At 38.4% G+C, this 576,716-nt stretch overlaps 1 protein-coding gene, 1 non-coding gene and 4 pseudogenes across 2 annotated transcripts; 4 read left to right on the top strand and 2 right to left on the bottom strand.

Annotated features, from left to right (window-relative positions):
• Positions 1 to 163,246: 163,246 nt before the first annotated feature.
• On the top strand, positions 163,247 to 541,882 carry SPON1 (spondin 1). Its single transcript, XM_043971364.1, has 16 exons — positions 163,247 to 164,046; positions 182,658 to 182,764; positions 271,497 to 271,630; positions 337,059 to 337,132; positions 342,754 to 342,876; positions 378,177 to 378,325; positions 480,950 to 481,014; positions 509,483 to 509,684; positions 521,973 to 522,113; positions 523,218 to 523,293; positions 529,351 to 529,533; positions 532,691 to 532,861; positions 533,245 to 533,412; positions 535,330 to 535,494; positions 536,249 to 536,512; positions 539,834 to 541,882. Exons 1-16 carry the CDS (start codon positions 163,824 to 163,826, stop codon positions 539,995 to 539,997), a joined length of 2,409 nt encoding a protein of 802 aa, XP_043827299.1. The 5' UTR covers positions 163,247 to 163,823; the 3' UTR covers positions 539,998 to 541,882.
• Positions 197,088 to 197,223, bottom strand: LOC122733186 (annotated as a pseudogene).
• Positions 288,805 to 288,876, top strand: TRNAA-UGC. Its single transcript has one exon. It is a non-coding gene; the product is annotated as a tRNA-Ala (tRNA).
• On the top strand, positions 360,834 to 361,328 carry LOC122731332 (annotated as a pseudogene).
• LOC122730888 lies at positions 366,267 to 369,069 on the bottom strand (annotated as a pseudogene).
• LOC122731331 lies at positions 447,288 to 448,013 on the top strand (annotated as a pseudogene).
• Positions 541,883 to 576,716: the final 34,834 nt, after the last annotated feature.

Genomic DNA, 576,716 nt, shown 5'->3' with positions numbered 1-576,716 from the left:
GATTAAACATGTTCTGTGGGTAGAACAAGGAGCAGGAGGTAGTTTTAGATTCTCCAATTTTAGATTTATGTCAAAGAAAACAATAACAAGAGTTTAGATAAATGAAATGGGCAGGAGGTAGTTGGTTCCTACTCACTGGAGGTCTTCAAAGATGAGGATGACTGCTTCTCAGGGTATCCTTGATCACAGTCTGTCAATAAGCATTTCTTAATGCCTACTGTGTTCCGGGTACAGTTCGAAGCAGTGTATATACAAAGAAAGGCAAAAAAACCCGGTTCCTAATTTCAGAGAGTTCACATAGGGAAGTATACATAGAAAAGACAATGTATAAATGGTAATGTACAAACATGATATATACAGGGTAAATTGGAGGTAGTCTCAGAGGGAGGGCACTAAGAATAAAGAGGACTGGGAAAGACTTCCTGTAGAAGGTGGGTCTTTAAAAGCTGAGACTTGAAGGAAGACAGCGAAGCCACAAGGAGGCATAGATAGGGAAGGAAAGCATTCCAGGCATAGGAAATGACCAATGAAAATCCCAAGATTTGGATGATGAAGTTTTTCCTTTTGAGGAATAGCAAAGAGGTCAGTTTCTTGAGATTGTAGAATATGTTGGGGGAGGGGAGGTATAAAGAAGATTGGAAAGGTTGGGCGATGGGTTATGATGGGATTTGCATGATAAACAGAAGATTTAAATGGAGGTGATAGGGTTCCCTGGAGTTTATTGAGTAGCTGAATGAGATGGTCATACCTGCACCTTAGGAAGATCACTTCAATAGCTGAGTAGGGGATGGACTGGAATAGAGTGAAACTTGTGTCAGGGATACCAATCAGCAGGCTATTTTAGTAGTCCAGGCATGAGGTGAAGATGACTTGTACCAGGGAGGTAGCAATGTCAAATGAGAAAAGGGGACATATTCAAGAGATGTTAAGGTAAAATCTACAGGACTTTGAAACAGATAGGATGGGGGGGAATAGGAGATGGTGAAGAGTCAAGGATTTATGACTTGGTTGTGAACCTGGGAAACCAGGAAGATGGTGGTACCCTCAATAGTGTTAGGAAATTTAAGAATATCAGAGGTTTTGGGGGAAAAGAGAAACAGTTCAGTCTTGGATGACATGTTGAATTTAAGATGTCTGTAAGATATACAGTTTGAGATGTTGACTAGAGAGCCAGACACATGAGACTGGAGATCTAGGTAATGATTAGGGCTGAACAAATAGATTTGAGAATCATCTGCATAGAGAATTTATGCCAATTGATGAGATCATAGAGGGAGAAGAGTAGAGGAACCATGATTAGTGGACATGACCTGGATGAAGATATAGCAAAAAGGATTGAAAAGGAACAGTTAGACAGATAGGAGGAAAACCAGAAGAAAGTAGTTACATGAAAACCTAGAAAGAAGTAAATGTCAAGGAGAAGAGAGTGATTTACAGTGTCAAAAGCTATAAAAAAGTCAAGAAGTATGAGGATTGAGAAAAGAATATTATATTTGGTGGTTAAGAGGCCATTGATAGTTTTGGAGAGAGTAATTACAGATGAATGATAATTAATCAATCAATATTTGTTAAGTATCTACTATGTGTTAAACACTATGCTACAGTCAGAAACCAGACTGCAGAGTTAAGAAGACAGTACCAAGAAAGGAAGTGAAAGCATTGATTGTAGATGACCTTTTCAAGGAGTTTAGGCACCAAGGGAGAAATGATATAGGATGATTGAGGATGAATAGATCTAGTGAAATTTTATTGAGAACGGGAGACATGGGCATATTTATATGCTATAAAGAAGCAATCAGGAAAGAAGGAAAAGTTGAAGATTAGTGAGAAAGTGGGGATGAGAGAGGCGGCAATTCACTGAAAAAGATAAGATGGAATTGGCTTGCATGAAGAGGAGTTTGTCTCAGGGAGGAAAAGGGCCATCTCTTTTCAAGAGATATGGATGAAGAGTGAATAGGTAGCCAATGGCATATGAATGATATTAAATGAAAAGGGAAGAAGAGGATGATTTTGACCAACGGCTTCAATTTTTGCAAGGAAATATCAGAAAATTTTCTCAGCTGAGAGAGTGGAGGGGATAGGAATTATAGGAGGTTTGAGTAGACTTGAAAAGGTTTAGAAAAGCCATTTGTGGTGAATGAAATAGTGAGTCTATTAGGAAGGTATTACCTTGCTGCAGTGAGTGCCCAGAAGATTATTATGTAACATAAATTTTTAGTGAACTCAGGACAATTTCCTGATTTTCTCGTGTGTAGGAGCAAAGCACCAGATTGTGGGGAGGAGGGGCAGCCTAATGTGGGTGGCTAAAATTAGCCTCAGGCACCCCAAACGGGCCACCCCTCCCCCAGCGTGGGTGGTCTTCCAGAAACCACCCCAGGTGTGTAAGCCTTGTGTGTCATGCCCAGCCCACACCCTGCTCAGTGGGGATGCCCATGGGAGGCTTTAGGTAAGATCAAGGGTATGCCCATCTTAGTCATAATTGAGGTGGAGTAGAGGAGTAGGTCATGGGAAATGAGTAAGTTAAGTCAGGTTAGGGTGTTTGAGGAAGTTTTGATCATGTATTTTGAGAGCAATATGAGAGCAGGAGTTGGAGAGAAGGGAAAGAATATGAACTAGGCATTGAACTCATTAAGGAATGAAGGAGAATGTCCTGGAGGTCTGAAAACAACAGCCACAAGAATCTTGATTGGGCATCAAGATGAAGAGAGAGAAAAGAGAAAAAGTTTAAATGGAAAGTTGGTTTGTTACCTATGGAGCAAGTTTTCCAGAGAGCATGGTAGAAGGGTTAGGTAGACTGGGACATTGGTAGGGCTGATTTCAGGGGAATGGGAATAAGGGATTCATCCATGGAGGATGGAGAATGGAGCTGAACAATGACATCTGGGGCTTTAGAATTATTGCATCTGGGAGGAAAGGATGAGGTGAGAATACATTAATTATTAGGAAATGAGTCATTGTCCATAGGGATTTATTTAGCTTGGGTATGGTGTTGTCCCAAGGTATCAGGCAACAGTGTTGGAATAGACAGATGTTGGACAAGTGGTGGATATCAATTTCAGCCTAGGTTGGATTAGTTGCCCTCTAAGCTCTTTCTATTTCCAAGTTCTGTGAAAAATTAATTTATAAAATAGAAGATATTCTTGTAACCTCTAATTGCTGATTCTGTCTAAACAATGTTTAACTCTTCTTTGATTTAGCCCCAGGGAACCATTACCTTTTGCTTATTCCATATGTACCCTGTTCAAATAGAGAACATTAATTTGTATACTGTCAGCAAATTGAAATCATGAAAAAATTAGAAAGTTGAGGCCCAGTTTCTTATAGTTCTTCACAAGAACTTTAACTGAAACTTTGGAAGACACATTGCTCCACAATAATTGCCTTACTATGTATTGATTTCTATTTCAGTAAATTTACTATTTGCTTTGGACAGTCCATAGCCAAGATCTTATAAATTAACATCCTTTAGAGAATAATTTTATTTCAGATTTGGAAGGAAATATAGGATTCTGCATATACCTGAATAGGAATCTGCCCTACAATATTCTGACATGTTAACATCTAACCTTCAGTTAAACACCTACAGTGATGGAAAACTCATTACCTCCAGAGGGAACTAATTTTATTTTGGGCAAGGTCTAATTTGTAGGAACTTTTTCCTTATATTGAGAGAATTTTTTTGCTCTGTAAATCAAATCTCTTCCTCCTCCTGCTTCTCTCTAATGGCAAGCAAAACAGGTCTAATTTCTTTTCTACATATGTGCTTTTTACTTCTTCTGCTGCTGCTGCTGCTGTTACTGCTACTACTGCTACCACCACCACCATTACTCCCATTCCCACTCCCTATATGGTGAGGAAATTGCAGTTAAGTGATTTGCCCAGGGTCACACAGCTAGTAAGTGTTAAGTGTCTGAGACCAGATTTGAACTCAGGTCCTCTTGAATCCAGGGCCGGTGCTCTATCCACTGCACCACCTAGCTGCCCCTCCCCGGCCTTTAATTTTGCAAAGTGTTTTACAAATTTCACCTCATTTTATCCTCACAATAACTCTAGAAGTTATTGTGTCCCCATTTTACAGATGAAGTTAATGAGACAAATAGAGGTTAAGTGATTTGTCAAAGATCACTTATATAGCCAATATGTGTCTGAGGTTGGATTTGAATTCAGGTCTTTGTGACTTCAGGTCCATCACTCTATCCATTGTACCACCCAGGTTCCTAAAGACAACTGTCACATCATGCAGCCAGCCTGTTCAATACCATCTTTCCTCATCTATGGCCTGTTCTTGTCTGGTTTAAATAAGCCCATTTATTCCAAGTGATTTGAGTTAATTTGCCACAAATTTATTAAATATCTATCACATAAAAACATTATGCTGGATGTTTAGGGATAGAAAGACAAAACTCAAACAGTCCCAGAAATCAAGGAGCTTACATTCTACTGGATAAATGCAACCTGTACTCTGTTAAGTTCATTTACAAGGAAATTTGAGGGAGGAAAAGAGCATTAACTGAGGGGATAAGGGAAGCTTTCACTGAGAAGGTGTCATCTGCATAGTGTTCTCAAGGAGGTTGAAAATTCTAAGAGGTGGAAATAAAGTTAGATTGCATTCCAGGCTTGGGTATTGCCTTGTGCCAAGACACATAGGCATGAGACGGAATGCCACCTTCAGGGAAGAGTAGTACAGTCTGGCTAGAATTTAGAGTAGAAAAAAGGGGCAATGTGAAATAATGCTAGGGACGTAGACTCAATATAGATTCTCATGGGCCTTCAACATTTTGCTGAGTATGTTTCCTATAGGAAACAATAGCTCCAAAAGGGTTTTGAGTAGGGGAGTTACAGATTGGACTATTGTGTTAGGAAGATCATTTTTGCAACTACATGAAGGATGAATTGGAGTTGCAGGAAACTGGAATCAGGGGGACTAATTAGTAGGTTATTTTAGATAACTTTATCAAAATTCAATTATAACAATGAGGAAATATACAGAATGCAACCTAAGGCCATAGGAGGAAAATTTAAATCAGTAAACATATTCATCAGTAACAGATGGAAACCAGAGATCAATGTTTTAGTCATGTGATTAAAAAAACTAGAAAAGGAACAAATCAAAAAGCTCCTAAATACATATCAAAATAGAAATATGAAAAAACAATGAAATGACAAAAAATGAAAACAAAAAACAACATTGAATTAATAAATAAAACTAGAAGTTGCCTTGCTGAAAAAAGCGAATAAGACAAACCACTGACTAATTTGATTTTTAAAAGAATGGAGAAGTAATAATAATATGAATTTGGCTAATAGTCATGTGAGTGCAAAGAAGATAGATACAGGGGTTGTGGTGATAGAATCAACAAGACTTAGCAACTGATTGCATAGATAGCATGAGAAAAAGAGGAAAGAGTCAAGGTTTGCCTAGCTGACAAGAAGGATGGTAGTGTTCTCTCCAGTAACTGGAAATTTGAAAGAGGTATGAGTTTTAGGAAAGGGAGTAAGGAAGATAATCAGTTCCATTTTGGAAATGTTGAATTTGACATGTGGATGGGACATTCATGTAGAAATGTCCAACAGGTTATAGCAAGATTGGGGCTGTTTATATAGATTTGGTCTCCATCTGAATGTAGAAGATGAAAACAGATGAGATTACTGAGATAGAGTGTCAAGAAAGGAAAGGACAGATCCTTGTGGGGCACCAAGTCTTGAGGGCAAGGAATGGATAATGAACCACCAAATGAGATTGAATCAGAACAGTAAGATATGTAGGAGAAGGCAGTGTGATGAGTGTCTAAGATCTTGGAGGAGGGGAAAGCAAATATAACTAAAATCAAAAGAGAGGTCAAGGTTGATGAAAGTTGGGAGACATTCCAGTAAAGTGGAAGGATTAGAAATGGGTTTGTAAGAAACCAAAGAGTGAGTGGGTCATGAGAACAAGAAGACAGTGAAAGCAGATGACACTCTCTAGTTGTTCAGCAGTGAAACAAAGAAGAGACATAGGGCAAAAGTTTGCAATAAATAGCAGAGTCAAGTGAAGGGTTTTTAAGGATAGGAAAACACGGGCATGTTTGCAGATGACAAGGTAGAACTAGTAGAAAAAGACTATTTAAGATAATGAAAAGGGAAGGAATAATTTATGGGGTAAACTTCTAGAAGAGATTAGAGGTAATGGGATTAAGGGCATGGGTAGAGAAGGGTTTGACCAACAAGGAAGACAGTCTCTTTCTTTGAGGCTGGAGGACAGGTGAAGATACAATGAACTTTTGAGCTTTGGAGTAAGAGAGATGAAGGAGTTTACAGAAAATGGCCTTGATTTTCTTAGTAAAGTAGGAGGTGAGGGCACTTACTGTGAAATAGGGTTTTGAGTAACATAGAAAGTTTGAAGAAATAGAAGATTTGGCATTGCTGCTGTAGGAAGCATGATTGAGGCAAGGATGAATAAAAAAGATCTATGTATCACTGAGAATCCAGTTGAAATTAGATAACCTGAACTTATAGTGTGACACATCATCACAATTTCATAACATCTTCTAACATCATTAGGCATCTTGGGAATAATGAATGGTTGATGTGATCCAGGGTTTAGGATTGCCTGGGTATAATGACAAGGGAGTTGAGGGCATAGGATAGGGTATAGTTCATGTGGTTAGTTTTGGGGTTAAGACTGCAAACAAGGAGGGAAAAAGGTCAGAAGAGGCATTATAAATTGGGGAGAAGAGATAAGAAGGGAATGCCTTTAGGTCCTGGTAAGGATGAAGAATAGGTTTAAATGTGAATCAGAGGAAAAAAAGGAAGGATAGGATATTATGATTACAAAACTGAATGACAGAATGAAGCATCATGGATGACTACCATTCACCTTGTGGGTTTTATTCCCCATTTCAGTAATTGCATCAGTTTGCATGGATTCAATTATCATATCTACACGCAGATATGCATGAAGGTATAGGTGATGGTAAGATCCAAAGTATAATCTTTGGCTGAGGTATAGAGAAAATATAAGTTGGTGGGGGTGGGGGAAGTGGGTACTATGATGTCGATGATATGGGAAGCCAGGATGTTCAAAGGCACATTAACATACCTTTTGAAGTCCCCAAATATTAGGGAAGTGGTAAACGTGGAGAAAAATTATGTGAGCCAGAATCTGAATCCCTTTAGAAAAGAGGAAGCATGAGCTGAAATTCCAGCAACAAGAATGACAAAATGAACCTCAAAGGAAGAGAGGTTGCTTAGTGATAGTAAAAGATACAAGGTCCAGAAGTGAATATATGGGACAAGGAAGACAGCTCTTCCACTTGCCATGATGTGTTGGTGACATAAGAGAATGGGCAACAAATACTGGAAAGGGTGGAACAGAATGTGACATCTCATTGAGAGAGGGAAGCTATTGTGAGCACTGGATGATGGAAAGAACATGAGGTCATACAAACACAACATGTGGAGGGCAGCATGTTTTTCTTTTTTTCTTGGCAAGAGTGTAGGGTGAAAGATCACTAGCTTCATCCAGTCTCTTTTAGTCTAATTATGTGAAACTTCTATAGGCAACATCCACTGATCAGAAGAAGCATATTCAGAGTTGAAATTAAATTTTTTCACCCCAACTAATATAAATAGATTAGAATCAAAGATTGGCAGTTCAAACAAAAACAAAGGAATTAAAACCAAACCAAACCAAACCAAACCTCCAGACTTTCTAAGCTTAAGGACTTCTGTTAGCTGGCTGGATACTGGATATGGGATTGAACTCAAGAAAAGCTGTGAAGTTGCCTAAAGTCATGGGAAAAGAGCAGAGTAGAGACTCCTCTCTGTGGGAAAGAGAATGCATAGCAATCATCAATTTCAGTGGAAGATGAAAATATGGTAGCAGAGGGTACCAGTAGATCTGAGTACAAGTAGCCCAGTAGAGGCACATCATAAAGAACAGCACACATGGTCTGCAGCACAGAAGCTCATGATTCAAGGACATTATCAGTTCAGCAGATGACAGCAGATGTACATGTGCATAGTAAGCACCAATATTAGAAGGGAGACATGGGTAATCCCTAGAAGTGACAGTTGCCTCACCTATATCTGTTTCTAGTACATGCATGTTCCTTGTACATGTGCCTTCTTCATGTGTGTCCCCTCAAAATGCAATATCTTACAATTATCCTCTCTCCACATATGGTCCTGGTCATATCTGACTAGGCTCACATATGTTTCCTATACATATACCCTCTCCCACATATGTGACCCTAGCGAGATGTGATAATTTTATCTATTCCCTCTCCTACTAGTAGGCATTTTATTTTATTTCTCATTTACTTTGCTATTTAATTAAATGTCATTTGCTTTTAAGCAATATTGCTTTTATTTCATCTGGCAAAAGGAACATTGTTGGGGGTTTATGTAATATGATTTTGAATAAAGGCTGATCCCAAATGGACCTTGAATCTGGATTAGTTTTCATGATGTGTGTGTATAAGTGTTTGTTACATTAGTGTGTGTATTACATTAGTAATAAAGTGGGAATCCCCAAAGACACTAAGGCATGGGAAAACAGAGAAATATATTGCCTGAGTAGGGGTAGGATCGAGCAAGATCAGGGTGAGAGTATGGGGATAGGCTGCAGGGAAACAGATTTTCACCTTTATATAGAGTGCCTGAATCATGGGGATCAGGGCAGCAGAAGGTAGGAATTTGCTGGTCATAAGACAGAGAAAATCTATTTGATAGAAGCTTCCACCTTCCAGAGTCTCATGCTAAGTGGGGATAGTGTCATACAGGAACAGCAGTAGCAGTGGTTTTCTTTTTCTTTTTTTTTTTTTGAAGGAAAAGCATTTATTGTGTATGGAACAGGAGAGCTGGACATGGTTTAGATGATTCTATTTTTGTTGGCAACACCCAAGGAAACATAGTGTGAAAGCATATTAAAAACCTTCTTTTAAAATTTCTTTAGAAATATTAAGACATTATATTTTCTTCTAAAGTCCTGTCCAAAATCATTGGGCAAAACCAATGAAATGGATTAAAGGTAGTACCAAAACTTTTTAACAAAGAATATCAATTGAGATATTTGTAACAATATTAGTATTACAGTGCCTGGTGCTATTGCTTAATAAATGCTTATTTTCTCTCCCTTCCCTTGTCCTGACTACATCATTGCCTCTCCCTACCCCTGAAGTGATTTGGTTATTACCACATCCAAAGTCAGTCTTTTCTTTACTTGCACACCTGAAGTTATTTGGGGGATAGTACTCACTTTTCTCCACTGAAAAAAGGATTAATATATCAATAATCAAAAGGATTAATATATCAATAATTAATATACCAACCAAAGGATTAAGATATCAGTGATAGGAAGGAGGTCCTTTTGTTTAACTTTAGGAGGGAGTGGAATGGTCCAGTAGAAATCAGATGGTCACTTGGTTACTTAGTTCTGGAAATATTACCCCAGACTGTGTTTTAAGATATATTTTCCTTGTTTAACATTCCTATAAATGTCACCTGAAATCTTACTGGAACAGAGTGTCATGGTGAAGGACACGCAGACTATGCTGGTTTGGACAACTCTCTCTCTCCAAGTTAGAAATGGCTTAGTTTTAATGATCTAGTAAACAAAGCTGTTTTGGGAAGACCTGAACATAAAAATCAGAGTACAGTACTGTACTCTGCCAACAGTCAAGGTGAAGTCAGACAGAGGTCTTGTATCAATTTGTCAGAACCCATAAATGGACCTTATCCCACATCAATGTCATCCAGCTTCTTTATAGCCTGCTTGATTTGATTGATTTTCATTGTTTATGGTAGATATCAGGGAGGATCTATTCTAAGTCTTCTTTATAGCATATGATTGCCTTTGGCCTTCATGTTCCTCATATCAAGGGGAACATGATGGCCAGAGTGATCAAATTTGTTTTTCCCAGGGCACCGTTTTTAAGGGCACTTGGGCTGTTTTCATAGTTACAGTGTCTTGGATAATTAAAGGATGGGAGATGTTTGCATAGCAGCCCTCTTTTTGAGGCTGTGGACACCCTTGGGCAGCTAAGTGGCACAGGAGATAGAGCACCAGTTCTAGAGTGAGGAAGACCTGAGTCAAATCCAACCATAGACGGGTATTAGCTGTGTGACCCTGGGAAAGTCACTTAATCCTGTTAGCTTCAGTTTTCCTCATTTTCGAAATGAACTGGAGAAGGAAATAGCAAACTGCTCCAATATCTTTGCTAAGAAAACCTTAAACAGGCATAACTGAAATGACTGAATAACAATGGGCACCCTTTAGCATTGCTTTCTTGGATTTGACGCCACTGATTTGGCTTTGCCTTGGGGCTGGAAGGGCCTGATTTTTTTCTTTAAATATGAAGACATATTAGAAGAATAAGTCATCATCAGATTTCACATCTTGTCACTCTGATCATCAAGGATGCAGACATTGTGAGAGTGCAAGGTGACAGGGATCCAGGATCAAGGGTAGAGAGGGGAAGAGAGAGAACAGAGACAGAGAAAGAGGCTTCAATACAAGGGTGATTCTAAAAACATCACAACCTGGGCATTCACCCTTCTATATGATACATTTTCCTACAAAAAGCCATAAGATGCCATTGAGCAGATGAACACTTACCTTGGAAACATGAGAATCGATGGGTTACCTCCCTTTCTTAACTTTATGTCTGGGGTAGTTGAATAATCTCATTTTCTTGTTCTGAGAAAGGTGTTTCTATGTGATGGATCTAAGATTTACTCTTAATATAGGGGAAAAAAAATCACAAAACAAATTTAACCTACCCAGATTTTGATTAACTTTGTAAATGTGGTATTACTCTGATTTGATGCACATTTGAAAAATAAATGCAACCAACCAAACAAAAGCAATTTTAGGCTTATGTGCTAATAGATTGTTAGAGAATCTCTGGCCAAACAGGACAGTTCTCTGCCTCTGCAAACATACTTTCAGATCTTTGGATCTTTGCTCAGGCTCTTTCCTATACCTATAATCTTTTCCCTTTTCCTCATGAGTTGAATTCCTACAAATTCTCTAAAGTCTGGTTGTATGGTAGAGAGGAAAGAGCTCTGAATTTGGAATCAGATGACCTAAGTTTAAAATTGTAGAACTGTCACTTAATTAATACCTATGTGACCATGATCAAATGATTTAAATTCCCTAGGCCTGTTTTCTCATCTGAAAAATGAGGTGTTTGAATTATGAACTCTCTCTAAAGCTATGATCCCACGAAATACTTTTTCTTCCAGGAAGCCTTCCCTGATACCCCTAGTTGCTAATGACCATCTCACTCAATACTTTGATAATTCTGATACACACACCCTATAATGTTGTATATTATAGCTATCTGTATGAAAATCTTTTCTTTATATTATCTTATTGATCACTTTCTGAGTACTTTCCCTTTAATGGAAGTCTCCCCAGTGTTCGGACTTCATAGCTGTTTTAGCCTCCTCCCATTCTGGGCAATTCACATTTCACTGCCTCAGTCTCTACCCCAAGTGACTTCTGGGGGGAGCAGAACTGGCCCTAGTTGGATGTCAATCCCTTTTGCTTTAGGCCTGGTGAATCCACACATTTACCAGTGTTCTGCCCCAGTTTCCTCTATTCCTCAGTTTTTTGGTTAAATTCTGTCCCAGAGAGAGCAAGATGCTGCCTTTTGGGTTTTGGGGGAGAGTTGAGTTCTCTTACAAACACATTGGTCAGCTTTTGCAGCCCTGCCAAGAGCAATGGCTGCCTATGGGGGTGGGGGTGCTGAGAGATGGAATTTGGGATTAAAGATTAGCTTTCTCTGCTGTTAGTTGATTGGGCTGGTATCTCCTTAGAGTTTTTGATGTCCTAGACTGTGGATATAGCTGAAATTGCTTTATTTCATGCATAATTCATATTTTAGAGAGGTTAGAGAAGTAAAGATTGGAAAAAGTGTCTAGTCCTCTAGCTGGTTGGTCATGTGACTCAGAATTCGTCTTTTTCTTGAGAGAAGAATACTATCTCTTATCTAAAATTTGTACACTGCCCCCCCCCCTTCGCCCCCCGCCAACATCAGCCCAGTCATCTGTATACAGTTAGGTGCTAGATAAATGTCAATTGATTAATTCATTTACTAGTAAGTGCTTAATTTAATTATGCAATACTAAATTTAAGCTCTACTATTTATTAACAAAACTGAATAAAAATTTTAAGTGCATAAAAGGCTTATATCCAGAAAGTTAAATTATAGAAATGTTGAATTATAGTGCTATATGTGACCTTAGAGATTACCTAATATAATCTCTTCATTTTATGGAGATAGGAATGAAGACCCATTGAAGGGAAGTGAGTTGACTCAGGTCAAACAGTCTCTGTGGTCCATACAGCATGGTAGTTCAGTCTTGAATTTAGGTTTCCTGACTCCTGGTTCAGCTGGATATGAGGTCTCAAAAGTTGTCTGCTTTGCACAGAAACTACAGGATGAAAATCCCCATATCAGGTCTAAAAGGTAACTTAGATACATGTATAACCAAGTGTCCATCATTTCTGGTTCCATCCTCTCTCTGATCCTGATGAGTCCAGGTCTACAAAAGAGTGCTGAGTCCACAGTGGGGAAGGATGGAGCCAGGGCCTGAGCCTCTGAATATACAGGTATTTCCCACATGGAATCATTGATTTGGTCATTTGGATTTGAATTTTTCCCCCGTAATAAATCTTTTTCCAAGGACAATAAAATGATAGAAAAGGCTATACATTCTCCTTCCTCCCTGAAAGCCCTATTTACTGTGTATGTATGGTTTTTTTTTTTTTTAAACTAGGAGTTTGCTTCATGCTGAGTATTGGAGCCAGAGAGCAGTTCTGGCCTTAAGTGTAAGCTGGAGCTGAGGGGCTCATTATATACGGGAACTTGCCAAAATGTAGAAATTGTTTTAAGCCAGAATGTTTTGAAAGAAGCTTTTAATGGGATCTTATGTCAGTCTTAGCTAGACTGCTTTAAGCCCTCTTACATACTTAATATCCCAGTGCTTTCAAACTCCAGAAGTTTGTTTCAGATTATCTTGTATCTAGATCTTCTGTTTTAGCATTGGGTCACTGAAGCTCACTGTTTATAAAGTTTACTTATGATATAAGTATTTATTTTGGTATTCTTCAATATTTAAGTGGATCTACAATCTCATTGATTGTCACATTTTGTTCTTTGTATCTAGCACACACTTTAGAGAAGGGAGGAAGGAGAGAAGACAGGGAGAGAAAGGAGGAGAAAGGGAGGGAGAACCAGATAGAGAGATGGAGAGACAGACACAGAGAGAGAGACAGTGAGACAGAAAGATAGACAGAGACAGAAAGGGAGATATAGAAAAAGACAGAGAGATACAGAAAGGGAGGGAGGGAAAAAGGAAAGAAAGGAAGGAGAGAGAGGGGTACAGAGAGACAGAGAAGAGTGGAGAGAGAGAGAAAGAAAGACAGCTTTTATAACTCCCACCAAAGATACAAATTGTGATCCATCATGCCTTCTTATCTTGTGTGACTTTTTATCCAATCTTCCTATCAATCTATCAATCAGTAATCCTTTATCAAGCCCTACTCTGTGGCAGACACTGTTCTAAGACCAGTATATACAATGACAAACAAACATTCTGTGCTGTTATTTTATCAGTGGAAACTGCACATGTTCCTTATCTGTACCACTGGGGACCCTGGAGGAACTTTTCTTCTTGTTCCTAGCTGTTCAGTGTCTTTTATTTCCTGAGTAAGGAACTCCTAGTTTGGGTTCTCCCTTCACTGACCAGCCTATGATTTAGTAGATAAATCCTTCAGAATTGCTGGAAGTACATCAGGTTTATATGAATTGGCCAGAATCTTACATCTAGTAATTGTGTAATTTGAACTAGCCTTTTCTAACTACAGACCTGGCTCTCTATCCTCTTTTGTCAATAGAGGGTTGACCCCAAATATCAGAATTTTTCCTCCAAGTATCCTAATATTATGCTGGCACCAGTCTAGCACACAGATCATTAATCTTTTATGCAGTGGTCTTGCTACATGATTTATCTACTTAGGTATAGACTGTCCAGCTCAGAATCCAAATGGGAAAGGGATTCTCTATAGAAGGTGAGCTCTTTGAGGGAAGGAACTATTTTTTGCCTTTCTTTGTATCCTCAGTGCTTAGCATAGTAGGTCTGGCACATAGTAGGTGCATGTTGCCTATTTACTTGTCTGACTATAGATTGTAAGCTACCCTGGATGTTCCTTTTTTTTCATCATATATGCCCTGGATTCTAATGTTGGCAAAACTTGTTACATACAAGGCAATATTGATAGTATGCTATAATCTTCTTATGCCCACTATGCTTCTCTTCATTGTCTTCTGGGTCACTGGCAATTTTGAGTCTTTGGAAATTGAGGTATTCCATATTGTAAAACATATAGTATCACCAGAAGATTGATGACATCAATAAAGATGAAAGGTTTTGTACCAGGATGCAGCTTGAAATCAATTTAAGCATATCATATTTTCTAAAATTCAATCTCTCAAGCTCACTCTTTTCCTCTCATTAAATTCTGGACCCACTTCATTGTTTACCTACAATGACAGTTCAAGATAAATGTTTTGATCTAGCAACTGAATGGTTGCCATTTAACTGGATGTCATGATGAAGAAACACTTTTCATTCATTTCCCCCCTAAGTATATTGTTAGGTTGATCTCTTGAGAGTGGACATTAATATCATTGCAGTGGTCTTGTAGTATTTTGGAGCTTGATGAAATGTATATTATGCACAAATAAGAGCATTGAGAAGATCCTCTCACCTCCAGGAAACTCCTCTCCCATTTGGACTTTGAACTGGGCAGCCTACATAAAACAAAACATATGGGGCAAGCAAAGTCTCCCTGTTTTACATCTCACTGATATTGATAATCAACAAATGGTTGGTTAGTGATTTCTATCACTGTATTTATGAAGAAATCTTGTGTTATCTTATTAAATGTATGAAAGATTTCTCATTGGAGGCTTTATTCACTCTACTGTAACAAATCTCATTAAAAAAATCATTAACAATCATCAAGTTCTGCTTGGTATCGTCATGTTTCACCCAAGACGAGATCAGTTTTTCATACTCAACATCTCAACTCCCTCAGGGGTCTCTCCCATCTGATTGCAGAGGTGGAGAGTGGAACAAATAAACTCCTCTAGAAGCCTTCCTTTATAGAGGACTCTGAAATTGTAGATCTTTTGTTTGGACTCCTGAGAACATCATGCCCCTGTGCTGGGTCCTCCCTAGTCACAATTTCTTTCTTGTGTGTTGTTTTCCCCCTATTAAATGATAATCTCCTCTAGGGAAGGAGCTGTTTTTCTTTTTCTTATTTGTATCCCTAGCACTTAGCATAGTGACTAGTATATTGTAGGTCTAATAATAATAAACTTAATAAATCTTTATTGAACTGAACACCCCATAAATAATATGGGATTTTCTATTTTTATATCTCTCAGATAATTGTGTGACCATGCAGTTGGGTTCTACAGCAAAAATTAATTATCACAGTCTGTTTCCTTATTATTCAGGATGCCTTCCATACACATGCAGATCATTCTTATGATTTTATAAACATGTGAAAGTATGTATGTGGGTCAGTAGCTCTTGGTATTCTCTTCATAACTTTTTTCTTTGTGTAATAATAGGATCTGTGTTTTATCACAGCTGTTCAGTGTCCTTTATTTTGTTGATTTTGAACATCTTGAGGGTACTTTAAAATTGTGTAAATTCCAGCACAAATTTTGTACGGTATGTACTTGGTGTGGTCCAGTTGCTTTTTCCTCCCATTTTCTTTTTTTTTTTCTCTTTTTTTCTTAATTTTCTTTCTTTTTTAAAAACACACAAAAGTATTTTATTATTTTCCAGTTACGTATAAGGATAGTTTTCAACATTTGTTTTTATAGAATTTTTAGTTCCAAATTTTCCTCCCACTCTCCCTCCTCCCCAAGATGGAAAGCAGTCTGATACAGGTTATATATGTACAACCACACTAAACATATTTCTGCATTAGTCTTCTTGTGAAAGAAGACCTCCCCTTTTCTTAAAGGCCATAATTACCTCTTCTTCCTCATGTTGCTATATACTACACTGAGAGTTGAGGTAGAAGTTAAAATATGATGGGTGGTTCTATTATCACAGATGATGAAAATAGATCGCTATAGATATCTGGCATTAAAAAAAATCTACTTGTTTTTTGCTGTACCTTTGATTGCTGTTGGAATTATCTGACTTTGGATGTCTTGCAGAAGTTTTATGAGGTAATACTCTTCATAATCTTCCACCATCCATCTTTCTAACCATTTGAAAATGAATTTACGTTTACAGTGGTATTGTCCCAGACCATCATCTTTCTTGGTTTTTTGGGAAGATGAGGTACTAGATGGCTACTGTGCTTTCTTGCCTCTTTTTGGTCTCCTCACTATGATGATTGTTTTAAATCGGTTATATTTCTCTAGGAAATTATCATAGGCAGAATCAATTTTAAAAATTTTATCCATTTTCCATTTGTGTGTATTCATAACTTATTTGAATAAGTTGGATGGATTTTGTGTTGATTGCACAAAGTGTAATCTCATTTTTATTCTTTTTAGTTTAGGGTTAAGTTTTAACATTGCTCTAATAATTTGATGTTCTGACTGGATTCAAGGAGCTGACTCAGAAATGACTCACATAAGAAGTTACTAAATTCCGGTTCATTAAATATAATTAATTTTATTTTTTATTACTTTTCTTAGTGCTTTCAATGACCATGACTTCCACATCTCTTTTTGAAGGATATATAGATAATACTAGCTTGTAGATTTTGAATAGTTTACAAGGTTTGGCTTCTATTATTCTTGAATTTTGAAACATTTTTTACGACTTTTTTTGGTCATCTTCCTCAATACTCAATTTCACAACGAAGCAACTGAATATTAGCATTTGTGGTGACTTGATTTGAAGGAACTTATTAAATTCTTCATTAAATTTCTCTATTTCCATTCTTTGCAATGTGTTAGCATATAAGCTGCCTTATCTTTTTATTTATGTTCATCATGAACTCTCTAAGGTGAGGTGACCCTATTTCTTCTTGCTTTTGGGTGGATATTGAAATCAATGCATGTATATGTATTTCCAATAAGAATCTGTGAGCTGATTTCCAGGTCATGTGAGCAACAAGATGGTGGACTAGATATTTTCTCTGATCCCCATGACCTCTGAAACAGAAATTCTACAAAACACAAGTTATGTACGAAAGATAAAGTGATTATGCTGTGGTGTTTAAAAGTAATTCCAAATTTGTTAGTATTTCGTAAGGATTTAGCTTTTCTCAAACTTATCAGCACAGAGAAACCTCCAATGATTTTTAGAACTCAAGAAAAATCATTGCAAGCCATTATCTTATAAGCATTAATGTGTCTGGCAATTCATCCATCCATCCATCCATCCATCCATCCATCCATCCATCCATCCATCCATCCATCCATCCATCCATCCATCCATTAATCCATTAATCCATGCATACATGCATCCATTTCTCCATTCATTTCACCAGACTTGTGTATTTCATCAGTGTAGGGCATATCTAGTGAGAAATATTCCTCTACAAATGCAGATCAGGACCTTCACTGCAATTGATCAATCTGGAGAGTTGCCTGGGATGATTGAGATGTTCTAGCATGTGTCCAAGATGGTACTTGAATGCAGGTTCAAATCTCACCTCTGACACTAGCTGTGTGACTCTGGACAAGTCACTTAACCCCAATTGCCTTAAACATCCAGGGCCATCTCCAGTCATCCTGATATATATCTTTCCACTGGATCTAGATGGCTCTGGAGGAGAGAGTGAGGTTGGTAACATTGCACAGTCCTCCCTCACTTAAATCCAATTTACTGCAAGTCATGACATTACCCTAATGTCATGGTCCTCTTCAAGAACAAAGGACAAACAACAACAACTTGAACTCAGGTATTCCTGAGTTGACTGCTTCCTCAGCTGACTCTAATGCCAGCTATCTATTGATATAAAAATGTTAAGTACCGGGGGCAGCTAGGTGGTGTAGAGGATAAAGCACTGGCCCTAGATTCAGGAGGACCTGAGTTCAACTTCAGCCTCAGATACTTGACACTTACTAGCTGTGTGACCCTGGGCAAGTCACTTAACCCTCATTGTCCTGCAAAAAAAAATGCTAAGTACTACCAATCATTATTACCTAAAGGGTATATTCTGACCTTGACACATCTTTTACCCTGCTTTGAAACTTCAGTAGAAGAATCGCTTTTTCATTGGCTGCTTCTTCCCACTTGAACTTTGTTGTTCACTTCAAAGAGAATATCTAGAGAGATCTTAATTCTTAAAAATGAGAATAAACAATACACTTTGAGGAAGACAGTTCTGTTATGATTGAGTTCTTCCATTACCATTTGGGACGAAGGATTGTTATACCCTAGACATGGAATGAAAATTACCTTTATTGTAACTTAACTTATACAAAATAAATATGTGCCACAAGAGTAGAATTTTTCAGAATTCAAAAGATGCATGTGAGTAAAAAATATTTTTTAAAGAAAAGAGTTCTCTATTAGCTCTCATCTCCACTTCCACTGTCCCTTGCCACAGGTGACTATTGCCTCTCCTGTCCCAATATTGCTAATAGTTCCTTGAAATATTTCCCCATTATTTTCATAGTACATTTCAAACTTTGATCTAAAATGCATTAGTTTTAAACAACTTGACATAATTTATTTTAATTGAGAACCAAGGAAGAAAAGAAAAAAATGCTATTTTTGCTGTTCATAATATCTGATTTTGCAATATAAAGTAAAACCTGAAACTAAATTATACTTCAAACATATAATATACAGGAAGTCTTGACATCTTTGAACTTGAATTGATCACTGCTTTGTGCTTGGTCTTTGTGGAAGAGCCTTGGGCAGGGGTACCCATATGAGACATCTTGTAATAAGGTCAAATGAAGGATAATATACCTTTTTTTTCTTTTGCAGGGCAATGGGGATTAAGTGACTTGCCCAGGGTCACACAGCTAGTAAGTGTCAAGTGTCTGAGGCTGGATTTGAACTCAGGTCCTCCTGAATCCAGGGCCGGTGCTTTATCCACTGCGCCACCTAGCTGCCCCGGTAATATACTTTTGTTGTTGAAATGTGCATTCTGTCTCATTTTAGCTCTTCTCGTTAAAACATATAATGTGCTCCTCATAGATACCCGACTTTTGACCAATTTGGGTGTATACATCAAACATTGCTGATATGTGTGCCAGCACATACTGGCTGAAAAAATGGGGAACTTAAAAATAAACCACCCTAAACCTCTGGTAGACCGAATGCTAGGTTATGAGGAAGTAGTATTCTACTTTGAGAAGTAGGAGATCTGAAAATTTTCTGGTAATTTATCATGTGGTCTAAGGTTTGAACAAATCATATGTTTTAATTTGAGACTTCAATAGGAACCTTGCATTTTTCATTCAGTATATTAAAAAAACCCTTTTCATTAAAATAGCTAAACATAGCTATTTTGAACTAGAACGGGCCTTTGGAGGCAATTTTGTCCAACCCTCATTTTACTGATGAGGCCCAGAGACATTAACCTTCCTGAGCTCATTTAGGTAGTAAGTCCTCTTACTCCAAATCCAGCATTATTTCTCCTATAGCATATTCCCTCTCATTGTAAATGATCTTCCTAAACAGTATAATTGAACTATATATATATTTCCAGGGCAACGAGGGTCAAGTGACTTGTCCAGGGTCATACAGCTAGTAAGTGTCAAGTGTCTGAGGCTGGATTTGAACTCAGGTACTCCTGACTCCAGGGCCAGTACTCTATCCACTGTGCCACCTAGCTGCCCCAGGTAACGTATTTTTAATCCTTGTATCAGGGATCTCCATGATTATGATCTCTTACAGTCTGTTCTAGTTATAAATCTATAGTCCTATTACCTTTTGAGTAACTCTATCATTCCACTTGCTTAATGACAAACTCAGTTGACTGAGAACTAACTGAAGCTGTCCTAGTCTCCATCCCCAGGCCAATGAATTGCCTGGGGCTGAACAGACTTTGTCAATTCCAGGCTCTGATTATTTTGTAGGTCTCCCAAACTCTCCTCTCCAGGGATTCCCAAGCTTTCTTTATGTACTTTTGCTTGTTATGTAAAACAACTTACCTTCAGAAACTTACCCTTACCAAAGGCAGTCTCATTGCTCTCTCTGTTTTGGTACCCTTATAAACCCTGTCCCCAATTCCCTTTTTTTGGGTACGCCTAACACCTGCTATACAGTACCACCAGTTGCAACTCCTCTCGTCTGATTAAAGACCTTAATTTTGTTTTATTGGTTGTTTTCATTAAATTTCAGATTGACACTTTTATGTCCCTACCCTGGAAACTTGGGAGAATCTCTTCATTTTGCTATCCATTGTACTAAAAATGAGTTTCCACTTGCAAGGACATGGTTCTCACTATTACAGAAGAAAGTATTATTAAGAAAAGGAAAGCAAAACAGAAACCAACGAGTAATCAACATGCTCCCAAATTCCCAATATAAATCATGAGAGTCATTTATAGTCACCCTGAGGGTCCCTCTGACTAAAATACAATTTTCTGGAGTTCTGTCTCCATGCATCATCCTATGTGCTCACTCGCTCTCGTGCGCTCTCTCTCTTTCTCTCTCTCTCTCTCACACACACAAATACACACACCCACAATTTTTAATTTTTAATTTTTTTTTGGCCAGTATCCCAAGCAAGTTATTATTTATTTGATTTCAGGCTCTTTCCAGCAGGTGATTCTAGGTGTTGCTCTCTGCTGCCCCCATCTGGTGAGTCCTTTTTAGTATTGTCTCACTATACCACATATCTTTCAATACCTAAAGGTTATTGAATGGTATGAAAACTAAAAAGGCTTCTGTTACATTTGTATGTGTGTATGTGTGTCTGCATGCATGCATGAATACAAACACACACATATATGAATACACACAGACACACATCTTCCTCAATAGAATGTAAACTTGTGAGTAGTGATTGTTTCATTCTTTGTATTTGTATCCCCAGCATAATAGCACAGTCTTTGGCTCATAGTAAGCCCTTAAGAAATACTTGTTCTGCTTATTCTCCGATTACAAAACCAGGGGGGTCAGAAGAGTTCTTATCTAACAGAATGTTGCAATACTAGATGAAGAATCTCCTCTTAGTGGGAGTATTATTCTCTTTGCCCTTTCGTTTTGCTCTATGCCTCTCCTTCCCCTTTGATCACACATACTTATTTGAGTCAGGATTGTTACTGGCTTTCAATTTCATGAGAGTATCCATTATAAATTCTAAATTCTGATATGGCAATCAAAAATCCTGATTTCTTTTCCCCCTTTCCAGCTAAGGGAACCCTCTTCCCTTTTGAAAGAGCCAAGACAGCTCTATAATTATTCCCCAGTTTCCTCTTCCTAAGTACTTCAGTGGAATTATTCAAATGTCCAGTAGAAAGAGCACCACATTTGGAGTTAGAAGTTCTGAGTTAAGTTTCCCAGCTCAATCTTTTACTACCCATTTGGCTTTGGAACTCAATTTATTTATCTGTAAAATTATGCAGTTGGATGAGATGACTTCCAGGACGTTCCTGCTCTGAGTTTCTGATCTTATTCTCTTAAATCAGCATAAGAAGTAGAAGTGAAGTATAAGTAAAGATTCTTACATTTAACAACCTAGTAGAGTGCCTGTCACACAATAGTTGTTTAGTAAGTGTTGATTGATTATATACCACTTTAAGGTTTACAAAGAATGTCATACGCATCATCTAATTTAATTATCTTGAACAACCCTGTGAAGCAGGGATCATAATTATCTCCATTTTATTTATGAGGAAACCAAAGCTCAGGACAAATGACTTGCCCAGGGTCACATTCCTATCTAAAGTGAACTTGAACTTGTCTTCTAAATTTTATGTCCAGAACTCTAGCTACTATGCTATACAGACTTTTAGTTATAAAGAGATAATGGACTTTTAAATTCATCTTTATTAACCTTTATTGAGTTCCTACCAGGTACAGAGAAATGTGTCAGGCTATGAGGGACAACAAAGATGGATGAAACAGTTTCTATCTTGACAGTGTGTAGTCTGATAGGGAATGTAAAATATGTACACAAATAGCAATAACAAAAGCAATGCAGCTAGGTAGCATAGTGGATAGAATGCTAGGCCTGGAGTCAGGAAGACTCATCTGCCTGAGTTCAAATCTGGCCTCAGACATATACTAGCTGTGTGGCTCTGGGCAACTCACTTAACCCCATCTGCCTCAATTTCCTTATCTGTAAAATGGGCTGGAGAAGGAAATGGCAAACCACTCCAGTGACCCTAAAATGGGCCTTGAAGAGTTGGACATGACTGAAAAATGACTAAACAACAACAAAAATAATGCTAATATTATAGGAAGGGATAAGTATCATAAAAGTGGTATAAGTGCCTTGGCACAATTAGGTCACTTTTAAAATCAAATATCTGACCATTATAATTTGTAATATTGTTTCTTTTCCCTTTACAGTTTGAAAAAATCCTTAGTTCATTTTGTTCACTTTCTTGATTTGGCACAGAGATCCTTGGCTTGATAGCTTCACTTAGTATCATAATTGTTGTAGCCCTGCTCATAGCTAAAGTTGTGACTTACCTTTCAGTCCTTTCCTCTCTCAGCTAGCATATCCAGGCTATAAGCCATGACTAAAGTGGAAGGAGATTTGGTTCAAGAATTCTTGTTCACAGATGATTGTGTACTCAATGCAGCTTCTAAAGGTGAGAAGAAACAAAGCATGAATGGATTTTCTGCTGCTCATCCTAATTTTAGCCTAACAATCAACACCAAGAAAACACGGGTTCCCTACCAGCCAGCACCTCACCATCCATACATGGAACTGTTGGTTACAGCAAATGGAGAAGTTTTGAGTACTGTGGATAAGTTCACTTACCTTGGACATATACTTTTCAGGCATGTCCACATAGATGATGAAGTTGATGTATATATTGCTAGAGGTGGCTCAGTGTCTGGGAGACTCTGAAGGAAAGTATGGGAAAGAGGGCATATTAGAATGCCTACCAAACTGAAGGTCTCCAGAGCCATTGTGCTGACCTCATTGTTGTATGCCTATGAAACCTGAACAGGCTACAGCAACATACTAGGAAATTGAGAAGCTCCTATTTGAATTATCTTAGGAAGATTCTGAAGACCACCTGGCAAGATAAGGCAATAGACACTGAGGTCCTTTCTCATGCTAAAGTGCCAAGCATCCAAACTCTATGGCAGAGACCATAACTCTAATAGGCTGGCCATGTTGCCAAACATGTGTTTGTCTAAAGTGTTATTTTACAGAGAACTTGCGCAAAGCAGGTATTCACATGGTGGTCAGAAGAAGTGTTATAAAGAACTCTCTGAAGAACTTGGGAATCAACTGTGTGACATGGTAGATGTTGGCAAAGGACCACCCAACATGATATGCCTGCATCAAAGAAGACACTATGCTCTAGGGACAAAGAAGAATTGCAGTAGCTCAAAAGAAATGTGAGATGTGCAAATTTAGAGATATCTCCACTCCAAGTGGTCACATGGACTATTTGTGCCTGACCTATGGTAGAGTGTTCTGAGGTCATCTTGGTATGATTAGCCACAGTTGGACACACTGAACCTTGACTCTAATATAGCGATGTCATTTTGGTTTTCTTCAGGAACAAAGAACAACAACCAACCAGAATATTGACATCTGTAGGGTAGGGAAGAAAGATGGTATCCTTTCCCCTGCACTCCTCTTTAAGACTATGGAAGTCAAAAGAACACTGAACTGGAAGGCAAAAGATCTGGTTTCTCCTCCTGACTCTGCCACTATCTACCATCATAACCTCAGACAAAGTTGTTAGCCTCTTCATAGCCTCAGGTTTTTTTTATTCTTTAGATGGGACTATGAAATCTGTAAGATTGCCTCTAGCTCTACAATTCTATGATTTTTCAATAGAACAAGCAAAACCTGTCGTCTTTGCACTTTGAACACTTCTGTTTATGAATCTGACCTTAAATGAATGTCTCTTTATATAGTATGTGATTGGAAGATGATGAATAAAGGCAGAGTGAATTTTTCTTGGTTACAGTGGCCTCATTTAGCAAATGAAAATTGTTCTCTTTTCTCTCATTCCAGTAGATTCTGAAAGCAGCATGGCTCTTACGAGACTGTAATTCCTTTCACTGGAAGCTGAATGTAGCTTCTTTCCTCAAATACAATGGCACTCACCTGGATTTTAGGCCTGATGGGCATCAGAGAAAGATAAAGGAGGGATGGAACCATTGTTTGGGGAGATGGAAAGATGGAGCAAAGGCACACCTGGGCAATTACTGTTTTACTTCTGCTTTAGAGAAAACTAAAGAAGACAATCACTAGAATGAGAAAAAAAAAAACCCCACAAGAATGGCTAATGGAATTGAAATAAAAGATAAGCAAGGAGACAGTAAGAGAGCAACTAATTCCCCCTAATGGACAATATGTGCCAGGTCAGGGTACTAAAAGAACTTTCAGATGATATTGTTGAAATGTTATCAGCAATCTTTGAAAAATCATAAAGACTAAGAGATTCCACAGTATAGGAGATGAACAAAATTCATGGTCCTTAAAGAGGGGGAGAAGATGGATTTATCAAACTCTATTAAGATAGTATAAGATCTTGTTTTTGTTGGGTCCGGAAGGCATATCAAGAAACAATTGTTAGAAGGCCTGGGTGTCCTATTTTAGGAAGGATATTGACAAATGAACAGGTCCAGAGGTAAGCAATCAGGATGATGAAGCTCCTTGAGATCATATCACCTGAGGATCAGTTAATGGAAGTGGGAATGTTTAGCCTGGAGGAGAGAAGACTCCTGATAGCTGCCTTGAAGGTAGCTCTTTTTTTTTTTTTTTTTTTTTTTTTGCAGGGCAATTGGGGTTAAGTGACTTGCCCGGGGTCACACAGCTAGTAAGTGTTAAGTGTCTGAGGCCGAATTTGAATTCAGGTACTCGTGAATCCAGGGCCGGTGCTCTATCCACTGCACCATCTAGCTGCCCCAGAAGGTAGCTCTTATAGAAGAAAGATTAGACTATATGTTTGACTCCTGGGAGCAAGACTAGGACAAATGAATTCTGCTGCAAGAAAGGACAAACTTTTTAGCCATTAGAGCCTGGCCACAAATGACATGAGTGACATCAAGGGTTAGTGGTATTCCTCTCACTCTTCAAGTTGAGACTGGATGACTTCCTGCTGGGGATACTAGAGAGGACATTCTTGTTCAGATATTGGTTGGGCTTAATGGTATCTGCAAGGCCTTCCAACTCTGACATTCTGTCCCCTTGGGATTTTGTCACCTTTCATTTTCTGGAATATAAATGCTTTTTTTGATGTTGGACCAGAGTACCTCTAGGGTGCTTTCCAACTATGGAATTTTGATTCCTTGAACTGGAAAGTTATTTGTAGGCCTTAAAGCATAAGCAAATTATTAACTGAAATTATGGATAATTTAAATTTCTTTTGTGTATAATAGCTATTTAACATCTGGAATAGTTCATCAACTATAAATTAGGGTAATATTGGATGCTAGATATTGAGATATTAGAGTTCAGAGAAAGAAAGGGAAAGGCAGAGAGACAGTGAAAGAGAAAGGAAGGGAAAGAGAGATAGAGAGAAGGGGATAGGAGGCAAATCGTACTGTGCATTATATTTTACTCATTTATTCAACACATTTTTATTGGGTGTCTATTTTTTGCAAAGTCCTATGTTCATTTGCCTTTCAGATCTGGACACACATGTGTATTCTCACTCTACAGACAGCTCCCCAAAAGAAAGCCTCCATGGCTCCCTCCCAATCTGTACGAAATAAACATGACTTTTCACATTCTATTACAAGAGCCATCTGGCAGACATGTATCAGACAGCCTGGCAAACCTAAATATTAAGTTGTTTTGCTCACAAAAGGATAGCTGCTATCTCCCAAGCCTGAACATTTTGGCAGAAGACAACGTGACCCTGGCTGGTTCACTGAGTCTCAAATTGATCCAATTCAACAAATATTTATTTGTCACATCTCTGTGCAAGGCCCTGCATTAGGCCCAGGAGATCCAAAGATAAATATGACACAGACCCTGCCCTCATGAAGTTTTCAATCTGGAAAAGAAGAATCAGTATGAAAATATCTATTATACAAGGGAAAGTGACAAGCAAAAAGGTCCAGGCAAAAAGTGAGGGCACAAAATGTGCCTTCATCTTGAAAAGTCAGAGAAGGCTACATGGATCAAGCGGTGCCTTAGTTGGACCTTGAAGGAAAGTAGTTAATACAGCAGGCAGGGGTAGTGTGGGGCAGGGTATCCATTCCAGGCATACTGGATAGGGTGAATAAAAAACAAAGACATAGGAGAAAGCAGGAGAAAGAACAGTCCATTTGGCTGAAATAGTGATTCTTTGTGCAGCATCTTTCCTGGGCTACTCTTTCTAACTTAAACTTTCACTGGCAGGTTGTGTCCCATGATGATGACTCTTCTCAAGATTCTAGAGGTAACCCTGAGGGTGGCTATTCTTACTACTAGACCAAACAAATCTTTACTGATGTGATTCCTACCAACAATTGGCCAGCAAACAATTACCTTTTGGTAAAATGTGTTTTACTGAAGGCAAAATAGTAAGAACAGTTGATATAAAACATTCCCTTTCTCCCAAATCTAGGGGTACACACTCTGAAAATATAGCATCCGTGGGAAAAGTGGGAACAAATTTCTAGTCAATTGGTAGTGACACATACATGTTGTATACATGGATGGCAAAGGCTGACTCACAAGTCCTGGTCTAGTGTGGTTTGGAATCCCTTCCTATCTTTATAAAGTTCCCACATAGCTCCCCCTTAGATGAAGGATTTCTGTTGGGTGGGTCGCTCAGCTGAGTTTCCAGGGTCTGCTTCTTTGAGATCTGAGGTGGCACTCTTATGGTATAGGGGATCAAGCTCTTTGAAATTGCTTCCTCCCTTCAGTGACTATTTCTGTATCTCTGTCTTTATCTCTCTCTCCTTGTCTCTGTCTCTCTCTTCACTGGATGCATTGTTTCCTACTGTTATTATTATTGTTTGTATTTCTTTCTCAAAGAGGACCATGACATTGGGAGGCGATGCCATGACTTGCAATAAATTGGATTTAAGTGAGGAAGGGCTGTGCAAAGTCACCAACATCACTTTCTCCTACTGAGCCATCTGGGTCCAGTGGCAACTGGTCCAGTGGTCCAGGGTGACTGGAGATGGCCCAGGATGCAGTGGGAGACGTTGGCCTGATGACATGACTGATGAAGGATAGGGTGGGAGAAGTGGTGAGAAAATAGCCTTGCTCTAGGCACAGAAAGAAAACACTCTGGTACAAGTGACGGGGTTAGTTTCCTCAAACTACTCCTGTACTGATCATTTGTTTACTGTTTTTATGTATAAGTCCAAGGGACATGGCAGATTCTCTGAGCCAGTCACAAAATGTCTCCTATGTGGGGTCAGTTGTCTTTATAGAGTGGCTAAGGCCCCACTATCCTTCAAATAGATTAAATACTTGAGAAGTTATAGGAAAATTCCTTAATCCCTTCTCTGTAACTTGTAATTACATTATGGGCTCTGGTGACCACATCAATTGGGGGTAGGGAGAGTAACTCCTTTCCTTAGATATGCAATGAAGCAGATAAAGCTAGACTAGTAGATTAGAGTCAGATTGAGGAAGGCCTTGAAAGCCAGGATCAAAAGTTTTACTTCTTTCAATGGAAAGGCACTAAAGATTTGAGGAGCTGAATGATGTAAATATAGTGATTCACTGAGATTACTTTAGTAGCAGAGTATTGGATAGATTGGACAGAGACTTCAGCTATGTATCATCATCAACAATAAGCCTTTATTAAGTGTCCACTATGTGAAAGACACTGTGATACGTGCTTGGGATACAATACAAAAATGAGACAATACCGGCTTTCAAAGAGAATGTATTCTATTCAAGGGATACAGTACGCATCGGGGAGTGGGGGCCAGGAAAGGTAATTTTGTTCTAAGTAGGCATGGTGAGTGGAAAAGATCATTCAGTAGATTGTCATAACTTTTCCACTACCAATGATAATTTTATTTGGCTATTTATTATTCATCAAGGAAGAAGAGAAAAGGAGGTGGGTGCAGGGACAGGAGAGCTGGCAAGATAATTTTGTTGTCTCAACTCTGGGATGAAGCATGGTCTAGGTTTCTGGGACTGAGTAGTTATAGGTGTCCCACTAAGGAATGATTCTCTCACTCTCCAATCTAGACAGCTATAGCCCAGGAGGAATCCCAAACCCAAGTATATTAATTCATTTGAAGAGGAGTTAATGGAAAGGTTAGGGGGCAGGGCCTTTGAAGTTCTAGTTTGGAGGTCACTGTTTCTGGTAGGGAAGGCTGGGCAGAATCTTTATATTTCTTTTTTTCTTTCCTCATTTCTTTATTCATTTATTTATTTATCTATCTATCTATTTATTTATTGTGGGGCAATGAGGGTTAAGTGACTTACCCAGGGTCACACAGCTAGTAAGTGTCAAGTGTCTGAGACTGGATTTGAACTCGGGTCCTCTAATCCAGGGCCAGTGCTTTATCCACTGCTCCACCTATCTGCCCCCTCTATATGTATTTATACACAAATATATACAAATACACAAATATTTTATATGTAGTCATTCATTCTCTCTATAAACATTCCTTAAACACTTGGGGTGAAGGATAAAAAGGGAGTTTAGAACATGGTTCCTGACCTCTATCAAGGGTCTTGTGGTCTGGTTGGTTAAATAAAACACATACATATGCACACACACATGCACATTCCCATTAAAGTATTTTGACAAGTGTCAAATGACAATAAATGCTATAGAAGTTCAGAGGAAGGAGAGATCAATGTGGTTTTAGGTGGTTTCTGTTAGGTGGTGAGTTTGGAAAGGGAGAAAACTAGGTTGGACTTAGGAGATAGGAATGTGGGAAGCACCCAGTATGGATATATGGAACGTGATTAAATGACTTGCTTAGGTTATATGGCAAATGGGTGACTGTAAACAAGTAAATGGACCAGTGTTGAAGCCAAGGCTCTGTTTTGAGCCTTAGTAGGCTGTAAGGTCTTTGGTCAGTCCTAATTCTCTTTGACCTCTGCAACTTTCACCACTTGCCTGGTCCTCTTCTATCTGGTACTCTGGTTTCCCTTAGCTTCAGAGATTTCCCACTGCTTCTTTTCTTAAAAGACACTGGATTTGGAGTCAGAGAACTTGAGTTCAAGCGGCAGCTTTGTCATTGACAACCTTGGGTAAGTTACCGAGCCATTCTGGGCTCACTTTCCTCTCCTTGAAAATGAAGGGGTTTGAGTACATGACCTCCATGTTCCTTTCCAGCTCTAAATTTATGATCTTCCAGTTTTCCTAAATGCCATCTGTCTCCTTGGCTCGTCTTCACAACCCTTCATTGTGAGTGTTCCCCAAGGGACGGACTGATTGATAGCCTTTTCAACTTCTCAAATTAGCCCCTGGAATGGAGGACATCTGCCTCCAAACCCATCCTACATTCTCCTATCTCCATTCCATTGCTCAGGCTGTTTCCTGTGTTTGGTATGCCCCACCCTTCCCTTTGCCTGTTGAATTCCTACTCATTTTTTAACCTCCTACTCAAATACCACCTTGTTTATTAAGCCTTTTCTCATCCTCTCAGTTGGAAATAACTTCCCCCACCCCAGACACCAATTGTGGCCCCCAGATGTTGTAGTTGATAGAGCACTGCCTGTGGTGTCCCGAAAGTTCAGGTTGAGTCCTACCTCAGATATTTATTAGCCGTGTGGCTCTACAAGTTGCTTTACATCTGGGCTTCAGTTCATCTATAAAATGAAGGTGGTTGGCTTTGATGGGCTCTAATATCACTTCCAGCTCTAAATTTATGATGCTATCACACTCTGTTTGGAATGTTGATGTACTTTTTATATAATATTGTGTATTAAAGTTATCTTTTTATATCTTAGCTTACTATAGGAGAAAGAACACTGGATTCAGATGGGATGGCTCCTGCCAAATACAACTTCTGTGATTTATTCAAGTCGATTCACTCGTCAAGATTGCTGCATAAATCCATCCAACTGGGCACACAGTCCCTTCTTTCTAATAGAGTGGAATTCAACTTATTATACAACAGGCAGGCATTCAGACCCTTCTAACCCAAAGGGTGATATTATATATAAACATACAAAACAGCAATAAGCTTGGAATAATCATATCAAATGTCATGATACTATTTAAAAAATTGTTGTAGAGGTAAAAGATGGATTTCCCCCTCTCAGAATTCTAGCTACCTTTACGTGGAAATATTCTTTATTAGTGCCTCCAAACCTCTTCCTCCTCCTCCTCCTCCTCCTTCACCATTTATTTATCTACATTTTCAGAGATAGAGAGATGTCCACAAAGCAGTCCTGATTTAAATTACAAATCACTTTCTAGAGTAGGGATACCTATCCCTAACCTATGTTAGTGTTGGTCAGTAACATTCCTCAATATTGGACTGTTTGCCTTCCTTAGCCACCTTTCAGGACTGCTGTTAAGGTTGCCCTGAGTCTATTTTCTTTCAATTGTTTTCTATTATAAGGTAAATTTTGTGTATAGAATGACCATTACCTGATATGTCCTTATACCATCCAAGGAGGTAGATCTGTGTCTATTCAGGTCAGGGTGCCCCAAACTTTCCTACACACACACACACACACACACACACACACACACACACACTTGCTTTTTCAAAGGGTTCTGCTAAGTGGCTTGGTGAATTCGCTCCTCTAAACTGCCCCACTGTTTCCATTTAATCACCTGGGATCAACTCAGTATTGTGATTTACCACACTCAGTGACATTCATTTATGAGTGCTCAGTAAACAGCCTATTGAAAGTCCTCTCTTTTCCTGTTGGAGGTAGGAAGTGGGGGTTAATTCAGCCACATGCCCCATAGGAATAATCCCTATACCAATCTGTTTTTCTTATTTAGAAATAATACCCAAATTGACATGTCCATTCCCATATATTAAACCAAGATTTGAACAAAATCACCAACAGATAATCTGCGTGGATGTCATTTGACTTACTGTTTTATCATCCTCCCACAAGTTAACAGCAGTAGGTGAACAGTTTTCTGGAAATAGTTCTTCAAGTAAGGTGGGAAGGGGAGAAGAGGGTGAGGAGCCACTAATTACTAACAATTTGTGACCTTGTTCCAAAGCTGACAAGCTCTTTACATAATTAGGTATGAGGCAGCCAGAGGACAAGGATGGTTTATTCTCTTTTCCTAAACCACTTGTGTGATTTGGTTGAGTCTTCCTCCTACCAAGTTTGGCCCTAACTTCTATTCTGAATGCCCTTAAGGATCTTTCTTCACCTCTTTCCACCTTTGTTCTAGCAACATCTTGCAAGAAACATCACCCCTTTACACATACAGATCTCAAGTCAGAGGAAAATAGCTTTTGAAAAGTGAAGTCTCTAACCTGCTTTGAAATCTTTGAAGGTGTGAAATTATATCAAGCCACCATGTTCTTATAATAGATAGAGCCATGACCTTGGAATTAGAAAAAGATGTAGGTTCAACTCTCAGCTCAGACACTTTACTGACCATGTCACTTAACTGCACTGTGCCTCAGTTCCCTCATCTATAAAATTAGAACCTTTTAAAGATCTATTCCAACTCTAAAGCTATGATCCCATGATCCTTCTAGACAAGGGCTGTAAAGAGATACTCCAAAATATCTTCGGATGGACTGAGTTACAAGCCCAAGGGTAGGATTATCACAATCTCTGCATTATGCAGTTTTATAAATTGAGCTGGTAAACTTATAGCTCTTCTTCCATACTATTCTTTTATGCTCTCTCACTTGGGTGGGGGGGAGGAGGGAGAAAGGAGTGAGTGAGAGATGAAGAGACAAGAGACAGAGATAGAGAGACACACGCCAGTGTTCTGGTAGCTGGCAAGTAATAAACTTCTGGGTGAACAATTTCAAAAATAGGCAAACCACAACCCAACACCTCTCTGTACTTCTTGGGTCCCTTCTAGGATGATAGAAAATTTCTTCCTTCAATGAAACAAAACTCTATTTTTGGTAACAGTTTTGTCCTAGTTTGGAGAATTTAGAAAGCTTTCAACAAGAGAGTCAGACTGCTCAGTAATGCTAACAAAAGAGGATTTAAACCTCCTCCCTGATATCCCATATACACAATGGAGGTCTTCAATGAGTAGCCCACTTCTCAAGGATATTGTAGAGGGCCTCCTTGTTGGTGCATGAACTTGGACAAAATAATCTTGAGGTTCTTTCCAACTTTGAAATTCTGTGTCTGAAACAGAACCTCCTTTTTCTTAGGAAAGGCTTGAGGCCTCTTTACTCCTGATCTCTGTAAAGTCTGTGTCCAGTCCCAAGACGATAGCTTTCTAATTTGGAGAAAGTTACCTTAGCAACCACTTTGTAATTCACTCAACTACTTTCCCTCTTCCCTTTATCAAAACTGAGTTAGCATTGAATTAGTTCACTGCTAAATCTCTGTAGCTTTTGTTGTTCTTGTTGTTACCTAGATTTCTGCCAGAGACAAATACCTTTTCTTAAAGGAGCCAGATCTTGTGTTACTTCTGAACATTGTTAACAAGCACAAAAGTTTTAAAACATTAAACAATCAATTCCTCACAGGCAAGAATATACTTTCCCATTTCTAGAAAGTTTATTGTATGATATCACATGCATATTGTTGTTCAGTTGTGTCTGACTCTTTGTGACCCTGTGGACTGTAGCACACCAATGCTGTCCATCAGGTTTTCTAGGGGAAGAAACAAGAGTTGTTTGCCATTTCCTTCTCCAGTGGATTAAGGCAAAGCGACGTTAAGTGACTTGCCCAGGATCTCACAGCTAGTTAAGTATCACACTCAATTTAAACTCAGGTCTTCTTGACTCCAAGTATAGTCTATCTACTGAGCCACATAGCTACTTCTATAACATGCATATAAACTATATATTAGATATCTTCCCCCACCTCCCTCTCTCTCTCTCTCTCTCTGGGTGTGTATGTATACACACATACATATATGTGTGTGTATGTATATATATATATATTTATATATGTATATATGTGTATATGTTTACAGAGAGGATGAACAGAGGATGCTTTGAGCTCTTCCTTTTTTAAAGCAACAGATTACATTCAGAGACTTTATCAATAACTTCTAAGAAACTGTGGCTTCTGCCTATAGCAGGATGCTTAACCACATCCTTTTTGTTAAGTTCTGGAAACTGAACTTGCTGAATCTTAGCCAGATTTACATGGTTCCTAACTGCTCTGTCTGTTTCCAGATCCTTAATAATTTCATTTTATTGTCACTGAAATGACTGAACTGCATAGCAAGAAATGAAACTAAAAATTAGCTTCATCTATCACTGTTTATGAGCCATGAAACACCATCGTGAGAATGAATCTTTGCATGAGAGACTATTTCTGTAGCAAACATTGCGTACTTTCTGTGCACCCATACTTGCATCTATGACCTGCTCATGTGCTCTTGGCTTTTCATGCAGTGAGTAATATGAACTCCAGTTTACTGTGTCAGTGACTACCACAGTTCTGTGGCAGTCCAACAGAAGGCAATGGGTTGGTTCTTATTTGGGTTTGACATGTGGTTACTGTTTCTCAAAATATTTATCACACAGTGGTCAATCTGTTGTTCATGAATACTCCCAAACTATACCAGGCTGGCCCTTAGATGAAAAACACAGAGTCTATAGGCAGGTTCTAACTCAAAACCTTTCCAGCTTGTAAAGAGCTGTTCATTGACATAATAATAATAATACTGATATAAATAAGATGAAGAGAGGTAGTAAGGCATAATGGATAATAAGCTAGTCTTAGGGCCAGGAAGATATGGGTTCAAGTCCTTCTTCTGATATAGACTACCTGTGTGACCCTAAGTATGTCTTTTAACTCCGGGTCCTAAGCAACTCTCTGAGAGTTGCAAAGCAATGCTGATATTCATTGATAGAGGGAGATTCCTTATTGAGTGTTCCCTACATTACAGGCATTTCCTCCCTCTTCCAAAATAATCTACACAATAATAATAATAAATGGCATTCATAGAATGCTTTGAAATTTGCAAAACATGTAATCTTCAAGAAGTCATTTCTCTCTACTCCATGGTGGGAATGAGAGTTTGTCTTTGGTGGAAAACATTTAGTTGAAGGAAAAATGCAGATTGAACCATCTAGAAATTGATTCCCTTTCAAATCAGTACAGCAAGAATTCTTGTTGGGGGTAAGAGAGGGTGTGCTCTGAGTTTGGGGAGGGGATGTGTGTAAATGTGTGTACCCCAATAGTCAACATTGATACACTTCTTTCCCACTTTCCCCAGCACCTAATTGAGCAACTCCACCCAACCCACTTAAAAAAATAATTAGGGAACTCTTAGGGCTGAAATGATCTCATCCTATTCTTAGATCCAGAGCATATTCTGAAAAGGCCAAAAAAGTTAAAAGAAAGAAAAGGAAAAGAATGGTGTATGTGTGTCACTCCTCTTGCTACACATCATTAAATTAAATATTTTTCCTTGGTTGGAATAATTGTCCCTAAGGTGTCTGGCAGCAGATTTATTTTCTTTCCTCTCCAAATAGTTATGAAAATGAGAGCAAATACCTTTACAGAAGAAACACAATCCCATTTCTTTACAGAATCAAATCACAGGCTCCTTTATTAGAACTTTATTCATACGAGAGTGTAACTTTATTGATTTTTCCCAGCTCTTGTCCTACTCCCTCCCCAAACTGTAAGATGAAGGGGGTCCCAAATCCCACAAACTCATCTATATGGATCCAAGTCTGTTTGTATAGCATCCTCAGCTGTTATCCATCGCTTCCATGGCAACATGAAGTCATGCTTTTTTTTTTTTTAACTTGGAAAAAGAGAAGTTGAGGGATGTTTCCTAAGCAACAATATCATCTCTCTAAACAACTATTGATTATTCTGGGATCTTCTTTCCTCTCATTCTTTCTCCCAGATGACTTAGGGGAATTGTAGTTGTCAGGGTCCTGTGACCACTGACTGCAATGGTTCTATTACTTTTGACAGAGGATAATAAAAAATTCAAAAGATGTTTTTAAGTATGAATCTGTTGAATACCTTGAGGCACAGCCATCACCACCTAATCCTTTAGTATTCTTTGTACCCCCTCTCCCCACCCAAGCCTCAGGCAGTTCATATCATAGCCTGGCACCAAAACTTCTCCAGAAAAACATACAACATGGAAGAATACAGAGACTCACAAGAAAAGCCACACAAGAAGAGCCCCTTGATGCTTTATTGCTGTGTCCCTCAATGGTCTCACATGCCTCTCCATTCTCCCATAACCCTAATCTTTCTTCATTCACAATATCATTAGCTGGTTTAAAAGAAACACCATATCAAAAACTCTCCCTACTTTTATTTCCTAATTATTCCTAATTATTAAATATCTCATGATATTTAAAAGAAACACTATATCAAAAACTCTCCCTACTTTTTCCCCTAATTATTATCCTGTAGATAGAATGGAGGTTGATGTTCTTTTTAGCGATATTGGCAGCAGCAGCTACCTTTTTGCCCCTAAAATTTCTTACTTCTATTATTATGGTAATAGTCTACCCCTCTTTCACAGCTATTATGTTATTTGCCTACTCCCTGGAGGATGGGTATCTTTTTTATAGATACCTCAGTGGAGGTACAGATTCATAACTTCAAGAGAATAGATTTCTCTCTCTCTTTCAATATTTTTGTTGTTCATTCATTTTTCAGTTGTGTCCTCATTGGGGTTTTCTTAGCAAAGATACTGCAGTGGTTTGCCATTTCCTTCTCTGGTTCATTTTACAGAGGAGGAAATCGAGGCAAAAAGGGTTAAGTGACTTGGCCAGGGTCACACAGCTAGTAAGTCTCTGAGAACAGATTTGGATTCAGGAAGATAGTCTTCCTGATTCCGGGCCTAGCCTTTTATGCACTTCATCACCTAGCTTCCCCATAGTTAAAATATTACATAGATGGTAATGACGATGAGACAGTGATAGTCTAGCATCTTCTCTGGCATGGTCCATTCCATTCAACTCAAGTCCACATGACTAGCATTGGTGTTTCCTTAAATGCAATACTCTCTGCTTTTCCTTTATGAGATTTTTCATTCTGCCTTATCTTCCTAAGTACTCTGTTGTAGGTCACTACAGTGATTTCTCGAGCCTACTTTGTATATTTACTATCTTGCATATATAAAAAGAAAATAAGGATAATGATGTATATATAAGGTATACATTGATACATAATTATCCTTAGCAATATATACCATATATATATGAAAATACTATACCATATATATATGAAAATAAGAATAATGATGTATCAATGTATATATATATGTGTGTGTGTATGTGTGTGTGTGTGTGTGTGTGTATATATATATATATATATATATATATATATATATATATTTATGGTATACATTGCTACATCATTATCCTTCTTCTCTTTTCTTTTCTTTTTTTTTTTTTGGTAAGGCAATTGGGGTTAAGTGACTTGCCCAGTGTCACACAGCTAGTAAGTGTCTGAGGTAAGATTTGAACTCAGGTCCTCCTGACTCCAGGGCCGGCGTTCTATCCACTTTGCCACCTAGCTGCCCCTCATTATCCTTATTTTCAAGGCTTCCCAACCTCAGATAGGGGCATGAATTTAAAACTTACTTCTTGAGTGCTTTTCCTCATCCTTGTAAGCAAAGTTTCTCAGATTGCTATTCTTTGGGTGATAATCATCTTTAGGTCATTTTGACTCATGGATACTAAGCTAGAGATTTGGGAGAATTTGAAGACTTGTCCCTCTGAGAAAGGTTCAGGGAAAGTGCATAAAAATAATAGCTCACACTTATCAAAAACTTTACATTTTAAGAAGTGCTTTATATGCATTATTATATTTTATCTCTCTCTGTAAGGTATGTGTTATTATTTTCATTTTATAGATAAGAAAACTGAGGCTCAGAGAGATCTGCCCAATATCACATGGCTAGTGAATGTTTTATGTGGTATTTGAACCCAGGTCTTGCTGACTCAAAGTTTAGCACTCTGTCTATTATGTTCTGATTCAGATAATGTTTGTGCTACTCCAAGCATGTGAAGCCTTCTCCTGGTGGAATAGGAGGAGTAGAACAATTTGTTCCAAGAGCCACAAAGATAGCTGAAGCAGGCACCATGGAACACTTCGAGCTTGGTCAGACAGTGAAGATGCCTAGGTCATCCACTGCGTGGCTGTGGACAGCCATCTTGACTTTTGTCTTGCCACTGGACTTCAGTGACTCAGGAAGACACAATGAGGCTGATGGCTTTGTGCAACTCTGCCTTAGTTAAATCCAATACACAGGTAAATCAAGCTATCCCTAGCATGATGTCATTGGTCCTCTTCAAAAACAAAAGACGAACAACAACTTGAGCACTATTGTGGTTCAAATACTATCCCTGCTAATGCTATGTTGATTGTATCCAAAAGTACCTGGCTTAAATGACTGACATTAGTGGATTACATTTTTGCAGGTCCAGGAATAGACCATGGCTTATCCCAATCCAGTTTGTCCTGATCCTAGGCCTCACCAGGGTAATCTCTTCTCCATATTCCTTAGAGCTTTGTTTTCTGATTCTGGTTGATGTCCTCACTAGTTCATTGTTATCTATGTGACCTTGCCAAATGACTTGGGCACCTGTATTGGAATTAAAATGTCACCTGAGCTAGCTATGGTCATGCCCTGGCCTAGAAGGGTCCCTGATGAGCATTTCATTCCTTGTTCTTGGTGTTTGTATGTATGAGTGTGTGTGAGGAAACTCTGGTCTTCCTAATGGCTCCCTCTCCTCACTATTTTGAACCCTAGACTTATTTTTTTTCTTCTTTTTTTTTAGTGAGGCAATTGGGGTTAAGTGACTTGCCTAGGGTCACACAGCTAGTAAGTGTTAAGTGTATGAGGCTGGATTTGAACTCAGGTCCTCCTGACTCCAGGGCCGGTGCTCTATCCACCGTACCACTTAACTTCCCCAAGAACCCTAGATTTATTGACACTGTCATTCTGTTTGGTCCCAAATGCAGCACTAGAAGCAACTACTGGAAGTTAAGTGACAAGTGTCTTTCTTCTTCCTAAAGGTATTCAAGTAGACACTGTATGACCCCACGTTTTTGTAAAGGGGGTTCCTCTTCAGCAATGATTTAGATTAGGTGATATCCAAGGTAACTTCTGGGTCTGGAATTCTGTGTCTTCTGATTCTATGAAATAAAGATTTTTATTCTAAACATTCGGCAAGATTTATTAGTGAATTAGACATTCCCTGAATATTAGTTAAGCAAGCATTTAGGGAGTGGAATACTAACAACAACTAAGGCTGCCAAAGTTGTATATATGGATCAGATAGTATTCTGGATATTCTGGGGTCAGAAAGGCCTGAATTCAAATCCTGCCTCAGACACTTACCAGCAGTGTGACTCTGTGCAATTTATTTAACTGCTGTTTGCCTCAGTTTCCTAATCTGTATAATGGTACAGTAATAGCATAAACCTCACAGGGTTGTTGTAATGCACAAATAAGATAACATATCTTTGTCTACACATCCATCCATCCATCCATTTATCTATGTCATCTATTGCTACTACTTTGCAAACCTTAAATGCTATATAAATGCTAACTTAAAAAACCAAATGTTATGTTGGGTTCTGGTGCATTATGTACTCAATGAATTATGTGTAGTTCATTGATTCAGATTGGATAAAAAATTTCATATCTCAGATTTTTGGCAGAAAATATAGAGAATGCTTTATAAGATGGTAATTCTTATTTCTTCTTCCTTTCTTAATATTTGCTTAAGTTAAATCATGCTTGAAAACAGGCATGCTTTTGTCTACAACAGTTTTAACACTGGCAGCTTAGAACAAAGATTTTTTAAAAATATCAACAAAAAAGTGTGTGTGTGTGGGAGATGTGGGTGGAGGGGTGGTTGGTGTTGGATATAGTTACAAAGGTTGACTCCTGAGATATGTGCCTAAAATTAAGTTCCATAGCACATCTCCCTTAACTCATCTTTTCCCATAGTATGAGACATCTCCATCTTCCCTATGACCAGCATGAAAGTTAATTGGCAAACTACAAGTCACCCCAGAGTGTGTCTACTCATGCCAATCTACATGCACCATCAACCACTATTGGGGACTGACATGAGTAGTTAGATAGCTATATTACTATGTGGTAGCTTGCAATGTATTGTCCAAACATGCAAAAGTGTGGGCTTTTAGGATCCACTTTTTGCTAAGAAATTTGTGTTGAGGGCAAGCTGAGAATAGGCTGTCAGTTGCATAAGGGAGACTTAGAGTATGGATAAGAATTAGAACTAAGGGAATCTTGATATGGATGAGGTATTCACAGCATGGATTATCAGTTTGATAGAGACAATTTCTCTTTCTGAGGATGCCTTTGGGATCAGAGAATATGGGTAAAGCATATTCCAGTTCCTGTCTACCCACTACCTTCCAAACCCTCAAGGTATTGGTGGTTTCCAAACCATCAAGGATCATGGTGGCTTAGGGAGAATTTAGGTCCTACTCTTTCTTTGCAATTCTTCTCTCCATGAGTATCATCCTTAATTACTGATGTACCCATGATATACTAATTTCTAACACAAGAATGTGATAAAGGTCAGGCTGCTGTACCTATGTGACTCTTCAATCAAAGGAATACTCATCAATTGGGGAATGGCTAAACAAGCTGTGGTATATGATGATGATGGAATATTATTGTGCTATAAGAAATGACAAACAGGATGATTTCAGAAAAGCCTGGAAAGAATTATATGAACTGACAGATAGTGAAGTGATCAGAACCAGGAGAACATTATGCACAGTGATAGAAATATTGTTTGATGAAGAACTCTGAATGACTTATTCTCAGCAATACAATAATCTAAAACAATCCCAAAGGACTAATGATGAAGCACACTATCCACCTCCAAAGAAAGAATTGATATTGATTGAACACAGAATTAAGCCTGCTATTTTTCACTTTTTCATTTTTTCTTTTATTCAAGTTTTCTTATACAAAAAGATTGATATGGTAATTTTTTGCATAATTGCACATGTATAGCCTATATCTGATTGCTTGCCCCCTTTGGGAGGGGGGAGTAGAAGGAGGGATAAAATTTGGAATTCAAAACTTTAAATAAAAAAATTTATTATGAAAAAAGAAAGTAAACAGGATGAAGGCCTGAAAAAATGCTTCCTTCAAGATATGAGGTGCCCCTTTTGGTCCCAATTCTCAGTGAAACCTAGCTCCTGATTGTAAAAAAATAAAACAACTCTATCAGTTGCAAGAACCTCAGCATAAAATACCTGAAGAAGTTTTCAGGCCTGAGGAAGGGCTGAAAACTTTCCCTCCCAGGGGTGCTAATCGGTATCATTTGGCCCATGTGTACTCTGGCTCTGTTTGTTATAAGTCTGGTCCTAAAATAAATCTGAAGAAAGTTACCTAGGGCTGATGAAAAGCACATTTCTCCAGCTCACCACGTAAGCCAGCCATCGTGAGGCCACAAGTGTCAGCTAACACTTCTTGATACTGTTCCTGAGACAAAAATGTCAAGATGCCATCAAGGTAAGAGATGACATATTGGCCCCAAAGGTCAGTGGGAATATTGCTAATCAAATGCTGAAATGTTGCTGGGTATTGCCCAGCTCCAAAGGCACAACCTGTTATTCATGGGCTCTACATCTACAGTGGAAGGCTATTAGCCATTCATGCCTAGAACTAATTCTTAAGAGATTATAAGTTTCCAGTAAACCTCACTTAGTATAGGCCCTTGTATCATTCTCAAGATGTCTGAAATGAAAAGCAGCAGATAGTGGTTACAGAACAATTTTGCTGGGCATCCCTGTCATCAGTTCAGGGCCCCCTTTTCCTTACACATAAAAAATAGGCAGCCCAAGATACAATCAACATGATAAAGCTCCTTCGTATTTTCTTATTTACCAAAAAGAACCAGGATGCTCAATCCAGGAGGACTAAGGCAATTCCTCTCTCCCTTCCTAGTAAAGGGCCTCTTTGGTCTGGACCCACCCATGTAGTCTAGATAGGGTCTGGGCCTTGGGGAACCTGACTTTAAGTTCTTTTTTTCTCATATTTTTCCAATTCATCACATCTCTCACCCTGGTGTTCTAGGGAAAATTTTGTAAGGCTTAAGTTTTGGCTCATGTAGAGGGTCTCTCCAAAGAGGAGGAGTAAAAAGATGCTTGCTGTACACTATGAATTAGATATGTAACAGGGATTAATTTCCTATGTGCAAAAGATGCACAACCCAAATGGAAATGGCTTAAGCAATAAATTATAAATTATAATTGCTGTTACAATCTATGGGGAGGTTAAACCATAAACATTGGAATATGTATCAATTTGTGGGAAAGCTGCTTAGATATTGTTATCCAAGGGTATTGTCTAAATATGCAAAGATTTGGGCTTTGGGGAGCCATTTTATACTGGGAAATTTGTATTGAAGGCCAGCACAAATGTTTCTATTCCTTCATTGTCCAGATAATGCCCAGTCTACTTTTTTTTTTTTAATCATTATAGGTTAGGGATTGAGTTTATGCTCATACCAGTGGTCATCTCCAAGAAACACTGGTATAATTCTTAGGATTCTTCTCTCTGCTACAAATCATAAGTGACCAAAGGACCTAGAATCTCTAAATTTCTCAAACTTATAGGGTGGCCTACATTCTGGACATATTTGTCTTAACATATCTCTAAGGTAGTGTGGTGAGTAAAATTAAATGTGGATGCCCTATTTCTGTCTCAAGTTTAGGGAAAATTAGCTGAGATTCTAATACTTTGCACCAGTTTTTCACCAGGCTATTGCACCAGTTTTGGGGGCATTTATTAAAACATATTAAATATTAGTAAAGATATCGCACATGGCTCTGAAAGATAGGAAAGTCTATCCTAGATAGGATCTAGGGAAGGAGAGAGAAAATGGGCTTGGTCTGCTCTCTCCAAGTTCCTGGGCCAAGAGAGAGAGTCACTGTGTAAGTTTGCTGGGGACAGGAGGAGAGCCCGACCTTACACATTGCTCAAAGCTAATTGGCTAGCATCATACGAATCTATTGGTTTATTGGATTTGAGGGTGATCTGGCTGATGTCAGAGAAGGGAGCCTTCTGAGGGGAAAAAGCCTTCAGGTATGTATGGTTTTAATCCCTATTCACAGTCCAAGGTCCAACCACATTTCCTTTGAAATTCTCCTGACTTTGGGCTGGCCCCAAGAAAGGTCTGCCCAGGCTGTCTCATAGAACCCCCGAAACACCCTATTATTAATAATTTTCTCATAATCCCTCCTGTGCTTCATTAAAAAGATCATTTTTCTTAATTGAAGCAATGACTGAAATTACAAACTATTATAAAGGGTTCTATGGTGATTAACAATGTAAGGGGAAATAATAAGAGAGAAAAGAATTTGAGTATCGCATTGACAAAAAAACTAAAGGGGGAGGTCCCCTTTAGGAAGTAAATATTACAAATAGTTTATGTAAGGAAAACAGGAAAATATCCATTTAAGTCTTTGAAAGTCTTATCTCAGATGATTCTTGGGATATAATCTGGGTGTAACTCTGTATTCCGGGCATGGTCTCAGGTGTGGTTGTATAGAAGTCTCTCAGGTATGGATGGAATTTGGAATCAGGTACCCAGGGAATACTGGGGATTGCCTGGTTCTCCATGCTGCTGGAAGGTTTCCTACAAATTGATCTTAATACAACTTTAAATAGCTTTGCCAATAACCAAATCAAACTACAATCCCCACCGTGGAGAACAAATTAATGTGTAATATAAAAGTTGTCAGATTAATTTCAGTTATAATAACTTCTTTTTTATTATAACTTCTTAACAAAAGTGGATATCTCCTTAAGTTATTTGCAAAAGAGTCCATAAGTTATGCTGATTATACCCTTTAATACAGGGCTAAGGCAATTGTGATATTAAGAAAATGATTTAGATCCTGGTTTCATCACTTTTTGCCATCATGTGCCTAATCATTCTCATGCCATTATAAGAAAGTAAAGATTCTAATATAACTGGTAACAGATGTCAAGGCCAAATTCAACATTGTGTTTATCATGACACCTGAGATAATTATGGGGTTACCATAAAAGAATGAAGAAGTAAGGGAAATTAATGTTGCCAGACCTTGTGTCTCTGCAGTCAGTGGAATATGTGGAGGGGAAACTGAGTCAGGCTTAATCAGATGCATGGGATTGAGACGTCCATGGCATCAGTAGCTAGGTGGTATAGTAGATAGAGTGCTGGGTCTGGAGTCAGGAAGACCTTAATTCAAATCTGGCCTCAGATATTTCCTAGCTGTGTGACCCTGGGCAAATCACTTAACCCTGTTTTGCCTCAATTTCCTCATCTATAAAATGAACTGGAGAAAGAAATGGCTATTCCAGTAGCTTTGATAAGAAAACCCCAAATGAGATCACAAAAGGTAGGACACAATTGAAATGACTGAACATCTGTCTTTGAATCGATGCTCATTCTCCTAAGACTAGGAAAGAATAAATAGAGGTAGTATCCTAAAACTCAGGTTTACCTAGGTAGGCTTTTAGCTCTCTCCATGTGCCTTTTCCCCAGCCACAAACACTTAAGCTGTTTGAAGTAGCCTAGAAGCCATGAAGAAAAGAAAGAAGAGATGTGGAGCCACTCTCTTTTTAAAGGTCCACTGGATCATCAAGATTGGTCAGTGAGTGTCCTGTCTCTATAACTCTCCTGTCCTCCATGCTTGAAAAACTCTCAGTCTTTATCTCCATCTCTTGGATTCCTTAGTTTCCTACATCAGGCCTTTAATGCTCCCCCCGCCCACCAGTATCTTCCCTCTGAAATTATCCTGTAATTATGTTATGCAGGCATATACATGTATGTTTGGCATGATGTTATTTTATTATGCCCTTTGGATCAGAGCCTTCCTTCTCAGCTTCACTTGGGGATCAGTCAATGGTCAGTTCACTCCTTTAGAGCTGAGGGAAAAGGAGGGAAAAGACCCAGAAGACTTGTTGCAGAGCATAAGCTTGTTGAGGGCAAAGGCTTTTTATTTCATTTTTTCTTTGTTTCACCAGCACCAAGTGCTTCATAAGTACTTGTTAATTGATTGATTGGAGCCAAACACTACTCTGGAAAACTTCCTATTATCCCTAGAGCTATTTGCTCTCTGCCCACCAAACTAGGGGAATGGTTTGGTACCACATTAAACCTCCCCACAAAGATCTACATTGAGGTGTCATCCTTCCCTTTCCTAACAAAATCCTGGCAATATAATTATTCATTGCATCAGAAGTTATGAGAAGCTGCCTTTGTCTATGATACCCCTTTCTGGAGCTGTAAGTAATCTTTACAAAAAGGTGGGTTCCTCTATCTTCCAAACTTCCCTCTTTATTTCTTTTTTTTCTTTTCTTTTGTTTTTAGGGAGGCAATTGGGGTTAAGTGACTTGCCCAGGGTCACACAGCTAGTAAGTGTTAAGTGTCTGAGGCTGGATTTGAACTCAGGTACTCCTGACTCCAGGGCAGGTGCTCAATCCGCTGCACCACCTAGCTGCCCCTCCTCTTTATTTCTTATGGACTCTACTCTCTTGAATGAGAACTTTTCCTCTTTCTCAGCCAAGTAAACTTCCCTGTCCTTATACTGATGTAGAGGGGCATGTGGTATCACGGAAAAGAAGGAAAGTCAGCCATGAGGAAAGGAAAATTAGAATTCACAGTTTTAAATCTGACATATACTGGCTGAATGACCTTGGGTGATTCACTTAACCTCCCAATGTTCTAGTCTAGTAAACTCTTTATGACATTGCAGAGAAGGTCTATTCCTGTATTGATATAAGAGGTTTTCTTATCCCGGAGTTCCCTATGTTTATGAAATTATAGTTCTGGTCCTGTTCCTTTTGTCTATGTTGATCTAAGGAGATTCTTTGTAAGCTTCCATATTCTTATGGTACTTAAGCGTCAGGGAACTAAGATCCTTTGGAGACTGGTAACTACATGTCCCATGATCTTTGGGATCAGCTGTTTGGTTTTTTCTCATTGACTGGGCAGTTGAAATTTCAGAAATCCCAAAGTTGAAATATCATAAAAAGTCACAGGAACTCTTTTCCTTTGGGTGGTTTCAGCTGTGTGTGTGTGTGTTTTTTTTTTTTTGCCCCTGCCTCCATCTGGTGCTAACATGGTCCTGTGATAGAATGGTTTAGGAACTGGCTTGTTGATGGTCCCCCATGGAGCCAAACACTACTCTGGAGAGTTTAAGGAAAGGCTACAAATTCAGGTTCCACTCCAGAAGAAGTCAGAAGCAAAGCAGCAGTCCTTTGGAGCCAGAAATAAGTTTCCAGAGGTAGATAATGCCAATTACAGGAACCATCGGCAGGTAGGGAGCTCTGAATCAGCAACATGAGATGGCACCGAAAAGCCAAGAGAGTCTGAGGAGAAGACAGAGAGGTCTGGTATGGGGTCAGCAATAAAAAAGCCAGATACTTTAAAAATTAAGAAGGGCGAAGTTTAGGGGGAAAAAGGAGGGGAAGGTGAAAAACATTGAGATAAAGTAAATTGAAAGGAAATATTTTAACTGAACTTGAGAGAGTGAAAAGAGATCGAATCAATCATCATGATGGTAAGAAGGTTGGTGGCAGGTTATAGATTTTGAGCTAGAAGAAATCTCAGAGGGCATTGTGTCTGGCTCATTCATTTTGCAGGTGAGGAAACTGAGGCCTCATGAGGTTAACTGACTTGCCCAAGGTCACAGAGGTACTAAGTAGAAGAACTGGCATGAAAGTCCAGTTCCTTAGAATACAAAGCCAGTTTGCTTTCTGCAATGACAGAGTTGTCTTTTCACTAGCCTCTTAATTCTCTCTCATTGACTATTGGATTAAAATATGGCTGCTTAATCATTTTTGTGTCATGGAGCCCTTTTGCAGTAAGAGGAAGTCCATACACTCCCTAGGGCCTGCTTTTAATTAATTGAAGGAAGTGCTAAATTCAGTTAGAGGTTAGTGAAACTAAAGATGTAAATTTTTTCCTATCCAAGTTCATGGACTTCCTTGTAATCTATCCATGGACCCCTTAGGGACCTGTGGACCTTAAGGTTAATAAACCCTAGATTAAAGTAACTGGCATTTGAGATGGAACCTTAGCCCAGAGGGTGGTGAACAGGAAAGAACAAAACATGACCCAGACTGAGAGCTCTGATTTGATATGAAGTGTGACCATGACTCTAGGAGACCTCCCTGAGGAAAAAACATTTTGTGGCAGTTGCAGAGGATGAGAGCCTTTGCAGGGGATGAAGAGAAGCCTGTTTGTGACAGTGTCACCTCTCGCTAGAATAACAATAATGTTCATTTTCTACAGTACTGTAAGGTTTACAAGGTAGCTTCCTCATTACCCTGTGAAGTACTTGGCATACTTTCACTCAACAGAAGGAAAAATTTCCTAACATTTAGTGCTGACCCTGAATGGAATAGTTTGTCTTAGGGGACAAGAAGTTAACTTTATTTAAAAAGAAAAATTATCTCAAAACAATTTATATTGCGATCCGTTGTTGTGACATCACTTTCATTTCCAGATATATCCCTTCTCCCTCTTCTCTATAGATAGCTATTCTTGAAAACAAAGAATTCAGAAAGAGACAAAGCTATGTTGTGAAATGAATGAATGAAAGAATGGAAAAGCATTTGCTGTGTTCTTTCTGTCACTGTCCCAAGCACTGGGAATACAAATACAAAAATAAGGCAGAATGGTGGTCGGGTCAGGATATTTTGATCTGAAAAGGGACAAGGATGGTGAATGGAGGCACACACAGGGCATTGGTTGACAGGCTTATTACAAAAGTGACATAGTGTTGATTTGATTTCATTATTCCCAGAGCAAGAAATAAAGAAGGGGAGAACATGTGCCAAGAAGATGGTTGAATGTGAGACTAGTAAGCTATGGGTGGCTTACCTGGATGAGACACCTGGATGGCTCAGCTCCTCTGGAGCACAATCATTCGAAATTCCGTTTGGGAGGATGTGCCTGTGGTTGGGTTAACCAGCACATCAACAGATCCTGACAGTATATGCAGTGTTCAACCACCCACAGTCTACCTCCTCTTCAAAGAAGGGAATTCTAAGTTATAGAGAAGAGAAAACAAAGGCTTAAGAAGTGACTTGCTTATGCTCATACAACTAGGAAGTGTTGGCTCAGATATTTGGAATCTATTGTCAGTGTTCTTTCCCCCTAGATCATGTTGCTTCTCAGGAATGTATACCATCCAGTTTCATGGTGAAATTCATTATCCCCAACGGTTAGAGATGTGAAGGGAGTGGGAAGGTCCTGTGGGTTCCACATGGAGACACAGGCTTTGTGGGACTGAACATGTGGTTCTTTTTGGAATGCCTTGAATTATCAATCCAGTGTAGGACAGTAGGATAAACACTGGTTTTACAACCAGATGACCCATGTTCAAATCCTGACCCTGCTGTTTACTACCTGGGTGATACTGAGTAAGTCATTCAATATCTATGAACTTTTGTTTCTTCATCTGTAAAATGAAAAAGCTGTTGATCTCTGAGGTCCTTTGCACCTCGAAATCTATGATCTGCTAACCCTGCGTGACCCACTGCGGTCATGCTTCCCCGGGGGGAGTCTATCTATCTATCTGTCTGTCTCTGTCTATCTGTCTGTTTTGCCATCTTGTATCACAGATAATCATTTGATAAAGCTGCCATTATGGCACAGAGATAGCTCTATGGGAATGTATTTTGTGCCTGCTGCAGATGGAATAGCTCTGAGATGGAGAGATGGGGTTGAGTGGTCACCAAATTCTTGCTGTGATATCACTTTGATGAATGCACAGGAAATAAAAGGGTACTTTCTTACTTCCTAGCAATAAGGATAAGACTTATTGCTAGAAGAAACCATCAGATTTAGAGCTGGCAGGGAACTTGGAGATTATCTAATCCAACCTCTACATTTTATAGTAAAAAAACCCCAACTGGGTCTTGGTGAAGGAAAATTATTCACCTAATAACTATCCAAATTTGAAGGTGGAGTTAGGACTTGAATCCAACTTTTCTGAATCTAAAGGGAATGCTCTTGTCCATAAACCATCCTAATCTCACGTATAATGTAAATATCGACCATATTAAAAGAAAGCTCCCATCTCATCTGTTTCTGGCATAATTTCTGGGCATGTTGGAGGTGCTCTGGGTTTTCCTGACTATATCAATATGCAGTGCCAGCCTTTTCCAGGTGGTGATGCCTTTATGCTGCCTTACAGGCTAGCAGCTCCTTCTCCCATGTACCCTAAGCCTACTTGGCATTCCTGCTTCCCCTGAGTTAGTCTCAGCCAGACAGCATGGTCAGTCCCCTGCTCCTGGGACTCTCTTTACCCTCAGAAAGGTAATAGAAGGAGATACTCTTTACACTCAGAATTTTGTGCTCTGAATATATAGGGAAGTTTGATTCTTAATATATTCAGTCTCACATAAATCTTATTTTACGGATTTAATGAAATCTTTTAAAAAATCGACAATTATTCTCTTCCCTCCCTCCACCTACAAACATTACCACATGACTGCTAATGGTTTGGCACATTGAATCCTAAATTGATATACCTCTCTATTTTTCTGACCATATGTCTATTTCACCTTCTCTGCATCTCTGGGAAGACTATTAGAGGAGTGAATTCTATTGTTCCAGAGAAATAGGGAAGGAATTATGCAGTATAACCAAGGACCAGAAAGGCTAGGTTATTTTAGAATCATTACTAGAGAATAAAATTACTTATAGGTAATAATAAAAAGTTTGAAAAGAATCATTCACACACTATACTCCCTTGCCTTGCATAAAAATTGGAAAATAAGATTTTTTCTTTTTTTATGGCCATTCCTTTTCAGTCAGGAACAACTGGGTCAGGACAGCATGAGACAGGTCCTATTTTCCATTTATAAAGTACCACCTTAAAGTGCTTAATGGCTGGGGGCCTCATGGGATTCCTTTTAGTTTCTAAACAGGATGCCTAAGGATTTGATAATCATTTATTCCATAAGCATCTCATTTGCCTTAGTTACCATGGCTCAGTCATTTCTGGCCCAGGCCCAGGGCCTGGATTGGATAAGAACAACAGGGCCAAGAAGACGGTGGTGGGAATACACCCTTTCAGGGCATCCAGCCAATCTCTGGTATTGAAGCTCAACCAAGACCCAGGGTCAACCTTTTCCTCCAAGTTATGAATAGTGGCATACAGAGGGTAATACTCATGGTGGGAGAGAGGCATGGTCAGCAATGTGGATGAGAATTCTAATGGAGAATGATAAAGACAGATATGCTTAGAAGTACGGAATTAGTACAGTAGAGACAAATGGGAAGCAGTACACTTAGACATGATAAACACAAAAGTGGGTTTTTTTGTCTTTGTTGAATAACACACAGAAGACAACTGTTAAATCCATGGAGACTGAGGCCCTTGCCCAATTCCTATTCATTAAGGGGCCCTTCTCAACTTTGGATTCCCCCTTACCCCAGCAGATTCAGTTTGGTCCTGGGGGAGCCTGACCTCTAGAGAGCCTCTTTGTCTCAAACTCTCTGGCTCTTTATAAGCCTGCCCCAGAGGCCTGGGGAGAATGAATCAAAGTTTAGGTTTGGCTCATGCCTAGGGTATCCTTAAAAGGAGAGGGAGTCAACTTACTGTGCCACATGAATCATATGTAGGACAGTTATTTATTTCCTTCACACAAAAGAAATGCTTAATACAAGAGGCTTCACAGAAAGCAAGCAGCAGCAGCTTATAAGTACTGTTGTACTCTCCTGGGAGGCTGAGACTTAAAACATTAAAAACATGAAGATGTTTCCAATACTGCTGAATGACATTTTGCCTTTGACTCTGCTTTACACTGACTCTCTCAAGGTCTATGTCTTCTAAACCAGCCAGGATTTAGGCTTATTCTGCTGGTGGCGGTGACTTTTCCAAGAAGTAATATATTATTTGTTGGGGGCTCCTCTCAAAGAATAGGCAGGAGCAGCTGAGGAAGCCAGAAACTCCTGAGCTAGCTACTCCTGAGTGGCCCATCTCAGTATCTCTGTTCAGTCACCTGCAGTCAGGAAAAGTAACACAAAGTAGAAGAGGGGCAGTTAGGTGGCACAGTGGATAGAGCATCGGCCCTGGAGTCAGGAGTACCTGAGTTCAAATCTGGCCTCAGACACTTAACACTTACTAGCTGTGTGACCCTGGGCAAGTCACTTAACCCCAATTGCCTCACTAAAAACAAACAAACAAACAAACAAAAAACCCAAAGTAGAAGAGACAGTTAGAAATCCAGGCTCAGATGCGGCTATGAAGGCCTACTATCTGACTGGCATGTGGGAGCAATGGCAGTCCTTTCACACCATCACCAGAGAGTGGCTTGCCATGACTTTTGGATGATAAAAGGAAGAAAGATTAAATGAGCAAAAACTGCCTCTCCTTTAAAAATAATGCAACTCTCAGTCCTCTCCCCCTGCTACTTGGTTAAGGTGCAGAGGACCAAGGGACTCTTCAGAGTTTTCTGAATCATCTCAAAGCAATAATCCCTTCTACACTGAGCCACACTCATCCCCAGAAATCGCCAGGGAGCTTTGGACATGCTCCACGGGTGTACTACAATCTAGCCTTTGTTACATTAATATCAACAGCAGTTAGCACAGTACCTTGTACACCAATACATATTTATTGGTTGAACTGATTACTTCCTCCTTGAAATTCTCACCTTCCTCTGCCTTTGTGACATTGCAATCTCCTCTCATTTTTCTGGCTCTTGTTTCTTTGTCTAGTCTGGCAACTCTCCCTTCACTGGAGTGTAGAATAGACAGAAAAGAGTAATATTAAATAAAGCTGCAAAGGTAGAATGGCCTCAGATTGGTCATAAATGACCTTGAATGCCATGCAAAGGTCTTTGAACTTTTCTTGGTGTCTAGTGGAGAGTTTTGAAGAGAATGCCATGACCAGATCTAGGTGTAAGGAAAATTTTTCTGACAGTGGCATGGATTGGAGGAACATGAGACAGGAAGAGGGAAAATCTTTGAAGAGGCTACTGTAATCTTTTGGGAAGGTGGTAGTGAAGATCGATGCTGGAGTGAGACATTGGGACTGCAGAAGGGAGAATAGATCAGAGAGATGGAGTAGAATTGATATGAGAGGGAAAGGAAATACAAAAGTCAAATATAACAATGAATTTTAAAACACAGGAGACTGGTTGATTGAGTTGTGACGCTGATAGAAATAGTAAACTGAGAAGGAAGAAGTATAGAAGGAAATAAAATGTTTGGTTTGGGACATTGAGGCAGAGGCAACAATGAAAATCTAGGCTGAGGTGGATCTAGTTCATGAAAGCTAGAGACACAGGTTTATAGCTCAGAAGAGAGGTCAGGACTGAAGATAGACATTTGAATTATATGCACAGAGGTGGTGAATGAAGCAATGGAAATGAATGGGTTTTTCAAGACAAAGAGTATAGAATGAGAAGAAAAGGGGGCCAAATATAGAACTTTGAGGAGCACTCACATCAACTCTTCTAGAAGTTGAGCCAGTGAAGAAGACAGAAGGGATGATTAGAGAAGTAGCAGAAGAAACAGGAAAGTGTGTTGTCTTTGAAGCCAAAGGAGGAGAGAGGATCTAGCAGAAAGGGGTCATCAACAGCTTCAGATGCTACAGAGAAAACAGGAAGGATTGGGCCTGTAAAAATTGTTGATTAGAAGGTCATTAGTGACTTTTGAGAAAGTAATTTCAGTAGAATAGAGGGGGTGGAAGCCAGACTGTAAAGTGTTGAGTAAAGAGTAGGTGGTGAGGAAGTAGAGACACTGGGTATAGACAAGTTTTCCCAAGAAGGATAGCAGTGAAAGGGAGAAAACAGATGGGATGAAAGCAGAATGAGGAAAAAAGGTCAAAGAAAGGCTATTTCAGACTTGAAGAGCCCGACTCATGTTTGTAGGCATATGGGAAGGAACTAGAGAGGTGGGAGAGATTGAACATGTTTACCAAATCCAAGTCTTGATTGTGTAGGAAGAAGACCACAGGAAGCTACTTCTTGTCCTCTCCCCAAACTTACCATTACTGACAAATAACAGGTCACTAATCTTTTTAGTTACTTTAAGCAATATTGAAGAATATATGATGATTGGGTATCAGCCTTAGGGACTGTGGTTTTACTAATTACAACTATAATACTCATTTTTATGGTGCCTTAAAGATTACAAAGAAATTTCTTCCCCACAATTCTGTCAGGTGGGTAGGGCAAGTTTTACTAACTACTCTTATTTTAGAGATGAGAAAGCCGAGTCTCAGTGAGGGTTAATGACACAAAAGAACTTCAAAGGGAAAAGTTGTTTGGGTCTATGCTGGGAAATGTTTATTGTGCCCAAACAAATGTATATCTGTAATATTTTTTTAACAGGAATGTAGAGTAATAAAAAACCTGAATGAATTGAAAAGAAGTGACTTAGAATATCAAGGGTAGGGGGCAGCTAGGTGGCGCAGTGGATAGAGCACCGGCCCTGGATTCAGGAGTGCCTGAGTTCAAATCCAGCCTCAGACACTTACTGGCTGTGTGACCCTGGGCAGGTCACTTAACCCCCATTGCCCTGCTAAAATTAAAAAAAAAAATTAAAAAAAGAAAAGAACATCAAGGGTAAATTCTAAACACTTCCACAAACAATTTCTCTAAATATTTATCCTTTAAGAGGCATGTTTAGGAGCAGCTAGGTGGCACAGTGGATAGAGCACCAGCCCTGGAGTCAGGAGGACCTGAATTCAAATCTGGCCTCAGACACTTAACACTTACTAGCTGTGTGACCCTGGGTAAGTCACTTAACCCCAATTGCCTCACAAAAAAGGCATGCTTGAGTTCTTAAGTAACTTGTTTTGTTTTGTTTTGTTTTTCCACACAGAATGGATAAATTTAAGATGAGACAACACGGAAGGAAATTAGTCTACAACTGGTCAATTTACCTAATATTTTTTTTGAACAATTAGTAGTTATCTATTGCTGTGTGGGACAAGGGGACAACAGTGCAAAACAGTGTGTCATGTTACCCATGCCAACCCCTCCTTCATTCAGTAAACTCCAAATGCTCCCTATTACTTCCAGGATAAAATATAAAATGTCTTGTTTGACTTTTAAAACTCTTTATTAACCTGGTCCCTTCCTACTTTTCCAGTCTTCTTAGATTCTACAATCCCCCCACTCCAATGATCTAGTTAACAATGGTTTTCTTCCTGTTTCTGGAACAAGACACCCTGTTTCTTGACTACTCGTTTTCATTAGCCATCTCCCATGCCTGGAATTTTCTCACTCCTCATTTACACTTCCAGGTTTCTCTAGCTTCCTTCAAGTCTTAGTTAAAAACCTGTTTTGCAAGAAGCCTTTCCTGATCCTTCTTAATACTAGTGTATCCCCTCTGAGTCTATCCACAGTCTACCCTGTCTTTGTCTTGCTTGTTCTTAGTTGCTTGTGTGTGGTCTCCCCTCACCATTAGATGTTGAGTTCCTTGAGGTTAGGAGCTTTTCTTTGTATCCTTGTACAGTGCTTAGTACAATGCTCAGCACATAGTAGGTGCTTACTAAATGCTTGTTGACCTGACTACACTACACAATTAAGTCCCCAAAAATGTGGTTTCAACAATAAGAGCTATAGGAGTTCAGGGGAGAGATGGCATAGTCAAGGAGAAATTCACAGATAGAGGAAGGTCATTAAAGTTAGGTAAGTAGAATAGGTGGCATCTAGATAAAGTCATCCTTCACCCTCAGCCTTTTGTCTTCACTTAACTATGAATGTGTTGTTTTCCTCTAACAGAATATAAGTTCCTTAAAGGCACAGATTGCTTCATTTTTACCTATGTATTCCAGGACCCAACAGAATTTCTGGCATATAGCAGGTGTTTAATATATACGTGTTGAATGAGTTAATGAATGAATGGAGAAAGGAAGAGCAAGGACATTCTAGTTGGGAGAAATGGTATGAGAAAAGACAGGGTGACAAGGATAAATTAAGTGGATAGCCAAAATGCATACAAAAAAACCATTTTGAGAATAATTCCAGGTTGATATAAACTGGGTAAAATAAGGGAACAATCTAGTCAGAGTGGAAGGTAGAGCAGTTGGAAGTAAGGGTGGAGAGATAGGCAGGTGCAGGTAGTGAAGGCAAAACCTTTTAATGACAGAATAAATCTTGCCTTTTTCCTCTAAGTTTTGGGGATTCATTGGCAGTTTTTGAGGAGGGAAATATTCTGTGTGACATTTTAGAATAATTAATCTGCCTAAAATGTGCAGGATACATTCAGGGAGTAAGAGAATGGAGATATTGGAACTGGGGAGGCTGTTCAGGATGATAAGATAGTAATTTCAAAGAAAGAAGCAATAGGAAACAGAAGGGTCAAAGTTCACATTGAGACCTGAAGATTGAACACTTCAAATAATTTAACTTTTCAGATATATTAGGATTATATGCAAATTATGTGTGGCAAGAACAAAGTTTCATGAGCTCTCTAAGCTAAAAGGACAAACATATTTCAAATACATAATACTGAGACTTGGAGAAATTATAAGATTCTGCTATGTCTATTGTTTATATTCACTCTTCAATATTCATTCCCCTCTGTGACTCATTCCTAATTTCTGGACTTCAAAACCAAGCTTCTGTTGCTATATCATCCTGGAACTTCCCTCAACAACTGGGCCCTCCTTACTCTAGAGCATCCATTACCTCTTAAACCTGGAATATCCCTCTGCAAGACCTTCCCCCTTCTCTCATTGGTGAGTTGTTCCTCAAGTTTCCATTTTGTGGAGAGGCCCAAGCCATTCCTCTCCTGGTCGTATGTGAGTGAGTAGCACATATTAGACCCTTAAAAATATTTGTTTCCTTCCTTTCTTTTGATTTTTTTTTTTGCAGGCAATAAGGGTTAAGTGACTTGCCCAAGGTCATACAGCTAGTAAGTGTCAAGTGTCTAAGGCCAGATTTGAACTCAGGTCCTCTTGAATCCAGGGCCAGTGCCTTATCCACTCTGCCATCTAGCTGCCCCCCTTTCTATTGACTTAAAAAAATAAAAAAAAACAACTTTTGACTTGGTAGAACAAGATACAACTGTAAATGATCTCTGTAAACAAGATATCTCCAAAGCACGATTAGAGGAAATGCAAGATATTGTGGAAGGTACAACCACAGAGATGAATTTGTTCAATAATCCACTCAGTGTCATGAGACAGGTCATAAAACCAGGAAATATGTTCATCGCAATGTGTTTTCCAGGATCTTTGAGAATGTTCTGTTCTGAATTTGAATGGATAGATCCTCTAAGAATGGCTAAGTTTTCCAAAATGCTCTCATTAACAGATGCTATTGTATTAAGAGCAGAATGTTTCTGTTCTTAATCTAATTATTGTTTTAGGGCAAACTCACAGACCTCCCTATCTTGCTCTCTGTGCTAAGATAGACTGGACAAATAACTCATTGCGACTTTTTCTGGATTTCCCCACCAGGGGGGAAATTTGATACATTTTCTAGACCTATTTAGAAGAGTTTTTTTTTAAAAAGGGGAGCTCACAGAATTGCTTCTCCACTATCTTGTTAGCTGCCTTTCATGAGCAGCTAAGTGGCACAGTGGATAGAGCAATGGCCCTGAAATTAGGAGGACATGAGTTCAAATCTCACCTCGAACACTGTTACCCTGGGCAAGTCACTTAACCAAAATTGCCTTAAAACATCCAGGGCCATCTCCAGTCATACTGATATATCTATATCTATATCTATATCTATATCTATATCTATATCTATATCTATATCTATATCTATATCTATATCTATATCTATATCTATATCTATATCTATATCTATATCTAGATAGATATAGTATGTATATATATCTATATCTATATCTTGCCACTGGACCCAGATGGCTCTGGTGGAGAGAGTGATGTTGTGACCTTGCATAACCCTCCCTCACTTAAATCCAATTTACTGTAAGTTATGACATCACCTCCCAACATCATGGTCCTCTTCAATAATGTCTTTCATAGCTATTTTCTCTCTTTCTTTTTTTTTTTTTTTTTGGTGAGGCAATTGGGGTTAAGTGACTTGCCCAGGGTCACACAGCCAGTAAGTGTTAAGTGTCTGAGGTCGGATTTGAACTCAGGTCCTCCTGACTCCAGGGCCAGTGCTCTATCCACTGCACCACCTAGCTGCCCCAACACCACCTAGCTGCCCCGCTATTTTCTTGAATAACTATAACACCACCAACAAAAATAATATAGAAAAACCCTAAATCCTTTGCCTTGTCTGGGTAAATATCCTATTAGCTTTAGAACAACAACAGCAGCAAAAATAAAGATCTAAGATTTTTTTCAGCTGTAGAATTTTATTCTTCTTGTCTTGCTCACAAATGACCATTCACTACATAGCTGTTGTTGAATTACAACCACTTCTCAGGAGCAAGAGGCAGCATTATCAATGGTACTGGCTCCTACAAACTTGAATACTTCAACTGATTGCTCAAAGCAAGAGTACTGCACAACATCTTACTGCAAATATACCTGCTTCCCCATAATTCCTCTTATTTTGGCTGTGTTGCTTTCCCTGTTGGGCCAAAAGATCTATATAGTTCAGTCCTTTATTTTTTTGAGCAGCAGGAGGAGGGAGACCAGTGATTGGGGAAGACGATAGAAATGTTTCTTCTCACAATCCTCTCTCTTCCTAGCTTTTTGGCCTGCTCACAGTGACAGAAATGGAAAGAGGTCAGAATGGAGGTATAGTTCTTGACTACCAATTCACTTTTTGGGGGTAGAGGGAAAATATTTTTACCCAAATTTCATTCATTTTTTTACTATCAAGAAGCCTCGGGAAAGAAGGTTAGGATAATGGATTGTTTTTCTCTAAGGGTTGGCAAAACCCTTCACGTTTGACCCCATTTGATCTTTTTTTTTTTTGAGGGGCAATGGGGGTTAAGTGACTTGCCCAGGGTCACACAGCTAGTAAGTGTCAAGTGTCTGAGGTCGGATTTGAACTCAGGTACTCCTGAATCCAGGGCCGGTGCTTTATCCACTGTGCCACTTAGCCGCCCCCCATTTGATCTTTTAAAAAAATTGAGGTTGAGGCTGTTATCATACCCACTTTACAGATGAGAAAACTGAGGTTGAAAGGAGTTAAAGTGACTTGCCAAGTATTCCATAGCTAATAAGTATCTGAGATAGGATTTTAATTCAAGTTTTTTGACTCCAAGTTCAGTGTCCTAATCACTGGATCACCTAAAACAGGTTTCATTTTGAGGGATCCTCACACTCTGTGTGGTTCAACCCTCTCCCCAGAAACACTACACATTGTTTCAACTGGACAGGTACCAGTTCTCTACCTTTAGGCATACTGGCCACAGTATATTAGAAGTTTTCAATCAATCAATCAATCAAACAAGCATTTATTAATTTGAATTACATACCAGATGCTACGCTAGACTCTGGGGATGCAAAGACAAGATAAAATAATTTCTTTCCTCAAGGAGATTATGCATCACTAAAAGAGAAAACAAAACAAAAATGCAAACTGTATCTATTCAGCAACTGTTAATTCACAAAGGTGTCAGGATAAGTTTCCCCACTGGGGTCCTCTTCAGACTAGTTCCAGATCTACTTTGCTGTCCCCAAAGTGTGCCTGCTTTCTGTTGACACCAATATATTACAATGTCTTCTTCACTGGATTCAGCTGTCTCTTAGTTCTCACCATTCTGAGAAGGGCAGAAGAAACAATCAAATTTACTGCTCCTCAAAAAGCTTCTAAATTCACACCATCACCTTGGGCTCAGCTGTGTTGCAACTCACCTACCTTTGATTTTCCTTTCTAGAGGTTCTGCTCTTAAAGTTATTGTTCTTTGCTCCTGAAGTATCATAGATTCTGGCCTGACATTAAGGTAGGGTGACTTGTGTCTTTCCTCCAGCCAAGTGACCCCTAAAAATCTGTTGGGAAGAATATGAGATTTCCTTCCTCCTCTATCCCCCACCCCAAGAACTGTAGTCAAACTCTTTAGAAGCAATCAGACAACTAAAAGGTCTCAATTCAATTCCGTCAGGTACTGAGATACATTATGCAGATCAAGTATATGAATAGGAAAAAAAGGAGCACCTACACCTCCCCATCCGTGACAAGGAGAGAGGTCCCAGTTCTAAAGAGTGTCAGGGGGAGGAAGATATAGATGTTAATGTATAACTAACCGTATATGCTAGTATTTGATGAAGTATAAATTGAGTGACAGCAATACTGGGAGCTGTGATTCAGAGGACAAAGAGATCCAAGATGAGTTAACCAGAAGTGATCATTGAGGAGGCAAGACAAATATATTTACTCTTAAGTTTCTTTGGAGCTATAGTAGCATTGCTTAAGCATAACATGCTAATTTACTAGACTCATTTTTATTTCTATTATAGAGATTGTACAAAATCTTGCTATTATATAAAACTTAAAAGAGATACATAAGGTGTTTTCAGGATACCACACAGGGAACATGGCTATAAAGGTAAGAAAAACTAATTTAAATACTTTTTCTTTTTTAAAAAATAAATTTTATTGATACCTTTTATTTTTGCATCACTTACATTTCCCACTACATGTTTCCTTCCACACTTCCCAGATACCAATCTCTTATAATAAAGTGTGAAAATATGATGGAAGAAAAAATTTCTTAACTAAACAGAGTACCAAAAATGTGTGGCATTATATGTGGAATATCACACCCATGATCCCCCACCTCAATAAAGAAGTGATGGAAGTGTAGAGAAATTTATATTTAATTTTTTGGAGCCAAGCTTGGTCATAATTTCACAGTAATACATTTTGATTGTCATGTTGTTTATTATTCTTTTCTTTTATATTGTCAATATTGTATATATTGTTTTCCTGTCTCTGCTTATTATACTTTTAATCTATTTATTTAAGTCTTCTAATTGTTCTCTGCATTCATCACATTGCCTTTACATTGGCTGGGAATCGAATCCTGGCCTCTCGACATGGCAGACAAGAATTCTACCACTGAACCACCAATGTGATGACTGCAGAGAGAGTAATTGCAATGGACTGGCCACATTCTTTGAATGCAAAAAGTACACTAGCCTAAAAGATTATTTTATGGAGAACTCACACAAGGCAAGTGCTCATATGGTGGTCAGAAAAAACAATGATACAAGGACACTCTCAAGGTGTCTCTTGAAAACTTTGGAATTGCATGACATGGGAGACACTGACACAGGACTGCCCAATATGGTGTGTCCTCATCAGAGGAAGGGCTGTGCTCTATGAGAAAAGTAGAATTGAAGTAGCTCAAAAGAAATGCAAGATGTGCAAACTAGAGAATCCAACCCAAATGTTCACAGGGATTAGTTATGCCTGACCTATGGTAGAGCATTCTGAGCTTATATTGTTTGACCAGCTACAGTTGGTCACACTGCAACTTGACCCTAACATAGTGATGTCATTTTGGTCCTCTTTGAGTATCACCACCAGTAGCAGTAGCATTCATCAAGTTCATAATTTCTTTCTCTATATATTTTGTCTGGTACCTGGTTTTTACATCACCTGTAGCCCCTCTCTCCTTATGCTTCACTTCCTTTTCTGGAGAATAATTCTATTTAGCAAAGTTTTTTAAAGAAAAAGAGAAAAAAGCAAAACCAATCAACATTTTAAAAAATTTGACATTATATGCAATATTCCACACCCACTGACCCCACCTTTACAAAAAAGCATATCATATTTTTCATAGCTCTTCTATGGGGTCATTTTTTCTTTATAATTTCTCAACATTCATTTCTGGCTGTGTTCTTTCCATTTACAACATTGTGGTCATTTCTATATTGCTTGCCTGGTTCAGCTTATTTAATTCTCTGGCAGTTTATATAAATCTTCCCATAATTCTCAGCACTCATTATGTTTATCACTTCTTACAGCACAGTAATATGTCATTCCATTCATTTGACACAATGTATTTAGCCATTTGCTGATTGATAGGCATCTATTTCCTCCCAAGGTCTTTGTTGCTATAAGAAGTGTTCCAAAAATATATAGGGCCATTCTTTTTGGCATTGACTTCCTTGTAACATATATCTGTCAGTGGAATCTCTGGTTGAAATGATATAAACATTTCTGTAAATTTTTGGAATAATTTCAGATTGCTTTTCTAAATGGTCACACTAATTCACATATTCACCAACAATGCATTAGTGTTACCTATCTTTTCCACAACTCCTCCAACATTAACTATTCCCATTTTTTGTCATATTTGCCAATTTTATGGGAATAAGGTCAAACCTCAGGGTTGTTTAGATTTACATCTTTGCCATTACTAGTAATCTGGAACATTCTTTCATATAGTTCCAAGTTGCTTTCTTGAAACCCACAGTTTTGATCTTTGTATTTCCTTTGCTTATTATAAATGCCTATCATGTAATAGTCAACTAATAGATTTTTGTTCAGTCTTGAATGAATTAATGAATTCTGTTTGGAGTTTGTTCATTTTCAAGAGAATCTTATAAATCCAAGCAAAATTTCATCCAAAATGTGAGCGTGTCTCAAAAAACTGGAACTAATTGTGAATGTGAGATGCTAAAGAAAGGAGAGAAGCCTATAAATAGGAACTTATACACAAAACGAAACCTGAATGTTTGACCCAGTGACCATTGCTTACCTCTACCTTCTCCAGCCCAGCAGGAAAACTCATTTCAACAGAAACAGTCAATACTTCCATATGAGCTAAAATTGAAAAAAAATAATAGTAATGGCCCTGTGAACTAAATAGGTAGCTTCACCACTTGCAGGGAGTCAGTATTAAAGGATTATAAAAATGCTTTAAAATATTTATAGCTAAGATTTAGGGGTAAAATTCCTAGTGCTTACATATTATTGTTATGAACAAAAAATGAAATAAGTTCATCAAGAAAGGATCCTAAGTCGATTGCCTTAATTGGCTAAAGATCTCATGATGTCCAGGGTAAAAAACAATCTGAAGTAACTTTTGGCTCTAGACTTATGTTGTTCTTTTTCAGTCATGTCTAATTCTTTGTGACTCCTTCTGAGGTTTTCTTGATTAAGATACTGGAGTGGTTTGCCATTTCCTTCTTCAGCCCATTTTACAGATGAGGAGACTGAGGAAAATGGGGTTGAGTGCCTTACCTTGGGTCATGCACCTAGTTAAGTGTCTGAGGCCAGATTTGAACTCATAAAGATGAGTCTTTCTGATTTTAGGCCTGGGGTGGGGGGGTCTATCCAGTACACCACCTAACTGCCACTAATTATATACTCCTTCAATTCTAGAGTTCTAATTCAATTCAACTTAATTCAGTTTAATTCAAGAAATATTGGTTCAGTTTAGATAAGTCACATTCCTTTGCCTCCTGAAGTTGACTGTTTATTAGGGAAATATCACACGTAAATCTTCATATACTCAAATAAATCTCTGATCTTATCAACCTTCCAAAGATGCAGATTATAACCCAGCCACACCTACCCAACCTGTCCAACTCTTGTCCATTCTTGTTCTCCCCACTGTTCACCACAGGAATTTTACTTAATGGCCATTCTTACTTTCTCCTGACCTTATGAGGACTCTGGCTGTCTATCTATCATTCCTAGCTATTGTTGTGTGACCAGCTCGTTGTGTCTTCCCATTATACAATGCCTTATTGATATCCTTTATGTCTGTCATTTCTTATTGTTTGTTTGTAGCAGTCTGCTCCCACCAAACATATGACTTCCTATTGCTCCCTGTGTGGCATTGACCTTTAGTTCTTGATAGGAGCCTCTGCCATAGAGTAATATTGGTAAAATGTACACACAATTAGTTACGTAAAACACTTGAAAAATGCGTCATTGAAAGGTACCAAACAAAGTACAATGGATTCACATAAGGTAGAGAAGATCTTACACACTGTAGGGGTCTGAGAAGATTTTATGGAAGACGGATTCAGAGTCTGAAAACAAATTCAAAGAATGTATCAAAACATCTTAGTTCTAGACTCCTTGCTATTTCACCAGGAGAGACTGACTGAAAAGCAAACTCCCAAACCCAAGGTCTCCAAAAAGATACCATTAATTTTATGTAAATATACTGCTTGAAGGAAAAACAACCTCTTCGTACATCTTGAGTCAAATGCAATGGTTACATCCTCTATATTCCTAAGAGATAAAAATCTAATTTACTGCTCTGAAAGTAATTATAGGATGAGAACATGGGTGGGTATTACCCACATTTTTACTAAATGATAACATTTAAAATTAATTCAATTGATTATTAATTAAAATTAATTTAAAATTGAAGTTTATAATTACATAGGCCTTTGGAGTCTCCTCTTCATCTCACTTTCATCTAGTAACACTCCTTGTAATGTAGTTTTGCAGAGAATGAGTAGGCTAGTTTGTCTAACATAGAGTATGAAGGGAGTAAAGTGAAATCAGTGTGAGATGATGACTTGAAAAAAGATTGTAAAAAACTTTAAATGCCAAATAGATGAGTTTGTAGTTTATCCTACAAGCAAATAGCGAACCACCAATTATTCTTGAACAAGGGAATGACATGACCAGAATTGTTTTGAATACTATTAGTTTGGCAGCTATGTGGTGTATGGCTTGGCATGGGGAAATACTTGAGGCACAGAAATCAACTAGGAGGCTATTTCCATAGTTCCAGTGAGAGGGGAAGAGGTGCTGATTAGTGTGGTGGCCATATGGATGGAGATAAGCAGACTGATACATTCCCATGGTTAAAGAATTAATTTTCTGGCAGCTAGTCTTCTAGTGATGAGTTTTTGTGTCTAAGGAAGCTGATCCTTAGAAAGCAGATACCTCCCATCACTAGGTCCATACTGAAATTATTGCTAACAAAATTTTCTCTGCCCTAGAAGTATTAAAGAGATCACAGAAATAATCTAGCTCAACCTGTACCTGAGCAATCATCTTATTCTCCATCATCCATGACAAGGGTTCATCTGGCTTTTGCCTGGAGTGATGGATGTAAGAAACATCTCAAAATCTAAAAATAATAGGATAACTCATCACCACTCAAAACATCCAATTTCACTCTATTAGGGAAAAAAATATATTGAGTCAAAATGTGCTTCTCTGCAACCTCCACCCATTGTTCTTATCTCTGTCTTTTGTGCTCAACCAAACAAATCTAATTATTCTTTCACATGACATATCTTCAGATACTTGAAGATGAACATCAGACCTCTGGGAAAAAAAATCTTCATTTATTATAGTTCAACATCCCAATTCTTTCAACTCTTTTTTTGTGTAGTGCAGTTTGAAGTCTACCTCAACATCTTGGCTATCTTCCTCTAGATTTCCTGTAGACTAAGGTCTTCCTGACTGAGTCCATCCTAAAAATGTGGTAACCAGAACTACATGTAATACTCTAAATACTACAGTCTCTTCTTGAAGTCTAAGATCATTGTGGGTGATAAGAATCACAAAGTTTTTAGGACCTTTAACAATCAGTCAGATGGCATTCAATATGTGATCTTTGTCTAATGGTAAATAAGCTGACACACTGCTGGAAGAACTGACATCAATCTTTATTGACATCTTTATTCCCTTAAATAAAATAGAAGATGTAAAGAAATCACAGGGGGCAGCTAGGTGGCTCAGTGGATAAAGCATTGGCCCTGGATTCAGTAGGACCTGAGTTCAAATCTGACCTCAGACATTTGACACGTACTAGCCCTGTGACCCTGGACAAGTCACTTAACCCTCACTGCCCCGCCAAAGAAAGAAAGAAAGAAAGAAAGAAAGAAAGAAAGAAAGAAAGAAAGAAAGAAAGAAAGAAAGAAAGAAAGAAAGAAAGAAAGAAAGAAATTACAGATAAATGCAAAGTTGTCTCACAGATTATCTTTGGAAATGTGAATGAAGGTATTGGCAGAATGACTTGAATTATTTATCCCCAAAGAAACAAGGCACATCATTTCATGGGACACTTGATCCTTCTAACTTGATGTGTTTCTGATCAGAATAAGCAAAAAAATTATTGTGAAAAGGACTGGAGTTTTTACACCAGCCTCTATGGGGAGGATGGAGGAAAAGTGTAACTCTCTGAAGAACTTAACACGACTTTTCATGCTGAGTTAACACATATTTCAGTGACTAAAATGCAATGGGACTCACAGAAAAGAACAGTGAATGGAACTAGAAGGAATATGTTGGAATATGTGACCCAGCCAGGATTAATAAATCCTAGCCCATGTTTAAATAGTGCTATCACACTTGTAAAGCACTTTAAAGATATTATCTAATTTGATTCTTACAAAACTCTTTGAGGTAGGTACCATTAGTAGGTCTATTTTACAGCTACGTGGCATTATAGATAGAGGCCTTCTTTGGCACTAGAAAAACCTGGGTCCAAGTCCTGCTTTTGATATACACTAGCTGTGTGACCTTAGCAGAGTCACTCAGGGTTCTGCACAACTCTCTAGGACTGCAAATTAAAGAGGAGGTTCTGACTTGTTCCTATCCCTAGTCCCTATTTTACACATAAACAATTTCAGACTAATAGATTAAATGATTTGCCTTTGGTCACTCAGCTACTAATGTGCTTGAGGAAAGATTTAAAGTCAGGACTTCCTGGCTCTGAGTCCAGTGTCATATCCCCTACATAACACTAGTTTCATCCAGAAATGATGGAACTAGAATGATTTCTAGATACCCCAAATCATGTTTTCCCCCTGATACACCATGAATAGTTTCTTCAAAAAGATATCTGAAAGGTAATAGAAATGTCAAGTAGAAAACAGCATCACGAGATGATGATATCAATTATATCTTAATATAAAGGAAATGATTAGTGGTTGATTAGGGATTTATTTCAAAATCAGCTGTCTTTGTGTAGGCAGATCACCAATGGCTTAGAACAAAAGTCAAAATCAATACTGAATTATAACAAAAGACAAAGATCACAGATTACACAAAAAACTGAGAACTGAATGGAAACTCAGAGATCATTAAGCCAAACCTATATCTCAAAAGGAAATTCCCCTAAAATAGGGGTTCTGATTCTTTTTTTGAGTGTGTAATGGACCTTTTGGTAATCTGGTGAAGTCTAAGGAGTCATTCTCAGAATAATGCATTTTGAATGTGTAAAATAAAGTACTGGGGGTTGCAAAGGGAATCAATTATATTGAAAAATAATTATCAAAATACATAAAAATATGATTCCTGAATCTGAAGTTAAAAGCCACTGCCACAAACCATCCCTGAGAAGTGATCATCCAGATTTTACTTGGAGATATCAAGTAAGAAGCAAAACTCTACCTCTCAAGCAAGCACATTTTACTTTTGGACAGTTTGGAAAATGGAGGCCAAAGAATTACTCAGAAGCCTGTAAATATTGAATCATTTCTTCCTAGAAAAGAGTGAGAAGACATAGGACATGGCAAGTAGAAAAAGTCATTAAAATATATTGAATTAATCTCTTAAAGACACCAATTATTAGAGTAGGAGTTGTTTTAGAATTTGCAGTCTATCTGTTTGCCATTAGAACATTTTCTGGTTAGAACAAAGAACCAATTAAATATCAAATAAGAAAAAAAAGATACAGATAAGAGAACCTAAGCTCTTTTTGATTACAGCAGCTCCAGACACAAGTGTTTGAAAAATTCATTAACTCTGAGAAATGGGAAATGGGCAAAAATAAAGCCATTGATACTCTTTCTTGGAAAAAACTTAACTGATGTAAAACAGTGACCAGAATGAGAAGGAAGCTAGAGCCCAGAAAGCACTAGCTAAGTAAAAAGATCAAGGGAGCCAAGGGCAACACACATTTGGAATACCAACTCATTTGCATACACTACAGAGGATGATTTTAGTGGATCTATTTCTTCACAAACCAACTGAAAATGACTGAAGATAAAACAAGGGTATAAAAAACATGGCTTAGGCTTTGGTCAGCTCAAACTAGCTCCTTAATAGCATTTTTAGACGAAACCAGAGAATAATATACAGTTGCGAAATCCAACAGATCTGTTAGAATTTCTATAGTAAACTAAACTCATCAGTGATGAGAGAACACTCTGGTTGAGACTGCTCCATCTCAGCAATCAATGTGTTACAGAAAGTATTGTCAACGGTTCTTAAGATGAAGTCAGGAAAACCAAGTGGTCCTGACCAAATTAATACAGGACAATTATGTTTACAAGGGACTTTTAAAGGGACTGAGGGAATAATTTTTACTTTATTTTTTCCGGTTACATGCAAAGGTAGTTTTCAACCTTCAATTTTATAAGATTTAGAGTTCCAAATTTGTCTCCCTCCCTCCCTTTCCTCCCCGCTCCACAAGACAGCAACCAACCTGATATAGGTTATATATGTACAATCCACAAGTGCTCTTTTTTTTTTTTTTTTGTCTGTGTTCCATCAATATCAGTTCTTTCTCTGGAGGTGGATAGTAAGCTTCATCATTAGTCCTTTGGAATTGTCTTGGATCATTGGATTGCTGAGAATAGTGAAGTCATTCACAATTGTTCATAGAACAATAATGTTGCCACTGTGCACCCAGTTCTGATCACTTCACTATACATTAGTTGATATGAGTCTTTCCAGGTTTTTCTGAAATCATCCTGCTTGTCATTTCTTATAGCACAATAATATTCCATTACAATCATATACCACAGCTTGTTCTGTCCCCAATTGATGGACATGTCTTTAATTTCCAATTCCTAGCCACCACAATATTAATATTTTTGTACGAATTTTTTTCCCTTTTCTCTTTTCACAATTACTATTGTTAACTATTTCTCTTCATCCTATTCCCTTCCCCATGATCTTTACTCTATTATCTATCTTCTTTCACCCTATCCCTCCTCAAAAGGGATTTGCTTCTGACTGGCCCCTCCCCCAGTGTGCCCTCCCTCCTTATCTCCTTCCCCTCCTATTTTCCTGCAGGGTTACATAGATTACTCCACCCAATTGAGTGTATATGTTATTCTGAGGGAATAATTTTTAAAGGTGTTTCAATGAAAGGAAGATTTCAAAAGTATAGAAAAGAGCATAGACTGTGCTTTACTATAAAAATAATAATTCAAAGTTTTATTAGAAAGTTAATATTAAATATCAATACAGCTAACTTGCATAGTAGCTATCTACATTTACCATGCCCTTTAACCTAGAGATCCCACTGCTTCATTGTACACTGCAAGAAGGTCAAAGACAGAATGAAAGATGCTGCTTATACTAAAATATTCATAGCAGTAGCAAAGAACTGTACTTTGTAAGAAATGATGATTGTGAAAAATATAGCCTATATCAGATTGCTTGCTGTCTTGGGGAGCGGGGAGGGAAGGGAGAAAAATTGAAACTAGAAATCTTATATGGACAGGTGTTGGAAACTATCTCTACATGTAACTGGAAAATAATAAAATACTTTTATGGGAAAAACAAATAAAAAATATAGAGAGAAGCATGGGAAGATAAATGAACTGACACAAAGTGAAATGAGCAGAACAAAGAAAAAATATACATAATGCTTTTTTCTTCTCTTTACTATTCTTTGCTTCATGGAATAGCTTTCTTTATGGAGGAGGAAGGAATCATCCCCACCTCTCTCTCAACATATAAATATATATTTATATACTATCTAGACTAAATTAATTTCAACATACAAAGTACATATGGTATGTAAATATATGCATATATATACATATGCATGCATATATAGTTTATATATGTTCAGTTCATGTGTATATGCATACATATACAATATATTATATATGTGTGTGTAGATATGTATATACTTTGTTGAAATTACTTTAAACATTTTTGATATCTTTGGGTTTTTTGATATCTTTGTTTTTTTATATCACCTTTAATTCAAGGTGATTTTGTAAAAACAAAACAAAGATATTAAAAACTTTAAAAATGTATATCTACTTTAAATTAATTATTTTTTACAAAGTATCATAACATCTTTTCAGTAATTCTCTATAAATCCCCATCAGAATTTTCTGTCCATTCATTCTCATTATTGTTTCTTTATATGACTGTAATTAGTATGTTCTTCATTCTTGTGATTTTGCTTTTTTCACTTTGCATTGTATTATTAAAATCTTTTCAGATGATTTTGTATTCATTTAGCTTATCAGTAGCCTTAAGTGCATCATACTATTTTATTGCATTAAAGTACGTCCAGTTGGAAATTGTGGTACTATTGTTGGGTTTTTACACTGCTTTCAGTTTTTTTAAAAAAATACTTATGACTTTGAAAATTTTGGAGAATTTACCTTAAAAACAACACACTACTCTTAAGGTTTATTTCCTGCAATGGAATCATTGGGTAAAAGGGTATGATTGTTTTTGTAGTTTTTAGTGAAACAGCCAGATTGCTCTTCAAAATGATTCTACAGGTTTGCAATTTTACCAGCAGTGAATGAGTATGCCTGTTTATCCCCAGTCCTCTCAGAACTGAATTTCATTTCTTAAAATTTTTTTTTTGCCTATTTGACATATAGTGATACCATAAAATTCTTTTAATCTTTTTAATTGTGAGTGAAGTTTAATACCATTTCAAGTAGTTATTGTGTCTCTTTTGAAAACAGTCTATTAATATTCTTTGATCACTTATCTATTATGGATTAGGAGTTACCATTGTGACTTTTTTTTTAGTGAGGCAGTTGGGGTTAAGTGACTTGCCCAGGGTCACATACTAGTAAGTGTTAAGTGTCTGAGGCCGGATTTGAACTCAGGTACTCCTGACTCCAGGGCCAGTGCTCTATCTACTGCGCCACCTAGCTGCCCCCCATTGTGACCTTTTAACAATTCCTTTTCTATTTTAGATGTCAAGTTTTTATCTCTAATATTTGCCATAAATATTTTCCCCATATTTTTTTCTTTTAGTCATATTTTATTTTTATTTTTGTGTAGTCAAGTAATCTACTTTGCAGTAATTCAATCCATTTGCTGCATTAAAATAATTTTCTTTCCCATTTGAGATAAACATTTCATTATATTTTCTTCTACTTTTCTCTGAGTTTACATTTTTATTTTTAGGCTCTCATCCAATTGGAAATCTCTTGGGTATATAGATATGGATCCAAATATCTTTTCCACCAAATTGCCAACCAATTATTCCCAAGTATATTCATTAAATAATGCTACTTTCCCCAGTTTTGTTTTTATTGTCTATTTACTTTTTCAAACACTAAGCATTTGCATACATTTATTTGCATGTTTGGTGATCTATTATATTCTGATCATCTATTTATTTTTTTATTTGCTCAGCTACAAAGCAAGAATTCCTACTCTCATTGCTTTTGTTTGATATAGTGCTGGAAATTCTAGCAATTGCAATAAGATAGAAAAAAGATAGTGGAATTAACATTGGGAAAAAGAAGTTAAACATTATTGTTTACAGATGACATGATAATGCATCTAGAAAATTCAACCACCTAAGCCAAAAAAATTAATAGAGAGAACAAATAAATTCATCAGAGTTGTATACTACCAGAATGACAAACAGGAGTCATCAGCATTCTTATTTAATAGCATTCAAATTATCTCATTGGTGTACATTTTCCCTCTGGTGATGTAGACTGCAGCCCACTTGCACCTGGTCATTCTATGTGTCTTGTTTGTGTCTTCTCATAAGTTCACCAAAGGGAATGAGTGCACCCAGTATACTAAGTTTTATCTTGAGATCACAAGTACACTAGTGAATCACATGGATTGTCTATCAGTTATTATTTGCTTTAGATCTATGGCCAATTCATCTTCTTTTTAAATCATCCATTTTCTTGAGAATATACTTTACTGTTACTCTTCTGTAGTTCCTTATATGTTGTTATATGTTGTTTCCTGCTCACATCCACCATTTGTTTCTTTACTGATTTCTGAGCCATGGTTTTTTTTTTTTTTTTAGTTTTTTTTTAATTTTTAGTGAGGCAATTGGGGTTAAGTGACTTGCCCAGGGTCACACAGCTAGTAAGCGTTAAGTGTCTGAGGCTGGATTTGAACTCAGGTACTCCTGACTCCAGGGCTAGTGCTCTATCCACTGTGCCACCTAGCTACCCCTGAGCCATGTTGATTTTTAATTATATGACTTGTATCAATGCAATAACACTGATAGAATAGTGCCAATAAATAGATGGGTCTCTGTATCTGGGAGAAATTTGTGGTCATTAAAGGAATTTTGCAATTTACTTCACCAGTCCAACTTATTCCTTCTCTTTTACTGTGGTCTCAATTTGTTGAGAATTTCTTGATTTTCCAAGACATTCCTTACTCATTGATATAGATTATACATCTAATGGAGCATCATAATCTGGACAGTAGATATTTTTTGCCCATTTGGTCTTTTCTGAATAATTGTGGATGTCTTCTATAAGTCTCTTCAGTGTTCTGGAGCTTGAGGCAATCAGCATGATGCTATCTGAAAACAAGTATAACTGGGTGACCTCATTATCCATTGGGAATCCTACTTCAGTTTGGATTTTGATCCAGATCACCTTCACAGCAATGACCACCTTTGCTCAAAGCATTGGTAAACAAAGTTTTCTCTCTTAAATTTTTAAAGGAATCTTAAATAGTTTTGATTTATGGCTGAGCAATATCTTTTTGGAGGAGAACATTTAAGATCTGGATCTACTGAATACATTTTTAAATAAACATTTTTATTTATAGTTTGGGGTTCAAATTTTTATCCCTCTTTCCCTCCCTCCCCTCTCCTTTCTCTAAGGTGGCAAACAATCAGATATGGGTTATACATGTATGATTATGTAAAACATGACCATATGTGTCATTTTGTACAAGAAAACTTGATTAAAAGAAAAAAGTGAAAGAAAATGAAAAATAGCATGCTTTAATCTGTTCCATCAGTAATAAACAATAAATGCAACAAGATCATATATTTTCAGCATCTTAAAGTCAATTGTAGAGGAATGGTAGGGGGATGCTCTAGGTCACAACCTTCAATTTTTAGAATCTTTTATCTTTTGCAGAAAAGTTTTCTTGATCTCTCCACATCCTTGGACCTTCTCTTTTAAGGTTACCTTGTATCTGCTTTGTATGTAACTTGTAAATGCCTGTTTATATGATGTATTTATTGCCCCCTTTATAATGTAAACTTCTCAAAAGCAAGAACTATTTACTTTTTGTTTTTTGTATCCATGGTACCAGGAATTGTGCCTGGAACTTGGTAGGCATTTAATAAATGTTTATTAAACAATGAACAATTCATTGATTGCATATTTAACTACTATGGCTTAGGTAAGGTCTTGTGTAACACACCATCCTCCTATACAACCAGATCCTCTTGTGGTACAAACTAGATGGAACCAGAAGTAGGTTTTTCTTGCCCTACAGGGAACACAGATGCCTCCTTCACTCCTATTTTGATCTTAAGGAAGACTAGATGTTGATCCTGAGAAGAAAGTGTGAACCATAGTGACCAGGTATTATAAGAAGATATGCCCCAGTGACGTGGAAATCCTTTGGGTCAAGGTCTCAGGACCTTCATCATTAATATCCTGAAATTTCACTATATGATGAACTCTTTAAGACCGAGGACAGTGTTTTACTTTTATTTTTATCCCCATTGCTTGGCACAGTGCCTGGCATATAGTAGCCTGTTAATAAATGCTTGTTGACTTGACTTCGTTGGATATTTTTGGGAAGGAAAAAAAGTATGGTGTTACTGAGGGCTGAAAAATGCTCACATCAGTGAGCCTCCTCATTGCAGTGAACTGTCTATTGAGGTGTGGCTCTCTATACACTAACATAATATCAAAGTCTCAGGAGTCCTAAAACATAAGGAAGTTGAATATGGATGAATGTAAAGTCCTTTGTTTCATAGATTGAAATATTTGTCTTTGGAGGGAATGTAAAAATCAGTGATATTACAGATTTATTTGAGTACTAAAGTAATGTCAAGTCCAACATGCATGTTTGTCCATGGCTTTTCCTCTTTCTTTTTGCCTATTTTATTGGGGAAAAATCACAAATGACATTTCTCTTTCTGTCTTACTTCACTGAACTGATTTGACAGAACAATTACTGATAGAAGAATAGAGAAAATTATTTAAGCTACCTACTTAACTTCATCCGCTAACCCATGAACACACCCACCAGGTATGTTCCTTGTTTTCTTTATTCTTTGTCTCTTGGTTAAATAAACTTAACTAACTTATTTTATTAAAGGATAAGGTATAAATGTATTATAATCTGCACTGGAATGAAAATCCATATAGTTAAGGTCACCAATCAATTGAAAAGTTGAAGTTATCTATTCTATGAAGACCATGCCTTATATCAACTTTGTATCTTCCCAAGCACCAGGATGAAACTCTACATGCAGTTGGTGTTTGTTATATTATTTAACCAAATAGTTCAAGGGAATGTTGTGAAGTTGTGATGAGAGGTGAATTAAGGGTTGATAGACAAGTTCAGGAGCTTCCTCAGGGGAGCTAGTCAGCACCACCTTCAGTTCTATTTGTCTGTTGAGAGAAGGAGGGTTCAGAAATGGTTTTTTGGAAGTCCTAAGTGTGGCTCTTTTTCTTGCTCTCTTAGCTCATATGATGTGGCATGTTCCTTATAACAACCTTGTGTGGTTGGTAGCATGAGTATTATTAATGACATTTTCCAGATGAGGGAAGTGAAGGTCAGAGGAGTTAAATGACTTGCCCAAGGTCACACACATTACAGGTTTCAGAGCTGGGATTCTAACCCTGGTCATCTGACTCCTACCCCAGTTGGAACAGACCAAAGAGCAAGACACATTTATGAAATAAAAGGAATTCAGAATTAAAATGCTCCTCATGAATTACTTTTACCCTGAAGGGTCAAATATCCTATCTTATAGTAATTGCTTTAAATTTATGAAGCTCTCGGTAACTTTTCAGTTAATTAGTCATATCAAAGAAACCAACATTTGTCTGGAATGTTGTTGGAAAATGATCAAGTTTTAGATTTTGAAACTGAAAGGCAGCAAGGGGTAGCAAATAGAGAATATATATTCCAGTAAAAAAGACCTGGGTTTAATGTTGGAGAGGCTGTGGGGAAATTGGAACACTAATGCATTGTTGGTGGAGCTGTGAGCTGATCCAACCATTCTGGAGAGCAATTTGGAATTATGCCCAAAGGGCAATAAAGCTGTGCATACCCTTTGACCCAGCAATCCCACTTTTAGGTCTTTTGCCCAAAGAAATCATGGAAGGGGGAAAGGGACCCACATGTACAAAAATATTTATAGCTGCTCTTTACGTGGTAGCAAGGAATTGGAAGTTGAGGGGGTGCCCATCAATTGGGGAATGGCTGGACAAGTTGTGGTATATGAATACAATGGAATACTATTGTGCTGTAAGAAATGATGAGCAGGAAGAGTTCAGAGAAACCTGGAGGGTCTTATGTGAGCTGATGATGAGTGAGATGAGCAGAACCAGAAGAATATTGTACACAGTATCATCAACATTGAGTGTTGACCTACTGTGATGGACTATATTCTTCTCACCAATGCAATGGTACAGAAGAGTTCCAGGGAACTCATGATAGAAGAGGATCTCCAAATCCAAGAAAAAAAAAGAAAGAAAGAACTGTGGAGTATAGATGCTGATTGAACCGTATTATTTCTTTTGTTTTGGGTGCTGTTGTTTTTTTTTTTCTTTCTATTTTGAGGTTTTGCATCACTGCTCTGATTCTTTCTCTTGTAACAGGATTAATGCAGAAATAGGATTAATGTTATTATGTGTATATATATATATGTGTGTGTGTATATATATATATATCTATATGTATATGTATAGAGATATATAGATATAACCTATATCAGATTACCTGCTGTCTAGGGGAGGGGGGAGGGAGGGGAGGGAGGGAGGGAGAAAAATCTGAAATTGTAAAGCATGTATAAACAAAAGTTGAGAACTATCTTTACATGTAATGGAAAAAATAAAATACCTCATACATTAAAAAAAAAAAAAAGACCTGGGTTCAAGTATTGCCTCATAGAATTACTTGCTAAGTGAACTTGAGAAAGTAATTTAATTTTTCAGTGCTCCAAACTACTTTCTAAGACCTTTGAGCTAAAAATAAGTTGCCCATTTCCATTAGTGGCAACAGTGTTTCCACGTTTGGGAGTTTCCCATGATAAATAAACTCTAGACCTGCATCAAAATAATAAGAACTATTTTTTAAAAAATCAAAGTTAGAATATTATTGTGATGTAAGAAATGATGAATATGATGAATACAGAGAAGCATGGAAAGATACAGACTATTACAGAGTAATGTAAGCATAGGCAAGAAAGCAGTATGTGCAATGACTACAACAATGGAAAGAAATATAAAGCACAATAACCACAGAAGAACTGAAAGTGAACGCTGCAGAATCACACAGAAAAAGCTTGGCCTCAAAGAAAACATCTACTGCACTGCTCTTCAGAGTTCAGAGATCCATGGGTGGGGAACATTGCATGTATTTAAAGATTTTTTCTTTATCTGATTCATTTTCTTGATTTTCCTACTTCTTTATACTTTAAAAAATATTTTTTGTGGGGCAGCTAGGTGGCGCAGTGGATAGAGCACTGGCCCTGGATTCAGGACTACCTGAGTTCAAATCCAGCTTCAGACACACACTTAACACTTACTAGCTGTGTGACCCTGGGTAAGTCACTTAACCCCAATTGCCTCACTAAAAAAAAAAAATTGTGATATAGGATGGCTTTTTCTGGGGAGGAGGAGGAGAAAGAGGAGGAGGAGGAGGAAGAACAGGAAGAAGAGGAATACTGGGAGAAATTTAGGCAATGTACCACTAAAGGAACTCAAAAATATTTATTTATTTAAGTAAAAAACAAAGTTTGCAGTATCATGTTATAATGGAAAAAGCTTTGGACCCTTGGGGAAGAAGAGAACAGGACCAAAATCTTATGTCATATAGTTACTAGCTGTGTGACAATGAGTAAGTCACTTAACCTCTATTTGTTTCCAATTTTGTGTATGTAAAATGGGAAAATAGTTACCTCATGTTGTTTTTGTATAGAGAAAATGAGATGATGTATATGAAGTGCTTCATAAGCCTTAGGGCACTATGTAAAAGCCTATTTGAATGTTAGGTATTATTGTCTAGTTGGCAACAGAGAAGATTACATTGTGTTTTTTTTTGTCAACTTTGCTATAGATGGCAAATAAAAAGGCAGAAATGATTTTTAACATTTTCTTACTACAAAGTGTACAAAACTCTCTCTGTATTTCACTCCTCCTCCCTCCATCTCTTGTATCCTCCCTGCCTCCCCCCAGCTCACAAACTTGTTGATCCATACATGAATATTTGTCTCTAGATAGACTAGATGTTACCCTGCCTAAGGAAAGGGACAGTTAATGCTGAAGAAATCAGACATTTCTGATCTTATCAGTGCTGTCATTATTGAAGACAATGGGAACAGACAGGCCAGTCCACATTTTGTGTTGTAGGGACCAATTTTTAACTGGGGAGTGTTAGCTAAGCGGCTCACTGCAATATTGGGGCAAGGAAGGAGACCAGCAGCCTCCCTCAAAACAGAACAGGATTTATTTGAACAAGAATGAACTTAAAAAAAAACAACACACAAACAGGATCAGTAGGATCAAGGGAAAGAAAATAAAATGGGGAAAGGGAAATTATACAACCTATAAAGATACCACCACCCAGGAATCAGCTGAGAATACGCAGCAGAACTCCTATTGTTCCAGCATCCAGCTAGAATACCCAATTCTCCTCCCCCAATCCCAGAAAAACCCCACACAGCCCCAGCCAATGGGATGGCCGCTCTGACAGTCACATGACTGCCCTCACTAGGCTTCCAATCATTGTAATTTTGCCAGGTCCATGTAGGCATGGGTGATGTGGGTGCCGGCACCATGACAACAGCTACAACCAGTGGGTGGAGCACCATGCAGTTTTCGGAGCCCCAGGCCAGTGCATGCGGATGCATAAAAACCTCAAATAACAATTAATTCTTTACAGTTTACAGTGTACACAGGTAGACATTTACTAAAAATGTTCAAATCTCTCTAATAGGTAGTAGTTACATAGTTCATCCATGTAACTTTTCTTCCCATCCATGCAGCTATTCATTTATTTAACACAAATTTATTAAATATTGACTACATTCAAACTATTCCAGAGAGAAAAGGAAGACTAAAGTATGCTTTTTATCAGAAAGAATTTTACAATAGAGTAAGAATAGTGTGACATAATTATAATAGTCCTGGACTTGCAGTCAGCAGACTGCAGGATTGGATTCCAGATGTTTAACCAATTAATGTTTTTGCAACTCAATTTCTTTATCTGTAAATGGGAGAAAAGGGGACAGTGAAAGGGAGGAAGAGTGAAAGGCGAAGAGGGAGAAGGAGAAGGAAGAGATGAGAAAGAGACACAGATCATAAAAAAGGGAAAAGGACCCACACGTACAAAAATGTTTGTAGCAGCTCTTTTTGTGGTGGCAAAGAATTGGAAACTGAGGGAAATGCCCATCAATTGGGGAATGGCTGAACAAGTTGTGGTATATGAATGTGATGGAATACTATTGTGTTATAAGAAATGACGAGCAGGTGGATTTCAGAAAAACTTGGAAAGACTTGCATGAACTGATGCTGAGTGGAGTGAATAGAACCAGCTCATAGTAACAGCAACATTGTGTGATAATCAATTGTGAAAGATGGTGATAATATTCAATAATATTGAAAAATATAAAGACCATGATTTGTCTTCAGCAAATACACTTACAATTTCCCATAGATTTTCATAGAAACTAAACAAAGAAGGGGACGACATAAAAAAAGAGAGACAAAGAGACAGAAAGAAACAGAGAGCATGTGATGTTTCATGAACTTGAAGGCAGTGACAACATAGTCATGGAGTATAAACTTTCCAAGAGGTTAACTTTGAAGGCCAATGTTTAATTTGGATATAGAAGTTCTGATGGACTTTATATACTTATTGTCATAGTGTTGTCATTGTTCAAACCATTTCTTAAACTCATCCCTAGGAATTGCCATCAGTGTCTGGGATTTATTCTTTGGGTGATAGCAAACCTTAATTCTTTTGGAGGTGGATTTTATTTTTCTAAAGTTGAGAGTTATTGTGAAAGTAAATTTACTGGATAAGATCAATGACCTAGTTGGGTGAAAGATTTTTTTTAAAACATTATGATTTGATATTATCACCAATTCCTACCTTGATGCCTGATTTATGGCCCAGGATTATTGAAGCCTTTATCAATGGAAGATTCTAACATGCTAGAAAGGCTTTTATCATGGTACCAGTCATAGACCACCTGCTTTTTAAGGACCTCCCTAGCCAAGAATGGAGAGGATTATAGAATAATATATATAATTAGAAGGGACCTCAGTAACCATCTATTTTAAACCTTTCATTTTACACATGAGGAAACTGAGGCTCAGGGAGGTTAAATGATTTGCCTAAGATCAGAGAGGTAATAAATTTCAAAGGTGACACAGTGAAGAGGTAGAGAAATTCCATTAAGAATTCACTGTTAAATCAATTCAATCAATATATCCTTTCATATTCAAACTGACAAATTCAAAAGTGGAAATAGGGAAGGATTGGAAAAAATGTTTGAAAATATGTTTCAGAATCTAGAAACAAAGCAAACAAAAGGCTTGTAGAAAATAGAGAAGTCTCATGATTGTATATATAATGAGTATTTTGTGTTAGGTCTGGACTTCTCAAGTTCTAGTTAGTCTCAAAGACAGCTTCTACTTGAAATTTGAAAATATCTTGTGTAGATAAGTTATTTGAAATTTTGCCCCTTCTTTTTATTTATTTATATATTCACTCATTCATTCAATTATTTGTTTATCTATCTATCTATTTATTTATTCATCCATCCATCCATTTATTCATTCATTTGTTCATTCATTTATTCACTTATTTATTTGTTTATTTATTGTGGGGCAATGAGGCTTAAGTGACTTGCCCAGGGTCACACAGCTAATAAGTGTCAAGTGTTTGAGGCCGGATTTGAATTCAGGTCCTCCTGCTTTTTATTACTTCTTTATACTTCCCACCTATCCCATAGCTGTCCAACAAACCATATTGATGGTTGATTGAAAATCCATCAGTAATAAAAAGATATGCTATTCCCTTTATGTTATCTCACACATTCAGGGCCAGCCCTGGGCTCCCCAAATCAGTTTCTCAATGAGTCTTTCTGGGTATATGGAATGGTTCTTTCACTCTATCTGCCAATATAACAGTTTTGGATACTTCCAGGAACCCACTTTAAAGATTGGCATAAAGTTCAATTCTCTTCTCTATCAATTTCAGCTCAGAAAGTGCTCCATAAAAAGCATTTCTATTCTCAAATGATCAACTAAGCAAAACAACAGTCATTTTGTATGATGGAATGAGCACTGGCTTTAGAATCAGAAGATAAAACACCCTGAGAGAGAAAAAGGAGGCAGCATGTGCCAGGCAAGTCAAATGATCACTACTACCTAGATCACCATCTCTCCTCAGATTCCACTGGAGAGCCCAGGACCCTGAACTCAAGAGCCCTGGGAATACCATTGCTTTTAGTACAAGGCTCCAAACCATCATCCTAGCAAGCAAGCCCCATGGAACTTGTACCAGCTCATGAGTCAATTGTCAAATTTTCAGTGTGAACATCTACAGCTTGGAAATTGGGAAATGTTACATACACATCAGGAATTGATTAATTGCTTTGCTGAATGTCTAGACTAAAGAAATGATGAAGAAAATGTTAATAACTCAGATTAAACGTGAAAGTGTGCTGTACAGTTTTGGGGGAGCCAGTTCTTCAACATTTACTAGCTCACTCCTGCTTGTAATTGAAACCTTCCTTAAATGTTGTCTTCTCTGTTAGAATGAACTCTGAGAGCAGGGACTGTCTTACTTTTCCATTTGTATCCATGGTACTTTGAACACTATAAGAACTAATGAATACCTTCTCCATTTATTCATTGTTCATTTGTTCATACATTCATTCATTTCAAAGGTCCCTTCCAACTCTTAATATGTGGTGATTCTAATCAGAATCATGTCAAAGTCAAAGTTCCATTCCATTGAAACTTGTAACCATCATATCCATATTTGATAAAATTATGTTTTGGGTTTTTTTGGTGAGGCAGTTGGGGTTAAGTGACTTGCCAAGGGTCACACAGCTAGTAAGTATCAAGTGTCTGAGGCTAGATTTGAACTCAGGTCCTCCTGAATACAGGGCTGGTGCTTTATCTACTACACCACCTAGCTGCCCCCAAAATTATGTTTTTAAGAATTGTAATTTACAAAAACAAATTGCAAAACATAGGAAATGTTTAGAAAATATGCTATTTGTCATGCAATCTCCCATCTGAAAACAGAATTAATGTATGAATTCTTTGATTTACTGGAGAGATAAATTCTTCCTACAGACAAACTCATATTCTGAGGTACAAATTTACCAGGTCCATGAAGCCCTTCACCAACATTAGTTTAGGAGTTGAAAGGTATTGTTTCACATTGGTCAAGTAGAAGGATATGTCGGTCAAAATATTACAATCCAAAAACGAATTTCTTAATTACAAAAATTAAGAGCATCAATCCCCACTTGCCCATTTTAGCCCTTTGCTTCTAGGAATCCATGAAGGCGTCCCATCTTCACCTCTCCCTCGCTGAATATGTCAGCATTTACTATCTCCTTTACATATGCAGAGTCAGATAAGATTTCTAACTACCCAATTTCATGCCCACTTTGCTACTGATAAAGAAAGAGATAGAACTTCTTTCAGTCAAATTAACTTCTGATATTCCAGCAGACGTACATTTAAATAGTAGATTTGCACCAGCACACATGTTTAGAAAAATATATAAATTAAAAAGAGAATAAATATATAAATGAAAGTCTTGTGAAATATTTTGTTGATCATATTGTACCTGATTATGCATTAGATCTATTGAGCCTAGTTTCTCTTAATCCTGCTTTGATCTTGGGTAGAGTTAGATTCCAGAATTTTGAATTCATGTAGTATGTGTTTATACTGTCCAGGTGATATTTGAGAAGCTTGTGGCCAGCCTGGAGACAGGGAGGTGGGTAGCCTTTTGAAAGGGAGGAAAACAACAGTGTCCTCAGAAAAGTCACCTGGCAACAGTGTTAGCATCATGGCCAATCCTTTTCAGGACTCATAGATGCCTACCTAGAACATGTCCTGGATTGTCCTAGGTGGCTACCTAGGACAATTCAAAGGACAGTTTTCCATTCAGTGTCTTTATTATGGCTTCAGTATGTCTATCATAAGCATTCCTATAAGCAGCATGTCAACATGGCCCAACATGATAAATTTAGCCAGATTTCCCAAATCTCAATCTTTACCAATTCTTCACATATCATTAAAAGCTCACCTCTTTGATGAAGAATGTATTTTTTACTGAGGAATAGTGCCTGGAATACTTTTATTTGATGAACAGTTTAAAGCCTTGAAACCCGAGTATATCCAGCTTTTAGGTCACTGCTGAAGGCAATTTCCATCCCATAGGACTTATGCTAGGTGGTGCAGTGGATAGAATGCCGGACCTGTAGTCAGGAAGACTCATCTTCCTTAGTTCAAATCTGGCCCCAGACACTTACTAGCTGTTTGATCCTGGGCAAGTCATTTAACCCTGTTTTCCTCAGTTTCCTCTTATATAAAATGAGCTGGAAAAGGACATGGCAAACCACTCCAGTATTTTTGCCAAGAAAATCACAAATGGTCACAGTCAGATGTGACTGAAATGACTGAGCAACAACAATAACAAGGACTAGTCCTGTACATTTGATTTTGGATCATTTCATAACCCAGTTTTCCTTCTGCCTAACTGATAGGTATAGTCAGCTCCTCAGTCTAGTGTGGACCTACAACAGCGACACAAAATATCCTCTCTTGTTAATGAGGCCCTTAATGTCTGTAGTAGGCAACTTGCCAAGTGAAATTCATGCCCTTGTGTCTCTGGCAGTCCCATACTCTTAATTTTACTTTTTTCTGATTTTCTCCAACTCCCAAAGGATCGCAAGGCCACCTTTTAACTCTGTCATGTATAGTTCCTAGGCAATATTTTCAGTTCTTTCCTCTGAGGATACCCAGACTGGCTTCTATTCCTGACCCATCCTCCTCTGGGCCCCAGAGTTTCTCCCCTGTTTCTTCTTTTGTTTCTCTGTTTGCATCTAGCAGAGGGTACTCTTCATATATTCTCTTAGTGGAGCATTCACAAACTTGGTTCTCTCCCTCTAATGTCTTCTGCTTCTTGAAAGTAGATATTACATTCAAATCTATATTGATATATCCAGCACTTAGCATGATGATTTGCAAATAATAGGCACCTACTAAATGTTTGTTGAACTGTTTAAGCCCAGGCAGGGATGTGCTAGTACAAGTTTAATGACTAGGTCTCCAAAAATGCATTATGTACTTTATTACCATTTTCTTCATTAATTTCTTAAGTCTAGACAATAAAACAATAAATCAAACTTTGGTTTATAGAGTTTGTGGATTTTCAATGTGTAAATGCTCATACAGAAAATATAATAGTTTCTCCAGCCTATCCAAGCTGACACTAGCACATCTCTGAACCCAACTGACCACTTATAGGGACTGTGGTAGTAGAGATTCAATCATTAGATAGGGTTTGGACTGGATATGTTAATTCTGATTCTTGGATTGCAAGTAGTGTATTTTTTAGAGAAAGAAACAGACAACTTCACCCTTTTGAACTGGTTTCAAGGGACAGGGGAATCAGTAGTACTGATGGGTTAGGAAAGCAATTGCGAACATGCCTGAAGGTAAGGGTTTCTTGGGGCCTACGGAGTACATTCAGTAAGGGCAATCAATCTAAAAGCATCTCAGGAATAATCTCTAGTCATTGAGAGGTAGTATATGAATTCTTTTGCATTTGAAACATTCTTCAGTCAGGAAGGTGAGAGGATGATGCTTTTAAAAATGTTGTAAATATTGGGGCAGCTAGGTGGCTCAGTGGATAGAGCACCGGCCCTGGAGTCAGGAGTACCTGAGTTCAAATCCGGCCTCAGACACTTAACACTTACTAGCTGTGTGACCCTGGGCAAGTCACTTAACCCCAATTGCCTCACTAAAAAAAATATTGTAAATATTTAATAAAATGTTGTTTAACTAATAGTTGTAGAGACTAGACCTGTGATTTTATTTATATAGTCAACTCCCCAATTCACCTTGGCACTTTCTCTGTTGATAGTCTTAGTGAATTACAGATTCCACTGGGAGGTTAAGTGACTTACCCAAGGTATTATATCCATTATGTATCAGAGGCAGACCTTGAAATGGGGTCTTTGTAACTTCAAGGCTAGTTACTATCCATTATGCAATGCCATCTTTAATGTGTATTTTTCCTTATCCCTGAAACTCTTTATGTTTTTTCACTTGTTTTCCTTTTTAGTTTTGTTAAATATTCAAAGAACAAAGACTGCATAATTTGAACTTAATTCCTGCCCCAAAACATGTAAGGGAACCCCCAACCCCAATTATTACATTCTATCTGGTACAAGTAATAAGATCCCAAGGAAGGGTAAATGGTCTGGCTGTTTCATTGGCAAGGAGACTTGTAATTTACAAGAATCCATTTTGTTAAAAGCATCATCCACTAACCTTCTGATTGAAGAATCTTTCAAAAGCAAAGGGATTCACATAGTGCCTCTCAGTGACGGGGGATTATTGTTGAGATGCTTTTAGATTGATTGCCCTTACTAAATGTACTCTTTAAGCTACAAGAAGCCCCCCAGATTCAGATTTTCCTAACCCATCAGTACCATTGGTTCTTCTGTCCCTTGAAACCAAGCTCAAGAAAAGGGTGGAGTTGTCATTACGGTCCCATTCATAAAATCAGGTTTTGGATACCGAGAAAATTTCTGGATCCTACCCCATCCTGGACACAGAGTCTAATCTCAAATGACATAATGTATATGAATGGGAGTTATCGTCATTATTGTTGTTGTTATTATCATTAAACCAGGTCAACTGTTCTAAGGCAGAACTGCTTAGTTCTTTCTCTATGAGACAAGAAAGTATCCTTCCATTCTGGAACAAGCTGGCTGCATATTTGGGTATGTGCTGCATCGCCTTTACCAGAAAATAAACTCCATGAGAGAACCTGTATGTATCTTTTAAAGATCTTCTATTAATGCCTTTAAAGCACTATCATTTCATTCTTGGGATTTCATCCTTTGTGACAAAGAAAAAAATAATTTAAGGAAAACATCTGATTCGGAGACTGCATCTAACAATGTATACAGTATCCCCCCCACCCCCCAGCAGTCCCCTGACTCTCTGCTGTGAGTAGGGAAGTGTACTTTATTATCTGTTCTCCTGGACTTTAATTGACTTTTCAATTACTCAAAGTTTGATTCAGGAATCATATCTTAAATATGTTTTAATCTTCCCAACCATCTAGTACTATGCTTTGTACTTGTTTTATGTTTGGTTCAGACTTGTGATTTCTTCAGTGTGGGGAATTTCCAGTGAGGATGCTCCCTTCTCCAATGCAAACCAGCAACTTAGATTTTGTGAGTGTTCTAGGGGCACTAAGAAGTTAAGTGACATGTACACAGTCATACAGTATGGATCAGAGACAGGACTTCAACCCAATTTTTCCTGACTCCAATGGACTTCCCTTGTATTCGTTATGCTAGATTGCAATATTTTGCTTAATAAATGATCACCGAGTGAATGCTATCTTATAGCTAATGCTTCAGTGGCAATTCTCCTTTGTTTCAATAGTTCCCTTATTGTTTTGGGGAAATTTCTACCTCTTTGAGAAGATATTTGGGAGTTGAGTAAGCAATTCAGTAGCAAAGGAAGACAAAAAGCAATGCTATTGTGTTTCTTCCTGCTTATCCAGTGAAGTCCTGGCCAGGCCATGCTTCATGTGTTTTTATGGAAATGGAAGTAGTGACTTAAGGACTCTTTAGATGCTGAATGTGTCAGAAGGAAAGAGCTTGGGTGTCTTACTCTGGTCCACTGGTACATAATCCCTTTGGGGCTCCTGATCATTCCTTGACTGCCGTTTTTAAATAAACCCAGAGGCTCAGTTGCCAGTAAGGGTGTTTGTTTAGAGCAGTTGAGGAAACATTCCAATTCCCAGGGGAAAACAGCTGGGAACATTCTCATCGCAATCCAAGCCCTGTGGGAAAAGGGGAGGCTTAACCCAGTCAACATGGTCTGGGGCTAGGCTTGACCTTTCCATGCTCCGTGTCACCTTCTGTGGGAAAACAAATATCCCCTTTGCCAGGAATGCACATCCCATCACTTTCTCAACATGGGAAACAACCCAGCAATTGTGTTAGTGAAGGGGCCACAGCCTAAGAGCTGTCCTCCAAACCTTCAGCCCGTCCCACTCTCCCAGAAAGTCAATGCTGCTATTGTTTTGTGGTCTTACTTATGGGGCTGGACATGTCACTCAACTACTGAGTAAACAGCTCCCCTCATTTCAGGAGAGTCCAAATACATCTACCCAATTAAGAATTTTAAAATGAAAAATGGGAAACATTTAAGTGTGCAAGAGAATTGGCTTGGTAGATGACACTTACCCCTAGGGCTAGCCCTGAATAGGGAGGGAGCAGAACAGGAAAGCCCAAAGAGAGGGACACCAGGAAACAGCTTGTATCTGCACAAAAGTAGAGAGAGAGAACTGAAGCAGCTCCAAGCAGAAGTCATAGCAAGGGGTTATGAAATGTTTTCAATGCCTTCATTCCTCCCTTTACCTGCCTGTGCTGGCAAATAGAGGAAGGTAGAGTGGAAATGTAAGTGGGCATAGTCTGAAATGGCTGAGATTTGAAGATCATGGATGTCAAGATCTTTTTCTGACTCTGTGCTTATTTTCTGCATTTCTTGGATCCTCTGGTGTCTTCCCACCAGGATCAGCACAAATATCAGTGAATCCTCTGCACTTTCACAGAGCTGGATTTATGTTAGAGACAAAAAAAAAATGAGGGTTGGTTACCAAGTCATAGAATCTCAGAGCCTGGAAGAACTTTAGAGCTTGTCCAATCTAATGTCCTGCAGTGAAGAGTCTGCTCTAAAATATATGGAGAAGCCCTTACATTCATGCTATCTCCTCTATACTTTCTGGGAATATTTCTAGTGACAAAGAGCTCATTTCTCCCACAAGAACAGCACCAGTGGTAAGGAATTTATTACTTATATTAACCTGAAATCTGCCCTTCTCTAACTTTCATCCTTTGGTCCTAGTTCTTCCCTCATAGAGCAAACAGAGCAAACCTAATTTCTCACCTGAATAATAACTCTGAAGTGCAAGAAGTTGCAAAAACAACCCCCCCCCCGCACCCAAACTCAATAGAAATAGTTTAGGGGACCTGAACTTGGGGAGACAAAATACCTAGTCAGATATGTGACTGTATCTTGTACTTCTTAGTATGAATTAGTTCAATCAATCAATCAATCAGCATTTACTAAGCATATTTACTATGTGATAAACACTGTACTAGATAATGGGGATATGAAGACATAGCAAAGGAAAGTAAAACAGATCCCAGGGCTCTGTGTTTGACCCTGGGCTATTTAACCTTTTTTATTATGGCCTTGGATAAAGGCTTAGGTGGCATGCTTACTCAGCTTGGTCTATCTCCTTCAAGGCTTCTATCTTCCCTAAATTTCCTATCAGGCAGAGTAATTACTCTGTAGTCTTGCAGTCTTGACTAGGAAGCTGAGCAAAACATCCAAGAGCTTAGTTAAGGTCCATCCCACTTCTTGCATCCTAGGGGCAAGAAGAACCCCCAACAGAGGACATGTTACATTAGACATAAAATAGGGAAATATATGCTCATTTGTCATGGAAGATGTGGGGAAGAAGTTCCCTATGGAACTTCTTCAGATATTCCTATTTATAGTCACAGAATATTATTGGGCCTCCTCAATGAGATCCATACCAGTTCATCAGAGATTAGCCTAACGATAATGGAAAATACCTTGTTGGAGGAAGAGCTTTAAAGTTCCATTTGGTTTACCAGATCAATTCCTTAAAAACAACAATAGGGGAGGAAAGGGAGGAAGGGAGAAAAATATGAAATTGGAAATCTTATATAAACAAATGTTGAAAACTATCTCTACATGTAACTGAGAAATAATAAAATACTTTTATTTTAAAAAAAGAAAAAGAAAAAAAACCAATAGGCAGAGTAGCATCTTATACTCTCCCTCTCTATCTCCCTCCCTCTCCCCCCCCCCCACCCCCTGCACAGGGCAATGAGGGTTAGGTGACTTGCCCAGCTAGTAAGTGTTGAGTGTTTCTGGGGCCGGATTTGAACTCAGGTCCTCCTGAATCCAAGGCCGATGCTTTATTCACTGCACCACTTAGTTGTCCCCAGATTTTATAGTCTCTTAAGCTTGGGCACTTGTGTGATTGTGGAGATGTGTTCCATGGCATAAAACCTACTCTGAAAGGCTTTTCTTTCTCTTCATTTCATCAAGTATTGTCTCAATTCTTGCACAGATAATTCTAAAAATATTGTATAGAAAAAGTAGTCATTTAGCTCAGAAGCTGCTGATGTCTTCTCTCTCTCTCTCTCTCTCTCTCTCTCTCTCTCTCTCTCTCTCTCTCTCTCTTTCTTTTAGTAAGGCAATTGGGGTTAAGTGACTTGCCCAGGGTCACACAGCTAGTAAGTGTTAAGCGTCTGAGGCTGGATTTGAACTCAGGTACTCCTGACTCCAGGGCCGGTGCTCTATCCACTGCACCACCTAGCTGCCCTTGATGTCTTCTCAATGGACTATTTTTGGTAAAAATATTATCTGTGATATTTTCCCATTCTGTTGAACTCTTCCCCTCTTTAAAATCAAACAACTAATTTCTTTACAATTGTCTTATATACAGCACAATTTTTTGGTATATATTTGGTCAGGTTCAACTCTTCTTCTGGATTTTATCTTTCCAAGTGCCACAGTCATTTCTTCACATACCACATAGGGCACAGTACTCATTTGAATTGATATCAACAATGAGAACAAATCACTATAGAAGTAGAACTCTTCTATTTTCATATCTCTTTGTTTTCCTTCTTCCAGCTTTCATATACCAATATTTTATATACCCATATTACACATATCAACTGACTTGGCTGGTCTGATGCCAATCTCTTTGCAGATTAATTTTCATTTCAATGACTCTCCAGCTCCCATTTTGTGAGCTCATAATCTTCTTCTATAATAATTTGCAAATGACATTGTACTATAAATCTGTTGGTCTTGGATGTGTCATATTTCTCTAAATGGAAGGGAAATTTGGTGCATGCTTACTCCAAGTTAGAGTGACTATTCTATACTGATTAAAATTCTTTAAGGAGGGGAAGCTAGGTGGCACAGTGGATAAAGCACTGGTTTTGGATTCAGGAGGACCTGAGTTCAAACTCAGCCTCAGACACTTGACATTTACTAGCTGTGTGACCCTGGGCAAGTCACTTAACCCTCATTGCCCCGCAAAAACAAAACCAAACAAAAAGAGATGAGTTCAAAATTCTTTAAGGAACAAATTACTCAGTCAAAATCCATATCTTTTCTTTTGTCTACCTCCTATTCTTCAGAGCCAACAGTTTATTTAAACAGTTGAGTCAGATATGCTAGACTTCGCAAGGTACCTTTTTGTATTTAACCTTTATTGTATTTTGGTGTTGATTTTTACCTGTGCACTAACCTGTCAATGATCTGACTGCAAAAAGTTGCTGGAGTAGTTACAATATTAGTAACTAAGCATTTTCTTTCAAAATATTGTTGATTTATCTTATGTGAGTGTATCATCATTATAGTATCATAGGTTTGAAACTAGAAGTGACCTTATAGACCACTGAATCCAGCCATTTTATAAATGAGGAAACTAAGGCACAGGGGCATCTAGGTGGCACAGTGGATAGAGCACTAGGAAAACTCATCTTTGTTAGTTCAAATCTAGCCTCAGACAATTACTAGCTGTGTGATCCTGGGCAAGTCACTTAATGCTATTTGCTTCAGAATCTTCATCTGTAAAATGAGCTGGAGAAGGAAATGGCAAATGACTCCAGTATCCTTGCCAAGAAAACCCCAAATGGGGTCATGAATAATCTGAAACAACGGAACAGCAAGAGGCCCAGAGAGTTTAAGTGACCAAGATCACAAAGCTAGTGAGTGACCGTTGTGGAGTTTGAATACAGGCTTATTTGACTCCAATTTTAGCACCCTTTGTAGTATTCCAATGCTGTTCAGGGCTCATTAGTGCCTTTGGATTTCTAGAGGCAGCCAAATAGCACAGTAGATAGAGCATTGGGCCTGAACTCAGGAAGGCCTGAGTACAAATCCACATGCTAGCTGTGTGGACCTGGGGCAAGTCACAACCCAGTTTGCCTTCATTTCCTCAAGTGCAAAATAGGGATAATAATAGAACCTGCCTCCTGGCTTATTGTGAGGATTAAATGAGATAATATTTGCAAAAACGCTTAGCCTGATGCTGCTTAACAAATGCTTATTCCCTTCCCCTATGTAATCTACAAGCCTTTAGCCTCTTTCATTTCTTGACCTTTAATCATCTTTTTCAAAATGATTTTTCTATGATGAGTCATTAGAGACTGTCAAGAGACTTACAGCAATTCTTGCCTTCTCACTTTAATGAAGCCAGGAAGGAAAGCAAGAGAGAGAGAAAAACTCATGTTAGCCAGTTAGTGCCTTTTGAATGCTGGTAAATTTCAGATCAGAAGCCAATCAGAAGTCTACTTCTTCACCTTGTGATTCATGGGCCAGAAGCAGCCATAGCTGCTTATTCAAAATGGAGAACTGGGTCTTTTTATTCTGTATTATCATGCACTTCCAGAAATACTCTCACCATCCATGTGTGCCCCCCAGAACTGAGCCCTCATTGGTTAGTGCCCTGTTACATCAACAAAAAAGAAACTTGTAGAAGTATCCAGAGACAGACAGAAATTGAAGAATGAGGAAAAGAAGAAAATGAGCAGATGGAATTTCCAAATGGAAATAAGTAACGTTTGCTCTAAAATGTTGAAGGTTTGTAGATTTTCCCTATCCTCAACTCACCAGGAAGAAAGCACTTGTTGATATCAATTCTCTTCTGAAGTTTGAGTAGTTGTAGCTCTTTGAAAGACAGCCATTAGACAAATGGCTTATAGCAAGGATCAAAGTTGTTCTATGTAAAATTGGGCTAAAGGAGAGATTTATAAAGAAGTAACAAAAATAAATGGAAGGTCAGCATATTTTAGCATTGGACAGTGATGCCTTCTGTTGATTCATCCACCAAAGTGAGAATCAGGCAGCAGCCATATGGAGAGCCAGGCAAATGAATCAGAAACAGATGCATTTGTATATTTCTGAATCACAAGTGCTTCTACATTCAAAAACCAGATATCAATGATTTGGAAGAGAAGTCAACCAGATGTTTCAGGAAGAAGGAAAAGGTTAGGTTCATCTCCATTTGTTTGCAGACTTCTTGCCCTAATCATTGAAGATTATTCTCTCCTGAGGTCAAGGTATGCCTTACATATGCATAAGAGAGGTGCTGGAATTTTAGCATCTCTGAGGGAAAAGGGAGCTCAGATGTCATTTAAAGAAACAACATAGTGGAATGGAATGAGTACTGGCCTATCTTAAGGAGGACTGGTGTCTGAGCCACAAAGAGTGGCTTACTCTGTGGGCCATAAGAACTGGGGAGAATTGGGTTCTAGGTTCTCCTTTTGAAGAGGCCTCTTTATTGGGACACATCATGACAGCCCTTCCTTGGGCTTCTGGAGGGAATGGGGAAGGGATTTTTCTTCTCCATCCCTCTCTAGTAGTATCCACAGGAGCACAGATTCAGAGATGAAAGAGAGCCTAGGATCCTTCTAGTCCAGTCCTGTTATTGTTAAGTGATCTGCCCAACATCACACAGGTAGTTTAGTGACAGAGCTGGGATTTGAACCAAGATCCTCTGATTACAAAGTGAACCCTATTTCCAAAATACCAAATGATGTAATGTTCAGCTTTGCTACATCAGTGTGGCATTTATATAGAAAGGGATAATTTCTATCTTAAATCCAAGCCATGTAATAGATTTTGGCATGCAGAAAGCAGAACTGCATTTCCTATAGGCTTACAGTAACAATCAGTCATAGCCCTAATCCTGACCCTTTCTCCCAAAGGCCCAAAGTCTTTCCATTCTCAAACACTCAAATAGTGTTTCTTGATTCAGAGAAGTTGTGAAACTTATTTGCAGACAGCAGGATCATCCAGAAAGTACCTACTGAAATAGTTTAAGGTCACCTTATTGTCGTCTGGTTCTCCTTTAGATGTTAGAACTAGAATACTGAATTACAGCTTAGAATGACGCCACCACTTTATCTATGAGATGGAGGCTGGAGAATGTTAGGAACACCTGAGAAAACTAAAGACTGAGGGATGTGTGCCTCTCTGATTGCTAGTATAAAATGAAGTAACCATGGTTAAGCCACATAGTATCTTTTAGACTCAGTGTCTCTATGAAATGGGGTTACTGGTAAATACTTAGCTCAGAAGGTTGTTACTTTCAAAATATTTAGTATATTTTAAAACAATTTCTAAATATAAGTCATTGCTATTGTTATGGATACAGAGGGTTTTTTAAAACGATGCAGCTAAAATAAAATAATAGATCCTTGAAACAGGAAAAAAAGAGATAAAGCTCAAATATAACCCTGGCCCTTGTCCTGAAAGTGAAATGATCCTGACCTTTCTTGGAGGACTGGAAATACTGGACTATTCTCTTGAGAATGTTCTGTTTCACTGTTCTTCCTGGCTGGACTTCCAGGCCTGCACACAGAAGAACCAATGCATCAGGACGTTTTTGAGAAAAAATGTCCAGGACAATGCCAGAAGTCTTCAGATCTCTCATCAGAGGAACCTGTTCCCATGAGTTCTTTAAGTTCATTGTCAGATCAAATTGACCCCAAGACAGTCTTCAGAGGAGTGGCCAAAACTTAAATGTGGTATCAACTTTGTTGTATGTGCTCGGAAGGCACAAATTTTCTCAAACTCTTCAATACAGAAAACTATACTTATTCCTTTGGCTCCTTCCAATTTCATACTCCACTAGCATTCCTAGAATTCATTACAATACATTTAAGGTTAATAAGAAAACACTGAATACTTAGTGGGTTTTTAAAGCAGTGCATGCTCTCAGGAGCTATCCTGTAAGAGGACCACTCTGTGGAGGCATCAAGGAGGAGGGTACCTGAAGACATGTGAACCTTGGTGGATCATTTGCTCTCTCTGGGCCTAAATGCTGCTGTAACATTTGCACATAATAACTATAAAAGGAACATAAAAGTACTTATTCTACCTACCTAACAGATTTGTTGTGAAAGAAGTCTTTTCTGAACTGGAAAGCTTTATAGACATCATTTAAGGCCCTTCACAGACAGTAGAACTGACAGAGAGAGAAAATGATGGCTTTAGGGTAGTCTATGTTTAGCCTGAGGGTTAGGTAAGACCTGTCTTTTTTGTTGTCATTGCATAAGAAAGACTTATTAATTGGAAAATAAAGCAGAGAAACTTGCTAATTAACTCAGACTCTGCAGGAAGGCTGAATTCCTCATTATGTATGTTCCCTCTTAAAGAAGGATGTTACCTAACAGACAAGATTGTTGTTTGTTTTTTTTTAAAAACTCTATTAAAAGAATAATCCACTTTGAACCTTAAAAGAGTTATCATTTCATGGATGATTGGCACAAAATACACAATGGGGAGAATCATGGTACCATAAATTTAGAGCTAGAAGGGATTTTAGAGGTCATCTAATCCAAATCCTTACTTTTACAGATGAATAAACTGGGTCCCAGAGGGGACTTGCTTATAGTCCATTCAGGCATAAGTGACTTGCCTATAGTCATATAGATCTTGAACAGCAGAATCAAAATTCAAACCCAAGTCCTGAGTTCAAATCCTGTACTCTTTCCATTGCATCATGGTGCCTTATGAAGAGTTAAAACCAAAGGTTTTATATCCATCAATCTCATTGGACTACATTTGGTGACTTAGTCTTCAGTCCCCTCTCATCACTCTTTTTTCTCTAGGCCAAATATCCCCAATCCAATAAACATTTATTAAATACCTACTATGTACCAGGTACTGTGTAAAGCACTGGGGATACAATTAATAAAAGAAAGACAGTCTCTATGTTCAAGTATGGGATCCAACACACAAGACAGGCAAGAAAGTGGGGGTGGAGGGTGGGACACCAAGAGGTACCTGGCACAAGGACATCTTGTTCCATGGAAATTAAATTAGGCAGAACAGCAGATATAGAATAGAGTGAGATGAGACTTCAGTTTCTACTCTCTATAAAGGAAGGCACAAGGAAGAGTTTGGTACCCCTCCCCAAATATAGATCCTTATCTGGCCTGGTCTCTAGTCCCTCCCATATCCTGTTCTCAACTCAAATATCACCTCTAGGAAGTCTTCCATAATACTTTTCTCCACCTACTTGATACATTTTAAGCTCTTTGATTTCTAAACATATATCCTCCAGTGGCTAGCACAGTGCTTTCTATAAAAATGGTTGTTTTAGAACTTTTGTTGTATTGTGAATATTTCAAAACCACAAGAACCCATATATTCTGTGCATAGCATCAGACATTTTAAAAATGGACAATTTTGTTCCCACATTTAAAAGGAATTCTAGAATATGTCATGGAGGGGGAGGAGTATTTTTAATCATCTATTGAAATATGGATTAGGCTTCAATGGAAGTCAATTTTTCCAATCTGTTTATTAATTTAAAAGTAGTTCTTCTAAAACATACTCCTTAGATGCTTGGTTAGCCATGCTATCTCTATAAATGAATGGGAAAAAATGAATAAAAAGGCATTTCTTTCACATCTACAATGTGCTAAGTACTAGGGATACAAAATGGAAAAAATGAAGACAGCCCTTTTTCCCAAAGCGATGAACCTTGGGGAAAAAAAAAAACATTAAAAAAAATTCAGCTGTAGGACAGATGGAAAGGCCTGGAAGTTGCAAGGGTGTTGCAGTTGGGCATTTGGCAAAGCCCAGGGGTCCTTAAGTAAAGAGGACAAATGACAGGGGATTCCACTCTCCAAGGATACTGATAAGAGAGATGAGTTTAGGAGTGAATATTAAATTCAGCCATTTGAGAAATAACAGAAAAAAGTGGCACCAGGAATAAACAGTTCTGAGGGTACTTTTCTCCCCACTCCCTCCATGGGAAATAATTACTGTTTGTCTGACAAAGAATAATTATTCTTTATTTTCCTTTCTTGAGGTGCCTAGCATGGGAATCTCAGTGTGCCAATTATGGGTTATACTCCCTCTTCCCATTACTGGCCAGTGAATGTAAGTGAGAAAAAAATTGTGCAAAGCACTAATTTATCTCTGTCATGATAATAGTACACTAAAGAAGGTATGAGGTGACCAGCTAGTTCTCTTTTCAGTGGTGACAGATACATTTTGGCCAACTAGAGAGAATAAAAATAACCCACTTCTCTTTCTAAATAAGTTATTGAATTCCCCTTTTGTAATAGTGTTGTAATTAAATCTCCCACCAAAGTTCTCTTGTGATGCTCATTGTGGGGTAGAGGTGACTGTGATTTCAAGGGCTATGCCAGAATACCCCAAACTCTTTCAAATCCTATCAGTACAAAAAGGTTTCAACTACAGGCCCAGTTTGTCATATGAGGACCAGACTTGCAAAGCTCATTGGCTTATAGCTCTAGAATTGGAAAAGATCTAAAATATTATCTCATCTATCCCTTTTCATTTATAGGTGAGGAAACTAATTCCCAGAGAGCTTAAGTGACTTGCCCAAGGTCACAAAGGTGGTAAATGGCAGAGCCAGGATTTATACTTCTGTCCAATGACTCCAAGTCAACATTTCCCCACATCACAAAGGCTCATTATTAGGTGAGGCTCAAGGGGATGAATTTTTCAGCTGCATCAATTCATGGATTATCAAATAAGGCAGAGAAAGTTTGTAGCCTGCAATGGAGAAAGGACTTTCCCAACCAATGAAGTCACAGATTCCTTTTTTTCCCTTCAAAATCTTTTTTTTGGGGGGGTGGTGGTGGTGAGGGAGTTGTTTGACTAGTTAAGGATTCAAAAAGACATACATCAGTAGCCTTTGTTGTTCGAACCAGTGTTTTGCTATAACAATGTTCGACAAATGCTGAAAAATTATATGCATTTGCATGGAAATAGTTGTATGTGTGTTTTTTTTTAAAGTAAAGCAATGACTTTTTTTTTTTGTAGTTTTTATTATCACTTATCTTTTGCAACCCAGATAGCTGATTACATTTAATTTTAGTGTTATTTTCACTGGTTTAGTTTTTTTAATGATACTTCAATCTGTATTCAGATACCAACAGTTCTTCCTCTGTTGATGGTCTGAATTTTTCATACGTCCCCCTGATATCATCCTGCTCATCATTTCCTTCACAGTTACTATTGCTAACTGTATTACTCTCCATCCTATTCCCTCCCCATGATATTCACTCCACTTGCTATCTTCCTTCACCTTATCCCTCCTCAAAAGTGTTTTGCTTTTCACTGTCCTCTCCTCCAATTTGCCCTCCTTTCCTTCACCTCTCCCCCCCCCCCCGCCCTTATCCCCTTCCCCTCCCACTTTCCCTCAGGGCAAAATATATTACTATACCAACTTGAGTGTGTATGTTATTCCATATTTGAGCCAATTCTGATGAGAGTGAGGTTTACTCACTCCCCAACTCCTTTCCCATCTTCCCTTCTACTCTATAAGCTTTTTCTTGTTTCTTTTATGTGAGCTACTTTTACTCAGTCAACCTCTCTCTTTCCCTTTCTTCCAGTGCATTCCTCTTACCCCTTAACTTTATTTAAAAAATGTCATCTTGGGTCAGCTAGGTGACACAGTAGACAAAGCACCAGCCCTGGACCCAGGATGCCCCAAGCACAAATCTAGCCCCAGACATAAGCCACCCCACCCTGCCTGCCCCACAAAAAACAAGGATAGACAAAAAAATAAGTGCTTTACAGATATCATCCCTTCATATTAAATTCAAATCTGTGCCCTCTAAGTATATTACTGTCAGCTGCCCTAATACTGAGAAAGTTTTTATGAGTTAGAAGTATTATCTTTCATTTAGGAATGTTAACAGTTTAACCTTTTACCGTTCCTCATGATTTCTTTTTCCTATTTGCCTTTTTATGCTTCTCTAGAGTCTTGGATTTGGAAGTAAAATTTTCTATTTAGTTCAGGTCTTTTCATCACAAATGCCTGAAAGTCCTCTTTTTCATTTAAGTCCCATTTTTTCACCTGAAATATTATAGACAGTTTTGCTGGGTCTATGATTCTTGGCTGTAGTCCCAGTTACTTTGCCCTCCAGAATATAATATTCCATGTCTTCCAGTCTTTTAATGTAGATGCTGCTAGATCTTGTTTTATCCTCACTGTGGCTCCTCAGTATTTGAATTCCTTTTTTTTCTAGCTGCTTGCAATATTTTCTCCTTGACCTGGGAGCTCTGGAATTTGGCTATAATATTCCTGGGAGTTTTCCTTTTGGGTTCTCTTTCAGGAGGTGATCAGTGGATTCTTTCAATTTCTATTTTACCTTGTGCTTCTAGAATATCAGGGCAATTTTACTTGACAATCTCTTGGAGGATGGTGTCTAAGCTCTTATTTTGGTCATGGTTTTCAGGAAGTACAGTGATTTTCAAATTATCTTTCCTGGATCGGTTTTCCAGGTCAGCTGTTTTTCCAAGGAGATATTTCATATTGTCCTCTATTTTTTCATTCAGTTGGATTTGCTTTACTGTGTCTTGGTTTCTCATAAAGTCACTAACTTCCATTTGTTCAATCCTAATTCTTAGGCAATTATTTTCTTCAGACAGCTTTTTTATTTCCTTTTCCATTTGGTTTTTTAAGCTGTTGATATTTTTCTCATGACTCTCTTGTATCACTCTTATTTCTCTTTCCATTCTTTCCTCCACCTCTCTAAATCTTCCTTCTATCTCTCCTACATTTTCTTTTTTATAGTTCAGTATTTTATTATTTTCCAGTTACATATAGGATAGTTTTCAACATTTGTTCTCATAGGATTTTAGTTCCAATTTTTTCCCCACCCTCCCTCACCTCCCTCCTCTCCAAGACAGAAAGCAATATAATATAGGTTATATATGTGCAATCACATTAAACATATTTCTGCACCAGTCATATTGTGAAAGAAGAGTCAGAGCACAAGGGAAACACCTCAAAAAAGAAGGAAAAAACACCAACCCCAAAATAGAAACAATATGGTTCAATCTGTATTCATAAATCAATTCTTTTTTTTCTGGATGTTGAGAACATTTTCTATCATGAAGTTCTTTAAAATTGCTTTGGATCATTGCATTGCTAAAAAGAGCCAAGTCTATTACCATTATTCATTACACAATGTTGCTGTTACTATGTACAATGTTCTCCTGGTTCTGCTCCTCTCAGTCAGCATCAGTTCATGTAAGTCCTTCCAGGTTTCACTGAACTCCTCCAGCTCATCATTACTTTTTACATTGATTTTTAAAAACTTTGTGTTCTAAATTTTCTTCCTCCCTCCCTCCTCCCCATGAAATCCAGCAATTCAATATAAGTCATACATATGCAGCCATGCAAAACATCTTCTCATCAGTCAGGTTGTGAAAGAAAATAGACAAAATACTTGTCCATGAGCCGAGCCTCAGAAGAAGCCACAGGCACAGAAGACTCCGAGGTGCTGGAGGCGTGGTCTGTTCCTGGCTGGGTCCAGACCGTGTGCTGAGCTCCTCTCTCAGCCTGATCAACAGGTGATCCAGTTGCTGTCTTTGGCTTGAAAAATAGTCTCACTCTGTTCTTATGTGAGTTAGGCTGCTCTGGGTTTTTTTATGGCATTATTTGGGAGTGAGTGAACGGGTTTATTTGGAGCTTGTGGGAGTCACAGCCTCTCCTCCGCCATCTTGGCTCTGCCTCTCCTACTTTCTCTTCAAAGTCCCTTTTGAGTGCTTCCATGGCCTGAGACCAATTTATATTTTTCTTGGAAGCTTTGGATATTGGAGCTTTGACTTTGTTATTATCTTCTTCTGAGGGTGTATTCTGGTTTACCTTTCCTCCAAAGAAGCTTTCTATGGTCTGCTGCTTCCGTTACCTACTCATATTGACCTGGAAGCAGATGTCTGATTGATATCTTATTCTCTATGTTCAGAAGCTTGGTGTGCCTGTGGCCCTCTCCCGCTGGGCCACTGCCACTTGAGTCAGCCCACTGGTTTAGAACATGCGCGTTCCACCCCAACTCCAGCAGAGACCGCAGCCACTTCACCCAGGCCAACCACTGAACCCCCTCACTAGTCCACAAGCCAAGGCTCAGAAGAAACTGCTGTCACTGAAGACTCTGAGGCCCTGGAGGCGTAGTCTGTCCTGGGTTGGATCTGCACGACATGCTAAACTACTCTCTCAGCCAGAACAGTAGGTGATCCCAGTCACCCAATTAAGCCATCTTTGGCTGGAAAATAGGCTCACTCTGTTCTTTCCTGGGTTGGGCTGCTCCAGGGATTGTCTTATGGCATTATTTTTGGAGTGTGTGGACAGGTTTGTCAGGAGCTCAGGGGAGTTACAGCCTTTCCTCTGCCATCTTGTAAAGCAATGACTTTTAATCATTTTTCATTAAAGCTTTTAATTTCATAAATATAAATTTAAAAGTTTCTATACAGACACATGGAAAACAGACAAAATGGCAATTTTGATAGTGGAGACAAGTTAAACAGAGAGCTAGCTGTACAATCAAGACAGCCTTCATACTGTAATATTGCCTCCTTAAGAGAAAAGATCACTCTATACAATCCTTTCTCTAGCACACTTCACAGCTTGGTTCCAGGTGTATCATTGCTTGTTGACTATGAGAGAAGCCAGCTTTTTTCTGATGAGAGGACGTGGAAATCAGTAGTGAGGACACTTGGATTCTAGTACAAGTTGTGTCACATTCTCACTGTATGCTAAATGACTCCAGGCCTCCATCTCTGTGCCTATCAATAATTTGCCCTGTCTACCACATAGCAGTTGCCATCACAGGACAGTAGAGCTGGAAGGGATCTTAGAAATCATCCAGACCAGTCTGTTCACCTTATCCTTAAGGAAACTCAGGGTCACAGAGGTTAAATGTAAGTCACAGGTTATTAAAGATTGAAGTGGTTTTTAAAAAATAAACTGTACAATATTGTTTAATGTTTTTATAAACTCAGTGCTTGCTCAAGATATCTAATTTTAGTTACCATTTAAAATTAGTTTTCTGGTTCTTCCCTTTTGCATCATCATGGTGTGGAAGTGCCCATGAGGTCCAGAAGATTATGACAGCAGAGCCTAAGCTTTTTCAGGTCCTGTGAACCCATAAGGGCCTGGTGATGAATAATGAATTTGTTTTCCCAGGACTGGCCTGCATAAAAGTGGAGAAACTCATCAGAAGGATGGCTATAGAAAGATACTTTCTTTTGATCACCATGACTCTGGAAGACCAGATAGCATGTTATAGAAAGGTTGACAATCTGGATCAATGAAGGAAGTACCTACATTGGCAAAATTATAGATTCTTAAAATATCGTAGTACCAAAATTGCAACAATGTCTTGTTTCGAGGTAGACCTGACTACTGGGGGCCATCATCCTTGATGTGAGCTATGAGAACCCACAGTAAATGCACATCCATATGACCAATTCAAGGTAATTGCATCTTTGACACTGGTCCAGAAGAGAATTCTATTTCCTAAAAAAAAAAAAAAGAAGAAAGAAAGAAATTCTTATTGTCTTTGAATTTCCAAACTACGTGGAAAGTAATAGAATTAGTCTATAATATGTTTGCTATGAATGCTTCTCTCTTCCTTAATCTAATGAACTTATCTTTGCTTATGTTTTTAATTCCTCCCGGGTGCAATCCATATTCCCTTTAGATGGCCCTTATGGGCTGATCTCCTTAAAAGTGGGATTCTTGAATAGGATATAGACAGGTAGTGGTGGGAGGTGTCTTTGATCAGATAAGCCTTTTATGGATCCTCAACTCTCACTATATAGGTAGCTGCATGCCCTATGTATGTGGGGTTAACCTTACATACACAGAGGCAATTTTTAGGAGATTTACTGAGAGATACTTAGATCCATGGTTTCTTTGCTGTGTGAACTCATTTTATAATTGCTTTATGTATATGAGACAATATTCCTGAGTTACTGTGGTCAAAAGTCATTTCTTCGTAGACTTCTTTTTCATCAACTTAACCTGAATTTAGCAAGTACTTACTATGTGCTAAGTGCTGTGCTAAGCTCTGGGGATGCAAAGGAAAGGCCAAAATTGTATCTGCCCAAAAAGGGACATTTACTGGCTAAATATATGAACATATCAGATTTAGACAGAGTAGCTGGTAGGTGATCTTAGACGGGGGTGTGGGGGGGGGGCTCGGCACTAGCTCCTGGGGGATTGGGACAGGCCTCCTGCAGATGGTAGGATTGAGCTGAATGCAGACTCCCTTGCAGAAACTATAATGAAGTTTCTGGTTTCTTTCTGATTTTATAGGAATTACCAGTGCTTGCATTCCACTGGTCTCTTCTTTCACAAACCAGGGACATCTCTGTCACACAATGAAGAATACAAGCTTAGTAAAGGAGTTGATGACTTACCCAGGTTCAAAGGCTCCTTGAAAGGGCCCTGGCTGCCTTATCATCAGATTAAGAAGTTCTGAAGATGTAACACTGCATATGAAATGCAATACTCCCAGTTTCATGTGCCACAGCATTTATCTCTTTTGATACTTCCCACAAGAAGCCTGTCTACTACATTTCTGGCAATCCTGTTCACATTCTATCATTTTACTATTTCCTAATGCATAAAGAAATTACTTCCCTTATATTCCAGGAGAAAGATCATTTCTTTAAATGCCAGCTAATGGTATACCCAAATGTTTATTGTAGAGTTACCTCTTTTCTAAATGCACCATTTTAAATGCCAGAAATGGAAATAACTTCTTATCTAGAGCTTATTCTTGCCCATTGACAGCAAAGAATAATTAGGTCATTCTTGATGAGGTATAAAGATAGTATATACGGGACAACTGGGTTTAGAGTCAGAGGACCCTAAATTCAGATCCCTCCTCTGCAGCTTATGATCTATGGGACCTTGGATATATCATTTACTTTCTTCTGGCCTTAGTCTTCTTATTTAAGTGAAAGTCTGGGGTTAGGAGATTTACTGAGAGATACTTAGATCCATGGTTTCTTTGCTGTGTGAACTCATTTTATAATTGCTTTATGTATATGAGACAATATTCCTGAGTTACTGTGGTCAAAAGTAATTTCTTCTAATATCCCTTCCTGCTCTAAATTCTAGGGTCTGTATTTGAAACCTTAGTAGCATCTTTGACACTTCCCTTTCCTCTGCTTCCAATATTAACTTACCAATTACTATCATGACTACTTTTGTCACACCTTTTGTATCTGTTTACCCTTGGCTACCCCTACCACAATCCTAGTAAAGACCCTATTACAACTCCTTCCTCCAGACTTTCCTACCAGCTTCTTCATAGGTCTTCTACTTCCATTCTCTCTTTCCAAGCAATTTTTTATATAGGTGTCAGACTAACTTTATTTAGTCTTAAGTGTGTTCATATCGTTCTTATGCTCAAAAATTCTTAGTGGTTCCATATTGCCTACCTATTAGCATTTGAACTCGGGATCTTCCGTAGTTTGGTACCACCTTACTCTTTGAGTTTTATTTCATTACTTTACTCCACCTATGCTGTTGTTCATCCTTCATTTTCTTTCTTTCTTTTTTTTTGGGGGGGGGGGTAGGGCAGCGAGGATTGAGTGACTTGCCCAGGGTCACACAGCTAGTAAGTGTCAAATGTCTGAGGCTGAATTTGAACTCAAGTCCTCCTGAATCCAGGACCAGTGCTTTATCCACTGCACCACCTATCTGCTTCCATCCTTCATTTCCCTTTTTTCTTTTTTTTCCCCATCCTTCATTTTCAAAGAGGATCAATGGAATCACAGGTAATGTCTTGATTTGTGTTTGAATTGGATTTAAGTGAGGCAAAGTTGAACAGAGTTATTAGTCTTACTTCATCTTCCTGAGCCATCAAAGTCCAGTGGCAGGACAAAAGTCAAGACAACAGCCATATATGCTATGCTTCAACTAAACTGTATGGCTCTTTCTCCCATGCAAGGTAGTACAGTGGATAGAGCATTGGGCCTGGAGTCAAGAAAATCTGAGTTCCAATTTGGCCCCAAATACCTATTAGCTAGGCGATCCTAAGAAAGTCACTTAATTTGTTTATCCCAGTTTCCTCAACTATAAAATGGGGATAAATAGCACCTACCTCCTATGGTTTTTGTGAGGATAAAAAGAGATATTTGTAAAACACAGTACCGTGCTTGGCACATAGTAAGTGCTTAATAAATGTTTCTTTCCTTTTTTCCTTCCAAAGACATCATCTCTTCTACATTTATGCCTGTCATCATTTCATTCACTATTCCTAGAATGCCCTCCTTCTCTCCTCTGGGCTAAGATAAGTCATAGATAGAAAGATGGAGAAGACTTCAGAGGTCCCCTAGTCCAACCCACTTCCTTTTACTTCCAGAGTCAATTGTTTGTTTCCCACAAAACCTTGAAGGCTCCCTGGAAGGTAATCAGTTTGTCTCTAGTCTGGTATAATTGTTGATTAGTCCCCATCTAGAGAAACTCATCGCCAGAGAATCTATAGGAGAGTAAGTAGGTTTTCTCATTGCCTGAGCCTGGTCAGGGCTTATTTCTTTGGGTATGAGACAAAACTGTCAATTTGCTTCCCCTATGAGAATAAGGACAATGGATGCTGGGGACTGGGGACAATTAATAGAACCTATACGAATGTGTTTGCAGCAGAATGTTAGAATTCTGAACAACTGATTTACCCAAAGAACATTTGGAAACAAACCTATTTGTAATTTGGAGGCTGCATAAAGTTCAGTGAATTAATCCCCCAATTCTATGTTTGCTGTTGAATAGATTTGCTCGTTAATGTTGAAGGGTTACATCTGCAGGCTTTAGTATATGCCAAGAGGGGAGCAGGGAGACTTACATTGACTGCTTTCAGCTTTGAGTTTGTATGTGTTTCTGAGCCTAATTAACCATTAGAGGTGATGGCTAGATCTTTTCTTCTCTGAAAATAGCCCCTTGAGTGTATTCTGGGTAAATTTTCCATTTCTGCAGAAGCATCTATTTCCTGATATTTGACTTTAGGCATGATTACTGGAAGAAGGAAAAAAAGGATACAGTTTATATTCTGTGACTTGATTACCTGTAGCTTTTGGCAGTAATTGGACTTTGTTGACAATTATAACAGACCTAATCCAGTCACATTTCTCCATATCTTCAAGAAGGCATAGACCACAGCTAAAATGTGTGTTTTTTTAAAAACGAATATTGAAAAATTTAAACACATTTAATCTTTACCCTTCCTTTTTATTGGATTATCATTTTGATTAAGCACTATAATTCTATGAATAATTCAAAGGCCATTTATACAATGTAATTCTTCAAAATGTTCTAATAATTTTTGTACTTCAAATTAGAAAAATCAAGAGTTTAATAACTTTCAATACAGTTGTTACTTAACAAAATTGATCATTCATTTTGGGGTTTTGTATTCTCAATGCTTAGCACAATGGTTAGCACATGGTAGGAACTTAATAAATACTTTCTGACTGAATAACTGACAGAAATTTCTGTAAATTTGCACAATTCCACTAATAATGTTTTGTTTTTGTTTGTTTTTTTGGTGAGGCAGTTGTGGTTAAGTGACTTGCCCAGGGTCACACAGTAAGTGTCAAGGTTCTGAACTCAGATTTGAACTCAGGTCCTCCTGATTCCAGGGCCGGTGTTCTATCCACTGCACCACCTAGCTGCCCCTAATAATGTATTTTTAAATTTAATTCACATGCAATATTTTAGTGATTCATGTCTGGGAAAAGAATTGGGAAACTTAAATTTTCATCTTTTAGACTAATAGAGATTTCCCCATTGTATATACTGGTTTTCTGGCCTAGAGGAGAGCAGAAGAATGAGTAACATGATTTTTCATTAATAGAAATTAAATTTGACTTCAGTCCTATTTAATGCTGTGCTATGTGTGGGAGATTAAAAAAATCAAAACAGTCCCTTCTCTTAAAGAGATTACCTTCTATCATTGGTTCAATAAGTTTACATCATAATTTTCACACAAAACTCAATTCACATGAAAAATCTTTTTTTTCCCACTGTTTAAAAATTGTATAATGGAGGTAGTCCCCTCCATCTGCTAGACTAGAGACACTCCTAAGAGGCTGTGTATACACTTTAGGTTTTTTTTCTTGTGAGCCATTTGCTCTAGGCCCTTGCTAAAAGATGTGCTCACCCAACATCTTGTCGGTCTTCATGTGTTCCTGAGATTGGAAGCTATGCCAAAGAGGCTTGGCAGATAAGCTTTAAGGATTGAGTGAGATTCACCTTTTTGATAGAGGAAGCTGAGGGGAAAAAACAAAGCAGATGATCATTAATTAGGGGATGGCTAAACAGATTTTGGAACATTTTAGTAATGGCATATTGTTGTGTTGTAAGAAATGAATTGGAAATCAAGAGAATGACCATCAGTTGGGTAATGGCTAAACAAACTGTGGTATATGATGGTGATGGAATATTATTGTGCTATAAGAAATGACAAGCAGGATGATTTCAGAAAGGCCTGGAAAGACATGTATGAAATGATGTAGTGAAGTGATCAGAACCAAGAGAACATTGTACACAGAGACAGCAATATTGTTTGATGAAGAAATGTGAATGACTTGACTATTCTCAATAATACATTGATCCAAGATAATCCTGAAGGACTACTGAAGAAACAAATTATCCACCTCCAAAGAAAGAACTGATATTGATGGAACAGACTGAAGCATGCTGTTTTTCACTTTTGTTCATGTTTTTCTTGTACAAAATGGCAAATATGGTAATATTTTATATAATCATACATGTATAACCTATATCTGATTGCTTGCCAACTCAGGAAGGGGGGAGGGGAGGGAGGAAAGGAGGGATAAAGATCGGAACCCAAAACTATAAATAAAAATGTTTATTACATTAAAAAAAGAAAAGCATGGAAAGACTTACATGAACTGATTCAGAATAAAGGAAGCACAATCAAGAAAATGATGCATACAATGACTAAAAGAATCAAAATGGAGAGAACATAACCACAAAACACTAAAAAATTAATGTTGAGAATTTATAAATAATAATCATGGCCCTAAAGAAGAGCTAGGAGAAAAATGCTTTTCCTTCCTCCTTCGTGGAAGCAGGTAGTTTACAGATAAGGAATGATATATATATATATATATATTTTCAGATTTTGTAATGTATTTATTGGTTTTGTTGGCTTTTTTCCTTTTCTTTTTTTTTCTGTTAAAAACGTTCTTCATTATATGGGCTTCATGTCTCAGAGATGAGGAAGGATACAGAGAAGTTTAGGCAATACAAAAATATATCAATACAATTCATTTATTTGTTTTGTTTGTTTGCTTTTTTGTGGGGCAATGAAAATTAAGTGACTTGACCAGCTAGTAACTGTCAAGTGTCTGAGGCCATATTTGAATGCAAGTTCTCCTGAATCCAGGGCTGGTGCTTTATCCACTGAGCCACCTAGCTGCCCCACAATTTATTTTTCAAAAGGAGCAGTCTATAAGGAGCAAGGTGAAATTGCTTCTGGTCACTTAGGAGGCCACTTGGGACATAGCCAGTGCCATTTCTCCCTTGAACTACCAGCAAATCGGGGAAGATATCTCTCTCCCACCTATGCCTAGCTGTCATAATATCTACATACATATTTCAGGAAGAAGATACTTGCCTAGGTAAGCCTGAGACCAGACTTCAAGCCCCTGGCTGCCTCTTCTGTTTTTTGCTTGTTTCGTTGAGCCCAGGCCATAAACAGAAATCCTGAGAAATGGACATTTCTAGACCTGGTGGTTACCTCATGAGTTTGAGAGTTCCTGACTTGAATGTTTTTTGCACAACTTCTCGGGGAAGGGTATTTCCAAGAAGATGCTTCATCTGAAAGGACCATGAAAACAAGCCTTGACTTGCTAGCATTGCTGGATCTTATAAAATGCTCAGTTAACAGATCTGAGGTGAATATGAAATATTTGTTGAACAGCCACGAAAAGTTGTCTTTCCCTCCTGGGAGAACATAAGAGAAGCAACTAGCTACTGTTTCATGCTTCAAAATTTGTCAGTGAATATTTATGTCTTTTATGTTTAAAGCATTTCTTTAGTGGCAAGGGAAATAAATAAATAGCTGTCTTATATCTGATTTCACACATAATCTTTCTGGAAGGGCCCCCATTAAGGCCTTTTAAAACAGATCCTAAACATGAGTCCCACCTAAGCTTTGATTATGAGATTTCACCTGAAAATCCAGCAGAGGCAATGAGTGTTTTTTTTACAGACAAATCCAAGCTTTATTTAAAACCACATTTTAAGTTTAAAGTTACTAACCATATCACAATGAAAAAAACTAAAAAGAGAACAGTGCGGCAAGCCTCAAATCTAGAGAGGATCCTGTCTCAGATATGTGACCTTCCTGAGCAGAAAAGAGTGTTTTTTAAAAGCCTGATCCCCTCTTTTGCAGTTTAGTATCCCCTAAGACTGCATGTGCCCTGAGCCAGAATTCCTTTTCTGAGAAAGCTCTCCCTCCCCCATGATGATGCAGGTAAAAAAGGGTAAAATATTAGGATGAGAAGGTGGGTTCTAGTCAGATTTTGTGATTGTCCCCTACTGTAATTATACCTGAAGACTGACTAACTACCCACCTATCCACCTGGGGGCTAGAAATACCTATTGGATGAGGAATTCAAATTACCTAAGTTATAACAATCAGTCATATTGGCAGCCAATTGAGTTGGTCCATCAGTACATACCTATTATAGAAAAACTTAGATGGATAGTGACATGGGCCGAGAGTTGGATAGGAAGAAGAGAGGGGGCTGGATTTCATTTGGGAAATCTCACATTATTTTTGGTAATCTGCGATACAAAAGCCCACCTTTTTGATAATAATATTCTTTGTCATGTTTTGTGACTGTAAATCATGGGACACAGTGATTTCCAAAGAGTCCAAGTTGCCAGTGACCAGAAGAGCACTGGAGAGATGCATGTTACATATGAGTACACTGTAGCATATTGTTAATGACGATTTGTGTTCAGGAGGTACCCCCTACCCTGGCCTGGAATCCTCTCGTTAAAGATGTATATGATCCCCAAAGGAGGTGAGTCAGTCATATATGAAGAGCAGGTGATAACAGATGTATAGTAATGAGTGCCACACCAGTATTCATGTTAAAGGATCCAGAAGGAAGTATTCTGTTCAGCTGTTTCTGACTTTTCATGACCCCATTTTGGGATTTCTTGGCATGGATACTGGAGTGGTTTGCCACTTTCTTCTCCAGCTCATTTTATAGATGAGGAAACTGAGGTAAACAGGGTTAAGTGATTTGCCCAAGGCCACACAGATAATAAGTGTCTGAGGCCAGATTTGAACTCAGAAAGATGAGTCTCCTTGACTCCAGGCCTGGTACTCTCTCCACTGAGAACCTCGATGCCCTAAGAGGAAGTTTATAGTTCTATGGACAGTTTATGGTAGAGCATATCATAAAGGAGGAAAGGCCACAGATAATTTGCAATTCACACCCGTAAAGAGAGTACACACTTTGACAAGTGGATGGTTACATCCAATTTTTTGAAATAATGACAAATTTGCCAAATAATGTGAAGATTGTGGAAATGTAGATCATTTATCTCTACCTCCATCGCGATCCTTCACATTCCTGAGAATTGCTGTTTAGCTCAAGGAATTTAAGCAAATCTGCTAGGCTTATAAAAATCATGGAACCTCAGAGCTAGATGGGACTTGACATGCCATCTAGCATAACTAATTCTTTAAAAAACTCTGACATGTCGCCATGAAGCTCTCACTTAAAGACCTCTAGTCATTGGGAATCTAACTACCTCTCATAGCAGCCCATTACATTTTGAGGCAGCTGTAATAATTAATAATAATAGCTAACATTTATGTAGTACTTACTATGTGCTACGCACCATGATAAGTACCTTACAATTACTATTTCATTTGATCCTCACCAAAACCCTGAGAGAGAAGTGCTATTATGAACTCCACTTTACAAATAAGGAAACTGAAGTAAATAGAGGTTAAATGGCTTATTCAGGGTAAAATAGCTAAAACATGTCTGAGGCCACATTTGAACTCAGTTCTTCCTTAATTCCAGGGCCGAGCCTCGATCTATTTCATCACCTAGCTTCCTTGTTAGGAAGTTTTTCCTTATTTCAAAATGAAATCTGCCAATCTGTAACTTCTATTCATTGCTTTTAGTTCTTCCTTCTAAGGCCAAATAAAACAAGCCTAATCAGGCAACAACAAGATCAGCCTTTAAATACTTGAAGAAAGAAATCATATCCCTTCTTTAGTTTTCTCTTTTGCTGGCTAACCATCATCAGTTCCAAGAAACTTTCCTTATGTAGCACAGTTTGACTGACTCTGGAAGAGCTCCCAGTTATTAATATCCTTTCTAAAACAAAATACCTAAAACTGAATGTACTAATCCAGATGTGCACTACTCTACAAAATACAGGAGTATAACCTTTCTTTTTTTGTTTTGTGGGGAAATGAGGGTTAAGTGATTTGCCCAGGATCACACAACTAGTAAGTGTCAAGTATCTGAGGCTGGATTTGAACTCAAGTCTTCCTGAATCCAGGGCCAGTGCTTTATCCATTGCGCCACCTAGCTGCACCCATAACCTTTCTTCTGAACATTGTGTTTCTTTAAATAAATTGACAATGACTTTTTTGATGCTCATATTTGAAATGCACTAAAAAGTACCCTGGTTCTTTTTTCATATGAATTGTTGTCTATCCACGTGTCCACTTGCTTTGCATTTATGGATTTGATTTTTGGATGCAGGGGAAGATTTACACTTATTTTACATTTATTTATTATTTACATTTATTATTTTAAAATGCTATCTTGTTAACTTCATCTCATAGTTGAGCTATAGAGACCATTTTGGATCCAAATTCTGTCACCCAACATATTATCTATCCCTCTTAGCTTCCTGCCACCTACAACTAACTGTGAGAAGTATGCCATCTTCATATAAAGACTTGATCAAAAAGAAACCAAGGTCAGAGCCTTGCAGAGTTTCCCAGAAATATCTATCCAGACTGACACACGCTTATGAATTACTAGCATTTTTGGAATGTAATCATTTATATAATGCAATCACAATGTAATTGTGAATGTAATCATTCAATGTAATCAGCCTTTCCAAATGCACCTATGGACCAGCACACATCTCATTATCTTGTCCATGAAGAACCTGTGATCCTTGCTGAAATCCAGGTACACTATGTCTAGGGCATTCTACTGGGTCCCCTGCATGGTAATATGGTTTGGGCTATATTTTTCCCCTGAGAGGACTGAAAGAGGGAGCTAATTTCTAAAGCAATTAATATTGTTGATATTTAGACTGTTATTTATTTTTTAGTTTCATGGTCAGGGCTTTTTGATTCTGGAAAAACAGAACTAAGCAGTTTACCTATTTCCAAATCATATATAATAATTTGAAATTATAACAATGGCAATAATTCACTTTTTTATAGTGCTTTAAGGTCTGCAAATACTGTCCTTCATCCAATCCTGTGAGGTAGGTAATATACTGTGTTACCCAACAGCTAAGCCCATGGAAAGTGAGAGAGTGAGACAGAAATAAGAACAAGACTGTTGATTTAGGTCCACACTGCATCTCCCATCAGGGATTATTTCTTAAAGCTGCTACTTTACTTTAACTCTTTTTAAGCCCTCGCTAGAACAAAGAATGCTTTCTTTACTGAAATCTCCACTCTTAATTTAGGTGTTTCAAATAACATAATCAAAATAGTGGGAGGGAAATAATACAGGTAGTCTTTCTAATTAAAATATGAAGTACTGTAGGTGGTGAGTCAAAAAACATATGAAGTGGGAAAATATCAATATTAATACCAATAAATACAGCATATCTCAAGACCTATGGAATCTCCTTCCCTTTGACATAGTAGAGTCAGTTAAGGATTTGGCATGTTTATTGCTTCTGATAAGGGTTAGGTTTGGAATGGGGTTGGGCAGTCCTGGAGAATAGATGGGGACCCAAAGACAGTTCCTCAAGGGGCAGTCAGCCAACTGCTACATTTTCCACAGCACTAAAGCTACCTTTGATTTCCATTTTCTACAGCAGAATGTAAACCATGGAGATAATAGTAGCCAAATCGTTGCATTTTGATTTGGAGATACACTGGTGCTTTACTCAAATACATCTTCCTTCAGCATGTTGACTCTCCCAGAATGTTTTAGAAATGTGATGGAATATTGGAATATTGCCTCTAATGAGAGAAAATGAAGTAGGGCTGAAGCAACAGAAATGTGCCATTAGGACTGTTTTCTTTCTTTCACCCAAATGCACTTTCCTGACACAAACAACCGAAGTCATTAAACATGTTTTTGTAGCTTGTCTTTTTCTACTTCATTTTCCCCATGTTAGTGCCTCATCGGGAGAGTGATTTGTATTCAGACCATGTCTATTGGCTCCCCAGGAAATGGGTTATGAAAGGCTTAGGCTTTTAGAGAGTTTGGGATGTTGCGCTTGATCCTTAGTAGGATCAACACAAGTCAATGAGTCCTGGTGCCTGCTTTTCTCATTTAGGCTTTAGAGGTATTGGCCAGATGGCATTCATCAATTCCACAAAAGGAAAAGGCTGATGGCCATCACCAGGGCAAGCCTGCCTAGGGAAAAAGAAAATTTGGAACAAGGGCAACAGGTTCTAAGTAACCCAGAGGAAGTTGGTTTCTTTTGCAGGGTCAAAATGACAAACGTTCATAGCAGCCCATAGTCAGTGTGACTTCACTTGCTACACTAAGTATACTTGTCTCCAATGGCAACAGGTTACTGGGCAGCCGGAGCTATTAGTCTGAGAAATGCATCTAAGAGGAGTGTCAACAGAGCCCCTCTAGAGTAGAATATATTTATTGAGGTTCCCATTGGATATTAGCTAATCAGTCCCAATATGCTCTAGGTTATCATATATTTCCCTGCTGGTCTTTGTAACATGGTTTCTCTTAACTTAATAAGGTTGGTGAAAGTTTCTTGATGTTTATCTAGAGGCAAATAAAATAAACAGGGAACTTGATGTGTTAGCACAGTAGGGAGAGTGATGCACCTAGGCTGCTGGGGCAGAAAGAGAAAAAAGCTGGGGCTCAGAAACAGGATTTACATTAGCTTCGCTCTGAAGGTAACTTCAATCACACACATTGAAACAGGGAGAAGCAGGTTTTCTACTAGTAGTGTTTATAATCTCATACTCTTCTTTGAGAATGGAGTGATGGCCTGCAAGCTATAAGGGAGGAGACAGAGTTAGAAGTAAGCTTACAGGGGGATACTTTGATTTTTGTGGCACAGTGTTTCTCCCCATCATCTCTCTTGATGTCTATTAATATCTTCTGAAAATGTTCCAGATTTCATAGGAAAACAATAAAGAGATAGGACAATATGTGTATTTTCCCCAAAAATCCTTATTTTCCTGTGTTTTGGTTGAAAAGTCACTCTGGAATCTAGACACGCATAGCACTATTCAAGAGCTATCTATGCATTCAGGTTCAGACAATGCATACCTGCTAATTCTTTCCTGGCAGTTCCTACCTAGCTATTGACCATGCATCTGAAGGCCACTATAACACCTCTCATCCAAGAATCTCAAAATTAGAAGAGACCTAAGAAGCCAGCTAGGATCACTATGATTGAACAAGAATTCTTTCTATAACCCTGAAGCAAGTGGTGTTCTTTCAAATGTCACCTAAAAATATCCTCCAGTGAAAGTGAACCCCACTGCCTCTGGAGACCACAGTGAACTATTCCACTTTTGCACAGCTCTCATTTTAAGTTAGTTTGTCTTTTTGTGACCACCAGGAGGAGACCTTTCAGGTCCCTCAGTTTGCTGTTGTTCGTCCTTTGTTCTAGAAGAGGACCATGACATCAGGGTGATATCATGGATTTAAGTGAGAGAGGGCTGTGCAAGGTCACCAACCTCACTCTTTCTCCCAGAGTCATCTGGGTACAGTGGCAAGATATATATCAGGGTGACTGGAGATGGCCCCAGATGTTTAAGGCAATTGGGGTTAAGTAATTTGCCCAGGGTCACACAGCTAGTAAGTATCTGAGGTGAGATTTGAACTCAGGTTCTCCCAACTTCAGGGCCAGTGATCTATCTATCCACCACACCAACTAGCTGCCCCAGTCCCTGGGCAAACTCAAGTGCTGAGAATATAAAGAAAGGCAAAAAGTGATCCCTGCACTCAAATAAGACAATAACTATGTACAAACAAGATAGTCTTCATATGCTTGGGGTAAACATCCCTCTAATTCACTGACTAGTTTGAGGTAAGCATATGAGGACTTTGTCTGATGGAATGGACGGATGAGAACAATTTGGTTTAACTGCTGTGAAGGCTGAAGCAGGTGTTTGTGACCTTAGAATCTGATCAGACTTTGAGGACACCAAGGTCATCCACTGCATCCCAAGCCATTGCTAGTCATTCTGACCTTTGTTTTGACAGTGGACTTCCATGACTCTGCACAACTCTGCCTCGCTTACATCCAATTCATGAGCAAGTCAAGACATCACCCCATGATGTCAGTAGTCCTCTTCAAAAATGAAGGATGAACAACAAATAGGTCCCTATGGTATCTGCTTGTCTTTCCTGTTTTGTGGTAGAAAGACTGGATTCTGTCACCTTGTCTAGGGGTATTTTTAATCTATAAAATAATTTGGCGCATGTCCCCATTTGCTTAGTTACCCTTTTACTTTCACAGCTGTTTATCAAATACCCCTGCCCAGGGCCATTATCTTAGTATGAAATTTAAATTAAATAGATAAAATATAATTAAGCATTATTTACATGGATCATGGACTGTACATTCCATTCATTTCATGACCCACGTCCTTTCAAAGACAGAAACACTTTCTAGGTTGGACTTCTTCTTCCTCTTCTTCTTCTTCTTCCTCTTCTTCTTCCTCTTCTTCTTCTTCTTCTTCTTCTTCTTCTTCTTCTTCTGCTTCTGCTTCTTCTGCTTCTTCTCTTTCTTCTCCTTCTCCTCCCTCCTCCTCCTCTTCTCCCTCTCCCTCCTCCTCTTCTTCCTCTTCCTTCTTCTCCTTCTCTTCCTCCTCCTCCTCCTCCTTCTTCTCCTCCTTCTCCCTACCTCCTCCTGATAAAAGTCCCAGAGGGAATAATCATGTGAAATTCATGGAGTGACTGTCGTAAATCTGTCACTGACGGTAGCAATGAACTAGTTATGGCCCTAGAAATTCTTGTGATCTTGCAGGGTCCTGTCTGTTTTCAAGTAAAATCCTGTGTCTGAAATCACTGACCTCTGTTTATCAGCCAGGGAAGTCAAAAGGAAGAATAAAGCCATTTCAATATGTCAGTATACTGTCAAGGAAGCTAGAAAATGCCTTCACTAAACTTACATCAAGCCCCAATCTCCTCTGACACTTCTCCTAATTCATTGCTCTTTTTTTTCTGTCCTCTGAGCCAAAACTAACAAATCCAGTCCTCTCTTCCACACGGAAGTCCTTTAGATACAAGGATATGGCTCTTAAGCTCCTCTAAGTCTTTTTTCCTTAAACTAAACGTCTCCAATTCCTTCCATCTGTCTTTACAATTCAAGATCTCCAGTCTTCTAATAACGTTTATTGTCCTCCTTTGAATATGTTGCAGATTGTCAATGTCTCTCCTAAAATGTGAAACGCAGAATGAAACACAGTGTTGTAGATAAGAGTCTGAACAGGAAGAAGATTAGAGGGGACATCTCCTCCTTTATTCTGGACATTATGTTTTCCTTCATGGAGCCTAGGATAATAGTTTCTCCTGCCTGCCTAAGGTTGACTCGTTGCTTACAATCCCACTAAAATCCCCATTTTTTTTTCCCTTCATGCTAGCTGTTGTCTAACCCTCTTCCCCTTATCCCATACTTGTGGAAATGATTTTGGAACCCAGGTGTAGAAATTGACCCTTATTACTATTAAATTTCATAAGTTTAGATTTGGCCCATTATTCCATCTTTTTAGACTTTTTTTTTTTTTGGGTGAGGCAATTGGGGTTGTTACTTGCCTAGGGTCACACAGCTAGTAAGTGTTAAGTATCTGAGGCCGAATTTGAACTTAGGTCCTCCTGAATCCAGGGCCAGTGCTCTATCCACTGTGCCACCTAGCTGCCCCTGTCTTCTTATACCTTTATAAGTAGAATGCTAGTTCTGTGCTCACCATCCTAACTCACATAAGCAATGGCAGGTTGGATCCTTCTGAGGGCAGCTGACGACTTGTGTACCTAGGATGGCAGTGGTAACTGTGAGGGATTGGTTTCTTTTGATGCCATTGCTCATGAGCCCCTATCGGACATGTTCTGAGATCAGTTTACTAGTTGAATTTTCCCTAATATCAGTTAACTTATTAACTTTTATTAGCTTTTACAAAGGGCTATTTACTGAGAAAACATATCAAGTGCTGGAGTATGACAACATCTCATTCCAAAAGACTGAGTCACATTCTCACACAAGTTCATACAGAATCCAGGGAAAATGGGCTGAAGAGCACACTTTGCGGAGGGGTAAGTCACAGTCATTGCTTGCATGGCAATTTTTCCTCTCCTGAATTCTTCATGAAATTCCATCAGAGGCACTTAGGTGGCACTGTGGAAATAGCATTGCATTAGAGTCAAGAAGACCTGGGCTCAAATCCAACGTCAGATACTTATTAGCTACGTGACCTAGAACAAGTCATTTACCCTCTTACTGCCTCAGTTTCTTTAACTGTAAAATGGGGATAATGTTAATGCCTAATTCCCAGGGTTGCTGTAAAGATCAAATGAGATAATATTTGTAAAGCCCTTAGCACAATATATGGCATGTAGTAGTAGTAGTAGTAGTAGTAGTAGTAGTAGTAGTAGTAGTAGTAGTAGTAGTAGTAGTAGGCTTCCACCAGTCGCGGACGACCATGGATCAGTGCCTTGAAGAGCCACAGGCCACAGTGTGGCTGTTCAGTCTGATATGGGAGCCGCAGCTCCTGCCGCAACAGTTCCTGCGTCTCATTCATTTTTCTTCCTCCCGAGCTTGAAGGCCCATCTCAGCTGTGCGCAATCTGCTCCTGAGTGCATGGCATATAGTGTGTACCTAATAAATGTCTATTCCTTTCCCCCTTCCCCTTATGGGTCCTGAGAATGTAAGCTCCTGTAGTCCTGAAGCTGGCTTTCCTAAATCTGCTTACTTTGTCCTTAACTCCAGATGTTAGATGCTGAGGCTGTTCTAGGGATTCTGTTATGACACAGATGGAAAGTCCAGATCCTTTGATCTTTCAGACTTCACAGGTCATTCTCTGGTGAAGTTGTGTTCATGGGAGACAGAGACTTTCCCTTCCTCCACTAAATAATGCCATCTCAAGAACACAGCTGGAAACGCACTACTATTTATTAGACTGGCTTGCTCCACCAGATTTGGAAATGGGTTACTCTTCTATTCAGCTCCCATATGGCATTACTACTTCTCTTCAACTGACCCTCAACAACAATCTTCAACAAAAGTTTCTGAGGCCTTGCTTGGCCCAAACGTTGGGCCAAGAGTATGCTGTTTTCCTCTGTTCCTATGGCATCAACGAACACATACGATCAAGATGGAACTCATCTGTTTTACAGTCTCAAATTCGTCCCTAGTCAAGCAGAAAGCATCCTGATTTCTGATGGGCTTTTTATGCACTATCCATAATCTTAGGTAAGTGATTAAGTATTATACATATCCTTGAAATGTTTCTAAACAAGTGGAAAAAAGAATAATTCAGTCTCCCACCAAGTTCAAGACTAAGGTTTACAAATATAATTGCTTTCATTATACCTTCCCTCATTTTCCCATCTCCTCATCCCTTTCTCCTTCTTACCCTGGAGTTCCTTATCCTTATTTAGTCATACTAATCAGTTTGTTTTTGATGCTGTTCTCCGGCCTTCCTGCACTAGCTGGTCTCAGGACAACTGTCCTCTTTTATTTGTTTTCCTATCAGACCAGTATCTCTTGTGCAAACTCATCTGATAATCCAATTATGGATGATGAAGGATTTTAGTATCATAAAGAAAGAGCCATAAAGAGTAATCCCTCTCATCTTAGAGATGAAGAAACTACTCCTCTTATGGATAACAAAACTGAGGCCAAAGAAAGCTATTGCAGAAGTGGGGAGGCACACGAAAGTTCCAAGAGGAAGAAGTATGCTAGTTTAAGAATATACTAGTGGTGGAAGTTTAAGCATAGAATCTTTTGGTGGGTGAGCAATCTAGAAGTATAGAGTAAAGTATTACAAAAATGAATCAAACTCTTTGACCTAATAATTCCATTTGGGGATTATACCTTGAAAGTTACCAAAAACAAGAGGCAGCCAGGTATAGTGGCTTATTCCTATAGTCATAATCCTGGGAAGGTTGAGGCTAATGGATTGTTTGGGCTCAAGAGTTCTGAACTGCAGTAGGATTAAAACTGAATGGGTAGCCTTACTAAATCCTCTACCAATGTGGTGAATCTCTAGGAGTGGGAGGTCACCAGGCTGTGTTCTGACCACTCCAGGTTGGAATGGAGCTAGTCAAAACTTCCATGCCAATCAGTATTGGGAAAGGGTCAGTGAATGGTCACTGTACTTTCAGCCTAAGTGAGATAGAGAACTACAGTTTCAAAAAACAAAAATGGGACAATTAGGAAGTATAATGGAATTGGGCATGGAGTCAGAGAGACAAGTTAAAATCCTGCCTCATTTGCTAACTGTATGACCTGAGGCAGTTTACTTAATCTCTGTGAGCCACATTTTTCTCGTGTATAAAATGGGTATAATAAAAGCATCTTCCTCACAGCCTTGTTATGAGAATTGAATGAGATAATGTTTGTACAGAACTTTGCAAACCTCCAAGTATGATATAAATATATTAGCTATTACAATCATCAAAATTATTTGGTACCACTTAAACAACAAAAAAAGTAGATCAAAGGAATAGTAATGATAAGTAAGAAGCAGAAATAATGGAACTCTATAGTCCAGTGTTAATAAATCCAGAACTATGAATTACCCAAGAAAGAATTCCCTATTTGGTAAAGAACTATTGTAAAAACTTGAAAGCAGTATGGCATAAATTAGGTTTAGACCAATACCTTAAACTATTATAAATTCAAAGTGGATATGTGACACGAATATTAAAAAGCATACCACAAAAAAATCAGAAGACAAGTAGATCATATATCTTTTACAGGTATGGGTAGAGGATGATTTATTAACCAAATAAAGGATGAAACAATTATAAAATATCAAATAATTTTGATTACATGAAATTGAAAAGGTTTTGCAGAAATAAAATGAATGTATTTAGGAAAAGAAAGAAACCAGTCAACTGGGGGAAAAACCCCATCTTTCTATCAGATATTTCTGATAAGTTTTGATACATAAGATAAATAGACAACTAACAGAAACATCTAAGCCCATAAGCCATCACTCTATAGAGAAATAGTCAAAGGTTACAAAGAGTTCTTAAAAGAATTGCATATTACCAACAATGATTTGAAAAGTGCTCTGAGGGGCAGCTAGGTGGCGCAGTGGATAGAGCACTGGCCCTGGAGTCAGGAGTACCTGAGTTCAAATCCAGCCTCAGACACTTAACATTTACTAGCTGTGTGACCCTGGGCAAGTCACTTAACCCCAATTGCCCCGCAAAAAAAAAAAAAAAGAAAGAAAAAAAGAAAAAAAAAAAGAAAAGTGCTCTAAATCATTAATAATGAAAAAGTGAGAATCAGGAAAACTCTGGGGTTTCACTTCATACCCAGGAAACTGACAAGGATGACAAAAAATATGAATAGTCAGTGTTGGAGGGGCTGGGAAGAGAAAGGTACTCTAATGAATTGTTGGTAGAGTTGTGAAATTTGTACAACTAATCTGGAATTATATCGAGACAATGACTAAAATGGTCATACATTTTGACCTAGAGATTTAACTACTAGGCACATAAACCATGGAGGGGATTGACAAAAAAGTTAGGTTCTGTATACCCCAAAATATTCATCACAATCCTCTTTAAGGTAGCAAAGAATTGGAAATAAAGCAGATAGATGCCCATTGATTGGAGAATGACTAAACAAATTGTAGCATGTGAATGTAATAGAATATTATTGTGTTGTAAGATTATCAGCATGATGAAAAGAAAGAAGTATAGAAATAATTATATGAATTAATGCAAAATGAAGCAAGCAGAGGCAGGAAAACTGTCTATCTATCTATCTATCTATCTATCTATCTATCTATCTATCTATCTATCTATCTATCTATCTACCTACCTACCTATCATCTATCTAACAATATAAATGGAGAAAAATTCCAAACCATCATCAAATACTTAAAACCAAAATTGTGAAATTATAAAAAACAAACTTAGTCTCACTCAAAAAGCAGACAAGAGAACATACTTCTCCCCTCGCTTTGGCAGAGGTTATATCCATAGGTATGGAACAGCACATATAATGCCAGATTTTCTTTTGATAGATTGAGTGATTTTACTTCATCTTTTTTCTTTCTTTTTCTTTTTCTTTTTCTTTTTTTTTTTGTGGGGCAATGAGGATTAAGTGACTTGCCCAAGGTCACACAGCTAGTAAGTGTCAAGTGTCTGAGGCTGGATTTGAATTCAAATCCTCCTGGTGCTTTATCCACTGTGCCACCTAGCTGCCCCTGAATCTTTTCTTTTTAAAAAATTCCATAAGGAAGGGATGGCTCTCTGACAGGGGAGGAGTTGAAGATATGATTGGAAATCTAGGGGTGCAAAACCAAAAAATATCAATGAAAATACATTTTAAAAGAAAGTGATTAAAAACAAGAAATAGCTATCTGGTCAAAAACTTTCATAGCAACATTATTTGTAACTGCAAAAGAAATAAACAGACTAGAAGCAATCAATTGAAGTACCTTAATGTATCACAATACTATAATGCAATTAAGACTGAGTATGAGCAATATGGAGAAATCTGGAATGACTTTTATGAAATAATGCAAAATGAAAAAAAACAGAACCAAAGTACAGAATAAGAGCACTTGCTGTGTTCATAAAAGGGGAAAAGGGAATGAGAAATGAATGGACAAAAATAAAATCCTGATGTAGATTTAGAGGGAGCAAAGGAAAAGTTCCTATATTTTATGCATGGGAATTAATTTTAATAATAATAATAACTTATATATACAGGATGCTCCTAATGTCAGTGCAGGTTTTTTTTTGTTTTGTTTTGTTTTTGTTTTTGTTTTTGCAGGGCAATGAGGGTTAAGTGACTTGCCCAGGGTCACACAGCTAGTAAGTGTCAAGTGTCTGAGGCCGGATTTGAACTCAGGTAATTCTGAATCCAGGGCTGGTGCTTTACCACTTCACTGTTTAGCTGTCCCTTCAGTGCAGTTTTAAGCTACTAAAGCTTAAAAATTTTGAGCTATTGGGGGCAGGAGGTGATGCAATAGATAAAGCACAGGCCCTGGATTCAGGAGGACCTGAGTTCAAATCCAACCTCAGATACTTGGCACTTAACTAGCTGTGTGACCCTGGGCAAGTCACTTAACCCTCATTACCCCATCAAAAAAAAATTAAGCTATTAAAACTTAAAACCATACTAAGACATTTGGGGTACCCTATATAATACATTAAGGTTTGCAAAACTCTTTACATAAATTATTTCAGTTGAGCCTCACAATTGCATAAGGGTAGATTCTGTAGTCAGTATCATCCCCAATTTACAGATGAGTAAGCTGAGTCTCAGAGAGATTAAGTGACTTGTATTTGGTCACATAGTAAGTATCACAGGCAGGTTTTGATTCTAGGTCTTCCTGATTCAGTAAGTTTAATTATGTAAATTGACTTTCAATTTTGATTTAACAATACATCATTAAAAAAAAAAACCTTGATATTTTTGGTTGCCTTAAGAGGCAAGACCTCCAGTACGAGGGAGGTGACTGTTCTTCTGGGGTACACTACCCTGGGCAGATCACATTAGGAGTATTGTGTTAAATTCTATGCACAGAATTCTGTTCAATTCCTTGTAACAAAAACTTTAACACAAATGGGAAAAAAGCAGTTTAGTAATAACTAATATATTAACCATGTCTGTCGGTATACTCAGTCTTCCACATGCATAATCTCCCATCCATACCAAAAAGGGAGGAAAAAAATTCCACTTTCCCTGAGGACAATAAGTTGATAGAGCCGCTACATGGGGGTGTGTTTATTGAGAATTTTAGGGAGCTCCAAATTAAACTCTATGGAGATTTGTTGAAGTTAGAAATGTTGAGACTGGGGAAGAGAAGACCTGGGGTGGTGTGGGGGAATGATAGCTGTTGTCAAGAATTGGAAGGACTCTTCATGAAAGAGGGATTTGACTTATCCTGTTTAGCCCCAGAGGACAGAAAGAGGAATAATGGTTACTTATAAGAAAAGCTTTCTTCACAGAGCTATTCAAAAGTAGAATGATCTGCCTTAGGGAGAAGTTGATTCTCCTTTACCACAGGTATTGAAGCAAAATCTGGATAATCAATTTTCCAGCATGTCAGAGACAGAATTCTCACTCAGGTAAGAGTTGGACTAGATGACCTCTGAGGGACCTATTAACTGGCAGATTCTGTGACTTACTTAAGCTCCTAGAGTTGGTAAGTAAGTACAGCTATGCCCCGATTAGTGTGAATAATAAATTCCCATTAAGTGGTTGAATGTATTTGAATTTGTACTGTCCAAAGTTAGAATTATGTAAAATATGGTAATTGGTTCAGAAATATGCGATGCAAGTTTGAATATGCATGACCACTTTTGGGATTCCTTATTCCCACTAATCAGGACTTAGCTGAGCCAGGATTCAAACCTAGTTTCCCATAACCCAAAATCCAGGAGTATTGCCACAACAGTAGTGTGTCTCACTTTTATATGAGGTAGGACAAGATATTCTTATTTAAAATCAACTAACATTAATTAATTAAGAACCTTTTAGGTCTCTTCTGGCTCTAAATCTATGATCCTATCAGCCCATAAATTTCTAACTGATCTTTTGGTTTTGTATCATCTAAAATTTCTCTATATCCTTCCTTTTCCCCTTCCCAGAAAGCTATCCTTTATAACAGTTTCTTTAAGCAAAAGGAAAGAGAAAACACCAGTATAAACTGTTCCATACATCAAAAAGAAATCTCTCAATCTATTCAATTTTTTCACAAGTTCTGGGGTATGGAATTGGTGAAGCAATTGTTGGGGGAACAGGAGGGGAAGGTGTCTTCTTACACCTCCGCTTTGGGGCCAAGTTTTTTCCTTGTTATTTTGTAAGATTAATTTTCAATTATTTTGTGGTTATTTATTGTTCTTTTAATTTACATTACTGTAGTCATTGTGCATACGGTTTTATTAGCTCTGTTGACTTCATGTTGCATCTGTTTATTTAAGCTTTTCCATCCTTTTTTTGGATAACTTTCATTTCTAATCCCAATGAATGCTTTACATAGCAGTTGAGCAACTTTGAGAATCATTGTGCAATAACTCTGACCTCTTAGGTTTGCTGGGAGGCTTATGGGGGTAGCCCTTTAATGGTGTCATGACTCCTGACTATCTGCAAGAACATTTAGCCATGATATTAAACATCTGAATGAATGGAGAAGAGACTTCTTCAGAGCTGGTTGGAAGATTTTGAGAGACACAAGCATAGACTTTTTTTTTTTTTTTAGTGAGGCAATTGGGGTCAAGTGACTTGCCCAGGGTCACACAGCTAGTAAGTGTTAAGTGTCTAAGGCCGGATTTGAACTCAGGTACTCCTGACTCCAGGGCCGGTGCTCTATCCACTGCGCCACCTAGCTGCCCAAGCATAGACTTTTGAATGGTAAACAGATAACCTCCCTAGAGCCTCAGACATGTAAGGAGCTGGTCCTAATGTATCTCAATTTCAAATTTTTGCTATCCAAAGGCTTCCAAGAATGGACTCCCCTTGGTGGAATTTTTCTCTCTCCTTGGTTGAGCAGATTTTCATTTTGTTCCCAAACTGAAGAATTCATTTACTCTTGTGTATTCTTTGGTCTGTTCTAATCTACATGATGTCCTCCAATTTCTGTTTACTGCTTAATTTGATAAAGAAGTGTACTAGCTAATCATGGTTGTCTTTCTGTAAAAAGCATTTTGTGGGAGGGAGCAACGGTGGTCACAAGAAGTTATTTCCCTCCCCTTGAGAGTAATCAGGCAAAATGGAATAGATCCTGAAACCCCCAAATATTGTACCTCCAGACTCAATATTTTGGTTGTGGTGAATAGCTACAATTCTGGCCCAATGTGCCATTAAACCTATTCTAGCCTAACACACCTATTCCTAGGGAAGGAATAGCAAGTGTCTTTCCATGGCCATCCTACTGTTCTCCACAAAAGTGGTATTCACAGACTCCTTTAGAAAAGGGGTGGGCAACATCCCAGATTAAATACCTCTCTGTGCTTCATTTAAGCCTAGTTATCTTTATATTAACAAGCCATCATATACATTATACAATTGTCCATCCTTCTCCTGAGAAAGGGTCCCATAGGAGATCATATTAGTTCTATTGCCAGACTCCTTACTGTAGCCACATCCCAGGCAGAATGAGATAGAATACAGTGGTTAGAATGAAAGGATTGGCATCAGGAAAATCTAGGTTTGAATTCAACTTTAGAACTCACTACAGGATCCCTGGAAAGCCTCTTAATCAATAAGCATTTATTAAGTGCCTAGTATATGTGAGTCCTATGCTGGGGATACAAAAGTGGGGGAGGGGAGAGGAAATGAAACCATTCTGGTCCTCAAGGAGCTTACTTAGATGCTCTTTGGAGAGATAACATAGAGGGAGACAATGTGGTATAATGCAAAGATCATGGACTCTGTAGTCAGAGGGCCCAAGTTCAAATCCCACCTTTAACTCTCACTTCTAAAGTGACCATGGGCAAGTCATTTAAACTCCACGAGTCTCAATTTCCCTTACCTGTAAAATCAGGAAAGTTGAACTACATCACCTCTAAGGTCCTTTCCAACTCAATCTTTGCTCCTATGATCTATGTACACATATAAGTATATGCAAATAAATACAAGGTAATTTGTGGGTGCAGGTCTCAACAGATACCTCTCAGCCTCAGTTTCCTCATTTCCAAAATGGGAATAATAATAGCAATTATCTCAAAGAGTTATTGTGAGGATCAAGTGAGATAATGTGTGTAAAGCAAAGTATTATATAGATGTAAACTATGATAATTATAGGAATGATGCAGTGTCCAAAATTATGAAAAGAAACTTACCTGATGCCTGAGTACAAGCACATAACCAGTACTACCTCCTGAGTGCTGTGAGAGGCACAAAATAAATCAAAGGGGAAGTGTGCTTGGCTCTCTGAATAATTCAACAATTCCTGAGACAATTACCACCTGGTTGTCATAGACACAGCCCCAGAAGGTTTTACAAGAACAGTCATGTATCTTCCTTCACCAAGGGCTTCACAAAGGCCCCCTTGCCCCTAGGTTCCTAGCTAGCACCATGCAAAGTAGATGCTCAATAATTTACACACTTTGAGTGCCTCATAATAGTGTTCAAAGCACTTTTATATACATTATTCCACCTAAGGCTTACAACCATCCTGAAGGATAGGTAGGTATCACTCACTATCAGCTTCCATTTTACAGAGGCATGGAGGGATTGAGCAGTGAGCCCAAGGTCATATGGCTACTAAGTGGCAGAGCTGGCTACTGTCAGTTTGACCTAGGAACCAGGTCAAGTATACTCTCCTCTGGCCTCACACTGCCTCATGTCACTGAGGGCTGAGCTATTTTTTGTGGAAAAGAATATGGGCTTCATCCCCTATTACTCATATACTTCATTTCAGTTGAACAGAACTTTGGATTCATATGTGTAAGTTAATAATTGCATTTAATGGATTTTTGCTTTGGAGAAAGCAGGGGAGGAATTGAATGATGATATGAACTATTTTCTTGCAATGATGATTTAAGGTTAATGTCTAAACCTGCACTCTACAGGTTTAAGATTTGAAATACAGACTACATTAGCAGTGAAATAATTTTACTGCAAATGATAAGAATATAATTAAAAGCTATTGATCTTTTACTGAAGTCATAAGTTATATCTCTCTCAACCAGTGTATATGAAGACACCATGGAATTTAGAGCAGGAACAGACCTTAGATATTTACTTCAGCCCCTCTTCCCTCCCCCAAGCTCCTCAAGAGAAAGCAGAAGCCAAAGAGGTGAATTGACTTATCTGTGATCATATAGTCATAGGTACCAGAGAGAGCTAAAAACCATTGACTATCAAGTTAGAAGATCTGGGTTCAAATCCTACCTTTGATATTTTTGGCAAATCACTTAATCATCCTGGGTCTCAGTCCCATGACCTTGGGGCAGTCAATTAACCTCCATTGGTCCTGGTTTCCTTATTTGTGAAATGAGGGTGAAGGGCCCCTCAGGACTCTTCTAGGCTTAGATATTTGATCCTCTCACTCCAAAACCTTTACTTCACTAAATCAGTGTCTTAAGTTTCCTTATTCTCTTTGCCCACTTTTCTATACCAGAAGATAGAAGAGTAATGATGAATGTGATGGAGGAGGTGGTTGGATGAATAGGTATTGTGTGCTGGCATATTTGTGAACATATGTCTACATAGACTAATTGAGTTTCCCATCCTTCTCTGAACAGCCAAGCTATGGCACATGTCTCACCTTTTCTGACAGTGTTTGTGTGTGCCTGTAGTTGAAGGAGCTCATTAGACTACAAAAAAATTCCCTTGTGCTCCATAAAAGCCAATTAAAACTTAAGGACAAACTACCTTGTGTATCAGTCCATCATTCTCCAGTTAGAATATGCTGCTCTTATCATTTTAATATTTTTCAAAAGAAAGTGTCCCAGGAGAAAAATCAATGCTCAGCAGATTTGTTTCTCTAGGACAGTAAGCAGTGATGGCCAACATATGAAAGGAAGGCTTTTATGCTGCTACAAACTACCTTAGGTTCTGCATTTCTTTTAAGATGTCTCTTGCATATGCAGTCACAGTGAAACCAATTCTATAAAATGAGTCACTTTTACCCGCAGATCAAGAGTCTCACTAGTGTCAGTCATTGAAGGCAATAGTCACGGAATGTGACAATAAAAGGATTTGCAGTGATTACTGAAGCCAGAGCACACTGAAGGAATTGGATCCCTCCTCCTGTGCACCCTTTCCCCTAAGAACCTGCTTCCTCAGGAAAGCAGCCATTAAAAGTTATGGTCAGGATTGGTCAAAGTTCCCTTTAACACCCCCACTCCAAAGCCTACTCAAGCATGGGTTCTTACCCTTTTTCATGATGAAACCTATGGATCATTTCTTAGAATTTAAATGCATAAAATAAAACAAACAAAATTATGAGGGAACCCAATTCTACTGAAATGGAGTTATCAAAATGTAGTTTTAAACAAGTTCATGGACCCCAGGTTAAGAACCCCCTGCTTTTAAGAACTACTGGCATGGTTATTCCTAAATAAATAGAGGAAGCTTGATACATAAGCAAGACCTTTGGAATTAGAATCAGAGACAGATGTGAATGTTACTTCTTTGCATTATTAGCTGTGTGACCTTATAAAGGTCACTGAAACTTTCCAAGTCTCAATTTCCTCATCTGTACAATAGAGATAATAATCCTTGAATTACTTACGTCAAAGTATGCATCAGGATCAAATAAGCTGAGACATCTAAAGAGTTTTGTAAATACTAAAGGGCTATAGAAATATCAGCTGTGATTCTTTTGTAAGTGGAGCCATTTCTCTCTCTCCTTTAGTTCTACTTCCATGAAGGCTGGGGGGTGACCTGGGTTTTTGGAGGGTATACCCATGGCCTGTAATCTCTGGCAAATCCTAAAAGGGCTTTGATGACAAACCTGGCAATGAACTTCACTTCTGTCCAACAAGGACCAGCTTGGTAATGCATGGAGAGGTTCCTCATCAGGATATTAGTCATCAGGTGATTAAATTTTTTTTCTGCCACAGAAACTCTGAAGGGGTTGATTTAAACCAGGGAAATTGTGGCTCTATTTTAAAAGCATAATTTTTTATTGACTTTCTTGTTTTTATATTGCCTACATTTTCCCATGTACCCCTGCCCCACCCCACTCCCAGAGAGCTGTTCCACATATGAGAGAATATTTTTCAAAGGGGAAATGAAAAAGAGAAGATTTAAAAATAATCTGCAAAACCTAAAAAATTATGAAAAGATATGCAATGTTTCCTACTTATGGAGCTCCCATCTTTGCAAATGAGTGGGGGAAGGAGGGGGGAGATATCTTCTATGTCTCTCCTTTTGAACCATGCTTGTTCTTTGCTAAAATCATGGCTTTTCCCAAAGAATTCAAGTATCTGAGTCATTTATGATCTACAAGTTAGCTAATATAGCACTGAATATCATTTTGTTTGACCAGCCATAGAGTTCAGGGTTATTGACTCTAATGATGAGACTTTCTTAACTGGCTTGGCTTTCTAACACTGGGTCAGATAGCTTAGCTCTTTGGAGTACTATGCTATTGACAATAACACCACAGACTCCCAGTTCTCTTGAGGAATCCAGCTGAATTTACTCAAGAGAAAATCTACTCCATCGCTATCATTTATCTCAAAGACATATGCTGTTGGTCACAAAGGGAGTAGTGGGGGTATGTGATTGGCTAAACAGAAACTCATTTCATTTCTAGGTGACCCACTTTCCCTCTCTGGGGCTCAATTTCCTCACCTGTAAAACGAGATAATTGAACGCAATGATCTCTAAAGTCTCTTTTAGCTCTTATGATCCGTGACTCAGTCTAACTATTCTTCAGGGCATACATTGGCTCCCTTGGCCTCTTGCCTTTTAGCTACCACAAATTTTACACCACAAATTTCTGTATAAATATCAGCTTCCTTCACAGAATCACAGAATTTTGGCATTGGAAAGGAATATCTGATGCCATCTAGTGCAATACATCCCTGACAGGTCAATCAGTCACTTGAGAAACAAGTATCAGGCACCTACTATGTTCCAGGCACTGGGCTAAGGATTGGGATACAAAAAAAAAAAAAAAAGACAAGGCAGCCCTTTCTCTCAAGTAGATTACAATTTAATGGGGAAAGCCACATGCAAACGACTATCCACAAACAAGATATAGATAGGATCAATTGGAAATGATCAACAGAGGGAAGGCACTAGAATTAAGGGGGCCAGTATCACATGTTCTTCCCTTGAGTCTTCTCTTCTCCAGGCTTAACAGGGCCAGTTCCTTCAACCAATGTTCATAAAGCATTGACCTGAGGCTCTTCCTTATTCTGGTTGTTCTTCTTTGTGCACTTTTCAGCTTCTTTTTCAGTCTTTCTTGAAGAGTGGTGCACAGAAGTGAATACAAATGCTCCATATTTAGTCTGACCAGATTGGAGCCTCATTATTCTTGGAAGCTATGTCCCACAGGGCTGTTGTGGGGAAAGCATTGTGCTGATCTGAAAGCTCTACACAAATGTGGGGTGTTACTGTTGTGGTTATTGTTTTTAGCAATGGAATCAAATTGATTAAAATATTGTGCATTTTCTGGAGGAAAGATTTCATGAATCACAACATGGTTGGTGTTGCTTATAATGCCCAGGCAAAATGTAGATGTTTGGGGCTTCATGGGTTGTCATTGTGGGCTAGGGGTGCTAACATGGTAACCTTGTGGGCCTGGAGCTGAATATTGAAAAATATCTTTAGCATGTAATTAGGAAAAATACTATTAAGTGAAAAAAAATGAAATTCATGGGACCCCTGGAATATCTTCATGGATACCTTGGGGGTCTATGGACCCCAGGTTAAGAATCCATGCTTTATGCCTTAGGTGACAAAGTTGTTTCTAGAAATGTTCTTTTAACACCCACCATACCCAATAGGTCTTCTAGAGTCTTTGACAATACCACAGCTATCAGTTAAGAGATAATTGGTAAAATCTGCGACAGTGGTTTTAGTCAAGTGACAGGGTCAGAAGTCTGATCACAAGGGACTGAGAAGGTAATGGGAGGTGTGGAAGGACCAAATGCCCAGCTTTAGGCAATGGAGAGTTGTACAAGTGTGCCACAGTCTTCCTATGCTCATTAACCTCCATCTACCATCCTATCAGCCAAGACCCCTTTACTTTCTCATTACCTTTTCCACCTCCTTGTAATCAGCCTTCTGTGCCTCTAACTCTACTGGAATGCTTTTCAAAGGTCGCCAGTGGCCTATTTGCCAAATGTAATAGCCCTTTTAAAGTCCTTATCCTCTTAAAACCTAGCTGCAGTTTTTGACCACTTCTCACTAATGGATACTCTTTCCCCTTTGGTTCCAGAGATACAACACTTACTCAGTGCTCCCCCTATCCCTCTAATCACTTCTCCATTTCCTTGTTGGTCTGTTATCCTCTTCCAGACACCTTAACATTGATATTTCTCAAGGGTTAGTTCTTTTCTCTTTTGTCCTTGCACTCTGCCTTCCCTGGCTTATTCCCTCCCACAATTTGAACTACTAACTTTATACAGATGAATCCCAAATCAGTCTTGAGCTCTCCTCTGTGGTTTCTATCCACTTATCTTTAGATTCCTAGCAGGAAGGTGTTGGAGCCAGGTCATACCAACTCAAGCTCATTGTTAAATTTTCAATATGATCACTTATATCCTTCAGAAATCAGTAAATATCGCAAATTAGGGCTTGCTTTATTGTTTCATTGATTGCACAGACTTAAGAAAGTGATGGAGAACATGTTAATAATGGAAGTTAAATATTTAAATGTGTGTTGTGCATTTTCAGAGAGCCTATTGTTAAAAATTTACCAGCATACTTCGCCTATAGGGCAACCTGTATCTCAAACTCAACATACCCTAAACCAAGTTTACTGTCTTCCCTGCTAAGCCTTCTATGCCTCCAGATTTTACTGTTTCTATGCACAGCATAGTACATGGTACATAGTAGGCACTCAAATACTTCTTGATAAATATTTGAGGCAACTAGGGGGCACAGTAGATAGAGTGCTGAGTCTGGAGTCAGGAAGACCTGAGTTCAAACTAGCTTTGTGATCACAGGAAAGCCACTTAATCCTTTTCTGCCCTAGTTTTGTCAACTATAAAATCGGAATGTTAATGGCACCCAGCTCACAGGGTAATGAGGATTTCAAATTAGATATTATTTGCAAAGCACTCAGCACAGTACCTGGTACAGAATGCCAGTATGGGCCATGGTTTTGTTTTTGTTTTTTGAAAGGATACTTGAGTGGTTTGCCATTTTCTTCTCCAGTGGATTAAAGTAAACAAAGGTTAAATGACTCACTTATCATAAAAAACAGTTAGTTAAGTGTTGGAGGCCAGATTTGAACTGAGGTCTTCCTAATTCCAGGCCCAGTACACTGTCCATTGAGCCACCTATATATCCGGTATATAGTAGGTGCTTAATAAATGCTTGTCCATCCCCCACTTGTTGATTATCTGTAGTACTATCACTCCCATTGTCCTCCATATTTGTAATTGTTAAGGGCTAAAATTCTAGCTAGTCTGTCTAAAATATCTAATGAGTGGTCGCCAATAAATTATAAGCTTTAGCAAGAGTTAGACTTTTAAGCATTTATTAAGGAGAATAAGAATTTGGTAAAGAGAGAGAGAAAGGCCTAGATTCCTATCTATTAAAGGGAGAGCACATTTCTAGCTCCCTTCTCCGCCAGAGTCCAGAGGAAAAAGCACCCGAGACTGAGCGCCAGTCTCTTCCTTCCTCCTCCCACTAGCCCGCGTCACTTCCTGACTCCTGGTCTTGCCCTCAAAGACCTTCCCTTCATGGGCAGAACTCTTCTACAGTAAGTATCCAGCAGGTGGCGTTATTCCAATCGTTACAGTCCCCCCTGTTGTTCCTCAAGAAACAAAATGTTTCCTTGACGGAACAGTAAAAAGAATATAATAACTATTGCTAACTAATAATATGTGAACAACAATATAGAAAAGGAAGAGAGGAAAGTTTTGTCCAGAGGGGCGATTTTTTTTTTGTCCTCATGAACCGACGCTTTGACATTAGTCTTGCAAAGGGAGGGCCTCTGCAGAGAATACATGTTACAGATGGTGTATATTATAACAGAAAGAGAAAAAAAACCAACAAAAACAACAAATCAAAACTGTTCATTTAAAGTCTCTGAAAGTCTTTTCTCAGATGTCCTCTAGGTGTAGTCGTGGAATGGAAGTCTTTTCAGGGGTTGATGTGTGGATGCTGGTAATCAGCCAGGAAAATTTCCTACAAAATTGAGCTTAACACAACTTTAAAATAGCTTTGTCAATAATCAAATCAAACAATGAAAGTTCTCAAAAACATGTCTAAGGGAATTCAGAATCTTAGTTGTTACACATGAAACATATAATAAAACAAAAATTGAACCATTCTTTAAAATTATAATATTACTATAGTCCCCCCCTTATGGAGGGTAATTGAGAAGACAATTGCTGCGATATTAATTATTAAAAATAATTTTTTATCTTTGTTTCATCACTTTTTGCATCATCTGCCTAATTATCCTCATGCCATTATGAGAAATTAAAAAATCTAATATAATTGGTAACAGGTGTCAAGGCCAACTCTTCTACAGTAAGTATCCAGCAGGTGGCGTTATTCCAATCGTTACATAATGTTGGAATTTATTTGGACTGTCCTCCTTCTCACCTGTCATATTCAATCAGTTATCAAGTCCTAGTGATGCCAACTTCAAAAAAATTCTTGAATCTTCTGCTCTATTCTAAATAACATCTCTCTATTATAGGCTCTTATTACCACCTGCCTGGGGGTATTACAATAGCCTCCTAACTCTTTTTTTTTTTTTTTTGCTGGGCAATGGGGGTTAAGTGACTTGCCCAGGGTCACACAGCTAATAAATGTCAACTGTCTGAGACTGGATTTGAACTCAGGAACTCCTGAATCCAGGGCCAGTGCTTTATCCACTGCGCCACCTAGCTGCCCCCTCCTAACTCATTTTTATCACTCTGTTTTCTCTCTGTGGTAATCCATTCTTAATATTATCTGTCAGAATAATCTATTTTATACCTAAATCTTGTCTTCTCTTCAAAAATCTCTCATGACTCCCAATTGTCTATCATGCAAAATTGATTCTATTTTGTCATTCAAAGCCCATCACAATCGAACACCAGCTTATCTGTTTGAATTTAACCCTTATTACCCACCTCTACACACTGAATGCTTCAGAAAACATGGACAACTTTTTGTTTTCTAAAATCATACTCAAGTGGATACCAGGATTTTGCTCATGCTGTTGTTTATATCTGGTATCAAGCCTGGATTATTGCAATAGCCTCTCAATTGATTTTCCTGTTTCCAATCTCTCTCCAATCTACCTACCACAAACAGCACAGATTTTAATATATCACTCCCTTGCTCAAGAAGTTTCAGTAACTCACTACTTCTCCGTAAAACATAAACTTATCTGTTTGAAATTTAAAGCCCCTCGTAATTTGGCTCTCATTTAGCTTTCTAGCCTGATTTCATATTACTGCTACTAACACATTTGATTTGTTTTCTTGCTATTTCCTAAATTTCATTCCCCAGCCTTCTCAACAGCTGAGAGACCAAGCCCCAGAGAACTTAATCCTTTCGTGTCTAGAACTCCTGCCCTAGGGGACTGCTTTTATTGGTCGTTGCCTCATTCTGCCTGGCTCCAGCCATGCTTCACTTTAATCTTTCTATATCTACTTTTCAACTACCACACCACCATGCACTCACTCACCAACTAGCACTGTAACTTTCCAAATCAAAATATTCCTCCCTGGCTACTAGTCCTCCTAAAGACCTTAGTAGAATAGAAGCTATTTGAAGGTTGGGATTATATTTCATTTTGTATTTGCACACCCAGCACTTAGCACTGTGTTGGGCACACAGTAACTGCTTAATGTATCTTTTTCTATTCATCTATTCAGGTGCAACCTTCTTTTTTTTATTTTTAATTTTTTTTTTTAGTGAGGTAATTGGGGTTAAGTGACTTGCCCAGGGTCACACAGCTAGTAAGTGTTAAGTGTCTGAGGCCAGATTTGAACTCAGGTCCTCCTGACTCCAGGGCCAGTGCTCTATCTACTGCGCCACCTAGCACCCCTCAACCTTCTTTATAAAAACGTTTCTGACCTCCAAGTTATTAATGTTGTCTCCCCTTTAAAATTATTCTGCATTCACTACCTATACCTATATCATCTAGCAGAGCAATTTGCAACCAGATTAGGTTTTTAATAAAGACTTGTTGGATTGACAGATCTTTCTCCCCAGATTTCCCATAGCACTTTGTCTTACAATTCTTTAATGCATTTTTCATGTTGCATTTAATATTACAATTTTGTGTATTTGTAGATTAGCCCTATAATACACTATAAACTCCATGAGAGCAAGGACTCTATCCTATCTAAATATTGCATCTCCTAGCACATGCTCTGTACATGGTTGTGTTTCATAAATATTTATTGAATAAACTAATGACTCAGGATACCAAAAGATCTCAAGAGATTGGAGTATGGGACGAGACTAACAAGAAGAAATCTAATAGGAATAAATATCAAAACTTGTACCAGGATATCTAACAATTGTTAGAAATTGAACTGTTGAAAAATAAATGGAACAAGCTTCAAGTTAGTGAATTTCTGATCACTAGCAGTCTTCAAGTACAGGTGGGACAGATAGCCACTTGTATGGAATGTCACTGGCATTCACAATGTAGGGAAAGGTTAGGCTAGATAAACTCTAAGGTGCCTTCAAACTCAAGATTCTATGACTATGACATTCAAGGTAAGCTTCCATTTCAGTTGCCAGTGGCAGCTCCATGCAGATGAGTTATGCACCACTGAAACATTAGACTTATAATGGAAATGCCAGGGGCCCTAAACCATAGCAGTGCTATGGTTAGCTGCTATTGTAATATATCACTACACCTCTGGTGTATAGAGCCATTTACTTAATGAATGGATAGAACCAAGTGCCTTCTTTCTAAAAGGGAAACATTTGAGTCTATACTGAAAAATGGATAAGTGTTTTCTTTCATTCTTTCTCTCTCTCTCCCCTTCCTTCCTTCTCTCTTCCTTCCCTCCTTCCTTCTTTTCTTTTTCCTTTCTTTCTTTTCTCATCTTTTTTTCTTTTACTTTAGACCCAATTCCCATTTTCTTGCTCTCCCCTCTCCTCTCCAATCAATTACATTAAATTGTCTCTGAGATGGAGAAGAAGGCTGGACTTAAAGACAGGGGAGAGACTTGGTGAGTGCAGATGGGTAGTATGAAAAAAATCACAAAGAAGCTGCATGTCAGGAAGGGACAAGTGAATGACCTTCTGTTTGGACAGCTGAAACTTCTCCCTCTGGACTGTCATGTAATCCACAGAGCCCATACTGAATCCTAATGTGGGAGTCATTGGCATAAACTCTTTGGGGAAGATTTTAAAGAATAGCTTAGATCTTCATATAGCTCTGAGGAACCTTCCCACAGTCCCATTGCTCTCCTCCAGGAATACTTAAGAAAGGTTTTGGCACCATTTTAAATAAGTCTTGGAATTTTTCTAGGACCCTTAAGGTAGCTGTCAAGCTTAATGTACATGGATAAATTAGAAGTGACTGGGAATGGGGGAAAGTGTTTAAAAAGGGACTTTTGCCATAGAACTCTGACATAATTTTGTTTTTTTGGTGAGGCAGTTGGGGTTAAGTGACTTGCCCAGGGTCACACAGCTAGTGAGTATTAAGTGTCTGAGGCCGGTTTTGAACTCAGGTCCTCCTGACTCCAGGGCCGGTGCTCTATCCACTGCGCCACCTAACTGCCCCAACTTTGACATAATTTGAAACTGCTTTTAAAAAAAAAATCTGTTTCATGGGTCACCATGAACAAGATAACAAAAAAGTTTCCAAGAATTCGAGATAGACTTTGGATGAAGAGGACCTTCCAAAGGGAATAGTGAGTATAGTAGATTCCTGCTATTGAAATTCCTTTTGAGTCCCCTAAATCACACACACATTTTGGTACCTACAACCTCAGGATACTTGAAATGTGACATTCTCTGGGATGCCATCTTTCCAGAAGGCTGCCTACTTGCAAGTCATGTTGCACATAATTAAACTTTCAGACGGAGCTTGCCAGTCCCACAAACTTACATGTGAACATAGGTTGATCTAGCTGGTGCTTTCCAATCTCTAAATATGGGATTCTATGATTTGATACTGCATTTAGTGTTCATTTTCCCCAGAGCCAAGCATGCCTATTACACACAAATAGGGAAAAACTCACCCTTCACAACCCCCATAGGCAGATGCAATCAGAATTTAGAGTTAAGTAAGATAAGAGATTCAGGGAGTTGATGGACAGAGATTGAAATTCTTTAACAAGTCACTTTGAGCTCTGCCTTGTGGTACTTTTTCCTGATGAAGAACAAGATAAAAAGTATTATAAAATGAAATTGCCAGTGAAATGATGGAAGTCCTAGGGATAACAGAAAATACACCATGAGGCTTTGGTCTAATTCTGAATCAGATGTGTGCAGTGGGTTTCAGCATCAAAAAGAAGAGAAAAAAAGGGAATGGGGGTGGGTGGGTGGATAGGGTGACTCAGAGACTGAATCCCTTAAGTGGGCTTTGAAATGATAGAATTAGAGAAGTTTTAAAAATGGAAAATGCCCAATAGGTCATTGAGTTGGTCTCTGGGCAATACTTCTAAGAATTTGTCTGGCAGGAAAATCCACAGCTGTGTGTTTCAAGGAGTAAGTAAGGAAGGGCACTTCAGATTAGATTGGTGAAGGTCTGTGAGGCCAGTAGGCAGCACATTTAGAAATATTTTTACTCTCAAAAAATTTCCAAATTTGTTTCCAGATGTATCTTCTAAAACCAGCCCAATTATGGTGACTTGGAAATGCTACATTGCATTAGCCTCATCACTTCTAATCTCATTACCACACTGTAACTCAAGCCTTGATGTACATTACCTCCTTCCGCCTCTTCTCCTCTCTGATTGGAGGTCTGGAGGGTAGAGTACCAAAGTCCTCTTGATGCCTGATTTTTCAGCTCAATCCACTTTGCACTGGCTCCTCTACTTAGTTTCAATTCCAGGAACAAGGTGTCCCATGATGTCTCTCTACCTCCCATTTTGTCTCTCTATATTTCATTGTAAGCTCCTTGAGAGCAGGAACTCTTTCTTTTTATTAGTTGTATAACCAGTGTTTAGCATAATGCCTTGGACAAAGTAGGTACCTAAGTCATTTTGATTATTATAAATACCCAAATTAACAACAAAGGATTTCTGCATCCAGAGAAAGAACTGATAAATAGAAGTATGTATAGAATGATATATATGTATATATACATATATAAAATATATACAAGCATACACACATACACATATATATATGCATGTGTATATACACGCACATATTTGTGTTTAATGGTAGCCATCTTGGAGGGAAGGGAAGAAAAAAAGGTGAAAAAGAAAGTTACATGATAACTTTATTATATATTTAAAAGAAATAGCAAGTTGTATATAATAGATTTGTAGTTTCATATACAATGCTCACCGCCCCCCCCCCATTCTACTATGTTATGGAAATGCTTGTTTTATTTCTTAAGTTCAGAATGAAATAAAGAAAAAGAAAAAGGAAGCAAATGTTTATTGGATTTATCAAGGACCTTCTATATACAAGGGTCTGTGATAGATTTTTTTTTTCCCTCAAAGAGCTACTAGTTGAGCAGATAAGTCATTTATATGTTATACTAATATAACAAAAGACTGGCCAATGATATAGTTGAGCACACATGTGACTTACTACAAGGCAGGGCTGACTGCATATGCTGGAGGGACTAGGCCTTCTTTTGGTCAGTCTCCTATTACATTCCATACACATGCACACATCCCTATGCATATACAATCTAACATTAAAGATTTAAAAAACATGATATACATATATATAATCCATTAACTATGACTTCTAGTCAGTTCACACTATGTACTATAGTACACACTCATATATAAACATTATTGGTTATAATATGTATAATCATAACGACTATTTATAATATATGGAATTATTTATAATCTAGAACCAGTAATACACATGTATCATTTAGTTTATATATAAAATATATGTATGTATATATGTACATATATATGTGTCTGTATATTTATTTATATTCAGAGACTAAATCCCTTAAATGGACTTTGAAGTGATAGAATTTGAGATGTTTTGTAAAAAAGAATATATATAAACATATAGCATATATAGAAATAAACGCTCAATGCATTATACATAGATGTATGCAATGCACATTTATGCATACATGGATACATAACTACAACACATCTCTATATGTATGTATACATATATAATACATACATGCATACATATATACATAGGAAGAGGGAGAGAGCAAGCACATGCCATCTTTGTGTAATGGCTAGGACTAGCCTTACAGCCTGGAAGACCTGGTTTCAAATCCTATCTCTGACATATACTGCCATATGACCCTGGGCAAGTAATTTATAGTGCCCAGACAATTCAGAGAAGGGGTTGACCTCCATTATAGGAAGGACCTGGGAATTCCCTTTATCAATGAAATCACCAGTCTACCACAGTACAGCATGGGGTGTGATAAATGCCAACAAAAGAAGAAAGAGAGCTAAAGGACTTCAGAGTGAGGTAAAATCATTTGGAGTAAAGGAAGGAAGAAGGAAAGCTTGGCTAGATAATGGAAGTTGAGAGATCAAGGAACCATGCACTCATTGGAACTTACCAATTGTTTGGGAAGCCCTAAGTAAGTCCACATGTAGTGATGCATGTTGATTCAACTCAACAGTTAATGAGGGCCTACTATGTGCCAGGCACTGTGCCAATGTATTAAAATATCTGCAAGAAAATTTGGCATTTCCTCGGTATGAGCATTTAAATTTAAAATATGCAGCTTTTACAAAATAGCATCATACCCTTCATAGAACTCTTTCCAAAAGGTCAACATCTTAGAGGTAAGTGAAGAGGCCAGAGCAATTTAGGGAGAATTAAGCAACTGAGATATATAATGTTATGAATCACAGAGTCTCAGAGTTGGAAGGAACCTCAGAGGCCATCTAGCATGTTTAATGAGTTAATGGATCCATCCTGCCGAATTAATTAACTTTTAATTGGTTCTACTGTAGAGCTGCATTTAAGTGTTTTGTTGAAAGGAATACACATTCAGGATGAAATTTTCTCAAGAAAGATTTCAACCTAATCCAATCTAAACTCATAAGCATTTATTAAGTGCCTATTATGTGCAAGGCACGTGCGAGGCATTGGGGACACAAAAAGCAAAATGAAAAACAATCCTGGACCCCAAGGAGCTTACATTTGCATACTTGTCAATGTACTGAAACATGAGTTGAGTCTAGAAGGAAATTAAAGATTCTTTGAGGTAGAATTGAGGAAGGAGTGCCTTCCAAACATGGAGAATAGCCATGGCAAAGCCTCCAAAGCTAGAGATGAAATGATGATTTCAGGAAAGGACAAGGAGGCTGAACTGACTTACTCTTATGTCCTACTTCTCTTTAACAAAAAACTTTATGCTCCAGCTAGGCTTATATCTATCTACCTTATCCCATGATCATACTATAGTCCTTGGATGTCCTCCTGCTCTTTCCTTCACAATTCAGTTCCATGAGGCTTTCCCCTTTTCTAATTATGGAGAAATAGAGATCACTTATCTTGTTATTTAATTACATCATAGGTAAGGTGACTGTACTTGTGACATCACTGGTGTAGGGAACTTCAGATGAGGAAATTCCCTCTATCAGTGAAGATCTGCATCTCTTCTGTAACTTCTTAGAAAGTGGCTTAGGGCACTCACTGAAAGATTAATTGACTTGCCAAAAGTCACACAGCAAAATATGTGTCAAAGGTAGGATTAAACCCAAGGTCATCCTAACTCTGAGGCCAGCTCTCCATCTATTAGATCACACTGCCTGTCATACTTCATAATATACTATTTGGTTTTGTTAAACATTTCCTTTTCTTCCACATTCAGGAGTTCTTAGCCTTTTTTTGAGTCATGGATCCCTTTGGCAATCTAGAGAAGTCTAAAGACCCTGTCTCAGAATAATGCTTTTAAATTCAATATCAGTATCTATATCTATAAAAATCAAATATATTAAATAGAATTATCAAAAGATATACTTTAAGTTCATGGAACCCAGGTTAAGAATCCCTGTCCTAAAAAAAGAATCCCTTTCCTAACTAGACTGTGAGTTCCTGAAGGGTAGGGACTATGTCTTATATTTATAAAACATCTATATTCTCTACTGAGCATAGAACAGATGGTAATAAATAACAATCAAACCACAAGTAAATACCTACTATATGCCAGGCATTCTACTAGGTGGTAAGGATATAAGCACAAAGAATAAAACAATCCCTCCTCACAAGGAACTTACATTCTACTGGGGGAAACAAAAAGTACACATATAAATATTTATAGCATAAGTGTAAAGTGAATACATGTAAAGCAATTAAACAGATTGCAGTTTGAAAAGGATGTCACTCTCAGTTGGGAGCAAACAGGAAAACTTCTTGCAGAAGATGCTGTCCGAGCTGTGTCCTAAAGGGAGAAAGGTGATTAGGAGAGAATGAGTTTCAGACATGTGGGATGGCCAGTGCAAAAACAGAGAGGTGGTAGATGAAGATACTTGTAGAATGAATGGATGAAGAAATGAACAAAGATTTTGTCTTATTCGCATTTATGGAAAGCTTCTACTGGCAGGTTATATTCCAACCAATCATTAGCACAACATGTGTGAATGGGAATGGGTTCTAGGGTCTTCATAATAGATCTTTCCACTTCTAGGCAACAGTGTTTTTGTGTGGCAGACTCGTAACTTACAGTGTTTTGAGTTACAGACAAATACTATGTAAAGTACTGAGAAGGGGATCAGGGTGACCATGACTGGTCACCTTTACTATACATGATTCTGTACTTCCTTAAGCATATATATGGCTTGTTTATATGCATCCATTCAGTCCCCCATGGAGCATGTCTCTTGGGCCTATGTAACCCATGGACAGAGATAACACAACCTAATTATCCCAACTCTGCCATTTTTACTTCCTCCTAGTTTGCCTTCTCTGAGCCCTGCCTCTGGATTTTGATCTTGAGTTTGTCGGCATTTCAATTGGTGAGGAGAGAAGGTGCTAGCTCTGCTTCCCATTTATGGCTCTTTGCTTTGAGATGATTTTCTTAGGCTTGCTTGTGGGGTGGTTATTTGGCATGTAGTCTTGGCCCAGTTCTTATCTTATACTGGATGAAAATTCTTCAGAAATGTCAGATGAGCAAAAGCTTCGCATTTAACCTAATGACTTATACATTTTTCTTTTAATAGGGCAAGGGTCATCTAAATGAAGATTTGCCTTTGCAATTGTGTCAGACTCAGCAAAACTTTCTGAAATTTCAGAGTAGACTAGAACATCCATCTAAGCAAATGTTTATTAAATTCCTAAGGCAGTGGGGGCAGTTAGGTGGCGCAGTGGATAGAGCACCAGCCCTGGATTCAGGAGGACCTGGGTTCAAATCCGGCCTCAGACCCTTGACACTTATTAGCTGTGTGACCCTGGGCAAGTCACTTAACCCCAATTGCCTCACCAAAAAAATTTTCTAAGGCAGAAAGAACCCTTGAACAAGAGTGCTCCTTGCCCTTCCATGACTTAGGGATAACTTAACATTCACCATTTAGGCCTTAATCAGCCATCTCAATACACACATATATTTTAAGTAATAGCTAGATGGCAATTCCCCAACCCTTGTCCCTCCTCTCCCGCAATCTATTCCACCAATTTGACATTAGCTATCCCTTCTGTGCCAGGAGAGATAATGCATGGGCTATCACTAATTTTAAGCCCAAAGAAACAATTTGTACCTATCTTCCATGAATGCTATCACTAGCATCAAAATCCTGGTATCTCTAGGTGTTCATATTTGCAATATTCATACAAATACTTCTAGATGTGCTGCAAGACTTAATGACCTTTTAGTATTCTTGAAACTGCTGGATTTTTTTATCCACCAGAGAAAGAACTTGGTGTATTCAGATCAATATCTTAATATGACTATATAATTTAAAAATAACTTCTTTTGCTTTTGAAGGGGAGGAGGTGGCTTCTCCCTTAACTACATTATCCATTGATTTCTCTTTCCCACAACTATTTTCTTTCCATTGCCTCTTCTGGGCCCTTCACTCATTTTCTGACCCCATGTATCAGTCTCCTTTATCAAACTTGCTTTCCTACCCTCTGTCACTGCTATCTCTAAGTTCATAGAATCTTAGGTTAAGAAGATAAAAGGAAAAGAAGGAGGAAGGAAAGATGAGAAAGAGAGAGGTAGGGAAGAAGGGAAAGAGAAAAGGAGAAAGAAAGTTACTTATATGAGGGCAATCCCTTTCTTCCAGTGCTGTGAGTGGGGAGGGGGTAAATACCAGCATATGAGCCATATATCTCTTGGATGAGAGATGAGAGGAGCTTTTCAAGTCCTCCAGATCAGTCACAGCAGGGTTACTTGGCCTGAAACTTCCACCATCTGAGGCTTACTGGAACACCATTGTAAAAATGCATGTTGCTGTATGCTACCTAGAGAAGGGCTGCAATATGCCATCATTAGATAAATGCTAGGATGGAAAAAAGGGACAATTCCCTCTTACAGAGAAGGGTGGAATACAAATCAGGAACCATCCAAACATCCAAACAGAAAAGCCAGGCTGGGGCAGTAGCAGGATTTATTTGGAACATTAACATCCAATGTGCTGAGATGACTGGGAAAACGATTTGCTGGCATGGGTATTTCGGGCTAGGAGGTCAGTATTGGATTAGGAGCAAGAAACAAAATGTGTCCAAGGAATTATTTATATGACTCCACCTGTCTTCCCCAAACATCAGGCATTTTGGTAGCTGATTGCTATGCCACCTCTGCCTAATGTAGCAGCACCATCATATGCCAGGTCTACTTTGCCCTATCCTGAATCAGATGCACTAGAAAAGCCGGTTACTGCTCCTCCATTCTATCATGACCTCCCAGGATTATAGAATAAAGTAGAATAAGCTTGATTTATCTAAGCATTTTGTTAAGCTGGCTAAAAGCTATGGGGAAGATGCCTGCTACACATGCATTACTCAGGCTCAATATTCTATCTAGATGCAGGACCTATACTCTTTAAGCTGCACCTGGCTCTCTTCTAACCCCCATGATGATTGGTAGTATCAATCCTCCCTTGTGTCTCTCCAAATGTTATGCAAGCATCAGTGCTTGATGCATCACTTTTGTTGTTGTTTACCCTTATTATAAAATAATTGATGTGCACTACTCTAGTATTTCATAAGCTCAGTATAAATACTGCATGGCAAGGGAGAAAAACGGACTAGATTCTCCAGTATCCAGGTCAGAGTTCTAATGAGTTTGCATGTTGGGGTTTATTCACTGGTTGTTTTGACCTGATTTTTCTGGTTCTTTTTTTAGATGTCTTCAAATAGTTATCTCTTCCAACTATTTGAATCTAATGATTTCTATTGTTGAAGATCCTCAAGGATGAAGATTTCTCCATTCCTTCTATCTAACTGTTGTGACCCCCACATATTCTTGACATAATATTCTTACAATATTGCATAGCTAAAAGAAACCAACAAATTTCTAACAATAACATTTTTGAAGTATTATTGAGTAGCAGAATTATTATCATTATGGCCCATTATCAATATAGCCATTTAACTTTTATAAATGGATATTTATGGCAGAGATACAATAAAAAAAGAAGTATAAAAGCAACTTACTTTTCCTCTCTTTGACATGGGACATTTTCTCTACCTCTTTGGTCCCTAGAGAGAATGGGCTCACACTTAAAGTTGAAGCTACAGAGTTTTCATTCCACCAAGCTCACTTCTGAATGCAGCATCTTTGATGGATGAATGTTCTTTTGCTGTAGGACATTGGGTCCTAGTCTACTACTGGGTTTGATCAAGCAAGTCATTCCTCAGGTCTGTACTGGTGAACTACTCTTGGATGATGGAAAACTCGAGTACAGACTAAAATTTCATTCCTCTGTTCTTTTGAAGTCTCACAAGACCCTGAACCAAAGGAAACAGAACTCCAAAGGAAGGAGGACCCATCCATTGCAGACACAGACTGGGTTAGGTAGCCATATACTCTTGGGTAAGTCTGGTGGGAGGAAAGGTATATTTTTCACTTAGCCTGCAATTACAGAACTTAGAGAGTCCTCCTTACACCTTATGATTAGCATGATGGGGAAAAAGTGAGTTTCTACATTGGGATATTTTGTACTCACTTTCTGTTCCATTTCAGGAGCTAAAAAAGGTCCCTCTTCACCATGCAGTAAGCAAACAGTAAATAGTCATAGAATCCCTGTATATGCTAAGAAGAGAGTCAGGTGTCATGTGATCAGAAACTTCCAAGTAGGCTCACCAAACATCCATGTGTGTCTCCTGAACATATTTTTAGTACGGTACTAGGACTCCATTATCTTAACAATATACATAATGCCTCCTTTGGGACAGACTGTAACTCAGTCATACTTTTTCAATAAATTTAGTTCAACAAATATTTAAGTCCTTACTATGTGAAAGGCATATTTTCAGTGAATCATGTTGAATTAAGTTAACAAACATTTATTAGGCACATACAATGTATCAGGCACTGTGCTAAGTACTGGAAATACAAAAAAGGGCAAAAACAGTCCCCGTTCTCAAGGAGCTCACAGTCTAATTGGGGAGACAACTGCAAACAATTATGTACAAAGAAGATATAGACAGGATAAGTTAGAGATAATCAACAGAGGGAAGACACTAGTATTAAGAGAGACTGGGAAACCTTGTTGAACACGGAGTTTTGGCTGAGAATTGAAGATGAAGATGAAGGAGGAAAGACTTCCAAGTATTGGGAGGGAGCAGCCAGTCAAAATGCACAGTTGAGAGGTGAGGTGTTTTATGGAAAAGCAAGGAGGCCAGTGCCACTGGACTGTATAGTACACTAAGAGGAGTGATTATAACTCTACATGATCAACACACATGATGGTTATCATGAGCTTGATCATGTCTTTCACACTATTCCTCTTTGTATCCTACTACTTTATTGAAGCTGTTGTTTCAATTGGTTTCTTTGTTAATTCTTTGGAGTTTTCTAAGTAAGTCATCACATTGTTAGTAAAAACAAATAAATTGGTCTATTTTTTGCCACCAATATTTGTGTCTTTAATTCCTTTCTTTTACTTTCTTGCTATTACTAGAATTTCTAGAACTGTGTCAAATAACAGTAGAGAAAGGGGGCATTCCTGTTTTACTCTTGGGAAATACCTTAACTTAAAAAGGCCAAGGTCCTCCACTGCATCCAGTGCCATCAGCAGTGACCTCTGTCTTGCCATTGGGCTCTGATGACTCTGGAGGAGAAAGTGAAACTGATGACATTGCACAGCTGTGTCTCACAAGACCTCATTCTCTGATGTCATTGTTTTCTTTGAGAAGAAGGACCAATAACAACAACAAGTGGGAAAATGAATAATGTGTTCTCATTGTAAATAAGATCCGCATTTAAACTACGTATAAACACATGTATGTAATCATATTAGAATGGTCCTTCTATGTTTATGCTTTTAGGGATTTTAGCATAAATGAGTATTGTACTTTATGTTATTTCTTAGAACACATAAATGTTATTAATATGTTTTTTGTTGTTGTTGTTCAGTCCTTTTCAGTTGCATTGACCCTTCATGACCCCAATCAGTGTTTTCTTGGCAAAGATACTGGAATGGTTTGCCATTTCCTTCTCCAGCTCATTTTATAGATGAAGAAACTGAGATAAATAGGATTAAATGACTTGCCCAGGGTCACACAGCTAGTAAGTGTCTGAGGCCAGATTTGAACTCAGAAAGATGACTTTTCCTGATTCCACACTCTATCCACTGCACCTCTCAGATTCCTTTTGGGTCTTTCATCCTTTGTGTGACTTGAAACTGATTCTTCTTAGAACATAGTGCTGAATAATTTCCAGCCATGTAGCACTACCTGGAAAGTACTGGTATTAAAAAGATGGCTTGTAATGGCAGAGACCCAAGCGGCATAATTGAAAGTTGGTGTGTAATTTCTCAAATGCAAATTAGCTCAATCTTCTCCTCCTCTTTGGTGCTGGGTCTAACTCTTTTTCTATTTGCAGCAGGTGGCACTAGTGAGCTGGCAGGCTGGGTGACCAATGCAGTAAGGGAGGGAGTTTAAGATGTGTCTTTCAGTTCCCTCTACCTTCAAGGTAATGGTTTTCCAATCTTAAAAGGTGGTTAGAAAATGAAAGTGAGTTTTCCCATGCTTTTCTCCCCAGAATTCTGCAGCTATCAGTGGTTTTGATTTATTTCTAGTAGTATCTGAATCCTAAATTTATATGTTAGGTTGGTGAAGTCTATTATTCTCTTACTTTGTCCCAGTGGTTCCCAAATTAGTTTCTACTTTCCAAACCTTTTTTTCTTCCTGGAATAAGGAATGTTCCCTTATCTTCTCCCAATTTCAAAATACTTAGCATTTCTACAGGGCAAGAGAGTTTTATAGTAGGCAAATGAAATCTGAGTTGAAAGTAACAGACACAGAACAGAAAAGCTAGCATACTTGTCTAATTACAAGAGAGAAAAGTGGCTTTGCTAGAAAACAGAATCAATCTCATCCTTTGGGATGGCTCTTATTACCCTGTAGCTACAGATCCCTGGCTATGCCATTCCAGATATATTGCAGCATAGGGTCAGTCCTGCTTTCTTTATATATTATCAAAGATTATCTTATTTCCATCCTTGGCACTCAAGTCTCATTGGCTTATCCATCTTAATTCTATGCCTAAAGGTCCCACTACAAATCCACCCACCTCTTTTACTGTGATCTTTGTAATGCTTCCTCCATTAATGAAAATGATTCTTTCCCTTCGAAACCCCTTCCTTTTCTCATTCCTTTCATCTTTGAACTCAATGTCCCATAGACATCTCAACCCAAATACGTCCACCACAGAATTCATACTGTCCAAGGCACCATCATCCTCACAGTCACGCAGGATTATGGCCTATTCACCCCATATATCCAGTCTGTTGCCAAATATTGTCATTTCTACCTTCATAAAGTTTCTAATATATGTCCCCTTCTCTACATTCTTTTTTGTTTGTTTGTTTGTTTTTAAATTTTTGCAGGGCAATGAGGGTTAAGTGACTTGCCCAGGGTCACACAGCTAGTAAGTGTCAAGTGTCTGAGGCCAGATTTGAACTCAGGTCCTTCTGAATCCAGGGCCAGTGCTTTAGCCACTGTACCACCTAGCTGCCCCCACCTTCTCTACATTCTTAAAGCCACAAGTCCTTATCACCTCTCACCAGAATTATCTTTCCAAAAACTGTTTTCTCTCTCACAAGTTTCTTCCCATGCTAGTCCATTTTCCACTCAAGCCTGAGTATGAAGAACTCCATTGGTTTCCTATTGCTTGGTATTTGAAACTCTTCATACCCTTGCCCCTTTCTACATTTTACTCCAGTCTATACCCTGTACAATTCATCACTGCCAACCTACTTGCTGTTGTTTGGACATGGTACTACAACATCCAATCAGGATTTTTTGTGCCATTTCATTAATATATATTTGCAATAGCTAAACTTAAACATTTAATATTAACTTGTTACAAAGCAAAAAAAAAATCCCAAATTACATGAATATTTTAGGATGGAGAACAAAGTGGCCAAGGAAGTATAAGGAATCACAATAACAGCATTTCAGAATTGACGGCTACTTAAGCCACCTAGCTCAACCCATACCTAATTAAGACTACCTTCTACAACATCTTGAAGACATGATCAATATGCCTCTTCTTGAAGACCCATAGTGAGGTGAGACCCATTAGCTTCCGAGGCAGCCCATTTCACTTTTGGACAGTTCTAACTATAATTAAGCTTTCGTTGATATAAAGCTTAATTCTGTCTCCACATTCTATCCAATTCTTCTAGATATTCTTCCTGAAGGGAAGCAAAATAAGGTGAATCCCTCTTCCATATCACAGCATGTTTCCCCTAAGTCTTCTCTTCTCCATAAGCACCCCAAATTCCTTCAACTGACACTCTTCTTGTATATTCTCTGGGCTTATCATTATTATTTTTAAAAAGTAATAAACATTTTTATTTATAGTTTTGGGTTCCAATTTTTATCCCTCCTTACCTCCCTCCCTTCCCCTTTCCCTGAGGTGGTTAGCAATCAGATATAGGCTATTCATGTACAATTATGTAAAACAATACCATATTAGTCATTTTATATAAGAAAACTTGAATAAAAGAAAAATATTTTTCCTTCTGCTTGACTTGTTCCAGTTTCTCTCTGTCTCTGTCTCTGTCTCTCTTTTCCTCTTTCTTAAAATATGGTTTTCAGGACTGAACACAACATTACAGATGTGATATGCAGAGGACAAAGAAGAGCATGACTACTGTCTACCTTACTTCGGATCATATCTATAACCTGATGAAAGCCTACAATAACATCAAACTTTTCTGGATGCCAGATTACACTTTTGACTCATACGGAGTTTAGAATCCATGAAAACTTCTAAATATTTTTTTCAGTTTTCTACAGTAAATATTTATCCGGATGATTTTAAAACCCAAATATAACATTTTACATTTATTTCTATTAATTTTATTATTTTTCTTTTTATTTCATCTTGCAATGCAGCCTGTTCACGCAATGTTTGCTATTCCTCCCAGCTATGTGTCATCCAGGAATTTGAAAAGCAAGTTACCCATTCCCTCCTGCAAATAAGTGATGTTAATGTACAAGAGTACAGGGCCAAGAACAGATCCATAGGACATTCTAATGGAAATCTACTTCCAAGCTTATGTGAATCTATTAATGACTGCTTTCTTGATGCAGTTATTCAATCACCCAATTGCTAAATCACCTAATTGTATTATCATCTGTCCTATATGTCTTCATCTTGTCCAAATAGAGAATATAAAAGGCATTGACAAATACTTTGCAGAAATCCAAGTGTGCTATGTCTACAACATTGCACTGATAAACCTGTCTACTTGATTTGAACAGGCCTGTAATTTCATCAGTGTAGTGAACTCCTAGTGAAGAAATCTCTTCTACTGATGCAGACCAGCAGCTGCTCCACAATGTATAGTCTTTAAAAACAGTTACTTGGGGTTACTGGGAGGCTCAATGACTTGCTCAGAATCACAAAACCAGTCTGTGTCAGAGGAAGGGCTTGAACCCACATCTTCTTTATTCCAAGGCCAGTATTTGGTCAGCTATTTCAGGCTCACTCTAGTTTCCTGTCTTGTTACCTTAGAAAAAAAGGCAATGGAATGAGTCTGGTATGATCTGTTTTTTTTAAATTATCTCATTTTTAATGATGACTTTTGTCTTTATATTCCATTCATTTCTGAATATATTCTTCCATTCTTCCTTTCTTAGTTGGTCATCCCTTATAACAAATATTTAAAAAGAGAGAGAAAAATATTTCAGCTAACCAATATATTAACTGTGTCAGTAGAATTGATACGTTGCGCACTCAGTTCTTTTCTGGGACCACGTTTAACATACATTGGTGAAGCTCCACTAACTTTTAGCAATCATTGCTTCCCTCTCTTTTGTTGTTGTTGTTGAGTCATTAAGTCACATCTGACTCTTCATGACCTCATGGACCATAGCACAGAAGGCCTTTCCTGCCTGAGGGGCTCATCTTCCAATATCATGTTCATGGGGTTTTCTTGGCAAAGATATGGAGTGGTTTTGTCATAACTCTCATGATCTCTCTGTCTTGGGTAACCTTTCATGGCATAGCTTCTAATCTCATTGAGTTATGCAAGCCCTTCTCTCACAAGGCTGTGATCTCGAAGGGGCTTCCCTTTCTAGGTGCTCTAAAATAATCTCTTGAATAATTGGTCCTGGATCTTTTTTATAGGTTAGAAGTCAGGGTCACTGGTCTATAGTTTTCACAATTACCCTCCTCATTCCTCTCACCCTTTTAGAATCAGGACAACATATGTTCTTCTCCAGTCCTATGGTACTATTTTCACTCTCTAAGGTCTTTCAAAGGTTATCAGCAATGGTTCAGCAATCACATATGGAGTGAAAAGAATTAAAGTGACTAATTAAATGTAATCAGATGAATTCTTAGTAGAAATTTAAATTTCTACTTTAGGGGTATAGGTGGTGTTCTCATCATTATTGTAGATACTTTCTGAGACTGGATTTCAGAAGAAAAAATTGATTTGGAAAATTAACAGTGGGTTAGAAGATAGTATCTGAGAATGGAATTTAGATTCTTGACCATGTATTAAAACACTGGAATGATAGACTGTTGGCCAGGGATGAAGTGCACTAACCTTTATGAGGCTTGGTAAAAATATGTTTGCCTAGAGGCTTGAAAAACTGATGAAGAGTGCTATAAATTGAAATGGATGGGGAGGGAGAAAACTATGGATAGACATCTGTCAAGCCAGATACCACAGAAAGTAGCAGGCACAGCAGATAAAGAAGAGTACCATAAGAGAGGATGGATAATTCATAGCATACTAAGAAGAGAACCAACAATATAAATCATGATGCTACATGTGTATGTATATGAAATGAGATAACATTTGTAAAGTACTTTGGAAACCATAAAGTGCTAGGTAAATGTTAGTTGTTGTTATTATTTTTAAAAGCACAAAATATTGGTAAGAAATGGTGTGAATTAGAGTTCTCTAAAGCAAGAAGACATATTTGACCTTAGAAGTATTACTAAAACTTTGTGGTATGAGTCATAACTTCATTACAACTTCTTACTTAGAAGGAACAGAATAAATAAAGGGAATGGCCGAACAGCATTATATATTAAGACAATGTAAGCAAGGGAGAAAATATGGGACTCTTGGGGGTTAGGCTATCATGGTGGAGAACATGTGAACTAAGATCTAACAAATCAGAACAGAAATTATACTAATCTTGGAATATACTACTTAAATGAAATAATGACTTTGGTCATTAGTCCATATCCACAATACAGAAATATGTTCTAGTATTGGAAGACCAGTCCTCTAGAGAACTACTGGAACTTTCTAGCAAAACCAGAAATTGACACATTCTTCAATTATCTTTATGATTACTTCAATCTAAAAAGATGGAGTAAGAAGCAAGTGAAATCGCTATTCCTGACCTGATTCTGACCAAGAAGAAAGAACCTATTACTGAATTAGAAGTGATGGGAACTTTGAGGGGGATGTGATGAAAAGGGTCACATGATAGAGAAAGACAGAAAAGTTTTCCATAGTATGATATACAACTTCAAATTTAAGAGTTTAGAGAAAGGAGAGGTAGGATCCTGGATAAAGAATAATCTAAGGTACCAAAAGAATCTATCGGATGTGATTGCTTGGTCATGGTCAGTGATTTTTTTTTTAAAGACTGAGGAGGAAAAGTAATAAAGCATTGTTCATTTATTTTAGAAATGGGAAGAGAATGAAGTTTGTTAACTCTAGAATAATGACTTTAATTACTCCAATGCTTTTACGGATCTCTGATCTTGTTAATGTTAATGTACTACTCCCATAGGACAGATATCAGATGACCCAAGCATACTTATTTGTGTGGTTCTTTTCCATGTAATCATGGGATCTAATTACTACCCTAGAGACCTTCCCTTAGAACTCTTGACATTGTGTGGATGCACAACAAAGCATGGAGCTTTTCCAGTGTTATTCTTCATTCTCAGAAAAAGAACAGCATATTTCTTTTCCTGGTCATATATCTCACTAATGATATTATTTACCTATTTTTCCAGAATATTTGTTTTCTAGTAGTATGTTGCAACCTACGCAAACTCACCAGAATCTCTCCATTGCTCTTTAGATGACATACAAATTCATTCTTTGGAGACATCATATTCTATGACTTGTAGGCATATAGAATCACCAAAAGAATAGTGATGTTAGGATGAACCTTTGTTTTAGGGGTCATTAAAAGTACTGTGCAGTTTTCCAAAGGCAACATAGACTGCATTGCTCCTTCTGTTTAATTCTGGGTTAAATAACAACAACAACAACAAAACAACTGAGGTTCATTGTCCATCTATAGTATCTAAGATATTTGTGTTGATGGACCTGTTCTATAGGTTGTCTATTTAACTATTTTGGATAATAGAAAAGAGATTTGTTTTCCTTTTTGTTTTTCTTGGAAAGCCAAAAAAATTTAAAAATGTTCTTTTTAGTGGTGATAGTTCTTATTTAAAAATCCCTACAAAGTTAGAGAGTTTTATGAAATCACTTCAATATAATCTGCAAACAGTAGCATCTGGAGGATTTTACTATTTATAGAGAATCTTTACTTTATTATGAATCAGTGTTGGACATCCTCTATAGAAGCAGCAAGTGTCTTTCAGGAACATATATCTTTCTCCTTTTTGATTTTTTATTTTTTGGTTTTTGCGGGGCAATGATGGTTAAGTGACTTGCCCAGGGTCACACAGCTAGGAAGTGTCAAGTGTCTGAGGCAGGATTTGAACTCAGGTTCTCCTGAATCCAGGGCTGGCATTTTATCCACTGCACCATGTAGCTGCCCTTCTCCTTTATGTTTTACTTAATATTAATAATTACAAGGTTATTGAACAAGGTTATCTCTACTTGTATATCTTTTATATATGGTTTAACATAGGCATAGGATATACTTTGTGAGAGGAGAGACTTTAAACCGACATTTTGCTCTACTGTCTCAAATGTTTTTTTCATAGTCAAGAAGCAATGAACGGAATGGGATCTCCTATTCATTGGATCTGCAAGCTAATTAAGTCATTGTAAAGTTGTGGTCTGCTATAGAATATCATTTGTCAAAAATCTACCAGTTTTCTTCTCATTTCTTCATCAAGGATACCCTTGAAATATGTTTAAATAATATTCATGAAAATTTTATAGAGCTGGGACAGTATTCATATGGATCAGTAGTTATTGATATTTTCTCAGTACTCTTTTTCCCTCATATACAATAAGATATATGATTCTCCCCAAGCATTTGGCATCCTCTTTTCTTTCAGATATCCTGAATACTGATTCTTCAATGCCCTGGCAATTATATTGTTTACTGTATAGATTTTTCTGTATATATTTGGTTGAGTCCAGCTGCTCTTCACATATTTTTAGTACCATTCTGTTCCAAATTGCATTTTTAATTATTTAGTATTTTCTTCACTTCTACTCCCCACCCCCCCCTCATGCCACTGGAAAAAGAATAAGAAACACTCATAACAAATACGCAAAAATCAAAGAAAACAAATTCCCATGTTGGCTATGTCCACAGATGCATATGTCATTCAGCGTCCTGAATCTACTACTTCTTTGTCAGGATATGGGCAGTATTCTTCACCATTGGTCCTTTGGAATAATAATTGGTCTTACATTAATCAGAATTTGTCTTTAAAAGGTTTTTATTTTTACTGTTGTTGATATAGTATAAATTGTTCTCCTGGTTTTGCTCCCAAGAGGCAAATAGATATAGAAGCCCTGGAAGTGGCAGCACCCCTTACCCCCCTACCATTATTCCTTGCTACTAGTCCAGCCCTCATAGCCATTATCCTGGGAACTCCTGTGGAGAAGGGGCCATCAATCCCCACCGGGTAGTAATAAATTTCCACACACAGGGCAAAAAATCCAGATTAGCTGAAGCAGCAAGGTACCCTCAGGGAGAGATAGGATCTAGCATGTGCCAGGCAAGTCAAACCGCAACCACCTTCTTGACCACCATCTCCCTTTGGGCCATTTTGGGGAGAGTTGAGGACTCTGAACCTTAGAGTCTTGAGAATACCCATACTTCAATCGCAGTGCCCCAAGACATCATCTGGGAAGCAACCCCTGTGGAGATGCAGCCTGGGAATTGCTCCCATAGGTTGATACAGCCACAACTACTGATGACACAGAAAAGAAAGTTCTTGCCACCAGAAGACATTGTCACTGTCAAATATTTCAACCTCAGAAACTGGTATGATTTTATCAGTTGAAATCATCTTAGAGATGTTAATATCTACTTTGCTACTGTACCTTAAAGTTCATAGGATTTTTCCATTTGACTTGCAGCTGAAACTTTCTGTATGTGTTAACTATCCATTTGAGAAGGGACTAACTCACTTTTTCTATTTGTATCCCTAGAACCCAGTACAATGTTTTACACACAGTAAATGCTTCATTCATTCATTCATTCACTCAGTCTGTTCACTTCCATCTGTGATGATTTATAGAAGTCTTACTAAAGTTTTTCTAAAACTCTCTCTATTTCTTAATAGACAAAATCCCATCTCTTACAAGAAGTCTTTCCCAACCTTTCTTAATTATAGTGCCTTCTCTCTGTTAATTATTTCTTATCTATCTTGCATATAGCTTGCTTTGTATATATTTGTATGAATGTTATTTCCCTACTAGATTTTAAGCTACATGAAGGGATTGTCTTTTGCCTTTTTGTATCCCCATTGTTTAGCACAGTTCCTAGAACATAGTAGATACTTAATATTTATTGAATGAATGTGAAATGAACAATAGTATTCTATTACATTCATATTTCATGATTTGTTGAGCCATTCTCCAAATTTTAATGTAATAAACATTTTTATTTGTAGTTTTGGGTTCCAATTTTTATCCCTTCTTCCCTTCCTTCCCTGTCCCCTCCCAAGGCAGCAAGCAATCAGATATGGGTTATACATGTGCAATTGTGTAAAACATTACCATATTAGTCATTTTGTACAAGAAATCTTGAACAAAAGAAAAAATGAAAGAAAGTACTTCAGTCTGTTCCATCAATATCAGTTCTTTCTTTGAAAGTAGATAGTATGCTTTATCAATAGTTTTTTGGGATTGTCTTAGATAATTGTATTATTGAGAATACTCAAGTCATTCACAGTTCTTCATCAAACAATATTTCTGTTTCTGTGCACAATGTTCTCTTGGTTCTGCTCACTTCACTATACATCATTTCATACATGTCTTTCAGGCCTTTCTGAAATCCTGCTTGTCATTTCTTATAGCACAATAATATTCTATCACCATCATATACGACGGTTTCTTTAGCCATTCCCCAATTGATGGGCATTTCTTTGATTTCCAATTCTTAGCCACCACAAAAAGAGCTGTTATAAGTATTTTTGTATATATAGGACCTTTTCCTTTTCTTTTGATCTCTTTGGGGACATAGAATTTACTATCCTTTTTTACTTCTTCTTATAGTTATTAGGGACTGATGATGAGTACAAATGTGGTGGATCCTTTGGAGAAAATTTTGTTAAAGAAATCTGGAGATATAATTTATATTTTCAATCTGTTCGTTGTCTTTCCAGTTTTGTCTTGGCGTAACCCTCAGTCATTGTGTTAAACTAGTGTCCAATTTTAAAATATAGCCAGATTTAAAAATGGCCCAAGGTCATAGTAATACTATTCTTGGAAGTATAGTTATGAAATGGCTCATTATGCCCTCAGAGATTAAAAAAAAAAAACAACTCTCTAACAATGGGCTTAGATCCCAGTCCTGTGCTAGGAATTGTCACTCTTTCCTGTATGGCTACTATGGTTACCCCACCCCCTTATGCCAGGAACAAAAAGATACCAGGAAATATAAAAACAGTATGAAGAGATCATGGATGAGGTACTGAGAAGGAATATAAGTGCTCAAAGGATCATGAGCCAGGAATTTTGTTTCTCATAGGCATGCAAATATTTGGCTTCCCAGACCTATAATCCCAAGGGCAGCAGTACAGGTGGTGGCTCAGGTGTACTATTGGTTGCATAGCCTTATCCAGAGCTGAGCTCTCTGGATCTCTGGCCTTACATCTTCTTAATACTGCAAGGCAGATTCACAGTAACTGAGCAGGAGGGAGGACTTGAGGCAGTAAATCAATGGATGATCTAGACTTCAGTCCTCCACCCCCTTAATGACTATAGGGGCATTGTAATTAGGAAAGTTTGTTAATCTTGTATACACAGATCAGTGAAGTTTGATAAATTGATTATGATTAGGAGATTTTTGCATTTCTTTTTTTTTTTTTTTTTAGTGAGGCAATTGGGGTTAAGTGACTTGCCCAGGGTCACACAGCTAGTAAGTGTCAAGTGTCTGAGGCCGGATTTGAACTCAGGTACTCCTGAATCCAGGGCCGGTGCTCTATCCACTGCACCACCTAGCTGCCCCTGCATTTCTTTTTAAATATGGTTGACCAAATCAGTTATTTAGTACAGAGGAACTTACTGGTACATAAGTGGGTCAGTCAGTGGTTAAACATAGAGTCATTTCTGTCAGCTATGGTTCAGCAATAGACCAGTCCTCATAGATGGGGCCACCCATAGCTGTTAATGAGAAATAAGGTTAGAGTCATTAAATGTAATTTTTAACTGACTTTTTTTTAAAGATCACAATTAGAAATGGGTACCTTTTACTGGAGTAAGAAAAAGTAGGGATGAACATTCCTAGTTTTTAGTTTCTTTTTTCTCTTAGAGCTTCAGCTACAAGAGCAAATGCCCATGATTTAAAAAAAAAATCAATATACCTCTCTGCTTATCCATTTAGAGGCCACTCAGAGTTTGCTATGGAGGGTTGGGTTTGGATAAGGGAACTACAGATAACACTACCACTGGACACCATGGTTTCATGCTGATCTATGTCAGGGGAAAGTCCTGCTACCTCCTCTTCTTGTCCACTTTCCTCTTCCTCAGTGGAGATTTTCAAAATTTTCACTGTACTGAAGGAAGGGGTAACCCCAACTTTCCAATCCTGATCTTTCATTAGCCTCTTTCTAAGCTGGAAAGAAATACAACTCCCATTGTCTTCACGAACAGATCAAGCATTATCAGAAGTATACAAAATGTTTGTTTTTCTTTTAATATCCCCAATTTATTATATATTTTAATCATTTTTTAAAAATTGAGTTCTAAATTCTCTCCCTCCTTCCAGACTCCCCCATCTATTGAGAAGACAAGAAATATATCAATTATACATGTAAAATCATGTAAAACATATTTCCATATTAGCCATTTAGCAAAACCCTCAAGAAAAATAAAGTGAAAGACATTATACTTCAATTTGCACTCAGACTTCAAAGGATGTTAAATTTGAACAAGTTCAGAATATTCTGACTAGTTTGGGTATCTTGCCAAGTTTTTTATAAATTTATTTTTATCTCTATTGCTTGTTATTGTTTTATGAGGTGATGCAACTCATAATCTTCTATTACCCTTTTCTATAAAGTTTTACAAATGAGTTTATATTCTAAGCCAGTGTTGCCCTTGGCTGCCATTCCTTTCTGTTTTGCAGGAGCCGCAAGTATTCAATTCACTGGCTCAGCTGGTTTCTAGGTTCTTTTGGTCTCTTCATTATGGTGCCTGATTTTCATCAGTTAAACCACCTAAAGAAATGATGATAGTCTGTGTTGATATCTGTTGTTTTATTGAAGTCCTTTTCCCCCCCACAGCTTGTTTAAAAAGGTAAGATTGGAATTCTTTAAATTGCATGCTCTATTTTCTTCTTTTCTTTTGTATTTATCTTTGTTCTAATAAATTGATGGTTTGACTGGATACAAATAGCTGTTCTTTGAAAGTCTTAGAACTCATTGCTAAAGGGAATGGTTTGTGACTATTTAGGGAAGGGAGATCTCTAAAAGCCAATATAGCTTCATCAGGAACAGATGACTTTTTTTTAAAACAAGGTTGCTATGCTAATAGATCAGGTGAATCCTATAGATCTAATATACTTAGATTTTACTCAGGTGTTTGAAAAATTCTACCACTTCAAAGGATATTTGTAAAGAAGCCATGGAAAGAATGGGAGTTTAAGAGTGTGAGCACATAGGTTTGCTTCTTGGCTCTGCTACCTACTACCTGAGTGAACTCAGCAAATTATTTAACTTCTCTTGGTCTCCATTTGACATCAGGAAAGTGAGGTAGTTGTTCAAGAGGTCTCTGAGGTCTCTTCCAGCTTTATATCTATGATCATATGATTCAAGATTAGATGGCCACAAACCCATTCCTTCAATTATTATAAATTATATATTGTTGATTTTTACTTTATAATCTCCACTTCCTTCTATGTTTACTCCACTTGTTAGTATCATAAGCCATAGAACCATTAGTAAACAAGGTCTCAGAAACTCCTCAGAAATGATCTCCCACTTGACAGATGAGTTATTTCCATCTGAAGATTTTTCTCCTTGGCTGTTTTACAAGCCAAACAAGATTCTTGCCTGTCCCAGCTTTTCTCTTCTCTCAGTTTTTCTATTTCTAATCAGAAGCTCCTTCCTCCTGAAGTTTCCAGTCCCCCCCCCCCAAAAAAAACCCACCACTCTTTCTTCTTTTTCTCTCCCTTTCTGTTAGCTTTCATGAACAGACAGGTAATGAGATCTAGATGGCATAGCATATCTGCAGCTACCTCTTGGGTTCCTTCTCTAAGATCTCATCTTCCTTTCTTCACCACAAGGAAGATTCAATCATATCTCTTTTCCAAGAAAGTATAAAATCCTCCTCCTACTGATGAAAAGGAGGTATTTTTTTCTCAGCCACTTTTCTCTCCTGGATACTTATCTGAGTTTTACTTACCTACATATTATAATGGTGAAAATCAGCTGCCCTGGCGAACTGATTTTTCATAGCAACCCCCTACTGACTTTAGCTTTCATTTTGATTATAGAATTGGAAGATTCTTAGAGGGTCAGCATCCCTTACAACAGATGATACTGTTTGAGAAGGAAATAGACAGAAAAGAAAATTCTATTCTTTGTGGAAAGACAAAATACATATCAACTTAAATATTAATTCAATTTATGAATGTCAAAATTAGAGGGATAGACCACCTGAACCATAGGATTTAAAATCCACATCCTAATAATATTGATATTTAACATTTTTACTTTGCTTTAAAATTTGCAAAGCATTTTTTTTTTTTGCAGGGCCAGGGTGCTGAGGGTCACACAGCTAGTAAGCGTCAAGCGTCTGAGGCCGGACTTGAATTCAGGTTCTCCTGAATCCAGGGTCAGTGCTTTATCCACTGTACCACCTAGCTGCCCCCGCAAAGCATTTTTAATGCATTATCTCATTGAAGTATAAGAACAAGCCTGTGGGGAAAGAATTACAGGTATTGCTATCCCCATTTGACAGATAAGGAAACTGAGGCTCAAGAAGATGAAATTATGTATCCAGGGTCACACAGCTAGTAAAGATGAACAGCAAAATTCTAACCAAGGTTTCTGTGACTCCAATATACCAGTCAGTCAAATAAGCATTTAAGAAAAAAATGTTCTGGGTCACCTTTGAATTGATTTAGGGGACTTTGCCCTTGTGAGAGATATTTCACCACTTTATAAAGCTGTAAGTAACTGAAGCAAATATTGGGAAGTGGGACATTCTCCCAGGGCTCCAATATGATGAGGAGGACTGTTTCCTTCATGAGAAGGGATACTGCCTGTCCGTGGTGACCACTCTCCCCTGCACCTAATTTCGAAGTCTGACAGCATGACCTGCCCTGAGAAGCAATGATTTAGTAGGAAGCTGACTGAGACACATGGAGTTTGAGCTATTTGTCCAGCTGTTATATTTTAGAGGGAGTATCTGAATTCAGGTCTTCCTGATTTCAAGCCCTATATACTACCAATTATTCCAAGCTAATTCCCCAATACCTATCACGTAGAATAAAAGTGGAAACACTCTAAGTAAGGCACATTGTGTTCTCTGAGGTCAGAAGAAGAAAAGATCACTTACAGCTGTTAGGAAGGGTTCACGTAGTTCTATCCTCTCCCATTTGAAGGTGCCCATTGCCTAGAGCATTGCCTACTATTGAGAATTCTATTGCCTACCATTGAGAATCCTCCAGCTCAAGAAGCTGGAAGACTGGGTAGAAATATGTCTGAAAACTGTTGAGTGTAGTGGAGAGAGAAGTCTTTGGCAAACTCATTACCTTGTTGCTAAATCTCTTTACTAAACAGATGTTTCCTGACTTTGGATCTCAGGAATATGTTAGAGTGGAAAGAGCACTGGGTTATGCCCTAACTTCAAGTCTAGATGTTACTGTCTACAATCAATCAATCATTTATTAAATACCTACTATATGCCAGGTACTGTGCTAAGTGCTGAAAAAACAAAAAGAGGCAAGCCATGTAATTTGGGGGCAAGTAACTTGACTACTAAGGGTTTCTGTTTTCTGTGGATAAAATGAAGGTCAGATGATACCTAAACTCTCTTCCAGTGCTAAGTCCTGTGGCTTCTTGTCCTTTCACTTAGATAGTCATCTTATTTCTACCACTCTTCTGGCACTCCAGGCTTGATGATCTCTCCCCCTCTCCTCGCTCCCATATAATGCACTTGATCTTTTCCTGTATAGTAGCTTCTTAGGTATGATGATTCTCTTATTCCCTCAACAAGGAAGGCTAAATCAAGTGGCATACAATATACTCAGCTGAAGCTCCTGAGAGGTCCCCTTGCTCTGGGATCTTTATTTCCTTACATTCAATTGTTTTTTGACCCCATGTAATCTGGTTTATATACATGCCTTTCCATGGAAATAGCTCTCAAAGCCATCTCCTTGCAAATTTCACTTTTTTTTCTATAGTACTTGTCTGTAGTGACCACCACTTTTTCTCCCCAAAGATTGAACCCTCCCTTGGTTGCTGTCACACTGCCATACTAATTTACCCCTTTCTTTGATTCTTTTCTGGTCACCAAGTTTCAGTTCTCACTTCTCAGCTATTCTAACTTTACTTTTTCTTCTTAGGGGCCTTACTACATTCTCAATTCTCAATAGAATTGTTATATATATATATAATTTATTTTGTATATATTTTATATAGATATATATGTGTATATATATGTGTATATATGTGTATATATGTATGTATATATGTATGTATGTGTATATATATATATATATATTATATATATATATATAAAACACAGATATCTACCAGTCTAGTTGTGGCATCTTGACTAAACTCCAGATCTATAATTTTAACTATGTAGTGGACATCTTCAGCTGTGAACTTTGTGTTCCCTCCTATGGGTAGCTTTTCCAGTTCCATGTAGTTATTGGTGCTTTCTTTCTACAGAGCCATTGTGCTGACCTCATTGTTGTATGCCTGTGAAACCTGGGTAGAATACCATGCCAGGAAACTGAATCATTTCCATTTGAATTGTCTTATGAAGATTCTGAAGATGACCTGGCAGGATGAGATAAAAGACAATGAAGTCCTCTCTCAAACTAAGCTGCCCAACATTCAAACTCTACCGCAGAGGGTGTAACTCCAATGGGTTGGCCACATTGTTCAAATGCCAAGTGCAGGCTTGCTTAAAATAAGACTATTTTATGGAGAACTCACACAGGACAAGTGCCCACATGGCTGTCAGAAAAGGCCGTACAAGAACAACTTCAAGATCTCTCTTAAGAACTTTGGAATTGATTGCATGGCATGGGAAACACTGGCACAGGAGTAGTTGCTCCCTATTGCATGCCCTCATCAGAGAAGATGCTGTGCTCTAATGAGCAAAGCAGAATTAAAGTAGCTCAAAAAATGCAAGATGCACAAATTTAGAGAATCCAACCCAAATGTTCACATGGACTGTTTGTGTCTGGTAGAGCATTCCAAGCTTACATTTGTCTGATCAGCCACAGTCAGACATGCTGTAACTTAACTAACACAGTGATGTCATTTTGGTCCTCTTCAAGAATGAAGGACAACAACCAGTGCTTTCCCCTCAAATCATCTTTCATTTACTTATCTGTGGCATGTTATATTCCTTGAGGGAAGAAATTGTTTTTCATTTTGTTTTTGTTTGTTTGTTTGTTTTGCTTCAACTTGGTTTTCATTTTCATTTTTTCTTGTATCCTCAGCGCCTAGTATCTTGTGCACATTAACACTTTCACATAGTATTAATCAACAAGCATTAATTAAGCACTTACTATTTGCCAGGCACTGGGGTTACAAAGAAAGACAAAAGCATCCCCTGTTTTCAAGGAGCCCACAGTCTAATGGGGGAGAAAACATACAAATGACTACATAATACGGAGTAGATACAGTGAAGATGGAACATAATCTCAGTGGAAGACATTATAATTAAAGGGAACCAGGAAAGGCTTCTTGCAGAAGTTGGGTTTTCATCTTAGACTTGAAGGAGACCTAGAGATGAGAAAGGAGGGCATTTCACAAATGGAGCACAGCCAGTGAAAAGGCTGGGAGTTGGGAAGTGAAGAACATTGTGAGAGGAACAACAAGGAAGTCAGGGTCACTGGATCATAAAGTACACAGAGAGAGTGATGTGTGAGAAGACTAGAAGATTTTATATTTGATCATGGAGGTAACAAGGAGCCAATGGAGTTTATTGGGTAGGGCAGGGACAGCCCTGCACTTTAGGAATATCAGTTTGGTAGCTGAGTAGATGATGAACTAGATGGGGAGAGAATTGGGCCAGGGAAACCAACCAGAAAGCTATTACAGTAGTCCAGGTATGAGGTGATAAGAGCTTGTATCTGGGTGGTGTTAGTGTCAGAGAAGAGATGGAGATGTATATGAGAAATGTTGTGAAGGTAATTGACAGGATTTGACAATAGATTGACTTGGGGGTGAGGTGAGAGCAAGGACTTGAGAAATACATCTTGGTTTTACAGTAGGTGTTTAAAAATGTTTGTTGACTGATGAAATGAATGACAGGGCATCCACGTCCAAATCAGACTCATCACCATCTTTATGAATGTCAAAGGAAACACCGATCTCAGTCTCCTAGGCTCAAAAATCTTGAAGTAATTAAGTCCACGTAGTACTTCATCTTCCATATCCTGCTATTTTACTAAGTGTTACTATTTCTAGCTTTAAGCCATCTCTCATATCCATTACTGGGCTACTATTTTCAATACAAGCATCTTGTCCAGATCTGCATCAATTCCAACCTAGAAAAATGTAATAGCTTTCTAAGTCTTCTTACTTACAGTCCCTCTTCCATCCCTGTATGTGACTGTCAAGTTCATTTTCTTTTGAAGTAGTACTTTCAAGTTACTTTTCTGCAAAAAAAACCTACCAGTGACATCAGGGTAAAACGTAGGCTAGCTTTCAACCCTTTCCTCAGCATCATCCTAACCCCTCTATCTAAACTTAATTTTATAAGGAGCCCAAAGCCCTAATCAGGTTAACCTCAACAATCAACAACATAAAGATTTGAAGTCAGAGAACCCAAGTTGGAATGTCATCCCTTGTATGTTACTGTGTGATCTTCGGCAAATCATTTAATATCTCTGGTCCTCAGTCTCCTCATTCATAAAATGAGGGGATTGAACTAAATGACCCCCAAGATTATTTCCAGCTCTAAATCTATATATGTATCATACTATAGCATATCACATGCTGCATAATGCACTGCCCTCTGCACATGCCATTCAACTTTAGGACTACAACATGGCAGGAAAGGCTATGTTCTTCCTGGGAGGGTATACACCTCCGTTTCATGGCATGCTCCCTTTTCCTAGCTTTCTTCCCTCTCTTCTGTTTCTCACCTAATCCTATTCATCCATCAAGGTCCAGCTGAAACCTGTCTGGTAAGCTCCATGAGGAAGTAGACCATGTCTTAATTACATTCGTAACTCCCTTGGTGCCTAGCACAAAATGTTACAGATAGTAGATTGACAGAATGCCTTGACGTTTTAATTTCATAGTGGTAGTGTATTCTAGTGAAATCACAGTGATATTGTGCTCTGCCATGTTGTAGCCTTAGGCACACCATTTAACCTTTATGGGTATCATTTTCTTGATGTGTAAGAGAAGTGAATGAACTAGATTATCTTTAAGGTCGCCTGGAACTCTAAGAAGACAGAAGGGGAGGGAGAGAGGTTGGGGAGGAAGTTGGATAGCCAATGATTAAAAATGGGGATAGAAAACCCAGAAGTCTGGCAGGTGGTAAAGAGGATTCCTGATTGGCTGAGACTGAGATTAGGATTATGAGGCTGGCAAATGAGCTTGATCTAGCCTGCCTGTGGACAATCCAAAATTTGTATATGGGTGTTCTGAGACACTAAAAACGATTTCTTCCTAGGGATCTGGTAAGGGGCCAGGACCTGGAAATTATGCCATAGGTTGCTAAGCAAGAAAAAGATTATGAGCAGGCCTAGGAAGTTTAGGTACTACCCAGCCCAAGGCTAGGTGTGTATAAACACACACACACCCACCAACAACCTTCCTTAGGCATATTATTTCTGAATTTGTACAGTCTCTTTTTCCCCTTTATAATAAAGACTAGTAAACAGATTTTTGGTATGGGGATAAGAAGGGGGAAAAGAATGGATTCCATACTCAGGTATCCAATTACTGTGACAGTGGCAGAAAGGTGGGTAGGGGAAAGGATGGGGCATGACAGCTCCCAAGTCAGTTCTGGAAATAAGGATTTGGTGCTTAGAATTGGTATAGAATGAAGGTTTAGAAAGTAGCAGTGATAGGGCAGCTAGGTGGCGCAGTGCATAGAGCACCAGCCCGGGAGTCAGGAGTACCTGAGTTCAAATCTGGCCTCAGACACTTAACACTTACTAGCTGTGTGACCCTGGGCAAGTCACTTAACCCCAATTGCCTCACTAAAAAAAAAAAGTAGCAGTGATAACCAGGAATATGCTAACTTTGGGCAGAATTGAGTATAGAGGAGTATGGTTGTCCAAGTATTGGATGTGAAGAGGGGCATTATAATGGGGACATCCTAGGGGGAGAGGAGAGGCTGGCTGTGACTGCTTCTTAGGGCAGCTCATGCTGTCAGACTTCTAAATTAGGTGCAGGGGAGAGTGGTCACCACGGACAGGCAGTATCCCTTCTCGTGAAGGAAACAGTCCTCCTCATCATATTGGAGCCCTGGGAGAATGTCCCACTTCCCAATATTTGCTTCAGTTACTTACAGCTTTATAAAGTGGTGAAATATCTCTCACAAGGGCAAAGTCCCCTAAATCGATTCAAAGGTGACTCAGAAAATTTATCATCAAGGCCTAAGGCAAGATGCTAGCTTAATAATTGGCTGTTAAATAAATGATATATAGTCCTCTCCTTCTAGACATTTGGCAAGGAAAAAGATAAGGCCTAAGCTTAAAGGGAGAAGTGGTAAAAAGAATGGGATAGATACCGGAGACTTAAAGATAAGAGAGAGCTAGATGCAGAAGGAAAGATGAACTAAATTTGAGAAATGATAGGATACATATGGGCCCTGAAAACCACGTAGGACCCAGGTGTAGTGGAAGATCCAGGAAGCCAGGGGGCAGCATGAAGGCATCTGATGCCCGCAGTCTAATTCTTTTTGCCTCCCTCACAATTTCCCCTGATGTCACCCCCAGAATTTAAGAAGTGGGATAAGAGGCCAGAGGACCAGTGTCTGTGTTGGGTATGTGGTGAGATGTGAGTTAGCATGGCGGAGCAACAAGGGTGCTGGGTCAGACCCGAGTTCAAATCCTGACCACCAAACTTATTAACTATGCCAACTTTGGGCCAAGTCTGCATGAAGTATGAAAAAAGTACTTTTGTAGATCTTTAAGGCCCATATGAATGTCCGCTCTTACTGTTGATTCACCAGATCCCTCTATTTAGGGAAATGGGAGGAGATAGATCAACCTCCTTCCTGATGCCCCGGCGTTCCGCTGACTGGCACCTCTCCAGCATTGGCCCAGCTCTCTATGCTTCCCCAGCAAAAGGCTCTGGCAAGGCAGCGTCAAAGTTAAAGCCGCTCCTCACCCCTCCCCGAAGCAGGGAATCCGCCCCAACTGCCCGGCATCCTGGCCCCAAGAGTATTTGGGCTGAGGGTGGGGCATTGAGGAAGGAAAAGAGAGAGCGAGTCTAAAGATAAAGATTACCCACAACTGAGAAGAAAAGCAGGCCCTTCCTTTCAACTTTTAGAACGACCGTAACAACAACCACCCTGCCTTCCCCCCCCCCGCCCCCCACACACCTTTTAAAATTCTGGCCTCTCCTCCCTTCCCCTCCCCCTCTAACCCCTCTATCCCGTCCACTTGGCGCACAGTGACCAGACTTTGGCCGGAAGGCGAGGGATGAATGTCGATGCTGTCAGCCCAGCTCACACGGTGAGCGTGGCTTGAGCCTGGCTGGATGTCTAGGAGACAGGCAGCGGAGGCAGCAGCGTCTTCCTGCGCTCTGTTATTTCACCAAACCTTGGGAATACCGCCGGGCAGAGTAAACATTACAACTGCTAATCACTAGCTCTGAAAGAAAACAGCGCTTCACTTGGGGATCTGGGCAAAATCAGCCCTCCTGCCTCCGCCTCCCTCCCCCCCTCCGCTCCCTCGCTAGCTCGCTCAGCCCGGCGGCAGCTGATTAGAGAGCAGGGAACATTCCCTCGCTGGCTCGCCGCTCTCTCCCTCTCTTTGTCTCTTCCTCCTTTTCCTCCCCCTTCTCCACTCCTCTTCACAGTTTCTCGCCCCTCTCGGGGTCTCTGCTCCCTGAGGGCGGGGGGAGCTCCTTCCTCTAAGGCTGGAGCTGACGAGCCGCTGCCCTGTTCAGTCGCCTCCCCTCTGCCCGGCTTTCTTCAGGGGGCATTTCCACAGCGGCGGTGAGGGCTAGGAGAAGAAAGTTGTGGAGCTCCTGAGAAGATGGGACTTTCTCCTTCGCCCTTCTCCTGGGCGCTCCTCACCCTGGCGCTGGCCCTCGCAGTGCTGGCGTTCCCCGATGAGACCCTGGACAAAGTCCTCAAGTCCGAGGGCTACTGCAGCCGCATCTTGCGCGCCCAAGGCACCCGCCGGGAGGGCTACAATGAGTTCAGCCTCCGGGTGGAAGGGGACCCGGAATTTTACAAGCCGGGCAACAGTTACCGGGGTAAGTGGTCTAAGCTCCGGGGCCGAGGTCACCCCCAACCCCGGCCACTTGGCCGGGCTATTCTGCCGCGAGCCTTCCTCAGGGAGGGTGGCTCCAGACCACTTGGGGGAGACGGGGAGTCGGCCCGAGAAGTTCTGAAGGTTCGTCTCCAGTGCCCGGAACGGAGGCAAAGGGTCTCTTGTTGCTTTCTTTCCCTAGTTTGCAAACTCGGAAAGGGCTTCTGCTGTCTGCTCTGGGGCAGTAGGGGATAGCGCAAAGGCGTTTTTCGGCCACCTCTCCCCAGCCGTGGTGCTCCGGGTGGAGTGAGCTGAGCCGTCGGGGGCAGAAGCCCGGCTTCTTCTCGCCTTCAGCTACTTGTGTAGCCGCTGGCTCCGGGTGACCCGAGTCTAGGGTTTGAGGACAATCAGGAAAGGGCGCTGGGGCCCGGGCATGGTGGTGGGTGTCCCTGGGACACCCTCGCTCCCCCCTTCTCCCCTAGTGCAGGTGAGCTCGCTAGGGCAGGGGCGGGACAGGGCCGGACGAAGCTCTAGGAGCCCCAGGGAAAGGAGCTGGGATTCCAACCCCGCACGTTTTCTTTCGGCTGCTGCTTCGGCGACTTCCCGGGTGGGGGCGCTTGTATTTTTCCATTCTAACTACCTGGCCTTTAGCAGGTTCACCTGGAATCTTTCCTCACCTGTGTCTGGAGTCAGTAAAGCCCGTGGAATTGATCTAAATACCCGGCGGGGGAGTCCCTTGTTTCCTTCTAGTGAGGGAAACCTTTAGCTACGAGGCCTGCAAAGCTGGCCGGAGGAGGAGTCACCTGTCAGGCCCTTGGTCAAATCTGGCGTCCCAGCAAAGATAAGAGGGAGACCTGGAGCTCATTTTCTGGAAGGAGTTGGGGGATCGCAGCCGATAGATCAAGGTCCCCCCGCCTTTATTTTGGCCCCATCTCTCAACGTGGGTCTCCAGTTAGCCCGAGTCTACCACTCCTCTGCCCAGTTGGCATTCCCACAAAATGGGGGAGGTGGGAGGAAGGTATTATCCCTGGAGGGGAGAAACCAGCTTTGGAAAAGCTGCTTGGTTTGAAAAGGGGATAAAGGGCTGCAAATAGTGAGCGGAAAGCCTGTCTTCTAAGAGGCAGGTGGGGACAGCGTCCTGGATGGGGAGGGAACACCCCTGTCTCAAAAGGGCTCCCCGAAAAAAGGGACCCGGCAAGTAAAGACTGGCTGTCTGGCATTCCTGGAAAGGATGCGCTAACAGCCGCAGAAAGTTTTGGGAAGGAATTCTACCAAAAGGGAAGGTCTTTTGCCTAGCCCTCCCTTTCTGGTCCCAAGCGTTCAGCTGCGTGTTTAGATGCGGCATTATTCGAGCCATTTGATTGATTTGATTTGATTGAGAGTCGGAGGCTGGAGAAACCCCGAGTCTTGCCGAATCGGCCAGAGATCCTTTCGGTGGCGCGGGGTGGATACAGCATTCTCTTCCCTCTGATCCTGGCCCCAGAGGCCTCGCTGCGCCCTCTGCAGTTGAGGATAAGATAATCACCGCCTCTGGCAGGTGAATTGTCTGTTTTCCTGTTACGTAAAAACTCACCTCAGAAGAAAAGGTGAGAAAGTCCAATGTAGAACATAGGAGCAGACAGGAAAGACCCAAAAGCTCTGGTGTGCTTGCCGACCTGTCTTCTGGGGCTACAGCAGTGTAGGTCCTCATCCCCTAACAGGATTTCCCTTCTGTCCCCCAGCTCCCAAACCTGAAGTAGGAGTAGTAATGGAAAACTAACTCTGTGTGTGTGTGTGTATGTATGTATGTATGTGTATATATATATGTATACACACACACACACACACACACACACACATATATATATAGGCTTAAACGGGAGAAGAAGAAGGGGAACAATTGAACAAATTTTACCTTCTGATGGAAGGGATAGCCTAGTGTATTTGATCTTTTTTTTTTTCAGTAAATTGGGGTTAAGTGACTTGCCCAGGGTCACACAGCTAGTAAGTGTCAAGTGTCTGAGGCCACATTTGAACTCAGGTACTCTTGAATCCAAGGTCGGTGCTTTATCCACTGTGCCACCTAGCTGCCCCTAGCCTAGTGTATTTGAGCCCAGATCTGCAATCAGGAGACCCGGGAACTAGTTACAGCTCCAACCCAAGTGGCCCTAAGGAATTTATTTTATCCTATGTGCTGGGGTTATCTCATCTGTAAAATAAGAGGAAAGAACTATATGGGCTTAGCAGTCTGATGAACTAGAATAAGCCCCATACTGGGAGTAGAGAGACCTGCTTTTGAGTTCTGGATACCATATTTTCTGTCCTGACCTTGGACAAATTATTTTAAGCTTTCTGATTCTTAGTTTCCCCACTTGTAGGATGGGTATAATAATACTTGTAGTTGCTCAAGGTTGAAGAAAAACTGCAAACCTTTAAGTTCTGTACTGTTATTATTTAACATCCCTCTCAGCTCTGACATCCAATAATTCCACTCAAACAGCACCTCCTTCATGAAGGTTTATTGGCTCCCTCGTCTGGAAGCATCCTCTCCTTCATCCTATAGAAATATATGTGTTTTATGTATATAATATAAAACGTTAAAACTCACATTCCAATTTATTACATTTATGTATATATGCTTGCTAGTGGGAAAGCCACTAGAGAGTAGAGGAATGTGGAAGGAAATTGTGGCATCTGAAAAAGCAGCACAGTCTTTGAGGACATCATGAGGAAAGTGGCCAACATCAGGGTGGACATATCTTTGAGTTATAGCCATCTTTCCTTTTCCTTTTTTTCTTGACTCTTGCAGTGATGTTGGGAATAATATTTGGTTGACATTGACTCTCCTTTCCTAAGTCCAATTTTCTGTTAGATCTTGTCTACTACTTTGGGTATGACTCTGACTTCTCTAAGCCAATAGAGGCTGAGCTCTGACCAGTCCATCCAGATTGGAAAGACTTTAAGCCTGGTGATAGGTTATGTGTTCATTGTGTGCCCAAGGACTTGCTTTATGTTGTGGCAAACATAAATAAAAAGGAGACAATACAGGGGTTTTCATCTTGGAATGTATTCACCCTATGAGTCTCATTAAGTCATTAATAAGTTTGGAGAGATTCATCTGTGGTCTTGCTGTAAAGGGATGGTTTTTTTCCAGCCAAACTCAGAGCATCTACTAAATTATATAGAGGTTGGTATCTTCCTCAGTGGAAGATTGTACCTACATAGCTGAAATAGCACACTCCTGAAGGATGGAGACCTATATAGCTTTATAGTACTCTAACATTTCAAAGAATCTATGACTTTATCTGTCTGGGTATTTCCTTTACTAAAATACCAACCTCCATTGTTTAAATGGTATGGTGAGTTTCAGTAACCTAACAATTTCAATTGACTTGGGAACCTTCTAGGGATGAGTTCTCCCTTTAGCTGGGTCAGACCTCCGATGATAGATTGTATGTCTTTTGTTGGCTTGGATCCTTTCCAGCTTGGAAAAAAACTATCCAAGTTTTGAGCTTTGTGGGTATCACCCTTCAGGAACCCAGGATGTCTTGGATTCCTACAGCTGCCTTGTTGAATTGGCAGAAAAATGGAGTTTGTGGAGCTTAGATGTGTCCTGCCATTTTTATTAGATTGCAATAGGTCAGGAATGAGGGATTATTTATCTTTGTATTTCCTCTGGCATTAAATGTAGGAATTTGTAAGATTTAGAGAAGGAAGAGGCCTAAGAAACCATGTAGTTCAGTCTCCTTATTTCACAGATATGGAAACTGAAGTCTAAAAAGGTTAAATGACTTGCCTAAGGTCACATATATCATAAATTTAAGAACTTGGATTTTAATCCAGATCCTCAGATTCCATATTAAGTTGCATTTCAACTATACCATGACCACAACAAATAAGTCTGTTGTAGGTAATTTATAAAGGTTTTAAATAATTAGTAACTCCTATTTATGCTTAACATAAAACATACATGTAGATAAACAATATATAAACATGTTTTGTACAATATATATATGCATTTGTATAATGATTTTCTTGTATCAACCCTATTAGGTAGGTAACAATATTATCCTCTCTGTTTTACAAAAGAGGAAATTGACTTGCCCAAATTTATGTTGTGGTAGAGTAGTCAGTAGTGGTTCAGATCCTAGAACTCTAGTCTTCTGAGATTAAGTTTGATGTGATTTCTTGCCATGCCTTTTGAAACAAGTGACTTAGTAATTTCAGTGCAGAACTGCATTTATTATGCCTGTAGCCTTTCCCCCTTTTGCTTCTGTGATCCTATTATTTTGCCCTTGGTTTATGTCATGACTTGCTTTATGTTGTGGCAAACATAAATAAAAGGAAGACTATACAGGGGTCTTCATCTTGGAATGTATTCACCCTATGAATCTCATGAAGTCATTAGGAACCAAATGGTGCTGACTTGGTTGATGTGACATTTTCTACCTGAGAGAGTTGGCTTGTTCCCTCTGAGAACAATTATATTAAAAGTAGTTCTGATGTGTTTTGTACAGCTTATTGGCTACTAAATTAAGATGCCATTCCTGTTTCTGCTAGTTTTTGAAGTGGGACAAGCACAAACCAACCACATAGAATTTGTAGATGAATGGTTTGTGGACTTGCCTTACTTCTCTCTTTGGGTTAGCATTGGCCTAATATGTGCCCAAGATAGTCTATCTTCTGTATATGTGTCTACATATACATGCATAAACACACACATATTTGTGTGTTGTAGTTTGTCCTTCATTCTCAAAGAGGACATCATCAGGGTGATGTCATGACTTGCAGCGAATTGGATTTAAGTGAGGGAGAGCTGTGCAAAGTCATCCACTTCAGTCTCTCTTCCAAAGCCATTTGGGTCTACTGGCAAGATTTTATATACATACATACATACATACATATATATATATACACATACATATATGTGTGTATGTATACATATCTATCTATCTATCTATCTATCTATCTATCTATCTATCTATATCTATATCTTGCAAGATGAGGAAACCAAAGCCTAAAGAAGTTAAGTGAATTATCTAAGGTCATACAGGTCTCCAATGTCAGGGCTATGACCTATACAAACAGCCTCTGATTGCCCCATGCTGAATAAAGACCAAACTCATTAGACTGCTGAACTGGATCCTTCACAGTCAGGATTTTTCACACTCATCTTTCTAGTTTTATATTATACAAGTCTTCCTTGTGAGATCTCTACTGCAATCAGATCATGCCCCCAAACATTTCTCTCTTTCCCTCTTCATTCCTTTGATTGCAATGTTCTTTTGACCTAGAATTCCCTTCTCCCATCTTGACCCACTCACATTCTACCCATCTTTTGAGGACCTGAGGAGAAGTTTTATATGACTTAGGTTTGTATAACTTATGACTTTATATGATCTTGTACATCATGCCACTAACACTTTGAGAACAAGGAATAAAACAGGAAAACAACTAATTGAATTATTTAGAATTCATTTACGTTGTTTAAAATATTTCTAAAATTCTCCTGTGGCTCTCAGTTTTCTGAAACTGTGCTTTTTACTTAAAGGTCAAATACTAATAATAGTAAAGTAGTTACATAACACTTTAAAGTTTTAAAGAAATTTTATATACATTATGTTTTTTTAGCCTCACAACAATCTTGGGACACAGGGGCTATGGGTGATATTATTTCCAATTTTACAGATCAAGGAATTAATGCCTTCCCTATGTCCACAAAGTTCATATGTGTCAGAGGCATTTGTTTCAGGTTTCTTTTCATTTCAAGTCCCACCCCTTGTTTACTATGCTGGACTGAGATGATCACCTTCCTTATTGATTGATGCTTCTGAGCACTGAACTGTCTCTATCAGAATGCTAATCATCTTATACAGAAATGTAAATTCTTCCCATAGCTACTTCTATGTATCTTTATATATATATATATATATATATATATATATATATATATCTTTCTGTGTCTCAGTCTCTTGTTTCTGTATTTCCCTCTCTGACTTTCTGTCTCAGAATTAGGTTATATCCCTATGTCTGCTGCTTACTTTTTTTTTTTTTGCAGGGCAATGAGGGTTAAGTGACTTGCCCAGGGTCACAGAGTGCTGTTTACTTTCTATGTGACCTTGAGCAATCATTTAAGTTCTCCATGCCTCAGTTTCTTTATCTGTAAATTAAGGACAATGATAACTGTTTACCTAATATGGTGACTTTGAGGGTAAAATGAGCTAATAGATCATTTGTAAGGTGCTTTGGAAAAGCTACCACACAATGCAAATGGAAGAGTTTGTTAGTTGCTAATTGAATATCTCATCTTGGAGAAAGCCACATGGATGGGAGATTCTCTACCACTCAGTCTTCGGTATTGGGCAAGTCATGGAATATTTTTCATCTCTGTTTCTGCATCTGTAAATAGAGAAGTTGGACTTAGATGATCTTTAAGGTAATTTCTGATTCTATGATTTGAAGTTACTATGGAAGAGTTTCTGAGTTGTGTCTAAGAAAGGAATAGGGACTGGGTCTGTGATTTCAGTAGTATAAGAAACTCCCTGTTAAGGAAAGTCTCTCTACTAATGTAGACCAACACCTTCCTTGCAACTGATAAATCTAGAGAGTTGACAAGAGCACTGAGAGGTTGTGACTTGTCCAGGGTCACACAACCAGTATATGTCAGAAGTGGGGCTTGATTACCAGTCTTCCTGTCTTCAAGCCTAGATGTATAATTCTTAAGGAATCAAGAAATATCTACTAAATACCTACTGTGTTCTCAGTATCAAACATTTCTATGCACTATAGCTTCTACTTTTTAGGCAATCAAAATGACACTCACATGAGTTATTGAGCATAAAGCTAACTAAATTCTTCCCACTCAAACCTTCTGACAAAGGTCAAGTTTCCCCGCTGCCATTTCGCATCTTTAAATTTGCTATTGAAGGGCCATCTCACTCTTTTTTTTTTTCCCCTCAAGGAACACTTCAATGTCTCTGATAACCTGAAGTATTGAGTGGCATTCCTTTATCTATTCCTCTATCTTCTTTTATATCATAGGAGCTCAATAATTTAATAAATTGCTGTATAGTAGAACATCTGATATTTGGAGCCCCAGGAAAATGAGTCATTCTAGTTTGCTGAAGCTTGTGGCATTGAGGCACAATTGGCTATTTTTCATCCCTCATATAATCTGAATGTTTTCAGTTATCATCTCTAATCACCATCACTGATCCTTTCCCTTGTCTTTTCTCCATAAAGAAGAAAGGATACTTGGTTATCACACAAGCATTCAGGGTATCAGGGCATCAAATATAGGACAGGCTTTATGTCACTTGCCAGAAAATGCAAAACACGAAAGACTTGCTTCTGAGACCACAAGCCTCTCTTCCTCTCTAGTGGGCTTCCACCTCCTCAGGGGAAACTCTATAGACTTATAATGCCACTACAGAGTTATGTTCCCTTTTTCCCTTCCATCAGAGGAAAAGACTTAGTGTTACTAGAGAATGACCCTAGATCTATATAATCCACATAAGTCATAGTACTTGTGAAGAGCAAAATTCAGGTTTACTTCTCTGCACTAGTGGTATAAACACAAAATGGAAATGGATCCCTTTTGACTGCATGTTGACTAAGAAAACTACAAATGAACATTATATTTTATCTCATTTTTAGTTATTTTTTCAAACATTTCCCACTTACATTGTGGTCTCATTCAGATCACACTTGGCTTTGGGCCTAGAGTCGGACACTTCTGCTCTGCACTGTGGTTCTGTTTGCTCATTGTTTCTCCTTGGCTCAGGTTCCTTGTTGGTTTAAGAATCTGGCGTTGTTTAGGGAAAGGTACCAGACTCAAAGTCAGAAGACCTGTGTTTAAATTCCAGCTTAGCTATTTGCTACCTGCATGACTTTGGGCAAGCCATGAGTCTCAGGTTGCTCATTATCCTAGCTCTCCTCTCCCTTCCCAAGTTTAGCCAGTTTATTAGGTATGATCTTTTTGTCTATTACTCTTTTCTGTAGTGTTCTAAAACACAAGAGTGTACTGCATTGTAGCCAGAGAGTTTGGGAGATAAAAACAGCACCTACCTTGCAGTGTTATTGTGAGGATCAAATGAGACCATATTTGTCAAGGGCTTGGCACAGGGCCTGGCGCATGATAGATGCTATATAAATGCTTGTTGCTTTCCCTCTTACCCACAAATAGGTGGGGCTTTTTGAGCTACTTGCATGTCCAAAACAAATCAGACAGTCTGAATGTATCAGAAGGTAAGATACCAAGGTAGCAAAGGTTTTACTTTTCCTAGTACTTGGCTTTGTTCATAATAGCCAGTCAGCAAATATCTATTAAAGGAATGAGTGAATGTTTTATTAAATAAATCAATTGATATTTACCAAATACTTACAACTTACTGAATGTAATGCAACTGGAGCAAATGTAAAGGGAACCAAGTTTTTCAGTGCTTTTCCCTAATGGCAGAATAATGGGTAATTAGATATTTTCCCACTCGGCAACAATCATAAAAGGCACACGGTTTTTGAGTTGGAAAGGATTGCAGAATCTATATCTGGCCTCTTCCAAAAGACATTCCTACTACAACATTAAGGAACAAGTGACCATTCAGCCTGTGACTGAAGAAGACCCCCTCTAGGGGTGGGGAGGTGCCTCTAGTGACCCTTCATTTCCCTTATAGATAGCTCCAATTTTTAGGAAGACATTTCTGACATAAAACTTAAATTGATTTCTTTGCAACTTTGTTGCTGATTCTGCTCCCCAGAGGAAAATAGAACAAGTCTTCTTCCACTCCCATGCGACAGCCCTTCAAGTACTTGAAGACAGCTATAATGTTTTCCTCAGTGTTCTTTTCTCCAGGCTAAGTATTCCAAATTCAATTATTTTTCATATGACATGGACTAAAGACTCTTCACCATTCTGGCTGCCTCGCTCTGGTTGTCCTCCAGTTCACCAATGTCCTTCCTAACTTGTGGTTTCAGAACTGAACTGAACACAATACTCCAGATGTGTTCTGACTAGGGCAGAGGACAGAGAGAGGATTACCTTATTATTCCTGGAATATATGCCTCTCAATGTAGCCCAAGATTGCATCAGTTCTTTTGCCTGACATAGCATACTGTTGGCTCATGTCGAGCCTGCTGTCCGGTAAAACTCCTAATCTTTTTCAGATATATTGCTGTCTAGCCACGTCTCCTCTATCTTGTATTTGTGAATTGATTCTTTGAATCTGAAGGAGACTTTACCTTTAACCTTTTGAAATTTGACTTTATTTCATTTGGCTCAATGTCCTTGCCTGTCAAGATCTTTTTGCTACTCCAAGAATGCCTTTCACTTCTGTATATTTTTATTGCCAGCAACTTGATCTCTATTTTGTTTCTTTGGAAAGATTCAAGTTTTTCTATTCTGACAATTCTTTGTGCAGGACAGAAATTAGGCTTGCATGATTCTTAATTTCTCTATTGAACCATTCAGGAATATCCTGCTGCGGTTCAATGTTCTCTTGGATTCCATAGGGTTCTCTCTCTCATCAAGTATTGATTTATTTTCCATTGTCTCGCAATACTTATTCAAATATGTTTGGACTTATGTAGATGTCCTGGAGGCCAGATTCCTTTCTGTTATTAATTTTCTCCTAGTTGATTTATCTGCTTGTGTTCAAAGTTTTTAACTGAATTTCTTCTTTTATTAGATTTTCAGTAATTTCAGCTCCTCCCTCCTCACCTTATTTTGCCCTATCACTCTCTTTCCGACTCTTTCCCCTTTGATGTTGGATCACCCAAAGACTGGACCTCAAAGCTTTTCCTCATGCTAGGCAATTCATTTTTCATCAGCCTTAGTCCCCAAGGGAATTGCTGGGGGATAGACTGGCCTCAGCTGGATACAAGTCGCTTTTACTTCAGGCCCTCTCCCACGTATTGGCATCCTTCCCAGATGTTCTTTTGTTCTTTAACAGTGCATAGCAGCAGAGCATGCTTTTACTTTCCTATACTACCTCCTTCTCTGAATGGAGTGTGTCTGTGACAGAGTTGAGTTCTACTGTTCGTTGCCACAGAATGGAGAGGTGGGGATAAGGGAAAGGGGTGTGCTATGCTGGCAGAGACTGCAGCAAGGGAATTGCTAAATGGATACCAGCAATCCTACCAGAGCTTCCTATTTTTCAGGTCAGCTTTGTCACACCTTGGGAGCTGATAGGGAAGGGGGTGCTCAGCTTTGAGGAATTAGCCTTTCTTGCTGCTAACTCATTGAGTTGTTCACTTATTAAGGCTCTCAGTGTCTTAGCCTTTGGTGATGGCTGGAAATACTTTGCTTCTTTCATATATATCTTATTTTAGAGAATTTTGAGAGGTTATGAGGATTGGAGAAAACAACTAAATGTCCATCTTGTTGGTCATGTGACCCTGTCAAGCTCTTCTAAAGTTCTATCATCCAATGTGTCATCTGTACATAGTATGACATCTGGCCTCCAATGCCACAATTATATCTGTCATAGTTGTCATCTTTACATTTGATGAACATACCAACTATACCTTTATCCAAATCATCAATAAAAATATTAAACAGCACAGGGCCCAATACTGATCCTTGGGTCATTTTTTTCTGCCAGGCCATTATTGAACCACCATTGACAACTATTATTCCAATGAGATTGGCATATTATAGGGAAAGGAAAGGGGGAAAGAGTACTTAAATAGTGCCTATTATGTGATAGGGACTATGTGCTAAATGTTTCACAAATATTATCTCATTTTATCCTCGTAACACTTTTGAGAGGTAGGTGCTGTTATTATCTCCAGTTTATAGTTGAGGAAAATGAGGCTGAGAGAGGTTAAGTGACTTGTCCAAGTTCACACAACTAAATGCCTGTAAGCCACATTTGAACTTGGGTATTTTTGATTCCAGGCACTGCACCATCTAGTTATTACTATCAGGCAACATTTTGAACTTAGCATGAATTTTTGAGTTTGCTTCTGTTTGATTGTTCTCCACATTTTTGATAGACAAAAAAACTATACTACTTCACAATAACTCACAAAGCTGCTGAACTTCAAATGTCCCCTTCCCCAAACAGACTTCAGGTCTTTGTCAAGATAAAGGGCCATATTTATTGTATGTCTTCTGGTGTAGTACATGATGCTGGTAGAGAAAAGCTGGACCATAGTAACCCTTCCTGACATGAAAGCCCTAGTTTCCACGTGCCTAATTTGTTTGTGTAGCTTGAGGCCCAGGGCTAGGAGAGATGGGGTCACTTTTTATTGTCGAATTTATGTATTTCTTAGCCATTTACCATGTATAAGATGTACTACTGTTTTATTAGGTTCCTATATTTTAAAAAATATGTCACTGACAAAGTTTTTCAGCTTTGTGCCCCTCATGCCATTATCCCTATAAGCTTTGTGGCTTTTACTGTGCAATTTTGCATTTTTTATTGTTCGGTCATTTTCAGCCATGTTCAACTCTTCATGACCCCATTTGGGGTTTTCATGGCAGACATACTGGAATGATTTGCCATTTCCTTCTCCAGCTCATTTTACAGATGAAGAAACTGAGACAAACAGGGTTAATTGACTTGCCCAGGGTCACACAGCTAGTAAGTGAGTCCAGATTTGAACTCGGAAAAATGTCTTTTTGACTCTAGCCCATGGGCTCTCTCCACTGTTTCGCCTAGCGGCAATTTTGTGTAGTCTGGTGCTTTTGAGGAATATACATGTTGTGTTATAGTAGAACTGCTTGTATTCTAAGTTAATCAAATTATATTATGGTATAGTCTATATCTCTCCATGTTTTCTTTAAGAATAGTAAGAGACATTTTATTAAACACTTTACTGAAATCTTGGTATTAGGCCTGCAAAAAATGGCAATGATCGATCTGGCATGACCTATTCTTTTTTAATTTAATATTTTATTTTTTTCCAGAATTATATGTAAAACCATTTTTAACATTTAAAAAATTTTGAGTTAGCAAAGTTTTAAAAATGAATGTTAAAAAGTGTTTTTATATGTAACTGGGAAAAAATAAAATAACTAAATAAAAAAATTAGCAACCCCCTAATTTTTTTGAGTTTCAAATTATTTTTCTCCTTTTCTCTCTCCTCACTCCCCTCCCCATTGAGATGGTAAGCAATTTGATATAGGTTATAGATGTACAATTATATAAAACATTTTCATATTAGCCATGTTATGAAAGAAAACAAAAAAAAGAAAAAGAAAGTAAATAAAAAGTGTACTTTGATTTGCATTCAGATTCCATCAGTTCTTTCTCTGGATATTCATCATAAATCTTTCAGAATGGTCTTAGATCATTGTATTGCTGATAATAGTTAAGTCATTCACAGTTAATCATCATGCAATATTGCTGTTACTGTGTACAATGTTCTGGTTCTGTTCATTTCACTTTGCATCAGTTCATGTAAGTCTTTTCAGGATTTTCTGAGAGCATCCTGCTCATCACAGTAGTATTCACTCCATCATAATCATATACAACAACTTGTTTAGCCCAATTGATGGGCATTCCCTCAATTTCCAATTCTTTGTTACTGCAAAGAATTGCTATAAATGTTTTTGTTTATATAAGTCCTTTCCCTTTTTTTTTCCTCTTTGGGTACAGATCTATAAGTGGTATTGCTGGGTCAAAGGTTATCCATGATTTTATAGCCCTTTGGGCATAGTTCCAAATTGCTCTACAGAATGGCTGAATTGGTATAAAAATTCACCCAACACTACTTTAGTGTTTTAATTTTCCTGCATTCCCACCAACATTTATCATTTTCCTTTTCTGTCATATTAGCCAATCTGATAAGTGTAGGGTGATAGTTCAGAACTGTTTCAATGTACATTTCTCTAACCAATAGATTTAGAGAATTTTTTTATATGACTATAGATAGCTTTGATTACTTATCCTGAAAACTGCCTGTTCATATGCTTTGACCATTTATCAATTGAGGAATGGCTCTTATTTCTATAAATTTGACTGAGTTTTCTATATATTTGAGAAATGAAGTCTACTAGAGAAACTTGCTGTAAATTTTTTTCACAATTATGATTACTATGTAATTTCCCTCTGTGATGATTGGAATGACACCACCTGCTGGAGACTTACTGTAGAAAAGCTCCGCGATGAAGTGAAGGTCTTTGAGGGCAAGACCAGGAGTCTTTTCTTTGGTGTCAGGAAGTGACGTTTGCTTGTGGGAAGAAGAAGGGAGGAACCTGGTGCTCTGACTGGCTCTCTTTTTCCTGAGGACTCCGGTGGAGAAGGGAGCTATAAATGCGCTCTCCCTTTAATAGATAGATGAATGTAGGCCTTTCTCTCTTTACCAAATTCTTATTCTCCTTAATAAATGCTTAAAAGCCTAACTCTTGCTAAAGCTTATAATTTATTGGTGACCACTCATTAGATATTTTAGACAGTTTAGCTAGAATTTTAGCCCTTAACACCTCCATCTTCTTTTCCTGTTTTTCCTTCTGTCTCTGTCTGTGTCTGACTCTCTATGTCTTTCCTTTCACCCTGTCCATTATACCTTCCCCAATGTGCCCTCCCTTTTATTAGCACCCCTTCTCCTCCTGCTTTCCTAAAGTGTAAGATAGATTTCTATTCCCAATTATGTGTGTATATGTTATTCTCTCCTCGAGCCAATTCTGATGAGAGTAATTTACCTCATACTTGTGCTATCTCTATGTATACTCCTTCTAAATGGCATGGCCTATTCTTGATGAAACCTCGCTGACTCCATTTTTATAGATTCTCTACCTATCTCTTTAATGATCCAATCTAGAATTTCCCTACAAATTGAAAATAAGCTTACTGTTTTTTGTTTTGTTTTTATACTTTCCTCCAATTCCTGCTTTTTTTGGGGGGGGGATAGGGAAGGGAAATAATTAGGGCTTTTTCCCTTTTCCAGTCCTATTGTACTTCTCCCATTCTATCTTTCAGTTATCCTTGATACTTATTTAGAAATCTCATTTATATATTCTTTCAGTATCCGAAGATGTGGTTTATCTGGATCAAGTAACTTAGATTTATCACAGAAGTTGGGCACTCTTATTATTTCCTTATTTGTATCAACTCCATGGTAATAATTTTTCTTCTATCACTTCTTTTTTTGGGGGGTGTGAGGCAATTGGGGTTAAGCGACTTGCCCAGGGTCACAGAGCTAGTAAGTGTCAAGTGTCTGAAGTCGGATTTGAATTCAGGTCCTCCTGAATCCAGGGCTGGTGCTCTATCCACTGTGCCACCTAGCTGCCCCTATCACTTCTAATACAAAAGCCATTTTTTTTTTATAGAGAAGAGAAAATTTACCAGGAATTGAGTGACCCTTCTTTCCCTTGATTGTTATCTTAATTGTATCCACCTCAGACAGTGGTCCCATCCCTTTATACACCCTCCTCTTGTCCCCAATATAGCTTTAACAAAACCTGTGGTTGTCCTTAAATTTCCTTGACATCAGTCCATTCCTATTTCAATATTCTTGTCATTATATAGGACAGTGCCATGTTCTTATGTTTGTGACCCATTTTTATTTTCATCTTCTACACACATTTTCTTATTTAGTTGGAAATTTAGTTAGCTCATTTAGTTGGTATTTCTTTGATTCTATTTCTTGTTCCTCCATATCTGTTTCTTCAGACAGTACCTATTTTTCCTTCTTATTGGAATGACTTCTTTTTGTGGCTTAAGAATTTCATTCTTGAGTTTCCTAGACCTCCTGGACTGGCTTTCCTTATAGAATTTTACTCCATGGAATCTTTCCTAATCTTTTCTGAACCCTTTGAAAACTGCTCTCCCCAAATCTAGGATGCATACATCAACTTTCTCCCCTCCCTCTTTTCTCTTTCATAAACTCTAAAGGGGAGTGGCCACTTTGTCCTGAATGAATTTCAGTGGCTCCCTACTACCTTCATTATAATTAAAGAAATCCTTTGTTAGGCTTTTAAAAGCCTTTACAACTTGGTCACTTCTTACCTTTCTAGTCTTCTTAAATGTTGTTCCTCTTCAAATACTCTACCATCCAAAAATACCAGCTTCCTTGCTTTTCCTTGCAAACACTATACCATTTCCTGAATCTTCTGTGCATTTTCACTTTTGTTCACATGTCCTCATACCTAGAATGCTCTCCTTTCTTACTTCCACTGGAAGGCAGTCCTTCAAGACTCAGTTGAGATCCTACTTTCTACAAGAGGCATTTTTTACTCTCTTGCTGCTAGTGCCATCCCTCTTAGGTTACCACCAACTTAAACAGCATATATGTTTTAAACACACACACACACACACACACACACACACACACACTCTTATATAATTTAAACAGCATAGTTGTTTGATGTCTCCCTGATAGCCTGTGAGCTCCTTGATGGACTATGTTTTTGCCTTCCTTTTTTTCCTTAGTATTTAGCATAGGGCCTGGCATACAGTCAGCACTTAAAATTGTTTATTGATTGAACATTCCTATTATTTCTACCTTAGCAATGGGTTTATTCATATTTGTTTGATACAGAACAGAATTTTCCCTTGTTGATTTTTTTCCACCTTTTGAAGGATAAAATTATCATTAAGGGATGTCAAGAAGTAATTAGCTGCTCTGTTTTTGGCAGAGAGGGAGAGAGAGTATTCACTCCAACATAAGGTCTTAATAATTGAAGTATGCCATCAGTGCTATATCATGTCTTTGTGCCAAGTTTTTGATCTTTGTTCAGTTCTTCATTTAGTTCCTCTGCTCGTACAGGGGGAGCAAGGGGTCATTCTAGAGTGGCCTCCAATGCCACAATTGCATCTGCTTCTCCCACCATTGATTGCTAATAAAATGTTCTTTATCCTGTTCCCTTTGTCATGTCTACCTCCTTTCCTGAATTTTCTCACAATATATGGTGACAATCTCCTCCCTTTTATCTATCCTTTTCTTTAATTAAATTTTGCTGATATGTTTTGTTTTTACAATTACCTACACATACCAATGCATCCTTGCTCTCATATGTCTATTTCCCCAAAGCTATCTCAAAAGACAAAAGATTAAAAAGGGAAAAAGTTCAGTGACACTAATCGACATTTTTTTTGGCGGGGTTATGGGGGTTAAGTGGATCATGGTACTGCTGAGAAGAGCCAAGTCTATCACAGTTGATCATCACACCATGTTGCTGTTACTGTGTACAATGTTCTCCTGGTTCTGCTCACTTCACTCAGCATCAGTCCACTTAAGTCCAGGTTTTTCTGAAATCTGCCTGCTCATCAATTCTTCCAGCACAATAATTGTTATAAGGCAACTATTTTTTGACCTTATAACAATAAAAAGGCTTGTTGTCTTCCTGAGGTATGTATCCAAAACAGAAAAATATCCTAAGATTGATCAAATCCTGCGACTACAACTTACTTCTGTTGATTTTCATGGGCAAAAATGGTGCTGGCAGAAGGAAGCTAAGGCACTGCCAAAGACTGTGAAATCTTAAGTAAGAAACTTAAGATGAACAAAAAAAAGAAACTTAAGATGATGGGGTTACAGGTATCTTTCCTTCATTGTTTCCTTTGAATAGAAAGGAAATCAAAGGGAGAAATGACATGAGATGTGAAGCTCTAGCTAAGAAGATCGTCACTGAAAATGGAATTTAGATTCCAGCCCATGGGTTAAAATAAAGGAATAACACACTACTGGCCAGGAATAGAATATACCTAATGAAGGCTGGTAAGAATGTGTTTCCATGTTGCCTTAAAAAAATCTAATAAAAAAAACACTTTAAAGTAAGAAGGATGCATGAGTAGGAAAACTACCAAAATATATCTACCCATTTAGATTCCCATGGAGAGTAAATACAATGAAGGGAAAAGAATGGCATTTGAAGCAACCATAAGTTTAAGGAAACAAAATCCATGATTAACCCCCCCACCCACCCCCCTCCCAAAACAAAAAGAAAAACAAAGCCATTTTAACAAACATTCGTGGCCAGGCCAAAAGAAAAATAATCTTACATTGGTATCCAAAAATGTATATCTTATTCTGTATCTTGAATCCATCACCTCTCTGTCAAGAGGTAGATAACATGTTTCATCATCAATCTTCTGGAACTGTGGTTGGTCATTTCATTGATCAGAGTTCTCAAGTCTTTCAAAGTTGCTTTTCCTTATAATATTGTTCTTATTTTATAATTTGCTCCATTGATTCTACTAACTTCACCCTCAACCACCTTATTACAGGTACTTCTGAGTTTTTCTGAAACCTTATTTTACCAGTTTAATAATTTATTTTATTCACCAATTTGTTTTGTTATTTAATTTCCTTTTGCTTATCGTATATTTATACTGCTTTGTCAACTACTTTCTCCTTTTCTCTTTTTAAATGTATTAGATCCTCAGTCCTTTCCCTCTTTCAGTTCCGGTTCTTTAACTTATCCTTTACCTCTCCCAAATTTTGCCACCTCCAAATTTATTCTCTGACCATCTTCGCAAATTTGAGCCCATCCACAATACCTTCACCATTTTATCCTACTTTTTTCTATAACCTTCTCTCAGAGAAGCAGGAAATAGTATCTAAAAACAGAGACTGTTTTTCTTCAACTTTTTCTGATTTTCTTCCAAAGTTCTCCACAAATCCAGTCTCTCACCTTCTTCCTAAGTCTATATCCCTCAGTATGACCTTGATAATTTCTTTTTTTTAAGTTCTCTCTTCTCCCATGCTGTCTCCCACCAGAGGCCAACTTTGAAACTCTTCTGCTTTGGCATTGTCTGGAGCACTTTTGCTCTGGGAGCTACTATCAGTCAGATGCAATGCCAGTCTTACATTAGACTTTCTTAAGAAAAAAAGAAAACAAGATGGTCCTGCATTATGAAGACATAGTCCCTAGCAGATAGGCCAGTGCTACTTGGGTGCTGTTTCCTGATTTCATGAGTATCACAATGGAGCTAGGGACTTTGGTCATAAAATTTGAAAAAAAAAATTTGGGAGCACACGAGAAGATCCATTATGTGGGCATACAAATTAGTCCAAAGATGCAATGACATTTGATGGTAGTAAATGACCTCCATGATTGGAGATTTTCTTAGAGGACAGGGTGACTACTTCCTAGGGATGTTATAAAGAACATGGGGAGACTGTATATAAAAGTAGAAAAAAATACTAGGTTTGGAGTTGGAGAATCTTCAAAGCCCAACTCTGCTGCATATGACCTATTTCACTTTAAGGCAGCTAGGTGGCTCAGTCTGATCTCAGACACTTACTAGCTGTGTGACCTTGGGCAAGTCACTTAACTCTTGACTGCATAAAACTGGAGAAGGAAATGCCAAGCCACTCCGGCACCTCTGCCAAGAAAACTCCATGGACAGGTGGTCCACAGAGTAATGAAGTGTCAAATACGACTGAACAACAAAGTTGCTTAATCTTTCTGGGCCTCACTTTCCTCATCTTTAACAGGAAGGTATTGGAGTAGATATATCTAAGGTCCCTTCTGATCTTACTATTTCCCTGTTCTGGAGTGGTTTGGAGTAGTTGACCTCTGAGGTCCTTTATAACACTATGAATTTGCAATCAGGCTTTGCCTTTTTGGGGTCTGGGCCTCTAGGTTTTTGCTCTAGTGAACTAAAGAAGTCACTCTCATGGGTTATTGAAATAGAAGCCAGTTGATTCCATAGGTAGTAATTTTCTATGTTCTTTCTCTCTCTGCAGTGACTCTCTCTGCTGCTACTCCCTCCTACTTCAGGGGTTTCACCTTGATTGCTCTCAAAGAGAACAAAGAGGGAGATAAAGAAGAAGACCATGCTGGGGCTTTCCAGGTAGGAGACCTTCATAGTTATCATCCAAATTTGGATTAAACTACTTGGTTCCAGAAGCCAAATGAGGCTTGACTCACTTGGTTGATGTTAACATGTCCTACCATTAACCACATCCTGTGGTTAAATCCTTCAGAAAACTACCTCATCCTGATTTTTAGATATATCTATTTATAGATATATCTCTATTTCTATAGGAATGTATATGTGTATATATTTATATATGTATACACACACACACACACATAAACACACACTAACTTGGTGATTTGCTTGGTAATTCCCAAGTATAAACAAAAGTTCGTAAATGAAAGGAGAGAGTCAAATTGGATGGTGTTCAAAAGAAAGAAAGTGGAAAGTGATATATAGGAAACAGAGAGATGAATTTATGGGCAAAGATGAAAAGAATTAAATATGCTTTGCTTGGATATTTGGAGGAGGTGGAGCAAGGAAGGAGCTTAGGGAGGGCCTGATAATTGTCTTCAAATGTCAGGACATGTTTGATTTCCTCTAGGAGGAAAAGCATGATTTAACCTTATTCCAAAGGAGAGAAATGGAGGAAATAGGCTAAAAGCAGAAAAGTCAAGTAGAGACAATAGCATCTTCTTTTAGATGCTTAGACAATGAATAAACTCTGGGAAAGGCCTAGAGTCTAAGGAAGGCAACAAGTATAGTGAAAAATGTTCATCACTTATTTTATATTTACTCTGGATTCCATTTTTATCTGGCATTTTGTAGCCAGTAGAAAACAATAAAGGAATAAAAAAGATTTATTACAACTGGCATATTGGAATGGTCTCTGTGGAACCAAGGGCTAGGGAACACTCCCAGTGCCTAACTATCTCTGTCCCATGATGCTTTAAAAAAAAAAACAACTCATTAAAGTCATTTATAGTGATACTTCATGGCAATTCATGGTGACTCATGCGGCCTAGGCAGGAAAGATAATAGATAGGCAGAGAAGGAGAAAAGGGCACATAAAGGGGATATAAACTTTAACTAATTGTTAATTCTGCCAAAGGCCAGACCTCATTATCACTTTGCATTCTTTCTTAATGGGATTCCTGAAGTACATTCAGTGATTTTGTGTGTGTGTGTGTGTGTGTGTGTGTGTGTGTGTGTGTGTGTGTGTGTGTAAAAGATCCTGGAGAACAGGAGAAGTGAAGCAAGGCTAGAAAAGGGCAAAAGATTCCCCCCCCCCAAAAAAAAAAAAAACAGAAGGAGAGAGAGTCTGTGAGCAGCCACAAGTCAGTGTCTTGACTTTGGTTCCTGGTAAAATTTTAAAATATTTTTAAAAGGATAGTTTGTTTTTTTGATAAAAGTATTTTATTTTTTTTCCAGTTACATGTAACGATAGTTTTCAACATTTGTTTATATAAGATTTCCAATTTCAAATTTTTCTCCCTCCCTCCACCTCCCCTAGACAGCAGGTAATCAGATATAGGTTACCTATATATATATGTATATATACACACACACATATATACATATATATAATATATACATATATATAATAACATTAAACATATTTCTGCATTAGTCATGTTATAAGAGAAGAATCAGAGCAATAAGGGAAAACCTCAAAATAGAAAAACAGCTCCCCAAACAAAAGAAAGAGTATTGTTCAATCAGCATCCATACTCCACAGTTCTTTTTTTTTTTCTGGATTTGGAGATCCTCTTCTATCATGAGTTCCCTGGAACTCTCAAAAGGATAGTTTTGAAGCATTTAGAAAGAAAAGTGATCATCTATGGAAACCAGTATGGCTTTAATAGGGAAAGCTCTTGCTGGATTGATCTCTCTGTCTGTCTGTCTGTCTGTCTGTCTCTCTCTCTGTCTATCTCTGTCTCTCTCTGTCTCTTTCTGATTCTCTCTGTCTCTCTCTGTGTCTCTCTCTGTCTCTGTTTCTCTTTTGCTAGGTTACTAGACTGGTAGACTGAGGAACTCTACAGGTATAGTACACTTAGATTTCAACAAAGGAACTGACAGTCTCTCATGTAATCCTTGTGGATGAGAGAGATGTTCTAAATAGGAGTAATATTTGTATTCATAACCGGCTGAATGACCAGACTTGAAGTATAATCATTAATGGTTTGATGTCAGGTTGGAATGACACGTCTAGTGGTATTCCCTGGGGAGCTGTCCCTGGTCTGGCTATTAATGATTTGGTTAAAGGCATAGATGACATGCTTATTAAATTTGCAGATGGCACACAGCTTGTAGGGAAATCTGACCTCCTGAATGTTAAGATCTGACAAAATCTTGACAGGCTAGAATAATAGACCAAATCTAATTAGAAGGTGTGTGCTCTGTAGTGCCAGATCCCTGCTTTAGTTTATCATGAGTTCATGGTTGCCTTGTTTTTTGGGTTTTTTTTGAAGCAAACTATCATTGTAATTTCTACAAGTTGCCACTAGGTGGTAGTGAAGTCAATGGGTTGTTTGGTATGAGTTGACTGACTCCTAGAATGTTTGGGGGGGGAGGGGTGGTGGCGTAGAGAACATATAGCTGTAAAATTTAGTGCAAGGATCATAGAGATCGTTTAGTTCAGCCCCTTCACTTTGTAGATGAGAAACTGAGGCCCAGAGAACTTGAGGCCACCCAGCTAGTAAATGGTAGAATTTATGAGCTATGAATTCACAAATAACCCCCCTAAAAGTCTACTAAATGCTCAAAGACAGAGAGGCAGAAAGGAAAGAATGGTAGGCTTGGCCTGAATTCAAATCTAGACTCTAGCACTTACCAGCTGTGTGGTCCTTGGTAAGTCATTCTCCAAGCCTCAATTCTCCCATTTATTAAATGAGAGTAATAAAACTACCAAGAAAAACATAAAAAATATTCATTGTAATGCCGCAGACTAATGCCACAAAACTCTTTAGTATAAACCAGGGAAGCTTTTCTGGACTAATTAAGTCATTTTAACCTCATCCACCCTTATAATTCCTTTCATCATTTTTATATTCACTCATTCATTTACTCAATCATTCAGTCATTCCGCATTTGTTGAGCAAGTGCTATGTGTGCAGACCTCCATAAGGAACTAGCACTGTCAGCATTTCTTTCATTTTCCCCCAACAGTAGGCATAGAAAGAGCCAGAATAAATTGCTTTTCCCTTCACTGAGCATCTGCAGCATTCTCTCTTTATGCTTACATCAGTTTAGCTTGGTCTTAAAAATCTTTCCAAAGTTTATGTCTCTGTTTTCCTCCTTGCCTCTCTGTTAGGCCTTTAGCTCACAGACTCCCTTTAATCTTGCTTTCTCAGCTAGGAAAGCCTTGTTTCTCTTTCATTTCTCTGGTTTTAAAAGTCCTGGGTGTACCAAGACCAGGATGATGAAGGTCCTGGGTCTTAACTTCCCCACAAGTTTCCTCCCTTCTGAGAAGTGGAAAATTCCATCTGGTCTAAATTCCTGTTACAGTAGCTGTTCTGTGGGTGCCTTCTTTAACTCAATCTGCATAGAATAGGCTTCCAGTTATTGCTTGCCTCCCCTCCCCCCCCCCCCCCCCCCCCCCCCGCAGCGTATTGGAAAGTACAGGCATTTTAGCTGTAAGTGGTGAATAGGAATAGCTCATACTGTCAACAGGCAATTAACTTTATGGCATTTTTTTGGAGGTATGTGGACAGATTTGTCTGGAGCTCATAGTCACAGTCTTTCCTCTGCCATCTTGGCTCTGACCCTCCAATTACAACTTTACAAAACTTACAAGAGAAATGAACATGCTTGTGGAACTCAAAGAGCTCACAATCCCTACATACATTTGCATATTTATGACAGCGGGTCAAAGGATGGAGGAGACACCAGAATCTCTACCTAAAGGGATGTGGCATGGGAGGGAAAAGGTGCAGTAAAGGTGGGAAAAGGGGAGGAACCAGGGGACAGCAAAAGCCCCATTCTTTTCCCTTGGCAGCTGATGGACCATGAAGATAAGGTCTCCTTGCCTATATGGGTACCAGCTGCACCAGCCTATTGTAGACTAGGGTGCTTGTCTTGACTCCCAAGGACACTTACAGAGTCCAGTTTGGGATGCAAACAACAAATTCTGTCAGCTGGGTGGGGGTGGTGTTCGTCCTTGACACCTTCAGGACCTCCTGCGTGTTCTTCGTCCAGTCTTTTCTAGATAATATGGCAACTCAGACAAGTTCAGGTGACTCCTTAACAGTATTGAATGAAACAAGTCAAAATCCTGTTCCATTTTCCTCAAAAATAGTTTCTATGAGAACTCATTAAGTGTTCCTAAGATCATTGAATTTAGAGCTAGAAGGGATTTTAGTCCAATGCCTTAGTTTTACAAGTTTCAAAACTGGGTCCCAGATTGGGGGGGTGGGGATGCTAGAGCCCACACCCATTGTTAAATGTTTAATGTGAGCATTTACATCTTAGAAATAGGCAAACATTAAAGATCAGGGCTTTATTGATTGTTTTTATTTAAACTGTCTGGACTTCATAAAGTGATGGAGAAAATGTTAATGATGCACATTAAACTTTAAAGTGGTGTGTGTATCTGTGTGTGTGTGTGTGTATGTGTGTGTGTGTCTTTGTGTGTCTGTCTGGAGTGTCAGTTGTAAACATTTGCCAATACACCTCAGGTCCAGAGAAGTTCACTGAATTGCCCAATGTCACAAGGCAGTCATTTGAATTCAGATCTTCAGATCTGCTTTCATCTCATCATACAGTCTCTCAAACTAGGATTCTAACTTTTTCCTGATTCAGCATCTAGGATACAAGGCAGATATGCCTCCTTCTTTAAAGAGCTACAGGGAAACAGTGTTTTGTAAGTTAATTTGATAGTGGGGAAATTACAAGCTACAAGAAAATTTAAAAGCCAGTAATTTAACTCTGGGGACAGGTAGGTGGAAAAGTGGATAGAGTACTGGGTCCTGGAGTTAGAAAGACTCATCTTTCTGAATTCCAATCTGGCCTCAGACACTCCTTAGCTGTGTGACCCTGGGCAAGTCACTTAACCTGTTTGCCTCAGTTTCTTCATCTGTAAAATGAACTGGAAAAGGAAATGACAAACCACTCCAGTATCTTTCCCAAGAAAACCCCAAATGGGGTCACGAACAGTGAGACAAGACTGACACAACTGAACAACAATTTAACCCGGAGGTTCTTAACTTGGGGTCAGGGGGTCCATGAACTAGGATGGAAAAAAATTACATCTTAATTTTCACTGGCCACGGCTTCCTTTGTAGTTCTATGCATTTTAGTTTCTGCATTTAAGAACATTATTCTGAGGTATCCAGAGGCTTCACCAGACTGTCAAAGGGACCCTCAATGCATAAAAAGGATGAAGAATCCTTTTTAACCCTTTCTTGGCAGACTTTTCTTATCAGTCCTCCCCAAGGCATCCTTCATGCTGGTGTTCCAGAGAAATGGAAAGAAGTTCTAAACTGGCAAGAAGATAATCAGCATTACATGATGGCTCATTCAGCCCACAAAAGCCCAGAGACAATTTATTTATACTTGAGAAGAAATCGGATTGTCTGGCATCCTGACAGTGCTCAACAAGTATTTATTAAGCAATTAAGTATCTTTGCCTAGCTCTGTGCTAAGGGCTATGGATTCAAAGAAAGGAAATAAACAAACCCATGATCCCAAGGAGCTCACATTCTAATGAGATAGACAAAGGCCAACAATTATACGCGAAAAAGATATATACCGAGCAGATAGAAGGTTATCTCAGAAGGAAAGTACTAGGAGTTGGAATAAGGAAAAAATCCTGATGTATTAAAACAGATGTCACCCTTTGGAAAGGTACTTAGACATCCTGAAGTTCTTTTTTTAAAAATTATAAAAGTATTTTATTATGTTACAGTTACATGTAGAGATAGTTTTCAACATTTTTTTTTAAGCGAGGCAATTGGGGTTAAGTGACTTGCCCAGGGTCACACAGCTAATAAGTGTTAAGTGTCTGAGGTGGGACTTGAACTCAGGTACTCCTGACTCCAGGGCCAGTGCTCTATCCACTGTGCTACCTAGCTGCCCCCTCAATATTTGTTTTTATAGGATTTCTTCCCCCTCCCCAAGACAGCAAGCAATCAGATATAGGTTATATATGAATAACATTAAACATATTTCTGCATTAGTCATGTTATAAGAGAAGAATCAGAGCAAAGAGGAAAAACCTCAAAAAAGAAAAAAAACCACAGCACCCAAAACAAAGAAATAGTATGGTTCAATCTGCATCCATGTTCCACAGTTTTTTTTTTTTTCTTTCTGGATTTGGAGAGTTTTTTCCATCATAAATCCTTTGGTACTATCTCGTACCATTGTATTACTGAGAAGAATTAAGTCTATCACAGTAGATCAACACTCAATGTTGATGATACTGTGTACAATGTTCTTCTGGTTCTGCTCATCTCACTCATCATCAGTTCACGCAAGTCCTTCCAGGTTTCTCTAAACTCCTCCTGCTCGTCGTTTCTTACAGCACAATAGAATCCCATTACATTCATATACCACAACTTGTTCAGCCATTCCCCAATTGATGGTCAGCCCCTCAATTTCCAATTCCTTGCCACCACAAAAAGACCAGCTATAAATATTTTTGTACATGTGGGTCCTTTTGCCTTTTCTCATCCTGGAGTTCTTACTGGAAATCGTCTAGAGAATGCCTCGGTACTGTAGTAACCTAAGGCACATCTTTATTTTCAGGTACATAGGCTGGGTACCAATGTGATGAAAAGGAGAACTCAAAATTCAAATGGAATACTCTGCTCTTGAAAAGTAGCGATCCATTCCTGGAAGTTTTCACATAAAGGCTAGAGGCCAGGGATGTCATAGAGAAAGAAGATTGAGAAATAGGTTGGATGCCCTGACCCTGACATCCCATCCAACCTTGAGATTGTGGGATTCTCTCTCTACTGCCACCACTCCATTGCTTCTGAGAATTAGCAGGTAACCCTGCTTTTTCCATCACCCAGAGAAGGATTGCTAAGGCAGCAGTCCATTGAAGTAAATCAAGAATTGTCAACTTTAGCATGTCATTTTTCTTTTTAAATTAAATTTTGGTTTGTGTGTGTGTGTGTGTGTGGGGCAAATGGGGGTTAAGTGACTTGCCCAGGGTCACACAGCTAGTAAGTGTCAAGTGTCTAAGGCCGGATATGAATTCAGGTACTCCTGAATCCAGGGCTGGTGCTTTATCCACTGCACCACCTAGCTGCCCCAAATTTTGTTTTTTAACGTTAAAATCAGTTTTATCTCACCTCCCTTATTAAAAAAAATAAGAAAAAACCCCAAACATTTTAAAGCAAGGATCATCTCACTCTTTAGCCTGCATCCATCACTTCTCTGTCCAGAAGTGGGCGGCATGCTTCATTCTTGGCATGCTGGAATCATGGTTGGCCATTGAAGTGATATGAGTTCCTAAGTCTTCCACGTTGTTTGTTTTTTATGGCCTTGTTTTTATTGTATAAACTAATCTTTTCGTCACTTCAATATGCATCATTTCGTCAGTCTTTCTCAGTTTCTCAGAAACTGTCCCTTTCATCATTTCTTATGGCATAATAATATTCCATTGTGTTCCTATGCCATAATTTATTCAGTCATTCCCTATTTGATGAGCATCCCTAGCAGGCCACTTTTCTAGGTAGGTTTCTACCCTTCTCTAGAAGATGAGAATTATTTTTCTTCAGATGCAGTATTTGTGGCCAATGAAAGCGTAAACCTGAACCCTTTTCAGCAAAACCCAGTGACCCAGAGCGAATCCTTCTCCTCCAAGTTATCCTGAAAATGCTGTCAGAATAATCTTCTTAAAGCACAGCTCTGATCATGCCATTTCTAGGATCAGGAGCCTAAAATGGGCTCCTGTTGCTTACAATGCAGTGAGAAGGGAAAAGAATACTTATTTATACCCTAAAGACATTGATTCAAGCTCTAGTTCTATTACTTACTGTAACCTTGGGCAAATCATTTCATCTCTCTGAGAATCAGCTTTTTCATTCATAAAATGAGGACAATAAGATTCATGCACTCCCTGCTTCATAGCTTTTAGTTTACAGAGAGGATACATGTGGTTCCAGGCTCTCTTCAGGGGGCGGCCCCTGGAGGGAGAGCAATTCTGGGAAGAAGCTGACATATAGAGGGCGTGCTGTGAGCATGTCCCTATTTCTAGCTTGTCACACTAGAGACTCTGGGGAATTTTCCCTCTTGGATTGGCAAGGAAAATCTGGAGTACCAGAAACATTTTTATGGTAATGAGCCACAACAAGGAGGAATGCCAAAGAAGTTATAGATTATTATAACTAGGCTACATAGAAGCATTAGGAGTTAGATCCCATTTATGTAATGCTTCCTATGTGCCAGGTACTGTGCTAAATGCTTTAAAATTATCTCATTTAATCTTCACAACAACCCTGGGAGGTAGGTTCTATTATTTCCATTTTACAGATGAGGAAATTGAGGTGAACAGAGTTCAAGTGGCTTGCCCAGGGTTACACAGCTAAGTGTCTGAGGCTAAATTTGAACTCATGTTTTCCAGGTTCCAGGCCCAGGTCTCTGTTCCACTACTATCTAGCTGCCTAATTCCTACCCTGAATCTCCCCTTAAAGAAGTGTCTAGGCTTTACCTTCTTCTTCTTCTTTTTTGTGAGGCAATTGGTGTTAAGTGACTTGCCCAGGGTCACACAGTAAGTGTCAAATGTCTGAGGCTGGATTTGAACTCAGGTCCTCCTGAATCCAGGGCCAGTGCTTTATCCAGTGTGCCACCTAGCTGCACCCCCAGCTTTACCTTCTTAAACTGTGGGTTGATACCCCATATGGGGTCTTGTAACTGAATGTGGGGGTCATGAAACATTTGGCAACAGTAAAAGGTTATGTATACCTATTACACCTATATACCCAGGGTCGTGTAAACATTTCTCAGGCGAAAAGGGGTACTGAGTGGAAAAGTTTAAGAACTCCCACATTCAGTTATGCAACCCACAGTTTAAGAAGCTAGGGACTAGGCCACCTATGTTCTCTTCTCTCCCAAAACTATTTTACTTAGCCTGAAAAGGCTACCTTTACCACTCACTCCTAGCTCTCTTTTATGTATTACCTTCCCTCGTTAGAGTATAAACTCTTTGAGGGTAGAGACCAGCTTTCTTTTTGCTTGTATTTGTATTCCTAGAACTAGTGCCTGGCCCACAGGGTAAGTACTTCATAAATGCTTGCTGAACTCTTTTTGTCTTTGTCTTTCTCTCTTCCTCCCTCCCTCCCTCCCTTTTCAATCGTACCTGACACACATAGGGTTGTTATAAAGAGAATCTTTGAAACATTTGAATGCTTAAAGGGGAGTTGTTCTTAAAGAATACAATTCAAACTCATCAATTTGATGTTGTATGGTGTAGGGGCCAAATTTAATATGGGGAGAGTTAATTAGTTCAAATTCCATTATTTTACCACAATGGCCTCAGACTACTTTTTCAGCCTGATTCCTTACTACCTCCCTACTCATGATCTACATTTTGGACAAACTGAATTTGCTGTTCCCTAAAGGTATGCTGTATTTTGCTGACTCCATGCCTTTCCTCATTTCTTTTTACCTCTTTTGCTCCTTTGAGAGGGAAATACCCCTTTACTGAATACTTCATTTCTTTGGGGGAGGCACAAACATCAAAGAAGATGTGTCCAGCCCCAATAACTTCTAATCTAATATGGCAAAAGACCATTCAATACAATTTTCACATTATATCAACCAACCACTCTGCTAGCATTTATTATTTTCAATCATCAAACATTTCTTTTTTTCCTTCCTTCTCTTCACATTGAGTTCTATCTTTTTAGAATAATGGTCTCTTTCTACATCTTCATCTGTGAAAATCCTGTTCATCCATCAAATCTTATTTCAAATGTTACCTCTTTCATGTAGCCCTCCCTAATGCCTTTTTTACCCCAATCAGATGTGATCTCTCGCTTCTCTGAATTCATATAGCTCACTGGCTGTACCTCTTGGAGGTGGGAGTCATTTAGCCCTCTTCATTATAGTTATCTTTGTGCCTCTGTCTCACTTCCTAGAACTGTGTGTGTCCTGGTGTGCCAGAACTGGGTTCCTTTGATTTTTCTATGTCCTTCTTCCACCATCAAAGTGCATGATATAAGGCCTTGTATGTAATATTTATTCAGTTAATATTTTTGAATTAAATTGAAGAACTTCACTAATGAAATAAAACTCCCTGATTCCTCACCAAGTTTTTGGAACTGATATAGTCAGATCTCAGTAGTCCCTGCTAACATTATACCACATTCCTAGATAAGCTTAGGAATCGCTAAATTTGAGATTTGGTAATATTACAGGGCATGATGAAGACAATCTCTAAATACTTTAGTTCAGAAAACATAGTGATATAGTGCTTCCTGTCTTTTTAGATATCCTCTCTTATCAATGCTGAGCTGATATGAAATTGTCATTTCTTAAGCAATCATTGGTTGGGTGGTGTGTAAAGGAGTAAACTGTGTGGTGATAGGGAAATTAGAATCATAGGATGTAGGTCAGGGTTAGTGTTGACAGAGAATGCAGAAGTTTCTTTTTTTTTTTTTAATGGGGCAATGGGGTTAAGTGACTTGCCCAGGGTCACACAGCCAGTAAGTGTCAAGTGTCTGAGGCCGGATTTGAACTCAGGAACTCCTGAATCCAGGGCCGGTGCTTTATCCACTGCACCACCTAGCCGCCCCAGAAGTTTCTTAATCTAAACCCTCCCTTACTAAGTGACAAACATGACTAGTTTCTACTTGACTACCTCCAGCAATGAAGGATTCACCTCCATTTGGCATAGCTCATCCTATTTTTGGATAGCTCTGTTTGGTAGGAAGTTGATATAGAATGGTCAAAAAGGTAGCTAATTTTGGCAAAAAGGTGGTTAATTGATACTTTTTAAAAAACTTTTTATTTTTTTTGGTGGGGCAATGATGGTTAAGTGACTTCCCCAGGGTCACACAGCTAGTAAGTGTCAAGTGTCTGAGACTGGTTAATTGATACTGAAGTAAATTGAGTGACAGAAACATTATTATTTTTTAAAATAAATTGTCACTGGATTCTGTGTTGTGCTAGACTAATGAGAAAATAAGAAATTTTTGAGATATATATACATGTGGGCACACGTATACTTACACACATGAACACATAGACACAAAACAATATTCCAAGGTAGTTTCTGTACTTTTGCCTCTTGGAGAGAGGGCATCTGGGAAGAGTAGAGTTATACTGAGTTTACTTCAAAGTTTGTAGACATTAAAAGAAGAGGAAAATGGAAAGGGAAGGAAAATAATAATAATGGCCAACATTTTAATATAACATTTTCAGGTTTCCAAAGAAGATCAGGAAGAGAGAAAGCAGCGGCTGAGAATATGGCGTTCTGTAGCCCAGAAACTCACAAGTCTACTGCTAGGAGGATAGAATAGGGTTGGACTAAAGCGGGGAAATAAGAAGAGGAAAGGGGGAAGACTGGAGTTTTTGATTAACCTCTAATTTGTCTGTCAATTTCTCCTTCCCTTTCCCCTCCAACATCCTCTCCTTCCAAGCAAGCCATACCTTGAAGGAACTAGCCCTACCTCAACGGCAGAATGCCCCCTGGTACCTGAAGATGAACAACAAGCTCCTCTGACCCATTTCCTTTGTATTCATTTTGCTTGTACTTAGGTGTGTACATGTTGCTTTTCTCATAGAATGCAGAGTCCTTGAGGGAAGAAATCATTTAATCTTTACCTTTATATCCTTTGGGCCTAGCACAGTGCTTGGCACTTATTAGACCCTTAATAAATGATTGATTGGTTGAGCTACTAGAAGTTTTACAAAGACTCATTGAGATTGAGAACTTGTGATGGATTTTGTCATCGTCTTGAGTTATTATTTGTATTTTTAAAAGAAACTTATAATAATAATAATCCTGTTAGTTGATCAGATAAGCTAAATCTGTTTATGTACTCTGCCTAACTTGTAAGCCAAGGGTGAATGCTTGGTTGATGGGATACTCTTCAGTCCCTAGGAGCACTGAGGAACAAAGTGTTCCAGTCTGAACAACTGGACTCAGAAAACCATTACAATCTGCACGTAGCTTTTAATCGACATTTCCTTATCGCCAAGATTCTTAATATCTTTTCTTGACATTCTATGTTCTTGCAACATTATTTCCTGTTTTACTCAAAACATAATCGACAGTGAGGAACATTGGTGTTTTGTTGCAGGGCTGGACAAATTTGCTTTGGCTCTATGAGCTGGCCCTGCAGTTTAGGAGTAAGATGCATTTTTCCTTCCTTGGAAACAAAAAGATTCTAGTGGCATTTGGGAGATGAGCAGAAGGTAGCACTCTGCAGTAGGGCTTGATTCCCAGGTGGTTCCTTGGATAGAGTGTAGGTGGAAAGTCTGGAGAGTGAGAAGCAAAACCTCTAGAGAAGAGGACATGGCTGTCCTGGGCACTTGCTCAAATGGTACTTCTGGGCAGTTACTTGCCAATCAGAGGGACAGAGACAGAATCTTAGTGACAGAGATCTCTCTTCCTTATCCTGCTAGTTCTCCTCCACAGCATGGACTAGGAGGACAGGTCAAACAGCAATGGTTAGTCCAGGCCAGGGTCTGGGAGATGAACAAAGCCATAAAACAATTAGGGAAGTGTAGATTTAGAATTAGAAGGAAACTCAGGGGTCCTCAGCTCCAACCCCTTCATTTTATAAACAAGGAAACTTAGCCTCAGAGAGAGCAAATGATTTGCCTGAGGTTGCACAGTGGCAAGAACTGGGATTTGAACCCAACACTGAATCCAAATCCAGCCTTCTTTTTCCCCTGTATAATGGGACAAGTTAACAAGTAGGTCAATATTAAAGGTCCTAGTGAACAGGTCTGTGACCACTGGTCTTAGCACAATGGGGTCTCTGCTTTCTGCCTTGTGTTCTTTGCTATAGATGTGAAAGTACAGACTGGTAGATGCGAGTTTATAGCCAGAAAGAAGCAAAGATCTATGGGTGCTTGGAGAACATTTCTGCAGTGAAAGCTCCTGATTTGGAAGTCTGACTTTTGGCAACCTTGGTCCTGCCAATACATAGTAAATGGGCTGTGAACAGCTGTACTAAAGTCCTTCACTTTGCAAATGCCCCGGGGACCCTTTGTTAACAGCTTATTGACTCCATTTTATGTAGGGTATCAACAACCTTGCTTGTGAACGGCTAAAACAGTAACCTAGGGTTTGTGAACTTTAATATAAGTTTGTTTGTTTGTTTTTTGATAACTGTATTCAACCTAATTGGCTTTCTTTGCAATACTATATATTTTATTTTATGCATTTAACAACACTATTCTGAGAAAGAGTCCATATGTTTCCCCCGACTGCCAAGGGGACCATGACTCAAAAAATGGTTAAGAACCCTTTAGTAAGATTCAAGGAGTAAAAACTCCCTTCTAATAATTTGGGGTAGGGAACCACTTACCTCATTATTTCCTGAGGGCATTGCTGTGCTGGAAGTGCTGTATGGCATGGTCAGGAAAAGATCTTCATGATAATGAACTTAATTCCTTAGGAAAAGGTCAAATTAGGTCAGTGTACCAATTGAAGAAGGTAGTCAGTTATGTAGAGAAAAATATTTAAGAAGAATTTCCATAATATACAGATACTTTCAGGTTTCAAAAGAATCAGATCCAGATATCTAGACATCTCACTTTTGGGAAATATTCCATTTGCCAGTGTCAACTAATAATGGAAGAGAGTGCAGTATGTGAGGCAGGGATGGGGAGAGCCAGGAAACCTGGCTTCTCATCTTGGCTCTCACTGTCACTCATTCCCTGGGTAAATTTGGGCATTTTTGAATCTTTCCTGATTTCTTTGTTTTCATCTCAGAAACCTAGTAGCAATAAATGATCTAGGTCTCTCTGAAGTTCTATGACTCATTCTCTAAATCAGGTGTTACTATATATTACACATTTTATCTGAATACTCTAATCATACCTCCAGGAAAGTAAAAGTGCTATTTAATTTGCCTAATATACCTGAAACAATTAGCAATCAGAAGGGTTCATCCTTTGACAGAGGAAGATGGAAAACTTAAATGGCTCCTGTGACAAAATTGGGTCTATTTTCCTAGAAACACACTTGGATTTTTTCCCCATCTATCTGCCTAATTGTGCAGACATCCAGTTTTACCAGTAAATCTCCATGCCTTACTTCTTTGACTTTGCTGATTGTTCTAGGTAGACTGAGCAAATTAAATGAAACTTGCATCTACATAGAGGTACAATTAGAGAAATACAATGTTGTATATTATATCATTACTTTATTTGGAGAAGGAATCCTAGAACCCAAGCAAGAGGCATGCACCAAGCAGATATAGCACAGAGAACAATGACTTTATAAGACCTGGATTCAAATTCTTGATTCGCCATGGACCACCTTCATGGTTAGATGCCACAGAGTAGCCATATGTGTGTTGTAAAGGCCACTAAGACCTCTTCCATCCTTATCAAGGGGAGCGCTAACCTTCTCTACTTCCATACAACACCATGGACCACCTTCATGACTTTTGCCAAATCTTTCCATCTCTCTGAGCCAATTTCCTCATCTTTAAAAGAAGGGTTTAGATTAGAAGACCTTGAAGCTACCTTCTAGCTCTAAATCGATACTAACATTATCCTTTTTGCCATATCATGTTTATTATTGTTGCTAAGGTAGCTATAGATGGTAAAGAGGCTAGAACCCTGAATCTGAAGTTCAGGAAAGAACTGCGTTCAAATCCAGCCTCAGACACTTACCAGCTTTGTGGTCCTGAACAAGCCACTTAACTGCCATCTTCTTCAGTTTCCTCATCAAAAATTGAGCATAATAATAATAATTAGTACATGCTTCCCAGGGTGGTTGTAAGTATTAAATGTGATAATTCTTTTGCAAACCTTAAAGTTCTCTATAAATATTAGCTGTTATTATTGCTCTTATTGTTAGGTTCTTCTCTCTCTGGATGGCAGAATTTTTTGGGTTTTGTTTTGTTTTTTGCTTAATTAGGAGCTCAGTCTTTCTCAATTACTAAAAAGATATTAAACCATTAGTGACTGATACTTTGAAATGACTAGAATGAGTGGTAAATGGAAATGATTTAAATAGCTCCAAAGCACTTTCTATCACAGTGCAAAAGCACTCATTAGGCTTTTTAATTAGGCCTGCTAATCTACTTGCAGACTAAATCCAATATTGCAAAAATCTGAAATAAGTAAATTCCTGTTTTGCTTGGAACAATCTGTGTCCATCTTTCCTCCCTTAAGGAACGCTAATTTATTGGGACCACTGCTGAAGCATTCCCCAAACACCAAGAGGCAAAGCCCTTGCTAAGTGACACATTTACTGTTCTGTGTCTATACTTGTTAAAAGCCAGGGAGAAGAAAGAAGTCTGGGGCTGCTGTTGGCTTATAGGTTGTCCCATCGCCAAGGGAGGTGAATTAGCTCTGGCTTCTGCCTCTCTACTGCAGGGAGGGAAGAGGAGACCTGGCCATGATCCAGTTAATTTGATCTATATAGAAAAGCAAAGGGCCCAGCTGAGTTAGCTCCCCTGCCTGTCCACATGCATACCGTTCTGGCTTTCTAGGCTGGGAAGACCTATTGTAGAGATGCATTTATAGCCAATAGCTGCAACAGAAGATTCAAAAAGCTATTTTTTCACAATGGACAGACGGAACCTCTCTATTTGTGGGCCTGGCCTGAGGGAGGACGTATGTCTTCCTGGCTCCCTGGATAAGAGGAGCTTCTTCTCTTTTCATCTCTAGGTCATCTGTGACTTTTTGCTTTTCATCTTCCATATGCAATCCATTTCCAAATTCTGCTGGCTCCCCCTCTCTAATATCTTCAATTCAACGAACATTTATTATTTTCCTACTATGTGCTAGGCACCATGCTAAGCACTATGGGTATAAAAAGAGGCAAAAGAGATTCCCTGACCTTAGGGAGCTTGCAACCTAATGGGGAAGACAACGTGTAGAAATATATACAAAGGAAGTTACATATAGGGTCAATAGGAAATAAGAGGAAAAACACTGGAATTAAGAGTTTCTAGGGAAGGCTTCCTGTAGGAGGTAGGATTTTAGTTGGGACTTGAAGTTAGGCAGGTCAGTAGTTGGAGTGGAAGATGGTGAGCATTCTGGCATGGGAAACAGACAGAGAAAATGCTTGCAAGTAAGAGAGTGTCTTGTTTATGGAACTGCCAGGAGGCCACTGTCAGGAGACTGAAAGAATGTGTCAGGGAGGAGGATGTAAGAAGACTGGAAAGGTAATGGGGGCTAGGTTTTGAAAGGCTTCGTATGCCAAACAGCGATGGGCAGCCACTGGAGTTTATTGAGGAGGGGGACGATATCAGACCAGTGTTTTAGGAAAATCACTTTAGTGGCTGGGTGGAGACTGGGCTGGAGTGAGGAGAGATTTGAGGTAGGCAGACCCACTACCAGAGGGGGTGGTGATATCAGAGGAGAAAAAGGGGCTTATTGGAGAGATGTTTCCAAGGTGAAATTGACAGGCCTAGGCAACAGCTTGGATATAGGGGGTGAGAGAGAAAGTGAGGGGTCCAGGATGACTCCTAGCTTTTGTGAGCCTGAGAGACTGAAAGGAATGGTATTGCCCTCTAGAGTAATAGGGAAGGCAGGCAGTATGGATGGTTTAGAGGGAAAGATAAGTTCTGTTTTGGAAATGTTGGATTTATGGTGTCTATTGACCATTCACTTGACTATGTCTGAGATACAGTTGGCTATGGTGACATTGGAGGTCAGCAGAGAGATTGGGGCAGGAAAGGTACATTTGAGAACCATCAGCATTAAGATAGTAATTAAATCTTTAGGAGTTGACAAGCTCATCAACTGAAGTGATATAGAGAAAGAAAAGAGGACCTGGGACAGAACCCTAAGGGACAGGGTGAAATCTGGAGGAGGATCTGGCAAAGGAGACAGAGAAAGAGTGGTCAGAGAGGTAGAGGGAAAACCAGGAGAGAGGGGTGTCCTGAAAATCTAGAGAGGAGAGAGTGTCAGTGTCAAAGGCTGCAGAGAGGTCAAGGACAATGAGGATTGGGGAAAGGCATTGGATTTGGCAACTAAGAGAGCATCAGTAACTTTGGAGAGAGCAGAAAAGAAAGGATGATAGTTAATAGGGATGGAAGGAACAATCAAGTGAGTTTTTTTTTTTTCCAGGATAGAGGAGCATGGCTATGCTTCTAGGCAGTAGGAAATGAGCCAATCAAGAGGTTCCGTTCCAGTTGCTTACCTTCCCAGCCCTGATTCTCATCACTTTGGTTTCTGTTGTTCTATAACTGTAACGCATAGGGGGTGTCAAATGGGATGGGATGCTTTTTGGGTGGGATTAGAGAAAGGGTGGTTAGCCTACAGTGATTGAATCTATGGCTTTAAAAGCACTTTTTATTGAGTAGTTACAGTTTTGGTTTTTGTTGAAGGGGAGCTTCCTAGCCTCCTGAGCAGCCATTCTGTCACACTCCAGCTACCCTTTCCAGCCTTGCCCCAGTGTAGGCACCATTCTTCCCCTCTCCAAACTCAGAGCTTCCTAACATGATACCCCAGTATGACTTTCCATCCAACACCATTCTTCAATGATTAACATATTTCTATTTCATCATACTCTCCCTATCCCAGAGATTCCATCCCCTCAACAATTATTTAAAAAACCCCTTCACTAATCACTCCCATTCTTCTCATCTTTCCCAACTCATACCCCTACAACATTCTATTCTAAAAGTACTACCCCCTTACACTGTGCTCTCTGGGATGCTTGCTTCCTAATTTAATTCAATTCAACAAACATTTATTAAGTGTTTCCTGTTCAGGCATTGTGCTAAGCATTGGAGATACAAATAAGAAATCAAAAGATAGTCCCTGTCCTCAAGGATCTTATAATCTAATGGGGAAGACACCATACAAAAGGAAGCTGCAAAGCAGGGGTTGGGGGAAGCCCCAGGGGATACTTAGCATGGGGGCATGATGTTCTCAGGAACTGAAAACAAGGAGAGCTGCTGATGGAAAATGAAGTCACTTGGAAAGTTCTGAGCTTTCTAAAAAGGAAGGCTTTGGTAGGACTTTATTGCTCTACTCTCCAGCCTTCTGATCAGAGGGGAGAGGCAACTGAGGAAGTTGAGAAGGTGTTTTTGTTCAGTTGTGTCCAATTCTTTGTGACCCCATTTGGGGTTTTCTTGGTAGAGACACTGGAGTGGTTTGCCATTTCCTTCTCCAGCTCATTTTACAGATGAGGAAACTGAGGCAAACAGGGTTATGTGACTTGCCCAGGGTCACACAGCTAATAAATGTCAGAGGCCAGATTTGAACTGGGGAATATGAATCTTCCTGATTCCAGGGCCTACATTCTATCCACTGTACCACCCAACTGCCCCTGTTGAGAAGGTGTTTTGTATCAAAAACTGAGTCAGTCTGCATGGTGATGAGATTTCAGGTAATCCGTTTGTCTTGGGAGAGGCATAAGTAGCTATCATCTTAAATCTGACCCTGAATGACTGGGCCATATGATGTGTTTAAGGAGAACTAGCACCTCTGCTTCGAGGGTTTCCTAGTTCTCTCTCAGGGTGGCTCATCCTCCTTTGGTATCTATATGTCACTCAACTCTCACTTGTGGCTCCAAGAAGCTATAGCAAGCACAGTGGCCACACCCTGGTGAACCCTCTTGGCACTTGGGTTAAATCAGGTTGAGGGTAATCCACCGGCCATGAACCTCTCAATAAGTTAGGGGCATGTCTATCCCAGGCTGAATGGGATGATGAGAACCATTTGTTCCAATGGCCACAAAGGCAGCTAAAGCAGCAGCTGTGGAGGGCTTGAAGCTTGGTCAGACACTGAAGACGTCAAGGTGATCCCCTGCGTCCCAGGCCATCTCCAGTCATCCTGGCTTTTGTCTCACTATTGGACTTTGATGAATCTGGAAGAGAGAGTGAGGCGGACAAGTTTGCGCAGCTCTGTCTCACTTGAATCCAGTTCATTCACAAATCAAGACATCACCCTTGTGATGTCATCGGTTTTCTTTGACAGTGAAGAGCAAACAACAACAACAGCATGACAATTCTAGGCATGGTAAGAGGGAAATAGCCTCAGAAGAGAAGGGAGTGGGGGAGGGCCCTGGGAAAAGGCCTCCCATGAAAGGTGGGATTTGAGAAGAGGCTTGAAGGAAGCCAGGAATAGGAGGTAATGAGGGGAAGTGTACCAGGAATGGGAGACAGCCAGTGAATCTTCCCAGTTCCAAATGCAGGATTCTTTCACTTCCTAGGGGTGAAACCGGTTCAGGCACAAGAACTCAAGTTTGGCCTTCTAGTGAGGGGAGGTAATTATGGAGGAAATGGGAAGAAATGCTGAAGATAATGACAGAGGTTTACCCCACCTTAACCAACACGCCATATGGGGTCGCCTCATTCTGTTTTCTGCAATTCAGCTTCCTTGGGAGAGCTTCTGCTGTCTTGGTTACAATAGGTAAGCTCACAGTAGACGTCCAAGGGGGTGAGCTATTCTTTGTGAGAGGAGGCCAAAAGGGTGGTTAGTCCACAGTGAGTTCATGGTGCTGAAGGTAACCTTGGATAAGTAATTATAGTTTTGGATTTTAATTTTTTTATAAATCCTAAAGATTCTGGGAAGTATAATGCAATAAAATTTGCACTTGGCATTTATTATTAAAACTGCTTTTTGTTTCAGGCTGGAAAATGTTACCAAGTCCAAAATAACAGAATTACACATATTCTTTCTGATCTTAAATAAATAAACCTCGTAAAAAGGAGTGAAACAATCATTTATATAGTACCTATTTGCCAAGCACTGTAATAAATACTTTACAAATATGATCTCATTTGATCCTCACACTGACCCTGGGAGGTAGATGCTATAATTATTCCCATTTTAAAATTGAGGAAACTGAGGTAGTAGTTTTTATAGTAGTTTTATAGTAGGTTGGATGAGAGGGAAGGAAGGCCCGAATTAAGATAATGTCAGTTTGCATAGAGAAGAGGGGATGTATGGGAGAGAGATTGTTAAAGTATAATTGATAGAACTAGGGAACTGATTAAATCTAGGGGGTTATGGAGGGAATATAGTTAAAGATGACACAGTGGCACAGTGGATAAAGCTCTGACTGTGGATTCAGGAGGACCTTAGTTCAAATCCAGTCTCAAACACTTGGCACTAGCTATGTGACCCTGAGCAAGTCACTTAACCCTCAATTGCCTCCCCCCACCAAAATGACTTTAAGGCAGGGATTCTTAAACCTGGGGTCTGTGAGCTTCTTTTTTTCTTTCTTTTTTTTTTGTGAGGCAATTGGGGCTAAGTGACTTGCCCAGGGTCACACAGCTAGTAAGTTTTAAGTGTCTGAGCCTGGATTTGAACTCGGGTCCTCCTGACTCCAGGGCCGATGCGCCACCTGGCTGCCCCCTGTGAGCTTGTTTTTTAAAAAGTATTTGATAACTGTATTTCAATATAGTTGGTTTCCTTCCTAATCTTATGTACTTTATTTCATGTATTTAAAAACATGATTCTGAGAAGGGGTCCATAAGCTTTGCCAGCCCACCGGGGCTGGGGTCCATGACACAGGAGAGCTTAAGAAGTCCTGGTCTGAGGTCTTAAGCTTGTGTGACTGATTGGATAGGTGAACCATAAACAAAAAGAGAGAATTTATGAAAACTATAATTACTTATCCAAGGGCACCTTTGGCACCATGAGCTCACTGTGGACTTACCCCTTTTTGGCCACCTCTCACAAGTGATGAATTTGACATTGTACCTGATGAAGTGGAAGATTGGGTAGTACAAACATCTATCAGGCAGTTGGAATTGCTGGACAGATAGATGTAGATCTTGATGAGTGAGCATCTGCTTGATTGTCTCTAGCGACTGCTCTGGTGTTCGGCAAGTCCTTTTTCCTAGTAGGTTCAACTAGGAAAATCTATCTTTTGCCTTGTGCTCTTTGACTCTGGGTCTGCAAAACAGAACATATCTTTTTTGCAGGATGGCCTGTTTAAAGACAGCCACATGTTCAGCTTTTTCTTCCCTAGGTCAAGTATCCCTGATTCTTTGTATACCATTTCTGTGGTTTCTCAGCTTCTTCATCTACAAAGTAAAGAGGTTTAGCTAGATGATTTCTGCAGCCCCTTCCAGCCTAAATCAATGATCCTCCAGGTCAACAAGCTCATCTTTTTTTTTTTTGTCCAGGGCAATGAGGGTTAAGTGACTTGCCCAGGGTCACACAGCTAGTATCAAGTGTCTGAGGCCCGATTTGAACTCAGGTCCTCCTGAATCCAGGGCTGGTGCTCTATCCACTGCGCCACCTAGCTGCCCCTCTAACAAACTCATCTTTAAGATTCATCTCAGTCTTCCTACATTTCTGATCTCCTTATACTTTGTTTCCCTCCACATACCCTATAATCTAGCAAAAGTGTCCTCTCTGTTTCTTGTACATGACATTCCGTTTCCTGACTCCACGTCTTTTCCTTCATTGTCCCCTGGAATGATCGCTCCCTCCTTATTGCTACTTCTTGAACCCCTTGACTTTTCCTCCTTCGCATTCTACCTTTTGTGTGAGGTCTTTCAGCCCTCTTCCCATGCCGCTCTCTCCTCCCACCGTCCCTAGTCCCTTCCCTCAGAAATTGCCTTCCATTTACACCATAGACATCTTGAATGTTGTCTCTTCCATTAGAATGTGAGATTCTTGGGGGCAGGAATCCAGGCGAGAGGGGCTTATTTGGTTTTTTTTTTTAATGCCTTTCTTTGCGGCACTTAGCACAGTGCCTAGCATACCATAAACACTTAATAAAGGCTTCTTGACTAACAGTATCAGTTGCTTTAACCAGGACATTAACAAGCTGTGATCATCCATGGTTGGAAGGAAAAAAAAAGACGGACCTATATAAGTTGGGTTACTACTCTCATTGGGATCCCTTTCCTTTTCAACCTATATGGCCATACTCATTAATTCATCCCTGTTCTTAGGCATCTCTAGAGCTTGTTCTTTCAGAGCGCTGAGGGTATTGTGTTGAAAAGTGAGACACAAGATTCCTCCCGTTCCAAGTTGGCAGCTTGGGTTATGTTTTGGCACACAGCTCAGTGTTCCAGATGATGGGGCTCTTGGCTTTAATTCCATCTGTTGTAAAATAGCACACAAATTATGCCAGGATCCAGAAAGGTTACACGTCCTTGTACACATTTTGACGGTTGCCAAGAAGCTATAATCTGCCTTATAGATCTTTTTCTTTTCCAAACTTGTACAATTTTGTTATTATAAGCATAGGACTCCTTATGCAGTGGTTTGGAAGATGGTAGAAGCCATTTTTTTTTTTTACCTTATCCAAGATATAATTTCCTCAGGGCTCTTGGCAATTATCATTTTAAATGAGGTGTACTGGTAGGTGAGTATGTTGGGGTGCCACTGGGTTAGTCTGTACCTCATGCAGTTCTAGCCTTCTTCTCACTAATGACCACGATGGCTTGGAAGAGGCTGCCCTGAAGGGTGATCAGAGCTTGTTTACATAACATAGGACAGAGTGTAACAAGCACCAGATGGTCACCACAGGCTTGTGGTTTGTTGTGTTTCACCCATTAAGCCGTTTCTAATTTCTGTTCGCAATCACTAAAAGTTAATCTGCAAGATTATTTCTGCATTCTTTACTGCCCAGTGAAACATTCAAAGGGATTATCTTCTTAAAGGGGCACTTCTCCTAAAGCTCACCTATTACTTAAGCCCAGCAGTCTGGGTATTTAAGGACATGTGAGTAACTGGTAATGATGCAAGAATTCAGAATGAGCAAAACCCACGCCATTACATCATGATCATGATTCTGAAAAATCCCGAAGTTTTCTGAACTGAGGAGCATTTTTTTTTTTAAAAAAGGGAAATGATTTAGATCTGTGGTTCTTAACTTTTTCTTTTAGTATCATGGACCCCTTTGGCTGTCTGGTGAAGATTTGAGATTCCTTCTCAGGATCATGTTTTTGAAAGTATAACATGGGAGGCAGCTAGGTGGTACAGTGGATAAAGCACAGGCCCTGGATTCAGGAGAAGCTGAGTTCAAATCCAACCTTAGACATGTGATACTTACTAGCTTTGTGACCCTGGGCAAGTCACTCCACCCTCATTACTCCACAAAAAACCAAAGTATAACACAAACTAGAGGCTCACAAAGGAAACCAATTGGATTGTAATATGGTCATCAAAATATGTTTTAAATAGTTCAGTTTAAGAATCCTTGATTTAGATGCTGTTTGGCCTTCATGAACTCTTGTTCCACCTGGATATGAGTAGGACCAAAATAGTTTGCATAAAATTCTAATCTTGATAGTAGCTAGCATTGGTACATGCTAGCATATCCACCGATGGCAACTCCATCCTAACAGATGTCCAATAGCATTTTGATTTTCCAATCACAGAATATCCTTTAAAAAATCTGATCTTGCGTTCCATTGGGATGATCCTACCAATTCATATAGGCATCTGTTTGCCAACTTCCGGCCTGACTGGGTTTCCTGAAGAACTGAGGGATTCAATTCTTTTCTAGGGTCACAACTCGACTTCAACTCAGATCTAGCTAACTTCAAGGTCAATGGTCTGTATCCATTACACCGTACTATGATGTCATGACATAATGCCTCCTATTTAGTTGTTTCTTTACATAAATAGCTGAAGTTTGATAAATATGGAGATGTGTCCCTAGGTCACTTATGCCAATGGGGCTCTTACAGATCCCACCAAACTGGGAATGTTTGGACCATGGGCCTGGTGTATCTGTAATCTAAGGATCAGTTTAGGCAAGTTCAGAGAGGCTACTCACTAGAAAGTGATTCTGTCATAAAACCAAGGAATCTTCAGGATTGGAAGGAATATCAGAGGCCAGTCCAATACATCCATGGATTTTGTTGTTAGGAAATCATGCCAAGCCTAAACTTATCTCCTGAAACCTCCGCCCCCTGCTCTTAGCTCTGCCTCCTTCTCCCTTTTAAGTCCCATTCTTTCCAGGCTGAACATCTATGTTTCCCACACACAGCAGGAGCTTGAGGCCCCCCATCATCTTGATCACCCACATTTGGCTACTCTAGCCCACCCATGCCTTCTACAGAATGTGTTATCCAGAGCACCAACACTCTAGATATGATCTGACAAGGGTAGAACATAGTAGGGTTATAGCCTCCCTAGTCCTGGACTATCTATCCTTGTCTCCTCCAATGCCAGCTTAGACGACAATGGCATTTGTGGCTGCATACCACATTACCATCCCACACTGAACCAGCAGCCCACCCAAGCCTCTGGATCCCTTCCTTCAATTTGCCTCATCTCTTCACTCCTCTCATTCTGTACCTGCAAATCCAATTTGTGGAACTCAAATCTAAGGCTTTTTTAAAATTAAAAAATGGAGAGATTGGGATCCACATGGTTTAGAGAGTCCCTGAGCTGATAAAACATGGAAGGGAAAAACTATTATTAAAATTACATACTGTGTGTCCATCACTGGGCTAGGAGCAATCCCTGCCGTGGGAGACCACATAAAGAAGAGTTCAGCTATAGGAAGGATGAAAAGGACTGGTAGACTTTAAAGTTCAGTGGCAGGGCGGATGGGAAAGCCTTGAAGTCATTGACTTAGACTCTCAGTGTCTTGAAATACAGAAATTACTATTAAAATATTGAAGGAGGTAATGTCACATAGTGGAAAGAAAATTGGATTTGGAGGCAGAGAAGCTGAGTTGAAATACCTGTGTGTAACATTAAGTAAATCTCTTTATCTCCTTGGGCCTTAATTTAGGGAAGTAGAATGATACAGTGGGAAAAATGGAGTCATAAGACCTGAGTTCAAAGTTCATCTTTATCATTTACTAATTGTATGAATTTGGGCAAGGCACAGGAACTATTGCCCATTTGTCTGAGTTTACCTACATTGTAGAGTTGGTTCCCTTTGGTGTTTTAGCCTAGTAAACCCAAATCTAAAAAGTGATAGCAACTCATCATTGCAATATACAAAAAATGGGCCCTTATTCTTCAGTGAGTGAAATTAGAGACATTATGTAGAAAGACACTTGATTTTGGTGTCAGAAGATCCTCAATTATGCTCCTGCTCTGTTATTAACTAGCTTTGTGACCAGCAAATCACTTCAGTGACTTCTTCTGTCAGGTCTTTGGTTAATTCATGTGTAAAATAAAAGGAGGTTGGACTCTCACTCCAAGGTCCCCAGCTCTAATATTCTTTCATACTCTGAATGTTTCCTGTTCATTTCTCCTTAGAGTTGTCCAAAGATCCAGTGAAAAAAACAACTTAATATGTAAACAGAAAATCTGACTGTAGTTTTCAGGGTTTATTTTTTCTCTTCTCCCTTTTAATCTAGAGGGCAGAACAGATGGCCAGATGTCAATGTGATGATAGTAGTTGATGGTTTAATGAAGTTATTCACTTGGTTGTATACACTAGAAGAGAGCAAAGAGGGATTAGGGTTTAATATTTGCTTGACTTGAATTAGAAGGATACAGGATAGGGGCAGCTAGGTAGCACAGTGGATAAAGCACCGGCCCTGGATTCAGGAGTACCTGAGTTCAAATCCGGCCTCAGATACTTACTAGCCGTGTGACCTTGGGCAAGTCACTTAACCCCCATTGCCCCGCAAAAAAAAAAAAAAAAAAAAAAGAAGGATACAGGATTCAGGTCAGTTATTACTCAACCAAAAGATTTTCAGGAATATATCCCTGGTACTCTGCATCCCCTTTCCAGATTAATATAGAAGTCACCCAAACCACAAGCTATTAGAGAAAGTCATGATAATGTGCTGGGTGGATCTACTATTTACTCATTCATGCTCTATAACCTTAGGTTAGTCCTCATTTCTCTTCAGATATCTTTATTGACTCTCCCTGGCACCCCATTGTGAAAGCATCCTTAGGTTATTGAAAGCTATGCCAACAGCCCAAGCTCTGGAAGTGAGCCATAGCAAGCTGGAATGGCCTTTAGAAAAATGTCAAGGTTGGTTTCCTTTTCTTGAATTGTGTGGTTGGAAAAAATTCATCACCTGGATCCCAAACTTTTTGCGATGAAGGTTGTTCCTGTACTGGCAACATTGTTCCTTCCATGATGGCCGTATGTTGTATATCCAATTTAGTAGGATCTGACAGAGATCTCATTCTAACCTTCCTTTCTTATACTTTGCTATTTCTTAAGCATCCCAAGCATATGAAGATTATGCATGACTATTTCCTGAATTGGTCTTAGTCTTTCTTGCCTTTTAGCATTTCCTCATTAGGACTAGACTCCTCCTTACCCCATCATCTTTGTATCCCCAGGGTGTGCAGTCTTTCACAGAGGCATTTAATAAATGCTTGTTGACATATATTGTCATTCTACTGATATTTCAAGGCCAAGCTCACATGCCACCTTTTCCCAGCAGTTGAGAATAATCTCTCCCTCTTAGATTTCTTCCTCTTTTTTCTTTTTTCTTCTTCTTTTTTTTTTAAAGTGGAGCAATGAGGGTTAAGTGACTTGCCCAGGGTCACACAGCTATTAAGTCTTAAGTGTCTGAGGCTGGATTTGATCTCAGGTCCTCCTGAATCCAGGGCTGGTGCTTTATCCACTACACCACCTAGCTGCCCTCAGATTTCTTATAACATAAAAAAAACCCCACTTCCACATGCAGTTAGTATTTATTAAGTACCTACTATGTGCCCTGTAATACGCTAAGCTCTTAGAATACAAAGAAAGGCAAAAGTCTGCTCTAGAGGACCTCACAATCTAATGATGCTTTTAATCTATTTTGTATTCTAATATTTGTGCCTGTCACCTTCTTAACCAGATACTAAACTCCTTCAAGGTACATACTATGTGCCATTCATCTTTATGTTTCATGTAGTAAGTGATTGATAACTATTTGTTGATTTGAATTTAGAAAGGCAAAGGATCAATTCTCATTCTTTTTGTTTTGTTTTGTTTGGAGTTTTTTGGGTAAAGCAATTGGGGTTAAGTGACTTGCCTAAGGTCACACAACTAGTTGTGTCATGTGTCTGAGGTCAGATCTGAACTCAAGTCCTCCTGAATCCAAGGCCTGTGCTCTATCCACTGCGCCACCTAGTTGCCCCCAATTCTCATTCTTAAAAAAACTTTCTTGAATGTCATCCATTTTTTCTTCAGTCTGTGTCCCATCAATATCAGGGTTTTTTTTTTGGGGGGGGGTAGGGCAGGGCAATGAGGGTTAAGTGACTTGCCCAGGGTCACACAGCTAGTAAGTGTCAAGTGTCTGAGGCCAGATTTGAACTCAGGTCCTCCTGAATCCAGGGCCAGTGCTTTATCCATGGTGCCACCTAGTTGCCCCCATGCCATCCATTTTTTAAAAGAGTATTTTATTTTATTTTTTCCAATTACAAATAAAGACAATTTTTAACATTCATTTAAAAAAATTTAGTTCCAAGCTTTTCTCCCTAAATCCCTAAAATGGTAGACAATTTAGTAGAGGTGATATATATATATATATATATATATATATATATATATATATATATATAATGTAATCATGTAAATACACTTTCATAGTAGTCATGTTGTAAAAATAATAAACAGATCTAAAGGAACAGAACCCACAAAAGTGAAAATAGTATGTTTCAATCGGCATTCAGACTCCATCACTTCTTCCTCTGGATGTGGAGAGCATTTTCCATCATGAGTCCTTTGGAATTGCCTTGGATCATTGTACTTCTGAGAAGAGCTAAGTCATTCATAGTTGATCATCACACAATTTTTCTATTAACTTTGTACAGTGTTCTCCTGTTCACTGAGTTCACGTTAAGTGTTTTTAGGTTTTTCTGAAATCTGTCTGTTCCTTATTACTTATTGAACAATAGTATTTCATTACATTCACATACCATAGCTTGTCACTTAACCCCCAATGCCCCGCAAAAAAAAAAAAAAAACAAAAACAAAAGAGCTACTACAAATATTTTTGCACATGTAGGTCCTTTCCCCTTTTTATGATCTCTTTGGGATGTAGACCTAGTAGTTGTAGTATCAAAGAGTATAAACAGTTTGGTTGCCTTTTGGGCATGATTCCAAATTGTTCTCTAGAATGTTTGAATCAGTTCACAACTCTAACAACAATGCATTTCCCACATTCTCTCCAATATTTATCATTTTCTTGTCATATCAGCTAATCTGATAGGGGTGAGGTGGTACCTTTGAGTTGTTTTAATTTGTATTTCTCTAATCAGTAGTGATTTAGAGCATTTTTTCATATGACTATAGATAACTTTGATTTCTTCATCTGAAAACTGCATTTTTATATCTTTGGCTATCAATTGGGGAATGAATTGTATTCTTATAAATTTGACTCAGTTCTCTATATATTTGAGAAATAAGGCCTTCATTAGATACACTTGCTATAAAAACTGTTTCCCAGCTTTCTGCTTTCCTTCTTCTCTTGGTTGCATTGGTTTTGTTTGTGCAAAACCTTTTTAATTTAATTTAATTTAATTTAAATTTAATTTAATTTAATATAATCAAAATTATCCATTTTACATCTTGTAGTTCTGTCTTTTGTTCAAAATTTCTTCCCTTCTCCAGTGATCTGACAGATACGCTTTTCCTTATTATCCTAATTTTCTTATGGTATCACTCTTTATATCTAAATCATTTTGACCTTATCTTGGTATCCAGTGTAAGATGTTGGTCTATATTTAGTTTCTGCCATACTGTTTTCCAGGGTTTTTATTTTTGGCAGGTTTTATGAAATAGTGAGTTTTTATCCCAGAAGCCAGGGTTTTTGGGTTTATCAAATATTAGATTGCTGTGGTCTTTTAATACTGTGTCTTGTGTACCTAATCTAATCCACTGATTCACCCCTCTATTTCTTAGCCTGTACCAAATAGTTTTAATGATTGCCACTTTATAATATAGTTTGAGATCTGGTATGGCTAGGCCAATTTACTTTGAATTTTTTTTTCATGAATTCCCTTGATATTTTTGGCTTTTTGTTCTAATACTATCCATTTTGAGAAGCAGTGCATAAATCCAAGTAGGGAGTAGTGGTCCAAGATGACACTCTATGCCAATCCTTTAGTTTCCCTTAGAACAAGATGAATGGAATCCTCCCTATGACATATGACATGTGGCATATGAAGGATGGTCATGTGCAGCAGCTGTGCTATCAGCCCAAGTCAGAGTAAGTCTCTGCTTTCTGGCCTTGCTAAGATATAGTAGTGGTGGGGACAGGATAGTACCAGCAATATGGTCTTTTATTGAGGATCATTTCCCTGACTGCATTTATCCAAATGAATAAATAACCAAGAGAACTGAAGGTCATTCCCCTTTAAGCACTCAGCACTTAAAAAAATTAACTAGTTTTTGTGGCAATATTTTTTAATAATGAATTACACAGTTCCCTGTCTTATTATAGCTCAATAAAAGATATCAAACATCTTGCAATGGTAAGCAAATGTAGCTGTTCGTTCCGGGCTCTAGAGTGCTGTACTTTTCCGTTAGCTGATTTCTGCTATCTCCTCGATGGTCAGCTGACGCATTAGGAATGGGTCTGAGTCTAGCAATATGTGACCCCAGCCCTAAATTTACACTTCAGAATCTTGTATGAACACAAAGCTACATAGCATTGATGAGTGCAATTCATCTACACTTATAGAAATTTTTGTTTTCCTCTCTGATTCTTCAAGATGCACCCAAGGCTGTTCAACTGAGAGGCTCTGAATTATACTGGAAAGAGTGATAGCTTTGGAACCAGAGCACCTAGATTCAAGCTGTGTTGGTCCTTTATTATTTGTGTGATTTTAGGCAAATGACTTAATCCCTCTGGGCCTCACTTTCCTCCTCTGTAAAATGACGACCTCTAAGATCCCTTTCAGCTCTAGACTTATAATCCTCCAGTACGATGTAAGCTTCTTGGGGGTGGGAACTGCTTGGCCCTTATAACCTGTGCACCTAGCCTGGTACCTAGCACAAAGACTGCTTGTTGAGTTGCTTCCTATCATCTCCATGCTTCTCCCGTGGAAAAAAATTACCAAGGCTTGAGATCACTATTGCCCTGCTTCTCAGGGATTTGGGGAAAGAAAGGGCAGTACCCTTGGCTTCGTGGCTCTCAAAAGATATCAAAAGGTCATTGAAATTGTCAGAAGACTGACCTCAGGTAAATGGGAAGTCTTTAATTTGCTGAATGTAGAAACTAATCCTCTTGGTGTTTAAGCGGCTCCTACTGATTTCTTTTAATAAATGAAAAGTAAATAACACCAGCCTGTCGTGTTAGGATTACTGTAACATTTCAAAGGACAATCCTGATTACTGGTCACACAAGGCAAAATACAATGAAAAGAATCATGTACAAACACTCTCTTAGGTATTATTGTTCTCTGCCATTTGGAGATGACGAAATCCCCTGAGCACACAGGGTGGTGAACTTGAGCAAACCTCATTCAGTTTCAGTGGAAAGGAAGGAGCAGCCTCACAAACCCAAGTACAAAAATGGCTAAGAGTTCCATGGAGGTTGGATACAGTAAGGGCACTACCAAACCCTTGATCCTGACCCCTATGCCACATGTTTGCCTGTTCCTTGAACTCAAATTCTAGAGCCCTTGTAGCTGAGCCTATTAGTAGAAAGATGCTTAGACATCCTGGGTTTGAATGGCAGCTCTACAGTCTAATTCTTGTGTCACCTCTGGCCAGTCACGTTTCCTAATCTAAAATTATGAGAGGGCAGGGTGGAACCAGCAGAGCTCCAAAGTCCCTAATAGCTCTCCATTTGCAATCCTATGATCATGCTCCTGTTCTGAAGACCACTATCTGTACTGGGGCCCTCAAATAGCAGCCAGAATCCCCAACATCATAAATCAGTCCTACAGGCCTGGCTCCTCTGAGGAGGAAGCTTCAAGCAGAGCCCTTTCTTCATTTCTTGGACCCACGGGGACTTCAGGCTCAGCCTCTCCTGAAGGTAGCTCCCACTAATACAGCTATGTGATGAATGACTTCTGTAAAAGGTCACGAAGGGGAGGCAGAGGGAACAAGACAGATTTACTGGAAGCACCTCATCATACAAAAAGACTTGGGAAGAATGTCACAGAGCAAGGATGATAAAGGATAGCTAGAGGAGGGGAGTTCTTGAATCCAGCATGTCACGAGGTCCCAGGAGCTGTAAGGTTTGAGAGGTAGTAAGGATTGACAGCATCTACACTAGTTTGCAGGAGGGCACAGAGGTTAGAATTTTTAGTAACTAACTTAACTTCTTGTATGGTCTGGAGTATAATCATCGAACCTCATTTTTGGTTTTTGCTTTGTGAAATTAGTCAATCTGGTAGTCAACAAGCTTTTATTAAGCATGCCCTGTGCTAAGTGTCAGGAACATACATACACATAGGAAGAAAGATGGTTCCTGCCTTCAAGGAGTTCACATTGTAATGGGAGAAGACAACATATGATGGGAAGCTGAAAGTGGGGGGAGGGGTGAAGGGAGGGTAGAGGAAGTCGGGGAGCATAGCCTGGAGAGGAATGTGTCTTCAGGTGTTCTTTAAGATCCAGAGTTCTACAATTTATTGCATAAGATTAATATTAATTAGTTAATCAATTAACCATTAATTAATATTTATTCAGGGTGTCCCCAAAATACAATTTAAAGTTTTAATAGCTCAAGGTTACACTAAAGCTTTTGGAACATGCTATATAAATTTTAAATTTAAAAAATTTCAAATTTTAAATTTTACAGAGTGCTTTATGGGCATTATTATCTCATCTGATCCTCTTGACCTTGGTGAGATCATAGAGTATCTTCATTTTTACAGATGAAGAATCTGAGGCTCAGAGGGGTTAAGTGACTTGTCCAGGGTTACACAGGTAGGGTCATAAAAATCACAGGTCTGGAGATATAGGGAGCCTCATAGGCCTCTATTGTGTTGTGGTTTAATAATTTCATTTCTGTACAACTCTTTGTGACCCCATTTGGCGTTTTCTTGGCAGAGATACTGCAGTGGTTCACCATTTCGTTCTCCAGCTCATTTTACAGATGAGGAAACTGAAGTGAACAGAGTGAAGTGACTTGCTCAGGGTCACATAGCTAATAAGTGTCTGAGTCCAGGTTTGAACTTGGGACTTCCTGACTCCAGGTCAAGTGCTCTCTATATATTACATTGTGACATCCCTTATTTTACAGATGAAAAAAACTGGTGCTCATTGAGGTTAAGGAATCGAGCAAGGTTATCCAACTAGAATCATAAAATCATAGATTTTGAGCTAGAAGTCAGTCTATCCAGTCCTAAAAGCTCAGAGTGACTTAGCCCATAGCCATGAAATGTTTGTAGGCTGACAATAGGAGATTCAACTCAACAAGTATTAACTGTGTACAAGTTAGTCATTTACTTTCAATGCTTTTACTTCCTATGTTCTTATTCTCATTGATATCCCCTGAAATCTGGCTTCTGGCCTCGTTGTTAAACTGAAACTATCTTCTCCAAAGTTGCCAATGATCTCTTTTTATTCTTATTTTTAAAAAAAACCATTTATTTATTTATTCATTCATTCATTCATCTATCTATCATCTATCTATCCATCCATCCATCTATCCATTTATCTATTAATTCTTCTTCTGTTTTGCTGTATAGTACCCTCCCCCAGCCCCATGGTGATTTCACCAGCTCCCATGGCTTCTGTTATCATCTCTATAGATATCATTCCCACATCTAGCATCTCTCCTGAGTCATTGTAGTCATGTATCACCAGGTACTTCTTGGCTATCTCCGAAGGCATTTCAAACTCAACATGTCCATAAAAGAACTCTCTCTCTTATTTTTTATTTATTTATTTTTTTGGTAAGCCAATTGGGGTTAAGTGACTTCCCCCCACGGTCACACAGCTAGTAAGTGGTAAATGTCTGAGGCTGGATTTGAACTCAGGTTCTCCTGAATCCAGGGCCTGTGTTTTATCCACTCTGCCACCTAGCTGCCCCTCTCTCTCTTTTTTAAAAAGTTAAATTATATATTTTGCCAACTAACATAAATCCAGAACTTTATCTTTCAAGTATAACTCTCTCCTTAATTAATGTTAAGGACATCAACATCCTTTCATTACCCAGGTTCACAACCTTGGCATCTCCCTTGATTCCTTATTCTCACCAATCTACAAACCCAATTCACTGTCAAGTCTTTTCAATTCTACTTTCACAATATCTCTCTTTTTAAAAATCATACAAGTATTTTATTATTTTCTAGTTACATGCAGAGCTAGCCTTCAACATCTCCTCTTATAAGATTTCTAGTTTCAAATCTTTCTCCCTCCCTCCCCTTCTTCCCTCCTCCCCAAGGCAGCAAGCAATCCGATATAGGTCATATATGCACAATCACATTAAACATATTTTTTCGTTAGTCATGTTGTGAAAGAAGAATCAGAGTAAAAGGGAAAAACCTCAAAAAATAAAAACAAAAAAGTAGAAACAGTATGGTTCAATCTGCATCCAGATTCCACAGTTCTTTTTTTTTTCTGGATTTGGAGAGCATTTTCCATCATGAGTCCTTTGGAACTATCTTGGACCACTGTATTGCTGTGAAGAAACAAGTCTGTCACAGTTGATCAACACATAATGTTGATGATTATGTGTACAGTGTTCTCTTGGTTCTGCTCATCTCACTCAGCATCAATTCATGTAAGTCCTTCCAGGTTTCTCTGAAATCCACCTGCTCATCATTTTTTACAGCACAATAGTATTCCATGACATTCATATACCACAATTTGTTCAGCCATTCCCCAATTGATGTGCATCCCCTTAATTTCCAATTCCTTGCCACCACAGAAAGAGCAGCTATAAATATTTTTATACATGTGGGTCCTTTTCCCTTTTTTATGATCTCTTTGGGGAAAAGACCTAACAGTGGTATTGCTGGGTCAAAGGGTATGCACAGCTTTATAGCCCTTTGGGCATAATTCCCAATTGCTCTCCAGAATGGTTGGATCAGTTCACAGCTCTAACAATGTATTAGTGTTACAATTTTTCCACAGCTTCTCCAACATTTATTATTTTCCTTTTTTGTCATACTAGTCAATCTGATAGGTGTCAGGTGGTACCTCAGAGTTGTTTTAATTTGCATTTCTCTAATCAATAGTGATTTAGAGCTTTTTTTTCATATAGCAATAGATAGCTTTGATTTCTTCATCAGAAAACTTCCTGTTCATATCCTTTGACCATTTGTCAATTGGGAAATGACTTGGATTCTTATAAATTTGATTTAGTTCCTGATATATTTTAGAAATGAGGCCTTTATCAGAAATACTGGCTATAAAAATTGTTTCACAGCTTTCTGCCTCCCTTCTTATTTTGGATGTATTCCTTCTGTTTTTACAAAACCTTTTTAATTTAATGTAATCAAAATCATCCATTTTGCAATTCATAATATTCTCTCTCTCTCTCCTTTGGTCAAAAACTGTTCTCCTTTCCAGAAATCTGAGATGTTAACTAGTCCTTCCTCTTCTAATTCACCTATGATATCACCTTTTATGTCCAAATCATGTACCTATTTTAACTTTATTTTAGTATAAGGTGTAAGATGTTGGTCTATGCCCAGTTTCTGCCATACTATCTTCTAGTTTTCCCACCAGTTTTTGTCAAATACTGAGTTCCCATCCCAGAAGCTGGAGTCTTTGGGTTTATCAAACAGTACATTACTAAAGTAATTTACTTACTGTGTCTCCTGTGCCTAACCTATTCCATTCATCCACCACTCTATTTCTTAGCCAGTACCAAATAGTTTTGATGACTGCCGCTTTATAGTAAAGCTTCGGATTTGGTACAGATAACCCACCTTCCTGTGCATTTTTTCCATTAGTTCCCTTGATATTCTTGTCCTTTTATTCTTCCAGATGAATTTTGTTATTATTTTTTCTAGATCTATAAAATATTTTTAGGTAGTCTGATTGGCATGGTACTGAATAAATAAATTAATTTAGGTAGAATTATCATTTTTATTATATTAGTTCTGCCTATCCATGAGCAATTGATATTTTTCCAATTATTTACATCTGATTTCATTTGTGTGAAAAGTGTTTTATAATTGCTTTCTCCAGGTGCTGGGATGGTCAGGCCCAGTCACGTCTGTTCCGTGGGTATCCCTCCAGCTGGCAGCCTCCCCTCTCAGCTGGTACTGGTAGATCTCACAACTGGCTGCTGGGCCACCAGCTTGCTGAGCTGGGATCAAGGGGCCTCAGTTGCTCCACTGTGGCCGAGAGCCTTCTGCTGACTTGCCCAGCCTTCCAAAGTCAGTTCAAATTTCATCTTCTATAGAAGGCCTTTCCTGTTTCCACAGATGCTGAAGCCTTTCCCACTCAGATGACCTTCCTTCTACTCTGTACATATAAATATGTACCTCCTTATTTACATGTTGACTCCCCTCATTAGAATGTAAGTCCCTTGAGAAAGGGGATGGTTTTTGCTTTTCTTTGTATCCCTAGCACTTAGCACAGTGCTTGGTACATAAACTAGGTTTAATAAATGTTTGTTGACCGATTACAGGCTCAGAGGTATAAAAGACCATAAGCCCCTCATTTTATAGTTTAGGAAATAAGCTTCAAGAGGCCAAGTAATTTGCTCGGGGTCACACAGCTAGAAAGTGCCTGAAGTGGGACTTGAACTGTGATTCATTTTTCTGACTCTAAGCCCAGGACTCTATCCACTTTACCATAGTTCTATATTAATAGTATTTAGAGGTAGTCTAGCACTGTATTCGGTGTCTAAAAGGAAGGAATAAGGCTATGTGGACAAAAAGCGTATGAGAAACAGACCCTGGTGACATTTGAGTTGGATTAAGAGCTTAGAGGTTGTCTGGTAATCTCTTTCTAAGACCGGTTACTTAAAAGCATTGGATTGTTAACAAAAGTACAAGCTAGAGCTGGAAAGGCCAGATAAATGCAAGTTGGCCTCTAGGTAATTTCATTGGTTTTGTTTGTGTAAAAACTTTCAATTTTTTACCTTCTGTCATCATCTCTATCTTTTCTTTCTTCTTAAAGTATTCCCTATCCATAGATCTGACAGATATCTTCCTTGCTCCTCTGATTTTTGTATGAAGTCTCTTTTTTTTTCTCTCATAAACTCATTTGAAGTATCTTGGTATATGGTGTTAGGTGTTGTTCTATGTCTAATTTTGGCCATATTGTTTTCCCATTTTCCCAACAGTTTTTGTTGAATAATGAGTTCTCTCCCATGAGCTTTTGCCCACGAGTCTTTGGATTTTTTACACATGAGGATACTGTGACTATTTGCTTCTATATGTTGTGTACCTGATTTGTTCCACTAATCAGTCTCTATATTTTATCTAGAACAAAATTGTTTTCATGGTTATAGATTTGTAGCATAGTTTGAGATCTAGTTTCATTAGGTTCCTTTCATCTTACTTTTAAACTAATTACTTTGAAATTAATGACCTTTTTATCTTTTAGATAAATTTTATTACTTTTTCTACCACCATAAAGTAATATTTTGGTAGTTTATTATGGCACAGGATACATAAAACAATTTAGGTGGTATTGTAATTTTTATTATATTAGTTTGACTACTCATGAGGAATTAATGCTTTTCCTACTATTTAGATCTGTCTTTATTTGTCTAAAGAGTATTTTGTAATCATGTTTATATAGTTACAGTTTATGTCTTTGCAGGTAGGCTCACAATATTTTATATTTTTTAGTTATTTTAAATGGTTTTTCTCTTTCTAGCCATTTACTGATTTTTGTTATTAATATACAGAAATGCTGATGATCATTTTACATTCTGCAACTTTGTTGATGTTATTAATTATTTCATTAGTTTTTTAGTGAACTAGGGTCCTCTAAGTAAAAGATTTGATCATCTGCAAAAGTGTTAATTTTATTTCCTTTTCCCTTATGGTTACTCTCTCAATTTTTCTCTGATATTATTTCTATCAGCATGTTGATTTGCAATGGTAATATAGACACCTTTTCTTTATCCCCATTTGAGACAATATTTATTCTTGGTTTTAGATAGATGTTACTTATATTAAAGAAAATTCCATTTATTCCTTTATGTTTTAGTGTTTTGGAGTAGGAATGGCTGTTATATTTTGTCAAATGGTTTTTCTGCATCTATTGATAGTATGATCTTTGTTGTTTTTTCTTTTTTTTGTGTGTGTGGGAAAATTATTTTTAAGTGACTTACCCAAGGCTATTAAGTGCACATGGCTAGAAAGTGTCAAGTGTCTGAGGCTGGATTTGAACTCAGGTCCTCCTGAATCCAGGGCTGGTGCTTTATCCACTGTGCCACCTAGCTGCCCCCTGTTGTTATTCTTATTAATGTAATCAATTATGTTTATAGTTTTCCTAATAGTAAACCAGCCCTACATTTCTGGTATAAATTAAACATTGTTGTTATGCATAATCTTTGTCATATGTTTCTGTAGTCTCTTTGCTAATACTTAGAAAAAAGTTTTTTTGCATCAATATTCATTGGTGATGTTGGTCTGTAGTTTTCTTTCTCTGTTCTGACTCTCTAAAATTGTGACAACAGAAAGCCTTCTTTTCCTATTTTTCCAAACAGTTTATATATTATTGGAATGATGTTCTTTAAATGTTTCATAGAATTTGCTCACCAATTTCTCTGGTCCTAAAGTTTTCTTCTTTGGGAATTCATGAATGGCTTGTGTAATCCTTTTTCTAGGATTTTTAAGTCCCCTATTTTTTTATTCTGTAAATATGGGCATTTTATATTTTTGTAAATACTCATCCATTTTATTTAGATTTTGTTTCATTGGCATATAATTGGGTGAAATCCTTCTGACAATTTCTTTCAGTAATTGATTGTGAATTCACCTTTTTCATTTTTGATATTGATAATTTGGTTTTCTACTTTAAAAATTATTCAGTAGTGGTTTGTTTAGTTCTTTTTTCCAAAAAACAACAAAAACCCAGTTCTTACTTCTATTTATTTTTTCATTTTTTTTCTTTCAATTTTGTTAGTTTTTTCCCTTGACTATTCTGGCTTTCCATTTTAGCATTTGATTGGGGGTGTTATTTGTTGTTTTTCTAGTTTTTTAATTACATCCCCAGTTTGTTAATCTACTTTTTCTCTTATTGAGGAATGTGTTTGGAGGTATAAAATTTCCCCAAAGATTGCTTTGGCTATATTCCCAAATTGTTGTTTTGTTGTTATTATCTTTAATAAAATTGTTTTTTTTAAATCATTTTTGACCAAACCATTCTTTAGGATTAAGTTATTTAGTGTTCAATAATTTTTTTATCATTTCATCAGTAGCTCTTTATTGACGATAATTTTTTTTTACTATAATTCTTTACTGGGTTGTAGTCCATGAAAGATGCATTTAACATGTCTGCTTTTTAGCCTTTGTGAGTTTTTTATTCCCCAATCCCTGATCAATCTTTGTGAATATTCAAAACGGAGAAACAATTATTCTTCTTCATATTTCCATTCAGTCATCTCCAGTGGTCTTATTTCAAACTTTTCTAAAATTTGATTCTTTTATTTCACTTTTTTGTTTAGATTTATCAATTTCCAAGAGAGGAAAATTGAAATCCTTTGCTACTAAAAAAACCTTTTCTCCCTGTAATTCATGTAACTTTCCTTTACTTATCTAGATGCTAGGCCATTTGGTACAATTATTTTGTTATAAACATCAATTCATTGTCTTTGGTACTTCTCAGCAAAACATAGTTTCTCTGTTTATCTCTTTTAATTGAAACTATTTTTTGCTGTTGCTTTGTCTGAGATTATGATTGCTACCTCTGCTTTTTTTTTTTTTTTTTTTTTTTTTTTTTTTTTTTAGTGAGGCAATTGGGGTTAAGTGACTTGCCTAGGGTCACACAGCTAGTAAGTGTTAAGTGTCTGAGGTCGGATTTGAACTCAGGTACTCCTGACTCCAGGGCCGGTGCTCTATCCACTGTGCCATCTAGCTGCCCCTCTGCTTTTTTTTTTAAAAAAACTTCAAATGAAGTATTCAACTAAAGATTTTGCTTCAGTCTCTTATTTTAGCTCTGTGTGCATCTTTCTATGTCAAATGTGCTTCTCATAAACAACATATTTTTGGATTCTGGCTACTGATCCAATCTTGCAGCTTCTTCTGTTTTGTGAATGAGTTTACTCCATTTATAGTCACAGTCATGATTGTTAATTATGTGTTTCTTTGCATCCAATTCTCTTATATGTTTCTTTCTCTTTGTTTCCTGCCTCTTTTTTTTATGAGGAATTGGATGGTGAGAGACAAAAAGTGAGCTCAGCGCTAGTGCTCTAGGGTTGGTATAATATACTTCTATAATCCAGTATTCCATCTTTCTTTTGCCCAGAACCCAATAACAGATTCTTATAATATCTTTCTTTACCTTTAAACTCTTCTTCAAAATCCACTCATCTTAGAATTTGTTTGGCATAAGATTAATCCCCCTTTAATCAATCTTTTCTCTTATTTCCCCCTTTTAAATTCCCCCTTTCCCTATTTCCTTCTTGAAGAATTTGTGTATGCATGTATTTTTCTTGAGTGTACATATATGCATGCGTGTGCATATTTTCTCCTTTGACTAGGTCAGATGAGTCTCAGGTTCAAATGTTGCCCCCTTTTCACCAGTCCTTCCTCTTTTTGTAGATTTTGTAGATTTATACTTACCAACCCCATACTTCCTTTCTTTTCCCCTTTCCCCTAGTGTTTTCCTTTTCCCTTGCCTTTCTGTTCTTCAGGATCATCAACACATAACAGAGAAACTTCCAGGCAATCTATCTAATTAGACTTCCTCCATGCCCTTTGATGATGATGTACCTTATATTAGAATGTACACAGTTTTCCTTGTTTAATATCATATGATATTTTAAATATTTTCTTAACTGCCTCAAAGTTTCTACTCATCTCAGTCTTTTCATCAGAATTTTTTGGAAATCTTCTATTTCATTAAAGATTGTTTTTTTTTCCCCCCGCTAGGATTATACTCACTGTTAGGAAAGTTATTCTTGATTCTAAGTCTATATCTCTTGTCTTCTGGGACATTTTATTTTATTATATTGTTATTTTATTCCAAGCTCTCTATTACTTTATAGTGGTGGCTCCTAAATCATGTGTGATTATGATTGTGACTATTGGGTACTTGAATTGGTTCATTATAGCTTCTGGGAATATATTTTCTTTGACACGAGTGGTATGGATTTTGACTGTAATATTCTTGGGAGTTTTCATTTTCAGGTTCATTTCAGGAAGTGAACAGTGGATTCTTTGACTTTTTACTTTGCCTTCTGGTTTTGAGTGATCTGTTTCTGACTTTTCTTTTATGATTCCTTTCAAAATGATGTCTGAGATCTGTTTTTTATTATGGTATTTAGGTAATCAATGATTTTGAGGTTGTTTCTCTTCAATATGTTTTCTAGGACAGTTGTTTTTGCTGTGAGATACCTTATAGTTTCTTCTGTTTTTCAGTCTCTTGCCTATGTTTATAATATTTCTTATTGTCTCATAGAGTCATTAGCTATTATTTGGCCGATTTTAACTTTCATGGAGTTTTTGTTCTTCGATAAGGGTTTTATTTTTTTTTGGGGGGGGGGCAATGAGGGTTAAGTGACTTGCCCAGGGTCACACAGCTAGTAAGTGTCAAGTGTCAGAGGTTGGATTTGAACTCAGGTGCTTCTGAATCCAGGGCTGGTGCTTTCTCCACTGCGCCACCTAGCTGCCCCCTTTGGGTAAGGTTTTGTACCTCTTGTACCTAGATGTTTATTCTCTTTTCATATCTTTATTCAATATCTGTCATTTCTTTCCTATTTTGTCCTCTAGTGCTCTTATTTGGCTTTAAACACCTCTCTTTTTTTTAAGGACTTTTCTTTTTAAAGTGTCATTTCCTCTTTTCCGAGATTTTTAGTTGAACTCATGCCCAAGCTATATATTTCTCCTTGAGCCTTGGCTTGTAGATGTTTTGAAGTCATTCTCTTCTTGTGATGTTGTGTCTTGTATGTACCTGTCATCATAATAGTTCTTCATAGTCAAATTCTTTTTTTGTTTGTTTTCTCATTGTTCCAGCACATTTCTTGATTGCAGACTTTATGTTAGGGTTGTGCTCTGTAAATTTCTTGGTGAGAACATCTTGGTTAAGCTTTTGTCCTTTTGGGATCATTTGCTATTCTCTTGGGATATTGTATATTGAATTACCCCAGGATCTCAGGGACAGCTCAGGCTTGGGACCTGATAGCTTCAGTGATCTCAGAAGGGTCCCAGGGCAAGGAATAATCATGCAAACACTTTCTTACCCCATCTTAGTTCTGCAAGTTCCTGACATGGGTCTGAGTCCAAGCAACACTCCTGGGGGCTTCCCCTACTTGGAAGTTCTAGTGGATTGCTGTTAGGACTTCAGCCAAATGAAAATCTCTGCAGGTTTAGAATGACAGAACTGTGAAATCTCTTTTCTTTGTGATTTCCTCCCTGGTTGTTCTATTTCAGGCTTCAGACTAGGGTGGGGGCTGGAACCGAGACCTAACTCTACTCCTGTGGCCAGAGCCACACAACTAATGTTTGCTTCCTTGCTTAGTCCGTGGTCTTAGACTATGACCATTTCTTAACCTGGGATGTCACTCCTTGACCCAGGTCTCTTCAGTCTTCTTTAGATCTGTAACACAGAACTGGATAGTGAACAACAGAACTGCCAAATGATATCCGTTCCTGCACAGATTTGGGGTCCTCCTAAATGGACCTCTTTTATCTTTGGTCATAGTTCAGTTCCAGTCCCGTCTAGAACCCATTCTTAGAATCTCCATACTTCTTTCTCTGTGCCCACTATGCAACCTGGTCTGGAAATCTGACTCACTATGATTTTTTCCCCTTGGTTTCCCAATCAGGGCTTGGTCTGGTGCAGTTTCTAGCTCTTTTTAGAGGGGTCGTGATAAGGAGTTCAGCTTTACTTCTTGCTACTCTCTCACCCTCTTGGCTCTGCTTTCCCTACCCCTTAGACTTTAATAGAAATACCTCCCTTCTCTCCTCACCCTGATAGAAATAGCTATTTGTTATTCCCTCTTGTGAGGCATCCTCTCCTTCCCCCATCAAACTTTAGCAACTCTGAGAACCACTGATCCCTGGCCAGGTTGACAGATTTCTTAATAACCCAGGTGAGAATGGTGAATTACCCATTAATAGACTTTTTTCCCATGGCTCTGAGCAATCTGTCCAGCTTCAAGAAGATAATTTTCTCCTAGTACATAAAAGGGGACAATAATAATACCTACCTCCCAAGGTGGTTGTAAAGGTACAGTGAATGATTTGTAAAACACTTTGCAATGATGATGATGATGATGATGATGATGTATATAGATAAATAAAAACAGGGAAAATTCACATTGTAAATTAAAATTTTGTAAAGACTGTTGCATCCTTGATCCGATATGCTCTCATCTGAACCTCACAACAGTCCTATGGAGTAGGTATTATATATGTGCTGTGCTCATTTTGAAGAAATAGAAATGAGAATGTATGGATTAAGTAATTGGTCATATAGCTGGTCACATATAGGATTTGAACCCAGGTCCTTCTGCTCCAAGTTCCACACTTTATCTAGTATTCCATACTGCCTCTCAATAAATTAAAGAAGGGAAAGATTGGAGGAATAGATACCAATTAGCAAACTATTACGACATTCATAGAATCTGAGTGGGAAGCATCCTCAGAAAAAATGGATTTCAACCCCTACCTGTCCTGTGTTTTCCTCAACAACTTCCTGAACAAAGTTTCATATTATTTCTGCTTCATGAAATTCAATAAGCCATGACCACAACCTACTCAGGTATTTCAATTTTAGGCCAGCTCTCATCTGCTTTTCTGCAACTTCCACCCTTTGTCCCCTGTTCTGTCCATTGGAACCAAGAAAAATAAATGGAAAGAACCTTCCACAAAACATCTCTTCAAATATTTAGAAATAACTATTTTCCCCCCTGAAAAAAAGTAGTTCTGCTCTCTGTGCTAAATATTTCTGGGCCCTTCAAGTGTTCTTTTTTTTTTTTTTTTTTTGTGAGGCAATTGGGCTTAAGTGACTTGCCCAGGGTCACACAGCTAGTAAGTATTAAGTGTCTGAGACCAGATTTGAACTCAGGTACTCCTGACTGCGCCACCTAGCTGCCCCATCCTTCAAGTGTTCTTGATGCATCTCCTCCAGATCTTTTCCAGTTTATCAGTATCCATGCTATAATACGGTCATTGTAATTGAATGCAGTACTCCTATTTCAGTTAGACCAGGGAAGAGTATAGTGGGAGGATATTCTCTCATCCTAGACTGTACATATGAAGCCTAAAGTCAGTTTTTGACTGCCATCTGATGCTGAATTATTGTTGTTCATCCTTTGTTTTCTTTTTTCATCCTTTATCTTCTAAGATGGCCAATGACATCAATGGGGTTATGTCTTGACTTTCAGTTTTTAGTCTACTAAAATCCTCAAACTTTTTTTTTTAATGTGAAATGTTAACTAGGCACACTTCTTCCATCTTGTATAAATGAGGCTATTTTTTTGAATCTCAAGTGAAGGGTTTTACATTTGACATCATTAAATTTTAGCATATTAGCTTTGATCTTTCTTTAAATTTTATTTTATTCTGAACTTAAGAAATAAAACAAGCATTTCCATAACATAGTAGAAAAAAGATGATTGCACATGACACTGCACGTCTATTATATAATAACTTGCTATTCTTTTAAAACATAAAAAAGTTGTCATGTAACTTCTTTTTCTTTTTCTTTTTTTCTTCCTCCCCCCCCCTACCCTATAGATGGCTATCATTAGACACAAATATGGATCTGGACTACCATACAACATGTTAGCTACATAACCAAGTTTATCCAAATATGTCATCTGCAAATTTAATGAATATTAATTATTTTTCTTCATTACAAGAGAGGGTCCAGTGGGAGTGAGGAATAAATCAGGAAATGACTGGCAGAAAAAAGAGGCATCAATGCAACTTGAAGAAATGAGTAGCATGTCATTTATGCCTTTATTCAAGTTATAGGTATAAATGTTAAAGAGTATAGGGCCAAGATCACTCCATGGAACATTTCACTGCAAACATCTTCAAATGGACATTGCATCAATGACTACATTTTGTGTATAGTCTTTGAATGCATTTTCTTTTTTTTTCTTTTTTTTGTGGGGCAATGGGGGTTAAGTGACTTGCCCAGGGTCACACAGCTAGTAAGTGTCAAGTGTTTGAGGCCAGATTTGAACTCAGGTCCTCCTGAATCCAGGGCCAGTGCTTTATCCACTGCACCACCTAGCTGCCCCCATGAATTTTTTATACACACACATGTATATGTATGTATGTATATGTGTGTGTATGTATACACACACACACACACACATATATATATATATATACATATAAAATATTACACTGTCACCTAGCCTTCACCTCTCCATCTTTTTTACAAAGATAGCATGAAAGGCATAGCTAAGTGCTTTGCTGAAATCTCCATAGAGTTTGTCTATAGAATTCTATCAGAAAAATAAATGAGGTTAATCTGGTATCACCTGTTTTGATGTCATCCTGCTGGTTTTATCAATAACATTTTTCTAAATGTTAATGATTCATCCTTTTAATAATGCATTCTCAGATTTTTCCAGGGATCAAAACAAAGCTTAGAGACCTGTAGTTTGAAGATTCTACCCTTGCCATTTTTGAAAATCAAGACATTTGTAAATTTCCAGTCCTGGGATACCTTTTCCATTTTTCATGATTACTAACATTAATTGTATCTGCCAGTACTGTCATTACTGTGAGATTTAGTTAATCTGTATCAATTGATTTAAAAATCATTGAAGGCAGGTTATGTGTTCTAACATTTATTCACTTATCTTCTGTTTTGATTCTCTATTAAGTTTTGCTCCCCCCTCCTTCATCTTTTCTGTTACAAAGATTATTAGAGGAAAGAAAAACAAAAGAGAGTTGATTCATTTAGCCTTCTCTTCATTCATCATCACCACCACATCCACCCTGAGAAGTTTTCCTAATCCTTTTTGGATCTCCCTCCATCCTTTAAACAACTTGAGCCTATTTTTTATTATTCTTAGCATTTATTGACATCTGGATGACTTGTTTCTTGGATTTTTTGGCTTCTTTGTTGTGGTGACAATTTTACACATGTTAAAATCTCTTATAAATGTTGAGTCAATATCTTTAGTTTTATCCATTTCCTATCCTCTTCCACCCCAGATTAACAGCTTGCTTAAATATGTTAAGTTGGAGATGTTGTGTAGAGGATATACAGTGTCCTCTTACATTTTCTCTTTTCTTGTAATTTGGTATTGATTTTAACCTTGTCCTTTAAGTGATCTGACTGCACATGAACACTAGATCAGTGACTAGTTATTTTCAGCTTGTTCAGATAGAATCATTTTCTTTCTTTTTGTGTGCTGGCCACATTCTGTTAATTTCCTTTTTTTCCTTGAAGAACTATATTTTTATGAGATACATGGATGGATTTCTGAGTTATCTGTAAGCCTTTGGTCTCTCATTCTTTAATCTTGAATTATATTTTTCATAGATTTTCTTTTCTTTTTTTTAAAGTAATAAACATTTTAATTTATAGTTTTGGGTTTCAATTTTGATCCCTCCTTTCCTCCGTCCCCTCCTCCTTCCCTGTGGCAGTAAGCAATCAGATATAATTTATACATGTATGATCATGTAAAACATTACCACATTAGTCATTTTGTATAAGAAAACGTGAATAAGAGAAAAAAATGAAAGAAAATGAAAAATAGCATGCTTCAGTCTGTGTTCCATCAGTATCAGTTCTTTCTTTGGAGGTGGATAGTATGTTTCATAGATGGTCCTTTGGGATTGTCTTGGATCATTGTATTGTTGAGAATAGTTAAGTCTTTCACAGTTCTTCATCAAACAATATTGCTGTCTCTGTGCACAATGTTCTCTTGTTCTGCTCACTTCACTATACATGAGTTCATACAGGTCTTTCTAGGCCTCATCTTGCTTGTCATTTCTTATAGCACAATAATATTCCACCACCATCATATACCACAGTTTCTTTAGCCATTCCCCAGTTGATGGGCATTCCTTTGATTTCCGATTCTTAGCCACCACAAAAGTGCTACTATTAATATTTTTGTACAAATAGGTCTTTTTCTTTTTTGGGGGATGTCTTTGGGATATAAAACTAGCAGTGGTATTGCTGGATCCAAGGGTATACACAGTTCTATAGCTTTTTGGGCATAGTTCCAAATTACTCTCCAGAAATGGTTGGATCTTTTCACAGCTCCACCAACAGTGGATTAATATCCCAGCTTTCCCACATCCCCTCCAAAATCCAGTATGTTCCTTTTTTGTTACATTTGCCACTCTCATAGGTGTGAGGTGATACCTCAGAGTTGTTTTAATTTGAATTTCTCTGACCAATAATGATCTAGAGCACTTTTTCATATGATTATAGATAGCATTGAAAACTGCCTGTTCATATCCTTTGACCATTTTTCAATTGGGGAATGACTTGTATTTTTATAAATTTGACTCAATTTTCTATATATTTCTCATAGATTCTCACTTTCATTTCTAGTTCCACTCTCAGATTGAAGGCACATACTATCAAGGTATATACATCTTTTCTGTCTCTCTCATTCTCCCTTTGTCATGTTGTCATGTTATCTTATGTCATGCCATATATCACATATAATCTCATATATCATCACATATCTCTCCTCTCTCCTCTATCTCATATATATCCTCCCCTCCCCTCCCCCCTCTCTCCTTTCTCACAGTAGGCCGTTAGATGTCACAGTAGAGAGTTGGTCCTGTAGTCAGGAAGACCTGAATTCAAATATGGCCTCAGACAGTTATTATCTCTGTGATCCTGGGCAAGTCACTTAATCCTGTTTGTTTCAATTTCCCCATCTGTAAAAATGATCTGGAGAGGGAAATGGCGAACTATTCAAATATCCTTGCCAAGAAAACCCCAGATTAGGTCCCAAAGAGTCAGACACAACTGAAAAACAAGATATCCTGGAGGATATTGTTAAGCTCTTTGTAGAATTCCTTTAATTTTTTGTTTTCTGCATTGTATGTTGGTAGACAAGCTGCAGTTATATTTATGATGATATGTTTGTTGACATACCTCATGAGCTCTAAAAGATATGGTCACCAAATGTCCTATGAATCTGTTGCCTTTAAGCATATGATGGGATCATCTCTGTTAATGCTTTTCTTCCCATCCCTGGAAAGCCTTTATTCCTCCATGAGCTTTCTTTCCATTCAACTGCAACTACCATGTGTGTTCTTATTTGATTTAGAGTAAAGTCACTCAGTCATTCCTGTAGTGTATAAGATTTATCACTTAGAGGACCAAGAATACTTTCTGCTTCCTTTTCTACCACTCAGCCATGATCACTATGTAAGTAGAAGAAGGCCTCACAGGACCCAGTGATATTTTGCATTTTTCATCAGGTCAGCCTTCTGGGTTGAGCCTTTTTGGGCCTGGAGTGGTTAATTTCTAATTAGCTCCTATTTCTGGGGCCATACTCAAAACCTTTTGAGCTTCATAGACACTTCAAAGTTTGTGCTCCAAAGGCATAATACTCAAGATCCCAGGTGAATATCTATGTTGCCATAATGCATTAAAATAGAATTTTTGTCCCACATGTACATACACATATGCAGTAATGTGTACACAGATACATATATGCATACACATTTATATCCATATGCTTATGTGTATATGTGCACATATATTCACATATGAAAAATACATAGGATGCTTGTGGCAATTTAAAAGTTTTCTCCTTTATAAAAATGCTGTTTTCATTGCCTCAGTGAATCTAAAATTAAGTAAAGAAATTCTAAAATATATAAGTAGTACAGAAATGTTATCTAGTGTTGTCACCCTATTCTTATCTCACACAGGGATTTCCTCAGCTCTTTAACATTTATTGAGCAATCTGGTCAGTTAGGAGCCAAGTAGATTTGTGGAGTAGGCTTCAGCTAAGTGCCAACTATATGGTTCCTGATGGAAATACTACCCAGAAGCTTTGAAGAGCTTCCATTGTCGGATTGGTGTATGCTGATAATATTGAGGGAGAAACTATTTGATGTCCTTGGTTGTTGCCAAGTGTATTCCCTATGGGCAGTGGATCAAGTGGCAAAGACTGGATTGCTCTGTGTAAAGATGAGAAAAATCAATTTCACTCCCTTAAAGAATTAACTCAGAAAGCAATTGTTACTAGCTTTCTAAAGTTGGAAATTGCCCAGTTGCATACAAAAGCCTTCCTTGGCTTTAAAAAAAACACTGCTTCTTAGAAAAATAAAAACAACACTTTAACTTAGTTGAAAAACAGGCCACAAATGAACACATTTTTTTTAACTTAACAGTTAACAATGAGTCAAAGAGAGTGATATTAATAAAAATTAATAATATTTGTACATTGATTTGAATAGTTTGAATGCACTTATTATTAATCTCATTTATTTTTGAACCTACTAGTTACATGAAAAATTTTTTCTTATCTAGCTGAATTCATGTTTGAATTGGAGTTTAAAAATAATATATCATTACAGCAGATTATCCTTGAGGTCCCTTTTATATGCATAATGTATAACACATAGTAGGTGCTTAATACATGCTTATTGGATTGAATTCCTACTAAGATATTATTCTATGATTGCTTCTTAACATGAGAAATTCAGTTTTTCTTTGTACTGTTGAGCATTCTCTCTTAGAAGTTAGAAGGGGTATCAGAAGCCATGAATCCCCTCTATAGTATCCCTGATGATTGGACCAACAGCCTCTTTTTGAAGTGCCATAGTGAAGGAGAAAAGACTGCTACCTGAGACTTCCTATCCCAACCTCATATAGCTTTAATTGCTAAGTTCCACCTTATATTGTAGTTACATTAGTCTTTTTTTTTGACAGCTTTTTTCCCTCAACTGAATTGATTATTACTACATAACCAGAATTCTATTCTTGAGATCCTTTTCTCTCTCCCTTATGCCAACTTCCTCTATAAAATTTTAGTTCATGGCATCCTACCAATATATTTTCCAAATTCTTTGGAATCTGCTCTCCCGATGTCCCAGGGCACTTAGACTGTGGTCAATTTATTCATTATGAACTTCAAGATGGGTTGGTCTGTTTCTTTTAAGCTTCTCATGCTTATTTTAGCAGCCTGTTTTTCCCTAGTGGCCAAAATCAAGATCAGAACAGCAGTTTTCTTTGTCATTTTCCTTTCTTTAAGATGAAATTATAAGCAATGCTAGTATAAGACGGGGCAGTGATCTCAATCAGACACCATACTTTTATTAGGTAAGAACACATCTCAGTTGAATCAACAGGAGGTGTGAACAAGATCAGTATTTTCCTAGCATTTCAGCTAGATAGATCAGCATGCCTTTTTGAAATGGTCAAGGTAGGGCCTTGATAATGCCCTGTAGAAATGCTATAAAATAGCAGACCAATTCAGAATCCAGAAATTTGAATGACTGGAGAAAACCATTCTAGCCAATCTCCTGAGATGGAGTCACTTTGGCAGGGGAGGGGTATGTGTGCCTTTTCCTCCTCATTGACCAGAGGAGGATCAAGTAAACATTGGACAATTGGAGTATTTGGACTTTTTCATTAGCATACCAGCAGTGTCTCTGGGACAACAATGATTAATGACAAAGTTTGGATGAAGAGCTCATTATAGACTGAAGACAACAAGGAGAAGCAGGTATAAGACTCTCCAAGGAGTCTAACAGGAAAGCTGCACCACAACTAAGGAGAACACCTTAAGGATGCTAGTAAAAGGAGAACTTGATCTCTACAACAAAAAATTCATAGCAGTTGAGTCTAATTTTCCTTGGACTCTTTTATGAACTAGTGGGTGAATATGTCAATAGATTTTGGGGGGGGTATTTTATACCAACCGTTATGACTAAACTACATTATCAAATACACCTTTCTAAAAGTGAATTAAATCTGACTGAATAATTTATATCAACAGATAATCATGGAGAGGGGAACCACACTAATAGGGACTTTTGAGCTAGATTATTAGAAATATACTGTTTTACCCCTTCCCACCCATATACATACCCAACCCCTTAATACCGCTAGAATCCTGAGGAGAGATTCAGCAGTGGAGTTCTGGGGACCCAGTCTTGGGAGAATAGCTCCAGAACATATGCTACACAACTACAAGATACTTTAGCTTTCTTCTTCAAAGAGAGATACTTCTGGTAAATGCCTGTACCATTGAAGTCCCTTACTCTTTGTCTTGCTCTCATAATCTGCTTCTGGAGCTTCTTCCTTTTGGCTGGTAGTCTATACTATACTTCCAAAATAATATTGATTCAATTTCTCCCTTTTTGAATCCTCACCAAAGTCTTCCTCCACCATGTTTCCCTTTTCCTCATTCGTCAATTTGCATAGAAAATAATGTCTTTTCTGTTTCATAATCCTTCATTACTTTTTTATTTTTTAACTTGATCTATTCTTTTTGAATAAGGTCAAACTTTCCATCATCATATTTCAATTATGACTCATATCCTACCATGCCTCAGTGATGTAGATAGTCTTTCTGTTAAAATGTCTACTTTACATTGTTACCCATTTTGGGAGGTACTTATTCTTATTTAGGCATTGAAACTGAGTATTGTTTCAAGCCTTCTTTCTCATCTGGGCACATATTGATATTATTCTTCCAATATTTATCTACTACCTTCTATGACATCTGGTTTAGTAGTTATATTGTGTGTGGGGGAGGGCAGTTTTAATTCTCTCTCTCCTTCCCTCTCTCCATACCCTCTGTCTCTCTGTGTTTTTCTCTCCCTTTCCTAAAGCTCTCTCGATTGCAAATGTCCAGGCAAGTATATTTTTCATTCTTTTCACTATCTTCATCTTATACCTGGTGAAGAACCCATAATTCCTAAATCCTAAGCCTTTATCTAGAAATTCAAATCCTTTTCTCCAGAATTATCATTTCAGTTAGCTATTCAATTTCCATATTTACCTTTCTCTTTTTAGACCTCTTCCTTCTATCAGCAGGGGTGAAAAATATCCCACTTGACCTGGCCTGAACAATGTTTTGCCACTTTGTTTAAGAATTTATATCCCTGAAGGTGCTTTCTGGGTTTCTTCTCACAGGAAATCTTGTTCCTACATGTATCACCAGTGTATTAGTCAGGTTCTGGATTGCAAGCAACAGACACACATTCACAGTTACTTCTAACTTAACTCCATGGGGTTTATTAATAGCACATGCACCAGTAATGGAACGCCCACTTGTACCAAAATCATGCAGATTGTTTCCACCTCATTGCCACCCTCAGGTCCCTATATTGGTCTCATTTTGGGAAATAATGTTGCACACATAATGTGTAACCTAAGAAACCAGCTCAGTGAAGACTCCAGGAAGATTTGGAATGGCCTGAAGTGGATAGGGTCTATTCTGCTTCATACAAAGATAGGCAAAGGAAGCAGGACCTTCACAAATGCATCAATTTAGGATCAGCAAATTCAGACACCTGTGAATATAATAATCATGAATTGGTCAGATAATGTTAAACATTATCAAACAAAAATGTGTAATGGAAATTAGGTTTACCAAATCTTAGGAGGCATTTCATTATTTCTTTATTACATGCCTTGGGAAGATGGCATATCTTGGGTCAACACTTAGCTGCTAACTTCCAGGAGCCATATCTTTTTTAAATGGCCATTAATAGATTTATTTTCTCTTGGAGAATTCTGTGGATCTTCTTCTTATTTCCACAGAGCATGAGAGAAATTCCTTTCTATCAAGTTGTGAAGTTGATTTTTTTGAACTCATGTGGAACTTTGCCTTTATCATTATTAGACTTTATCTTATTTTATCTTGCTTGTTGAGGTTTTGGGTTTTTGTTGTTGTTGTTGCAGTTTTGATCATTTACTGTCTGAGCTATCTTTCTAAGCTTCATGTCATCTGTAAATTCAACAAGAGGACCACCTATGATTTCATTTAAATTATCTTTAAAGTAACTTCACAAGCAGCAAGTTGAGAGAAGTTGTGATTAGACAGCAGTTTTGTCTGACAAAAAATTGAGGGTTTTAGTGGATTGCAAGATTAATAAGAGTCAGCAGCATTATGCGGCCAGGAAAAAAAAAAAGCTAATGTAATGTAGGACTTTATTAAGAGAAGCCCAGCTTTCAGAAATAATATGATAGCCCCTTTGTACTCTGGCCAAAATGCCCTGCTTAGTTCTGGGTGTTACAATTTAAGAAGGATATTGATAGGTTAGAGAGCATCCTAGGAGAGGGCAACCAGGATGGTGAGTGGCCTTGAGTTCATGCTACATGAGCATTGGTTCAAGGAAATATCTGTATTTATCTTGGGGAAAAGACTCAGTGGACTCCTTATTTTCTCTCACTGCCTGTATCCAATCTGTTATGGAACCCTGTAATTTCTGTCTTCGTAACATCTTTCATATATATATATCTCCTTCTGTCCTCTAACAGTCACCACCATGATACAGGCCTTATCACTTTGTACTTGGACATTGCAATAGCTTGCCAGTTGGGCTTCCTGCCTCAAGTCTCTCTCCACTCTAGTATACCCTCCATTCACCTATCAGATTGACCTTCTTAAGGCACATGCTCGGTCTCCTCCCCCTCCTCCTGCCCCACCATTCAGTGAATTCCAGTAGCTCCCAATTACCACCAGGATCAAATATAAAAATCATCTGGTTTTTAAAGTTCTTCAAAACCTGGCCCTCTCTTATCTTTCCTGTGTTTTTGTGCCTCGCTTCCCTCCATATACCCTGCAGTCCAGTGATGCTGGCCTCCTTGCTATTACACATAGCCAATTCCATCTTTTCACTGTAGGCATTTTTACTTGCTGGCCTGAAATTCTCTCTCTTTCCTCATTTCTGTCTTTTGGCTTCCTTCAGCTTCCATCTATAACCCCACCTTCTGAAGGAAGCCTTTCCTAATTCTTCATATTGCTAGTGACTTCTCAATAAGATGATCTTCAATTTATTTTATATATATCTATATATCTATATCTATATCTATATATATTCATCTTGTTTGTACATAGTTGTTTGCATATTGTTTTCTCTACTAGACTGAGTTCCTTGAGAAATGAGACTGATGATGGGTTTTTTTGGGGGATTTTGCCTTTCTTTGTATTCCCAGTACTTAACACATTGCTGAGCATGTAGATGGTGCCTATTATATGTTTCTTGGCTTGAAGGTATACTACTGCTGCTGCTATTTGGTGAATGTTATTAATTGTGCCTAGGGAAAGCAAGATACAACATTTTAAGGTTTTTTAAAATTTGTAATATCCACCTTCTAAAGGGGACTGCCCCCTTTAGTGTGTTTTTTTCCGGTCAATGTGTTGCTTAAATTCTCTTCTCTCTTTTCATTCCCCTTTACATTGTTAGTCATCATAGAACCCTTTAAAAGTATTGGTAATATTATTGCTTCGGCACATTCTCTGCTCATGAACCACCCTCAAGTCCAGTGAACCAATGGATTTGGGTGATGCTAGCCAATTAGCTTGAAGCAGGGTGTAAGGACCCCTTCTCTGGAATCAGAGAAAGCTTCCACTCTCTGTTTTGGCTCTTGGACAGGTGAGTGGTCAAGGACTTGGAGAAAGAAGCAGGCCAGGCTGGAGTTCTAGGCTATATAGGCTTTTTATTAACTTTCTGACCCAGGTGTTCTCTTTTTTACTAATACTTGGTATGCTTTAATAAATGCTTAATGCCTCAAACTGGTGCTAAAGCTTCTAATTTATAAGTAGCAAATATATTAGAAACCCCAACTAATTTTCCCTACATTTGGACAGAAATAGGCGACCACATTTAATTTTACTTGTTACAGTACTATTAACCCCTCTTCCCATTATAAAACATCAATTACCAAACATTAAGTACCTACTAGGTTCCAGATGTCCATAAAGTGCTGGGGACACAATGAAAAATGACACTGGCCCTTCTATCCTGATTCAAGGTCAGCTTTGTTCCAGAATGAAGCAGCTTGCTTGGTAGTGGTCTCCCTACTGCAATATAGCTACCCAGACCACTCTGGGGATTGAGAGAAACCAGGCGCTGCTTAGATCCATGATATTTTCTGACCTGACCATGGGGTTTCAGCAGGGTTGGAGTCCATGTGATGATGTTTAGAACAGAGAATGGTAAATATGGAAGGGCCCTTAGGAAAAACAAACAAACAAACAAGAAACTCATCTGACCTCCTCGTTTCATGGTTTTCACAGGTAAGGAAACAAGCCTAGAGAGGACAGCATGATTTGCCCAAGATCACAGTATCATAGAGCTAGAGAGGATTTTAGACATAATTGAATAAAACCTGCTCATTTTACAGATGAGGAAATTGAAGCCCCTGAAGGCTCTTCTTAAACCAGGATTATGCAACTAAGTAGTTTTTCTTTAAAGAACAATCTTTTCTTTTTTAAAAAAATTAATTTTTCTTTTTTGTTATAGTCAATCTTATAGGTGTGAGGTGATACCTCAGAATTGTTTTAATTTGCATTTCTCTAATCAATAGTTATTTAGAGCACTTTTTCATATGACTACATATAGGTTTTTGTTTGGTTGGATTTTGGGGGGGGCAGGGCAATGAGGGTTAAGTGACTTGCCTAGGGTCACACAGCTAGTAAATATCAAGTGTCTAAGGTCAGATTTGAACTCAGGTCCTCCTGAATCCAGGGCTGGTGCTTTATCCACTGTGCCACCTAGCTGCCCCGACTATATAGAGTTCTGATTTTTTTATATGAACACTGCCTGTTCCTATCCTTGGACCAATTATCAATTGGGGAATGCATTATATTCTTAAAAATTTGACTCAGTTATCTACATATTTGAGAAATGAGGTGTTTATCAGAGAAACATTGTAAAAATTATTTCCCAGTTTTCTGTTTTCCTTCTTCTCTTGATTATATTGGCTTTGTGCAAGACCTTTTTAATTTAATATAATCAAAATTATCCATTTTATGTTTTGTAGTACTCTCTATCTCTCGTTAGGTCAAAAACTCTTCCCTTCTCCATACATATGACAAATAAACTATTCTTTGCTCTCCTAATTTTCTTATGGTATCATACCTTACATCTAAATCATTTTGACCTCATCTTGGTATATAGCATAAGGTGTTGGTCTAGACCTAGTTTTTTCCATGCTTGTTTTCCAGTTTTTCCCAGCAGTTTTTTTTTATTAGATGGTGAGTTCTTATCCCAGAAGCTGAGGTTTCTGGGTTTATCAAACACTGGATTACTATGGTCATTCACTCCTGTGTCTTGGGTACCTAATCTATTTCACTGATCTACCACTCTGTTCTTAGCTAGTACCATCTGATGTGGCTAGAACACCTTCCTTTGCATTTTTCATTAATTCCCTTGATATCCTTTCAGATTTTATATGTAGATCTATCTATCTATCTATCTATATATCTACATACATATATATGTATGTAGTTATTACTTTTGTGGGTTTATTTTATAGCCTGAAACTTTGCCAAAGTTCTTACTTATTTCAAGTAGTTTTAAAATTGATCTTTAGGATTCTCTAAGTATACCATCATATCATCTGCAAAGAATAATAGTTTTGTTTCCTCTTTACCTGTTCTAATTCTTTCACTTTCTTTTTTCTTCTCTTATTGCTATAGCTAACATTTCTAGTACAATATTAAATAATCGTGATGATAACCGGCATCCTTGCTTCACCTATGATCTTATTGGGTAGGCTTCTACCTTATCCCTCTTACAGATTATGCTTGCCAATGATTTTGGATAGATAATATTTATTATTTTAAGGAAAGCTCCATTTATTCCTACCCTTTTTAGTGTTTTTTAATAGAAATGGGTTCTGTATTTGGTCAAAAGCTTTTTCTGCATACATTGAGTTAATCATATGATTTCTGTTGGTTTTGTTATTGAATATATGTCATAAAAATAATTTGGTAGAACTCCACTTATTTTTAAAGTATTTTATATTATATTGGAATTAATTTTTCCTTAAATGTTGGGTAGAATTCACTCATGAATCCATCTGGCCCTGGGGATTTTTCTTACAGAGCTCATTGATGGCTTGTTCAATTTTTTTTTCTAAAATGGGGTTTATTTGATTTCCTCTTATGTTAATCTGAGAAATTTGCATTTTTGTAAATCCTTAGATTGTGACATTTATTGGGTAAATTTCTTCTTCATTGGTTGTGAATGTGCCTTTTTATTTTTTATACTGGTAATTTGGTTTTCTTCTTTCATTTTAAAAAATCAAATTAATCAATAATTTATCAATGTTATTGGGGGTTTTATAAAACCAGCTCTCAGTTTTATTTATTAGTTTAATGGGTTTCTTTCTTTTTTTTTCTTTTTAATTTAATTTTATTATTTTCCAATTATATAATACAAATAAAGATAGTTTTCAACATTTGTTTTCACTGGATTTTCAGTTCCATATTTTTCTTTTCTCCCCCCCTCCCCATCTTCCCTCCTCCCCAAGACAGAAAGCAGTCTGATAGAGGTTGTATATGTACAATCACACCAAACATATTTCTACATTAGTCATCTTGTGAAAGAAGAATCAGAGCACAAAGCAAAAACCTCATACAAGAAGGAAAAAAACCACAGTACAAAAGTAAACAGTACAATTCAATCTGCATTCATAATTCACAGTTGTTTTCTCTGGATGTTGAGAACACCCTCCATCACAAGTTCCTTGAAACTATTTTGGATTGTTGCACTGCTGATAGAGCCAACTCTATCCCCATTGTTCATCACATGATGTTGCTGTTTCTGTGTACAATGTTCTCCTGGTTCTGCTCCACTCAGTCAGTGTCAGTTCATATAAGTCCTTCCAGGTTTCTCTGAACTCCTCCTCATTGCTTCTTACAGCACAATAGTATTCTATTACATTCATATACCACAACTTATTTAGCCATTTCCCATATTGATGGACATTCCCTCAATTTCCAATTCCTTGCCACCACAAAGAAAGCTGCTATGAATATTTTTGTACATGTGGTTCCTTTTCCCTTTTCCATGATCTCCTTGGGATACAGAACTAGTAGTGGTACCACTGGGTCAAAGGGTATGAATAGTCCCATATCCCTTTGGACATAGTTCCAGAGGTTTTCTTACTTTCAACTTTATTAATCTCTTTTGATTTTTCAGGACTCCCAATTTTATGTTTAGTTAGAGATTTTTAATTTGTTCTTTTTCTAGTTTTTTTTTTAGTTGCATGCCTAATTCATTGATTCATTTCTCTGTTTTATCGATGTAAGCATTTAGAGATAGACATTTTTCCCCTACGTACTGCTTCGACTGCATTCCATAAATTTTGGTATGTCGTTTCATTGTTGTCATTCTCTATGATGAAATTATTATTTCTATGATTTGTTTTTTGACCCACTCATTATTTAGGGTTAGATTATTTATTTTCCAATTAATTTTTAATCTATCTTTTATTGAAAATAATTATTTTACTAAATGTAATTTTCATTGCACCATGATCTGAAAAGGATACATTTAATATTTCTGCCTTTCTGCATTTGGTTGTGAGGTTTTTTTGCTCTAATTCGTGGTCAAGTTTTGTGTAGATGCCATACACCACTGAGAAAACAGCATGTTCCTTTATTTCCTCATTCAATTTTCTCCATAGATATAGCATATCTAAATTTTCTAAAATTCTATTTACCTCTTTAACTATTTTCTTGTTTATTTTGTGGTTAGATTTATCTAGTTCTGAGAGGGGAAAGTTGAGTTCCCCCACTAATATAGTTTTACTCTCTATTTACTTCTGTAACTCATTTAACTTCTCCTTTAAAAATTTGGATGCTATGTCATTTGGTGCATATATGGTTAGTATTGATATTGCTTCATTGTCTATGGTACCTTTTAGCAATATGTAGTTTCCTTCCTTTTAATTAAATCTATTTTTGCTTTTGCTTTGTCAGAGATTATAATAGCCACCCTTGCTTTTTTTAAACTTCAGCTGAAGCATAATATATTCTGTTTCAGCCTTTTACCTTTACTCTGTGTGTGTGTGTGTGTGTGTGTGTGTGTGTCTGCTTCAAATGTGTTCCTTGTAAACAATAGAGTATAGCATTCTGGGTTTTTTTTTGTGTGTGTAAGGCAGTTGGGGTTAAGTGACTTGCCCAGGGTCACACAGCTAGTAAGTGTCAAATGTCTGAGGCCGGATTTGAACTCAGGTCCTCCTGACTCCAGGGCTGGTGCTCTATCCACTATACCACCTAGCTGCCCCATAGCATTCTGTTTTATAAACCACTCTACTTGCTTCTGTTTTATGGGTGAAATAAATAAACTGGGAAGCCTTTCTGGGCATAGTCTGCCTAGTATGGTCTGAGACCCCAGATAAGAGAATTCACAGTTTATAGTTCTTTTGATTCACGTTTGATGCAAGCAGGCTAGCTATGGCTATGATGCCCTTTTGCATCACAGTTCTAGTTAATGTTATAGTTGCAGGTATCTTTTACACCACAGGTCAGGGCAGCCCACTGCATTTTAATATAAAGATGATTAATATAGTTACATACTTTATAATTATTATAGTTACACTCCTAAAGGTAGCTTAAAATGGTAATTTTCCTGGGACTGTGATGTAGGTTCAGTTGCACAGTTTTTTCTTATTCTAATAAAAAGATTGTAGCTGATAGATAATTAGCAAAGTAATGTCAAGGAAGGTATTCAAAGAATTGATTATTGACTTTTCCTGTTAAAATTCCCCTTTGATCCTTCTTCAATTTATTAAAAATTGGATCAATTACAGACTATGCATAACATATAGTCCTATAAGGACATTCCTCTATAGGTGATACAAAACTGGAGGGGGCAGTCCCCTACCAAGGCACAAATTACAGAGTGTTTTCTTCAAGGGTGGATAGGTTATAGTTGATTATTTGAGTGATGGATCTGAGTTCTTTATAGATCTCTGAGACCTTTTCTTTTACCAAGCCATTGGTGTTTTTTGTTTTGCAAGGCAATTAGGGTTAAGTGACTTGCCCAGGGTTACACAGTAAGTGTCAAGTGTCTGAGGCTGGATTTGAACTCAGGTCCTCCTGAACCCACAGCTGGTGCTTTATCCATTGTGCCACCTAGTTCCCCCCTCCACCCCACTGATTCTTTTTTCATGATTTTCTGGCATAACTCTCATTTCCCAATTTTTCTTCTACCTCTTTTATTTGATTTTAAAATCCTTTTTGAGTTATTCCAGAAAGATTTTTTGGGCCTGAGACTACTTCTTATTTCTCTGTGAGGCTTCGCATTTAGGTGTTTTGACAATTGTTGTCCTCTTCTAAGTTTGTGTTTTTAATCTTCCTGTCACCATAGTAGTTTTCTATGGTCAGGGTTTTGTTTTGTTTTTGCGCATTTTCTAGCTATTTCATGACTTTTAAAATTGAGCTCTGATTCTGGGTAGGAGGGGGCACTGTCCCAAGCTTCTTGTACCTGGGGCCAGGGGATTGGCCACTGGCTTTCTGAGTCTGGGCCTCTGGGGCTGGCAGCTTGCCTGATGTTCAGAAGTCATTCAGCTTAGTCTAGTTGGCTGTGCTGGGGCCTCTGGAATTGCCAGGTCTTACTGCTAGTCTGCTGCATCAGGGCTGGAGGCCACATAGCTGCCCTGTTGTGCTACTGGCTTGCTAAGGTTGCTGATCTGTGCTGGGGCTAAAGGCTTCCCACCAACTTGTTCAGACACCACCTGTACTGAGGTGTGTTCCCCTTTTATGTGAGACAGACATTTCCTGAAGTCCTTCTAAGTTATCTTGGGCTGGAAAATTGTTTTACCTCATCCTTTTGTAGTTTCTGTTGCTTAAGAATTTGTTTTAATGAGTGATTTAAAGTTGTTTCAAGGGAAATTGGGAAGAGCTCAGGTACCTTCCTACATTTTCTCTACCATCTTGGATCAGCCCTTCCTTATAAGTGTTTGAGCCAGGATTTGAACCTATATCTCATTGGCTCCAAATCCAATGTTCTACACCATTGATGTCAAACTCAGATAGAAAATGGGGCCAGTAACTGTACATAAGTATCCCTGCAGTCCACATACTGACTTAGAAAACCATATAGATTGTGTTTTCATTGATTTTATTAGCTATTTCCCAATTACATTTTAATCTGGTTCTGTACCTACTTAGGATTGTTGTTGCCGCCATGTAACCTAGCCATGTGTTTGACAGCTCTGTATTATACTGTGCGCACTCTTGAAGTCTTATAACAGAAGATTCCCTCTTATTAGCAAACCTAATAGGACTTTCCTCAGTAGGGAGAAGATAAGATCATAGATCAAGATTTGAAGGTACTTTAGATGCCATGTAGACCAGTTTACATATCAGGAAACTGATTAAGTGATTTTTCCCAAAATAACCCAGGAAGTAAGCATCAAAGGTGAGATTCAGGCCCAAGTCCATGTGATGAAGGTAACCTTGGCTAAGTTCCCAGGGAATTATAGACATAAGAGTATGATATGTAATATGTCTCCAAACAGATAATATTGGTTATATCATAAATGTTTAATCTTGTCCAGGAACTTTGGTCAGAAGATTCTTGGGCCAGCTGGGACTGGCTAATTTGTGTCAAAGTGGGAATGTTTCAGCTGTCACTGAAGTCAGTCACGATCTCCTTGGACTACCTGAAGTTAAGGGGGAGGATAGTGACTTCAGTCAGAAAATAATGCATCTGGGAGTGGAAGTATTGTCGTCTGCATTATTATAGAATGACTTGCATTTTCCCATGTGGTGGCACCTCTTTTCAATAATAAATTTCGATAATAAATCATAGAACCAAGAGGGACTTGGAGGATGGGGATCATGGTACAGTGAAAAGAGTGTTTATTTTGGAATCAGAGGGTCTGAATTGAAATCCCAGTTCTGCCACTTCCCTTGAGTGTAATCTTAAGAAATAACTTGGACTTGCAGCCTCAGTTTCCTCACCTATAAAAATGAAGAGGTTGTGCTAGATGACATCTAAGGTCTTTTCAAGTTATAAATTTATGGCTCTTTAGGTATTTGTTCTCTTTTGCACTGGGGATTATGAAGTTTGCAATCTTTTAGGTTATAGGTCCTAAGTACAGAGCTTTAACATGGAAAGAATATCTAAAGACCTATCCAAAGACCTTTTGAAAGTCTTTTCAGAGACTAGGTCTTACTATGAATCAATTCTGAGGGAAGTCCAGCCAAGAGCACCAAATCCCCATTTGATAAAGGAAAAACCAAAGAGCATTAGCCAGTTTGTATGAGCAGCTTTTCATTATCTAAAGGTCATTCTTTTGTGCAAGTACTGACCCTTTCCCACTAATGCACCTATATCGTCAGCATCTGCCAGTGGTGGGGCCCAGATATCCTCCTCTCTAATCCTTGATATCCTCTGCTTCTTTGCCATTATTCCATTCTGGTTCTCTTACCCATTATAGCTATTCCTCAGGAGGTTGGATTCACTGGTTCTTCTACCTTGTTTCATCTCTATAATTTAAACATTCCCTAAGGCTATGTACTTTCTTTTTTCCCCTTCTCTTGATGGTCTCATTCACTGTCATTGCTTTAATTATCTTCTCTATGAAAGTGAGTTCAAAATATGGATCTCCACCTCCAACCTCTCTAATGAACTCCAATCACATACTTCTAACACGCTGATAGACATTTCCATCTGTATGTCCCCATAGCACCTTAAACAAGTTATACCAAACTGAATTTGTCATCTACCACACGCAAACTTTCTCTTCTTAATTTCCCTATGTTTGCTAATGGCATTGCCATAATCCCTATCATTTAGGCACTCAATCATCTGACTCTTTCATCACCTGAACCTCCACTTCCAATGATTGCTCCCTCTTTAGTGCCATATCTCTTGTTTTATTTGCTGAGCCAATATGCTCTTAGAGAACAAAGTTGAAGCAAGAATTATATTGCTTTTGTCACTGCCAGTGAATAAAATTGGACCATTTATTTAAGCAAAGGATACAAGTGGGGATTTGTTACTTCTACTACGTGGTTACTCCACAGGTCCCAAAATCCCTGAATTCTGAGATATGCAGTAACATGGATATCAACAGAGCATTCATCAGTCAGGAGAGATGCAGGCACTGTTTGAGGCCAATAGGACTGTTAGGGGTGACTTAAGGCAGTGAATGTGGGAATCAGCTTGTATATAATAGCAGCATGAATTGGCAAAAATGCATTACTCTTTGGCATCAGGGAAAGAAGGCTCGATAAAGTTTAAGCACCATGTTCTAAGTAAATAGGAAGACTTCACCTATTATTACAAGGGAGCCAAGGATCATAATGGTAATCTCGGTTGTACAAACATAGGAGTATACAGTATCTGTCAAGGCACACAAACGGTTTAAACCTGTGGAAATGAGGTTAAAATCATTTCTGTCATGAATAGAAGCAGCAAGGTACTTTGGAGTCAGAGGACATCGAATTATATCCTAATAATTATTGCTTTTGTGACCCAGGACAAGTCACTTTCACTACTTTGGGCCTCAGTTTCCTTATATGTAAAATAAGAGTTGGACCAGGTGACCTCTAAAGTCCATTCTAGCTCTAAATCTATGCTCCTTTGAATAGATCACCCGGACCTCCTGGGCTACATCCCTTGGATTAGTGCACTTTCCATCACAGGATCTTAGAATGTCAGTGGAAAGGGTCTCAGAGGTCATCTCGCTCAACATATATCTGAGCAGCAATCCCCTCCATAATAGCTCAAAAACATTTATCTCCCATTTAAAACATCTAGTGATGAGACAATTCACTGCTACTTGAGGAAGTTTATTCTACTTTTTTACACCTCAGGTGGTCATTAGTTTTTTCCCTCTCGGGCTGAGCCATATGCTGCCTTCTCTGCAAAGCTGCCTTCTAAACCAGCTCCTTGGCCCTCTGGGGCCAAAGGAATCAAGTACGATTCCTCTTCCACATCACAGACTTTCAGGTGCTGTGTGACATAGTTTTGAGTCTTCTTATTCTCTGGACATGCTTCAGGTTGTCAGTGTCCTTCCTGAAAAGTCAGAGTTTTCCCTTGAACTGTACACAGTTCTTCAGATAGGTTCTAATCAGGGTAGAGTGCAGCAGGACTATTGCGTACTCATTCCAGACACTGTGCTTCTGCTAATGCAATTTGAGGTTTCATTAGCTTTTTTTTTTCCCCCTTCTATATTGCACTGTGGACTCATATTGAGCTTGCAGTCTACTAAAACTATCAGTTAGCCTTCACACACACACACACACACACACACACACACACACACAATTTCTAGCCCTGTTTTACCCCATTCAGTATTAATACTGTTGATTTTTGGAGCACAAGTTAGGCCTCTACCTTTATCCCTATTAATTTTTGCCTTATTGGATATAATCCATCATTCTAATCCATCAATGTATTTTTGGATTTTGATTTTGTTATCCAGTGGGTTAGCTAACCCTCCTGTATTTATGTTAGACAAAAAGTTGATAAGCTTCTGTTTATGCCTTCATCCAAGTTTTTGGTGACAATATAGAAGAAAACAGGACTGAGGACAGATCCTTTTGGCTACTGCATTAGAGAGTGACAGGTTGACTTTGATCCACTGAATATTACACTATGTCTTTAACCTTTTAACAAGTTCCCTAATCAGTTAAGTCTTCTCTACTACTACTTAGTCTACGTGCCTCCATTTTGTTTGAGAGGATGCTATTAAATATTTTGTTCAATACTTTTCTAAAATGAAATCTAATCTAACTTGGATTATAGGCATTTTAAAAATGTACCTTTCTACCACCTGACACCTATCAGATTGGCTAAAATGACAAAAAAGGAAGATAATAAATGTTGGAGAGGCTGTGGGAAAATTGGAACACTAATGCATTGTTGGTGGAGCTGTGAGCTGATCCAACCATTCTGGAGAGCAATTTGGAATTATGCCCAAAGGGCGATAAAGCTGTGCATACCCTTTGACCCAGCAATCCCACTTTTAGGTCTTTTGCCCAAAGAAATCATGGAAGGGGGAAAGGGACCCACATGTACAAAAATATTTATAGCTGCTCTTTACGTGGTAGCAAGGAATTGGAAGTTGAGGGGGTGCCCATCAATTGGGGAATGGCTGGACAAGTTGTGGTATATGAATACAATGGAATACTATTGTGCTGTAAGAAATGATGAGCAGGAAGAGTTCAGAGAAACCTGGAGGGTCTTACGTGAGCTGATGATGAGTGAGATGAGCAGAACCAGAAGAACATTGTACACAGTATCATCAACATTGAGTGTTGACCTACTGTGATGGACTATATTCTTCTCACCAATGCAATGGTACAGAAGAGTTCCAGGGAACTCATGATAGAAGAGGATCTCCAAATCCAAGAAAAAAAAAGAAAGAAAGAACTGTGGAGTATAGATGCTGATTGAACCATATTATTTCTTTTGTTTTGGGTGCTGTTGTTTTTTTTTTCTATTTTGAGGTTTTGCATCACTGCTCTGATTCTTTCTCTTGTAACAGGATTAATGCAGAAATAGGATTAATGTTATTATGTGTATATATATGTGTGTGTATATATATATCTATATGTATATGTATAGATATATATAGATATAACCTATATCAGATTACCTGCTGTCTAGGGGAGGGGGGAGGGAGGGGAGGGAGGGAGGGAGAAAAATCTGAAATTGTAAAGCATGTATAAACAAAAGTTGAGAACTATCTTTACATGTAACGGAAAAATAAATTAACTTTGGTGTAAAAAAAAAAAAAAAAAAAAAACCAAAGTGCAAAAAAAAAAAAAAAAAATGTACCTTTCACCTCATTAGATTTTAAGCTTTTGAGAAACAGGGGTTATCTAATTTTCCATCTTTGTGTCTTCAGTGCTCACTACAATGCATTTTACAAATAAGCTATTTAAAAGTGTTTGTTCAATTAAACTGACAATTTGCCACCTGTTAATGTGGAACAGGGATGGTGATTATGTAAAATGTTTTCTTAGAAGGGTTAAACGAATTTATTATTGACTCTACAATAATTTATCCAGTATAATAGAAAGAAAGGTTCAATAAGGTCATAGCCCTCTTCAAGAGATTTTGTTACACTTGTCACATATTTGTAATATGCTCTTATACAATCTAACAGATAATTAATGCTCTTTTATATTGTACTACATATTATTCTTTTGGTTTGTCATTTCCATATTCTCAAGGTAACTTTCTAGAGGATGAGAATCTAGGAGATTTGTGTTTGTGATATGTTTGATACTTTGGCCACAGTAATTTTAGTCAATTCAACAAGAATTTATGAAATGTCTACTATGTATAAGGAATCATGGTAGGTGCTGGAGCCAAGGGATACAAGCATTATAGATACAAGTATTCAACTATTGTTCCTCTTTGAAGTAATAGTCCTTCTCTAAGTAAGGTCCAGGTTGTCACTGTCCTTTTTCAAGTATGATTTGTGCAAAATCCAGGACAAAGCATACTATTAACTTCTCTTGTCAGGGATGATGTTTTTCTATCCACCTACAAAGTTTGCATTAGCTTTTTAAGTAACCATATTCTACTCTTATCTTATCAAATTTTTTTTGTGTGAGGCAATTGGGGTTAAGTGACTTGCCCAGGGTCACACAGCTAGTAAGTGTTAAGTGTCTGAGGCCGGATTCGAACTCAGATACTCCTGAATCCAGGGCCAGTGCTCTATCCACTGTACCACCTAGCTGCCCTCTACTCATATCTTAAAATGAGTATGCATGGAATGTGCTCAGTATTTTTGACACCATCTATTGCCTATCCATTCTTCCTCCAGGACCAAAAAGGCATGGATACTCAAAGCTTCCACTCCACAGAACTGTAGTTGCTCTTCAATCCTTATCTCTGAAATCCCAAACTCTGGTCACAAACTCCTATCCTTCTATCTCTGACTCTTGACTTTTCATTCTTCTCAGGATCCCTAACTCCTCTACCATTCTCTCTTCAAACATTTCCCTCGTCATTTCTGGTTTCACTTGCCTCCATACTCAATCAGCCACTTCAGTGATTGCCAAACTGCCAGCCTCAAATGTCTCTTCCTCCTCAACTTTCTGTTGTTCCCGCCCTCTTATTCTCCCACCCTAAGTAGCCCCCACTATCTGATTTCAGCAATCTTATTCTCAGGCTGCTGAGTCTTGGTAGAGGAAGTTTTAAAATAAAGATGATTTAATTTTATTGCCAATTTCTGTTGCAATGGTTTCATCTGAGCTCTAAGTTCTCTTTTGTAATCTTTTCACTTAACTCTAATTTAGCTCATAACTTAAAAATAAATTTTTAGGTGGTTCAGGGATTAAAAACCTAGGCCTGGAGTCAGGGATACTTCAGTTCAAATCTTTCCTCAGACTTTAACCAGTTGTGTAAACTCAGGCAAGTCACTTAACTGCTTAATGTCACCTCTGACATTTTCAGCTCCAGTGGAGAAGTGTCCTCATCTATAAAATGGGGAGAATAATAAGCCCTACATCCCAAAGTTGTGAGGACAAAATGAGGTAATGTTTATAGTCTTTTGCAAACCTTAAAGCACCACATAAATATTATCATTAATAATAACAATTTCTTTTCTATGGCACAGTGGCAGAAAAGGTGGCAACTAAGTGGCAACACTAGATTTAGACACTGATATTAACTGTTGTTCCTCTAAATCCTTGTCTAGTGACTCCATGATTTCCCTGCTCCCAGTATCTCCCTTCGCCAATTCATCTGTTACATAGTTAGCTCCCTATTATCTACAAGATCAACTATAAAATGCTTCATTTGACATTTGAAACTTGGCCCCTTCCTACATTTCCAGTTTCCTTACATTTTATTCTGCTCCTCATACTCAACAATCCAACTACATTGGCCTACTTCCTATTCTTCACACATGGTACTCCGTTTCCTGACTTTTCCTTGGCTATCCCCATGCCAGGAATGCTCTCACTCCCCACCACTACCTCCTGGACTTCCTGACTATTTTCAAGATTCAGCTCAAATTCTACCTTCTGCTTGAAGCATTCCTCAGTCCATCTCACTTCTAGTTCTTTCCCTCTGAGATGAGCTTCTACTTATAAGGTACATGTCTTTGTATAAATAATAATTTGTACATTTTCCCCCTTTTTAGAATGTGAGGTCCTTGAAGACAGGGACCATGTTTTGCCTTTCTTTGTATCCCTAACACCTAGCACATTGCCTGGCATGTAGTAAGTACTTAATAAATCCTTGTAGACTGACTTGATTGGCTAATATGACCCAGTGTGGGGATACCTCTGAATGGTCAAACCAGAAAATATTTTCAGTCATGAAATATAACTCCTCTAGCCCTCAACCCTTCTTCCTAGTAATTGTGTGGATCTTTTGGCTATCCAAGATCCGGCTATTGCATGGGACTTAGGCAAGGTTCCCTTTTGTTCCTAGTGTTGTCAAAAATAAATATACATTACATCCAGATATAGTCCTCAGCTGGGTTCTGAGCTAGAATTGTCAACATAGTGCCAGGGAATCGGTGTATACTTTGTGTGGTCTACTCAGATGAAGTGATCATGGTTGTTTGCTTATAGTTTCAGAAGTCTCATTTTAGGCATGTTAGAGCAATGGCCCTGAAAGAGTTCTTAAGGGGAAAAGACACCAAACATAAAAAAGAAGGCATTTTTACAGGTTTCCATTTCCATTGCCAGAGTCCTGGTGATATTTTCTTGAAAAAAGGAAATGTGAGAAACATGAGTCTGCCAAGAATACAGAGCTTTAGGTACCAACACTATCTTTCATCAGTGCCCCAATATCTAATCTAATGTACAAACTGGCATAGGTTTTGATATTCATAGAATTTTTCCTTTAGGAAACATACATCTTGGCCCATTTATAGAAAGAGATGAATGGGAAATGGCTTTTCAGACTCAGAGATGTTGGATTCTACAGTGCCTCTTAAAGCATTTCAAGGATTTCTGAATTCTGTTTCAAGACCTACTGCACCTTCCGATAGGGGATGGCTTGTCTAGATATAGTATAACCTTAAGATTCTGTCCAACACATTGAATTGGTACAAGCCATTCTTTAATACTTATACCAGTGCCAAATATTTGCCAGATTAGAGAAATGTCAATTTGTAAAGAAGAACAAAGAAGAGATTTCACATAAGTGTCCTGTGCCTGAACAGAAATTCCCTTTGCAACATTAGATCACTTAAAAATTCCCAGTGAAGGAGAAATCACTGTCTGTTAAGGCAGCCCATTTGACCTCTGAGTGGTCTCTGAAACTTTTACCCTTTATCCTGAAATCTAGCCTCCAAGGCAAAGTAGAACAAGTATAATATAGCTTTCTGACTCTTCTTTAGATACTTCAAGGCAACTATCAATTTTCTACCCCTCCCTCAAGTCATCTCCTATTCAGACTAAATATTTCCAGGATGGAGTACTGGAGCTAATCCACCCAACTCTTTTGGCCATCATGCTTTGCTTAATGCAGCCCCAGGTCTCTTTAGCATCTTTTTAGCTGCAGTGTTATATCATTGACCCTATTGAACATTGTCTCCTAGATATTATTCATATTCACTGTAGTTTAGCCATGGGAAACAGCATGGTAGCAATAGAAAGAGTACATTCTGGAGCCAGAGGCCTTGGGTTCAAATCCTACCTCTGACACTTATTAGCTATGGGACCTTGAGCAAGTCACTTAAACTCCCTTAGCCTCAGTTTCCTCATCTGTACAAAGAAGGGGTTGAGATAGATGGTCTCTAAGGTCCCTTTAAACTCCTGATCTATGTTCTTATGATCCATGTTGGCACCTACCCCCTTTTGTAATTGTGAGTTTGATTTTCTTGACCCAAGTGTAGAACCTTATGTTCATCCCATTCTCTGAATGATTAATTTTGCTCAAAAACTCTTCACCAGAGATGTTAGGTCTCCTGAAGCAGCGCTCACAGAGTAGAGGCAGAGCTGTATAATGGAAGGAGTGTGGGATTTAAAGTCAGAGAGCTGGGTTTGAATCTCCCTGATGCCTCTTAATATCTGTGTGACCTTGGACAAGGCACATAACTTTTCTCTGACTCAGTATCAGTATCATAAAAAGAGATAGAAATATTTATACTATTTACCTTAAAGGTTTGGTATGAGGAAAGTACATTGTAAACTTCAAATTCATCAATAGCTCTGTGATCTTTTCAACATGGACACTCCACAGGTGCATATTGCAACTCCTCTGTGCTTTGCCATTCCATAAAATTCTTGTTCTTCTCTCAACCTTCTCTATAGAGTCTATCTTGTCCCTTGGAGACTTTATTTTCATAATTTTAAAATTTCGTGGTTACTACTGTTGGATGGTTGGATTGTCCAGCTATCATCCTTTTGCTAACCTGAAAGCTCTATTTGTGAATTGTCATCATCTGATGACTCGCAGCCTGATTTTTCAGCAGAGAGTGTGAGTGAGGTGATCCAATAGCCCCGAGTCCCTATTTCTACTGCTTCATCAGAGAAATCCACCTCTGACATTTTCTGCCCTAATGGAACCACATCCTTTACCTTACCCACTTCTGTTCCACACCCTGCTCCCTCCCCCCCCCCACTTGGGAGAAACCATCCCACATGCATTCTAGAATTGTTTTTCAAGTACTCATTAATCACACATTGACATTCATGTTGAATGTGTCAAATATATCAAACCCACTGATTTAAGAGACATTTTGGGAATTGGACGAAGGCACAATGTTTCCCTTTTTGCAGATGCTACATGAGTTCCCAGATGTGCAGCATATTTGTCACAGAACTGCTTCAAGACTGTCAGGTCTCTTTAAACAACCAGAACAGAAAGTTCTGATGGGATCCCGTCGGCTGGTGCCTATTAAATTAGAAACTAGCTTAAGTTGGATGCCGTGGCTCCTGCTATTGGCAGACAATTGAAAGCCCTGACTAACAGCAGGAGGCTGCACAGCTGTACTTTCCTGTTCTCTGTGCCTCAGACCATGCACATTTTCCTTCTCTGTGAGTTTTAAGAATCCGAATCAGACCATGAGCTGAGTATTGGACTGAATACCTGGTTGGCCATGAGAGATTAGTTTGGGCGAGCACAACTTTTGTTGAGTGTACTTTGTTCCTCCTTTCCTGGATGATAGCATAGATGATACTCTAAAGCTGAAAGGACCTAGAGAGATCATCTAATTCAACATTTTCCCCCAATTTAAGAGATTGCTGAAAAGACTTGCTTGGTTTCATGAAGGTAGTGAGTAACAGAGCTGGAATTGGAACCAGTTCTTCCAGGGTTTTACTCAATAGCAGTTCAAATCAAGAAGCATTTATTAAGCACCTACTTGGTGTAAGGCATTGTGTTCAGCTTTGGGGATACAAAAACAAAAATGAAAAAAAAATAGGACCTGCTTACATTTACTTATAGTATATGATGTGTAAACAGAAAATGCTTTTAGAAGTTAGAGCAATTCAACAATTAAGGGATCTAGAAAGGCTCCCATCAGAAGTGGCACCTGAGATAAGGGTTTTTTTTCACAACTAACATTTATTTTATTTTTTCCAGTTACATGTAAGGGTAGTTTTCAACATTCATTTTCATAAGATTTACAGTTCCAAATTTTTCTCTCTCCCTTCCTTTCTTCCCCCCTCCACAAGACAGCAACCAGGTTATATATGTACAATCCACAAGTGCTCTTTTTATCAGTTCTTTCTATGGGTGTGGATAGTATGCTTTATCATCAGTCCCTTGGGATTGTCTTGGATCATTGTATTGCTGAGAGTAGTTAAGTCATTCACAATTGCTCATTGAACAATACTGCTGTCACTATGAACAGTGTCCTCCCAATTCTGCTCACTTCACTATACATCAGTTCATGAGTCTTTCCAGGTTTTTCTGGGATCATCCTGTTTGTCATTACCTATAGCACATGACCATTCCACTACACATACCACAGCTTCTTCAGTCATTCCTCAATTGATGGACATTCCCTTGATTCTCAATTCTTAGCCACCACAAAGAGTTGCTATAAATATTTTTTGTACAATTTTCCCCCTTTTCTCTTTTTCATGATTACTATTGTAAACTGTTTCCCTTCCATCCTATTCCCTTCCCCATGATATTTATTCTATTATCCATATTCTTTCATCCTATCCCTCTTCAAAAGGGATTTGCTTCTGTTTGTCCCCTCCCCCAATCTGCCCTTACTTATTTTGCCCCTCTCTCTTTATCCCCTCCCCCTCCTATTTTCCTGCAGGGTCAGAGAGATTACTCCACCCAGTTGGGTGTGTGTTTTAATCCCTCCTTGAGGAAACTCTGATGAGTTTAAGGTCTTTGAGCATTTTCTGATGAGTGTAAAATTCATTTACTGCCTTGCTCCTACCCCATCTCTTCCCCCACTCCATAAACTCCTTGTTTCTTTCATGTAGGATTTCACCTCATGCTACCTCTGCCCTTCCCCCTCCCCAGTGCATTCCTCTCACCCCTCAATTTTACCCTAAAGATATCATCATGGGACAGCTAGGTGATACAATGGACAAAGCATCCACCCTGGACCCAGGAGGATCCCAGCCAACACCCCGCATCAGACACAAGACAGTCACCCACTGCACAACCCCAGGTATGTCCCCCAACTCCAATTTTTTATGGTTCTCTAGGGTCTTGTATTTAAAAGTCAAATTTGCCATTCAGTTCAGGACTTTTCATCATGAATACCTGAAAGTCCTCTTTTTCATTAAAGTCCCATTTTTTCCTCTGAGAGATTATGCTCAGTTTTGCTGAATAGGTGATTCTTGGTTGTAATCCTAATTCCTTTGCCCTCTGGAATATCATATTCCATGCCCTCCAGTCCTTTAATGTAGAAGCTGCTAGATCTTGTGCTATCCTGACTGGAGATCCACAGTACTTGGATTCTTTCTTTTTGGCAACTTGCAATATTTTCTCCTTGAACTGAGAGCTCTGGAATTTGGCTATAATATTCCTTGGAGTTTTCCTTTTGGGATCTCTTTCTGGAGGTGATCTGTGGATTCTTTCAATTTCTATTTTACCTTCTGCTTCTAGAATATCAGGGCACTTTTCCCTGACTATTTATTGGAAGATGATGTCTAAGCTCTTTCCTTGATCATGGTTTTCAGGTAGACCAATAATTTTCAAATTATCTCTCTGGGACCTTTTGCCCAGGTCAGCAGTTTTTACAAGAAGATATTTTATATTGCTCTCTATTTTTTTATTCATTTGAATTTGCTTTATGGTGTCTTGGTTTCTCATAAAGTCACTAGCTTCCATTTGTTCAATCCTAATTCTTAGACAATTATTTTCATCAGAGAGCTTTTGTACCTCCTTTTCCATTTGGCCAATCTGGCTTTTCAAGCTGTTGACTTTTTTCTCACGTCTTTCCTGCATCACCCTCATTTCTCTTTCCATTTTTTCCTCTACCTCTCTAACTTTATCTTCAAAGTCCTTTTTGAGGGCCTCTATGGCCTGTGACCAATTCATATTTTTTCTTGGAAGCTTTAGATATAGGGGCCCTGACGTTGACATCTTCCTCTGAGGGTGCACCTCGATCTTCCTTGTCACTGAAGAAACTTTCTATGGTCCTCACTTTTTTCTGTCTGCTCATCTTGATTTTCTTTTAGTTGACTTTTAGCTCCTTAAAGTGGGGTATTGTTTCCAGGCTGCAGTATCCCAAGCTTCTAAAGTCCTAGGTGGTATGATTTAAGGAGGATCAGGTTCTTCACTCACCCAGCCTGTTCCCTGGTCCTTAGATGACCCCAGACCAACTTGCTAATCGACTAGCTTTGTGTGTTGTCATTGTCAGCTCCTGCAAACCTGTGCCCCTCCCTCATCTGGGCCACTGCTACTCAAGCCTACCTCCTGGTTCCCAGCAGGGGTGACAAACCCAAGTTCTGCCTCAGCACCAGCATAGACCCCTGTAGTTTCCCCCCTGCCAAGGGTTCAGCCCTCTCACCAGACTGTGAGCTTATTTCCAGTTGACACTGATGCTTCAGCTTATTCAGAGCCACTGGGGGTCTCCTCTGGTGAGGCCTTCCTGGGACTGGATCTGTGTCAGGGTGACTGTGGGGTTGGGGTCCACTCCTGTATCAGCACAGCAGCTCCCTCCTTCTGACCTTCCAAGCTGTTCTTGGTTAGAAGATGATTTCAGCACATTCTCCAGTGGGTTTTACTTCTCCAGGCATTGTCCTGTGGCATTATTTGGATGTTTTTTGGAGCTATCGTGTCATGAGTTCATGAGCTCACTGCCTTTCCTCCGCCATCTTGGCTCTACCCTGGAAGTCTCTGAGATAAATTTTGAAGAAAGCTAAAGATTCTAAGAGGTGGAAGTGAAGGAGGAAATGTATTCCAGGCATGTGGAAACAGCCTGGCTAAAAGGCATGGAGTTGGTAGATGGAATATTGAGTTTGCAAAATAGCAAGTCAGCTAATTTGGCTTGAAACCAATGTACACGAAGGGGGACAAAGCCTTTAGATATCAATCTGAAGCACTTATATTTTATCCTGGATGAAATAAGAGACATCTGAGTATTTTTGAACCAAGTGAGCAAGTGATATAGGCAAACCTATAATTTAGGAATAATATTTTGGCCACTGTATGGAAGAGCAATTAAAATGGAGAGACATGGAAGCAAGGAAACCAATTCGGAGGCTAGGGTCTAGGCAAGAGGTAATTAGAGCTTGAACTAGGGTAGGGTGGTATTGAAACTACTGGAGAAGAGACAGATATAATGGTTGTTGTGGAGATAGAATTGACAAGATTTTTTGAATGATTGAATACAGGAAATGGAAGAGTTCAAAATGACTCCAGGGTTGTAAATTTGAAGGACTGGAAGCATGGAGGTTCCCTCAATAAAAATATAGAAGTCTGGAGGAAGAGTAGTTTTTAATAATGATGAGGGTTATGATAATTAGAATTTATGTAACACTTTATGGTTTGCAATTGCATGTATGTGTATACATACATATAAATAATTTTTTTTCATTTAATCCTCATAATAATCCTGACGGAGGTGCTATCATTATCTGCTTTTTTACAGATGAAGAAACTGAATTTGAGACAGTCTAAATGACTTGCCTAGGTTCACAAAGCTAGTGTGAACCTGAAGTTAAATTTGTATTTGTGTCTTCTGACTCCATGTTCTACACTCTATTTACTGTTCCTACCTAGTGGCGGGGGGCGGGTAATGAATTCTTTTGGGGGGCTTACTTAGTTAGAGATACCTAGGAGACATCTAGATTGAGATGTCCAGGAGGCTGTTGGTGATGTGTGATTGGAAGTCAAGCAAGAGAGATGGAATGGTATATAAATTGAGAAGTAATTTACAGCAGGGTCATAATTGAAACCATGGAATGTGATGTGTGTGAGAGGGAGAGAGGGAGAGAGGGAGAGAGAAGGGGGGAGGGGGAGGGGGAGCGAGAGGGAGAGGGAGAGAGGGGGAGAAGAGAAGTTACTCTAGGGCAAAGACCTGAAGGGACCATTTTGATTAAATGACAGGACATGGAGCTGGTAGACAACTTCCACAGGATCCAAATGGACAGTATGAATGGATGTAAGTGTCATCAAAGGAAAGGAAGTTGCTGAGCAATAATAGCAGAGGGAAAGTCTGAATGTGGTAATAAGGAACAAAAAATATGACTACTTTTCTTGGTCAAGGATATTGGGCTAGGAGGTGGTATAATAGGAGGCAGGATTTAATAAATTCAAGAAGATGGAAAGAGTATGAGAAACATGCCTAAGATAAAAGGATGTTTATTTGTTATAGAAGGGTGAGGGTTTTCCAAAGTGTACATTAGGTAAATCACTTCTCCGTTGCCTCATCTGTAAAATGAGAGAGTTGGCTTCAAAAACCTCTAAGGTCCTTTTTCACCCTAAAGCTATCATTCAATCATCCCTACTCTTGTACCACCCTAATAATTTGCCCTGAAATTAAGATGCTAACCAGTGGTCTGGCCCTGTTAGTGAGCAGGTGCTCTGTTTGCTTATAGTAGGGAGGGGGGGGTCAACTTAGGAAATGAAGTGTCTTGAATTAATTTAATGTTTATTTGTACAGTGAGTTTTAAATTTCACTAACCTGATCATAAATTTGAATGAAATATTATGAAACGAATTTAAAAGCAATTCAGTCAGAATGATGGTGCTTTAAGGTCCATGGTGTTTTCAATTACTCATTTTGAGTATTTTTTCTTGACACGCTTTAGCAATGGTTATTAAACATTCAGCTGGATTGCTGTTTAAATCGTAAAGTGTGAATTTATCTCCTCTATGCAATGGTACCTAATGTAATCACTCAAAACCTGATTGCTTCTACATTCCACATTGTTAAGGCCTCCTTGTACAAGTTCTTTTCCAGCAGTGTTGGCTAGTGCTTCTATATATCAGATGACATGCGATTACCTTGGCCTGGGGATCCCCTTCACCAACACAGATGGCATTTCTTCCACAATAAATGGCTGTAGCCAAGAAGAATCAGCCCCTGATGGCTACTCTTTTGGCAAAGACCCCCTCCACATGCAGCTAGTCTGATCTTTGTGCAGCAGATGCAGTCCATTGCTGAGCATCTATCTGATGCTTTTCCAACTTGGGGGAAGGACCTGCTAGGACTTTCATTTCTGTGGCATAGCTTGCAAGAGCCCCAGGGCCACCTCCACTTCATAATGAAACATGACAGTAGCACTTTAGAGGACAGTCCAGTAGGAGAGGGGTAGAGCCTGGATCTAGGAGTTCACTGGTCTTGGGAACTCTCTGATGGGGAAAGTTCCCACACTAATACAGGTCACAACCTTTGCTCATTCTCCAGACTCAAGAGAGCTCTTCTAGGTTCACTGTGAGCTCATTTCCACTTATGTGATAGAGGGGATAGGGACTAGATCTGTATTTCACTAGCATGGGAAACTTCCAGGCAAGGACTCCGGCTAATGCAGGTTGGCACCTTATCTTCAATATTGTTTTAGTGAGCTGCCCAGAGTACTGAGTTCAGTGACATTGTCAGTCATACATCCATTATAGATGTACGGAACATCAGAGGTAGGATATGAACCCAGGTCTTCCTGGCTCTAAGGCAGATTCTTTAGTTATTATATCATGCTGCCTCTTTGCAGTATAGAATAATATTGCTGATAGCTTGAGGAGCGTCATGGAATAACAGATGGGGAGCTGACCTCAGAATAAGGAAGGGTTCAAATCCCAGTTGTGACCCTCTTCAAGTCACTTAACTTCTTAGTGTCCCAGGCAACTCTTAAGACAGTTGTAGAAGAGGTACAGATCTGCATTGGCAGAGGGTATTTCCTTTTTGAGACCTCCCTATTCTAATGAAATCATAGATTTGGCTAAAACTAACATATTTTGTGTATGGAACCAGCATTTCTCTGATATAGTTTCTTTTGTCCCATCCACAACATGGGGAGGTTTTATCTAAAAGAAAACGCAGCTGACACAGGTACCTGATTGGCCAAGCTTCCCTGAGGCAGCTGTTTTTACTCCTCTTGCCTTTCCCTTTATCCCAGCCCACTTGGGGTAGGCTTAGAACAAAGCTACTCCTCGCACTTAATTGACCCCAGCTTCCCTGATAGAGTTTCCTGAACATCTAAGAGCATAAAAAGTGCCAGATAGGTGGAACCTAGGTACCTTAGCCTTGGGGGATTTATGATGCCCATCTGAGTCACTTTACCCAGCCCCACTGACCAGACCTGTTTCCATATGGACTCAATAGAGCAGCTAAGTGCCTCTGTATCCTTGTTAGGTGTCCTTGCTGTGTTAGGGCAGAGTAAACATCCTTGTGTTAAATGCTTGGTGACTTGGGGAGTACCTCATTTTGTCGTAACATCAAATCTAAACTAAGAGGTGCCACTATGTCAGAGGCCTACCTCTGACACATTTATAGAGTGCTTCCATTTCTAAAGCACTTTCTTGGTAATGAAAATCTTCAGGTATCTATTTCACAGCTGAAGAATTTGAGAGTCAAAGAAGTTAAATAATGTAGCCACAATCCCACAGCTAGTAAGCAGCAGAGCCAGAAAGAGACCCCAGGTCTTCTGCGTACAATGTTCAATCTATGCTACCTCAAGATTTGTTCTCCAGGTTGAGGATTAGAAAACAAACAAACAATAAAAACAGCATTGGAGTAGATCAAAGGAGACACAGTCCCAAAGGGCTGTGCTTTCAGCCACATATGTGCTTTCAGAGTTTATCTTTAAAGCAAGTCACAATTATTTTGACTCAGGAATTGTTCTTTCTGGTCTAAATGTGAATCCTTCATTCCATTCTTGCTCTCATTCAAGGCAGATACATTCTTTTATTACTGTTCCTCCTCCTTAAGCCATCCTGCACTATTGCTTTCTTCTAACAGAGCATTTGGAGAAAAGTGGCTCCCATCTTTCTGGATATAACTGGCATTTCAAGACAAAATGAAGAAGCAAGCCTATATATCTGTTTGTTAATTGAGCTTATTAAGTGGAGAATACTATTTGAACCATGAAAAAGAAATGGAAAGCTTTGGAGACAAGTAGTACCCAGGCTAAAAGACTTCAAAATTCTATCCCATTTCATTTCCATTTCCTTCCTTTTCTTTTTGCCTCTCACAGTCAGACTTTCCTTGCCCTCTAAGGGGATAATTTACCAGCATTTCCCGGCTTCTTATTCTTGTTCCATCTCTTAAAGTGAGTTTCCCTCAAGGGTCTGTCTTGGGAACTCTTTTCTTCACTACCTCATTCACTTCCATGGTTTTAGATTTAAAATTTATAGTTATGACTCTCAAATCTCTATCTTCTGAGTTCACAGGATTATTGATGTAGAACTAAAAGAGAATACCAGGACATTTAACCATTTACAGCTAATATCTGAAGCTCAACATATCCAAAATTTAATTCAGCATCTGCAGCCTCAAAGTTCTGGACCTGGATTCAGAAAGACCTGAGTTTCAAATCTGGCTTTAGACAGAAACAAGTTGGGTGACCCTGGGCAAGTCACTTAATCTCTGCCTTAGTTTACTCAACTGTAAAATGTAGCTAATATTAGCATCTACTTCTCACAGTTGTGAGAATCAAATAATATACTCTCTGTAAGGCACCTAGCATAGTTCCTGACACATAATAGATGCTTAATAAATACCTATTTGCTTCCTTCCAAACCTGCTCCTCCTTCTTCACTTTTAAAAACTGTTGCTTCTTGGGTTTCTTGTATATATTCCTCTTTTATTTTCAGTTTTTCAAATAGAAATGAAAATTATTATGATATTAACCACTCTGTAGCTTTCCTAATATGCCAAGTGCTGGTTTAAGCAACTCAGCCTTCAGAAAATAAATCTCTCTACTTCCTTTTTGAAAATGACCTTAAAGTAGAGATCTTAGTTCAAGATAATAATAAAAAGCTAGCATGTATATAGTGCCTACTATGTGCCAGGGACTATGGTAAGCATTTTTACATATTATCTCATTTGATCCTCACAACCCTGGGAAGTAGATGCTATTATTATCCCCATTTTACATTTGGACAAACTGAGGGAAATAGGTTTTGACTTGTCCAAAGTCATACAGCTAATAAGTATCTGAAGCCTAGTTTGAACCCAGTTGTTCCTGACTCAAGTTGAGTGTTCTAGCCACTACACCACCTACCTAACTCTAGCTGTGATGAACTCCAAAGCTACCTACTCTTTCAACATCTTTTTAGGAATTAATAGTCATGGCCGCTGATGCTCCCATCAGATCTTATTGCTTCACTTGAAATTGATCAGCAACATTATCTTGGCCCAGAATCAGTAAATAAATGGCTCAGAGTCCAAATATAGTGAACTACAAAGATATAGAACTTACCCAGGATGCATCTTCAGTGAACATAGATTTAAAATTGAAGATCAGAGGAAATGGGACCTCTGTTGTGACATATTCTGAGATTTTGTTGATTCTTCCATCAGTGAGAATCAGAGAAAGACCTGTTACATTCCCCTTTCATCATGTCTATGGTAGGATCAGTCACTGAAGATGGATTCATTACCCTCATTTTTATTTTTTTTTTAAATCCATCCTCAAGGTCTTTTAAAAAGTACCTTTGTTTCAAGAAAGAATATTGGTGAATGTATTTTCCATTTTCCCTGGTTATTCTTTGATTTAAAACATGTCTGACATCTGTTCTTAGATGAGCCTCTTTTCATTCTGAAGCAAGATGACACTTAGTGCCAGATCATGCCCATATTGTTGTCATTTGTCCTTTGTTTTCAAAGAAGGCCAATGGCATCACAGGGTGATGTATTTCAAGTGAATTGGATTTAAGTGAGGAAGAATCGTACAAAGTCATCAGTCTTACTCTCTGTTCCAGAGTCATCAAAGTCTAGTGGCAAGACAAAAGTTAGGACCAGTGGAGATGGCCTGGGATGCAGTAGATGACCTTGGTGTTGATGCCTGATCAATTTCTAAGCGCTCCAAGTATCCGCTTCAGCCACCTTCTTAGCTATAGGGACAAATTGTTCTCTTCTGCTCATTCCACTGGGGAGGTCTTCACGTGTTTGGGGCAGACACTGCCCTCTCCCACAATTCACCAATGGGTTGAGGCCCATTTGTTACCCTCAATCAGGTTTAGCCCATTTGCTGAGACAGTTTTATTATAGTATAACCACTGCACATGCTACAGCATCTTAGAGCCACAGGTGACAGCTGGGTAGCAAGTGAACATCAAAGATGGATGAGTGGTCCTGAAAACCCATCAGTCCCCCTACCCCAACCACTTTTATATCCATCCTTCCTTTTTATTAGACATGATTATCATTAGATTTTCGATTCTATTGACTTAGATGATTGTAGCCATCTAGCTGGCCTTTTAGCTTTTAGTATAATCTGTCTGTGATTCAGTTTTTAAAAAGTTTTATTGCTATTTCTTGTTTCTTTTTTCCATTGCTGTCACTTCCCAGTCCATCTAGAAGAATCCTCCCTTGAATCAAAGGAATATTAAGCATAGAAATGAAAGACTGATCCTATCTGAAAACCTAAATTCCTCATATCATACCCTTTTTTATTCATCTAATAACTCTTAATTTGCCAATGAAATAATGTCCTTTCAAACTTTTTGGTTCCACTTTTGTTTTTCAGTTGTTTTAGTTGTGTCTGTCTCTTTGTGACCCCATTTGGATTTTCTTGTCAAAGATACTGGAGTGATTTGCCATTCCTTCTCCAGATGAGAAAACTGAGGCAAACAGGATTAAGCGACTTGCCAGGGTCACACAGCTAGGACATGTCTGAGGGCATATTTAAACTCAGGTCTTCCTGATTGCAGACCTGGCACTCTATCCACTGTGCCACTTAGCTGCTCTTATTAGTGCCACATTGCCTAACAAATAAGGTACAGGCTCCCAAACCTTACATTTAACTTCCCTTTCCTTGTCACTTACTGCTTTTCTCTCCTCATAGTCAGACAAACTGGACTACGCTGTATCCTGTTCTTTCTTGTTCTGCATTCTTCTGTCTCTGTGTCTTTGCTCACAAGCCTCCCTAGATATTCGAAGAGCTGTGGAATAGAGCCGCCTGCCCCCACCCCTTTATCTCTGGATGTCAAATATCTCTCTCCTTTCCAGACTTGGATGCAGCTTCCTCCATAAAGGAGGATTGCATTGTTCATCCTTATCCCATTCTTTTCTGGGTCATAAGTAGTTGTATATAAGTATTTTCCTCCTTTTTAGATTAAATTGTCCCTCAAAACTGGGTCTGTTTTGTATTTATCTTTGTATTCCCAAAGCTAACTTAATAAAGATTTATTGAATTGAATTGGCTAATCTGATAAATCCATTGTACCAATATGCTAATAGAAGGACCAAAGAGTTCATTAGGGCTGCCCCTCCAGTTCCTAGAATTATGCGTTATAAAATGGGGCTTGTAGAGAAAACAAAATAATTATTTAGTCTTTCTATTGTATTATATTTTATTAACTTGCATAAGTGAAATAAAATGTAACAATCAGTCTAGTACAGATGAGGTTGGAGTAAAGTGACTGACATCAATGAAAAATATAAAATGAAAGGATCAACAATAGATCATATCAAATTAACCGTATTGCCTTTTGTAACAGGGTTATCAGACTTGTTGATCAGAGGAATGCTGTTGATAGACTTTACCTAAATGTTAACTGAGTTGGGAGGTATAGCTAAGGTATTGGATGACAGGATCTGAAAAGATCACAAAAGACTAGAAATTAACATTGAATTCAATAAGAAGCAATTTAAGTGGGGATAAATGGAAAGTATTATACTTGAATTAATAAAATAAACTATACAAGGAAGTATGGCCAGTAGTTTATCTAAACAAATATATGGTTTGTTTTGTTTCATACAGTAAACTCAATATGGATCGGTAGTATTATATTAAAGCCCCCCAAAAAGCCAATGTGATCTTGGTCTACATTGAGAGACATAGCTCACAAGAATAAGTAGCTGACAACCCTGTTCTATTCTGTCCAGTTCAGACTACACATGTAGGATTTTGATCAGTTTAGGGGCACCACATTTTTGGATATTGACAATTTGGAGAACATTTAGAGGGGAGCAACCAGAATGGCGAAGGGTTGGAAGGTCATGCCATATGAGGATCAATAAACCAACCAGCATTCGTTAAGTACATACCACATTCCAGATATCTCACTAAGTGCTGGAGCTAGAAGGACAAAAAAAGATGCCCCCTGCTCTCAAGGAGCACAGTCTAATGAGGGAAACAACATCAAGTAATTGTAAAAATTAGACATACATAGAGTAAATTGAGCATCAATTGAAGAAATGGAGAATGTTTAGCCTGGAAAAGAGAAGACTTGATTGGGGGAGGGAGAGAGTGATTTATATCTTCAAGTGTTTGAAGACTTGTCAGGTGGAAGAGTGACTAGATTTATTCTGCTTGGCACCAGAGGGAAAATCAAGAATAGGTAGAGGTTTCAAAGACTTAAAAGTTGGACTTTGTGTAAGGAAGAATAATCAGAGCTTTCCAGAAGTGGGAATGGGCTCCCTCAATGAGGTGGTGAGTCGTCCCCTCCTCCTCACATTGGAAGTCTTAAAAAAAAACTACATTGTATTTCCACTTATGTAATGTATTGTTTGGGGTGGGGGAATTTCATTTTAGGTATGGGGTATTCTAGGTGGCTTTTGATGTCCCTTCTAAATTTGAAATTCTGTGATAGAACTTGGTTTCTGATTGCCTGAGAGATGAGGGATAGGGATGAGTTTTAAAAAAAGAATGCTAATGTTTTCAATATGGGAGACATTAGATATGGTAATAGAAATGGTAATAGAAGGAAAGGTAGGTTTATGGAGAAAAACTTGGTTTTTGTACATGAGTTTGAAGTGTTGGTGACATAATAACTTGAAGATTTCCTAGAGACTATTTGTTACATGGCTCTGGAGCTCAGAAGAGAGTTCATGGCTAGAGATGTAGAGTCATACTTATTAAATTAATGTTTATAACTACTAGAGTGAGGAAACTGCCAAGGGAGATAGTACTGAGAGTGAAGAGATTTTTTGTCTATTTCAGATAAGAGTGAGGCTCATCTGGTGCTCATTCCCCACTATCCTTGAGTCTTGTTTGAGAACCAGGGACCCCCAACCCCCTGCTGAGAAAGAATTCAATCTTTCTAAGGTCATCCTGGCATCCTGGAAGTTCATGGACTGCCTTTAAGTCATGTCAATTAATGGACTTGAATGCTACCAGCCAATTAGCTTGAAGCTGTGTATGGGGACCACCCCTCTTCCTGTTGGACAGGCGGCTTCCAGGGGAATTGACTGAGATTCTCTTGCTTTTTGGGAAGCATGAGTGGCTAGGTGAAGGTGTGCTCACTCGCTTGCGCGCTCACGCTCTCTGTCTCTGTCTCTGTCTCTGTCTCTCTCTCTCTCTCTCTAGTATAGATCTGAGCTATGTTTTTTCCATTCTTTCAGAGACATGTGCTGTCTCTTTCTTTACTAACTTCTAATATACTTTAATAAATGCTTAAAAGCCTAAACTTTTGCTGAATTTCTAAGTAAATCTTAGCTAGTTTCCCCCCGCTTCCCCCTCCCCACACACACACACACACACACACACACACACACACACACACACACACACACACGGGGGTGGGGGGTAAGCAGGTAAGGACAAACACACACATTAGATTTTAAACATTACACTTGTATATATTCTTCACATTCTCCCAGATTATAAGAAATATCAAGCCCCCTCTTATTCCTCCTTTATACAATTGTATCTTATTCTTTTTATCTTCTCTTTTCTTTTAGTTTTTTTTTTATTTCTTTGTTTTGATGGGACAATGAGGGTTAAGTGACTTCCCTAGGGTCACACAGCTGGTAAGTGTCAAGTATCTGAGGCCTGATTTTAACTCAGGTACTCCTGAATCCAGGGCCCTGATGCTTTATTCATTGTATCACCTTGCTGCCCCATAATAGTTTAATAATAGTTTAATAGCCAGGAAGGTAGATTCTATTATTATCCCCATTTCAAAAGTGAGGAAATTGAAGCTTAGAATAGTTAAATTACTTTCTCAGGGTCATACAACTAGTGTCAGAAGCAGAAGTTGAATTCAGGTCCTCTTGATAACAAATCCAGCCCTTTCTCCACTATACCACCCATAATATCTAGTACACAGGATTGTTATGAATACCAGAAAATATGATTATACAATCATCTGTCTTCTCTCATTATTAGAATGTTAGCATTATATAACCACACAGAAACTTCTAATGGCTCAAATAAATTTATCTTTCTAGCCATCTTTGGACTCATGTTTTCATTTTAAAGTTCCTACTCAGTTTTGGTCTTTCCATCAGAAATGCTTGAAAGTCCTATGTTCCACTAAAAGTCCATTTCCCCTCTATAATTATACTCAGCTTTGTAAGATAGATAGCCTTCCAATCTTGGGATAACTTATCTCCTTTGCCTATTAAAATAATATATTCCAGGATCTCCTATCATTTTAGTAGAAGCTACCAGATCTTGTGAAATTTTGACCAAGGATCCTTAGAACTTGAACTATGTGTGTATACTTACATTAGTTTTCTTTTCTGAATTTTGGCTATGACTTTCTTGACAATTTTACTTTTAGTGTTCCTTTCATGATATGACCCATGGATTTTTTTGTATTTTTACTTTATTTTCTTGTTCTAACAGATTTAAATTCTCTATCCTGCACTTATTTTTCAGATCAGTTGTGCTTATATCAAATATATTACATTTTCTTCTACTTTTTAACTTTTTGATTTTGTTCTATTATTTGTCACCTTCTCATGGGATCACTGATTTCTATTTGGTCTATTCTAGTTTTTAGAAATTTCATTTCTGAGGTAAGGTTTTCCACTTTCTCTTCTAAACTACTTATAATCCTTTCAATTCTTTCCTCTAGAGCTTTTTATTTCAACTTTATATCTTCATTTCTTCTAAGTATTTGGGTAGTACTTGTGAAAAAATCCATTTCTTCCCATTGTTATGTGGTTAGATTTACCAAAAAAAAATTGTTAATGATTAGTGTTTTCTTTGGTTTACTCATCTTTCCATCTTTAGTTCCTGAATTGGGTTTTAGAATAGGTACTGGGGAGATGTGTAACCTGCATTTCATTTAAGCAGCCATTTTTGGCAGGGACTGAACTTCCAGTACTTTTGGGTGGGGGTATTGATCCTTCTTGGTCTCATTATGGATCCCATTTGTTCTTCTGTTGATCTCTACCTCCTGCTGTTAGCTACCCTCTGCATCTAGATATTCAGGGTTCTATCTGATGTCTCAGGACAGAGTGTTAAGGATCTGCTTGGCCCTTGGACTGTGCAGGTCAGAAGAGTACTGCAGTACTATGGTACAGTGCTGGTAGCTACCCAGAGCTGCTCTCTGGGGCTTCTAGACTGGGGATTTATGATCACCCTGAGGGTTTCTCAGTGAACCCTCTACTGTTGCTGCCTCTGGATACAGTCTTGCAGGCTACAGATGTTTCATCTCTGGTCAGGCTGATGATCCCTTTGCTGGAAGGGCCTCCTTTCCCACCACAAATGTGGGAAGTGCCGGAGTGGGGGGATACACATGCATACATAGATACACACACACACATATATAGATATAATATTACTGTAGTTTTAAAAATTGGATTTCTTGATCTTAATTTGATCTGGCATGAACTTCAGGTTTTAGAATAGGTACTGGGGAGATGTGCAACCTGCATTTCATTTAAGCAGTCATATATGGAAAGGATTGAACTTCCAGTCTGCATATTCATTATCCCCTTCCACATATTCTACAGTCAAGACAAATTGGTTTGCTTGCTGTTCCTTATTCTGTTTTTGTCTTTGTGTCTTTGCGTTGACTTTTCCCAATGCCTTAAAGGCTCTCCTTCTTTACTTCAGAATTTTAGAATCCCTGGATTCCTTCAAGATTCATTTTAAACACTACCTTTAGGAGGGAGATTTTCCTGATCCTCTCCTGTTCCCAGCTACTTGTCCTTTCCCTCTAAAGTGTGTTCTCTTTCTCTCTCTCCCACCCCTCCCCTCTCCTTTAGGAAATGGGCTATTTCCTTTTTCTTTATTTTTTGTATTCCCAGAGGTTATCATAATGCTTGACACTTAACAACCACTTAATAAATAGTCACTCATTGATATAAAACATTTGGACCAGTTGATTTCTAAGGTCCCTCCTACCAGCTCAAAATTTTATAGTCTTTATTTCCCATCTTGGTCTTAGTTGAAAAAAATCAAGGTGCATTTGGGTTCCATGATGGTTAAGTTCCCTTCTAGTTTGACTGTTCTATTATTCTCAAGTGAAACAGCTACACCCTTAGGAATATCCCCTGCTTAATATGAAACCCTCTTCTCTTTTTTGTTATGATCATCTGGAGTTGTGGGATAGGTCTATTCTCTGTAGTGGGTTTGATTCCCAACCTGCCCAGGTGTAGGAATGCTAACTTTCCAAGCTTCAAGGCAGAGACATTTACTAGCCATTGACCTATCAACATCCCTTCCCTGCCATTTTGTGTTTTCCTTCTCTCCACTTTCCCCACCCCAGCATTCTCACAGAAAAAGCAGAGTCTATGTACTGTTCATCGTTGAGATACCCAATTTTTTCAAGCTGCGATTGTCAAGGTTAACTTAATCTTATAATACTGATTTATAGTTATATTGACAGTAGCTAGGCAAGCCATATAGCCTGAAACCATAACCTAACAATGCTCTTTTTAATATCTTCAACTTGTTTTGGCTTCCTATTCACTGGTAATTCTATTTTTATTTATATAAATAGCAATCTCTATTCCTCTATTCACACTGGTGTACCTATAGGTACTGTGTGAGGGATGAGTGAGGAGAAAAAACTATGGTAATTGCTTAAAAACTGCTTGCATTGTTAAACTGTTTTAGAAGGCATTAAGAGGTTTTACGGGAGCTTGATTTGCAAACCTGGCCCCAGGAAGCCAACATAACCAACAGCCAATGCTTTCCCAGAAATAGTTTCTCTCCTTCAATAAATCCTAGCCACTGTTGCCAGATTCATTTTCTGAAGATCACCTCTTTCCCTTGCTCAACACTCTTTACTGGCTCTCTATTGCCTACTAAATAAAGGCTACATTCATTAGCCTGGCAAAGTCCTCTACAATATAGACACAATCTACTTTTCCAGTTTTATCTCTTAAGAATGTATTAAAGGGAACATATGCCTGAAAAAACATTGTCTTGGGCTCATGGAGAGATTGGTGTCTACCAGATCCATTTTCAGAGTATTTAACTCATATTTATCTATGAAATGTGAAAAGACTCAGAAGAAGCTTTCCACATTTGATGGATGCCCTGTGGAGGAATATTGGAAGAATATGGACCAAAATTTCAGAGGATAAGAGGAATGGATAAGTTGCAGTAATACCCACATTGATAAAATTGTAGATCTGTTGAAGGGTTCCCCCTCATTCACTATGCTCTAGCCTAAGTGGATTGCTCATTATTATGCAAATATATTCCCAATGCTTTTCCAACTTTCTGCCTTTGTCCATCTACAATTCCCTTAAACTGAAAGGCCAGCCTCTGCCATCCTACTTATCAAAAGTCTAGCAGCTCCAATGCTGCTTTCCTGGTTGAAATCATTACTGGAAAATGCCATTCACCTCCCACATCCACCACCAAAATAAATATAAATTCCCAGACTTAACAGTCAGTCAATCCTTGAATGAGGTGGAAGAGAGCCACAGGACTAAAAGAAACTGGACCCACACCATCACCTTCCCATCTTGTCTCAATTGGAAGTAGGTACATAGCACATTAAGACCAAAGGAGCTCTACTAACTGTGCTGTGTAGGGGTAAGTATTGACATCTATGCATTTGGGAGCCTAGACCTCCATGATACTAGTTGCTAAAATTCATCCTCTTCCTCCCAGCAGCCAAAGTTACAAGGGGCAGACCTCTAGACTAGATTTTGGTGGATGAGGCTGCTGCAGTATGAAATAGGAGGCACTGATGTGTGGTATTAGATGGGACTTAGATGAGGTCAGAGGTTTAGGCTTTGATTGAGATTCAGGGGCTCAGGGACTTTGGAGCACTGTGAAACAGGGGGACCATAGAAAGAATACCAAAACTGGAAATTCCAGGTTTTTTGCCAATAACTTTTTATTGCGTGGGGCAATGAGGGTTAAGTGACTTGCCCAGGGTCACACAGCTAGTGTCAAGTGTCTGAGGCTGAATTTGAACTCAGGTCCTCCTGAATTCAGGGTCAGTGCTTTATCCACTGCACCACCTAGCTGCCCCTCCAACAACTTATTCTGGATTGTAAACTCTGGAGCATTAGAGAAAACTGTTAAGTTTAAACTGGGCGAATAGCAATATTTAAAGAGAAAGTGGAAATTTTCTAATGAGAGGCTATATAAATTAAGAGGTGTTAACAGCAAGGATGCTATGTGGCTGTGGAATACCACAGTCTCCACAGTATTAAAGTTGAAGGTCGCCCAAAGGGCAATGGAAAGGCATATATTAGATGTGAGTAAGCTGTATCACATCACCAATGAAGAATTATGCAAGAGAAACAGTGTAAAGAATGTCAACAGGGAATTAATTATATTGCTGAAAAAGAAAGTGGGCTGGTCACATGGCAGGAGTGAGTATACTTTCTTGGTAGGGGATTTAGAGGAAAGCTCTCAGCATCTCAAGTGTCGCCCTCCTGTAATGTATTCCTGGGAATACATGGACAAGAGTCATGCAAGATGAGAAGGGTGATGGATAGGTCGCATCGTGAGGGCAGTACCCACATCAATGAGATCACAGATTCCCCCATGAGAAGGGAGACTTTTAAAAATATGTATAAATTCCTACTCCAAAGGAGAATTTTCTTTCAAATTTTTGTTGAATCTTGGCTCCGCTACTTACTTCCTACGTGGCATATAGTACGTGGCATATAGTGAATTTCTTTACCTCTTTAGGTGGCAGTTTCCTCATTTGTAAAATGAAGGGGCTTAATTATATCCCTAAGCAGAGCTATAACTAGGAATTCTGAAATTGGATGGGGCTGGTATACATAATCCATCACTGTTGGGTTCAATAATATGGGGAGCCCCAATTTAGAAATACAGTTGACCCTTGATTCTCTAAGACTCAGAAAGGTGGCAGAAAGGGAGACAGAAGACTCTGGTAAGAGAAGACACCCCTCATATATGACAGATAGAAGACTTGGAAGTGTTGAGGCAGCTCCAGGATGGAATGACTCCCCTCCCCCACATTGGCAACCTTAGGAGAAGCTCCAATTGCCCCACCCTAGTTTCAGTTTTGACTTGAAAGTTCCTTTCAGCTCTATATTCTATGATCTTATAATGATGGAAAACCTTTATACATTTCTGAGAAACATTTAATATATATATGTGTATACTGATGATTTGATCTTTGGAAGTAGAAACTTGAAAATCACCAAGTGTGAGTCTAGATTTTTTTTTTTACATATATGTCTATTTCCATTTCTTTCCTCCAGATCATAGATGAAGAAGAAACACAGTTCATGAGTAACTGTCCTGTGGCTGTCACAGAAAGCACACCACGGAGGAGGACACGAATTCAGGTTTTCTGGACAGCTCCACCTGCTGGTACAGGCTGTGTGATTCTAAAGTAAGTTAAAATTGATATTCTTACAGTAATGCAACAGCTTTCTTTGCTCCATTGACAACCCACAATGCAGTAGGAACACAGAAAAAGGTTTGAAAGTGCTCCTTAGGTGGATGTACCTTGAAATACACCAATGAGCTGTGGTCTGCGTTTCAGATTACCATAAACACAGCCTCCTATTTGCCCCACAGGGGAAGACATGGATAGAAGTGGGATTCCCCAGTGGAAAATTTTTGATGTGGGAGAAGTTTGGTTTTTTGGTGTCTTCCTTTTTTCTTCTTCTTTTTTCCTCTTCTGTCCTTTCTTAGAACTTCCTCTCTCCCATGCCAAAAGACTGGGTGCCTCTTCCTCGATTTCCATCCCTGGATCCTAAAGCCATGATTTGGCAGGATATCAGTGGCACAAAACTCCATGAAATCCAGGATGTGTGTTTTTTGAGGGGGTTAATTTATTCAACAAACATTTATTAAAACTTACTATGCACATTACTTTTCTAGGCTCTAGAGAAAATATAAAGTTTAGGCAGTAAGACACTGTTCCTATCCTCATGAACCATACAGTATGCAGGGGGATAAGATGCACAGATAAGTATAATATACTTTATCACATAAATGTATCAGTGAAGCTAAAATGTAAAATGCAAAATGATATCTGAGGGCAAGTGTCATCACTAATAAAAGGGATCAGGAAAGGCTCCATGAATGCAGCAGCATTCTGGTTGGATAGGAAATCAATAGCTGAAGAGGAGAGAGGCCATTGTAGAAGTGTGATGGTTGGTGGAAAGGGGCACACAGTTGGGAAAGAACTGGTTAAATCCACCTCCGAGAACTCCTCGTAGTTTGGCTATAACCTCTCTGTGCCTCAGTCTTCTCATGTTAGGGGAAAATAATAGCAGCTGACCTTGTGTGTGCACTTTAAGGGTTACAACATGTTCTATACGCAGTATTGCATTGGAGCGGCACTCAACCTGTGAGTTAGGTGCTATTATTATATCCATTTTATAAATGGGAAAACTCAAGCTAGGAACAATTAAGTGACAAAAATGATGATAACAATAATACTTCATTTTTATATGTGCTTTGTAGATTTTATCTTATTCTATCCTGACAATAACCCTGGGAGGTATTATCCCCCTTTAATGGATGACTAAACTGAGGCAGAGAGAGGTTCAGTGAGGCAGGATTTGAACTCATCTCTTCCTAACTCCCAAGATCATTACTCTGCTGCACCACCTAGCTACCTCCAAGTGACTATGCTGTGGTCACACAGCTTGTAAGTATTCTTTCTTTCTTTCTTTCTTTCTTCCTTTCTTCCTTTCTTCCTTTCTTCCTTTCTTTCCTTCCTTCCTTCCTTCCTTCCTTCCTTCCTTCCTTCCTTCCTTCCTTCCTTCCTTCCTTCCTTCCTTCCTTCCTTCCTTCCTTCCTTCCTTCCTTCCTTCCTTCCTTCCTTCCTTCCTTCCTTCCTTCCTTCCTTCCTTCCTTTTTGCAGGGCAATGAGAGTTAAGTGACTCGCCTAGGGTCACACAGCTAGTAAGTGTCAAGTGTCTGAGGTTGGATTTGAGCTCAGGTCCTCCTGAATCCAGGGCTGGTGCTTTATCCACTGTGCTACCTAGTTGCCCCCAACTCAGGTCTTTCTGAAACTAAAGCAGTAGGTTATCCACTACACCTTCCTGCTTCCCAGTGATGCTCCCCCCATCCACCTCACAGGGCTTTTGATAGGATCACATTGAAAGGACTTTGTGAACCTTAAGGTGCTACTGCAATGTAAGCTATTACTGTTGTTCATAATAATATAATTAACACATACATTTAATGTAACTATCAAAATATATAATATAGTCTTATAATTATTCTATTCTATACTATACTAGAATAATTACATTTAATATAAATTATATTATGTTGGTCCGCTTTCTTTCCTGCCCCATGCTAAGATTACATAGATCGAAGCCAGAAATCCAGAGGCTAAGTAAGAAGATGTGGTGTGAGTTTGGGAGTGATGGGTTTGGACCTACAAAGAACTATCCAGAGAAATATCAGGGAAGGCTGAGTACTACAGGGATTAATGATGGACTGCTGATCATTTTGCTTCCCATAAAGCAACGTTATTCGACATCAGAGGCATACTAACTCTCTTTACCTTTCCCTTCTCCTCCCTTCACCCCAACATACACACAGATTCTCTGTCTCTGTCTTTCTCTGTGTCTCTGCCTCTGTCTACTGAAGGCGTCACAGCTGTCAACTTGAACAGTGAGTTCCTTTGTCTGGCTTCCTTAGACCTCTGTCTGTTCCTTCAGTGACCCCTTAATCCACTTCATTTCCCTTTAAATCCATGCTGAACTTTCCTTTGCAAATTACCTGAAAAAGCTGGCTTCCATTGTCAACTAACCGAAATGCCTTTTTTTTTTTTTTAATAATGTAATTGTCTCCCTCAGTTTCTCTTGGTTCCATTGTTTTCTCAGCCTGGAGTGTTTGACTTATCTTGGAACAGTCAGAGATAGGATTGTAAAGCAGGGTGACTGAGTCTTTAGCAAAGAGACAAGAACGTATTCAGCCAAATTAATGTTGCCCTTCAAAGGAATCCCTTTGGGAGACTAGGCATGTATTCCAATGTTAAGTCACATTTAATTTGCCTTTATGTAGTGCTCTAAGTTTTAAAGGTGCTATAAGTATCCTCATTTTGCAGATGAGGAATCTGCACCTCAGAGTGGTTAAACAGCATTTGAAGCCAGGCTTTTTTAACAATCAAGTTCAGTTCCCTGGCCCATTATGCCATGAGGTGTCTTCACTCAGAGACATAACTAAACTAAACTCCTGTCTTTTACTGAAAGCCTTCCCCAACTCCTCTTAATAGCATCACCTCCTCTGTCTTAATGTTTTCCCATTTTTTTTGTATAGAGCCTGTTTGTAAGAATTCATTTGCTTGTCATCTCCCCCATTGGATTATAAACTCTTTGAGGGCAAGGATTGTTTTTTTCTTAAATATTTTTGTATCCTGAATGCTTAGCAAGTTCCTGGCACATAATAGCTACTTAATAAGTATTAATTGATTGACTGAATTATTTCATCTAAGGCAAAAACAGTTGTGGGGGAGATGTGTCAGTAGTGAAGAGGACAATTATGCTGGTGTGAATGATAGTCTGTGGAAGGTGGAACAGTGCAGAGAACAATAGGGTGACAAGGACTAGAGGATGGCACTGAATTAGGCATAGTCACACCAGAAGAGTCATCCTGTCCTCTAGAGCAGGTGTCAAATACACAATCCAGAGCCACAACACTCCTGAGTAAGGCTGAACCAGATTAAAATATAATTGGGAAATATTTAATTAATAAACAAAAATACAATGAAACATAGATACCATTATATTTTTCATTTTTTTTTTTTTGGTGAGGCAATGAGGGTTAAGTGATTTGCCCAGGGTCATGCAGCTAGTAAATGTCAAGTGTCTGAGGTCGGATTTGAACTCAGGTCTTCCTGAATCCAGGGCCGGTGCTTTATCCACTGCATCACCTAGCTGCCCTCAACATTACATTTTAAAACTAAGTTTAACATGTGGTCTTCATTCTCAAAGAGGACCATAACATTTGGGTGATGGCATGACTTGCATTGAGTTGGATTTAAGTAAGGGAGGACTGTGCAAAGTCACCAACCTCACTCTATTCTTCAGAGCTATCTGGGTCTAGTAGCAAGATATTTATCAGGGTGACTGGAGATGGCCCCGGATGTTTAAGGCAATTGGGATTAAATGACTTGCCCAGGTTCACACAGCTAGTAAGTGTCTGAAGTGTGTTTTGAACTCGAGTCTTCCCAACTTTAAGACCAGCGCTCTATCCTATGTGCCACCTAGCTGCCCCTCCTGGTTTCTATTTGGGCTTGGAACCACTGCTCTATGGAGTCCAGCTCCTGTTCTCTCTGCGTCCATAGGAGAGGCATGAATAAAAGTAAAAACATTATAAAAGGGGGTGGCAGCTAGGGCCTAGGCAAGGCAGCAGGCTTGCATTCCACAGGTGAAATATGAAAAGTTACACAGTGGAGATCCCTGGACTGACCCAATGATGAAGGTCCCACTCCCCAGATTTTGTCCATCTTGGTTAAAGCCTTAAATGCCCTGTCCTAGCTATGCCTCTGCTAACATTGCTCAAACCATCTACAGATCCCTCTCTGGGACTGAACTATCAGGATCTGAAAAACAGTCCTTTGTATCCTCAGGACTGAAAATCTCCATCTCCCAAAAGTGGATCTGATTTTTTGGAAGCAGACAAGAGCCATATGCAACCAAGTGTGGGGGACTCTGGTGAGCCACGAAACTGGGCAAAACGATGTCTTTCATGCTACTAGGAGTGGCTGCAAGAGAATGAGACTGTTTTCTTGTCAAACTTGTAAAGTGAATGTGAAAGTCCTTCCATACTAAGATTTCTAAAAAAATCTCTTGTGTAACAGTATCACTGTCAGAATAAATGTGTAGGGGCAGCTAGATGGCCCTGGAGTCAGGAGGACCTGAGTTTAAATCCAGCCTCAGACACTTAACACTTACTAGCTGTGTGACCCTGGGCAAGTCACTTAACCCCAATTGCCTCACTAAAAAAAAAAAAAAAAAAAAAAAACAAAACAAACAAAAAACAACAACAACAAAAAGAATAAATAAATAAAAAGCCCTACTCGGTAACTCCTTTAAAGCACAACATCGTTATATAAGTTCTACTGAAAGATGTTGTAAAAGTTCTAGTGAATGTTTCCTATTTCACTGGAGCCGTTTCTTCTACCCCATAATTCCCACAGTGGTAATAGCGGGCTGGGAACATAGCAGGGACTCCATTAAAAACAAACAAACAAACAAACTTGTGAGTGAATACAAGGCAATGAAGAAAACTGTTGCAGACATAAAACTAACAAGGCAGCCTTCAGAACTATGATAATGTCTACTTGGTGGGAGCACCTGGAAAAATAAGATACAAGCCCCATTTAATCTTGATCGTTACAACATGTATGCACATAGAAAAGATATCTTCCAAGTTACAAGGATTTCCCATGAGGTAAAATTTGTGATTGCTCTTCTGATGGGATCCCCGCCCCCCATCCTTCACTTTGGGAGAAAAGTATTTTCTGACTCTTTTGTAGCCTCTCTTTGGATGTAATATTGATTTATTGCCCAACATTAAGTGGTAAGAAGAAAATTAATTGAGGCTATTTGATGGGGTTCTGAATATGTGCACAGCCAATTTCAAGATAAGCCTGAATGAATTTCTTTGCCATGTGGCAATATTTGGCCAAGAGAGAAATTGGGCAAGAAAGGGAGGTCAGGAAAGTTGAAACTGCTAACCCTGTTATTAATAATAACTGACATTTATATAGCACTTAGAGATTTGCAAAACACTTTTCATACATTATTTTATTTGATTCTCACAACAACCTTGTGAGTTAAGTGCTCCAGCTTTATTCTTTGCATTTCATAGATCAAGAAAGCAAGGCAGAGTGATGGGAAGTGATTGGTCCAGGATCACATAGCTAACAGTATCAGGGTGGAATTTGAACCTCTCCCTGTCTTCCTGACATGGGGTTCAGTGCTCCATCCACTGTACTGTGTAAATTCACCAAAATCGTTGTCATCATTGATGAGGATGACACTTACCCTTTGTCTGCATGGGTGCTTTATGCTTTTCAAAGTGCTATTAGCTCCAATAGCTTCTTTGAGTCTGGTGACAAATAACCTTGCAAGAGTCAAGATAGAAGAAAAAGGAGAGAATCATGAAGCTGTGACATTGATGGTGTTTTCTTTCATTTCATATCTAGTAAACATTTATCAAGCTCTTCCTATGTATAATGCATAACCTATATAATGTCATTGTTTCATGGCACCTTTATCAACTCAAGTTCCACTTTCCTCATGGATCTAGGCTTTTGGCCTCCTGAGAAAATAGATGTTGAAAAAAACACAGCATTTCTCCAAATATAGATGGCAAGGAATTGGCTAATTGGATTTGATTTGCTACAATGCACTAGACTGTCTATAAAATATTGTTGCTATGTTTTCATTTGCATCAAGATATAAAATAAACACATTTTTCTTTAAGGTGGCTGAGCCAACAGGCAGCTCAGGCAATAGTCATGTAATGACACTCAAATAATTGGACCACAAGGCTCTACCTGTGTTGTAGGTCTTCTTCAGTGATCTAGGCAAGCCAGGCTTTCTATCAATAGACATTGTTTCTAGGAAACACGAAGCAAGGCTTAATTGTTGGTTTTACTTCTGTAATACTTTCTTTAGTTGCCTTACTGAAAGTCATATTCATTCATAACTTTTATTGAGCCCCTGCTATGTTCCCCGCCTTCCCTGGGCACTGTGGGGATTATGAGGTAGAAGAAATGGCTCCAGGGCAATAGGAAGCATTCAACAGAGGATATTATCAGAGTATGCAGTATATGTGTATGTATAATTCATTTAATTCATTCAATAATCATATATTATTAAGTGCCTACTATGTGCCAGGTACTGTGTCCTGAGGATACAAAAAGAGGTAAAAGACAGTCCCTGCCCTCAAGGAGCTTATAGTCCAATGTGGGAGACAACATGCAATCAAATGTATACAAAGCAAGCTATGTATGGGATACATAGGGAACAATTATAGAGGGAAAGCATTGGAATTAAGAAGGGTTAAGGAAGGTTTCCTAAGAAGATAGGATTGTAGTTGGGACTTAAAAGAAGTCAAGGAGATTAGTAAAGGAAACTTTCTGTGGTATTATTTTTCCTAACTTACTTAACAGGAGTAAGTGATTTAGAACCAGGCAGGGGGTGTTTCCTGGCCCTTTGGAGCACTTAATAATTTGACTACATGGATTTACTTTTTTTTTTCAATGTGACTGGGTTGTGGGAAGTACACAGTCCTTATTGCTTTCCTCTTGGCATGAACTTAATACTATTCACATTTCCCAGTCAGGTGCAAAATTTCAGATATTTTCAAATTGTGAGAATACTGCCTAGTTCTCTGCACACCCTTCCCCTCAAGTGGATGGGCCTGCCTAGTCAATTTTCCAGTCAGCCTTCAGAGCTATGACAATGTCACAATCAATGACACAGGCTCAAAGCAAAACATCCTAGAAGCACAGGAGGTGTTTTCAAACCTATTTGGTGGGCAATCCTTTTCTCCTGAAGTTTGCTTAAAGGACCAACCTAGAAGATCTATTCACGTGCCCTTTGTGTTTTCTTGGTCTTGGGGAAAGTCCATGTAGCTCCATGTGGGTCACTGGTGTCAGAGGCCTATTAGTTCTTTCTTGCATTCCACCAGAATTTAGCACTTCCTGAACCATTTCTTTTTGTTTGTTTGTTTGGTTTTTTGAAACATTTTTTAAATGTAAAATGTGAATATTTCCAGTGGAGAAAAAATAGGCCAAAGATTTGTTCAAACTCACTGAATAAAAAATAGCTTTGTTTTGCTCTATCACTTAAAGCAAGGCTTCTTAAACTGTGGGTCGCATGAAAATTTCTCGGGTGAAAAGGTGTAGTGAGTGGAAAAAAGTTTAAGAAGTTCCAACTTAAAGGGTAGAATTTCTTTTTGCTCTATAATTTTAGGAAGCCCAGCTGTGTAGTTCAAATGCATCTAATTGTGCAAGCATTCAGTAAGTTGTTACTATGTTCAAAACATTGGGCTAGGCATTAGAGATACAAAGACAAAAATAAAAATAGTCCCTGCCCTTAGGAAGCTTACATTCTATCAAAGGAGATAACATGTAAGAAATAAGTCTGTATGTGATGATTTGATGAGTAAGGGGTTCAGGAAAGGCTTTTCATGGGAGGTGGCACATGAGCTGAGCCTCAGAGAAAATAGATTCTAAGGCACAGAAATGAAGAGGGAATACATTCCAGACATTGGAAGACAGCTCGTACAAAAGGGCAAAGGAAGGAAAGGGAATGTCCATTTCAGGAAATAGACAGTGGCTGGAATCAAGAGATCATGAAGGGGAGTAACAAAAAATAAACTGAAAAGGTGGAGTCAGATTTTAAGGGGCTTTCAATGTCAATCTGAAGAGCTTCTATGTTATCATAGAAGCATTAGGGAGTGAGAGAATGTTCTTGACCAGGGGAATCATGTGCTCAGTTTGAATTTTTGATAGGTCATGTGAGCCATATTTTGGAGGAAGAATTAACAAGATCTGGCTATTTATTGAATATTGGGGTAGTGAGAGAAGGGCAGGGGAGTCAAGAATCACTCTGAAGGTGCAGGAGTGGTGAAGCCTTCAATAGAAAGAAGGCCAAGAGTTGTTTGGAAAAAGGGTGAATTTTGGAGACGTCTTTTGCATATGTTCAATTTGAGATGTTTGGTATATTCAGTTGGAGATATCTAGTAGAGAGTTGGTGCTGGGGCAGCTAGTCAGGGCAGTGGATAAAGCACCGGCTCTGGATTCAGGAGTACCTGAGTTCAAATCCGGCCTCAGACACTTGACACTTAACTAGCTGTGTGACCCTGGGCAAGTCACTTAACTCTCATTGCCCTGAAAAAAAAAAGAGTTGGTGCTTAGGGATAGGAGCTCAAGAAAGAGAGAGTAGCTTAGCTGGGAGTTATCTACATGGAAATAGTAATTAAACCTACAAGAGGTTATATAGCTATCAAGAGAAAAAATAAAAAGAAAAGAAGCCCTCGGCCAAAGTCTTGGGGAACACTTAGGGTTAGGGTACTAGGATATATGGATGATGATCTATCACAGGAGACAAAACAAAGAAATCATACGGGTAAGAGGAAGACCAGGAAAGGCTAAGGTTACAGAAGCCAAGGTAGTGTCCAGGTAGTGTCCAGGAGGAGAAGGGTGGCCAGTGGTGTCAAATTTTGTAGAGAGATAAAGAAAAATGAAATTGAGAAGTTGTTACTGGACATAGAAATCAATCAATTAGTGAAAACTTTTGAGACAGCAGTTTTAGTCAAGTGTTGAGGTTGGAAGTCAGATTGAGAAGCAAATGGAAACAGAGGAGGTAGAAGCAATGAATATTGAGTGCCTCTTCTAGAAGTTTGGCTATGAAGGGGAGTAGACACTTAGTGAATGGTAAGGTCAAATGAGAGACAAGTTGTTCCATATATTTTCTGGAATCTCAGTGGTAGAAGAAACTTCAGAGACCAGCTGTTCCAACCCAGATTGCTGTTTGGGTAAACAATCTATGGTGTTTATTTGTTTTGGGAGGGTGGCATGCAGAAGTGTTCAGAGAAAGTGCCATAATGATAGGGTTTTTGTCACAGTGTGGCCTTATCAGGTGAATTTTTCAAAGATGTTAGAACAGGAAGGCATAGAATAGACTTTTCTTACCTCATTCCTTCTTTTTTCTCCATCAAAATCTCACAAGTATATCATGGGAGAGTGTCATAGGCTCTGCTGACATTCAGAGTATATGACATTATCCCCTTGATTAACCAGTCACTAGTAATCCTGTAGAAAAACTATATAGAACTTGTCTGGCATGATTTGTTCTTTGTGAAACCTTATTCTTCAACCCTTTAATTTTACAGACAAATAAACTGAGGCCTTGAGTGATTTTCCAGGTCAGCTGTGTTTCCAAGAAGATATTTCACATTGCCCTCTATTTTTTTATTCATTTGGATTTGCTTTATTGTGTCTTGGTTTCTCATAAAGTCACTAGCTTCCATTTGTTCAATCCTAATTCTTAGGCAACTCTTTTCTTCAGAGAGCCTTTTCCTTCTTTTCTTCAGAGAGCCTTTTCCTTTTCCTTTTCCTTTTTAAGCTGTTGACTTTTTCTCATGACTTTCCTGCATCACTCTCATTTTTTCCTCTACCTCTCTTACTTTATCTTCAAAGTCCTTTTTTAGTGCCTCTATGGCCTAAGATCAATTCGTATTTTTTTGGGAAGCTTTGGATGTAGGAGCCCTGATGTTGCTATCCTCTTCTGAGGGTGCACCTTGATCTTCCTTGTCACCAAAGGAACTTTCTATGGTCCACCTCTGTCTGCTCATCTTGCCCACCTATTTCTTGACTTTTAATGCCTTCTTAAAGTGGGGCACTGCTTCCAGGCTGCACTGTCCCAAGTTTCAGGAGGTCCACGGTGGTACAATTTAAGGAGGGGCAGGTTCTTCACTCTCTTGGCCTGTGCTCTGGCCTATAAATGACCCTGAGCCCCTCCTCTTCAACCAGGAAACAAAATTTTGTTTCACAGGGTTGCTAGCTCCGACTAGCCTGTGCCCCTCCCCAACCTGGGCTGATGCCACTCAAGATTGCTTCATGGTTCCCAGAAGCTGAGGTAGAACAACCGAATTCCACCTCAGCTCCAGCAGAGACCCCTGTAGTCTCCCCCTGGCCAATCGCTCAACCTTCTCACCAGACTGTGAGCTTAGTTCCAGAAGATGCGGGTGTTGCAGCTGATTCAGAGGCTCTGAGGGTAAATTTCTCTTCCAAGGACAGCCTGAAGCTGGATCTGTGTCAGCAAGTCCACAAGGTTGGACTCCTTTCCCACCCCAGTGTAGCAGACTCCTCCTGCCAAACTTCTAAGCCATCTTTGGCTGGAAAATGGTCTCAGCCCATCCTTTTGTGAGTTCTGCTGCTCCAGAAATTGTCTTATGGTATTATTTGGAGTTTTTGGAGTGATTGTGTCAGGAGCTCTGAGTGTTTACTGTTCAGCATCCCTCACCAGTGTTATCTAGTAAAAGGGAACCTATTGCCACTCAAGGCTTGTTACAAACCAGTGAGGCAACCTTATCTGAAAGACAAAAGGTCAATATTTAAAGGGATTCTCTTTTTCTCTCCACTATAGCTAGTTCAGAGTTCTATAGAGCTGTGTTTGTGAGTGATTGTGGCTGAAGTCAGCTAATGTTTTCCAGTTGGTACTTGTACATTCTCTAGGTATCAGGTCTTTCCATTTAATTATATTCAGTGAACATTTTTAAAACACCTACTAATTAACTGTGCTAATTGCTTTATATAAACTCTTTGGTTCTTCATGAAGACACAGTTCCTGCCCTCTTGGAGACAAAAGTTTAGTAGGGAGATAGAGACATACAAAAATAATTATAGTACAGGATAAGTGAGTTGCAAAGTACCTTGTAAAGTCAGAGCTGGGGCATGGGGAAGGGTGGAGACTTTGGAAGCAAAAAAGATAATTGTCTCTTGAGGGCATTAAGGCATGGGGAACAAAACTTTCTGGATGAGCTTTAAAGAATCAATAGTGTTTTAACAAGTAGAGAGGGTATAGGAAGGCATTTCAGTCATAGAGAAAAGGATGTAAAAAGGAGTGGAAGTGGGAAAGTATGGGGCATGTAAATTATACATTTAGAGTTAGAAGAACAACAAATGTCATCTTGTCCCAAACCAACCATTTTACAGATGAGGAAACTGAGATATCAGTGATTCAATTACTTTTCCAAGGTAGTTGGTAGCTAGGCCAGGATACAAGCAAGTCCAGGTCCTTTGATTATAAATCCCATGTTCTTAACCCATATTTGGCAGTTCAGGTAAAGTCAAGTCAACAAGCATATTTTAAATACCTAGTCTAGTGCAGGGCACTGTGCTAAGTGCTGAGGATACAAAAAAAGGCAAAAACAATCTTTGAATGGGGGAAGTGGGAAGTGTGTGAATGGGGCAGGGGATAGCAATGAGTAGTCAAATTTGGCTGATGAGTACATTATGGAGAGGCAAGGGGAATATAATATAATAAGGACAAAAATGCAGGATGGCATCACATTATATAAGGGCCTTTGATACTAAGGTAAGGATCCTAGGATTTAGAAGTGAAAAGAACCTTAAAGTTCATCTAGTCTTTTCTCCTCATCTTACAAAGGAAGGAACTCGGGCCTAGAAAAGGAAATTATTTGGCAAGGTCACACCACTAATAACTAACAGAGCCTGTATTTGAACCTTTGACTTTAGATCTAATATACTTCTGAGTGTACCATTGTAAGTACTTACTACGATCAAGGTACTGTTCTAAGCTCTGGGTCTACAAAGATAAAAAATGACACAGTAAGCAAAACAAATGTTAGGATGATTATTTTTCTGTCACCAAATAGCTGAGAATTTCTTAATCATAAGAGTAAATCTACCCGTGTTGGTTGAGAGTTTGCAACATCTGGTGTTTAAATTGGGATAGCTTATTTTTAGTCTCCAGGAGGGCCAGCAAATTGATTTTCTTATATTATCAGAAAATTTAGAGTTGGAAGGCAAATCACTGTAGGGAAATCCTTTATAAGATACCTCTGAAATGCGGTCATCAAGATTTTGTTAGAAAAGCAATGGGGGGGGGGGGGTTAGCTAGGTGGTGCAGTGGATTCAGGCCCTGGATTCAGAAGGACCTGAGTTCAAATCCGACCTCAGACACTTGAATCTTGCTAGCTGTGTGACCCTGGGCAACTCATTTAACACTCATTGCCCTGCCAAAAAAGAGAAAAGTAATGGAAAGCTCATCATCAGGAGCAATGTGGTGCAATGGGGAGAAAATCATTGGCTTTGCAGGTAGTGGACTTGGGTTGCAGTCCTAGCTTTGCCATTTACAACCTGGATTACTTTAGGCAATTCATTTAGTCTCAAGGGACCCTGAAAAGGTCCTCCTGAATCCAGGGCTGGTACTTTATCTACTGCACCACCTTTACCCATTGCCCCCATTTCCATTACCCATATTCTTGTTTCACTTCTTTTTTTTTCAGTCTTCACTCAGTGGTCAATGGTGTGCTTTTACCCATTGAATCCATTGTCTTTGTTTATCCTTACTGTTCCTACCTAGCTAATCCTCAACTTTGAGTTATCCTCCTACCATTCCATGTCATTACTACACTTAAAATACCAGTTACTACTTAAGGAAGCTACAAAATGGTGCTGATAGGGATCATTACAAATTCTTATTATCTAAGGGGATTTTCTTTCAAGCAAAACCTGGATGAAGACTTATCCACATCATAGAAAGTATTATCATTCGAATGCAATTTGGATTTGTCTTTGATGTTCCTTCCTACTCTGTTGGGAAAAACATAGCAATACAACAATTAAGCAATAAAACTATTCAGAGTAGTTGATTTGAACTTTAGTATAACATAATCTATTATTCTCCATTTTGTTTTCAAGGTTATTACAAGAGACTCTGTCATATGTTTTGTTGATGTTGACATAAATGTTTACAATCAACCCAACATCCTATTTGTGCTACCAAAAAAGGTAAACTAAGTTAATTTGGCACAACTTGTTGATAGTTAACCCATATTGGCTTAGAATAATCACTGTATTCTTTTCTAAATTCTCACATGCCTTCTATTTAATAACTTTCATAAAATGTCCTCAACATCCATTCACACTTCATCATTTTGCAGCCAGGGGATTACATGCAGAGGGATGAAAGCATATCTAGTGGGAGTTAGACTATTGCATAGTAATTATATAGTCATTTTTTATACAAATACATAACATGTAGTTAAGATGCTTAGTGGCACTTTACATTTCTTTGGCCAAGGACAAAAAAGCAAAACTTTGAAATTGATTTATTTATTTCTGGTGTGAAGCATCAGTGCCGACTATGTTTGCTGCTCCATATATTTTGAAGGTTGCAATATTTTCTAGTAAACTGATTCATGCAGACATTGTCAATAAAATGAACAACCGTGATAAAGCTTGTGTATATACACTTTTATTTTAAACTTAGGACAATAATATATTTTGTAAGATGAAAAATATGAAATCTTCTGTGTATATAATCCTTGACTTAGTCATTTCATTTTTTCAAGGTCTTGTAACTTTTTCACACTAAGGAAATAATATGAAGATGTTTGTTATGTAAATGAGGAGCTAAAAGTAATCTTTATCTCTGAAAGTTAGTGAGATACATTGTGATTGAATAGCAATTTAAGTTAATAAACCTTTTAGGTGTGTAAATTTTCTGAATATTTAATTTACCCTTTGAATTTTAAAGTAAACATAAGTAAGACATTTGATTAGAGCACACAATAAAGAGTATTACAGACAGTCAATGTGATTCCTGTAAGAAATGAAGCATTTGCAAGTCTTTCTTTAAAATTCCAAATTATGACTAATCAACCAACTAATGAAATTTTAAAAAGCAATTGCTTATTATTTGAAAAATCTTTATCAAGTTCTCTTGTGGCTCCTTGCTCTATGATACAGATGTTTTAGTATGTTTTTCATGATAAATCTGCTGATTTGGGGATTTATCATTTTGAAATTTTAAAAGCTGCCAGAGGTTTTAACTAAAGATAACTTAAGCCTGGTTGTTGAACCCCCATGATGTGGTCACATCACGCAAGTCAACACTTTTGATTAGGATAAGAAAAAAGACACAATGTATACATACTCCTTATGGCAGTGACATCTCTAAGGACCAGTCTCAAATTAGTGCTATTGAGTGTCATGTTTACAAAATGAGTTTCATACATTTTAAAGTAATGAGACATGCAGAGTTCAAAAGAAAGTGTAAGTGTATATATGTGAAACAGAAACTATCACTCAATAGATCGATTAATAGCACATATTTAAATATTTTTTATGATTCAAAAGGATCCCAAAGGAAAAGGGTTTAATGGGAAGATATACACTAAATGTGTTTGAAAACATGCATTATTTCAACCTATGTGATAAAGTCCATCTTTTTTTTTTTTTTTTAGTGAGGCAATTGGGGTTAAGTGACTTGCCCAGGGTCACACAGCTAGTAAGTGTTAAGTCTCTGAGGCCGGATTTGAACTCAGGTATTCCTGAATCCAGGGCCAGTGCTTTATCCATTGCACCACCTAGCTGCTCCAAGTCCATCTTTTTTACAAGACCAGTGTGAATATACTAACATATACACACCCGTGTGTGTGCATTTTTTTGTTTTAAGGAGAATTCATAGGTTAGCAAAATATAGTTGAATGGGAAAACAGTTGAGCTTTCTTTCTTTTTTAATTTAATATTTTATTTTCCCTAATTACATTTAAAAACAAATTTTACATTCATTGAAATTTTTTTTTTGTTCCAACTTCTCTTCCTTTCTCCCTTCTCCCTTCTCCTCCCCTCCATTGATGGCAATTTCATTTAGGTTATACATGTGCAGTTATGTAAAATATATTTACGTTAGTCATGTTGTGAGAGAAAACATATACCAAAAAAAAAAAACCCCAGGAAAATTAAAGAAAAAGTATGCTTCAATCTGCATTCACATTCTATCAGTTCTTTTTTCTGGAGATGGATAGAATTTTCATCATAAATCCTTCAGAATTGTCTTGGATCATTGTATTGCTGAGAATAGCTGTCATTCACAGCTAATCATTATACAATATTGCTGTAACTATGTCTTCCTGGTTCTGCTCATTTCACTTTGCATCAGTTCATGTAAGTCTTTTTAGGTTTTTCTGAGAGCATCCTGCTCATCATTTCTTATAGTACAATAGCATTCCATCACAATCACATACAGCAACTTGTTTAGCCCAATTGATGGACATCCCCATAATTTCCAATTCTTTGCCACCAATAAAAGAGCTGCTATAAATATTTTTGTATGTATAAGTCCTTTTCCTTTTGTGGTTTTTTTTTTCTTTTGGATACAGATCTAGTAGTAGTAGTGCTGGGTCAAAGGATATGCATGGTTTTATAGTCCTTTTGACATTGTTCCAAATTGTTCTACAGAATGGCTGAATCAGTATACAAATTCAGCAACAGTGCAGGTGTTTCGATTTCCCATATCCCCTCCAACATTTCTCATTTTTCTTTTCTGCCATATCAACCAGTCTGATACGTGTAGGTTGATAGTTGGGAGCTGTTTTAATGTGCATTTCTCTAATCAATAAGAATTTAGAGCATTTTAATATGACTATAGATTGGATTACTTAGTCTAAAAACTGCCTGTTCATATCCTTTGACCATTTATCAATTGAAGAATGGCTCTTATTTCTATAAATTTGACTCAGGTCTCTATATGTTTGATAAATCAAGTATTTTCAAAGATATTTACTGTAAAATTTTTCCCCACAAGTATTATTAACTATGTATTTCCCTCCATCCTTTTTCCTTTATCACCCCCTCCTTTATTAAGATGTTGATGCTTTTTTCATGATTATTCTTACACCACTCATTTCTCTACCTAATTTTCTTCCACCTCTCTTACTTGATTTTTAAAATCCTTATTGAGCTCTTCCATGGCCTAAGACCAATTTATACTTTTTTTCTGTGGCTTTGGATGTAGTAATTTTAACTTTGTTGTTTTCTGAGTTTGTTTTTTGATCTTCCCTGTCATAATAGCAACTTTCTATAGTCAGGATTGGGTTTTTTTTTTTTTTTGCTTTTTGCTCATTTTCCCAGCCTATTTCTTGACATTTAACATCATGCTAAAGTGGGGTTCTGCATCCAGAATAGAGGGGTCTCTGTCCCAAACTTGAGGTTTTTTGTGCAGCTATTTGAGAAATAACTCTGGAGACCTGTAAGTTTTTGTTTCTTTCAAGGTGGTATGATCTAGGGATAGGTGTGTTTACTACTCTCATGGCCTGTGCTCTGGTCTTTGAGTGACCACATGTATTTTTTTCTGCCCTGGAAGAGTGACCAGAGTCATACCTACCCTGCTGTCACAAACTCTGATGTGCTAGTACTCCTCCTCACTTTGGGACTAAGATCTAGTACTGTGATTCCGATTTAAATATGAGAAATGCAACAGAGTCCTGCCCCTGGTACCAACAAATGACCCCTGTAATCTCCTTCTGACTAGTTGTCTGACCTTCTTACTGTCTGTGGGCTGTGGGGTCCAGAAACTATCACTGTAGTCACTGATTCAGTTGCCTTGTAAAGCAACTGATAGTTTGTTGGAATTTCACCTGCACTGGACTGAGCTTCACTCTTACCCCAGTGCAACAGACTCGTCCCGCTGACCTCTAAGTTGTCTTAGGCTGGAAAAAAATTTTCACCCCATCCTTTTATGGGTTCTACCACTCAAGAATTTGTTTTGAGGCATTATTTAAAGTTTTTGGAGGGGTTCTGGGGAGAGCTCAGGCTAATCTCTTCCTTTATTTTGCCATCTTTCTGACTTTGAATAGGCACTATTAAAAGTTGGCTTTATTGAGATTTCTAATGGCAAAGCACTCTGAAGAAAGGGTTTTATTTGCAAATAAATTATTCTAGTACTTGATATGTTGGCATTATCTCAACATCCAAGGAAACCCTCATAGGACATTTATGGAGCTTATAAAGACAGAAACAGTACTATATAAAAACAGGCCCAGGAAGGGGATGTAGCTCAGTGGTAGAGCGCACGCTTTGCATGTGTGAGGCCCCGGATTTGATCCCCGGCATCTCCATTGAGTATTTTAGGGGGCAGCTAGGTGGTGCAGTGGATAAAGCGCCAGCCCTGGATTCAGGAGTACCTGAGTTCAAATCCGGCCTCAGACACTTAACGCTTACTAGCTGTGTGACCCTGGGCAAGTCACTTAACCCCAACTGCCTCGCTAAAAAAACAAAAAAACAAAACAACAACAACAACAAAAACAGGCCCTTCCCTGAATGGGGCTTATATTTTAGTTGAGAAAATAGGAGATATGTACATGAGGGAAAAAGGCAATAATTAAACAATAATAAAGACCACAATAGACTGCCAAAGTTATTACCTGATTAATTGCCAGATAAACATTAGAGACAGTGGGTAGTGAAGTTCAATGGAGAGAGAACTAAGGCCAAGATGAACTGAAAAATGTTTCATGGAGAGGACAGGATTTGAACTGACTTTTTTTTTTTTTAAATTTTGCGGGGCAATGAGGGTTAAGTGACTTGCCCAGGGTCCCACAGCTAGTAAGTGTCAAATGTCAGGCCAGATTTGAACTCAGGTCCTCCTGAATCCAGAGCCAGTACTTTATCCACTGTGTCACCTAGCTACTCCTGAACTGACTTTTGAAGAACAGGTAAGGTTCATATCTCCATGTCTTGACCCTGGCCTAGACTTTTATCCTTTTTACTCTCTAAATCCAAATTCTGCTCTTCTTTCAATGCCTTTTTCAAACTCTACTTATTCTGTAATGATCTCTCTGGTCACCTGAGCTCTTGATAGTATCTTCCTTTTTTGACCTCCTTTATCATATTATCTTGAACTGACTGAATGTGTATTGCTTCATGAAAAATGAGAACCATGGTGGGATGCACAATTTGAGAAACTTAATTAAGCTCCAGTGGATGGTGGCGTATTCCATTCTGATTAGTGTTTCCCAATTGATTATTCTTTTTTCACATAATCTATAGTTCAGCCAACTTGGCTTTATTCCATTTCCTTACACACTGCATTCCATCTCTTGCCTCCATGCCTTTGAACGTGTCATCCTCCATGGCTGAATAATGTCTTTCCTCACCTCTACCTCTTGAAATTTCTAGCTTCTTTCAAAGGAATTGTCTTACTTTTGTTGTTTTATCCAGAACATTTAGTACAATGTCTGGCACAGAGTAAGTGCTTAATAAATGTATGTTGATTAATTGATTGTTTGTGCAGATCCATTTGCAGGTTTTTGCAGGAACTCATAAAACTCTAAGAAGAATTCAATGTTTTCCTTGTCAAAAGTTCCTTTCTAATGGCTGGATGTTGGACTAGTTTACACATGTGTTACTAGATGATATCAAGAAGTGGAAAAGACTAATTTATCTTCCAAATAGATGACTACATAGAGCCTGTTTTTGAGAAAGTACTAGGGGAGATGTGGGTATAAAAAATGAGTACTTTAATAGACTCAGGATGAGTCAGCAGTGTGAATTTTTAACCCAGAATGCTAATGAAATCTTAGAGACATAGGAAACAGGGTAAGATAGAAAGAACCATGGTACTCTGTTATGGTCATATCCCAACTAGAAAATTGTGTAAAATTTTGGCTACCACATTTTGGAAAGACTATTAAGTGATTTTAAGTGATCTAAAATAAACCAACCTGAGTGGTAAAGGAATTCAAGATCATGTCAGATGCAGATCAGTGCGGGTAATGTTCAGCCTGGGAAAGGGAAGACTTGGAAAGGACAGAGTAGCTGTGTTTGATATCATGTGGAAGAGGGGTTAGATTTGTTTGGCTCCCCCTGCCCCACTCCCATACAAATCAAACTTAGGCTCAATGGAGAGAAGTTGCAAAGAGACCAAATTACATTTGCTGTAAGGAAAAATGGATGAACTGTCAGGGTTACTCAAAAGTAGAATAGATTATTCTGGAGTCAGTGGGTTCCCCTTCAACTCTCAGTAAAGCTTGGTTAACAACTTAGAGTCTATGTTGAATTCTTATTCAGATACTCTGACTAGGCAGTCTCTGAAATTTTTTCCAACTCTGAGATTCTGTGATCTTTCTTTTGATGGGATAATACCATACTACCTGTATGGTATTACTCTATATTCAAATGTCCCCCCTGGAGTTTGGAATGTAGTTTCTCCTTCATCTTGTTCCCATATGCACCAGGTTATAGAATCCATAGTGATCCAGTTTATTAGCTAAGTGATATTAGCCTTTGTTACAAAAAATCTCCTCTTGTTATTGTTAAATTTATTTCTGGTGGCTTGAGGGGGGTGACACTGGGACAGAGTTGGTTCTCTGATGGAAATATTAAAGAAGTAGAGTACTTACCAGTGGTATTTCCCTTCATAGACATTGTTCCTATATGTGGGTGTCCATATTGCATAAGCTATGCACTGTGGGTGGACTTGAGTTTGGTGGGGATGTAAAGAGTACAAAGAATGCCCTTTCAGAGCATGCTAGCTGACACAGAATTTGCTTTTATAGTTGCCTCTGCACCTCTGAGGTTTCTAGTTAGCATCAAGGGAATAGGATCTGGGAATAATTGGTCTCTTCAGTTTAACTGATAAAGAACAGGTAGCATCAGGAGACTGATAGGAAGGTTAAAGTGAGGTTTTCTTTATGGGGTGCAGATCAGATGGGAAGATCCACAAACTATTGAGGGTATCATTCTCTATGTGGAAAGAAAAAATCTTAAGAACTAAAGACCAGTTCTATAAACTGACAGCTACAGGAATTTAAGACAAGTATAACAGGAGGTAAACATTGCTGTTTTGTGTAACTTGGTAGGGCTTCTTTACTCCCTCAAGTCTTAGAAGTAAATAACTTAAGAAATCCCACTGAATCTGCTCTCCATGGAGAATCCAGGGGAAACTAGCAGTGTGTATGTAGGAGAAGTGAGATCATGTCCTCAGAAACATGCCTTACAAAGGGTCAAAAACACCCTGGTTTGGATTTTCTAATAAAGGCAACAAGGACAACAGTGTCTGTGAGCTGGTGGAGGGTAAGTACTGTTATTTGTTCATCTCTAAATCTACCCTGCCCAGAAAAAGGCTTGCATATAGTGGGTGTTCAGTAAGTATTTGTGGAATGAATGAATGAATGGATACAAAATGAGAATCCCCAAAATAATTTTCCTCCATGGGCATGATTTCTTTAGTCTTATTCTCTTTGTAATTGTCTTTGGTCCCCTAATCTTCTTTCTCCTGACTTCTTATGGCCTTTGCTTCTTGCAAAGACATGTCCATGGTTGTCACAAGCAGAGGCAAAGATGGGACGAGACATTTGAGAATCTATCCCTCTCACCTCCCCATCACCACATTTATTACAATTTTTTAAAAATACATTTTATTTTTGATGCTAAGAAAATAATGTTACTACCTATGTTGTCTGTGTCTCTCCAGGCCTCTTTTCCATATAGAAGAGCAAGAATTGAATGAGGTTAGGCTGGGAAGGGGGGCTATTGCCTTTCTCTAATATCAGTTATTGCTTTATGACTTAAGGTATATTTTTTCTTGGGAGTTTCCCATGTTTCATACTTAAAGCCTGAAAGCAGGAAAAAGCTGAAAGAAGTGGTTCCTTGCTCATTGCCTGGTGGTATGCTGTGTTTAAATGCAAATCGTCGTTGATTTAGGACTCTGACAGATGTGAAGCACTTACAGCAGCTGTCATCAGCATTCTGTTTTGTTTTTCAAGCAGATGTTGAATCTGACTTTGGTGCAGTGCTTTTGCCAGTTTTTGAGGGAGAAAAAAAGAGCAAAAACCAGACAGAAATCATAATGATATTCATCATTTGGTTTCCTTTCAAAACATAAATCAACATGATGAATGACAGCATCAAGAGTGCTTTACTTAGATGTCAAGGCATGGAAGTGTTGGGCCATCATTCTGATAAGGCCAGAGGCTGACTTTGGGTGATAAGCTCTAAGCAACAGTTGCACTCATCCAGAAACAGGAACCAAATAAAAAGGATGCTTTCCTTGGTTTGGTAGACGGAGAGATACATGGATGATCACTGGATACATAATGGAGCTTTGTCCACAGGTTGTGGCATCAGAAAGGCAGTGTGAAAAATTAGGTAAGTCCCAGCAGTGCGGCATTTGGAAACCTTGCTCCATCTTCACATTTCTCATAGAAATTTGAAGGACTCCATTGCTTTGTTCATCCACTTACCCCAACCTGTTACATTACTGTTGTTCTTGGGCAACTAGGTAGCACAGTGGATAGAGCAGTGGACCTGGAGCATCTCATTCAGCCTCAAACACTGAGCAAGTCATTTAATCTTTATCTGCCTTAGTTTCTTCAACTGTAAAATAGGGATAATAATAGCACCTACCTTCTAGGATTGTTATCAAATAAGATCATATTTGTGGGGGCAGCTAGGTGGCACAGTGGATAAAGCACTAGCTCTGGATTCAGGAGGACCTACGTTCAAATATGGCCTCAGACACTTGACACTTACTAGCTGTGTGACCCTGGGCAAGTCAATTAACCCTCATTGCCTCACCAAAAACAAAACAAAACAAAACAAAACAAAAAAAGATATTTGTGAAGTGCTTATCACAGTCCCTGGCAGATGACATTTGACAAATGTTCCTCTCTTTTGTTGCCTACCTCTGTCCCACCCTCCCTCTTCCCCATTACATTATGTGCTTCTTGGAAGCAGTCTTAGCACCAACCTTTCTTTGTATCTCCAGGGCCCACACAGTGGACATTTAATAAATCTTCATGGCATGATTTCTCTCAGGCATGTTGACCCAACGCTGGGCAACCTGGATCCCTGTACACTCATGATCAAATCTTCTCTATGGAGACAGTCACATCTGTTGTCCAGGTCCCCTATTCAGCAGCATGTGTGCACTTGAAAGAGGACCTCCCGGTCAGACTATTTGCTCGAAGGCAAAGTCACCTTCTCACCAGCTGTGTCATTTGTGAAACAATCTTCTTTGGGCAGTGTTTTTCCAATCTTTCCTTGCCCTTGGCATTGATCCTAGATTCCTATCTACTGTCCCACATGATTCTTGTTTTTTCATTCCCTTCTACTGAGTAATAAATAACCCCCTTCCCTGACCTTAGTCCCCTCCTTTACCCCCATCAGACCACCAATAAACCTGAGGTGAGGCCGGAAGACATAAACAGAATCAAAGAAAGTAAAAAGCCTTATGTTCCAAGAGGAGAGTACAACAGACCTTTGGTCTTCTTGAAGACAAGTTCTAAAGATCCTATATATAGGGAAATTCTATGAATTCTTTTTTTGAATTCCGTGAATTCTTAATGGCCCCATACTGGTAATAAATAGAATTAAGATTATAAATCCCTGCCTTTGGAGAAGGCACTGTCTCTCCCATCCATTTTAGAGATCTTTATTTTTTATTCTATTTATTTTTGTGGAGGTCTTTCGGGAAGCAGTTTTAGGAATAGGCAGGAGAAATGGGATAGATGTACAAAAACAAATTTCAAGAGAATGGAGACAATCTGGACCAAAGCAATAAGAATTGTAAACCCTTTTGGTTGAAACCATATCCTTTTGGCCAACTACAAAGTATCTTGTTCCTGGAAAAGGTGATGACAATCATCTGGAGAAGAGTGTAAGAACTGCAGGAACTATTAGAGGAAGTGAGCTACAAGTGGTGGAACTGCAGGAGACAGTGATGCTGGGAGTTGATCTATGGAAGGCAGACAGGGCTTACAGCCATGAGGTAAATGATCTCAGAGAAAAAAGTAATGCAATAAAGGGGCTCAAGAAGGGAACTCAAATTTAGAGGAACAAACCCTAGTTTCTACCCTTGCTAGAGCTCCATGCACAGTAGTATTGTAAAACACAAAGACTACACGGGACCCTGGGGGAATATGTTGCCCATTGGAGGTGGAGGATCTCTTCAACCCCTAAGTATTTGGACATGATCCCTTTCCCACAAGTTTGTAAATAATATTGACACATGTGTCTTATGGTTTTTGATCCTTGTGAGTCTGGCTGCTTATAAGGAAAGTTGGTAGCTGCCCTTAGAGAATTATAGATACTGACATTCCCAAGTTCTGCTAGACTAGAGGAATGAGAGATTGCCAAAGTGTGTTTGGCCTTCCATGTTGAGAGTGAGTTTCTCAGGCACTGTGATGCCACAGAAAGAGCCCTGGATTTGGAGTTGGAGAATCTGAAATGAAATCATGCTTGTATCACTTACTATTTGTATGATCTTGAACAGTCACTGAATTTCTCATCTGGAAAAGGAGGAGGTTAAAATAAATGTTCTTTAAGCTCTCTTCCACCTTGAAATCCGTGGTTTTATTGTCCCCAAATGGCTGGAAAAGAATGCCATTGTCTATAACAGGAGGATTATGTAATCATAGAATGTTAGGGCTGGAAGGCACTTTTGGTATCATGTAGTCTAAGGTCCTCAGTTTAGAGATGAGGAAACAGGGTCTGGGAGAGCTCAAATGACTTCCCTAGGAAGGAAATGGCAAAGCTAGGACCTGAATTGGGGAGGGAAATAGGTGGAAGGTGACCTGTACACATTTCCATCTACTTTTTTTTTTTTTTGTGAGGCAATTGGGGTTAAGTGACTTGCCCAGGGTCACACAGCTAGTAAGTGTTAAGTGTCTGAGGTTGGATTTGAACTCAGCTCCTCCTGACTCTAGGGCCGGTGTTCTATCCACTGTGCCACCTAGCTGCCCCTTCCATATAGTTTTTCTACCTTCTTTTCCTCCTACCTTCTTCTTCCTCCCATAAGTACCAATGACCTCTTAATTGCTAAATCTTATGACCTGCTATCCCATAACCACAGATAATCATTGCTTGGGGGAAAGCGTGTTATTTCACAGCGACCTTGTAATCAGGAATTGGAGAAAGCAGGAGGTCAGTGCTTCATTCTGAATTTTGGCTTTTCTGCTTGGAAAGAAGCCCTAAGTGAAAAGTAGAGTTGCTGAACTAAACATGGGGAACAGCTGTTTAAAGCAATATTCTGTGATGCCGTCTTTTCAGAAAAGCCTAATTATTCTTCACCAAGATATGACATTTCATTTCCTTGGCAATCACCATGGTTTCTGGTATAAAAAAAAGTTTGAGCTCTTTTATACATTATTCAACTTGAGTCATTAATAATATTTTATCAGAAAATGATAGTTTTCTATTAAATATGCAATACTTAAAAGGTTTGTTGAATTTTTTTTTTATTTTTAAAAAAAGGATATCATGAGACCAAAATCTACAGTGTGAAGTGAGGCATGCGGTATACCATCTTTTTTTAAAAGTTCCTTACAGGGAGGAGGGAGGGAAGGAAGGGTGGGAGAAAAATTTAGAACTAAAAATCCTATGAAAACAAATGTTGAAAACTATCCTTACATGTAACTGGAAAGTAATAAAATACTTTTAGAAAAAAAAAAGTTTCTTACAATCTGAACCTTAAAGTATGTTAGGGGGATTATGCATAGCTTCTTCCCCACCCTAAGCTGGTTCACTAGCTTTTTGCAGTGCACATCAGTCATCTCCCACCTCTGTGCATTTGTATAGGCTGCTTTCCTTTCCTGTAATGTTCTCCACCTCAGCTCTGCCTATTGGAACCCTTAGCTCCTTTCAAGGTTTATCTCTTTAAAGTGGTTGTCATAAGAAAGAATTGACCAGGATGGGCTGGGAGCTCATGTCTGATATTGGAACAAAATGAGATACTTATAACTCATTCAGCAGTTTAAAAAAGGCTTATTTAACAATAGCATAGAAGAGACACTCAATAAGGATTTGATACATTTCCTATAGACTCATCTCCTCTAATCCCCAAGGAAATTTGTTTGGCCAGCAGGGTAGGGTGTGTGACTTGCATTGCCTTATGACATCTATCAAGTCTGAAGGGCCCTGACTTCATGAGCTTGTAAGGTGATGGAGGTTGGAACTTGGATTCTACTTTTCTCTCAGTCCTCAATCTTCTTCCTCAGAAAATTTTATAAATGTTCCATTTATACCTTCACTGAAGTCATTGAAAAAATGTCAAACATTGGGCTGATCATAGATCTCATAGAGTCTCCAAAATACTTTTTAGCAAAGTATTTTGCATTCTAATGGTATTCTTATAGATAGGATGGACAAATTTGAGCTAGGAAATACTGTACTGAAGAGGATTTGAAACTGGTTGAATAACTATACCCCCAAAATTCATGAGTTGGTATTTGACATTTTATCAATTGTTAGTATGGTAGGATAGATGGTGCATATTAACTTTTCGGATGAAGACAACATTAGATGGCTGAAAGAGACATAGAATTGAAGCCCAGACCCAACTCATTTCCTCAAACGACAGGAAATGCACTGAAGTAAATGAACAGCAATGAGAGGAAGGGAACGAAGTCCCCACAAGCAAAATAGTTGATAGACTGCGGAAATAAGTAAGAAAAGAAGCTCCTAATATATTAAAGAAATACTCTTGAGGCAATTGAATACCAGGAGAACTCTAGAAAACAAGAAAAAATTTGTAGTAGATACAACTCATGAGAGAGAATGGAATGACTACAAGAAAGTCTCAGTATCATTTGAAGGCTTAATGCAAGAATTGAAGTGAGAGATAAGGAGTAAAATGATGATTCTGTGTTAAAAATGTTATTGATATATTTTGTTTTCATATCACCTTCATTTTTGTATGTAAACCCCTTCTTCCCTTCCCCAGAGTGCCATCTTTTATACCAAAGAATAAGACAGAGAGAAGAAAATTCAATTCAGTCAATTCAGCCAAAAGCAATTCAGCCAAGCTAACAATAAGATCAACCAAATCTGGCATTTTATACAAAGTGCCATGCTCATGGTCTTCCATCTCTGCAAAAAAGAGAAAGGGGGAGATGCATTTTCTGCTTCAGTGCCAAATGATCACTGTAATCATGTAGTGTATTGGTTTATCAAGAAACAGCCATTCTTTCCATTTATTTTGTTGTATTTATTGTGCATATTGTTTTCCTGATTCTGCTTGCTTCCTTTGGCATCACTTCATATAAGGGTTCTCCTACTTCACTGCATTCCTCACGTATGCTGTTTCATTTATATTCACGTATCAGTATGTTTAACTATTAACTAATCAACAGATGCCTACTTTGTTTTCATTTCTTTACAATGACAAAAAGTACGGCGAAAAACTTTGGTGTATATGAGGCCTTTCCATATTTTGCATTCTTGGAATATATATCCACAGTAGAATCTCTGGGTCAAAGGTGTGGACATTTTAGTCACTGTCTTAATAGCAGAATTCCAAACTGCTTCCTAGAATGCTAGGCTTAATTCATGCTTCCACCACAGGTTATGAGTGTTCTTCTCCTTTCCTAACTCCTCTATCATTGACTGTTTGTTCCCCATCTATTATCATCTTGGTAGGTTTGCTGGGTGTGAGGTGTGAGAAAATTTTAGAGGTGCTATGATGTGCCTTTTTGGAGCAGTCTTTCATATTGGTTATAAATAGTTTGCAATTCTTTTTGAGAACTGTTCATATCCTTTGGCCACACATCCTAAAATCCAATGATTTCTATTTTTATGTATTTGCATTAGTTCCCTCTATGACTTAGATTTCAGAAATATATGCAAAGATTTTTTCAATCAATAGTCTCTTCTTTTCCAGGCTGTATTGATTTTGTTCATGCAAGAGCATTTCATTTTTTCAAGGTTGGCAAAGTGCTTTATATATTACCTCTTTTGATCTCATAGTATCCTTGTGAGGTAGATGCCATTATTATTTCCATTTTAAACATGAGGAAACTGAAAATGACATGGGTTAAGTGATTTGTCCAGGGTGACACAGCTAATAAATGTCTAAAGTAGTTTTATAATCCCATACATCCTTATTCTAAACCCAGTGCTTTATGATTTCATTAAAGTCTTATTCTGATGCTTCATTCTGTCCTGGATATGAATCTGGCTTCATTTATTCATGCAATCAATTATTATTTCTTCCTCTTATCACCTCTCTACATTGATCGATAGAAACAACAATAACACTGCCACCAGCAAAATCTTCATAACAAACTTGGGTAGTTCAGGAAAGGAAATTCTCACCTTGGCCATGTCCAAAAATTCATGTCTCATTCTGAATTTTAAGTATATCACTTCTCTTCCAGAAGGTGGTATGAATCATCTTCAGCCCTCTGAACATGTGGTTTATAATCACATCGGATTTCTAAAGTCTTTCAGTGTTGTTTTTGTCTATAATGATGTTTTCTTAGTTCCACTCACTTCACTGCATAAGTACATAGGATACATAGTTTCCTCCGAAATTGTACATTCCATTATATTCTTATGCCACAATTTATTTAGTCATTCTCCAATATGTGGGTACTTTCTTGGTTTCCAGGTTTGGGCTATTATGATAATAGCTGCTATACATATTTTTAGAGGTCCTTTTTCTCTTTCATCTCTTTGAAGTATAGGACTAATAGCAGTATAATTGGGTCACAAGATATGCACAATATAGTTACTTTGGGGGCATAGTTCCAAATTATGTTACAGAATGGTAATGCCAATACACAGCTCCAGTATGCCTGTTTTCTGCAGCCCCACCCTCAACATCTGTTATTTCCTCTTTTATCATCTTTGTTGTTCTGATGAGCATGAGGTAAAACTTAAGTAAAATGATCATTTCTTTAATTATTAGTGATCTGGAGCATTTTTTCATGTGGTTACTGATTGCTTAGATTTCTACATTTTAAAACTGCATTTCCATGTTTTTTGACTGTTTATCTTTTGGGGAATTGCTCTCAGTCCTATAAATTTGAATCAATTCCTTACATATCCTGGATATGAGACCTTATTACAAAGGTTATACCCCCCAGCTACTTATTTCCTTTGTCATTTTATCTGCAACAGATTTGTTTGTTAAAAAAAAAAACCTTGTTGATTTTATATAATTGAAATTCTCCATTTTATCTTCTGTGATGATCTTTATTACTTCCTATTCTTAGATGTGGAGCATAATTTCTTCCTTGTTCTCTGATTTGCTTATATCACCTTTTATGTCTAAGCCATATATATCTTAGTATAAGTTATGAAATGTTGGTCCATACATCATCTTGGCTAAACAGGCAAAAGCATGTAGTTATAATGAACTATTTTATCTTCAGTGATAACAATGTCTTCCCCAAAGAAAGTTACCTCATGTGGTTTTCTTCTAGTTTTTGTTATATAATATGGTATTGTAAGATACAGATCTAACCTTAATTTCTGCCAAACTGTGTTCCAGCAGCTTTTGTTAAATGAAGACCTCTCTTGAAAGCAATATATATATTCAAATTTATCGACAGACTTATTGAATTCAACTCTTCCTGATTCTTTCTTATCAGAAGATAATAGGAAGTTTGTTCTACTGATCTACTTTTCTATTTTTTATTTAACACTAAATATTTTTGATGATTACTGCTTTATTGCATAATTTGATGTTTGAATACCATTCCTTATTAATTCCTCCTTTTATATTCTTTACCTTGATATGTTAGACTTTCATTCTTTGAGTAAATATTGTTATTATTTTGTCCATCTCTATTAAATATGCTCTTCTTTGGTAAGACAATCATAAAACTTATAAATCAATTTATGTAGTATTATAATTTTTATTATATTGACATGACCTAGCCAGGCACAGTAAATATTTCTTGCATTATTTAATTCATCCTTTACTTCTTTGAAGAGGGTTTTATATTTGAACATAGACATGTTGGGTGTGCCTTTGTATTTTATATATTTTGAATGAGTCTTCCCTTTCTATTATTTCCTCCTTGATTTTGTCAGTTCTATATAGACATGATGTTGATTATTGGGGACTTCTTTTCTATCCTGCTTTTAGACTGACATTAATTGTCTAAATTAGGTCATTTGCTTAATCTATGGAATTCAGAATGTTGTCAGCAGGTAAGAGAAGAATTATGTCTCTGAAAGAAAAACTCAGAAGGATAATCAAAGACTTAGGATAAGAAGTGATAGTGGAGTAGGAGAAAGAGAACGGAGATGAAAGAATTTAAAAAATCAAATGATACCAAGAACTTATGAAGCAAGGTCAAAAGATCATAATAATAGAAGAACACAAGGTCCATATGGTAATAATCATTACCATCTTAGAAGATAGAGATTAGAGTAAAAAAAGAAAAATCACTGTACTCCCTAAAAGAAAAGAATTCTTAACATTTCAGGAACCCATAAAAGAAAATTGCTAAGACATATTAGAATTAGAAGGGAAATCACAGGTTGCTAGAGGGAAACATGATAGCTATCTTCAAGTATTTGCAAAGGTTGTCATATAGGAGAGCTTTATCCTGCTTGTCCCCAAAAAACTTTCAAAGAGTAATGGATGAAATTTACAGAGAAGCATATTTTATTTCAATATAAGGCAAAACTTGCTAACAGTTTTTGTCACTGTTCAGTCATTTCAGTCTTACTCTGTGACCCCATGTCAGGGTTTTCTTGGTAAAGATACTGGAGCAGTTTGTTATTTCCTTCTCCAGCTCATTTTACAGATGAGGAAACTAAGACAGAGTTAAGCGATTTGTCCAGGGTCAGTTGCACAGATAGTAAATGTCTGAGGCTGGATTTGAACTCAAATCTTCCGAACTTAAGGCCCAGCACTCTACTGCACCACCCAGCTAGAACTGTTCAAAAGCAGAATGGGCTACTTCAGGAATTATCAGTTCCTCCTCACTATGAGGATTGCATGATCTCTTATTAGGGACAAATTGTATAAAGAATTCTTGTTTGGGTATTGACTGGACTAAATGGATTTTCGGATTCTGTGACTTGTCTACTTCCTTTCCCAATCATATAAATCTTTGATACTTAAAAAAATCTTTTTTCTCACATGCAAGTCAGCATTTATAATTTGCTCCTTACTGTGCATCTGTCAAATATCCTTTGGGAACCTTGCAACTTTGATTATTGTAAGATCATAGTGTTCTATGATTTTCTGGCCCATAACATCACCAGCAGACTGTTGATATTAAAAAGATAAGAGTGAGAAGTTTGGGGATTTCAAAGTACTGCATAGCTTCTCAAAATGCAACTTATTTTTTTATTATTAAATTCTGGGCCTAGCTCATTGTCATAATCTACAGCACTTAAAAACTGTAATTAAGGAATACATAATAGAAGATAGAGTTCAGAGGAAGAAAACTGGAAAAAAAATCACTGGACTCTCTAGAAAAGAATCCTTGATACATTTCAGGAACCGATAAAAGAAAATTGCCAATATTGGAATCAGAAGGCAAAGGTTGCTAGAGTGGGATATGAAGCTATCTTCAAGTATTGGAAAATGGGATAAAGGACTAATTGTGGAGCCAAGACCTGAGTTCAAATCTTGCCTCAGATACTTACTATCTTCGTGACTTAACTCCTCTCGGCCTCTGTTTTCTCATATGTACAATGTGGATAATAATGCCATCTGCCTTCCCAAGGTTCTAGTGGGGATGACATGAGATGATATGATGTAGAGTCCTTTGTAAACTTTAAATGTTATAGAAATGCTATAATGATGATATTGCTAATGGTGACAATACTACATTCTGGTTGTATAACCACAGTCAAGTAACCTATTGTCTTGGTGACCTAGCCTTATGTTGAACTGAGCCAAGTAACTCTAAATGGTAAAACTGTGGACCAGTTACTGATCTGCACTTGTGGAGGAAGTTTCCTCACTAGGAGATTCTCACACTGATGAGATCACAAGTCTGGACACACACACACACACACACACACACACACACACACAAATAGTGCTGATTTCTTTTCAAGTACAATGAATTCCATTAAGGAAGTTTTGTAGTATTTGAGGGCTTGATGAAATGAGAATATTATCATCTGCAATTAGAAACATTTGAAGAATATTTTCATCAGCATGGACTCCCTGTCTTCTATTTATATTCCTTAGAGGACATCGTTCATGACTCTTCAAACCCTTTGGATGAAAATATGTGTCTCTGATACATTCCATATTTGATTCTTGGTCTTTTGATACATGGGACAGTAGAAAGAACATTGGATGAGGAATAAAAATTATTTGGGTTCTCATCTTGCCTCAACTTACAAGCTAGGTGACCTTGGACAAGTTACTCAGCCTCTTTGAACCTCAACTTTCTCATTTTAAAAATGCCACCTTACAAGGTTGGTGTGGGAATCAAATGGGATAATGCATGTAAAGAACATTGACTATCTTAAAACTCTATAGAAGGGGGCAGCTAGGTGGTGCAGTGGATAGAGCACTGGCCCTGGATTCAGGAGGACCTGAGTTCAAATCTGCCCTCAGGCACTTGACACTTACTAGCTGTGAGACACTGGGCAAGTCACTTAACCCCAATTGCCTCACAAAAACAAAACAACAACAAAAAAAAACTCTATAGAAATGTAAGAAATGGTGTCATTGATACTCAGAAAATCATAATTAAAGAATACTAGTGCCTTTACAAACATTATCTTATTCGATTAAAGTTATTCCCATTGAAGTCCATTATCTCTGTCTTCTTCAAATTAGTCACAGGTGTTGAATGATTTCTTTTTTAAACTTAGGCATGGGAAGTTCCACTTATGAGGTGGGACTTTGAGATTACTTTTTATTCTAATGGGCCATTTTAAAAAATGAACAAATGGTAATCAGCGCAGGATTTTATATTTCCTAAATCATTCTTTCAAGTATATGATTTTGAAGATTGCATCATTAAATCATCTCTAAAAACATGATCATTACCTTTTTATGTTGTCATAAAGGTTGGCCCTGATTCATACATGAGCCATGCTAATAAAGATTTAATATAAATGAGAAAGAAGGAAAGAACCTATAGGTCAGGTCATCCCATTCATGCCTCTCCTTTTTGTTATTAAAAAACTCCCTATCCTTTACCCCTATGATTTTTTTTGGGGGGGGGCAGGGCAATGAGAGTTAAGTGACTTGCCCAAGGTCACACAGCTAGTAAGTGTCAAGTGTCTGATGCCAGATTTGAATTCATGTCCTCCTATTTCCAGGGCTGGTGCTTTATCCACTGTACCACCTATATGCACTTTACCCCTATGATCTTCTTCACTCTTGAAATTCTCTGGCCATTCTTATTAAAAGAAAGTTTCACTAAGAAAAAAATTAATTCAGACCCACTATTTCCTCCCAAAGTGAATTATGTATGGAGTGTTAATGGATGACTAGCCCACATGGTGTGAGGTCTTGCTGAACCCTTTGCAGGCTGCTTTATCCACCTTTAATGGCCACTTGCCTTCCAGTTCTCACCTGTGACCCCAAGAAGCTGTAGCATGTACAAAGGCCAAGTCCCCAGTAAAACTGTCTCAGCAGATGGGCTAACTTAGGTTGAGGGTAACAAATGGGATTCAAACCCTTCAGTGAGAAGATGTCTACCCCTAGCATGTGAGGACGTCACCTGAACAATTTATTCCGATGACCATGGTAGTGGCTGAAGCAGGTGCTGTGGAGTGCTTAAAGCTTGGTCAGACATCAAAGTCATCCCCTGCATCCCAGGACATTGCCAGTTGTCTTGACTTTTGTCTTGCCCCTGGATTTTGCTGACTCAGGAAGAGAGGCTGACTCTCAGATTGACTTAGTTTGACAACTTTGTGCAGCTCTGCCTTACTTTAATTCATACATGAATCAAGATATGATCTGTAGGGGCAGCTAGGTGGCACACTGGATAGAGCACTGGGCCTGGATTCAGGAGGACTAGAGGTCAAATCTGGCCTCAGACACTTGACACTTACTAGCTATGTGACCCTAGACAAGTCACCTAACCCCAATTGCCTCACACACACACACAAAAAAAATATGATCTGTGATGTCATTGGTCCTCTTCAAAATCAAAGGACCAACAACAATAGCTCCAAAATATTACTTAGGACCTCACTAATATTTCCTCAATGTTACCAGTATTCCTCATATGAGGATCCTTTCATATCATGATTCTACCAGGGCAGATTCTTCCTCCCTTCTCTTCAGTGATCTAAGGTGCAGCTCTATATTATCTTTCCCCAGTTAGTTGATAACTTTGTGCAATGCTCAGCTCATGTAGGCAATTAATAAAGACTTCTTTGTTGATTGATGTGAGAGGCCACTCAAAAATCTGTTTTTCACTTGAGCTTCCCCATAGTACCTCTCTGCTGACAGTCTTTATAGGACCCATTACCATAACTGGGAGTTCCAGCACCTGGGGCAAACTCAATTTCCTGGATAGGGGAAGTAGACTGGGCAAAAGAACAGAAAAGGCTGAGAAAATCCGTCATCCATAAGTATGTATTTATCTATATATGGCCATTTATAATTACATATGATCTACTGCCCAGAATGGTTGGGCAATGTGGAATTATCTTTAATCAAATATTCTGGTTGTTAAAAGGTTTTGCTTTCTAATTTAGAATTATTATTTTACTTTTCTGCAGAGTTTTAAAATAGAATCACTAAGTTGAAAATTACATCGCACAAAACAAACCATCAAGAAATATAAAGTTAATATTACGCTTTCAAGAATTCATATTTGGTGGTAGAGATAAAGTAAATGAATGCTAAACAGAAATACAAGTCAGAAGGAAGATACTCTTGACATGGATAGAACTGGAAAATGCATTTTTTCTGTAAATTGCTTAAATTTAGTCAACAGCAAGATTAAAAAGACACTCACACCTGCAACTCTCAAATAATATAGCCCTCTCAGCAGCTGTTACTTAATTTGATTTTCCTAATAACAGCTTTTTGGTAACAGACAGAAAGGAGAAAATCCAAACAAACTTAATTTTCCAGTGATTAGCCCTAGGAAAAAGAGTCCAACTGGATTTGAATTGAAATTTATTTAAATAGAGGCTCAGCCATGTGGTTGAGAACTGGGCCATTTAACGAAGTTAATTAAAACCTTCCGCCCATTAGAGATCAAAGCATATGTGATCATGAAAACAGAAATACTTCTGGAAGGAATGCTTCTTCCTACCATTTATAGGTGGATATGTGATAATGACTTTTTGGTGATGTGAATGACTTTGCCATCATCACTCTTTCTCTCCTGGTAATCTGTGTGACCATATATCAGAGATACACATAGCAAGAAGGGTTAAGACAGGGGGTTATACATTTTTTAGCTTGACCTTCTTCCCTTTCCCACCAAGAAGTGGGAAAAAAATCTCTAGGTTCAACTCACCTACTTTAATTCAAAAACCTCCACCCTCATTTTATGCACAGAAATTATTCTCCAGTGTGACTCACAGGCCCTGGGGATAACTTAAAACATTCATGGACCAATCAAATGTTCTTCCCTGCATTTGTGTAGCTGCTTGAGTGAAATTCACAGCTTGTAGAGGAGAATAATAATTACCAACAGCTTTCTTCGGCATTGGGTTAAACATCTTGTCCCAACATCAGTATTTTTTCAGTACCTCTAGAATGGGGCTGACGTTTCTTTCTCAGAATGCTATGCATCTATGAGAGTCATGAAATCTTGGCATGGTATAGTCAATAGGGCATTGGTACATTTTGTTGTGATGCCATTAACTTACTCAGTGATACTGGACATAACACTTGGTTTCTCAGAGTCTCAGTTTATTCACCTTTTATAATGAAGGAATTGGATGAGATAGTTTTTGTAACACTAAGGTCTATGACTTTGAAGATCTTACAAGCTCTAACCTTCTATGGCTGATTCTATAGATCCCTGGGATTTTGAAGCTATTCTAGCTATGCCCACCATACTACTGTCTGCTGGTAAGCAGTGGTACTATTTCCTAGGTCTCTCTGTGGGTCACTGTTCTGTCCACAACTGTTGTTTTCCTTTCTGGATTCTCAGTATTGGTGTTCTGGCTCACTGAATTCTCCAAAAGTTTCAAGGGATCCATAGCTCTTTATAGGTTGGTTCTTGTGTAACTACTTCTTTCTGAAACTTTCCTTGATTTTCAGCTATAAGAATGAACATTTCCTGTTATATGACCTTGTGACAGCTCCATTGTCTCTGGACTAGACCAAGAAAAAAGGGGTTTTTTTTTGTGTGTGTCACCATGTAGATACATACACACCCAGAGTTTCCTTTTTGTCCTAAGCAAGAGAAGAGAATCATTCTCACTTAAGTTTATTTTAGGTAATAGGATTAAAGCCTTCCTTCTGGCATTTCTGGAGAAGGCTAAGCATCTCTTCCCCAGAGTAGCATATTCATGACCTTGAAATGCAATAGTATACATAAAATCCTTTTATGAACCTTAAATTGCTATCTAAATGTTGGCTATTATTTTTATTTAGGAGCTGACAAAACCATCTCATTAATCCCAGTTTACTCTACTAGAGTCTGAACTAATTTGCTGAGGTGATTAATAGCATATTAGTAGTCCTATCCACTTAAGTGGATCTTTTGCTGTGGAATGGGGGTGACTCTGGGCTGCAGAGCTCATGTTCTGGTGGATTATAGCAAGCTGAAAAGGCTTCAAATATAGGCATGTAGAGGATATCTGTTGTCTGTGGACCAGCCTGATAAAAGTTGGAGAGGCTAATTTTCAGAAAACAAGATCTGAAGCTTGATTCACCAGCTCATTATAGCAGTTGAGGTTCCCAGCCTAGGGAAGAGCCCTGCACATATTACAGAAATAGTACTGAGGTAACAGAAAGATCTCCTGTCCTAAGGAACCCAAATGTGGGAATTTTTGAGTTGGCATTTCTTTTTCTTGGCATGAGAAATTCCCACTTACTAACACAGAATGAGAGCTAAAGAGGCCTTTATATAATATTTAGGGCAACCTGCATATTGTACAGAAAAGTAAATTCAGGTCCAAAGAAGTTAAATGATTTGATCAAGGTCCTGTGAGAAATGGCAGCCCTAGGATTTGAACCTAGAATCTCTTGACTCCAAAGCCAGTACTCTTTCCATTCTATCACCACCAGGGATAATTAAATGAAGCTAGCAGAGGTTTTTTGTTTTTTGTTTTTCTTTTTTCGTTTGGCGCAAATGTATTACTCTGCAGACCTTGGCTTCATTTTCCTACATGAGATTAGAAACTTTTTGCATTGAACACTTAGACACTCATTACCACAAAAGCAAGATGATTATGTCTACAGGTTTAGCTAATTGGGAAGTAAAGTACATATATAGAAGTAAAGCCAATGAACTTTATACCTGGATCTTGAAGGCTAGGGTGATGGGTTAGAGTTTCTAATTACCCTTTCATCTATGAAACCAAGGCTATATCTGAATTATGTAGTTATCACACGTTCACCTATTACTACAAGGAGAGTAAATGATAGCAATCATGACCTCCCTTTTCCTCTCTTAAGGGGAGGTTTGAACAGGGAGACACAGAAACATCATAATTGGCTTCCCCTTTTCCCCCATTTTTTTTTTTTTGCTACTCATCAATGTACATGTAGGGCACACAGAAATGTAAAAGGAAAACAGTGAGGAATTCCAGATAATAAGCTTAGGAAGTTCCCTTTTTCTAAGCTTCTAAAGCTTACTTGAGTCTGGGTTTAATGTCCATAAAAGAGACAAACCTGTCCAAAAGCAAAATATTGTGACCACTTATATAATCCACTTGTGATGATACTCTGTTAAATATTGTAGCTAAATATTGACTGAATATACTGTTACTATCTATGCAGTTTACTCAAACTCTGATTCTGCTGGGTTCCCCCAGCAATTGTACTAACAAGTAGCAGGTCACATTAATTTGAGGGTAGTGTGGATTTTGTGAGAAAATAACAAAGAAAAACAGGCTAAGTTCTTAACTTATTTCATTTTTTTTACAATTAATATATTTCATTTGGGATTTGGAAATAGTTGAGGGAGGGAACATTTCATAGAATTTCATAGACCTCAAAGACTTTAGGGTGGTCTCCCATCTAATTCTGGAAAGAACCTTAGAGGTTATCTAGTCCAATCCCCTTCATTTGATATTTAAAGGAACTGAGACCTAACTTTTTCTCACATGAGGAATAAGTGGAAGAACTGGAATTCAAACTCAGGTTCTCTGCTTTCAAATCCAATATTGGCTTCACTGTATTTTATGTGTTTGGAATAGAAATTTAACAACTAAAAGCATTTTCATTATACCTATAGGATCATAGAGTTTGAAAGGAACTGAGATTATCTTGATTTCCCCCTTCATTTTATAAAGGAGGAAACTGACCCAAGAAAGTTAGAGTATGGGAGAAATGTTGACTTTCCTAAGAGAGAAGAGTAGAGACTTCAGATAATAGGGTAGAAAACTTATGTTCCTGGAAAAATTCCAGAATGCATTAGTAAAGGAATGACATTTAGGAAAAGAAGACATGATCAATAAGAGTTTGGGTGGTTTCATCAAGAAAAGTTTATGCCAGACTAACCACATTTCATATTTTGACAGCATTACTCAACCAGATCAAGAGAATGCCATGGACGTAGGATAACTGAATTTCAGTAAAACATTTGACAGAGATTCTTATGCAATCCTGATGGACAATATGAAGAGATTTTAGGCTAGGTAATAGTACATGTAGGTGGATTCTGAATTGATCAAATGAATGGAAACAAAGAGCAATCATTGATGGGTATATATAATGTTAGAGAAAAATCCAAGGAATGTCTTTGAACTGAGGTTCTTCAATATTTTTATTAAGAATGTGGATGAAGGTGTAGATGGAATATACATGACATTTGCAGATTTCTAGAAGTTGAGAAAGAAAGCAAACCTAGTGAGAAGCACAGTCAGGCTCTCTACTACACCAAGGGGAATATTTCTATTGTCATTTTGTAAGATTGTGAGACTGGCTGCAGTTTTGTTGCCTTTGGGACTTGCTTTAGGGTCAAGCAAGCCTCAGTAAATCAAATAAGATTCAATTTAATAGGGATAACTACAAAGTCCTGTGCTTGGGTTCAAAGAATATATATTGTACAAGTGCAAGTTAAGTAAGAGTGCCTAGATAATCATTAAGGAGGAAAAGATCTAAGGATTTTTGTAGTGGCCAATTTGATATGTCAGACATATGACATGCCAACAAAAAAGCCAAGGAGATCTTAGGCTGTACAATGAAAGTTGGAATGTTCCCCATGGGGAGAGATCACAGTGCCTTTCTCTGAACTGATAAAATAGATGTCACCAATGCTCTGACATAAACTCTATTTTATATGCACCCTTGACTCAAAATGGAACCCTTTAGACTTCATTTTGAGTCCATTTTAACTTATATTCTTTTTAAAAATTTTTTTGCCAGGCAATTGAGGTTAAGTGACTCATCCAGAGTCACACAACTAGTAAGTGTCAAGTGTCTGAGACTGGATTTGAACTCAGGTCCTCTTAAATCCAGGGCCCATGCCTTATTCACTGTGGCACCTAGCTGCCGCATTTTAACATATTCTAAAAGGAATAGAGATTGGATCTGTGATTTCCTAGGTATAGGGAATTCGCTGGTGAGGAGAGGGATGGAAAATGAGCATTTACTTCCTATGTGCTAAGTATTTTGTGAATATCTCCTTTGATCCTCACAGCAATCCTGTGAAGTAGGTACTATTATTATCCAAATTTTACAATTGAGGAAACTGAGGAAAATCATGTTTAAGTGACTTGTCTAGCAACACCCAGCTAGTGTCTAACACTGGATTTAAATTCAGAACTTCCTGACTCCAGGTGCATTGCTCTATCCATTGTGACACTTAGATGCCTCTAAAAATAGAAGGAAACACCTACTAACACGGGTCAGCACCTTCTCTACATCTTATATTCTCTTAGAGAGTTGCCTGAAGCACTGGGAGGTTAAGTGACTTGCCTGGAGTCAGACAACTGGTATGTGTCAGGGGCAGGACTTAATCCAATTCTTCTTGGCTTTCAGGCCAGCTTCCTTTAACTGTGCCATGCTGCCTCCCTTGTTTTATATATGATTTGAAAAAGCTTGGTTACTAGTTTTCCAGGCCACTGAAGATTACAAGGTGACAGAAATTCATAGTAGAGAAAAGAAATTACTGATAACCTGCCTCTGATGGAAGAAACAGAAATCCCATACAAGTTTGGGGAGGGGAAAGCCAAGAGCAAAGATATGGAAGCAGAGATTATTGATTAGAAAACTGGGTAATGAATTTAGCATCTTTTTGGTAAAGGGGGATAAAGTCTTTTAAAACAACCATTTCTTACGGAAGACATTTTTCAAGTTTGGCAAGGATTAACTCTTGTAATATAACAGGACACTTCTAATTGATGGACGGACTTAATTTTCTAAATTGTACTTTTCATGTTAAAATCACATCCAGATACAATTACCAATGGATGCCATTTAACACAGTCCATGATGACCTGTCTGGGAGAGTTGAATGAACAAATCTCTAAATGGAACTTGTGGGTCTTGCCCATGTTATCTCTCAGGCAGTTTAACAGCTCTCTTTTCTACTGTCTCATTCTTGAGATAAAACAGGCCTTTGACCTCTGGACTTTTCAACCTTATCCCCCTTTCTCAGCAACTGGACACATATTTACAGCCAGCCAGCGATGATTTCCTGTAGGCTATAGCACTTGTCTGTCACAGGCTTTCATGAGCACATTTAAAACATGTCACAGATTGAGTAATTTTTTTCCCCTTGGTAATATAATCCATGAGTCTCGGCTATGATCTGAAAATCAATTGTGCTGTGTTAACAATTTTCTACTGGAATAAAAAAAAATTGAAGTGCTAAAAATGGTATTGACAAGACACATGATGGAGATAAGTTCTGAGATTAGATAATGCTCAGTTCATAGTTCTGTCAGGAACTTAAGATGTTTCAGACACAGAACTGGAAGACAGATGCCCTTCTGCCACATATTTCCTCCCTATCTCCCATTATTACAAGGATAGCTAACCCAGGGGTGGGGGTACTACCAGTTCTACTAGGGACATTTAGAAGCATTAGAAAGTAGGCATAGCTTGGGTGTATACTGTTTGGTTGTTTGGAGTATGGCCTTGAGGCAATGGATACAGAAGGATGGAGAGAGGCAGTGATGGCAGGGAGAACTATCTAGTGGCAAGAGCTTGGATCTTCATCTATTTCAATCAAGTGAAAGTGGTAGTAGTGTGACCTGAGAGAAAGAGAGTATTTGAGTGCAGAGGCTAAGAGCTATCAGGGCTATAAGGCTTGTCATAGAACACCTTAGATTACTAATTGCTCTCATTTGTCACATGCCTCTCTGTCATATGCCCATATGACAGAATAGACAGGGGTAAAACACTAAAAGATCATATTGGCACCTGGTATAGCTGTTCTGAATTGCAGCATGATAAGTTCATCTCCAGTTGCTGTTCTGAAAGAAGACTTTCTTGAGGGGTGGTTCCAGGTAGCTCAATCACTTTAAAACTTTTAATAGATAGACAATCTTATAAATATAGGCACCCTTTGACCATTTCTGATTGCAATTGATCCACACCTCATCTTAAAGGATTATTCTCCTTGACTTTTCACAAACACTCCATAGAGAATCCATTAAACTTGTTAAAAGCTGGATTTCTCTTGTTCCTTTAGTATTCCATGCATATTAGAGTAACCCTTGGGCAGTTCATCCGTTAGCTTTCCCACTTACTACATCAAGTCAGCAAGTAAACAAGCATTTATTAAAGACTATGTACCAGGCATTGTACAAAATACTGGGAATACAAATATAGGCACAAAGAGAATTCCTGCCCTGAGAGGGCTTACATTATAATGGGGGAAAATAGCATCTAAAAAGAAGCTGAAAAGTAGTTGGAGGAGGGAGAAGAAAAAGTTACCTGCATGGGTGCATACTGGAGAAAGAAGTCCAGAGAATTAGGAGCAGGCCCTGAGAAGAATTAAGGAGTAAAAATGATTGGCTTAAATATTTTTAAAATGGAAGTTATGGGAGGAACTGACCAGTCAGAGGAAGGGACCTGAAGGGGTCAAAGAATCATCTGGTGTGCAAAGGCTACTGGGAATGGTGGAGAAAGTTGTTAAGAAAGTCATGAGTATAACTCAGAGAGTCATGAAATAGAGATATATTGATTCTTCCTCCATTTTTGGTCATACATGTGTGTAATGATGTTTCTCTCTTGATCAGACCATATCTGCAGTTTAATGTATAGTGCTGGAAGCCAAATTTTAGGAATTTCTAGGTGTTCAGGTATACAGTCATTTCCAGCTCTTCATGGCCCCATGAATTATAATATGCCAGGCTCTTTTGTACTCCACTATCTCCCAGAAGTCTGTGCAAGCTCATGTTTGCTGACACTATCTATACATCTCATCCTCTGTTGTCCTATTTTCTTTTTGCCTTCAAACCTTCCCAACATCAGGGTCTTTTCCAGGGTGGTAATATCATTGAAGGGAAGTGTTATGTAATGTATGGAAGACCTGCCACTGATGGATACTTGGACATGTGACTGGGGCATGTAATATAGTTTTTCTTTGTCTCGGGCAACTCTCCAAGACTAAATTGCAGAGCAAGTGACATTTGCATTGGTAGAGTGAATTTCTTCACTGGGAGCCTCCCCTATGCCAATAAAATCGTAGGTCTGGTAATAATTCCTTTGATAAGTTGGAAAGTCATAGGAGAAGGTTGCCAGGGAGGTTATTGAACCAGAGACCATACTACACCATTTTATTTGAGAATGAACCATTAATGAATTAGAAATAACTTGTCAGTTAAATAGATTGGGAATATTTAGTACAGAGAAGAAAAGACTTGAGATATATAAAAGGATATTATTTGAGAGAAGGATGAAGCTTTCTAATAATTAGATCTGACCAAAAATGAATTGCGATCATAGATTTGGAGCTGGAATGGCCTTTAACTATGACCTATTCCAACTCCCTCACTTAACAGATTACCTTGGATAGTGATGGCTTCTCCTTCACTGGAGGGCTTCAAGAAGAATCTTCATGAACACTGTTGGGGGAAGTCTTTGCTGCTATAATTCTTTAACTTGTCTGCTTGGCCCTAGAGGGGAGAACTAGGAACAATTACTGGAAGTTTCAGAAAGGTATATTTATAACTGAAGAAAGTGGGGGAAATGCCTTTCTAACAGTTATATCCAAAGTGGAACTGGTTGCTTCAGAAGGTATTGATCTTTGCTTCACTTGTGGTTTTTACTCAAAAGCTGAACAGCCACTGTCTGGGGATGCTATAGAAGGGGTTCATATTTAGTTGGATTAGATGGCCCCTGAAATACATTTTAACTCTAAAATACCAAGATAACAACTAAGAGTCTGTTGTTATGGTACTTCTCAAAAAAATAGCAATTGTTAACAGTTGTTTACAAACAGCTTTTTGCCATCGTATGTTGTCCATTCATTGTCTTTTGCTCACTTGTAATTTTGATTTCTTTGACATTTTATGGCTAGATTATTCTAACTGGGAGAATGTCCAATTAAAGCTTGCTTTTTTTAGTTTTTAATGTTCTCATCAAGGATATCTCAAATATGTGTCTATGCTATTCTCATAATTGCTTTATGATACTAAAATGCAATAAACATTTATGAAACATCTATTATGTGCTAGGCATTGGGATAAGAACTAAAGATACAAAAAGAAAGGAAGATAGTCCTAGCCCACAAGGAGCTTACAATCTAATCGGGGAAGATAATACACAAAAGAAAGCTAAGAGAGGGTGTTGCCAGAGGGTACCTGGCTTTGGGAGGAGTTTTTTGCTCTACCATCTAGCCCTGTAATCATAGGGGAAGAGGCAACTGAGGGTAAGATGAAGTTTGAATACCAAAGCTGAAGCAATATCTGTAATGATAATTTTCTTACTGATGAGCTTATCCTAAGGGAGAATGATGTTGGTGGAGTTGAAGACAAGCAGAGCAGCTGTTAGGAAATGGAGAAAATGAGAAAGTAGGCATATGTGCCATTTCTTCCTCATATCTTCTTGTTCTTTCTCTATCCTTTCCCTCTCCTCTCTCCTCTCTTCTCTCTTTCATAATACTATGATAATACCTTACTCAGCTCATCAGGTACTAAGCTATGAGATTTAATGGTGAGGGGTTACATTGTTTTCTTTTCTTCTTTTCTTTCTTTCTTTCTTTCTTTCTTTCTTTCTTTCTTTCTTTCTTTCTTTCTTTCTTTCTTTCTTTCTTTCTTTCTTTCTTTCTTTCTTTCTTCCTTCCTTCCTTCCTTCCTTCCTTCCTTCCTTCCTTCCTTTTTTTGGTGAGGCAATCGGGGTTAAGTGACTTGACCAGGGTCACACAGCTAGTAAGTGTTAAGTGTCTGAGGCCGAATTTGAACTCAGATCCTCCTGACTCTAGGACTGGTGCTCTCTACTGCGCCACCTAGCTGCCCCCCATTATTTTCTTTCTTTCTTTTTTTTTTTTTGGTGAGGCAATTGGGGTTAAGTGACTTGCCCAGGGTCACACGGCTAGTAAGTGTTATGTGTCCGAGGCCGGATTTGAACTCAGGTACTCCTGAATCCAGGGCCGGTGCTTTATCCACTGTGCCACCTAGCCGCCCCCCCCCCATTATTTTCAATGATGAGACTAGATCATTATATAAAGACTCGAAGTTCTTTTCTAATTCATATCTGTTTGATGTCCATTTAGTTTTATCTATAAATGTTTTTGGATAATCTACCTTAGCCAAGACCATCTTTGGATTCTTTTCCCACTCCACTGATTTTCCTTCCTTCCTTCCTTCCTTTTTTTTTTTTTAACCATTTTGGTGAGGAAACACTGGTGATAATCTCCCATTCTCCTCCCCTGTAATGATTTTTTTTTCAGGTTAAACATTTTTATTTATATTTTTCTGTTCCAATCTCTATCCTTCCTTCCCTCCCTCCCTTCTCCCCTTCCTGAGGTGACAAACAATCCGATATGGGTTATACACACATGATCATGCAAAACACTACCATATTTGTCACTTAGTGAAAGAATGTGAAAAGTAGCATGCTTCAGTCTTTTCCATCAATATCAGTTCCTTATTTTGGAGGTGGATAGTATGTTTCATCAATATTCTTTTGGGCTTGTCTTGGATTATTGTATTGTTGAGAATAGGTCATTCACAGTTCTTCATTGAACAATATTGCTGTCTCTGTGTACAGTGTTCTTTTGGTTCTGCTCACTTCACAATACATCATTTCACACATATCTTTCCAAACTTTTTAAAAGTCATCCTCTTTGTCATTTCTTACTGCACAGTAATATTCCATTACCATCATATACTACAGTTTGTTTAACCATTCCCCAATCGATGGGCATTTCTTTGATTTCCAATTTTTAGCCACTGCAAGAAGATCTGCTATAAATATTTTTGAACAAATAGGTCTTTTTTGCTTTTTTGGGGATGCCTTTGGCCTATAAACCAAGTAGTGGTATTGCTGGATCAAAGGGATACACAATTCTATAGCCCTTTGGGCATAGTTCCAAATTGCTCTCTAGAATGATTTTACAAATAAGTCGTATTATTAAATTTGTGTTACTGTCACCACTATATGTCTTCACTTGCCAAGGAGTTCCTGTGGCCATGCTTTCTCTTTCTGTAATCTCATTTCCTTTTTTATTTTTTTGTAAGGTAATAATTATCCTTTTCTTTTCCTCCTCTGGAATACTTAAAAAAAACCTAATATTATAATCTAAACATTTATTACCTCTAGCTTAACTCCCCTTACCCAGGAGTTAAGGTGTTTTCTGGTCGAGATGGTTTCTTGGCTCTTTTGCTTTGCTATCTGTGAAAATTGTATTATATTGTTTAAAATTACTTAAGAAATGTCATTAAAATCAATATCTTCTTTCTTTCCCATTTTCCTCTGTGAATTGCTAAACAGGTCGATTTGTAATTCCATTCATTGTAATCTTATTATTATGTTTTCTTTTAATTTTGTCATGATGTTGAACTTTGATCTGGCCAAACTATGATATGATTGCCCACAGGCAACTGATTCTGAAATGACTTACATGTTATCAACAAGTTACTTCATATCAAGAGAAATCCATGTCATTCTTTCTAGTATTTGTGTTATTTCACATGCCTAGTTCCTTCTGCTTTTTTTCTTAAATAAAAGGCATGAATCGTTTAAGTAATCTACAAACCTTTGTTTTCATTGATTTCTTTAGCTTGAGCTACATCTTCCAACATCCTTTTCAGTGTATTGTGGCTATGTTCACATGGAAATAGCTGCTTATCAGGGTATATGTTGACTTAATTTGAAGGTTGTTTTTTTCAGGTTCCTCATAGGATCTTTCTGATTTCATCTTCTGCAACAGATATTGGAAAATAAACTTTCATTATGCTCATGGTTTTATGTTTGTTAATACTTGGGGGGGCAGCTAGGTGGCGCAGTGGATAAAGCACCGGCCCTGGATTCAGGAGGACCCAAGTTCAAATTTGTCCTCAGACACTTGACACTTATTAGCTGTATGACCCTGGGCAAGTCCCTTAACCCTCATTGCCCTGCAAAAAAAAAAATACTTTTCTTGACTGTAGCAGGGTAAGGTGACAAGTATCCCACAAAATGATGAAGTTTTTAAAAAATCTTTGGATGAAGGTTAAATCCAAATAAGCTCTGCTGTTCAGCTCTCTGAGAACTGATTGCTATGAGACATCTTTTCATTTACCTGAAATATTATTATGTCTTTTGGTTTTATTTACAGTGGAAAATGTCATTATGTATGAATATGAATGTATAAATGCTCCTCCAGTAGTACATCAGCTTGTTGGTCATTGAACAGACATCTCAGTCAATACATAAACATTTGTTGATGGTCTAAAAACTATGTCCTTAGCATCCTTTGTCTTTACTTCCACCAATCCATGATTGCTTTTGGAAGTAGAAGAGAACACCATAGAACTTGGATTTATCCAACATTTCTTCTATTTCCTGAATTTCTGTGGACAAAGACTGCATCTGGGGAACAAACTGATCCTGAATATTTCTGTATTTAGCTAGACTGATCCTTAGATAGACATTGTATTTCACTGGGGCTACATTCAGTCAGTAGAATCTGAAAGGCTGGTAGAACTTGGCAGAGGTTGTATCCCTTTGGCATAGCTGGAGAACCTAGGGTCAACTTTATGAACTCCTCAAATTTATGAGGCACCAAACTTGGACTTTTGTGGAGTGAGCATTCTGCCCTTAATAAAAGAACAATGTAACTAAGATAAGCATAGAAGCCCCTGTGGAATTCTAGTAAGAAATAAACTGAGGACTAGAAAAGTTTCTTTTAAGTTTCTTAGGATAGCAGCCAGGTTTTTTGTGACTGTAATTTAATTTTGTGAGTAAGGAGAAACAGATAATGTAGCTGTAATGTAAAGATTGGAACCATTTAGAGCATGGTTTCTTAATCTGGTCCATGGATAGATTTCTAGGGGTCTTGATCTTACATGGGAAAACTACATCTTTATTTTTACTAACCTCTAATTGAAATTTAGCATTTCCTTCAGTTATTTAAAAACTATTCTGAGAAGGGTTTTATATACTTCACCAGACTGCCAACATAGTCCATGACCCAAAAAGGTTAATGAGACTTGTTTAGAACTGAATGACTATTTGGCTAGATTCTAATAACATTTTGAATTGTGTAAATATATTTTTCACATATGTATGTGCATATATGTAATATATATATTTATATAATACATACACACATACATATATGTGTATGTATAAACATATATATGAAGCAGCTGGGTAGTGCAGTGGATAGAGCTCCAGGCCTGGAGTCAGGAAGACCTGAATTCAAATCTAGCCTCAGACACTTACTAGTTGTGTGACCCTGGGCAAGTCACTTAACCCTATTTGCTTCAGTTTCCTCAGCTCTAAAGTCAGCTGGAGAAAGAAATGGCAAACCACTCCAGTATTTTTGCCCAAAAAATCCCAAATGGATCACAAAGAGTCAGACACAATTGAAAAGACTGAACCACCACCACAAAAAATATATATAAATATAATATAAATACAATTATGAATACATATGAAAATGAATAAATATATGAAATAATTACAAATGTAGAATATATATGTATATATTTGTATATGTGGAACTGATGCCATTGGTAGTCTTTCCAGTGTAGCTGCAAAGACTGGTGGATGAACAGTCATCCTATCTACATTGTATACCTTAGAAGGTTTCTTGAGGGATCAGGTCAGAGCTGCTTGATCCCTTAAAATCATTGTCTGGAATGCACTTGGCTTGTCTGAATGGAGGTCCATTTAAAATACAACTTTAATTTTGATATTCTCCCAGATTCCCTAGGAAAGAAGAGATCCTTTCTCTGAACTCACACAGTGTTTTCCACATTCTACTTTATATGGTAGGTTTTTGTTTGAGTCTATCTCTTCCCCTGCTAGTTTTAGGACCATAAGTGCATAGGGATTTGGGGCAGTTGGGATGGCCACAGCCCCCAAGGCAGTGCAAGAGATGTCCAATCAAATCCTTAGGTACAAAGGAAACATTACGTAACAGCCTGGAGTCAGACACCTACAAATATCTGAGAGAAGGGACTGCTGGCAAGTGTCAGCAAAAGACAAAGTGAGCAGCAGTAAGGCCCATTTCTGTTTGCCACTGTCTCTGCCTCCTTTTCATTTTGATCCCTTGATATTACTGGTTCCTTTGAAGTCCATTTTAGAACTTTATTTTGGGGCTCTCATTACTGAGTACAGTTTTTCCTCTCCTGAACAGAACTCCAGGTAAGACGTGGCCTCCACAAAAGCTATGATTTCCTCACCTTCATAGGCAAGATCAGTGCTCCTCCTCTCTCTTTTCACGGCCATCTTTTTTTTTTTTTTTTTTTTTTTTTGCGGGCCAATGGGGGTTTAAGTGACTTGCCCAGGGTCACACAGCTAGTAAGTGTCAAGTGTCTGAGGTCGGATTTGAACTCAGGTCCTTCTGAATCCAGGAGCGGTGCTTTATCCACTGCGCCACCTAGCTGCCCCTTTTCACGGCCATCTTAATGATACAACTAAAAGTCTGTCCATATTGATCCACAACACATTGAATGGTATGATCTTCATCATCCTTTTTGTGGGAGAGCCCTCAGTAGAGGCTGAAGGATTCCTCCCTTAAGCATGCAGGAAGGAAACAGAGAATTCTAGTCTAGGGTTCAGAAATAACAATGTGGTGGAGAGAACATTGGGTTTTGTAGGCAGAAGAAATATATTCATAAAGAAGGCAAAGACTTCAGCAGTCATCTGGTCTGATCTATAAATGAAGAGGAATTTTCTTGACGGTATCCCTAAAATCCAGCCTCTATACTTGAAGACCTCCACTGTTGGTGAACTCACTGTCTTCTGACATGTCTGATTTCATTTTTTTGAATAGTTAGGATAATTAGGATATTTCTGTGACTTATTTCTTTTCATTTCTTTTTAATCATGGAGCCTGAATCTGTCTCTTTGTAGCTTCCCTCTACTGACTCTAGTTCTACCTTCTGGATTTAAGAAGCCCAAGGCTAATTCTTACATGACATTCATTCAAAATACTTGAACAAAGATAGTGTCCTTCATTCACTGGATCCTCAGATGTCTTAAGGCCCCTTATAATCCTTGTCACTTCTCTCTGGACACCATCCAACTTATCGATGCCATTCCCAAAATGTGGATTAAATTTGATCCTCACATCTGCCTTACAGACTTAATGTAGTCATAGCACTGTGTGGAGACACCATAGTTTATTGTATGGGATTTGGGGTTTAACTGCTTCCACAGCATCATAAAACAAGCAAACTGTGCCTCATTGATTAAAGAGGCACTATGGGCACGTGATCTTCTACGGACCTCCCCACAATGTTTTATAAACAGTTTTATATTCTAAATTGTTGTTTGTTGTGGCTCAGCAAGGAGATCAAATGCTAGCTGACAAGGGTTTTTAGGTATTTATGGCCTTTTTTGGTGGCCACTGACTTTGGTTAAACTTGGACTAAATTATAATTAGAAGTTAAGAAAAGTAGCATTGGGGCAGCTAGGTGGTGTAGTGGATAAAGCACCGGCCCTGGATTCAGGAGTACCTGAGTTCAAATCCAGCCTCAGAAACTTAACACTTACTAGCTGTGTGACCCCGGGCAAGTCACTTAACCCCCATTGCCCCACAAAAAAAAAAAAAAGTAGCATTGTATATTGGAAAGAGTCCAGAACTTGCAGTGCAGAGAGAACTGGGCTCAAGCCCTGTCCCTGATGCTTTATATCTTTGTGACCATGGACAATTGTTTACCCTCTTTGAGCTTTAGTCTCCTCATTTGTGAGATGGGGCTAATATTATTTATGGCACAGGGTTATTTGAAGGTCAACTGTTAGAAATGTTAGAAAGCATGTAAAATGTTTTCTAAACCTTAAAGTATCATATAGATGCTAGATGTTATTATTGAGTAGGTAGTAGGGTTGGTTAAATAGTAATATGATGTACTGGAAAAAAACATGGACTTTGGATTCAGAGGAACTAGTATGTTTCCTACCTTTCTTACTTGAAACAATGCAATCTAGAACAAGTCCCTTAATCTCTCCAGGCATGAGTTCCCTAATCTTCACAATGAGAGAATTGGATTAGATCAGAGGTTCCTAACATGTTTTGTGTCATAGACCCCTTGGGCAGTCTGGTGAAGTGTATGGAGTCCTTTTCAGAAACGTGTTTTTAAATGCATAAAATAAGATAGGATTACAGAGTATATTAATTATATCGAAATAAAGATGTAGTTTTTTCCATCTAAGTCAACACACTCCTTTATCTACAGAACCCTTGGGAATCCATGGACACCAGGTAAATAACCCCTAAACTAGATGTTCTTTAATGTGCCCTTAATTCTCAATCCTATTATCCTGAGATCTAGATAATCCTATACTGTATGTGAAATTTTAGTAGGCTTAACTGTCAGCTTCAAAGGACCTTAAGCAAAGAGAGATTGTCAGGATCTGAAAGATCTATGTCATGGTGCTTCCTGTCCCTGATGAGAGCATTGTCATTCTATTTAATGATGAAGAATTCATCACTGTCCCCAGAAGCCTTTCAGAGCTGTAGAAATTGCCTTTTTGATGAAACCTAGTGTATCATCTTCATCCTCAGCATCCAAGTTCCTGGTTCTAGTTACGTCTCATCTGCATCTTCTTTTTAGGACATAAGTTTTGAAAGCATTGTTTTCTTGGTACCATCAGGGGTAGCAAGGTATCAGCAGTGCAAGGAACACCTTGTTCTCTTTTATAAACCACATAATCCTATCGACATTGATATTAATGTAATGGCAAAACCATGACATCTGTTTTAAAACTATATATTCTATTTAAGGGTGTTTCAAAAATCTTCTGAAGGAAAGATAGCCTCTTTAGAAAGAGACATGGGTCAAAAATCTCTGATAGAGGGCAAGCTCTAAACCATCGGAAGCTTTCAGAGATTTCTGAAGAAGTGTTAGTCAATACACTCAAGGGATTGTATGCTAATTTCAGTTCCCTGTTGGGAGGGAATTTTGGAAAGAATTAGTAAGTCTGGTTGCCAGGGAAACCCTTTCTTGGAAATGGCAGATGTGGACCAGAAAGCTGAGTGAAGAACAAAGCCGTTTCAAAGGAAGACAGGGATGCAGAAGAGAGCAGGAAGTGCTTAGAGAGCTAATTGGGTGTGCTAAGAAGGCAAATGAATACCTGCTCTCTGATAAATTGTAGCAGGTTATTAAAAGCATCTCTTGAAAGACAAAATGAAGCTACCTATGAGGGCTTTTGACACCAAAGCTGTTTGAAGTTCTGAAGTCCCAATCTAGAGATATGTATGATGGATATATGTATGGGCCCCCTGAAACCTTTTGACTAAGTGAAAAAAAAATCAGGATGCATTTTCTCCATGCATTTTCAAATTAGTTCTATCATTGAAAACTGGATTTGGGGAGAGTAGTGGTTGATAAATAAATTTTACATTTGTTGCCTTCAACCTTTTGCATGACCCTGTCATAGTTGCTGTGAGAGGGGATATAAAACTGACACTGTTCCTGCCCTATAAGTAGTATGCAGTTTTGAAACAGAGACAGGATATGCATATAAATCATTAAAATAAAAACTGACATGTGATTACTATTATAGGATAGGCATACAACGTTATAGGAACCAAAAGAAAAGGGAAGAGGGGGGAATGATGAGTTTGGTTTGTATTTTCGAGAGGAAGGTCCCAAATTGTGTCTCGGTATTAATATTTCTATAAATCTCATTCTAAATAATGCCACTCTTTGACTATTGTCTTTCAGATGTTACTTGTAATGAAAGTCTATGCTCTTGATCCATTTCGCCATAAAAATAGGCATCGTTGGGGCAGCTAGGTGGCGCAGTGGATAGAGCACTGGCCCTGGATTCAGAAGGACCTGAGTTCAAATCTGGCCTCAGACACTTAACACTTGCTAACTGTGTGACCCTGGGCAAGTCACTTAACCCCGATTGCCTCACCAAAAAAAAAAAAAAAAAAAGAAAGAGAAAAAGTAAAAAGAAAATAGGCATCGTTATTTACCTTGTGGAAGTTATTAGCATACTTACAAGCATTGTTCCTAGTTGAAATAAACCTCTAAGGGCCTTGAAAATATGAAAATGCCCACCTTTAATGAAGCAATAGATATGCCAGGTGAATGTAGCATTTTGAATCACTGACATGAGGACTCCTTCTTGGGCCATTATTCTTTCTTTTTAAAACCCTATTACAGAAAGCTGTTGGGGTGTCAGAGCCACTGAGGACAAAATCATTCTTTAAAATTTGAGTTGAAGCCAGTTGGATGGTCTGAATGCAAATATTGGCAAGAGTCTTGAATGTGACATGCATCAGAAGCACACTCTAGACACTTTGTAAATAATGATTAATTATTAATGTAAGGTGATAGAGGAGGACAGAGTAGAAATATCATTGTGTTTGGAGTCAGATGTTTGGCATTCCCATTTCAGCTCTAGTACTTTCTATTTGAAGTCAAGTGACTTGACTTAATTTGGCCTCATTTTCTTTATCTATGACCAAACAATCAAAAAGACTCTATTGAGACGTTGTTATGCACTAGACACAGTGTTAAGCTATATAAAGTGAGCAGGTGGTAGTAGATAACCATAGGGTCCCTCACAAGAAGCATTTGCTGGCACAGTGGATGGACCACTGGGCTGGTGGTCAAGGAAACCTGAGGGCAAATCTGGTCTCAGACACTTTCTAGATGTGTGACCCCGGGGAAGTCAGTTAATCCACTGGTTAACCCTCTAGGTTCCTCGACTGAAAAAATGGATATAATAATAGGACCTACCTCCCAGGGCTATTATGAATATGGAGATTTTTGTATAAAGTGCTCAGCACAGTGCCAGGCACATAATAGACATTAGAGATATGCTTTTTCCCTTCCCCTTTCTTTCCTATACTTCTACCTAGGGGGCTCCTAGGTCTAAATCTGATGCTCTTAGAGAGTGAAAAGGACAATGGTTTCAGGACACTTGGATTCAAGAACAGGTTTTATAATTAAATGTTAAAGTAACCCTTGCAAGATATTTAATCTCTCTGAGCCATGACTTCTAAATTTGAAAAGCAGGGACAATAATGCTAGATTTGAAGGTTGCTGTGAGGCTTTAATGAAGGCAGCTTGGTAGAATGCAAAAAGGCCTCCATTTTTAATCAGAAGACCTAGATAGAGGAATAGATGTCCACAAACCCTTTGTGAGAGATGGGAGGCAGTAGGTATCCATCTCATCCACTTTTTACATCTAAGTCTTGGAATTTGAGTATATAACATCCCAAAGCTCTCACATCTTTAAATCCAATGATTCTAATGATCCATAATGTACTTTATAAATCTTGCAAGGGAAGCTTGATAACAGTAGCTCACAGTTGGAGAGCATTTTAAATTTTAAAATTATTTTTTTCCCCTCACAATTCTGTCAAAGACGTAATCATTAAGGTAGGTAACTAGATGGTACAATGAATAGAATGCCAGGTTTGGAATCAGGAAGACTCATCTTCCTGGGTTTAAATATGGCCTTAGCCACTTCCTAGCTGTGTGGCCCTGGGCAAGTCACTTAACCCTGTTTGCCTTAGTTTCCTCATCTGTCAAATGAGCTGGAGAAGGAAATGGCTAACCATTCCAGTTGTCAAACCAAAAAAAAATCTAAAAACCTCATGTAATAATCCCCCAAACTGAAACATATTCAGCAAACTCACCCCCAACCCCTACTGTGTTTTGTGTGCAGTTAGTACAAGTTCTGTAGGTATATGCTTCTGGTCCTGGCTGGTATTCCTGCACAGTCCAATCATGACAGTGACTAAGTCTGAACTCTCTTTTTCATTCCCCCAAAACTTAAGGAAAGGGGGGGTAACTAGAGAATGGGTAAGGGATACATGGCATCTCAGAAGCAACTAAATGGGAAATCATTTCTGTGCCAGAGAAAATGGAAACTAGAAACCCACAATGGGAATAATTCTCTTCTCATGGAACAGTCTGTAGTCAGGGACTTTGGCCTGACCCTCGTACAACGTTAGTATTAGGAGAAAGAGGATGCCAGTCTTAGGAAGAGGAGGAGGCTTCTGTGCAATAGTGGAAGAAAAATGAGCCTAAGAGTGAGGAGTGAAACCAGAGATAAGCTATTGGGCATACAAGATAAAAGCTAAAAGACAAAAATTTGAAGAGATAAAACCTCAGTATAAACCTAACTCCTTTTTTAAAACAAATTTTAAAACCTAACTCCTAAACAGATAAGCCATACAAGAGTCTAATAAAAACAGAAGAATGAATAAAAATTTAGTGAGGCAAGAACACAATGTAACAAGTATTATACTATGAAGGAAAATGTACAAAAAAATCTTTATATGAAAAAGAGAGCTCTTGAAATCTCTCAAGAGAGAGTGCAACTAAAGCAAGAGACATCAAAATGGTTCATAAGAATAATAAGCCTCTTGAAAGAAGATAAGAGAAATGAAATGAGGTTAGGGATCACTGAAAAATTTAAAAAGTAAAACCGTAAGGTAGAAATAAATAGAAAAAATGATGGAAAAATCTATTAAAGAAATAGAGACTCTGAAATATGGCAGATTTTGAACACTCAGTTACAGAAATGGAAGGAAATTTGGCAGAATAGAACCAGAATACAACTTTTTAAAAACGCCATTAAAATTTCTATACTAGCTCAGGCAACTGATGTTGAAGATAGGAAACACAGAGATAACATAATTATTATTGGTCTCTCAGAAGAAGAGGATGTTTCAGGAGAAAAGCCTGAATACCAGAGAGTAAAAAAGTAGGAAAATTGCATGAATTTTTGCAAACACAAAAAATATTGATTAAATGAATGCATAGATAACTACCGGATAGCGCGCGCGCGCGCACACACACACACACACACACACATATCCAGACATAAAACTCCAATGTAGATAATGTTTACATTTTACAATTTCAATAATAAACAAGACATTTTGCAAGCAGCCATGAGAAAGATTTCCAGCTATGAAGAAATACCAATTTATATAATCCCGGATAATTCTGCCATCACAAGAAATCAAAAAATGGAATAAAATATTCTGAAAGTCAAAGTTGTACAAGCTAGATCCCAAAACAATATATCCTGAAAAGCTGGACCTAATTATCAAAGAAAAATTTGCACTTTCAATAAGAAAAGATATTTGAAATATTTCTTCAAAATAAAACAAATTGGACACTAACATATTATTCAAATTTCAAAGAATCCAAAGAAGAGAAAGGGGGGGGGTAAATAACCAAGGGAGGTAAATAAGTTGTATCAAGGAAAGAAGTAATAAAATAAATTCTTTTGTGTTTATAAGATATTGAAAAAAATTGAGCTGAGGTTTGAGAGAGCAAAAGAAGTATAAAATGGACAAAAAGAAATCCAAAGGACTAATATTTTCAACGAAACCTGATGAATGAGGAAAAAGGAAGAGCTGAATTAATATTCTTTGAATTAAATCCCATGTTCTCCTCAAAGTGAATCTGTATATTTTGTGATAAAGGAAGTGATAAAGGAATAGTTAGAGTTAGAGATTCCATCCCACTCCCTCCCCAATCAGAAGCGAGCAAAGAAGAATAGTAACTTCTTTCATCTTTCTACAAGAGTTGTATGTAGAAGTAGCATGGTATAAATGCAATGGAAAGGAAGCAGTAGATTGGAAGGAGGACTGGAAATTAGATCTTGTCCCTAAAGAGTAAATGAAAATACATCCAGAGAGAATACTCCTATGGTAGGAGGGACTCCTGTGTATATTACTGTGAAAAGAGAAAGGAGTTTTATAACAAGTTTCATCTCAGGGGGATTTGCACATTTGGAGATTACCTCTGAGAAAAGAGTTCTACTTCCCAAAATTCCATTCCATTCCAGGAGAGGAGAATATATGGGTACCTAAGGGAAGTCAACACTCAGGGTGGTAAGAGGCAAATCAGAATCAAAGATAGGATAATCTGGCCTTAAGAGTGGTAGGTGACTTTGATTCAGTAATACCACTACTAGTTCTGTATCCCAAAGAGATGAAAAAAGGGGGAAAGAACCCATTTTTACAAAAATATTTATAGCATTTCTTTTTGTGGTGGCAAGAAAAGGAAATGGAGGGGATGCTCATCAGTTGGGGAATGGTTAAACAAATTGTGGCATATGATTGTAATGGAATATTATTGTGCTATAAGAAATGATGAGGAGGGTGATTTCAGAAAAAAAATTGGAAAAACTTATATGAATTGATATATAGTGAAGTGAGCAGAACCAGGAGAATATTGTACACAGTAACAGCAACATTGAATGATGAAGAACTGTGAATGACAGCTATTCTTAGCAATATAATGATCAAAGAGAATCATAAAGGACTCATGAGGAAAAATGCTATCTGCCTCCAGAGAAAGAACTGATGTCATCTGACAAGAATTTTTCATTTCCTTCCTTCCTTCTCTTTTTTTTCCCCCCTGGGCAATGAGGGTTAAGTGACTTGCCCAGGTTCACACAGCTAGTAACTGTCAAGTGTCTGAGACCAAATTTGAACCCAGGTCCTCCTGAATCCAGGGCCAGTGCTTTATCCACTGTGCCACCTAGCACCCTCCTCCCTCCCTCCCTCCCTCCTTCCCTCCTCCCCCCTCTCTCTCCCTTTCTCCTTTGCTCTGTTACTCTTTCCCTTCCTCTCTCACTCTTTCCCTCCTTACTTCCCTCCCTCCCTTCCTTCTTTGCACAGAGACAAAGATGGAAATATTTTACATGATGGCAAATGTATAAGCGATATCAGATTACTTACTGTCTCAGTGAAGGGGAAGGGGAAGAAAGGATAGATAGAATTTAAAACTCAAAACTTTAAAATGGAATGTTAAAAATTATTTTTACATATAATTGGAGAAAAATAATATATTGAAAACTAGAAAAAAGAGTGATTCGTGATCATGGTAAAGGCAGAAAGGTAGGACTTGATCTTATGACCTAAATCATAGAATGAGTCTTAGTACATGATCCTCCTTCCATTCAGCACTAAATTATTTATGGATTGAACTTTCTAATAGTGAGGCACAGAAGTGAAAAAAGAATGGAGTAAGATATATTCAGTCAATAATACAGAAATGGGATAAAAGAGGGGGTTGAAATTTGGGAGTCCAGAAACCCCACTCTCTTAAGGAATATAAAATAGAGAGGGAATAAATAAAGGAATAGCTTATGAACTGGAGAATACAATTCAGAATTGATTTGAAAGGGAGAGAAATAAGGAGCAAGCCAAAGTAAATGAAACCTTCTTGGAGAAGAGTACTGCCAAAAAAAAAATGGTACTCAGATGGGTTTAGTGGGATGCAGAGAAGACTGAATTGCATGCTTAGTTGGGCAAGAAAAGAGAATGATCAAAAGTTGGAGTGGGAACAGAAAAATCAATCAAAATTAGAAAAATTAACAGTTTAAGGTCAAGAACGTTAATATAAGGCAGACAAACAGGAGGTGGGAAGCTTTGTGAGAACAGGCTAGCATGAAGGTAAGAAAAACTAATAACAGGAACAATAAGATGACTTAGAAGAATAGAATAAAACTCTGCAAAAGAAATGTGGAGTAAAACAAATGCCTAGAGAATTATCCTCTTAAATTCAAATAGATTAAAATAATCCAAAAAAAAGAGAGTGACAGAATGAAAGAAGGAAGGAAGGAATACTTTATTAAACATTCACTATGTTCAAAGCATTGTGCTAAATACTGGGGACCCAAATAGAAAAAGTAAGATAGTCACTGCTCTCAAGTAGCTAACATTCTAATGGAGGACAGAACACATATGATAAGTTTCGATTACAAGTCAGATGAAAAAAATCACATTGTCCAGGTGCGGTGGAAAAGTAGATAATAATGCTTCTTCCTTAATGCCATTTTAATTGATAAAATTAAATGAGTTGCTGATGTTAACCAATTAACAGTGCCAAGAACTTTGATATGGATAAGAAAACAAAATCTGACAATTTCCTTCACATAAAATACATATAAAATAAAAGCACGTGCCAAATCAAAAAGAAAGCATTGAACAAAATTTACTGTGTATTAGATTATTTTTAAAAAAAACTGGAATTGTATCCATGCTGTTAGAAAAAGAAAATAAATACAAATTAACAAGGTTAAATTAGATAAACCTCAAAAATAGCAATGCTGAATTATAAATGTGAAATGGCATAGCATTTATATCCATAAAGGAAAAGTTAACTGAACTGCAAAAAGACGTAAATAGTAATAATTATAGGACACTTTAAATTCTTCTCTCAGAGATAGGTAAATATAAGTAGGAAGATAAGCAATAAAGAATATTTTGAACTGAACGAGCTGTTTGAGAAGTTGAATCTGAGAAACTTATGGTGCCCTCTGAGTGGGAACATTAGCTAGCGCTAGATCAGAAACACGTGATACAGTTACAATAATATAATATGATAGTACACAAAGAAATGATCAACAAATATCAGAAAAGACAAAAAATACTAAAATCATCCATTATAGATTGATAAAGACCTGAATTGATACTTAGTAATGATATCCTGAATAATGATTGGGTCACATATCAAATCATAGAAATATTTAATAGCCACATAAGAAAATATGACAATAAGGCAACATGCCAAAATTTTGGACATGTAACTAAAAAAGTCCTCAAAGAAAATAATTTCTGAAAACACACATTTAGAAAATGGAAAAATATAGGATTAAAGAAGTGAGTATACAATAAAAAACTAGGGAATTAGAGAAATAGAAGGAGAACAATATTAACTCATGCAGAATTAAATAAGCAAACAGTACAAAAATATACATAGTGATTACTACAAGGTAAGTGTAAAAACAGAATAATGCATAATTATAATTACCAAATCTATTCTCTGGAGAATAGATGAGAAAAAACACTTTATTGAATAAAGGAGCATTTTTTTTTTCATTACAGAGGTAGGGAACTGTAGGTACAGAATATTCCTATATACCAAGGTGTCAATTGATTTTCCTACACCTTTTTTTTTTTTTTTTACTTTTTCAATCTTTTTTTTTTATTTTTTAAGAAGGAGAGGTTTGTTGGGGGTTGAGGTGGGAAGAAGATCTTTGCAAATAAATGTGAAATCAAAACAATTATTTAAATGTTTAAGGAAACTAAAAGGCACATAATTCAAATATTATTCCCATTTTGAAGATGAGTTAACTGAAGCTTAGAGATTCTAAATGACTTCTTCAGGTTCACAGAGCTATTAAGTTTTGGGACTGGGGTTTGAACCTTTATTTTCTGACTGAAAGACTTTCTCTCACATTCTACTATATCTTAAGTTAGCTACAATTCAGATATCATTTTTTAAGCAATGGCATAATCAATATGATTTCACTATTTGGATACTGTGTATTTCATAGGATCTTTTAGTTTGAAAGGGACCTTAGAGATTGTCTAGTCCAACAACTTGATTTAGATATGAAGAAACCAGTGCCCATAGACATAAAATCACTTACCTAAAGCTCCATAGATAATATCAGGAAGTAGAATTTGAATTCAGGTCCTCTGACTCAAAAGTCCACAATCTTTTTATCACACAACAATAATAGGTAAGGTTTATACATAATTCTAAGGTTTGCAAAATGCTTTGTATATATTATCTCATTTGACCCTTAAAAGAATTCTGTGATGTAGGTACTCTTATTATCCTCATTTGGGATTGGGAAAATAAGGAATATTATTATTGGGAAAATAAGGGGAAAAAGGAAGATTGGGAAAATAAGGAAGAAAGGTTAAATAACTCAAACTCTCTGGGCCTCACTTTCCTCATTTATAATCTAGGGAGTTCAACTACATGATTTTTTTTTTTTTTTGCAGGGCAGTGAGGGTTAAGTGATTTGCCCAGGGTCACACAGCTTGTATGTCTCAAGTGTCTGAGGCTAGATTTGAACTCTTGTCTTCCTGAATCCAGGACCAATGCTTTATCCAGTGTGCCACCTAGCTGCCCTCAACTAAATGATTTCTGCTATCACTTCCAGCTCTAAATCTATTATCCTATTATTTTTATATAGACATTTATGGCTTGCAAATATTTCCTCATAACAACTCTGTGAGGCCTGTAGTGGTATTGATATTTTCAAGTTAATTATAGTATTTGATTAATGTTTTATTAATTTTCAATGGTCTTTGGCTGTTAAAAAAGCTACTGTTAATATCAAAGAGAAATAGAGCATATATTTACCTATCTACATACAATGTTCTTGTTGTTTATCCTTAATTCTCAAAGAGGACCATGACATTGGGGTGATACCATGACTTGCAGTGAACTGGATTTAAGTGAGGGAAGGCTATGCAAAGTCATCAACCTCACTCTCTCCTCCAGAGCCATCTGAGTCCAGTGGCAAGATTATCTATCTATCATCTATCTATTTGTCTGTCTGTCTGTCTATCTATCTATCTATCTATCCATCCATCTATCCATCCAGTTGACTAGAGATGGCCTTGGATATTTAAGGTAATTGGGGTTAAGTGACTTGCCCTGGGTCATACAGATAGTAAGTGTCTCAGGTAAGATTTGAACTTGGGTCCTCCCAACCTCAGGGCCAATGCTCTAACCACCGTACTACCTAGCTGCCCCTATCTACATACATACACAATACATATATCTGGGCATGTATGTGTGTAAACACAGACACACACATTTATATGTTATATATGTATGTGTGTATATAATACATATAAATGAACATACACACACACATGCATGAAACTTAATAGTAAAAGTAGACCAGGAAGGGGACAGTGGGAAATAAGAAGGCCTTTCCAATTGAAAAGGGCTAAGTGAGGTCAAATGAGTTAGGAAATTATTGGTGAAATTTTCCATTTTAAATTTAAATGAAAATTTTTGCTGAGATGATTAGTGAATTATTTAGACCTTCATCATAGAGTGGGGAATTTGAGCAGCTAGCATACTGAGAAATTTAATTTAGATTTCTTTAATGCATTCCTTCTTGATAAGAAAGTATTTTGGATATAAATGTTATTTAACCATGCTGCCAAATTGCTGCAGAATATGGAAGAGATTTATAATTCCAGAATATCAAGGGACTTCTTATAAACCACTTTATCATTTTGTAAAGCTGTTATCTTTTTGAAATAGAATATAATTTGTAAGATTCCATTGCATATTATACTTCTGATATTAACAGCTTAGAGTACAAAACATTTGTTTTGACCATAATCAGCAAATTTCTCAGGTTGTGAAATTATTTCAAAATTTGACATACTTTGAAAATAAAAATAAACATCTGTAACAAAATGTGAAGTACATCCTAAGAAAAGGGTGGAAGACCTGATTGTGGATATATAGTCAGGGAGCCAAGGCTATTTGGTTAGGAGAGCAAGAAGTCAGCAGTTGCCACTTAGAGTCTCAATAAAAGCACTTGTCTCCTTTGCTCTTACATGCTTCCTAGATGCAACCTCAGAGGAAAATAATATTTAGGTTGGTCTATGTGGCCTGGTGCATTACACAGATGCTTTCATACCTGGTTGTCTTTAAAGGAAAGACAAAAGCCAGATTAATCCTTGTACAGTGGAGCAATATCCTGGGTAGCTGAGGCAGAGACATTGCTGAGTAGCTTTCCATGCTTGTCTGTGTTTGGTTTTTCTGTGTTTTTCATGTCTCCAATTAAGTCTTATGAGAATGGTCTTGGCATAAATTTCCTGAGGCCTTGGACAAGAGGGTGGAGCAATGATAATTCAGAGATGGCAGTAATGGTGTCCTAAGTGATAGCTTCTGAGCTCTATCTTATTCTCTCAGTTATACTTTTTTTGTAGGTTGTGGAACCCTGTCAAACAGAAATATGGGGACTCTGACCACATGGCTTGTATATTTCGGGTCTGTATATGGTCTGTATATTGCAGGGCCTTACTTATACTAAAAGCTGACAGAGTCAAAGTAACAGTCCAGTGCAATACCATTTAGGTTTTATAGGAACTATGCTTTCTGGTACCATTTGGGGACCACAGAACTAGGGAAAGAAAATTGTATTCTAGGATGTATATTGGGGTTAGCCTTCAATCTGTTCTCTCTGGTACCTTCTTTCTTCCTTTGTCCTTGTGAAATGATATAAGATTTGTACGGTATTTCAGCAGTCTTGCCAGCTTCACAATTCCTAACTAGCCTTGACCTGAAATGGAATGTGCCACTTTTAGATCATCGCTACAGCTGTAGCAATAGAAGCAGGCTACAGGTTATTGCACAACACACTGGATGTCCCCTTCCCAACATTGTTTGTACTATTACCTAGTGTGTCTTACTGGAAAACTTCACAGAATTCTTTTCTTCATTGGCTCTGCCATAATCCAACTGTCTTCTGAGTATAGTGGGAAGAGTGTTTACATTTCTTATAACATGTCCAAACAGAAAGCATTATCAACTGGGTACTTGCTGGTCCTTTCTGATACTGGGCATAATTAGTGAATGCTCTACACCCTCACTTTACTAAGAACTTAATGATTCCTCCTTCTTCTCCTGACAAAGAGTTACTGACCCTCCACTGAAACTATTGAGAGTAGTCTCCCCTGAGTTTCTATCATTGCCCTGAGATTTCTGTACTTTACCTCAGACTAGATGAATGATGATAGCAGATTTGTTTGTATTCTCTTGGTCAGGCTAAGAGGAAAAGAGGCATGTTTCATTTATTTCAACATTTATGCTGCTGCATTTCTCCTATTATTTCCTATGTATCCTGTATATATCTTGATTGTATGTATTTGTTTATTTGTTTTCTCCCCTGTTAGATTGTGAGCTCCTTGAGGACAGGCACTATCTTTTGCCCTTTTTTTGGTATCCCCAGCTTTTAGCATAATGCCTGACACATAGTAGGTCCTTAGTAAATGTTTATCAATTGATCAGTTGGTTGGTTGGGGAAAAGCTGTTTAAAATATTCTTAGAACTAATATTTCTTTGTTTTAAATCTCAAAAGGCTGGGTATACTGGTGCATACCTATCATTACTGCTGATGAGATGGTTGAAGCTAATGGATCTTTTGAACTCAATAGTTCTGTCCTACAATGCACTGAAATCAGTCAGGTCTCTACATGAAGTGCAGCACCAGTATGCTGAACCTCTGAAAGAAGAGGGCCATAGGACTGCCTAAAGAAGGGACAAACTTGCCCAGATCAGAAATGGAGTTTATCAAAGCTTTTGTTGATTAGCAGTGAGTTCAGGCCAAGAATAGCCTTTGAACTTTCATCCTGGGTGAGACAGAGAAGTCTAGTTTCAAAAAAACCCCAACCAAACAAATAAACAAACTCCAAACAGTCAAACAAAACCAACCTAACCAACCAAACAACCACCACCACAAAAATTATCTGTTAATCAATCCTGTTAAGAAATACAAAAATGCAGGTTATTTCCTTAGAATGAAATGTAGAACTAGTACCAGCAAGTTTTGTTTTGTTTTGTTTTGTTTTTGTTTTACAAATAACTCTAGCTCTCCCTGTAACACTGCATTTAGGGACATGTTTTTGGATTTTAGCTCTGGCTTGTCATGCAATATATGCAACTTTTGTTACATGTGTCATCTGGTGAGTAGTACTCCAGAAAGTGGTTCCTTTTTCTTTCCCATATAGGAGGAAAAGGTACAAAACTAACCATTTGAGGAGCATTGCTGGGGAAATATATCAGAAACAGTATAGTATTTAAATTTTTTAATTAAAAAAATTGAAACATTTAAAATATGACAGCTCCAATCATTTTCACTGGCTGCTTCAATCCCTAGAATGCTCTTTTTTCCTTATCTCTATCTCCTAACTTCCCTGGCCTTTTCAAGGTCTCAGTTAATGTCCAATCTTAAGCAAAAACCTTTTCCAAGTTCTTAATACTAGTGCCTTTCCTCTGTTGATTATCTCCAATTTATTTGCATGTTTGCACATAATCTCCAATTGTTTGCATGTTGTCTCCCCCATCAAACTGTTAGCTCCTTGCAGAGACTATCTTTTGCCTTTGCCCTTTTTGTATTCCCAGCATTTATCACAATGCCTGATATATATTAGGTGCTGAATAAATTCTAATTGATTGGATGGAATTTTGGTTTTTGGGGGTGGAAAAAAAGAATCTAGTTCCTGCTAATTGAACTACCTCCACCTTAAATGAAAAACAAAATAAATAAACAAAACCCTGATAACAAATATGCATAGCCAAACAAGGCAAGTTCTTGCACTGGACATGTCCAGAAATATATGTCATGTTCTCCATTTTGAATCTATCACTTCTCTGTCAGGAGGTAGGTAGCTTATTTCATTATGGGTCCTCTAGAATTGTGCTTCGTCATTTCACTGATCAGAGTTCCTAAGGGTTTAAAATTGTGTATACAATGTTGTTGAAGCAGGACAGTATTGTAAATTGTATTGCCTCACAGATGGATTTCGGAATGCTAATGATTTCTCCTTGCTAGTCAGGAACTCTCAGGATTTTTGACAAATCTTGATGAGGTACCAGGTTAGGCTGAGCCCCACTCAGAAAAGAGAGACACTTTGATTGAGAAAGGACTTTCAAGGGAATATCGGGCTTGGTACAACTACAATGGGCCTACGAATCAGTAGCTTTCTGGGTCTTCTAGGTGGTGCAGTGGATAAAGCACTTGCCCTGGATTCAGGAGGACCTGAGTTCAAAACCAGCCTCAGACATTTGGCACTAGCTATATGACTGGGCAAGTCACTTAACCCTCGTTGTCCTGCAAAAAAATAAAAATAAAAATCAGTAGCTTTCTTAGAATCTATTGGTTGTATCTAAGGACATCCAGACCTGTTGCCTCTAAAGAGAGGGAGCAAGAGATTTAGGGAGCAGGGGAGAAGGAATAATACTGTATCTAAGTATGAGAGAGAGAGAAGAGAGAGAGGAGATGGAGGAGAGAGAGGAGAGAGAAAAGATAAGAGAGGAGAGCAAGATAGAGATATAGACAGATACCAATGGTTAGAGCAAAAATCCAGTGTGTATCATGTCATCCCTATGTGTTTCCTACTATTTCTAGTCATCTTCTTTCTTTCTAAAGCCTACTTCTCAGTTTCTCCTGAATATTTGAGGCCAGGTTAACAGATAAGCACTTCAAGTCCCATGCCAGTTTGAGAAGGACAAGTGCTGTCCCTTTTTAAAGGAAAAGCCAACCTTTGAATCAAGAAAATCCTACCATGCTAGTGAAAGAAAGCTGTCTCTTGAGTCCGTTCATATGTCGCATTGCTGTCTCCTTTTCAAGACCTATTCTGACAAGAACTGAGCATGTGTGGGACAGCTTCCATTCCAAATAGCCAGAGGGTAACAAAGAATCAGAAGATGATACTGATATTACTGGGGAGAGCTAAGGCTGTAGGCTCCTACCAAGGAGTAGAATCCATGGTGACATTTCAATATTTTTTTATTTTCAGATTTGAAAATACTTGAGATTTTAAGAGTTCTAACATTCAACCTCTGGCTAGGCCAGGTGAAAATGAATAACATTGGGTGAGAGGGCTGAAGTAGAGGGAATACATCTATGCAAAATCCCCAATTAAGGAACAGATCTTGGTTGTCTTGAAATATCTACTTTTGAGACTCAAAACATTCTTCTAAAATTCTCATATATTCTGTTTGACAAGTTTAAGGAAGAGCTGGAGCTGCTGAAGCAGTCTTTGTGTAGAATGTCAAAGTGAGTTTAGTCTGCTAATTCTGGAAAGAAGCAGGGTGACATTTTCAGAGCAAAACTAAAACACATTTTTAAAATTCTTCTGCCCCAACCCCATTCAGGAAAGAAGTTGGGGGATTACTTGCTTCATGTAGTTTGTGCTTCTTCACAAAAATTTCAATGACCCTCAGTAATTTGAAATTAAAAGTAGAGCAAAGGAAGTCTCTTCCGTAACAAGAAGTAACTGAAAATTCTTGGGACTGTCCAATGACTTACCTTTTATCTTGAAGAAACACTGATGCTCACACTGGTGTGTTTTGTTCTTTGCAGGGCCAGCATTGTGCAGAAGCGCATAATTTACTTTCAAGATGAGGGTTCTCTCACCAAGAAACTCTGTGAACAAGGTAAGAATGAGATATGGTGCTGTATAGCCGTGGCCTCTTCAATGCAAGTATTAAGTATGAAGCTTCTAGAGAAGCATTTAGAATTATTTTGTCCTGTCATCCTTTGGTTTCTGTGCCTCACATAGCTCAAGTGTTTGAATTGTGGCCAGAGGTCGTGTACACTTTGATCTTGCTTGCCCTCCAATTAACTAACTTGATTTCTCTGGCAGAAAATTGCAAGCAGAACTTAGATGTTACTTTTTTTGTGCAAAGAGCAGCAATTCCAATCCAACCCAATCTAAACATTTTAAACATTTACAATGTGCAAGACATATGTGCTAGGAGCTAGAGCTACAAGAAACAAAATGGAACAAACATCCGGTCCTTATCCTCAGAGAGCTTGCAGTCCAGTGCCAAGAGATTGTTTGATATTGAATTTCTTATGAAAATATTTCTAGGTTCTGGCACATGGTAGGAACTAAATAATTGCTTGTTGACTTGCTTTAAAAACACATTTTTATAGCTTAGAGGGAAATTGAATAATTTCCCTAGAAAAACCTTCAAATGAGGTCTCACTTTCTTCCTGGGTTAGTTTTTTGCTTGTTGATGCAGGGGGTATGTACCCCAGTGTCATCATACTGGTAAGGTATTTCCTAAGAAGAAAGAATTACTATATCCAGGGCCAACATGATTGAGTCAGCAGGTTTGTTCCAGTGGCAAGGACACTGGAAGAGTTAAACAAGTTTAACAAGAGTTATAAAAGAAACGCGATTTAGGATTTTAAAAGGTTTTTTAATAGAAAGAAAAATAAATCAACTCACACCTTTTAATAAAACAAAGGAGGCAGGGCATATAAAACGATTCAATTAATTTAATAAACAATAACACACATGTACATATGGATATGGATACAGAGATAGAAATAGTTGTTTCATATTATGTTCAAGTAAGAAAAAAAGATTTTAAGCAGGAGCATTCTATAGTGGATAGAAGGCTGGCCTTGGATTAAAAAAAAAACAACAAAAAAACAACTTCTAGGTCCAAGTCCTGACTGAGATGAGTCAAGGTGTGATGGCCAAGCCATATGACCTTTTACTACCCCCGGATAATTCTCCAATCAATCAAGCATTGAAGTGTTTACTAGGTGCTAGATGCTAGAAATACAAAGAAAAAAAACAGACCACTCCAGCATCTACTTACAAAGAGCACATTTTCTATGGACGAAAATTTATAAATATACTGTTAAATTTGAAGGATATTGATATGGAAGGAGTTCAATACCAAAAATTCTTTACAATGGTAAAATCATAGATCTTCTCAAAAAAAAAAAGGAAAAAGAAGAGATTAAAAGGCATTGTGAAATGGAGTTAGTGATTAGAGATAAAAGAGAAGCAGAGAAAATGATAATAATAGTAATGATAATAGCAACAACAACAACTAAAATTCATGTTGTGTTTATTTACTATATGCCAGGCTAAATGTTCTACAGTTATTATCTCATTTGATTAGGAGAAGAGAAAAGAAAGGGGAGAAAGCAGAAGAGGAGAGGAGGGGGAAAAGGTTATGCTTACTCTTCATGTAGCTTTTTTTTGGGGGGGGGGGTGAGGCAATTGGGGTTAAGTGACTTGCCCAGGGTCACACAGCCAGTAAGTGTCAAGTGTCTGAGTCCAATTTGAATTCAGGTCCTCCTGACTCCGGGCCAGTACTGTATCCACTGCACCACCTAGCTGCCCCTTTGTAGCTTTTTAAATGAGATAATGACCACCATCCTAAAAGTTTTCACTCACTCTGATCTCTGGTCTTATTAATCCTCATTTCTGGGCAATCTCTATCATCTGACTTTTTTGGTCTTGCTCCTAGGCTGCTAAGTCCCTGAAAGCCAAAAGATTGTGCTCGTTTCTTTTGCTATAGGCTTATTCATTTGATCAGCAATTGGTGCTTGACAGTCCTATCCTATTCTCTTTGACACCTTCTCTCATCACTCAGAAGGGTCCCAAACTTCTTCTTTCCTCAGGTCCCCCACCATACTCCCTAACACTCTCCCAGCGGGTGACCTACATTCCTGACCTATATTCACTGAGAAGTTGGAGGTCATCTAAATCTTTACTGACTCCCTTTTCTGCTTTTTCCAGAGTCTCAAGGTCGCTTTCTTTTTTCTTTTCAGATGAAAAGGTCTTTTTTGACTACTCACCAAGACTAGTGACCCTACCTTTGCCTTTACTCCTCTCTACTCTCTCTTTCTTCAAGACTTGGTTCTAGTTATTCTCTTTTTCTGTTGCATTTTTCATTTTTGCCCCTATGTTGACTCCCTCCCACCTGCCTGTATGTACATGTAGAGTTCTCTGCAATCGTAGAACAGCTTTTCCCTTTGCCTTCTACTCTACCTGGGTACCATCCCATCTCTCCTCAAATTTATGATCAAATTTGAAAAAAGAAAGAAGTTAATACCTTCACTTCCTCATGACCCACTTTCCTCCCAACATATTATAGTATGGTTTCCTTTCTTCCTGATCTCTTGAAAGTCATCAATGATTTCCCAAAACAGTCTTGGTGAATTTCTTTATGACCTTCTTGAAACATTTAGTATGGTTCTACCTCTTCCCTCCCTTAAATTCTAACTCTCCTTGGAGTTTGATCTTTGTGGTATCTATTTTCTATCCCTAGTGATTATCACTAGGGAAGCTAGGTGGTAGAGTAGATAGAACGCTGGCTCTGGAATCAGGAAGACCTGTGTTCAAATCCAGCCCCAGACACTTACTAGCTGTGTGATCCTGGACAAGTCACTTAACCCTGTTTACCTCAGTTTCCTCAGGTGTAAAATGAGCTGGAGAAGGAAATGGCAAATCGCTTCAAATGAGGTCATGAAGACTTGGACATGACTGAAATGACTGAACAATAATAAAAGTGACTATCACAGTGCCTTGTTATATTGTGTGTGGAATAACTATTTTTAATTGAATCCATAGTCTCAACTTTCTTGATTCCTGAGATAAATTTATTTCCCAATCCCCCTATTCCTTCCCAACTCACTCTGCTGTCTCTCTCTTTTTTTCTTTTTTGGTGGGGCAATGAGGGTTAAGTGACTTGCCCAGGGTCACACAGCTAATAAATGTCAAGTGTCTGAAGCTGGATTTGAACTCGGGTCATTCTTCTGCTGTCTCTTTTACCAGTTCTTTGTTTTTTTCCCAAGCCCATAATTTGGCCTTTCCCCTCCTTTGTCCTTTGTACATTTCATTTCCTCCCCTGACAAAAATCATGGACTCCCATATATCACTCCAAGTGTCGTCTCTAAGTAGGTGACTCCCAAATCTATAGCCCCAACCCTGATCTTTCTCCCAATCTCTAGACTTCTATCTCCAACTATTTACATGGCATCTCCAACCAGCTTTCCCACCAATACCTCAAATTCATTCCACTCAAAGTTTATGCGTCTCATATACCCTTAAAAGCTGCTTTTCCCTCTGGTTTCACTATTTGTCAAGCAGTAGCACCATTCATTTAATGTCCTTTGTTCCCAAACTTTTGTATATTATTTTTAATTCTTTTCTCTTGATTTCTTTTCCTGTTTAAAAAATTATCAAGTCCTGTTGATTGGATATCCTCAATACCTCTTCCAGCTGTTCCTCCTCTTTTTTTTTCTTTTTTGTGGGGCAATGAGGGTTAAGTGACTTGCCCAGGGTCACACAGCTAGTGTCAAGTTTCTGAGGCCAGATTTGAATCCAGTTCCTCCTGAATTCATGACCAGTGCTTTATCCACTGTGCCACCTAGCTGTCCTCTATTGTTCCTCCTTTTTACCCCTCCTGCCATCACCATAGCCCAGGATCTTCTCACCTGATTTGACCATTAGCTATTATCTGAACTTGACATAATATCTCATATTTCCATGATGCACTTCCTTCTCAGTGCTACTTGTTAGAATTCCTAGCTTCCTTTGGCTCCCAACTTGCCTCCATTTGATAGTGCTTTTTCCTTTCCCAAATTAGCTTGTATTTACTTCTCTTGTACTTATCTTGACCATCCCCTAAAAAATAAGCTGTTTCCTGAATTCAGGGCCGGTTATCTATCCACTGCGCCACCTAGCTGCCCCCCTTTGCCAAGTTTTAAAGCCCCAAATTCTCTTGTTCCATTGAATTAAGAATTACCTTATTTCAAATTAATAAATTAATTGAATTTCCAACCTGAAATGTTACAAGCCTACTCTTGATATTCAATAATTTTATTTTCTTAAGGAAACAACATGTTGTTATAGATTAGGAACTAGGAGACCTGTTTGAGATGGATTTTACCAGTTACTGAACATGTCACTTTGATCAAGACATATCATTTCTTCCTTTCCTTTCCTCTCCTCTCCTCTCCTCTTATCTCCCTTTCCCTTTTCCTTTCCCTTTCCTTTTTTTCTTTTTCTATTTCTATTTGTTTTCTTTTTGCGGGGCAATGGGGGTTAAGTGACTTGCCCAGGACCACACAGCTAGTAAGTGTCAAGTGTCTGAATCCGGATTTGAACTCAAGTCCTCCTGAATCCAGGGCTGGTGCTTTATCCACTGCACCACCTAGCTGCCCCCAAGACATATAATTTCTATGAGTTGTAGTTTTCTCATCTGTCAAATGGGGATAATGATCTCTGTCCTATTTCTTTTATAGGGGTCAAAGAAGAGAGTGTATATAAAATTCTCAGGAAACTTTAAAGCATTGGATAAATGGCTGTTTTGATCGTTATTGTGGTTCTTTTTTAAAATGTGTAAGAATATATATTCAACTAGGTAAAAAGATAACTTTTTTGCTGTTAGGCTGCTAAAAGGTATTGAAGAAATAGAAGAAGGCTGTGATTGAAGCAGGTCAAATTGAAAGAAATTGTGTTCAAGATGCTGGAAAATCAAGGCCAGGAATCTGACAAGTGGAAAAACCATTTGCTCATGTGACCCTCTCCTTGCTAGTTATCAATAACTAAAAATGTAAGTGGAGAGGACTCATGTTCAAATGAATTACCGGGCAACTGTTGAGCATAAAGATGAAATCTAGGGACCCAACCTCGGGCAGTTAGGGGCAGAATGAGCCTCTTGGTGGAGCCTCTCAACCTTTGGTATAAGCAGTTAAACATCTTGAAATGGTGTTTAAGAATTCTTTCTTTTGCTTTCATTAAATTGGATCATACCTGCCGGTTTCACTATCTGCTCTGCCCAAACCTTCAGAGACCTGTTCTTGTTGCCACTAACAACTTGTGTATGGCAGCAAGCATTGAAGGGAAACACAGGAGTTTACATGTTTTCTTTTTGAAACTGCAGGCAGAGGCAAGGCATATATATTCAGATAAAGCCTGTAGATAGGGGACAGCTAGGTGGCACAGTGGATAAAGCACTGGCCATGGATTCAGGAGTAACTGAGTTCAAATCCGGCCTTAGACACTTGACACTTACTAGCTGTGTGACCCTGGGCAAGTCACTTAACACCCATTGCCCTGAAAAAATAAAGCCTGTAGATAGAAAAGTTCCCTCCTCTAGAGTGTCAGGTATGTTTTGTGTATAATTACTGCCAGACATCTAACTGAAGTTAGACATCTATGATGTCATGGCTCTCCAACAAGCTGATGTATTTAGGAGTTTTCTTTACCAACCTTGTGACATTTTCTTCTGCTCTGTTTCAGATTCAACATTCGATGGAGTGACTGATAGACCAATCTTAGACTGCTGTGCATGTGGAACTGCTAAATACAGGCTCACGTTTTATGGAAATTGGTCAGAAAAGACTCACCCAAAGGATTATCCACGTGAGCACATCTGCTGCTAGGAGGATTGGGGTGGGGGGTGGGGGGGTGGGGAGGAGGGAGAGGAAGTGTTTGAAAGTGCAGTATGACTGGAGGCTGAACCAGATAGTCCATGGATATGACTGAGGAAAAAAAATAGAGGAGCTCAATTAAGGCCCCTTGGAATGAGGAAAAGCAACAAATGGTTTAAGGAAAATTTAAATTAATGTAATTAAATCAAGCATAACTCAATACATTTAGTTTTTTTGCATAGCATTTTCCCAATTAGTCTTTTCAAAATTTGTAATATACATACATACACATACACACATACATAATACATACTGAGAGAAATGATTATTTCTCTCTTGTATTTAATAACTAATTATTGAATTAGGCCCAAGTTATTTCCCCCTTTTCTACTTCTTCATCCAGAAATCAACCAGCATGGAAAATCTTGGGTAAAGACTTACCCAGGCTAAGACAATAAAAGAAATTATAAGTTTAGGTGAATGGGTACATTCTTTTTTTTTTAAGTGAGGCAATTGGGGTTAAGTGACTTGCCCAGGGTCACACAGCTAGTAAGTGTTAAGTGTCTGAGGCCGGATTTGAATTCAGGTACTCCTGACTCCAGGGCTGGTGCTCTATCCACTGCGCCACCTAGCTGCCCCGAATGGGTACATTCTTGCTCATTGCGTTTACTTGGGTCTGGGAAAATGTGAATTCTCCCTTTTGTCAGACAGGTGATATGGAAATTGTTGTCTCTTTGACCAAGACTTGGGTGACCCAAGTCACCCCCCCAAGACTCTCATTAGAGTGAGTCTACCATTATAATATTCATTCTTTAATTTTTAACAAATCAGGGTTGATTGCCACCCTTAGGAACACACATTCTTCCAAGGGCATATAAACTGTGAGCCCACCACCATTAGGAGTCTTTGGCTTGCACTGGTAGAGGGGCTTTCCTCATCAGGCAGTTCCCTATATGAATGAAATAATAACTCTAGTCCCTATAGATTCCCCTATAATAATATAGAATGTCTATGCAAACTCTTGGTAATTATATATAATAATTAGACTCATATGATAGTGTCTAGACCTCAGCCCTGAATCCAGAATTAGATCTGAAAAAAAATCTCTCAGGACCTAAAGAGGTACCACCAAGTTCCCATTTCCTAGTGTTCAGGCTCTTACTAAGAGTCTTGGAGATTCTTATCTTACTTACAGTTATTATAAGCTTGGCAGGTCAGTCCAACCTTAAAGCCTCATATTAGACACTGGATGAAGGAGGTTTTTGAATGTTTACTAGCCAAAAAAGTGCCAGCAGACACCATAATAGTGAAGGAAAAGATGCGAAAGCTAAAAAGTAGACATAGAACTAACCAAGTGAGGCATTTTGTGTATCCATTCAGTGTCAAGCTAAATAGTTCTCTTTGCTTCAGCATCCCCTGAAGGTTTAAATGTATTTTTTTTTTGCCCAGTATACAAACAGATATTCATAATGCCAACTTTGTATCATCAGCAGAGGGTTAAATTGTATTCAGGATCCTCTATTGAAGAAGGCAGAGAAGTGTGTAATGCATCTTAGAAAGATTTCCATCAAAATTGCACAGGCTTAAAGTACTGGTGCCCAAAGGGACCAGCTTCAAGTTATACTGGAAAAAAATCACATCCATGGAAGAGCTCATTTCCTGACATGGCTGGATAAATGAGGAGTGATTGTACTTCCTGCTATCTGCCAATTTTTTTTTCATGGTTCCAGTCTTTTAGCTTTTATGTAAAGCTGGTGGCATTTTAGAATTGTATCCAGATAACTTTACACAGAGATTTTCAATTTAAGCATTTTGAAGGGACAACAGAATTGCTCTGTTGTATCCAAACCTCATTAAAATGGAAAATTTTTGCTGCATGTACAGCCAGGGAGAGGGAGGAGTAGAGGCTCTGTTGTTTGTGAGTGGTCAGTTGTTTTTTTCTTGCAGAAAACAAAGGTTAGTTGGATCTGTCTTTAGAAATGGTATCAAAGAAGTGGTGACCCCTGACTTAATGAATACTGCTTTGCCTTTTCCTGTCTTCATGTTTTTTCATCCTATGGCAGTACTTAAAAACAAAATTTCCTTTATTTTTAATGAAATCTTATTTTTCCAATTAACAAACATCTAACTTCTCTTGTCCCCACCCCACCCCCTCACTAGGAAAAAAAAAAAGAAAAAGAAAAGGCCCTGCAATGAGTATGCACATTTAAGCAAACATTTTTTAATATTCCCATACTGACCATATCAAAAAATGAATTTCTCATTTTACATATCGATTCCAAAACCTCTCTTTCAGGAAGTAAGCAGCATTCTGAATCATAAGTCCTCTGGAGTTGTAGTTAATTACCTGCACTGATCAGATTTCTTTGTGTAGACTTTTACTTTTGCCTATTATGTGAGAATAATGCCCCCACCCCTATTCTTTCCCTTTTCTTTCACAGTGTATCCTTTCCTCTTTCCTTTCCTTTCTTCTTTTAAGATCACCACAACATAACAAAAATCATTCTCAGGACCTTCACTTTATTTGATTTTGTGTATGACCCCTGCTTGCATTATGCTTCTTAGTACATGCTCACATCATCTTCCCACTCCCCAATAGGATGCAAACATTTCATCTTTATAAAGCCTTTTCTACTTGCTCACTTGAATTTTTTGATGTTTCCCTTTTTTCCCTGTTGAATTTACATTTTAAAGTTTCTTCTCAGATCTGGTTTTTCTACTAGGGATGCTTGGAGGTCCTCTATTTCATTAAATGTTCACCTTGGAGGCAGAGGTATGCTGGAGTCGGCCATAAGAGAAGTAATTGTTAAAATTTTCATTGTGAGCATTTGAGCCTTGGAAGTTGGCAAATACTACAAGCCAGAGTTTGATTTTTGTTTTGTTGACTGTCTAGATTTAAGAAAGTAATGGAGAAAATGTTACTAATGCAATTAAACATAAACGTATGTTGTACATGGGTGTTGTTTTTTTTATTGTTTTTTTTTTTGAGGGAGAGAACTGCTTTGAAGCTTTCTCATAAGTATTTTGTAGTTTGTTCTCCTTCTGAGTATGTGTTTCTGGTTATCCCTGGCTTTATAATAGCTCTTTATTTTTTTAGTCCTTTCAGCAGTCTGCTCTTGGCAACCTGCTGTTGCTTGCTTAGCTGGGAGCTCCAGGGGCTGAATCAGTGATCCGTGCTTCTCTGGGAAATACACCTGTTCCCCACTGATGTCCTAGGAAAAAGAACTGGATCCACATTCTCTGATCTATTTTCAACATAGTAGAAGGCCATTAGTACAATTTAATATATTCCTCAACATTTTTGGTGGTTTTATATATTTCTATGTTGGAAGTTTTAGGGATGCATGCATTTCATTTCACTTGTTTTGTTAAGAATGTTTTCCCAAGGGGCAGATAGGTGGTGCAGTGGATAGAGCTCTGGCCCTGGAGTCAGGAGGACCTGAGTTCAAATCCGGCCTCAGACACTTAACACTTACTAGCTGTGTGACCCTGGGCAAGTCACTTAACCCCAATTGCCTCACTAAAAAAAAAGGCTTTAAAAGAATGTTTCCCCAACTCTAGTACTTGATCTGATGATGGCTAAAAGATGATGACTCTCCAATAGTTCTGGGAGAAGAGCTCTGCTCTGTAGATCATCAGTGTTAAATTAATCTAAAATGGCATACTTCAAGGATACATGATGTATTGATGATGGCTCCTCCTCTGCTGGTACATATCAAACAAAGACCTTCAGAATGGAGAAAAGATAACAAAAATGAATAGCAAGGAATTAAAGTCCAAGAAAAGGGAAGAGGTGGTAAGAAGAAGCTCACCACCTCTAATATGATCAAGTTCTTAGGCCCAGATGAACTATTAAGAGACCAGGGGTATTATGGAACCAGTGCTGGAAATATCTGAAAAATTGTGAGTATAAAAGTTATATGAGATAGGAGACAGGAAAGTATCACATTATCTATGCAAAAGGAAAGGCAGATAGTCTTCAAATTATAGGCTTTTGAGTCATTTCAGTTGTGTCCAACTCTCTGTCACCCCATTTGGAATTTTCTTAGAAAATTTACTGAAGTGGTTTGTCATTTTCTTCTCCAGCTCATTTTACAGGTGGGGTACTCAGGTGAACAGGGTTAAGTGACTTATCCAGGATCACACAGCAAGTAAGTGTCTGAGGCCAGATTTGAACTCAGGTCCTCATGATGCCAAGGAGGTATCTATTGTACTATTTGGCTGCCATTTTGAGTCTTTAATTCCTGACAACATTCTAGAATTTAGTACTACACAGATCACTGATAGATATTCTAAAAAGAAAACTGGTCTCTGTGAGTCAGAACAAGTCATACCAGAAAAACCTCATTTTCTTTTTTTATTTAAAAAGGTTAAAAAGGTCAGGTTAAAAAAAGCAACATACATATGAACCAAGAATTACCAGAAATTCAACCTGTTTTTTGAAGAAGCAGAAGAATTATTGAACAAATTGACAATATTCACTGGGATTATGGAGAAAGCAAGGGAGTTCCAGAAAAAAATCTACTTCTGCTTTATTGACTACACTAAAACCTTTGTGTGGATTAAAACAAAATGTGGCAAATCCTTGAAGAGTACCAGATCATCTTACTTGTCTTCTGAGGAACCTGTATGCTGGTCACGAAGGAATAATTAGAAGCAAACATGGAATAACTTATTGGTATAATATTGGAAAAGGAATACAAGAAGGCTGTATATTGCTACCTTATTAATTTAACTTATATGCAGAATACATCATGCAGAATGCCAGGTTGGATGAATCAAAAACTGAAATTAAGGCTGCCAAAAGTAGTATCAATAATCTCAGATATGCAGAAGATCCCATTCTGATGACAGAAAGTAAAGAATTAAGTTTCTTGATGAGGGTGAAAGAGGAGAGTGTAAAAGTTGGCTTGAAACTTAACATTAAATAATGAAGGTCATGAAAATTGATCCCATAACTTCCTGGCAAATAGGAGGAAAATGGAAGCTGCATCAGATTTTATATTCTTGGACTCAAAGATCACTGCAGATGGTGACTGCAGCCAGGAAATTAAAAAGACATTTGCTCCTTGGAAGGAAAGCAATGGCACGTCCAGGCATCCTCCTAAAAAGCAGCAACATCACTTTGCTGACAAAGATCTGTATAATCAGTTACGGTTTTTCCAGCAGTAATCTATGGCTGTGAAAGTTGGATTGTAAGGGAAGCTGAATGCTACAGAATGAATGCTTTCAAAATTTGGTGCAGGAGAAGACTTTTGAGGGTCCCTTGGAAAGCAAGGAGATCAAATCAGTCAATACTTAAGGAAATTAATCTGGACTACTTATTGAAAGGACAAATAATGAAGCTGAAGCTTAAATACTTTGGCCACGTAATGAGAAGACAGGACTTCTGATGTTGGGAAAGATTGAAGGAAAAAGAAGAGGATGGCAGAGAATGAGATGGATAGACAGTGCTATGGAAAAAAACAACAACAACATGAGTTTGGACAGATTTGGGGACATAGTGGAAGAGGGAAGGGCCTGGTATGCTATGATCCATGGGGTCACAAAGAGTTGAACATGACAATGAATAACAACATTAGGTCAGGAGAAGGCCTTAGAATATATTTATTTTAGTATGGTATTTAACCAAGTTGCTCATGATTTTCATGAGTAAGGAAGAGAGAGATGGGCTAGCAGATAGTATAGTCAACTAGATTTTGAACCAGTTGAAAGATGGCACTCAAAGAGAGAGAATTCATTGATCAGTGTCAACCTGGTAAGGAACTTCAGGAAAATGCCATAGGGTTTTGTCCTTTTCTGGCAACATTTGTTTTTTATCAGTGATAAGATGAAAGCATAAATGGGGTGTGTTTATCATATCTCATGAAGCACAAAACTCTGGCACTGATAAGTAACACACTGAATGATAGAATTGGGATCCAAGTGATCTTGACATATTGGAGTGACAGATTTGAATATGGTAAGCTGAAAGTTAATAGGGAAAAACAATGTTACACACTTAGATTATACATATAAATTCATGCACACACCTATTAAAAGCTATCTTCTTGGGGGAAGCTAGATAGCACAGTGGATAGACCACTGGCCCTGGATTCAGGAGGATCTGAGTTCAAATCCAGCCTCGGACACTTGACACTTACTAGCTGTGTGACCCTGGGCAAGTCACTTAACCCTAATTGCCTCACTAAAAAAATAAAAACAATGGGATGAGCCAAAAAAAAAAACCCAACCTCCCCAAAAGAATAATAAAAAAAATTTTAAAAGACAGCTAGGAGGTACAGTGGATAAAGCACCAGACCTGGATTCAGGATGACCTGACTTCAAATCTGGCCTCAGACACTTGACACTTACTAGCTGTGTGACCCTGGGCAAGTCACTTAACCCTCATTGCTCTTCAAAAAAAAAAGAAAAGAAAAGAAAAGAAAAGAAAAGAAAAGAAAAGAAAAGAAAAGAAAAAAGGATGAGCCTTTTCAGGGTAAATGGATTTTCTGGATACCTGAAGAGCTGTCTAGAAAGAAGAGGTATGGCTAGGTAATATTTGGAGTAAAAAGCCTTCAGGGTGTGAGTGGACTTCAAGGTTAAAACAAGTCAAAAGAGTAACTCACCTGCCAAAATGTGATTATGACCCTGCTATTCTCTACATTTATCCATCTATACTTTGTGATTGTGATATTTTTCCAGTTCTCATAAAACATTTTAGGAAGCCTTAGTAACAAAAAGGCAAATGGCCACTGAGGGTGACTAAGATGTTGAAGGGACTCAGAATCATGCCATAGGAGGATTGGTTGAGACAACTAAGGGTGTTTAGTCAGGAGGAAAAAAAACTTTTTATTCGGTCACATTAGCTTCTTCAAATATTCGAAGGTTGTTGTGTTGGAGACAGATTATATGTCTTTTGTGTTGTGAATTAGTAACTTCCCATTACTAGTTATCCAAGGAGAGGCAAGAAGTATATCTATTTGAATTATAAAAGAGATTCTTGCTTTACATTAGGACATTAGATTGTATGATATCTTTGGTCAAATCCCTCTAATAATAGCCTTTATTCTGGTTCAGAGAGCAGGTAAAGGAGACTGAAGTTAGGGTTGAACGATGTTTGGCCCAGTCAATGAGACCAGGTGAAAGAGTTTTGTTCAATGATCAAAGTAATTTTGAAGAGAAAGTTTCCCATTATTGCTGGAAGGGTAACTTCTAGAAGGCTAACAAGGTAAAATGGGATACCTGCATTCTGTTTCTGTCTAGTGATTGTGATCCCATTTGAACTTGACCTAAAGAAATGGGAGCTAGACCAATGGATGAAATTCAACTAATGCATTGAAAATGTACCTCTAAATTAATGATTAAAATGCTAATCTTCAAAACTACTGACAGTGAAAGTTAGCCTTATTGTAATAACTCAGTTTTGGAATAATTAAATCAGTGATTCTGATGTTAAAGAGGAGATAACTAAGACTCTTAGGATTTGACTAAAAATTTAAGGGGCCTTCACATAGCTTAGGGGGCATGAAACAAGTTTTCAAAGGGTTTTTTCTAATTAATTTCATCATTGAATTATTTATCTATTGGCAAATCTAATTTGACACAGATTTCTTTCTTGAGGATTTACTGTATGCCCAGTCAGCCCCTGCACCATCATGTCTGAGAGAGGACTGGTCACAAAGAGAGGAAGTCAAAGGGAAGCATTTGTCAAATGGGACAGGAATTTAGCGAAATAGGCAAGGTTGAAGGCTGTCTTTCATCTGGGCCCTAACCTCTTGAAAAGTAACTAAATTTCATGTCTTGGGGGAGCAATGTGAGGAGCACTGAACTTGGAGGAGTCATAGGACCTAAGTTCAAATCCTGTTTCTGTCATTTACTACATGTATGAATTTAGGCAAGTCACCTGATCTCTCTAATCCTCTGTTTCCTTGCCTATGAAATGAGAGGATTGGCCTAGATGGCTTCTTGCTCTTGATCTGTGTTAGTCTCTGGATGCTTCTGACTTTATCAGTCAGCTTAGCTGTGTATGATTACTGCATAATCTTTCAAATGTCAAAATCACATTCCCTTCCCGATTTGTCCCCTCCTACTTCTAATGTCATCATGGAGTTACCACAGCTAGGCAGGGGAGGAGATGGATTATGAAAGGTGGTATCTAGTCCTGGTCCAGGGAAGGGGCAATATATGGTTTGTTCCGTGTGTGTGTGCGTGTGTGCGTGTGTGCATGTGTGCATGTGTGTGCACATGCGTTTGTGTTCTCAGTTAGTTCAACTACAAGGGGTAGATTTCATGTGACATCAGACTAAAGAGAAGGGCCTCAAGTATTCTGACCTTAGCCTGAAGTTTATCTCACTCATGCATAGTCATGGAACATCCTGGAAGCTCACCACACTCATCAGGCAGAGAATCCAGTGATATCCTAGTCATTGCTGTCTGAACTATTTCACTGTGGGAGGCCTATGCAAACTGCCTTGAATACTTTGAAATGGATTTTCAACAATTATGATTTAAAACATCTCCTCTAATACCCCCTACCCACATACAAAAAGGCTAAAATACTATAAGCTATAAAACCCATTGTTCACCCTTAGTAATTCTAAGGAAATTTATGCTGCCTCGTACTCTAGTTATTCTAGAAGAATGATGTGTTTGTGGGGCATGTGGGTCAGCTTCAGGGCTGCTTCAAGAGAAATGCATGAATTTCTAGTAATCTTAGTCAAAAGTGGGATGTAGAAAAGAAATTACAGATTTGTTTCCTCTAAAATCTACATATAGTTACTTGGATTTTTTTTTTTTAACTTGAGGGAATGCTTTACCATCAGGATACTGAATGAAATATTTCATGTAGCCTCATGGGGTGTGAGTCTTAACCTGTCTTCATTAACCTTGGAAAAAGTAATTAAATACAGTGATCAAACTGACATCCCTAGACATTTAAAAAATAAAATTATCCAGCTAATTCAGTGGATTGGGTAGATTGAGGTGAATGAACCAAATGGCCATTCTTAGTTCTTAACTCTGTGCTTTGCACATACTAGGTATGTAATAAATGTATTAGAATTGAATTGAATGTGGTAAAAAAAAGAGTCTGCTCCATACTAGTAGTTTCCTCAATAGGAGAGAGGATGCTGTTTTCATCAGGATTGTGACCTAGGGCTACTCATTGTCAAATTCATCATTCCCAAATTCTTCTCTCAGCAAAACAAAACAAAACAAAACAAAATGAAAACAAACCAAGAAGCAGTCTTTCTAACATCTAAATATTCAATCCTAATCTATCCTTTGACTTTGAGTCCCACAACCCTACTTGCCTCCTAGCAGCCTCCACCTTCATGTTCTAATGTCAACTCAATATTGATATGTCAAAACTAGAACTCATTTTCTCACATAGGGCCCACTTTTCAAATGCCTCCTTTCTGTGGACAGCATCATATTCCTCCCCCTATTCATCTAGACTCATGAATTTGGATATTAACTCCTTAAGTGGAAGTAAGCTCTTTGAGGGCAGGGACTCTCACATTGCCTATCTTTTTATTCCTAGTAAATGGTTGTCTTGCACATAACAGCTTTGCAAATGGTAGACACAATGTTCTTGAATTGAATTGGATTGAAATCTCGGTGCCACATGATTGATGTGGACCTTGAATGGTTAGGATCCCTGGTTCCTTCACTAGTCTTTTGGCATGATTTCAAATTTTATCAATTTATGGACCTGCTCTGGCTCGTCTATGTCTTTTCTAATATATAATACATAGAACTGTACTCTAGATGTAGTTTTAACACTTAGCAAGAACTAAGAGGATGATCACTTCTCACATTTTGGGCAACATGCTTTTATTAATGTAACCAGAGATTTCATTATGTTCCTCTAGTGGCTTTGTTTGGTTTTCTTCTTCACTGTTGTTGAGCTCACAATTTCCTAGAATTCCTAGGTTGTTTTTTATCTCATTCTCATCCTGAATTTTTATAATAGATTTTTGAACCTGCTTTTGTAGTTTGAGATTTATCTTTATTGAATTTTATCTTTCATTTGTTCCATCAATTTAATCTATTGGGATCATAATGGATCCAAATTCTGTTATCTGACATATTTGCTCTCCCTCCTGCTTTGTGTCTTCTGCCAGCTGGATGAGCATGTCATCTGTTACCTACAACAATGCCTTTTGTCTATGGACTGTGTATCTGTCTATTGTCCATAAGCCATCAGGGAACATCTGTTGCAGCAGCAGCAAGAACAAATCAAGACCCAGAAAAGTTTATGCTTTGTAGAATGGAATAGGACACAAAGGAAGCATATGTCTCCTGTTTGGGAAATACCTATGAGGCCTAGGTGCTTCCCCTATCCAGGGTACCTCACTATACTCTCACAGTTGCCTCCAGTTTTTTTTTAAAGGTTTTGCATATAATAAACCCTAATAGCAGAGGGTGAGACTTCTGGGGGTGGGTGGAGCCAAAATGGAAAAGTAGAGAAGTACTCAGCTAAGCTCCCCCAATATTCCCCTCCAAACAACTTTAAAATAACACCTCAAATCAAGTTCTGGAGTGGCAGAGACAACAAAAGATCCGAGTGAAACTTTCTAGCCCCAGAAAACATAGGAAATTGGAAAATAATATCTGTAACAGAGGAGGCAGCTGGCCCATAGTCCACATGGATGAAATACCAGTGGTGGAACTAGGTAGTGGATACAGAAGCAGAAACAGCTTCAGGAGCTCCCAAACCAGAGATGTTAGGGGGACCAGGCAACTTGTCAAAAAGACATTACATGGTATCCCTGTGTCAGCATTAAACATAGGACCAGATGCTGTTTGGCAATTCAATTACCTAAAACCACTTCTGGGTAATAGTTCAATGGCAGAGAGGAACACTTTCAGTCATAAGGGAGTGGGTCCCCTGAGGGGCAGTATCACTTCGAGCCCTAAGGGATTAGGGACCCTGAGTGACAGTATCATGTCCAACCCCAACCAAGGAGAGGTCCTGAGGAGTAGTATTGATGGCAGACAGAGGATCAGGAGTTCTTCCTGGGTAAGGAGGAGGGGGGGGAGAGAGAGAGAGAGAGAGAGAGAGAGAGAGAGAGAGAGAGAGAGAGAGAGAGAGAGAGCGCAAGCACGAGCGCGCGCATGCAATGACCATACTTCTCCCCAGATCACAGCACTTTGGAAGCACCCAAAACATTTAACTTTACATAACTAGCTCTGAATATAGTAGTGCAAAAAAATGTTTAAAGCCTGAAGTATGAGATGGTTTCCTACCCCATTACAGAAACATAGCCCAACATTAACAAAAAGTTCCAAATCAAGAAGTTGTGTGGGAAAAATGAGCAACCAACAACAACAAAAAAGAACCTGGCCATAAAACCCTACTATGGTGATGGGGAAAATCAAGACAAACTCAGAAGAAGACAGTGAAGTCAAAACAGCTATAAGCAAAGTCTCAAAAAATGCAAATTGAACACGGGCCCAGCAAGAAGTCCTAGAAAAACTAAACAAAATTTATTTTCAAATCCAAGTAAGAGTGGTAGAAGAAAAAATAGGTAAGGAAATGAAAGCAAAGGAAGAAAATTATAAAAAGACAATAAACAGCTTGGTAAAAGAGACATAAAATACTGATGAAAATAACTATTAAAAGCAGAATTAGCAAAATGGAAAAAGAGGTACAAAAGCTTGCTAAAGAAAATAATTACTTAAAATTAGAAGTGGGTAAGTGGAAGCTAATGACTTCATGAGATAGCAAGAAACATTAAAACAAAATCCAAAGAATGAAAAAAATGGAATGAAAATATGAAATATCTCACCAGAAAAACAATTGACCTGAAAAACAGATAGGGAAGAGATACTGTAAGAATTCTTTGATTACCTGAAAGACATGATCAAAGAAAGAGCTTAGACATAATATTTCAAGAAATTATCAAGGAAAACTCCCTTGATATCCTAAAACCAGAGGGTAAAATAGACATTGAAAGAATCCACAGATCACAACTTAAAATCCCCAAATGGAAACTGCCAGGAATACTATAGCCAAATTCCAGAGATCTCAGATCAAGGAGTAAATGCTTCAAGTAGCCAGAAAAAAAAAAAAAAAACAACACACGGAAATACTGTGGATCCAGAGTCAGGATCACACAAGATTTAGCAGCAACTACGTTAAAGAAACAGAAGACTTGGAATATGATATTCTGGAAGACAAAGGAGCTGGCATTACAGCCAAGAATAACCTACCCAGCAAAACTGAGTATAAAGATTCAAGGATAAAATGGATATTTAATGAATTAGAGGAATTTCAAGCATTCCTAGTGAAAAAAAAGACCTAAATAGAAAATTTGACTTTCAGATAAAGACTAAAGAGAAGCAGAAAAAGGTAAGCATGAAAGAAAAATCATAAAAGATTCAAGGTTGAACTGTGTAGAATTCTCTTTGGGAATATGGTACGTGCATCTTCTAAGAACTTTATTATTGTTAAGGCAATTAAAATAATTCTTCATAGAAAAGGGGTGCAAATATGAGTTATATTGGGATGATGCAAAAAATAATGGATATCCAAGAAAGAAGGATGCCCTGGGAGAAGGGAGAGAAAGAATGGGGGAAATTATTTCACATAAAAGAGGTGCACAAGTAAAAGCTTTTATACTCAAGGGAGCAAGCAACACTTGAAACTCATTCACATCTAAGGTGGTTCAAAAAAGGAAAATTATACATACATGCACATTCAATTTGAAATAGATATCTATCTTATCTAACAGGGAAGTAGGAGGAGAGGGAGATAATAAGAAGGGAGGTGATAAAAGGGAGGGAAGAAAAAAGAAGGAATTGGTCAGAAGCAAAACAGACTTTAGAGGAGGAAAAAAGATAAAAAGAGAGAGAAGAATAAAGAGAAGAAAATAGAATGAAGAGAAATTTATTGTTAGCGGTCATAACTGTGAAAATGAACAGGATGAACTCACCTGTAAAATGGAAGCTGATAGGAGAATGGGTTAGAAACCAGAATCCAGCAATACATAGTTTACAAGAAACACACTTGAAACAGAACACCTACGGAGTTAAAATAGCAGTCTGTATCAGAATGTTATATTTCAGTTGAAGTAAAAATAGGAAGGGGCTGGGGCAGCTACGTGGTGCAGTGGATAGAGCACCGGCCCTGGAGTCAGGAATACCTGAGTTCAAATCCGGCCTCAGACACTTAACACTTACTAGCTGTGTGACCCTGGGCAAGTCACTTAACCCCAATTGCCTCACTAAAAAAACAAAACAAAACCAAAAAACAAACAAAAAAAAATAGGAAGGGGTAGCAATCATGATCTCCGACAAAACAAAAGCATAAATAGGGGCAGCTAGGTGGCACAGTGGATAGAGCACCAGCCCTGGAGTCAGGAATACCTGAGTTCAAATCCGGCCTCAGACACTTAACACTTACTAGCTGTGTGACCCTGGGCAAGTCACTTAACCCCAATTGCCTCACTAAAAAAACAAAACAAAACAAACAAAAACAACAAAAAAGCATAAATAGACCTAATTAAAAGGAATAAACATGGAAACTGCCTCTTGTTAAAAGGAACCATAGACAATGAAGTAATATCAATACTAAACATATATGCACCAAATGTCATAGCATCAGAATTATTAAAGGAAAAACATAAATTTAATTAATTACAGGAGGAAATAGACAGTAAAATTATGCTAGTGGAGTATATACTCGACTTTCTCCTCTCAGAGCTAGATAAATCTAAGCATAAAGTAAATAAGAAATAAGTCAAAAAGATGAATAAAATCTTAAAAAAGTTAGACATGATAGACTTCAGGAGAAAACTGAATGGGAATAAAAAGGATACCTTTTTTTCCTCAGCTATAAATGACACCTTCATGAAAACTGATCAAGTATTAGGGCATAAAAACCTTACAACAAAATACAGAAAATCAGAAAAATTAAATGCACTCTTTTCAGAGGATAATGCAATAAAAATACATTTAATAAAGGGTCATAGAAACATTTATTTAAAGGTCATTAGAAACTAAGTAAACTAATCCTAAAGAATAAGCCAAAATTTGTGGGATGCAGCCAAAATAGTACTTAGGGGAAACTTTATCTCTCTAAGTGCATACATCAATAAAAGAGAGAAAAAGCAAATCAATGGATTGGGCATGCAACTAAAAAAAGAAAACAGAAAAGGAACAAACTAAAAATCCCCAGTTACACACCAAAATTGAAATCCTGAAAATCAAATGAAAGATCAATCAAATTGAAAGTAAAAACAAAACAAAACAAAAACATTCAACTGTGAAAATATTTTAACTGACTCGGCCTGATTTGTGGGGACTGATCTATGGATGACTAATCTGGGGACTTTTGACTATTTGGCTATCTGACTGCATTTAATTTAATATGGGCTGTTTATAAAGTTCTACCACACTGCTCCACTCCCAAAATTGATAAGCAAAATATTAAGAAGCCTCTTAACTAAATAATCAAAGCAGAGCTTATTTATGAGATACTATTTAAAATTAAGAATACAGGAAAATAAAATATACAACCTGACTGCTTTCCTGGGTGCTTTCACCTGCTGCTCCTGGAATTTTTTTCAATACAATAAGGGCCTTAGCCGCCTCTCACTTCAGGGTATTTTCACTTGCTCAGCTATTTTCACTAACTCCACCTGTACCCTTTCACTTTGTAAATCCCCCTGCTTCTAACTTTCCTCTTCTTACTGCCACCACTGAACCCCTGTGTTTCTCTCACGGACCTTCTGTCTGTCTGCTCTGTCAGTCTGCCCTTCGGCCTCCTTTGCCGTCCCTCTAATCTTGTCCGCCTCTCTTAATCTTGTCCGCGGCCTTTCCTCTCATCCCCTGTCTCCTTGTCCGAACCTCTTCTCAGTCTCTATCATCCATCTCCCTGAGTCTACCCCCCAGGCCTATTTATATCTTTCTTTTCTCCACTCAAATCTCGGAGCTTCATGCGCCCCCATAGACCAAGCTAATCCGCCAGTCAGGGCTGCAGCTGGTGGGGGGGGGGGGTGCGCTCAAGTCTCACGTGCCTCAGGCTACGCCAGAGCCCAGCCTGGACAAGCCCAGGATCTCTCGGATAGCTCTGCTCAGGTCGGAGGGAGCTGGGGGCTTTTTCCCCCCAGCTGTCTGACCTGGCGTCTTGTACAGCCCACAGGGCTTTTTGGCTCAGCTGAAGCTGAGGGGGAGGGGCACCAGCACCTCCCACACAGAAGAGACCCTGAGGGCCTAAGGCTTTCTAATCACTGCCTAAAGGTAGGGTCCCCAATTCAAAATACATTTCCACACAACGAATAAATAAAACTAGTAGCTGGCTCTATGAAAATAACCAATAAAATAAATAAACTATTGGCTAATTTGATTTTTAAAAAAGAATACCAAATTACTATCATCAAAAATGAAAAAAGGGATTATATCACCAATAAAGGTAAAATTAAAGCAATTAGTGAGTTCTTTTGCCCATTTATATTCCATTAAAATGAACAATCTAAGTGAAATGGATAAATGTTTACAAAAATATAAGCTGCCTAGATTAACAGAAGAGGAACTAGAATACCTAAATAGCCTTATCTTAGAAAAAGAAATTGAGGGGCAGCTAGGTGGCACAGTGGATAGAGCACCGGCCCTGGAGTCAGGAGTACCTGAGATCAAATCCAGCCTCAGACACTTAACACTTACTAGCTATGTGACCCTGGGCAAGTCACTTAACCCCAATTGCCTCATTAAAAAAAAAGAAAGAAAGAAAGAAAAGAAAAATAAATTGAACAAGCCATAAATGAGATCCCTAAGAAAAAATACCCAGGACCAACTGGATTCATAAGTAAATTCTAGCAAACATTTAAGGAACAACTAATGCCAATACTATATAAAACATTTGAAAAAATAAGTAAAGGAGGAGCCCTACCAAATTCCTATTATGGCAAAAATTTAGTTTTCATTCCTAAGCCAGGGAAAGCAAAAACAGAGGAAAAATATAGACCAGTTTTCTTAATGAATATCAATGGAACATTTTAAAATAAAATATTAGCAAGGACATTATAATACATTACAAAGATCATATATGATGACCAGGTGAGATTTATACCAGGAATGCATTGCTGGTTCAATATTCAGAATACTAGCAACTGTAAAACTATTTTAACCTAATTTGGGCCCTAATCTGGGGGCCTAATGTGTGGATGTTTGACTGGCTAGCTATCTGACTGCTATTTAGTTAATATGGGCCATATATAAAATTCCCCCACACTTGCTCCTCCCAAATTAACAAGCAAAAGAGGATTACAATGCTTCTTTTAATTAAAGCAAATATGGGGTTATTTAGGTGAATAGACTTAGAGTTCAATGTAGAAACAAGGATAACAAAATTACAATATAACCTGTGAATTTCTGCCAACAAACTCATTAGCTGCGCCTGTAACTTTCTTAGCATCCCCCTGGGTCTCATTTCTCACTGACCTCTCAGTGTCTCTTACTCTGTTCTCTCCTGCTCAGTCTCCTTTGCAAACCCCCTTTCTGTACTGCCACGCTGAACCCCTGCATCTCTCTCTCACAGACCTTCTTGCGTTCTCTTAGTTCTCTGGAGTCATCTTTCTGTCTGTCCTTTTTGTCCATCCAACTCCCCGTTATATATCTTCCTTCTCTCCCCTCAAACCTCAGGCTCCCTGTGCCCTTGCACACACCAAGCTAATCTGCTGGCTGTGCTAGGGCTGTGGCCGGGGGGCTCAAGTCTGCCGTGTACACCACACCCAGGGCTTGAGGAGTCCATGCCCCCTGCTGCGCTCCTGGGACCTCCCCACAGGCTACACCAGAGGCCGGCCTGGATGAGCCCAGGATCTCTGGGGTAGATCCCTTCAGGATGAAGGGAGCTGGGGCTTTTTCCCCCAGTCATCCAACCTGGCATCCTGTAACGCCCAAGGAGCTTTTCAGCTCAACTGAAGCAGAGGGGGAGGGGCCCCAGCCCCTCTTCCACAGGAAAAACCCTGGAGGGCATAAGGCTTTTTAATAGCCCAAAGGCAGGGTCCCCAAATCACAATAAATTCCCATACAACATAATTGTCTATATCAACAATAATAACAAAATCATATGATTAGATCAATAAATGCAGAAAAAGCCTTTGATAAAATGCAATACCCATTCCTATTAAAAACACAAAAAAGCACAGGAATCAAAGAAGCCTTTCTTAAAATGCTAAATAGTATCTACCTAAAGTCAAGAGTAAGTATTTCTGTAATGGGGATAAGCTTGAAACCTTTTCAGTAAGATCAGGAGTGAATCAAGGATGTCCTTTACCAACACTATAATTCAATATTGTACTACAAATGCTAGCTATAGCAATAATACAAGAAAAAGAAACTAAAGGAATAAAATAGGAAATAAAGGAACAACTATTATTCTTTGCAGATAATAAGATGGCATACTTAAAAACACTAGAGAATCAACTGAAAAACAGTTGAAACAATAACTTCAGCAAAGTTTCAGGATATAAAATAAATCCACATAAATAATCATTTCTACGTAATACCAACAAAACCTAGCAGCAAGAAATAAAAAGAGAAATTCCATTTAAAATAAGTGCAGACAACAGAAAACACTTGGGAGTCTATCTGCCAAGACAAACCCAGGAATTATATGAACACAATTTCAAAACACTTTTCACACAGATAAAGTCATATCTAAACAATTGGAAAAATAATAATTTTTCTTGGATAGGCTGATCCAACATAATAAAATGCCAATTCTACCTAAACTAATTTGCTTATTCAGTACCACACCAATAAAAATACCAAAAATTATTTTAGAAAGCAAGAAAAAAAAGTAACAAAATTCATCTGGAAGAACAAAAGGTCAAGAATATAAAGGGAATCAATGGGGAAAAATGTTAAAGAAGGTGCCCCAGCAGTTCTAGATTTCAAACTATACTATAAGTAGTAATCATCAAAATAATCTGGTAGTGATTAAGCAATACAGTGGTACCTTTCTGTCCGACATCTTACCTTGGAGGCGGCAGCAGCAGGAGTTCCTGGAGCCTCACCATGCCACCCAAGGATGATAAGAAGAAGAAAGATGCCGGCAAGTCAGCCAAGAAGGACAAGGACCCCGTGAACAAGTCTGGGGGCAAAGCTAAGGAGAAGAAGTGGTCCAAGGGAAAGGTGCGAGACAAGCTCAACAATCTGGTTCTGTTTGACAAAGCGCAATGTATGACAAACTCTGCAAGGAGGTCCCCAACTATAAACTTATTACCCCTGCAGTGGTCTCAGAAAGACTGAAGATTCAGGGTTCTCTAGCCTAGGCAGCCCTCCAAGAACTGCTTAGTAAAGGTCTGATTAAGCTGGTTTCCAAACACAGAGCACAAGTGATATATACTAGGAACACCAAGGGTGGAGATGCTCCAGCTGCTGAAGATGCATGAAATGGTTCAACATTTTTGTGTACATTTTCAAAAATAAACTTATTGGACTTAAAAAAAAAAAGAAATACAGTGGTAGATATGTGGAATAGATTATACACACAATACACAGTAGTAAATGACCTTAGTAATCTAGTGTTTAATAAACCCAAAGATCCAAGCTTTGAAGTTAAAAAAAATCAACATTTGACAAAAATCTCTGGGAAAATTGGAAAGCAGTTTGGCAGATACTAGGCATAGATCAACATCTCACACTGTATACCAAGATCAGACCAAAATGGATTAATGATTTACATATAAAGGGTGCTATCAAAGGTATATTAGAAGAGCATGGAAAAATGTATCTCTCAGATATATGAATAAGGGAAGAGATTATGATCAAACAAGAGAGAGAGGAAATTATGGGAAGTAAAATAGATAATTTTGGTTATATAAAATTTAAAAGCTTTCCAAAAACAAAACTATTATAGGCAAAATTAGAAAGAAAGCAGGAAACAGGGGGAAATTTTGGCAAGAAGTTTCTATGATAAAGGCCTCATTTCTCAAATATATAGGCAACTGAGCCAAAGTATAAAAATAAGAGCCATTCCCCAGTTAAAAAATTGTCAAAGGATATGAACAGCCAGTTTTTAGAGGAAGAAATCAAAGCTCTCAATAATCACCTGAAAAAATGTCATAAACCATTACTGATTAGATAAATGCAAATTAAAATAACTCTAACCTTACACCTATCAGAATGGCTAACATAGCAGAAAAAAGGAAAATGACAAATGCTGGAGGGAATATGGGGAAATTGGGACAATGATGCACTTTTGGTAGAGTTGTGAACTAGTCCAACAATTGTGGAGAACAGTTTGATACTTTGCCCAAAGGACTATAAAACTATACATATCCTCTGACCTAGCAATACCACTATTGGGTCAATATCCCAAAGAAATCAAAGACTTATGTGTATAAAAATATTTATAGCAGCTTTTATTTTTGGTGGCAAAGAATTGGAAATTGAGGGGATGACCTTCAAGTGGAAAATGGCTAAACAAATTGTGGTATATGATTGTGCTGGAATACTACTTTGCAATAAGAAATAATGAGCAGGATGGTTTCAAAAAACCTAAGACTTGAACTCATGCAAAGAGAAATAGCAAGAACCAGGAGAACATTGTCTTCAGTAACAACAATATTGTAAGAATGATCAACTGTGAAAGAATTAGCTATTCTGATCAAGTCAATGATCCAAGAGAATTCCAAAGGAACCATGATGAAAAATGATATCCACCTCGAAAGAGACAGAGACAGAGACAGAGACAGAGAGACAGAGAGAGAAAGAGCTGATGAATGCTCAATGCAGATTCAAATATACTTTTTTAACACTTTATTTTCATTGTTTTATTTTGTTTTCTTTTGCAACATGGCTAAATATGGAAGTATGGTTTGCATGACCTCACATATATAATTGAAATCAAAGTGCTTGCATTCTCAAGGAGGAAGAAGGAGCAGTAGGGAGGGAGAGAATTTAAAACTCAAATGTTTAAATGATGATTGTTAAAAAATTGTATGTAACTAGGAAGTATTTAACAAAACAAAAAATATATTTTATTATAAAGAGAGTGGAGGGTATGTTCTATAATACTGCATGATTGTTAAGGAACTGACATTAATGCTGTTTTGTCAGAAGCATTTTGGCAGTAAGTAGCATATTTTGTTTGAGATTATTATTTTTTTTAACCCTGATAATATACTTCTGAAATTTTAGCATACATCATTGGGACTTACGTTATTTTGCAAATTTTCTAGGATTATTCTTTTTTTTTTAAGTGACACACACTTGAATTAAGTTTATCTGTCAATGTCACCGTTTATCTTCATGTTACTATCAATTTGGGATGGCAGAATCACGTCTTTATTGGAAGCATTATAGATTACCTGGTCATTGTAAGATCAAAGGCCACCCATTTTTCATCCTTGACATAAATAAGCACCCAGAGGCAAGTTTGTACCATCAACAGAACCAAGATGAGTTACCTCCACAGTAGGAGATATATGAACCAACAAGTGGGGATCAAAACTATTGCTGGTATTCATCTCTGACCATCCTCTGTTCACTGAGCTTACCCAGTGTACTGATATTTATCCTGGACTATATTCATGGTATAATGATGTAGTAGACTTTGCTAGTGCCCAAAAGATGTATCCCTTGAAGCCATAGGAGCCTTCCTTTCCTTGTATGATGTTCAGGCCTGGAGTTAGAGGCTTCAGGCCCTGACTCCAGATATGATTGTCTTGTTGTTGATATTTGCTATAGGGCAAGCTGCTCTCAGGGAATCCTATGTAGGCTCTCAGTGGTTGGGAGCATTCCAGGACTTGTTGCAATAGAGCCATTGGCAAGTTGACATCGATGAAGAGGCTTGGCTCCTAGATTCTAAATTGAGGCATAGCAATATCTCCCTTAGACATGCTGATTTCATTAGAAAATTATAGAATTAATATGCCCAATTTCCCTGACATAATCAATGCGGTGAACATTTAAAGCATAATACCAACACTTATTTGTTTCTTTTATATTTCCAACATGTTTGCCAATTCCAACTTTGAAACTCTTGCCAAAAGAAGGACTATTTTAATAATGAAAAGTCAGCTCCCTGTTTGCAAGAAAATATTCTAAATACCAAAAAGTATTATGAAATTCTGGTGGAAGAAGTGAAGGGAGAACATAACATTATCTGAGTGCATCAGAATTTGCACGCAAAAATCTGCTTAAGTTAATGATATTTATACACTTAGCTTCTCCAAACAATGAGTTAGTAAGAATGTTCCCCCTGAAGAATTATTTATGCCAGATACACCACCACTACTTATTTTAAAAAATGGGATTACTGTAACTTCTACATTGAGCTATTTCAGGCCTGGGAATTGACACTCTCTGTTTTCAAGAAATCTCTGGTGCTGGACTGAGGATTCACCATGAGCCTCCCATAATGTTCAATAGCACTGGCAAAGCTCAGAGGAAATGTGAACCCAGAAACATAGACACACATGTGCATACTCAGAGAAATACAAAGGGCATAATGACATAAACTGTTGTCTAACTTTTAGTTACGCTGATTTATGAGATGCCTTGTGTGGTAGTAGTAATGCTGATTCTAATAATTATAGTTAATACTACTACTAATAATAATTGGACATTTAGACAGCCCTTAAATTTGTTAAGTGTTCTGTATACATTATCTTATTCAATCCTCACACTCACCCTACGGGATAGTCTTACTCCCATTTTAAAGATTAAAAAATAGAGCCTAAGAGGTTAAGTTTTCTAGAATTATGCAGATAGTAAGTATCTGAGGCAGAATTAGAACCGATCTTTATGTCTCCAAGTCCAGCATTTTTTTTCTATGCCATATTGCCTATTACTGAGCACTGCTATTGGGTCACTTCAGTCAATCACTGGATCAGAGATTTAGAGCTAGGGTCACACATATTGCTAAGTATAAGAGGCAGAATTTGAACTCAGATATTCCTGATTCCAAGGCCAGCACTCTATTTATTTTATCATGATATCCCTTGACAAGTGGCTGACACTGGGCCATTCCAGTTAATCAACAAGCATTTATTAAGCAGCTACTATATGGTAGGCAGTGGGAAATTAAATGAAATGTTCCCTACTTTTAAATAACTTACATTCTGATACAGGAGCTAACATTCTGTCATTTGACCTCCTTAAGCTGTTGGTTTCTCACCTGTAAATTTAACTTATATCATTGAGGGGGTGGCTTTGGCAGTGCCAGACTATGGAAGTTGGTTAGACAGAAAATTGTGGCCAGAGCATCCAAATGCTTCTCAGAACTTATCTGATGCCATCCATATCCAAAGGCCATGATGAGCTTTAGTCCAAAGAGAATGTCTTGACGTCCATGCAGGAAAAGGGATGGGGGTAGCAAATGATAACTGACAATAAAATTTGATTTAACTTTTTAAGGGGAAGAAGAAACCCACCACAATTTTTCTCCAACCTTTAGACTTTAATTAAATTCTTGCTAGCATAATGAGTTTGGGTAGATTTTTCAGAGCAAAATAAAATGTAGCATGTTTTCTCACCACATGGACTTTCCCAAGATGTTGCAGCTCAAAGCCAATGAACAATGGGGAGTAGAATCTCATTTTATTGCTGTTGGCTCAGTGAAGTAGAACTAGGAGGCTTCCTGCCAGGTTCTGCTGGGCAGCACAGTTAAGGTTCATGTGCATCAGTGGCATTTAATCATGTAATACAAATTGCATTTACCCTAAGAAAACAGAGATGAGGGCATTGCAGATATAATGAAAAGATCCAGAGGCTTTGAAAAGAGAAGACCTGGCTCTGTTCTTTCTCTGCTACTTACTACTTAGGTGACCTAGGCCATTGACATTTTTCCTTGCTGGCCACCAGCTTCTTCATCTATAAAATGAGTAGACTGGACCTGATGATAGACAAGGTCACCCTTTTACATCAAAGTAAATTCTAGTTCTAGCTATGGTGGTTTGGTGTAGTGAATGCACACCACTGATAGAGTCAGAGCCTAAAAATAAGTAATAGCTAACATTTATATAGCACTTACTATGGGTCCTGTACTGTGCTAAGCACTTCATAAGTATTACCTCATTTGACCCTCACAATAATCCTGTGAGATGGGTGCTAATATTGTCCTCATTATACGGATGAAGAAACTGAGACAGAGGTAAAGTTACTTGCCCAGGATCACACAGCTAGTACATCTGAGGCCAGGTTTGATATCTGGAATAAATGTTGTGGGGCAGCTAGGTGGTGCAGTGGATAGAGCACCAGCCCTGGATTCAGGAGGACCTGAGTTCAAATCCAGCCTCAGACACAACACTTACTAGCTATGTGATGCTGGGCGAGTCACTTAACCCTCATTGCCCTGTCCCACCCCCGGCCCCAAAGAAAGAATGGAGTAACTGTTGTTTGATCGGTCTGCAGAGGGAAGTTGATGCCATGCCAAGGAGGTGGTGGTCAAATGAATTTTGGAGTGCGACCTCTGCCTGCATGTGAAGTGACTGTTGTATTTCTTATGTCATTGTTGTTTTGGGGAAATGGTAGCTGTTAGTTTATTTTTCTTTCTTTTGCAGGGCAATGAAGGTTAAGTGACTTGTCCAGGGTCACACAGCTAGTAAGTGTCAAGTGTCTGAGGCCAGATTTCAACTCACGTCCTCCGGACTCCAGGGCCAGTGCTTTATCCACTGTACCACCTAGCTTGCCCCGTGGCTGAGTTAGTTTTGGAGCACTACCTATAGGAATAAACTGACATCCAAGCAATTCCACTTTCATTGCAATTTTCTGCTGTCACTGTACAGGATTAATTCTAACAAAATGTGCTATAATGGGTGGAATGAATTATTGCGTTACATGGTGGTAGTCTGTGTTTCCTTGAAATATCTTATCCTATTCAATACCAGGTTCTCTATATACTGTCCAATTCTGAGCATCATCACTAAATAGAATTCTGTAGGCAGACACATAGTAGTTGTGCTCTATCATGGTGGATCTAGTGCTTATAATGCCTGTTATTTTCCTTTCCTTATTCATCTCTATCTTTAACCACTGATGTTCCTTAGTGTCACTAGCAGCCCAAGGAGGTCCGGGTTTCTTCAGTGTAGCCTTTTCAGGTGTCTAACTATTCTGCCGCCCTGTATAGTCAGTCCATACAGAGGATGCTGTTATCTGAAAATCAGGGATAACTCAAGATTCCATCCCCAGTGTTCCATAGTTTTAAAGGTAAACAGACTTACAGACAACTCTCCCACTACAGAGGTGACGTTATTAGCCAAAGAACTTTCATAGTATGCTGTCCCTTTGCTGATTATAACACTGATCTGGCCACCCAGATTATTTGACACTACTCCTGCATGTATACCAGCCATGCAAAGTGAAGATGAATCTCTATATCCATGAGGAATAGTTCCAGAAATCTCAGCAAAAAGGAATGAGGCAGCCTGCCGGACAGTACTTACTGAACTCAGGCTCCAAAAAAATTAGTTGCAGTATCTAAGCAAGTAATCAGATCTGGTTTATTGAATAGGCGGCCAGAAATCCACGTCTAGAAACATGGGTTCCACTCCTGAATAGCACTGTCATTTATTTAATTGCTTTTTGACTCAATAAAATGGTTCAGTTGCAACCCCAGACCACAGTATTTGCCAATCTCAGTCCTGCTGAGTCCAATTCCATTGAAAACTCTCAAATAATTAAAGTGACAAGAATCTTAATCTTCTATGTCAAAGTCACCAAATTTGATGTGCACTCTGTCTCCTGCCTTCACATGAATCTCCCACTCACAAACTATGCTGTTAAGGATAGGTATGTGGGTAGTTTATTGATGGAAGAGTTCCACTTTCAGGACCTAATACAGTGTATCCACATCCATCACCTAGTTGGGCTCCAGTGTCTTCCAGCTGTAGCAGAAGTACCAGGAGGAGAAAGAGCAGGGTGGAAATAAAAGAGGAGGAGGGGGAGGAGGAGGAACAACAGACAGAAAAGGTGGAGAGGGAGAAGGCCGCCACCTAGGCTGGGATCCGGACCGTGAAAAGCGATGACAGGCTGCCTGATTGAATCGGCTTCCCCAGAACTTTGGCTTTTTGTGATCGTGCCATACATTTATTCTCTATGCTTTACCGATGTTTTTAATGTAGTCAAAGGCTATGTCTAAAGCACCTTTTCTTTCTCATCTATGCCAGTAAAACTATGTAGATGGACACAGTTCTTCCCGCAGGAGCACCTCCACAGACCCAAAGGTGTATACCTTGGTGAAAGGGTGTTGGTGAAAGGCTTTTTACCAAGTCCATTCCATGAAATATTTGTTCCAATGTCCTTTGCTTAGGTCCATACCCAAGCTAATCCATTAGCTATTGGTGATGGCTTTGTCTCTAGGAATTGATGATACACTGAACAATCATTCATTCTATCTCCCCATCCACAATTACCAATGAAGAGTGAACACTCAGAATGTATAATTTAATCTAGATAAGTTGTTATAAGTAATAGTGGCAGATACAGAGTAGATATAGAATAAGAAAAGTAACTCTGACCTTATAAGCCAAATTATTTACTACTTCAGTGATTGAGGGGCTTCTGTTGCTTCTATTTTCCAGAAAGATCTGTGAGTATAGAGGTTATGGAGATAAAGCTGATAATCAAACCTGATGTTTGAAACCAAAAGACTTTCCAGAGGATGCTATGGTGGTGTGTCTTCCCTTTTTATGCCATTGAGCTATATAGGGTACCTGGATGGCTTCTAACTCCCCTCAATAGTCATTTCTCAGGATTCCACTCATTCTCAGGAGTGGAAACCACAGTTTGTGCAGAAGAGCAGGTCTTGGATTAATGGAGTGAGTTAGAATAAAGTTCTGTAGGGGGTTATAGGGAAACCTGATCATCCTGATGGCAGGAGACATAGGACTAAAATTCTTTTCATGGGTTGTAATGGGATTGACATGCCACGGAAAAGTGAATCTTCTCCACAGCAGGTTGTGAATGTTGTAGTCCCCAAATGTAAGATAAACAGGGGATCCAAATTAGAAGTGATATGGCAGCTGTGAAGTTGGACATTTTCCTTGAGGAACAGTGGCCTCGACCATGATGAAAATGTGAACATCAGTTCTACTGCAGCCATGGTGGCATTGTCCCCCTGGGAGAAAGGATTGCTTGTAACAAAATCAAATGCTATCACTACCTGGGAATAGAGGGGAGTTGGCAGAAATTGCAACAAGCTACCAGCTGTCCCACTGGGTCTTTGGCTTAAACGCAGAAGACTGGACATACTAACAGATTTTATGGCACAGTTGTAGTCATCAAAAGTCTGACAACCATGTGTCAGATTTGGGGGTCTCTGTGGCCCATTGCTGCCTTGACCTAGCAAAGACTGGGAACACACTTGATCAAAAGTTCCTTATAGGGGGCAGCTAGGTGGCGCATTGGATAAAGCACCAGCCCTGGATTCAGGAGGACCTGAGTTCAAATCTAGCCAAAGACACTTGACACTTACTAGCTGTGTGAACCTGGGCAAGTCACTTAACCCCAATTGCCCTGCAAAAAAAAATTACTTATAGTTTTGAGTGGAGGTTTATGGACCTACAGAAGATTGCTCCTGTCCAAAGTATGGGTATCATACCTGCATGTAGTCAGTTCATCTGTTCTTTGGTATAGATACTCTACGCCTCCTACTGGTATATTAATAGTAATAGATTTGATTAAAGTTTAGTGAATATAACTTTATTACCTAGAAAAGGATTTGTCAGAGTGACCAATCCAGCACCCAGATTTGACTTTCATAACAGTTCATCTCTTTGCTGATTTCAGCATCCAGGCAGGTGAGCAAATCTGAGCTTCAGTTTCCTCATCTGTAAAATGGGGGGACTGGCCTGCATGGCCTCCAAGATTTCTTCCAGGTCTAAATCTCCAATCCTATTATCTCTTATCCTACACCAAGATAGATATTAGGGGGAACAGATTCTTCAGGTCATTAATTGTGGCTTCCATCACTTATATATGATGAAGCCTTGGATTTGTGACAGGTGCCATTGGGCAAGAAATTTAGGGGCAATAATAATAGCCAAAATGTACATGTATTGCTTCAAGGTTCACAAGGTCCTTTATTATTGCATTTGGTTCTCACAATAATCTTTTGAGGAAAGTGCTATTATACCCATCTTCTTTATGAAATGAAAACTGAAACCAAAGGAGCCACAAAAAGGGGCCAGGGTCATACAACCAGCAATCATCTTCACTAGGCTACATATTCAAGTCTTCCCAACCCAAGCTGCCTTGGTGGGGTGAATGTATATAATACTTGGTAAGGCTAAATATTCATTACCGATATTTTGTGAAAATGGGACTTGAAGTATGGTCTCCAACCTGTGTGGGTTTATATGGATTCCTTTCTGGTTTACTCTATCCCCAAAGAGCTCCTTTTTTTCCTTCTAAAATTAAAAGCCTAAGTCCTGGGCGATGTGAACCAACCTGGTGGGCCAGGTAAAAGTAGATCAGAGATGAACTATGGTATTCTAGTTCAGCCTGTCTTGAAACATCAAACTTATGGACCTCTGAAAGATTGAAGGGGTTTTACATAAACCCAATGGACTCAACCAACATTCAGGTATAGAAAGTTATCTTTCATTTGTCAGCCCTTCTATCTAAACCACATTATATCTTGGGCACTCTTCAACTCAATTTAATGATTATAACCACTTGTGACAGTTGGTCTAAAAATCTGGGTATCAGTGGGGTAAGGAATATTTATCCTGGATGATGAAGACATTCAAAGTCATTTAGTCATAGCAGAGTCCTGCAGAATAGCAGAGTCATAACAGAATCCTCCTCTTTTTAACAGATATCACTAGGGTTCAAGGGAGGGCCAGGGGAATACCTTTTAATAATTTTTTCAAGAATTACCCAAAAGATCACCATTCAGCATGAAGATCTTGCTGCCTATAATTGAGCTCTTTAGAATTAGTTTGAATGTATAATCAGTGATGTATCAGTTCATTCCTTTTTTTTTTTTTTTTTGGTGAGGCGATTGGGGTTAAGTGACTTGCCCAGGGTCACACAGCTAGTAAGTGTTAAGTGTCTGAGGCCGGATTTGAACTCAGATCCTTCTGAATCCAAGGCCAGTGCTCTATCCACTGTGCCACCTAGCTGCCCCTATCAGTTCATTCTTGAGGGTGAGAAATATGTAGACTTTGGTATAACATGTTGAAGGTGGAGTAGAGGCAAGTTTCATTACTTCCAGTATAGTACTGTTGGGTTGGCCCATGAATGACTCATTAACACAATTCTATCCTAGCTACATTGGCTCCATTTGTTATGTACCTGGTTGTCCCTTAAGCAGGTCAGAAAAATGCTTGAGGGTTTGGTACAATTTTTCTCAGGATCCAAGGTGGGACCTGATATCTACTTGCACATGCAAATAAGTAATGACATCTATCCAGGATAATTAAATATAGATATCCTATGTAAGAACTCATCAGTTTGACCAGGGTACTGATCATAGGATCATAGATTTAGAGCTCATAGGGACTTTAGAAGAAATCTAATCAAAGTTTCAAATTTTATAGATAAAAGGATTGAGGCACAGAAGGTAACTAACTTGCCCAAAGGCACACAGATCACATGATGTCAGAATTGGGATCCTAATTTAAGTCCTCTAATTTTAAATTGATTCTTCTCTATATTATGTTGCCATATATCATACCCTATACCATGTTGCCTCCAACGTATTTGATGTCAAAACCCTTAGTAGAGTGTGAAAGGACCCGACTTATTTTTACCATATTCCTTTTTCAGTTAACAATCTTGGCTCCAACAGGGATGTCAAAAATCTCCTTGAACTCCCAGAGGAATGAACCCTAAATATTTTCCAGTAGGGCTAGCTAGGTGGCACAATAGATGGAGTGCTGGGCCAGGAGTCAAGAAGACTTGACTTAAAATGTCACCTCAGACACTTACTGTGTGATTTGGGGCAAGTCGCTTAATTGTCAACTATAATTGGGAAAAATAATAGCACCCACTTCCCAGGGCTGTCGTGAGGATCAAATGAGAAAATATTTCTAAAGTACTTAGCACAATGTCTGGCACATGGCAAGCACTATATAAATAGGGATGGTATCTTTTTTTTTTTTTTGGTGAGGCAATGAAGGTTAAGTGACTTGCCCAGGGTCACAAAGTGTCTGAGGCTGGATTTGAACTCAGGCCCTCCTGAATCCAAGGCCAGCACTTTATCCACTGTGCCACCTAGCTGCCCCAGTGGCCGTATCTTAAGAAGGCAGAGTATAGTATGGAAAGTTTACTTCATAAGGTAGGTTACAATACTTCATGGTCTGGATTGTAGAGAGATAAGATCTAGGGAGAGTCAGAGGGCTAAATGTCTATCCAACCTGTGATTCCAATATTTCTGCCTTTTTATAGTGTCTTCTAATATTCTACACTATCACCTTGCACCACTTTGTTACAGTGGTCTCATGTTGTGGCTGCAGTGTTCACTTCTGACTTGTTTACTTTTGACCAATAAGACTTTAGTCCCAGATACTATCCATAGTCCAAGTGGGAAGGACTAGTTCACAAGCAAATCTTATGGTATACAGGCTCATAATGAGGCTTTGAGATGAAATGCCCAGAATTAAAGAAAGATTAAAGAAATCTCTGCAGAAGCCTTCACAATTTAGAGCCTGAGTAAGTAAGCTACCCCGCAGAGACATTTGTGATTTGTTTTTGTGTCCTTTTTTCTTCTGAATAGAACTTAATAACAAGTACAGTCTGTATTTCACCATCAACTAGGAAAATACATGGGGCCACTAAACTACTGTTAATTATGAATAAGCATTTACTGGAGTGCTCATTTGTAATATGTTGAGAGAAATTAATGGAGCCCGACTTTATTTGTAGTCCATTTGCAGCAGTGTTAGGGTTAGGTAGATTTTATATATTTAAATATGAAAGTATTGGCCATGTTTTCTCTGGCATTAAGTGACTATCCCCAGCTCAGTCTTGAAAATAGGTCGACTTTTGATAGTAGGACATGGCTGGGGAAGAAGAGTGAAAAACCCAGAAATAAGAAAAGAATCAGCCCAAATAAAATAAATGGAAAAAACAGGCATAACACTGAGTATAGTATCTTGTACACACAACAGGAGGAGCTTAATGGTTGTTGATGGAATTGTTGATTATGTGGTATTCCATGGTCACATATGAAGTAGATAGAATCACAGACACATTTTTAAGTTGTGTCTGCCACCTCTGATAAATACCATCAATCATGGGCAGCAAGAAAAAACTATAGGGGCAATAAAAAATGGAAAAGAAAGATCACTAGGGGCAGCTAGGTGGTGCAGTGGATAAAGCACTGGCCCTGGATTCAGGAGGACCTGAGTTCAAACATGACCTCAGACACCTGACACTTACTAGCTGTGTGACCCTGGGCAAGTCACTTGACCGTCATTGCTCCACCCCCCACCCCCCAAAAGAAAGAGCACTGACCCTGCATTCAGAGGTCCCAGGTTAAAATTCTTCCACCAATGCTTACTACTTGTGTAGTTATGGACAACTTATGTTGCTTCCCAAGCCCTCAGTTTCCTTATTTATATAATAAGGAAATTGGACTGGATAGCCTTTGAGGCACTTAAAATTCCAGATGTATGATCCTTTACCTCAAGTTTCTGGTACCCATACTCCAGGTTATCAGCTTCTGGAAGCTACAAGCCAGTGCTACCCAACAACATGTCACAGGGCTCTGGCAAACAGAGGTGCTCTTTACACAGGTACAAACAGAATAGAAAGGGTCATCCCTTCCATCTCCCTCCCCCCAAATAAAAAAAGAACAAGTTCAGTTTAAGTTAAATGTCCCATTTCTCAATCTTTCTCCAAATTTCCTCATTTGCAAGGATGCTTCATTATCTGCAAGCTATATATGAACAGGTGGGAAATTCCAAGCTTGATAAATTCCTAATAGCAGTGATTAGCATATCTAAAGCCTTTCCAAAAGACTGCTTTGGCTTTTTTCCCCCCTTCTAACATTCATACCAGCAGCTCCTGAGAATCAAATGGAGAGATGTGAGTGATGGTATTGGTTGTAACAGAAATATCATCCACTGACAACCACCCAGGTGCTGTCAATACATCAGGGCAGAGAGCAGTATGCTAGATATTTCTATGGTTATCTTGTCAAAACTTGGTTTATATTACTTGTCAGGGAAGTCTTTCCTAATTCTGTTTATGACTTAGCTAAGGGGAACATTCATTTAAAGTAGTTTGTGTGCCTATTAAAAACTGAATCACAACCCTTAATCAAATTAGCATTAGTTAGGAATCTTTCTAAAATAGGCAACACACATTAGGGGAAGGGTAGAGGAAGGAGAAGAGACACACTTATCTTACCCATTTCCCACCTAGTTCTGGAGTGGTCCAGACTTAAACTGTTGCAGAAGAGAAAAATAATGAGAACAAGGCAGAGGGAGAAAAAAATGAAAGGATCATAGATTCAGAACTGGAAGGACTAGAGGCATCATTTAACTCAGGGCTTCTTAAACTTTTCAATTCATGACCCATTTTGGCTGAGAAATTTTTATTTAACCCCAGGTATAAAGGTACATAAAATAAGTATATATAACCTTTTACTGTTGCTATATTTTTGTGACCCCCATGTGCTTTTTAAATTTATTTTATGTGATCCCATTTGGGGTCTCAACCCACAGTTTAAGAAGCTTTGATTAAGCTCAACCCTCTTATTTTGCAAATGGAGAAACTGAGGTCCAAAGAGATTATGTGACTTGCCTGAGGTGACAGGCAAGTCTTTTCCATTAGATTAAGAGTTTCTTGAAGGCTAGTACTGTTTTACCTCTTTTTGTATCTCTAGCACTTAGCATAGTGCCTGTCACATAGTAGGCACCTACTAAGTGTTTACTGATTTACTGAGGACAGAGAGATTAAGTGGCACGGTCTGCATGTAAACCCTCATTCTCAGATTCTGAAGCCAATGCTCTTTTCATTGGAACATTTTGTGTCCCAATGTGCCTTCTTTGGAGAATCTCAGTTATTTGGGAAGGGTGGGCTTTGCCCCAGGGAACTAAGGTGTAGATAGCTAACAGTACTAGCACCTGATTTGCAAGAATAACTGAATTTAACCCCTAGTTATTGAGAATAATTGGCTAAAAAGAAAATCCACCAGGATCCACTAGGATCATACATCTAGTTATGGAAAGGATCTCAGAAGCCATCTAATCCATTCTCTTCCTTTCCAAATTATGGATACCTGAGACCCAGAGAAAGTAAATGAATTGCCCAAGATTCCACAAGTCATAATTGTGAGAGGCAGTATTCAAATCTAGGCCCTTTTCAGAGCGACAGTTGCACAAGACTGCGTCCTTGCACCTCCCTCCATCAGGGTATCTCCTAGAGCAATCCTTTCCTGCTCCCCTTCCTAGGCAATAACCTCCAAGAGAATATTCAAAGCTCCAAACTCAGCCCCCCCCCCCCAATCAGATTTGTCTTAGTAGGAAAGGCTTCTTTAAATCAACTATTTACTCTGGGAGTCAGAATCACTAGCTATAATTCTGATATTTGTAGCACTAAAATAATGGTCATTGAGACTATATAATCATCTATACAAAGACACTGTGGGCCAAGCCTTTAAATTTTTCCTTCCTGCCCCATGCAACACTTTCTTAAACAGTCTGGCATGATATGGTACAGAGAATGAGCTCAGTTCTCCTCTTTGTTTCTGGGAGGGCCATCGATTCTTGCCCTTCTGGGCACAGAATAGAAGAAGAATCCTTCTGTTTGTTAGAAGTTCCTTGGCATAGACCCAGGGGAAGAAGGAAGAAGATAAACCAAGTCTATCATGTCTTTGGTGAAGACCAAACCCATCAGGCTCTGTTTATTTCTCTTCAATTATTACAAAAGAACAAGTCAGTGAGCATTAGCTCAGAATTAGCAGAAGTTCTGAATGGCTCCATGTGTTTGCCAGACTCATTGTGAAACTTATATTTGACTTGTTTTGAATTCCTTTCAGGGAAAAAAAGTATACAGAAATAAACAAAAGCAAACCCAGGACATATCAGAAGCACGTGTTTTATGACCTGGAATGTGCTTTGAGTGCTTTGAGGGGGACCAAAGCCCTTAACTTGAAGTCAGGCAGGAGAGCATCCCCTTCCCACTCCCTTTCTCTTTACAGAGAGAAAGTCCTGGCTGGCTACAAGAGAAAGAAAAGACCTAAGTGCATATCCTCTCTCCTCAAGCAATTAGTGAATCCCTGCATACTCAAGACTGGGCAGATACAAAGGAAAAATTAGGGAAGTCCTCAAATAGATATTTCTAACTCAGTTAAAGGATTGGTCACAATCCCTTACCAACAGACAACTGAGAGACCTTATAGTGATGTTCAACTCTCATTCAATCCTCTGAGCACTATGAGGACAGTCACTTAATGCAACAGAAGATACAGCCAATATTTTCATCTTTGAAGACATGAAATCTACCTAACCCTAACTTTCATGGACTTTAAAAGTATTTTATTAAAATTTTTAAAAAGTTTATTTTAGCAGTCTTTAGCCATTTCTAACCTGTAAAAATTAAGAGGAACAGAAGATAAATGTTCTTATAGAGAATAAATAGCAAAACTTTAAGGTTCATTTTGGGTTGTCTATTTTGTTTTTGTCAATGTATTGTTAATGTTTAGAGGTCTATTATACTGGTAGTTATTGGGTTATTTTTCATTCTCATACATGGTCAACTAAAAAGCTTTATTAAAAGACATGCATGACTTTCAAAAAGAGTACTTTAAATATTTTTATTGTAGAAGGGGGGAAAGGATATTATGGGTCAAAGCAGGTATTTGGGCTTTTGGGGAGGTCAGAATTCTAAATTTCTAGAGGACAGAAGATAGCTTACTTTCTCTTCTCTCCAGTTATTAGCACAGTGCTTGGCACAGACCAGGCACTTCATAAATACTTATTGATGATGCTGCTGAAAAAAGGTCTGGGCACAGTTGTGGGGGGAGAGAGTGGTCAGGGAGCCAGGCCAGGCATTTGGCCAGTAGGAGGCTAGTAATTCAGCCCAGGAAACTGGATGAAGATTGGTTGAAGGAAATGAGGATTTTTATCTTGAAGGAGAAAACATTTAGGATTAAAGTGAGTAGAAGCCTCATCAGCAGATTTTGATCACCATGAGAAAAAAATCTTCTAATAATTAAAGTTTTCCAAAAGTTAAATGGAGTGTCTCTGGAAGTAATGTGTTCTGTCACTGGTGGTCTTCAAAGAAAAGCTGGATGACTACTTGTATGTGATATCATGGCTGAGATTAATGTCTAATGTAGGAGGTGGACTAGATAATCTTTAAGATTTCTAAGACTTTATGACTGACAGTTTTCTCTTCTAAAATGTAAATATCAAATATCACTAGGATTTGCTTTAAGGCTTTTAGTCATTTCTACCTTAGTAAGAACAATTCAATTAGAGCTTTCTTATCAACAGTGAAAATCGGTTGTCAGCCCAAAATAGAACTTTTGGTAGAAAAGAATGAAGGAGGAGGAGCAATTTTGAAGTCTGGAGGGCTACCATGGAGGATAGACTTTGAGCATGGTGCTACAGTTAAGGGCTCTGGGCATTCAGAAAGTACAATGAAGGCATTCACAGAATCCTAGATGTAGATGGTACCTCAGAGGCCATAAAATCCTATGCTGTTGTTATTCAGTTGTTTCTCAGTCTTGTCTGATTCTCTGTGACCCCATCTGGGGTTTTCTTGGCACAGACACGGGAGTGGTTGCCATTTCCTTCACGAGCTCATTTTACAGATGAGGAACCGAGGTAAACTGGGTTAAATGACTTATCCAGAGTCACATAGCTAGTAAGTGTCTGAGGCCAAATTTGCACTCAGGAACATGAGTTTTCCTGACTCCAGGCCCAGGACTCGATTCACTGTACCACCTAGCTGCCCTCAAATACATTACGATCATTTTAAAGATAAAGATATTAAGTACTAGGGTATTAGGAGATTGACCCAACATCACACAGGGAGTAATTGGAAGAATCAGATTCAAAAAGAGTCAGGCTTTAAACGAATATTTTCTGACTTTTGAACCATAGTTCTTTTCCTCTGTATCACACTGATCCTAAAGCAGAGGAGAGAGGGTTACAAAAAGGGAGATTTTTTTCAACTTCATTTTTCTAGGTTTGGCTCTGGGGCCTTTCCTACCATGGTTACCCTGTTACTTTCACCTATTTTATGTTTATCACACATTATGAATTCCTTAATGGCAAAGAACACATATATCTTGTATATCATCGCTCTCCCTCTCCCAACATATTTGAGTCACTTTCTGTATGTATATTAATCATACCAACAATAACTAAGTTACAATCTTTCTTTTTCTTTTTTTAGGCCGGGCCAACCATTGGTCAGCAATTATTGGTGGATCACATTCCAAGAACTATGTGCTGTGGGAATATGGTGGTTACGCTAGTGAGGGAGTTAAGCAAGTTGCAGAATTGGGCTCTCCAGTAAAAATGGAAGAAGAAATTCGGCAGCAGGTGAGTTATGACAATATCAATATGCTATTTAAAATGAGACATTGTGGAATGATTGGGGTAAAGGAGGAGGAAGGAGGCCTTTTTTAGTAACTTGAACTTTCCCAGAGATTTGAAATTTGCAAAGAACTATTTTTATCAAATATGAGAAATAACTATTATTTGTGAGGAGGTAGAGGAGGAGATTGGGATTGGAATTGGAATTAGTTAGAAAGGGAAGGTAAGAAGGAAAGGGGAAAGACTTTACTGATTCCCTCCTCAGTCTATTTAGGACTTGGTAGTAAGTCCTATCTTGGTGTCTAAGAGCTAAAGTCACAACCTCTGTTGCGTTGTATTAGTAAAATTTTTTTAAAATAAGGTATTTGGCAAATTTACCTAGTCAGGGACTTCTTATCCTTAGCAGAGTATAAGTCTGAAGGAACAATTCATTTTGATGAATTTGCCCTGCAAACATTTCTGTTTTGTTGAGAGTGAGCTAAAAAGCAAGTTAAGGTTTAATTGTGGATATTCATTCATACTTTATTAAATAACAGTTTAAATTATTAGAAATTTGAGGTAATTTGGGAATTAATTTTCAAGTCTTCTTAAAAAATTATCTTGGGAAATAAAATGAAAAATGATAAATGAGGGGTTTTGGGGGGGGGATGAAGGCAAATGCTTAACTAATGTCATTATAAAGAAGACAGCTCTCATGCCTTATGTCTTAGAATCCTAGCAACTGTATTGTTATAAATTTCCAACCCAGACAGTTGGTTAAGCATCAAGAGATAAATATTAGACCATAATTTGTGCATGTATCATATAGCAAATTTTCTGCAACAAAGAAACAAAGAACTTGAAATATGGAAGATCATTCATGATACAAAGCACAATAAAGAGGAAAAGCAGAAGAACACTGAGGCGGTAATGGTGAAGGGAGAACTCTCTATGGGACATGCCTGTGCTTAATATGAACAAGTGGCTTAGAGCCTTGATTATTTTCCCTGACCTAGCTGAAGTTGAGAAGTTGAATCTTCACTGGAATGTCATTATCCTCTTCTTTCTCCATCTACCTGTAGAACCACTGGGATTACTCCCCTTTGTAGTCTTGCAAGCAAAGTAGACTGCTCTTTTGAGAGGTAGAACATTACACTATAGTGTCTTCTCAAATGCTTCTATTCCTTACCTCTGAAAGTTAAGGCCCACTTCAGAAAGTGCTCTGCACTGTTTAGTAATCAGCAAGAAGTAGATTAAGGTTCTTAGATCTTACGAGAGATGTGTAAATAAAATTCATAGCAGAAAAAAGGCTACAAGAATAGCATATATAGGCTTTGGGTACTTCTACAAAGAAAATTGTCAGAACAGGAAAATTTGCTCTAGGCATCTCCTATCCCTCTGGTATTTTCTCAAAGTACCAACCCAAGTTCAGTCATATTTCAAGATACAATAATGATTAATATTCAGATGACTGATATAAGTACATCTCCATTTTACACAGTATAAATTTTGAGAGAATCAACCTGCAATTTCACAGGTATAGGGAACTACTGGTATAGAAATAGCCTCCATCAATGTAAATTGATAACTCATTTGTTTGCCATTGAAAATCCTACATAATCTGGCTTTTTTCTATCTCTCCAGATTGATTTCACATTAACCCCTTTATGCATTCTTAAGTTCTAGCCAAACTAGCCTACATGTTGTGCTCCATATATAATATTCTATCTCCCACCTCTCTGCCTGTTCCTGCTCCTTCCTCTCCCCCATGCCTGGAATGCTTTCCCTCCCTACCTCAGCCTCCTATAATCCCTGTTCCCTTCAAGACTCAGTTCAATGTCTTCTCATCGTTAGACTTCTGGAAAGAGTAGTTCCCTCCAGCTGTCTCTGTTTCTTCATTTCTCTCTCACACCTCATATGCCTGGAATATGGCTTTTATCCTCTTACTGAGGCCCAGAGAAAGAACAATCTTCATAGCTGTCATCTTCAACCTTAGTACTCAATGTTGACTATAAAAATTTTTAGACCTCTTAACATATGAATTTTCCTTTATTATGATTTTAATTATAGAGAATATAATTTTACAATTCTCAATTAATCTATAACTTAAACAATAAATAAAATTCCTTCAAAGATTGAAAAATGCTGATCTAGTATTAGGAAACAAGGACCAAAGTTCATGCCAAAATTTATCTGGTGTTCATCTGTAGGCCCAAGAGAATAGAGGCCTCCAATCCTGTTTCTTAGAGATATCCCATTAAAGCAAATTCACATTAAGATTTTCCTCTAAGTTCTCAAACAGTTTCTGACCAAATTAGGAAGACTTAGAAAATTTCCCTACATGATCCTTCTGAATCCTCCTAGGGTATAGAACTTTCTTTTGGACAAACTAGGATATATTATACTCGTGTTGAAGGCTCAATGTATATATTACACTTCAGTAGGATTTGTGGAGTCTTAAGGGGAATTTTGAGAATGTTCTTAGCTTATTTTCCTTACAGACCTTGAAACCAGGGAAAATGAAAGTCTAAGAAACACATGTGGAAGAATAGAACAAATAGGAAATTGGATATAGGAGCCATCATGATTTGTAAACTGTTATTTGTATATTATAATAATTTGCATATTTGTAATATCAAATATATTTGCATATTTGTAATATCAAATATCTTCTTTACTTTCCAATTTATTTTCTTAATTTTAAAAGTCCTCACTACCATTCTACCACTGTAAAATTCTGTAACTTCTGTATAATTCTGAACTTCTATAAATTCTGAATATTCTAACATTCTGTGATGTGATTCAGCAAATCTGCAATTCTCTCCCTCTCACTTTTTTTTTTTGGTGAGGCAATCAGGGCTAAGTGACTTGCCCAGGGTCACACAGCTAGTAAGTGTTAAGTGTCTGAGGTTGGATTTGAACTCAGGTCCTCCTGACTCCAGGGCCAGTGCTCTATCCACTGCACCACCTAGCTACTCTGTGCAATTCTCTTTTAATTCTATAATAAATGTAAGTTATATGCATGACCATTGGCATATAATAATAATTACAATACTAGCTTATACCTATATAGCATATTAAAGGTTTACAAAACACTTTCCATATCAAGACTTTAATTACTATTGTCTTAGACATTTTTATTGCTCATTAGCATCACTGATTCTGTTCTCTTATTTCAAATACATTCTGTTAAAGACAGACTTTTCAACACAATTTAGTTTGTGTATATGTGTTTTCCATTGATATTTTTTTTGGCGGGGGAGTTTTCAATTCTTTTTTTTTTCCAAAATAAAGCCAACATGTTTTACTTAAAATATCATTTCTTTCTTCTCCTTTCCATTCTTAAACCTATTTACCTAAACTTTGCCAATTTGGAGAAGACAAGACCCAGGCATTGTGGAAATAAAGTGTACTTTATTATACTTTAGAATAAAAGCCAGCAAAAGGCTTTATTCCATACATTGTGACAAGCCAAGCCAGGGAGAAACATAAGATGGCACACAGAGAAGGGTATCTTTGTTGGGTCAAAAGGGCTTCTGGAATAAAAATTCTTTCTCACTGGCATTTATAACATGCAGAAAACACATAGACATGCTGTATTCATAACTGGTCAGATGTTAATCTTGGGAACAATTTGTTGTGTTTCTTGGGAGGAAGAAGAGTCTTTCTAATTTGCTAGTCTGTTATTGCCCTAGGGGTCCAAGACAGGATGGACTCTATTGGTCTTTTGGTTGGCCTCCTACAAGAACTGGAAGAAAGGAGAGTTAGATGTAATTGCCCAATTAACATGGAAATGGACATTTGTTCTAAAATAGAGTTATTCATGCCAAGAAGGGGAAAACACAGTATTCTTTTTTTCCCTGACAGAACATATATAAAATACAGTATAATGAAAAGAGCAGTGTTTTGAATCAGCTGAGAGTGAGACCACTGAATATTCTCACTGACCCTCTACTCTTTCCCTTTAGTCTCAGAGAAAGAAGTAGCTCACCTCTTTGCTAAAGTGCCCTTCTTTCTGTGCCTTCAGGCTCATCTACTCCTGTCTCTTCACCCTCTAAAAGTAGACCTCTCTCACTCATACACCTTCAATCTCTGCCTTCAAACTTTATGAGGTCTCCTGCTTTAAACTTGTCTTGATTAAACAACCCTCTCACTATGTTATCCTATCAATTCACTCTGAGGTCATCAATGACTTCCTTATTACCAAAGCCAAAACTTCTATTTTTTTTTCCTCTGCCCTCATCTTCCTTGCCCCCAAGGAAAGATCTGATACTCTAGATAGTCTTTGCTTTCTTGAAGCCTTCCTTTCCTTTGTCTTTTGGGGGCTTATATTTTTCATGGTTTTCTCCTTAGTTGTCGGATTGCTCCTTTCCCAGCCCTTTAAAGTTTCTAAGGTGTTTCATCCACATCCATTCCCTTAGAGAGACAGACAGACAGAAATCACAGAGAGAGAGAGAGAGAGAGAGAGAGAGAGAGAGAGAGAGAGAGAGAGAGACTGATTGATTGATTGATTTTCCCTAAAGGTCTGTCATAGGCAAGTCCTCTTTCCTTTTCCCTTTTTGGTCAGGGAGTTTAACCTTTTTTGTTTTGTTTTGTTTTGTTTTTTTTGGTATAATGAACTACTTTGGCAGGCTGGTCAAGCCTGTGGGTCCCTTTTAAGGTTAATGGCTTAAATAATTGAACAACTGCTAAATTTCAATTAAAAGTTAGTGGAAAATAAAGATGTAATATTTTTTCTATCCAAGTTTATGGACTTTTGAAGTGTGTAACTCAAAATTCTAAATGTGGGTTCTAAACTGTCCCCCCAGTTTTGGGGGGAACTGGCTAAAATCACTGATAAACGAGTTTAGGTTTTTTTTTAAACGTTTATTAAAAGGTAGTAAAAGAAAGAGAAAGATTGGGAACAGATTTCTTATAGCATGGAAATCCTAGCTTTCTGAAACTCCCACCCGAAGTCCTCCACCAAGGCGATGTCTCCAACCAAAAGAGGAAGAAGCTCTCCTCCAGCGTCAGCTTCTTACTTTGCTTCCTCCTCCCAGAAATGGGAGGTTCCTCAAGTTGATTGGCTGGTAGGTTTGATAGACAGTACCCATGAGCAAACGTCACTTCCTGACACCAAGGACCTGACCGCATGGCTTGGCCTCAGACGCCTTCTCCTCATTGCAGAGCTTTCCTACAGTAACTCCCCAGCAGATGGCGTCACTCCAATTGTTACAGTAGTTTCATCCAACCCCATGGGTCTAATTGTCATTTCTTTTCAGATAACTCCCAAATTTTTATCTTCATCCTCAACCTTTCCCCTTGCATCTCAAGCTGCCAGCACCTGTAAGACCTGCTAACACTTTAAATAAATGTCTAAAAATCTTCAATGTCTTCAAACTTCCCCCTTTCCCCTAATTCTATCCTATGACATCTTACCTCTCCCCAACTGTATTTTCTGCTAATAATGTTTCCATCCTCCCAGCCATTCTGGCTTGAAATCTGGGATTAATCTTTGTCTTTTCTCTGTCTTCCACCCCATATACACAATCAGTTTTCAAGTTCTGTCCTTTCTAATTCCCTAAATCTCTGGCCTCTTTAAACGGAACCTCTATTGTGTACCTAATGCATTCTAACTTGTATATTTACTTCTGTAAATGTCTCACCGCCACTAGACTGTAGGATGCTCAAGGCAGGAACTATATCTTTATGTGCCCATTGTCTAGTGCAGTGCCTTGTGCTTAGTACTAAATAGAATTATCCCTCCCTACTCCCACCTGGCAACACTCATTAGTTCCTCTTTTAGTCTTGTAGGGACCAATTTTTAATTGGGGAGTGTTAGTTAGGCAGTTCGCCGCAATATTGGGGCAAGAAAGGAGACCAGCAGCCTCCCTCAAAAACAGAGCAGGATTTATTTAACAAGAACTAACTTAAAAAAAACACAAACAGGATCAGTAGGATCAAGGGAAAGGAAATAAAATGGGGAAAAGGGAAATTATACAACCTGAACAACACCACTGCCCAGGAATCAGCTAAGAACACACAGCAGTGTCCTATCGCCTTTCAGCTTCAAGCTAGAATGGCAGAAAATCTCCCTCCTTCCCAGCAGACCCCAGGTTGACCACACACAGCCCCCAGCCAATTGGCTAGCTGCTCTGACAGTCACATGACTGCCCTCACTGGGCTTCCAATCATTTTAATTTTGCCAGGCCCATGTAGGCGTCAGCGAGTGGTGATGATGTGAGGTACCAGCACCATGGCAACGGATACAACCAGTGGGTGGAGCACCGTGCAGTTTGCGGAGCCCCAGGCCAAGGTGTTTTTTTTTTAATTCTAGCCAAAAGATGGGGTCATAAAAATCTCAAATAACAATTAATTCTTTACAGTCTTTAGTTCTTTTAGTGTTCATCTTTTTTTTTCCTTCCTAATATCTGACCCTATTAGCAAAGATATGATTGATTATAAAAATTAACCAAATAGCACCAAAATTCAAATGTTTTTATTTATATAGTATTGATCATAAAGTTGGCCAACCCAAAAAGTAACATTGGAGAGCACTTAACCTCATTTTAAAATAACATGGGCACAGCATGAAGATGTAAGAGTATAGTAGTATAAACCAAAATTTAAAAATGCAATGAAGCAGATATGTGAAAACATTGAATCTTCTAGTTGTGTTTGTCCTGTCCCTGATTTGGAAAAATATATTACATTATTTGTTATTCTGTCCTGTCTATCTATCTGGATCTATACCAGACATGTCTCAGGATAATCCTAACTAGCATCCAATCAAGGTCCATCCCAGAAAAAAGAAGTTGACTGATTCTTTGAGTGTCTTTGCCTCCGGCTTCATTGAAAATCAGAGTTGAAGATTTTCTCAACACTAATACTCAATGAGATGTAGCATATTATTCCTAATTCTTTTATTGAATTAATTGAGAAATGTTATATATTGGGGCAGCTAGGTGGCGCAGTGGATAAAGCACCAGCCCTCCATTCAGGAGGACCTGAGCTCAAATCTGGTCTCAGACACTTGACACTTACTAACTGTGTGACCCTGGGCAAGTCACTTAACCCTCATTGCCCTGCCCTTCCCCCCAAAATGTCATACATTTTCTTGCTTTTCAATTTACCCTAATGAAGTAAGTTACTCTGAGGGTCACAGTGTACCTACTCAATGCTCTGTAAGTTTTGTAACAGTCTTTAGCTGAACACAATAAAACTGAAATTAAGAAAATATAAAGTGAATCCCAGAATATAAATTGGAAGGAACCTCAGAAACCACTGAGTCCAACTTATGCTTGAACAAGAAGAATGGCTTACCTCTCTCTGTTTCTCCCCCTTCCCCCTCTGTCTCCATCTCAGTCTGTCTCTTTCTCCCCCCTCCCTTCTTTTTCTGTCTTCCTCTCTTCCCCACCCCCATCCTTCCCACACCAGTATGCTTTATCTCTTGGTACCTCATTGTTAATATTGACATATAACAAATGTGAATTGAGTTGTTCCCCTTCTATCCCTGTGCTGCCTCTGTTATTATTCCAGTTGAAATAGAATTGAAAATTTGGCTTTTGACCAATCTGACCCTGTCCATTAAAACAGGAAAACAGGTTATCCACAAAAGTATTGTAGAGGCCACTTAATTGAAAGAAACATTCAATACAAGTGTCAGCTCTATGTTATTAAAGAAGCTGAGAGAGGGGGAAGCTTTGGAAATGCTAAGAAAAAATCACCTTCATGACTAAAGCCAACCTTTATATCACCTCAGTAACTCACTTTTGTCGCTCTTTAAAATAGCTCTTCCACATGTAGGGATGGGAGTTTGTCTTCCTATGCCAGTGGCTCTTAATCTTTCTAAACTGACCATTTGGGGTAAGAGAGAATCCACAGGGAGGTACAAAATGAAGAGCGTGTTATGGTATGGAGCCCAAATCAACTGAATTTTATCTCATTTGGATCATTTGAATTTTAATTAGATGTATTTCTTTATTACAATTGGGCCTCAGTATTCAAGGTCCCCTATATTTTGACCCTAACATTTCTCCAGTCTATTGGTAATTTCTTCCATTATCCTCATCACTATTAATTGTGGTCACATCATCAAAACATTACCATCACAACTTATATTTATATAATACTTTCACTTTACAAAAAGCCTTCCTCACTACAGTCTATGCTGCCACTTCCACCACTGCCACCACTGCCACCACCACCACTACCAGTACTACCAGTACTACCAGTACTACCACTACTACTACTACTACTACTACTACTACTACTACTACTACTACTACTACTACTACTACTACTACTACTTCTACTTCTCTTCTTCCTCCTCTCTTTCTCCTCCTCTTCCTCCTCTCTTTCTTCTCCTCCTCCTCCTCTCTTCCTCCTCCTTCTTCTTTCCTCCTCCTCCCTTCCTCCTCCTCCTCCCTTCTTCCTCCTCCTCCTCTTCCCCCATTCCTCCTCTTCCTCCTCCCTTCCTCCTCTTTCTCCTTCTCCTCTTATTATTATTAATCTCCATGTTAAAGATGAATAAAATTTAGCACAGAAAAATTAATTACTTGCTCAGGGTCACATAGTAACTAAGCAACAGTGCTAGAAATCAAAATCTACTGCCATGAAGTGCAAAGCTTTCTCTACTAATCTGTATTACTTCACTCCATGGATCCAATACTTAAATCCATATTTGCACTCACCTCTTGCTACTCATTGTGTGTTTTTGCATCTTTGTTTTTGCCTATACATTGCTTTGGCCCTTCTCCTCTGGACTTATCTTTATATTAAGCCTCAAAGTTGAGAGGACAATGTAGTTTGGCCATATACAGATATATTCATATCCATGCCCAATCAAGAAGAGATCAATAAATTTTGTTTGGGATGATGGATGGAGTATTTGTCCTTTCTTTTCTAATCAATTCTCATTTTGAATTAGAGATCTTGAAGGCACAAGACAAATGGCTATTAGTAAGAGGACATGCTACTAGAGATTGGTGATGCCCCTGAGTTGCTAGCCAATCACTGCTGATACTGACCTCTAGGGACCTCTTCTCTTGTATATCTATAGTGGGAGGTCTTCCTTGATCTTGATCTTGATCTTGATCTTGATCTTGATCTTGATCTTGGTCTTGGTCTCAGAAATGCTGTTGAGTTTGCCAGTTGGACAAGCCTACTAGGAAATCCCAATTCAACCATCCTGATGCTTAGCAGGTAGCTGCATAGTGGATGTGGTATGCATACCTCTATATCCCTTTCTGCTTGCTAGTATTAAAACACTTGTCATCTTTCATTAGTCTCTGAGTGATATTGTACTGTTTTTCATACCTAGAAGCTGTTACATTGGACTGTGACATTCTCAACTTCAGCTTATCAAAATCTTGCATGTTCATTAAACCCCAGTTCAAATATCATCTAGCCTCGAAGCCTGCCCTAATCACTAATCTAGAAGTTAGTTAAGTGAGTTTTCCCATCTGCCTCTCTTCTCCTATAATACTGTGCCTCTACTGTCACATATCCTAAGACTGATTTATGCTCTAATTATTTGTGTCCATACCCTACCTTCCAAAATAATTCTTACAGGGTAGGGAATATTCTTAGACTTCTTTGTCTCCCCAGAGTATCATGTTTCATAGTCAGTGCTCAGGAAGTATCCATTGAATAGCTGAATGGAAGAATAGATGAATGGCTAGTCAAGAAATGCTTAAGTAGTAAAAGTAACCTTTCCTCTAGATAAAGAATTCAGAAAGTCAAAAGACATAACATTTAGCAATTAGAGTCCCTGATTCAAAACAATAAAATAAAAAGAGTGATCAGATCTGGGACCCCGTGGTTGTAGATGCAGAGTGAAAACATCATTTCCACATTTTCTCTGCAAAGACGAAATGGTTGCCTGTATTTGAAAGCCAGTGCCTCCAGCTTTAGGAAGCATCATGTGCAAAGTTCTCACAGGGCTTCTTGGAAACTAGTTTGGCTATACAGAATGGCATTCTAGTCAGTGATATCTTCCTAAGGTTCAGAGATCTAGAGCTGGAAGGAACCCCAAAGGCCAACTAGTCCAACCCCCTCACTTTACCAAGGAGGATTTTAGGAATCGACAGTGGGTATTGCTTCCTATATGATGGCTGCTTATGACCCCAAAGTCACATTGCCATTCATTAGGCATTTATTGGGATCATAGGATGTCGAGTTAGAAGGGATCTAGGTGATCATCTGATTCAATACTTTCATTTCACAAAAGAGAAAACTGAGGTTATAGAGGGACTAGATTCACATCCAGGTTCTGTGACTCTAAATTCAATATTCTCTCTAATATACCTTGTTGGAAAAAGATCAGAAATAGTGTATACCTATTTTATTTGTCTATTGCAAGAATCTCCTCTAAGCTGTATTGGATGTTGATAATGGGTTTTACTAATAGTCCACTAGTAAGGATGGAAGACATGTTGCTTTTAAAAAGGCAATGCTCCCCCCCCCCAAGGGGCAGCTAGGTGGTGCAGTGGATAAAGCACCAGTCCTGGATTCAGGAGTACCTGAGTTCCAATCTGGCCTCAGACACTTGACACTTACTAGTTGTGTGACCCTGGGCAAGTCACTTAACCCCCATTCCCCTGAAAAAAAAGAAAAAGAAAAAAAAGACAACCCCTTTTCTCTCTTACCCATTGCTTTACTTTGGCTCTTTTGTTCTTTAGCTTCCCCTTTAAGGAAGAGGCATTTACTTAAAGGATTCTATCATAGAAGCCCAGAGTCTAACAGTAAAATCTGTCACAAATGGAGGCTTTGTTAATATTTTTCTGCATCCCACTCTTGCAGAAATGCAGCTATAGTTATTTATGGTCGCATCTGAAAGGAACTTTGACCTTTTAAAGGAATGAGCCCATCATAGCAAAGGATTCTATTTGTGGTTGTGAATGAAAGAAGACCTCTCTGGAAACAAGAGAGGCTTTTCCCTATTTGCACATAATCTCTTATCTTCCTTCGTGTCTCTCCAGCAAGTGTAGAATTGGAAATTCTTTAATTCTTTGGACTGGAAAGTCTATCTTTGTAAATCAAGTAAAACTTCCATCATTTGCAGTTACTCATTGGAAGATGGAATCATTCAGCTTGGGCTGGGCTGAGGAAAGAACTTATAAAGCAAATGAAGTGTAAAATAAGATCATAGGAGGGACTGATCATCTCTCTTAGGAGAACAAAGGGTTTGAACTTGAGCATATAAATTGTCTGTATGCCTAAAGTTGCTGCTAATTACAATGGAGTTCTATCTCTTCCTGAAATAGGCCTGTCAAGACCTATGCTTGGAAACACTATGTTAACAGTGTGTTGAGTATGTGCTTTGAAAGTCATAAAATACAATTTTAAAAATTGATAATTCAGAACAGCTTGCACTGCCCTCTTCCTCTAAATTAGTGAGACTTGGCATCTTAGTCAACTCAGCAGCTCCCTCCACCTCATCCTACCCCACACCCATCCTAATTCTATCTTCTTTGCCCACCATGATTCTTCTGTTATTGTGATTTCGATTTTATAAAGAGTGGAAAGGTCTCCTTTGATTTTTTTCTTTAGTCTCAGCCAATTCTTTAAGCAAATCCTGCCCCCCCCCTTAAAAAATCCTGCTATAGACTAGCTTTCCTAACTTTAAAGCACTACTTATTATGCTATGAGATTTTTTATTCTTAATTCGGAAACATTTTGTTCCCTAACATTGATTAAGCACATAAAAAAGATGAATATATGTGAGTTGAAAGGGTTTTCCTAATATAAAGGTTCATTATTATGATCTATTATTGGCCAACTCTTCTTGTCTGCTTCCTGTTGGATTCACATCAAAAGCCTCATGGTTATAACATTCCACTGGAGAAATAGGAGGAGCTGAGCATTTATCTAGATAGCACTTAGTGCGTTTGACTATAAATTTGGATTAAAAGTTATGAATACCAAGGAGTCTTGTACTCAAGTGCTCAATAGCTATTTCTCAAATGAATGGATGGGTGGGTGGTGGATGAAAACTTTGAGTAAATCATTTTGAAAATAAAGTAAATATTTTCAGGATAATAGAATCTATTTTGGGGGGAATCCCTATATATACCTTTATGTAATAAGCTGAGGAGAGCAGATGATGAGAGAATGAAGCCTAAAAAAAAAAGAACTCCTAGTAAAGAGTTAAGCGAGCCCCATATAAAGGAGGATAGGAAATAAACAGATTTCTTCTTCACTAAGAACTCATTTTTTGTCCAGTTCTGCAGGACTAGTAGTCATTGAATCTGATCCTACCCAATCACTGACTGTTCCTGATACTGTGCTGTCCTCTTAATACTATTTGGAAATGCACTCTCATTTTCTACACGCTTGGGTGCAAATACAGACATAGATTTTTGAGATAAAAATGAAAAAATATTTCCCTCCAATATTATCTCCTTCATCAATCTACCCACTATTCATGTCCCTACAAAACACTTTGCAAAAACAACTTTGACATTAATGAGAATGGAAGAAAGTACTTAGCCCTCTCTGGGACTGCCAGGAAGTTAAATTTAAGTAGCAGGTTGCTGCTTGCCATTGCCTCGTGGGTTGTTATAGAAGAACAAATCAACTTTCTACTTTTTAGCAACTTTGAAGTTGCCTTTATGGCCCATCTCTCCTTCTTGTCTCCTTACCTGCCCTGGGCAGTTGCTATACCTCCAAGCTTGGGAACTTTCCCAAGGTAGTAAAATTCAACCTTGCCTTTCTTCCCTTGGATCAAAGATGAATGAGCACAAAATAAGAAAGAAAAGGAAGTCCATAAGATATAAACCATTTGTCAAATACTTAAGTAACGTCTTTTACCTCTTGTCCTTCTCTCAGAAACTCACATGTGGCCTGGTTATCTTCTACAATCGTGTGTCAAAGTAGCACTTCTCAGCATCATGAAGAATTTCTTTAAGAAACATTTTAGAAGAACTGGATTCTGGGGCAGCTAGGTGGTTCAGTGGATAGAACATTGTCCCTGGAGTCAGGAGGACCTGAGTTCAAATCTAGCCTCAGACACTTAACACTTACTAGCTGTGTGACCCTGGTCAAGTCACTTAACCCCAATTGCCTTGCCAAAAATAAAAAAAGAACTGGATTCTGATTAACGTTTTCCCCCAATCTGTGTTTTAATGCTCTGAGGAAATGGAAGTGAGGCTCAAAAAGGTTAATTGTAATGGACTATGACAGGCAGGACTGGGGTCTTTTGATACCATATGCTAAGGTAAGGGTCTCACAGAAGGATGAATAATATAAAGATCTCTTTGAATGTAGTTTTCCCAGGGAAGAATTAATAGAAAAATGAACAAAGGACCTAGAATTTTTTTTTCTAGCAAATCTGGACAGTAATAAGAATTTTGCAGGAGGGTTACACAGTGGATAGAGTACCTGGCCTAGAGTCAGAATGACTCATCTTCCTGACTTCAAATCTAGTTTCAGACACTTACTAGTTCTGTGACCTTGGGCAAGTCACTAATTCTGTTTGTTTCAGTTTCTTCATCTATAAAATGAGGATAAAGGAAATGGCAAACCACTTAAGTATAACCCCAGTCAGAAGTGTTACAAGCACCATCAATGCCCCTCTGGTATTCACTTTCTTGTTCAAAACTTCATAACACCTAGGGCTGCTTTCTAGGTTCCTTGTAGCAGTATCTTCTGAGGCTATATGAATCACCAGAAGTCAGTAGTTGTTATAAAGTTGGACAGATTTGGAGAAGTTTTCTGTCACAATTTGCATACATGTCCTGATAAAACAGAAGACCTCTGTCCTACCACTACTGAATCAGAAAATGACTCTTCAGGAAGGAGTCATGAAGCATCACTACTTGTCTCTTTTTCCTCTTAGCCTTTCTTACTGGATGATCCCCCTGGAGACAGCCCCTATAAATCCATGTGATTACTCCTTCTGACCATTTGCAAGGCATTTAGAAGAGAAAAATGAATTTGGAAAGTGAACAGCTAATTAAGATGAGGGGGTCTCACTGTGGCATGTAGTTTTCTAGACCACAGTTTTGAACATGAGTGATGGGCTCATGATCATTTAAATAATATACCTTAGGAATGTGTACATACACACACACACACACACACACATATGTATTCACACATATACACCCAGGAACCTGGTTACCATAGTGTAATAGCTATAGTATAAAAGTTAGCAACAGATATGCCCTCAAATTCGAGAGTTTAATTTTCAACTATGTCTCTTATAAAACAAAACAAAACTAAACAAAACAAAAACCATATTTTTGGATTCTGGATTCTAATCCATCCATGATACGCTTCCATTTTATAGGTGAGCTCATTCTATTCACATTCATAGTTATTATTACTGTGTATTTCCCTCCATCCCATTTTTCTTCTGTTTCTTCCTCTTCTCTCCTCTCCTCCCTTTTCCCTCCTCTCTTCTCCCTTCTTCTCCTTTTCTCTTCTCTCTTCTCCTTTCCTTTTCTCTTTCCTCCTCTCTCCTCCTCTTCTCTCTTCCTCTCTCCTTCCCCCTCTCCTATCCCTACTCAAAAGTCTATTTTGCTTTAACTTCCTCTTAATCATCCCTCCCTTTTACCATCACTCTTCCATTTCTCATCACTTTTATCTCTAATTTTCTATACACAACTGAGTTTATATAGAGATAAGATATAGATACACACACACACACACGTGTGTGTGTGTGTGTGTGTGTGTGTGAATTTTTCCCTCTTTAAACCAATTCCAATGAGAATGGAGTTCAAGCATTGCCTACCACCCCCCCCCATTTTTCATTCCATTTTAAAAGCTTTTCCTTGGGTGCCTCTTTTATGTAATAAAATTTTCCATATTCTACATTTCCCTTTCCTCTTCTCCCTACCTTACCTCTTCATTTTTGGGGAGATCATTCTACCATAATCAGCTTACACTCATGCCCTCTGTCTATGTAAATTATTTTTAACTGCCGTAATAACAATAAGGTTTTTAGGAGTTATAAGTATCACCTTCCCATATAGAAATAAAGAGTTTAGCTTGTTTGAGTCCCATTTGATTATTCTTTCATGTTTATCTTTTTATGCTTCTCTTGAGTCTTGTGTTTGAATGTCAAATTTTCTATTCAGTTCTAGTCCTTTCATCAGGAATGTTTGAAAGTCCCTAATTCATTACATATTCTTACACACCCCCAAAGGATTATATTTACTTTTCCTGGGTGGGTGATATTTGTTTCTAATCATAGTTCCTTTGGCTTTTGGAATACCATATTCCAAGCCCTCCTCTCCATGAATGTGGAAACCACTAAATCTTGTGTGATCCTGACTGTGGTTCCATGATAATTTGTTTCTTTCTGGCTGCTTGAAGAGTTTCTTCTTAGAAAAGGAGTTCTGGAATTTGGCTATAAAATTCTTGGAACTTTTCATTTTTGCTCTTCATTCATGCAGATTTTCACAATTTTTATTTTACACTCAATATAAGATATCAGGTTAATTTTTCTTGATGATTTTTAAAAATATGATATCTAGGTTTTTTCTTTGATCATGGCTTTCAGGTAATCCAATAATTCTTAAATTATCTCTCTTAAATCTAGTTTCCAGGTCAGTTGTTTTTATGAGGAATTTCACATTTTCTTCTATTTTTTTCATCCTTTTCATTTTGCTTTATTACTTGTTGAAGTCTCATGGAGTCATTACCTTCCCCTTGCCCAATTCTAATTTTTAAAGAAATATTTTCTTCAGTGAGATTTTGAGCCTGCTTTTCCATTTAACCAATTCTGCTTTTTAAGGAGTTCTTTTCTTCAGTGAATTTTTGTGCCCTTTACCATTTGGCCAAAAGTCACATTTTCTTCAGTATTTTACTAAGGTATTAATTCTCTTTCAATAATTTTCTTGCATCACTCATTTCTTCCCCTAATTTTTCCTCTACTACTCTTATTTTTTTAATGCTTCTAAACATTTTTGGCAGGCTTGGCTCAAATTAGCATTTTTCTTTGAGGCTTTTTTGTAGCTGTTTTCACATTGTTGTCTTTTTCTAAGTTTATGTCTTGGTCTTCCCTGCCACTATAGTAGCTTTTTATGGTCAAATTATTTTTGTTGTTTGCTCATTTTTCAGCCTATTTCTTGACTTTGAACTTTATGTTAAAGTTGAGCTCTCCTTACCTGGAGGTATTGGAAGCTCTCAAGAATGAAATTCTTAATAAAATGGAGTTATGATCACGCACATATATGTTTGTATAAACATGTATATGCATATGCACATACATGTGTATATACATAAATCTACAAACACATATGCACATATATTTGAGAACACATTCAGGGACCTCAGGTTCAGCACCAACCCTTGGCCTAGGAATTTTAGTGGACTACAAGTTCAGTGTGAATCAATAGTATGCTATGGCAGCCATGAAAAAGTAACCCAATCTTAGGCTGCCTGAAGAAATGGGTAGTATCTAAGATGAGGGAGGCAATAGTACCTTGGAAGCCTCGTGGGCACAGTTAGTTTTATTTGTTTGTTTATTTTTAGCAAGGACACTGAAAATCTGGAGAGTATGCTGAGAGAAGCCACCAGGGTGGTTAAAGGCCTCAATGTCAGGGCATATGGGGGTTGGTTAAAGAAGTAGAGGGGCAGCTAGGTGGTACAGTGGATAAAGCACCAGCCCTGGATTCAGAAGGACCTGAGTTCAAATCTGCCCTCAGACACTTGACACATACTAACTGTGTGACCCTGGGCAAATTGCAACCCTCATTGCCCTGAAAAAATAAAATAAAATAAATAAGATGTAGAGTTTAGTCTGGAGAAGGGAAGATTTACTGGAGGAACATGTGAGCTATCTTCAAGTGTGTGAAAGGTTATATCATGGGCAGGAAAGACTAGTTTGTTCAGCTTTGCCCAAGAGGCCAAGGAAATATTGCAAAAAAACCCAGTTTGGGCTTGTCAGAAGGAAGATCTGGCTAACAATTAGAACTATTGAGAAGAGGCATGGGCTACTTTGGGATGACTACTTGTCACTGGAAGGGGTCAAGCAAAGGCTGAATGAGGCACTTTGGGGTCTGTTGCAGGGGGCCCTTTGTTCATGTTTGTTTGGGATTAGATGCCTTCTGAGGGCAATTTTAATTCTAAAATTCCCTGATTTTATGAAGCTAGAAGGAAAACTTGGAAGCTGAGTGTAGGGTTTCTGACAAGTAAGATCCGAGAAGTGTTACTAAGAGACCATAGCCCAGAGGTCAGATAGTGAGAACTAATTTTAGTTAGGACTAATTGGAAACCAGCTCTAGAAGTATTGCAGCAGGTCAGTTGAATGTGCTTGCTTAGAGGGCTGCTCCAATGTAGAGGTGCTACTCCTTCCCCCTCCTTTTCCATTCCTCTATCAATCTGCTCACTAATGAAATCTGTCAAAAATCATGTTGACCCAGGACCCAGAGGTTCACATAAGTATTTCTTTCCTCTACCTTTAGAGTAAAACTATTAAGGGGAGAAGAAAGGAGACCATCTATGATCTCCTGTGATATAATATATAATGAAGAGCTCTGTCTTCTCAGCAGTAGTCCATGCTACATCCAGCCTTTTTAATCACAGTTCAGATACCCAGAGAAAATTGAGGAATTGTAAAAAAAATGCTTATCTGCCATTTCTATTTTCAGTTCTAAATTAAGGCTTCATGAATATCAGTATCTCCTACCCCTTGGGCTGTCATTAATTCACTTGGGGACTTTGAGACCCCTTTACCTGTTCTGAACCCCCCCACACACACCAAAATTATAAATATATTTTTACCATATGTCCCAGGCCATGACAATGACTATTTTTTTGGCAGGGGAGGAGGTACTTAGAAAATTCCACAGAAGAAGCAAATGAGCCAATAATGCTAAAAGCAATTGTTCTTTGTTTTGGTTGTATTTTACCTCAGAAAAAAGGTAAATATCCTCCAGCCTCAGATACTTGACACTTACTACCTGTGTGACCCTGGGAAAGTCACTTAACCCCAATTGCCTCACCAAAAAAACAAACAAACAAACCCAAAAGGTAAATATCCTAGGGCTTTAGGACCATAGCTTTAGAGCAGAGTCAGGATTTGAACCCAGGAGGATAATGATACATATTTGCAAGGGGATGAGGTTAGACTTTGGGCATGATGAATTTGAGGACTTGTCAGGAAGAAAAAGGTGATAGATGATCAATTGAGAGGCTCCTTTGGGACCCAACATCCACATTATGTCAAACTTTCTCAAATCCTGACTCCACCCTCCCCGCCTGCCCCCAGCAGCATTACATACTATGTAATATAGAAGGATGTCAGATGTTTTTCAAAGATCAGCAAAATGAGTGAGAAGGGTAATGGTAGAAGTACCAGGAAAGTGGAGGGGGCTGGTCTAAAGCAGATAGAGCTTGATGCAGAAATGACAAAGACCAGAAAACTCAAGGTTTTTCTGGGCTACCGTGGTGCATAAAGTAGAGACAGGTTTCAGGGTCCTATAGTTATGGGCATTTACTGTTCATTCAAGGCTGATATTCAGTGAGACCATATTTGTGGCTGGACCTCTGTCACTCCATAATAATATGTCCATTTTTGGTTCACAAATATTTTCTTATGCCTAATAAATAAGGCATAGGTTTCTGATAGTAAAGAACACAGTCACAAGGAAACCACAGTTCTTCTAGCATCTCAGAACAATCTCAAAGTATTTGCTGTAGCAGATATGCCTAGTGCTTAGAAATGGAGTATTTACTCATCCAAAATCCATTGACCTATCATGGTATGTCATTCGTTTTTAGCAAAGAGACCAATTTACCTGGAAACACTTTTTATAAGAAAATATCAGTGATATGCAATTAAGGTAAATTGAACCCAATGGGTATCTCTGAGTCTTGATGGGGGATGGAACTTTTGTCTAGAATATGGTTATGGAAGTATTTATTTTATTATTCGAAGGGAAGAGGCTAAAAGGTTAGGGGAATCTATCAAGAATATGTACTCATATTCTTGGAAAGAAACCCACAAACCATATGGGAAAGCATCTAGTGATTTGTTGAAAATCATCAGAATGAGAAATAGCAGCTATATTGTTTTAGGGGGAAGGGGGAAGGGGGAAGGGGGAAGGAAAGAAGCATTTTTGTTTTGTTTAATTTTGTTTTTGGCAGGGCAATGAAGGTTAAGTGACTTGCCCAGGGTCACACAGCCAGTAACTGTCAAGTGTCTGAGGCCAACTTTGAACTCAGGTCTTCCTGAATCCAGGGCTGGTGCTTTATCCACTGTGCTGCCACCTAGCTGCTCTGAAAGAAGCATTTATTAAGCATCTATGTTCCATATGCTGTCCTAAGCACTTTACAATTATTATCTCAGATGATCCTCACAGCAACTCTTTGAGCTAGTTTCTTTTATTATCCTTATTTTATAGTTGAGGGAATTGAAGCATAAAGTAATTAAGTGACTTGCTCAGGATTCCACATGTAGGAAATTTCTGAAACCAGGTTTGAACTCAGATCCTTCTTCTTGACACCAGGACCAGCACTATATCTACTGCGCCATTTAGTTCTAAATGATAATAACTAGCATTGGATAAGACTTGAGGGTCAGCGAAGTGCTTTACACGTTATCTCATTTTGTCTTCAAAACAAACCTTGAAGTTTAGGTGCTATTATTTTCTCTATTTTACAAATGAGAATACTGAGACTGAAAAAAGGTTAAGTGATTTGCAATGGGTCACATACCTAGAAAGTGTCTAAGACTATAATTGAGTGAAGGAATTCCTGACTCCAACGCAAGAGTAGTCAACAGACTGCCCAGTCAGGGAGAGGATGTAGATGATGAAACAGATTATAGACAGCACAGAAATATGTAATGATGGAAATTCTCAACTCTCTGGAGAACTATGATAACTCATTATTTGAAAAGCAGAAAATTTGATGAATACATAACTTTCCTTAATGATCATTTCATTTTACAAAGAAGGAATCAGCAACAAAGGGAACTGCTATTCTAGACCTGATGCTGACCAGTAAGGAGAAATGATGGTTCTATCTAAGTCAACATGATAGATACTGAGGTGAAATCCAGGCATAATATGTGCATTTTAGATTTTGGGACAATGGATTTCAAAGTTTTTTTAAAGGTACATAAGATTCCTGTGGCATTAACAGATAATATCAGTGTGAACCCAACATAAATGAGGGGACCTAGCTTAATTCAGTGAGTATAAGTAACCAGGAAAACATGTTGAATACATAGGAAAGGTGCCAGTCGATTAGAGTTAAATAAATGCTTTTATTTTCAGCAAAGGAAAATGGATAGGTTATTTTAAAAATAGGTCAGTGAGTTTGACTTTGGTTAATTTTCTGGAATGTATTCTTAAGTGATGGTTTGTGACCAAAAGAAAAGCAGTGATTGCTAAGAACCAGCATGACTTCATCAAGAATAGGTCATACCAGACTAATCTCATTTCCATTTTTGATAAGGTTACCAGGTTGATAGATTAAGGAAATGCCATAGGCATAGTACACCTGGGTTTTAGTGAGACATTTGACACAGTCTTTCAAAATACCCTAGGGGATTAGACTGAGAGATGTGAACCACAAAATTATGCTATTAAGTGAATTTGTAACTTATTGAATGCCTGAACCCAAAGAGTACTTGACTGATGTCACTATGGAGAGGTCTTCAGTGGTATCTCTTAGGTGACTTTTTTGAAGACTGGTTCTTTTTTTTTTAATCACTTTTAACAATGACTTGTCAGCAGACAGAGAATACTTATCAAATTTTCAGATGACACAAAGCCGTAAGGGATAGCTAATTTATTTCAATAAATATTAAATGCCTACAGTGTGCAAGTCATTGTTTACAAGAACAAGTAAAAACAAAATCACCTAGGGGAAACCACTGAAGACTTTCCTCCAAACTAACATCACTTGACTATTCTTTGGATATAGGCATTCAATGAGTTATAAAGTTAGGTGCTGGGGGCAACATTAATAATTATGGGGATTAAAAAAGACCTTAATGGAATACAGTGGTGGGTAATATCAATAATTGTAAAGTTCCAATATTTGGGCCAAAAATAGTTTGCATGAGTACATATTGGGGTAGACATTACTAGACAAGTGTTTTTGTTAAAAATGATCTCAGGATTTTAGTGGACTGCAAATTTAATATGTTTTCAATGTAATAAGAAAGTAAGAAAAAGAAAGATAGGAAAGAGAACAAAAAGAGAAAAAACAAGAAAGAAAAGAGAGGGAATAAGGGGAAGGAAGGAAGGAAGGAAGGAAGGAAGGAAGGAAGGAAGGAAGGAAGGAAGGAAGGAAGGAAGGAAGGAAGGAAGGAAGGAAGGATGGATGGATTCATTGATAGTACCAGTATCCATAAGGGGGAAATGATAACCCAGTGTACTTGGCCTTTGTTAGACACATCTAAAATATTGTGTTCAATTCTGGTGATCACAGTTTGGGAAGGATGTTAACAAACTGGAGTGGGTTCATAGGTGAGCCTCTAGGAAACTGAGTGAGACTGAAGACCATGGTATAGAAGGATCAGTTAAAGGAACATGAAAGCTGACTTTAGATATTTGAAGAGCTGTCATGTGGAAGAGCAATTAGACTTTCTCTACTTTGCCTTCTAGACAGAACTGAGAGCAGTGGGCAGAAGTTTCAGAGAGGAAGATTTTGGTGCAACAGAAGCAAAATCTTTCTAACAAAGTTAGAGCTGTCCGAAAGCAAAAGGGGCTATATCAAAAGATTCTTCTCTGCTGGGGGTTAGTTGTAAACTGGACAACCACTTAGCAGGAATGTTGTCAAGAGGATTCTTATTCAGGTACAGGTTGGAGTAGATGACCTCTAAGAGCCCTTTGAAATATCCCCAAATTGTGTGAATTTGCAGCAAAGCCCACAGTACTCCCTTTAGTTGACGGAAGGGTCTAATTGGCATCTATGTATTAGTGAAAATTATCCATGATGCGTTCTATTGCACTGAATTCCTCCTACGCTGGCACAAGAAATAATGTTTAAACATTTGACTAGGATTCCTATTTCCAGCCCATTTCCCTGTAGGACCTGGTTTCATTACTTCTTAATTTATCTTATTATTCAAAAGTCTGCTTAATTAATCAATAAGCACAGAAAGAAAATCAAAAGTCTATTAACTCTGAAGCCAGGCTATTTCAAAGAGTATTGATCTGAAGACATTGGGCAGCCTGCTTACTTGATACAACTTGAAAAAGTGCTACTTCGGGTTTAGGCTGTGTTACACTATGGGCTAGGGATCTTTAAAAAATCATTTAAATAAAACAGTTTGCCACTGTTATTAGAGGAATTCAGCTGAACCAGAATGAGGAGGAGGTAAAGTGCAGCAGGAGGTATTATACCTTCTTTTGGTTGACTGGCTGAGGAAATATTTAGCTGGAACATTCAGGAATAATTACCATTGTGAGCAGATCATAGTATCACAGGATTTGGGATTTAGCTTGTCAGTCAGCAAACTTTTATTAAGTACTGATGATGTATCAGGCTTCCTGATAAGTACTAGGGATACAAAAAATGCAAAAACATCTCTCCTGCCCTCAAGGAGTTCTCATTCTAATAGGGTGGATCACATTAAAATAACAATGGTAATGGGGAGGAAGACAGAGAGGGAAGGGGGAGGAGGGGAGGGAGAGAAATAAGACAAAAAGGGGAAGGATAGATACTAGAAGGGGAGAAAAGGAGAAAGATAAAGTACATGGAAGATAATCTGAAAAATAAGGTCTTAGAGGGAGGGAGTACTACAAAAGACCACCTGAAAAGGGTAGTATTTTAGCTGAGTCTTGAAGGAAGCAGGAAAGTATGAATCAGAGGTGAGGAGAGAGAGCATTCTGGGCATGGGGATTTGTACAGACAGTGTAAATGTATGGAGTCAGGAGTGGGAGTTTCATGTGTGAAGAACAAGTAGCCTAGTGTAACTGGATATGAGTGTGTAGAAATAAGTTGTAAGAAGACAAGAAAGGTAGGAAAGGTACAGGTTGTAGAAGTCTTTACATGCCAGATAGAGGATTTTACATTTGAACCAGAAGGTAATAGGGAGCCATCAATGTTTACTGAAGGTGGGGAAGGTGATAGGCTGAGATTTGCACTTTAGGAAAATAACCTTGACAGCTGAATGTAGGGTGGATTAGAGTGAAGGGGAGACTTAAGGCAGGGAGACCAATCAGAAGGCTATTGAAATAGTTTAGGCAAGAGATAATGAGGGACAATACTTGGGTAGTGACTGTGAATAGAGTGAAGAGGAAAAGAGAGAAGGTAGAAATGTCAAGATTTGATGCCAGCTTGGATAAGTGGAATGAGTACATGTGAGCAGTTGAGGATGAGCCTGAAGTTGTAAGACCAGGGAACTAGAAAGGTGTGATGCCCTCTACAGTAATAGCAAAGTTGAAAGGAGGGGAGATCTGGGGTGGGGGAGGGATAATGAGATTTCTTTTGGAAATACTGAATTTTATGTGCCTCCAGAACTTCCTTTTTAAGATATCCAAAAGGTTATGCAGAACTGGAGCTCAGGTGATACTAAGACTGGACATAGAGATTTGGGAATCATCAATATAGAGAATGAAGCCAATGGGAATTGAGAAGATCACCAATCAAGACAGTGTTGAGCAGTGGTGTCAAACTCAAAGAAAAAAGGGGACCACTGAACCATACATAATGATTACTGCTGCATCATATTGATGTAGAAAACTACATGTTAACATTATGTTCTATTGTATTTTTATTTATTGTGTTAAATATTTCCAGATTCATTAATTTTTTTTTGCAGGGCAATGGGGGCTAAGTGACTTGCCCAAGGTCACAAAGCTAGTAAAAGTCAAGTGTCTGAGGCTGGATTTGAACTCAGGTCCTCCTGAATCCAGGACTGTGCCACCTAGCTGCCCCCCACCCAGATTCAATTTTAATTTGATTCTGGCAGCACCAAGGAGTGTTGTAGGCTTATCTAGTATTGTCTATTTGACACTTCTGGTAGAGAAGGAGAAGAAAGACAAGGATAGAACTTTGAGAGAGACCAACAGTTTTTAGCTGTAACCTTCATGAAGATGCAACAAAGGAGAAAAAGGACATTGGACATCATTTAGTCTAATCCACTCATTTTACAGATAAGGGAATGGAAGGCCAGAGAGCTTATGACTTGCTCATCATCACTGAAGTAGGAAGTGACCACACTAGGATTTGGACCCCAATTACTTTAGGCAAATTTGCTCATTAGGAGAGACAATCTGATATAAACCATCCTTTGTAGCTTCAAGAAAGACAGCTGTTTGTGTTCATTGGAAAGTTGTTCCTTCCATGTGCTTTCCACTGCTTTGTTGACTGTAGAAAGGCAACCAGCATGAGGACTGTTTTATGGATGTACTTCTCTCTGCTGCACAGCCTGTGCACTGTGGCTATGTCATTATGTGCTTTCCCGATCAGTGGATATAATAGAATAACTAATATCATATTGGCGACCTTAGAATAAAAAAATATGCCCCCCTACTTGAAAAGGTTAGCAACCATTAGACAAATGGTCTCAAAAAGTCCAAGTTCTGGCATTTTGCTATTCCAGGCTGCAAATAACTTAGTTAAAGCATATGTCTAGGTTCCTTTGAATTCCTGTCCCTCTATCTAGAGAAGGTATTTTGCATTTAAGATTAAAAAAACTATTGAGGTAACTGTGCCTGTTTTATTTATGAAGATGATTCCTTTTTTAGAGTTTACAAAACCCTTCTTTCCAGAAATCCTTTCTAGCACAGACACAGTCAAATGCATGTACAGAATGTTTCCCTGGATGAAATATCATGTGCAATGTTCATGCTGGTAATCTGCACCTTTATATTTCAATAGATCATAGGGTTAAAGATTTAGAGCTGGCCGGGGTCTTAGAAGTTATCTTCAGTTTCTTCATTTTACACATGAGGAAACCAAAGATCAAAGAATTTAAGTGATTTGCCCAAAGTTATACAGACAGCAAGTGGCAGAGCTGGGTATGAAACTCACTTCACTGGGTTGGGTCTTTGCATTAAATATCATACATTTAGAATTGGCAGGGACTTAGACATGATCTTCATTTTATATATGGGAAACCTGGGATGAAGGTGAAGAGACTTGCCCAAAGTAATCCAAGTAGCACCCATCAGGATTAGAACTGAGGTTCTTTAAATCCCAAGCTGCCATCTTTTGCCCTGCATCTTGCAGCCTCTCTAAAGTCCTGATCTTAATTCTGATGCAGACTTTGGGGACCAAGCTGAGCTGCTCTGGAACTCAAATCAGGCCAGAGACCCAATGGCATGATGGAATTAGTACTGGGCCACTTTCAAATTCAATTAAACTCAACAAACATTTATTGAGCTGCCATCTATGTACAAGTCACCGTGCTAACTTTCAAAGTACTGACTTGCAAATAAACTTTTGAAAGGAGCTCTTCATTATAAATTAGATACTATCCTTGCCTCTCTTCTCCTATTCCTCCTGCTACTGGCTCTTGCAAAGTTTGCTGCAGGCAACTGGAGAAAGTCATTTTTTTCTCTCTCTCCCAGAGTATTGTGATTCTCTAAGTCACGGCTTCAATTAAACAAGTCTTAGATGTTAAAAAAATAAATAAATTACCGGGATGTATCAAAGTAATCCTAGCTCACCTTCTTGGCAGGGAAATGGGTGACATCAGCATTCTTTTCTATGTCCCTGAATAAATTGTTACTTCCTCTCAGAAGGAGAGAGTAGTGGCTTCCAAAGCCTGCATGCAAAAATTCTGTAATAAAACACAATAAAGGTAGAGATGAATTATACATAAAGGTTGGAGAAGGACAGTTTCTGGTTTTTTAATAACCATTGCTGTTAATTTGTATAAAGCTCCTAGGTCCTTGGGGATTATCTATTAATTACTCTTTGCTTTTGTATACCTAAGCCCCTGCAGTGGGGGGCAAGATTCTGATTCCTTTTTTTGCACCATTGGATGGAGGGTGATTATAGCTATAGAAGCAATCTCTTGAGCTGTATTAACCACTGAGACTGCAGAAGCTGCTAGACTAGGTCAACCATGATTAATCTCAATGCCCTTAACCACTGGAGGAAGAGTTGGGAGGGGAAGTTCCATTTTAATCAACTGCAAATGGAATGTGGCACTCTACTATAATTTCATTTAACTAAAACAGAAAGAAGTCCTAAAGGAACTCATCATGTGGCTCATTCCTCCATAGCCTCTTTCTGGACCATTGAACTGAAATTCAGTCCATATTGTTTTGGGAAACCCTGGCAAGTCCCCGGGATTTGCAAGCAGATTGAGAAGTAGGAAGACAAACTGATGGCTCCCACCCAGGTCTGTCTGTACTGTCAGCTGTCAGAACCATGAAAGCAATGTGGAGGTTTATTTTATTTTTATTTGTACCATTAAAGTCTGCTGAACAGTGTGAAAAATTTTGCCAGCTTCAAAGGCTCTTTTTAAAAGATGAAAATGTAATGGATTGTGACTTATGTCTGTGTTTGCCATACAAGGAATGATTGTCCAGTTTGAGACTTCTTTGAGCCCTTTTCTTCTTCAATTCTGTTCAGTTCTGCTAAGTTCAAGCCATCAGTTGTTTAGGAAATCCAACTGTCTCTCAGCCTTTTTCTAGATGCTGGGAAGGGGACACTACATAAAAATGTGAGATTGCTTTGCCCTTGAAGAAGTTTAATAATTAATAATGGCAACAACAAAAACAGTATCAATCACTAGAATTTATAAGGCATTTTAAGGTATGCAAAGTGCTTTACAAACATCATCTCGTTTTATCTTCACAATAGTCTTGGAAGGTAGATGCTATTATGCCCATTTTACTTGTGAAAAAACTGAGGCAGACAGAAGTTAAGTGACATGATCACACAATTCATATGTATTTGAAGCTAGATATCTTCCTGACTCCTGGACTCTCTCCTATTCCATCTAGCTACCATTTTATTGAGAAGAATGCTTATGGAAAATATAATTGACAATGTAAGAGAGCACCAAAATGTGTAGTACATGCTTAGTAATTGACAGTGTAGGCTAGAGTAGTTGGGGAAATCTTAGGACCATAGCATCTTCTTTTAGGAGGTTATTTTTAAACTGAGCTTTTCATGATGGGTGATAATTAAGCAGAAATGTGGAGAGAGTGCATCCTTGGTGAAAGCAGAAGCACAGGGGAAGGAAAATGTGAGGCGTGTTCACAGGGCAGGAAGTAATCTGGTCTGATTGGAACATAGATTATTTATAATAGAATAATGAATATTAAGACTAGAAGGATAGGCGGGCACCAACCTGTAGAAAATTTTGAAGGCTAAGTAGTTTGGACTTTATTCAACATGCAATGGAAATCCACTGAAGGCAAAGAAATAATGACAATGATAAAGCACTATACAAATGTTATCTAAGACTTACTAAAGGTCTTTAGATAATTATCTCATTTGATATTTATAATAAACCTGTAAAATAAGTACAATAGATGGCATGGAAAGAGTGCTGGAGACAGAGTCAGGAAGACCTGAATTCATATTCCAGCTCTGATTCTTTCTAGCTGTGTGACCTTAAGCAAGGCCTTTCAGATCCTCAGTTTTCTCATCTGTAAAATAGGGATAAAAATAGCATCTGCCGCACAGGGTTGCTGTGAAGATCAAATGAAATTGTATATGTAAAAGACTTTGCAATCCTTAAAGAGCTATGTATATATTTCCTATTGTTATGATCTTACAAATGAGAGGTTAAATGATTTGGTTCTGGTCACACAGCTGTTAACTGTTGGAGATTGGATTAAAACCTGAGTTTCCTCATATTTCTTCAGCACACTCTGCTGTAGCAGCATGCTCTCTTCTGCCCAGCCACTTCAGTAATTTTGCTCAGCCTTTCTAGGCATTGCTACCATGAGTCATAAGTTCTTAGTTTTCCAATTGATCCTCCAAATCATAACCTTAACTGAAAGATCTTTCATTGTTCTTGGTCCCCTTCCCCTTTGCCTTAAATGAAACAAAAGCTTAGTTTCTTTTTCCTGCCCATGGAAATTATTTATATATACATGGGGGTGAAGGCCTTGAAGAATTGAAGGTTTCATTTTCAAGTTTTTTTAATAAAGTGTTTTCAGATTGAGAAGTATCTAAGTTCTAGAACAAAACTAAATCATAGTAAAGGAGAAAAATCGATTTTAATTTCCTTCACCACCCCAAGAAACTAGAGAGCTTCAAGGAAGAAAGGAATTAGTAACAATGCCATATTCTACAGAGACAAGTCAAGAATTAGGCTTGAGAAAAGTCTTTTGGTATCCAGATGAAGGTTCCCATTGGTCCTGTTTTGAAGAATTATGTAAAAGAAACACAGAAAATGGTGGATATCACTCATTCTAGGCAATTGTCTATGAAAACACAAAAACAAAAACAGGACGGTAATTAGAAGAGGTTAGTTGGATAAAATAAATACTTCTTTACAATTTAGAGGGAATATTGGAAGACTAATGGGTAAAAACCAGTAGAAAAGGTGAATTAAAGTATGCTGGGGTGTAAGGGGTTAAATATAGGTACAAGCTTCCAGGAGGGAATGGGATAGTAAGGGAGGGTATACTGTCTCTACTTTTATCTACTATTGAACATCAGTCAAACATTTATGCATAAATTAATTTGATAAAAGTTCATAATTATCTTTTTTCCCCCCTGGGAACCACAGTAAAAAAAAAAAAAAGGTGGGGAGGAAAAGGGAGGTAGAAAATTCAAACCAGAAATGTTTGAGCCCATAGATGGATATTTGTGAACACATTGTGTAATGTTTGCCTTAAAAGTTTTTATAAACAGTCTTCCATAAAAAGCTTCCTCTTGTCCATGCCTCACTGTTGTGTGGATATTTCTGAAAGACTATGCAAAGGAATACTATGGCAGGTACAACCAAGCTCAAAAAAAACATGGAGCATGGGCAAAGTAATGGATTACATGTCCATTGTCCAAAGATTGACCTTACTAAATTTGGAGACACTTACAAGGTTGGCTGTAGTATGATGATTTTGGTTGGAGTTATGGTATCTGTCAGAGATGTTCTCTGAAATCATACTGTTATCCCTTCCATATCATGGAAGTCAAGTTGGAAAATCTGTATAAAAAGTTTTAGCCTTTCTTTCATACCAGAGAAATCTGATTTTTTTCTTTTATGGGGTGTTTACAGTACTTTATTATAAAATTTTGGTTAAGTGTTTGGTCATGGGCTCTGTGTCATCTGCAGCTTCCACAAGACTCCCCCAAAATTCCCATTTAATTTTTTATGTTGACCGATGATATATCAAAACTGCTATGGGGAAAGTCACAATGTGGAAGAGATAAATGTAGAAGGTTTTTGGTCCCTTAGAGGGGTTCAGTAGAAAGAAATTACAGATCTTTGGACTTAACAGACAACTATAACATAAAAGTTAATGGTTCAAGTTGTGTATGTGTTTTTCAATAAATGGGGGGTTTCTTGCCCCATTCATGATTTCCTTGATCTCATTAGTGTAGTCCAGTGGTCCCCAAACTTGATTTAGGTCCCTAAAAAGTACTAAAATACTAACAAGTATTTGAGCAAACCCTCTAATAAATCCTATTTAAAATAGAAGGTAATAAATTGATGCATATTCATTTAAGAAATAAAATGAAATATGTGTTGGACTACATGGTCTCTGGAGTCTTTTACAAACCTTAGATTTTGTTGTTCATTTTTCTTACTTAAGAATATACCCCAATTTTGGTGGCATTATTGCTTGGAAATCATTTTTGAGTTTCTAGAATACCTATTATAGTGGATATAGTGTTTCACTTGAAATCAGGAAGACTTGACTTTGAACTCTGCCTCAGACACTTACTAGCGCTATTGACCCTGGACAAACCACAATCTCCCTGGGCCTTAATTTCCTCTTTTCTAAAATGGAGACAATAATAGCAACATCCAAAGAGGGTTACTCTAAGGATCAAATAACATAAAATATGTAAAGTGCTTTGTAAAGCTTAAAGAGTCATATACATATTAGTTACTACTGTTGTTATTATTATCATTTCAAAAGAAAAATTTAGCTATTTACCAACTATTTCTCATGCCCTCCTAAAAAGCTTATCACGCCCCAGATTAAGGTCTTTTAACATAGACGACCATAAGTTAGATATAGAAGAAAGAACTGGTATGTCTATGGATATTTTTACCAGAGTAATGTTCTTGATGGGCAGCAAGGTGGCATTTTAGAGAGGGTACCAGGCAGGTGAGGAAATTGAGGGAATTTGGGAGATTAGAACATCAAGTGGTTAATTGTAGGAAATTAGTAGGGAACCACACTGAGTGCATCTTGTGACTCAATTCTGCAGCTAGCTTTGTTCCCTTCCTCTACAATTATGGGTCTAGTTCAACTTCTTTCCTATGAGAAAAGTTTATTCAATTGTGGAAACAGGGAGAAAACCATATTGTATTGTTTGAACCTAGTCCTGAATGGCTGGGAAGCTGGACCCCCTCTCCCTGATGCTTAGAGAGTCTTGACCAAAGACCTAGGTTATGTTGATCAGAAGCTCAATTAGATCCAAAGATTGTTGCAAGGAGTTTTCTCAACATTGTACATCTCTGGTAATCAATATATCTTATCTGAGAACTGGCCCCATACTGATCAATCAGTTGTTGTTTCCATGTTCCTTTGATGGTTTACAGACACCTGAGGTAGAATGGGACATCTCTTTTTCTGATTTCAGAGAATTGCACCTTTTTGCTTTCTCCCTCCCAACTTGGAAAGTCCCTAATCTTTCCTCCAATTAGGAATCAAATTACCCGATGTATTGATTTCATTTAATTAATTGGTTTTATTTGATTAATTGTTTTTAATGTATAAAAGTCCGTCTCCCCCCATATTTGGGGTCTAGCCCTAAACTGGGGAAAGGACCTGTTCCCAATTTGTTAGGTAATTGGCATGCATTGCTTAATAATTTGAAATGCTCAGAAGATTGAACCTTTGTTTCCTTAGTCATTTTATTTTTTACTGACCACACCTGGAGTCAGTATGACCTGAGTTCAAATGTGGCCTCAGAAACCTACTAGCAATGTGTCCCTGGGCAAGTCATTTAGCCCTGTTTACCTCAGTTTCCTCATCTGAAAATTAGCTGGAATAGGAAATGACAAACCATTCTAGTATCATTGCCCAGAAAAATCCCAAAAGGGTCATGAAGAGTTAGATACAACTGAAAATGTCTAAACAGCTGTGTTCTGTTTACTTCAAAGGTCTGGAATTTTATCAGTATCAATTTTATCCCTCTGACAATTCTTCTATGCCTTAGGGAATAATCTTTCAAGTTGTTTGTGGCCCCCAAAAATCATTATAGGAAAAGCAACCTGGTGATGATCTCTTCCAAACTTAGTAGTCAGATTCTCCAGATGACAGGCTGCCTATCACTGATACATACTCAGCTTGGAGTAGAACCTGCCAGAGCTTGTGTTACATTTGGAAAAGCTTTTAGAACCATTTTCCTCTCTATGCCAGAGTGAGTAGGATTTTGTTGGGATATGGCAAGAACTTCAGCTTATAAAACAGTGTCTGCATTTCACAGAATCCCTTCTTTTCAAATATGTATATAGAGATATAGGTATACACACATACACAGATATATACATATGGATTGATGGATGTGTGTGTATGTATATATATATGTATATGTATATATATATATACATACATACACATATACATGTGTGTGTGTGTGTATGCAGGTCTATATGCTCCATTTGTTTTTCATTGTGGTATAAAGATGAACCCTGGAATCTCTAAGGCCCTACCACTGGACTGCTGCCTCTAGCAGATACTATCAAGCTGAAAACTGTATACTGGCTCAGAAACTTACTCTATGCCTGTCAGCTTAAGAACCAACTTAGTGAAGTTTGGAAATGCTTATGACCAAAGGGTTGGCCCTAAGGTGATGAATTTTTCTGAACCACAATAACTCATGAAGATCATTAAGATCATTTGTTGAGGCATTTAAAATCACACTGATGAAATCATGATCCCTGAAGCATTTTAAAACTCAGAGAACACTATAAAATGATTCATTGAAATCAGTGAATAAAGAATAAGTGAATAAGAACCAAAATCAAAGGTAATGGCATAGAACCCTGTACTTCATATTATTATTCCATTCAAAAAAGCAGTTTTCATTGGTGAGTTTTGTAGTTAACCTCAAAGTTCATGAGGTATTAACTATGCAAACAGACCTCAAAGGTCATCTAATTTAGCCTCCAAAGCAATATAAGGATCCCTTCTATAACATCCCTGACACCTAATACCTTCAGTGATGGACAACTCCTTAACTTCTGAGGCAGCCTATTCCATTGTCAAATAGCAATAATTAGCAACCCACAGATTTGTAGTACTTCAAGGGTGGCAAACCACTTTCCTCACAACAATTCTATGGAAGTGGGGAGGAGGTAGTTGATGTACAAGAGTTCTCTCCATTTTACAGATGAGGGAACTGAGGCATTCAGAGGCTAAGGGACATGTCTATGATTGCATAAGCTACTAAGTGTCTGAGGCAGGATTCAAACCTGGACCATCCAGCTCCAAGTCAAGCATTCTACTTACTCCAATGACTAAAAAGTTTATCTATACATTGATCCTAGTGACTTCTGTCCCATTGGTCCTGAGACCAAACCAGAAAAATTCAATCCCTTTTCCACATGATAGAAAATTGGGGTTTTGGGATTCTGATAGATGTGGGCTTTTCCCATGATGTCCCCTGTAGTCATCCATAGAGACTGGAAGAAACATTCACAAATACATTATGGGGGCTAAGTGGTTTGCTTAATGGGCCATCAATCACTCAATCAGATCTATAACCCAATACCCCACTAAAAGCCAGGGAAGCACAAGTAAGGACTTAAAGCATTGTCAGCTGACAAAGAGACTTTATTTGACCCTATCTGATCCAGAGGACAGAAATAGAGACAAAGGGTAGAAGTTAGAGGGAAATTTGACTTTCATGTAAGGAGAAACTTTCTAAACATTAGAACTATCCAAAAGTAGAATGGGTTGCTATGGGAATTATTAGGTTCTCTCTCATTGGAGCTTTTTAAACAGAAGTTGGATGAATATTTATTGGGGATGCTGCAGAAGAGATTATTGGTTTGGACCAAGTGAGGTTCTGTGATAGATAGATAATGGCTTGGACCCAGAATTGAACAGGGAGGAGAAGAGTAGATTGGATTGCATTTTGGAAAATGTGCAATACTTTCAGTGACCCCAAGGTACACATTACAAAAACCCATTTATGAAATTCTCATATCTTCCCAGTGATATTTGTAAATTGTGAAATGCCATAGTTTCAGAAATATCAAAATTTCAAATAACCTAAAAAGGGTCTCAGCCCCACCACTTTCTGATTAGGAGGGGAACTCTACCTTTAACACCTAATGCTACACATGGATATTACAGAAAAGATTTCTGTTCACATTTAGTGGCACTAAATAGCCTCTGCAGTCTCTTTTGTGTCTGAGCTTCTGAGATTGTTGATCACAAAGCCAAGAGCAAATGTAAGATTCAAACTCATCTTCCTGGCTCCAAGTCTAACCCTCTAGCCACAATGCCAAATGGCTGCCTTTACAAAAAGGAAGAATTAGGGCAAAGTCAGGAAATAAGATAATATTTTTAAACTGCTTAGCACAGTGCCTGGCAAGTAGACTTATTTCCCCTCATTAGGTAAATGTATTTTGGACATCCACTGGACAACTAACAGTTTCCACAATTAAACATGAAAATGTCATTGTATTTTCTATTTTAAAAAATCAAGCAACAAGCATGTATTTAATTTTTAATATTTTTCAGGTACCGTACTAAGATATGATGATATAAAGGCAAAAGTGAAACTGTCCCACCCTTGAGGAACTTACAGTTTAGGGTATATATGAATATATATATAAAAAAATGCTCAACATAAGTGCAAGGTAGTTTGAGAAGTCATTTACATCAGTAGAGAATAAGAAATAGGAGAAATGAAATTTAATCTTATAAGCAACCATTTCTGAAAATTTGATGTCACTACACATGGGATAATATTACTATTTACCTCTAGAGATTATGGAAAACTGGTAGGAGAATAATGATTGTTTTCTCACCCAAAAGGGAGGTAAGAAGATTCAGTGATAACAAGAAGAAGCAAAGCGATGAAGTAATTTTTATTAGTTATAGTTACTTATTCTACAACAACTATTAATAAAATAAGATAATGATAGCTCTCTGGAGAAAATTGAATTAGAATAGAAAGGAATATATATTCTTCTCAGTGGTACATGGGAGCTACACAAAAATTGACCATGTATTAAGACATAAAAACCTTACAACCAGATGCAGAAAAGCAGACATTGTAAACACATCCCTTTCTCATCATAATACAATAAAAATTACATTCAATAATGGACAATCGAAAGAGAGATTAAAAATCAATTGAAAATTAAATAATCTGATCCTAAAAAAAAACCAAGTGGGTCAAAGAGCAAATCTAAGGAACAATTGATAATTTCATTAAAGAAAATGACAATGATGAGACAACATATCAAAATTTATGAGATGCAGCCAAAGCAGTACTTAGGGGAAAATTTATATCCCTAACTGCTTACATCAATAAAATAGAGAAAAAGCAGATTGATTTGGCTGGCAACTAAAATATGAGAAAATGAACAAATTAGAAATCCCCAACTAAACAACAAATCAGAAATACTGAAAATCAAAGGAGAGATCAATAAAATTGAATGTAAGAAAACCATTGGATTAATACATAAAAATAGAAGCTGGTTTTATGAAAAAAATAAAATAGATAAACCTTTGGTTAATTTGATCAAAAAAAGGAAAGAAAAAAACCAAATTACTAGTATCAAAAATGAAAGGGGTGAACTCGCCACCAATGAAGAAGAAAATAGAGATAGTTATTAGGAACTATTTTACCTAATTATATGCAATAAATTTGACAATCTAAATAAAATGGATTAATATCTACAAAAATATAAATTACCTAGAAGAAAATAATAAAAATAAAAACTATTATTGTCCTTTATATTGAGGTAGAGATCTAGAAATCCTTGATTGATTAAGAGTCCTTATGAAAGAACTATTTTATAATCATGGTTTGTATTTAATGCTTTTGTAGGTAATTACATAACACATTCCATTTTATTAGATTAATTACAAAATCATAAAGTAATTGGCATTGGTTTCATCTTGTGCTCAAGGGTAATAAGAAACATCTTTTCATGGGACACTTAGTCATCTCTCCTTGAAGTGATCATGATTACTATAGGCAAGGAGACCACCATGAAGTTATTTGCAATTTATGTGCCAATACCTGGTGCAAAAGATTGAGAAGCAGAAACACTCTTTAAATTTTTTTTGAACTTAAGAAACAGAAAATGAAATGAGCCCTTGCATTAAACACTGTGAAATAGAATAAGGGGATGGTACATGAAACTGTGAATGTCTGTTATGTACAGCTTGCTTTCCTTTTAATTATTTAAAAAATTCAGCATGTAACTTTTAAATCTGCCCTGTTTGTCTGGGATTCCTTCTGACCTTTTGGGTTTTTCCCCTGTGAATTTAACAATGCTTAAATGACCCTCTTATTTTTTCTTTTCAATTTCATTTTTTTTTTTTTGGCATTGATGGCAACCCTTTCCCTACACTTTCCTTCCCAAGCCCTACTTCCCCCAAATTAAAAGAAAGAAAAAAAATTTGCAATAGATCTATTTTAGTTAAACAAAACAAATTCCAACTTTATATTCAAAAATATGTCTTATTCTGCATCATGTATCTGTTACCTTTCTGTTTGGAGGTGTGGCATTTAAAATTATATGTGGTTGCCTATCTCTGTCTCAAATTTTAGGGAATTTAGCTGGGGTTTCCATTATATTGCTACTTAGAAATTAGAGGCTTTAGCACCAGTTTTGGACATTAAGCATTTATTAAAGTATATTAAATATTAGTAAAGAGAGAACATGTGGCTCCAAAAGTTCAGAAGCCCTATATACCGAGAGAGAGAGAGAGAGAGAGAGAGAGAGAGAGAGAGAGAGAGAGCGCGAGCGCGCGCGAGCGCGCGCACGAGAACAAGGCGCAGCTGCCCTCTCTGAGTCTCAGGCCAAGAGAGTGCTTCCAAGTGTGTGTGAGTGGAAGCTTCCTTCGAATGCAGAGGAGAGGTGGCCCTTCCACACTGCTCAAAGCTAACTGGCTAGCATCTTTCAAATCTATTGGTTTACTGGACTCGAGGTTGGTCCATGATGAGTACATGCTGAGGTCAGAGTAAGGAGCCCTCCAAGGGCCTTCAGGCAGCTGTGGTTTTTAGTGAGGTAACTTCTGTTGTCTGTATTCACAGTCCAAAGTCCAACTACATTTCCTTTAAAACTCTCCTGACTCTGGGCTGGCCTTAAGAAAGGTCTGTCCAGGCTCTCTGAGTCTCATAGAACCCCATTATTTTTTCACAGAGCTAAGTAGCATACTTCATCATTGGTCATCCAGAATGAGCTTTGTCATTACATTGATCAGAGTTCTTAATTGTTTCAAAGTTCTTTTTTTATTATTTTTTACAATATAGCTTGCTCATTTCACTCTGCATTGATACATACAAGTCTTTCCAGATTTCTCTTAAACCATCCCTTTTGTCATTTCTTATAGGCAATAATATTCTATTACATTGATATACTATTGTTTATTTAGCTATTATTCAGTTGATGGACATCATCTTAATTTTGTGTTCTTTCCTATAACAAAAACAGCAGAAAAATTCTCTGAAGAACTTATCAAGATCTTCCAAACCAAGGCAATGCATATTTGTTACTTGATTACTTCAGTGTAAAGGCTAGCAGGAGGAATGATAGTGAAAAAATGTTAGAGGCTATGGTTCAGGATTAAGAAATTAGGAAGTCAAAGGTTTTACATTGTTTAGAAGCTTTATGGATGAATATCACAAATATTTTCTTCAAGAAGAGATTAAGAAAATATTCGAATTGGTAAGCACTAAACAACTACACTAAACTATTTTATATTTTATAATAACTATATTTTAAGAGATATGAAATGTCTGATTACTGAAATGGTAGTTATTTCAGAATTAACTGTCTATATGAAGTCAGATCACCAGCTGGTTAAAGCAAAGATAAAATTTGACAATAAATTAAGAGAAAGGATGGGGTTAGGAAAAAACATTACTATTTCAACTGCTACAACCCAACCTCTTAAAGAAGCTGCTGATTCTTGAAAATAGGAAATAGATAAAGTAGAAGACATTAACTCTGACTCTCATTTTTAGCCTTGTACATAGGAAATGTAGTGTTTCCTTACAGATAAGTTTTTAAAATCCCATCAAAAACAACTCAAGGCTTGTTAATAAGATTCTGCTTTCAAAAATGCAATATTCTCAGTAAATAGGGGTTAATGCATGAAATGTACAAATTCTCAATTTGGATGAGTTTATCTTGTAAGCATTGTGGGGTTGGGAGCAGGAAGGAGAAAGAGTAAAGATACTTGAAAGTATACTTTGCCTTTTCATCTTAAAAAATGGTCCATCATGGACTCTAACAGACAGTTATTTTATAATTTCTTAAGTCAACAGATCAATGGGACAGAGTGGTATATCCCTTCAATGAAATCTTCTCCAAAAAATCTTGTGGTGTGTTGCATTTTGCAGAAATAGTAGAATACCTTACTTGAAGTTATGTAGACCTAGGTTCAAATTATGCTAGAGACACACAAACTATGTGGCTTCAGACAAGTTACTTATCATATTAGCATCTTTCATTATCTATAAAATTGGTATAATAACAGCACCAATCAGTAAATATTTATTAAGCATGCTAGGCACTGTGCTAAGCTTGGAGGATACAAAGAGAGGCAAAAGACAGTCCCTGATCTCAACATAGAGTTGTTGTGAAAATCAGATCCAAAGAGATAATGTACGCAAAGTGCTTTGTAAACTTTAAAATACTGAATAAATGTGAGCTGTTATTATCATTATTGTTACTGTTGTTACTTAGGGTCACAAGGATATGATGGGTTTTGGTTGGTCTCTTCCACATTTTATCAGTGGGACTTTGACCAAGTTACTTAACATTTCTGGGTGTCACTTGTAAAATGAAGAGATAAAACTAAATGACCTCTACCATTCTTCCAGTTCTAAGCATATAATACAATGAAATTGGAATGGTTAAGGATTTCCTCAAGTTTCACTGTTGCAAAACAATTCTAACAACATTATGGACAATGAAATTAAGAAGTGTTTATAAGGAAAGAAAAGGAAACTGATTATGAATTGAATGTCAGCAACATTCTTTTCCCTTCCTAAACTTTGTGACTTTCCCTTACATCATATATGATATATAATAGCTGGCAAAAAAATATATTGGGGCAGCTAGATGGTGTAGTGGATAAAGCACCGACCCTGCATTCAGGAAGACCTGAGTTCAAATCTAGCGTCAGACACTTGATACTTACTAGTTCTGTGACCTTGGGCAAGTTATATAACCCTCATTGCCCTGCAAAAAAAATGTAAAAACACAAAACCAAAACTATTTATTTGTACCAGGATGGCTTTCTAGAGAAAAAGTATGCAAATGGTTTTAACTATTAAATTTTGATGTATCACTATTGGTAAATATTTCATTATTGATGATTTAAATAATATTATATTTTAGAAACATAGCATAAGGAAAAGGTTAATTCAAATGAATATTCTGCCAGAGTATTTATTATTTTATGGGGTTCTATTCATGACCAGAATATAGTAAAGGAAGAGCTATCAATGAAGAAAAGGTTAGGTAGGAAAGAAGGCAGCTAGAAGCTATTTACTTGAGTGGTCATCTACAGGCCTGAGGTGGTAGACATGATATAGTGCATTTATTTGAGTAATGATCAAAGAAGAGGAAAGTAGAAGTAATGTATGTAGTGATGATATACTATAGGCCACCCAGCCAACAAAAAGAATGGAATAATGAATTCCAGATGTTAAAACTGTCATGAAAGCATGATACAGTTGGTATAGGTTTTTTCAAGTATACAGATGTCTACTGGAGATTTTTCTTTACTAAAAGCAGAATAGCTAGTATATTCTTGACTTTCTTCACTGAAATTTCCTCCCTCATGTAGAGGAAGGAATGAGTGGGCTGGGTGGGAACTTATTCTGATTCTGGGGAATTAACCTGACTCTGAATCCCAAAGAGAAAAAATTTGGGTTCAATGCGGCAGCCAAAAAGGGCTATAAAATATTAGGCTGGAGAGAGAGAGAAAGAGAGAGAGAGAGAAGAGAGAAGAGAGGGGAGAGAAGAGAGGGGAGAGGATAAAAGAAATGAGAAGAGGAGAGGATAGGAGAGGATTTCATCAAAAGAGAAGACTTGGGAGGAAAATAGGATAGGTGTCATCAAGTATATTAAAGGCTGTCATATGGAAAATGAATTAGACTTGTTTTGCTTATCCCTGGAAAGCAAAAAAAAAAAAAAAAAAAAAAAAAAAAAAGAACAGTGAGTGAAAGTTGCAGAAAAGCAGACTTAAAACATCCTAAGAATTAGATTTATCTAGAAGTAGAATGGCAACCCAACCTCAAGGGGGTAGTGAACTCCCCTCACTAGAAATCTTCAATGCCAGTGCCATGTAGAGGGGACTTTAAGGAAAGGTCAGTTCAATGTAAGAAGATTCCATAATGGTTCGGACTAGAGAGTTTTTTATATTCCCTCTAACACAAGATTCAGTGAATTTCTGAGTTAAAGTTGGTAAAGGGGAAATGATGGAACTCTTATCTTGGAGCTTGTGAGAGATGAGAATGGTGACATTGGAAAATATAATATGCACTCTAGACTTTGGGAGAGCAAGTTTCAGAAAGTTCGTTGAGAGGGCAACTTAAACACAAGCAATTTCTAGGAGAAAGAAAGGAGAAAGGTGTCTAAAGAGACAAATGTGGCTGAACAGAGCTTATCAGTGAATTAATATTTTTAAAATCACTATATGAAGTGGAAAGAGTAGCAGATAAAATTGAAGACAATTGTAAATAAATGGCAATATCCTGTAAGTGTTTCAAGAAGGGTAAAAGCCTAGTATGAATTGAAAATGGCAAGAAATGCTATAGATATTTTTAAAGACATTTGAAAGAAGTTGTAGTGGAGCCAAGAGGAAATGATGAAAAGTTTCATCCTCTGCTTGGCATGAATTAGAAGATAATAATGGATCCTATTTTTAAAAATAGATAACTATTCAGCTCTTTGGCTGTTTTCTTAATCAAAGAGAATTTTCTTCAGACTAGGGATAACAGAACAAAAATGGTTAACAAAACTGAAATTCAAAGGAGAGGTTGAGAGAAAATGAATTAAAGTCAACAAATCTGAGGGAAAATCCTCCTACTGAAAGAACTTGCAGCTGTGATTACTGAACTACTGTTTAGAAGGAAGTGTAGCAGACAGAAAACTTCAGGTGAGTAAATGCCTTATTTAAAATAAAAAAACTAAGGATTTAGATATTTTGAATTATAATCTGGTGTGTTTGATATTGACTCCTAGTAAAATTCTAAAATAGAATGATGAGATAATTTGAAGGTAATTAGAAAGGGATTCAATGGTCACTTAAAGACAGTTGGGCTAAGAACAAATCATGCCAAGATAACCTTATTTCCTTTTTCAAAAAGGTTTCTAGGTTACTAGCACAGGGAAAGGCTACAGCCTTGGATTAGAGCAAGGCTTTAACAAAATCTCACATGATATTCTTGCAGACAAGTTGGAGAATGGGTTCATAGATGACAGTACTGTGATATTAATTATATTAATAGCTAATTTTTTTATTAGGTTGGTTGTTCTCCCCCACCCATCCACCCCGGGCAATGGGGGTTAAGTGACTTGCCCAGGGTCACACAGCTAGTAAGTGTCAAGTGTCTGAGGCTGGATTCGAACTCATATACTCCTGAATCCAGGGCCAGTGCTTTATCCACTGTGCCACCTAGCTGCTCCCATAGCTAATCTTTAATTGACCATTATTTCATTGGCCAATAACACCAACTCTGGGAAGTAGGGGATGTGGTTATTCTTATTCTCTTTTTGTGGATGAAAGAAATGGAGACTCAGAAAAGTTGGGACTTAATGCCTGATCATACAACTGTTAGGTATTGAAAATGGGATTCAGATGCAGGTCTCTAAAGACTTTGAGTCCAACAGTTTTCCTATCACATCAAAATCAGTTGACCGATAGGACCCCCAAACTGCTGATTTGTGAATCAGTGTCAGGTCAGAGAAAGACCTCTAGTAGAGTGCTATAAGATTCTTTACTTGGGCCTGTTCTGTTCAATACTTTTGTCATTGATTTGGAAAAAGTAATAGATAAGATAATCATCAAATACACAGATGGCAGAAACCTAGGAGAGACAGTGTATACAACGAATGAGAATTAGAATTTTAAAAGGTCATATAGGAGTATAGATATATAGCTTGAAGTCCATTAAGTCCAATTCCTTTATTTTACAGATGAGGAAACTGAGACATTAAGTGACTTGCCTAGAGTCACACAAATAGTTTAGTGTCTGAGGTGGGAAATTAAGAAGTATTATACTTATTTGATGAGGAAATTGGCTTCTTTCCAACTCTGGCCTCTGAAGCTAAGAAGAACATTTTAGCCCTTCTAAGATCCATGACTCTGTGTCCAGTGTCCCATTCCCTATACCACACCACTGCTTATCCTCACAGGCTATTTGTTGTTCAGTCATTTTCAGTCCTGTCTACCTTCATGACCCCATTTTGGACTTCTTGGCAAAGATACTGGCATCGTTTGTCATTTCTTTCTCCAGCTCATTTTATAGGTGAGGAAACTAAGGCAAACAGCATTAAATGATTTGCACAAGATCATACTGCTAGTAAGTGTCTAAAGCCAGATTTGAACTTGGGAAGATGAGTTTTCCTGACTCCAGGCTTGGCACCCTATCCACTGTCCTGTTCATGGGCTATAGCTGATGAGATAAAATTCAATAGAGGTAAATGTAAAGTTCTGTAAAAATAAATGCTGCATGCATTAATCTGGCTAGAAAACATTTCATGAGAAAAAGACTTGGGGGTTCTAGTGGACTGGAAGATCAATATGAGGTGGGATGTGGCAACCAAAAAAATCCAATGCAATCCTAGTCAGAATTAGGAGAAACATCAGAAACATCGGGTCCAGAATGAGGCAGCTGATAGTTCTACACTGTTCAGGCTGATCAGAAAATTTAAGCAGCTCCTAAGAAGGGTAATTAGAATGGTCAAGTTTAGAAACCATGTAGCATTAGAAACGATTGAAGGAACGAGGGATGTTTAGCCTGTAGAAAAGAAGACTTGGGAGGACATGATGACGTTTTTCAAATATTTGGAGAGTTTTAATGTGGAAGAAAGATTTAAAATTGGTCTGCTCAGATCCAGAGGGCAGAAATAGGAGTAATGGATTGGAATGTACTGAAAGGCAGATTTCAGCTTGATAGAAGGAAAATTTTCTAGCAATCAGATCCTTCACAGAATGGAAAGATTTGCTTCAGGAGCCGCCGAGTTCTTTCATCTGTGGAGGGTTTTAAGCAGAGACTGGGTTTGTTAATCCTAAATCAGACTTTGGAAACTGAATGTAGAAAATGAAAGATGATTTGACCAAAGTTACAAGTTTATTTCTAGCACTCTTTGAAAGATAAACCTTTGTACATCTTTTCATTTTATTGTAAGTCAATAATTGCTGACAGGAATTCACCCAGCTCAGCATTTATAGGGCAAGATGCTAGTGTGAGCACTATGTATATGCATGCTCCATACTGGCTCTACAGCCATCCCCAGGCCAGGCCAGCTGCCCTGTACATATGCAGTATTGGATGAAATACAGGGGATAATCGGTCAATAGACTTAGATTGAGGAGACCTTAGTTCAAGTACTGAATCTACTCATTTCTAGTTGTATAATCAACTCTCTGATACTGTTTCCTTATCTGTATGATGGATATAATGAGAGTTGAATTACCTACCTCCTGGAGTGTTCTAAGGATTAAATGAGCCAATGAATGCAAAAAAGGTTTGTAATAAGATATTACATTACAAAAATGTGTTGTTATTTTTAAGAAGCAATTGATACAGAACTAATCTATCTTCATTTTGAAAAAGTACATGTGCTCTTGAGGATTAGTATCTTACAGAAAATTTTTGGGACAGCATCTTTTATCCTCGCCCTCCTCCCCCCATCCCATGACTGTTTCCCTTTGGAATGAATGTAGCCAGTATCCTGATGACTGGTGAATCCAACCTACTGGCTTGTCTCTTAGAAAACAGACAGCTCTGAACACCTTCATCCTGTAGATTAGGATACTTCATAGAGAATCATCTCTTAACTCACTAGGGAAGAAAGAAATGACAGCCCAGACTCCCTCTACCCAGTCATGCGAATGTTTTCCAGCTCTGTAGCATTGGAAAATGTTGTAGTCGGCAAGGCTGCGCAGGCAGGTTGCATTACAAAAATCTATAATGAGCTCCAGCTTTTAAAGACAGTCTTTAATTACAGGTCCTAGAACATGGGCATAGTGATCGGATTGGCAATTAAAAAATGTAGGCCTCTAATTAGAAAAGTGAAATTACTTGGGGACCTCAGTTGGTTATTTGCTTGTGGGTAAAAAGAAGACAATTTAATCTCATTATTCACTAAGCCCTCGCTTGGCCTTGCTTGCTCCCTCTAGCTCCTGCCCTGTTTCCCTGTCATTCTGCATTTTCCTACCAGGATTCTCTAGTGAGTTATGAATACTTGATGCTTTCTTATTCTTATTCACTTTTAGAAAGGATTTTAAGTCCTTAATGAGGGACCAAAGGGAGCAGGTATGGAAGTGGTTAATAGGGAATAGTCCTATTTATTATACTGGATACCATGGGCATTGATATCTAACTGTTGGGAACCAGTGACCATGTGGACACTTGGGATTGACCATTAATCAGATCATTAATGACCAATCAATCACTAGTACTTATTGAGCATCTAGGAGACCTGTGGCATTGTACTAGGTGTTACATAGAATATATAGTAAAAGATAAGCCTCTCTGCCTTTCAGTAATTGTTAAGCAGGTTGAGAATGAAAGACAGGTTTGTGGCAAAAAATAAATAGCAATACATGGCAGTCTAGGCTACAGAAGGTATCAAACTAGTCATTCTCCTATTAAGTTCAATAGGAGAAAAGAGAGGTCGGGGCTGTGGGGGTCAGTGAAGGCTGGAGCTAGACCTTGAAAGGTAGCTTGGATCTGGAAAACTGGAAAACATGAAGTACAGGAATCTGGACAAGTAGAATAAATTACATCTTGGTACAGAACCCGGTAGGGTTTGGGCAGAGATAAATCTGGACAAAACTGAAGTAGAGTAAAGGAGTACTGGATCAATAGATTGCCCCAAAAGGTAGAGGACATCTGATTCAAAGCTAAGAAATTATACAGTTGTGTATGTATGTGTTTGCACACATGTTTGCATGCATGTCTTTACCTTTTGTGGTTTATCTTAGGAAGAGTCTTAAAGATCATTTAGTCCAAATTTGGACTTCTTCCTGTAGGCAATGGGGATCTACTTACCCAATTGACTGTAAGATAGAGTTGAACTTATTCTTCTTGTTCCTCTCTAAACTTTCTCTTTCTGGCTTCACTATTTAAAACAGGGGCCTCGCAATGAACACTATCACTTGCCTTCCAAATCTAGGTATTATCATTGGCTCCTTCTCTTCCTTATACTCTCATGTCCAGTTATTTGCCACATGATATCAATTCTAGGGGGCTTTCTAAGAGTGTGGAGTGGTGGAGAAAGAGCTGTGCTTGAAACCGGGATAATCTGGATTCAGACATCACCTTTGACACCTACTGGAACCATCCAATGCTCTAGGAAGCATTTAAAGACTCTATCAGTGTCAGAGGCATGATGATACAGGGGATTTTTTCATCTGGGAGTTCCCTATCCCCCAATAATTACCTTCCCAGTCTCTGTCCCTATTAATTCTCTCCAATCAGTTTCCTCTGTCTTCTCACTGCCTTCACCCTTTGATCAGTCAGGCTAATACTGTGGAATGTAAGTTCCTCAAGTTTAAGAACTATTGCTTACTCAGGGAGACTCAAACTCTTTTGCCAACATTGAGAGGCATACACAATCTGGTCCCATCCTGATTTTCCAGTTGAAATATTGTGCCCTCCACACATACTACAGTTGAGGTAAATCAGTCTTCTTTCCAGCCCCCCAAATACCTTTTCATGTGTGTCTCTTTGCTCATACTGATCCCTTTGCACTGCCACTTAATCACAGAATTTCAGAGGTCTAAGTGACCTCAGAACTCAAGTCAAGAACCCAGAGCTGAACAAGAGTCCTTTTTACCACCTACTTGACAAATGACTAGGTAGCATCACGAAAGACCTCCAGAAAGGGAAAACTCACTCTTTCCCAAGGCAGTACACTCTACTTTTATACAGGAAAAGTTCCCATTTTTGGTAGGATCTTTTTCCATAGAGTAAGCCTGGATAAATCAGTCTATTTGACCCATTGCTCCTGTGTCAGCCTCCTTGGACCAAGCAGAATGAATCCAATTTGTCTTCTACATGATGAAATAGTGAAGACCACCGCCCTATTCCCCAAGAGTCTTTTCTAGGCTAAGTATGTCCAATTATTTTAGCTCAGTGTTCTGTAGATTTGAACGTCCTTAAAGTCTGGTCGTCTCTCCTCTAGAGTCATTCTGGCTTGCAAAGATGCTCTCTAAGATTCAATAACCAGAATTGGATACAGCATTCTAGCTGTGGTCTGACCAGGGTGGAGTACATTAGAACATTCACCTCTCTCAATATGGGTACTAATCCTCTCAACATAGCCTTCCTAAGATTAAAAAAAGTTTGGCTTTTTGTTTTGTTTTGTTGTTGTTTTGTTTTTTGCTGCTCTTTCATGTAGCTGAGCTATATTATGCTTTTGTTGTTATTGTTTGCTCATGTCTAACTCAGGACCCATGACCCCTTTTAGGGTTTTCTTAGCAAAGAGACTGGAGTGGTTTGCCATTTCCTTCTCCAGCTCATTTTTCAGATGAGGAAACTGAGGCAAACAGGGTTAAGTGACTTGTCCAAGGTCACACAGCTATTAAGTGTCTGAGGCCAGATTTGAGCTCAGAAAGATGAATCTTTCTGACTCCAGGCCCAGTACTCTATCTGCTGTTCCACCTAGCTGTACCAAGTAATGCTTTTACTTTACCACAACTCCAAAATCTTTTTTTTCATGTAAACTATTGCCTAGTCATGTCCCCCTACATTCTGTCCTTGTGAAGTTGATTTTTCAAAAAGTCTAAGTGGAAGAGTACTATATATACTATTGATCCTTCTTTATTTTGCTTTTTCAGATTCTTCTCAGTGTCCTAATGCTAATTTGTTAGTGTCCCATCTCTTTCATCCAATGTGTTATTTTTTCCTCCAGCTTTGCAAAATTGACAAACATTCCATCAATACTTTCATTCATGTCATTAATAAATATATCAAATAGCACAAGAACAAGAACAAATTTCTCTAGGACCCTCTAATAGAGACTTCTCTTGGATGCTGTCATTCAACTGGTTTGAAATCCATCCAACTGTACCATCCTCTAGCCCATATAGCCATATCTTATCCATAAAGATTACATGAGAGATGGTTGCTAAGGGAGAATTCACTACCCCCTAAGGCAGCCCATTGCACCATTAGCCCTTAAAATTGCTCCTTTAAGTCAATACAAATTTTTCAACTTTTCTCCTTACCGCTGATGTGAACTTAGACAAGTCCCTCTAACTCTGGGCCTCAGATTCCTATTTATAAATTGAAGAGGTTAGACTAGATGACCTCTAAGGTTCCTTCCAAATCTATTATCTTACTGTGTAATATTTACACAGTGGACACTGGGGATATAAAGGGAAAAAGCAACACACAATTGATGCCTTCAAGGACTTCACATTCTTCTTGGGATAGGTATAATGCAGCATGTAACCCTATAAGGAAAATGCATGGTCATCTGAGCACAGAGAATTAATCAAAAACTGGGAAAAGAAAGGGAGGATCAAGGAAGACTTTCTGGGGAAGGTGACATCTAAGAAGAAAACACTTCTGAGAGAAAACAAGGGCATTAATGACTGTCATGGTATACAAGTACGCAGTAAATGGGAGGTGAAATGTCAAGGTTGGGGTACAACTGCTAGTTCAGATTTACTGGCAGACAACACATGAAGGGAAGTAATATGTACTAAAGCTGAAGTTGGGTGGAGCCAGAACTTGGAAGGCCTTAGCCAACAATCTGAGAATTCTTTGCTGCTTTGAGGTGAGGCGAATTATCAGTGTGGTTGCTGATCTGAGCCCCTCTTTACCTCAGTTGACAGTCTTCAGGGGGTTCTGGGCTTGGAAAAAAAATAGTATCCCTGCAGCCATCCTGGTGATGAGGTTCTTGGGGTTAATTTAGACAAAGAGTCTCTCCCTGACTTCATATTCAGACTAAGTCTTTCCAGCTTGATAGAAACTGCCTCCTCTTGGGATTTACTGGCATAGGCTTCTAGTACTTGAGGTCACCTCCATAGAAATATGAGAGGCCCCAGATAAATATATTCCATCTATTAAAGGAATGTTTATTCTCCCAAATCCTCCTACCTGGTTAAGAAAATGTGATGAACTTTCATAGGACTATAGAGCTCAAAGGAACTTTAGGGACCATTGAGCTGAACCCCCCCCCCTCACTTTACATTTGAGGAAAATAAGGTTCAATAACTTGTCCAGCTCAGACAACTAATAAGTGTATGAGGCAGGAGTTGCTGCTGCTGGGGCTCCTGGGTTGCCCTGAATTGGGCTCTGCTCTGGCCTCATCTCCTAATGCTATTGGGGTTTGAAGAAGGAAACATCTCCCAGTGTTAAATGATGTTCCAGTCCTGACTCCTCCTATGGACCAGGCTTTGAAGAGGAACTTCTGGGTTCAAATTTCACCTCAGACTATCTGTGTAACTATGGAGAAGTCATTTAATTTCTCTGTGCCTCAGTTTCCTCATCTGCAAAATGGAGTGCAACTCACCTTCTCAGGTCCCACGCAGCTCCAAATCTATTTTTCTATGATCTATCCTCCATGAAAGTTAGTGTTTCAAATTCATTTTAATTTCTAAATCAACCTGGAAGTGGAGATAAAAACTATTCAGAAAAAAAAAACAACAAAAGGAAACCTTGAGTCTACTGGGATGTTTTATTTTAAATTCAAAATAGTTTTCATCCCTTTGTAACTTTCTAGCTTTTGTTCTGGTATCTGTCAAAGCTCATGGATGGTCAGAGGTGGTCTGGAGCTTACAGGGGAAGCAATGTTAGAGAAGATATTACAAAGGGCAAGCAAGCAAGCCAGCGAGTGAGAATGAGAGAGGGAGGGAGGAAGGGAGGGAGGGGGAGAGAGAGAGAGAGAGAGAGAGAGAGAGAGAGAGAGAGAGAGAGAGAGAGAGAGAGAGAGAGAATGAGAACAAGAACAAATATTTCCAAAATAAAGACAGTGAGAGCTATTTGCTCATTTATCAAATTATAGTCTATTGCCCATGACTATGAAACAGCTTTGTGGTTGGGAAAATGTACTCATAATTTTATTAGGAAGCAATTAGACTGAAGTTCCTTCTAACTGGATTCAATGGACAGTACCATTAAGGTAGAATTAAGGTATTTGTGCAGATAGCTCACTTATTTTAAATTACTTTCCTGTCCTGGAGCCTTTAATAGCATACTTTGTGTTTGAATTCAATTTGGGAGACACCAGGCATGCTAATTAGATCGTTTTTGTATTCTTTGCTTGGGAGGAGGGAGAAGGGCTATTTTTCCTCACTTCCACACAGTTGTATTTTCAAGGCAAATATTTCTTGCTCATAATATTCTGTGCAATTAGATGCAGAGGTTCCTGGCCATAAAAAACACCTGCTATGGAGTCTGAGAGTAGAATAGGCAAATGAAACTTCTGGTTAATATGCCACTCCGTCGTTGAAATATTTTTTAAAGTTCCACTAGAATTAGTATTTGGGCCTCTGCTGTGCTCTCTTTCTCTCTCTCTCTCCCCCTCCCTCAGGTCTGTACGTCTTCTTAGTTCGTGTAATTGGGTTCCTTCTTGTCTTTACTGCCTGCAGCCCACTGAACACTTCTGCAGGATTGCTGATAAAGCCTCCTCCTGCTAGCTTTCTGGAGTTACTAGGTTCTTAATCACCAGGGACAGAATTCATCCAGGAAGCAATACAGTATCCTGGAAAGAATCTTGGAGTGAGAAGTCCAAGATGAGTATTCTTGGCTCAGACAGTATCAATAGATGGGACCTTGAGCAAATCACTTCACATGGCTGGCCTTCAGCTTTCACATCCAGAGGACAGAGATAATTCCTCCCAGAGGTGCTGTCAAGAAAGTTCTATGCAACCCTAAAATGCTATATTGATGGTGTTATTATTGTAACTATTACTGAAATGAGAGAGTTGGGCTGGATGGTGTCTAAGAGTTCCTCTAGCTCTTAATCTAACATTTGTTGTGGTTGGGGAAGGCTCCAGAGAAGCCTCCAGTTGTACAGAGAGCACTTAAAATACTATATAAATACAAGTTGTTGTTATTATTGAAATACTTTTGAGATGCCATGAAGAAGAGGAAGGGCAGGGATACAGTGCTGCTTTTTGGATTCGCCAAGAAATTATTCTCTGTGGAAGAGAATGGGAACGGCCTTAGGGATAGACTAGAGGGAGACAGGACAGGAAAGCAGTCATCTTCAGTGCTCTGAATAGGCTCTCAAGGAGAAGTGAATTTACTTTTCTTTGTAATGAAGTTAAACATGGAACAAACTCATTAAACAAGTTCTGTTGTTTTTATGGTTTTTCATGTGAGAGTATACATATATCTATGAGATTTATATCTATACCATCTATCTAGCTCTAGCTCTCTCTATATATATATCATCTTTCTATCTCTATCTCTATTTCTATCTGTCTCTATGGACATATTTATATATACACATATATACATATACATATACATACATACACACACATATATATATATGTACATATATATATATATATATATATCCATGTAAAAAAGGAGATATGTACTCATTCCCTAAGAAAACCATTTATTTGACTTTATAACCTTCCTAGACATATTCAGAAGCAAGTAGACAAGTCTTGGCTCTACTGCTCTTAGGAAAAGGAATTTCTCTAAACAGCATCTTGGGGCTTACAAAAGCACTTTCTTTACACTAATCATGTGAGATAAGTTATATGAAGATGATTTTTCCATTTTATACTTGAGCAAGCTGAAGTTCAAAGTAGATAACTTACATTACAGCCATTCACATGACTGATAAGTGGGACAGGCAGAACCAAGACTCAGGTCTTCTGATTTTTAAGTCCAGTGATTTTCCCACCCTCACCCCCACTATAGGATAGGAGGAGAGGAAGCTAGGTGAGAACATGGAAAATGCAGGAACTTATATTTATGGTATATTCTAGTTTCTCTTAAAAAATGAGACAATGTTTTTTTTCTGCCAAGATTTCTGATGCAGGCTTCAAGCCACACCCGAAATATGATGAGGATTTTGTGTCCCAGGAATCCTTGGGCTCCCTGCCAAACTGTGAATACTTTCCAGGAACAAAGATCAGTTATCTCTGAGGAGGAAGATTATGATAATGTGTCTCTCTTTGGCACTAAAGAATCATAGGTTTCTGAGCTGGAAAGGACCTCAGAGATGATTTGTCTAATCTACTATGAGTAGGAGCCTCTCTATCACATTTCTTATCAATAGTTACCAAGCCTCCACTTAAGGATATTAGGGTGGGAGTACTCACTAGCTCATGAGATAACACATTTATCTTTCACACAGCTCTGATTGTTATAAAATACGTCTTTACATTGAGCCCAAATTTATGTCTTTGCAACCTCCACCCATCACTAATTCTGCCCTCTCAGGCCAAGTTAAATAAATCTAATCTCTTTCCCACATGATAACTCTTCAAATATATAAGGACAACTATCATATTCCCTTTAAGTTTTCTTCAGTTCCTTCCTTTGGCTGACTTATATAGTATCATTTTAATGCTCTTCACCATCTCCATTTGCCTCCTCAGACTCCACTGCAGATATGGTATCTAAAACTCAATACTTCAGATATGGTCTTATCAGGACTAAGCCATCACTTGTCATATAGACGACATTTCTCCTATTAATTCATATTGAAATTGAAGTCCACTAAATTGCAATACACTAAATGTAAGTCTTCTATTGGGGTCCAAAAATGAAAATACATTAAAAATGGAGGGGGAATGGTTCTTGTGGAGGAAATATGGGACATTTTGGTGAACTGCAAGCCCAATATTAGTCAGTAATTTTACATGAAAGTCAGAAAAGCTAATGTGATCTTATGGTACATTCATAGAGGAATAATGTGCAAAACAAGTGAGGCATTAGGCTCTGTCAGAAATAAAAATACTGGACTTTTCTTTTTGGTAAACATATGCAGGCTTTATTACATTCTTGCAAAAATTGGCACACTATAAAGAAAAGTGGACCGCTTTGCCACAGCAAACTACTCGTGTGTGTGTGGGGGGGGGCAATTGGGGTTAAGTGACTTGCCCAGGGTCACACAGCTAGTAAGTGTCAAGTGTCTGAGGCTGGATTTGAACTCAGGTCCTCCTGAATCCAGGGCCAGTGCTCTATCCACTGTGCCACCTAGCTGCCCCAAACTACTCTTTTTAATCTCTAATCTTATTTCAAAGTTCCCTCCCCTCTTTGCCTCATTGGTTGAGAACCAAGATGTGTACAATCTTTCTGGAATGCATCTACATATTTCCCCTTAACATGTTTCTCTTCCTGTTACAAACATCGCATGTTTGAAGATGGCAGAAGTCTCCACCTTTGGGGTGTTGGCAATTAATATGCATAAGCTAATTAAGCAAGCACAGTACAAACTAGCTGTAACCTTTGGCACACTTGGACTAGCTAGGCGACTAGCCTTGAAGTTTACTTTTAAAGCTACTTTTAGGCACCTGCAAAACTATCTTTTAGCCTTGAGGGCCCTTTCTGCAATCCTTGTTTCTTACCCAGACTCCTTACTTGTCTTGTTTTCTGAGATAACAGCATTTTTCTGGTGGGAGACTTTATTTCATTTCCCTCAGCTCTATTTATTATATGCCCTGAACAGAGTACTTTCTGCACATGAAGCAAGAGATGTTTGAATGAATCAGTGAATGAATGAAGTCTTTTTATCTCTCTTGGACTAACTTCCCCTATAGAATATTTAGCCATAGGGCCCTACATTCCCTTTCTCTCATTGTTTTGAAATCTGTTTTCCTAAATAGGACAAATCAGAATTGAATAGCCATTCACCTTACCTGTCAGGAAATCTAAGTTGACATAGTCATTTCCTTTTCAATATAGTATACCTTCCCATTGCCTTATTCCAGTCCTACATAGCAGCTCACCAAATCTCAGTGATACCAATGGGTTTATAGTTTGCTTCTCTGTGTTAAAAAGTCTTGTGCATTTTATTTAGTTGCCACCATTTGTACATTTTAGGTCTACTTTCTTTACTCTATACAACTCCATACAAGACTCCCCATGTTTCTCTGAATTCTTCATGTCTATACTTTTGCCTCAATGTACCACAATTTGTTCAGCTATTTTCCCCAGCTTTTTGCTAGAAAAAGAATGACATTATGAACATTTTTTATACATATGGGTCCTTAAATTTAACAACCTCCTTGGGATATAATAGTCCCAGCTGCAGAAACTCTGGGTCAAAGGATAAGAACAATTCAGTAACTTTTCTTGCATAATTCCACATTGTTTTCCATAATGTTTCAACCAATTAACCATTTTACCAGCAATGAATTTGCATGTCTGTATTTCCACAGCTATGGAAACATTGAATTTTCCCATCTCTTAACATCTTTGCTAACTTGATGGATTGAAAGCATAGCTCAGGCTTGCTTTCATGTGTTTTTCTCTGATTGTTAATGATTTCCTGTCTAATCTAGACACTGTTGTCCCAGCTTTCTTTCTGAAGACCACAGGCTTTGAAATAGCCAGGCCTCTTCAACTGAAGGAGTCCTTGAGTGTTCTTTTTCTTCGATCCCTAACCACTTGGAGGAAAATGGTATATATACATATGTGTACATATGTATATGTGAATATGTGCATTTTTTTATTCTGCACACTCATTTGAGAATATGATATATGAACTAATACATCCTACTTATATACTAATTATTAATTAATCAGTTAAACTAATACACATTCAAAGAAACACAAGGATTTTATGAATTTAGAATTTTTAGGACTTTTTTTTAGGCTTTGGAACTTTACAACTTTTCCCCTGGAGTACATTAACATTAAATTAACTTTTGAAAAGAGTCCATAACTCAAGGATTGCAAAGTTGCTTTATCAAAGCAAGTGTTTGTCCAAGAGAAATGTATCTTAAAGCTTAAGAAAACAGCATCTGTCTATTTTTAGAATGACCCAGGAAAGTATATCTGTGATATGAAGCAGCTGGATATTTTCTGAATTGAAAATGTAAACACATTATTTCAGTGGTATCCATACAGCTCCCTGATGTGGAAGAGGATTTAGATGTCATGGTATGTGAGCAGTACAGTGTTGGACCAGAGAAAAGATGTTGATGATGTTGGGTTTTTTATCCATATCCCAGATGAATGCTCTGAGTTAGAAAATAAGGATGAGAGCACTGTATTTCATTCATGCATTCATTCATTCATACATTTATTTATTCATTATTCATTCATTCATTCATGTACTCAACAAATATTTATAAAATGCCTACTCTGTGCAAAAACCTGTTTCCAACTCCTAACAATAATTCCAGCCTGTGCTCTAATGGAACCTATAGTCTAATAGAATAGGAGTGAGCTGATAGATAAAAAAAAAATTATAACAGAAGTTAGAGTGTGGTAAGTGAATAGGAGAGGACGTGCTGGGAGGGCTAAGAGATAGAAGGAGGGACTCTGAGCTGGAAGGATCTGGGAAGGATTCATAGAGAGGATAGCAGGGATTTAAAGAGAAAAAAACAATTTCAAGAATTGGAAATGTGAAGGGAGTGTATTCTAAGCATAGGGGGTGGGTAGTACACACAAATGCATAGAGGTAGGAGAAAGCAGGATGGGATAAACTAATCATTTGGTCAGCCCAGAAGGAAAAGTTCATCAAGGTAAATAGTGTGAAATAAGGCCAGGTAGATAAGTTGGAGTTGAATCGTAAATGGTCATGAATTCCAGAATAAGCAATTGTCACTTTTTCCTGAACCACTGAACTATAAGGAAGTGAAGGGATCAAACCTGGGGGTTAGCAAGATTCCTTTGGCAGTTACCAGAATTGAAGAAGGTGGTTTGAAGAAAAGAGGGACTAAAAGACAGGAGACTAGGTAGGCTATTCCACAGCATAGTAGAAAGAATGCTGTATTTCCACAGCATTCAGTTCCTGAGAAGTCCTTCCACAGCTATGGAAACATTGAATTTTCCCATCTCCTAACATCTTTGCTAACTAGATGGATTGAAAGGATAGCTCAGGCTTGCTTTCATATGTATTTGAACCAAGAAGTATATCTGAAGCCTGCCTCAGACAGTTACTAGTTGTGCATAATTGGAAAATCATTTAACTTTTGTATCCCATTTCCTTATCTACAAAATAGAGAAAACTATACTTACAACTCAATTTGACAAACATACCTTAAGTATTTACTAAATTCAAGAAACAAAGTAATCTCCGCTCTAAAGAAGGTTTATGTTCCCACAAAAAATATTTTTTTAAAAAAATATATCTTCGGGGGCAGCTAGGTGGCACAGTGGATTAAGCACCGGCCCTGGATTCAGGAGGACCTGAGTTCAAATCCGACCTCAGGCACTTGACACTAGCTGAGTGACCCTGGGTAAGTCACTTAACCCTGTTTTCCTTATCTATAAAATGAGATGGAGAAGGACATGGCAAGCCTCCCCAATGTCTTTGCCAAGAAAACCCCAAATAGAGTCACAAAGGGTTGGACAAGATTGAAACTTCTGAACAACAACTAAGGGATATGATAAACAGATCAATAAATACAAAATAAATTCAGAATCACTAACTCTGTGGGTATATGTGGCATGGGCAGAGATTTCATAAGATCATAGATTTAGAGCTGGAACAATCCTTCAAGGCCACTGAGCTCCTTCTCTCTTTTAACAGATGAGGAGACAGATACAGAGAGGTAAAGTTATGGTAAATGTGGGAAGTGGAATTTGAACTTAGGTCTTCCTGACTCCAGGCCCAGAACTTTATCCACTGCGCCATACTACCTCTAATTTGTTAAGAGGAAAGCACTTTGAAAAATTTTAATTAGGAGAGCTGTGAGTTATTATTATTATTACCCCAGGTGAAAAATTATAAGAACCTGAACCAGGGAAATGATAATTCTGTGATTCTCTGAAACATGGAGAGGTCAGAGCTTTACTTTATTGAAGTTAAATGTGTGAAATCAGGAGAATGGGCTTTATGATCCCCAAAGCATACCCTTCCCCCTCCTAAAGCAAATGTGTGGGTCTGCTGATACAGCTTAAGGAAAGCTCTGCCTTTTGCCACATACATGGTGCTCTCTGGGCAAAGCCTTTTAGAAAGTTAAAGCCTTGAGCTTTCTTATGATGCTATCTAAGAATTCCCTCTCTGAGAGAGTTCTTTGCTTCAAGAGGGAACAGGGCATGCCTGGCCCTTCTGCAGGAGTCTTAGGACTGAAGCCAAGAATTACAGTTCCCTCTTACAGGATCCATTACTATACCTGATCATCTTTACTTGAGCAGGTAGGTACTGCTCTCTGGAGCTACGAAAGAAGTTCTTGGGTCTCCTGGTGGGCTGGTAATGGGGTTTTGTTACCCCTTACTTTTCTCTTCAGGAAGACTTAGCCCTAAATACATTGGGCTTTCCCCTCTTAATTCGTATGAACCCCAGATGGCTTATGGTATCAGATGAGACAACCGAGCTCTAGGGAGGTTAAGTGACCTGACCTGACCAAAGTCACTTGGTAAGCATCTGAGTGGGATTTGAACTCACTGACCTAAAAGACCCTCTAAATCAAAAGCCATTTCTCTGTACCACTGTAACATAACACAAATATACTATCCAACATATAATATTTCAATGGCTTCACTAGCTTGCTGGTGAGTATATTCTTTCCACCAGTGTAGTATGGAATTCATCCATGCTTGCTCATAGTATACAATTCTAATCCTCCCATAATGCCTTTATAAAGCATATTCTCAAAGTGGTGGGTCTTTTATATTTCAGGGATACTAATGCAGCACGTGGACTGTTCCTCTGTTATCACTTGTTCTTACTGCATGACATGCCCACCTCCTTTTCTAGTCATTTATGCCCTGGATGATCTCTTTGTGTAGACGTATCACTAATAATGAGCTATGGTCTATTTACACCCATCATAGCCTTTCCATTGCCCTTGAGTCAGCTGCCATTTTGATTCTTTAAAGATCATGGTGGTCCATGACTTGCATCCATAAAGCATCACATCAGCAGGAGAATATTGGTGTTTAAATGGTGAGTTTTTTAAGGTAGGAAACAGCCTGGATATCATTGAGTACATGGTTCAGTTCCTGAGAAGTTATCTATCTCATTCCCCTTCCTGTTAACTCTAGTCTGAGAAATAAAAATAAACCTCTAAGCCTGGCATTCAAAGATATTATAGTATGATCATAGCCTGCCTTTCCCAAATTATTTCGTAGTATTCCCTTAAATGTTCTCTACATTCCAACCAAACAGGACTACTCTCCATCACCTGTTCTCATCTGATGGTTCTCTTCTCTTTGCCTCCCATACTTGCTCAACCTTCCCCCAACCTATTTCTAGTTTATGAAATACCTCCCTTCCATCAAGGATATGGTAACTTCTACATCCTCAATAAATCCTATCCCGACCTTCTTTCTCCCTTTATCCCCAGAGAAATTACTTGATGAACATTTGTTCAAGTGTTTGCTATGGGCCAAGCACTGTGATAAGTCCTGGAGAATCAAAAGGAGGCAAAAGACGATAACTGCCATTAAGGAGCTCAAAATCTAATGGGGAAAATCTCCTTTTTCAGGTTGTCATAGCGTTTACTAGATTGTTCCCTTTTCTGTAATTTCATGCTTCTTCATAACATAGTTATTTCTCTATGTCTTCCTCTCCTCTTAGATTATAGAGAACAAGATCTGTGTTGCATGTATCTTTGTATTCCCAAAACCTTGCACAGTGCATTGTATATAGTTGATGTTTAATATGTTTGTGAATTTGAGGTGATAGGAAACTGTAGTTCTGTGATCTACAGAATTTAGAGTTGGAGGGGACTTTTCAAGTTATATAGCCCAATTCCATGGAGAATGAAGTAGGGGAAGGGCAGATGATTTTTAACAATCAAATAAGGGTTTAACATGGGCCAAGTGGAAGAAGAAGAGGGGACATTAACTATGAAGATACATGAAAAGAAGTGCTGTTTTAGTCAACTTCATGGACTAGCATGGATCACTAGTTTCATATGAAACAACAAAGGATGTGGAATTAGATTACTTTTGAATGATGGCATCAGAATGAGGGAGGGGTAAATCCTGCCATCCTCTGGCTCAGTTGGACCACATCTAGGTTATTGGTATCAGTTCTGGGAACCAGGTTTTAGGAAGAACACTTAAAAAGTGATGCCATTTTGGAGGAAATGGGCCACAATGGTGAAAGGGCTGGAGCTCATTCTCTGAATGTCCCCAATTGAAAGAATTTGGCTATTTAGCCTGGAAAAGAGAAGACTTGGAGTGATCTGATCATTGTCTCCAGCACTATCACATAAAAGTGAGATTAGCTGAAATTGGGTAAGAGGCTATTTGAGGCTTGATAAAAAGAAATTTTTTAACAATTAGATACTTCCCAAATTAGACTGAACTCCCAATTGAGGCAGTGACTTCCCATCATCTCTTTAGAAGTTGGATGTCCAAACACCTGTTTATACGTGTTGAAAAATGTTAGAATAGGGTAAGTACTAAAGTTAAGAACCTAATTGCCAAACCCAAGTCCAAATCTGTCCTCAGATATTTGCTAGCTGTGTGAGCCTGAGGAAATCATTCAACGTGTCTCCTCAGATATACTTTAGACTAGATAACCTTTTAAGTCCATTCACACTCAAAGTCAAGATTAAGACAAAATAATCTAGGAAACTAGCCCTAGCTAGAGAGGGATTTGGAGTACACTTAAACCAACTCTTTCATTTAATAAATGGGGAAAATGAGGGCAAACAGATTAGTGACAGAATTGAGATTTTAATCCAATTCATCTGGCTCTAAACCCAGGGCATTTCTAGTGTTCTTTCTCAAATATATGCAATGATAAGGACTAGAAGTGTGATTTAATTGTTGTAGGTATCAACTAAGGAAACTCCCTCTAATAGTAGAAAGTTGGTACCTTCTCTGCAATACGTAGCCTTAGTAACCTAAAGCAATAAGAGATAAAAAGACTTGCCCAAAGTCAAACAGTCAGTATGTGTCAGAAGCAGGATTTGAACCCAGAACTTTCTGGTTTCCAAGACAGCTCTATGCTCACCATATGACATCACCTATCAAACATACCAATTAAAAGATTGGACAGATAATTTACAGAAGGGCAGAAATACAAGAGTTTGTTCTTCCTGATCCATTTGTCTGAAAACTTGAATGTGGGAATATAAGATGAAATACAAAAAGGGAACTTGGCATGGCAAATGTCAAGGAATATCTATATATTTCTGTCTACTGAGCTGATCACGGCCCTGGAGACACTGGCTGCTTCCATCATGGCTCCTCTCCTGGGAGCCACAAGTGCATTTTTGTAAGCTGACTGCAGGTGTCTTTTTTTTAATTTGACCTATGAGACCAAAAAAGTGAGCAATCTCTAGGGGCTGCTCAGCCTTAGAACAAATCGGAAAGGTGTTTTGTCCCAGCTGCAAGGTCAGAGCTTAACATTTATTTATCTGTTTATTCATGCTTCAGTCTAGCCTTTAAACTAAGGCCATGATCAGAACTGTATGAGTGTAAATCTTTATTTCCTTGTAAGATCCATCTCAATGACTAGATGGATTTCTTCCCTATTGCTGATAATAAGCTACCTATAGGAAAAGCAAGTTAGTAGTTAAGGAAAAATTATATTATCTTCCTTTTTTCTTCTCTCCCTGCCCTTCTTTTCCTCTTCCCTACACTCTCCTATATCCTTTCCCTCTTTTGCTCTCCTTTACTATCCCTTAGTATTTTTATTATTAAAGAATATTGAACAGATCCTTGCTTTCAAAAATATGTCAAATTGAGAAGCGTTTTGTTGAAAAGAATAAATATCAAAGGCAAACTGAGTATTTCCCTTGTGTCCAATGAATAGGAAAGAAAGGAAAATGGTAAAAGAGGTTTGCATGTATCAGAGAGGGATAACTCCATGTGGAATTGAAACAAGAGAATCTTGGTCATCCCAATCCCTTGAGATGTGAAACCTTCAGTAATAAGCAAGAAGGGAAGTTAATGCAGCTTGATGTGCATATTAGCTTTGGGTTTAATAACTTCACTTCAAGTTATATATTCAGCAGTGAGAATATTTCCCTTTTGAAGGAGCATCTTCTGTATTTTTAAAATCATACTAAATTCATCAGATGTTATGGAATTAAAATTATTTTTCTGCTTAATACAGCCTGTGAAGAGACTAGCCTAAGATGACCCCCTTCCATTGGGTCAGTGGAAAGAATCCCGGTTCTGGGTTCAAATGCCATCTCTGACAAATATGTACCTATGTTATCTTGTTACCTCCTTTCTTCTTTCAAGCTCTTAACCTCCTGGGGCCTTATTTTCTCATCTGTAAATGTGGGGATTAGATGGAAAAGATGGCCTCTGGGGTCATATTAGGTCACCTAGAATCCCAAACTACCATGACCTAAATTATTACTATGTTGAAGAACCTCTGATGCAAATTATTCCTGCTTTGACTGAGATGGGTTTCATTACATCAAATTCCCTTTAATCTTATATGTTGTATTGAGACCAGAAAAAATGAGGGTTTTAAAAAATTTCTTTCCCCTGCTATATAGGAATAAAAAAGGGAATTTGTGAATCACTCAACCTGGTAGAAAAAAAGAAGGCTGCAAATTTTTCCAGGGCAAGGGGCAAAGAAGGGAAGAGGGAGGCAAACTAGAAAGGCCAAGAACAAAAAATAAGACCAAAAAAGTGTGGAGAAACAAAGAGAAAAATCAGTTTTTAGTTTGCTTATAAGTACGATCAAGATTAGTTGCTACACTTTCTGGAGTGCTTCCATTTTTCCTTTTGTTGTTACTTTATCATCCTGTGGTACAAATTTAAAAAGTAGCAAAAGAATTAACTTTTGCCTAAAAGTCAGGAAAAGAGTTATCTGCAATTTGGGAGTTGAAGAAAAGGTTGAGGAAAGAAGCTGTGTCTTCTGGGAAGTTTAGTGTATGTAACAGCTATAAAGCTGAAGAGGCTATACCAGTCAAAGAAGAACAAGGGAGCCAGGTCAGACACCCCAGCACATCACAAATCCCCAAAGCCATGCATGTGGCACTCTCTAAGGACAAAGCACTAAGGATCTGAGAGTAGACTAGCACAATAGGGTGCTGAACATTCAGGAATAGCTTGATTCAGATGCTGCCTAAAATACTCACTGTCTGATTTGAATCCAGCTATTCCTGACTCTCAAAGTGTCTTTCTCACTCTCTCATATATTAGGAAATGAAAAAAACAAAAAAAAATGTGTTTTAAAAGATGCAAATAAAATTTTAAATTAAAAATAAGACCTGGTTTTAAGTCTCAGCTCTGATGCTCACCAATTGAATGGCCTTGGGCAAGTCACCTGACATATCTGTGCCTCAGTTCCCTTCTTTGTAAAATTAGATGGTTTTCCTAGATGATCTGTATGATCTTTCTAGCTCTACTTGTCTTTGCCTGTCAAAGACTTAGCTTTTTAGTAAAATGTAGGCCATTTTGTGAGATTTGATAGTGGGTAACTGTAAGAACATAGATGAATAAAAATGTTTTCAAGTTAAGGGATAAAATAGAGTCGTTAAGCACTTACACTGTATAATCCCATAGTGGAAAAATATTGCTTTCTCATGAGTTCAGTTGAAAGTCTATTCTACTAGACATAATTATGTCATATACTTTGTGTGTATATGGAATCCTAGACACACTTTAATAGCTCTGAGCTATCTAGAAATCTTCAGCTCGTGGTCTGGGAACCACTACTGTAGTTTAAATATTTCTAGTTGCTTTCAACAGCTTCTCATGTGTCTGGGTTAGCAGTCCACTCCCTATCTTCATTACCGTCTTTTGAATTCATTCCGTCTTTATCAATATCCTTCCTAAAGTGGAGCACTCAGAACTGGACACAGAATTACAGATATTGTCAGACCAGGACAGAGGTCAGTGTGATTTTCAACTCCTCAGTTCCGGACAGTTTATTTCTATTAATAGATCATATAGTCATCAAAGTCCACTAAAGCCAAACTCAGATGCCTTGTCATAGCATAGGAATGATTCTGGGTTCTAGAAATCTATGTCAGTGGAGCATAAACTCTGGCAGGCCCTACCAAATTGAAAAAGGCTTTGGGTACAAGCCTGGTAATAAATTCTGGGTCTGATGTCTAAGGACCAGCCTAGATAAATCAATAGAGGCACATCACTACATTGACCAGACGCCAATAATTTTTCAGCCATCATCCTTCAGATCTTTTACTGTTAACACCTGAGGCCTCCACCCTCATTTGTGGGCCGCTAGTTATATGTTATGTTGCACCCACTTTGTGAGTAATTATCCTCTTGTAATCTTAGTTTATAAAGTCCCCATCGGCATGTTTACTTTTACCTGTCATCCAGAGGAAACAGTTCAAAGTTTAATTAAATAGGGGAAGCTAGGTGATGCAGTGGATAGAGCCTTGGCCCTGGATTCAGGAGGACCTGAGTTCAAATTCGGCCTCAGACACTTAACAATTACTAGCTGTGTTACCCTGGGCAAGTCACTTAACACCAATTGCCTCACCAAAAAAAAAAAAAGTTTAATTAAATAGCAACATAAAGTAACAACAGAATATAAATCATGGTTCCACTGTAGTAATAAGTGTAAACATAGATTTATCATGGGGATCATGCATACTATATTTACATGTGGGAACATGTGAAGGTAGAGCACCTACACAAAACAGACCATATAAAGGAAATGTGATTAGGGCACATACATGGAAGGAAGTATCATGTTTGAGATTCTGTAAAGCTGCCAATATAATTTACTGATGTCATGCTGCTCTCAGCTGATATTGCATTATACTTACTCCCCATTGGGTGTCTCTGCTGCCCCAGCTGATTTTTAGCCATCTAGACATCTTTAGGATTTCCCCAAATTCTTTCCAATACCAGCTACAGATGCTGTATTTAGTTAACCTGTCCCTTTCATGGAGAGCTACATTTCTATTAACTGGTTCTTTTAGCCAACTCTACCATAGATTAGAAAGTGCTATGGTTAGTAAACCTTTCTCTGTCGATGAGGAGCTATAACTCACACAACCTACTCTTTCAGTTGCCTATTGTCTCTCAGCTGTAGTCCTGAAATCAATTGCTATCTTCCTGTCCACTTGCTACTCTGTCCTCCATCTCTTGGAGTGATGCAGTTAGTGTGAGCCAAAGTTTTCCTCAATCAGCCTTTTTAGCCAATGGCTATAAACTTCTGCTTTTCATTCTGACTGAATCAGAAAGCCTAGGCTCAAGATCAGGTCTGCTTTGTATATTCTCTGTTAACAACTTTTGCTTTAATTCTTCTTCTTCTCCTTTACTCTTTCCTTTGAGTCTCTTTAATCTGCTGTCATCTAATTTATGGTTCAAAACCCATATTATTTCTTAGGTTTTATCATATATCCTGAGTGAGGTAAATATCTACAAGAGTCTACTTTCTCAAGCATAAAAGGAGCTGAGTAATATTGTGGTGAGAATACTGTTGAGGCCTCATGTGATCTTGTTCCACTATTCTATACAATAGCAAGAGCAGTTTTAGCAAGAGAATGGTTATTAGATTTTTAACATTACCCCCATCAACAATCACACTCTTTTTTTTTGTATGCAACTAAATTATAAAGGAATTGCAGGCTATGGCCAGTGGAGGTAGCAATCACATAATTAAAGTATAAATATTAAAGAAAGATCACTTTCCTTTTATTTGGCTTGCAAATCACACCATTAATTCATTGAGTATGAAGTACCAAAAAAACAAGCCAAAAAACCAACCCCATACCATGTGTATTTATTCTATGAACCTGTTTCACATCTCTCAGTTACTAAAGTTGTGAATTGATTTTTGAACCCCCAAATAGAATTTTTACATTTATTCCTAGTACATTTCATCTAGTTCAGTTTGGCCCATAATTCTAGCCATCTGAAATCCCTTGGGATCCTGATTCTATGCTACATTATTTTTGTTATCTCTCCCAGCTTTTATCATCTGCAAAGTTGACAAATGCCCTATCTCTGCCTCATTTTCAGGAGCTTTTTTTTTCTAATACAGTGTTCCATGATAATCTACTCTTATGGTCAAAATAAGATACCTTGACACTTCATTACTTTAGGGATATACAATTTTGTTGATGTGGGTACTACCTTTGCCCACCCCAATCTCCACTAACAAATAATACAACCCTTTTACAACTTAAGAATTATAATGACCAAAAATATTCATCACCTTAAAGCTAGCCTAGTAATGATCAAAATCTGATAACTGTACTTACATTTGAAAGAGTAAGGAAAATCGTTTATGTGCAATACCATAGCAATATAAACAGATTTTAAGACTGTATTTTCACTGCCAAGAGGATAATTAATTGGGATATTTACATACTAATATTACCTAATCAACTTTGTAGCAAGGTAATTAATTTATGGCTTACAGTCAGCAAAACCCTGGACACATAAACAAACCCAGCTGCTCACACATAATCATTAAACTGCTTTTAAATACCCAGAGCAATAACTGGAGAGTAGACATAAAACCAGCATCACTGAAAAGCATCTTCATATTTCATGCCCAGAAAGAGAAAAGTACATTTTCAATGTCATTAAGGGATGGATCATTGTGCAACAAGATGTATATTCCCCAAATGTACTGTAAGATCAAGTTATCACTTGGAATAGAAGATGGCAGATGGTTGACTACCATGTATGTTTGGTCTCAAAACACAGATAATTACGAAAGGGTAACCTAGCTACTAGATTTATACATAGCCTTGGAATCTGAATATTGCAATTTGATTCAATACCATCATCACACATTCCATTGAGCTATAATAAATGGAAGAGAAGAATGCATAATGCCTATCAACAAAGTTGTGGTTGCTAGGGGAGCAAGATAGAGGAATTCTTCATGGTATGGAAAGTAGCATCTTTCAAAAACTGAAGATATTGTTCAAGGAAGTACTGAAGAACCCATAAGCTAGAAAGGTCAAAAAAAGACATGAAATCAGAGAGCCCAAGAAGTAATGTATGCACTCAAGAATCCATAATTTTTTTTCTTTAAAGATTCTTTAAAGAGATCTAAGATATAGCATCTTCAATGTCTGTGGTGTATCCCCAGCAAAACCATATCTAGTCTTTTTTGCCCCTAGGTTGGGAAAAATAGCACAAACACACAAGTCAAAGACATTAATTACTAACCTGCTTGTCCATTGCTCCTTACTGTTGTAAAGCAACAGTTAATTCATAAGATCACATATATTCCAACCTCTTCATTTTGTAGATGAAGAAAATCATGTCATAGAGGTCATATGTAACAAAGCTGCTATTTGAATCCTAGCCCTCTTATTCTAAAACCATTATGGGATTATTTTCAGCTACTCCAGGAGAGGAGAAACCATTTAAATCCGTTCTGCTAAATACTTAAAGCTTAAAAACATACTTATGTTCCCATTTTGTTTTTGTCTATTTCTCAGTTTGATTCAACCTGGAGTGCGTTTACACGAGGATTTAACTTGCTACTAGCTCCTAACACTCTCCTATCTAGAGGCTTGGCAAAATTTCTCCAAGTAATGATAGATTTTGTTCTTAAGAAACTAGACTCCTTTGTTTAAATGCATAAGTGACTTAAAACAGGATAGGCAAATTGGTCACCTGCAACTCACATTGATGTTTTTTCAATTCACCAAATAAATAACCAGCATAGAGAAAACCAAATAACATACATTTAATAGATGCAAACTATCATTTTTTCAGTGCATTTCCAAAGTGTTTCTTATATAGTAAGCATGTAAAATGTTGATTGAGTGAATCGATGGATTCACACCAGAGTCAGAAAGTTATCTAGAGAATTGGTTAGAATGTAGGATCACGGATTATTGGCTAGAAGGGACCTTAGAGGTTATCTGGTACAATTCCTTTTTTTTTTTTTTTTTTTTTTTTTTAGTGAGGCAATTGGGGTTAAGTGACTTGCCCAGGGTCACACAGCTAGTAAGTGTCAAATGTCTGAGGCCGGATTTGAACTCAGGTACTCCTGACTCTAGGGCCGGTGCTCTATCCACTGCACCACCTAGCTGCCCCAAATTCCTTATTCTTATAAATGAGGAAACTGAGGCCCAGATGGCTAGACACTGCACCCAAGGCCATTCAGGTAGTAAGCAGCAGATCTGTGACTTGAAACCAGGACCCTGACTTCAGATACAGCTGTCTTTCTACTGTACCACAACACTTCCTTAGGAAATCTGTGATGGTGACATTTTCAATGCAATAAGATTGTATTTATAAAATCAAAATGCCCAAGCTCAAAGGGACAATAGAGGTCATTCAACCCTTACTTATTTTGTATCCCCCACAAGTCATCATCCAGTCTGTGACAAAAGCTTTCTGGGATTAGAAAATTTGCTATTTCCCAAAAAAGCCCATTACATTTCTGGACACCATTAACCTCCAGGCATTACTTCCAAATAGAAAGTTAAAACCTTCCTTTTTGAAACTTTCCAACATGGCTCTTAATTCTACCCCCTAAAGCAAACTGAAGGCAGCATGATATAGTAGAAAGTCGTACCCATATTGTTCCTAATGTTGAAGTGAACTGTATAGATGGCAAGTGTTATAGATGTTCAGAGAAAGGGGAAGTTGGTGTGAGCTAAAGCAATAAGAGTTCATGAAGGTTTCATGAAGAATATAGTCCTATAGTTGTTGAAGTTTTATTGGGATTTGAGCAGGGTAGGGACATGACAACGTCATGCTATATAAGAATAAGCTAGTGGTAGCCTGTAGGATGAATTGCAGAGAGGACTAAAAAGGAAGGAAAAGTTGGAGAAAGGCACTTTTTTCATGTTTTTTTTTAAATTGTGAACTCAACAAACAGCTCCAAAAATTAATATTTCCCTACATAATGGAGAACATAAAATGGAATTGTCATGTATAATAGATGTCATGTGGCATCTCACATCTCAAACATGGCATGTGGATGCCTATTCATTCTCTTGGTTAGAAGTGGTCACAATGGAAGGTCTAGGTTCTCAGATAAATACAAATACCACAAAGTTACACTCATTCTCTCTCAGAACTCTAGGCATAACCCTATTGTGAGGGAAAATATTTTCTCTACTTAACACTATAGCTCTTGAGCTCCTACCAGTGAGTTTCTGTTTATACAATCAGTCACTCACAATAATAGCATTTTTAGCTCTTAACCACAAACATTTATTTAATAACACAAAATAATGACAAAATAGGAATTCATATTTACAGCAGTTGTATGGGTAATAAATACATCACAATTCACCCATATACCTTTGTCACTCTTTTTCACCTATACACTTAGTTGAGGAGAGTAAACATACATTTACGGAAACCTGCCAAAAAGACACATGAGTGAGGAAAACTGAAGTTCTTGGGGTGGCTTACAGCTCTGAAATTATAAATTTCAGTGTTTTTTTTTTCTGTTTCAGGAATTGTTCATTTGAGGTAGCTTCATCATTGGTCCCTCAAATCATGGTTATGTTGCTCATTGCATGGATCAGGATTGTCTTTCCAAATTATCTTTACTGAGTTGTTGTGGTTGTTATTATATAAAATTTTCTCCTCATTTTGCACACTTCACTTTCCATTATTTCATACAAGTTTCTCAGGTTTACTTGAAACCATTGCTTTTGTCATTTTTTTTATTATTCAACAATATTTTGTTACATCCATATGCCATAATTTGTTCAGTCATTCCCCCAAACAATGGGTAGCCCTGCCCCTTTAGTTTCCACTTCTTTGTTATAACAAAAATAACTGACATAAATATTTTTGCATATATAAGTCCTTTTCCCCTCTTATTTGAATATCAACATGTTAATGGATGAAAAAATATACAGAGTTTAATAACCTTTTGGCAATAATTCCAAATTGCTTTCTAGAATGACTGCAACAATACACAGATCAACCAACCTGTTTTCCCAGTGCCCCTGCAACAAATTGCCATTTTCTTTTCTTTTCTTTCTTTCTTTCTATCTTTCTTTTTTTTTGGTCATCTATGCTGGTCTGATGAGAATAAGGTAGAATCTTGGAGTTGCTTTAATTTGTACTTCTCTAAGTTTTAGTGACTTGGAGCAGTTTTTCATATAGTACTTAATAGTTTGATTTCTTTCTTTCAGAAATGCCTGTCCATGTCCTTTGACCATTAATTTATTGGAGGATGGTTTTTGTTATCATAAATTTGAATTAGTTCTTTATATATTGGATAAGAAATTTTTATCAAAGAAACTTGCTACAAAGTCTAAAAAAATTAAGTTTCCCTTCAAATTTTATCTGTATTAGTTTTGTTGTGCAAAACCTTTTAAAATGTCTATAATTATCTGTGTGACCCTAGGCAAGTCACTTAACCTCAATTGCCTCACCCAAAAAATTGTTTTTAAAAATGTATATAATTATATTTATCCATTTTATATTCTGTGTTCGCCTCTATCCCTTGTTGGCTCATAGGGTCTAATCAACATCCATAACTGCAAAATGTATTTTTTTCTTCTCTAATTTATGATACCTATTATGTATCCATTTAGAGCTTTTTGTGGCAGATGATGTGACATGTTGGTTTAAATCTAATTTCTACTAGATTGCTTTTTATTTTTCTCAGAACCTTTATGAAGACTACTGAATCATTATTAAATGATTAAACTTAAGATCCTTAAGTTTATTAAATACTATGCTACTATATTCCTTTGTTTCTGATAATTTGAACCTATGCCCTTCTACCTCTGTTGTTTTTTATTTTAAAACTAATACTAAGTAGTTTTGATGATTATTGTTTTTAGTCTAATTGGAAATCTTGTACTGCAATGCTGCTTCCTTTCCTAGTTTCTTCCATTATTTCCCTAGAGATTCTTAAACTCTTGTTCCTCCAGATGAAATCTACTACTTTTCCTAGGTCTATAAAATAATCTTTTGATTGACATGGCACTAAATTAGTAAATTAATTTTGGTAGAACTGCCATTTTATTGTTTTGGCATGGCCTACCCTTGAGCTGTTAAAAATTCTCCAGTTTCCTGCTGTTTTGCAGAGGTAGGGAGTCAATAGGTGTGGAACATTACATCATATCTTTTGGCTGTGTTAATCAGTTTTGCTGAAGGTTTGTCTTGTTAAGACACCATTTTGTGTCTGCAGTTTTGCCTCTTTCAACTCCATGGAACAAGATGCGTCTGTTAGGTACCGCCTGGTGCCAACTTTCCCCAACTTCCTTTGGTTTGTTCTCTCCCTCCATTAAATTGTAAGCTCTGCTTTCTATCATCTCACCATTGGCCTTGGGGGTGGGGACAAGAAGGGAGGGCAATGGGGCTGGGGCCTGGGGATGTCCCCAACTTGGCCTCTGTAGGGGTAGGGGAAGTCGCACGGACCTGCTGCTGGGGCTTCAGTGTCCCCCCTCCCCATCCCCCCCCTCCCCTTCCCCCCTATCCGGGGCTTGGGGGTGACATTGTGCTGTGCCCCTACTGGGGCAGAAATCGACCCCCCACTATTGGCCAGCTGCCCCCCACCCCCTTCCCTTGTAGGTCCCAGTCCTCCCTTTGCTTCCCATCCCCACCTTCCCCAGCCCACCCCCAAGGCCCTGCCATGGGGGTCGCGGTCTTTTTTGGGTGTACTTTTGTGGCGTTCGGCCCGGCTTTCTCGCCTTTTCTGGTCATGGTGGCCGGGGACCCCTCCGGGTCATCATCCTGGTGACTGGGGCGTTTTTTTTTGTTTGTTTGTTTGTTTTTTTTGGCTGGTCTCCCTTCTTTTGGCCTTTGTGGTCTGGTTCATCTTGGTCCATGTGACTGATCAGTCAGACACCGGACTCCAATATGGCCTCCTCATTTGGTGCTGCTGTTTCAGATTTGCCTACTACAAGCTATTTAAGAAGGCAGATGAGGGGTTAGCATCGCCGAGTGAGGACGGAAGATCTCCCATCTCCATCCGACAGATGGCCTATGTTTCTGGTCTATCTTTCGGCATCATCAGTGGTGTCTTTTCTGTTATCAACATCTTAGCTGATGCACTTGGTCCAGGTGTGGTTGCTATTCATGGAGATTCACCCTATTACTTCTTAACCTCAGCATTTCTGACAGCAGCCATCATTTTGCTTCATACCTTTTGGGGGATTGTGTTTTTTTATGCCTGTGAAAGGAGAGGATATTGGGCCTTGGGCTTGGTTATTGTCACCTCTTGACCTCAGGACTGACATTTCTGAATCCCTGGTATGAAGCCAGCCTGTTGCCCATCTATGCAGTTACTCTATCCGTGGGGATCTGGGCATTCATCACAGCTGGAGGCTCCCTCCGAAGTATCCAGCGCAGCCTCTAGTATAAGGACTAACCACTTGGATTGATCACCTGCCTGCCCACTATCCAAGACTGAGCCCTGCCCCACTCCCACCTTAGCGTCCCTGCTACTCTTCTCTGTATAATCCCCTTCCCCATGCTCAGGGGCTTCGCTTTGTCCACTCTTGACCTTTGCTCTCTAGGCCACAGTGGGAGCTACCAGGGTACAGCCGGTCAATGGTTGGAGGGTTTGAAACTCCATCTGTCCCCACCCTTTGAGGAACCCCTGTTGCCCTGGGTCCTTCCACTTCCCCATCTTGTCCAAGACTCACCCTTCCCTCTGCAAGCTGAGGGCAGGAGGATTCTGCCCTGCACATCCCACCCAAAGACTGAGGGGACCTGGGGGAAACCTTGAGGGTCAGGGGCATCCTCTTTGTCTCCTGTCTTTCTCTCCATCTCCAACTTCGTACAGCTGGCTGCTAAGGGAGGTGGGCTAGCTTAGTCATTGCCCAGGAGATAAAATTGGGGTACCTAAGGGTAAAGAGGTTACTGCAGTTTGCAGGGATTTAAGAAGTTCTCTGCCATTCATCTCCTCTGACCTCTTCCCTCTCCACCTTTCCCCCCAGTTGGATATCTCTCTTTTTCTCAGGTCTGAGGGAAATCATTTTTGGTTTGACAAAGACTCCTAACTGCCTTTTGGGGGGAGGAGAGTTTGGAGCTGCTTCCTCCAAAATTTCTTAGTCTATTTTCTCAATTCTTCTATTCCCTCTGTCAACCATTTTTTCCCTTTTCTCCCATTGGCCAGAGACCCTAGGGAATAGAATGAGGAGTGTGTTTAGGGAGATAGTAATTTCTGCTCCTCATCTGTGTGTGTGTGTGTATGTGTGTGTGTGTGTGTGTGTGTGTGTGTGTGTGTGTGTGTGTGTGTGTGTGTGTGTTCCCAGCAACTGCGATGACTGGAACTTAATAATTTTTATCCTACAGCAAGAGAGCTGAGGTGGCCTAGAGTACCACAGGGACACAGGGCCACTGAGGGTTATGGCCTATAAAGATTCATGGAGGGACAGCAGGGATTTTTTTCTAGTTTGTAATGGGGAGGGAGAAAAGAGGAAATGACCTTTCTATAAAATGTATTATTTTCTGCTGGGGGTAGCAGATCCCGTCCTTTTAATCAAAGTAAGTGTGATTTTCTGGCTAATAAAAGGATTTTATAACAATGTATGGGGGAAAAATTGTAAGCCCCTTGAAGGCAAGGACTCTCTTTCTATGCTTAGCACAGTCCCTGGCTCATAAGAAGTACTTAATAAATTGAATTGAATTGAAATTAAGACGTTTTCCATTTATTCCCCACGTCTGATATCACAATCAGGGAAGCCTTAATTGGTGATGTTGCGTGATTATTTCCAAGGGTAGAAGGTAGGAGGAGAGGACATGTTTAGAACAGAGATTGATTTATAATAGCACTCATGACCATAGCCACTAGCCTCCCCACTGGTATTCAAGGCTATTCAGAAACTAGTCACAGTTCCTACATTATCAGAGCTGAAATCATTTTTACTACCTTCCTAATTATTGATTTCATCATGCATCAGGCACCTGATTACTCACCTATTCAGACTTTTCAGGTAATTCATTCCTTGTGTCAATTACTAGCAACACTTTATAATCAGCTCTCACCATGAAACACTTCCTCATCTATCTTGCCCGTCAGTGATCAAACCTCCTTTTGTAAATTCAATTATTGATGTTAATTTTTAAATAGTCACATAAGCAAATGTGATAGAGGGTTTACCCTAGAATGTTCTTCGTATCTCCTTTACTCAAGTGAATCTGTATGATTTTTCAACAAATACATACCTAGTTTATATGATTATCCTCATAGAAAATCAGAAAACATAAGTCAGAGAAAACATAATGAAGAGAAAATTATGTGAAAACTTCTATTTCCGGGGATATAGTCCTTCTTACAACAGGCTAAGATGGGCACACCTTTTAAGGAAAGCGAAAGAGGATGACTTTAGGTTCATGTTCTCAAAGATGCGACTAAATTTGGGGGACATTTCCTGATCACTGGCTGTTTAGACAGATACTCTGCTGGATCTCCACCCTGCTCCCTTTCCTAGTAAGCCTCAGATAACTAAGACCAGAAGCACAGTAAGTACCACTTTCCTCTGGAAGTACATGTGTGAGGCATCCTCTCTAATACTCCATTAGGATGAGTCAACACCTTAGAGATGGAAAGAGAATTTACACATGGGGCAGAGAACTAAGGATATATTGAGTTCACTAGAGATAATGGATCCGGCTCCTTTCTACTCAGGATTGAACAGTTTTTTCCTTCATACTGCTACTGCTGGATAGAAGTTGCCTAGCCTCAGTCGCTAGGAATCTCATGCCTTCCTTGTTCTAATAAGTAATTCTATTTAATGTCTCTAGGGCAGCAACACTACATTTTCATACATACATTAATGTTAATACATATTAAGCTCATATTCAACTAGAACACTAAAGTTTTCTTTATGTATATTTCTTAGAGATCAGTCCTATATTTATGTATAGTATGGTTGATTTTTTAAACCCATGCTCAAGAGACTTTAGAGTAAACACTGATCTTCATTAAATTCCATCTCATTAAATTTGACTTATCACTCATGCCTGTGACAATATCTCAGGATCCCATATCAGTCATCAGATATATTATTTATCTCTCCCAATTTTGTGTCATTCGTAACTTTGATAAGTAAACTTTCTGTGTCTTCATCCAAGTCATTGATTAAAAAACTATTAGATGGGATAGGACAAAGGATGGAAGGCCTGTGGCATTTTCTTTTTTTTCTTTTTTTTCCAGGGCATTGAGGGGCAAGTGACTTGCCCAGGGTCACACACCTAGTAAGTGTCAAGTGTCTGAGGCCATATTTGAATTCAGATCCTCCTGAATCCAGGGCTGGTGCTTTATCCACTGTGCTACCTAGTTGTACCCCCTCAAGTACGGCCATTTGACTAGTTCCATATCCACTTGTCCCTCTCATGAAATTCCGTTTCTCCATCCTATCCACAAGGGTAGCATGGGAAACTTTATTATACCTTGTTGAAATCCGAACACACTATGTCCAGAGCAGTCCCTAAGCAGTCTAGTAAATTTGTCAAAATAAAAAAGGAAATTAGTATAATTTGGACTGCATGCAATTTGAACTGATTTATGGTAGTGAACCCTTATTGGCTTGTAGTGATTACTTCTCTTTCTAAATGGTTATTTTAGTAATCTATGATGAAGTTTTATTAATGGTCAAAATCATGCTCAGGGATTTATCAGTTTATCATGATGGTCTCTCCGTATCTCCCTTTAAAAAAATTATGACATTTGCTCATTTTGTTTTTTTCTCTATTACCAATTATCATTATACTATCTGCCCCAAGCAGTAGACATATTCCTCATCCTCCCCACCCCAACCCTATTTTTGCTGTTTACTACTTGAAAATATCTATACACAGTCTTAATGTCCAGGAACACGCTAGTGCAGAGGCCCTTTCAGGGACTCCTGGGAAAAGGAAAACTACCGAATGGCCTTGACTTATCCTGCCCCTATGTCTAGTGCTCAGATGGTAGAGAAGAGAAAGGCTGACAGTGTGACCTGCCCTGAACCCAACTTGGAAGCGAACCACAAGCAAGTTTTGTTCTTCCTCTGAAATGGGGCCTGATTATATTTGATTAATAAATGCAACCCTGTGTCCAAAGTAGATGACAATGTGGAGAAAGGGTTAGAAACCACTTTGTGCAGGAAAAAGCAGATGAGGTTGCCAGAGAACATTTTTTTGTCCCTGGCTGGTCTGAAAAAAGAAAAATTTTGACTTTCAGAGACCTCCAGCATCCTGTCCCCTCCTCTCCACTCTCTTTGTTAATTATGTTAATCTTACTTGGATTAAGATTTATTTTGGCTCTAGTATGATGGATTTCTCTATTTATTCTTCCATTAAGGGAGAAAAATGTCATTTCAAGCAGCTTAATCTCTTCATAATCATCCGAATGAACACTGACCCACGGATAACCAAACAAAACAATGACTAAGGACAGTAAACTTATACCATTCAAGTCTCTACTTTTTATTTCATCCTGATATCAGCATCTCCATGTTAAAATGGCTGTAGAATTATCTAAATTTCCCTTTACATGATATACAGCAGACCCCAAAATCACAGTGTCAATTAGAATACTAGTTAGGTATTGGGTTTATGGCAGCTCCAATATTTTTTTAAACCTGTGGTGCAATGGATTGAGAACTTACTTTTAATCAAAGGCCTTGAGTTCAAGTTGCAGCTCTTCTACTTATTACCTGTGCCAATGACTTTGACAAGTCACTGAATTTTCTATGGCTCTCAGTTTCTTCATCTGAAAAGTGAGAGTGCAACAAGATGACTTCTTACATTATTATAAACTCCTTGAAGGCAGAGACTACTTTTTGCCTTTTTTTGTGACTTTAGCCTTAGCACTATGCCTGGAATGTAGTAGGTGCTTAATAAATGCTGCTGACTTGAATCCTAGGTCTCTTTTAACTCTAAAGTGATAATCTTATTAACTAGAGAAATTGTCTTTAACCTGCCTAAATTGGTGACAAACAAAATAAGCAAACCTCCTACAGTTGTTCAAGGAACTTGGATATTCTTTTAGCAAATGCAAGCTTTCTCTGGCCTTGCTTTCCACTCTAAGGCTTAATATCCTTTTCTATAAAATGAGTCAACTTTCATTGTTTGGTGCTGGGAATATAAAGACAAAAATTAAATACTCTCAACCCTGAAGAAGTTTCTATTCTATTTGGAGTGACATTAGTACCTAAATAAGTATATACAGAAGAAGAAAGAGAGGGAGGAGGATTTATATAGTGCCTTTTGATTCTTCTGAATAATATTTTTAAATGCATTGAATAGAACACATTAGACTACAAAGAAAACCAAAGGTCAGTGAAATTAAAGATATATTTTTCCCATCCAAGTTCCTGAACCCTTTGAAATCTATCCACAGACCCCTTCTGTGGATCCCAGGTTAAGAATCTCTGATCTGGATAGCGATAGCTGTTAAGAATAGTGGAGTATGGAGTAGCTAGGTGGCACAATGGATAAAGCACTGGCCCTGGACTCAGGAGGACCTGAGTTCAAATCTGGCCTCAGACACTTGACACTTACTAGCTGTGTGACCCTAGGCAAGTCACTTAACCCTCATTGCCCTGCAAAAAAAATAGTGGATTATTTGAACTTTTGAGGAGATATGACCCATATTTTTTCACCAAAAATGAGGGGTACTCTTAACTTTCAAAATCTGTGGCCATATTTCTTTTTCCTATTACAGAACAGTGCTCTCTTTACCCCACAATTTTTATAGGTTGGAAGGAATGGACAATAGATTGCTGGCTGGATGAACCCCACTATATGTTTAGAGAGAGCCCACTGATAACATTGTAAGATATTGTAAGACAATATTGCTAGAAAGAGAAAAAATAAATTTGATGAAGATTATTGAACACATGAGTTATTGGGGGACATGTTTAGTTTCTTGGTAATTAATAATCAATTTATTAATTAAGCTAGCCAATAATTACTAAATTTATGGTCAGTGGTCTCTCTTGGTCACCAAAGATAAAACCATGGAGATCCCTGAATGCTTAAATATCTTTGGAAAAAGGGATGCCCCTGACAAGTGAAAATCAACACCAGTTGGTTAAAATTAATGAGTAAGTGGACATATTAATAAGGAGGTAGGCTAAAAGTCTTCAGCTCCTCCTGCTAAGAATGTGACTTGATCATGCAACTCAGCTGCATACACCAGTCAGAACAAAGTAATCCATCTTTACCCAGACCACTCTGGTTGCTTTTCTTCTTCATAAACTGAATCTCCAATGGGGTGCTGCAAGGGCATAGATTTAATTTATAAGGGCAAGAATTCACCTAGATTAGATCCTGTTTGTAAGGTCTTCTAGTTGGATGGGGCAATCTTGGGCAGGGCAGGTATCATCAGTGTCCTTCAGAGACTGACTAAGTGACCTACATGGACTGATCCCCGAATGAGGAAATAAGGGGTAAAACTTTAGTCCTAATTCAATAATTAGTTATTAATATAATAGGAAATTATTTCTCTCAATGCTCAGTAATAACCCGAAAAATGCCTGTTACAAAAACATTCCTATTAGAAGGATGGCAGTGGGTTTCTACTCCTGGACCAATTGGGCCTACCTTGATACAAGACAACACAGATTTCCCAACTAATATCAAAAAGAGAAGAGGAGACATCCTTTTTTTCCCCACACCGTCTAGATTTTCCCCTGTATCCCTCTTCCGCCCACTTTCTGGAGAGTTATCCACTATCATACTCTCTGAATTTTATGCTTCAAGGGTCAGTGGATGCTCCTTATTTCTTTTTCCATAGATAAACCAGTTTTGAATTGAAAAGTATCTACACACAAATTCAAGAAGATTGAGTAACAAACAAGGTGAGCAAAACTTCTCATTCAAGGAGTCAAATTTGACCTAACATTCAACAGAATGCAATCCATGACTGGAATATGGTTTGTAAAGAAAATGACTAATTTTAAAAAGATAAGTTTTTTAAAGGGGGGGGGGAAGAACCTAGACATTTTACATTAAGACTTTGTAATCATGAGAAAATCCTGGAAGCAGAGAAGGACTAGCATAGTAGACAGTGAAGTGAGTGAAAATCAATAGAAGTAAAAACAAATGCAATATTGTCATTATAGTATATTGTGACACAGTAGACAGAAGGAGGAAATAGATGACTTTGGAAAACAGATAATGAACTTGTAGTGGACACATTTTATAAGAGTGACAGGGAACTTCAAGTACCTGGACATTTGCTAGAGCTTTCTCTCAGACCCAAACAAAGCAGCTAATCATTCCTTGGTTTGCCTTAATGGAAGTTTCACCTTTCAAAGGGTGGCAAAAATGCCATGAATTTCTTTACTGCATCTGATTCTTAAAACCAAGAGGAAACTCAATGGTGAAGTAGAAATAATGGGAAATTTGGGAGAAAATGACCACTCCAAAGAGGGAACAACACATCCAGGGATAACTGATATGCCACCTGAATTTGGAGAGGGCAGATTTCAAAAGCTTAAGAGAAAGGAATAGGTAGAATACTGTGGTTTTGATTTCTACTGAGAAGTCAACTGTAGGGACACAAAAAAGAAATTGTGTCAATTCTGAAGATTCAATAAGAAGTAATTCTGATGAGGAAGAAAAGGTAAAGCTATGGAAATAGATATGTTTATGGAAGTAAAACCTAGTCAACTTAGATATAGTCAGGAGTGTTCAGAAAGAACTGAGGTTGTCCAGGAACACTCAAGAAAATAAGAGGTGTTTCTGTTTTCCCTTATTGTTGGAAAAAAAGAAGATGATCAAAGAAAGAATTGGAGTATTTGGGATGATAACCATGATAATAAGGCATATCTATGAAAATTTATTATATTTCTCTTTTCTCTGACTTATCTTTGTCTTGAAAAGAAATGGAACAAAAATGGCTAACAAGGAGTTTGTACTCAAGATAAGTTAGAAAATCGAATGAGAGGATGTACGTGTACTTGAAGAATTCAAGTCACCAGGCTCAGATGAATCCACATTCTCAGAGACTGAAAAAACAGGAAGATATAATTGTATAATTGTGTGTGATCCTTGAAAGAATGAAAATGGTACAACAGGTTTACAAAATGATAAAATGTTTTCATTCCAAAAAGGAAATAGAATGGAGGCTGCAAATTTTAGGCTAGTAAGTTTGATTTCCATTCCTGGAAAAATTCTACAGTATTTTTTAAAGGCATGGTTAACAAACATCTGGAAAGGAAGTCGTGATCACAAATAGTTGCCATGGCTTTGTCAAGAATGGATCGTGCCAGATTAACTTGGATAAAGATACAGATGGTATGCACATAAAGATTGTGGAGGACACAGTTGGGAGGAATAGCTAACACAGTGATGACTGTCAGGATCCAAAAAGATCTTGAGAGGCTAACACATTGGAATACATCAAATATGATGAATATAATAGGGCTAGTGTAAAGTTTGGTACATGAATTTTTAAAAACCCTCAGAGGTATACGATGCTTAGTATGATTAGAAAGCAATCCATCTAAAATAAGACCTGGGAACTTAAGTGACTGAAATTTCAACATAATCATCAGTGAGATATGGTAGCCAAAACAAAAAACACCTCTTAATGCAATGTTAAAGCTTTAGGAGAGGCATAGTGTCCAGTACTGGGAGGAAAGTGGAAAGGGGGAATTCCAATGCATTCTGTCCTCATCAGAAAAAATCTGGAATATTGATTTAAAAAAAAATATTGGGGAAGCACATTAATTAGGAAGGAAATTGATGAGCAGAAGAGCACCCAAAGGAGGGTGACCGGAATGATGAAGGACTTCAGAAGCATGCTGCATGAAGGTTAAAGGAACTGGTGATGCTTAGCCTTGGGGACAGAAGACTAAAGCATAATAGCTTCTTTAAAGTTTTAGAAGACAGTCATATAGAAGAAAGATTAAACTTCTGGTGGGACTCAGAAGTCTAAAGTTACAAAGAGATCAAATTTGGTTCAGTATAAGGAAATGTCTTTTTATACTTAGAGCTACCTCAAAATGTCCTGGACTGCCTTTGGAGGTCGTGGATAAGATATAATAATAAATACTAATAAATAATTGTAGAATACAATATGCCACATAAAGCCCTGTCAAACTTGGGCACCCAGTAAAATAACCCAGGTATGAGGCACACTGGGATTGTGTATTCATCCAAAACCATAGCAGAAGTCCCCACTGTGTTTCTTTTATTAAATCAACCAGGAAATACATTAATTTTAAGAAAAGAACATTTAATTAAACAGCAGGAAGGAAAAGAAAGAAAGAAGGATTTATTAAGTGCCTACTATGTGCTAGACACTGTGCTAAGCACTTTACAAATATTACCACACAAACATTTCCCCCAAATCACAGAAGGGGTAAACTCTTCCATGTATCACCATGCCAAATGGGGTAAGGACATATGTATTGGGAACTCGATTGGCCAGGGCAACCAACATCTCCAGTGCTGCTTCTTGATTCCTCACAGAGCCAGGACAGTTTTCCTCAATGAGTTGGGGTCCTTGTTCATTCTCTCATTCTCTCTCTCTCTCTCTCTCTCTCTCTCTCTCTCTCTCTCTCTCTCTCTCTCTCTCTCTCTCTCTCTTCCCCCCCCCCCGCAATGAGGGTTAAGTGACTTGCCCAGGGTCACACAGCTAGTAAGTGTTAAGTGTCTGAGGCCAGATTTGAATTCGGGTCCTCCTGACTCCAGGGCCAGTGCTCTATCCATTGTGCCACCTAGCTGCCCCTGAGGCTGGATTTGAACTCGGGTCCTCCTGAATCCAGGACCAGTGCTTTATCCACCGTGCCACCTATCTGCCCCCCTTGTTTTCTCCTAGGAAGAAGGAGCATCTAGGTGGCATAGTGGATAGAGTCCTGGGCATGTAGTCAGGAAGACTTGTCTTCCTAAATTCAAATCTGGCCTCAGACACTTGGTAGGTATGTGACCCTTAATAAGTTACTTAACCGTGTTTGCCTTGGTTTCCTCACCTATAAAATGAGCTGGAGAAGGAAATGGCAAACTATTTCAATATCTTTGACAATAAAATCCCCAGTGGGGCCACAAGGAGTTGGACACAACCAAACAATAAAATTCTCTGCTGCTGCTGTTCTGGGTTTTTCCTCATCTGCTGTTGCTCTCTGCTGCCATCTGTTGAAGTACAATTCCTATGGAGCCTCACCCCATCAGGAAGCATGCTCATCTCTAGTCCTACTCCCAGGTGCTATTCACTTAGCCAACAAAGTTCAGTGGAAACTCACAAGCTTGGATTGTTTTTCTATGTTCCAGCCCCTGTTCATGGGAATCTTTCAGACTAAATTTTTACTTGAGTTACAGTTTGAAATGCTTTTTTTAGTCCTATTGTACCTCTCTGTTTATAGCCTAGATTCCCCTTCAAATCATTCTGGGGCTTTCACTGTGAAGGAGTTGGTAGAGTTGGGGTAAGAAGGCTTTTTTTATCCCTCCTCCCATCCCACCCCCATCCCATAAATGTCTTTATTGCCATGCACATCCACCTGGGAGTGAGACTGAAAAGAGCTGAGTGGAGCTGGTGAAACTGATAACCTTTGCCCTATTTACTGACTGCAACCAAAATAGCTGCACACCCTGTTTATGACAGAGATTATTTTTCCTATTTCAATATGAGAGCAACTTGATGTTGAAATTAGACTTTTATTATTAAAGCAATGTAGATATACATTTGAGGATTTTACTTTAATTGAATAAGATCTGTACAAGGTCATTCATAGAGATGCAAATATCATAATTGCCTTTTATCCTAGTGATGTTTATCCCATTGCTTTCAAACCAAGATAGCCCTTTAAACATACTGTGAGTATAATGGAATGGTTTAATAACATTAGGCTTTGAGGGTTTCATTATTTCAAAATGAATCCAGAAGAATATGAAGATGAATTCAAATGATGGTCTACTTTGGGTTCATTCATTAGCACTAAGGTATTGGATGAAGTACTCAGTCCAGACCTTGTGCAATGTAAAAATGTTAATAAAAAACAAAAGAGGGGCAGCTAGGTGGCGCAGTGGATAAAGCACCAGTCCTGGATTCAGGAGTACCTGAGTTCAAATCCGGCTTCAGACACTTGACACTTACTAGCTGTGTGACCCTGGGCAAGTCACTTAACCCTTATTGCCCCACCAAAAAAACAAAAAAAAACCCAACAACTTATTAACAGAAAGAGTACTCTTTCTTAAAATGTCAATGGGCTACTTGATCTTTCACTAAAAACTAGGGGATTTTTCTGCCCCAAGAGTGAAACCTTCACTTCCTAAAAATCAGCTTTCCCAGGATCATGTCATCTCTATACTGAGGACTCCTACTAACATATTCAGTACTTGACTCTCTCCTAGCCTATTATCAAACATTGTCATTTACCAAGTGGATATTTCTTCCTAGATGGACCAATTCAATAGGTCCAAAATGTTACTCATTATCTTTCCCATATATCAGTCCCTCTTCTGAATCTTTTTAAGGGTACCACAATCCAGCATCACCCAGTTCTCTAAACTCAGAGAAATCTAGAATATTCCTCTCTCTCTCTCTCTCTCTCTCTCTCTCTCTCCACACACACACACACACACACACACACACATTTATTACCAAGTCATTGCTTCTATCTTCATAGCATCACTTCTATATATGGACTTCTCTACTCATATAACTCTATTTTAATTCCTCATTATTACTCTACAGGATAGCTATAATAGCTCAATAATTAGTGTTTCTGCTTGCCCTTTCTGTCTTTTTTAACTGATTGTCTAGACCAGTGGTATCAAACTCAGAAACAGAGACCACTAAACCATATATAAGAATCTCTTCAGAAAACATTGACTTTTTAAAAACCACATGTTAACATTATCTGTGTTCTATTGTGTTTTTATTTATTTTGTTAAATATTGCCCAAGTTCAATTTAATTTGGTTCTTGTCAGCACTGAGGAGTGTTGCAGCGTGCTATGTGTTTGACATCTCTGTTCTAGATAACAGCCAAAATCATCTTTGTAAAGGATGGGTTGACTAATGACACTCCCTTGCTCAAAACCTTTCAGGGGTTTCTCATTACCTGGAAAACAAAAAACCAAATCCCATGAGGTAGAATGGAGGCCCTTCCTAATCTGGCTCCCACCTACTCTTCCAGTTTTATTTCATATTACTCTCCATCATAAATTCAACATACCAGCCAAATTGAATTGCTAGCTATTTCCTAAACTTGACCTTTCATTCACCTGTTTCCATGCTTTTCCATAAGCCTTTCCTCATGTCTGGAACATACTTCTTTCTCATCTTTACCTCAGAATCATTGCCTACATCAAAGTGTAGCTTAAGTACCAATCCCATCCTTCCAGTTGTTAATGTTCTCTCTGATCTCAATTCAGGTTTATTCAAGCTCTATATTTATTTGTAAAGGAGTCATTTCTCCAAAATACAAAGTGCTGTTTAATTTGCGTTGTATCAGTATCTAGCACAGTGATTTGCACACAATTGGAGCTTCATATTTGTTGACTGAATGTTTACAAACTATCCCTTGAGTAATGCATTATCCAGTTTATGCCAAGAATCAAACTTAAGTTCACTGACCTAGAATTTGAAAACTCCATTCTTTTCTCCTTTCTGAAGATCAACACTTTTGCCCTTCCCTACTGTAACGATTGGAATGATGCCACCTGCTGGAGACTTACTGTAGGAAAGCTCCAGCATGAGGAGAGGGCCTCTGAGGACAGGGCCATGAGTCTTTTCTTTGGCATCAGGAAATGATGCTTGCATGTGGGAGGAAGAAGGGGGAGGCTGGCGAGCTGGCTGACTCTCTTTCATGTGGACTCTGGTGGAGAGCAGAGCTAGGAATGCTCTCTCCCTTTAATAGATAGATGAATCTAGGCCTTTCTCTCTTCACCAAATTCTTTTCCTCCTTAATAAATGCTTTAAAGTCTAACTCTTGTTAAAGCTTATAATTTATTGGTGACCACTCATTAGATATTTTAAACAGTATAGATAGAATTTTAGCCCTTACACTACTCTTATACTGCCTTTCTGATTGGGGAATCTGAAACCCATTTAGGGTTTAGAGAATCTGAAACCCATTTAGTTGCTCTTTTACCATCATTTGGGTTTCATCTCCTTAACTGTGTTTTGTTTTGTTTTACCATTCCAATTCCAAAGACCATTCTTCTTGGGGAAAAAATAAGGTTCTGCCTTTTTTATATATCTCTTTTGGATCCTATAATTTAGGTTTAGATCCAGAAGGAACCTTAGAGGCCATTAGCCCATCACTGGTATTATCCCCTTTGATCTTTGTCTTGACCCCAATAATTTCTTAAAGCCTTTTGTTGTCCTTAGTATTCACCACCAGCATCAGCTCATTCTGAGTTTTCACAATCCTGATGCTGTTCTGATAAGACTCTGTCACTCTTTCTTTATTCATCCTCAGTTATCAGGTTTGTTCACAGTAGGACACTTCTATACAGAAAAGTGTATCATCCTGATAACAGCAGTAATGGAATCAGGCTGTTTCAGTAATTCCCTAAATATCACACACATTTTTCTGCAAATGGTAATGCTCACATCTTTCTGATTTACAATGGAAAAATAATAATAATAATCGGTTCCATTCAGAACAGTAGCTCTTACTGCCTGGATTTTTTTAAATGGTAAATTAAAATCGACATGGAAAAAAGATTTTGCTAAGATGAATCTTCAAACTTTTAAGCCTTTTATTCTGTACATTTTGCATTTCGAGATTGTTATATGGCATAGAGGATAGATGTGCTGCTTGAGAATAAAGAACTTGTTGTGACAAAGCCGTGGAAAGGACATTCAGATAGTCATCAGAGGATTTGGGTTCTAGTCATGGTTCCATTATTGGTTCATCTTGTGACCATGGTCACTTCTCTAAAGTGAAGAGATTAGACTAGATGGCTTTTTAACTTTATCTGATATGATTCCTCCCCTCCCCCCCTCCACAAGATGACCATTTCATTGCATAGGAGTCAGCAACAGAAATGGGTTTTGAAGGAAACTAAGGAGTCTAATTATTTTAACACTGTCACATCTATTTTATACTGACTGACAGAATTAATATGGAAACACCCATGTATAGGCTACTAACAATCAGAAATATTTGATCCTTGAAAGGACTGATAAAAAGACCAAAAGTTGTATATAAATATATAAATATAAAGATATATGTATATATTATGTTTATATTTATATCTATATATCCATATATGTGTATAGGTATTCCTCAAATATATATATATATATATATATATATCCATTGTATTTCACTTTCCCATTCTTTGTTTTAGTTTTTATTTATAAGAGAGAATTTAACTGTACAAATTCTATGTGAACGGGCCTGGGGAAGGGTACACTTGTAGCACTGGGAGGTTTGGGTGCCAAGCCTTTCAGTTCCCAAACCTTCCATCTTCCCCTACCATGACCTTAATACTCTAACCTACATTCTGCTCCTCTCCTAGTCTCTCTTCCCTCTTACATATCCAGAATAAGGTAAGGGTCTCAAGGCAACTTAGAAGGCAATATTTTTCATTCTGAATCTTGAGAAACCTTATTTTCCATTCTTCTGAGCATAGCTTGGGTAGAGTGCTCTGTAGGTTACTTTTTTACTTTTCAATTTTTTTTCAATCAACAAGCACTTATTTTTTCTCTCCCTCAACCTTCATCCTCCATTTAAAGGAAAGTAAAATACTATTAACAAATATACGTGGTTGAGAACAACAAAGTGATATATTGACCATTCAAAAAATAATTTCCTCATCTAATGCTATCAAGAGGTAGATAGTCTATTTTATCTTCAGTCTTCTGAAATTGGTGTTGTTTCATTGCACAGATCAGAGTTTTAAAAATACTTAAAGTTGTTTAACTTTACAATGTTTTTCTTATTTTGTATGTCACTATCCTTGTTCTCACATTAATCTGCATCAGTTCATAAGAGTCCTCCCAGATTTCTCTGAAACTATCCCTTTTGTCATTTTTAGGGTACAACAGTATTATATTATATTCATAAACTATAATTTCTTTAACCATTCTCCAATTGATGGGTGAACCCATAATTTCTAATTTGTTCCTTCTACAAATAAAGTGCTTTTGTGTGTGACTTATTTAAATAGAAGAATATCTTACAGCTGTTTTAATTTTTTCTAGGACAAGGCTGCCTAGGCTATTGCCTTAACAAATCTGTACATAGTTTGGTTGCCAAGAACTCTGTGCTGACAATTGCAAGCTGAATTCTACGGTTGTCCTGTTATCAAATAGTGACAGAGTTGGAAGGGTCCTTAGAAGTCATTTAGCCCAAACTCTTCATTTTATAGATGATGAATCTGAAGTTGTCATGTTAAGTTCACAGTGTCATACAGTAGCAAGTTACAATGCTAAGAATGGGACTCAAGTCTTCTGACTCCAAATTCAAGACCCTCTACTACACCACACTGCTTCCTGTACTACCAGTTGAAACATAATGTTCACACAAAAGCAGCCTATTTTCTCATAATAATCCTCTTCCTATAACCCTAATTATTACTTTTATTAATAATACACACTCCCAGGGCAGCTAGGTGGCTCAGTGGATAGAGCACTGGTCCTGGAGTCAGAAGGACCTAAGTTCGAATCTGTCCTCAGACACTTGACACTTACTAGCTGTGTGACCCTGGACAAGTCACCCCAGTTGCCTCACCCCCCCCCAAAATAATGCACACTCCCTTTTTAGTATTCCCCTTCCTAATGTATTCTACTTTCCACTATTATCCTTGTTTTTCTTATAGTCTTATGGAACCACCTTCCAAATATGGTTCAAAATATCAAGGATGATAGTTTTTGTTTTGCAGCTGGTTTACTGTAGCTCCTGGATCAGGGATTCCATTACTATACTGGGAAAGTCATAGGCAAGGGAGCCTGGCACAATGGAAAAAATACTGACTTTGGAACCAAGGGCCATGTTTTCAAATGCTACCTGTCACTAGCTGAGTAACTGAGGGCAAGCTATTTGCCCTCTCTGGGCCTATCTTCTCAATTATAAAATGTTAGACTAGATGAATTCCAAGGTTTCCTCTATCTCTAAATCTATGATCATTTAAGTATATATAATTTCTTAAAAGCTTAACTGAGCACTGTGAATACAGTGGTCCCTTCCCTGCCCCACAAGAGTGTCCAGTTGTGTCCAATGGTACTGATGACAGGATGCAGAAAAGCTGTGACAAGAGCTCAGAGAAAGTTGCTATATGATGCCTTTGTTGCCATTCTGAAATGGATTGGCTTTTTGTGTAAATTGTACAATTTATTTTAAACCTAACTACAAAATAAGAAAAGGGAGAAAAGTTATCATGTTACACAGCAGAACATAGGAGAGGATTCAGTATAAAACAATACATTTCCATCTCAAGAAAACCTATATAATAAATACTACACATTGTTTTCAGATCTGTCCAGCTTTTCTTTGCTTCCTTGTTGGTTTTCTGTTCTTCTCTGCTGTGTACTTTTTTATGTGTGAGACAACTGGGGTTAAGTGACTTGCTCAGGGTCACACAGCTAGTAAGTGTCAAGTGTCTGAGGCTGGATTTGAACTCAGGACCTCCTGAATCCAGGGACAGTGCTTTATCTACTGTGCCACCTAGCTGCCCCATCTACTATGTACTTTTGACTTTATTTTTCCCTCCCCCCCTACCCAAAAGAAGGATGAAATTAAGCATGGAGATACAGATGGATAGATATGTGTATGTATGTGCATATATACATAGATATCTATAAAAACACATATACTCTCATACATATATGTAAGACCATACCATGATTATTTCCACTTGTCTTCTGTTTCTCTGAAGGTGAATAGCATCTTCCTTCACAATTTCAAGTCTTTCCTTGTTTTTCAAAGTCAACCAACTCATCCTTTCCTACCCCAGAGTAATATTCCAACTCAATCAATGTTGAGAGATTTTCTATGAAAGTTTTTGCCTTGATTTTCTACATTCAAATGAATTGACTTTTGACTCTGCTACAATGGAATTGCATTTAACAACTCTTTAACTATTTGTTGCTATTTAGCAACATGGTTCAATACAAACAATGCAGGCTTTGGAATCAGAAAAGCGCGTTTCCTCTCACTAGCTGTGTGATCTTGGACAGCTCACTTCCCTTCTCTAGGCCTCAGTTTTCTTATGTGTAAAATGAAAGGGGTTAAGTGAGATGGCCTCTGCAGTCCCTTACACTCATTTGTGATGAGCCACACTGCTTTCCACTTTACCAAACAGCTATCTCACCTTAATGTCAGACATTCCCTTTCAGGGACTGATTTGGAGAAGATTTGATTACTTATTTTCAGTTTCTTTTCTGCCACTGCTCTGAACTCACAGCATCTACATTCCCAGCTGTAAGCAGGATGGCAGCTTGGACAAATAAATGATATCATCTGGGGCATCTACATTCCCCTATGGTTTATGTGTAAATGGCTAATGTGCTTGTGCATTTCTTTGGGCTGAGTATGTATGTCCCATTGTGCTATGTTCCTGTGAAGGGAGTGTGTGTGTGTGTGTGAGAGAGAGAGAGAGAGAGAGAGAGAGATGTCTAGATATGTAGAAAAACAAAGATAAATATCTCACCACAGGATTCTTTGCCTGGGGTCCATATGGATAGATTTCAGGGGTCTATGAACTTTGATGGGGAAAAATTGCATGTTTATTATGCCCCTAGACCTCTTTCAACCTTCTAACACTCAAGCATTCAACTGAGCCGCTAGAAGCTATTTGATCTATCTTTCTGGAACAGAGATTCTTCTGCCTCAAGGGTAATGTTTGAAAACAAAACTAGGTAAATGCAGATATCCTCTTCAATCTGCTACAAATACTTTCTCCTTCCTGCTCTTCATCTCTTACAAGTACACTTCCATGTTTCTAATTTTACCGTCTTGCTTCATCATCACCATCATCATTGTGGTCATCATCATCATTGTCCTCACCACAGCTCAGGATTCTCTAGCACACTGACATTTACAAAGTATTTCCCTAATAACAAGTCGATGAGGTAAGTTGTGCCTCTAGTATTCCCCTTATTTTATAAATGGGGAAGCTGAGGGTTAGAGAAGTAAGATAATTTCTACAAGGCATCACTTGTAGAATAGAGGATATGCCTTGAAGGTTTCTGACCACAAATCCCATGTCCTTTTTACCATGAGTAGCTTTTCATTCTTTAGCTCTTGCTCTCACTCTCTCATGGTCTCTCCTTCTTGCTCTCTTTTTCTTGTGCTCACTAACTCTTGTTCTTTTTGAGCTCTCTCTCTGTCTGTCTGTTTCTCTCTCTCTCTCTCTCTCTCTCTCTCTCTCTCTCTCTCTCTCTCTCTCTCTCTCTCTCTCTCTCTCTCTCTCTCTCTCTCTCTCTCTCTCTGTCTCCAAACAGTCTCACACAGATTTCAGCACTAGGGAGTCAGTATGTTGTAGTAAAAAGGACACTAGACTAATGGGTTATCCTTGAGTGTAATAAAGTAATAATACTCTACCATTTCTAGATCTGCCCCTAACTTGTGATCTTGGTCATGTCACTCAAATTCTTTCAGATTTGATTTGTTTGCCTAAAATAAGATTAGTGTCATATCCTGTTTGAGGCAGGGACTGAAGGTATCAATAATTAAGAAAATTCTTAAGCAAGGGAAAGAGTAATCTCATTTGCAGCAGGGAAAATAGGAAGAAACTAGTCTGGACAGCAGGAAAGAAGATGCAATCCAAAGGCTGCCAGTCCTTTATCAGGCTCCTAATAATCCAGAAGCTATAACTGACAAGCAAGGATGATGCTATCAAAGCTTAAAATAGGAGCCCTTAACTTTTTTTTCCATTTTCATGGATCCCTTTGGCAGCTTGTTGAAGTCTATGGACCTTTTCTTAGAATAAGTTTTTTAAATGCTTTAAAATAAAATACATACAATTACAAAAGAAGCTGAATAACATAGAAATACAGTTATCAAAACATTTGATAAAGCCATATTCAGAGACCCTACATGAAGAACCCCTAAGCTAGAGAAAACATGAATACCCTGAAGAGATAACACATTTTTTATTCTAAGTGCCCCTCACAAGATTGGCCATCTCCCTCATTGCCTCTTTGAACTTCTCCTAAAGCAAATAGGGGCTAATACATGAAAATGACCTCACCTAGTAGAGCTGATTTAAACCAGTCATACTCATTGACACAGTGTATTATTTTTAGAGCTGCCAATTTGTGGGAACCTCATTTGACCTAATTTGCAAGCATCTCAGTGGAAGTTTCTATCTCCATTACATATTTGGGTAGAGGCCTAGCTCACTGAAGGCTAGGTGATTTAATTGTCCAAAAGATTTGTGAAACCCCTGAATTGAAGGAGCTGGTGAAATATAGTGTCTTTGTAATTAACTCTTGGTTTGAATAACAGGCTAGAAAGGCTGAAGGTAAAATGCCTGGGCCTGAAATTTCCTGAGGAAAAGCAATGAATCTCCATATGCAAATAAATTACTATTTCATTAGCAGCTCACTTCAGTTTTGAAAGTGCTTGTTGTTTAATGAACAGGAAAATTCACAAGTGAACAAATCAACAGAAGGAAGATGAAGTGATCTCCAAACCTGCATCAAAATATGATTCTGGAACCAGATTGTATTGGCTGCGACTGGAGAAATGACTAAGTTTATTGGGCCTGATTACTATTTTAGTATTAATATGGGCTGTCAGAAACAATAACACTCCTCATTTAGAGTGGTATCTGCTCAGGAAAGCTTATTGTTCTTTGGAGGACATTTGATAATTGCCTCAAAATAGACTGTGAACGTATGAGGTTTCCATCCCGTTGATTTCCCCGATTAATTTTGGAAGGCAGTATAGACTGCGGAAATAACTTGTAATTGGATTTGCAGTTAGAGCCCTATTTCCATCAGCTCCATTCCTGGTTAATTTTGGAAGGCAATGTAGACTATGGAAATGCATTGTCGTAATCATATTTATAGATAGGGTCCTATTTCCATCATTGAAACCATGCCATAAAGGGATCAGTTGGAGAAGTTTAGGAATCTTTAGCTCAGAGAAGAAAAGATTTATGGGAGATGTGAAAGCCGCCTTCAAGCATTTGAAGGACTTTCTTGAGGAAGAGAGATTGGACTTACTCCATTCCACATCAGGGGACAGAATGAGTCATAGACTGGCAGATTTTAGCTTAAAATGAGGGGAAAACTTATTAACAATTAGAACTGTCCAAAAGGGAAATGGGCTATGTTGGAGGAGTAACCTCATCAGGAGAAATCTTCAGAGACAAGAGAATCACTTAATGGAGATGGTGTAGATGGGGTTACTGCTCTGGTATGAGTTGGACTCAGAGGTCCCTTCTAACTCTGAGTTTCTGTGATACTGTAACACTCAATCATTTCTTTCATTGGGCTCAATGATGAAGAGCTTATCATCAATTACTGTGTCTAACAGACCCTTATCTGAGCCTATCTATCTGCTCTAAGGCATTTTAGAAGTAGCAAGATGCATCCACAGCAGATTTTCCACAGACTCACAAGTGGATGGATGCAATTGCACAGAAAGAATTGCATAGTTCCTGGTTTTCAGATTCCATTTCTTCTCATGTGTTTTCAACTAGAAACAATAATTCATATGGGAAAATTGCATAATACTCTCAGCAATTTTCTCAGAGTAGGTTGAGAAGAATTGTTATACCGTTCCCTCAAATTGAAAACATGGGCCCATCAAGCCTCTGCCCATGGGTGGGCCATGCAGTCCTGCCAGCACAGATTCTGTCTCTCACAGAGGCCTGTATATTCGTAAGACAAAAGATCATCAAGGACTCTCAAGTTACTTACAGCGGACACTCATCAAAAAAGGAGTCCAGTATATCATAGGATTTAGACCTGAAAGAGCCCTTAGATAGAATTCACCTGTTTCTACCCCCTCACATTACAGATGAAGCAAGTGAAGGCAAGAAAGGAGAAAGGGACACACCCAAGGTCATGCTGGTACTAAGTGGTAAAGAAGGGGATGTGAGGGAGGAGTACATGTCAAAAGACCTGCTCTTATATAAGTGGGTTATCCTTTCAGTGGGACACAGAGCAGGTCCGGGTGTTGTCTGGATACCACTGATCCTGTGATATTCCTTGCTGCACTCTAATGTACCCAGCTCTTGCAAACAGTGGAAATCTGCCTTTAGATTTGTCTTTTTCATTAGTTTGCCTTGAGTTGGTCGTGTTCTTGGATAAAATCCTTTCTGACTACGTGAATGTGCTCAGAACTGTTTTGCCTTCCTATTTAAAGTCATTGCTAGGGCTAGAACAGTAAGGACTCTGCCCTAGGGCAGAAGTGTCAAACCTGCAGTGCATTTTTGTCTGTAGGCCACAGTACTCAGAAGTGGTCCTAAACCAGGTTATAATGTAATAGTGAAATATTTAACAAAATAAATTAAAATTCATAAAACATAGGTCGTGTTCATTTCTGGTTTTCTAAGTCAATATGTAGCTTTATGTGTGGTTTAGTGGCCCCCATTACTATTTGAGTTTGTCATCAATGCCCTAGGGGACCAAAATTTAAAAGGCACCAAAAATTAACATATACAACTCTTCAGCAGGTAGAAACAACTGAGCTTAACAGTAAGTTGGAATAATAAAAATAACAACAATAATTACAATAATTTAGTATAAGAAGCTACCAGATTATAGGATAGGGACTTGAACTTTGAATTTATTGGTATAAATTCCAAATGGAAAAAATTCATTCTACCAATTCTGGCTGGCACCATCTCTGGGATTTTTAGTCTTAGAGACTAAGTGGCTTTCCCAGAAACACAGTCATAGGTCAGAGGCAGAACATGAACTCAGATCTTCCTGCCTTTGAGGTGAGCTATCTATCCACTATGCCATGATGCATCTACCAGGTTACACATATTCTTAATCGTGTCCATCTGAAAGAAATGTGTCTTTCTCCTTTACAATGTTGAATCCAAAGCTTTAATTTTGTGTTGTTTGCCACGGCGCTGAAATGATTAGTCAAGGCTTTGCTTCCAATGCAAATCCTAGTAGGCAGCAGCCTTTTCTGTAGCCACCATAAGGCTTGCCATCTTTGCCATGCTTCACTGACCTATGAGAGGACAGTGACATTTGTGAAGCAAGGGAAGGTCACGTCTTTTAGCATTGTTTTCCTCATCAATAGCAAATATTGATTTCTCACTCATCTTGTTCATGACCTGCATCTTAATTCAGGATTGGATACCTCATTGTTTATTCATAATTGTTACCATTATTGTTGTTGTAGGCTATATAGTTGTTTTATTTATACTATTATTGTATAATCTAGAAATATTGGGCTTCAGTAAAACTCTTCCACTCCTCCTGGGCGTCAGGAACACAGCTGACTCTTAGTAAATTGTTAGGTAGACATAGACTACACGTCATTATCAAGTGAAATAGAGGGACTCAGAGCCATGCTTACCACTGATGTTTGACAGTTTGTCCTGTGCAAAGGCGGGATGCCATATTAGCCCTATAAAATGGAATAAAAATCAAAAAGCACCAAAATGAAAATTAACAGGGATAACTACAGCGTCCTGCCAAACTAACAGGCTTTTATGTTCCCCCAAAGCTTATTTTGTATGAATAGAATCAGAGAGAGGTCTTATTCCAAATAGAACATCAATTGTTGGAGCTTACCCAGATCTTTCAAGAACTCAGCAGAGGATAGAATACTTTTCCTGGAGTCAGGAAGATTGCTCATTCAGCCTCAGACACTTACTAGCTGTGTGACCCTGGGCAAGTCACTTAACCCTGTTTGCCTCAGTTTCCTCTTATCTAAACTGAGCAGGAGAAAGAAATGGCAAACCAGTCTAGTATCTTTGTCAAGAAAACCCCAAAAGGGGTCACAAAGAGTTAGGCACAAATGAAAAACAACGGAAGGTGGGGGGGGTGGTAAATCTGTCATCCCCAAGTATTGGCTTTCCTTCCCAGTTTCACTCACCTGGATCAGCTAGTCTGTTCCCCTCAGGACTTAAGGGACTTAGTCAAGATCACAGACAGAACTAAAAGTAAAACCCTGGTGTCTAGTCCAGTGCTCCTTGACCTGTACTATGTTTTTCCCATAAATATCCTTTCAAGATTAGAACACACACACAAATACACATGCGCATGCGCACGCGCACACACACACACACACACACACACTCACCTCTAGACTATGTCACAAATAGAATTAAACAAGGTCATCAATCTTTTTTGGACATTGATAGAGTGTCCTGCATTTTATAGGATTGTAGATTAACTAGAAAGGACTTCAGAGGCCTACCCCATTATTATATATATGAGGAAACTAAGGCCTGGAGGGATTAAATGACTCACCCAAGTTAACATATACAATAAGAATAAGAGATAGGATTTTAACCAAGTCCTTTCACTCCAGAGTCTGTGCACTTTTCCCTGTACTTTTTTTTCTCACAGAATCCATTGGAGAGTTGGTATTTATGTAGCAAATTGAAAAAAAAATCTCTGAGTGTGATGAAAGGAATAATTATCCCATTGAGCTGATTGGCATCTGTGTTCCACTTCAGATCTCTTATGCTAAGATAGATGGTGAAAAATTTAGCTGCAAGTTTTCTTGTCTGGTGAATTAAAAGGAATTTCCTTCAAACATTGCTATACACTTAACTATATTCTACAGTGGAGGGGTTTTTTCCCATTTAACTTAATTTTGTCAGAAACTCTGATGAAGGCATAGACCATTAGACTCATCAAGATGACACCAAACTGATAGAAGTCACTAAGTCATTGTTTGACAGAATTAGTGTCCATAATTATCTGGACAGCCTGGAATATTGTGCTAACAGTGACAAGATAAAATTGAAGTAGGATACATGAAAAAGGTCCTGCCAAATCAGCATTTTTTCAAAGATTTAGATTGTGCATGGAGTGGGGAGGGGAGAGGGGAATCTGCTTGGTCCCAGGAGCAAGAAGTGAAAAATGCAGATTTGTATATGCTATAAATATCTGGCTCATGTTTTAGAGAAAAATTTTGTTTAGGTGTAGGTTGGAATGGCTGGTCTCTGAGATTCCTTCCTGCTCTGAGAGCCCAGGAAATTCTGTCCTAGTGAATTATAAGTTCCTCCCTTCTAATATGAGCCAGATATTTGATACAACTGCTTTAAAAAAAGCTGATGGGCTCTTTGCCTGTGTGAGTTGAACATGGTGCCCATAACATGGAAGGTAGTTGTTCTGATGTATTTTACCTTGGTGAAACCCCTGTGGAAGACTTTATTAAATTTGGGGACTACATTTAGAGAAGACTCTAACAGGCTAGAGAGCATCCCCAAAAAGGCAGTAAGGATGCTGAAAAGGTCTAGACCATGTCACATGAGGAACGGTTAATGAAACTAGGGATGTTTATCATCGAAAAAAAATAAGCATTTGAGAATTAAAAATGATCTTTTCAACTAGTACAAGTGCTGTCATGTGGATGAGGTATCAGATTTCTTCTGTATTCTGCGTGCTTTTCCTGAGATACACACCCCCAAAGGGGGAGGAGGGTGCAAATCTGTACCCACAGGGTATCTGTGATGTTGAATGAGGAAAATTACATTTTAATTTCAATATAATTGGCCTCATTTGTAATCCTATGTATTCTATTTTATACATCTAAAAACATTATGCTGAGGAGTTCATAGACTTCACCAGATGACCAAAAGGGTCCATAACGAAAAAAAAGTTAACTCCTATGTCTAAAGAGTAAAACTGGAATTACTGCTACTAATAATAACATATGCATAATATGTATAGTTCTCTCTACTATACAAACTGCTTTCTTATCCATATCTCATGTGACCCTCATAGTACTGTAACGATTGGAATGACGCCACCTGCTGGATACTTACTGTAGAAGAGTTCTGCCCATGAAGCGAAGGTCTTTGAGGGCAAGACCAGGAGTCTTTTCTTTGGCGGGGAGGAAGTGACGCAGACTAGTGGGAGGAGGAAGGAAGAGACTGGCGCTGACTCTGGGGCTTTTTCCTGAGGACGCTGGCGGAGAAGGGAGCTAGAAATGTGCTCTCCCTTTAATAGATAGGAATCTAGGCCTTTCTCTCTCTTTACAAAATTCTTATTCTCCTTAATAAATGCTTAAAAGTCTAACTCTTGCTAAAGCTTATAATTTATTGGCGACCACTCATTAGATATTTTAGACAGACTAGCTAGAATTTTAGCCCTTAACAGTACCATGTGTGGTAGACAGAGAAGAGATTAGGATCCTACCATCCAGCTTTTTTAGCAAGTTGATTGGATGACTGAGTGAATTGAGTAACCTCATACTCTGTTAACAGCTCCAGAGAAAGAACAAAAAAGGGTCACCAAGTTGGCCTGCTATGTCCAAAGTGTGGGGAGGTGTAACTCCCAAGTGAGGTTTCACAGAGAACTGAGAAGAGGCATTCTAATCAATTATGACAATGAGGTCAGGGTACTGTTTAGCTAGGATTAATCGCAGAAGAATTAGGAAAAAGTCACCACATTGTGTTTTGACTTTGTTTTCTTTACAAGGTCATCCTTTAAGTATCATTTAAACTTAACACACAATAACAGAATTTTTTTTAATAAAAAGAGATAATCAATAAAGATGTTTCCTCTTCTTTCCAGGCCTGTGGTGTAGAACTTGTGGTTTGAACTTCCTACCTCTAACTGAGGTATCACTGCCATCTTGTGGCAAAGTGCCTAAGAGGTAGAAAAAAAGATGCCTCTGAAGTATTAAAATTGAAACCAAAGGGCATATATCAGTGGCATTCACTTTATACAGATTTTTTCACAACCTTGAGATTAAATTATTTTGAGTGCCTTGATCATTTCTGTAATAATTCAATAACTTAACTCCTCCCCTTCTGATTGCTACGTTTTAGGCTCTCAATTACCTATTACTGTTTTGTGTAAAGATGTTAAGCAAAAGGGAAGGAAGCCAAAGTCACCAGATTAAGGAAAAAAATGAGAAGTTAAACCTTAATCACAGATTGGAGGACTAGGGAGAGTTGGATTCTTTGATTTGACAGTTATTTATACAATATTTAGTGCATTCATTCCAATATATCTGAAGCAGATACCAAACTGTTCAGCACTCAGAGCTGAATAGGTTCTAAGGGAAGAGAGAGTAGCAAAAGAGAGAGTATAAATCTTTGGGAGTTATACAGGCCAGAGAGATATTTAAGTCTAGGATACAAGTACAAATTAATGACCAAAAAGCATGCCATTTTTCTGTTTGAATTTTCCCCCTGAAAGCTATATCATTCCTTTTAATCTAATTTTCATAAACTTGAATAAAGAAAATGTTGACTTTGTAGAAGAAAAAGGAATTGGAATTTTTTTGGCTAACTGTGAAGCAAAATCCAAGTTATACTGATGGAAGTCCACCTCACTGCTTATTCAAACAAGCTGAGTTCCCAGACCATAAGCTTTCTCTCTGGGTACTGCCAAAAATGCTCCTGGGGAGATAGCAAATCACCTCTCCAAGGGAATGAGATGGCTCTGTCAGTCCAGAAAAATTAAAAGTTACTTCTATCTTATGTTTAGCAACCATTCTACCCATCACATTGTCCCTTCATCTTGTTATCAGCTACTACTTTGTTTTGTTTTGGTTTTTTGCAGGGCAATGAGGGTTAAGTGTCTTGCCCAGGGTCACACAGCTAGTAAGTGTCAAGTATCTGAGGCCAGATTTGAACTCAGGTCCTCCTGAATCCAGGGCCAGTGCTTTATCCACTGCACCACCTAGCTGCCTCCTGTTTTATTTTGTTTTGTTTGTTTGTTTGTTTGAAGACAGCTACTACTTTGGACAAGGAATCTATTAGGAACAATTTGGACCCTGTAAAACCTCAAGATATTTGACCTTGAGGGTCTTTTTATATTAAACTTATTTTGTAATTGCTGAACTGTTTTTCTAAGGAGATATTTAATATTTAATATTGCCATCTTTTTTTATTCATTTGGATGTGCTTTACTGTGTCTTGGTTTCTCACAAAGTCACTTAGCTTCCATTTGTTCAATCCTAATTCTCAGGCAATTATTTTCTTCTGAGAGCTTTTGTATCTCCTTTTCCATTTGGCTTTTCAAACTGTTGACTTTTTTCTCATGACACTCCTGCATCACTCGCATCTCTTTCCAGTCTTTCCTCTGCCTCTCTAAATCTTCATTCTATCTTTCCTACTTTCTCTTCGAAGTTCCTTTTAAGTGCTTCCATGGCCTGAGACCAATTCATATTTTTTCTGGGAAGTTTTGGATGTAGGATCCCTGAAGTTGTTATCCTCTTCTGAGGGTGCACCTCTATCTTCCTTGTTGCTGAAGAAGCTTTCTATAGTTCTCAACTTTCTTTGCTTACTCATCTTGCCATCTTTTACTTGACTTTTAACTCCCTCTTACAGTGGAGCCCTACTTCCAAGCAACACTGTCCCAAGCTTCAGAGGGTCCCAGGTGTTTTGGTTTGAGGGAGGGCAGATTTTCTCTCATCTGGCCTGTTTTCTGGTCCAAAGATTACCTTAAGCCAACTTGCTAATTAATCATCTTGCAGCCCAGCACAGCCCCCTCTAATCTGTCTTTGGTTGGAAAATAATCTCAGCCCATATTTTTGTGGGTTTTGCTGCTTCAGGGGTTGTTTTATTGCTGTTTTGGAGGTAATTGTGTCAGGAGCTCTGTGCGTTTAATGTCTTTGCCATAATTGCTGAACGGAATGGACATTTTTTTACATCTATGAGAAAAATAGTCAAAACAAAAAACAAGTTCATAAATCTCAAGTTAAGAACCTTTGTTTATGACCTCTGTTGGTCAGGCAGCCATGGCAGGTGGTATTCTAAAATAGAAAAAGCATGAATCAGACTAGGTCACTAATATCACAAGTAATTAAAATCAGGAGGGTCATGTTCAGTGCAGGGAGAAAAAGAGTCAGAGAGGATTCTGGTGCAAAGAGCTTCAGAAATTCAATCAGGTACCTTGGATAGTTCCCTGGAACATCTATTCCTTTGATAACCTCTGAGAGTAGACTAGGGACTATTACTCTCGGAGCCTCAGACCTATTTGATTAATCACAAATCAATTTTTTATTACCTCCTCTATCATTCATTGTCTGAAGGCCTTTCCTCCCCAAGGTCCAAGGCAGGGATGAGAGCTCTAACTATTACAGCCTTAATTAAATTTCCTTTTGTTGGATGTTTAATAGTTTTAGCAATATGATGAATAAACAAATACTAAGTCTTCCATTTATTGCAGCTTATCAAACATAAAAAAATCTATCTCTCATGTTCTGCTATGGGAGGTGACCCATAGAGGGGGCTGTGCTGGTTGTCAAAGGCTTTCCTACTGAAATAAAGACTCTAGCAAGTCCTCCTAAATTAGAAAGACTTCAAAAATAAGCTTCACATTGGTCTACATATATGTCATCCAAGGAGAAATCTAAGTTCAGAGTGTCTCATAACCAGAAGGTTGATCAATAGGGGATGATTTTTTTTGCAGCCACACAAACCTGCAAAGGCCATCTGCTAAGGCACAGAGGGATTGTAATCTGTGTCAGTGGTAGGGGAACCCACACTGATAAAATCACAGGTTTTTTGAAGTATTTCATAATTATCATTTTGGTCATAATAATAGGTTTTCTCCCCCTTTCAAAATTAGCTTGCATAAAATCCAAATCTACCTAAAATCAATATTGTTTTTAAGTGTATAGCTATGCATTTTTTTCCTTTCAGAAAGATTTCAATTTCAAGATGTGATCTATATCTGGATTCATACAGAAAAACTCAAAAAGAAAAGAGTTTTTCATACTATTATTTTCTAATGTTGACAAAAGCCCCAAAATGAAAAGCTTCATTTTTAAATGTTAAAAATCCCTGGGATATCCTTGATTTTCTTCATTATTATTATTGTAGAGGATGTGGAAGAAGAGAAATGAGAATAGTAGAAACCCTGACAATCATAGATATATATGTGCATGTGTGTGTATGTGTATACAGATACACATATGTATCTGTATACATATATATGCATACACACATTCATATATGTATACCCATATAGGTATTGTATACCTACATGTATGTGTGTACGTGTACACATATGTATACATATGTGCATGCACATAGATAATAGGTACATATGTATAATATGCTACGCTGATGTGATGTGATAATATAATATAAATCCTCTCAAGTAGGATCCTACAAGTAGAGAACATAAGCAAAAATAACAGGTGGCTTCATAGGTACTGTCCACCAATGCTAGTGCTAGTCAAGATTATGAAGTCATTGAGCATTGGACTTGGAGTCACAGGGCCTGTATTTCAATCCCAACTCTGCCTCTTAGATTGGTGTGAATTTGAGAAACTCTCTAAACATCTATGGACCTCAGTTTCCTCCAGTGTAAAACAAATATAATATTAAACCCTTAGCCTGACAACTCTCCAGTGCAGTTGTAGGGGTCAAATGAAAATAATGTAATGTAAGAGCTTTGCAACTATAAAGTGTTCATCAGATATCATCACAGTTCAACAAATGAATTATATTCTTGTTTTTTTGTTATCATTGGTACTTGATTTCTCTATCCTCTGCTCAGTTGTCTAGTGTCTTCATTCTCCCTCTGTGAAACCTTGCTATTAATACAGAACATGGTAGTTATTCAGATTGAGGAGTAAATGACTGTAAAGGCTTGGCATGTTATTCCTCCCCAGGGTATTGTAACAGAGAACAAAATCTTAAACTGAATAAATGATGCTATAATGTTAGATTTCTAGGCATCTTTGAGTGGGTCCCATTTTGGTTTGGGTCAGAAGTCTTTCTGGTATGCCTGAAATCAAGTGCTCCACATGGCTAATTATTAGGGATATATGGTTTGTAGTTCTCACTTTAATTGTCATTTTAGTAGAAGAGAGTCACAAATAGATTTTTAAGAGAACAACCATGGGAGTGAGTTTCACGTTTCTAATTTCCTTAAACAGCTTTCTATGAATGAATCCTATGGGAGGCATAAGAAGACCAAGAATATTCTTGGCTGATAAATTCCATGCCACAGATTTCTTGTTGATCCAGTGTCTTGTTTGGCTCTTGGATTTATTACACCTCCAACAAAGGGAAGACCCGCTGATATAAGAATTTCTCAAAGACCGAAAATCCACTATTGACCTTCTCTGTTCATTTACCTTTGTATGGACTGAAACCCACTCTTTGGTTTCCTGAATCAGATGTCTAACACCTATGGCCTTAGAAAGAAGCAGGAGCTCCAGAAGGTCTCTCAAAGTACTGCTACTTTTTAAACACAACTAGTCTTATCAGGCCAAAGAAAATTATTTGTTGTTCAAATTATCTACAGAAATTGAAGCACAATTGACTTTGTGAATGGCAGCTAGCAGCCAAGGAGCCCACTCCCTCTGCCTCCAGCTCATACTCAAAGAATGCAAATTTATTTCAAAATAGACCTGAGCTAGGCATAATTTGAATGGTCATCTACTATTTTTTTTTAAATCCTGGAATGCATTCTATAATTTGGATAGAAATTGGGCTATAGATTTCTAATCCAGAAGGGACCTTAAATGTTGTTGATTTTAACCCAACATTTTACAGATTAGGAAACTGAAAACCACTGAGGTTAAGTGACTATCCTATGGGTCATACAGCTACTAAGCATCTGAGGTGGTATTTGAACCCAGGTCCTCCTGGCTCCAAGTCTATTGCTCTAGCTATTACATGACACTTGAGCTTACTTGTTGTTTTGGATAATAAGTATAATAATGCTTACTTTGGTCGCTATAGTCTGAAGTCCAAAAATGTTACATTTCATCCCTCCTCCAGTGTTCTCTAGTACTTTTAGGGTCACTGTCTCATAACCAGATCTTCTGGCTGTGTGTTGAGAAAATTGGTTATTTATTGCTTATTATTCTTCCTGCATTAAAATCAGCTGCTCAGTCAATATCCATCTCACTATGATCAAGGGACAACTCCCAAAAGGGGTGCTTTTTGCTTCCTCATTCACCAATATGGCTGAGTATTTTCTTTTCTTCCCAATTTCATGGGAAATTTCTACACAGGGTGTTATTTTTATGTCCTGTTTGCAGTGGAAAACTCACTTCTTTATGACTGAAAACCAGGCTATCATTGCAAGTGTCAGTAGTATCTCATATGAATAGAACTGGAGTTAACTGCCATTTCCCCAAGCTAATAAGGTATATTGGAGGAGGTAACACTATGGATAATCCAAATAATTGCTATTTGACTTTGGAAAGAATGTTTGTTTTGACATTTGAATATAGCTATGTCCGATGTTCTGGGAACTTTACATTTCAAATAAAATGAAATATTTACCATCTCTGTGACCTTGCATCATGATGATGATGTTAGCATTTGCATGTTATTTAAGGTTTGCAAAGGACTTTACATTCATTTTATCAGTCGACCCTCTTCCTAAGCCTAGGAGGTATTTCCTATTATCATCCCTGTGAGGAAACTGAGGTTGAGAAAAGTTAAGTGAATTGTCAGAGTTATACAACTTAAAAGTATCTGAGGCGGGATTGGAATTCAAGTCTTCCTGACTTGATCTGTAGCTAGTTACAGTTGATAGAGCACTGTGCTTACAGTTAGGAAAACCTGAGTTCAAATCCAGTCTCAGACACTGATTAGCTGGGTGACCCCAGGCAATTTTTTTTGGGGGGGGGAAGCGGGAACAGGGCAATGAGGGTTAAGTGACTTGCCCAGAGTTACATAGCCAGTAAGTGTCAAGTGTCTGAGGCTGGATTTGAACTCAGGTCCTCCTGAATCCAGGGCCAGTGCTTTATGCACTGGGCCACCTAGCTGCCCCCTGGGCAATTCTTTTAACCTCTCTTTGCTCAGTTTCCATGTCAGTAAAATGGGGATAATAATATCACCTATCCCACAGAGTCATTGTGAGGATCAACTGAGAAAACAATAGTAAAACACTTAGCATAGTACTTGGCACATAGTAAGTGCTATATAAATATTAGTTATAATAATAATAATAATTGTCTATGCCACCTATTTGCCAGTTTCACCAACTATAAAATTAGGCTGTTAGAAGAGATGACTTCTTGGGGGCAGCTAGGTGGCGCAGTGGATAAAGCACTGGCCTTGGATTTGGGAGAACCTGAGTTGAAATCCGACCTCAGACACTTGACATTAGCTGTGTGACCCTGGGCAAGTCACTTAACCCTCATTACCCTAATTTCAAAAAACAAACAAACAAAAAGAAGAGATGACTTCTGAGGTCCTTTACAACTCTAGATCTGTGATCCTCTAATCCACGCTAGAATGTAATTTGAAAGGAATTGGAAAACTGATCACCTTTATTATCACCTTTTTCTGCCCCTTGCCATGTGGCTGCACTTTGGCTGCTTTCACATGGATTTGGTGATTCAGTGGTCCCACCCAGGGTCCAACACCAATGAGAACTGAGATAATTTTTCTCTGCAAGTTTGCCATCTACCTGGATTTCAACTACAGGCCAGGGAAAATTTATTTTGTTTTAAAAGACTTTTTCCCCAATAGTTGGGCTTCAATATAGGAGGGAACTTCTGGCCTCCATTTCATTTCAATTAAATTTACTTTGACATTTGTTAAGCACCTATTATGTGTCGGGTATTAAAGTAGGTACTAGACCTATAAAGACAAATAAAAGAGTTTCTGGCCTCAAGGAGCTTATATTCTATTGGATAAGATGTAAAAATAAATCCAAAATAATTTTTGAACTGGAGCACTAAACCACTGAGGGGGGCGCCACCTGTTGGAGGTGGCATTCATCTTGAGCTTGGAAATTAAGAATGCCAAGAGGCAAAGACAAGGAGTATATTTCAGATACAGGGTAGGAAATTACCTGTCCTCTATATAGGTGTTCATCAGTAGATTAGTTTCTGATATTCAGGATTTACTGGGGAGGTATACTGAGGAAGAGAACCTTGGTGGTACAGTACATAGATTTCCCAGCCTAGTGTGAGGAAGACTTGTCTTCCCGAGTTCAAATCCAGCCTCAGACACTATGTGACCCTGAGCAAGTCACTTAGACCTATTTGCCTTAGCTTCCTTATTTGTAAAATGAGATGGAGAAGGGAATGGCAAACCACACCAGTATTTTTTGCCAAGAAAACCCCAAATGGGGTCGCGAAGAGTCAGACATGAGTGAAACAACTGAACAACAAAGTTGAGGGGAGGGTGATGAGAAAGTTCAAAATATTTCCCCTTTTCACAGGCAAGAAGGAGCCTGAAGGGGAGACTTAGAGAGAGGCAAAGTGTATATGATCAGCCAGGAAAGAGTCAGAGGGAATGCTTTAAAAAAAAAGAAAAATCTTATTCTTGGGGCCCAGGCCCTTAATAACTTGATTCTGGTCTTTTTTTTTCCCCAGAGTGACGAGGTTCTCACCGTCATTAAAGCTAAAGCACAGTGGCCAGCCTGGCAGCCTCTCAATGTGTAAGTCGGAGCAGACCATGCCTTTGTAACATTCCAGTTTTCAATGTCACAGACCAGACCCTTCTCCACACGTTGCTGGCAAAGAATCAATAAGCTGCAGCAAAAGCCTCCTGCCTTCTTTATAGTCAGTAACACCTGTCAGGAAGTGATAATGGGGTTGGACTTATACAAGTATGGATGAAGACCTTCCTCCTGGATTTCATAGCAGGAAATCAGGCTCAGCCAATATTTCTCATCTAATTATAGATTTTAAAGAAGACAGAGGGCTTTACGAAAGCCAGCATGACACTCCATGTATTTACCAATTTATCTTTATTGCCTTAAACATAAGGGGTTTTAAAAATTGTTTTATTTTACTGTTATTAAGCATTGAGTTGACATGAGGCTAAATTTAATCTTTAGCCCTAATAGGCCTATTTAGTTTGTAAGTTTATAATAATTCATGGTTTTATGTGACCTTTTGGTCACGAGTCTGTGAGGATAGGTAGTCCCCATATTATTTTTCCCATTTAACAGATAGAGGAAAAGAGACTTGGAGATGTTAAGTGACTAGAAAGTGTTGAAATTCAGGTCTCTTGAGTCCAAGTTCAGTATTTTTTTTTTACTGGCCCATGCTGTTTATCTCCCATCCCACACCAGGTGACTTTCATTGTGCCTGTTTTCCACTAAAACATATCCCTTTCTTACTTTGTAGCTTGTTCAAGAATCTCCTGGCTTGGGGAAGCTAGGTAGCACAGTGGATAAAGCACTGGCCCTGGATTCAGCAAGACCTGAGTTCAAATCCTACCTCAGACGCTTGACACTTACTAGCTGTGTGACCCTGGGCAAGTCACTTAACCCTCATTGCCCCCCCCCCCAAAAAAAAAAGTCATTCCAAAAAAGAAAAACCTTATTTACAAACCAACTAAATTGGGATGATCCTTCAGTTGATGAAAGCATTCCCATTTCAATGGCAAGGCAATTTAATGCTTTTAAAATCCATTTCTATTTACCAAAATTTAATTTAGGAATTTTTTCCATTATCTCACAGAGGTGATTTCAGTTGACCAAAAGATGATTACCTTGGTGGAATAATTAAACTTATCAGGCTCTTAATTTGGCAATTATAAAATCTATATGTACATATGTGTATATATGTGTGTTTATATACACATACATATACATATACACATGCATAAACATATGTGGAACCTAATATATTTTGATAGTCTAGGGTCATTAATTGATCAGTATTAGGCATTATCACAATAAGGAAATCAGGGCAGTTGAACTAGAGGGACAGTGAAGCAACAACTGCCAATATGTCTGAGGAATATTGTGCTTTCTCTCCGATGTTAAGGTTATGTAGCCAGTCTTTTAACCCTGGGATCATAGGACAATAAATTTAGGGCTGTCACAGACCTCAGAAGTCACCTTCTTCTCTGTTACTATTTAGAGATAGGCCCATTACACTTCTGTTTTAAAATTCTGGGTGATTGTCTCTGCTTTTCTATGTATGTTTGTGTTCCCTTCTCTTGGGTGTATCCTTGGAAACATTTTGTGGGCTGGGCCATGCTGCAATCTGCTTGAGGTTTCAGACATAGAGAACACCAAGGTTTTGATGCTATGAGTCTGTGTTACAAGATCAGTGGTAGCTATATCCTCAACAATGCTTTACAAAACCCTTCTTTATTCCTTCAATTTTGCCTCTGAATTTTGACCCTGTGAATCTAAATACATAGGTGCATATTTTAATCAAATGCTTTTCTACATACCTTGTATCATAATAGTAAAGTGTACCTTTACTAATGTTATCAGAGCTATGCTGAAATTCCACCTCACAGCAAGCATCAACCTCACTGACTTTCCCCCAAAACTATTGCACAGGGAGGCCATAGCCTATTTGCACTGTGCAGCGGAGATCTAGGGTTAAGATAAAATCAGGGTTCCAGAGCTGTAAACCTTACAAAACAGTTTTTCACCTCTTAAATTTGTCTGCCATCAGATTTGGACCGAGGACATTCCTCAGTCTGAAGCCATGTTTATCACATTGACAAAATTTATTATTGTCATATTTTAATACTCCAAAGATCACTGATTTCATCAATGTGGTTATTCTGTCCATTGATAAAGATTGAGATTTCTCTATAAGTTAATTGATAGTTTTTGAAAGTTGGAGTTGGTTAGATTTAGAGCCACATATCTATAATCCCTGCTATCAGGGAAGGCTGAGGTTGGTGGACTGATTGAGCTTGGGAGTTGTGAGCTGCAGTAAGGCTCAAACTGATTGGGTGTCCTCACCCAGTCTGACACCAATATGGTGAACTCCCAGCAGTAGAGGACCAATAGACCCTGGTCAGAAATTGGGGAGGTAAAATCTTCTGTGCTGATTATAGAGAGATCAGGCTCATGAGTAACCACTGTACTTCCTGCCTGCATAAGATAGGGAAACCCAACCTATAAAAAAGAAGAAAAAAGTTACTGAGGCATGGTTTACTCAGTGATGAGCCTATCAGAAATTAACTAGATTGATTCTTGGACCATAAACATGTGGTCCACTGCCAGACCTATATTGAAAACCTTTTCAGGATTCTAGTTCTTGCCAAAACTCATTCACAATTAGCACAGCTTTGAAAACCCAGGGTTATCTTTTCATAATGAGAGCTTAAAGAAATTTAAAGCTCATCTGAAAACAACCATTCAAAGTGGTTCTGTGTCCACCCAGCTCAAGAAACAGTTCAATTTATAAATACCCCAGCTAGCTTAATTTCCATGGACTCGTCGAGAATTTCTTAAATAGGCTCTAATCTTAATAAATAGATCTTTGGCTGAAGTACCTGTGGAGATGGGTTAGCTTCCAAATTTTCTTAAGTTATAATTTGAAGTTTTCAGAGTAGGTCATTCTCCCTGGGCTATCCTGCTACCTGGATGACCTTGGGCCCTTCTTTTCAGTTCCTGGGACCTCATTTGTCTCATCCATAAAATGGTAGGGAAGAGGGATCTGTCAAATGATCTCTAAATCTGAATTAAGTTCTAGTTAGCTTTAAGCTCTGTGGCAGTGCGATTCCAATTCACATCTCTTGCCATGATACAAATCAGCCCCCACCTAAGTACTCTAGTCCCACATAAGAGTGATCTGTAAAGCCCCTTAACTCAGGAATTTTTAGATGAGGGGTTCTTAACCTGGGGTCTGTGAACTTGGGTTTTAATACTATTTTGATAACTGTATTTTAATATAATTGGTTTCCTTGATAATCCTATGTATTTTATTCTATTCATTTAAAAAAAAAAACCATTCTGAGAAAGGGTCCATAGTCTTTACCTGACTTCAAAGGGGACTAGGATATAAAAAAAGTTAAGAACCTCTGCTTTAGATGATAAATTTAGCACTACGAGGGATGTTAGAAAGCGTATAGTCATAAGAATATGGCCAGGTAAATTTAGAGCTCTAAGGTACTCTAGAGATCTAGTCCAAATGCCTCATTTTACAGATGAAAAAGATAAAAGGATGAAAAAGATTAAAAAACAAAGCAAAAGATTAAAACAAAATCATTTTAAAAGATGCATAGTCAAGCAAAACAAATCTGTACATTGGCAATGTTTAAAAATAACGGCATCATCTGTACCCTAAATCTATTACCTAATGCTGACAGGAGCTGGTAGCTTGTTTGATCAGGGGTGCACTGCAGTCAGGGTTCATCGTGGCAATGGTAAAAATTCTTCAGTCTTTCAAAGTGATTTGTTTTTATGATGCTGGTGAAATCATATAGATTGTTCTGCTTGCTTCACTCAGTATCCATTTGTACAAGTCTTCTCAGTATTTCTGAAGCTGTCCTGTCATCATTTCTCATGGCATGACATGAATTCTATTACATTCATATATTATAATTTATTCAGCCACTCCCCGATTGTTAGATACCCTCTTTTCAGTTCTTTGCCACTAAAAACAGAGCTATTTTATTAATTTTAACCTAATCTATTAATTTGTATAATTAAATGTCATAAGATTGTTTTAGCCATTTGAAATGGTATCCATGCAAACTACAATAATGTAGAAAAAGGAAAATTGTATACTCTCTAACACGAATACATTTATAACTCTTAGGCCCTCGTTATCTGCCTTGCATCTTTAAAAAACATAGCTAGTTTTGTCAAGGTTAAAATTATACCTTATTAATTCCTTTTCTAAAATTAAATCTGAAATCTTACTTCCTTTTACACCTGGGAAACTCACTGTATTCTGTTTGGGCCTTGTCGACCCACTGAATTTATTTCTCATAAAATTAATAAGTTTCAGTGGTGACAAATAATGAAATAAGCATATAGAACAAGGGATAACATTTCCCATAAATCATTAGCAATTAAAAAAGAAAAACCAGGGGCAGCTAGGTGGCGCAGTGGATAAAGCACTGGCCCTGGATTCAGGAGTGCCTGAGTTCAAATCCGGCCTCAGACACTTGACACTTACTGAGCTGTGTGACCCTGGGCAAGTCACTTAACCCCCATTGCCCCGCAAAAAAAAAAAAAAAAAGAAAAAGAAAGAAAGAAAAGAAAAGAAAAAACAAATGAGATAACAAAATAAAGATAAAATGGGTCTATTCTGGGTCCCATCTTTCTGAAGTGTTCTTACTTTTGGCCTTCTTTCCTTGTTATTTATGTAGTTGTAGTCATATTTATAGAGACCTGGAACTACTAATCATTGATCTTACTTTGCATCACTTCACTTATCTTCCCATCACTCCCTATATTCCTCATACTATAATGTTGCCTTAAATTATTAGATCACACTTTTTTCAACTATTCTCTATCTGATGGACAGATAGAAGGTTTCCAGTTTGGGTTTTTTTGTTATTAAAAATAAAGCATCAATGATTTTTACAGGTTAGGCTCCTTTTTCCTTTAAACTTTTTAGAATCACGTCCTGTCAGTGGCATTATTAAGTCAAAAAGTATGATAGGTCCTTTTAAAATTTTATTTTAAACAATGCAGCTATTCTTCACTCTGTCCATCTTTCACAGAAAATAATAAAATTCTGAACTAAATAATTTGATTAATGCCCAGCTGAATACCTCTTTTATATAAAGCAAGGCATATTGTGCCATGAAGATTGCTTCTTTCTTACTGTATTAAGGAATTATCTCTCTTCTCAAAGAAAAGGTGAATCCTTATAATTGAATTTTTGAATTTCTATCAGTAGCCCTCTGTTTACCTAGAAGTATTGTTTCCACATCCTCTGGCCATGAATCCTGAAATGTCTATTTTCTTTTTGATGACAAAACAGCAGGCTATCTGAAGCCCAGGAGTGAAGATAAAAGAATAGATTCTAAATTATATTATAGAATTTTAGTACAAACCATATTTTATGATAGAACTTTAAGATGCCAAGCAGAGTATTCAGTCCAGGAAGATAATCTAGGATTCTGCCAAGAATATCCCTCCCATAATGTGATGGCAAGGCTCCTGAGTGTCAAGGTCTCTAACTCTTATTAATGCACAATTGTGTCAGATTTCTCTGTTTTTCTATTAACCTAAATAAGTATATGTAACAAAGATCTATATTGGAAATGCACAAATCAAAGCAATAAATAAGTTAGCACGTGAAAGGGGAGAGAGGCTGGCTTAGTCTGAAAGAGATTTCAGGTTTCAGAAGCCTGACCAGATGATAAATTGAAGCCTCAGAAAGGGGGTAGCATGAAATGATGGGAATAGTCTCTTCCTGGACTGACCAGGGGCTGATTGAGAGCCCTACATGACTCTGGAGGTATGAGCATGCTATACTGATCCAGTCAGGTCAGGAAAATCTACAGTGATAAAAATCCTATTTCATGAGGAGCCAAAGGCAAGAGATGGTTTGGACAGAGCATCAGAATTCATTAACATTGTAAGAAGCAAATGGGGCCCAAGGCAGGAGGCATGTCTGGAGATCAGAGGAAGAGATCAGCAATGTGGTGGTGATGAGAGCCAAAGGGAGGAAAGAAAGAATGCAAAGTAAGTATAGAGTGCAAAGAGATTGGGAATCTAAACAGGTCTGAGCTTGCTCATACTTTTTTGTTATACTCAATGTGGTAAATGTATTGATAGCCTTTTATACTTCGGAGTGTTCTTTTTGTTTTTGTTTTTGTATTTTTTTCCTGGGGCAAGGGGGATTAAGTGACTTGCCAGAGTCACACAGCTAGTGTGTCAAGTGTCTGAGGCCCGACTTGAACTCAGGTCCTCCTGAATCCAGGGCCAGTGCTTTATCCACAACACCACCTAGCTGCCCCCTGGAGTGTTCTAATAACCCTGCCTACTCTCCATGTGTCTGTACACTTTAACTGCAATGGAAAGAACGTTTGAGTCAGGAGTGACCTGAGTTTGAATCCTTCCCTGACATAGGCAAGAGGTCTCATCTTTCTAATATGTGAGTATAAAAATACCTGCAGAAACTAGGGGTACCTAAATGGCTCAGTGATAGAGCATGAGGCCTGGAATCTGGAAAGACCCAAGTCCAAATCCAGCCTCAGACATTTACTATCTGTGTGACCATGGACAAGTCACATAAACTCCGTTTAGTCCAGTTTCCTCATCTATCATTACTCATCTGTAAAATGGGGATAATAATGGCACCTACCTCCCAGGATTGTTGTGAGGATCAAATGAGATCATAATGGTAGAGCACTAAGCATAGTGCCTGGTACATAGTAAGCACGATGTAAACGTTAGCTATTTCAATCGATCCTTATGTAGTAAGCTCGCCAACCCTCTCCCTTATACTGGTTGCTCTTTCTTAAGTGTGGTCTAGTTGGTCAACATCCTTCCTAAAATGTTAGGCATCGTGATGATACCTATTAATATTCTCTTTTTCAGGCTAATCATCCTCATTTCTTCCAACCCTGTGCCTACACATGGTAGGAATAAATGGTGACTTCATTGAATTGCTTTGTTGAACTGATCAGCTTATAAACTAGTTCTCATTCCCCTCACCATGCTAACTGCCCTCCTCCAGATGTGTTAGTTTGATTGTCTCCTTCCTAAAATGTAGTTCTACAAACTGAACATTAGAATCCAGATCTATTCTAGCAAGGGCTGAGTATGGCAGAGTAGGGTCTTTGTTCTGAACACTATTCTTCTATTGATGTAGCTTAAAATCCCATTGACTTTTTTTCTGTCAGTTGACTCATGTTAAGTTTCCAGTTCACCAAACTCTTCAAATCTTTTTTATGTGAACTGTTTTCTTGCCCTATCACCACCCTCTCATCTAACATCTGAGAGATAAATTTTGTTTTTTACCTTTAACTCTATTACATTCATCTTACTTGATCTAATTCATTGTTCTAACCTGCTGATGTATTCTTCTTCTAATTCTGTCATCCAGTATATAAATCATTCTTCCCAGATCCAAGCCATCTGGAAGTTTGATAAGCATGCCACCAATATCTTCATCCATGTTATCAACAAAAATGTTGAACAGAACTGAGGCAGAGACAGTCTGAAAATTCAGGTCAATCATCTATTGTTAGCCAGGTACTGGGGTACAAAGACAGAAATGAGAGGATACCTGTTGTGTTTAAGTTGAAGTAGCTTTCATTTTTCTAAGGGAGAAATAATATGTACACAGATGAGTAAATACAAAATACAGAACAAATAGATATTTGGTGAAGGGGGGGAGGGGGAGAATTACTGTTATCTGTACTTCACTGGAAATTCCCTTTTAGCAATCTAGGAACCACTGTCCAGGAACTTCTACTCCTTGATTCTGGTTATCCTGAATCTGAATACAGTTCTGTGTCCTGAAAAATCCCTTAGGCAAGGGGTGGGAGTCGCAGAATTAGTTTATACATATGTGATTTTTTTCTTGATGAAAACATGTTCCTTTAGATTAATAAATGCTTCCCTTAATGAGTACTCACCAACCCCCTCCCCCAACAATTTTGTAAAATGATGCAAGATCATGGGCTTAGAGTTTAAAGAATAGATTCACTCCCCGCTTTTAATTTCAGATTGAAATTTTTTATGTCATGAGAGCCTCCTTCAACAGCTATTACTCTCTAATCCAAACTGAATTATTTTTTTCACCCCATTTAAACAGAAGTTTCAGCATTCTTAGCTTTGCAGTGAGTCTCAAAATTTCCATTTTTACAGTTCTTGGATTTCTACAGATATATTGATGAGCACTAACAAAGGATGATTCAAATTAACATGCATTTCACTTTTGGCAAGTGAAAGGAATTAGATTTTTGAAAGAACAAAATCCAAGGCCAGAAATGACACCAATAAATCACTATTGTCAATTAGTCTTTTATGTTATCTCATTAGCAAGCAATAGAATTAGTCAAAGACAGAGTCCTTCATAGCATATCAATTATAGTTCTCACAATAGTATAAAGTAATCTTTCCTTCAAACTAAGTCTAATTTTCTATAGAACCCACCTTTCTCGTCTGTCTTTGGCATGATCCAATTAAGAAATCAAATAGGGGAACCAAAGGGTAGCTATAGGAGCGAAGTTTTGTTTTGCAAAAACAGTCCTACCACTCATTAATGTGTTTGCTCAATTGAGGTTAATGGAATTCTCTGCTCCCTAGCTCATTAGGAAGCAAGACTGACCTACTTTTACAAGGTCCTGGCCACAGAAACTGACATGGTTTTCAATGAGTATTGTTTTTATCCCCAGGACCCATTTAAACAAGTGTAATCGGGAATGAACAAATTAGCTTGCAGATCATTGTTTAGCTCTGGTAGAGCTCATCCAGCTGAGAACTATAGTTAGGAAAGGGAAAGGATATGTTTTGAGCAAAAGAATTAAAAATTCCTCACTCATTTGTTATGCATTTGACTAAGTGGGATGCTGGCTTTATTCTGAATTCCAATTACCAAGTGTAGTTGTGAGATGTTTATTTTTATTCACTCCCTTAAAAGTGAATAAGGTGAACTATCATCTTCCTTTAATAACCATCCATTATACTTAATTAACATTTGATTACATAAATTGTTCATAAGTGTTGTTCTAGCTAATAGTTTGGAGATGAAATCTAGAAAGCTGTCACCTCAGTGAGAAAGCAAATGAGGGGAAGGTTACAGACAACTTATCATTTCCATGTCAGCACCGGAACTGTTTATTATATAAATTTGTTCTTTATGGTATGGATATTTTCAGCTGTAGCTGTGGAATGTTTCAGGAGACAAGGATGATGGCAACTTCGGTGACTCCTCTGCCAAAAAGGAGGTAGTTGAATCATATGTGTGCCAAAGGGCCATCCAATTTCCTCAGGGATGACTCCTACCAGCTGTTATAGTTAAAATGCTGTGAAAAAGAAAGAGAGAGAGAGAGACCAGCTGGCTGGCTGCTTAGGCTGAGTCTCATGTGGTGTCTGCAGATTGAAGGGGTCACAAGAACTAGAGCTCAACTTTGAAAGTTCACACATTCAATTGTATCTGATCACCAGTATGAACAGACTTTGGAGGACTAATTCACACCGGTTGAATCCACATGGGACAAATTGATGTCCGAGGTGCCAATTTTCCAATTGCCAATAGGAGGCATATCTGGAGAGGTAACTGGTAATGGTCATTTGCACCACTCACTGGCGTTCTCCTGAGTTGGTCCCTTCGGGAGATAACTGTGGCTCAGAAGGTTGCCAGGGGGAGGATCAGATCAGAGGAGGAGGAGTTGTGTATTGTTGTTTTAACCAAGCCTGGGATTTCCTCAATAGGGGAGGCTCCTTCCTCTGCCATTACAGAACTGAACCTTTTTTTAAAAAAACTTTATAGTTTCTATTTATGGCCTTTCCATGCTCCTAGTGTATTTCTCTCTAGATAGTCTATACTGATCGCTGGACACAGAGTGTCATCTCCCCTCATTCCTTTTGGAGACATTGTGGTACAGTGGAAAGAGGACTGAATTCAGAGACACTGAGCTTAGTTTCAAATCCCCACTGTGCCACTTAATATCCACATGGCCTCAAGCAAGTTCTTTAATTTCTCTGTCCTTAAGTTTCCTCCTCTGTAAAATGAAGGGGTTGGACTAGGTAACTTCTATGGTCCTTCCAGCATTAAACTTATTCTCTGCAACTTAAAGGTAAAAGAGTACTGACTACTACACTACTGGGGACAGCTAGGTGTATGTGGATAGAGTAAGGGGCCTGGAGTCAGGAAGACTCATCTTCCTGAGTTCAAATCTGAACCCAGACACTTATTAGCTGTGTGACCCTAGACAAGTCACTTAACCCTGTTTGTCTCAATTTCCTCATCTGTAAAAATGAACTGGAGAAGGAAGTGGCAAGCAACTCCAGTATCTTTGCCGAGAAAACTCCAAATGAGATCATGGACATGACTGAAAAATGACTGAAAGTAAAATACTTCAACTTATAAGGGAAAGAGTACTGAACTTAGAATCAAAGGACCTGAGTTCAGTTCACAGCTCTGCCACCTGAACTTGGACAATTCATTTACCCTCAGTTTCCTCATCTATAAAATGAGAAAATTGAATTAGATGAGCTTTAAGATCCCTTCTTAAAATCTCTTCTTTTCTAGACTCCATGAAGTGCCCGAACTATTATGTTAAAATGGTCTTGCCTCAAATAGGTTACAAAAATTATATCAAAATTTAATTTACAATAGTTATATTTTAGTCTTCATGGATTGTTGAGCTAGGAAAAAAGAAAACCATAGAGGTCACAGAATGCAACCTCTTCCTTTACAGAGAGGAATCCGAGATCCAGAGAAATTAAGAGATTTGCCCAAGGTTAAATGCATTAGGATACAAGCTGAGCCTTTAACCTGCATCTCCAAACTTCCAGTTAAGTACCAGGCTCTTTAGGATCTACTCCAGTCTCTGAAGTTTGCTATCTCATTCTAACACTGCAGCTGTTAATATCATTGACTATATGGTGTGGGGTTTTTTCCAATTCTCCTAAGGTAATCATTTCTGCCTTCATTTGCAGCCGTCTGCAATGGCTATACCATGATCCACAAAAATAAGCCTTCACCTTAGACCTAAAGGAAATTAGACACAAGTCTAATGAGCCATGTTCTTCCAAGTCCAAGAAAACTTCCTGGCTTTGAACTACTTTTGGAAAGGTATTGGTTTCAATAAGCCATATGGTCCCTTCACTTCTGTCTTTGAGTCTGTGAGAAGCTACTTCTAGATGCTGAGAATCTTACCACTTTCAAATGCTGAATTACTTGGTTGCCTCCTAGTGTCTGAAGTGAGTTCCTACATCTCCTGGAGCTTCTTAATTCAGAGTATCTGATGTTGAACAGAATCATTTTCTGGCAGTTGAGGCTGGAATAGCAAATTGGAAGGGACCTCAGAGGTCAGTTTCTCTGGCCTGATCAATATTGCTCTCTGTGTCATCTCTGAGGCATTGCTGATAGATGTTTTCAAGTCATTGTCCTCTTCTGAGTTTGTATCTTAAGCATTATAATAGTTAGCTTTTTGTGGTCGGGCTCTTTTTGCTCATTTTTGCTCACTTTTCCAGCCTAATTCTTGACTTTGGACTTTATGTTAGAGTTGAGTTCTGCTCACCTCCGTGGGGGGGTGGGGAGGGTGGTATGTCAGATCTGAGATTCTTCTGCTTTCAAAGCTCAGTCTGGGGAACTGGTAAGTTTTCAATGATTTCAATGTGGAGTGATCCAGGGAGAAGACTGTTCACTGCCCTCCTGGTTTGTGCTCTGCTCTTTAAACAGATAAGGCCCCTATTCCCTCTAGATTACAACCCCTCCTGTCTGACCTGGAATCGTGAACTAGATCTAAATAATAGGCAACAGAGCTGCTGTGTGCCACCCATTCCAAATCCTTGTGCTAGTACAAAGGTCCTCTGGGATGTCTCTCTACCCATGTGTTCAGCTCCCTTACTATCCCTGTATACTGGGCAGCTCCCTGCTGTTGCTACTATTGACACTACGCTGAGCTCCTGGTCACCCTGTAGCACAAATATGTGCAAACCTCTATTTTTCTCAGCTGTTCTGAGCTAGAAAGATGATTCACTGTGACTTTCTTAGCTTTGCCTCTCTGAATTCAGTTTGCTGAATTTTCTAGGACATTGTGGAAGAGGTTTGGAGAGAATTGAGACCAAGGTGCAACCTCTCACTCTGCTATCTTGACTCTTCCATCTGTGTCATCATTAAGTAGTCATCTAGCCTCTACTTAAAGATCTCCAGTGAGAGGCAACCCGAAACTCCCCAAGGCAGTCCATTGAACTTTGAGATGGTTCTAATTATTGGAAAGTTTTCCCCAATACTGTCCTCAAAACTGCTTCCAACTTCTATTTCATAGTCCTCATTCTGCCCTCGGAGACCAAGTAGAAAAAGTTGAATTTTTCTTCCATATGAAAATCCTTCACGTCCTAAATGAAAGCTATTATTTCCTTTCTGGTCTTCTTAAGTTCAGACTAAACCTGCACGTTTTCTTCAGTTGACCCTTAGATAGATAACATAGTCTCCAGTACTCTTGATATTCCGGTTGCCCTCCTCCCACACTCCATCTTTTCTATGTCCTCGCTAAAAAAAACAGTTCCCAGAACTGAATGCCAGCCCTGAGATGGACTCTGATCAGGGCCAACTGAAGCAGTGCTCCAACCTCCTGGACGCTGTGCCTCTCTTAATTCAGCATGGCATAGCATTCCTTGTTCTGTGTGCCATGTCACCCTGTTGACTCGTGTTGAGTCAACCTGCCCCAGATCTTTTCTAGAGAACTGCTTTGAAAACAAGCTCTCCCTGGCATGTGTTTAGAAATAGAGTTGCCCAGCTCTCCCTCTATTGTGACTTTCCAGGGTCAGTAGTAACAGGAACAAATCCTGAGTTGATCTAAGTACTTTATTGCCCCCTTTTACGATAGCCAGCAGCTGCCGAAAAGAGTCTTGCATAACAGCAGAGCTAAATAATACCGTTTTGTTATTCAGTAAGATATTCTTTTTTTCCCCACTACCTTTCATCTTTCCCTGTCCACAGGCATAGCCCCTCACTTATCTACCTCAAATCAAACTCAAGCATCTGGGTCTCCCACCTCTACTTTTGTTTACCTTTTTTATATCAGTGGCCCCTAGTGGCATAGCTTTACATATACACAGGCCCATCTATAGGGAGCAAACCCCTATGTTATTCTGGTCATTGTCTTGTAGGGGCCAAATTTTAATTGGGAAGTGTTAGCTAGGCAGCTTGCCGCAATATTGGGGCAAAGAAGGAGACCAACAGCCTCCCTCAAAAACAGAACAGGGTTTATTAACAAGAACGAACTTAAAAATACAAGCAAGATCAGTAGAATTAAGGGAAAGGAAAAAATGGGGGAAGGGAAATGATACAACCTGAATAACACCACTGCCCAGGGATCAGCTGAGAACACACAGCTGTGTCCTGTCACTTTCCAGCTTCAAGCTAGAATGGCAAAATTCCTCCCTTCTCCTTCCCAGCGGACCCCAGCCTGACCGCACACAGCCCCAAGCCAATTGGCTGGCAGCCCTGACTGACAGTCACATGACTGCCTTCACTGGGCTTCCAGTCATTATGATTTTTCTAGGCCCATGGCAATGGCTACAACCATTGGGAGGAGCACTGTGCCATTGCAGAGGCATGGTGCCTGAGCCCTAGGCCAGTGCACACACCAAGGTTTTTTAAATTCTAGCCAAAAGATGGGGTGTCATAAAAACTTCAAATAACAATTAATTCTTTACAGTCTTATTGCACCCCAATTACTGCATCATCTTCTAACACAGAGGTGTCAAAGCACACACAGTGGCAAAACTCCCAGGTGTGGCCTGAACCAGATAAAAATGTAATGGGGTGGGGGGGCAGATAGGTGACACAGTGGATAAAGCACTGGCCCTGGATTCAGGAAGACTTGAGTTCAAATCCAGCCTCAGATACTTGACACTTACTAGCTGTGTGACCCTGGGCAAGTCACTTAACCCTCATTGCCCCACAAAAACAAAACAAAAATATAATTGGGAAACATTTAACAAAATAAACAAAAATAAAACAGTTGTTCATTAGTGGTTTTCTAAGTCAATATGTGGCCCACAATGATCCTGATGTTTGATTTACTTGCCCCACTTGAATTTGAGTTTGACACCACTGTTGTGGTGCTTCCATTTACCTCTTGGTTAGCCCAACCTGGTGCCACTTCTCTAATCTCCCAGGAGAATTCTCTTTCCCTGTTTATGTTCAACAAATACAACAAAAGCTTTTGCTCCTAGTTTTGCCTGAACTGATAGTTCTTGAGATCAAATACTTGAAAAAGGTTGAGACTAGATATTCCTACAGATCAAACACAGCCAGTGATATTAATTTACTAATAAACAGAGGCCTATCCTTGGACCTGGGCCAGGGGCTATCCAAGTCTCTACTGCCACCATATCCTATTAGTTTGTTTTCTTTCATACCTCCTGGATTTTAATGATCTTGCAAATTTTTCTTTAACTCACTAGCTACCAAAACATTACTTCACTTCATATTAAATTCAATAAGAGACTAAACTAATATAATAAACAAGATATATCATGTGTGAGCCTAGAGTCCCAAGTCAGTTCTTGGCTATGATCTCATTCAGCTGGAATAACAGTTGATGTGTATATAGAGCCTTAAAGTTTGCTAAACACTTTACATACCTGATCTTATTTCAGTCTCACAAAACTCTGTAAAGGATTAAAATAACCATTTCTGTTCTACATATGATGAAACTGAGGCAAAGAAGGGTTAACCGACTGGCCCGTATTCACAGAAGGGTCAGAAGGAGGATTTGAGTGCAGGTCTTCTGATTCTGAGTCCAAAGCTCTATTATACCACATTTCCTCTTGGAATGCATTTTCTCACTTCTTATTCTCTCTCATGTTGATACCAAGAGGCTACATAAGTTTTAAAGGAATGATAAAAAAAAGTCCATTGAATATAGTGCCCCAGCCCTACATGTTGAGCCACAGCTCAATTGAATATCCAACCTCACTGGTATGATATACTCAGTAAAACAAAAACAACAACCTGTACTGATCCAACTCTTATTGTCTACTCTGTATCCCTATCTATAACCTCTAGATGGTGCTAGATGCCTCCAGCCTAGTCTCATAAAGATGAGATGTTTGGTCAATTCCTACAAGTTGAGAAGCCCTTGCCAGCAAACAACCCAAGAACTGAAAGGCAGATTGTCCCTTTCAAATAGGGATATAAAGGGGGCAGCTAGGTGGTGCAGTGGATAAAGCACCAGCCCTGGATTCAGGAGGACCTGAGTTCAAATCTGTCCTCAGACACTTGACACTAGCTGTGTGACCCTGGGAAAGTCACTTAACCCTCATTGTCCCCCCCCCACACACACACAATTTAATTTAATTTAAAAAAAATTTTTTAAAAACAGGGATATAAGGGAAAATCTATTATGACCCAGTACACATACACACACACACACAAATAATATCTATATTCCAGGTACACCGATGTAGGAATTATATTGACATTCTTTCCAAAGGGTAAAACAGCTAAGATCAGTGAGACGCTAACATGCAATATCATTTATCCATGTCACTGTGTCTAGTATATAGTGAGTACTTAATAATTGTTCTTTCATTTATTCCTGTCTACTATAGAAAGTTTGATGTTTATTTATGCCTGCTGCTTATTTTTTTGTTTGTTTTGCAGGGCAATGAGGGTTAAGTGACTTGTCCAGGGTCATACAGCTAGTAAGTGTCAAGTGTCTGAGGCCGGATTTGAACTCAGGTCCTTCTGAATCCAGGGCCAGTGCTTTATCCACTGCGCCACCTAGCTGCCCCTTGATGTTTATTTATGGAAATAGTACTGGCTCCTTCCACTTATGGTCACAGTTGCAAGCAAGGTTAAATGACACTTATGTACCATTTACCAGGGGAGCATTTGAAAATACAAGGGGGTGACCTTTTATGATTTTGAAATCATGCCATGTGCAAAGCAGACTACAAAAGCATTTCAATTTTCAGTAGTGACTCTGATGGTCACTTTTCAACTCAACAAAGTACATTTTTTAAAAAGTATTGCTTTCCTCTTCATCTCCACTGGAGGTCACCAAGTTTCAGGCAGGCCTAATCTTCCTGGATCTCACTATTGGAAAGTATCCCTGGATGATTTTATTCATTAAAACAAACAAGAATGTTAACAAATATTACCATATCATGTGACATTGGCTTTCCCATGTGATGTCACCAAACTGGCTCGGTGCCTCCTGGAGCCTAACTTTCTTCAAAGGCCTCTATGCCATCAGTGTAGTTCCAAATCAAATTCCCATCCCCCATCTGTCATGCCTATTCACAGCCCCTTGTGCAATTAATCCAAAGGGAACTTATCCAAATCCAAAATTTTCAAGCCTACCAAATGATTCTATTGAGAATTTTATTAATTCCCCAAAGGTTGTGTTATCTAGCATGGTACCTCGATGTTTGCATTTATCTAACACTTTCAGTTTTGCCAGGTTCTTTATGTACCTTATGTGATTTGATTTTCACAGTGTTCCTACAAGGTAGATACTATGATCATCTCCATTTTATAGATAAGGAAATGGAGATCTCAGAGAGGTTAAGCGACCTATCATGGGGTCACAGAGCTTGTAAGTTTCTGAAATTATTCAAAACCAGGTCTTCCTTTCTTCAAGTCTAGCTTATGATCCACTAGATCACTTTCCATGTCAGCACGAGAGAAAATAAGAGAAAAGACAGTGCATTTGGAGACTATGCTGTGGGCTAATAGTTAAGACTGAGCTCTGGGTCTAGATACAGTTGTGTATTTTTCACTTCTTGCACTCTCCTGATGTAGTTCATAAGAGGTGAGTTAATGTTAGCAGCCCATCTAGGACTATTCAGATAGAGTCAAGATGGGGCTCATAAAAAGAAGCCTCCCTCTCCTGCACCACATGGGATTCGACAGAAATACTGCAGGGGGATAGTATTAGTTATTATAAGTATTTTGAAAGTGCTTTTGTAGAGATAATGCATTTAAAAGTCTGAACACCATTCCCAGGTATCTCCAGTCTGTTGTTCCCATCAGTTACAGTAGTAGTCGGGGACATTTGCCTAAATAATTCCAAGAATAGCTTTTTAATCATCTGATCCAGACCCTGTGATTAGAACTTTGGTCAATTTTGGAAAAATAATTCCTCTACCAGGACATCATCTGGGCCAAGCTTTTTTGTTTTATTTTGTTTTGTTTTGCAATTCAGGTTCAGGGAAAATAGAAGATCCTACAATAAGAATACTTCCCTCAGTACTCCAATTTCTTTAATCTTCCTGCCTTCCCTGGCCCTGTCTTTTTGGGTTTGTTTGGGTTCCTGGTTTGTTCTGCTCATTGCAAGCTTGCTTTACCCCATTAACTTCCAAATTGATTAGGTGATCTCTCATTTCAAATCTATATATGTACACATGCATGTATGTATGAATGAATGTATATAGTTTGTGTGTATACATATATACATGAATTCACACACACACACATATATATATACAAACACACATATATACTTATATACATATGTATAAACATATAAATATTTAGTTATTCATTTCATGAAGGTTGTTTTTTGTTTTGTTTTGGGCCATAGTTCTGGCCTGTCAAGATTTTTGGGATTAACTCTTACCCAACACGTAAGCTGTCATTTACAGATTCATATCATCATATAATTTGCCAAGTGTGCCATCTGTCCCAGCAACCAAGTTATCAATAAAAATGTTAAACAGCCCAGGGCCAAGGATAGGCCCCTGGAGCCTACTGCTAGAGACTTTCCATCACATAAAAGTGGCTCATCAATCTCTTCATCTGAATATTCAACCAGTTCAAAATATACCTAAATATATTCTTATATGGTTAATATATAGCTCATGGGAGAAATATGAATTAGCCCAGATTATGGGAAGTAACAGGAGGATAAAATTTAAGCCGTTCTACTACAGCAAGCATTCATTAAGCATCTATCATGTGCAAGGCATTATGGACACAAAGACAAAGCCAACAAGGCATAAAAGATGTTGTCAAGTTCTGGACATATTATTTCTATACCACTATCTACCAAGCTAGTTACTCTGTCAAAATAGAATATTGTTAGTTTGACATGAACAGTTTTAGGTTAAGCCATGCATGTTCCTAGTAGTTACCAAGATACTTTCTAAATTGCTTACAAATCAATTCTTTAATAATATGTTGTAGAAGTTTGTCAAGGATCAAAATTTATTATAAACCCATTGTTTAAAGAGAATGCTTTGAAAAATCAGGACATTTTCCCTTTTCCAGTCCTGTGACACCTCTATAATTTCCCACAATTTATCTAATATCCTTGATGGTGGCTCCACCCTCACATCTGTCAGGTGTCTCAGTGCCCCAGGATGCAGTTCATCTTGACCTGATCCCTTGAATTTATTGAGAGTAAAATAAATGTTCTCTTATCTCCTCACTTATCTTGGGTTTCAACTACTTGTTAGGCATTTATCTTTGGTTCTTTCCAGTCCAAAGACCATTCTCCTTGGAAGACAAAAGGGAAACAAAATGAAGCTTTTCATTGATATTTGTTTTCATCATTTCATTTGCCATAAGTAGTAGCCCTGTCCCTTCTTTGATATCTCTTTATTTCTTCTTTCCTTATGCACAAGGTGTTAAAGGACCCTTTGTTGTTGGCCTCAGCAGAGATCATCAGAATTCATTTATACTGGCTTTTAGTAGTATCTAAACTTTTCTTATAGGATTGTACTTCCATTTGGTATTCTTCCTTCATTTTCTGACCTTGATTATAACTTTTGTAAATGTCTTTTTAAAACCTCAGTTGCTTACTCCCTTTGGATTCCAAATTTTCTTTTGAGATATTCCTTTTTCTTCCTCATCACAGTCATCAGTGTTTTTAGAATTTCATTATTTTGAATTTCCCATGTCCCTTTTATCATAGAATCTTAGATTATGGATTCTACCTATGCTTTCTCAGAACTTTTAAGTTAAATCCACACTTCCAAAATGTAGACTGCACTTCAGACTATCCCTGGATTTCCTCTCCTTCTCTATCATAAATTTTAAGATGAACAATCACTTGCCTCCAAGAATTCCATCATAACTATCATAGCAACAAGCTCCTTCTTACTGCGAGGAATCAGGTCCAGAGCGGCATTTACTACTTGCTTCCTTCACCATTTAATATTTAATTGTCTATGAAGACAAGGCAATAATTCCTCAACTGTTCTCTTTTTAACTAAGATGGGGAGCTCCAATAGAAATCTAGATGGTTGTAACTCTCATCACTATAATGTTGTGAAACTTTTCTAGGTTTTTCCTGTTTCCTATACTCACATCATCTGGTTACTCTTTTGTCCAGGTGGCCTGGAGTATACTCTCATAATAATACAAATTATATTGACACTAAGCCAAGTGTGTTTTTAATAGGCCAATGATAATCCTTTGCAATGCTCCCCCTGACCTTTACTTAATGATATCTTTGCTGATGACACCTATGAATCTACACTTACTCAACGGAGCATAAAAAACTACCTCTTCCTAAGAGTATCCAGCTCCTTTCTACCTATTACTAAATTCCAAATGTTCACTGATCCTCCTCTTCTTCCTTCCCTGTTTCCCATTTTTTCACTTTTCATCTCTTGATATATATTGGGATTCCCTTCTCCCTTTTAAGCTCAATGTTCTTCTTTGTTTCTTGAAAGCCTTTTTCCATTCTTTTGAGATGGATTTCATTCTCTCTGATAATCTAAAGAGATGCGCACCTTTGACTTTTTCACCTTCTCCTCTGGACAGAGACTCAGAATTTGCACATACATAGCTGTTCCTTGGAACTGACAAAAACAAACTGACCCTCTCTGCAGGTCACTACAAAATTCCCCTTGACTTCCAACTATGCTAGAAGCACTATTCCTGGTCTTTTGTCACTTTTATTCTAAGTTTTGTGGCCAACCTGATTAACCTCTGTGGCAAACTGCTCATTGGCCAAGCCTGTTTGCTTTTCTTGGGACCCAGTTGAAAGACTCTCCTGACCAAATCTAGCTATATTTATTATGTCTGCCTTGCTTCAAGATATGATTGGTGACCTGCCTTAATTGGCAATTAACAATTTCCTGTCAAGTTCTAATGGGCAATGAAGCCGCTCCAGTTCTCAATTAATTCTTTTTTTTTTTTTTCAGTGAGGCAATTGGGGTTAAGTGACTTGCCTAGGGTCACACGGCTAGTAAGTGTTCAGTGTCTGAGGCCGCATTTGAACTCAGGTACTCCTGACTCCAGGGCCAGTGCTCTATCCACTGCGCCACCTAGCCGCCCCTCAATTAATTCTAATACTTATCTTGTTTCTCTTCTTTCTGAAGAAAGGCAGGTCATTCGTGCACTTCTCTTGCTACTTCACTCTCTCCACAGCATGGATTTGTCATTTGAGAAGGAAATCAATCGTTTAGAAGCCAGCTTTCCCCTCAGTAGTATGGCTAAGCTAATAAATGAAGTCTCAATGGAATACAGCTTCATTGAATTACCATTTCAGGAGACATATAAAATTTGGTCCCAACTCAGCAGCTTTTGACATGCAGGAAACCATGATGAGTAAGATATTTAGTAAGGCATAGACAAGTGAAGAAATTTAGGATGTGTTCTATATTGAATAAAAAATTATAGGAGATGTTTAAAATTAGTCTTGGAATTTTAAAAATGTAATCAGGTCCCCTCTCATTTCATAGCATTTCATTGGTGTACCCTTTTGGTCCCTATAAATCCACCTCCTATATCAGACTACCACAATTTCTGTCTTAAATATCTGCTAAGGGGAAAAATTAAAATCAGGTCAGTAATTTTGTCCAAGAAGTGATTGTCCCAGATTTCTTTTGCCCAAAATATCTACCTAGGTATGGAATTGGCCCGATTCAGTCACCATTAGTGAAGATACTTTTTTGCCCAGAGATATTTGTTGAACGCTGTTCATCATAAACCCTGAAGAACATGTCAGTGTTTCATAATAATAATGGTGTCATTCACATGAGCAGGAATGATATTCCAAAAAGAGATCCAGAAAGCATTGCTAAGGATTAGAAAATCTTGGGCAAGAAACTGAACACCTTAGGGGACACAGGTAAGAAGGGCTTCATAAGAGCAAGGTGGATGTGGGAAGTTAACAACTTATTAAGAAGATGAGTTTTAAGTTTCTGGATCATGCCTTGAAATATGGGAATGATGAGCACTTGGAAAGGCAGAAAGTACACAACAAGATTGGGTCAAGATGTATTTGACTAAAATCTTGTAAATCTGATTTTTTTTTAAAGGTAGAAAGGATAAAGAAGGGAGAAAACTGTCTTTTTATGTATGCCAAAGAGATACAATAAACAATAGCTATAATGTAAAAAGAATCGGAGACTTACAATAGCTCAGAGGTGATAAAGTCCAAGGAAGGGGGAGTGAATAAAGATGCCTGTACACAAATTCACAAAGTATATGTACAAACAAGGTCAGCTACAGAACATAATTCAAAGACACATGTTTTCATGAAGATCACTGAGATTGGGTAGGAAAGGATGTGTTACTAGAATATAACTCTGGAAGGGAATGCCTTTTGGAAAATGCACACTATCGATCAATCAACAAGCATGTATTAAAACACTTAGTCTGTGCCAGATACTGGCTAAATGACAGGGTTACAAACACAAAACAGTCCCTGCTCTTGAGCAGCTTACATTTTGATGAGAGAGACTGAATATACATAAAAATGCATATAGAAAATGGCCACAGAATAGAAACCAGGTAACTTTAGAAAGGAGGGCTTGGAGAAAAGTCTCCTACAGGAGGCAGCATTGAGTCTTAAAGGGAACTAGGAACTCTTTGAGCAAAAGGGGAAGAGGGAGAATATTCCAGGCAAAGTGGCTAGCCAATGAAGTAGCTGGAGGCCACACGTAAAGAAAAATAAATATGCCATTAAGACCACATGCAGTGATGTGTAAGATGACTGGGGAAATAGGAAGAATCCATGTGGTGAAGAACTCTAAATGTCAAACAGAAAAATTTATATTTGATCCTAGAAGTAATAGGGTACCAGTGGAGTTTAGTGAGAAAGGAAATAACAGGTCAGAGCTGCACTTCAGGGAAATCACTTTGGCGTCTGCATGGAGGATGGCCAGGAACATGGAGAGAGACAGGGAAACCAATTAGGCTTTTTTAATAGGCCAGATAAGAGGTTATGAAGGCATGAACCAAAATACTGGCTATGTAAACAGAGAGATGTGGAGATAGAAATGGCAAGATTTGGCAACTGATTGAATATGTGGGGTGAGAGTGAGATACTGAGGAAGGTGCCAAAGTTATGAACCCAGGTGACTGGAAGGATGGTGGCACCCTCAACACCAATAGGGAAGTTTGGGGGATATATGGGTTCAGATTTGGAGATATGAGTTATAACTTGAACATGTTAAGTTAGAAATGTTCATGAGAATTGCAGTTTAAAATGACCAGTAGCAGGGCAGCTAGGTGGCACAGTGGATAGAGCACTGGCCCTGGATTCAGGAGGACCTGAGTTCAAATCCAGCCTCAGACACTTGCCACTTACTGACTGTGTGACCCTGGGCAAATCACTTAACCCCAATTGCCTCACCAAAAAAAAATGACCAGTAGGCAGTTAGTGGTGTGGAAGTGGAACTCAGGAGAGATTAGGGCTGGGTTTATTGATCTGGGAGAGATTCTCATAGAGATGAAAATTGAAAACAATGAAAATAATGAGATCAACAAATGAGAGAGGAGGGAAAGAAAACATGGACCCCAGACCAGAGCTTTGGAAGATACATGAACTTCATGGATATGATATGGATAAAGATCCAGAAAATAAATTGAAAAGGAAATGCCAGGAAATTAAGAGGAAAACCATGACATAGCAGTATCACACATACACAGGGGTATATCCAGTAGATGACTGTCAACAGTATAAAATGCTACTTCAGAGAGGTCAAGAAGGGATGAAGATTGAGAAAAGGCCATTTGATTTAGCAATTAAGAGATTGTATGGGATGATACCTGAGTGCATAGAAGGTCTAGTGATAATTTGCTATTTTGTCCTTAGGTGGAACAGAACTAAACATATTTTTGAGCTCCAAGGGAGAAACAAATAGATAAGGGGGGTATGTAGGCTGAGCACCTCTTAATATAGCCCATCTAGACTTAGTGGGACTAGGTGTCTTGATACCTTCTGCTCTGAAGTAAGGTCAATTTTAACTGCCATTCAGATGTTTTGAGATACCTGCTCTTTCTAATTCAGAACTAATTTGTAGTCTATAATAGTAGCAAAGGAGTTGAGTAGGCTTGGGGAATTAATTGAGAAATATAAATTCTTAGGATCGGCAGTTTCACCATCTACCTACCGAAAGCACCAATTAGGCCCCTGTGAGTGACTACTTTCCTACTAATGGGATAGAACTCCATGTCTAGGCAAGTAGGGTTAGGAATCCTATACCTCAAGTGGCACTGGCTTTTCTCCTCATAATGCAAATAGCCTGAGTAGACCTGTTAAGAGTAAGCCCACTTCAACATGGCTGAAAGATTGATTCAATACATATACATTGTCAGGAAAATACAGATGAGTTACTACTTTTGTCTGCCTGGGATAATTCTGAAAAGATGGACATGTCTGATTCATTAGGCAAAAGTATTCACATCTAATAGCCAATACTTTCTCTGAGTGATTTATTTTGGGACAAAGTGGTACCACTAAAAAGACTCTAGGAAACATTGCTAGAGATCATGAAGTCCTAGAAATGATGCTTTAGACTTTTGGGGTACAGGTGGCTTTTTTCATCACTGCTGCTAATTGAAGGTATATATTCCAGAAGAGAAAAGCAGAAGTGAAAGTGAACAGCTGGTTGGGAATATGGTAACTAAGAATGTGTGTTAAATTAATGGATAATGATTTAAAATATAGAAATAATGGGCTCTTGGCCAGAGCTAGAGTGTTGCTAATGAGGACTCATAAAATATATATTTGTCTGGGGTCTTTAAAATCCGATAGAGGAAAACTATAAATTGAAAGTAGAGGAGTTTAGAGGGAACCACTCTTGCATATCTCCCAAGCCAAATAACAAATAGCAGGTATAATACAATTTTTAAAAAAAGACAGGAGAGACAGGTCATGATGCACAGGAGACAGTATCCGAGAAGGTTAGCAATAAAACCCATAGCCTCAGATTGTTACATACAAATGCACAGATTATGCATAATAATGGAGGAAATGGAAATACTAATGCAAGCAAGCAAATTCAGCCTCCAACATTTTACTAACACATGGTTAGGACTTAAAAGTGAAAAGGCCTCAGGCAGGGCACACTTCATAAAGAAGACACTAGATAAAATGGGCTTTGTATAATATATATTTGTGAAGAAATCCAAGAACCAGAGGACATAATGTAGAAGCAAGGTAGAATGAATTTCATAAGGCTTTGTAGAGGGAAAAGCTGATAGAGTATTTTAAGGGCAATGTTCTATAGACTTCCTGGTCAAAGGACAGAAGAGACAAGAAATTTGGGAAATCTCACCAACCCAGCATGGGGGCATGATATAGCATTGATAGAAGATTTTAGCTATCCAGACACGTGAATGTCTATCTCTCTCTGCCTATCTCTGTCTCTCATAAGCAGAATAGCTGATATTCTTTGCTTGTTCTAATGTAAATTTCATTTTTCAAAAGGTGGGGGAAGTTTGAGATTCCAATAGTTTTCAAGATAAAGCAGAATGACTACTGATAAATAGGATTCCCTCCTTTCCAATTCTATAACTTGGGGCTCCCCAATGAGTAGCCTTCCCTGTTAGGTCTTCTTGGTTGCACAGAAGAGAAGTCACTCTAACTGGAGGCTTAAGATCAACTAGAACTGAGCCAGGATCCTTGTGAGAGCTTCTTCCCTCCCTTCCTCTGGAAAAAAGTATGGAGGGTTCCCTGTGCCATATGGGAATTGGGCTCCTTGTGACCTTAAACAAGTAACCTAGCTTCTCTGGTTCTTACCTTCCTCATTTGTCAAATAAGGGAGATTGTACTAGGTGAGTTCTTCCTAGGAACTTCCATTTGAGAAAGTGCCCAGAACAGTCATGCTCACTCCTCTGTTCTGGGGCTGCCTCTCTTGACTGTACCACCTTCTCTACTCCCACCCAATTCAGGGGCAGCTAGGTGGCACAATAGATAAAGAACTGGCCCTGGAGTCAGGAGGACCTGAGTTCAAATCTGACCTCAGACATTTGACATTGACTAGCTGTGTGATCCTGGGCAAGTCACTTAGCCCTGGATGTTTGAGGCGATTGGGGTTATCTCCAGTTGATGTATATCTTGCCACTGGATCCAGATGACTTTGAAGGAGAGAGTGAGGCTGATGATTTCTCATAGTCCTTCCTCACTTAAATCCAATTCACTGGAAGTCATGACATCACCTCCTAATGTTGTAGTCTGAGAATGAAGGAACAATAACAACCACCACCCCTCTTTCTCCATTAGAATGTAAGATACTGGAGGACAGGGATTATCTTTTAGTTTTGCTTTTATTTGTATTCCCAGCACTTAGCACACAGTGTCTGGTATGTAGTGATTCATAAAAGCTTTATTTCATTAGGCTCTGAGATCTCTTCCAGTTCTAAATCTATGATCCAATTATATTTTTTTAGGGAATTGGAAAAGCACGTTCTGTTTGCACAAGGAAAGGGTCCTTACTTGTGATTAAGCAAACAATATCCACAGTAGGGAGGGAAAAGGTAATCTTCTCCTAAGGAGAGAGGGGCAGGGTCTAAATCAAGATACATGAAAACATGAATCTGCAGTCCAGACCATGTTGGTTACCAGGATTTTCTTTAAAGTACCTAAATACAAAATACAAAGAATATACTAGGAAACCAGTAGCAGAGAGAAGGTAGAGATTGAGAAATGACTATTGGATCAGGAGGTAAGATACAGGGTGTGACAAGGGAGTTGAACATTTGTCTAACTCCACACATTTCCCTGATGATGTTCAGTCATTGAGTTGTGTCCAACTCTTTGTGACCCCATTTAGGATTTTCTTAGTGAAAATACTGGAGTGGTTTGACATTTCCTTCTCCAGCTCATTTTACAGATGAGGAAACTGAGGATAATATGGTGAAGTGACTTGCCCTGGGTCACACATCTGGGAAATGTCTGAGGCCAGATTTGAACTCAAGAAGATGAATCTTCCTGACTTCAGGCCCAGAACTATCCATTGAGTTACCTAGCTGCCCATCTCTCTAAATCCCTGATTTTTAATAGTGGTTGCTTATATTCCCTGCCCCTCTCCTGCAATGACATGCTATTGTGGACTGAATCTATCATTCCCCAACCAGTTCCAACTGTGCCAGAAAGAATGTGAACTCACACAGCACTGAACATTGTAGTCTGATGTTTTGCAGGCACCAGGATCTTGTCACTTCGGCTATGAATGAAGTAACCACACACAAGAATGTACAGAGAGGCATTATTCAGGAAGCATTTCCTCAGCGTGAGGATTCAAAGGGAGAACCAAGATTGAATTGCTGGTCTCTATAGCAACAGTCCAGTGTGTCTAACTCAGCCCCTTACCCTCTTTATCACATTTGAGACAGCTAGATGGGGGCAATGAATGCCTAAGCAATTTGTGAAGCCTGTGATAGCAATGAATTCATCCCCCTGGACCTCTGAGCAGGACTGATGCATAAATGCCTTCTAATTGGTAGTAAGTGAAAGGCTGTGTTTTTTTCTCCCTCTGCAATTTGGAGAGATTCATGAATGTTCAAATTCCTCATTTCATTTATGAGGGAAATGCAGCTGTCCAGACAGAGGCATTCATGTGTCAAATGGAGAATCAGAACAGTAGAATCTGAGTTGGAAGGGACCATGCAAAGCAAGTCTACTCTTGGGCTTTGACAAGAGAACTAAAGTAGGACACTGATGATAACCTTGACTTTGTGTCTTAGATGACCTCCATCTCTTTAAATCTATGATCCTATCAGAGTGAATAAAGAAAGCAACCATTTTATGCCAAATGGCAATTACTTTTCTAGGAAAGATCCATAAGTATCATTTAGTGACTTCATTGTATGATCTTGTATAATATACAATTTTTACTAGTTATGCCAGCATTAAGTGCAGCCTATTTTTGTGTCACATCTTCTGCTTTTAATTAAACACTTATCGACCCATCCATAGTAAATTTAACTTTCTCATATTCAACTTAATCTATTTAAAAGCAGCTGTAACAGAGTACTGAACATGGAGTCAAGAGACCTGGGTTTAAATACTGCCTCTAACATGTACTAGCCGCTTGACAATGGGCAAATGACAACCTTTCTGAATCTCAATTGCACCATCTTTAAATGGTGCCAATAAATAATATCTTCCTTACAGAGTTGTGAGGATCCAATAATCAAGATATAACAACAACAAAAGCACCATATAAATATGATACTATTATTATCATCTAAATGTGTTTTGTTGTCATAATTATGAGAAATCAAAAAAATACTTCTGACTGTGGATCAGGGAGTTGGCATCTCTAAGAATGGAACAGATTTGAATAAGTAATGATATGGAAGGACAAAAATCATGAAGGCAGGAAAATGAACTTTGGGAATGTTTGGTAGTCCAGGATTGCTGGAACAGAGAATATAAAAGGTAGCTAGATAAGTAAAATGAGGAGTGGTCTGTGTAGCCCCAAAATGGAGGGGCTCACAAATACTAGGTAAGGATTTGGGCTTTATTCAGAAGGTAATCAAAAATGGGCATGATCAGACCTGTGCATTTGAGAGATTAAGCCAGCACCATGATGAAGGATAGATTGGATAGAGGAGAAACCAGAGTCAGGGACGCTGGTTGGAAGGGTAAGGCAAATAAAAAAGACAAAGGGTGATGAGGGTCTGGATTAAGATGATGGCAGTGGGACTAAAAGGAAGGGGCTTTATAGGGAAATTCATTGCAGGGATAGATTTCATTGTCCAAAGGAGTTTGAGTAGAGGTAGAGGATTAAGGGAGAAAAGTCAAAGATGACTCCAATGTTCATATCTAGATGACAAGTAACAGAAATAGAGAAGTAAAGAGAAGGGGGTAGGTATGGGGGAAAGAGGATGAATTTGGTTTGGGATGTGATGAACCCAAGGTGTCGGTGGAAAATGGGTGTGGGGAAAAGGAACTGAGGTTTAAGAAAAGAAAAAGTGCATAGAGTGTTAGGAAGTTAGTAAAAGATAAATCAAAGGATGGGGAACATAAATCTATACTGGAACAATAGCATATCCTTTCACATCTGAACTCTAAGTTCAAGAGCTAGAACAGATTCAGTCTCATGAAAATGTATACAGTGCTCTCCAAAGTGGATGAAGTCTTTATGAAGTCATGGGAGCTTTAGAGAAGTGTGGGTACATCCTAGGATGTCAGGCTGACCTCAGGGTGCATAGGTATTGCTATATTATCCTTTTTAAGTGATTCATGAAAAAGGATAAGTCATTGGTAAACAGTAGAGTGACCCAAACTATGTACTTGCCTCATTCAGGAAAAGAGGCTGATGGGAGAAATTACCTTCTTCTGTTTTTGTTTGTTTCTAGGAGAGCAGCACCCTCAGCTGAATTCTCTGTAGATAGGACTCGACACCTAATGTCCTTCCTGACCATGCTTGGTCCTAGCCCAGACTGGAATGTTGGCTTGTCTGCAGAGGACCTCTGTACCAAGGAATGTGGCTGGGTTCAGAAGGTGGTCCAAGACCTAATTCCATGGGATGCTGGCACTGACAGTGGAGTCACCTATGAGGTATGTGTGCATGAGTATCTTCAAGCTCAGCATGGAAGAATGAATAATGAGTAAGTAAAAAAGCATCTATTAAGTAAGCACTTACTACATACAAAGCACTGTGATGAGGCTATGACAATTCCTGCTCTCAAGGAACTCACCTTCTCATAGGGGTGACAACATGTATGGAAGGTTTCACATGCAATTCAGGTGGAAAGGTCCCATGGTCCTTAGGGTATGGTGGTAAAGAAAATGGTAATGAATCATCCATTTTAATGCCATTTCCAAGGATAAAATCCTATCTGTTTCTGATGTTGAACTATTTGATAGTATCAAGAATTTTCTTTTCTGAGTCTTCTGTAATTGTGACTGTAACACCCATAGAAGCAGCAGCCACACTTCAGTCCCAAAGGAATTACTTCCTAAGGGCTATGGTGGAAGGACTTACCTGCTGGTTTATGGCAGTTGGCGGTGGTGATGGTGAAAGAGAGCCCCTTCTCCACAGTGATTTCTCCCTTCAATAATGACTTTGGGTCCTTGGATTGAAGTAGAACTGGTAATCTGGAGGGTACTACTATTTCCAAGGCTCTGAGATTCAGGGTTCTGAGCCATTTTTATTGTTGTCTCAAGGGAAGTGGTGGTTAGACTCTTCTGCCAGAAGAGTATCTATCTTTTGTCTCGCTCAGAGAACCATTTTTTTAAACAAGTGAATAAGCCTGTGAGGTCTGCTGCTACATGGCCTTGTCTTATTTTGAAGTGGCTAAACCTATGGGCCTATTCCATTTGCTTCCCTAACCACCACCAAGAGCCACAGCCAAAAGCACCAAGCACCAGTGTTCTGCCTTGTAAAGGTTCTGTCGTTGAACTACCAAGTGATGAGTCATAGCCCAATCATCCTCCCTAACATCTACCTCAGAGAAGAGGGCTGCCCCAGAACCATCTTAATTTTGTTTTACAAACCTCTGTGGAGCTCTTCTCCATGAATTCTTTTAGTAAATTAAATTTTATTTTCAAAGATATGCTTTCTCTCCCTCCTACCTCCTCCCCCACCCCAACCACGTTGAGAAAGTAAGAAAAAACAAATCCCCTGGTACAAACATGTACAATGAAGCAAAACAAATCCCACATTGGCCATATGTATAGAAAAGATATCTCAGATTGCACTCTATGTCCATAATCTCTTTATCAGGAGGTAGGCATGAGTCTTCTGGAATTATTTTTGGTTTTTGTATTGATCAGAGTTCTAAATCTTTTCCAAGTTATCTCTAAGATATGGTTATTATATTTTTGTATAAATTGTTCTTCTGGTTCCACTCATTTCACTCTGCATAAGTTCTTATAAGTCTTATCAGGTTTCTCTGAAACTATCCCTTTAATCATGTCTTACAGCACAATAGTACTCTCTCATGTTAATATACCTCCATGAATTTTAATTTTCTACCTATAAATGAGAACATAATTAATAAATTTGTATTTTATTTAGACTTGATTCCTCAGATTTCTGGGCGACTTCCTCCTTTCCCTCCTACCAATTTTAGTGTACCTGTATTTGGTGACCACTGTTATGATTACTCCTATCTGTTGCCACTCATGGAGGCAACTAGGTGGCATAGTGGATAGAGTACTGGGCCTGGAGTCATAAAGACTCCTCTCATGAGTTCAAATCTGGCTTCAGATACTTCTTATCTGTGTTATTCTGGGCAAGTTATTTAATCATGTTTGCCTCAGTTTCCTCATCTGTAAAGTGAGCTGGAGAAGGAAATAGCAAATTACTCCAATGTCTTTGCCAGGAAAACCCCAAATGAGGTCACACAGGGGCAGACACAACTGAGAAATGACTGAACAACAGATGTGCCCTTTGTGGTTTTAAAGACTTCAGCTGCAGGGGCAGCTAGGTGGCGCAGTGGATAGAGCACTGGCCCTGAAGTCAGGAGTACCCGAGTTCAAAGCTGACCTCAGACACTTAACACTTACTAGCTGTGTGACCCTGGGCAAGTCACTTAACCCCAATTGCCTCACTTAAAAAAAAAAAAAAGACTTCAGCTGCATCTTTTTGAATGTCATCTTTCCAAACAGAAGGCTAGTAAAGATTATTGTCCATGTTCCTTCTTTAGGATATCTTTAACCCCATCTATCTTCTTTCAGGGGCCAGAGCTGCATGATATTTTCCAGGTTCAGAAACACCAAGTTTTGTTGTTGTTGTTCAAGGAAAAGAGAATGTTTTCTATTTTGCCATAATAGACTAGTCCTTACCTTGATTCCTCCTTCTCAAGGGCAGTGGTAGTGACTGAAGATTAAATAAGATAATAGACAAAGAAGCCCTTTGTAAACTTTGTAAAGTGTCTGTTTCTTTGGGAAGTACAGATGCTACACCGGCTAACTTCAGTGATGGGAGGGTTGAAGAAAAGCAGGAACTGAAAATTGTCACCTATGGCTTCTTCGAAATCAGGTTGAACCTAGCACTAAGAAATGTGGTATTGGAAGATACATTGCAAGCTGCTTGAGGAAAGAGACTTCTGCGGTCAGTGCCTAGCAGAGAGCTGGGCCTATATTAAGTGTTAAGTCAAAACTTGTTGAATTGAATTCCTATGATCTTTGCAACAGCAGTCAGCTGTTCAACTAGCTTGTATTAAATGCCTACTATGTGCCAGGCATTGTGCTTGGCCAATGTCTTCAGCGCAGTCTAATGATTCCCTAGCACCATTCTTAGATTATGGCTGAAATATTCCAATAGCCAATAAGTATGCTGGGATTCTTTCTTCTCTGAATTTTTATACTTGGTTATATTGAAATTCATCTCTTCCTGTGCACAGTCCATGGAAATGCATGGCACATCTAACTAGGTGGGTTTTTTTACTACCTAGAAGGACTCGGTATTATCTGGTTTTTTTATAAATATTTTTTAGGACTCAGTGTCATCTAAAACAAAAATTTCATTGTAAACTCCTTGTAGATGATTTGTTAAGTCATTTAAAAATCACATACAAAGGTGTGTACAAAGTATATTCTCGTAAAAGACATTTTATTCTCAGAGTAAAAAGACTCATAGAGTCACAGAATTTGAGACCTCAGTTGCCAATTATTGGACAATCCTAAATAGACCTCAGGTTGAGTGAGAAGAATCCTCTGTGAATACAAAAAAACAAAAAAAGCCAAAAAACAAAACCAAGGGACAGATAAGACGTCTTCATGGCACAACAGTACAACCTTGGATGGTCTGGTTACCTGAAAGGCTTTGTATGTGTGGGTGTGTTTCTCTGTGTTGTTTGTGTGCTTTTCTAGGAAAGTCTTCCACATAAAACTATGCTGCACACTCCCCAGGGTCTTAGGCACAGAGAATGCTGAAAAGTCAAGCAATCAAAATACTTTGCCACAAAGTCAGAAACAACTGCATGTTTAACAAGACGTTCTGAGCTCTCTTGTGCTCTTGGCTGTGTCCTTTTCAGGTGCTGATTGATGTTGGGATTGCAGTAGGACCTGCACTTGTGATTTGTTTCATAATTGTTGGTTTCAGTTGTTTTGTTTTGTTTTTTCATTCCTGTCTGACTCTTTGTGACCCCATTTGGAGTTTTCTTGGCAAGGATGCCATTTCCTTCTACAGCTTATTTGACAAATGTGGAAACTGAGGCCAACAGAGTTAAGTGACTTGGCCAGGGTCACTCAGCTAGGAAATGTTGAGGACATATATGAACTCAGGAAGAAGAGTCTTCCTGACTTTAGGCCCAGAGCTCTAACCACTGCACCAAATCCTAAATAAGGAAACTTCTACCAATGCAAGCAAGCATCTTCTCTGAAACTTGTTGTCAACATATTTCCTTTAGCATTCAGGGCTGCACAGCCAGTGTGTCTGAAGCAGGGCTTGAAGCCAGGTATTCCTGCCTCTGAGGTCAGCATTCTATCCACGGTCCCTAATGTACTTCCTGGGATACTAGATTCTGAGATGAAATTCTGCCAATCTTTCAAGACCCAGGTCAAATTCCACGTACTCCAGTAAGTCACCATGTACTAAGTGAAGACTTCATTGAACTCTCCCCAGGAACACTTGAGATTTTTATTCTATTAATTAGCACTTAATTATGTCCTATTGTTGTTTTGTAACTGGTTTGCTGTGGGTGAGCCTTGTCTCCTCAACCACATTGCAAGATTTTCAATTGCAGGAACAATATAAAAGACTTCTCATATGTCCTCCATAATACATAACACAGGGTATTAATAATAATAGTTTTATATCATTTTAGATAGGTTTTTTTAGGCAATTGGGGTTAAGTGATTTGCCCAGCTAATAAGTGTGTGAAACTGGATTTGAACTCAGGTCCTCCCAACTTCAGGGCCAGTGCTCTCTCTCTATCCATGCTGCCACCTAACTGCCCCTAGATAGCTTTTTAAAGATTTGCAAAGCAACTTACCTTCATTATTTCATGTGATACAACAATTCTACGAGGTAGGTGATATATATATATATATATTTTACATATGAGCAAACTGAAACTGAGAGAAGTGAAGTTGCCTCAGATCACATAGTAAGTGGGTGACATAGGATTTGAACTTGTCCTCCTTACTCCCAGTCATTCTGCCTCTTAGATGAGCTATGAAATAAACACTTGATAAATACTTGTGGGGTGGTTGATTTTTAGGCAGCATAACATTGTAGAGTGCTGGACTAAGAGTCAAAAAGACTTCACTTCTAATCCCACCTCTGACCCTTATTAGCTGTCTAACCATAGTCAAGGGGCTACTAGGTGACACAGTAGAGAGAGTGCTGAGCCTGGAGTCAGGAAGACTCATCTTGATTAGTTCAAATCCAGCCTCAGACATTAGCTATGTGACACTGGGCAAGTCACTTAACCCTATTTACCCCACTTTCCTCATCTGTAAAATAATCTTGAGAAGGAAATGGAAAACCACTCCAGTATCTTTTCCAAGGAAATCCCAAATGGGGTCACAAAGAGTCAGACATGACTGAAAATGACTGAACACACAGTCAAGTTACTTGAACTAAGTTTCTGTTTCTTCATCTACAAAATGGAAACAATAATACCTCTAGTGCTTCCCTCATAGAGTTGTTATGAGGTTCAAATGAAATAATTCATGTAGTGTGCCCACCCAAATTGAAAGCATTATATATGCATTTGCCTATTATTCTTGTTGTTATTAACTCTTCACCACCACCCCTGGCTTTCCAGAATGTTGGGTACTTGCAATGATATGTCCAACAAAGACCCCTAGGAAAGTTAACATGCCCTGATCATCATAAGATCCCTGTCCAAGTATGAAATTAGTAGGGAGACACTGGTACTGCAGAAAATCTCTCTGCAGGGGTCTCAATGTGTTTGTTTTTCCAAAAGAAAAATGACCTAACTGAACCATGTTTCTCGCCAAGGAGCTGCAGAGAAAGAGCCAAAAAGGAGATTATCCCCTGCCTCTGGTGCTTTGTTATTCTTGGAGTGTTTGCACTTTTAGGCATGACAATCCCTTGATTGGGGTCATTGACTGAAAAGGAAGACACACACACACACACACACACACACACACACACGTCTAAAACTAAGCCCCCTTTTTTTCTTCAGTTCAAGCAGGCTTATAGGCCTTGAAGGTAAGTGACTATTTATATGAACTAGGGCAAGAACAAATTGTCCTAGGAGCTATCCAGCATGTCCAGCTGGCAAGAGAGTGGGCAGAGAACCCTTTAAAGGCAAGATGATCTTTTCTTCTGTTCATATGTAGCAATGAGCATCTAAACCCCCCCCCTTTAAGAGGCAGTGAGGTATAGTGGGCTTTATAAGTTGTTGCTAATGTTTACTAATAGTGTGACTTTAGACAACTCACATCCAACTCTGAACCTCAATTTCCTCTTTTGTAAACAGAAGATAATAACACCACTCTAGCTGACCTCACAAGAGCTATTGTGGGGATGAAATAAGGTCATGGATATGAAAGCAGTTTGAAAAGGGCGAGGTATTATACACAAGTGAGTGGATTTATTTTTGGATTCAGCTTTGCTTTAGAAGACTTAGGTCTGATGAGGGTGCTAGAGATTTTTTGGAAAGGGTACTTAGTTCTTTCTATTGATATTTTTGGTTTTTACATTGCCTGTATTTGCCCCTACATCTCTTTCTTTTTTCCCTTCCAGAATGAAATCCCATATAATGCAGATTTATTTCAAAAGAAAGGAGGAAGAGGGGGAAATCAGTTAAATAGAATCTTATAACACTCCCCCCATAAATATGACATGTATTCAGTATTTCATATTCATGGACCCCCTGCTCACTCTTCCAAAGGAATAAAAGGAGGCATCTTCTCATGTCTCCTATCTGAGGCCAAGCTTGTTCTTGGTAATTCTGCAATGTCCATTTTTAATTGTTTTATGGTTATTCTTTTCATTTATATTGTGGTAGTAAGTCTGTATATTGTTTTCTTGGCTCCACTTAGTTCATTCTGCATCAGTGCATGTAGATCATTCCATGCTTCTCTGTATTTGTCATATATATCACTTCTTATAGCATAGTGATATACTATTACAGTCATGTACATGTGTTTCCCCAATGGATGCACATCTCTTTTGTTTTCCATTCCTTTAGATGGTTGTGTTTTTGTCCTCCCCATTTAGACTAGAAGATCTTTGAGTACAAGGATTCTGTCTCCCACTTATTTATATTCCCCTTAGGGTTGAACATGGTGTTGAATATAGTTAGGCACTCAGTAAATATTTGCTGAATGAAGAAATCTAAAAAGGAAACTATCTTCTTCTGTAAAAAATGTGAGGTCTCTGTCATTGAATCCTGATCTCCATGTTAACTTAAAGAAATTTTAATGATTTCCTACAACTAGAAGAACTTAGAAAATCAAATTAAATCATTGGAACCTTCCCCAAAGTTGAAAGGGAAGCAGATCTTTCCTCTGCTTTGATTGAGAACCCAATCATAGCCAAAAAGAGATGATAAAATCCCTTGCCTGCTTTGCTTAACATGACACAACACTACCAATATCCACAGGACAGGCCTCAAATATATTTCTCTTGTGATTTCAGCATAAGCATTGCATGTCTAGAATGACTTCCTTGAAGTCAGGATTGGGTTCAAAGGAGGCATTCATTCAGCAAGTGTTTAAAGGGCCCATATGTTTACCAGGCACTGAAGGGGGTATAGTAAAATATACTACACAGCCTTCATCCTTTGGGATTTCACAGTCTGGTTGAGGAAACAAGGCATACACATGAAAAATGAAATAACATGTGAACAGTACATGAAACAGTACAAGGTCAGACAAGCATTTTAAAAATCATAATATTAAAAGCAATTCAGTGGGGCATGTAATCCACCCTGCACCTGAGTGTGCATCTTTTCTACAATGTATTCATCAGTTTCTTGGTGAAGACTTCTAGTGCTGGGAACCACATTTTGCACTTTTAGGCAGCTTTTATTGTATTTTAAAAATAGTTTTTCTTTACACTGATCTGAAATCCCCCTCTCTGCAACTTCTACCTTTCCTCTAAATTCTGCATTCATTGATTGAGTTCAGGAAAATAAGAATGAGAAAAGGGGGCAGGAAGGAGAGAGGGAGACAGAGATCAGAATAAAGTAGAAATAATCAAATAAAGCTTCATAGGATCACAGAGAAGGACCTTATAAACTAAATCCAATCCCTTCATTTTACAGATGAGGCGGAAAGAGGTTAAGTGACTTGCCCAGACTTGCATGGCAAGTAAGTGCAAGAGGCAAGATTTAACCCCAGATTGTTCTGGCTCCAAGAATGACACTATACCACCTCACTGATTCCAACTGGGCAATAGGATCTGCGCAAATGGGAAAAAGTGGCAAGGGAAATAGCATAAGCAAAATAGCAACTTAAGTGCAGTAAAATTTCAACTTCTCTAGCCCTTTCCTCACAATGACACCTAGCGAGTTAGAAACGTGCATGGCACTTGGAAAAAACCAAGTCTGACTGAAATAAGGCATAAATTTTGGGGAAAAGGTGAAGGTATGTTGTAGAGGGTTTTTTTTTCCAAATCTTTTAGAAGCCTTTCACCTCCCACTTTCAATGTATAATTTTCCCGATTCTAGGGGTCTGGAGCCAGGTCAATAGCAAGGTGTTTAGAGTGAATATGAATCATTGAGCAAAACTTTAAGAAATGAAGCTGTAGCTGGTCCTTATATCTAAAGACTTGTGACTTGGAAGAAGTAAACAAGGATGCCTATACCTGCAGCACCCCATGCAAAACTGGGGGTGGGCAGAAAGGTATAAGGTCAAGGCTAGATAATTAACAAATTCAAAGAGAAAACTGTAACTGGGCAAGACAGGACAAGAGAAAAAGGACACTGAGAATTTAGAAATAATGGAGGTTAGGGGCAGCCAGGTGGCACAGTGGATAGAGCACCAGCCCTGGACTCAGGAGGACCTGAGTTCAAATCTGACCTCAGACACTTAACACTTACTAGCTGTGTGACCCTGGGCAAGTCACTTAACCCCAATTGCCTCACTAGAAGGAAGGAAGGAAGGAAGGAAGGAAGGAAGGAAGGAAGGAAGGAAGGAAGGAAGGAAGGAAGGAAGGAAGGAAGGAAGGAAGGAAGGAAGGAAGGAAGGAAGGAAGGAAGGAAGGATGGATGGATGGATGGATGGATGGATGGATGGATGGATGGATGGATGGATGGATGGATGGATGGATATAAACAATAGTCCTTGGGGAATACCTCCTCTCCACTCCAGGAAGGACTGGAAAATCCAGACTAATCCTTCTTGTGCCAGTGAATTTGAATTGATCCAGTCTGCCATTAAGGGGTAAGAGCCAGTCTGACTCCAGGCTCATTTTCATTTGCTTGACAGTCACAGGACAGCCCCCTTTAATGTCCCACCCATCTAGTTGTATGCACACAGCAGGTTTACTGTATCTAGGTGGGATCCTTTATTGGGGAAGAACCTAGGAGGTTGTTTTACAGGTTCTTTGCAATAAAGTTCTATTGATGATGGTAGTGACATTGTAAAATGAATATAGTATTAAAATGTGTCGATAAAACATTGTTCAAGCAAAGAAATTCAATCATCAGTTAACTGAAGTTTTCTCTTTCTTCATCCTGTAAGACCTCTGTGCAGCTTTTGACATGATAACCAGCCCTTCTCTGACTTTCCTAGATTTAGTGACACTACTGTCTGTTGGTCAGAAAGATGGAAGAAGAATCTACTCCTTCTCAATCTCCTTTCCTAAGTCGTCATCCATCTCCTGACCATTAAGTGTGTGTATGTCCCATAAGGTTCTGTTTGGGGCTCTTTGCTTTATACCCTCTTTCTAATTGATCTCATTAATTCTCATGGATTAAATTATCCTCTCATGCACATGGTTCCCAAATCTACATATTTAGTCTGCATCCTTCTACTAAATTCAAGGCCCGCACTGGCAACTGCCTGCTAGACATCTTCATTTAGGTGTTCTATCATGATCTCAAACTCAAGATTTGCAAAACGGAACTCATCTAAAGCCATCCCAATTCAGACTTCCCTCTATTCTGTTGAAAGGATCAGTATTGTTCTGTTTAACCAGGTTAGAATATCTGAGTCATTCTCACCTTTTGCTTCTCCCTAAACCATGCCCCACACCATACCTCATCAGTTGATGTTTGATGTTGTTCTACTTCCTCAGCATCCAGAGAGAGATACATCTGCTCCCTTTTTGTCATTTACACTACCTTAATTTAGACCCAGGTTACCCCTTGTCTTGACTATCATAATTATTTTCTTCATGTCTCTAGTGTTGAGCACAGTGCTTTGTATAGAGTGGGTGCTTAAGAAACGCTTGTTAGTGATTTATCTAATAAATATCTGTGAATCAAGTTGAAGCACTAGTGATAAACAGAGAATGTATGTAGGGCAGTTGCAAGAAATCCTGCTCACCTTTGGGTTGGCCTTAGAGACTCCTCTAAATCAAGGATCTCAGGTTTTTATGTATTTTGTGTTTCTGTGTTGGGCTATAAGAGTTTACATCTTCTTCTGTTTCTATTTGCTAGAGGCTAAATTGAGAAGAGGGCCGAGAGCCAGTTTTTCCTCTTCGAAGGAACAAAAGCCTAGAGGTTTCTCAGGAAGTTACTGGTGGGGATTCAGACAAGGAAGCCTGTCAGAATTTGAGAGGACAACATTGATCAAGAGAACAAATCATCTGTCTGTGAGGGAGACAGAGTGCCTGGGGGGAGGGGGTGGCAATGTCAGTCTGGGGAAAGGAAGCAAAGCCTGAATGAAAGGAAAAAAAGCTTGTTTACTCAGGCTCAGGACAGAATTGGGGGAGGGGAAGGGAAGGAGCAAGGGCAGGAAGACAAAGTCACAGAATATCAAAAAAAGATAGTCATGTTATTTAAAAACAAGACATCATCTTTGCCTTAAGCTTCAAGATTTACACAAGCACATTCTTCTCAATAACAGTGTAAAATCAGCAGTACAAGTACTGCTATTCCCATTTAACAGATGTAAATAGTGAGGTTAACCTACATGAAGTGACTTGCTTATGGTCACATAGCACAATCAAGACTTGAACCCAGGTCTCTTATATGAAGCCTTTCCTAACTCCCTGCTTCCCTTCCACCCAACTGCTAGTGTCTCCTTCATCACATGCAAGACAAGAATAGGTAGCAGTGCAAGAGAATAGACCACTATACAAGGAGGCAGGAAGACCTGAGTTCACATCCAGACACTTGTTAGCTGTGTGATGCTGGGCAAGTCATTTAATCTCTCAGCCTCACTTTCCTCATCTATAAAATGGTGATAATAAAAGCATCTACCTTCTAAGATTGTTGTAAGGATCACATAATGTAAGTAAAATGTTTTGTATACTTCAAGCACTATATAAATGCTAACTGTTATGACATTACATTTTCTTTTTATTTACTTATGTATGTGTACGGTATCCCCTGATGAAATGTAAGCTCCTTGTGGACAAGGACCATTTCATTTTTGTCTTTGTATTCCCAACACCTATCACAGTGAGCAACACATCATAGGCCTTAATAAATACTTGTTGATTCATTGATTCTTACTCTAAGACCAGGACTATTCAATTCAGTACTAATCAACAAATACTTATTAATCTAGTTCTGAAGCCATCATAATCAATATGCCTCCATCCCATCTGAAAGGCCATAGAGTAAGAATGAGGAGGGAGACGGAAAAAGAAATGAACAGGTGTTGGAAGACTGAGACAGATTGGGCATGCTGGGAATGGAGATGAGATAAAGTCCTTCCCTTAGTGAGATATGTTATCTCTCATTTGCTAATATTGTTGTTGTGGTTCTTGTTTTCCTAACCAATGAAACCATTTCTTTCCAACCTTCCCTTGGCTTCATCCCTCTTAAATCTACCTTTACCCTCATAACAACCTCTTTTCACTACATCTCGATCTGCTTTTCTAGGCCATCACTTTATGACCCTACAAGCTCAAGAGCTTGATCCCATAATTAACCAATTTGACTTGACATTGTTTTCTACCCTTAGTCTCTTGCCCCCTTGTAGTATCACTGCTCATCCCCTTCTAAACTCCAGTCCTGGCTTCCATCTGCCATCTGCCTTCTCATTACTCACTCACTTGCTTGCTCTTGAATACCCCTGGAGAAACTCATAAAACTATACTGGCCAACCACTCCAGTATCTTTACCAAGAAAATCCCAAATGGGATCATGAAGAGTCAGGCATGACTGAAACAACTGAACAACAACAACAAAAAAGGGCAAGTCACAACTTCTGTTTGACTCAATTTCCTCATATGTAAAATGGGTAGGTAACACCTACTTCCTAGGATTGCTTTGAGGATCACCTGGGAGAATATTTGATAGAAAAAATGCTTAGTACAGTTCCTGTAACATATTAAGAGCTATATAAAAACTTATTTCCTTCCCCTTCCCTATTAAAAAATCATCATTTTGATCCCTTTTCCCATTAACATTCATTTTCTATCTCTTTGGCCTTTCTTCAAAACTGAGTATTTGCATGAAGAAATGCCTGCTGGAAATATTTTTCCTTTAAAAAATTCATGAAGACACAAAGGATTCTAAGGAGAAGTGAAAGTAGCAGACAACCTTCTGGATGATGGTCTTTCATGATGCTGCCTTCTCACCCTCAGTGATAATTTTTTCCTCAGTGATGTTTCCTGGAACAAGTGTTAAAACCATTCCATTCACTTTGAGTTTGAGCCCTTTCAATGCCAGGAAGTAGCTGCCTAACTATGGTGTTATTCTCCACTTGGATCCAGTTCATATGTAAAAACCAAATGGCTTTTGCATCCTTTATCTGTTTGTGTTTACTGCTGCCTCAGTCCATGCCTTCTTGTCTTTACAGTCACCCAATAAGCCAACAATTCCTCAAGAGAAAATCCGGCCTCTGACAAGTCTAGATCACCCTCAGAGTCCTTTCTATGATCCTGAGGGAGGTTCCATCACTCAGGTAGCAAGAGTTGTCATCGAGAGAATTGCACGAAAGGTAGGGGGGTGAGCCTTCCACGGGTGGGGGCCCAGGGGATAATCTGAGCCAGCTACCCGTCACAAGAGTTGTCCTAACTCCACTCCACCCAGGAAACATTAACCCTTCTTAACATTCAAGAGTCTAAGTAGACACCAGATTCCTTCTAGTCCAGCCCTTATCTTAAAGTATGAATTTCACCCACAGTATACCTGAGAAATAGATTTCCAATCCCAAGCCAACCCATTTGATTTTCTGACAACTATAATTCTTAGGAAGGTTTTTAAATTTATTTCGACCAAAAAAAATCCTCCTGTAAATTTTACCTACTTGTTTACTTCTCTTTTCTGAGACCAAGAAAATGTCTGATATTTCTTCCATGTAATAGCCCTTCAAATAATTAAAGACAGTTACCCTCTCCTCCCTAAGTCTTCTCTTCCCCAAGCTAAATTTTAGCATTATTATTTACCTAATCCTCCAGATACATGGCATCCACTTTTCTCACCATCTTGGTTGACTTCTGAGCATATATATCATTGCCCTCCCTCCAGTGTAGTGCTCAGAAGTTGACATGGCATTCCATATATGGTCTGATCAAGGCACAAGAGGACTCTAACCTCCTTTGGTCTTAAAACAATACTTCTATATATCTCCATTAAAAATTGATGTTCACTAGGCTGGCAACAAGAACAGGGGTTCCTGGTTCACTCTAGTAAAATGCCAACCAGAAATCATACTATCAAAATCATAAAAGATGAGAGGTCATATTTTGTAGGAACATGATTCCCAATCCTTAGTATATGAATCATTTAATAGGATCCCCAAAAAGCAACTTGATTCCCATCTATCTGGAACCAGAGATGCCAATGGCACTGAAAACCAGATGGTTTCTCCCTAGTCTGTCCCCTCCCACCCCCATGCTAAATCACAGACACAAAGTTTTCTTGCTTTTCGTTTCCTCTCAGAATCTGGTTTTATCTCATTTATGGATGTCTTAAGCCTTTACAAGGGTATATGAATTGAGGCACAAAATATTTTGTTCCAAGTGCTATCTGTTAATTTATCTTTCAAACAAATACATGCCTTTCTTTAATTTACACTTTCAAAACAAAACTTTCTCTGCAGGGGGAACAGTGCAACATCGTGCCTGATAATATCGATGATATTGTGGCTGATCTGGCTCCAGAAGAGAAAGATGAAGGTATTTCTGATTGTTTTTATAGTTTAATTACATTTTTGTTACATAGGCATTCAGTTCATTTCACCCTCCAGTGTATCTTAGATATATCATCTTTGTGATGATATAGCCAAACTAGGATGTGTTTCTAATACTAAGAGTTATAGATAGACTGGAACCAATGAAAATTAGATATATTGAAGATGTAGGAGTGAGATATGGGATGATTAGGGGAGAAAAGTCCTACAAGAAGCCTTAGGATCATGAGATCATAGATCTAGAGTCAGAAGGGACCTTGGGGCAATATGGGTCTAATCCTTTTATTTTACAAGTGAAGTGACTTGGTCAGGGTCTCAAAAGTAGTAGCTATCAGAGGTGAGATTTGAACCCAAGTCCTCTAACACCAGAGCTTATTCCATTGTACCACACTGTTGCCCAGACAGGAGGAAATCGCATCAAGGATGTTAATGGAAAATTGCTTTGGTAAGGAGTCACACTTCTTTCTCTGAGCCAGGAGGGAAAGAAGTAAGGATAGATGAGGACAAAGATGATTTGTAATGAGGAGGAAGAGTGTGGAGGGTGCTCAGGTTGAATGATATGAAGCAAAATCTTCTATTGAGAGAGGTGGGTGTTTAGGAGTGTAAAACTGCAAATCAGTGGCAAAAAAGACAGTATTGCAACAATTAGCATTTAAAAAATCATTTTAAGGAGGTCTTCATTAGGTATCAACTGGTTCACTGAGTTATTCATTCAAAAGGTGCTAACTGAAAACCTACTAAATATAAGACCTAATTCTGGATGCTATAATACATACAAATATGTTCAGATGAAATTAAATACATACACACATACATAAATGTTTTTATATATACATATATATATATATGTGTGTGTGTATATATATATATATATATATATATTTTCAGAAATTTCAAGTAAAAATCTTCTAGTGACAAGCCCCTGAAGGCAAGGACATCTTTGTATGTTTTATAGCACTGAGAATTACATCTTGTATTTAGTAGGTTTTCAATTAGCATCTGTTGAATGAATAAATCAATGAACCAGTTAATTTCTAATCAAAAGTTCCTTAAAAATATTTTAAATTTTAATTGTTGTAATCTATAGCTATATACCTTTCTCTATCAGAGTTTCCTCCTTTAATCTTTCATTCATGTATCTTTATCAGTTTTCATTAGTTCCTTCCCATATGGCTACAAGTGTGTTTAGTTCTTCCTAGCCTATATAAATGTTCCTTCAGCTGTACTCTTCCATCAAGAAATCATACCATCTCCCTTCCTTTTAAGCCAAATTTCTAGTGACTTACACTTGATGCCTCACTACCCACTCACTCCTTAACAAAGCACAAAACATATTTGGGAGACAGAATAGTACAATGTGTCTGTGGTGCATGGAGGGGGGCAATATGAGATAAGACTGCAAATGCAGAGAGGTGTCAAATTGTAGAGGGTCATGAATGTCAGCCAAAGCAGTTAAGATTTTACTCTATAGGTAAGAAGGTGTCATGAACAATTTTTGAGCAGAGAAGTGATGTGAAAAGATTTGTGTTTAAGGAAGATCAATCAGTCTGGCAGGTGAGCTGAAGATGGACCAGAGAGAGAAAGAGCAAGTGAAGAGACCTATTAGAAAATTATTGCTTAGTCCAGGCATTTTGTGATGAGAACCTGTATAAGTTATTAACCATGGAAATAAAAAAGTATTTCTAGGTGCAGAGATATTATACAGAGAGGTATAATTTTGTGAGTTGGAAACTTATCAGATTGATGAGAAATAAAAAAGGAATAGTCTAAGATAACATCAAATTTTGGAACTTGAGAGACAGAGTGCTTGATAGTGCCACACAGAAATAATTACAATTGAGAGAACCAAGTTGGGGGTAGGGGAAAATAGTAATAATGTTTTTTTGACGTGCTTAATTTAATATGCTGGTAGGACATTGAAGTGGATATGCTATCCAGATGCTTGGGGGGATAGTAATGTCAGAACCTGAAGTGATAGATTTAGGAGTCATCTGGCTAGAGGTGGTAGTTGAAGATATGGTACTAACTAAAACTGCAAAGAGAGAGAAATAGGGAAAAAAGAAAATCAAGTACAGAGCTTTGGAGAATACTCATCTAGGATTCAGGAAAATAAAGAGTTAGCATGCCAAAAAATGAAGAATTTTAAAAGGGTAAGCTCTGCAACCAAGAAAGGAAACAGTATTCATTCAAGGAAAAGGTTCAGTGGTGCCAAATGCTACAGAGAAATCAAAGAAGATGAAAAGCAATAAAAGGCCATTTAATTTGGTGATTAGGAGGTAATTAGTACTCTTTGAAAGAGCAGTTTTATGGAGTCCTGAAAGAAAAAAAACAGGTGGCAAGAGGCTGAAGGGAGAATAGTTTTTAAGGAAGTAGAGACATTAGATGTAGACAACTTCAGATGTAGACAGCTTTTTGACAAAATATTCCTTTGGCTTCTATGACTTTCTACTATCCTGGATCTCCTTCTCCAGTCCCCACTCTTTCTTTTTGCTGGTTCAAGGAAGGAAGGAAACAAGCATTTATGAAGTGTTTATATACCAGGCACTTCACTAAGCACTTTACAAATATTATCATATTTGATCCTCACAACAACCCTGGGAGGTGGATACTATTATTATCCCAATTTTAGAGATAGAGATATTGAGGCAAACAGAAGTTAAGTGACTTGCCCAGCATCACACAGCTCATAAGTATCTAAGGCAGAATCTAAACTCAAGTTTTCCTGACTCCAGGCCCAGCATTCTATCCACTGTGCCACATAGTTACCTCATCCCTGTCCCTTAAATGTTTACTGATGCTCCATCTTGTCTTCTTTTATTCTTGCTCTCTCCTTTGTGGGCCATTAGGAAAGCCATTGAATGCAATATTAGATTGTGAGTTCCTTGAGGGTAGGAATTATATTTTGTCTCTTTTCATATCTCCAGTGAGTAGTACAGTATTTGGCATATAGTAAATACTTAATAAATGCTTATTGTCTGACTGGCATCCTTAGAGTGACATGATCAGAACTGTGCTTTAGGAAAAATTAATCTGGCCATGAATCGATTTGGAGAGAAAAGAGCCCAGAAAAAGAAAACAGGAAACTGTTATAATAGTCAAAGGGAATCAGTAATGAGCTGTTGGACCAGGATGGTATCAGCAGGAATGGAAGATTCAATATATCAAGCATTTCATAAGTGTCAACTATATTCAAGGCATGTTTTTTGATTCTGAGGATACACAATAAAAATGACAATTATAATCCTTACATCTAACTAGATATTATAGGATATCTACATATTCGACAACTCAGTAGGCATTTATTTGGTGTTTATTATGGGCTAGGCACTAGATATACCTAGGAAAAAATGGAAACAGTTCTTTCCTTCAAGAAGCTTAAATTCAAGTGTGTGTGTGTGTGTGTGTGTGTGTGTGTGTGTGTGCGTATGTGGGAGAGCAGCAACATGGACACACATAAGTAAATGCTTCACATACACACACACATTTGAGAAGGGGGCATCACTAACAGCTAGGTGGCACAGTGAATAGAGTGCTGGGCCTGGAGTCAAGAAGACCTAGGTTCAAATCTAGCCTTAGACACTTACTAGCTGTGTGACTCTGGGCAAGTCACTTAACCCTGTTTGCCTCAGTTTCCTCATCTGTAAAATGAGCTGGAGAAGGAAATGGCAAACCACTCCAGTATCTTTACCAAGAAAACCTCCAGTGAGGTCATGAAGAGGCAAACATGACTGAAAAATGACTAAACAGCAATTTTACTAACAATTGACTTGTGAGTTGTATCTACAAGGTAGAGTATAGAGAGCAAAACAAAGTAACCTAAAAATATTCAAGGAGTACAAGAATACTTTTATTTGGGGGAGGGCTCAGGGAAGGCTTCAAAGTGGAGGTGTCGCTGCATGGTGGTAACTAGAGTGATGAAATAATGAGATTTAGTAGATACTCAAAGACCCACCTGGAGATTAATCTAGACTGATTGAATCAAGTGAGAGTGATTAATTGCTGATTAGCCTACTTCAAGTTAACTGGATTGTAATCATACCTTGAGAACACCTTCAGAACCAATGGATTTGGATGATGCCAACCAATCAGCTTGAAGCAGTGTGTAAGGACCGCCTCTGTTCCAACCTATAAAAAGCTTCCACAATCAGTTTGCTGGAGAGAGTTCGTGATTGAAGCGACTTGTGGCAGAGGACTTGAGGAAGAACCAGACCAGGCTGGAACTCTAGGCTAAATAGGCTTTTTTCTTAACTTTCTGAACTCCATGGGAATATCTGTATGCTTTAATAAATGTTTAATGCCCAAGGACTGGTGCTAAAGCTTCTAATTTAAGGCGACCACAATTTAGATTTTAAACATCACATTAGTAAAATGACAGAAGCAAATGAGATCACTGAGGGAGAGTATGGAGGTAGAAGGTCTGAGAGCCAACCTTGTGCAAACCAACAAAGCAGCATGAAGAGTCAGGACCCAGACAATTAGGTCAGTATCGCATTCCATGCAGACTCTGAGCCCCTGGGCTAATAGACTTTGTCCAAATGACAGATTATGGCACCTGAGAAATCAAGTTGCATTTATATCTAAGTGGCCCAGTGGATAGAGGACTGAGCCTGGAGTCAGGAAAATCCAAGTTCAAATCTAACTTCAGACACTTACTGTGACCTTGGGCAAGTAACTTAATCTCTGCTTGCCTCGGTTTCCTCATCTCTAAAATGGGGGTAATAGTGGCACCTACCTCTCCAGGATGTTGTGAGAACAAAATGACATAATTTTTGTAAAGCAATTAGCATGATGGCTGGGACACAGTAGGCATTATATAATGTTAGGAATAAAAACATATTAAAATAATAACTAAGTTGTCTTCTTAGGATATGGATGTTTAAGTATTTGGTTTGTATATCTTATAATTAGGACCAAAAATATCTGAGTTATTTGAAGTCATTGCCTCATTTAAAAGACATGGAAAAAAATTTTTTTAAAAGACACTGATACTCTCCCTACAAGAAGTCCCCCTCCTCACCAACCTTCTTCCTAGCTTCTTTTCAGAATCCAGCTACTGTTTATAGGACATTATTTTAATGCTTCAAGTATTCTTAATTTTACCAGTGTAGACACTCCTTTCACTAGTGCAGACTGCAACCCTTATGACTGGAAAATTTTCCCCACCATATTCAACCTTGAGAAGCAGTGCTATATAGTAAGCAGAGTGCTAGATCAGGAGTCAGGAAATCCTGGGTTCAAATTCTGGTTCAGGCACATACTAACTGTATGACCCTGGGCAAGTCACATAACTTTTCTGAGCCTCATGTCTAAAATAAGGATAATAATATCTCCTAACTTACAGGGTTGATGCAAGGGGCAAATGAGATAACATATAAAGGGCTTTGTAAATTTTAAAGTGAGGGAGGATGATGATGTTGATGGCATGATGTACCTCTATAATACATACAACCCATCTCTGGGCCTGTGCTAAAAGGTTGTGCAGCTTGGTGTGACCTGTGTGCCACTAACCATCTTCAAGAACTTAGGGTCATAGGGGCAGCTAGGTGGCACAGTGGAATAAAGCACTGGCCCTGGATTCAGGAGGACCTGAGTTCAAATCCAGCTTCAGACACTTGACACGTACTAGCTGTGTGACCCTGGGCAAGTCACTTAACCACAATTGCCTCACAAAAAAAAAAGAAGACGAACTTAGGGTCACATTCAAACAATCTCAATGAAACACCTGGGTTGAACATAGGTGGAAATGTGGGAGGCCTATTAGTAGAGAACTCCTAAATGAGGTACTCTTTATGATGTAAGATCACATGTAGAAAAGAACCTAAAGTATTTCCCTTTCAAAAAGCCCAGAATAACCATGAACAGGACCATGGGTGCTGAAGAAAATACGAGAAAGAAACGTATAACCTTATCGCCATGGTCACACATAGAAAGTAGGCCTTATTTCCATATCAGCCTCTGTGCCCCTGGGATAATGCATCCACAAAACCTTTTCTTACCAATGAAGAAAAAAAAGAAATTTAACAGGATTAAATCTTCTTTTCAGATGATACCCCTGAGACCTGCATCTATTCCAATTGGTCCCCATGGTCAGCCTGCAGTTCATCTACATGTGACAAAGGCAAGAGGATGCGACAACGCATGCTGAAAGCTCAACTTGACCTCAGTGTCCCATGCCCTGACACGCAAGACTTCCAGCCATGCATGGGTCCTGGCTGCAGTGATGAAGGTAAGGATTTGGTCAACAAAGGAGATATAACTGACAAACTTGAGGCCATTCAAAGCTGAGCAAACAAGCAAAAGTGATGGTAGCCAATGGAGTAGAATTTAAAATAGGTTTATTGGGTGCTATGTATCCTTTTTTGATATTCTTTGTTGCTCGATCTTTAAATGTAGTGTCTTCTCCTGTGTAGTCAGTTCTCCCACTTGGGTAATATTGTATTTTCACAGAAAGCTTCAAATATTGACTGTTGTCAAATCCCATGGCCAATACTCTTCTTGAGACAGACCAACAGCACCTAAACCTTCCCTAGGACCCCTTTTTACTTCCTCCATGGCATGACCTATTCTTAATTAGACCCACACTTTTAATGATCATTTCTTCCTTTTCTAAGTACTCAAAAACCATCCCTTTAATAATCACTTCCAAAATTTTGCCAGGAAAAAAAAGCCAAGCCCACTGGTGAGTAATTTTGTTTGTATTCATAAATATTTAATTATCACTAAAGTGGCCGTGATTCTCTATGTCATGGACATTTAACTCAGTTGAGGTTTGTGACTTAGTGTATTTCTTATTCCACCCACTGAGTATATACCAGGAAAGAACAAGTAGTGATGACAGCAATGAGATCAAAGTAGGCTTTACTTTGTTTATCTGAGGTTAAGTTGGGGAACCTCACCCCCTGCTGCAATCCAGCTGTGGAATAGGTATCTCATCCTCACCACTACAGAAGAGCAGGAAGAATATCTCTGGGTGTTTCCGGGGGGCATTTTTCTGTATCTAAACACAGCAACACCTCATGCTTCCTGAACATGAAGAACAAGGCTCCAGCTTGAGTGAGCCCCATTATCATTTGGGCTTCTTTTTAATATGAATATTTCAAGCTGTCATCTTCTCCTGTCTCCACCTCCTAACCCAAATTCATGAAACTAAACTCATAACGGGCTTATGTATAGTAAATGATCTTTCAGATGGGGAGATTTGGGGTCATCCTGACCAAATGATCTTGAAAATTTACTGTTTCTACCTAAGCTAATTTACTTCCTCAGTGTCATACCAATCAAACTACTCAATAATTATTTTATAGAGCTAGAAAAAATAATGACAAAATTTATCTGGAAAAACAAAAGGTCAATAATTTCAAAGGAATCAATGAAAAAAATGTGAAGGAAGGTAGCCTAGGTGTACCAGATTTTAAACTGTATTACAAAGCAGTAATGGTCAAAATTATCTGCACTGGTTAAGAAATAAAGTGCTAGATCAGTGGAATAGATCAGGTACATAGTATACAGTAGTAAATGACCATAGTAATCTACTCTTTGACAAACCCAAAGATCCAGACTTCTAGGACAAGGACTCATCATTGACAAAAATTCCTGGGAAAATTGGAAAGAAGTTTGATAGAAACTAGGGATAGATAAACATCTCACCAATATCAAGATAAGGTCAAATGTATAAATAGTTTAGAAATAAAGAGTAATATCATAAATAAATTAAGGGAGCATGGAACAATGTGCCTGTCAGATCTATGGATAAGGGAAGAGTTTCTGACCAAACAAGATATATAGAGGATCACAGGAAATAAAATAGATAATTTTGATTCTCTCTCTCTATATAAATCAAAAAGGGCTTGTAGAAACAAACTAATGTAGCCAAAATTAGAAGGAAAATAGGAAACTGTAGTAAAAAAAAATTTACAGCACATTTCTCTGATAAAAGTCTCATTTCTCAAACATATATGGAGTTGAGTCATATTTGTAAAAATAAGATCCATCCCCCACTTAATAAATGCTCAAAAGATATGAACAAGTAGTTTTCAGAAGAAGAAGAAATAGTCACATGAAAAAATGCTCTAAATCACTACTTATTAGAGAAAGGCAAAATTAAAACCTCATCTATCAGATTGACTAACATGACAGATGAGGGAAATGGCAAGTGCTGGAAGAGATTTAGAAAAAATAGGGACACATACAATGTGGGTAGCAAAGAATTGGAACCCTTTATTATTCTGTCTGTGTTTTCGGTTGTTTCAGTTGCGTCCAACTCTTTGTGACCCCATTTAGGATTTTCAGGACAAAGATACTGGAGTGGTTAGACATTTCTTCTCTAGCTCATTTTACAGATGAGGAAGAAACTGAGGCAAACAGGGTTAAGTGACTTGTCCAGGGTCACACAGCTAGTAAATGTCTGAGACCACATTTGAACTCGGGATGATGAGTCTTCCTGACTTTAGGCCCAGTACTCTATGAAGTATGGCGCCACCTAGCTGTCATGGGGGTTTTTGGGGTTTTGTTTTTCACAACATGGCTAATATGGATATATGTTTGGCATGACTTCATGAGTTAAAAAAGAGGAAGTTTGTTTCTAGTGATCTTATGTCATGCTTTTAAGTGGACATCTAATGCACAAAATTTTGTAGTCCCAAAACTGAACCATGGAACAATCATGGTTTTTCTCTTGCATCCTCCTTTGACCATTGAACCATTGCTTCCCAAAGGACCAGGAGCACAAGAGGAATAGTTAAGAGAAAAAGGATCATGATCATTGAAGAGTATATCACGTTAATAAGTTGTACCCAAACTTGCCCTGCTGTAGCAGGATACAGGGTACCTTAGAAAAATGTGTGTTTCTTCAGCAGTAGGGATAAATCAATCTCTCTCTCTCTCTCTCTCTCCCCACCTCTCTCCCCCTCTCCCTCCTCCCATTCCCAACCCAAGAGTAATATGTTTCACATATCTGTCTGTCCATCTGTCTGTCTATCTATAATGATTAGATAGGGATAGGGTCTGGACTTGTGATTTCATTGATATAAGGAATTCCCAACTAAGGAAACTATCACTACCAATTCAGGTTGGCACCTTCTCTGGCAACTTAAGGTTTTAGAGAGTTGCCTAGGGCATTGAGTGAGAGGTTAAGGTCTTCATTACTCCCAGGTTGGCTATCCACTACATGACATTGCCTCTGTATTCTGGTTATGATTATTATTTGTCTACCCTTGACTTTGAGTTTTTCTTTTGCTTTATTTCTTTGATATTCCTGTTTTTCTTGCTTTGGACTTTACAGAGCAACTCGTGATTTCATCTATCCTGTAGCACCTCATTTAGACAAAAGAAGGATGACTGGGAGACCCATAGCCCTAGCTGAAATCTTTGCCTTTCTGTTATAGATGGTTCCACCTGCACCATGTCAGAATGGATCACCTGGTCACCATGTAGCATCTCCTGTGGCATTGGGATGCGTTCCCGCGAGAGATACGTGAAACAGTTCCCTGAGGATGGGTCTGTATGCACTGTGCCCACCGAGGAAACGGAAAAGTGTACTGTCAATGAGGAGTGCTGTGAGTGCAAGGCTGAAGGCGTCTGTCTCTGTATTGTGACAGATATCTTAAGGCAGGGTTTCTGAACCTTTTTGTGTGTCATAGACCTTTCTTAGCAGTCTGGTGAGGCCTATGGAATCTTATCACAATAATATTTGTTGCCTACATTCATGATGGAAGGAGATGCTAAATATCAGTTAGAGGTTAGGGATAATAGAAATGTACATTTTTTGTCTCATCTAAGTTCACAGACTCCATGAATTCTTATCCATGAGTTTCTTGGGGATGATGGGGAGGGGTCCTGTGGGCCTCAGGTTAAGAACCCCTGCCTTAAGGACTTCTAAACCAGATCTATTCTCTAAGTCTTCCTCATCTCTCTCTTTCTTTCTGATGAAACTGACTAGCTCCCAGCAGCTGCCTTACAACTGAATGGGGAGAGTGGGATGAATGCAGCGCCACCTGTGGGATGGGCATGAGAAAACGACACCGCATGATCAAGATGAGCCCAGCAGATGGCTCCATGTGCAAGGCAGAAACCAGCGAGGTGGAGAAGTGCATGATGCCAGAGTGCCGTGAGTCATTAGCCCCCATTGAGAGCCAGCAAGGTCCTTGGCCCTTCTGCACATGTTGCATCAGCCAAAGGCATCCCTTGGTCCAGCCTTCCTCTCCAATTATGGAGCCTGAGCCAATGCTAAAGGATTCTACTGCCAAGAAGTCCTTGCAAAGTGAAGCTAGTGGCTTGGGGCTCCAGGAGGCAGGCAGATGGGCAGTATCCAGGAATATGGGATTCTTGCAATAGAGTTTGCCTCCTGTCTTAGGGGACAAAATTTTAGGCTAAACCATTTCTGCCAGCACCTAAATGCATTCTTGGAAGTAACTAATTGAATAAAATAAAGTAGTAAAAATAACATTTTTGAGATGGGAAAGATTTAGGTTCAAATCCTGGCTACTACCTCTGTCACCTCTGAAAAGTTGCTTAACTTCCCTGGGTCTCAGTTTCCTGAGGTGTAAAATGTGTGGGTCAGATTATGTGAGCTCTAAGGTTCTCTCCAGCTCGTGTCTACAATCATAAAAGATTGTATAGTCCAATGCTCCCCAATATTTTTGAATATGAAGATCCCTAACACTAAAAAATTGGACATATGCCCCATGATGTTATTTGTGCTAAGACCTAGTCATTGGAAAAAAAAAGTGTGACAAAAACTATAACTTAGCTAACATTTTAAAATTAATTTATATTTTATCAATCCTAATAGCAACTATATACATTTGAAAAGTATTACTATAAATGTGTGAGAAATTTATGTGGCCTACAGAAAGTATGTTTGCTTATTTTTTATACTGTCATCTAAAGAGGTAGCTGCTTGATTTGTAAAATAAGGCAATTTTGATCAAAATCAATCAGAAAGTGTGAATTAAGCAGACACTATGCCAGGCACAGTACCCTCTCAGGGGCAGCTAGGTGGCACAGTGGATAAAGCACTGGCTCTGGATTCAGGAGGACCTGAGTTCAAATCCAGCCTCAGACACTTGACACTTAGTAGCTGTGTGACCCTGGGCAAGTCACTTAACCCCAATTGCCTCACTAAAAAATTTTTTAAAAAATTTAAAAAAGGAAAGAAAAGAAACTCCTCTCACAATACACGTTGGACCTTCTCTGAAATTTATAGTCTTTGATAGTTATATAGGACACAGAGTTTAACTGACTTGCCTTGGAGCTGTCTCTTAGAATTAGACTTGGGACCTGTAAAGCCAAAAAGGAAACAGTTCTTGCCTTCCAAGAATCTTAAAAGATATTTGGGGAAACAACACATACAAATACAATTATATGCAAAAAAAAATCTAGTATCTAAAGCTAAACATATACACAAATATGTGATATATAGTCCCAACCTAAGAATTGAAAAGGACTTTAGGGGCTACCTAGTCCAAACCAGAGTGGAACAAGAATCCCTCTACAATATATCTGATGCCTGGTCTTCTAGGCTTCACTGAGATTATGGGCACCACCTTTATTCCATAGATAAGGAAGCCGAGGGTCCAGGCGACTGAAGTAACTTGACTGAGACCACACTTCTAGTGAGTCACTGGATGGAGATTTGAACCCAGGTTCTATGCCTGCAAATTCAGTGCCTCTGTATCTATTTAGCAGTTCCCTCCTGAATGTCCTATTGCAGCACTGTCTTCCCTCAACTTTTACAGGTGCTAATGGCACATTTCTAGCTACCTGATAGAATAGGATGGGATGGGATAAAGATGAAGGAGATGCTTCCCCTAACAGTCAGTATGGGAGTAACATATTGTGCACCTTATTCCACAATGTCAAGTCTTGATCAAATACACCACCATATGGCCCAATACCATGGTCATTTGATTTCATTAAACACCCTGATAGACACTTGTCTATACATAAGTCAGAACCTAAGGATCAGGGAAAGCTCCACCAAAGGGGGCTTATTCTTATTTCTAACAATTGACTCTTGGGCTAGATACCATCCCTTGCTTGCTATCTGCATGGTCGGAATGGAGTGACTGCAGTGTGACCTGTGGGAAGGGAATGAGGACCCGCCAGAGAATGTTGAAATCTCTTGCTGAGCTTGGAGACTGTAACGAAGAGCTGGAGCAGGTGGAGAAGTGCATGCTGCCTGAGTGCCGTAAGTGCAGGGAACCCAGTTTCTGGGTCATGGCCCCATGTCCCTCTCTGGTTTCTCTCCCTCTTCCCCCTTCTCTTCTCCATCTTCACTACTTCCCCTCTCATCTGAGTACAGTTCTTAGGATAGAGCTGCTTTCTGGGAAATTTAACCCACTAACCTTTAAAGTAGATACAAGATTTAAAAGTGTTTCCAAAAAATACAACCAATCCTTAATTGTGTGAAGATTGAATACTCCATTCAGTGACATCACCTTTCTGATGTCGTTGGTCTTCAAGAACAAAGGAGGAGCAACAACAACAACAAAGATTGAATACAAAACTGGTAGATTTTCCTGACTTCCTGTTCCGTTAAATTCCTCTGGCTGTAGCTCTAACCCTGACCCAGCCAACACACACACACACACACACACACACACACACACACACTCACTCACTTCTATAAACATAAATTGGGTAGCTGAATCAGAAATCTAAAACTCAGTTGTCATAATTAATCAGCAAGCAATTATTAAGCATCTATATGCCAGGAACCAAATGTACTCTACTATATTTTGAAGATAACTAAAAGGCCATATACTTCATCAGGCATATTCTCAGAAAGATAATGTCAGCTTCTGACTTTGGTGACTAAAAAGTACCTTCTGGACACTAAGCATACCACACTTGACTGATTCCTTGGGATTCACTAATGGAATTTACCAGGAATAATAAAGGGTCAATCTCCACTGATGACTCTCATTTTCCTCCCTTGCCAGCCATTGACTGTGAGCTCACCGAATGGTCCCAGTGGTCTGAATGTAACAAGTCTTGTGGGAAAGGCCATATGATCAGGACCCGGATGATCAAGATGGAGCCACAGTTTGGAGGAGCTCCCTGTCCAGAAACTGTGCAACGGAAAAAATGCCGAATTAGGAAATGCCTCCGAAACCCATTGATCCAGAAAATGCGCTGGAGAGAGGTCCGTGAAAACAGAAGGAGTGAACCCCTGAAAGAAGAGTCTGATGGTGAGCAGTATCCAGGTACGTTTCTTCATTGACAGGGCCAGGCTAGGGGCTTGCCTGAGAAGAGAAGCATAGTCTTCTCAGAGAAGATTTTCTTAGGAAAGGGAGTTCCCTTTGATACAGAAGATTTTATGACTTATCAATCAATCAACAAGTATTTGTTAGGTGCCTTCTAGGCACCCACCTTACATTGTACTAAGCATTGGGAATATGAAATTTAAAAAGAAGAGGACAGTGAATAAAGCCCCAGCCCTGGATTCAGGAGGACCTGAGCTCAGATCTGGCCTCAGACACTTGACATTTACTATATATGTGACCCTGGGCAAGTCACTTAACCTTCAATGCCCTGCAGTACCCCCCCCAAAAAAAAAAGAAGAAGAAAAAGCCCCTTCTCTCAAGGAGCTTACATTCTATTGAGATACCATCCATTTGTGTAAATATATACAAAATAGATACAGCTGGAGGAATCATTGAAAGGCTTCATATAGAAAACTGACAATTTTAAGAGGAGGAAATGAGATGCTGTATAAAGAATAACATGTTGGGGGCAGCTAGGTGGCACAGTGGATAAAGCACCGGCCCTGGATTCAGGAGGACCCAAGTTCAAATTTGACCTCAGGCACTTGACACTTACTAGCTGTGTGACCTTAGGCAAGTCACTTAACCCTCATTGCCCCGCAAAAAAACCAAAACAAAACAAAACAAAGAATAACAAGTTGGTTAATTTGGCTGGGCTATGGAGTCCATAAAAAAGGAATAATGCATATAATAAGCCTGGGCAGCCAGATGGCACAATGGATAGAATGCCAGGCCTGGAGTCAGGAAGATATGAGTTTAAATCTGCTTCAGACACTAAGTTAATGTGTGATCCTGGGAAAGTCACTTAACCCTGTTGGTCTCAATTTCCTCATCTCTAAAATGAGCTGGAAATCAAAACCACTCCAGTATCTTTGCCAAGAAAACCCCATATGGGGTCACAAAAAGTCAGACATGACTGAACAACAGGTGTGTGTGTGGACCACCAAGAAGGTCATTTTGGATGGACCACAGAGTATATAAAGAGAAGTAATGTAGACAACCTACATGGTTTGTTTTTGTTTTTGTTTTTTGGTGAGGCAGTTGGGGTTAAGTGACTTGCCCAGGGTCACAGAGCTAGTAAGTGTTGTGTCTGAGGCCCGATTTGAACTGGTCCTCCTAACTCCACTGCGCCACCTAGCTGCCCAACAACCTACATGTTAATAATAACAGTGTTCATTTGGGATTTCCTTCCTCCCAGACTGGGAGTTCTATGTTTTAACAAGAAAATCTCAAAGGTGGTGGTGGTGTTTGTGTTTCTTTGCTCCTCCAGAGTGACTCTTCTTGCTCAGAGCCCCTAGAGGTCCCTGTTATTCTCTATGGCTGGCTGCCAAGATGCCATTCTTTTCCAGTGTTAAGGGATTCGGGCTAGATGATTCAAGCTATCCCTGGAGCTAACTTTCTCAGGATGAAACAAGCCAGAGAAAACAATAGAAATGCATTTATGTATAACAATTAATGGACATTGTGACTTGAAAACAATGTGACACAAGCTCATTCAAGCTCTCATGAAGCAATAATATATTCATTCATGTCCCAGAAGTCACGTAGGATGATAGAGCTGGAACAGGAGAGGATCTTAGAGGTCATTTAGTCCAACCAATCACTTTACATATGAGGAAACTGAGGCCCAGTGGGGTTAAGTTCCTGGCCCAAGGTTGTACATATCGTAAGGATCAGAGCTAGGATATGTACAATGTACGATGTCCAATACAACTCATGGCTTAGCTTTGTAGTTCAGTTGTTTCAGTCATGTCTGATTCTTTATGACCCCATTTAGGGTTGTCTTGGCAAAGATACTAGAGTGGTTTGCCATTTTCTTCTCCAACTCATTTTACAGATGAGGAAATAGAGGCAAACGGGGTTAAGTGACTTGCCCAGGGTCACCTAGCTAGTAAGCGTCCGAGGCCAGATTTGAATTCAGGTTTTCTCTGACTCCAGACCAGGTGCTCTATCCACTGTGCCCCCTAACTAGTAAATGCCCCCTCACCCCAGTCCTCTCAAGATTGTAATAGGCATGCATACACCACCTCCACAGAAAGATACAACCAGTCCCAAACAAAGGCTTACTACCCAGTAACCTAATTCAGCTGACCAAAGAACTCCCTATACACAATTGCCAGTTTGGTACTTGGTCCTAGAAACTCATTTATAAAATCAGTAGAAAGGATCTTTGGAGATCCATTTTGGGGATGATACCTCAAGAACTTTATACTGTTAAAGTCAAAAGAGCAGCTTAAAAGGATCATAGGGAACTAGGCTTTGATTGAGAGTGGACATAAGAAGTCATATCCCTGCCCTGGTATTTTTTACACTTTAGGACACTGAGGCCCAGAAAGGTTAAGCAACTTGTCTAAGGTCACACAGGTAGTAAGTAACAGAGGTGAAATTCAAACACATGTCCATCAGACTATGTCCTGGGCTCTTTTTGCTGTTCCACACTTTCTCCTTCATTACCAACTATAATAAATCATGCCTAAGATCAAACACTCCCCAGATATCTCTTTACAAACCATGTTCGTCATGAACACAGCTTCTAGGACCTCTTCTATTCCCTTGATTTGTGTTCTCATACCAAAAGAATGTCTTCTGAGCCTCAGAAACATTTTAAATAACGTTCACTTTACTCCTTTCCTCCTAAAGCTAACTATTTCAAAGAGTAAATGCAATTTTTATTAGGCTAACAGCAATAATACAGAGGCAACATGGAGTAGTGGATAGAGCACTGTATTTGGAGGAAAGAAAATCTGGATTCAAATCCTATTTGGACATTTACTCACTGTGTGACCCTACGCAAGTCACATCGCTTGTCTCTGACTCCTCAGTTGCTTCATCTATAAAATAAAGGGGGTTGGGTTCAGTGGTGTCTAAGGTCTAAATCTTTGATCCTTTTAACCCATAGTGAGGACACTAGCCATTAGTGAATTAAACAAATTATTGTGATGGAAGCATAGAATCACATACAAAATTTAGAGCTGAAAGAAATCATGTATTCTAAATCCATCAATTTCTAAGTGGGGACACTGAGTGTTAGAGAATTTAATTGACTTGCCCCCCGGGGTTACACAGATCTGAGGTAGGATTCAAACCTAGGTGTTCTGATCCTAACACTGGCACTCTTTCCACTGTACCCTTCCACCAGCACAGAAATACATAATATCACCTGCAACTGCTCTGAAACATTATCTGATTGCCAGAGTTTAGCCATGAGAGCTACTGAGCGGGTCCTGGAAATCTTCCCAGAAATACTTGTCTTTGTTTCAGGCTGTAGGATGCGTCCATGGACCGCCTGGTCAGAATGTACCAAACTGTGTGGGGGTGGAATTCAGGAGCGCTACATGACCGTTAAGAAGAGATTTAAAAGTTCCCAGTTTACCAGCTGCAAAGACAAGAAGGAGATAAGAGCATGCAATGTTCACCCTTGTTAGCAAGACACCAGCCTAAGAAGTAACACACTCTGGGCTCAATGAAAAGTTGGTTTGGGTTTGGATTTTTTTTAAAAAGAGAGATACAAATTGTGTATATTAGTTTTCATTTTTGCGGTGTGGTTTGCTTTCTAGGCTTGCTGGTGCAGGCAATGAGTACCTTTTGCAAATACTTCCTCACAGATGTGTGTGCTGGGCATGGCCTCCCAGCTAGCCCTTTAGTGAAGAAAAAAAAAAATCCTAGTGGGTCATTGTGAGTCACTGAATACTAAAACAGACTGTCTCCATGACTGTACAGGAGAAGTAGACCAGTGTTCTAGGAGAGAAACAGGCAGAAAGAGGAAGTGGAAAGATAAGAAAAACTGAAATAAGGCAACTTGTTTTACATGTTTCGCATCTGAGCATTTGAACAGGAGTTAATGCTGCCTGAGCAGTGTGTTAATGACAGCCCAGGGGTATGGAAAGGTCAAAAGTCATTTTCTGCCAGACCAAAGGGACCACTCTCCTTTTCTTCCCTCATGTAAATCAATCTTCTTTAGGACCATGGTCCATTTCTAGTATCTTTGTGGTTAAGTTTCTCATTGAGTATCCTTACTATGGCAGCACTTCTATGTGGACATCAACGCTTCCATTGGATTGATGAATTTTCTTTTTGATTAATAAATTATGACCACCTTTATTTTTATTTTTATTGTATTCAGCTCAAAATACAAGAAGTATCAAACGCATACCATTTGTTGGTGTCCCTAGCTGGCACTAGGAGTGAGGTGGAAGGATGCAAAAAAAAAAGAAATATTATAATCTCTGCCCTCCAGGATCTTGCAATTTTTAGTAGAGAGGATGAAACATTACTGGTCACTGGCAAACAGATTGGTGACTCATATTTTAAACACTGGTTAGAAATAGCTGTGGCTTTTTTTTTCAAAAGTCATTTTTCCTTTGTCTCTGTTACATTTCTTTTAGAAGTCAACCTTTTAAACTTTTTTCCTTTCTGATGTGGGGATATGCAGTCCTGAAATATTTTCATGACATCAGGATTGTGGAGGCTGTCTTGGGCCCTCTTGTCCCTCAGGTTGTCAATCATTTACTCAAGCTGTCTTCACACAGCTTTGTTATTTTAAAAGGCTTATTAATTTTAAAGCTTTTTTTAAAAAAATAAGAAAATAATTTTGTTATTTTTTCATTAAACTGTCTCCTGAATTTTTTCAAACAATCTTTGTACCTTAAAATATTTCTTAATCTCCAAAGCGTATTTGTGGTGACCCAGAGGCTGTCAGAGATCATAGATGCTTGCCAGGGGCAAAGAATCTGAGTTGAGGGGAAGCCTTAGTCTATTTCCAAATCTTTATCTCTAGGGGGAATTTGTCATGAAAGCCTGCAGAGGTGAGCTTTGGTCCTAAGACCCAGTAATATATATAGGGGCAGTTAACCTAAGTGCAAAAGGGATTTTTCTCCCTAATGTCCCCAAACTCCACTGTGCATTACAAATTCCTTGTAAATAATGACCCCTTCTTGGAGGATGATGACGTGGCTCCAGGGATCCACTTCTTCTGAGTCCATCCCAGACTGTTCTCCTTCCTTGAAGGCCTTGGTGTGAAGGGACCAATATCTCACCGGGGCTGATTCTCTCGCTTTGTCCCCTAAATTCCAGGTTAACTTTCATACCAGGGCTTTTATTATTCCTCACTCCAAATATTTACATGGGGTCTGTATGAAATATGTACAATTCTTTGAATGTCTGAAATTCTTTGAATATCCATCCTTAATAGAGAATTTCAATTTAACTTGTCAGGACAGTTTCAAATATGATATACAGAAGCTCTGTATGTGAATATATACATTATTTTCTTTAACATAGGAGACTGTTCAATAAAGATGTCATTGTGGTTGCCTGGCATGTTTTTTTAAAAGCTAATCAATGCTCTGAGTATTTCCAATAAAAGATGCAGGCTAAGGACCTAGGCTCCTCTTCCATCATCATACCCATCCATTTGTGACATTCACTCAGCTACCCAAAGAACCTATTTACTGGCTTTATATGTTTCTATGTGCTTTGGGGAAGTTGTCTGAACTTGTGATTTATAGGCATAGATCACTGCCTGAAGGTATTGAGAGTTAAGTGACTTGACCAAGGTCACGAAGTATTCACCAGAAGCAGAATATGAACCCAGGTCTTCCTGGCTCCAAGAAATACTCATATATCTCTGTATTTATTTAATTGATTGACTGTTTTCCTGGACTGGTGTGTTCAGGGAGGTAGGGGCCTCTTAGTAGAGAATTCTTTCTATCAATTGCAGATCAGCACCATCTCAACAAGATACAAGCTCCAAGAGCTGACTGGTAGGTACATGGAGAGGTTGAGTGACCTGACTAGGGTTATTTGGTCAGTATATATGAAAAGCAAAATTGGAACCCATGTCTCACTGATTCCCTGGCCAACTCTCCATCACACTACTCTGGATTTATGTGTATGTTAACATTTCAGAAATCTATTAATTCATCAGTCTAGGTACTCCCAACAGAACAGATCACAATCTTGTTAGAACTTAATAAATGAATCTCAGGAGTGACTATGGCCCAAAGATTCATCACCTGAAAGACAACTTAGTGGGGAGCATCTCCCAACTTCAACTGGTACGCATGCTACACAGTCCATTATTAACCAATCTATCCTTGAAGCCTTTTGAGCTTGGGTAGGACTCAACAGATTTTGTCTTTTGTTGAAAGTCTTCAAGAACTCAAGGTCCCCACTATACCAAAAATCAAGCATCTAATTACAATTTAGGACATATACCCATTTATATACATACACATGTGTACATATCAGAAAACATTAGCTTATTACTTAAATTTTTTGAAATAAGAATAAAAAACTAAAAATTCTCTATGAATCCAAGCTTCATCTATAAAATAAGGGGGTTGGGTTCAGTGGTGTCTAAGGTCTAAATCTTTGATCCTTTTAACCCCTAGTGAGGACACTAGCCATTAGTGAACTAAACAAATTATTGTGATGGAAGCAAAAACTCACATACAAAATTTAGAGTTGAAAGAAATCACGTATTCTAAATCCATCACTTTATAAGTGGGGACACTGAGTGTCAGAGAATTTAATTGACTTGCCCCGGGGTTACACAGATCTGAGGTAGGATTCAAACCTAGGTGTTCTGATCCTAACATTGGCACTCTTTCCACCGTACCCTTCCACCAGTACAGATATACACAATATCACCTGCAATTGCTCTGAAAAATTAGCCAATTACCAGAGTTTAGCCATGAGAGCTACTGAGCAAGTCCTAGAAATTTTACCAGAAAGGCTCAATAAATGCCTGTATTTGTTGTAGGCTATAGGATGCGTCCATGGACCGCCTGGTCAGAATGTACCAAACTGTATTGGGGTGGAATTCAGGAGTGCTACATGACCATGAAGAAGAGATTTAAAAGTTCCCAGTTTACCAGCTGAAAATTGTCACAAATATCTTCCTTACTAAGGTATTCTCTAAGGTAGTTTGATTAGTAAACAAACAATAGTCTGAAATACAGATAAAAGCATGCCCTACTGTTTACTTGGGCATGCTCTGTATTTGTGAGTAGCATATCCCTAAGAAGAATTGCCAGATCGATCATGGACATGATTATAGATATTCCACTCAATTGCAATTCAGTATTCATTCCCTGGTCATGTGGTTAAGAAGTTTTAATAATAATAACTGTTATTGAAGTTTTAATAAGGTTTACAAAGCACTTTATATATGTTTTTGAATTTGAACCCAGCAACAACCCGGAAAGGTGAGTATTATTCCCATTTTACAGATGAGAAAACTAAGGCTCAGAGAGGTCACACAGATAATGTCTGAGGAAAGATTTGAATTCAAGTCTTCCTAACTCCAAGGGCAGTACTTTATTCATGAAACCACCTAGAGATTTTCCCTTAATTATGTGTTCAGTCAGTTACTTGTCTGTTTCATATATAGCAGTGAGAGTAAAGTCTTTTTAACTGCATCTTGGGAAAGTTAATAATTTTGTGCCATGGTCATTGTCTGAACTCTGTTGATATTAAACAATTTGGGATCATTTTCTGAATTTGGGGGGAAATGAGGACCAATAAACTGCATATATACTGTATGGGCAGCTATCTTTACAGATAAAATTCCAGGACAATAAATAGGAGGAAATAGGAGGGAGGGAAATCTTGTGTCAAATCATTAGCCATGGAATCGGTCATTAATAAGCAATCAAACAAAAAGCACTTATTAAGTGCCTAAGATCTGCCAGGCACATACTGTAATAAGATGTCACTTTCTAATGCCCTGCTTATCATGAGCCTGATTCAGGATGACTATGCTCAATGCTTCAATTGTAGAAAACAAGAATGTGAGAAAAGGGAGATTCATAGAAGGATAAATCCAGATCTAGACAAGACCTCAATAACCATTTTGTCTGTTCTCTCACCTCACATTTTACAGAAGCAGAAATTGAAGCCAAGAAAAGCTTAAGTGATCTGCTGAGTTCACACAGTTAAAAAGTGTTAGAGGTAGGATTTGAACCCAGATCATCTGACTCAGTAACCAGTGTTCTTTCTCCAGTTCCATACTGCTCTACTATTATATTTCTGAATTGCTAAACTATATCATGAAGCAGTACTGCCTGGGTCCACTACAACTTTATAATTATTAAATACAAGGTCTTCACTTCTTCATACTAGACTTTCTATGGCTAACCTCTTTTCTGAAGTTCCCAGTCTACCACCACATCATCTCTCCCTCAAGACACAAGAGAAGAATAAAAAAGTAAACATGAAAGAGTCATCATAAAGGACTCAAAAAAGTCAAACTTTGCATTCCTATATGAGAAGATGAAACATATAACTCCTAAGAACTTTAGTGTTATAAGGAGTTTACATAGACAGAGGGCATGGGTATTAATTGTTGGAGTGATCTAAACAAAAAGAAGGGATGAAAAATAGAAATGCATTGGGAAAAGTAAGAAGGAAAAGGTAGAATTAGGGAAGTTTTTCCTCACATAAAAGAAGCACACAAGAAAAAGCTTTTGCAATTGAGGGAAAATGAAGGGTGGTGGCAGGCAATGCTTGAGTCTCAACTCTTAGGAATTGGTTTGAAGAAGGAAGAATACACATGCATACACACACACACATTTGTGTATAGAAATGTAAGTTATCCAATAGGGAAATGGGAGGGAATAACAAAAGAGAGGGTAGATTAAGGGAGGCAGTGATTAGAAGCAAAATGAACTTTTGAGGAGGGACAGGGTAAAATGAATAAGAGAAAAAGAAACAGAAGATAATGGGATGGAGGAAAATACATAGTAATCATAACTATGAATGTCAATGAGATGAGCTCACCCATAAAACGCAAGCAGATAGCAGAACATATTAGAAACCAGAATCCAACAATATGTTGTTTACAAGAGACACACTTGAAACAAAAATACACATATAGAGTTAAAATAGAGGGCTAGAACAGACTACTATGCTTCAGCTGAAGTTCTGAAAAAAGCAGTGCTAGTAATCTTGACCTCAGACCAAGCAAAATCAAAAATAGACCCAATTAAAAGAGATCATCATTTTTAATCAAAAAGTTTAGAGGGAAAGTTTCTCTGCTAAAGACCTCATTATTCAAATATATATTGAGTATAGAACTGAATCAAATTTATAGAAATAAGAGCCATTCCCCAACTGATAAATGGTCAAAGGATATGACAGTTAAGATATCAAAACTATCAAGAGTCATATAAAAATACTTTAAATCATTTTGGTTAGAGAAATGCAAATTAAAACAACTCTGAGGTACCACCTCAAACCTATCAGAAATGACAAATGTTGGAGAAGATGAGAGAAAATTAAATACACTAATGAACATTGGTGGAGTTGTGAACTGGTCCAACCATACTAAAAAACAATATGGAATTATGTCCAAGGGCTATAAAACTGTGCACAACCTTTAACCCAGAAATACCACTACAAGATTTGTGACCCAAAGAAATAAAAGGAAAAGGACATGTTTGCACAAAAATATTTATGGCAGCTCTTTTTTTAGTGGTAAAGAATTTGAAGTTGAGAAGATGCCCTTCAATTGGAGAATAGCTGAACAAATTGTGATATGATTGCGATTGAATACTATTTTAATAGAGAAATAGATGATTGGAATGCTTTCAGAAAAATCTGGAAAGATTTATATGAACTATTGCAAAGTGAAGTGAACAGAACCAGGAGAACAGTGTACACAGTAACAGCAATGTTGTAATTATAATCAACTGTGAAAGAAGTGACTACTCTGATCAAGACAATGATTCAAGACAATTTCTAAGGACTCATAATGAAAAAAATGCTATCCACATCCGAAAAGAGAACTGATGAAATCTGAATGCAAATTAAAGTATAATTTTCTCACTTTATTTTTCTTGCTTTTTTAAAACGTAGTTCATATGAAAATGTTTTGAATTATTTCACATGCATAATTGATATCATATTGCTTATCAGTGAATGAGGAAGGAATGGGAGGTAGGTAGAGAATTTGAACCCAAAATTTGAAAAGAAGAAAAATGTCAAAAATAATAAAATGTTTAAATATAAATAAAAAATAATTAATCAAACAGCTGAAATCCATTATCAAAAAAGAGCCCAGATGTCATATTTCAAGAAATCGTAAAAGAAAACTGCCTCAATATCTTAGAACCAGAGGGCAATAAATTCCTGAAAACTATCTCAAAATTTGTGATAGCCAAATTCCAGAACTCCCAGGTCAATGATAGAATACTTCAAGCAGCCAGAAAGAAACCATTCAAATACCATGGTGCCAGTCAGGATTATACAAGATGTAACAGCTACCATATTAAAGAAATGGAGGACTTAGAATATGATATTCCAGAAGACAAAGGAGCTAAGATTATAACCAAAAATAACTTACCCAGCAAAACTAAGTATAATCCTTCAGTGTAAAAAATGGCTATTTAATAAAATAGAGAACTTTCACATATTCATGATAAAAAGATCAGACCTAAATAGAAAACATGATACTCAAAAACAGTACTCAAGCATAAAAAGGTAAACACAAAAATCATAAAATAATTAATAAGTTTAAACTTTTTCTTTCCTATATGAGAAGATAATATCTGTAATTCCTAAAAAATAAAATACTTAAATAATCCTTAGAAGAGGAAGTTAAGCAAGCCATAAATGAGCTCCCTAATTTAAAATTCTCAGGACCAGTTGGATTTAAAAGATAATTCTACCAAACCTTTAAGGAACAATTTATTCCAACACTATATAAACTATCTGAAATAACAGATGAAGAAATCTTATAAAATTCCCTTTTCTTTTATGACATAAATATATTTTTGATACCTAAACCAAGGAGAGCAAAAACAGAAAAAGAAAACTATAGGCCAATTTCCCTAATTAGTATTGAAAGAATTTTTTCAATAAAATACTAGCAAGGCCATTCCAGCAATGTATCACAAAGATCATACACTGTGATCAGGTGAGATTTATACCAGGAATATAGAACTGGTTCAGTATTAGGAAAGCTATAAGGATAATAGACCATTATTATTAACAAAAACAAGAAAAATCACGTGATTATCTCAATGGATGCAGAAAAGGCTTTTGGGAAAATACAATACTGATTCCTATTTAAAAAAACATTAGGAGTCATAGAAATAAATGGAACTTTTCTTAAAATTATAATTAGCATCTATCTGAAACCAAGAGTAAGCATTGTATGTAAGAGGGATAAACCCCAAAAAGATTAGGATTGAAGCAAGAATGTCCATTACCACAGATATTATTCAATATTGTATTAAAAATTTAAGTATAGCAATAATACCAGAAAAGGAAATTAAAGGAATAAAAATAAGCAATGAGGTAATAAAACTATCATTTTTTGCAGATATATGATAGCATACTTAAAGAACCTGAGAGAATCAATTAAAAATAGTTTAAATTAATAAATTTACAGGGTTGCAGGATATAAAATAAACCCATATAAATCATCAGCATTTCTATATGTTACCAATAAAAGCCAGTAGGAAGAGATAGAAAAAAGAAATTCCATTTTTAAATAACTGTAGATATAAAATACTTGGGAGTCTGCCTGCCAAGAGAAACCTGTGGATTATGTGAAAACAATTTAAAAACTTTTCATGAAAATAAAGAGATATTTAAATAATTGTAGAAATATTAATTGTTCATGTATAGGTCAGGCCAATATAATAAAAATGACAAATTCTACCCAAATTAATTTGCTTATTCAGTATCATGCCATTCAAACTACCAAAGAATTATTTTATAGAATTAGAAAAAAATAATAACAAAATTCAACTGAAGGAACAAGAGATTAAGAATATCAAGAGAATAATTTTTTAGTGTAAAGAAAGGCCTAGCAGTACCAGATTTCGAACTATATTAAAAAGTAGGCTTGTAATCAGGAAAACTCATCTTCATGAGTTCAAATCCAGCCTCAGACACCTACCAACTGGGTGACCCTGGGCAAGTTACTTATTCCCATTTGCCTCAGTGCGTCATTTGTAAAAATGACCTGGGGAAGAAAATGGCAAGCCAATCCAGTATCTTTGCCAAGAAAACCCAGAAATGTGGTCATGAAGAGGCAGGCATGACAAACACCTGAACAAAATCATCAAAACAATCTTCTACCAGCTAAAAAATAGAGTTATCAATCAATGGAATAGATTAGGTATACAATACACAGTGGTAAATGACCATAGTTATCTAGTGCTTGATAAACCCTAAACTTCAGGCTTTGGGGGCAAGAACTCACCACTTGACAAAATCTCTGAGAAAACTGGAAAGTAGTTTGGCAGAAACTAGAAACAGACCAACATCTTACATTGTAAACCCAGATAAAGTCAAAATAGGTAAATGATTTAGACATAAGGGGTGATGTTATAAGTAAATTAGGGGACCACACAAAAATATACCTGTGAGATCTATAAATAAAGAAAGAGTTTATGACTAAACAAGAAATAGAGAGAATCATGGGAAGTAAAAGTGTTCATTTTTGATTACACAAAATTTAAAAGGGTTTGCACAAATAAAATCAATGCAGCCAAAAGAGAAAGCAAGAAACTGGGGGAAAATTACCATGTTTCTCTCATAAAAGCCTCATTTCTAAAATATGTAGGGAACTGATTTTAAAAAATAAATAAGATGCATTTTCCAACTGATCAATTTTCTTTTTTTCTTTTCTTTTTTTTTTTTTTTGCACAGAGCAATGAGGGTGGGGGGCCATATTTGAACTCAGGTCCTCCTGAATCCAGGGCCAGTGCTTTATCCACTGCACCACCTAGCTGCCCCCAAACTGATAAATTTTCAAAGGATAAGAACCAGCAGTTTTCAGAAGAAACCAAAGCCAATAGTCACATGGGGGAGGGAAGGTTAAGGGAGGGCATGATCCAAATCACTACTAATTAGAGAAGTGCACATTAAAACAATTTTTGAGGTACCTTATACCTATCAGATTGTCTAACATGACAGAAATGAAAACAATTATAAATGCTGGAATGGATGGAGAAAAATAAGGATACTAATACACTACTGGCGGGGTTGTAAACTCCAAACATTCTGGAGAACAATTTGGAACTATGCCCAAAGGGCTACAAAATCATGCATACCTTTTGAGCCAGAAATACCACTACTAGGTTTGTATCCCAAAGAGATCAAAACAAAGAGAAAATGGCTTATATGTACAAAGAATATATGTGGCAAAGAACTGGAAATTGAGGTGATGCCCATCAATTGAAGAATGGCTGAACAAGTTGTGGTATGTGATTATTATGGAATGCTATTGTGCTATAAATGAGTAGAATTATTTCAGAAAATCCTGAGAAGACTTACATGAATTAATGCCAAGTAAAGTGAACAGAACCATAACAGTATACATAGTGACAGCAATATTGTAACAATGATAAACTGTGAAGAGCTGACCTACTCTGATCCAAGAGTATCCAAGAATTCCAAGATTCCAAAGAAAAAAATGCTGCCCACCTTCAGTTAAAGAGCTGGTGAACCCAAGAGTCTAGATTGAAGCATACCTTTTTCACTCACTTTATTTTTCTTTCTTTTTTTCAACACAGCCAATGTGGAAATATGGTTTGCATGCCTTCAGATGTATAATTAATATCCTATTTTTGCCTTCTCAAGAGGTGGGGAAGGGACAATAGAGAGGGAGAGAGAGAATTTGGAACTCCATTTTTAAATGAATGTTTAGAATGAAGGAATAAGAATTTCCAAAAAAGTGAGAAGACAATAAAATGAATCCATCTACTTTTTACAAAGGTTCTACCAAGTCTATTGTATTTTATACATTTGCTTCTCAATGACATCGTCTGCTTCTACAAGTTTCCAAGATGATATATTAAATAGGGGGCAGTAGGTTACTTCACATTTTTGGAAAGTGTTTATCTCATTCTTTCTCCCAGGGCAACATCCATTTATGTTTTGGGTAATTTTATTGTTAGTATGAAATCCTGGGTTAAGCCCAGTTTCCCATGTCCAGAGTTAATTATCCCTAAAATAATCATTAGAAAGGATTCAACTCGTTAGATAATAAAGTTCAATAATAAATAATAAACTTCAAAGGAACTTCAGAAGCCACCTAGTTTAACTCCTTCATTTTACAGACTAGGAAGCTGAAGATCCAATAGGTTAAATGCCTTTCCTTAAAACACACAGGTGGCAAAAGTGGGATCCTCTTTCCATTGCACTGAAGTCTATTCAGTTCAAATATTCAATAATTCTAATTCAATAACAAATATTTAATTTCACATCTATTACATAATATTCACAGTTCTAGGACCTAGGAACATAGCAATGAAAAATATCATAGGGGCAGCTAGGTGGTACAGTGGACAAAGCACCTGCTCTGGATTCAGGAGGACCGGAGTTCAGGTCTGGTCTCAAACACTTGACAATTACTAGCTGTGTAACCCTGGGCAAGTCATTTAATCCTCATTACCCAGCAAAAAAGAAAAAGAAAAAAGAAAAAAGAAAAAAAAAGTCATAGTCCCTCACCTCAAAGACATTAAAATGTGGGGTGAAGACATCAGACTTTAGGATAGAATCTTTCATGTTTCCTGAATTACCAGTGGGCCAATCAGCAGATATCCCTCTACTATTATCTACTATAAGATCTCCCATTTGTAATTTTTCTCCCAGTAAGGATTCCATAAAGCTTCAAGGAATCCTAGTGGTCATCTATTCCAACTTTCTCATTTTGTAGAGGAAACTGAGGCACAAAGAGATGTAAATGGCTTGTCCAAAGTCATACAAGTTGTAAGTGGCAAGGCCAGGATATGCGAACAAGATTTCTGACCAGAGAACAAGTGTTTGGTATACCACACTGCCTCTCTTGTGAACGCTCACACTTTTCTTCTACCTCATTCCCTTGTACCTACTTCCCTGAGTTCAATCTCGGGAAATTTCAGGTGCAAACTTTAGCATCTTTACTCCTCATCATCCAAGCTCAGCTCCCCTATCACCTGAAGCAAGCCAAAGAGGGTCACAAATGAGTGATCAGGAGGCTGTTGAGTGACGATCTCTGCCTTTGCTATAAGGAACAATGACTGGCTCTCAATGGATCAGAAGAGTCAGTACTCTATGAAATAGGACCATTGATATTGGAGCCCTTATGCTATCAGTCTGGTGACCTTCTGACTAATTCCACAGGGCTTTTAAAATAACTATGTACTCTTTCACTTATCGTGTCTAAAAATCCACTAAGAAAACATGCTCCAAGAATATATCACACCCTGCTCTCTCTTGGCACTGGTATAAGGGCAGGAAGATTACTAAGTAAGCCAAATCCTAGACTCCAGAATTGAACTTCATTGATTTTAGTATCTTTTTGATCAGGACACATCTAGTCCATAGGACTTCTTTTGGACCTACTGGGTCACTACGACAACCAAAGAACCATGCTTGAATTGTGGAATAAGAAGAATAGTGGATTTTCAGTCAGAGGACCTGGGTGTTAATCCTGTTTCTTCTGCATAATGCTCATATGATCTGGAGTAATCACATAACCTCTTCTATATATAAATTTCCTCCACTGGAAAATGTGAGGGTTTGACAAGATCAGGAGTTTTAACCTTGGGTCTAAACTTTTTTTAAAAAAAAATTAACTATTTCAATATAATTGATTTCCTTTGTAGTCCTATATATTTTAATTTGTGTATTTAAAACATGACTGATAAAGAGTACATGACAAGGCTTCGCCCTTTTCCAAAAGAGTCCATGAAATAAAAATGTTTAAGAACTCCCAGATTGAATGATCACTAAGATTCCTTCCAATTCCAAATGCTGAGATTTTTAAAAAAATAATCAAGCATCCTATTCTTACCATCAAAATTCCATCAGTTTATAATGTGCAATTAGTTCATTTATTTAATTGACATAAGTTCATGTATTTAGTTTAGTAAATGCCAATTATGCTTGTCTCTCCAGCCATCTGTCTGTATCATTAATGCCTGACCTTCAAGGAGTTTATTGTTTAGGTCAGGAACAACCTAACTGCTCTTTTGTAATTTGCTCTAGGCGGCACTTTTTTTATTGATACAAATGTACTGGTTGACCCTGGTACTGAGGATCATCCTATTAATCAATAACACTCAGTTTTGCATCTTAAATTATAACAGAATAAGAAATGTAGTAAAGGAAAATGTATTCCCTGTTGTTTACTGATAGATATCACATCATATACAGTCAAGTAGCCACATTTTAAGAAAAAGAAAGAAAATCCACTAGATGTCACCAGAAGCTCCCTGATAGAATTGGTTCCTTCTCCATATGTCCTCAGCATTACTGAGAGTAGAACACAGCTCAGCTGTAAAGGCTTCCTTCCTAGTCACAATTCATATATAGAAACTGTGAACATAGCATGCAACCCAATTTTAGAACCATGGTACTGAAAAGGAGTGAGAGATTTCTTAACCCCCTTGGGAGGAAAGCTAAGGAAGACGGGAAGAGAAGATATGATCAGATGAGTCACGATTGGCACATAGGACTTCAAGCCAGAACTGGGGAAAAGTAACAGTAGCTAGCAAGTCCAGGGAGTAAGAAAGCACAGCAGGGCCTTGTGCTAGGAATTGAGAATGAGACCAGGCTGGGAATATCTCCCAATTAGATTAGCCCCTTGAGGGCAGAACCCATGTTTTATTTAATCTTTAAATTTTTCCCAGAATTTAGCACAGGCCCATGAACATGGTGAGTGTTTAATAATGTATGTTAAGGGGCAGCTAGGTGGCGCAGTGGATAGAGCACCGGCCCTGGAGTCAGGAGTACATGAGTTCAAATCCCGCCTCAGACACTTAACACTTACTAGCTATGTGACCCTGGGCAAGTCACTTAACCCCAATTGCCTCACCAAAATAATAATAATAATAATAATGTATGTTAAGCTTACACATATTATTCAATAAATATTGATTGAATTGAATCAAATTTCATCAGGGCATTGAAGATCAGGTATGATTTTAGTAAGTGAAAATTAAATGGGAGAGTAGTCTATAAAGGGGGAATGTCATGGTTCAAAACAAATTAAAATGGAAAAAAACTCTTGCTGAACAATAGTAAAAAAATGACTTAAAAAAAGGTTGAAAGCAGATAGTGGAGGACCTTGAATATCAAGGAATTTGCACATTATTTTATAAGAATGGGAGGAGACACTTACAGGATTGTGGTAAGGATCAAATAAGATGATATATGTGAAGCTCTTAGTGAATTGTAAAGTACTAAATAAATGTCAGTTGTAATGGAAAGGAAGAGAGAACAAGTGTGAAGGCCATTGTATAAGATCAATAGAAAGGAATTGATGGCTGATTCGAGCAGCTATCAAACACCCTCCTTATGAAGGGCTCTTTCCTCAGTGGAGTTGATCTTTAAATTAGTATAGCTGTATTGGGTTTAGAAAAGCAGTTTAGTAAAACCATAATTTTGATGGTTTGTGTCTGGTATTGCATAATAGCATAAAGGTATAATATAAAAATGTACTCTATTTGATGAATTCCTTGATCCTCTGATATCTACACTGAGCTCTGTTTTAAAAAAATACACACGTAGCAAAAGTTATCTTGTCTTTGGCATTCAAAGGGTGGGATCCCTATAATTTGGAAGAACACTGGTTCCAGAGAGAAAAGTAGTAGAGAAGGATTCCAAGTGAACAAGGAAAATGAAGGAATTTGGTGACCCATTTCTTCAAGAATATTATCTCCATGTTACCAAGAGGCAAAATAAGCAGGTTTCTGGGAATTGGGCCCCAAAGTAAGCATTCAGAATGAATAAAAGCAAGCTTTCTCTCCAGAGATTTGCCTGCTGGCAGCTACTACTAATAATAAAGTCAGATAATCCCTATGAAGACTCTGGACCTAGGCTGCATTTCCTAAAATCTGCTTTCTGTTGCCTTTGTCCAACCTGTTTCAGTGGCCATCCTCCCCACTGTTATCCAAAGAGGCAAACCTTCTGTGATTATGGCAGAAAAAAATGGAACGAACATGAGAAAAACATCCCCCTGGGAGCCATGACCTGGATCAAGTATGTCAAGATGGTTTGCTACTCCCCTCCCCCTCCTTAGTCACTAATCCCAGTTGGGCAGCCTGAGTGCAATGGCCTCAACTATGTCAACATGAAACCACAAACCTTTCCTTGATTAAGAGAAATTTGGGTTTGGACGATGGACTTTCTCCAGTGACACAGAAACATTTATCATCCCATTAAGATCTCCATGGCCATTTAAGGAAAAGTCATTTCTGTAAAGAAGTGAGCTACCTGTTGTTGGTTATATGATGCTCTCACCAAATGATGAGCCCATCTCTTTTTTTCATCACCAAATTTTTCTTTTTTAATTTTCTTTCTACTGTGAATTTTTAACACTCATCAATCTTAAACAAATCAATGTACAGATACATATGAAACTGCACGTTTCTGTTATGCATTTTTAAAGAAATATTTCTTTGATGACTCCCTTTACTTAGCTTCTCCTTTGTGATTCCTTGTTTACAACATCTTTTAGCCTCATTCCTACCATGCATCTTTCCATTGTTCATTGGGTGTGTTAACCAAAAGTCACAATTTCACAATGAATAGTAACTGAATTTATTACAAGAGAAAGGCACATACATGTGAGAACTCCTTAAACCAAGGAGCCCACCCCACATACAGAGACTTGGATATTTGTGAGGTACAGCAAAAAGAAGAGGTCTCATGGGAGGGCTGGAACAATCCCCTCCCAAATGGGAGGGGCATGGGAGAAAGAAGGGAGCAGTAGGGGAGGAGGAGCAAGAAGGATCAAGAGGGCTTGGGAACATCAAACTATGGAGGGAGGATGTTCTGCTTATCTGAAAGGGTCTCAGCTGCACAGTTTATCAGTCTGGGTAGACTGGCCAGAGCCAGGCTTGTAGCTGACTCAGTTTGAAGAGCACTGAAAGTTTAATAGAGTTCAGTTCAAAAGATCATTGTGTTTGTTTTGGGGGTGGTGCTTCATTTATGGAAAATAAGGCAACTCAAGAAAGCAAGTTCAAGTGGCCCCTCCATAGATGGTCCTCGATTTCAGTTTTTTAGAGATTCTAGTGTTGTATGACTCACAGCCATACGATGCCCCTAGAAGAATATTAGTATTCAGAAAGATGGAACACTGTGTTCAGAAAGAAGCTTGGAGTTATTTAGGGAAATCTGAAAGTTCTCAAAGACAATAAAACCCACTGTCTTCATTATGTTTACTTCTGGACCCACCATTGTCCATTTTCAGTATCTGTCCAACATAAGAAAGAGAGGAAACTATAGATAAGGCACTATGTGTGGGTGCAGGGAATGGTTTAATGCCAGACTAAGCAAGACACAAGCAGCATATGCTAAAGTGAGGAGAAAACATTTGGATGCAACCACACCAATCCCCTGTACTTCTCTTCTTCACCATTTTATTCCCTTGAGTTTCTCTCCAGATTCATAAACAGAAAAATACCTTAAAATCCAAACACCTTTTTTTGGATAAAAGATCATAAATTTGGTGATGGGGAAGTTGTGTTTCTTAGCTTGTCATGTCTCCTATTTTTCATTGTTCCATTTTGGGTCAATGACTAGGTTTTAGAAGTAGGGGAGAGCAATGGTTGATAGCACAGGAGAAACCTTATAAAGTCAAGGTTGCACATTCAATCTCATTCAAGTCCAAACAACTTTGCTCCATTGCATTACATGCGCTAGAGAACTGAAATGGAAGAAAGAGCATTTGACTAGCACACAGGAATCCTACAGCATGATCTTCAATAAGTCAACTAACCTCTTTAAACCTCAGTTTCCTCACCTGTCAAATAAAGACAAGAATCCTTCCTCCCTTGTAAATGTTGCAGAAATCAAGTGAGACAATGGAAATGGAATTTTTGCTCATGGAAAGTTCTACACAAATATAATAGGGCTAGTGCTAGGTCTTCCATCTCAATATTCAAATATATGGTTATTGAAAGAGATCCAGTGGAGAATCACAAGACTTGATTTCTAGTCATAGCTCTGATATGTGAATAAATAAGTTCTCTGGGTCTCTGTTCCTTCATCTGAAAAATTGGGGGGGTTGGGCCAGAAGTCTATGGCTCTGTCCAGTTCTATATAGTCTTAAATTTGTATTTCCTGTAATCTTTGTTTCCCAACAGCTTTGACATTCCCTGTTCTAAGGACACATACAGCTGTCATAGTCTATGTTCTATGAGTTCTTCCAGCTCTGAAATTCTATGTTCTCCAATTGTGTCCTGTTCTAATATTAGATGATTTTAAGGATCCAAGTGGAAGTAAATGGCTCCAGCAGCCCCAGTTGCTATTGGGCCCTGCCACACAGCTGACTGACTACCTGAGGGATAATGCATATATGGAAGTTTCCCGATATATTTTCCTGTGGATCTTTAATCTAGTACCCACTATATAAAAACTCCCTGAAATATATTCAGCATGAGCTGAATAAAAATGTGAACTTGGGAGATCTGTTTCTGAAATCCAGTAGCTACTCTGAGGATTCTGTTCCCCCACAGAAAGGATCTGTTTGGGATTTTTCTATGGGAACCTGAACTGTGAACTACTCTCATAGCTATCCCTCCAGTCTGACAAATGAAAGTGTTAAAAAGTCACTTACAAAAAACCCCACCTCAAAAAAAAAAAAACACAAAACACCTCATGGGGGGGAAGGGGAAGGTTACCCTGCAAGAAAATCAAGTTTGATCCGTGTGTGTATGGGGGGGGCACACATATTCATGGGCACACAAAAAATAAACACACACACGCAAATATGTTATCTGATTTTGTGTAAGTTCACAAGGACACAAAGGTTACCGATAGCTTCTCACAATTCTATTGACTAAAAGGAACCAACACTTTAAAAAAACAGAGCCAGCTAATGTTTGAATTTAATGGAAGGAACTTTGTTGGCCATCTAGCCTGAGCCATAGCTGCCCAAGAATATCCCCTACAATATACTTGATAAGTTTTTACCCAGCACTTTATTGAATTGAGAAGTAACACAATAATTACTGAAGGAATCTATTCATCTTTTGGAGAGTTCTGTTGAGAAGTTGTTTTCTGTTTTCTTATATCAAGCCTAAATCTACTACTTATTGGCTCCTAGGTTTGCTCTTTGGGGCTAAACAAAACATGACTTAATAATAATAGTATTTTATAGTATCTTGAGATTTGCAAAGCATATTACATCTCATCTCATTTGATCTTCACAACAACTCTGGGAGATAGATGCTATTATTATCCCCACTTTACAAAAAGGAAACTGAGACAAACGGCTATTTAAGTGACTTGTCCTGGGTCACACCTAATAAGTGCCTATGGCTAGATTTGAACACAAGTCTTCCTGAATCTAGACCCAGAATGCTCTCTACTCTGCCATCTAGCTACTACTTAAAGACAGCCATCCCCTTCCTCAAAACTACTTCTTTGATCTTGCCTTCAACATAACTTATATACCCCTTTTATTGTCCTAAGAATTTTATCCATTTGTTCATTCTTCGGTTTGGTGCAGCTCACCCTATTTTGACAGAATTATGCTACCTTTTTAGAAGGTACTTATACTCATTTACCTGCCCTTGGTTTCACCTTCTACCTATGTCTTTTTTTTTATTCCAAGATGCTTGATGAATTCCATATAGGTCCACCATAGTCTTTTTAGACACTAACTTTTTCTTAGAAATATTTCTGTTTCTGTTTTCAAGATTTCACTCTTGGGTCAACTTCCCCTATAGAATTTTAGGCCTCGGGATAGTATCTATTCTTTCTCTGAACTCTTTGACATTTGTTCTCCCAGCATCTTGGATGTATATATCTCCTTAGGTATCATGAACTCTTAAATAGCATGATTATTTGCCTACAGGTTCTAATGGGGGAGAAACCATGAAAGTAAATAGATATATACACAATTCATGTAGAAAATGTATCCACTGAAATAATAAAACATGAATATGAGGGTGGACGCACTTATTGTTTCAGTCACTTGGAGGGAGTGGAACATACCAAAATATCATCTGTAATCTTTCTTTCTTACAAACAAGTTCCTGAGGCTTTTAAAGATTGGATGACATCCAGAGCAGATTCCTTTTCTATGTGGTTGGTCAGGACTGGGTATTTTTCCCCACCTGAGCTTTGTCAAATGCCATAATCACATTTTCACATGCTGTATCAGGTACTGAGGTCACAGAGTCTAAATAGGACATCACTATTATTATTGATGAGAATATATCGATATAGAAACACCAGAATATTCATCCCATTTCATCGTTATGAGCCATTAAAGGAGCTGTATCCCAAAGAAATTACAAAGCACCGATATGATTCTTCTCCCAGGATTATAATTTTGAATTTTGCTTGCACAGGAACTACTGGTGCCCAGGGTGAAGAGGGAGTCATTTAGAATCTAATGAATCCCACACATCATTCTCAGTTGAGAGGATGAAAAACATATCATTTTAATGGCAAAACATTACTTTCTCTAGAAAATTATCAAAGCAGATGAAATTGGGTTGTTGCCTGAGTAGATATAAACACTGGGCTCAAACCACTATTGGGGACCCCATGAAAGCAATTAAAAGTCCCCAAAGTTTTCAGCTGATGACTAATAGCAGGAGAACACTTCTTCTTCATTCCCTACAGAAACCCTCAGTCCTGTACCAGATGGTAGGGCAGCTAATACTTTGGTGGCATTAGAGAAAACAGATGTCACAAGTTAAGAGTAGAAAGAGATATGAGACTGGCTTAGATTTTGTTCAGAAAACAAATCCCTGGGCTCTGGCTACTTACCCTCTCTCTCTCCTTCTCTGAAGAAAAACCTTTCCCCACTATCCAAAAGACAGACAATTCTAGTATACGACTCAAACTTATATGCTGGTAAACTTATATGCAGTGTTTTACTGAACCCAGAGTTGAGAAGACCCAAGTTAAAATCTGCTCTTAGACATTTACTAGCTATGCAACCCTGTATCCCTCAGTTTCCTCAGCAAAATGAGGATAACACATCCAAGGGTTGTGTTATCCAAGAGTTGATAAAAGTGAAATATTTGTGAAGTGCTTTGCAAACCTTAAAATGATAAGCATACATTTGACCCACACACATATATTTATATGTGTTATTTTCAGCAATGCAATGATCCAATATAACTCTGAAGGATTTAAGAAAATTATAGTCCATCTACAGAGAAAGAACTGATGGTATCTGAAGACAGATTGAGCATATTTTCTTTGGCAATTCCTTAATCTGAAGTTTTGTTTTTATCTGTTTTCTCCCACAACCTAGCTAATGCGGAGATGTTTTCCATGACTACTCATATATAACTTATACTGAATTGCTTGAGTTCTTGGGGGTGGGGGGTGGGAAGGGAGGGAGGAAGAGAAGTTGGAACACAAAGTTTTAAAAATTTGATGTCAAAATTTGTTTTTACATATAATTTGGAAAATAAAATTCTAAACAGAGGGGAAAAAAAGACTTGCCTCTCTGGCCAGGGGCATCTCAGCTAGTCTGAAGGTAATATCTCTCCATTGCATTTCAATCCTGCCTGCAACTTAATCTGGGACCTCAGCACCAGAGACATGATGTTACCTCTCTCAATTATCCATCTCTTCCTGGTGTGGAAAATTCACCTCAGGGAAGAAGTATGCCAACCCACCTCCCCGTTGGTGACCTGAAACAAATCCCCATTCACCCTGCACTAGTTATACCTCTACCAACAAGCATTTATCCAGCCTCTGATCAAACACCCTCACTGTTTCCTTTGGCTACCCATTGCAATGCTGAACAGTTCTTTTTATAAGAAATAAAATTTCCTCCACCCCTATCCTGCACAGACACTTATAATTTATTTTCATTTGGGTCTGACTTTATCCTCTAGCTTCAAACAGAACAAGTCTAATCATTCTTATACTTAATAATTCTTCCAAATGCTTGAAGACCTTTACTACCCCCTTTTTAATTTTTCTCTTATCCAGGATAAATACCTCATCCTTAAATCTTTTCTTGTGGGCCACAGTCTTGAATCCATCCCTTTCTTGGTTATCGTTATCTTTAGCTATGCTCCAGTTTGCCAGCGTCCCTCCTAAAACGAGGTGTCCAGAATGGAACATCATATTTCAGCTGTATCCTGATTGGGGCTAGTATAGCAATTATAGGACCTCATTCACTACAGGTACTATACTTCTGATATGGAGACCAGAAATCATATTAGCATTTTTTTTTGTCTGCCTTAGCTCACAGCCAAATTTAAGTTCATTAAAAACTCTAGGTCTTGTGGATAGGAATGGCTTTCTAGTCCTGTCTCTGACTACTCTTCACTTGCAGCATTTTTTAAAAACTAAATGCAGGACTTGACATTTATCACCATTACATTTCCTTTTGTTAGCTTGAGTCTGCCACGCCCATCTGCCAAGTTTTTAAGATCCCAGCAAATTTAAGAAACCTGACATCATCCAAATTACTGTTATTTTTTTTTAATTAAGTGGAATAAGGCCAAGGACAAAGCTCTGTCTTCTCCGTAAGGACTCATCAATCTATTTATTCTTTTGGGGTCTAGACTGACTTATTGTTAGATTGTGGACTGCTCAAGGGCAAAGATGTCTTTTGACTTTCTTTATAACCCAGCACTTAGTGCAGTGCTGAGTACATAGTAAACCCTTAAGAAATGTTTATTAACCGACTGATTTGTCACTGAACTAATTTAGAATCATGCATTATCAGTACTATCACCCAATCTCCATCTCTTCATCTTACCTACAAGGGTATCATGAGCAAATCTGTCAAATGTCTTACATTGATATGTATTGTTGGTGACATGTTCTGTCCAAGGAGGAAGGGAGGGGGGAGAGCGCGAGAGGAAGGAAGGAAGGAAGGAAGGAAGGAAGGAAGGAAGGAAGGAAGGAAGGAAGGAAGGAAGGAAGGAAGGAAGGAAGGAAGGAAGGAAGGAAGGAAGGAAGGAAGGAAGGAAGGAAGGAAGGAGTAATTATCTGCAACTTTTCCATTAATCCATAATGACTTTCTGTGATCATAAATTCCTTTTTCAAGTGCCTACAAGCTACTTCTTTAAAAATTGGTTTTAGAATTTTACTAGGAATAGCTGGGTGGTCTATGCCTGTAACCCCAGCTGGGGTGGGGGGGGGAGGTGCGGGACAGCTAAGGTGAGGAGATCTCTTGAGTTCAGGGTTCCTAGATGTAGTGGGTTAAGCAGATCAGATGTCCACACTAAGGTTAGCACCAATGTGGTTAGCCTAAAGAAAGCAAACAAACTCAGACTGCAAACAGGGTAGGTCAAAGTTCCTATAGTACCTAGTAGTGGGATCAAGACACGTGTAGTCCCTACACTCCCAGCCTGTGTGAGATAGGGAGACCAAGTTTTTAATTAAATTTTTTTTTTTTGCCAAGTAAGAAAAAGTATTCTTAATGTCATAATGTTTTATGGTTGAACAAAGCACTTTCCTCATAGCAAGCCCATGAGAAACATAATGTAATTATTATCTCCATTTTATAGCTGAGAATAACTGAAGCTCTGAAAGGTGAGTTGGCTTGCTCCTTGTTACAAAGCTAGTGAGTATCAAAGGCAAACCTCTTCACTCCAAGCTCACTTGGCTTTCCAACTGCCTTGGACTGCTTCTCTGAAGAATCTAAGGCCAGCTCACCAGCTTAGATTTTGAAGTATCCATATTTTTGCCCATTTTGATTATCATAAGAATTTCTGTTTGCTTGACAGTTATTTCTAATACAAGCTTCCACCATGTGCAGGAATCTCCCCTCCTGCCTCCTTGACTCACTTTCTGATAGTCCAAAGACTCTTCCTCTTAAGTAGGGGATCTTAACTTTTGGAGGGGTCATAGACATTTTTCACAGTCTGATAAGATCAGTGGACCCCTTTTCAGAATCATATTTCTTAAAGTATTGAAGAAAATGCTAAATTTCAGTTAGACATTAAGGAAAATAAATATGTAATTTTCCCACAGTCCCCTGAAATCTATGTCGAACCCACATTAAGAACTCCTTCTCCCTGGGTCCTTTCCCAAACCTGTGACAAACCTTACTCCAAATTTGTTTCCCTACCACTGTCCTCTACATTGAGACATCATGGATATTCAGAATTCAACACTCTCCAACTTTATCCTCTCTTCTCCCTGTCTCTAAAAGTACCTTTAGGTCTCTACAAATCAATGTGATGCCACAGAAAGATCATTGAAGTGAATCCATTGACCTATGCCTTAATTCTAGTTCTTTCTGTAATAAAGTGTGTGAACTTGAGCAAGTCACTTCCACTTTATGGGCCTTGATCTCCTCATCTGCAAAATGAAGAGGTGGAGCTAAATGAACTCTAGGGTCACTTCCAGCTCCAGCATTGTGTGAGTCAGTGGGTAACTCCATCCCCTTCCCAAAGGTACCATAATTCTCCTTTTCCCCCTCTTCTCCTTTTTCGTCTATTAATATTTGCGAAGATCTTTAAATACCTCTCTATATACATGATTTTACTGATCCTCACAATAACACTGGTAAATAGACCAGTTAACATTATCTCCATTTTACATATGAGAAAACAAGTGCATAGATTTTAAGTTACCTAAGAAAACCCCACAGCTGTTAACTGACAGAAGTAGAACTCAGCCCCCACCCAGGTTTTCTGCCACTACACCCGGGTAGGTCCCTGCTCTATACAATCCACTGAATCCATTCACAATATACTCGAAATACATATTTTGGAGGAAGAGAAAACCCCAGTGACTCCCATTATAGTATTTTAAATATTTGAGACAGCACAACATATTCTAATACAGAATCCTTAGGCCCACAGAATGCTTTTACAATTCACAATCACTGTTTGAAAAACCATTTTTGCCACAGAACATCAGGACATTAGGGAATGTAATATTTTATGTTACATTGTCTTTTATTATTAATATAAGTTAATAATAACATTTATTAATAATTTGTTGTTACAATAATAATTGTGTATTTTAAAGACAGGACTAGAAAGCAATTCCTATGCCCAAGACCTGGAGGTTTCAGGAAAGTAAAAGCTGAATATGAGCCAACCATGTGCCAACAATTTTTTAAGGACTTGTGATTTCATTAGTATGAAGAACTTTCAGGGAGAAAATTCTCTCTACCAATGCAGATTAGTAGCTATTATACAATTAATTAGCTGTAAAATGGAAGAGGGGTGATTAGATCATAGGTTCATAACCATTTTGGGGTCATGAACCCCTCTGGTAATCTGATAAAGTCTATAGACCTCATCTCAGAATAAATTTTTAAATGCATAAAATACATGGGATTACAGGGTAATCAAAAGGTGATGAAAATTCAGGTGTGATTTTCCCCTCCAAATCACAGGCCCCCTAAAATCTCTCCCAACCCATTTTTTATGAATTTCTGGACTACATGACCTCTAAGGCCCCTTCAGGTTGTACATTTAGGATCCTCCATTCTATGGTCCTCTGAAGAACATACCAAAAAATAATTAGCATTACAAAAAGGAAATTAGACATGGGCAAAGGACAGTTCTAGACAGAGTTTGATAAAAAAAAAGAAAAAGAAAAGGAAACTTGAACAGGCTGATATTAAATTAAATCAGGACCTTTAAAGGATGAGGATTTCAACAGGCAAAGGAGAGGAGAAAGCATATAAGGTGATGGCTTCCATAAGTGCAAGGAGGCAAGAGACAAAAGGATTAAACCAGAGAATAGTGAGTAGCCCATTGAACAGCCCATCTTCTAAAAGGTAGAATTATGAAGTGGGGTAAAATCAGTGCTTTGCTTATAGATGTTTAACAACCAGCTCTTTGGAGGTAAAAATGCACATGCAACATACTTTTAAGGTTAGCCTTCATTATTGAAGTTTTCCTCATCACTTTCTTAAGCCCAGATAATCAATGAAACAACTAAGTCTTCTTTTGTATTTGTAAAGAAGGTAACTTGATAGTAAAATGAAATATACCAACTCTAACTTTCTAACAATTCCCCAATGACCTGGATTGGTTTAAGGCAAGGTGCTTTTCTAAGGCTCTCAAATTAGCCCCCCTTCTGGGCACATATATGCAGACTGGATGTGTAAAATGCAGCCTGCCCCAGAGAGCATCTGGAAAAGGTCTAACAGCTTCCCGGGTGAAGTCCAATCCTGCCATGAATCTTAGTTCCAATAAACAGTGGCTCAGGAGTCAGTAAAGGATGCTTGGCCTGGGGTGTGGTGCCTTTTTCTTAACACTGAAATATTACTTTCTGTCCCATGGGGCTGAGCCACTTTCAAATGGCAGCAAAGAACCCCAACAGGGCAACAGAATGACTGCATAATGGGCAGACCAGACTTGAGCCAGTAAAATGTCAGCTTCTATGTAGGTCCTGTGAAGCATGCAGATTTGCCCTCTCTCACTTCTAGTACAGTCTAGAATCAAAATGTTCAATAGTGAAGCTCCCTAAGTGTGACATTATAAAGAAAAGAAATGTTTTCCAGCATCTTTGAAGATATAATCACTGCATCAATGAGCCCCTTAAAGAGAGGAGGCATGGATATCGTGAACTTCAATGCTCTAAAATAATAAACTAAGAAGTTTTTTTTTTTTCACTAATGGATATTTGGGGGGGGGTGCCTGAAAGAATAGCATCCATCTCTTTATTTATTTTAGTTGTTTCCAATGAGTGAACATCTTATATGTAACTAATAGATTTGGCTTAACTCTCTGTAACTTTCAATTGCTTACGGAAGGATTAGACATAAAACCACAGCTTAGGAAACCAAGATGGACCTTGGTTGAAATATTCTTCTGTTATTTTATGTGTTTCTGGATCAGTTACATTCAGAGCCTTGTGTAATACTCAGCAGGGAAGGAGTAAGCCATGTGGTCATTGCAGCCCCCTGTAAGGATAGAGAAGACATTGTTTGCATCTGCCAAAGAAAATTAGGAAATTAATTCAATCATCCACTTTTTTGTCTTCACAAAATCAAATATGTAGCTATTAGGAAACATTTGGAATATTGATTTTTCACGTGTAAATCCTTCTTACTTCTCTTTTTAAAGAAATGTAAAAAAATAGCCTATGAGTAGCATTTGTTGACCTTTGCCCCTAAAAGAAAAACATGTGACATTTAAAAGGACAAATTTCTATCACCAGAGCAACTCCACAAATTAAGGCTTTTTAATATCTCAAAAGGGTAAAACACATATGAAGTGTTTTTCACAAAGAGAAAATTGATTTTGTAAGAGTCTTTATTTTTGAAAGAATCCATTTCTTAGAAACCTAGTCACTACTACAATATAGGCTCCCTTTTATTTCAGGGAGAATTTAAGAACACATTTAATGCTTTGATTTCCAAGATGGGGATGATGGAAAACATGGTCCTAGGCAAAATCAGGGCAGTGCTTTATTTGGCCCCATAACCAGAAGGGAGACACTAGGCACCTTAAATAAAGACCACAAATGCAACAGCAGGCTCTCTGTAGGAAATTTGGAGTTCTGACAGAGATGTGTGATTAGGGATGTCCATGCTCAGTGGTTTCTTGAGCTCTGCCAAGCATTTGGCCCTGCTTTTTCAAATGTGAGAATTCTGTTTTGTCTGCAACCACTCCAACATTTTCAAGGCCTTGTGTCTTTTCATGAAATTAATCCATGCAATTGATCCACAATTTACTTAAAGTGTATTTTAATACACTATTTCTCTTCTAAGCTTCTGAAAGTCTTGGTCCTCTTCTGAACCAAGTAGTAATGTTCTTTCATGACTTAAAGAAATTTTTTCTAAAACTGGAAAGTCTTGGTTAAAATATGAATGAGTCTCTGCAATGTGCTGGAGATGGTGACCAGCTTCAAGTATTTGAAGAACTAACTTCATCTGGTAGATAAATTTTGTTGCTTGGCCCAAGTAGACAGAAGTAGGAGAAATGGGTGAAAGTTACAGAAAGATAATTCTAGCTCAATGCTAATGTAGTAAGTTTCCCCTCTCCTGCTTGAATCATAGGTTTCTATGATAGGAGATGATAGGAGTCATTGACTTCCTCCTCTGCCCATATCTTTTAGAGTTCCCTGAGAAATAGCCCAGGACAATCTGCATAATTCAACCTAACTATCCCAAGAAGAAGATGGGAGGTGAAAATACAAACAGAAAAAGGGAGAGTAGCCTTATCTTAACCCCAAAAAGATTCAATAGGAAATGCAGGTACCGGTAGGAAGAATATGTGAATTTAAGGTTAGAGTTTTGGGAATACTGCCCAGAAACTGTCAGAGGGAAGAGAAATTATACACCATGAGTTGATACAAAGATGGGATAAAAGGCCAATTTGAGTGATCTAATAAAGAATCATTTCTAAAGCCACCTGAAGAGACTTCTTGATAGAAAGTAGAGCTGTGGGACCTGGGTATAAAATATCAAGTATATGAAGGGATCTATGATTTCATAAGCATGGGGACCTCCTTTCTACCCACACATATTCCATGACTACATTTAATATTCCATATATAATTTAGTAGATAATCCTTAGGGAGTTGCCTGAGGCATAGAGATTAAATGAATTGCCTGGGGTCACACAGCCAGTAAGTGTCCAGTGAGATTTGATTTTTAAATTTTTTAAAAATATTTTGAGTATTTTAATCATCTAAGATCCACCCTCTCACCCTTTTACCCAACCTGCCCCCCTTACCTTGCAACTGAAAACACAAGAAAAACAAAATCCATTATGAACACATATGGCCTATCAAAACAAATTTCCACATTGGCCATATCCTAAAAATATTTGCATCGTTCTGCATTCTGAGTCCCTCACCTTCCTTTCAAGAGGTTGAAAGCATGTTTCATCATTAGTCCCCTGGAATTCTAATTGGTCATAAGAGTCCAGCCTATTTGATCACATTTACATTCTATAATTTGTTCATCCATTCACTAATTGATGAGCATCCCCTCTGTTTCCCATTCTTGGCTTCCTCAAAAAGAGAGCTGTAAATATTTGTGTACATCTTTAGGGTTTGTTTTGGCTTCCTTCTCAGACCATCTCTTTTAGAGTTCTCTGAGAAAAAACCCAGGATGATCTGCATAACCCAGCCCAGCCACTCTTAGGAAAAAATGGGAGATGAAAATACAAAGAGAGTGGGAGTACCTTTGTATAAATTAACCCCACCCCAAAAGAAACCCAAAAGGGTTAGATTAATCCCACCCTTAATATATCATCTCTCTGGCTCCCCACCCCCTTCTCCCTTTTCCCTTCTATTTTCCTGTTCCAATCCAATCAACATTTATTAAGCACCAACTACATACCAGGCACTGCTCCAAGTGCTGGGGCTACATTCAATAAAAAGAAAGACAATCTGCCCTCAAGGGGCTAACAATCTGATGGCAAAAGACAAGCAACACACAAAAGGAATCAGGAAGGGAGAAAGGGGTGGGGGAAACAGGAGTAACCCTGCTTGTTCCATGGAGTTGAAACCAGGCAGAGTAGCAGATGTAGAGTTGAGTGAGCAAAAGTCCAATATCTGTCCTCTATAAAGGAAGGTATTGGAAAGGGTTTAGTACTCCACCCTCCAATCAAAGGGGATTAGAGATTGAGATAGATGGTGTCAGTCAAGACTTAAGTGAGCAACATAGTGATGAGATTAGAGGTAATGAGCTTAATTTGAGAGGTTCACCTTTTTCCCTGAAGCTGAAACCAAATTTTTCTGTACCCCACTGTGTGGGTGCATTCTTCATTCTTTTGACCATTACAAGAGATAATGAGGTTCAAGTATAACACTCCCCCTCCCCAACTCCTCCTTGTTTATATGTCTATTCATGCACCCTGATTATATGAGATAATTTCCCCTAAACTTCCTTTCCCTTTTCCACCCCAGTATTATCTTCCCCTCTCTTTTCATTCTTTTCTTAAGATCAAGACATGGTATAACCACTCCCAGGTTCTCTCTAATTTGATTTTCTCTATGGACCTTGATGGTAGAATTTAGTGGAAACACACATCTCCCTATATTTGAATGTTTGTAATTTTTCCTTATTCCTTACTCCTTTATCACTGGTATCAATATCAAGTTTACTTTTTTATGTTGCTCTTCATTCCTGTGTTTGAACTTCAAAGTTTCTCCACAGATTCCTTTTTTTTCCATCAGAATGTTTGAAAGTCCTCTATTTCATTAAAGGTTCATATTCTCCCATGTAACTTTTATACTTCATTTTACTGGATAAGTTTTTTGGGTTGTATGCTCAATTCCTTTCCCTTCTGGAATAATATATTCCAAGTTTTCTGATCCTTCAGGGTAGTGGATCCTAAGGCATAATTGTGACTGCAGTACTTGAATTCTTTCTTCCTGGTTTTTGCAGTATTTTTATTTTGGCCTTTAAGACTTGGATTTGGGCTACAATAGTCCTGATAATTTTCATCTTAGGGATTCTTTCAGAAGGTGACTGGGGGATTCTTTCTATATTCACTTTGGCCTCTGGTTCTAAGAGATGAGCAGTTTTCCTTTAAGACTTCTTGAAATATATCTAGGGGTTTTTTTTTGTTTTGGTCATTGCACTCATAGTCAAATCATTATTAATTTTTTTCTCTTTGATCTGTTCATGTCAGTTTTTGCTATGAAATACCTCACACTTCTATTTTTTCAACATTTTAATTTTGGTCTCTTGTTATCTCAAGGAATTTCTATTTGCTCAGCTAAGATTTTGTACCTCTTATATTAAGCTCTTAATTCTTGTTCCAATTTTCTTCCACAGCTTTCATTTCTTTACCATTTTCCCCCTCAATCTCTTTCATTCTCTCCATGAAAACATTTTTAACTTTTTAAGAGAATTTTGTATTCATTTCTTCCAGGAATTCTATTTGACTTTGTGCCCAAGCTGTGTTTTTCTGTAAGGCATTCTTTGTAAATGTTTTAGAGTCATTCTCTTCTGTGTTTATGTCTTATGCTACCACCACAATTGCTTATTATGATTAGAGTTCTTTTTTGTCTGCCCATTCTTCTAATCTACTTCCTGATTTTGGACTTGATGTTAGGACTAGGCTCTGTGGCACTTTGGAGAGAAGGCCTGGGCTGGTCCTGTAGCTGCTTTGTCAGGGTTGTGTTATTCCGGGATCTCAAGAGACAGACTAGAAGCCTTCAAGGTTTCAGTGCTTCCAAAATGGTCTGATCCAGGGCAAAGTCTAATTACTGCCCCTCCCTATACTCCCGATCCCCTGCCCCAAGTTCTGCAAGTTTCTGGCCTGACTTTGGATCTGAGCAAGAGTAGACTACCATTGGATTTTGGCCCTCTCATTTGGAAAGTTCTGTTAGTTCAGACTCAGACCATACATTTGGTCTGGGATTCCCACCCTGGTTATTCCTCTGCGGACTAGGTTAGATGCTATAACTGAGACCCTGATCTGCACCTGGGGTTTGAGTCACATCATTGCCCTGGATCTGACTTGGAATTGGGTAGTAGGCAACAAATCATCAATTCAAACTTGTTCTCTTCTCAGTGCCCTAGAATCAATCTGAAATTTCTTTTTCTAGTGCCTCTCTCTTCGTGCTGGAGTGTTCCACATGCAGTGGGCTCCTCAATTGAAGCTACCCCTGTCTCTGTCTGTTTATCTATGCTAAGTTGGGTTGGACAAAGGACTTTTTTGGATATCCTCATCAGAATCCAGACTGGTGCCATCTCTTTGGAGGAATATGTGGAAAGGAGCTCATCACTCTACCTCCTATTACTCTTCAGAGAGCTTTTGTACTTCCTTTTCCATTTGGCCAATTTGGCTTTTCAAGGCATTATTTTCCTCGTTGGCTTTTTGTACCTCTTTTACTATTTGGCCTAGTCTGTTTTTTAAGGTGTTATTTTCTTCAGCATTCATTTGTATCTCCTTTACCAAGCTGTTGACTTTTTTTTCATGATTTTCTTGCATTACCCATTTCTCTTTCCATTTTTTCCTCTGCCTCGATTACTTCAAAGTCCTTTTTTTTTTTTTTGTGGGGCAATGAGGGTTAAGTGATTTGCCCAGGGTCACACAGCTAGTGAGTGTCAAGTGTCCGAGACTGGATTTGAACTCAGGTCCTCCTGAATCCAGGGCTGGTGCTTTTATCCACTGCACTAGCTAGCTGCCCACAATTCAAAGTCCTTTTTGAGCACTTCTTTGCCTTGAGACCAATTCATATTTTTCTTGGAAGCTTTGGATGTCAGTTTTGACTTTGTTATCTTCTTCTGAGGGTATATTTTGATCTTCCTTGTCACCATAGAAACTTTCTGGGGTCAGCATTTTTTCCTGTTTACTCATTTCCACAGCCTATTTCTTGATTTTTAACTCTTTGTTAAAGTGGGGTACTGCTTCCAGGGTGGAGGGCGCACTTTCCCAAGCTTCAGGGGGTTTGTACAGCTGTTTTCAGAGATACTTCTAGGAATTTGTAAGTTTTTAGTTCTTCCAAGACGGTATGATTTAAGGAGAGGTATGTTTACTACTCTCCTGACCTGTGCTCTAGTCTGTAAGCAATGCAGTGCCTGCTTTTCTGCCCTGGAACTATGAAAAGTATCCTACTCCACTGTGGCCACAAGCTTCAGGGTTCTTGTGCTCCTTCCCTGCCTTGGACTGCCACTCAAGACTCTGACCTGGATCCAAGTACGGGCAAAACAACAGAGTCCTGCCTCAGTGCTGGCAAAGAGATCCCTGTAATCTCCTGGACAATTGTTTGACCTCCTTACCATCTGTGGGCTGAGTTCCAGAAGCAGTTGCTGATGATGATGATTCAGAGGTTCCCAGAGCCTGTTCCTGGCTTTCTGGAGCAGGGACTGGTTCTATACTGGGACTGGGTCTGCACTGGTATGTCCTGCCCTGTGCTGGACTACACTCCAGTCTCACCCTGGTACAACAGACCTTTCCTGCCAACCTTCTAAGTTGTTGGTTTTTTTGCTAGAAAATGATTTAACCCTGTCTTTTTGTGGGTTCTGCTGCTCCAGGAACTATATTATGGCATTATTTGAAGGTATTTGGAGGGGTCTTGGGAAGAGTTCAGGCAAGTCAAATCCTTTCCTCCACTATCTTGGCTTGGCCCCCTCTACCTCCTACTACTCTGCCATCTTGGCTTGGCTCCTATCATATGGGATTTGAACCCAATTTTTATGAACCCAAACCCAGCACAATATCTAAAACACCATCCCATCTTTATTATAAAATACTAGAATGTTTTTAATTGAATAGAGATCCTTGATACCTCAGAGGTGGGAAAAATGTTGCAACAGTGTTAAATAAGATTCCAGTATAATTCCTCCACAATCCACTTGCTTAAAAATTGTCAACATCTGCTGAAGGAGAGACAAAAGTGCAGTGTGACAGAAGTGATAAAGACCCATAATGCCTGCTGGGAGTGGAATATATCAGCAGCAATGATAATGACCCACAACCCCTATCAGGAATGAAGAAAACTGACAACTAAGTGATGATGCTCTAAGAGGAGTAGAGCTGCTGATACCTGAGTTAATGAAATGTAGCACACTGAAATGGAAGTATGAACTCTGACCTTTTCACTTACACAAATAGCCTAGGCAGGATCATGGTGAGTCACACAAACTATAAAGGTCTCTTGTGGGAGGGAGGGAGGGGGAGAGGGGGAGAGGGGTGGGGGGAGAGAGAGAGGGAGAGAGAGAGAGAGAGAGAGAGAGAGAGAGAGAGAGAGAGAGAGAGAGAGAGAGAGAGCAAGAGCGAGCGCACGCTTCAGGGAGTGGGAAAGGAGAGTCCTTTGATAGAGTATGTGTTCACAGTGGAGTCCTTTTCTGCATCTTTTAAAATATAAATTAAACTGTTCTCTTTTCTGAAACCTTTTTAACTTGAGTATTTATAAGTGGTTGCCCTTTGCAAAATACCCAAGTCTGAAATCCCCTCATTCTACCTAGGTGAGTACAAATGAGCCACCTAAAGGAGAGGGACTCAAAGAATACATGGACCCATTGGGAAGAAACCTTGGATTTAAGGAATACATAAAGGAAAGATTCCTTGATAATTAGAGCCATACAGATGTGAAATTGCTTCTTTGGGAGTTAGGCCTCAAGGACAGGCTGGACAGCCATTTATCAGGTATGTTGTAAAGGAGACTTATATTCAGGTAATCTTTGAGGTCCCTTCCAACTCTCAAATTCTGTGAGATAAATGGCCAAGCTGAGATCACTCTTCCCAATTATGTTTCATTTTCTAATTTGTACTTTCTAGTTCATCTGAGCCACAGGAGGGATTTCCACAAGAAATATACTTCCATTTCTGGGACCACACTAGTCCTTCAATTATTCTGTTAACACAGGGCAATTTGTCAAGATCTCATTTCATTCCATCACAATATTTCCAATATTAGTTGGGGCAGCCACTGTATTGCCATCCCTGACTACAAGAAATTTTCATTTAATTGGAGACATGACATCTACACATAAATATTTAATTAATGATACAGGGTGTATTGTAAGTATCCAATTGAATGGTACTGACAGCAAGCATTATGAAAATTTAGAGGAGGGAGAGGTTGCTATGGGTACTGGTGGTTAATGAAGGCATCACAAAGTTGAACTTTGGGAGAGCTTGGGAAAGGGAAAGTTTTCTAGGCATGGGGAACAGACAGTGAAAAGATACAGGAGATAGATGACAAGGTATTATGTGTGAGGAATGGAAAGAGGACAATATGGTTGGACCAAAGAGTGCATAAAGGGGAAAAAATATATAGGTACATGAGGCAACGGTGGCACAGTAGATAAAGCACGGGCCCTAGATTCAGGAGGACCTGAGTTCAAATCCAGCCTAAGACACTTGACACTTACTAGCTGTATGACCATGGGCAAGTCACTTAACCCCCATTACCCTCCAAATATATATATGTATATACACACATATATATATATATATATATACACACACACACACACACACATATATATATATATGGCTTGAAAGGTATTAAGTGGTCAGCTATAAAAGGAGCTTTAAACTAAAAGAAAGGATCTAAAAAGTGATAGGGAGCTACAGAAGGTTATTACCAGGGCAGGAGTGGGTGTTGGGGGGAGAGAAGTGATATAATAAGATCTATGCTTTAAGAAAATCAGTACAAGCCATAAGGGTCCCCTTCTTGTTCCAGAAAGTGGCTGGTGGTTACACTATTTTTGAACTTGGAGAATCGTGGGTCTTTGTACAGCACTATAGGATGTAGAGAGTTGCCAAGAGCCTTTAATTAGACTTTCCATTCTCTGTCTTTTCTACAAGAGGCACCTTTGCTGGATGGATGTGATGAGGCAGGAGTTGGGACACTTGATACTAGTCTCTAGTTCATCATTAATATCAGCCTTAAAGAATTACTAAACAAGGTCCTAATCCCAATAAAAGACTCTTTCTACTTCCTTCCCATAATCATATACCACCTGGCATATTAAGACAGCTGGGGGAGTAGTAATTGTGTGCTGGGCTTGGAGTTAGGAAAATTTGAATTCAAATCATGCCTGGCACACTTATTTGTATGACTCTGGAGAGAAAGCTAGGTGGTAAAGTGAATAGAGTGCTGTCTGTGGAGTCAGGAAGAGCTGAGTTCAAATACAGTTTTAGATATTTACCAGCTGTGTGAACCTGGGCAAGTCATTTAGCCTCTATCTACCTCAATTTCCCCAACAGTAAAATGTTGATAATAATAGCATTTACTTCCCAGGGTTGTTGTGAGGATAAAATGAGACAATATCTGTAAAGCATTTAGCACAGTACCTGGAAAATAGTAGGCACTTAACAAATGTTTGTTCCCTTCGTCTTTCCTTTCCCCTAGGCAAGTTATTTAATCTCTCTCAGCCTGTATCCTTATGTAAAATAGGAATATTAGCAGCACCTACCTCATAAGGCCATTGAGAACCAAATGAGGTAATACATATGTAAAATATTTTGTAAACCTTAAATAGATGTTAATTACTAGTATCATTATTATTTAACCATTTTCTGTATATATCTTATCTCCAAATTAGGCTAAGATCCTTGAAGAAAGAGATGATTTTCATCCATTTATGGTGCTCAATGTGTCTTGTACACAAGAGTTAAGCATATGACAGGTACTCAATAAATAAATTGAATTGCTGAAAAGAAGCCTTTATTCCAAAACTGAACAGGGAAAATATTTTTAAAAAACAAAAGGGCTATGATGAAACAGTAAGGTACTACTTGAACTGAACCTTGAAGTGTTACCTGAACTTGGATTTTGGAGAGGGGAATCTGGTGAGCTCATCAGAACCTAAAAGTACTATGAGATTAAAATTCCTGATGGATCCAGTCTCCAGATAAATGTGACAAGGTGTGAAGTTAGCTAAGACTAATGTATGCGCGCGCGCGCACACACACACACACACACACACACACACACACACACATACACAATCATAAGCCAAAACCAACAGTAATACTTTCATTTCCATAAAAAGGGGTGGGGGTGAAGAGATGTTCATGCATTCAGGAAATGTTCACAAACAAAAACTACCTACTATTCTGTTCTGTTCAGATCTTAGAATAGAATGTACCAGTCTTAAACCTCTCATACTATGAAAATAACCCCTAATTCCATAAATGTCTATACCCTCCCATTGAGTCACTGATAGTGATGTCAACCTCCAAGAATAGCAGTTTCTGAAAGGGCAGGGGGAAAGGGGCTTCCTTCACGTAGCCCTCAAGATCCCCTGCCACAAGTGGATAAACATGCATCTGCAACAATCAAGTTTGGAAGTCATTTCCTTTCTTTGAGTAACCAGTGCTCAGGAGGAGAAAGAGGGATTGGCAAAGTTCAGCCGTTTGTATAATCGGGGTGAAAGTTAATGACAAATTTGTATAAGTTTTTTTTTCAAATTTAAAAGATCAGTTTAAGATCTCAGTATGACCTGACACTGGAAAATTGGGATGGGGGTGGGGGGAGGTTGTGGTGGTGGTCCTTCATTCTCGAAGTGGGAAATAAAATGAGAAACAGAACCATCAATCAAGTTAGCTGAGATGATGGTAATAGATGTTAGAGAGAAGGCAGAACTACTTAATTCTCCTTTTTTTTCTCTTCTCGCTCCCAAGGAGAACTATCTAAACATGGTGGGGGCACCCTTCCCTTCTCTCCCCACAGACATTCCCTGACTGCTTCAAACTGACATCATGTGTGACTCAGCATTTGGGTGCATCTAAGGAATTCTCTGATGACTTCCAGCTATATAATGATCCACTTCTGAAAGAACTTGGTGCTTTGGTATGAGTGATAAACCTTAAATGGCTCCTTGGTTTTTTACCCTGTCCCATTAATATAGGGTACTGTGAAAGTTAGAAAGTGAAGCAGCTTCCAGCTGGTGCTCTGTTGGCTATGGCTCTCCAAAGGGGCATCATGTGTCTCCAAGGAGAAGATGGGAGGGATGTCTTCTCTACCCCGATGTCATGGCAACCTCATCCATGTAGCAGCTAATAAAGGAGTGTGCACCAGGGCCATTAGCTTACTTTGCCCCTTTTTTGTCTGTTCTCTCCTGGTCTGAGATGAACCAGTACCTAAAAATAGAGATAGATACTTATGCTATGAGAACTGTGTTTCATCACCTATTCAAGAGAGGAAGCACAAATCTGAAAAAGCAGCTGGTGGTCAGGCTTAAGCTCACTGAAGTTGAGGCCACTCTCCAAGGAGGGAGTAGAAGTTGGGGGGGGGGAGGGTGACTGTCAGACCCATCTTTCCACCTCCCCACTGCACAACCATGTAGAGAAAGAGAAGAATCACAGCAAAAGAACATCCGCTGGAAGTCACCTCCTTCTTAGATACCACTTCTGACTCTTTCGACTTTGTCATCTTGTCTTAGCTGTGTTCTCACCCTGCAAAATGTCTCTAGCCCTCTCATTCCATTGATGAGTTTCTCCCAGAACCTCCATTTTGAGAAAAGACTCAAGCCAGCCATCTTTTATTTCTCTTCCTGCTCTACCTCTGACTCTGGACTCTACTACCATGCCCTCCTTATTACTATCTTGTTCTCTGGCTATCTCCCATTCTAGAAATGCTCTCCTTTCTCATCCAAACCTATTGGTTTCCCTGACTTCTTTTAAGTCCTAGTTAAAGGCCTAGCTTCTATTGGAAGCCTTTTCCAACCCCTCTTAATTCTAGTGCCTTCCTTCTTTTAATTATTGCCTTTTTATCCTGCACAGTGCTTGTTTGCACATATTTGTTTACTTGTTTTCTCTCATTAGATTGTGAGCCCCTGGAAGTCATGGACTTTCTTTTGCCTCTCTTTCTTATTTAGCAC

This window comes from Dromiciops gliroides, chromosome 6 (genome assembly GCF_019393635.1).
Source record: "Dromiciops gliroides isolate mDroGli1 chromosome 6, mDroGli1.pri, whole genome shotgun sequence".
Classification (NCBI taxonomy): domain Eukaryota; kingdom Metazoa; phylum Chordata; class Mammalia; order Microbiotheria; family Microbiotheriidae; genus Dromiciops; species Dromiciops gliroides.
The sequence above is the reverse complement of the archived record's forward strand: the minus strand, read 5'-3'. Positions and strand labels throughout refer to the sequence as shown.

Coding starts and splice junctions, on each gene's coding strand:
- SPON1 (XM_043971364.1), top strand. CDS start 163,824: ATGGGACTTTCTCCTTCGCCCTTCTCCTGGGCGCTCCTCACCCTGGCG. Junction 378,326..480,949: donor AAGAAGAAATTCGGCAGCAG/GTGAGTTATGAC, acceptor TTTTTTCCCCAG/AGTGACGAGGTTCTCACCGT. Junction 523,294..529,350: donor TCCAGAAGAGAAAGATGAAG/GTATTTCTGATT, acceptor TCTTCTTTTCAG/ATGATACCCCTGAGACCTGC.